Raw genomic sequence first — 491,602 nt, 5'->3', positions numbered from 1 at the left:
AAGCCAAAAAACAGTTCCCTTAATCTTCCTCCAGATGGCGACAGCACTTAATGCTGGATGCAATCCTCCTCCAGTTGACAAAACAAAACACTATGATCACTACAGTGAAACCATACAATGTTCAGGCTGAGTGAATTTTCATACCCCAGATGCCATGCTTTCAAAGTGGTGGTCAAATTATTCTAAATGGCTTTATTGATACGTATTCTCCCCACTGAGCAGAGCAGAACAGATCAGAACAGCGCAGAGCAGAAAATTGTCTGTCATTGCTATTCCTGATCAGGTTTTAAGAACTGCAACTATCTTCCACTGATTATTCCGCTTTATCCAGCAAGTGTCATGTCAAATTAAAGGCAAGCAGAGTTCAATCACACAGAAAACTATTACCTATTACCTACTATTAATAAAAACTATAACTATCAATCTAAGATTGATTTTCTTGCAGGATATGTCCATGTTCTCTACTTGCTAATGGCTTCATGGACAGACGCTCTTTTCCACGGATAATACGCTTCAAACACTAATGAATCACAGTTGCTCTCTGCTAAGGCAATAAACTCTGTCTCTCCGTCACTCTGCACTTCACGGCAGTTTGTACGCTGCGATAAACATGGGAAATAATTCCATTTGAAAGTGGCCTGGTGGATAAATGAGCAAAAAGTTACGCAGAGAACACTGGTCGAACGGCCTGCAGACAATAACGTTTGCATGCATGTTTTTGCGCAATTACGGAACAAGGAGTAGAGCTTCTTTCATAATACTTTTCATTGCACCATACTTTTCAACAAGTATCATACTTCTAATTTCCCTTCAGGCAGAACTTAAACAAGCCAGCGCATGTGTTTATGCACTTGGCCGCAAAGCCCTCATCTGTCAGGGGAGCTTGGCTTGTGCTTTGAGCCATAGCAATTTAGTTTATTTTCTTATTCATCAGCGTACAGCCGTGGTCCAACGTCCGCTGCAGATAAGCCAGTCAACATTTTCATTGGTTGTAGGCCAGAGGGCTCATTTCAAACTGAACTCCGAATATACTCAAAAAGGTTTGTGGTACCTGAGCGAATTGTCCGCGCTCCCATCCAGTGAAGCCCATCTCCAAACAGACCGTGTAACATTGTAAATAGTAGGCGTCAGATCCTGGAGAAGCTGATATGAAGTCCTTCTGGTGAGTGTAGTGGGTCCATAAAGAGATCTGCTGCTTTGAAGTCCGGGGAGACAACCTCAGACACACTGTTACGTTACAGTGTGTCTGAGGAGTTTTAGGTGGAATTTCACTATAAAAAAGCAACAAGCAGGGAAATTAGGATTAGTCCAAACCATCTCAATTGTTGAGTCAAAATGTAAAATGTAGTTCTTATCTGAAGAGCATAGATTCTGGTTGGATCCAAATACAGGAAGGCGGACCTTGGAATAAAATAAGAAGCTGGAGCAGAAAACTGCACTCACAATAGCGCAGGGGAGCAGCTCGTGGTTAATGTTTAGAAAAAGTTTAATCACAGGTGAAAGAGACCATAGGTCATAACTCCTCCTCATCTATACCTGACCAGTTGTGGGAAAAGTAAACTTTTAAGATGCCAACCTTGCTATTCCATAAAATGAATGATGAAATGGGGGCAGGGAAGACACCATATTTGTGTTGGTGACTTTTTACTGCAAAGTGGGCGTCATCAGAAATGTCCAAAAGTGTCATAATATGATATGCATGCGATTACAGATGCAATTACAATGTCTCGAGGCACCCTAAAGATTGCAGTGAAAATACTTCCTACCTCTCTGGGATTGAAGGTTGTTTTTTTTGGTTGGTGTCTGAAAAGTGATGAGTGGGTTGTGGTAAGTTGGCAGTCTACAGTTCCCTCAAGAGGGTGAACCATTTTGATGCTGGCACTTATCCTCTCACCTATTCAGGCAAGTCTCCTGAGCCTTTTGACATCAACACAGATGTCTTTATTTTCATGTTCGTGCTAGCAGCAGCAGCAGAAAAAAAGGCTGATCTTGCAATAACTTTCCCTTTCTTTTTCTCATCATCACGCCCCAAAAATGTGCTTTTTGATCCGTTTCCTTTTTGTTCCTTTTCATTTTTTTTTCATTTTTCTTGCACATTCAGTTTAGAAATGGACGGTTGCAGAAGAAGAAAAAGATGTTAAATCTGTATCGCTATTCAGTCTTATTCATGTGAGACTCTCAGGTCTCAGTATTCAGTTTTAATCTAGTTTTTTTGTACTGGGTGCCAAAGTAAAGTTTCTCCCACAATGATGAATGGCTTCTTGGAGCTGATTTCTTTCATGTGCATGCAGAATGATATTAACGGCGAAGGAATAAAACAACATCTCAATTCGTCTGGAAGGAATGCTGAAGACAACACTGTGTTCCATGACAGTCCGACGGCCCCTGGCAGTGGACCATCATCTGAAGAATACACAATGCCATTAATCCATCACGGTGTTTTTTAAATACGCAATCGCAACCATGAATAGAGACGACCTCTGCCAACTGTTCAGTATTTTTTTCTCTTCTCCTTTCAGTTGCAGATTGGTTTGCCAACAAACCTTCAGGGCGCTCTCTTTTTGTCCGGTGATCGATCTCACGTGCAGAGCGGGGTGGGGGGGGGTTCTGGGGGGGGGGGGACCAGAACTATAAATTCTCCAAAAGTCTCCTGTGTGATACAGCGCACAATGTAGTGTGTTCTGCATTGGACGCGTACTGATTGTGCGCCGGCATCCTGCAAAAAGTTCATCGGATGCCTCGCTGGGCTTCATCAGTGTGTTTGGATGTGTGTGAGCACACTCAGGGAGCTATCCAATGTCCTCTCAGGCACTCAAGGCTCATTAATATCTGTCACAGAGCGTTCAACAACACTCTCGGTTTTCGGGGGGGGGGTTAACAGGAAAGGCTTTGGGTTGACACGCGATACGGCGATGCTGAAAAGGTGTTTTCAATGCAAAGCTTTTTACCTGTCAGATCGCAACACGATGAAAGAAAGTTACTTCATATTTGATTCTGGACATCTGATGTTTCAAACATGAGCTTCATGCTTTTCTGAGAACACTGGCAAGAATGACCGAGAGACTCAACAGGTCTTTACACTGTGTATTTCCACACATTTGTGGGTTAAGTACGGACGGCAACCTAGATTTATAACAGTTGGACTGTTTGCACTTCATTTAATTGTGTATGTTTTTTTAAATAATCAGGGAAAAGTGATATCATGTAACAACTTTAAGGTGCAAAGATGTAGTTCACATGCATCGGTGATTTATGAATGAGGTGACTGATGACTTGTTACTTTTCCTTTCAAGTCAGCTCCAAGGGTCAACATTGGATTCCTATCATCTGTTAATGTGAACTCTATTCACTCTCAGACTTTATGGTTTGATAAGACATATTAGTACGTTCCATCTGTTGGGGACTTCCACTCTCAACCAAAGGTAAATGAACAACAGCAACACACCTTAACACAGCACATCATAATATGTTCCGCAAATAATACGCAGTGTGTATTTTTTCAAAAGCTAACCAGACACGGTGACCATAGTGAAAAGTTGAAAAGCATGAAAATTGTTCATCCACTCTTATCTTTCATACAGTGGATAAGTAATATAGAATAATAACCTTTAAATATCAGCCATCATCTCTATCATGTAACAATGTGTTGCATGGGTTAGTGGTTTGTGAGGAATATGCATATTTATATTCATGGTCACACATGCAGTGCGTATGTTGTATTGAGGAAGGCTGACAAGGAGCTGGTGTCGACGGGGAGTTAAACCTTCAAGAGTTTAGCGGTCCGGACTCAAATGACAACAATTGCAGGCGACTAAGGAGCTGAGTACATGGCAAGATTAGTTTACTCTTTCCACATTTCAATGTATGACTTGAAAAATCAATCTTCCACACCCAAATACAGGCATGCTGAGAATATCCAACTTTGTCGAGTTGCGAAAGCTCCACTTTTCAGTTGTAAATGATATTGTCCGACTCAAGTATCACAAGCTCTCCCCTTTGAGAGAAATCCTACATTAAGTGGGACCCACATATTTGGATTGAGCAACACACCGTGAAATTTTTTTGGAGAAAAGCGTCAAGGATAAAATTGCATATCGATATAGCTTCGGAAAAAAAAGAAAAAGAAAAAGAAACCTGAGACGAAGTGCAAAGGTGATTGCGTTTCATGGAAATATGATACCTGGTAGTCCTTTATAAAAGGGCCTCGCCTTGCCTGCACAGTCACAAGACGACAGGCAGCAAGCACATCGAGAGCATTAAGGTGAGTAGCTGGCAACCTTTCTGTAGAAGGAGACACTGCATGGTTCTCATTTGGAACTCCCTTAATACTATTTGTTATGGTCATTAATGTAAGATTATATGTATATTATATTCTTTTTCTTTCTAATTTGAGGTAAGGGCACAGATTCAGTGAAGAGATGTGGATCCTTTTTTTTTATCAGCATCAAGTTCTTTACATGCACATCAATAAAAAGAGAGCTGATATGAAATATTAAGTTCAAAGTTTCAGGGTTGAATAGGAAAGGCATGGGAGGAGCTCGGGTGCTTTAATCGCTGAATGATAAGGCCAATTGCAGGTGAGCGTTAAATCCTGGCCTCCCTTTGGCTTCTTTCAGTGCTGCAACTACAGACCACACCATGAGGTCCAACACCATTATTGTCCTGCTGGGCCTGTCTTGCGTCTGTCTCTCCCTGGCACAAAGTAAGACCCTGTAAAAAGCCCGTTTGTCACACTGTGGCCTCATCGTGTCGTATTCCTCTGGTCACGACCTCCAGTATTGTATAACCTGAAAATTGATTGTTTGACTATGTGGTGCAAATACTGTTACACTGTGGTGGCACTGGACTGCGCCGGACCTCTGATGGTAACTGTACGGGATTTCTTCTCATTCAGCGACCTTTGAGGACTGCTGTTATAGGTATGTGACGAAAACCCAGCGCATTCAGAGACAAGCAGTAAATTACAGACAGCAGGTGGTCGATGGAGGCTGCAACATTCCTGCTACGATGTAAGTACACGTGCACAGATAATGACGGATTGGGTTGATCATTTATTTTTATTTACATTTATTTAAATTTAAATTATTTATCATTTGACTTTTGACTTTTTGTGTACAAAACTGCCCCGTCTTATTAGTTTGACCGTTACCTCTCTGTAGCGAGATATGCGGGAGACACAAGGGCCAGTAAAGCTGATTCTGGTTCTTAATCGTCCTCCAGCCTCATCCTGAGAACCCCGAGAACCGTAAAAACACAGCGTGTGGTGTGCGTGGACCCACACGCCCCGTGGGTGGTTCATCTGATAAAGAAGATCGACAAAAAGAAAGGCAAACACGATCGCTACCAACCCAAGACGGTGGGGGATTTCTGAAGTGGTTGCATTGTAAAATTGTCCATCTATTTAAACCATGACCGTACAAATTTAATCTCTAACACAATGTCCTGAAAATCTCAGTTGCAGTTTCCTTCGTATGTCATGGTTTTTTTTTTCATTTGTTGAAGAAATATTCCAATGGATGTTTTTGCTCTTCGCCCACAGCTGCACAGAAGCTAATGGAGATCGAGCCGCTGCAGCGGCCCCAGGCCATCTTTCATCTGCCAAATCGTATCATTGAGCAACGCACGCTTCTACAGAGGTTTCCTGGTGTCCTCCCAGAAGGCAGTCGAGGTGGTTGGTGATGGAAATCTTGTAGCATTACTTTTGCTTTCACTCTGCACTAAGATAAAGGTCAAAGCTTGGGTACAACAAACTTCTGATGCCGACTGGCCACCACATGAATTCATAACTTCCTTCGGTATCATGGCTGCTTCATGACAAATGTTTATTTTTCTTGACTTTTAAGAGGGAGAGTTTTCAATAAGCTTTAAATAATGTGATTGTGAGTTTAAATGGTCATTTCAGGCATATGTAACATAATGTGCAAGATGTGTCCAAATGTTCATTAAGTTCTTGTTAATTTGCAGACACAAATTATTGAACATGAATATCTTCCAAAATTTGTGTCATACAAATATATAACTCATCTTCAATTGTTCTAAATATTTTAAATGTCTGTCTTTTCGTACATTGTTTTGTATCGATTTTAATAACACATTCTAACAATAAAATTGCTTATTAATTTCCTCTCTTTTGCATTTTTACGTTATATTTACTTAAAACTGGGAACAATATGTATAAAATACTTTTGAAAATGGAACCTACAGTTGAAACAATCTAAATGTTTACCTTAATGAACAAGCTCCTTAAAATGAAACACACATATATTTCTGTTTGGTTTATTGGTGGGGTTCCTCTAAAGAATACTCATCACCTGATGTAGTCATCATTCAATTATGCTGACAGTATCTTAACAAAGTTTAAACACAGCTTAGTAACATGTAAAACATTTATATATGCAAGTGATCTTCACTGCAGCGTCTACTATTCAACGTAATAAAGACAAGACCAACAGAATTCTGGACTCATTCTTGATAGCAGGGTGTTAAACGGACTTATTCGGCATTTCACACACTGTAATGTTTGACAGCTGTATATAAATGGTTTTATAAACAGATCACCTTTATGTAAGGTGCTTTTAAAATGTTGTTCAGTGGCTACGATAACCTTTAAAATTCATACATCTTATTTTGTTTTATGCTCCCCATTTTTGTGTTTTCTCCATCCTCTGTTGTCTTGAAACATAGCTTTTCACAGCAATTAGGGCTCTGCACAGGATGCCCAGGCACTTCAAACAAACACTTAACAGATCCCCAGATGTAACTGTTCCGACTGAAACTGCAATGCCAAAGCTTCTGCAAAAATAAATCACACTTGAAGCTGTGTGAACGTTACGCTGATTTACAACCTACAGTATCTGATCTGACACGGCGCTGGATTTCGATGATTTTATCGCGCTTATTCTCTCATCTCCGTGGGGCCTCCAAACAAACTGCCGGGACACGCAGCTGATCTGTTGAGTAACCCCAGTGTGTTTAACTGCAGCCGTTGGAGATTTATGACTTCCACTCAGTTTGTCTCGCCGAGGATTCATCCTGGAAACTGCCTGCGGCTCGATGGCGACATTATCAGACGGCACAGGCCTTTCCACTGTAATTCTATTAGTCATCTGATGCTTATTGATTCAAAGGAAGGTATTAAGACATCCTCTCCACTAACGTGCAAATGATTGAGAGTTGGGAAAAAGTTTGAAGTTGTGCAATCAACACCTAGAGTCCTTCACACATGCTGGGGAGATAATCGCTTCAACAGGTTGCCAACATTGCCTAAAGGTAACTGATAGATAACCTGGCACATATATAATAATTAATAAGACATTAATAGCATGTACAATATTGATGGGCGTTCATAATTATAAAGGGTGTGACTGACAGGTGCAACACTTCAAGAGGTAAAAAGGATTTGGTTTCAGAATGAAAAGGATTTGGCTTTCTTTTCTTCTTCTTCACATCAAAACAAAAGTGACAGTTGTGCCGCACTTTTGGCTTTCGCATGTCGAGGCAGAAGGAATCGCAGGGTCGGCATTGCCGTCATCAAGTCTAAGCCTTCCTTCGTCAAACCGAAAAGACTCTGAACATGAAACTTAAGTCAGAGAAACAATATGTGCTTAGGAGAGGTTTGGACCCAGACTTGTTGATTCCAGATGTTGGTCTCCCTGCCATCTTCTTAACTTTGAACGCGACAAAACCAGCAAGATTTTGAAAAGATCCAAAGATGAAAGCGCTCGTAAAGAATCGCACATAAAGTCAGTTTATTTTATAGCCATACTTTGTACTGATTAACCCTACCCCCAAAAATGAATGGAAACTACTTTTTAATTTTGTTTTTGTTTTTAGGATCATAGCTTTTATTACACCATGCTAAGAAAATGCTTTTAATTGCTTTCAAATATTAACTCCACATCCTCTTTTGTGCCCAAAGGAAAATCCATGTGAAGGACTGCATTTTTCTGTCGACAGTAATGTGTGGCTATTTTATTTATTAGGCAGGAAAGAAGAATGAAACTCTCTCTCGCCCTCTCGTCTCTTCAATATGTTTATAGAAAAGGAAATAATACTCAAACAGTAAGTCAATTTCTGTCATGTTCAGGCTCAGGCAATATTTCCTGCTCAGAATTTATGGAAATATATTACTATGTGTTCTAAAAGATACAAATATGGAACAAGAAAATAACCCCAAAAAACTAATGCTTAATTATTAAAAATAATTATGATATTTGTGTGTATACATGCAACTAAATATTGCTTATTTTGAATAAATAACATATTGTATGTGTGTATATATATATATATATTTCATTAACTACTTAGCCTTAGTGGGATTATTTGTCAACAATAAACAGCCAGACAATATCAGATTCTGCACGTATAGCTTTGCCTAAGCAAGATATACACTTTTAAAGAGTAAATAATTATTTTTTTAAAACCCTCATTTAGAGCAAAACCTCTGTCATGAAGATCAAGTACGCATTCTAGGCCAAAGGCCCGTGAGGCAAAGGGCACATTTCCCAAAATGCCAAACTACTGAGACACTTAACTACATGACGACGCAGACCACAGAGTGGTGTTTGTTTAAGCGGCCGTCTGAGCCCGTCCTCCACGTGGGTCCGTTCTGGGACTCTTTGGCGCACATCGGGCTGTAGCCCACGGCCTCCACGGTCCTTCTCTTTTGCATACGGTGCAGCAGAATCCGATAAGTGCCGTTGATGGGGCTCTTCAGGTCCAGGCGGCTGCTGAGGACTTGCACCCCGGTGATGCCGAGGTCCTCCAGCGCCGCCTTCACTTTCAGTTCATCCGCGCTGAGGACGCCGTGGGCGGGCTCGACCAGGTGGGAGGGCAAGGGGCTACAGGACAGGTATGCCCCGGGGCCGTCGATGCCTCTCATCCAGTCGCTGTCCGCGATCTGGCTCGCGGTGAGGCGATCGACGGGAACCGGCCTCAAGAGGCCGGCGATGATCTCCCTGCACGGCCTAGGTACGTAGGGCGGAATGGCGTAGGAGCCCTGCAGGATGCAACACCTCAGCCGCCCTGTGTTTGTCGCTTTGAATGGCAGCGTGGCGGTCGCCATGAAGTAGAGCAAGATCCCCAGCGCCCACATGTCGGCGTATCTGCCGACGTAGCCCTTCTCCCTGAACAGCTCGGGGGCCGTGTAAGGCGGGGAGCCGCAGAACGTGTGAAGGACGTCGTCGGGGCGGCAGATCGAGCTGAAACCAAAGTCGCCCACTTTAATGCAGTAGGTGTTGGTGTAGAAGACGTTCTCTGCCTTCAGGTCCCTGTGGATGATATTATTATCATGCTGGGGGGGAGAAAAGAGAGAAATGTTTGAGGCCTTTTCATTCAACTCTACTGCACAGTTGGTTGAATCCAGGGTCAAAAGAAAAGCTGTATTCTCCATTGCATCAGGAAATTCATTATTCTACAGATCTATGACAAGTTCTAGTAATGTATCCTATTAAAGTCCTATCAATCATCCGCTGCTGTGGGAATCGCTTTTTTTTCTTCTCAACGTTCTCCCAGGGACTCGTTGGTGACTCACCATGTGTTTGACTGCAGACGTGACCTGAGAAAACACCAGCTTGCTCTCCAGGTCCGACAGACGCCCCCTGGTGCTGATGCGGGAGAACAGTTCTCCTCCGCTGGCGTACTCCATCACCAGGTAGAGCCTCTTGAACGTCTCCACCACCTCATACAGGCGGACGATATTTGGGTGATTCAGCTTCTCCATGCAAGAAATTTCCGAGGCGAAAGGCGCTTTCGATTTCTTGCCCAGACGCACTTTGTCCAGGATTTTTACTGCCACTTTCTCTATCAGATGGGATACAAATACGGGCAATGAGGCCACGAGCAACACAAGGACCTTTCAATGCTTTGGTCAGGAAGTGGTACATTTCTTCTTTGTGGATTCCTACAGAGTCTGTCTTGTCGCGAGGGATGTGAGGTCTTTTCAGACCAAATTATCATTACCGATTCAGGATAATAACTAACGGACACATGCACTTTATTGGCAGCCGAAAGCTCTCAGCATCTCACCTTTGGTCAGGTCATGAATCCCCAATCTAACCCGGGAGAAGTTTCCCGATCCGATCTCTCCTCTCAGCTCGTAAAGTCCCACCCGCCGACCAAACGTCAGGTCGTCAATCACCCTCTCTGAATGGGTCAAGTCATGAAAGGCCTTCCCAAACGCAGTGAGCTGCTTGGACTCCTCGTCCACCCCCATGTTCTCCTTGGTCTCCAACTTTCCCCCCTCCTTTGGGGACGTCAAGGAGATCTCCCCCTGACACGCAGTTGTCTTTAACTGAGCTCCTGAGAGGGAAAAAATTGTTACGGAATGAAGCAAAAACATTTTTAAATTGTATTTCCTGCATCGTATGGCCTTGAATATACATCGGTGTGCGTTTTACACTCACGTGTTTTCCCTTTTACGTTCCTCTTACTTCTTTCTGTGTTGACGGCAACATTTCTGCCGTTCCAATACATGATGTTTTCCTCAGATGGCACCGATTTCTTTGGTAAAACAAATTTTATAAAGGAAAAAAAGGTGGTAAATTATAGAGGGAAGTAAGAATCCCTGAAACACAAACTGGAGGAAAAAAGGGAAAACGTATTGGGCAGCATGACGTGAATAGAAATCAGGAAAATCTCCTGCAGGTGTTTCTCGGATCTGCTGTCGGTGCCGCTGCTCTTTTTTCGCCTGCTGCTGTAATGTCTCCTGCTGTATAATCCAGGACTACTGCAGGACGCCTCTATAATCCCAGTGTTGGACTCCTCCCTGATGAATTTGCTTGATCAGGACCCTGATGGGATTATTTCTACATTACATATGACCATCATTACTGATCCGGGTCAAGCGACTGTGGAAAGGTTATGAAGTGCAGTTAAGTTTCATGCGGTCAGGACATTTAATTACTTGTCCCCTTATGAATAAATGTTTACGTTAAGTTTCTTGCTTTGTCCAATGTGCTGTGCAACACTTTTCCATTAAGTTATGTAGACTAAAACCGCAAGTCTCAGGACAAAGTGTCTAAAGTGTCTTAATCGCCCCCCCCCCCCCCCCCCCCCCCCCGCTGTCATCCTCTGCCACGCAGACGGGACAGCGGGGCTCATCGGACGGTCGTCTTGGATAAGCTGCACGCCGATGTGTCACGTGCAGCTCGGTGTAATCCCATCAGGCCCTTCAGTGATCCTCTCTGCACCGGGAATGCCGGAGGGTTGTTGGGAAGTGCATTGAGGAAGTAGATGTGTGCAAAGGCTGCATTCAAAGAGGTATGAAAGTAATCTCCCGATTAGAAACGCAAAGATGAGGCCACTAAATACCAGAATGACGACCGAAGGGGAGTAAAAGAAGTGTTTTATTTAACAGTCTAAATAAATCTTGACATCTGAAATTGGCAACAACCACAAACAATTGTCCATTAGTAACTGTTCCAGAGAATTTAATTATCACACAGTCTTCCTCATCAAAGGAATTTTGTTTACCATTTTGTGGTAAAATCATCATCTTTTTTTTTTTAAGGGATTCAATTTGTCAGAAAAATGCCAATTCTGTGTCAAATAGGAAAACTTTGCTGGGAAGACACAACACAGCATTTAATTTGACTTACATCTGACCCCTGACATCACAGAATTATAAATGATTTAACAAATATTACAGCATTGTTTACTGCCCTCCCCTCAATAAGTGGCCCTTACATTTAAAAAAAACAACATTGTGCTCATCTTTTTGTGACTACATGTCACCATCTCCATGATTAAATCAAGTAATTACTACGACTAAATCGGTGTTTCACCAGCGTTATGATTCATTTCAATAGGATTGGTTTTAATTTAATGAAATGAGTCAACAATGGAAAGTGCCGTAGGGCGTTGCCTCAATCAAGGTGTCTGAGTGCTGACGGCTAAGTGAACGATGATCCCGGTGAAAATGAGGGGATCATATCAACACTTCAAGGAAGGACTAACACCTTCAACTTCAACACACGAATGGAGAATCAGTACAATGCCAACGTTACGTCATGGCTAAATCGCTTCCTGTGATTAAAACAAGACTTTTTTTAAACATGACATGAATGTTTAGGTTTTTGGAGAAGAAGTATATGGTGGTTCCTGATCTTGGCCCTTTCCTTTGCGGAGGTAAAAAAAAAAAGGAGCTTTTTTAAGCTCAGCTCTGAAAGGTCTGGCCATTTGGCGTCTTGTTGAATAAACACAAAGGTGCTGGAGATTTCAGGAGGGGGGGGGGGGCCACGCTGATCCTGTTTATGTGTTTGGGCCGGGTTTTGTTTTAAGTCGGAGGTGCTAAACACCTTCCCCCTGAGATAAAAGATGATTAATGCCTTTGAATGAGTGGCTCAAGGCTACTTAAGCCCTTCATTAGGGCGAGCTCGGGCCGGCCGACACACTCGAGCCACCGTGTCCCTCGAGGCACAAACAGAGAAACTGTGGAGACTTCCTTTGAAGTGGGCCCTGCTTGTAAGAACGCCACCCCACAAAGCATTCAGCATGGAAATTGGATTAGCGCGCCCTCTTTTCTGACCCCACACCACATTGAGAGCTGGGTTTCAGGCATTTTTTGGGGCTGAAACATCATCCCACATAAATATCAGAGGCATCGGTGAGCAGAGGGACACTCGGTATTTGGCAGCTGAGGAGCAGATCGGGACTCAAGCCATGGATGTATCCGGGCCATTTCTTCTCCTCCTGTGCGCCCTCCACCTGACCTGTAAGTACTGTTTGCACTCTTCTCTACTGCTGGTGTGACATGTGTAAGTATAACCTTTCACTAAATGGACTGATACGGATTTGAGCAAATGTACTTACTCCTTATGATAGGACTGTAAACATGTGTGTACACAGGGAGTGCGGTTGAACACATGCACTTCCATTTATGAAAACCCAAATAAGAAATGTCCAGGTTTTTCTAGGTCTATAATTGTCATGTCATGTTTTTTTTTTAATTTATATAACTCAATAATGTTTTTATTTAAAACTCAAATGTATATGCCTATGGCTAATTAACCGCTAATTAACCCATTTCATTAACAAATAAGCTTTAGGAACATGGACAATGCCCTATTGAGTCCCAAGTTTAACCTTTGTGCAGCCCGCTAAATATGCTAATTTTTTTGAATATATAATGTTTCAAATCATGAAAAAAGAAAAGTTATCTTCACCATACAACTACTACAGTGTTAACGCCCTGATGTTTGTGTTCTCTTTTCTAGCGACTGGAGTGTTGAGCAAACACGTAGATCACAGAAACCTGTTCACACAAAGACTGTGCTGCAAAAGACAAAGCCACTTTGTCTACCTCGGACAAGGTAAAGCACCACCACAGTCATCTTATATAAATATCATCTTATATAGGGATTTTTTTCCAAAGAATGCGAAATTTGGAAGAAAACCAAGACAATAACTTTAAATAAATAATAATCTATGATATAATAAAAAGTGTTATGTGTGTCCCTCATTCTCCGCAGACATCTCTGGGAGTCCTGTCAGTGTTGACGTGGGAATGTGCAGGTCACATTGTGGGGGAGTATCTAGGCCCTCACACGAAGCAGGACAACAAGAATACTCAAAACACTCCTCAATGCTGGAATTTCTCAGGAGCAAGAAAGTAAGTGAAGTTCCCCTCGTGGCCACAAGAGCACGCTGTTGCTTTGTGATCGTCACCTGGGGGTCGTCCTGGTCAATTACTAATAGAAAACACACGTGATAATGTAAATACAGTTATTAACTGAAGCACCTCGAGTCATTTGCTTAAATAAGACGCAAAAAATATATATTCTAAGATAAACACGGGGCGGGGGGCAACTCAACATTAATCGGAGAACAGAAGCATTAACTACACGTGTAGCGACACTGAAACGGAGTACCACTAAGTTGATGTCCATAGCAATATGCCGAGACATGTCTGACCAAAACCAACAACTACTTTCTTCTCTCTCTCTCTCTCTCTCTCTCTCTCTCTCTCCTTCACCAAAGATGAGGACGCGCGGAGCTGCCTCCGCAGACAGCCCGGAGCCGCCGAGCCAGCTGCCCTCGTGCGGGCTGAACCAGGTGTGCGAGCCGACCGGCATGCGCGTGGACACGGTGCTTCTGTTCGAGGGGCCCCGGGAGGTGGAGGTCATCCAGGAGTGCCAATGCGACGTCAGGCTGACTCAGTGCATCCGGGTCCCCGCGGTGAGGACTTACCACTCCGAGACGCCGTATGAGACGGTCATCGACGTGGGAGGATGCTCCCGGTCCAAGGGCTCACCAGGTGTGTGTGTGTGTGTGTGTGTGTGTGTGTGTGCGTGCGTGTGTGTGTGTGTGTATGCGTGCATGTGCCTGTCAATCAAAACAGGAACGAGGGGCTCATCTTAACAGTGAGCAGATAATCAAAAGAAAAATGACTGAAAACGAAGGAAAAGCTGTCAATTTTTAAAAAGTCAAAGGAGAAATTAAAAAACTCCCCTTTCCTTTGGGTCAGTTTTTTTAATACCGACACTCTATTTAGATTGACCAGATCAGACTAACCATCATATTTTAACAGTGTCACTGCGTTTGTGTATTTGTATGTTTATGGGATAACTGGCCCAGTTATAATGATACTGACTGCAGGACCAGTCAAAGCCTCACTTCACTGGTATTGGACTCAACGCTTCTCATTATGCTGAGCAAAATAAACCTTACATTACCTTTTGGCCATTTGTCCAGATTGTAGCTAAATGTAATGCATGAGTTTGATTCAGTGATAACATATACATACTGTATTCTTATAGGTCTCTTTTCTGAAATACACTATCCTGTAACCGCACCAGAACAAGACACCATTCATGAAGTGGGTGTCTAGTGTATTCAGATTCAGATCTGGTCCGTCTGAGAGTGATCCCAAAGCTAAACCTGTGTTATAAATGTTGCTCGTCTGGTTATGTTCCTTTGCATCGCCGGTTATAACTCGTTAACGCCTCTCACATGTGCTCTTTTCTATCCTCCATAGAGGGATTATCCTGCGTCCCCACTACGTTTGACTCGGTCTTGGTGGAAACCCCCAACAAAGGGCACCTCGTCCGGACGGTGGCGGCCTGCGAGCTGAAGGAAAGCTGCTACCGGGTCGCATACGTGGAGTATTACTATGAAACGGTCCACCATGCGGATGGAGTAAAAGAGGAGAGGCTCAAAGTAGGTGTTAACGCTGAAGTTCCATCACCAGATCTTATTAATCAGCAGTCTTGTTTATTAACCACAACAAAAACGTGCGTTGATCCACCCTTATGTTTGTATCCAGCCTCTGAAAATAACCTTCACTTCTTCTTTGGCCAGCAGGACATACTTAACACCACAAGAGGGTTGCATTTGAGATGCAGTTTCACACTTTGACTTTTCCAGTAAAGTTGAGAGGAAACGGGGGTCTCGCGAGGTGCCAGACAGTTAGAAGTAGCTTCATTCATGAGACAAGTGTGGAAGACAGCACTTAATTAAGATAATCCTTTGGCCGGTGGCTGCACTGCAGGATGGGTTGCATGCCCATTCATAAGCCAATACACATGACGGACTGGCAGATTTGAGTTCTAGTTCGATCGTATTTAGGAAAATGAAATCAAAACCTGATTCAAACAGCTCTGTTGCCATGTTGAGTTTGCAATTCACAAATGCCCGACTTTGCACTTATTACAAGTTCATTCCCAATCTTCACAAATTTCTAAATAATTCCATAAGACATCAGACTTCACGGGATGAATGATATGATTTAAGATTTAACTTGACAACCTGGAACACAGTTTGTACATTGGGTCCCTCAGCTCTGAAGGTGCGAGCGCAGTGCAAACACAAATGGCTCCTGCAGGTGTCGAAGAAGAGCTGTTAAGATGCTAAAAAAAAAAATTAAAAAAAAAAAAGCAGCCGGGCTCCAACTCAACTGAGTCAATATTTGTGGCCAGCTGTGAGCTGATTGCCCTCTCTCTGTGTTGCTAATCTTCCACAGGAAATAGATGTGGGCAGATGTTTGGGAGGCTGCACCACAGGAAACCGGTGCCTTCTCAGGTAAGCACGAACAGCTGCTACGCACACCCAGCCACACACCTCCTCCGCCTCGCTCGGAAAACAATTGCCTGTGAATTCTGACACTTTCTGCACTCAGCATGTTGTCCTCCATCAATCCCCTCACCAAATGTCCCCCTGTCAGAAATACCAGACCTGTAACGGTGCAAGAAACGCATTGGTTCGTAGCGGTTCTCCTCCTTTTTTATCCTAAAATGAAGTAAAATGTGCTACTTTAGGAATGTGAATCTTTTATAAGTTAAACTAATATTTAACAGTTTGAACAATCCTATACTTGTGTGGTGTTTACACCAAGAAAAAGCAAGATCCGAGATGGTTTATGGCTGCAGCAATACATATTAAGAATATTGGTGTGTAGAGCGCCTTGTTTTCAACGCTTCTTTAAACGCTTTTCTCTAAATTCCCCCCTGACAAGTTCCTTATCTTTGAAAACGTTGGTCTTGCAACTCTAAGTTAAAATCAAGCGTATTTCTGGGATGCAAAGTGTCATTTTGGGATGAGTTTGGTTTAATAACAGCAACATGTATGGGATTCATTTTGTGTATTGTGCACAGTTGTAAACTCACTATAACAGAAGTTTCTTGGTCGGACTCGTAATAACGCCCTCAAAAGCAATTTACTGTAGTGTAATTGGACAATAAAAGGTTCAAAAAGATCCCTGGTCAAACATCATGACATGAAATAACCTCACCCACTAAAGTGAACGGTTACAGTGTGAATACACATGTCAACAGGAGTCCATGTGTAGAAGTTACAATGTACCGATGATTGATTTTCTCTTGCAGGAGTCAATCACATCCTGAAATGTGCCACTTATGGGCTGACAGACAGCCCGGCTCGTGCGCTCCTCAGGGCTACGAGAGCCACAACTTCCTCAACCAGCACGGTCAGATCCGCGCCGTCCTCTCCATCACTTCCTGTCTGTGCCAAACCTGAACACTGCGCCTCCTACTGGACAACAGCCACATCAGCCACTGGCGACTCCACCGCCAACATTTGTTTTCCCTAAAGTATTATTGTATTATATGTAATATATGTAAAGAGGAAAAGTTTGTAAATAAATTTAATACAACAATGTGTGAGGACTTGCAATGGGAACAATGCACAAAACAAAGTTTTACCAAACTGCTAATAGAACTTAAATATTGTAAAAAGGTACAATACAAAGCAAAGGAAACACAGTCCTTTCAGACTTTAGCCCTATTTTGAATGTTTATACAAATGTATGTCGTATCTAAAACGTTTCCAAAGAAATTATATTATCCAAAGAATGAATCCTGGAAAGGAGCTCATTGAAAGCAAACCAATGTCGCAAATGTCCCTTCGAAGAAAACACGTGCAAGCAGTAAACGTATTTGATATGAACGTGTGAAACAACTCATGTGTTTTACTGTCAAACTATAAAAGGTTTTATGACTTGCAACTTTCAAGGTGTGATGTAGAGAATACCTTTGATCTCTGAAATATTTGTTACTGTGGGGTCATTGACTTTCTTCAGTCTGAACCTCGTGCGTAATTTTGCGTAAAGATCAAAGTAACCAAAAGGCACAGAGAGAGTTTCTTTGGAAGGGACACTCTGATTCAAAAATCATGAAGCACTTCACATTATTTGTTTTTTTGTCCGGGATAATACTATTTAGATAATACATAGAAACAATATATACATTATGAGTGCAATATCCCTTTCAATTATGTATTTATTACAGAAAACGCTGGAGGCAAGAACCATCTTTTCAACCACATCAACTTAACGAGACATCACGAGGTCAACCGGAATGTTTCTAAAACCACAAAACTGTAAATTCAGTGATGATCCGACAGTTTATGTAAATCATCGCGACGTGTAGCCAGCGACACCGGTCTTTTTTATCCGAGTAATTGGTTTCCACCTAAGACACTGGGACCATTATTCTAAATGAATGGATTCATTTAGGAGCAGTTAACCTCCCGCGGAGAGTACACTTCCTCAACAGATTAGCCCCAACTTTAAACCGGCGTATTCCTCCTCTATGCATGATACGTCAGGGAGGAAATATATCCCACAAGAACAACATCCCTGCTCAATAAGCATCCCGGTTTCTCACAGGCTGGAATGAGTTTATTTGTGCCTTTATTGCCAGACGTGGGGACAATGGGCTTGAACGAAATCTACAATCGGGTTCACACCTTGTTAACGCCGCCATTAGTCTCCCTTTACATTCGCTGATTGGCGATTTACATTTGCGACTAAACAGCATGTTTACTGCCTGTTTGCCGAGGCTTCGGGGGCACTCCGGAGCGAATGGGGAGCATTTGATATAAAAAGTCGCGCTCCCAGCAGCCTGCAGTCACTCGTACTCCAAGTTGCCGTCCGGTTGTGTGGTCCGAGGACACCGAGGGATCGCGACGGATCCACCACCTCCACACACCCCCCTCACGGGTTTTGCATTTTTTTTTTTTTAGACATGACGCTTTTGGCCTTCGCCCTCGCCGCCGTGGCGTGCGTCGCCGCGGCGCGGCCTCCGCTCGGCCTCCTGGAGAACCATTTCACCGCCGAGACGGAGTCCGAGGAAGTGCGCTCGGCCGCCATCAAGAGACTTTTGGAGGTTTTTGGGATGGAGGACCCCCCCGCTGTCCATGGACACAAACAGGCCCCTCAGTACATGCTCGATTTGTACAACACGGTCGCGGACGTCGACGGTGTCACCAAAGACCCGTATCTGCTGGAGGGGAATACTGTGCGCAGTTTCTTTGACAAACGTAAGATATTGATTTGCGTCTGGTGCTGCCGCTGGATACTGCACCCAATGAAGGTGTTATCGTGGTCTCTAATGATATCCATTTGAATTGCAGTGCACAGTGAACAGGTGGAGTTCAGGTTCAACTTGTCCTCGGTCGCTAGATCTGAGAAGGTTCTCACTGCAGAGCTCCATCTCTTCAAGCTGCGACCTCAGTCAACGCTGACCTTCAACAGACACCATTTCTGCCAGGTACGTGCCATTTTCATGAGGACGTGGGTGCAATTTATCCACTGTGAAAATATCTCTCTCTTAAACCTCACTGTAATCTCCTGTGTCTCACTCAGGTCAGTATTTATCAACTGCTGGACACCAGCAGGAACAACAAAACTCAGGGCAGGAAGCTGCTGTCTTCTCGACTCATCCCGGTCCACTCCACTGGTTGGGAAGTCTTCACCATCACACAAGCAGTGAGTAAGCACTACCTTATGTATGTGCAATCGGAACTCGACTTTTGGGAATCGCGTGTTGCCTTGAGTTGACCACAACGACGTGAACTTCTTCTTGAAGGTGCGATCTTGGATGGTGGATGAAGACAGCAACCTGGGGCTCCACGTGGTGGTCCGGACCCTGGGAGGCAGCGCGATGGACATGAAAATGATCCGCTTCGCCTCGGGACGCACCCACCACCAGAGCAAACAGCCCATGTTGGTCCTCTTCACTGACGATGGCCGCCGCGCCACCACTCTGGAGAGCTTAGGTGAGATTTAACATGATACATATATTATTGGACCGAACTGGTCATGGCCACCGTGAGGTGATGTCAAAATGCAGTGTTTTCTAACAAAATCCTCTTCTTTTGCTCTACAGACCCAAATGACACCGCAGCCACAGACACTTCCAGCCTGCCCCAAACCCCAATGTCAGGTCCGTCCTCCCGCACGGCCCGCTCCCTGGACTACGCCGAGGAGGAAACGGCGTCTCTGCCCTGTCAGCGCCAGCCCCTCTACGTGGACTTCGAGGAGATCGGCTGGTCGGGGTGGATCGTGTCTCCGCGGGGCTACAATGCGTACCACTGCAAGGGCTCCTGCCCCTTTCCCCTGGGTCAGAACATGAGGCCGACCAACCACGCCACCGTCCAGTCCATCATCAACGCTCTGAAGCTGATCAAGGGCATCGAGACGCCGTGCTGCGTGCCCGACAAGCTCTTCTCCATCAACCTGCTGTACTTCGACGACGACGAGAACGTGGTGCTGAAGCAGTACAACGACATGGTGGCTGGAAGCTGCGGCTGCCACTGACATCGACTCCTCACTGCTGTCGGGGCGGCACCGATATTTATGAAAAAATACAATGTAAATATGGCTCTCGTGCACGAACAGCCAAACGCGCTTTCAATGAGTAATGAGCAAAGTCCCATACGTGGCGTTGTAATATATGTACATATCTATAAATTATAATATATGCCAGTGATGGAAGGGATATCCTGTAAAAGTTGTGAATGTGTATATCTTATTTTTTTTTGTTGTGAATTGTTACAGTCACAATAAATTATGTTTAAAAAAAAGGATTCATTTATTTGCAAAGAAAATGCTCTTTCAAAATCATGACATTATTTCAGGTGTAATTGATTATTTCAGGTGATGCAGTATTTGCACAAAAAATGGTCCGTTGGAGGAATGCTTGAGTACAGGCAGTGAAGCAGTAGATTGACTGATCCACAGTCTGCACAGCTCCCACTTCACCAGCAGAGGAGGCTGAGGCACAAACAGGAGATCTCCCTGGCCTGATGAGAATGAAGAATAGTGTCAGTGCTGTGCATAAAAAGGACTTCAAGAAACCTTCTATGATGCTGAATTGGGGTGTACCTTCACAATCGCTTCATTTCCTCTGGCAGGCCAGACTAAATGGCCTGGAATGTACTGTAGCTTGTAGAAATCGCCATCTTCCCTCACCGGCTTATGTCAGCCATAGAGGCGCCGGTGTTATATTGATTCTTTCACAAACAGATAACGGTTCCTACGGTTTGGCCAATCTTACTTTTCCTATTGGAATTGAACTACGAAATTATACTGCAGAGTGCACCGTGTTAAAGAAATGTGAGCGTTTTTTTACATGAAACCTTTCTTTGTGTAACTGAAATTACTTGGAAGATCTCTCTTTCTACTCAGCTCTCATGCAACAATTCTATAGTGCCAAAAGGTTTAAAGCTAAATTATTCTTATTATACCCGTTGTATCATTTTTACTATCTGGAATCATAGGATTTTTATCAATACTATTTTAGTTCTCTTATGGTTCTAATTTCAAAGTATACCTTGAATCTACCTCTGGGTATGACACATAATAAATGTAACATATATAAGTGTGGGGCAATGGGAAAATACATGTAATTGTCATGTAGTATATGTTGTGCTTTTTGTAATGATAAATACAGAAAGAAAATGTAATAGTTCCCCAAGTCATACTCATTGAAATTTTTCATTTTGAAAGTTTTAGGTCAGATATGTAATAACTGAAAGTAATAATGCACCGCTATTGGATGAATCTCTAATAATGGAGTTCTCAGCGGAAACAAAACTCATCACCCATCTAAAGGTCTTTTGGCCCACTCCAAAGGCCTGTCTCTAAAGACCGTAACCCGAGCTGTTGCCGAGGCGTTGGCCATAGAGTGGCACTAAAGGGGGGTTGATACCACTTGGCATGATGCTGGACGACAGCCCATATTCATTGTCAAAGGGTCTGCTATTCACAAAGGAGAAAACGATGAAATGCTCCCATTATAATGGGGACCAAAGGGCCCACGTGGCTGTCCGTCACCTGATCTCCTCTTTGGCTCTGGCTTCCTTTTGTTCCAGTATTTCATATCTGAAATATACACACACCCTAAAAGAAAAAGCCCTGGATGCAGCAGCAGCAGCAGCAGCAGCGATGGACCTGAGGCTCAGCGTTTGCGTGCTCAGACATGGGGAATAAACAGACCATCTTTACCGCTGAGCAGCTAGACGCCTATCAGGTTGGTGTTAATCCTCCTCCTTTCTGAATGAGACGATTAGCCTCAATCACTTTAAAAAAAAGGTGCTTCTCTTATCAATACGGGCCTACCGGCATCTGCAAAGTAGCTTGTCTTCATTTTCCTGTCAGTGATATGCAGACGGGGAATAGCATATTTAAAATGTTATTTGTTTAACAGATATATCTCAATGTAAAACCAGTGCTGGAATTTAACTGCAGACCTTTACTGCATATGAGCCTTATTGTGAGGCCATTAGTATTGTAAATGTTTTTCATTTGACGCTACTTTATACCTCTAGATTTTATAGGGAAATTTACATTCTCACATTTACTACAAGAGGACCCTTTGTTTTTTGCAATAACTTGACTTTTCTGCCATAATCTGATTTTATTTGCAGGACTGTACATATTTCACCAGAAAAGAAATCCTCAGGTGAGCCAATCATTTCACAAATATCACAAGGGTGCCTCGTCTTATAATAGCCACAGGCTAAAATTTGGTTAGTTCTGCGTAATACTATTCTGTAGTAACTCTAAACTCCAGGAAGCCTGTCCCTCTGTGGGACCATTGAGATCAGAACTTTCAGAACGTCACACCACTGAAACCTTTTTTTTCCAGTGTTGACCGCGACGTGGAGGAATAGAGACAGCATGAGATTTTTTTTTTTTTTAAATCTAAACTTCTCTTAGAAACCATTTCACCCTGTAAAATACACAACTATATAATCTAGAAGACATTTTGGAGTTTAATACTGAAAGTAAAAGTTTTTCAAACCTTCCCTAGACTGTTCGACCGGTATCGGGATTTGGCACCGCAGCTTGTTCCCCTTGACTACACCAGCCAGCCAGATGTGAAGTTACCATATGAGCTGATTGGCAGCATGCCAGAGCTGAAGGTAGACCCCGCTGGTCCACGCACCAACCTGCAGAACCCCGCTCTCTCTCCCTGTGTTCCCAATCCATAATTAATGGCCAGCTAATCGACAGAATTCTTTGAAACATTATATGTTACCCGACCCCTTTAAACTTGAAGGACGCCGGTGAGTCCCTCAGGGCACACTTGTTGGAAAACGGGTAAATTATATGCCTCTTTGCACAAGGACAGCAAGGTAAACAAGCAAGGTGTGTTAACAAGCTGATCTCTGACAGAAACTTTCCCCTTGCGTTTGTTCCTTGCTCCAAATTTTTAGAGCTTAATGCAAACCAAAAAGATATGAGAATTCAAAAAAAAAAAAAAAAAAAATGAACATGAGACGTGAATTGAACAAAAACACACGGAGCAAAAGGAGAGCCATCGAATGGAAGAAGTAACAGTTGATAGTTGTGTATGGATCCATCAACCCCGTTGGAAGGACTTGTGTCCCCCTCTGTGCAGGACAACCCGTTTCGCCAGAGGATCGCTGAGGTTTTCTCTGAGGACGGAGAAGGAAACATGACGCTGGACGACTTCTTGGACATGTTTTCAGTTCTCAGTGAGATGGCGCCGCGCGACCTCAAGGCTTACTACGCTTTCAAAATTTATGGTAAATGTGAAAATCATTAAAAAAAAAACATTTTTTCCCCCCACTGCACTTTTTCATCTAAAATCCTTATGTAGAAAATAGTTGTAGTGGTAACTCCTCATTTCCTTCTTTCTGCCTATAAGCAGGTAACAAATAAAAAAGCTTAGAGCAAACAATTCATCTGATCCCTTATATACATTTGAACCATGAAGCCGGTTGAATAACAGTTGATGTTTTTATGTCATATATTCTAGTAGGGTACAAGCATGTGAAAAGGGATCCCAGTGAAGGGTTTTGGAGCTGTAAGCATGATGGACGGTGCATGGAATGTCATGAAAGATTAAGCAGCCCGTCACAGAGGCAGAGAGCTTGTCAAAGGACAGTTTGTCCCCGGCACTAGTGTCCCCACCCTCTAATTAACAAACGCTGACGGATGATGAAGTTACGTTCACATCGTCGTCAGCCAAGGAAATTAAGAGCATGGTTTTATACGCCTAAAATTCCCCAGAAAGGACTGACTGAACACGTTTATGTTCAGTCAGTGCCTTGACTTCAAATCAAGATATTTATTTAACATGATAAAATTCCAGTTTCTACCTTAACCATAAAACTACGGGAAAGACAAAGAGTCTATGCAAAACATTAGCTGCATGTCTATGTGATTGTATCGATTCTTCTGATTATTACATTGTTTGCTTTAGTGTCAGAAATGACTGGCAAAGCCCAATTAGCACAAAACCCCAAAGATACTCAGTAAAATATAACTGAATACAAAGAAAGTCATCAGGCATTTCACACCTTTTTCGTCTTCTGTTAGATTTCAACAACGACGACTTCATCTGCCAGTCGGACCTGGTGAAGACACTGAACAAACTGACCCGCAACGAGCTGACGGAGGACGAGGTGCGGATGGTGTGCGAGAAGGTCATCGACGAGGCCGACCTGGACAACGACGGACGTCTGTCCCTGGAGGACTTCCAGCACATGATTGTCCGCGCTCCAGACTTCCTCAGGTGGGCCAACGATAAACTAATGTTCTCATTTAATGGGCATTGACCCACTTTGCCAAAACGCACATCTGCTTTCAACACTAATAAGGACATCAATCTATTGTTATTTCTGTTCACAGCACCTTCCACATAAGGATATAAAGAAATGAAGCGACCATGTGCATTTCTTTATCTCAATGTCACATCACCCGGTAAACAACCAGCTCATCTCGGCAATAACTACATTTCTTTTCTTCAAATTGGAAAAATGTTCTGATCTTCATCGGAGGATCTGACATTGACGTTTAGCATGCAGAGTAAATACTTTGAGAACCGTCTTGTCTTTAACGGGGGCATCGCTGTAAAAACACATTGGATATACATGATCGCAGCTACAGAAAAATAAGACCGGTCATGGTGGGACTGCAGCAGGTTGGTATCCTCACAAGGAGGTAGAAGCCAACTAATCAAGACGTGGCTCATTGGTTATGACCATCAACAGTCGATTTGTGTTTTGTATGGAAAGGGGTTCAGTTACGCCGGACTAGAAAAGACACATGCCAGAATATTCCAGTGGCTCATAGAGGGCCAATAAAAGGAGCCATTGTGGTCAACTGACAGTGTCCTCTGACAGCCAGCCAATAAAGACAGTGAGGAGAGGTAAAGCAACTTTTATAATTTTATTAAATCAAAAGTACACATATCTACAAATTGTAGATACATTTTCATATGGGTTTAGAAAGTACAGTACAATTTAAGTAGATCTCTTTTTCTCAATGTGATATTTACAATGTCTTTTTCACTTCTTTTTTTTTTCCAAAATGTATTTTATTATTCTCCCTGTGTACTTCACAATCGATGGAATGAAAATATGGCTGTAAAAAGGGATATACAGTAAAATATTAAAGGATATGATTTTAAAAAAAGAAAAGAAAATCTGAGTATCATTTCAGCTGAACTTTATGCCATTTGAGTTCCACAAAAGGTCTTCTCTCTATGTTGTCTACGACTTTAAGCTACAGTATCACTCAAACGAGACAAAAGCATTAATTACCACATTTAAACGTCCACTCTTCCTACTTAATCTTCGGCCATGCCTAATTCCGCCGGCATTGTTGTAGCAATGCCATTTCTACAAAATCCTGCGTTTGACTCAGTGAGTGACCCAAAGAGAACAAAAAGCCCACACAGTCAACTGTACGGGTCTACAAGTACATCTGAAAATGACATCACACAAAGATGCACAGGTCCAAGATTCACAATGCATAGCTCACCTATGACAGTACTGAGTACTAGCGGTTAAGACAAATGGCCATGGTAGTCATGAGGTCCCCAAATCATTAGAACAAAAAAGTGCAGGCAAGCAAAAAGCAAAACTTCCCTCAATAATGTGCTAATGAGGAGCAGTGGAAACAGATGATACTCAACATCAATGTTAAATACAGGGTACATGTTCACTAATACAGACCTGGAGGCGATCATTGAACTGTTGCAGGTCAATGATGCAAAAGTCATTCTGGTAACCCATAGATGTGCATATAGGAGATTGGTTTTCACACTTGTTACAAATGAAGGAAGGGTTAATGAGGGGCAGTGGAAACAGATGAGACTCAACATCAATGTTAAATACAGGGTACATGTTCACTAATTCAGACGTGGAGGCGATCATTGAACTGTTGCAGGTCAAAGATGCAAAAGTCATTCTGGTAACCCATAGTGCACACTGTGCCTCTGGTGCCACCTAGCTGTTAAAACAGGAAGGCCACAACCAAACAACACGGGCACAAGAGGAAGTGTACAATAATACTAAAGCGCCATCGTTCACATAAGTCAAGAAACCATCACTTTAAACTATAATGTTGGATTAAACATCGGATTTGTTTGTTTTTTATAAATATATATTGGTACACTAGGGTAATGTTGTTCAGTGAACTAATACCAGGACAGTGGGTCACTAGTAGTGAAATAGGGTGAGAGATCAATTTATAAGTAAATGTAATTTTAAAAAAAGAATAGTCCCATTATACATGACGTTTTTTAACTAAATAATTGTATTGTATTGCAAATCTATCACTTGGCACAGACTACATACAAAACACGGGTTATTGTTAAAGTGCAAGGAGAGCTGCATGAATAGCAGAAGGGTTTTTCAGTAGGGCAACTTCAAAAGGGTTTTAATTGTTGATGAAAAAACCAGAGACATCATTTAGCTCAACTAAGAATGAGAGCTGCAACAAAACCGTCAAGTCAAAGGCAAAACTAACATTTGCTAGCTCCAGCTACTTAAAATTTAAAAATATATATATAATAACAGGTAGGAATAAAGAATTCAGCCCAATTAAATTACAAATTTGGGGACAATTGTTTATATTGTACTGTGTGCATACCCTATTATTTTAGAAATTGTGAACTTGCATATGGGCCACAATGCAGTGTCAGTATATATTGTACAATGTACAATACTTTTCAGCAGCCAACTACACCAGAGAAAACAGAAGCAAGACTACGTCACATCAATGTTCTTTGAGAGAACTCTGAATTGTATTTTTAGGTTTTGTGTTGCTCAATTTCCTTCCAGCACCTGAAAGCTATGGCAGGAATGATAAAATTAATTGAAGATGTTTTTAGTCACATCTCATGATTGTCAAGGACTACTTGAAATCTCATACGCAGGACTCCAATGGAAAACCTTTGAATCCAATTCCCTGTCTGCCCAATAAGTCATATGATTCACAGCCTCGAAAGTGAAAGCATGTGGAGCGGATTCATTAGGAAGCCTATCAGTCTCTGGTTTTACCACTTAGAAATCGAGCAGGCTCTAGTAAAAATAGTTCTTAATATCATATATGTATTTTCAAGCCCAAAACAATGAGATTAATCTTCTTGGATAGCCGGGTTGTGCTTCCGGGTGCGTGAAATATGAGTGCGTAAATTTAAAAAAAATAAAAAATAGAGACTAACATCATAAGTAAGCGCCCGTCTTTTGTGTGAAACATCTGTGAAGAACATCTGGATAATGCTCCTAGTGGAGTCCTCTACCAATAAATCACCCTGACATATGAAGACAACAGACCTCCTTAAAAGAGATGCACCACTGGAAGCTTTCAGAAGAGGAAGCGGGGAGGGGAAATCCTTTGCTTATTTGGAATAGAACGGCTTGTGTGGACGGGAAGAAAGAAGTAAGGGGAAGGAAGTGCTATGAGGAAGCACAGTCCATTTATGTCCAGCCAGCTAGCAGCCAGTATCGGTACCTTGGTACCTTGGTCCTCAGAGAAGGCTACAGCGGAAGAAGCTGGTCTTTTTCTGAGGCTCTGAGATCTTGACTCCGTGACTGCTCCCCTGCGGCATGTTGCCCTCCTGCGAAATTACAAATAAAACCTGTCAATAAGGTCATGTAGAACTACTGGATCAGTAGCTGCGCTCAAATGGTTCAGCAACGTCGTCATTAATCCTAAAAGTACTTTTCAACAACCAGAGGCCTGCTGCAATTGATGGTTAAAGCTTTGTTTTAAACAATATAATATTGTATTATTACGTTGTGGCAAACCAGGGGGAGGAACAAAGCACTTGGGGCGGAGCCCCAAGCTCCGGTTGGGGGAGGTGATAAGGGGGATTTATTATCCTGTGCAGGTGCTCCAGCCACTGGGAACGTGGCACTGGTCACACCTGCGGCCTATCTGGTAATCAGAGCAGACCCTAGATAAGGAGAGGAGAAGAGACCGGACGGGAGCAGACGTCGGAGAGGAGGTAACCCTCAGGACTCACCGCTCTACTCTACTCTGCTCCTAACGGGACACGGAAGCGGGCGCCACGTAGGAGGAGACGCCACATATTTCAGTTTGGAAGCCGGTTGGAAGAGCCGTAGTTTTTGACCTTTGTTATTAAAAGGACCCTTTTTGTTTGCATTTGCTGTCTGAGTTTCTTATTTTACGCCCGAATCTGGCCTCACTCCCCCTGGGTTACCACAACGTGTATACTGTTTTCCAATTGCAAAGGAGTAAGTTGTATAGTCAAACTGTGCTTACCAATTTTGTGTCCATTTTTGATTTGATGTCTCTGGCAAGTGTTAAAAATGCCTGTAAACCCCAAAAAATACACATGTTGACACATTGACATAGGATCTCGTAAGCATAGTACAACTCAAAAAAGAATAGCTACTTACATTTTCCACATTGATGTTGGCCTTTGCACTGGTCTCCATGAACTTTATTCCATACTCCAACGCGAGCTGAAAAAAAATGTGACATTTGACCAAGTCTGTTGACATGTCTTAATATCTAATGCTAATCTAATAACGCAATGTTATGATTGATTATCCAATATAACCCCTTGGAAATGTATTATATTAACTTAAAACAGGCTTCTCACATTCTCGCCCCTGTCTTTGGACACCTGTCGCTTGTCGTTGATGTCGCACTTGTTACCAAGGACCATCTTCTCAACATCTGATGATGCATGCTGGATCAAGAGAATAAACATTCATAAAAACAAAATTCTACATGGAGCCATTTGAATATTTGAAAAAGTAGTGAGCAAAAGAAATAGGAATACATTTGAGCCATTAAATACCTCTTCAATGTTCCTAATCCAGTTCTTGATATTCTCAAAAGACTTCTCGTTGGTGATGTCGTAGACAAGCATTATGCCCTGTAAAAAAAAAAAAAGGAGACAATAATGGAGGTCAAGATCTGTTCATGTTAGGGTGGATTGCATGTGTATATATTATGTATAAAAATAACACATAGACGCTCACCATTGCTCCTCTGTAATAGGCTGTTGTGATTGTTCGGAAGCGCTCCTGACCCGCCGTATCCCTAAAAATCACCAGAATTAACACGTTTCACTTAGACATCAACAAGGGTATCATTTATCAGAAAGAACAGGGAACATTTTGAAACATCGCACATTGGTAGAATATTGGCTAACGTAAAAGATTGGGATCAGATTGACATTTAAAGGAAAGAAAGTCTGTAATAGATTCTGCTAAAATATCCATAAAGAACATGCACATTCAATTCTATAAAAATTAAAACAGACTTCATGGCCAATAACTATGATAATTTTGATTGTGATTTGATTGATAATGAGCTGTATGCACTATACTTTTCTGTAAGGATACTTAACGTAGCTTTAGGTAAGCTAACGTTAGGTGTTTGTCATCCATTCTTCATTAGCCAAATATTGGCCACACACTGCTAGCATGTCAAACGTTCTGAGTTAACTTACAAGAATTAACGTTATATTTATTATCAACTTACCATATCTGTAACTTTATCTTCTTGCCGTCAAGCTCTATCGTCCTAATCTTGAAATCAATGCCTGAAGGGGATAGAAAAGGATCGGGCATAACGTTAACTTGCTAGCTTAGTTAAGCTAAAGCTACCTGTCAAACGTTAACGTAACGTTAGTCGACGCAACTGGGACAAAAAATGACACTTTTGGACAAAGAAAAACGGCAGCTCGGCTTCTTCGTTTCATACGGCAGTGTTATGTGCATTTATCAACAGTAGAGCTGGTATAATGTTTATATTAACCAGCTATGGCGTGTTAAACATACGGTTTCCGGTGTCTCACCAGAATGTAGACGGCACCAAATGGCTAACGCTAGGACTAACGTTAACTGTTAAAACTTGGCTAACCGTTAGCTTGCTGGAAGGGGAGCCACCCGGCATCAATTTGAAAATAAGGCACACACGTTGGTCCATATACAATAGACTTCTTCAAAACACACGAGTAACAGGGTTTCCTTTTTACTTCGTTTATCTCGTATTAATGGAGTTAATGATATGTATGACATAACAGGTTAGTGATAGTGAGAAACTAATGTTACTTCAAACCTAAACGTAGCATAACCAGCAGTCCAGTAAGTAGACCGAGCCATTGACACAGATCTTTGGCGTATCGCAAACATACAGATATTACAGTTCAACGTCACGTCACCAAAGCCGTACCTATAGTTGAGATAAACGTCGAGTTGAAGGCGTCTTCCGAAAACCTGAAGAGTACACATGTTTTCCCGACACCAGAGTCGCCGATTAACAGTAATTTAAACAAATAGTCGTATGTCTTCGCCATACTTGATATTATTGCGGAAATCCCGCCCGGCGGAACAGCGACCTGGAGGTGGGGATATTACGCCCCCTGATGGCTCGGAATTCACCAGCTGTTTATACTGAACTGGGACCAGTAGGCGTTCACTCAGGTTTTCTAACTCTAGTTTCCATTACCCAAGTGTCTGCTAAATTATACGTTCGAGGCCCTTGTTCACACTGCACATCAGTGACCTAAATGCTATTATTTTTACTGCGCTACTTTAGTAATCTACAATTACATATTGTGAAATGGGCCGCTTTAGACACGTAGGGTCTATTCTTCATGTCTTGTGTTCCATTCATAATAGTCCTTTATGTGCACTTAATTTAGAGTGCACCACCACATTATATTGTGGAATTGTATTAAGAAGATGAGTTCAGTTTTATTCATTAATAACTTTGAGCTTGTGTAAAAAAAAAAAAAAAATCATGTGTTGAAGCTTGCGTGAAAAATGTTGAAATCAGTGACGGTTATGGGGCCAAAGGGCCTGCAGCTCTTCTACATCTCCAGTTTTCCGTTTGTAGAATCCGGTTTTAAACAGCACGAAGTAAACACTGCATGTAAGCACACGTAAACTGAAGCGTTGAAATTAGCTGAAGGACTCACAAACACACAAGCGGAACTTGTACAAAGTCAGAATAACACAAAACTCGCTTAATCAGTTTAATTTGTGCTCAGTTCATTCTACAACACAATTTCCAGCACCAACACTAATTAGCAAATGGACCCAAAACCGTTTTTAAAAATAGGAAAACAAAAAAGAACCATAAATATATAAAAGGGGTACGTTTGTTTTAATATCAAAGATTACGAGAGGAATTTACTGAGAATGGATGGCATGTAGAAAACAGTTTGCAAAACAAATGTTTGCTTTTTTTATTTGCTTGATGTTCTTCTTTTACAAGCTATTCAGCTCCTGCAGTGTTTGGTCCAGGACTTGATGCATTCCAACGTTTTGCTCTTTTTCTTTCGATAGGTTCTCTGCAACAAAAAGCACATTATAAAGTACAACGCTTCATCAGTGAACATATTAACTGATCCTATAAGAACAATGAGTGATCTATTAATATATGGTTACAGCAGAAATACTACATTGTACAATACTATTGTATTTTGGCAGAACTCAAATGACAAGACAGAATAAAGGAGATAAATATCTTTATTGAGCTTAAGAGTAATGCAAAAGGAGCCAGGGGCAGTGTGACAGCAAAGGGAGAAGAAGGAAAAAAAAAGACAAAGTGCTTCCAAGCGGCTGAGGGGAGAGAAAGGGAAAGTGGAAATATCCCAAACTACTCGCAAGGTTTACAAGGTGTTCATATCATTGAGGGACTGATCCAGCTCCTCACTGATCGCCTTGTATTTGAGCTTCTGAGTGTACAGTTCGTCTGCAGGTAGGAAGGGCAGAGAGAGAGAGAGAGCGCAGGTGGAGGAGAATCCGAAGAGAAGGCAGAAATGTGCAGACCATGATAGAAAAACGGGAAGAAAGAAATCAAAGATTAAGGATAAGAAACATGAGAATGTTAAAGCTTGGAACAAAAGGTTGAGTGAGGAAACAGTGGATCACTGAAGGATGAAAAAGAAAAAAGCAATCAAATGAAGTGTACCTTCCAGGTCATCTATGGTCTTTTCCAGCTTAGCCACAGACCTCTCCGCAAATTCTGCACGGGTTTCCGCCTTTTAAAAGATAACACGCGTGTTAACCATTGCGACACCGCATAAACCAGAGAATATAGTCCAGTAAGCATGAAGTTACCTCCTTGAGTCTGTCATTCAGGACTTTAATCTCCTCCTCATATTTGTCTTCTTTCGAAGAGTACTATCGAGACAGAGATTTAATAGATGACAAAAAGGATCTTATGGCCAAAACAATAAATATTGAAATGTTACTACATGGGACTACATACTACTGTGCGCAATATCCTTATTGTTAATATCATATAGTTATGGTTAAAACGCACTTATTGTAAGTTGCTTTGATTAAAGAGTCAGATAAAGGACATGTAGTATACACGTGGGATGACATTTGCCTCATTTCAGATCAAGTCAGATTAGCCTTTTACAGTTTTGAAGTTCATTCAGCGAGGATATGCATATGTTCATGTCAGCTGCGGATAACACTTAATCAGCCTTATAAAATGTGATACTACAGCTGACTGGTCGTCCTTGGCCCCGCGGTTGTGAAGTTGTTTTAATAAAAAGAACTAAAATGCACTCTCACCTTATCGGACTGCGCCTCTAGCGACTTGAGGTTGTTGGTGACGTTCTTCAGCTCTTCTTCCAGGTCAGCACACTTGCTGCATGAATAGTAGAAATGATGTGTTTTTTTTTGTAGATATGTGCAACCATGACTTATACCGGCTGAATGACATCAGTGAACATTTGCGCAACTTCTTCAATCTGTGCTTACAGTTCTGAAATTTCGGCCCTCTCTTCTGCCCTCTCCAGCTCACCCTCGAGGATCACCAGTTTACGGGCAACCTGGTATCGGAAAAGATGTCAAACCACAGTTAAGCAAAGCCATAACTCGGCTGAAACTGGGATCTTCCGGGTCGTACCTCCTCGTATTTGCGGTCCGCCTCCTCTGCAATGTGTTTCGCTTCTTTCAGCTGCATCTCCTGGATCTCCATCTTCTCCTCATCTTTCATTGCTCTGTTCTCAATCACCTTCATGCCCCTGAAGATCAGAAACAGAAAATCTTCAGTTAAAAACACATAAACCCCACAGATTGACTTGCATTAATCCTCCCAAACGTATGAAAACACAGGCAGGCGTCATGAGGTGATCATTTTCCAATATCTCACTCGATGGCATGTCTCAAATGAGTGGGACCAATACATCATGGATGACTCACCTTTCACTCTCATCTGCAGCCTTCTCAGCCTCCTCCAGTTTCTGCAGGGCTGTGGCCAGTCGCTCCTGAGCGCGGTCCAACTCCTCCTCCACCAGCTGGATCCTGCGGTTCAAAGATGCCACATCGCCCTCTGCCTATAGCAACACACACACACACATGAAGAATGAGGGTCAGAGGTCAGCAAGGAAACAAGCTGCTCCCACAAGAGGAAGGATACTGTTGAGGACGGCCAGCCCTATGGGTCCCATTGTCTCAGGACTATTTCAGTCAAACGACCTGAATATCAGAAACGGTATGTGATAGTTGTTCAATCGTGCACAAGTCTTCTTTGGAACCGATTGAAACACTTTGTGGGTTTGCTTTTCACACGTTCCGACCGATTTCTTCCATGAAAATCAAATTTAATTTGCAACAACCCCTGTGAGTGGACTTTGCAGCTTGACCAGGCCCTTTGAAAACTGCTGAAGCAGGAAGTCACTAGAGAGGCAGTTGTTTTTAACCCCGTCCTATCTGGAGCGGCACAGCTGGTCGGACTGTCACTGCAATGTTAACTCATTCATGTTCAGGGGGACAGATCGCTTCTTCAGGGTCTGTTTCCGGTAAGAATAATACTACAGATACCACCACCACCACCACCCCCCCCCCAGGCTCCCTCTTCCTGTTCATAAGGCTGCAGACGGATAATAGTCCGCTCTTCAAACGTAATGTCAAATGCTACTGAGAGCAAAACATACCACACGGCCAGCAGAGCAAAGAATTTACTGGAAAAACCAACCACAATGAGCGTTTTTGACCTCCATTTAAACCAGCTTTTTTAGAACGGTCCAAGAATGCCACACCTTAACAATCAAAGCAGCAGGACTGAGCCGGAGCTGGAGGTGTCTCACGGGATCTGGGGCGGGTTTCAACTTAGATAACGCGGCCGAACTAAACTACGGCCTCCCTGGAGGAACGTCGCTCGCCGCGAAGTTCCACAAAACCCAGCAACACGACCACGTCGGCACGCTCGCGAGGTTACATCAGACGAGTCGCAGGGCAAAGCCGGGCCATCCCCACGGGAGCGTCGGCATCGCCGCCCTTGCGGTCCGAGCCCGACGGTCTGCGGTGGAACTTCTCCACCATCCGCCGCGGGCCCGCCAGAAGCCGATGGCGGAGCAGGAGACGCGCTACAATGTGGCTGAAAGGAAAAGCGCCGCTCAAGTTAAAAAGGGGGGAATTGTCTCACTTTGTCGCGCAGTTCCCGTTCGGTGTCCAGGTCCCTTTGTACCGCCTGTTCCCGGTCCTCCGCCTCATCAACTTGTAGCTGGAGGCTTTGGATTTTCTTCCTGACCACCTCCATGACCTCGGTTACTTGAGTTTTCTCAACGAAGGAAAGGTGTTGAAAAAGAAACGAGCCTTTGGTGATGTTGGTCGAGATCGACTGGCTGGGACCCTAAAAGTTATTGATATGCGGCTGCGGGGAAAAAAGTTTTTTTTTTTTAATCTCGGGCAGGAAGTCAGGGACGTGCAGGGCTGGGATGAGGGGAGAGAGAGAGAGAGAGAGAAAAAAAAGGGGCTGGGAGTTTTCAGGAAATTTATGGCGAGTTCCTCCAATCCAGTGCAGAAGCCCGTCTAAGATGACGTCACGGGATATGGGAGGGGAAGGCGTGCGTGAAGTTAGTGCGCGTGTTTGTCTATCGTGGACTTATATGGCAAATGTAAGGTGTAAACGGTCCTATCAGAGGGAGGAGCGAAAAGAGACGAAGAAAGGAAGGTGCAGATGAATCATATCCAGTGGGAATCATGACGCACTGGTACGATTGTTGCTGTGCGCGTGCGTGTGTGCGCGTGAGTGTGTGTGTGTGTGAGAAAGAGACATATCCAAAGATTAACTTTAAAAGGGGGGGGATGAACCTCCCTCTATGCGGGTTGTTGACCTGCAGCAGTTTCGGAATGTACTTTGATGTGTTTGCAGGCGCGACATGAAGCCATCAGGTGGCGACACATTGCTCCTCTTCTTCCTCACTGTTCAGCGCACGACCCGGATTTTTTTTGAATTTTCAATAGAGGCTCGTTGTGTGGGTGTCTGGTGGGTCAGCTGAGACGAACATAAATAGCATTCTTTGCTGTCTGACCTTTGACCTCGGGGGTCCCTGGCTTCATTATTTTAAATCCACGGTGGGGCCTAATTCTATTTCACGCCGTGTATTCAAATCCATTTTGGAGTAAATGTTTCATTAAAATTGTACATGTTTAATTGTTTATGAATTGTATTCCCTTTTAGATAAAATAGCTTTTAAAATGTCTTTTAAAAGTGGACAAAATATCTACAAAAGACCTCAAGTAGGGCTTCAATAAAAAGTGGTTAAAAAGTGTGAGAATGTTTTTTCATTCATTTCTGCCGTTCTATGGATCTTCCCTAAAAATGTGAAAAACGAGATGATACAAGAAGGTAATCAATATGCATTACTTTTAAAACCACATTGGAAAAGTATTTCGGGTGTAATATCAATAATATTGAAAACCATTGCGTAAAGCAAACAAGTCTGTTCATCACCATATTGTTGTTTGTTGTAAATCTCTTCTTCAGACACTTCTAGAAAAAGAGACAAATCATGCAAAATAGATGATCTTTGAAGGCAAATGACTACTCCCCGTTGTTGCAGATAAGGTATGTGCTGCCAAGGCAAGACAAAGGAGAGTGTAATAACTCCGCCCCAAGAAAGGCCCGAGCATTGATTTCCTAAGACGCTGCCGTATGGAGTTCTGTTTGCTTAGGCGGCATTCCTGGGATTCCTGGTCGGCTACAGGCTGTACAAGTTATGTCTGTGCTTGCGAAAAGTCTCTCACAGACCTCACAAGGACACCAACAACTCTGTTAAAACCACAGAGGCCAAGGGAGCCGAGGACTTGGTTACAACCAGACAACTTTTAAAGCAGCTTTTGATTATTGCACAACCCGAGCGTCACTCCGCTGCTCGTTTTGTCAGCAATCAAACTATTAGGGCGAGTCCAGGCACGGCCTCTTTTGGGAGCGTAAGCAGTGGAGTCACTCAGACGGAGAGTGTAATTCATTCAATGACTTTGAATACATTTTAATGGAATAGAACATCGGTCTGTAAATTCAGAACGTGCCTCTTTTAGTGGTCTTTTATTCTCAAGGAGTGGTAATCGATATTTTTCAAAAGTGAAACTCAGTGGATTGTGGTGTCCCACTGCAATGTGGATAATGTGTTTGAGATGCCGCCGTTGCGGATAACTTACATCTGCGGCCTTCTTCTCCGACAGCTCCAGTTTCTCCTGAGCGTCCCTCAGGGCCTCCGAGTACTTGTCGAGCTCATCCTCGGTTCCCTTCAGCTTCTTCTGCAGAGCGAGCAGCTCATCCTCCAGCTGAAGGAAGGCAAAGGTGGCAGCGAGTCAGAAAGGATTCAGCAAAACCAAACCAAACGACTCTGAATAAAACACTGATTTGTCAAATCCAATTTGCTTTGATTACAGGGAGGGAATGTTAATTTGTGGTATTTTCAGAGTAAAACCACTTAAATAACCTGTTTAACCCCCAGAACATACCCTCCAACATACCCCCAAGCAGGTGTAATGTTTTCAAAATTAACCATATTAGTTTAATATATAGCATGCTAACTAATGAATTAGTAAACAACAAGTGCAGTTTAGGCTGAAGTTGTATTTGATCATAAACTAAAGGACTGGTCAAATTAGCATTTTGGCCTGAAGCCCTGGATTAAAAGTCAGAGAACTACCAATATCACCAGTGTTCATTCTTTGAGGAGCATGAACATCTGAACATGGTTTAATCCATCCTGTTGGATGTTTAAATATTTTGTGCCGGACCAAAGTCCTTTAATTACTGCTGGAGAGTGTGATGTGCGTTGGGATTGTGTATTGCTTTTAGGCCGTCCGTCAGCGTCACTGCCCTCTAATGTTTCTGCCTTCGACCAAGAATAGCAAAGAAAGCATCTCTTGCACTTCTTGAATCAGTGCCATCCACACAAAGCTGAAGAACTGGGCATAGACTAGGAATGCTTGCTGGGGGTCCATGTGTGCAGTGGCGTTGACAACTGTCAGTCCGCAAGTGGGATTAGGGCATTAGAGACTAGAGAGAGGAACCATTTTTTTTCTCCAACTCCCTAGTCTCCAGCATTCCTCTAGGACAGCCACTAAGATAACACAACATCTCCCTGGGCAATATTCTGGTAGCGATGCCCCTGACTCACTGTGGATACTCGCCTGCCCACCAAGAGACGAGACTCAGGGGCTCAGTGTCAGCTGATCTCTGTAATTCAGCATTTGGTGCCTTGGGAAATACTTGACATTTTAAATGGAGTCTGCCTAAGAGGTTTGGCATTTATTTATACCTTTGTTTAAGACCAGACCTTAAAAAAAGACAATGTCTTAATATTGTGTTTTCATAATAATCTAAAATACAGTTGGTTTATCAAAGATTTAAAGGGACTGAAAATACGAGAAATCATTTCAATACACATTAACCTGTTTTTAACTCGGTGATAATAAGGTTTATAGATTCTTACCTTTTTAAAAGGCGCTGTAAAGTTGGCAATGTAGTTCAAATCCATACCAAAACATTACCTTTTTTTTATCTTGATATTTCATGACATTGGAAATGTACACAAAATGTTCCAGTCAATATTACACTATTATGGAGTACATCACAAAAAAATCTTCATTAACTAATTCAACAAAGTTTCATCACAGTTTGCTTGGATTAAACAATCATTAGAAGTTTACCCATATTGTTGCAGTAGCTCAATTAAGCAATCTTAGGAATATGAAAGTCAATATATCGTGAAATCTCATTGTTCTCCATCTAACTATAATAGTGCTCTGTCAGACCGTCCCCTCCATCAGCCTCGTCTCACCAGCTTGCATTTATCCTCCGCCGCCTTCTTGTCGGACTCGCTCTGTTCTGCCCTGTCGATGGCGTTCTCCTTGTCCAACTTCAGCATCTGCATCTTCTTCTTGATGGCCTCCATGGTGACAGTTGAGTCTCGGGGTCTCGCAGGTTTCGGAGGAAATACTTTATTTTATTGCTCCAGGCGATGGGTGTTGCAGATGTTACAGAGAGGAAGCCGCCTCACACGAGCCCGCACGAGGTTGACGGGAAACGGCAGATGCAGAGAGGAGGAGAGAGACGGAGGGAGCTCAGAGCGAGAGGGGCAGAGAGGAGGATGCAAACTGAGAGTTGACTGGAGGTTCGGAGACTGCCCCAGTCTCCAGTGACAGCCCTTTCCCCACTGTTTACCCCTTCCGCCACTCCCCGCGTTGGCTGCTCTAGAACCGTGCCCCCTCCGCCCCCCCTCCCCCTCACATTAACATCACTTCTTGGAGGCTCTTTGGAGGTCCAACATGGTGCACATCTCCTTATTTGGACCACGGCCCTTATGTGTTGAACAGGACCGGAGAGAAACAGCAGATCAGAAGAAGGAGAATGATCCAGAACTCAGGCATCCAGTGGACATTGTTCACATTAGTAACTGGAGTTGCCCGCCCCCCCCCACACACGCACACACTTTGGACTGCATATCTATATTCCTGGGCTTTTACTTAGGAATGTTCAAATTGATTTTAATAGCAGAGTTGGTTAGGAAGGACGTTCATTCTTTCAGGACTTCCATTCTACCGCAGCATGAACAAAAGAGCTTTTGGAAAATGATCTCGCCGAAGAGAAAGCTGTCTGCACGTGATCTACAGCAGGCAGCTGGAGCGTTCCAGTCGAGCTACAAGTCGACTGCAATTAAGAACCTCTCAATTATGATATGTCCGAAGGACCTGTATTTAGAGCCGTCTTCTGTTGTTTGTGAGGCACACAACATGACTTCTTGACTGGAGGATAACTTGTGTTACTGAGATCTGGTCATTTCATTTACTGCACTTAAGCTAAATAGTGTAAGTGCAGTAAATTGATTTATTTTTAGATTCAAATAATAGAAAACAGAATTAAGAAAAAATAATTTGAAGTAGATATTGATTATTATTATTATTTTTGATTCATCTTGGTGCATACAGTGTTCATTTTGAGATGGCTGTAGTGAGTGGGAGCTGAATAGTTCTGTGTGTGTGTGTGTGTGTGTGTGCGCTGATGACATCAGCCCTAATGGACCTGTCCGCTTGCTTTCAACTCTTCTGTGCCAGTTGCCCAGGCTAAAAATAACAATTACAAGGAAACTCAAAGAACAGCGAGGCTTTAAGGGACATCCGAAGATGAACTTGGACACATGCATCTCATGATGTACAATGTATATCACCTTATTGGATCTCATTCCGTATACAGAAGAGCTTTTCGGATGTTTTGAGAAGCATATTGCTGCCGTCTATGTGAGAAAAGCTTTCTTCTGTTTAAGTTACATTGATCCTAGAAACGCCGTAAATTATATAAGAAATGCTTTGTTGCAAAGCTGTGTTTTATTAAAAGTTGTCATTTTGGAGATTTGTGATGGCTTCCACAGGGTAGTCATAACATATCAGATGGGATCATTTGTTGTGAGGTCAAAACCAGCTGTACGACAGATAGCGCATCCAAAGAAATGTCAATGATTGTGTGTTATATAGTGTTTAAGTGAAATCTGCCAAATTGACATCCAAGCTTTTGATCCAAAAATATGTGATCCGTGGTATAGACAGAGACTGCTGTAATTCTTTACCTTTTTGGTATTGAACCCTACGGAACGGTGAAAGTTGAATAACTCTACAATCGTGGGTTTAACACAAGTGTGTCTTACTTGGTGTGTTAGAAAGTTGTCTGCACACAATGTAATAATAACAGAATGCTCAGATACAGCCCTGAGATTCCTTTGTAACAGGTATTTATTTTGGAGGTGTTTCGGTAATGTTTTCTTTTAATAGAATTCTTTTTGGGTTATATAGTGAGCAGCAGGTTTGGAGTCAAACCAGGGGAGGAGAACACAGAGAGAAATAGAGACGCAGTGCATTCAGATGCAGAGTGAGAGAAATCAGAACCCTCCCACAGGAAACCAAGCTGAACTCCTCTTCTCCTTGTATGGTAAAATCTCCCCCAAAAGCCACAGGATTGCCTTGGGAGCAGAGTCAAAGTCCTGCTAAGTATAAATCCCAAAGCCATGGGAACGATGGAACAGATTACAGTGTATATGAACGCTACCATGACGAATTTAAACCGGTACAGTTTTAGGAGCCATGAGTGCGTGATGTCATGCAAACGATACGTGGACACTGACACAACAATTCTGGGTTTAATCGTTGCCACTGATCAATTTAACGTACCGAAAACACATTTATTTCAGTGATCAGTCCGTTGGCGACGAGGATCAACCACCAACACTCAGAAACTTTGCTGTGGCAACACCTGCAAATGTGACTTCATCAAGTATGTCACACCTGAGTGATGCACTGACTCATTGTGTACCGAGGCAGGCCCATTCTGCAACAATAGTAAAACACGTCCGCTCTGCGGCTTCTGTACAAACACGTCTTTATACGCAGCTTACATCGAGTGATCCCTCCTACCTACAACCCCAAACACAACCACCGTGTGTAGTGCATGCAAGTAGCTGAGGGAAGTGGCAATCTGTTATATTTGGCTCGGTAACTCAGTCCATTTGTATCTGTGACTTCTGACAATGTCTAGACTGCATCTCACAGCCAAGGGACCAGAGATCTGTCACATTAATGAGGCGCAGTTGTCTCGCATAAGCCCAGCGCTGAAAGGTTTTGCACCAAGAGAGTAGGAAATAAAAAAAAAAACAGAAGGAAGCCATTACTACTGACGTTTTTTCAGTTGCTTCTGTTTCATAAAATGTCATAGTTTCACTTCTAGAACTACCAAGCTGTAGTTACACGTCATCTCTTCACTATCTGTTCACATCTCGGTCTCTATTGGAAACAGAGGTGAAAACTACTGGCTTTGGGAGCAGGCTTTTAAAAACGGTATCATTTTAATATTAAATGTAAAAGACTGCCTGTCTGTGAAATGATCAAGTTTATTAACTTCCAGTATGAACTTAATATACCGGAATCCTTTCAGCACTTATGACAGTAAAGACTCGCACAAGCTCAGAGAAGTTGAACAAAAAGTTCAATTGAAATGAAAAATACATAACGAGTGGCTCGTTATGCAAGATGGCCACAAGTAGGTGAACATGCTCTTCAATGTACTTTTGTGTTGTTGTTGAATACATTAAATTGGTTTTCATATTATTTCACAATAAATAAGGATACAAAAAGCAGAAAAAAACTGATATACAGATAAACACAGAGAAAGAAACATGATGATCATGATGACCCTGTAATGATAGTTACATTTCTTCATCGACAATTACGTGCTGAGACACTCTCAATGGGGTGCATTAAGTTTTTTTTCCCCAAAATGTCTGTTTCTAGCACTTGGTCGCAAACGTCAGAATTTCCATAGGCAGGCAGCCATTGATTATTAGATGATACTGACTTTTCAATTGAAAAGCTCTAAGAGCTGATTTTAGTAGTTTCATTTCATCAGAAAAGAGACCAAAAGTTGTGTAGTGCAGATCAACTGTTCATCCAGTAGAGGGAACTAGGTCTTTAAAAAAAAAGAGAGAAGCAGTTCTGTGTAACATAACTCACAAACATGCAAACTTCAAAGATTAAAGAGTATGCTTACGTGGAGGAGATGCCAACTCTACAACTCTGTATTTACAGTGGTCTTTGTCAAATGTAATTTTATTATTATTTTTTTAAATATTTTTGGTGCATTATGCTCAAATAGATAAATATACCATTTCACCATTTAAAGCCTCCACATAATATCTGAAAGTGTTTTATTACACATTTTAAAACAAAAGGCAATGTATGGACATTCCATATTGTTCTATATACCAATCCATTCCATATCAATATAAATGGCACAAGACAGCTGTGCTGTTGATATTCACCTCGTTGCATGGGTGTATACGCAGAAAAACACTTTTATTTAACAGGAAACCTCTATATGCATTTGTGCGATTATATGCAGTTTTTAGCAAATTATTAGCAAATAACCCCATCCATTCAAACGGGAACAATCTTTCTAACCTCTGAGGCGCACTGACGTCACGCCCTCCGGTACCACGCGGGGGCGCTCGCTAGCTAACGGTGTCTTTTCCTCCCTTCAGTATTATGAATGAAAGTCTGTTCTTTAATTTCAGCACTGAAGTAGTTATCAAACGTTATCAATAAGGTGCTGAGCTAAGAGCGGAACTAAGCTCGCGTAAATTAGTTCAAGATGTCTGCGAGTGCGGTGTATGTCTTGGACTTAAAAGGAAAGGTAAGAGCCCGACGTTGCTAGCCTGCGTTAGCTTAGCTAGCCGCAATGCTATCGCATTCTTCGATGACAGATCATGATGTGGCCTAATCCGCAGCAGAGTAGCTAACGCATCGGCACGGATCGATATGCTGCGTTAAGGGGTTTCCCTTTCTAATCAACGCCGGTAAAGTGCACAAGAACATTCATACACATGTGATGGTTTAACCGGGAGCATGTTAGGCCACGTAGCGACACGAAAACACACCGGTTTCCAGCTGTTAGCTGCAGGGAAATGTTAACGGTTACCAAATAAAGTCTCTTTCTCTGCGTAGCTTTACACAGCGTTACATTTAGTGATGATCCTTCAACACGTGTGCATCTTCTGGAAGACCCGGCCGTAAAAAAGCCACTGATCGAGATGCATTTGCATCCAGTAAAAACGGTTTTAACAGCTGTTCGTTCCTGCCACGCGCAGCTGTGTTTCAGGGGTGTAGAGAACAGGTAAAAGCTGCAGGTGCATCACAGACAGGGCAGCTCACTGTGTGTCACATTGTTCCACCTAGTTTTTGTCCTAGCACAAAACCCATAGCATCTCACGATGAACAGGTAAAGATGAATACAAATAAATGAACCCATGTGACAATATGTTTAATTGACTCCATTATACATTGTTACACTTTTATATCTTCGATAGACCAACAGTAATCCTATCTGTACCTTCCAGGTCCTTGTGTGCCGAAATTACCGAGGAGATGTGGACATGTCTGAGATTGAGCACTTCATGACCCTCCTGATGGACAAGGAGGAGGAGGGGACCCTCTCCCCGATCCTGGCCCACGGGGGGGTTCGTTTCATGTGGATCAAACACAATAACCTCTACTGTATCCTTCACTGTGTGCCGGGGCACCTGACCAGCTGGTCCACCTTCTGTATTACGTCTCTAGTGCTGGTATTTTCAACTTTCGTAGCTACAATTCTCAACACCCGTCACGTCAGTGGTCGCAACGTCCAAGAAAAATGCTAGCGTCTCGCTGGTCTTCTCCTTCCTGTACAAAATTGTCCAGGTAGGGCGGGACTTACTTTCGCTAACAAAACCATATACTTGATGTTTTTGTAAATGGACAAATAAACAGTTGTTTTGTTTTTTTCCCAGGTTTTTTCAGAGTATTTCAAAGAACTGGAGGAAGAGAGCATTAGAGATAACTTTGTCATCATATACGAGCTGATGGATGAGCTGATGGATTTTGGCTATCCTCAGACTACCGATAGCAAAATTCTGCAGGAGTGAGTATCTTCTTTGCCATAGTTTGACTGCAGTTAACTTTACCCTCATTCCTTATAGGCGCAACTAATGAATTCTGCCATTATTGATCCATAAAAAAAGAGTCTGGCAGTGAAAAAAAGCTGTTGAGAAGATTTGATGTTTTGTATCGCTACTTGATTATCAACTAAAATTACCATTGTTGATTTTTCTTTAGGTGCTAATATTCATAGTGACATTTCCTCTTGTTTTTACCGACCAGTTTATCACACAGAACAACATCAGCTATTTGATGTAATGTTTTTTTTATGCATTGGTTGTTGTGTTAATGAGGTTTCAGATTGTTCTCTATATCTGCAAGTCAAAGTGAGCTTTGTGTCCTCAACATAAAGAACTGCAAATGAGCATTTAAACTCCCATGACCTGTCTGGGTTGCCTGCAGACATGTAGTGAGCTAACTCTGGAATGAGGACGGTCAGAAGTCCCTCCCTAAGTTAAGAGTCTGCGCTTGTCATTGATGCTTTCGGGAACTCTCCTCCGCAGACCGTTGATTTCCCCTTCCCTTTTGCCTCAAAGTTTACATTTTTTCGTCTCTCAGATATATAACCCAGGAAGGGCACAAGCTAGACACCGGCGCCCCGCGTCCCCCCGCCACAGTCACCAATGCCGTCTCCTGGAGATCAGAGGGCATCAAGTACAGGAAGAACGAGGTCTTCCTGGACGTCATTGAGTCGGTCAACCTCCTGGTAAGAACTCCTTGTTTAAGGGTGTTTGGCCCGTCACAGTGCTGGTAAACTTCCTCTCTGTGTGCGTCACAGCGGCCATATGTACTTGCTATATTGTCCGTAGGTTTGCTGTGAGAGCTCTCTTGAAACGGCGTTAAAGGTGGTTTTTGTTGCTCTTTTTCTCAGGTCAGTGCCAACGGCAACGTTCTGCGAAGTGAGATCGTTGGCTCCATCAAGATGCGCGTCTTCCTCTCTGGGATGCCTGAGTTGCGGCTCGGCCTTAACGACAAGGTTTTGTTTGAAAACACTGGAAGTGAGTGCTGTCTTATAACAGACTCTTGTCTATTTTTGTGTTTAAAGCAGGATTTGAGCTGTGGGAGGAGCTGGACGATGTGTTCATAATAAGTGTCACTTTCAAGCTATACAGATGTGAAAATGAGACAATAGTTCACGGGCACTCAGCGTCGTACATCTCACTTGTAATTCCTCAGAAAACCCCTGAAAGTCGTACACAAAGGCAATTTTACCCAATTTATACCCGTTCATGCAGTGCTGGTGCACTGTTGCCTCTCCTTGTCTTTTTTTCTTATTTTATCTCTTGCTTTTTCATGGAGGAGGAAAGAGTAAATCTGTAGAGTTGGAAGATGTGAAGTTCCACCAGTGCGTCCGTCTGTCTCGCTTTGAGAACGACCGCACCATCTCCTTCATTCCTCCCGATGGAGAGTTTGAGCTCATGTCCTACCGCCTCAACACCCACGTGAGTACCCTGGTGGTCCAGTAGACCTACCACTGACAAATGAATGCCTGCCAAGCACCAAATCCCGCCACACTGTATTTATTTAATTTAATATATTTCCTGAGAGTATTATCAGTTTTTAGTGTTCTTTTTTCGCCCTGCACGTTGCTTGCTTTTTCGGGAAGCGCAGTCAGTAAGCTAATATTCTACGCAACAGGATCTTGGCCAATGCAAACCACGCTTTGCTCAAATCTAGCTAAATTGCTCCATTGTCAAGCAGGCCAGGAGCTTTTCAAGCACCCAAAACCTAATCGGTGGAGAATCGAACGGAAGGAGGACGGGGGGGGGGGGGGGGGGGGGATTTAAAGGAAAGCACCTGCGGTTAAGATAATGCAAAGTGACCTCAAATTCTCCATACGTGTTTCACAATAACAGTGCCAGTCAGCTTGTCAGAGGGGAAGTAGCACAGTGGAGCAGAGGTCTCTCCAGCTGCAGCTACTAGGGGTCAAATTTGGGACTTCTTGAGTTGCATATTGCTAAATCATACCTGTCATGCCCCTCCCCCATTTTAATGCATGACTGCAAGTTAAAAGTGACATATTCCTTCATTAAAAGTATTGCCTATTGTGTGTTCCTATATATGAAAAAGACACACAGTGTTAGAGATTTTTTTCACGTTAAAACAATTTGTTCCTGATAAATATTTTATTTAAAATGATTCAGTTTCAACATCATCCTCTAAAATCCAGTGTCAGCCGGGCTTTGTGCTATATCACAGAAACACGTGAGCCAGCTTTTGCGCAATCTGTGTCTTTCCCTTGATTTCCTCCGAGACACTCAGCGCGCACACCACCGATTTCACACGACGCAAACCTTGAGCCTGATGTTTTTCTGTTCTTTGTTTGTATTAAATGTATTTATGCCTAAATGTCTTCTGGTGAAAGGTTTAGTGTTTGTTCTTGCTGCAGTAATATCTGCTATCCACCAGGCGGTGACTCCGTCATACGTTTTCAATGGACGCTGAGCGTAATAGACCCTGTTTAAAATGATTTTAATGGTGGGTAATTATGTGTGTGTGTGTGTGTGTGTGTTCTTTTTTATTTTGTCAGGTGAAGCCCTTGATCTGGATTGAATCTGTCATCGAGAAGCACTCCCACAGTCGCATCGAGTACATGATCAAGGCAGGTCCCTTTAGCACTCGTGTCGTTCCTAGAAACGCTCTTTTTGCTGTCTAATCTGGGTCCCATAGGTTTGATCGTGGTGAAATGAGAAGTAAGTAAGGAAGGAGACCTCTGCTTTGACGGCAGGGCCGTGGACTCCCCCTCGCGGTGCGTGTCGCCCCCCCCCCCGGTGGCTGTTTAAAACTCGACCTGCTTGTTTTTCCCGTCCCAGGCGAAGAGTCAGTTCAAACGGCGCTCCACGGCCAACAACGTGGAGATCCACATTCCCGTGCCAACGGACGCCGACTCTCCCAAATTCAAGACTACCGTGGGCAGCGTGAAGTGGGTGCCCGAGAACAGCGAGATCGTCTGGTCAATCAAGTCCTTCCCTGTGAGCATAAGTTGTGACTCACGAGGAGCGTGCGAATGTGGAAAAAAAAAGAGGGATTGTTTGATCTTGATTGATGTTTGCGTGACTTCACTAGACTCTTGTTAGGGTGGGTCGGGTCGTGTGTGCTGTAGATACTGTGGATAATGACTCGGGCACCAGAATATCAAGTTTCCGTTTTGTAAGGGAGACTCTGTGTTTTGACTCGTCACAGGGTGGAAAGGAGTATTTGATGCGCGCCCACTTCGGTCTGCCGAGTGTCGAGGCTGAAGACAAGGAAGGGAAGCCCCCAATTAGTGTCAAGTTTGAGATACCGTACTTCACTACCTCAGGCATCCAGGTACACACACACACACACACACGCATGTGTCTAACATTATTCAAGTAATTCAGAGGGAAAACGCATTAAATCGGGTTAAGGTTCAAGCACGTGCTCATCATTCCTACTTAGTAAACGGTCTGAGAGCACGTTCAAGGAATCGCTGCAGCTCGTCTGCACCTGCAGCCGGATTACACGCATGCATAGTCCACGTATCATGCGTTGCTCGTTTGTTTTCCTGTCGTCCTGCATTTAGAGTTTTAAGGTGCGGAGTATTTGTGCTCTTTCACTCTCTCACTCCCCCGGAGCAGGAATTTCAACAATTCTTATTTTGTCCTGTTGTTGGCCAGAGGGGGCAGTATGATAGCACCGTCAAACGGGGAGAAAGCGTTTGTGGTTGAGAACATTTTTACAGTTGGAACAAGCCAGAAGGCAACTGCTCATCAGTTTGGAGCCCTCTGCATTCAGGGCAATTACAGTGATAGAAAATGTCATTCTTAGTTACAGGTAAGTAGATTCATTGGGATTTGATGGTGATTCCCATGAAAATGAGAGAGGAAGTAATGTTTGAATGACCACAGTTTGAGATGCTGTATAATCCGAGTTGTCCTGTGATCATATGTGTAGCATCAAGGTAGCGCACAGATGTGAGGAAACATTCTAAAACTCCATTCCTCCACAAGGATTTACATGAGCTAAAGATCGATAATCTCATCTTTTCAACCCGAAGTTGTAATATACTTGTGCATTTATTTAAATATATGGGACAATATGAATACTTCTGCCGTTAAAAGCTCTAATGGGATGCTGGAGAATAACTTTGTTATTGAGCGCATTCATTCATTACTAAAACAGTATTTCCATCAGACTGTATATCAACACCCAATATAAACTACTTTTATAGCAACTTACAGCCATCTTATGACAAATGTTAAGCTCCTTGATCAACTTTATTATTCTCAACTGATTTTTTTCTACTTTTTACAGTTTTATTTACTTTTGAAAAATGCGTTCTGTTTGATTGAGTTAAAATATGTAAGAGGTCATATTTTCCTGCTTCTCCACATTTCCTATGAGTCAATAAGACCTTATTAAGTTGTGTGGACATTACGCAGCCCACACGGAAACAGGAAGCTCAAACCCACAATAATTCAAATATGTGATATTTTTAATTGGGGTGTTTTTGGCAGTAAAAGAATGCCTGCCATTTTCCTAGATAATTTGACAGCTGAAAGAAGTAATCTTCTGTTCCTTCCTTCCTTTTCACATCTTTACTAATCCATAAATGAACAGATGCTTGAATAAAAGGCAAGCGCAGCATGTGCAGCTTTTCATGTCCATGAAATGTAAAAAGTGATAGAAATCCTTTTGTCCTCATGGCTTCAATATTGGAAATAAGATTATTTTTTTATTTTTATTTTTTTCATTTTAAGTACGAGAGTCCTGGTAGCACTGTTGAATCTTTGGATTGGTGGATGATTCAGAGCCTTCAACCAGTTCCCAAATCGTATAATCAAAAGCTTAAAAACTCCTCGCTCAGCGTTTGCAGTCACCATCGCAAAGGCAACCTTTTTCAGGCCGCTAACCTTCCCCTTACTGCAGGGCGACAGCAGACTGCGCCTCAGGCTCCCGATTGCAGTCGAGATCACCGCTCTACGTGTGAGACGAGCCCGTGGGGCTTAATTAGACACATGTCAATTTTCAAAGCATGAGAAAGTTCCTCCTAACTTCACCACTAAGTGTAGGGGCCCGCACATGGGAAGTGTGTACGATGCACGTTAAACGCACCGTATAAGTTTAAAGAGAATTGGAGCACGCCGGCACTGGCGGCGTCGGCGGCGGCAGAAGCGGCGTCTTTAAGGTGATGCAGAGGGAACGCCGGCAGATGCCCAAAAGCCCCGATGGATCCAGACCACACATGCAGTCTGTACTTACCAAACGAGATACAGCAAACATCCTCCGGTGCTCTTCTCATCTTACAAGCCATAATGATATTTTGCGGGGGGACGTCTTTTGATGGCGTTTTGCTGACTGCGTACCCACGGTCAGACCGACTGCATGTTTGGCTGCCGGGGGGGGGGGGGGGGGGGGTCAGGGAAGAAGTGCTGTGCCGGCAGACTCGCTGATCCCGCGTCTGCGTTTTTATTCGTCGTCATGCGTCTTGTCTGTCGCTCCCCCCCCCCCCCCCCCCCGTCCATCTGACCTCACGGTGGAGTGGAAGGTAATGACAAGGCGGTCCACTACCGAGGCCTCACCGCCGCTCGACCCACACATTCCTGCCCCGTCTGTCCGGCTTTCGGCTGGGAACCGGCGTGATGAAGAAAGGGGTCGTGTCAGCCTTTAAGCGCTCGCTCTCGTTGCAATTGTTTATGTGTATATCTTTTCTTTTTTTTGCTTCGGAAGTATGGGTAATAGCAGTGGCGGTTAATTTTTTATACACCACAATAATATTTCATCATTTATAAAGAAATACAATGTGCAATCATGTTCTCCGATGGCTTGGTATTTTTAGTGTGTTTTTCGAAAATCAACCCTGTTGTAACACTGCTCTGGTGAAATATCAGTTAATGGCTTGTGAAAGTTGTATCTCGATAGTGCTGATGTGCATTTTTTTTTCTCTCACAAGCCTGAAAAATACAGTTATGTAAATGAACTTAGAGTCCCTTGAAAGCTGTATGTGCTTCCTTTCTCACACTGTGACTCATACTACTGCTTCCTCATCGTCAACGCTGCTTTTACTCCAACTTGCAGTTAAAATGTGTCTTTGAGTGTCAAATATTTGCTGTAGGTTTAAAAGGAGGTCCAAATAGTATACTGTTCATAGAAACCTTTCAGACCATAATGCACTGCACCGCTCTCTCTGTGTGACAAACCGTTCCAGTGCATGCTGGGATGAACTCCAGCCTTCCCTGTATCACTGCACAGGAGGAAAAAATCAGTAGTTGCGTTACACCAGCCACTTACAACATTTTCTGCAATAATGTGCAAACCCTAAAACGTTTTATATCAACGAATCGAGTGCAGGAAGCATCCTTTCTCTCTCGTGTGTTCACACCAGTCATTGAGCTTTTGGTTTTCCCGCGACAGGTGCGATACTTGAAGATCATCGAGAAGAGTGGCTACCAGGCTCTGCCGTGGGTGCGCTACATCACCCAGAATGGAGGTAGGTCATGATTTCACTAATACCGCTGCAGAGGGCCCCGCATGTGCGGCTCTTAGGCAACAGTTGGGCAATGCGGTGCAACGCGGTGGGAACCAGCCTCGAACTGATGCCGCTTTGTGAAAAAAGGGGATCCGCGCTAGAACATGAGGCAATGTGGCAACGTCCTGCGAAATGTGAGAAAGTGAACTTTCACTGTCGACCTTCCCCGATCTTCATACCGAAAATTTCAAACGTTGCACATGTCGGCCTTTTCGCTAATGTTGCCACTAATTGCCAAACATCCTTATCTCATTTCCTTTGTATTCCATTCATTCTGGGTGGAAAGCATCAGCTGCCGCCACTTTATTTCTCTCCCGATTCTCTGATTTATTTTGTCCACTTGATTAAGTTGTGTCCCATTTCCTCCTCAGATTACCAGCTCCGGACCCAGTAGGCAGCGCCTCGGTCCTCCGTGGGCAGGTGGAAATCAGAGGGAGGGGGGGGGGCGGCGCTAATGCGCTATTAATGGCAGGTGTCAGTCACGAGACGAGAGGACTCTTCTTTTCCTTTTTTTTTAGTTTTTGTATCTGTTGATGTTCTACTGATTTCTGATCAATGCAAATAATAGTTGGAGCCTGCGGTTAGGTAAGGTTGTCAAATCAAAAGTAATTTTGTTTTACTACTATGTGGCTCTTAATGTGAACGAGGCCAAGGGTAGCAGAAGTCATGTTTACATCCAGCACGCACCGATGTACTCAAAGTTATTACAGAAGGAGTCAAAACGGTTTAAAAGAGTTATGTTACAATTGTCATTTAGTTAATGTAATCGCATCCACGCAGGTTAATAAAATATGTCTGAGTAGGATATCTTTTTATACGAAGCTGCTTTGTTCTGCCACAATTCCAATTTGTTGATTATGTGTATATATTTGTTACATGTTGATGAACGTCAGTGTTATTTGTTTGCAAATTATAAATGGTAAAGCAAAGTTATATCTCTTTTTTTTTTTTTTTTCTTTGTGTAGTATTATCACCTGTGAGGCCAGAGCATTGCCCTGTCGTGCTTTTCTTCAAATTGACTCCTCTGACATTTCGGCTTTGTAGGAAACATGAACTTTGAGTCGTACGGTAGAAATGCCAGTTGAAAAAGAAAATCCCTCTTTTCCAACCTGACGGTCGTTGTCTTTTCCCTGTCTGTAACCACACACCTTTTAAATCATTAAATGTCTATTTAGAGAAAACGTTTTCAACGTGTCACCGGGTCATTTTGTTTGTGACGTTGTCTCTGTGAGCCGGGATTGTGTCCCCTGCAGGCACCTGTCCAACGCGGAGTGGGGGGGTAAACTGCACAGGGGGAGGTTTCCTGTATCGGGGGGGGGGGGGGGGGGGTGGTGTGGCGGTAGTTGGTTCTTTCCATCCCGTCCTGGAGGTCTGAGGGTGGGACTCTCAGTCCTGTGATATCACGGGCAATTGAGCGCCAGCACTCCGTAAACAGGCAGCGGAGCCGGGGAGGATGTGACTCCAGCTGTGGTCAGCGCTCGCAGACACACACACACACACAAACGTAGGATGGACCCGCACAGGCCGGCCGTTGTTCGTGCCAAGCCAGACTGCCGTGGTCCCGCGTGAGGTCATTCCTTAAGTTTGGCTTGTAAGGGGTGGGGGGGGGGGGGGGGGGGGACTGTCATACTTTTAAGTCATGTGATTAAAAGCAGGTGGCCATGGCCTCATCATATTCAGCTGGGCACAGGGTTGCCATTCTATCACTTTTGTTCTTCTTAAAAGCACCTGTTGTGAAACACACACACACACACACAAAGCAGGTGTGCCATGTCTGAGAGCAGGGTATGACTCACTTTTTAAAATAGCGCTATCTTATACGCTTGTCAATGTTCTTGATGGTCATCCAGCGTGAAGCTGCCTGCAACCGAAACATGAAAGCTGCTTAAGTTATGTTCTTATCTTCAGCCACGGTATTTGGCTTGTCTTTCTTTTCCACCAGCACATGAACCCTTTTCTGGGACAGCGTATCAAATATTACAATAATATAAGAAGATTTCAAGCGGCATTTTCCAGCCGTACTTAAGGGTGTGAAAATAACAAGTCGGTAAATCTGCTGAATTTGGAGAAAAGCAAAGTGAGCTCATTGAGCTTTTTCCAGCCTCGCAGACCTGATCTCTCCAGCGAGCGCCCTCATTAGAGTGCAGTTTGGCGTGTGCATACTTGTCCTATCCAGCCGTGATCTGGATGACAGGTATGAGGCCGGTAATAACAACTCGGGCCAGATTAAATGTTATCTTGTCTGCATCCACGCTTCCTTGCCGGGGGGACACTGTGGGATACTTGGTAGCGCGTGTGAATATAGTGTTTGGCGCATGAAGAGAACGCTGCATTCATTTCGGGCTGTGGGGAGTCAGAGGGCAGACCCACACCTCACGTTGCACGATCGCTTACTTCAAGTTTCCTTCTTATGTTCACAAATATTTAACATAAACATGTACCCTCTTATCTAGCAGTAACCGCAGGGTTATGATCAAATGTTTTTTGGAGGCAAAGCTAATCATCATTATAAGCAGAAGAATTTAGATTGTTGACTCAAGTAGTAGCAATGCGGCTATATAAATATAGTTTTACAAGGTAAAGTCCTGCTAGCAGAATATTAATAATTAATAAGTTAAAGTAATATCAATAAACAAAATGTAATTAGTATCAAAAGTAAAATAACTCATTAACCAGCTTCTGTATAGCTTCTGTTGAGCCCTAAACTGAGCTTTTACTTTGAAGTATGGTGTTTGAAAAGTGTTGAAAAAAAACTGATAAAATAAATGTGGAAATATTGGATATTGACAATAAAATACTAACTTGCAAATTCTAACTCACACATACCTTTTAAAATATAGTCACACACTTCTGTCAATGCAGTTATTGTCATTTGATGGTATTTCGAAATGAAAGCATTGACGGTAATTTCATTTCATAGTTTGGAAAATGGAATAATAGGCTGCTTGTAAAGAAAAAAAACTTTTTTTGCCTCAACTTTAGGGTTATAAAGTCGTTGAATGTAGCTTTAACTTTCATTTTACTACACAAAATAATGCGTGACTATGCCAACAGGTGAACCAAACAAAAGCTTCACCTTTCCCCTCATGGAGTTGCCGTGACAACACCCCATTGTTACTGATTTAACGGCGGATGCTTCACTGTAGTTATTGTCTATGGAAAATAACCACGGTTACTCAACAGCGTGATGAAGCAACAGATTCTGATTTCTCACAGCGTGGCAGTGTCGCCCTCATGCCCAGGTGTGCCACGAGGAACCCCGTGTTTACCCGCACACACGGAACCCCGCCGCCTAGCAACCGAGGGAAACCCTCGCCCTCTCGTGTCGCGCAAGGACTCTGATCCCCGGCGTGACGTCAAGACACGTCGTTCCCCTCACAGGCACGCAGATCAGGCCCCCCCCCCCCCCCCCCCCCCCCCCCCCCCCTGTGATCACCGGCGTGGAGCCTCCTACCCTCAGTTGTGAAACACAAATAGCTGAGTCACTGCGGGATAGTAACTGGAGGAGAAGGTATTTCTGAGGGACTTCCTCCCGCAGAAACCTGAAATAGTTTTTACACTGGTTAATACAACACCGGGAGCTCAGTGTGTGTGGTCCGCGCTGGCTTTACAGTAGGCTATTCCTTGAGTGTGGGGGAAATTTCCATCGTCCTGTGTAGACTTTAGAACAATATTGGTTTAAAGAGCATATAGCGTACTGTATATAGCCCAGTGTTCAACATAGCTGGCCTTGAAACACCGTTGTTAACCCTCGGGGGGGGCCTCCAGCCCACACATCGCTGACAGATACAGGCCTTCATTTTGGGTCAGTCGCAAGGTCGAAGTGCACATCCGGTCAAACATATGGCACAATTGTTATATTTACCTACCATTAAGAGGTCTCATATAACAAGTGTTTTGTTATGTCTTTGCCTTGGAAACTGACTCATCAGCGGTGGGGTCCAAAGTCTGAAAGATCAGCATGTACAGTCAGGCACGTACAACCTTATTATCAACCTCATTTCATAACACACACACACACACACACACACACACACACGCAACATATTATTATGGAGCAACAGAGCAAGGCTTCCCAAACTGGGCGCCGGACCCCCCAAGTGTTTCCGAGATTAATCACAGAGGTCAGCAGATGATTAAAAAAAAAAGATAGACATTTTGGGAAATAGGCTTTTTTTTGTTGCTTTTTTACAGATTAAGATTGCAAGATCAAGATCACCCTCATGTCTTGCAGTTGTAAAACCCACTAGCGTAGCTAGAAATTTAGGGGAAACGGTCCACTAAATAGAAGTTCCGGAGTTGGATCCTCTCTAAAAGCCTCTCGCACAAACTGTCCATAAACTGTGATGAGAGATCACAGGTAGACACTTGAAAGTTGCAACTAATGGTTCTTTTCTTGATAAAGTCTTTGGACAATGTGTGAAATGTGTTAAAATTGTTTTTTTTTTCAAATTCTTTTAAAATATCCCAATGAGCCCAAAGTGAGGGTCTTCAAAAGGCTTTCTGTGTCAGACTAACCATCAAGAACCCAGAAATATTATACGGATTTACAACCACATTAAAAAGAGAAATGCAGAAACAGCTTACAATTGAGACATGAAACTAACACATGTGTGGTGTTTATGACTAAATCCAACTTCCTTTTTATTCTGACAAACTTTCAGAGTTATGTTTTTTTAAAATATTTTCCCTGGAAAACTACCCGGGATACAATAATGGCATCCAATACATGAAATGGAACTGCTTTGCTCTCTGTCAGCCGTTTGTTTTGTCAGTTAGTATCTTCTCTTAAACTTATTCAAACTGAAATGTCAATACAAGAGGCCCGGCTTTCTAAATATACCCCCGTTGGTTCTTTCTCTCTATATTTACATGCTTGTCTTTCCTCAGCGTTGTGGAGTCACAGTGCCACGACATGCCCCAACGCTGCTGGAGGATTATGTGAAAACTACACAGCTATAATGGCGATTCTATGCAACCTGAGGCAAAATCTACATGTCCCTCCCGCCGTCCCCCCCGTCCCCACTAAACAAACATAGATGTGTCCGGTCTGTGTGAGAAGGAAGTTGTCTTGCAGGGGGGGAAAAAAAGTCTTCCTTTATCAAATACATGAAAAGAGAAAGAGCACTTAGTGAGTTCACACGTCACTGGGGATCATTTATATTTTATGACAGAGGAGGAAGTCTTTCACTTTTCTCTGTCGCCGGACAAAGGCATCAAAAATTAATATCGCTTGGGGCCGAATGCTGATGGAGAAATCCTTTCTTGTTAGCACAATAGATCGTGAAATCCTCGTCCTCTTTGAGAAAGCACGGGACACCTGGCTGTTAGATGTAAGTTCAAAGGCCCGTAGGAGCTTTCAGTAACCTTCTGTTCTTCTGTTATATTTGGACAGAGAAAGACAAGTGCACAGTGGGCACAAAGACACCTTGCAATCTGGATAATGACCATCGCAGACCTCCAGCAGCAGCACGGCAGAGGACAAACCGCTGCTCCCTATTCTTCAAATTGCTCTTTTAATCAGCTACATCTGGATATTATCTGGACGGTAACAGCCGTAATAAACATTGACAAACTTAATCAGAAACTCCCCAGTTAAACCGTGATAGTCCACAAGAGCGCCTTTTGGTTACTGAAAATATTCGTGTTGTCCCCGTCTCTCGCTCGTCTGGACATGTGATAGGCCTTGGACGGCGTGTGACATACTTTCGGCTGTCTTAATGCCGGCCCGCTGCACCAAATCATATTTTAGCACAAGTGCATGGCAACAGCAAAACAAAAAGGCCCAGGATGAATTCTTAGGCCGACCACTTTCTGAATTACTGATCATGTAAAAACCCGCTGTGGCTCCCAGATTGCAAACATCAGTCCTTGGAGCCTGCATGCAAACCAGCCCTCGAAATAGGCTTGTCTATTTCTGTTGGGCTGCGGGGGGAAACATGTGTTTGACATCAGTGTCACTCACTATGGAAGTTTCACAGTGGGGCTTCATTGTCCCCTCAGAGGAACTCCACTTGAACAAACGGGTGACAATAGATCTGAACGAGTAATTACAGTCCAATCAATGTTTGAGTACGGCTCTGCTTACATTTAATGGTTCCTGGATCCAATATTGTGTCTCAATTTGAACCCGTCCGGGCTGCTGTTTGTTCTACCTCTGTGCAAAGGGGCTCTGGAGAGACGACGCACGCACAAAGCCCAGCGTGTCCGGCCCCACGAGGAGGCCTTCCGGCGCTATCAAGCCGCGCGCGCGACATGCTCAACATCAAAGAGGAAAGTCGCGAGCAGCTTCAAATCACCGAATTAGTCAGAAACCCGATGCACAAGGACTACTCAGGCAGGTGAAAGTGAACGACAGCTTCCGTTCTGCAACAAACAGCTACTGTCGAGGAGCTCATTATCGAAACAACACACAGTTAAATCGCTCCAACCGTATGTTGTCATTTAAACTTTCATAACTAGTTACTAATCAATCTTTTCACATTTGTGCTGCCTATCACATGATTGTTTCGTCGTACGCCCATGGCACTAAGGCTGATTTTTTGGAAGTTCCTACTATTTTCTAAATCTGAAAGAGAGCAGCAGAACAACTCTCTGAATGAACCTTTAAAAAAAAAAAGCTCTCCCGTTGAAAAAAGGCAGGTGATGCTTTTGACCAGCATCCTCATGAACCCAACCAGTAATTGTTTCCCAGTCGCAGAGTGTATTTACCCAATCAGCTCGTGGAGAAGAGGAGGAATGAGAGGCCTGTGTGACACCAGCTCTCTCCCTCTATAATTTCCCTCCCCATTTTCCACTAAGACCACTCAATCTTACAGCCATATGGCGGTTTGCTGCCATAACCATTCAAAGCGGAGTAAAAATAACCCTTTCTGGGACGCATCCTGGGACGGGGGGTTTGAATGTGCCCTCGGTACGACTCGTGCTTGACTTTGAGCTGGTTACGATAACCTACTGTGATTCATCCTATCTGCAGATGATTCCCCTCATATAATTTGCGACGGGAGTACGGTCAGGGTATACAATATCAATCAGTGAGAAATTCAAGGGTGAGGCAAAAATAGACATTCAACCACATGAAGGAGTGGAGATCCGAAATAGCTTGTTTGAAGGGTATACATTTCAGTGGTGCAACGACGGGGTCTCTCCAAAGAGCTTAAAAAGCTCCCCCTCATTTATGATGATGGGGGGGGGGGGGAGGGTGGTTGCGCACATGGTTAGCTCGCTGTGTGCTCCTGCATAAGACACAGACGGGGTTAAAGAACTTAAACATCCCGAAGCCTCCGCGGCCCCAAAATAAACTCTCGTGTCGAGGATGGCACTTATTGTTAATCCTTGAACAAATGAATAAGGTCAGCCGATGTTCTTTCCTCATTTTTTCAGCAGACACTGCATGTCTTCATACCGCAGTCTGATGTAGTAAGTGCTGCGTATGAGGAGGTGCGGCTCCCTCCCTCCCACGTTGATTAACCTGTAGATGTGGTGCGAGGTATGCAGACATGGAGGCACGATCTTTGCCCACTTCTGAGCAATTATAGAGATTACTCTGTAATTATTGGGACCGATTTATGACACAGTACCGTAACGGTTAGTGTTTCACAACGGAGAATTACTATTGAAACATATGTTAATTAACAGCTCAAATGCTTATGTGGAGACAACCTGAGATTTAAAGGCAGATGGTATATTCCGTTATTCGGTTCTTTAAACTCTCACATGAATACATCTTATTTTTTAACTAACAAAAATCTCTTTTTGAATTGGCACACCAGCTTTTTAGGGACATTTGTGGTGCCCAGGGGAGGAATTCTACCTTTCTTCCTCCAGGAACATCATAGTATTCACATTTATGAGTTCTGACGCATGAAATTTAGCCTGCATGGCGCTAAGTACCTGTAATCTGTAGTATCTGTAATCCTTAAAGGCAATAAAGAACAAGCAGCACTTAATTGACAAAAGGAGATTCTTAAAAGTTGGTCAAATGAAACCAGTAACTGTTCATTAAATGTATCTTTTTATTGTATGTGTCTGACACGACTATTCGACAGTGAAAAGATCCTTTTAAAATCGACCTCTTCAACCACCGGTTAATTGACTTCTCGACTCAGAGCTCCACAAGTGACTGAGAAAGCTCCAGCTGCCGTCTGTCAGCACACCGAAGAGGAGGTTGTAGTGCCGTGATCACTATCTCACCATCTACACGGCAGGGCAATTTACTTGCATGCCCACAGGAGATCGTAAGACACTCAAGCGATAAATTACAAGATCGAATCAAAGTGCGGTTACATGTGTGTAAACTTGAAATATTTCAAAACAGTGTGTCCTGGACAGTATTTCAGCAGCGTGGACATTTTTCACAGCTATTCCTGTTTTATGTGTCTCTTTCACAATAGGGTGTACTTTCTTGCAAGAATACAGCTATCCTTCAAGCCTAACAGCGCCGACATCGGTGTTGTTGTCTTAAATAAATAGACGGGAGATAATTGTTAAAAAATGCTGCAAATCCCCCGGCTGCCGTGCCCAACAGTACACGTTGTTGAGTCACAGCTTGGGTCAACATGCCGGTGTCTTCAGTCAACTTCACAGGAAATCCTACTTCGGTGTCATAAGTCTACACGGGTTCTGACTTTAAACCTGTGAGCAGCAGCAGTTAGAAGTCAATGAGAGACGCGGAATTATGGGTGGAGAGAAAGGATTGGCTGCCTTAAATATTGCAGCATCCATTAAAAACCCATTTAGTCGTTAAGGCCACTTCATTCCTTACACACTGTAAAGATTAATGGGAATGCCTCACCTGCTTCCTTGTTCCCTTCTCTTGTCATCGGCCACTTGTAAACCCCCCCCCCCCCCTCTCTGTCTCTTTCTTTTCCTCCCCTGTCCTCTACATACACACCTAACAGGACAGGTAAAGCAACACGAGGGGGGCAACAAGCGGCTTCAGCATCCCTCAGGGCTCAGACTCCTCTCCTTTGATCCTCCACAGCAGATATGATCCCCCCAAAAAAGACCCTCAAAGTCACCTCTCTGAATGCAAAATGCACTAATCGCAGTGATCTTTATCTTCACACTTCAAAAAGGACCAAAGAACCAAAAGGTTTGTTCAACAGAATCTCTTGACCTGAATCCTAATGAGGAGTTTTACTACCAGTTCAGCGTTGCCACCTGTTTGTGTGTTATTCGGGTGAGCCAGATTTCTGTCATTTATGTGAAGCTCATATAGCTTTTAAACAGATGCCGGAGCCACTGTAGCCAAACCAGCCTCCTTTTTAGTGTTGACCCATGTGGTTATTCTATTTAGCTTCTTACAGACCCCATTAAATTCACCCAAATGACTCGAGCCAAATGCAATTTCAGTTTATATGGAGTTGACTTCAGTGGGTTACTTTTAGTTTTACCAGCATGCACAGGTTGGTTTGAAGGAATCCTCCAAGATATATATTTTGAGTACGATTAAGGAGTTTAACTTGCTCTGCTCCCACAGGAGATGTTAAAGTGTTTGAGTTATATTGTTAGAAGCTTGTGTGGGAAAGTCCTCAAACACACGTTCCCTCAGAAAGAAAAACTCAAACTATTATACAATGTGCAGCATGCACTCCCTCTGCATCGGGCTGAAATTGAGTGACAGATGCATTTAAGCCACACTAGAGAATTAGTGGAGTAGTAGGCGGGTTACAGAGGAAGAAATTAGTCAAATGTGTTAATTGTCCTTTTCTAATTTAGCAGAACATCCCGATAAACTCATCTGCACTCCCTCTTAATGATCTATTACCCTCCTACATGGACAACAACGACAGGAAAGTCAATTTCCCTCTGCGGATGGTTAGCTGCAATGGTTTTATAATGGCTTTGACGTTGAGATGTACTCTTCCATAAAGAAGGAAAAATAATAACAGCAACATTCCTGAGGGGCTGTAATTTTCTTCCGGCTGGTAAAAGTTGTCCATTATGGTCAGGGTCAAGGAACAAACGCAACCCCGTCATCAGGACCGCGTGGTCGGCCACATCAGAACCGCCCGTCACGACCAGTGGAAAGGCCCCGTCTGTTAGAACAACACGGGGCCAATCACCAGTTTGCCCCCTCACCACGCCGCGCTCTAATTTAAGCACACGTATCCCATTGAAATTACAGTACGCATACCGACCCTTCCCTGCAATTAACATGATTTGCACGTGAGCTTAGACAATGATGATGCAGCGCATACTGAGGAAGTTTCTTTTCCTTTGTTTTGTTCAGGTCAGCGAAGTAAAACAGAAACATAAGGGACCTGCTGCTGGTTGAGAAGGAAAAGATGAACCGTTTGATCGGTGCAGAGATAAAATAGCATCGCTGTCACAAAGGAATGGCTGGCAAAAACAGTGAGTGTCACCTGCTGAATTAATTAGTGCGTATGAATGAGCAACTATTTTGTGAATGAGCAAAAACAAGTGACACAAACAAAGACTTACTCCTAGAAACAAACACAAAGCCAAAGAAAATAAGAATTTATCACTTCAGTCATTTACAGTTTGACTTTTTAAACTGACAATGACAATGTCTGTGAAGATTCATCTTTCCATGTGCTGGAGGAACAAGCTGTCAATATCAGGGCTCAAATACTGAGCGTTTTAGAGACACAAGAATACACTGCTCTTATCTTAAGTATGAGCAGTGTTTGCTTAGACACGCTGTCACTTGGCTGCATCAATGATAATATTACCGAGTGGAATTTCACAGGTGTTGTTTGAATGTGAGACTCCTTTCCCCGACAAAAGATCATAATCAAGATCATACACACGCAGCCTCTGTTGATGTTGGACGTGAAGTTATTTTTGCATTTGTGTTTTCATTTGACGCGTTGACAGAGCGCCGCAGCAGGAACTCACAAGAGCCGTCTTTGTTTAATCGGTGCATTGAAAGACACGACAAACAATTAGACACCCACACCTCACCTGGGAATGCCTCAAACCACCGCACTGCGCGGCCCGGTGTGGGGCATCTCGGGACGGCCGTGAGAATTAACGAGTCTGTGCACAATTCTGGGAACCTGAAGGAAGAGTGTTGTTTTGTTTTGATGTGTTCCCTGAAGCGCTTTAGCTTACTTGACAGAACGCAATGTTGTTGGACCCCGAGCAGGTGTCACGTGGGTGTCCAAGGCAGGTGCGTATTTACCTTCTGGTCAAAATATAGTATAAAATAGTTGAAACAATTAGCTGACAGTGACAGCAGGTAGTTTGCATAAAGCCTTGAATTAAACTTCCTTAATCCACAGTGAAACCATCAGCGAACCACCACCAGTGAAATCATTATTTTGACCTCACGTCAATGTGTCAAACAGGTTTTTTGAGGAATAAAAAAGCCATTTGTCCTACAGCGTCATAAATGTTTGTCACGCTTACAGTCGAAAAACTACACGCATGCCTTGTCTCGCGTATAGATGTGGTTCATTCATTTACTCAGGTGTGTTGCAGACACCACAATGCTACGCCATTGCACAGTAAGTGCTTTTGAATAGGAATTTGTTCATTGTCACATATGATGGAGAGCCGAGGGGGGCCCTTGGCATTTTGAAAAGGCCGTATTTGAGGGCCTCTTCCGCGAGTGTTTACCTTCAGGGACAAATGAAGCCATTGAGTCCCCCCGTGAGCTGTGAATGAGCTCCTTCTGCACACACAGGCTTTTTGAATTCACATCAAAACAACCTCAGCAAACCCGGGGACGAATTCCTCAGGCGTTTAATGTGAGGGCAAATAGGCAACCACTTCAATAAAATACCTCTAGGATTGAATTGCATAAGCCAGAAAAGCAAGCGCTGGCTCGGAGGGGGGGGTGAAGCTCGGGGAACACCAACCGCAACTGGTGTGCGCAGGTACAAAAACCTGATTGAGGGAACACTGAGACTGTCATTTAGATATCTGGATGTTGCTCAGAGTCACCGCCTCAAAGCAGAGCTCCTTCGCCGCATCTCTGGAAAACCGACAGAGGACAAAGTAGAAGAAAAAAAAATCCTTCGGCCCGCTCGTCTATTTTTTGCGCGGCGTCTTTGTGAGGTTGAAAAGACAATAACAAGTTGGGCCCTGCGAAGGCCATCCTATTATAATTATATTGTACCAAAGCTCCCCCGCCCCATCTCCTTCCCCTCTTTGCCGCAACCCCTTCCCTTCACAAACACACACAACCCGGCATCACGTTACACACTAACATCGCTGCGCCACCAAATTATACAATCGGCAGAAAACATTTATTTTTAGGGTCAGTAAATGTTTGACTCCAGCTTGTATGTATACGAGGTTGGGGGGGGAAAGAGGCCGGGGGATTTTACTATAAAATATTTTACAAGTCAAGCTTCATGTCCAGTTTGGGTATTTTATGATCTTGTGGGCGTTTACTTGAGTTTCAGCATCAAAGACTGGAAGGACATATTGTTCACTGTGTAACAGGTGTAACTAGTCAAAGCTTTATGAGGATCGTCAAAGTGCACGGTACATCACGATACCTTCATTAGGGATTTAATGCGCATAATTAGTCTAACTAGAGCAATTTAAAAAACTGGATTGTTATGACATCTACGAGTTCAGTTACATGAACACGAAAGCCAAATGTTCTCAAAAGTGACAGCAAGAGAAGCATAATCATCTCTTCGGTTGCCAGGTCATGTTCCTTTAACTCCTTTAACTTATGATCATTTGCATTAATCTATGCTATTTATTGCGGTTACGACCTCTTGGCATTCTGATTTGCTGCAGAGGATTCCTCCTTCTGAGGGCGATGTTCGAAAAGGCTGGAAAAGTAATCACTAATTGGGATTGGTTGAAAAACTTCATCCAAACCTTACAACGGTTTTGGCATTTTTGTGCAGCAGGAAAAAAAAAGATCCCTATAATTGTGCCTCTATATATTTGGTTTTTGTCATTCCCTTTGAGTCATTTGGACTTTTAGAGAGTAAACTCTTAAGAGTTACCTTACAAAGGCGCTGAGCATTTAGCAGAAGGGTTCGAGAGCACTGACCCCTGTATTTGCCACTGGATTAGAACTTCATTGTGGAAAGAGAGAGAGTCGTTAAGCTCATCAGTATTCAGTATCGCTGGTAGCTGAAAGAACAAGACCGCACATGGTTTCTGCTGCTGCTTGTTACTCATCAGAAGTTCAACACTGAAGACAATTGCTGCCGCCGCTGCGCCGGGTCTCGCTGTCCATCACGTCTTCTGAGGGGGGGGTTGACGTGCAGGACGACTCACGGCTCACGCGGTGCCCGGCGTGCTGGTCGTTTGCTGCCGGCTTCGTGCGTGAGCTGCGAGCTGCGAGGCTACACCTGGCTTTTGTTTTCCAATCCGATCACCCTAAGCAAACTGTTTGCAAAAGTCAAGGCCTTATCTAGAATACATAAAACATTTGTTACAGAAGTTATTGAACCTGGTGATGTGCCAGTTTTTTTTTTTTTTTTTTTAAATCTAATCTTCAGCAGGAAGAGATTGAATCCGTGCCAAGGAGGTTTTTCTAAGGCTGTGGAGGAACAATCTGCAGTTCTCCTCGCGTGGTTTATCTTATCTAACGGTTAATTCACGTATCCCATTGTCAGATAAATTTGCTGGAGCTGATATGTTTTCAAAAGCTTTACACCACCAAATTGTATGAATACAATTGATGATATTCATTTTTGATAAAGGAAAAATTGAAGGTGCAGTATCTTAATGTTTGACAATGAGAAGTACAGTCATAGTTACAGTATGGTGTCAGCCATCGACATGAAGGGACATTTAAAAAAAAGACAAAATGGAAAGGACAAATATCTCTTTTGTTTTAGCCAGATTCTTTTTATCCAACGGCACACCCATGGTTGCAGTTGTTGTGACTCAGAGATGAAAGCTGCCGGTACGACGGCGCGGCATTTTCACAGTGACATCTTCTCACACAATTAATTATGCACATAATTGGTGAATTCCTCAATGATTTATTACCTAAAGATTCCAGTGCACTGTTAAAAAAAAAGAACATCCAATGCATTTCCAGCCTTTAACAAATGCTGCATCTACTTCAAAGACTCAAAGACGAAAGGGGTATCTTACCGAAAGGAGTATCTCGGCATATATCTTAAAAAAAAAAAAAAAAACTTAACATCCCTCACTGTTATGTCTTTGCTGCTTCATTTGACACCTGTTTTATTGCTATGGACTGTTTTTTGCCTCGTTCGACGGAGACCTTCAGGCAGAAGTGTCCTGACATTCAAGGTCAAAGAGCAAAGGTGACCTGCCTTGTGGAAGACCTGCCTGAGGAGCAACAGCTGGAGAAAACGAATCACTTACTTTAACGGCGTATCATAATGCTTTTATTTTTTTTGATCAACATGAGCTCAGAAATTTGTCCGTATGACTTTCTTTGCAGCATTTGGAGCATCAAAGGTGAAAGTGAACCATCCGGAATGTTGGGTTTAATCACTGCTCATCAGAGGTGAGTTCTTCCTCATTTTATGTCAGACCAGAAATAGCTGCCATGTGCAAAGAAGTCACAGGATTTAACCGAGTAAAAACCCTACTCGAGAAACACCTCTGTTTCGTATTTTTCAAACAATAGAAATTAGATTCACTTCTATTGTCATTCTGGATTAGTTTGGAGACAGAGGGACCTCGGGGCTGCAGCTTCGTTGGCTGGATTTAGTGTTTGGTGTTGAAGAGAGAAGGGAGGAGCTTTGCCCCGAGATGCTATCAGGTGGCCCGAGTAGTTTTCTGGAATTAAAGAGTTTGGTCTTCACTAAACGCTGTGACCACTAATCACTTGGAGGACCGTTGTCCCCGCAGCGGCCTTTTCATGGACCCTCCTCTCCAGCATCTCCACCTAAGCATTCGAACACACACGTCTTGTCGCTTGAATTGTGACATCCGAATTTCATCATAAATTCTCTGTCGCTAATTACAAAATAAATTACTCGTCTGAGCGCCTTTTGAATAATGACACCTTTTGAAATTTGACACCGCCGCACCACCACCTCCGCAAACTGCGGGAACGCCATGCCTGAAGGAAAGCACTGAGAAGCCTCGGCTGCGTTAAGCTGGACAGCTTATCTACAACACATCTCCGGGGCTGCTTAAAAAAAAAGTCTGCAATTATAGGTTGTCACCAAGAAAGAGATGAGTTAAGCTGGGCCCGGGCTTCTTTGAAAGGTTAAAATTGACATCAAACAATGTTCTTGAGCTTCATCCGTTTCAATTCAGAACTTTGGAATTGTGTTTTTTTTCCTCGACATTTTTTGATAATGTCGTAAACAGAGAACAAAGATCGTAACTGCAAATAAAAAAAAAAGGGTCCATGTCCCCTTCGGCTCACAGTAATCACAGAGTCTAACATAAACACACGCTTGCCTTTGCAGTTCGGTGGTACTTTGCTCTGAATTATCAACTGCATGCTAGATGTCTTTATCGGTGAAAACCCAATGTTTACAGGCGTAAACACCACCAACAGATGCACAAAGGTCAAGGGCGAGCAACCGACATGTTGCCCAGAATGAAGTGGAAACATCATTTGATCCCTTTAGTGCACTACTTTCCTTCTACTGTCAGCTTGGGTTAGCCATGTTATCATGTGAAGTTGCTTGTTGAGAAGCTCCCCAGGACGCAGGAGACATGACCCGGGACAATAACATCTGGGACAGCGATGGCTTTTGCATTTTGCAGTGAGACGTCGCCGCAGCGACATCACGTGATGTCCGTTCCTCCGGGTGTTCAATTTGGCAGAGTTTTGGGAGATTAAAGGTTCTTCCGATGTGCTTCCTCTCCCTCTGAAGCAGCACCCGTTGCTCCCCTTCTAATTTACTTCCTCCTGCCACTTGCTTTGTGCGCAGATTGAAGCCTTTGAAGTGGGGAAGCTCTCTTGCATACAACATAGATGTCGGTCTGTGGGTGTGCGTGTGTCGGCATGCGATAGCACCAGCACTTGGTTGTGGTAACACAAAATGCAAGAGTTCAACAAAAGCCAGTTCACCAGCCGTCCTCATTCCCATGTAACACAATGCAGGCGGACAATGGGAGCGGGCTCAGTCCCCTTCATTATCCCCGGAGATTCCCTGTGAGCTTCAGTTACATGACCCCCGCACGCAAAATATGTTTACGCGTACATTTGAAAACAAGAAATAACAGCCGATTGGAAAAAGGATTTTGCGAGGAGTTGATTACGCGTTTGCTAAAATGGCATTTCAATTCGGTGTCAAGGCTCTTTTCAGCATTTGTTATTTTTCGACGCAGCTTTCATCCCAGTCTGTCCCTTGAGAGAGTGGACCATTTGGCACGAAAGTGAACTGGACACTGAGTAGCTCCCATATCTTTGAACTTTAGATCATGTCATGCAAACTGCATATATCCTCCTCAGACCTTTACATGAAACTAAACCAAATCCCAAATTCTACTTCACAGCTTTCTCCTCTCTTCTGGCGGTGTGCAGGGAGTCGCTGTTAGGGAGAGCTCGCTGATTCCGTCTGCTGACAGACGTTAAAATCTCTCCTGATCTGGTAGCAGCAGAGTCTGCTAAGCAAAACAATGTGCAAGAGACAAATCATAACATGGACATAGAGAGAGAGAGAGAGAGAGAGAGAGAGAGAGAGAGAGCAGATATAGATTTGAAGGGTTTAATTACGGCATCCTGCAGGAACATTGTGGAGTCCAAACATAAATACAGAACATTCCTTTCTCCTGACTGTGCAGTTGAGGGCATTTGATTGTGGAATTACTATTTCAGTATAGTGCTTTATCGCACGTTTCCATGAGTGCAAATGTGTGTTTATTTAAATATTAACACTTCACACTAGGTATTATTTACCATATTTAGTACATACGTATAATGATTTACATGCTAAATAGGGGTATCTATTGTCAATAGAGATTTGTGCACCAGATTTTGAGACATTAAAAACCTACTTAAAGGGTTTAGGATTATAAACCAAAAAAAAACCAAATCTGAAATGTATTTTATAATCCAGACTGCAGCTGCTTGCTCACATTCTCCGGTGCTTTTGGGCCGTTTTGGTGCCCTGGCCGACTCTCAGGTGGCTCCGTTCATCGGGGCCCAACAAGACCCCACAGGAGTCCCCCCCGGCCTGCCCAGTGCCCACACAGCCTACTCCAGCACTCTGGAGGACAACACTACCAGAGGCCCCTCACAATACAAGTGGCCCCTCACAATGCAGGGTCCCCCCCCCTTAACAATGAGGGGAGACAAAAGACTCGAGCAACAATCAATGCAGGACTCCCGATGAGGCAGACTAGAGCTAAGCAGACGTCTGGTCTGCAGACTTAGCCGCAGGCCTTGGGCCATCCTACCTGACTCCAGGCAACCTGAGACACAGCTGAAGAGGGGGAGGGAATGGGGGGGGGGGGGGCGGGGGGGGGATGAATGAATTGAAAAGAATATCTACCTGAAAACGGTTTAAAGCATTTGTGATTTACCGGAGCATCTGGTGGCCCAGTTGTTGCTGGTCAAACACACACATTATCTCCTCTCATTCAGATGTGAATAGCACCTATGATGGGTTGTAGTCACCTTTATTGTTAACTCTTGCAGGGACATAGTTGTTATCTGTTTTTTCCCACTTTGAGACGACTCGGTGACACACGCATTCTTTCTGGGAGCCTGTAACACAACGGAGTGCATGGATGGATTCCTGGGCTCAGACCAAAGACCCCAAGGAGTCAGCTTTAGAGCATATACTTGAAATGATTGTTAACATTTCTCCTGGAGAGCCTATAGACTCTAATTTAAAGGAGAGGTTGAATCCCTTGATATTGATTATACAGCAAGAAATCTTTTAGATGCGGTACACGTTTAATACAGTTGCAAATCATATTGTAAAAAGATTTCATCTAGTGAACGCTACACACTCAAACACAACTACCACCATAATCACACTATATGGAGTACAAAGAACACGCAGCAGACCACAATAACATGAATATGAATTTGGATGATCACAACCATCATAATTAAAAGCATGATGTATGCATACCCAAATACCTTTGGAACCGCTTTGCATGAGTAAACAAAGATTTAAGTAATACAAAGAAACACTCAAAAAACAAAGCTTTTCCAGCTCAAATTGAAAATCTGAACAAACAGGGTGTTAAAAGTTTGCTTGGACGTGTGTATCTGTATCTGGGACATGTTTACCATCTCAAACCAAATGAGTGTGCTGATGTGGATTTAAAAGCTAACTTCACAGAGGATGAAATAATGGGCTCGCGGTTCCAGGGAGCTGGAGGGAAACCCGCTTGGACAAATGTGGACGTTGAGTAAATGGGGCCTTTGTAGCGCCGTGTGATACTCTGCACAAACAGAACGGAGGTGTTGGAGGTGATTTAGAAAACAAACGTCAAGTTCTTTCACTCTGCTATCAGCTCTTTTCAGTGCAACGCTGCACAGGCGCACGGCGTGTGTGTGTATTTGTGTGTGTGCGTGTATGTATTCAAGTGAGTGTGTTTGCGTGTGTGAAGCACACCCAACTTACGCCGCTGATAGTCCGGGTTTGACTTGATGTAACTTTCATCCATCAAATACAGCACTCCCCTTGCAGCTAAAAACAAAGTCTGACAGAAAGAGCTGCCGCTGCTGCATGAGAAGCCGTCTCACTGAAGTAATTCATTAGAAGAAAAGGAGGAGATAAAGGCAGTGAAGAAGCTAACAAACACCTGAAGAATCCTACGCAGTTTCCTCCACAAAGAACCAGCAGTCAGGAGTTAAACTGAACATAAAAATCACATCCACTCTGAAGTGTAAGTGGACTAAAGGGGTTTTATGTTGTTGCCCGTGAGAAAAATCAAACCCTTAACTGTCCTTTCCTGTAGATATTCCTTATAAAAGGTGAATAATTACAAAGTAATCAATAGATACAGCACAGAAAAGTCGGTGCTCTTTTATTCTCCTCTTTTCCTGTCACTAGAAGTGCACAGTTATTTTATGATGTGCTCATTAAAATAGCTTCAGCTAACATTTTACGGGCCGGTGGCGTTAAAGGAGCTCCTCTTTAGATCGGTTAATTATTAGGGCCGTAAGATGTAAACAAAGCAGGTTTTTTTTTAATATGTGTCCATTTTTTTTTGTATTATGTCGTATGGCTCTCAGTTTGATCGTGTGAAAAACAAGCAACATTTTTGTAAAAATATGAAGGTGTTCAAAAGTCTTAATGCGGCAAAAAGGAATACATGGATATGTGGCTGTTTCTACAGAACATTGAGGGTGTGTTGAAGGATGAGAGCGGAGCAGACAGGTAAACACACACATGGAATGTTGTAATGGTTTTATAAGCCTGTTCAACACAAAACACACCTACACGGTTACAATGCTACAAAAACATGTCCAGGGTTGACTAATTGGTATCACCAAGAAAACAGTTCCCCGAAAGAAAACTCACTATTGTACAAAAGATATTGTTTAGACATTTATCACTTTGAGAAATCACAAGTGGACAGTGATGAATCAGCTCCACCTTATCAACAGCAATAAAGATAAGTCCAAAATGAAGAAAAAAAAAAGAATAACGCTGAAAAGCTAATGTTAACGCCCAAGGCTTTGCAAACGGGTTTGACATCCATTGAACTTTGAATTTACCTTGAACGATAGCAAGAGTTTAATCAGTTGCAAGAGAAGTACCAAGAAAAGGGGGAGAACAAAACTCCGGGTTGATGAATAGAAGGTGGAATTTCAACTCTGATTCTCTCTCCACCTCTTCTTTCTCCAATCATTGCTGCTTCTCCATTCAGTTTGGCCATTTTATTTATGTTTTACCTGATATTTATTAATCAGGTAGGTAAAAACTGAAGATCACTTGTGTCCGAAATTGAAATAAAAGTCATTGATGTCTCTTTCATACTGGCTGACATACAGCGTATTAAAATTGTATTTCATCTTTTTGGTCTTTTAAAAACAGACATGCTTCCCTTGAGGAACTTATAAAGTCGAACAAACTCAACCTTTTGATTTACCCGCTGAAAAACGTAGTAACGTCGTAACGTCCATAACATTTTGATACGACTCGGGGGTGAATGTAGGCGACCACAGTCTACACCTTTTGTGTAGACTGGATGTAAACCAACCACAAGGCAGAAGAAAAAAGCTTTAACTTCTTGTTGATAAGCAACAGTTGCGGAAAAAAAGAGAGTTTTTAAAGCTCAAAAATTAGTATGAGGTTGAAAAACTACATAAAAAGATCAACACCTGCTTTATTTTCATGATATGTAATTTCCTGCATGTCCTTAAAGCCTGTAGTTAACATGACAGATAAACAAACCCAGCAATTTCAGGCATTCGATGTCTGAAAGGATCTTGTCTTCACAGTATTTTCTGACTTCATTTCACCCTGCCTATCATCTCTTCAAATCTCTCTCTCTCTCTCTCTCTCTCTCTCTCTCTCTTTCTCTCTCTCTCTCTCTCTCTCTCTCTCTCTCTCTCTCTCTCTCTCTCTTTCCAACAATGTTGTCATGTCAAGTCTTTCGTCACCTGCGGGGGTTCAGGCCCGGGGCACTGCGTCTTTTTCCAGGTGAGAGGAGAATCCTCCTCACGCTCGTGTTTACCACTCCAGTGCTGAGGAGCTGCTGAGTGAGGCCAGGATTAACCCTTCCCACTCTCGGGGTGACCAGAGGGTAAAAGGGGAACTCGCCTGCCTCGCACTCGCCTCCCTTGTTTTTACTTCTTTTGTCTGCGGGAGTATCTGAAATATTTCAATCATTTAAAGAGCTTTTCTGTTGTCGTGGACGAGGGCTCAGGAGTTCCCTGGTGCATCGGCAGGTGAAACAGAAGACGATCGGGGGTCGGGGGTGTCGATGCTGGAGAAATTCTTTAGGGATGCATTACCAAATCACCAAAATATAAGCAAAACAGTATCTCTAATCATTTCATCAGTGAAGACTTCAGGTCACAAATATATATGTCAGTGAGACTTAGCTAAAGGGAACATCTAAATATCAATTACTAATATGGGTTTAACATGAATCAAACATTTGATAACATTAAAAAAGCCATATTGTTGACAGGCTACATGAATATTGCATCAATAAACAACAAATATATTATACGCTTTTCTGCATCAGGAACCACAACCTTCGTTTCTGAATAACTTGCATTATTTCTAATGGCCAAGAGGGGGCAGGTTCTCTGGCTGCAAGGCAATGTGCAATTGTCTATCAGAAATGTATTCACATAGTGTGATGTGTAAATTATATTCTTATATTAAAGCAAGGTAAACCTTAAGGCGGGGCCCACCTGGGATTCAGGATTCAGGATTGATTGTCTTGGAGTGTTTTTGTCTACAAGTGTAAATGTAATTCTATTCTTTGGCTGGGTGATGAATGTTTTGTTAAGCGTCCGTTTGCACGCTGCACCCTCTCGTTTCACTTTTGGTAACAAAAAGCCAAAGTAAGAAGGGAAAGAAGAAATGTCACAGATTAAAAACTGGAGTCCTTAAGCTAATGGTTGATGCCAAGGTGTCCACATCTCATACACAGTGCATGGTTAGCGTGCTTGCCTCCTGTTTTTGTGGGTTGTCCCACCTTCTTGTTTAATTCTCATTGGGATTTGTGTATGAAACGTTATCCAAATATCGATCTTTTTATTCTTCCAAGAAAAAGAAACGTATCAGGTCAAACAGTTGAATTAATTTGTAATTAACCATGCAATTAGAAAGTACGATGTGTTCCCCGATGGTTCTCCATGGGACTTCCCAAGTGCCCTGAACTTGGTCCGAGGACACTCCGGAGCTTCCTGCGGGTAACATGACCTCCCAAGCGGTGTTTGCTCTCTGGCGCAGCACGAACATGTTTTCCCTGTGAATCCTGGGCTCATAAAACACGCTAATTAGAGGGCATCCTTCAGCAAAGTGCAGCTATCAGTCAGTCATTTTATGTTTATGGCCATTTTTCTGTTGCTATAAAGTCCCGTTGCTGAAGTGGTATATAGCTGACTTAAGGAGCCAGGGGAGGAGATAAGACATCTATAATGTCTGTCAGGCTGTAACCCTTGACCAGGCGCTGGCACGTGACTCTAACAGTCGCCCACGCATGTTTCTAAGGTCTAGAAATGTGTCTTGTTGTGTTAAGTGTGTTATGTTGAAGAAAAAAAACCTCACACTGGCATTCCTTACAGCTAAAACCAAATGAGCAGCATTCGTTGCAGAAGAGCGCATGGTAAAGAAAAAAAAAAAACACAGACGTGGAGGATACACAGAAGAGGGAGGTGACCTGTTGTCGTAGCAGGAGGAAAAAAAAACAATAACCTGTCAGACGCTCAATTCAAAGAGACACCTAACTTAAGGCATGAGAAAAGATTCTCAGACTGGATCCCATCGGAGCCAGCGTGCAGTGAGTCATGGCAGCTTTGGCAAACAATGTTGTCTGGGGTGACTCATGACTCCGGGTATCCACAACACGTGGATGGGCAAATAATGTTCAAGTCCGGGCAAAGGGCCGCATCCAGCCTGACAGCCAGGTACAACTGGATAAACCCTTCGACCCATGTCACACTGGACCAACCTCTCCGCCCCAACGGCTGTGAACGTCTTCACGCACGTGTTTGCGTGCGTTTTGCATTTCCTCGCACGTTTTTCTTTGTTTTTTGTTTTTTTGCTCCGCTGTGTCCGATTGGTCCATTGAGCCTGCAGCAGGATCCTGCTCCTTCACCAGTTCACATGGCAATGTACTGGTGTGATTAACAGCCTACGCTGTGAGTCATTGAGTCAACGTGCAGGTTGTCTTCTTGTCTCTTGTCTCTTAACACTTCCCATCACACACTGTCCAATGCTGCCTTGCACCAGCCGAGAATTAACCGTGGTTATTTATTTTTTGATGGTTGGTTACAGAGTTCAAACAAACGCTTCCACAAACACACCTGTCACCCTGGCAGTTGCGGATGCAGTCTTTGCATATCCTGTCTTACTTTTTTTTTAAACGGGATCTAAAGATTATTATCTCTAAAGAGTTGTATGTCACATGTCACACGTGACTCCGACCATTTGAGCCACTGCCAAGGGAAGTGTTGGGCGGGGCTGGTTGGTTTGGTTGAGGGTGCTCCGGCACAGTGAAACAGGGACACATGGTGATTTGTTCGATGGAATGTGACCGTTCCTGCTGATGCATTTGCAGAAATGAAAAGAAATTCATCTTTTGTCCTTTAAGGCTTTAAGGCTTCTGAGTTTTAGTGGCGTGACAGGATTTAAATCGTATTCAGTGTAAATTCTCCTCCTGCTTCTAGAATGTTCCTCAATTAAATGACTCAAAACAAGAAGAGTAATGGGTTGCAGTCAATGGTACCGTGTACCCCAGCTGCATCTTAAGATTAAGAGAAATATTCATTCTCTGCAGACTTGGAGCAACAACAAAAAAAGTTCAACTGAAGGTTTAAATGTATTTGATATTCTGATGTTTTTATACTTATATTAACCCTTCATTTTGCAACATTTGGGTGTAGGCATATCAAAAATGAAAGCAGCAGATGAAGAGGGGTTTGAGAGAGAATGGAATTGAGGTCAATGAGGCTTGCTCAGAATTACATTCATTCCATATTCCACAAAGTCTTTGTAAGGGTTTTATGTATTTATTGTCTCACCTGCTTGTCCCGGATTAGAAAAAACACGTAGAGTAAACAGTACTTGAGTCTTAATGCACTCAGCACAGCTGCTCCATGTCGAAGCCATGTTGGAAAAAAAGAAGTTGTTGTAGTTAAGTTGATAGGGAAATCCCAACCAAAAACACATGAATGAACCTAAAAAACAACCCAACTGCTGCAATGTGAACTTCTCAGCCAAAGGAAGGTTGACTCGCAACGGTCAACAATCATTTTCATTGTTTCTTGTGTAGATGTGTCATCTGCTACCGTATTTACACAGAAAATTCTCCCCACCGTGACTTGAAAGTCCTGTGGTCACGAGTCATGGCCTCCTCCTGCGGTCACTCGGGGGTCTGAGGACGAAGACGTGGTCCCCGGGGTCCTGGTTCGGCCGCTCGCTACACTGGACACCACAGCTCAGAGGTCTCTCGCAGAGAATAGGACACGTTCTTTTTCTCCAGGGTCGCGTAAACACCAGCTCCAGACCCGAGTGGGATCAAAGTGCTCATTAAAGAAGCCCACAACCCTGAGAAATGGCAGACAAATAGCAGCCCATGGTGGCGGGCAAAACACTAAATTTAGAACAAGGGTATGTATTCATTTCCCAGCAATGGGGTGTCTTAGGCAATTGCCATTGAGCAACGACAGTAATGTTTTTTAAAGCTACAGTAACGAATGGCGGAGTTTGGATGCAGATGAAAAAAGGAATAGTTCAGTTCAACCATGATAAGAACTTTATTCATCCCAAAATAAATGATTGTGCCAGATTCTTATTAAAGATTATTACAAAATGACAGCTGAAAACAATTGGATGGAAAACATGAAAAAGCCATTTCATTGCAAAATAAAATACAAAAGTAGTCAGAGTGAAAGAAAACATTCAGCTCAAATGGAGAGAATAAAACAGAAGAAAGAAAACAACGAGCAGAATCTGCTTCCGGTCTGTGGAGAGTATTTCCTCCACAGGACCTGGAGGACGATTACGTCGAGCAGCACATCTTTGACCTGTTCACAGTCTACTGAACTCTAAATGGACGGAAACACTCATCTGTGATGCAGAATGATGCTTCAACAGATGGCGGAACTTTCTGAACGCTATGACAGGACACTATTGAGATATTTATTTCAAATGTCCCTGAACTAGCCGTACTAAAAAAAAAAAAGGAAATGAAAAGTTGTGTTCAAGAATGAGTCATTGAAAAGGGTAAAAAAAAAAAAAAAAAAAACCTGCCAGCTATTCATTGCACAGTTGAGCTCACGCATGATCAACAAGTCTATAAACAGGTGACCATACCTCCAGTTAAAACAACACACACTTGTAATGAAAGAAAATGCGCATTACATCCAATTTTCATTCCGCGGAGGTGTCATAGTTTCTGCTCATTTAACGGGTTTCCGCCAGCTGGGTTGAAATGGTGGAAACGCAGCGCTCTGCGTGTGCAGAAACAGGAACACTGAGGCATCTGTTACAAGCGGGCGAACACAGGAGCGCGATTCACCGATTCAAATTGATGTTTTTTTTCTTTCAGAGGTTCAAACGGGGTCCTTTTCTGTGGACTGGGAAGATAGAGAAAACACATCTTTCATGTGGCTTTCTGAGTGAAAGCAAAAAACACCAAAAGCAAAAAAAGGACATTTCACCGCGCACGGGTTTCTCATGGGCTCAATTAGGGAATTGTTAACATTGGTCCGAGGACAATAGGTTTTCCCGGGGCCTGAACACAAATCCAAGCGGCCTTGTGTAAACAGAGGGAACAAAACAATTTGGCATCATCTGTTGATTTAGATTTCTATTTGAGTCGTTGTGATTATGGCTTTCCCACCATTGCTCTGTAATTATATCAGGCCAGCTCTCCTCAGCGGTACGGTTCACATTACGAGCGCGGTTCATCGGCGTGTGTGCCAGAGCAAGTGAGAACGTGTGACGGTGAGTGCACGTGACGGGCAGCAGATGACTTGCAGCGCGGTGCCTGTGGTTGACCTGTTTACCATTAACGTCCACGGCGGAGGCTCAATTATCAGAAAGAAATCTCTCTCTGGGTTAGAAAATGTGCAACACGATCGCATTGATGACAGGCATTTGAAAATAACGAAATACATTTGCTGTATTTTAAAAGTCTGGCCGAGGGGAGGTTTAAAGTTCTTGTTGTTTACATGAATCCTGTTTGATGATGGAGTTGCTGGTCACTTTGTGAGTTTGTGGAGAGTGCAGTATATCAATATTTTTTTTACCCCGAACAAAATTTCATAAATATCATCACTCTGTGTTATTCCGTGCCAGTATGAAACACGGCAATCTATTTTTTAACTACATCATCTATTTACTTCTAGTCAGTAGCAGGAGTTGACGCTGCTTTATTAAGTCCAAAATCACACCACACATTACGCCCGTGTAATTTTGATTAAGTGTGAGGAATTGTATTTTGAGATTTGAAAGTAGAACACAACAAACATCTTCTTTGTGATGGTGTTGTGAATGTTAGGATCTTCAATCGGGTATTTGCATATTTCTTCCACCGCTAATGTTTGCTTTTGTGAGTCGGTGCCGCCTAAAAAATAGGATTAGGCAAAATCCTGTTTCCTGTGTCAGACGGGAGGACATTTGAGGAGAAACACAGGCGTTTAGCCTCTAGGTAAAAACCACATTTCAACCGTGGAATTTTGGATTCTCCAGAGAAGTCATCAGTCAAACAGAGGACAGGACTGAGTTGTAGTTTCCTTAAGCTCAAGAGACAGCGCCAACAGTCCCACTTTTTAAGTGTAGATAGAGATATTCCCCGATGAAGCTTAGACAGGCCTAACACCCGAATGATGAATTAGGCCATTCACCTCTCCCAAATCCACACAGACCCCTGTGTGTTTTGTCACATTGAAAACACAAGGTTGCCTCTTGTACACCAGGCTCAAGTATGTAAAAACAGAGGAAATGGCTGAAAGAAAAGGTGTCATTTTTCCAAATTTCTGTGTGTGTGTGTGTGTGTTGTGCGCAACTCAGTGAGGGTGAGGGAGAAAAAGTGAGAGCGGGCCGCATGCGTGAGAAGCACATGAAGGGAAAGTGAGAGCGCGGAGGGAGAAAGAGAAACCTGCCTCTAATTCGCTGATCTCAGCTGATTACATTTTCCCGTCCAGACGGTAGACATTCCTCCGACCTGCGGCCGCAACCGTCGGGCCCCTCGTTTTTTTTTGTTTTTTTTTTAACCCTGCAGTCCCATTAGATTTAAACAAGCGTGAGTCTATGCATGCCGCAGAAACAGGTGGGCGTGAGGAAGGAGGGGGGGGGGGGAGGGGGGACTGGTCGCCAAAAAACCCGGTCGGGGGGGGGGGGTCAACGGACAGGAAGTCTCTCGAGGGACACCACGAGGCGTCACGCATCAAAGGTTGTTAACCTTTTGTACATCTGACATCAGAAGGGAGGGAGAAAAAAAAAAAAGCCTTTTGCGGTTTCTGTTTATTTAGATGTCTGAGGAAAGACAACATCTTTGCTCACCTAAACACAGCCTTTGAATGTGATCTCAGAGAGAAGCTGCCTTTCCCCACTGGGAGGACATTACTTCACGTTTAGGACACAGGACCCGTGACATGGCACAAACGCGTCCAATGTTGTCTGCGTTCGTGCCAACATGATCGGGTTTTTTCTTATTCTTGACAAAACTCTTTTTACTTCCTTTCACTTTTCACAACTACGTTAAGAAGACAAACTGATATCTTCCAGCAGAAATTTTCTGAAAAAGTGTGTGTCTTCCCTTTATTTGGACAGCTTTTCACCGTGTCTTTAAGTCTTTTTTTGTTGACATTTGATATTTGAGTGAAGGCCGTACAACACCCCAAAGGGACTAGTTCACCTACATTAAGGACCCATCTGAAAAGGGTCAAGGGGAAGGTTGCATTAAAGGAACAAGGACCACAAAGAGAGGACTTTTTCTTGACTTTTTATCACATTGTGTCATTGCAATGTTCTGTGCTTTGAAACAAAGGCGGGCTAGAAACTTTTCAATGTCCATATAACATGTTTGAGAAACATGATGGATTTCGGACATTTTTTTTACGAAAGAAAGTAAATTTATCCATCAAATAAATGTCAAAACAGCCTAATTTCCCAGGTAAGTTGCATACTGTGGAAATACTCAAAGCACAAGAGGTTCGAGATTGTTTTGGAGTAAATGTACTAACAGCTTTCCACCACTGCTGTGCACCCGCAAACACATAAACACACCTCAGCTCAGCAACACCATCAGTTTTTCCGCCATGGAGGCCACAAAGGTCAGGGAAACACTGACAGCATTTCAACAAGCTCCCCCCTCCCCTCCCCTTTTCCCTGCTCCTCAGCAGGCCGCACGTTTACTATCGACAGGAAACATCTTTCACCGTAAAGGAAGTGTTACTCTCTAATTGGCCTGATGTGATTCAATGACCAGTCTGCTCTCAGCCAATGGGAGGAGGCTTATTTTAAGAGGAGGTATAAAATGGAACAGAGGGCCTTCCAGAAAGCTTAGACGGCACAAAGTTCTCACGCACGGAGTACGCGGTGTGCGCTCGCCTCAACTTCTGCAAAGTTGTTAAGACTGTACATAGACGCATTACTAAGCACATCTGGTTTTATTGTTGTTTCATGGATCCTATAACACATCATGAAATAACAGACTAAGCAAAAGAAGACGGGGGAAACCCACAGTGCAAAAAAACACTGATCCCGTTCCTGCTCGCTCACTCATGTGTACACGTATTTATGTGTATGACTATGTGTACATGTATTCATGTGTATGACTATGTGTACATGTATTTATGTGTATGACTATGTGTACATGTATTCATGTGTATGACTATGTGTACACGTATTTATGTGTATGACTATGTGTACATGTATTTATGTGTATGACTATGTGTACACGTATTTATGTGTATGACTATGTGTACATGTATTTATGTGTATGACTATGTGTACATGTATTCATGTGTATGACTATGTGTGCACGTATTCATGTGTATGACTATGTGTACATGTATTCATGTGTATGACTATGTGTACATGTATTTATGTGTATGACTATGTGTACATGTATTTATGTGTATGACTATGTGTACATGTATTTATGTGTATGACTATGTGTACATGTATTTATGTGTATGACTATGTGTACATGTATTCATGTGTATGACTATGTGTGCACGTATTCATGTGTATGACTATGTGTACATGTATTCATGTGTATGACTATGTGTACATGTATTTATGTGTATGACTATGTGTACTTGCTTCTCCAGATCAACGTTGTCGGAGCACGGTGCAGTTACTCTGGTCTCCAAGATCTGTTTTTTGTGGTCCAGTTATTTGAAGGTTCTTATCTCCAGGTCTTCGTATTTCTCTTCCTCGCTGATGAGCTGTTGTTGAGTATCTCTCAGCTTCTGTGAGATGCTTTCCTTCTCTGATGTTGAAATAATATTTTCCTAATATTTCCAAAAATCTTGAATTAAATATAACACAATACTTTTCTGCAATGGTAAGAATCATCACGTTGAGGTCAACTAATATTAACAGCAGCTTTGTTTCCATTTGAGCTCCTGTGTGACACATGAACACGAGTCACAGCCGCAGCTCAACGCGGCTCACTCACCGGCCACATGGGACCCGACCACAGTCTCATTCACCTTTGACCTCTAAAGTCTCACCAATTTCTCTCAACTTTATGGTTGCCGGGTGACATCAGCTCTAGTGCTCTTGAATGCAACGGTAATCTGTAATGAGCACATATAATAGTATAGGGGTTTGCTAACATCAGAGTAATCAAAATTAGTCAAATAAGATGATTGAACTGCTTTCCAACGGATTTGGAAAAGGAAAACTCATTAGGGCTGACATACCGTCACTTACATACCAACTCTTCGTGATTGAATGCCGCTCGGAGACGAAAGCTACTCTGACATCATTTTGAAAAAGTCGTGCCCTTCTTTTGATGGAGGAAAGAGCCTCTGAATCTAAGCTGGAGAGGTTTAGTTCTAAAAGAAGCTTGTTAATTGATCGTGACTTTTATTTTCATATAAGTAGTGAGTACACTCAAATACTGTACTTAGTTGAGGACCCCTGTCCTGTGTCAATTCAAGTTTAATTTCAACCAGAAAAAAAGAATCCTTTTCAGTTGCTTTCCCATTAACACGGAACATAATGTGTAACTGTATTGTAGTACTGAAACTAGATTAACAGTTTAATGCATCACGATAGTAATGATTATAAAGTCACATATATTTCAGTCATAGGGGCCTTTTCTTTCTGCGTGATATTGTAAGTACTTTCAATATAAATACAAAAATTCGGCTTTTGAACAATGGTGAATGAACCAGAGAGTGATGTGGATTTATTTTTTTTCCATCGTGAAGACGGATCTTCAGCCAAGAATGATGATCGTCTAGCCGCTAAATGTCTCCGATTTCTAGCAGATTGTTCAGCAGCAGGTAACAACAGGGTTGGGAGGAAAACCCTCAATGTGGCCGCACAAATTCTAGGTCAAGTGGAGATGAAGGGGATCTATTTTGAGCTAAATGCGCTGTTTATCTCTGAGTGTAAAACCAGTGGGGAACCTCTTACCCCACAAGTCAGGCCCACTTCTCTAATTTGTGGCGCATGCGGCTACCTATGTGATGCGGTTGCCAGATTATATGTTTTCTCTTTCTCTTTTGTTAGTTTTTGAGTGTGTTTGTGCATGTGTGTGTGTGTGTATGATATAAAACCACTACCGAATTTATGAGTAATAAGTGGTTGAAAATGAGTATGAACTTGATACAATGCAAATCCTTCATCAGAGCATCAAATGCTGAGAACCGAAGGAGAAAACGTTCTTCCAGGCTAATATTGTTTCAGTCAGGCTTGTGCAATGCATATAAATCTTAGCATGAGTATAAATCTTAGCATGAGTATAAATCTTAGCATGATTGATATCAGAGCCAGGAAGAACAAATGATAGCCATGCACTCTCTCTGGCTCACTCAGAGACACGCGTTATGAACACAACTGGTGTGCATGTGTTCCTGTGAATCCCTGATTTTAAAAGACAACTTTCGGTATGGGCGGATTTTAAGACAAAGGACAAAAGGAGAGAAGCTGAGATCAGGAGACAATGTGAGCGTATGTGTTATGATTGTAGGAAAAGGAATTGGCTTCGGTTTCCATATAAAGTTTAAGACCATCAGTCCAACAAATATCAACCAGACAAAAAGGGAGGCACATTTTGTTCCATTACACCATCCCCCATAGAGACAACCACTCACACGTGAAACTACACGCTGCATTTACACACAGAAAAAAGCACACGGAAATAAACGTTATTGGTGTGTTCTTTTAATGAAACTTGCAGCTCAAAGGTGATTCACAGAAAGTAGAGACCAACTGTGATTTTTGCAGACGTGCAGGCCACCTCAACAGTCAAACGCTTGTGCTTACACATGAAACACACACTTCAGGAAATTATGGCCAAACTGTGAGAAGATTCACTATTCAAAAAACAGGAAGCGGTTACCAGCTGCTTTAAACCAGAATATACCTCTGTAATAATACCACTCAAAATACACTGACAACCTTCCATATCTGACTCTGAAGCAGAACTGAGAATACTGTTCCACCGCATGCCCCAATTGAATTTGGATTTGCATGAGAGATATATTTTATAACGGGCACATTATAAAAGTTGTAATGTATGCTGGAATGCTGTTCCTCAAAGTAGCAGCTCGAAAGTTGTACTAACTCACGTTCACTTTTGTCAATGGACATCTGTGTCCCTTTGACAAAAGAATGTCTGAAGTGCGTAACAGTGCCGAGCAGGTAGATTAGCGAAGGCTTATTCTCCTGCACCTTGTGTGTGCCTCAGGTTAAAATCGAGCAGCTGCATTGGAGAATGTCACCCGGAGCTGCGGGGCTCCCCTTCCAAATGAGCACACATGCATTCATGGATCAAGTGTGTTTATCCCCTCGGCCTGTAGCAGGGTGAAGTACGGGGCCTGTCCCGCTGCACAGGAGTGCCCGGGCACGCTGATTACAGCGAGGGCTTTGAAGGGAACACGCACGCACACACACACACACACACACACACACACACACACACACACACACACACAAAAAGGGGAACTAACAGGGAGCCGAGAGTCATTATCTGAGCGTTTAGCGTCAACGGCTCAACGCGCAGGCAGCGGGTCTGGTGAGGAGACGCGGCGAGTAAAGCTTCTGACAGTTGAGCACAGCTTTGAACAAGACGGGCCTAACAAGTGCTTAAGACAGAGCTCAGGGGGGAGTTTTAAGTGGTCAGTCAAGGTCGAGAGGTTAGGCACCCTCGAGCTCTCCAGAGGTCGTGGACTCAAGAGAAGCGGCCCCTTTGACCTTCGACCTATCGAGACGTCGGTCACAGGTTGGGCTTTTGAGGAGTGAGAGTTGCTCTCCGCGTCGGCTTACCTCACTTTGTCAGAGCACAAGCCGTTGCTAAGCACAGGGTGTGTGTTTGTGTGTGTGCGTGTGTGTGTGTGTGTGTGCCTGCTTACTCATTATCCACTGCGACAGCACAAGATCATCCCATATTTCGGGAACGGTCGCTCAATGAATAAAAGAATCATGAAACAATGCGGCGCTGTTACGTCAACAGTCCGTCCTTGCAGTAATAAATTCCATAACGTCCATTCTCAAAAAAAACCTGACCCTGCTTTGACGTATTAAAAAAAAAACGGCGTTCAGATGTCTGATGCCGTCATCTTCTGAGATATTTCAACTAGACTATTCATTTAGTTTTTTTACTCCACAGCTTCTCAGCTATGATAAAAACCAGCAGCCATCTCTTTCCACACCACACACCGCCCATAAATTACAGCCTGATCAATGGAGGGGCCCTTTCAGGAAGTGAGGGAAGGGGAATAGATGACACCAGAGATACCGTTTATTAAAGAGCAGCAGGGCGAAGGAGGGGGGGGTTGAAGTTATCCAGTTGGGGGAGGCCCCCTGAGCCATTACAGTAGGTTAATTATACCCCAGTTGAAGTGTTAAATAGACCAGTAACCTGCTCTTTGGGGCCCTTTTATTGAAGCCAGGTGTAGTAAATAAATCAATTAGGTATGCAGCAACAACTAGTAATGAGTCACTTTGCTTCTTGGGAGAGTTTTCTCAGCTGCCTTTGACTTTATGTCGGGGACAGGGTGGGCATTTTTACTTGTGGTATAATAGTAAAATAATACCGTATTCAAAGTGAAAATCCTCCAACTGTTAACGACTATGTAAAGATTTAAAACCAAGTTTCATCAGAAGCCACAAAAGAAACTGCTGAAAGTTGGAGAGGAAACCGACATGCGGCCAACCACGCTCTCTGTTGAGGTAGCACACTTCGCTAAAGATGAACTGAATATTTTTGCATTGGTTTGGATTCGCTCTGTGCATCGTGGACCCACCTGGGAGGCTGACAAAACCGCACTACAAACACTGATTCCTGTCAGCGTGCTCAGAATGAAAGAGGGACACCTCAAAATACGAATGCTACGCGTGCCAAGTGTTCGGTGCGCACCGGATCTCGTTTGTTCAGCCAACCACAGGCTGATATCTGCTCTGCCGTTTCGCAGCCAAACCCCAAAATCTAAATTACTCAGTTGTACGCGCACCCTCGGCACTTGAATCCTCCCTTTAACTGTTCTAACTGTCCACTGCAGAAAAGACACTGATTTAGCAGTTGTCCCACCCAGAAATTCGTTCTTCAGCTGTACTTCTGTCATTACGAAACTCACATCGTCACATTATTCAATGAGAATCTTCATCACACTGTGTGCCCATGTACGCCTCACTCCATTTCATCCCTTAGTCGTTCTCCCCCTCTAGAAAATTGGGTGTTTTATGGCCGAGACCTGAGGTTAATGATGTTGTCCTCCTTTGAGATAGCATCTGTAATGTGTGCAGAGGAATCTGCCCCCCCGACACACACACACACACACACACACACACACAACCACTTACACAGCGGGGTGAGATTTTGACTGAGTAAGTGCAGGATGTTCTTGCAAACCTGTGAGGCCTTTGGTCTTGAGACAAGAGGGAGGACAGACTTCATCTGCGCGGGTCTGAGTTTCTTAAGTGATTCCTACTGAGACAGATATTTGGGAAAGGCTTTTGACTCTAAGAATTATACTTATATAGACTGGATTTGATGAAATTTGGGTTCCAGTGTTCCAAAATTCAGCTTCTCTGTGTTGTTTGAGCAGTGTGGAGAAGGCCCTCCCTGTGGAGATAGCTTCTGAATCATCTCCTACTGTTGAAGCTGTAGCCGTGCTGTGAAAAACGTCACGTGTAAAATGGTGAAAGAGCAACACGTGACTTTTATATCTTACGAGCCATGTGAGAAGGACATAGCTCCCGCATACACATGTAGTCATATAGTACAACAGATGAATGAGATTGACCCTTTTATTTCAGCTTTTGACCCGTCACTGCCTCCCCCTTGATTTCACACTACGATTGACATGTACCCATGTCACCATCGCATTACGAGTCACACTCACTCATTTCCCCTAAAAAAACGTAGCAATAACAATGACAGTTTAGGTCGAAAATTGCATCAAGCTTGTTTTCAACGTCATTCTTTAAAAAAAAAAAAAAACACAACTCACAATTCAGGAGTCCGGGATCAATATCCTCTCTCTGAAAGAGCGGCGGTTCTGTGAAAACAGACGAGTGCACTCAAGGAATCGTAACCAGGTGTAGGAGGAAATACCTGGAGCATTCCTTGCTCCTGGAATGTTTTTATTAGCCTTTTTACAAATGTCGCCATTTCGAGGTGTGTACACTATAAAGTGCACTGCAGGCCGGATCACTCCATCAAGCGGAGCGGGGCTTCAATGGGGAACCTGTGTTGAAGCTGGGGTGATGCTATTTGAACAGCTGGCACAGTTTAGCTCGGCATGTTCAAATGTGCACAGGTCCAAGGCTGTCGTACCACACTGAGGGAAAAAAACACAGGCCTCGCCGAGCTTTCATCAGGATAGCCCACTTTATACAGTGCCTTTAGGCTGAAAGTGTCGATCGGACCGCTGAGTTGACCCTCTGACATCGATGTGTCAGAAATCACTGCAAACAAACATTCAAAATGTTTTTAATGGTTCGGCGTTTTTGGAAAGTACGCTACTTTTCTTTCTTTGCCGGGAATTAGATGAGAAGATAGCGCACCCCTCAATGTAATCACGATCCACAGCGGAGTAGCGAGTTCCTGGAAAACAAGGGGAGCAAGAAATGGAAAACACTTTTGTGAAAACAGACTCACATTTGCACAGGTGTGCTAGCTCTTTGTGGCAAGTCTTAGATAGAACATTTATATTTATAAAATTGCATGTGCTTGGCAAAGTAGTGAGAATGTGGCTCAATAAATGAGACTGTGATTGTACGACACGGGTTGATTGAGAGTTAATTTCACTTTGCTGCTGTCTGCCTATTTTTATTTAGTCTTCAAGGGAGCATGACAAAGATGTGTAATAACTTTTTTTTTTTATTTCCTTTACATGCACTGAGTCTGGTCAGCACTTTGAATTGTCATGTGTCCAAAGGCCTCTCTGAAATTTTCCAGTCTTTTCAGAGTGGCCCACTACAAACCCCTCAGAGCCTGCCCGTTCTCATTTATCAAATAAAAAGCACCTTTCTTAGCACTTTAGAGGGGAAAAAACAACATTTCCACAGCCAGTGAAGCCGCGCGTGTGTGTGTGGTATGACGAGTGAGACCGGTGTGATTCCTGGTGTTAACAGCTAATAAATTGGGGCCCATCCCCCCCCCGGTGCTCTACTGGCTCAATTATATCCACATGTAGCCATTATTCCTGCCATGTTAGCCCGAGTGAGCTGCATATTTTTAAAAGGTAGGTTTCCATAACACTTGCTGAGAGCTGCGTTGGTTGTCGAGACACATGCACGATTCTATGGAGGCCAGACACCGGCTGTTTTAATGCAAAGGTGTTGTGGCACGCAGCGGGTATGTATGCTTTGATTTCAAAAGTTCTCGCCTCAGTTATGTGTGAAGAGACAATGAACAGGTTCAAGCTGCTCTGACCAGCGCACACAACTTGTATTATTTGTTCAAACTTTTCTCTGTAGTGTTTTTATCAGGTATTTTACTGTTTTTGTCTGTAAATGTTCTACAGAATACCCGACATGCACTTAGATGCTAGTTTATTTGTACACCTAAGTTAAGAGAAATGCAGTTAAATGCACCATCCATCCTTTGTGGTGGTTACCTACAACATTTTAACATTCAACTCTTTAAGTGAGGTTCATGGTAAAGTTGTAGTTTGAGATGCTGTTGAAATGTATTGTGTTTAATGAGAAGTGTTTCTTGTCAATAATTATTGATATAAATTTGATGCAAAATTAAAGATATTATTTTTCATAGAAAAGGTTTCCTCAAACTCATTTACACAATGTTCGAATGGCAAAAAAAACAACGAGGGCGTCCAATCACTCTCGCTGCATTCTCAAGTATCAACTGGTCTGCTTCCATTCAGCCACAATACCCAGAAAAAGGCGGTGTGATACGACACATTATTCATTCTTGTGTTATTTTACAGTAATCCTCAACTGTCCTTTAGTCATGCTAAAGAAAGCTTGTAGAACCCTTCCCCAGCACACACAAATATGTGTTCAGGACGGCCTGCCCTGTGCTGTTTTTTTAACAAATGTTTGAGGGTTTCTGAAATTGGAGCAGGACCAGAGCCCGCTCTTTGAATGTCGTGCCGTTGGCGCGTGCCAACCTTTTCTGCTGAACATTTCTCTCCCCCCTTCGCCCCCCCCCCCCCCCCCCCGTTCTCTTTTTTTCCAACAGGGGGGGTGGAGAGCCTCAATGCTATCATTCTTTGATTCTGTTTGAATCTGGCCGTGTGTGAGCAGGAAAAGGATCCAAACGTGCTTCCTGAGAGGTCCTGGTGTGGGGGTGTGGGGTAGGGGGGGGGCTTCATAATAAGCAAGGGGTGGGCAGTTAAAAATAACTGGACTATATAAGCCCGGAGCAGGATCCCGCTCACTCTTAAACTCTCACCGACTCTCTCTCGGGCAGGACGTCCCGTGCTGGTACGCCACTGACTCTCACACTTACACACTGTTTTTCCATGGAAGTTAACGGAGCCACATGAGGTAGCGCTGATGTGTCCGAACACTCAACGCGGGAACACTTTACGGGCCTGAAATAGACGCAATGAATGCCAGCATTCATGTCACCGTTTCAACAACCCAATAGCAACTCGTACGTGACAACATGGGGCTTTTTAACGTGGAGAATGTGAGGCATACGTCTACATGACGAGCTGTGCCCCCCTCCCCCCACCCCCCCCCCCCCCCCTTTGTAAGCAAATATATGTTACAGTTGGTTTTCTCTCCATGACTTCATGATTTAGGAGACTGTGAGGTCTCTTTAAGGATTGGCCTCAAGTGGGGCATGTATATATTCATCAACTGTTTAAGTGAGAATAAATTTAATTTAACGTGCGCTCATTTGTACTTTTTCTTTGTATTGCTTTTCTAAGTAAGTAACTTTTTTTCTATGGGTCAGGGTTGATTTCTCTTTGTAAATCTGTCTGTGTCTTTATCCAAAGTTACAGAACTGATGCTGATGCGTCTTTGTGAGGTGGACCACAGTACCAACTTGGTCAATTTAAAAGAAGTCAAAAACGCCATCAAGCTTTGCAAATTGTGAAATGACAATGTGGCTTTACCCAATGATAAAGCTGTTGTGTAAATGTCAACTCGGGGAATGAAAAATGAGCCTTCTGAGGAAACGCTGTTCATCTACGTTCTACGCATTTCAATAGTTCCTCTTTTGAGGGGAAAGTCAGACGTGCAGCTCACACACGGGGCTGCAGGTTGCGAGACCGTGTTTTCACTTGAGGACACAAGGTCAAGAATCTGAACACGTCCCTGAAACCCTACAGGCGCCGAGGTGTTTATCCTATGTTTGACCTCTGACCTCTCCGTGAAGAGGGGAAGCAAAAGGAGAATTGAGCCCAAACTTCGTTATCAACTTCTTACAAATCTCTGTCAATGTGAAAACAGGACACGTTTTCACATCGATCAAGGCCATTGATCGAGTTAAATAGAAGGAGGCAGAGTACGGTTGTTCTTTACAAATCTCCTATTAATCAGGTTTGACATCGAACCGGGTGTTTTGAAAATAACAAAGAAACCAGCTCGACTGACCGCGTGAAAAGGCCTCCATTGTGCTGGGAGTTTTGGTCAGAAATGTTTGGTCACCAGTATTAAAGTGAAGGTTGTTGAATGCAAGTGATAACAGTGAAACAGCGTGGGCTTGGGTGGGTAACCTCCTCGTCCTTCTGGACACGGTAAAAGGGAGAGAAGCTTTGGCCGTGGCCCATCGGGTGGAAAAGGTCCACATGCCTGAGTGTACTTGAAGAGCGGTTGGATGTTTTGGCGAAGGCACTTGTTTGCTTTCGTTGGAGCTGCAGTTTTTGTTGTTACTGCGCCCGTCCCCCTCCCATGACACCACAAAATTGTCATCGTTACACGTTTTGTTTGTTGGCTGATTTATGCAGATCAAACAAACAAAATGCAACATGCTCATCAGTGAGCTTTTAGGCGGATTGTTTTTTGTTTGCCTCTGGCTGGCTGCCTTTTATGCTAAACTAGATGGTACCGGGTCGTAGATTTATTTCAACACAAATCCGAGCAGGAGAGCCATCGTGTGTAAACATGTCCAACTATTCCTTTGAGCAAGGCACTGAAATGGCTCAGAAAAAGGTAAGTTGCTTTTGATAAATAATTCAAACCAGTGGTTTAAACAGTGGTTATGAGAAGTTCATTAGCAACTAGAATGGACACATGAGATATTCTGTTAGAAATGGTTTTATGGAAGCTCAATCAGCAGCTGACTTTCACCAGGCGACCACCTCCAACATAAGAGGCTTTTGATGTCGGTAAATTACGATGCAATATGAGTAGAACTACCAGGAGGTAGTTAGTGGATGACTTATAATTGAACTTTTGGAGCTTTACAAAGCGGTATTGGTAGCTGGGGAAGTGAGAGTCGGAGCACTCTCACTGGTAGCAGAGCGGAGGACTGCTGCACACAGGCCCAGGTCAGCTTCACACATCAGGCCGGTCGCTTCCTCTGCGGCCTTTGCTGGACGCCGGCCGTGTGACGCACTTTCCACTGAACACACAGGATCAGGAAGTGGAAACCTCACAGCTGCAGTGACAGATTTCACTGGTGATGGATGTGACGGCTTGTTGAAAGGTGATGCACTTGGTCTGTCTGTTTCTGCTCAGATCGTCATCACACTGAGCACTTTCATGTCTCTTCATTTTTGTTACTGCACTTGTTACGGAAAGAGGGTGTTTCTCTCTCTGGGGGTTTTGCATTAAATGATGTGTAATGTAGAGTTAGATCCAGCAAATATTTGGTGAAAGTTACACTAAGTAGAATTCTCCGGTGCTTACACATTACTTGGGAACTTCATCTTCTTACCCTTTCATACAGTGACTACATCCTTTTACACTACAGGGTGACTGAGGTTAAGTGCAGAGCCGCCCTTCAGTTCGAGCCCCACCTCCTAGTCCAAGTTGATGTGTACTTGAGCTCCGAATTCAATGGCTCTGAATGTTTAGCTATAGTCCTGACGGGTAAGGAGCATTAAATGTACCTTTAAACGTCCTTGAGACTTACCTTAAGTGACCTCGGTGAACTAGAAAAGCACTATACAGGTACAAACTATTTACACAAGAGGTCATTATTGTACATTTTAGACGTCTTATTCAGGAGGTTGAAATAATGAATGTACTTGATTAACCAATCAAGTGATCCACTTATGAAAAAGTATGGTGCTTTACATTGCTGACCATTCTTGCAGCAATATTACCTATTTTACAGGTTTTACTGGAATATATTTACACTTCTATTGAAGTGAATAAGCTGAACTTATTCCACCACTGCTGATGATTGTGAGATTCAATACAGCAGAAATGAATGCTTCACCCTCACATCATATAAAATATGTCATTTTTATTTGAGATGTTATCCTTATTAGTTAGGTGGTATCAAAGGGATTTTACTTTAAGAAATACATCATTTTCACATTCAGCCCAAATCAGCAATCATGCAAATGATACATACATAAATATAGATTGCGAGCTGGCCTAATGACCTCTGGGGCCAGAGGAATCCTGCTGAGAAAACAACCCCACTGTCTCCGCGTCAGAAACCAGATCTCTCAGCAGAAACGGCGACAAGCGCACCGGGGGGGTTGTGATGTAAATGTGACCCCAATCGACACCGCAGCCCCCCACCCCCCACCTTCGTCCCCCATTTACACCTGAATGCATGAAACAACAGGACGTCACCCTTTAAATCATGTTTACATCAAGAGTAGTTAATGCCTTTCAGACGACCCTGGCGCCTGTTTGGACAAGCCTGCTGCGAGGGAACAAAACGCCTTCCCTTAATGATAATGAGCCGGGAGCGAGACCCGCCGAACAGGTGGAGGCAGAATAGCTTGATCTTTTTTTTTTATTAAGGATTTTTAGAAAATACCACACGAAGGCAGTGTACCTACAATGCATCAGAAGGGTTTTTTTTTCTTTTCTTTTTTTCGGATGCAACAAGCCGCGTTCATTTCAATGTCGCCCGTGCGTGCGGATTATTTGAGCGTTATTCGTCACGTGTTATTTAACACGTGTGTTGCCTGGACTGTATTTTTTATATATTTGTTCTGCGTTTGTCCCTAACCCACTTACGTGGGACTAATTATATCTGTGCCAATCTTTCTTAGAAAAGTCCACACGCTATTTGTCTTTGAGACAATTAACCAACGACACTGTGCTATTAAGTTGTTGGTGCGGCTTGGCCTCGGGCAACTTCATTAGCCGTGTTCTTTTCGGCGTATTACGTAAGTATCTTTGGTTGCTATATCGCTGTTTGTATTTTGCCTGCTCCTCCAGCTCAAGGAGGGAGGGAAGGGGGGGGGGGGGAGGGGGGGGGAGGAGGAGCGGTCTGTGGAGTGCATGCGTCAGTGTTTTGGGGGAGGTCCTGCGCTTTATAGGCTCCTCTGCACCGCGTCCACTGTCATAAGGAGCACTGAGCCCCGCTGCCTGCAGGGAACGCTTTATAAAGAGCTAAATTTACCCAACTTTACGTTGTTTCCTGAGCTCTCACAATTGGACGGGCGCACTCGGGTGAGAGACTTATAAAGTTCGGAGGACCTCCTTCCACTTTTACACTCGTTCATGTCTCCGGAGCGCGGCTGCGGAGAGCGACAGTGAAATAAGGCGCACGGAATCTGAAAACGACTTTGACCTGAGAGATTTAGTTATTATTTCAACAAAACGATGGCCTTATCCGGGGTGATGCTGCCGTCATTTTCGACATTCTCGAACCAGAGAGAGAAAACGTGGGAAAACGTAAGTTAAACATGATATTGTAATATGTTTCACAAATCTGTGGATGCGTTTTTTTTACGTCACCTTGTTTCACTGATTTAATTGGTAAACCACTAACTTTAAAGATCAGTGTCGGGCTGAATGATGTGTCACTGCAACGGTGTTTTATTTCACAGAAAAATCATATCTAATAACACATATTTATTCTTACAGAGATGGAAAGGAGACACGGACAAGCTAGTCTCCGCCAGCTGCTCCATGCTTGAAATGGTACAAAACTTGGACACTCACAGCAAAAGAGACGACGAGGATCTGAGCAATTACTTGGATCTGGATTTTATTCTCGCCAACACGACCGGCTCAGACAGCCCGGGGGAGTTTGCGGGCACAGCCGACTTCAGCATGTACACCGCGGGGACCTCGGCTCCATCCTACGCGGCGGAGGACCACCGCTCCCCGCCGCCGCCGTACGGCGCCAGCCTCATGACGGAGCTGCTGCGCTCCGAAGGAAACAACAGCTATGGCATTACGCGCAACCCCTGCGTCCAGGGGAGGTTTTACGTCAACGCGGCGCATTTTCCCCGCCAGGACATCAAAGTGGAGCCCCCCATGGACGGCTACGGCCCCGTTTTGGGCATGGTGCCACAGAGCTGCAGCAAAATCAAGCAAGAAGGCAACGTTTCGTGCATGATGTCCTTCGAGCAGCCGCGAGTGGCCATCTCTCCGCGGGCGGTCAGCAACATGACCCCTCCCCTCAGCCCCGAGGACCAGGGCGTTTCGGACTGCCAGGCACAGCTGTGCCAGCCCATGAACTACTCACAGAAGTATCACACTCCGGCTGCATTCCCTCACCACCCTCAGGTTCCCCACATGCAAATGCCCTACCACGCTCCGCACACCGCCTTCGGCATGTACGACGAAGGGCTCAACCTGCAGCCGGGCGCGCAGAGGGTGATGCTCACACCGCCCTCCTCTCCCCTCGAGCTGCTGGACACCAAACCCAAGAGAGGACGACGGACGTGGCCGCGCAAGCGCACGGCGTCGCACACCTGCAGCTACGCGGGCTGCGGGAAAACCTACACCAAGAGCTCGCACCTGAAGGCGCATCTCCGAACTCACACCGGTAAGTCGGAGCCCATATCCATCGTGGAAGAAAAAAAAAATGTGCGCGATTACGCACAGGCCGGCACAGCTCAAAACCGCGTCTCCCCGTTGACTAACAGTGTCCCATTTGTGTCCTCTCCTCAGGTGAGAAGCCGTACCACTGCAGCTGGGAAGGCTGTGGGTGGAAATTCGCCCGCTCCGATGAGCTGACCCGTCATTTCCGCAAACACACCGGTCACAGGCCCTTCCAGTGTCACCTGTGCGAACGCGCCTTCTCCAGGTCTGACCACCTGGCCCTTCACATGAAGAGACACATGTGAAGGTGCTCACATCAGGACTTGGTGGAGGGGGAGGAGGGGTTGTGTTATTTTCGTATCTATTGTGATTTTTTTTTCTTAATTTAAATTGCTGTCCAAATGACCAAAGCCTTTTTTTTATATGTAATATTGAATGGAAAAGTTTTGGTGCTTTTATATTCTAATAATGTAGCTGGTACTACTTTGGTTCAATACAAGCTTTAGAAAAGCTTTGTTTGCTTTAGAACAAGGAGACCAAGAAGGGGCTGGCCCTGTATATATATATATACAACTCTTCTTTGACAGATCGGGAACGCTGTGTTTGACACAAAAGTGCCTTTCTACGACTGCGCTACTGTAAAACTTGTAGTGATAGAACGACATGGCCAACAAAACAGTACATGTTCTTAAGGACAGGGGTGAAATGCACATGGTTGATTAACATGTGCAGGGACAATGTTTTATTTAAACTGCCTCAATGTCTGAATGGCCTGAACTGCTTTATTTTATTGATCATTCCTATTTGGAGTTGCTTTTGTCTTCTCTCGTGTGAAACTCCTGGATCCAGTCCCTCTGTTCGCTATCAGGGCTTGATGCCCTGTGCATTATTTTTCACTTAAATTTATATAAATATGTACATGGTTTTTATACTGTAAAATGTATATTTATTGTAAATATTAAAAAAAACAATGAAATTGAACCTTTGACTCCGGAGCGCTTTACTATTCATGCAGTCATTTTAATCACATATTGTTCACACATTCCGCTCAGTGAACCACATCCAACAGTCGACAGGTTTCGTATGCGTATCAAACAGGTCATGGTAAGTAGGTTGAAGCAGGCTGCAATCCATCAGTTCACTTACACTAAACGGGTTATACACGTGGCCATCGTACCCCCACTTTAATTTTCGAAATGACACTTGATTTCCACTGTGATGTTTTGCAGCTGCAAGACACAGAAGGACAGCCACTTGTGGGCTTAGCCTATAAATACAAACACTCCATTTCCATAATTACAGAGTGAGCCGAGAGCAGTCTGGACAGAGGGGCACAGCGAACCCTCATCAGGGAGCCCTTAGACTCCCTTTCTGATGGGTAGAAATTATAGAAGGACATCAAAGGGCCTTAATACTACAATTACACACAGTCACTGTGCACAGTTTCAAAGTATCCGAGTGCGTGCATGTCATGACTGCATGGTGTCAGTGAGCATCAAAGGCTGCATTGAGTAGATGCATAATGGCCAGACGGCCTTTTGAAAAGTCAGATCAATATTTGACGTTAGTCTTCAAATATATGCTATGTAATGGACGCAATACTCTGCATGACATTTGAAAAAACTAAAAAAAGTGATAATACCACACCCTTCCTCGCACCCTCAAAGGCGGTGCCACACAGCTGTCTTATCTTTCTGACTTGAATGTATTGATGGACACTTGAATTTAGCAGATATATTAAAAGAGGAAGTACACATTCTAAAAATATTAGCAGTGGGCGATGCAAATGTATCCCTCATTTCACCCCCACCTCCCCCACAATACCAATGCAGAATATGAACAACATATGAACAACATCTTTTATTGGAGTCAGTAGAACTGCATCCTGCATTTTATAAAAGCATACATGTTTCAAAAGGGTGATACTTACCTTGTTCCAGAAATGTCAAAAATCATTTTTATTAAATTAAAAGCTTCTTTTTAATAACGACATACATACAGTTAAACATTACAATGTCGATATCACACCATCCCTGTACATGTCCTGTAAGGTGTGGGACATACAGTACATACATTATCTGCCAAAATAACCCTGATTAATGTAATATAATTACAAGGATACAATATTTTAAGTCATTTAAACCGTTCAAATGGAGTATTAAGAGTAGTAAGACATTAATAACACGAGGGAAAGAAAATCCACAATAAAAAAAGATCCAATGGTTGATTTGAGTGTTGAGAGAAAAAGCACACAATTGAAGGCAGATGTCCTTGTGCATTAGTGGTAGTGTGAAGCAGTACAGAATAGAAGTAAACGTAACAGCACCAGTATAAACAATGTCGATTTACACCACTCCCACTTTATAGAGGCTCTTAGTTGTATTGGAGAGCAAGTTGTTTTGGGCGTAACAAGGCGACCAATCACAAACGTTTCTGACAAGCACGCGCTGTATGACTTAAGAAAGGAAGACCTCGATGATTATCGCAAGCATCTTAAATGTAGATGGAAGAAGCAACCAATGATTGGTGCCTAAACTAAGGGGGGGGAAAAAAATCCAAAATTAAGACATACCAAGCGTAGCGCACTTGGGAATTAACGCATCAGGTCTGACTTTAAATGAAGAAATGTCTTCTTATATTTTACAGGATATATTAAAAAAAAAAAAAAAATCATATAATGCACTTTACAAAAACTTCATACACCACAGAGTCATTGCTTTTGAACATAAATAAAACCGTAAAATATTCTATAAAAATGTTTTTTAGGCTTTTGGATAAGGCAGGGTTATGAGCCGTAACGCGACATAACGCCAAACGTAGGTTGTAGCCGAGTAGCCTGCTGGCTTTGGCTGGCGTTAAAGTTCAAATCAAGTCCCTCCGCATTTTGTCCTCGACTACTGTCGCCATGTAGTTTGGGTCACCGTGAGCCGTAACTAGTGTCTAAATGTGGAGTCGTTTTGACTCAAGCCATGGCTGGAGAAACACTGGTCTCTTTACACAAATTGGTAACAGGGGCCGCTAGTCCCGACGGGCCAGTGTTGGTGCCGTCGTCATGACCCTGCGGACGGAGGACTGTGAGGCAGAAGGAGGAGGAGGAGGAGGAGGTCCAAAAACGATGTGGTTGGGAGTAGCCGGTCAGGCTCTGGGCACGTCGGCCCTGCTGAGAGCGATCGCCAGCTCCAGGTCCTGCTGCTCCTGCAGCCGCAGCCTCCGTAGCCTCTCCTGCTCCTCACGCTCGCTCTCCCGTTTGACCCACTCCAGCTGCTGGTTTTCACTTCCAAACTAGAGTTAAGAAGCAAAAATATGTGAAGATATAAAAAGATGTGGACACAAAAAAAAAAAACAACAGAACAAAGCAAAAGGGCAGGCTGAAATGTCAACATAAAGAGATGGCACTATGCAAGAAGCAAAAACATGGGTGCAAATTTGAAATCCTATGCTTCTCATCAGGCAGGACTTTAAGAACGCAACTCAAAAGGATTTCATATGTAGCAGCGAGAAGAAGAAAACTGCTAAACTACACACGTTCAGATTGCGCTCGGACGGCCTTGAAAGCGACACGAAAAGCATCTTAAAACAACGCAGTGACACACTGGTGACGTCAATTACTCGGCACATGCCGCACACATTCAGTGCTTGCGCCGGGGATGCAGAGGAGATTCATTGAAAATTGACATGCTCATGAACTGCGGACAGATTTTTCACATGCAAGCGGCCGACCACCACACCCTTGTACTGCACAATCTTACCTTGATACATTCGGATCCTGCAAGAATTACAACGCAGAGCTCGATTAAAAAAAAAGAAAAAAAAGAAAGCGAAACACAAATCTCTTTCACAACCGTCATGAGGGATAAGATTACTTTTTGTCAAGTCAAACGATACAAACCAGTCTGAAAAACCCCTACGGTGCATCTCCACTGCACTTGAGAGCGTGCACAGCCGCTGGGCTGTACGCGATGGCAAAGCAGCGGAAGGAGGAGGACAAAAGAGGCAGTTTTCCCCTCGGTCGGGCTGTCCTTTGGGGCACATCACGCTTTGACAGCAATAAAGCCTTCAACTTCTACATCAAGAAAAAAAAAAAAAAAAAAAAAGAGAAGAAGAGAAGCTCCTCAAAGTGCTACCTGAGCGGGCAAGTTCACCGCTCGACTGAAACGGTGTAAATCTTGACTTTCCGCCAAAGTTTGAAGCAAGCATCGACTGCACTGACGCCGTGACGCAGACACATTTAAGGGCGTGGGGGGTAACGGGGATGAGGGCCGAGATCAGCAGGTCATGCAGACCCATCTGAAAACGTGAGAGGAGACTCCGACAAAAATAAATAAAAAAATAACGCCAAAGCTTTTGATGCTGTGCTTTAAGTGTCTCGTAACAAGAAGTGTGACTGGAGGAGGGCGGAATTCAAATCAAACACACAGACACACCAAACGCGGGCCTTCACTTCAGAAGCTACGAACAGGTAGCCGCCTTGGGAAAATGAGCTCACACCTTGGTGAGTAATGTGCATTATTATGCTGCGACGTTTCTCTTCACAGAGAGCTGACAGCGTTGACTTCATGGCATGCAGAGTTGACACACTTTTTTTTTTTTTTTTTTTTAAAGGTGTTAACCGCATTTTTGAGTAAGGCTCACTGATGCACTGAAGCTTTGTAAATAACTGACACACCCATGTCAGCCCTGAACGCGTTATTTTGAATGTCGCCCTTTTTGAATGTCGCCTGTTTACTCATCTCTCAAACCTTCTGAACCAATGACTAAAAAAAAAAAAAAGGGTTGCATTTAACAAATGAAGGAGATGCAAGTGACACTATTGCAACAATAGATAAACAGTTGCAATTCCAGTTACACTGTGGACTTTTCACTTCTCCATCCCTGAAGGGGCACATGGCCGGGGGCAGCTTTGCTGGCTAACTGTGGTTACTCGCCTCTACCCTTCGATGTGCGGTAAAGCAAAGAGGAACACAGAGTTTCTCACGCTGCGGCTTCTGCTAAAGAAATAAGTGCAAGGTCACAGCAGGAGGGCACGGCTTGTGGATAGCGTGTGACTTAAAACACACTAAATGCGCTAAATTCATCCAAATGTAGTTAAGACAACAAAGGGGAAATGCCAACGAAGGTTCCTCACTCTGTAAAAACCCTCGTACCGTACCTCTACCCACAGTTCTTCAAAAAGAAACCGCTTTCTCTGCACCTCTTTTTTTTTGTTGAGGAAAACGGTTGATCACAATGAGCATCGCTAAAAACGTTACTGCCACCATTTCTGTGACAATTTGCAACCATCGAAAGTGGGGAAAAGCCTTATTAATCATTATTGTGACGGTACAGACCCAAATTTGACATCTGTATTTAAACCATGCGGTGCACTTCCAATCCAGCACTCGATATGAACACCTTAAAATGAGCTGCATGCGCACACACAGACACACACACACACACACAAAGGCTTACCATAGGGAGGTGCAGGTCGGGTAGGCACATTTTTCTTTGACGGTGGGACAGGGTTGTCCATCTTCTGTTCACACACAAGGAAATAGACAAAAAAAAAAAAGAAAGAAAAAAAAAACAGAAATGTTAGCCCAACGCCTTTGACCCGATACTAGAGGGACTTGTGAGACAAATGTGATACATTAGTAGAATAAAATTTAAATGAATTTGATAAGAGTCAAATTAAAGACACAGCTTTTTGCAGCTAAATGGAAAATGAGAGTTTTATGGTGCGACTGTTTCATAACACCAAGAGTCTCCAGAGCTTACCTTTGACATCTGTCTAAAGTCAGCAAATCCCCCTCCCTTGTTAGCGAAAGAGTCGCTCCCAAAGGGGTCCACGGTCCCAAACCCATCTGTGACAAAAAGTACATTAAAACATTTCAGTACATTTACTGCAAAGGGCCAGGGAAATTAAGTTCAGACTCAAAACCTGAATCCTGAAATGTATCCTGACATGGCCCGCATGTTATTTTCAGCAGGGGGGGGGGGGGGGGGGACTGTGGCATGACCCTTTTCATTTTCCATGTCATTTCGCAAAAACAAACCTGGGAAGCAGAGCCTTCTTTGTTTAAGCTGACGTTCGCATACGATCAGATAATTAAAGGGGTCAGTCGGCGCACTGTTAAAACAAAACTGTGCCCGGGTTGTTTTGAAGCTCGGTGGTATGCCGCTTAATGATAAAAAATAAAAAAAAAGCAAACTGCACATGGTTACAGTGAAAAAACAAAATATTGTAATAGAATCTGTTTGTTGTGAGTGTGCAACCACAGGAGACCCCATTCATGTGAAGTACGCTTTACGCACAGTAACTGGGCTCAGGTCTACAGTTGCCCCTGTGTTCTCGTGAAGGTGTGTAGCGCGGCGGAGCATCGACCGGCGTTAGCCACTAACTTAAAACAACTTCCGCAGCGAGTGGGGGCCAAGCCACTCAATAGCAGCAGATATAAAGACGGGACAGAGGCAGCAGAGAACGGGTCAGAGGAGTGGCAGTGTGTTTCTGGTACAGAAGGACCAGCAGTCACAGAGTTTCTGTTATGCTTGGCTGCTGCAAGCCTCCTGTTTTTCCAGGGTTAGTGGGGAGGGGGGTGGAGGGAGGGGGGGGGGGGGGGTATTTTTAGTTGGCCAGCAGTTAAATGCGTAGGTACTTGTCTAAAAATAGCCCCCAACTGCAGGAAAAATTGAAGCCGCAAAAGAGTAAAAATTGTTTGCCCCCGATTCGCACCAAAAATAAAAATCTAATTCCCACACGTCATCCAGGAAGGCAAAGAATGGGTCTTTGAGACCCGTTTCACAACCGAAAGGTTCCAGCGTGTTTGGAGCGCCGCTAATAAGAGTTCAGTGTCGCATTCTGGGAATGAGACGACGACGACGTGTTTTTCCTTTTAGTTGACTAAATGATGTCAAGTGACAGTACAGTTGTGTGCAGAGCCATCACCTTCTTCGCCGCAAGAAGATGATTGACAAGAACAAACGCAATCCTTATCAACCTTAATTTGGTGAGTTAAGTATTTAGGAAATTAGCACCTCATTTCAATCTTTGCATTTACAGCTGAGAAGGGAGAATAAAAGGCTCTGATCCATGTCTGCGAACCAGAAACGTACCTGGTTTTGGGCTGTGGGATTTGAAAGAATCCCCACTGCTGAAGCTTCCCGGCTGAGGAAAACAAATGAAACAGAGCACAAGTAATGTAAGTAAGGCGGTCAGATCGCCATTAAACTACTTACACAAAGAAGACGTCAGCACATCAACTACAGATGTGTCTTTGTGGCACCGATTTGCGTTTCAAGTACATCCAGTGAAGATGTCGTCACATTTTCATCAGCAGTAAGTATTATTAAACATGTTATTATTAACATTATTAATGTTTTACTTTTTCACAAAAGAACAAACGAGAGAAGCAGGATCAAGGACCACCATTTGAGCGGTAAAAAGAAGGCGGGGTGCGATACCTTGGCCGGTGGGGTGGGTCTTCTCATGAAGGGCTCCGAGGATCCGAACACGCTCGACTGGTCAGTTCTCTTAAAAAAATCTTCAGATGAGGTTCCTTTGAAGGGGTCGCTTTCTTTGAAGGGATCCGCTCCAAATGGATCTGGACAAAGGAAAAGCCATTGAGAGCTCAACTGCCGATGGACTTTAATCAACTCACTAAAAAAGACATTTTTCCACAGTGTATAAAAATAAATAAATAAATGAAACAGGCTTGAACATACATTTCCATTTCAAGGAAACTCCACAACTTGACATCTAGAACGCAAGTACATTTCAGGTATTTAGTAGAAATGCCTAATCACAGGAACACATTAATGCAGATGAAAGCTGGTAGAGTAGGGAATGGCCGTGACCCTTTTCAGAAATACAGGAGAAAATAATAAAGAGATAAAAGAGGTATTCAGACCTTGGAAAAGGTCGGACTTGAAGGGGTCCTCTGTCTGAAAGGGGTCTGCTGGAGGCTCCTTAGCGCGGCTGCTGCTGCTGCTGCTGCTGCTGCTGCTGCTGCTGTTGAACATGGCAATCCTTGACTTGAAAGAGTCGTCCTGATGAATGAATGAATGAATTCAGAAAGAAATGACTAAAACCAACACAGGGATTACACATGAATTCAACACAAGTCAGCAAAACATTGGTCATTTTTCAGTCATGAAAAAAAACCATCTTTGGCAAAGATCAAGGAAAAAAAGGTTCCATGTATATTTGCATTCTTCTGACGTCTGAGTAGCCATCAAACACATTACCAATCAATGACCAGGCAAAATGATCCCAATGCGGAAGAAAAGCCAAAATGAAGTAAGAGTAAAAGGTCTAGGATCATTTCTTGAAGTGAGAAGGAGGATGTATTCCTGATCTCCTCACCGTAGTCCTGAACCCTCCGTTCTCCTTCTCGGCAAAGCCTTCACTCAAGTCCGGCAGGTTGGCGGTTTGTCCTCGGTTGATGTCGCTCAAAGCGCTGTTGTACTGCTCAATGGTCTTGGTCACCTCCTTTTGGCTGTCCTGGATCAGCGACAGCTTACTGCGCGCCTAAAACATCAAAGTTGCATTCATGTTGGGACTCCATAAAAACATGATTGGATTTAGCGTCTAATTGAAGAACACCTGCGAGGTCCCACCCAGTAGTAATGGGTAAGCTACTGCGACAGCAAGAAGCAAAAAATGGTTTTCAAAAGGAAACAATCACTAATTACTTGAATGCAATAAGGTCTTCGGCAAATTGAGGAATGCACCTGATTTAGCTGGTAAGTTGATAAAGACCAAAACACAAAAAAGGAGTAAACGTAATGTTTCCTGAGCACATACAAACCTCTCTGCCTCTCTGAGTTTTATGGTCGAAACGCCTAGTCACTTCGCCCGCACTGACCTGGTGGATCTCTTCCTGAGTGGTTTTGAGAGACTTTGTGATGCTGTCCAGCTGGACCCGACCAGAGAGCAGACTCTGCTCCAGAAGGGCCTCCTCATCCTGCAGCCTGCTCAGGTCCGACTTGGTGCGGCTCATTTCGTCCTCCTGGCTCTGCAGGTCGTTCTCCTGAGAGCGAATCTGGCTCTGCAGGGATGAAATCTGGAAGAAAAAAAAAAAAGGTTAGCCGTTAACAGTAAGACGGTGGACCCAAATAAACGTGCTTACTCCAAATTGGTCTCAAAAGATCCAGGCATACAGTGCCTCCTAATGTCGCTCACCATGTGCGACTCTTCCTGGCACTTCTGCTTGACGTCGTTGATCATTCCCTCCAGCTTGGAGCGCTGCTGGTCCATCTCCCCCAGGCGCTCCTGGGCCTCCTGCCTCTGCGACTCCAAGTCCTGCAGGCTGCTGCTCTCCCTGTCCAGTCCGTTCTGCATGTCCTGCGGGTCCATCACGCACATTCATACGTTTGCCTTGTTGACAGATGTGTCAGTCAGTCAGAATCTGTCTCAGCTCAGCCTTACCTGAACCTCACTATTTTGTTGTCTGATGGTTTCCTCCTTTTCTCTGATTTCTTGCTCCAGAATGAATTTCTCTCTGTAGGTGGAGAACATGGGAGAGGAAGACAGTAAGTTTTAAAAAGAGTTATTACTTCCTCAAAAAAGCCCAAAGCTCTAACCAAACATGGAGCTTGACGAGACAAAACTCTGTCAATTTGGAATAGTGATATTTTAATATAATGTTGTTCTTTTTTTTTTTTTTAATCTAGACTGATGGTTTTTCTCACTTTGAAAGATGAGTGGCAAAATCACTGAAAAAAGAAATTGCAACAACAAGGGTCGGGTTATTGGTTGCAACAATTTAATCAGCTTTCTGACTCCACTTGATGCCGAAGGCTCTGGATTTCTCTGAAAGGCCACAAGCAGGGCTCAATGGGGACACAGCTTCTGCCTTGGAGTAATAACATCTAACAAGAGCACCGGTTAATGCTCTGGCATTGGTGACAGAGAAGTCAACATTTTCTCATACAAAATATCTTGAGGTTTCATTTCACCTCAAGCCACTCGCCCTTTTCCTCGGGAGGAAGAGAAACAAAGCTATCCCCCTGCTACGGAGGGGCTCACCTCTGCAGCTGAGCTATTTCCTGGCTGATGTCATCCAGCTCTTTGATGCCCGTCAGCTCGACAGATCCCACAGAGCTGCTGCCGTCCTGAGGCGAGACACAGCGACGGACAAGAGAGAGAGAGAGTCGGGTGAGAAAGTGCGAAAGATGGTAGTGAGGGTGGAGAGACAAATACGGGAGATTTGAGGAAGGGAAATGGGACTAGAAAGGAGGGAAAGAGCGTGCAGGGGACAATAATGGTATGGGGGAGTGCGGGGGGGGGGGGGGGGGTTCTCCCTGTCGATATGTTAACAAAACAAAAGAAACAGGAAGGAAATACGAGGGGGGGGGGGTAGTAGTCACAGACAATACATGAATGAGGAGAAATGCACACAGTCTGAAGAGAGTACAAAGCATGCACATGTCAACACTTAGTCGACAAAGCGGTGCCCCAGAATCCTCTCAATTAAGGATATCCCCAACATATATGTTACGTTTTTTTTTATTTATAGTTTCCTAATCAACCTCAAAAAAGAGGTATTTGTAACACAAGAATGGGAGAATGACTAAAATGATGATTCGTTCCCCTTGAAGAACTGGTCCCGTCTGCACCTTTGTGCTTCGGAGAGTATGACGGAACAACAGCGCCACACAGTGAAACAAAGCTCCGCTACTCACTCTGCGCATGTGAGCTAGTGCAGCGACCTCCGGCCTCACGGCTGCCAAAAGCCCTGAATAACTCTGTCAGACAGGATAGAAGCGAGAAAAGAAGAAAAGAAGCAAAAAGCATTTTTTTTAAAAAACTGTTTCGCAAGGCAGAAAGGCCAGAAAGCAGAGCCCAGCCTTTAAAGTGAATATAGCAGCGCGCTAACGGAAGCAACAAAGAAGTTGCTTTGGAAGGAAGAAAGAATCCCATAAATGGAGCAGTTGAAAGATGGAGCCGTGGCTGAAGTCGCGACTCACGGGGCCCGTTGCTGAAGCTGCGGTCCTATCTGATGGGGGAATCATGTCCTGGGTGAGGGTGGAGGGAGGGTCTACGCCTTTAGTGACCTTCTGCTGGATCAGGTACATGGCCAGAGAGAACTGCTCACGGGTCAGCTTGCCCGTCTGTTTGGTGTCAGCGAGCCCCCTGCACGGAGGAGAGACTTCAGATAATGTGTTCTTCCTGAGAAATGATGCCAGGCGTCTTATGAAAACAACGTGAGCTCACCTACTTTCAAAAAAGGCCCGTTTTCCAACGCCCTGGTATTGCACTTTAATATTGGTTTTTTTTCCCCCCCTCTTACAGTTGTATTGATTCAAACGGTCCACAAGGTGGAGTTACGCCCAGTGAGACTAGTGTTACATTAGCGTGTGCAAGAAGGAAAAACCTGTGCAAATGAAGGCGGTCTAATCGGAGCCGTGGTCTCACCATATCTGCGCCAGCATCGTCTGGGAGAGACTGGACTGCATGAAAATCTCTATGACCTCGGTTCCGTTAACGAGGCCATCATTGTCGCTGTCGGTTATCTTGAAGATGTCATCATATCGCTCCCTGTCGGCCAGCGGTACCACCCAGTTCACCACGGGCTGGAATGAACAAAACACCACATTTATGGGATTTTAGATAAGGGAGACCACACTTCTGGAGAAATTGCTTGCTTTTGTTGAATAACGGGTGGCATTTGCGCATCATACTGGATCAAATTAAATATGCTGTACACTAATTAAATGTAATGGATGAAGAACAAATGTATTCTAAGAAATCTGACAGGCCACTGATTCTTTGCCTTGGGCGAGTCAAACCCAAGTAGAAATCTGAAGAAAAGGTCACTGAACTAACAAGGACAAAAGAACACACACGAGAAGTGGCACAACAGGAACAGGATCGGAACACGTGTCATGACTGTCAGGTGATCCTGGTTTTCAGGGGAACCTGTAAATCCAAACCAATCACTGCAGCCATTATGTGCTAGTGAGGAACACACCGCCCTTTACACAATGTTCCAAAACATGTGGGAAAACCAGTCCACTCATTAGCAACAGAAAAGAAACAAGACTGGAAAAGCTGGTTCTAAGGCTGTGTCCTTGTGATACTTAGAAAATACATGTAAGGATTTCTTCAAAAAGGGATTGAATGCATCGTTCATCTTGTACTTCTTAAAAATAACTAGCCACATTTAGAAGGTCGCCATCCTACTGCATCGCAGGAATACCTTGGACCAGTTGATGCTGAGACAATAGAGCAATAGATGAATCAATGAAACAAATTTGGGGAGGAAGCGGTGTGAAACTACCAAAGAAAGCACCCAGAGAGTCCCGTTTCCCTCCTGAGGGAGGAAAAGAGATCAAGTGACACACACTTTCTTCTACAGGGAATATATTTCTAAATGATGAAAGTAGGGTGGGCGCTTATGCAATATTAACATCCACCAACTCTTGGCACGTTTAAGTATATCAAAATATCGTATGTTATAATTTCACAAAATGCTAAAAAGTATATTGTTGATAAGAGCTTTTTTTTTATATATAGAATTGTTCATGGAAAAAGGAAAAGTAGGTTGACGTTATGTAGCGTCATCTTTGAATGTTTTATATAGTTTCAATTTTAAGATGTATATGTGTTCCTAATAAAGTTGTAATATTCCTTTCAATCATTTGCAAAGCTTACAGAGAGAGGACTCCATCATCTACAGGTGAATCGATGCGAACGGTGAGCTCGCCACACCTCAGGTGCAATGTAGGCGAGGCGACGTACCGGTGAGCTGGACTTAAAGGAGTGTTTTGGGGAGAGGTTGACAGTGCTGGTGCTGAAGGGAGTCGCGTGCACCAGAGGAGGAGTGCTTCGCAGGGGCTCCTTGAGAGGAGCCAGGCCGGCAGTAAGCCCGGGGAGAGAGGGCAGCACAGCCACAGCGCCTGGCAGCGCACCGGCAGACTTCTTCTTCCTTTTGGAAGGGGGGATGAGGGAGGTGGGTAAGGTAGTTGGGACAGGCTCCTTTTCCATGGCACGATACACAAGATGCATCGCCTGAAACATGGGAAATCAGATCATTTATTTTAAAAAAAGAAAAAAGAAAAAGAAACATTTACTGAATTATTCTGGAGCAACAGTGAAGCTTTAAGCAAACACACAAAAGTGCACCAGCTCACCACTGTGAATTCTTCTCTGTCCAACTGTCCATCGTTGTCCACATCACTCAGGTCCCAAATCTACAGACAAATTATGTCAACGCCAAATCGACTGAGCTGCAGTGTCTTTAAAATGGTTAACTTTTAAATGCCTGAAAAGACTGCAATAAGGTTGTGAGTTACATAAATCTAACTAAAAATGTAAAATCACCTTTCCTAAGGCGTCAAGAGGTAGCTTGGAGTTAATTAAAACTGGCTTGACTTTATCACCCGAGAGGAGACCATTTACAGGGCCCAGAGTCTCAAAAATGGCCTCAAATTTCCCCTTTTCATCAGGCTGGGAAAGAGAAGAAACAAGTTTAGGCGACATGTTAATACTCTCAAGAACATTCTTGATAAATTAATCAACTCACCCTAATGGACCATTCCGAATCGGGTGCCGTCGTTGACACAGTTATTGAAGGGCTGTTGGTATCTTTCTATAAGAAAGGGAAGTGATAATGAGATACAAAACAAGAAGACAAGGCAAACCGGAACACAAATAGAGAGTAAATAGAGTTAGGGGTGCCATGTACCCATATAATATAACTTTCTGAGACATTCAATGCCAAGTCATTCCTCACATGAGCAATAAAAAGCTTCTCCCAGCTCAGTGTGCTCCCCACCAGATCATTGGATAGTGTTATAAACAGTAGAGTCAATTCATCACTTACAAATTTAGGTGCAGCCAAGTGTTGGTTGAGATTATTAAGGCTGATGTCATTTCCACTCTGCGCTGAGGCCACAAGTCTCAAGGCAACGAAGAGACCCTACAAAGAGGAGGAAGAAAGCAAGTCAAATCTAGTGGTTTTCCCCCCCCCCCACACATCGGCATCACCAATCACAGCAAAATCCCAGAGAAATCCCGGTTTACCCGTTTGTCCAAATAGCCCTTTCTTTCGGAATCTGCCAAATCCCAAATCTAAAAGAAAATGACACACAAAATGAGTTGAAATAGTATTGTTGCAATTCGGAGTGTGTTGTATGTGCTCATGCAGGGGATTGCGTGGCCCACCTTGCCCAGCGTGCTGTCGGACAGGCCGGACTTCTTCAGGAACTGAGCCGCATCTCCAGCCGATATCTTGCCCGTGTTCGCCGAATCCAGCTGCAAAATGAATGGAAATAAACCACATACTAAGTGGACAAGGCAGACGGACCTGTGTTCATCAAACGATTGCACGTGCCGGGTCGTGAGCAGCCGAATGAGGAGGAAACCCCGACCGTACCTGCCGGTAGTAGTTCTCGTAGGCTGGGTTTCCACTTGATAACTGGAGGAGCAGAAAGGGAGAGACATATAGCAGCAGTTGAGAGGATCGGCTAGCACAGACATCGGATTGAGTTGTTAAACATTTAATAAACGTCGGCGGGCTGTAGCTTCATCATTCAGTAGGTAAACACACCGCGGACGGCTAACGTTAGCTGACCAACTATCGTCTTCCGATTTAGCTGTTAATTAGTCACTTTTTTGTTATTTTTATCTGCCAAATCCGCCACGGAAACGTTAGCACTTTCCCTTCAATAGTTACGTGAACTTTAGCTTTCCTTTCGGATTAATACGCGCATGATATTCGCTATCCACACTGGACCTGCCGTTAGCTAACCATGTTAACTTAGTGGACACCGATCAGTCGCTACCAACGGTTCCGCTGGACAATATACTCCACGGATCACAGCGACGTCACGTGATCAGGCCAAACCAACACCGCCACTGCCACTTGAACATGGTCGATAACTCAATTTCACACTTTTCTCAAGCTTCTCGAGAGCTGTTACCTGACTGAGAGTCATGAGCGCCGCCATATTTCCGGTGTCTCGGGAGCGCGCATCCGCCCCTTGACCGGGCCGTGGCGAGCGGCGTCAGGTGGGAGGAGCCCCGGTTCCGGTGGCGGAACCGTCTCGTTCACTACACCTATATGGTCCCCCTAATAAACTCCCAGGTTTTATGACCAGAGTTGATGATTTAAAGGTAGTACACTTCAACAAAAACAACCTGTGTTGGGATACCTCGTATCCCTGTGCTGGGATAGGAGATATCCTAACACAGGTTGTTTTTGTTGTTTTTTAATTGAAGACACAATGAAAACAACGTTGTGTAATAAGCACCCTCGTATCATTGTATAAACAGCATTCACCCAAACGTGAGGCCCTGCATGTCCATATGTCAAGATCAAATTGTGAATTTCTAATGCATGATTTATTTGATATTTTTGATGATATGGTCCATGTCTGTATGGATGCTACAGACATGGACCATATGCTTTCCCACAGAAACAGCACTTTTAGCACAGGTTTCTGTATTTTGTCCGCAAGTATAATAATACCATGTTACCAGCCTCTACTATTTCAGATTGGTTGCAAATTAACATTGTTTAGATCAACAGCTGACAACAAAAAGCATTTTTTAAATTAGTTTAGCATTGAGAGCTTTTCACTTTAGTGAGAATGCAATTAACTTTAAAGTTAGAAATGGATCTTCTAACTTGTTTATTGTTAAGAGAATGTAGATCAAGTCACAAAATGTGTGTCATACAAAAAGAGGCCAGGCCATATGGTTATAATCTTTTAATAAAAACTTTGGTATCAATAACATTCTGTCCAATGAAAATAAGCGTGTGACCCATAGCAATGTCATGGGGTCACACCAGGGGCTCACCATCTGTTTATCCAGACTTTCAGGAAATAACACAGAATCCATCACACCCAGCCATTTGCATGTAGGAAAAAACAATTTCATTTCTGCACTTACATGAAGACTAATTTATATTAAACATTGTGTGGAATGAAAACAAGTGTGGAAAAGAAAAGAAAAAGTCAGTGCTACAGACAACCAAAATAAGTTGCACTACAATCTTGATGTCTGTTTGTATTTGGTGATATTCTGCTCAAGTCTTACAACATTGGATTGTATTTGTTCAGTTATGTGTATTTATTTTTTTACCCGAATTGCACAACACCTTTACATAGGATTAATCAAGGTAGTCATAATGGCTAATTCATAATCTCTGAAAATGTGTCAACATACAAATTTGATGTGTAGATCAAGAAAATCAAGAAAACAGTGGATGTCTTATTATCCGTATTCTTTGTCACCACAGAATGGGGATGGGGGATTAGAACAAATCTAGGAGTTTGGGGCAATTATTTTTGGTCACAAAGTATGTCGATTAAAATCCCCTTGTCCCCACCCACAAATTGGTTTGTGTCCAAAATCTTAAATCTCTCAGGGAAAGGATGCACAGCAGCCACAATACCCCTGGGAAATACAGGACAGTTTCTAGAGGAGGGACACACACACAATCTCTGGCCAAACCTCCTCAAAGCTCATCTTTATTAAGCTTTGCTTCCTCTTCATCCATTTCTGAAAGGGCCTCCTCCATGTCATCCTTTGTGTCTTCCTCATCCATGTCTTCATCATCCTCGTCGTCGTCATCATCATCCTCCTCCTCAACAACTTCGCTGTCTTGTTCTTTGTTCTTCTCCTCCTCTTCCTTCCGTTTCAAGTCATCCTGCTCCTGTTTCATCTTTCTCTCAGGTTCCTGTTGGAAAAGGTTTGATAATCAAAGCATGCCACCTGATCTATTTAGGATTTCACTGACAATTGCGCGTATTAATGACGAGATATGGCTTAAAAAGAATACAAGCCCACCTTTGTCACACCCCATGTCTCCATTGTAATGTCTTCTGCTTCCTTCACATCATCCGTGATAAGAAAGTTGTCAAAGATGGTACCAGATTTCACCTGACAATCAGACATTAGATGTTAGACTGTAGTTCAGGCATTACTTAGTATGGCAACAACATTACTATTAACGCAGATTTATCGCTCTCACCTGCCAAAGATCAAGACCTATTACAGCGATCTTGTCAAACTTGTAGATGTTTGAATCAGGACTGTATTCAGGATTGTCAATCTCAGGATGCACCCAGGTTCCCTTAAAGTTGGGGTTATCAATCTGTTTGGGTTTCCATTCTCCCTGCAATACAAAAAATGTATGTATCATCAGGGAGCAGAAGCTGTATAAATATGAACCATTTCTCAGGCAGAGTTGATCATACAAAGCATAAGCCATGACCATCTCACATTAGCTTACCTTGTACTCTGGGTTGGGGATCATTGGTGGCTCCCACTCCCCATCCATATCCTCATCCCAGTCACTTGGCTTTTTAGCATCAGGGTCTGGAAAGTTCTCAGGTTTGTCCCAGTTCTAAAGAGAAACAAAAAAATCCCTCTATTAGACTCACAAAATAAGACTGCTGTGAAAATCTTAGAACTAAAAGGGAAAACCCTCCTCACGTTGAAATTTCCTATGGACAAACCGTAACCTCCATACCAGCAACCACTTCCATTGCAAAGGAGAACAATACTTATCTTGATAAAGTTATTATATTAGTATGCTAATTCACCTCTGGCTTAGTGTCATCAGCGTCGTCAATCTTGGCACGATCGTCCCAGTCCTCTGGCTTACTGGCCTTGGGGTCTTTAATGGTCTTGGGGGGAAGGAAATCCCAGTCATCCTCCAGACTGCCAGATTCAACCTTCTCGTTATCAATCTTCACCTCATAGGTCTGATCTGGATTCAGGATGAGCGTGTACATGTGGGTCAGCTCATCATCCTAGAAGAAAGAAAAACAGAATGGTTTGAATCAAGCCACAGTGCATTTTTTTTTATATATTAGAAGTAAAACACATTTTATAATTAGAACTCACACACACACTATATATGAGTTCTAATTATAAAATGCCGGAATTACCTTGCACTTGATCTCTTTCTTGATGAGGTGATTCTTGCCCTTGTAATTGAAGATGACGTGGACTTTTTTTGTACTGTAGCCACAGATATCAGGGCCTGGGTGAAAAAAATCACAATAGTAATTAAATACATGCTCAAAATCCTTGTAACCATATCTTTTTTATAATTGTTTATTCCCACAAACAGTATTGCTTACCAAACATGATGTAGTATGAAGATTCTCCATTCAAGTCAGTCTGATCCAAGTCAGCAGGGAAGACCTTGACATAGCCGCCACCACAGTCAATCTTTTGCTCATGCTTTACTGTAAACTGAATGACCAAAGGCTTGCCCTCGTTGCTAAATGGCTCAAAACGGGCAGACGTAGCATAAAAACGAGCATCCTGGCTTGTTTGCAGACCTGAAGAGAAGTGCAAAAGTGCATATTAGCAAACAAGACAAATAGGGTTTGGCTAATAGTGCGAAATATGTTGTCAAGGAAATGAATTAGACTCTAGTCAGGTGTTGAGGACAATACCAGGTAGAGCGATACGGTGGCAGTGTTTGACAATGGGTTATTTACCTCTGAAAATATGCAAGCTGTGGAACAAGTTTTACTAACCTATTTTGACCATCAAAATGAAACTGTTTTAACATCACAAACGCCTTGATATAACTTCAGAATTAACAGAGCATGATCAATGCTGCTCAATAGTGTAACGTTAGGTCAATCAGAAAGGCCACTGTTCATTTTAAGGATTATGTGGGTTAGAACACACAACGTTTACCTTTGTCTTTCTCAGCATCTCCATAGAAGTGGCCCGCCGTCAGTTTCCACTCTCCATAGTCAGATTTGTGTTTGGAATTCAACCAACGACTTCTCCACTCATCTGCACAGGAGACCAGCAGAGTTCGCAGAAGTTTAAACATTTGGGGCCATTTTTTTTGCAAACATCAAGGTACATTCCTAAGATCATGTTACCCAACTGGGGTCAGCCAAATGCTGGTTGGAATTGTTAAACCGGCTAAATTGTTTTGAATAGCTACCGTACTTCATTTTTACGGCGACTAAACGTTAGGCCAAGCTTAGCATTGAGATGCCAGTAGCATGGGAATGGGGCTGGCTTCAGGGCCGTGGTAGTTAATGTTAACGCTATCGACCAGCTGCCAACCCATTACAAGTTAGGAGACTGAAATGTGACAACTTAACAAGAACATATTGAAAAATTATTTCCTTCAACGGAAAGTCTAAATGATCCGTGTGACAAAATGACGGCTAACAGTCAAGCTAGCATGCAATGAATCGACGTTGACCTCATGCTAGTGTTATAACGTGACATTAATATTCTAAACTTACCGCCGTCTTGAAACTCCTCCCGAAAGTAAATGTTTGCATGGACGCAGTACACTGCTAACAATAGAGCAACTACACCCAACACTTGCATTTTCCCCATCTCGGCTCAACTTTCCACTGCTGACAACGTCCTTGCTAAATACTGAATTCCTCGCGAAGAAGGAAGAGGAGAGGATATTTCGCTCCAGCGAACAGATGTATGCTTGCCATTGGACGACAGAGTGGTGTGTCTGGACCAATAGGAATAGACCACGAAACTTCTGGCCTCACGGAAACCCGATCCAGGATCAGTGATTATTTCAACCGTTGCTCGACTGTGTCATCATAAAAACCTTCCTGGCATAGACTGAGGGCAATGACGGGAAGTAAATAAAACCATAGAAATAACCTATCTTTACTCCGGTCAGATCTACTTCTATATCTTCTATTGAAGCATCAGTATTCAACTGACTGGCCCACTTTAGATCAAAGTGGACAATATGCTCTCCCCTATCACTCCTGTGTAGACTGCGGTCAACTCAGCACACATTTGAATTTTAGTGCACCTATGCGCTTTTGGTCCTAATTGTTTTGGAGAAATCACATTACAAAAACTTACATATAGTACATACATAAAATTTAATTTTATGTATCATAGTAGCCAGAGAGGTCTTTACCTTGTTAGTCATTGTTTGTAAAAAAAAATGTTTTTATTGCAGCTCAAATATTGAAATATTATCTTTTTGAACCTGCAATGACATACACAGGAAACCGATTTTCTGTAAGAGTAGTTAGATGTCCTGAACACACACATATTTCAGTCATTGTCTGGAATTATTGATTCAATAGATGTTATCACGGTGTTACACCGAAATCTGTGACCCATCAGAAACTGTGACCGCAGAGGGCGCTGTTTCACATCGTCTGCTCGTGCGTGCTAGACAATGGAGGGCGAAGAAGAGCGCCTACGCAAACGTAAACGTTAATACATTACGTCCACGGATGAAAACATCATATGGACCAGCACATTGGCTAAGTTGTCAGAATGTGTGACCCCACTGTAACTACTTAATAAAGGAGTTAAACTTCAAAATATTGTTTGGGGTTGTTATTTCATCTCGTCACATTACTCTGGACACATACTCTTCACAGAGCCAGTACCTCAGAGGTTACCATATCTGACAAGTAGCAGCCGTCAGAATGTGTGACCACGAGGCTAATTGCGAGCAAGGTTACCTCCCCTAAATATGTAGTTTTTTCTTTTACGCCGTTTGCTTAGGCGCTCTTCTTCGCCCTCCATTGTCTAGCACGCACGAGCAGACGATGTGAAACAGCGCCCTCTGCGGTCACAGTTCCTGATGGGTCACAGCTTTCGGTGTAACACCTGTTTAACGTTTAATTCCGTAACTGTTAGCACATAGGTGCACTAACATCACTATGACCGCGTCGTCTCTGGCGCTAACGGCTGGAGCGCGCGGCGCCTCAACGGTAAACGATAACGGTTATGACTCAACCGTTAACGTAAGTGAAGTTCACCTGATACGGGCTGAATAAGAATCTCATTTGTCAGCGGTCAACCAACAAACACAAAACAGCGAGCCTTTGGGGGAAAAGGAACAGCACTTCGAGAGCATGTGGTCTACTGAGTTAGGTAAGCAGAATATGAGTTGAAATAATTTTAGACAAGTTATACAAAAGGTAAAATTAACCGTAACTTAAAAGTTGAATTAACGTTAACGTTACTCTCACCCCGCATTTGTTACACTGACGCCCTTTTCGGTACGGTTAAGTTATTAAGTTATTTCTGTAACGTTGAATTAACATTACCTCTAGCCTTAATGAAATTAGTAATATTATTAACGTTAGTTGAATTGCATTAAGGCTAGTTGATGCTAGTGTTTACATATGTCAACGTCAACACTAAAATCAACTGAATCGTCGCTCGTCTAACGTAAAGGTTAACGGTTAACATTAAACGTTAAAAGTTAACGTACAAACCACAAAAACCAAAGTAACTAACGAAATCTTAGTTTCGATGTTATTTAACATAGACCAGGCAATGTTTTCATGAGTTAACCCACTGCTAACCTAACTTTTTATTTAACCGCCACGACTTTGGCGCTAACGGCTAGCACCTTGGCTAACGGTAACGTTAACGGTTTCTAAGAAACGTTAACAGTAACTGACAGTTAACGTTTCTTAGAAACCGTTAACGTTACCGTTGTATAACGTTGTATACATTTGTATTATTCTCACACACCGCGCACGTCCGTGACGTCATCAACTCGCGACGGCCAATCCAAGATACTACATCCCCCTTCTTTTGAAACAAAACGTGGCTATAGTTGCCAAACGGGATAATAAACATTGTCCATTTAAACATTTCTGAAGAAATACATATAGGCTTCTACACATGCCAAATCCACATGAACATTGCATGACTGAAGGAAATATAAGGACAATTACCAGTTAACATGTATTAACAGTTTGATGCTAAACAGCATTTCAAGTATATCAAACGTAAACATTTTTATTCCTCATAATCATATCCTTCAGTTCTTTTCTGCTGGGTATTACAAGTTCAATATGTCTCTAGGCTTCACTACAAGGCCTGATCTGGTGGTAGTGCAGTCACTGTCAACATGAAGGGCCTCGAGAACCAACTACTTGGACGCGTCATCCTCAGAGAGAAATATGTCAGTATCCATGTTGTACTTCATTTAGCGGTTAATAATATATATAATAATATAACAGCAAATGGTGAAAACAGTTGTAAGATATTGATACAAATATGATTACACATTTTGACAGGAACTGGAGGCAGAAAGATTAAAACTAATTGAGGATGTAACTGCCAATAAGATAAAAATGAAGGAGTTGGAAGACAACTTGCTGTACAAACTCAGCAGCACAAAAGGTACAGTGACACAACAGTAACTGGTTGATGGTCAGAGCTAGTTGATGGTAATGTATTTATGTATTTCTACAAATAAAATGATTTTTGTATGTGTGAATAAAGGTTCCTTGGTCGATGATGACTCAATGATCGGCATCCTGAGTACAACTAAGCACACTGCAGTAGAAGTTGGTGTTAAGCTCAGTGTGGCAGCAAAAGCAGAGGTCGAGATCAACATAGCTCAAGAAGAATATCGTCCTGTTGCCTCCCGAGGCAGCATCCTTTACTTCCTCATCACAGAGATGAGCATGGTCAATGTCATGTACCAAACGTCCCTCGGTCAGTTCCTCAAAATCTTTGACCTGTCACTGGCAAGGTATGGTTTCACCAAAACAGTTTTTTAAAGAAATATGTCTAAACCATCTCGGAGTTAATGGATCTTTTATTTCACTATGTGGCAAATTAACTCCGCGCTAAACCCCACTATGTCTCAGTTGGTAAAAAGGGTAGAAAGCGACCAGGCTATAGGTGCTGTAATGCACACTCAAGGGTGCTGCTGTAGTAAATAACTGCCCCTTGCACCGTTGTCACCGTGTCTTCGAGAGACAGCTTGTGTCACACTCCTATTTGCCATTGTTACTCTCACAATAATTATTTTGCAGGTCGGAGAAGTCGTCAAAAACCCAAAAGCGGATTTCAAACATTATTGAATGTCTGACCTATGAGGTGTTCAGATACACAGTGAGAGGTCTATATGAAAACCACAAGTTCATCTTCACACTCTTGCTGGCTCTCAAGATTGACTTGCAAAATAAAAAAATAGAGCATGAGCATTTTCAAATACTAATTAAAGGTGAGACGATTATCACTGCTGGGAAAAATGAATGCATCTTTCTTTTTGTTATGGCATCTTATAATATGATGACTCCTTTGAACATTCAAATAGGTGGCGCTGCTCTTGACCTCAAGACCTGCCCCACTAAACCATTCAGTTGGATCCTTGATATGGTATGGCTAAATTTAGTGGAACTCAGCAAATTGCCACAGTTCACTAATATCACAGCCCAGGTGAGTTTGAGGTCCCTACAATCTGAATTGCCATTTGAAAAGTGTCATTACAAGCTACCAATGACTGAATTAATTATTTGTAGGTATCGCAAAAGGGCTCAATCTTGATGCCCCAGAGGACGGTGTGATCCCAGATGGATACAACTCCCTCGATGTCTTCCTTAAACTTTTGTTGATAAGGTTGGATCCTGCTGCTAATTATGTTGCTTATGGACAAATAGACAATATGATGTTTAACACAATAATATTTCCCAGGTCTTGGTGTCCTGACCGTACCTTGTCTCAGGCCAAAAAGTATGTAGGAGAATCCCTGGGCGAGAAGTTTGCCGAGCCGGTCATCTTGAGCCTTCACGGCACATGGGAGGAGAGTGATCCTTGCACGCCTTTAATTTGCTTCCTTTCTATGGGTTCAGATCCCACAGACCAAATTGAAGCACTGGCTAAGAAACTGAACCTTGGTGAGCTTTACTGCCCTATAAAGCGTAGAACTTTTACAAGCTTCTCATCTTGCCTCTTCACAATTGTGCTGCATGTGATGAATTGTGCTGTCATCTCACTACATTGGCTTGTCTTATAGAATGCAGAGCTGTCTCCATGGGCCAAGGGCAGGAGGTGCATGCAAGGAAGCTTCTTAAGACATCAATGATGCAGGTATGTATATATGTATACGTGAATGAACCATTACACTGTATGAATGAATACTTGTGTAGAATACAAGTGATGACTGTTTCACCTGATCTGATCTGCATATGTAAAGGGCGGCTGGGTCCTTCTGCAAAATTGCCACCTGGGCCTGGAATTTATGAATGAGTTGCTGGAAACTATCTCAACAGCAGAGACCATGCATGATACCGTCAGGGTTTGGATCACCACAGAACCACACGATCATTTCTCCATCACACTCCTACAGGTGACACTTTACAAAGCTATGTATTTTGAATGAAGACATTCTTACCTCATGTATTACTTGACTAGTTCCCTGAGATAACCTTTTGAAATAGAGTGTGCACAATACATTACATGTACATTCTCAGCACGTTCTTCTTACCTCTTTACCTCTAGTCCTCCATAAAGTTTACCAACGATCCACCCCAAGGAGTGCGTGCTGGCTTGAAACGAACATTTGCCGGAATTTCCCAGAACCAGTTGGAAGTCAGTAACCTGCGGTGTGGGAGCCTATCGTATACAGTGTGGCCTCCTTCTCCACACCGCTGTACAGGTATGAAGTCACGTGTACCTATTGAGACAGTTAAGACTCAGAGTGAAGTCAAATCTAAAGGGAATCCTGACATAGTTTTACATCATATGATCATTTTTATTTTCATAGAGGTTAATTCAATTACATTGTAACTCATGGTTTTATATTGTATGTAATGTATATTGTGATTGAAGATAATCTATACTGAATGAATTGAATGGGCAACAAGTTGCCGTACCTTTTCATTAAATATTTTTTACTTATGTTTTTTGTTTTTGAAGTATTGAAGTAAAATGAATGCAAGAATCCTTTAAACATGACTATAAAATGCTACAAGCAGACTGCAACACATGTTTATAATGCATGAAACAACATAGAAGTGTTAGCTGTTTAAGTGTTATGCTTAAACATGTGTTTTATTACTTTTTTGAAGAACGACGTAAATTTGGACCATTGGGTTGGAACATACCATATGAATTTAACTCCGCTGATTTCACTGCAAGTGTCGAATTTGTTGAGAGACACTTGGATGATTGCGGACCCAGGAAGGTGAGAATGAGGTGACGGCAGTCTGACTCTAAAGATGTCTTTATCATCTTCCTTCACTTGTCATTTTGTGCTTTCCCACAGGATGTCTCTTGGGTCACTGTGCGATACATGCTAGCCGAAGTGCAATATGGAGGAAGGGTGACCGATGACTATGACAAACGCCTACTCAAATGTTTTGCCCGTGTAATAATCACCATTTTTTTGTTCATTCTCCTTGATCAACCCGTTTATTTATTATTGATTTATTAGAATACATGACAATGGGTGTTTTTCATTGCAGGAGCTATGAACCCAATGAACATCTTCCCACGTCAGGAGGTCGATCGAATGCAAAGAATCATCAATGTGGTTCGCATTAGTCTGACTGAGCTGAAACTAGCCATTGATGGCACTATCATAATGAGCGAGGTCAGGTCAATCATTTGGTCGCACCAGAAAATATTTTCTGAACATGTTAATTTGAAGTAAAGTGCAAAAGTCATTTTTATTCCTAATTCTAAAATTATTATTAATTGTGCTGTGAATCTGCTGATGTTTGGCTCTTAGAACCTCCGTGATGCCCTGGACAATATTTTTGATGCCCGTGTGCCAAACCTGTGGAGGAAAATCTCCTGGGAGTCGTCCACACTGGGCTTTTGGTTCACAGAGCTTCAGGAGAGAAACAAACAGTTCAATAGCTGGGTGTTTATTGGCAGACCTAAAACATTTTGGATGACAGGCTTCTTCAACCCGCAAGGTGAGAAACTGGGTTTTTAACAGAAAGACATTATTATGTTTGTGTCACACCAGTAAATTATATTAACACTCAAATTCAAAGAATCAACATTAGTTGTATCAATACAGTTACAGTGTTATCCAATGAAGACCTCCAGCCGTCAGGTAGAATTTTGTGCTAATGTCTTCAATGGGGATGTTTTTAGGGTTCTTGACGGCTATGAGGCAAGAAGTAACAAGGGCTAACAAAGGATGGGCTCTGGACAGAGTCACGCTGACCAACAAAGTGCTAAAGCATTCACAGGAAGAGATCACAGCATCACCGCAATAATTCTAGCAGATATAAAGTATGACTTGCATCTACATCTATAATGTACTTAGAGGGATATTGCAATAAGTGTGGTCATTTTTATATTATTTTGTTATATGGTAAAAATTGTATCTGCTCTTTTTGATTTTGAAAAGAGTGAACAACTGATATTCATGCTTCAAGGAAATGTGCATTATTCAACAGGAGGGAGTTTATGTTCATGGTCTGTACCTGGAGGGCGCTGGCTGGGACAAGAAGAACACCCATCTCATTGAGTCCTCAGCCAAAGTGCTATTCACAGCCTTGCCTGTCATCCACATGTTTGCCATCAACTCCACTGCCCCCGTGGATCCGAAGCTGTATGTCTGCCCCGTCTACAAGAAACCGAGGCGAACAGACCTGAATTACATCACAGCAGTGGCGTTGCCGACCATGAAGTCCCAGACCCCAGATCATTGAATCATGCGTGGGGTTGCCCTGCTCTGTGACATCAAATAAAATACAGCTGCCCGTCTTTATTAATCTGAAATGTTGCTTAAATGAAAAATAAAAATATTTTTAATCTGAAATGCCTGTGCATAACTGTATATAAATATGAGTATTTTTACACAAGCTAAAGAATTTATGTTCTGGTATATGACAAATCATCCCGGGGTATAAGGTTATGAGGTTCTCTTTGTTAATGCATTTAATTCCACGTACCAGCAGTGAATTGACCGGATAGGATGAGTGATCCCTCAAATTACGTTATCAATAACTTATGTTTATTGTATTGTTGATGCACAATCACTCTGCCAAAACGATCACATTAATACATTCTCTTCCCAGTTCTTTTTAGTCTGCAGGAAGGAGGTGGAAGAAAAATGGTCACAAAAAGCACATTTAAGAAGAAAAAAAATTGATTGTAAAATTCTTTACCAGTCTCAAACAAAAACTCAAAAGACCCAAGTGTTGGCAGGTATACTGACACACTACAAGTTAAGATACTAGTAACCAGGAAAATGATCTTTGCATACATGATCAAATAGCACTGATTGATGTCCATCCCTGTTCTGTGTGCACAGGACCGGATGCATCCGAGTGGCTCCAAACTAAACTAAACCATTGTGTTTCCCTCAGGCACATTTTTCTCTCACTAATGTGGTTTTTAAATGTAAAAGTTAGTTTAAAAATTCACCCATTATTTGCTTACGGTTTTATTGAGTAACGGAATAAATGACAGTCAATGCAATGAACACAGAGCGCAACCATTAACATGTTTCCTGGTGAATGCTATGCACATGTGTAAGATGCGTGAGGTGGAGGGAGTTTTTGATGAGGGACATCATTTTGAGTGACACTTTTGGGGAAAAGTGAACACTGGGGCAAGACGAGCAACTGGCGCCAGCCAGCAAAATCACCTCCACCCTTTCAGTGATCTACAATCATGTCAACGGATGAAGGGGTGTCTTTTTGAAAAGTGTTCTTAATCAAACCCAATTAATTCCGCTCCTTTCCCTCATTATTTCCACCGTAGACCACGTCCCGCTACTCAGCCTGTTAACTAGAGCCCGGGCCCCAGCGAAGGTCACGCATGGCAGAGCAAAATAACATGACAATGTGTGCAATGAATCACTAGTTCTGAAGGCCTCTCAAGCAAATTTTGGGTGTTTTTACACTAAGTCTTTTTGACAAAGGTGTGGTGAGAAAGGCTTATCTCTAAATATAGCCTATTCCGAAACTTTTAATCAACATCCTTTTTTATGTTAATATTACGCAATGCTCTAGCCGCAAAAATAAAGAGTAGCAAAGCTGGTCATGGCGAGAAATACCTTAAAAGTGCAAATAAAATCCTATCCTGAGCAATTATTTTTGTTTTGCAGAGGCCATAAATATTAATTTGGTAAACTGAGCGGCGAAAGTTCATCGCACACAGAGACTTTCAGCTCTTGCCCCATAAAGAATATTTGCACACACTTTTTCTTTTGTAATATACTGAACTTAAACACCTCCTATGAAGCCACCTATTTCAGTATCTAACAATTTCCGTGATGTAGACGCTCTTGAGTTTTGGTCGTCTGCCCACTAATCCATTGTTGAAAAAGTACTCAAATGCCAAACAGACCTCTATACAAACCTGCATCCAGAAATAAACTGGAGCCTTTAAACCGTGCAAGCTACTGGAGGGCAATTAGAAGTCGAGCCCTTGTGGCTCTACAGCCCAACAGGCGGGCCTCCTGACACCCCTGGATGGGCCTGATGGAGTGGAGCTTCATCTGCCTAACGGCTTGGCAAAGCTCCACAGGCCTGGACGGACACAACAGGCCTCCATCAGGCCAGCGCTCTCTGTCACAGCTTACGTGGCCCATTGTACATAAGCGCTCATTAAGGACACAAAGTCATGTCGGTGGATCGCAAATGCATGTTTTAAAAATGAAAGAAAACAAGATCCACAATCAAGGTGCTTCTACAGTGGTGCTGCTGTAACTTTATTCTGTTTTGCAATTGGACAAAAGAAATCTCATGCGAAAAACTTTAAAAAACAAAAAAACAAATGTTAAAATAATAAACATGCCCACATATTTGTACATTTTCTAGTTCTGTTAGATGTCTTTGGCTTTTTAGTCCACTGTTGTTTACAGGGATTATAGCAGTATAAACAAAAGAAACTATCAAAGTGACAGTGTGGATGCTGTCATTTCTAAAGGCCATGATATACAGATAATCTTCTGATGTATATATTCCTTACACTTTATTATGCCACAGGGGACACATTCCCCTCAAGGCATTGCCACAGCACTAAGTATAATTTTTATCTAAAGAATGATAACACAATTCAAGATACTCGTCCCTCGATTCCATTAAATGATGTTTGTCTTTCAGGAGCCAGAGAGAAAATGTTAATAGGAAAACTTTCCCGGGCAAGGACCCTTCTGTATCATTTGAATCCACACATACACACACACACACACACACACACACACATAAACACATACAGCATAAACACACAAGCAATATCTTTGAAAAATGTCAAACTGTGCTACTTCCCAGGGTTAGAGAGGCTGCCAGCACCCATTAACTTCCTTACTCCTAATCCACCTGGCTTTAATCAATATTTAGTCAACAGCGCAATGAGGAGCATCTCGTACCAAGATTAAGACAGCACTTCATAAAATACAACATTGATATGCGCCCCGTGTATGTAAATCAGAAATAATATAAATGTTCAAGCTTGAGGGGAGGGGCAAAGTTAAGCAGGTCTTGAAAAGGATTTTTGAGGGGCATCTGAGGCCATTCTGGCCGAGAATCCAGGGTTAATCGCTTTAAAAGCAGTAATTAGGTGTTAAGAGGTATGCTTGTCTGTTTAAATTAGCCTCCGAGCAAGATTACGCTCTGTGACTTCCGATAACCTCCATCATCAGGGCTCAATGCTCCCCAAAAGGCCAGTTTATGATTTAAATAAGACACATATCACTTTTGAACCAAATTAAACTCATTTAGTCCGGAGAAGTGTTTTTTTTTTTTAAATAAACATTTGTGCTATTTTACAAAGAACCTAAACTTATACACTAGAAAACTCTGGGCAATAATTACACTGTCCAGGAAAAAAATAATACATTGCAATTACAAAAACAAAATCAACAACAAAACAGACAAAGGTATGAAACAAACTTATACTAGTATTGTCTAGTTCTGACAATATGTACAACAGTATATTAAACCCCAGAAAGATATCGTCACCTCAGGGGAGTTCTGCACTGTAGACTGTGTTACACTTTTCAATTAAAATGATTTAAGACTGAAAAACGTTGCAACGTCTGACCACATGGCTCTTCGTAGCCTTTTATATTTCTGTTTGCCAGAATCTCAAATGTATCCAAAATGTACTAAATGAATGTAGAGACAAGCGTGTTAAAAAAAAAAGGATTTCTTCATTTTTCATCGGGGGTTAAAATAATTAAAGTAATTCTTTTCAGAAACACAAGGAGTTTATTTTCAAGCGCAAAAACACGGACTTCTTTTGTGTCACGTGCCATGGGTTCACAAAAAAAACAAACAGTGGAAAAAACATTTTGTAAACATTCAGCGGCTCAACGATCCCTCCACGCATCAGGTCACATGTGCTGCCAGGTTTTATCCATCGACTGAATGTGCTCTTTGGCCTTCATCCTGAGGGCCGCGATGCTCGAGCTCCTCTCGTCCTCCATCGGGTATTTATCGCTGAAGCCCGGTGGGCACTGGTATGGAGGGGGGCCCATCGACTGCATGCCCTGCACCATGCCGGGTGGGGTGTTGAGATAGCCGTGGCTCGGATAGCCGGGCTGCATGCCCTGCGGTGAGCCCATGAACCCTGGGATGGAGTGCATGGGTGTTGCACCAGAGATGGGCGAGGTCATCCAGGGGTCCAGGGGCATAGTGGTGGCGACCGGCCCCATGTTGGGAGGCATCGGAGGACGATTGAAGGACAGCATGGGGGAGTCGTGGAGCTTCATGGTGCTGGTGTCCATCTTCTCCTGACGTCTCCACTTGGCTCTCCGGTTCTGGAACCACACCTGGAGAAATTCAGCAGCTAATTAAGGATTGGTGCAGTGAGAGATGGGAACACAAAAGCAATAATCATTCATCTTAAAAAAATATATACGTATATATATATATACGTTGATTTCCGGGTGAAACTTGATAAACAAATCAAGGAAGTATTTAAATCTATACAATATAAAACATTTGAAATAAATCTCCATACACATCGGTGTACATCCTGCAGTTCTTACCTGGACACGAACCTCTGGCAGGTTAACTTTCATTGCCAGCTCCTCGCGGCTGTAGACGTCCGGGTAGTGGGACTTCTCGAATGCTCGCTCCAGCTCGTGGAGTTGATAGGTGGTGAAGGTGGTACGGTTTCGCCTGTGTTTTTTTTTGGTGTGCTCTTCCTCTGTGACGGCCTCTGGAGACTCCTCGGCAGCGTCCACTTCCTTCTGCAGGTCACTCATTCCTTCATCACACTTGTCTCCGGAGAATAGGTCAGATTCTAAAGTAAACGTGGAAGGATTTAGTAAGGTGTATGAGATAAAGGAACAAATCATAAAACAAATACATTTAGAAACTGTGTGTTGGATAAGTTCCATGTTACCCACTTTTCTTCATCTGTGCTTTTCCAATCTCAAACAAAGTCTCAGTTTTTTCTATTCTTTCTCTTCTGTCTCTAACCATTGTTTCCGCAGAGGGGGGTTCGCTCCATCCGATCTCTTTGTTTTCTAGCAATCACCATTATTTGATAATGCCTTGTAAGGTTTGTACATCGTATGTTTTGTATTAATTCTTTGTTTTTATTTTGTGTGTTTTTTCTTTTACTGTTTATTTTACCTTCTGTACAGCACTTTGGTTCCACTTGTGGTTTTGAAAGTGCTTTATAAATAAAGTTGAGTTGAGTTGAGTTGAGTATTTTAGTTGGATACCTAAAATCTGTGACACCTCAAATCCTCAACTTGTGTCAGCCATGATTTATTTACCAGCATTAGAAATGTCTGATGACCTTGGATCACATTCCACAGCTTTTCCGAAAGATTTGTGTATTATTTCATTTATCAGTGAATGCATTATACTTGATCTACCTCAGGTTCTCTTTTGTCTAGATTTAGGTAGTAGATACTTCACCAGGAGGAAACACCTTTACATATGTGTGATGATCATTTCCAAATGGATGTAACGTTTTACTCTGCAGCCTGATCAAAAAGGGAAATCTTAAGGTTTCTCCTCATGACAAAACAGCTTAATGACGATGCCCTTTTCATACGGTTGAGGACTTGCAAACACCAGGGGTTTACCGAGTCCATTTGACATCCCGTCTTTCACTGGATTCTTCCCTCCCCTACTAACAGATGCTACCACTTAAACCTATGATTCCCTTCCTCCTCTAATCTAACAAGGGACTTAAGTTAGCCTCCACACAACTTAAGTAAACTGTCTTAGTCCAGATTGTGTCATCCAAAACATGAATGTAGAGCAAGCCAGCCAATAGTAAGATGCACTAAAGGCTAATTAACCATACTAAAAAGTTTAAGGCAATATGTTACTACTGAAATAATAATGGCAGGCAGATAAATCTTTACTTTCCAGCTTGTTTGTGAAATATTTAGAGCATGGTTGTTTTAAAGGGTACACCATGAATAGAGACAGAGCAGTAAGATGCCTATCAATACCAATTAATACTTAATGCTCCCCATAATCTATATATATAATGAATTCTGGATTAAGTATCTTAAGGCAAAGGAGTTGCTCTTTGGCTTTATCGTTTGGTATATTATGCCATTATTTCTGTAATGAAGTTACATGTATAAAGGAACCTAATAAATGTGTGTAGTTTATGACACCAGTCAAAAAATACGCTTAATATCTGAATTGACCAAAATCAAACTCTTACAGATTGATGGAGTCTAAAAAATATATATTAATATATCATTTTGACCAGTTTAAACGTCTTGCAAAGCCTTTATTCAGTGTATGAAGCACTTTTAGAAGGGTTTCTGTATATTGTTGTGTATTCTGTTCATATACCATGAACCAGGCCATTTTAATTCAGCCATTCTTTTTCACTACCTACATGTACAGAAAAATCCCAACTTGTTCCTAATAATTTACCTAAGATCAAGCGTCATGTAGATTAAAAGGTTGTTCTTACTGAAAAAGCAACATACGGGTACAGCAAAAATGAGGTTTGCAGCATAGTGGCTGCAACACTCTGGGACTCTGGGAGACATTCTTAGGGCAATAGGAGAAGTTTTATTATTATTTTGTCTTTCTTTGGCTGCTTCTGTTGTTGTTGTCGTACTGCTAAGTAGTCTGATTTGATTAAAACTACATTCCTGAAAAAGGATGTGTTCACAGAAGTGTTGTACAATTCTTCCTGGTTTCCGCTCATCAAACCTTTGTTTAGTTATATTAAGATACGTTGCATTGTCATTTCAGACAATCAATAAAGTTGTTAAAATATTCCGCTATGACAAACTCAGAGCTCTACTTGCAGAAGTTCCTAAAAATCTCAGTTATCTCTGTATTAGAGCGTTTTGGTGCCTAATAGTTTTCTTTTCTGAAAAGACTCACCATGGTAGGAAGAATGTTGGGAGCTCTCAGCCAATTCTGAAAGGTGCCCGTAAGCAGCAGACGGGACCTGCTTCTCAGGGTGCTGTGCGTTCTCTCCGTTGGCTTTTAGGCTGTCATCCTCCCCTTCAGAATGGAGTAAAGGGTCCTGGTCTTTAGTGAATCCCAGTATAACATCGATGCTGTGGACCCGGCCTCCAATGCTTGACCCAGCACCTTTTGCAATGTCATAATTGTCCAGGCAGCTATCGTCCACTATTCCCAGGGTGTCCATTGATAAATGCATTCGAGCCTTTTGAGACACCTTTTTTTCCCTTCTAAACGCTACCAATTGTGTCAAAGCAGGGCGGTTGCTGTACAAGGCTATTGTTCGGCTTTACGTGAAATGGAGCAGATCGCGTTAGGGCCGTATCCTTCAAGGAGATGGAATATATTGTTTACACAAAAGACCTACCAATTCACATCTATGTCTGCCAGAGAATGAGAGAAAACCAAACAAGGCAAAGTGTTAGACATCAGACAGCATGTGATATCTGCAATAGTGAGCAGGTTCCCTGGTTTCGATTATCAAGCTTGATCACTTTATGCATTAAGCGTGACTCTTGCTTTTCCCTCCAGAATAAACATCTCATCGCTGTATGTTAATAGTAATGACTCATTTATGATGAATAATTACATGTGGTTTTCACTACACACATACAAAAACTAAGATGTAGAAAGAATTCAAAAGTGAGAAAATTAACAATACGTCAAGCTTATAATGTCTAGAATAGGAAAAGTGTCACTATAAATATCTAAAAAGTTTTTTCATCATCATGCAGCTATTTTGGTCTGGAATCCACCAAGCTACATTCGGGAACATCTTGAGAGGCACCAAATAAAGGCTGTATTTGAACAATATTGCATCAGGAAATGTTTTACAGGATGTACAGTGCATAAGTCCATAAAGTAATCTCACCTTCTTTCAGATTTCTGCCACGGGCTACGCTACTTTACATGGTGTCTCTGTAGTCCATATGTTGAGCAATGACACACTATCTGCAGGAGGCACTTGTTACCCCGAAGTTTAATCCTTGAAATCCCCTGCACACAAGTGAGCAAAGCACCTACCTTTGGATTCCTGTGCAACAAGCACATGTAGCGTCTTTCTCTCCTGACAAAACTCTCCTTAACCACACAGGACACTAAAGCCTGCGGGGGAATGGTAGTAAAACCAAAGGTTTTAAGAGGTTTATTAATTGGAATCCTGCCCCTTTAAGAATGACTGACAGTTGTTTTCTGGTCAAGTAATTGCTCCAAATGTGTCCTGCATTCAGACCACAGAGGGAGGCCATTGCTAATGAAGCCTCAACAAGACTTTCTTTCAAAAAATCTATTGTCTGAAAGATAATGGCTCGTACTCAGAGTTTTCGCTAATCCCTTCATTATAGACAATATAAGGGAGAAAAGACACAGAGATGGACTTTTAACTTGAATGGGTACACACTGTAAAGACTTGTATTCAAAAAAAGGTTTTCTTCAAGTAGGCACTTAACTCTTTATAAGCAGTATTGCTTTTGAATTAGCTCAATTTATTGTGTGAATGCAATAACTAATAAACTATACAAATTCTCTATTGATTGCATGTTTCATTGCATTACATTATTTGTGGGAGACAATTAAAAACATTGTTGGAATAGTCTAAGATAAAATAATTACTGACAATAGTAAATTCAAAATAACTATCTGACTTCTGATGCTTTATTTACTACTAAAAGCAAAAAACAGTTTATGAAATAAAAAAGAAGGGATACTCAATTTGACCTAATTTACTAAAACACAAGCAGAAATAGCAGACAAGACTTTGTGAATGCAAGCATGCAAGTTTCTCCTCCGCCAGCTGGCCCAACCAAAGCTGGGCAGCTACAGTAGGTGTTGCAGAGATCAACCCCATCCTTAATCGGTCTAAAGACTTCTCTAGAGATTTTCTCTGACCTCACTCTTCCTATCTGATGATATATTTAGGAGTTCTTCGCACGCCAGACGAAAGAAATCCAACATGGAAAACTTCTGCCGAAGGTATTTTCAAGCATTAAGCAAGCCACAAGTAAAGCATAGTGGTTTACTTTATTATTTATTATCTTCCGTTAACACCCAGTCTTTTGGTGTGGGTTTGTCTGTAGTCAGAATACTTGTATTTCTACATCTACCCTGAATTAAGGCTATTCTTTATAATAGTTTCAAGAAGAGTCAAGGATGTATTATATACATATGCAGATGTACATACATCACATGACAGGCACTTACAGTTATTTCATAAAGACATACATAAAACACATTTTGTACTTGGATTTTATTAACAGGGCTGCATTGCCAATGCTTTCTATGAGCAATATTTCCACTTTATAAGTATAATACATACAATATAATAACACATCTAAAGATGTTGTCATATGATGACTAAAGACAGCCCAGTGTATGTTTGTAATGTTTTGGGGATCCACTGTTCTCTAACTTTAAGTGCATGTGTGAAAACAAAGGTTATTATTCAAAAATTGTGTCCGTTGATTTTTAAGACATTGACATTTTATGCAGTTAATGGGAGTTGTTATTGTGTCCCTCCATTATAAATATCATATAACAGCATTTTCAAACATTCAATGAAGGCAAGACTTTGAAAGCAGCATTAATTGCCTTAGTAAGCTGATTCCATAAGACAGTCTATTGACTTAAAGGATGAAAATTACTCCCATTAATTAGTGGTGCCACTGAGAAGATTCATTGCTAGTAAATCCTATCCATAGAATAGTATAATAATATTACTGGCACTGACTGTTTGAGGAATTACATGTATTATCTCCACCAAAAAATTAAATAAGTTACATATAGGCACTCCAAAGATAAGATGCGATAAACAATGGGAGTAATATTAAAATAACCATTTTTAACACAAATCCTGCATTTAAAGCTAGAGCAGAAGCATGAAACATGTGGAGAGTTAAGCAGTGGGCAGGTGGAGCCTGATAGAAAGAGGCTTTCCAGTTGCATTGTGGGAGATGTAGTACCCAAGGCTTGATGATGAACCCATACCGGGGTCAAAAAGGCCTCTGCTGCTTCTGTTTGAGCATTCTTTTTTACAAGTACTTTTTTTACAAGTACTAAATACTAGTACTAAAAATGGTGTAGCTCTTTAAATTGCGGGGAATAAACATGTTGACCTGTCATACCACAAAAAAAACAGTTGAGAATTAATAATATGATTTTGAGTTTTAGAGGCCAATGCATGCAAGGCCCATGCATCTAGACACCTTTATGCAAATACAGTGCTTCTACATTTATATCGGGATATTTGTACACACTATTTATGCCACTGCGCACGGATAATATCTTCCAAAATTCTTACATTACCAATTATAATATTTGGGATATTCTTTACTTTCTGACCCACCCCGTTAATGGCTTATATATATATGACACTATTCCTAATACCAAGTCGCTGGTGAGGGAAATTGATAATCATTTTATCACATTAATATATTAAAGCTGTCCTTCTTTGCTTGTTTCTCCATTATCCTAATTGAGTACAAATTGGTTAAGAGGGCGCTGCATAGCTATCAAGCTCCTTAGTTTTATCAGATGACAATTTAAGCCCACAAGATCCTATTAGGAAAAAAGCTGCTAATGTTTCAAGGCGCTGTGTCAGCTTACAGGGGAAAGGGGGATGGTGAGCAGCAGGGGACGACAGGACGATGACGGAAAGGGAGGGTAAAACGCGGAGAGACTGATCATATGATCAGCCCCAGCTGAAATGTGAAGGAAGAGCTGACAATGACACTCGTTGTGCAGTCGTGGAGATGCTGGTTAATGATCTGTGTTACACGGTTAGCAAAAAGGAGGTTTGTTTTATTTACTTTAAAAAGGACTAAAAATCTTCAAACTTTCAAAAAGGCGAAGGACTATGTTGAACTAAAAATCTGTAAAATTGAAATCTCTTACTGTGTTACAGTATATGCCAAAGGATGTGACTAGCAGAAGGACCATGTATTAAAAGGTTAAAGGTTAGAAAAAGAAACAGGTGGCTTTAAGTAAGCTAAGTCAAGTTAACCTTCGTCATTAACAAGAGGGAATAATAATAATTTTAGTAATAACTCCCATCGGAATGCCTGATCAGAGTCCGTCAGATGGTTCTATGAGGCATCATCTTCTTCAAACAACCAACCAGTCACATTGCACTGTTTCGGTTTGATTTGAAGGAAACTGAACACTGTAACTGACCTCATGGACAGTAACACAAACTCGTATTGATCAGGGAGAATTGAGTCGCTTTTCTTTTCTGATCCTACTTCATCCTCACAGAGTTAAGAAGGATTGAACAATTTGTCCTTGTGTTTTGATTGGAAAATGACGTGTTCTACTCATGTCAACAGTACATGTTGTAAAATATTACCAAATGTCTGTTTGTGTGGAAAAGAAAAACAGACAAATCACAAAAGAAACCTCAACTGGTTTCAATTGTTTTTGTAGAAAACAAAGTCCATAGCGGGGGTATTCAGCCCCTCTGTCCAGATTTAAACGCCTGGCCTGGAAAAGCTGAACTAACGTCATTTGTCTCTAAGCACACGTCTGTAAGTATTCCTGCAGTAATGTCATCAGTTCTACAAGCCGGTGTTACATTGATAGGTCTGAACTGTGTCTATTTAAGGGTGGTCTCTTCAGGCCCTGACTCTATTTTAATAAGATTACCTCCACAACAAGAGCTGCAGCTTGGCACAAACCCACGTCCTCTTGACGCACTGCCATGTTCTGCAACATTGACTACGCCACACACCTAGATACTGACCTGTACGTGGACAAAACACAATTAGGATTTGTAGCTTATCCTAAATAACAGGATCAAGTAATCTGTTGTTTTAACAGATAGCCACTATTTCTATTCAATTTAAATTCCGTGAATCTTGTGAAATATTAAATATGCAGACTACTATATATATTACTTTATACTCTGACAGATGTACAACATAGCTAGTATACTCCAACTAAAGATCGGAAATGACTTCTCAGACGCCTTATGCCACTTGGATTTAAAGAAATGGCTGACATGTCACAAAGAAACCACACTTTCAATTGGACATTGAGGACCGTAATTGCTTTACGGTTTGCCTTTTGACTTAATTAAAGATAACTAACACATCAGTATTACTTAAGAATGTAAGGTGATTAAATAATTATTGTTTGATTGCACACTGGCTAAGAGACGTGTTTAACGGTGGCTTTTTGAAATCGAGCCCTGACGAGTTATTACACACAGAGCCTAATCTCCTTCTCTGGCTAATTTGAGCATCAATGAAATAAACCCCTACCTAAAGCTACCTTGTAAGCCTACTCTCATCCGTTGATGTCACACATGCATCACACATGTCCACACAAGCAAGCAAGTTCAAATTGCCTAAATCACACCCACACACACACACAGACACACACACACACACGCACACGTTAGATTAAACAGAAATAAACTTTGATCTTTAGACCCTTTTCACAGCAGCCTTTTTCACATGTCAACAGTTGTGCTATCCACGTATGTAATTGATCAAACGAATTACGGTTATTTGGCGTCTCGCGGCTTTATCAATTCCTTGGCCCACTTAAATAGAAGAGAGACATTGTTAATGGTATTAATTGCACCCGTGTTTAACCTCTGAGGAAATTTCAACACAGCTGAACAGAGATTATTGTGTTTGCAACAAGCTGTCCTGGGATCTGATTAACTTTTATGTCAAAATATTGTAATATAAAACTCAAAAGGATGCATGTATAAAGACATTCATGTGTTATTATATAAATCAAATAAATCAATCAAGAGTTGTGCTAACCACTGAATTGACTACTAGACCCCAAATCACACACAAATCAGCAACTGATCAAACCAAATCTTTTTCCATGAATAGTTTTAAGACCCCATAAGACTGTAAAATCATCATCATTGGCCGGTGTCGTTACTTATAAACAGATATGGCAGCTTCTGTTCTGTTTCCAATAACCATGACCAATAAAAAGCAGTATAAATGTGGACCTGGTTGCCCTTCAAATTCAGGCTTTGGCCGTTATGTGAAGATTTATTGTTTTGTACGTGTGTTAATATCTGTGCCTCTTAGACCGACAAAATGGGAGCCTACTTTAAAGACGTGCTAATCACGCCTGCTAATCCCTGATTAATGGCTATGTAGGTCATAATTTCTCTTCACGCTTTCCCCTCTCTTCATCAATTCAGCATCAAACACTGTACATTAATGAAGCTTGCTTTTGTCTGTAGAATGATAAAGCTCCGTCTTAGGTATTGTAAAAAGTGCCTCCAGACACACACTAAATCATGTGGGCAATCTGACCCGTCATTTAGCATCATTGTTGTGATGTGTGCGTACTCCACAGAAGGCACAATGACCATTCTAAGCAGTGCTACGCTACTCATTCATTGTTTGATATGAGGGATGAAAATCAAATATTTGCACTCTTTTTTTAGACCTAGAACAATAATCGTTGATCAACTTCATGTTCACCAGTTAGTTTCTAACTTCATGTGTCAACGGGAAAATTGTAGTAACAAAAGAAATGGCGGAAATTGAATTAAATGTCAGCCAATGTGGTATAACAATAGCTGCTAACAGACAAATGAAATCTCATTATCAAAGAAAACATGAAAAGCACCCCAGACTAGACCTTTTTTCTCCTCCTAAAAATCTATATTTTAAAGAAGCTTTCATCTTAACTCCTCGGTGACCTAAAACCTCTCTACCTAACACAGAACTTAGCAGGCTCCGGACATTGGGGCAATAGGTCATAAGATAACCTAATTACTAATAATCTCCCTGTTATATGGACATTACGACTTTCACAGGATATTTTTTAAATGGACATACACCCGTATATCTGGTTGTCTGAGTGATACATGCACATAATTTATCTTTCTGCAAAAGATGATTTTATCAAAACAAGCTGTATGCAGCTGAATATGAATATGTTTGCTTTATATTAGCTGATACCGTAACATGTGTTCATTGGATTCTGCAAGTCCATATGGGATCAATATCAGTTTCAGATTATGGGCTTCATGGTGTGGATGTGTGAGTCTACTCAGTGACTGATGGAGGTGGTCAATGTGTTTCTTTTTTTTTAAATATGATTTTTTTTTTTTACCTAGATAAGCTCCCACCTGTCAACTCTATCTCAACATGGTACAACATGCAAGTGGCTCATTTGAAAAAGATAGCATGTTGAGCCATTTTCAACTCATGATTTTTTTAATACATTTTGGTTAATGCCCTGACGTTGATGGAATACAGGTTACGAAGGTGGCAGTTCCCCTTTTCCACCCCTACTCCGCTTAAAGTTACAACATTATTCAAAGATGTTTGTTGTTTTCACGCCAATGATACTGACATTTTTTGATAAACCTTTTGGCTGCCATTAGTCCGAGCAGACCAAATTCCTTTAAAATATTACCATCCATTCTTTATGGATATATCGGAATTGTCTAATTTTTCATGGTAAATCTGTTTTTTGTTGTTCTTTTTTAGGTCTAGAGCAAAATGCTATAATCCTATATGTGGTATGTTGGATCGAACACTCGGTGCTCGATTGTGTTTGACTGTCACTACGAGTTCGGTGATCGTTGGTTTGGGTCTGACGGTTGTGTTGGAATTTACCGCCAGTAAAAGTACGTTGACCATGCCCCATCCTCGTCTCCGTGAGTTTGTATCTAACAGTGATTTAGATAACCTACACGAGAACCAGACAACTATAACAGTATATATATATATATATAGAGCATAAAGCCACAACATGGTGTCAGAAGTCGGAGTCACGGAATAATTCGAGGACGTTTTTTTTTTACGGTTAGCTAAAAGAGAGAAGTGCTAGCACGAGCGAACATGGAGCAGTTCAGGCCACCACCACCACAATTGATATGCCAACCCCAGAAGACAAACAAAGTCTCCAACGGCTGCTGGGAATGACAAAATTCCTGGCACAGTATATCCCGAATGAAGCCTCACTCACAGCACCCCTCAGACAGCTGCTTAAGAAGGATGTAGTTTGGCAGTGGTGCCCACACCACAGCTCAGCGCTGCAGACACTGAAGTCCATCCTCACACAAGCCCCAGTGCTGAGGTACTACGACCACAAGCAGCCGCTGACTCTACAAGCTGATTCCTCAAAAGACGGACTGGGAGCTTGTCTGCTGCAGGATGGCCACCCAGTGTGCTATGCCTCACGAGCGCTCACCGACACAGAAAAGAGGTACGCGCAGATAGAGAAAGAGTTGCTGGCCATAGTGTTTGCCGCTAAGAGATTCCACCAGTATGTCTACGGAAGGCCAGGAAATGTGCAGTCGGATCACAAGCCCCTGGAGGTTATTGTGCGCAAGCCACTGAGCAAAGCACCTGCGCGGCTGCAAGGAATGCTTCTACAACTGCAGAGGTATGATCTGCACGTAACATACACACCAGGAAAGCACATGCACATTGCCGACACACTCTCACGTGCAACTGCATGCAGCGAAGGTGAAAACCTTAACGAGAACCCCTGTGATGAGAGAGTTGTGTATGCCTTGGAAGCCACTGATTCCTTGAGCGAGGAAACACTCAACCGACTGAAAAAGGCAACGGCAGCAGATAGCGTGTTACAAGCGGTGTGTGAGAAACACAGGAAAGGCTGGCCCACGAAAAAGAAAAGTGTGGACAGGAAACTACACGGCTACTGGTCTGTCAAGGACGATATAAGCATTGAGAATGACATTGTCATGGTCAGAGACAAAATCATCATACCCCAGAGCTTCAGGAGTATAATTCTGGAGAAGCTGCATCTTGCTCACCAAGGAGTGCAGCGCACAAAAGCCAAAGCAAGAAAATCCCTCTACTGGCCTGGCATGGCACGAGACATCGAGGCAATGGTGGAGAAGTGCATGCAGTGCCAGCAGCTACAGCCCAAACATCAGGCTGAGCCGCTCATACCACATCAGATTCCAGAGCTGCCTTGGATGAAAGTCGGAGCCGACATCTTTGAGCTACATGGTCAGTCATATCTGTTGTTGGTTGATTACCTGACCAAATATCCTGAAGTGCTTAACCTGCCTGATAAGACAGCTTACACAGTGATCCAGAAGATGAAGTCTGTTTTTGCCAGGCACGGGATTCCTAGGGAGATAGTGAGTGATCATGTCCCATTTGCGAGTTATGAGATGAAGTCATTTGCAGCTTCATGGGAATTTAAACTCACACACTCCAGCCCAGGTTTTCCCTCTTCAAATGGAATGGCTGAGAGAGCCATAAAGACTGTAAAACATGCGCTGAAGAAGGCAAGGCAGACCGGCACCGACCCACATCTAGTGTTGCTGTCACTGAGAAACACACCGGTGACAGGACTGAAAGAGTCACCTGCACAGATGTTGATGGGAAGAGTTCTACGGAGCACACTTCCATGTTCCAGTGCTGTGCTGACACAGTCAGTCCCAATGCATCTTCACAGCAAAATACAGAACCTACAGTTCCGCCAAAAGGAACACTACGATCAGCGTGCAAAGCCCCTGCCAGTGTTGACCTCAGGAGACACCGTACACATGCACACACGGCGTGGCTGGGAGCCTGCTGTTGTCGTCCGACAACGAGATGAACCACGCTCCTACACTGTGCTGACGCCGGCAGGTAGAACGCAAAGGAGAAACCGGCGACATCTGAGGAAGATACACCCGAGTCTGTTCATAGACACTGATCGCGATGAACAGCTGGACTCAGAGGTGCAACCCTCTCAAGCGCCTGCGTCAGTGGACTCACCACCACATGACCTGCCACCACACAACCCTCCTCCTGTGACTACGAGTAGTCCACCCACATGCTACACAAGGAGTGGCAGAGCGGTCAGACGCCCTGCCAGATTCAATGACTGATTTCTCATTCTAATGTGTTAAAAAAAAAAAAAAAAAAAAAAGAAGAGAATGAGGAACGTTCAGGCTGAAATGTTTCAGTAGTGTTTAATGTTCTAAATGTTTGAATGTTTCTCCAGAATCCTCAGCAGGAAAGTGGTTTGTAATGTTTAACGAATTGGAAATATGTTATTAACCTTTTGAAGTATGCAAGTAGAAAAGACTTGTTTAATGTCCATGCCATAGCGTTAATGACGAGCAGAGAGTTAACTGTTCAGGTAACTGATACGTATACCACCTCTCAGTCGGAAAAGAGGGATGTGGTATGTTGGATCGAACACTCGGTGCTCGATTGTGTTTGACTGTCACTACGAGTTCGGTGATCGTTGGTTTGGGTCTGACGGTTGTGTTGGAATTTACCGCCAGTAAAAGTACGTTGACCATGCCCCATCCTCGTCTCCGTGAGTTTGTATCTAACAGTGATTTAGATAACCTACACGAGAACCAGACAACTATAACAGTATATATATATATATAGAGCATAAAGCCACAACACTATACTCGTTTTTCTTGAACTCCATATTATTGGTGCTATTGTGGAGGTCAGTCCATGTACCCATAGATGTGATGAGTAGACCTCTCCTAGCAGCATAGCGCGTGTCTTTCATAAGGAACACTCTACCACCATCTGGTGGCAGGACAGCAGTATGAAGAGGAGGAATTATCTTAGTGACCTAGTTGCACACGATGCATAAAGATCCGTAGAACTGTTAAATACTTCATGGAAGAGGTGGGAACAAGTCACTGTTATGCAAGTCACAAGCAAGTCTCAAGTCATTGCCCTCGAGTCCCGAGTCAAGTCAAAGACGAAGCAAGTCCCAAGTCGAGTCACAAGTCAAAGCCAACAAGTCTCAAGTCGAGTCACAAGTCGTACCATTTTATTTTCGAGTCATTTCGAGTCATTTTATTATAGTGGGGACGGGGAACCCTGGGTGATGGTGCGCTGCCTCACAGACCTAGACTACGAAGGGAAGGGTAATGGTGGATCGACTGTGACTGTGTTATAGTACTGTAACGCTCACCCCAATGCTGCAGCGTAAATAAGGAGGCGATGACTGGCTTGCAACTCCGCTGCATTTATTTAAATAAAACAACCCAACTTCGGTCACTGTTGGCCGTCACCACGCCGAAAGAACACTTCCGCATACACGGCCCCCCAAAACTCGGGTTGTCTCGCGTAACTACAGCTGGTAACACAGCATAACGTGAACACATGCAACATCTGCATAACTGATTAACTAATAACTTTAACTCAGCTCATTACACTACTTTAAAACGGACGTTGACATAATGTTGGCGAGGATTTCCATCGGAGTCTGAATCCGGGTTCAAAAATCCCGATTTTTGTAACCATGAACGAGCTGTCTCGTTGATACGGTCAAATGGACTGCAGTGATTGGATGTCGTGCAGGCAGCGCTCTCTGCATACAGGTGGCGCATATCTTTTTGACAGATGCAGATAAACAGAGTGGCGCGGTGGTGTGAAAATGTTTTCCCCCTGTTTTCATGGGAAGTAGCAAATCTTCTCGAGTCAAAAGGCTCGAGTCCAAGTCAAGTCACGAGTCATCGGTGTTCAAGTCCAAGTCGAGTTGCAAGTCTTTGTACGTTTTGTCGAGTCGAGTCTCAAGTCATCAAATTCATGACTCAAATTCGAGTCCAAGTCACATGACTCGAGTCCACACCTCTGCTTCATGGTACTGGATGGGATTTTGTTTTGATCAGCAAAAAGATGCATTCAGTTCAGAAAAATGAAACATTTTAATATCTTACCAAGGCACGCCTTTAATGCAAATAACTACAACAACCGACAACTTACTACTTATTTACGTATATAGCCAAATGAGTCACTCAAACAATTCTGTGTTGTTATTAAATGCCTAAAGTTAAGATATTTCAGTGTTGTGCAAAGTAGCTTTATTAATAAAAGAAAATTCTACACACATCCAAAATGCATTTTGAAGAATAGGAAACTGTTGCTTCCCCCACTGGGCGATGAGTGCAATACCAAAGCGAAGCCACTGTGCGTCGTGACATCACCCAGAGCTCAGTGCAGCAGTGAGGAGAGCAGGAGATAACAGGGAGGGAGGGAGGGAGGGAGGTCATCACAGAGAAAAGGAGGGGAACTCACATGGAGGCGGGGTTTCGGCAAGAGCCAGACTGCTCGATAGAGATAGTGAGAAAAAGCGAGAGAGAGTGAGTGTGTGTGTGTGTGTGTGTGTCTGTGTGTGTGTGTGTGTGTGCGCGTGTGTTTGTGGAAGGAAAATGCTGTTGCCAGGTAACAGCGTTGAACTAGAAACGTCCAATTTTTCCAGCTTGCGGGGGGATTGAAACATGTTACATCATGGAATCAAAATTTTCTGAAGGGGGGGGGGGGCAAAAGAAAACAGCTGATCCTGACTCCCAGCAGCCAAAGAGAGTCACAGAGAAGAGAAGGTACGCAGGTGTGATTACATAACCATCAAAACACATACGGGTGACATCATCACATCAGGATTAGAGCCTTGGGGGCATTAGTGCTTCGTAGAGGGAGGAGGAAGGTAGTGTGCGGGATTCAGCAGAGATGAGCAGAAGTAGAAGGCAGGGAACAGTGAGCATCATCAACACCAGCTGAAGGCGCAGTGCGAGGCTTATCCCCATTCCAGAGCGCAGCGTCGGGATCTGGCTCGCAGACGGGACTGAAACCATGAGAGCTGGATGGCGTCGGACGTGTGACGGCCCTGACTTTCCCCACCGTTCTCTCCGCAGGAGGATTCGATTTCTCTCTCAGCCTCCAGTGGAGGCATAAGGGAGCAGCAAGAAGCATCCAGCAGCACTCACAGCGGCGCACCTGCAGATGTGGAGAAGGATCAGCCTCACTCTGCTCAGGCAGACCTACGCAGCAGGAAGACAATAAGGAGGGACGTCTGAACGCCAAACAGGGTGAAGCCTTCAAACCGGCGAGGAGGGAGTCTTCCTGATTACAGTAAGTGTGTTTAGGCGAGCTGGGATTTCTCTGGTTTGGGCTGAACTGAGTGCTTTTCAGGGAGCAGATGCTCAACCAGTGATCTTTCCCGTGCTTTGTTTCATTTGGCTACGTGTCATGATTCAAAGTGATGACACGCTTCCATTCGTGCAATAGGAGGATAGCAGACGTGAAAGAAAAGCTTTTCTACTCCCACACACATGTTGAAACCCCAAAAATGGCCACTTGCAACCGTATTTTTAACACCACCGACACACTTTCCCATTGATATGTATGCTTCTTTCTCTGTGCTCTGCTCACTGGGCTCATTTGGAACAAGGGGGTCACTTACGTTGGTGAACCAGTCAGGATTTGATCAAACCGCAGCGATCCCATCCTGTCGAAGAGCATTAGCCTATTATATTACACCTTCATTTGTTATTACCTATGATTGCTCTCTTCTGTGTCCTACAATGTCATTGTCACTGTCATCAAATATTAAAGATGTGAAGCCAAATATTCAGGGCTGTTCTTTTCTGTAAATCTGCAATCAATCAAGTTGAGGAAGGCTGCACTTGATCATGATGTATTGCCTCGCCTTTTAGCATTGGTGGCTCTATCAATGTTTAAGCCATGTAAACAATTTCATAATGAAGAATAGGAACAAATACTGAGGGGATATATTGAAGTGGACACTCTGCTGCTCTGTTTACATATTGCTCACTATATGTCAATGAAAGAGACATGTTAAGACCAATATTTATTGAACAAAATGCACAAGCATAGAATTTTCTGACTATGCTGATACAGAGTTTGCTTTAATAGGCACAACCCAGTGAATAGATCACAAGATAGTGTTTGGGAAATGAAGGCTGCTCTGCCATCTGGACTCAAATCCCCACCCAACGTGTGCTGCTGCAACATTAGTTATTGTCCATCATTCTGCAGATCACTGTATGAGCAGCTTGGCAATAGACATCTGCACAAACAACTAACAAACCACTTTATTCTCAGCTTGTCGCGCCCCTCTTTCATTCTTGATTTAGCAGGGAAAATGATAAATCTTTTTTTCAAAGCCTTTTTTCAAAAGATAAGAGGAAGGCGAAGCAAAGTGCACCCAGAGGATCTTTAAAGGCGTGTTTAGGATTTCCCCATCAAGCTCGTATCAAACACTGAAACCTCCTCACGGGATAGCACAGTGGAAACACTTAACATCATTTGGATCCAATCAGAACACAGCAGCTCCAGCAGCATGTAGCCTTAGGGACTTGTGCCGTTTTAGGCCGTGTTTTCTGTCGTTTTTTTTTCTTCAGGCTCTGATGTGTGTCACTGTAGCACATCAGTGCCGTCCCAGTGGACAAATGGACTGTGGTTAAGTCTGCTGCAGCATTAACTCAGGCTGGGATAGTGACGTAGGATGGACGCTTCTTCCCCTTATGCTCACTTCTGATACGGGACTCATACAGGGCGACTGATCCTTGTACAAAAGCCTGCAGCAACCGACACATGAAAATGTCACGCAGCCTTGGATGGAAACTGTGTTTCATTTCTAATTTGGTTACGTAAAATATGGAAGTTCAGATGTCTATCTGCTTTGTGGCGGCATGTGTGATTTTCTTGTCTCCCCCTGAGGGGCTGTATGAGCAATGGTGGGTTTATTTTTGTCTCCCTCTCCCCTAGGAATGTAGAGACCTAGTTTGTCCAATATACTGTTTTTAGAATAACAGTAATATTATTAACCATGACAATCTAGCACTAGTGTTTCAACACACAGATTATTTGTCTCACATGTTACGTTAGGTACGTATCATGTCTGTTAGAAAAAGATCAATTTGATTCCTCAGTCTTTTTTCTTGCTGCCTTGCAGAGCACTCAATTACAACTCTTTAAAGCTGTATTTGGTGGATAAGCGTTTTAAGGATAACGTTAGTGTACCCCACCCAGACGATAGTGTTACTTAAACAATGGTCTAAATTTAAGCCAAAGGAAAAACCTATTTTTTCATTCCTAGTGTGGTTCAAACCCCCAAAACAGTGAATCTTACATTTCCCATAATACAACGGGACAATATCTTGTCTATGAAATCGTCTCTTCCTGATGAACACACATATCTTTAAATCTGTTTGTTTCTTGTCTGTCGCAATTATGAGTCTCGGGCCAAAATTCCGAACTGGGTGGAGTGCCTCTTTAACGATTATTTTAACTCTTTGTGTCTTACTTAATTTCATTGTTTGCTTTGTTTGTCAACCACAGCAAGGTGAAGCCTGTCCTCCCTGGCAGAGGATGGGTACCACAGAGGCCACTTTACGCATGGACAGCATGGAGGTTAAAGATGAGTGGCAGGACGAAGACTTCCCCAGGTAGTCTGTGTGTGTGTGTGTGTGTGTGTGTGTGTGTGTGTGTGTGTGTGTATAGCAGCAAGGTCCGAGATAAAAAGGACGGCATGTCAAACACGTCCCAGCGTCCAGCCACTCGTTTACTGGCAAGACTTATTTCTAGAACAGAGAAAATGTGTTTGAGTAAATTGGGAAGATGGAAGATTTCAGTGCATTTGCCAGATTTGATCTAAAATGTATAATAATATCACAATGGTAATTTGGTAGCTCTGTTGGTTAGCACTTATTGAAGAAAAAAAATGTAAATAGACAAAGGAGGAATAATGGGGACATGTACAGTTTAATGAATATACTGGCAGGTTGTTTTAATGTGAGATAGAGGAGCAGCATTTAAGAGTTCAAATTAAGACATCAAATTGTTTTTCTCCGCCCCGCCGTTTAATCCTCTCTTGAAAATCCGAGGCTGTCTTTTACTTACATCTACAAAGCTACTGACAACATAATAACAGCAATAACAGCAAAACTGCAAACAGCTCCATCAGCTCGCCCGTGCTTGTGGTGTTTTAGGGCGTGTTTGTCTACGCAGGCATGTCTGTGTTAATGTGTCTGCGTGTGTTTGTGTGAGTTTGTCCTCTTGAGCCCTGAGCAGCCAGGGCTCGGCTCTCTTATTATGTCAGAGGGGAGGTGGTAATTACTGGTGTTGCTATCTCTAACAACACGTGTTCTATCCGACGTCACACTGTCGTTAAAAAAAAACAAAATACTACAAACGACATACGCTCATACTTTATAAACTTTATAAAAATTCATTGATCCTGGCAATTTAATACTTAAAGCTATGGTGGATTCACGTCAAGGTGGAAGCTCAGGTAAACAGTGTCAGCTCTGTCACCGCTTTCATAGTTTGCACTGTTAGCACAGCTAGCCATGTTAGCTGAGCTAACGGTGTTAGCACAGCTAGCCATGTTAGCTGAGGTAACGGTGTTAGCACAGCTAGCCATGTTAGCTGAGCTAACGGTGTTAGCACAGCTAGCCATGTTAGCTGCGAGCCACCAGCTCAGATGTTGCCATGTTGAGAGATGTCAACCCAAAATTAACACCATTAACTATCATTTCTATCCAGTTGTATTGTACATTATTGTTGTATTAATACTAAATGTTATATTATATGAATGATGCATTAATCTTTCTCTTCAGGCCGCTACCAGAGGATGGAGTTGATTCTTCATGTGGCCTCACTGACCACAGAACCAGTAGGTCCAATACACCGCATTAAGTATATACTTTCTAAAAATGTCCTGTATCTAAACGTTCCTGCCGTGCCGTGTCCAGATCCTCCCACCACTCTGAACGTCGGCGAGTCCCTGGCCCACCGTAAGCGTCGCACTCTGGTCGCGCCCGACATGAACCTCTCCCTGGATCAGAGCGAGGGGTCGGTGCTCTCTGATGAGTTTCTGGAAACGCCCGACGACCTGGACATCAATGTCGACGACATGGAGACTCCTGATGAAACCGACTCTCTGGAGTTCATCAACAATGGCAACGACCTGGAGTGGGAAGGTCAGAGAAAGGTCAAAGGATATTGGCACACATTTTTTTGAAGGAGCCAGTCACACTTCTTGCTGCGTTCCACCTTAGCGGTGATGCGTTATTGCAATCGATCTGTTTGGTCAAACATGTTACCAGCTGTCAAGTACAGCAAAGCATCAGAATTTTTTTCATTGTTTAATTAGTTTGATCGAGCTTGGCTTAGACTGTAACTATTGTTATATTAGGAATCATGTGAAAGTTTTTTTTTATAGAAAACAGTTATAACGTTTTCTCATTATTTGCCCCTTTCTGTGATTTAAAAAATATTCTGGAAGGGAAGAACACGACCGACATCTATTTTCCTCTCACCTTGTGTCTAGATGACACTCCCGTAGCCACGGCTAAGCGTCTTCCAGGTGAAAGTGGAGAGGAAAGAGACTCATCTGGTCGTCTGTGGCGAACAGTGATCATCGGCGACCAGGAGCAGAGGATCGACATGCTGGTCATCAGACCGTACCTGAGGGTCGTCACACACGGAGGTTAGCAAACGTGTGTGTGTGTGTGTGCGTGTGTGTGTGTGTGCGCGTGTGTGTGTGTATGTGTGTGAGCTTTTATTCAGGGAGTATCTGTTCATCTGGGCCCGGGTGCATGTTTTGATTAATCAATATGGATTTTGGAAGACGTTTTTTCAATGCAAATATTAGTTAGAGAGATGACCATCCAAATGTACCTGGCATGTTGCTATAGTGAAATCAATGAAAAGTCTTGGCTGTTTATTTTGTAGTTTTACGGTTAAACTTCCGTAATTATTACCCTTTTGTTATAGTTTAATTCTATGTGACTATTTTTAGGATAGGGTTCAGGAACCATAACCAATGGCACACTAGCAAAAAGTGTGCAGGACAGTTTTTTGGATATGTTAAAATGCCATCTCATCCACATGCCAAATGACCCCTTACAAACCCATGAGCAGAGGTGTGACCTGTAGGATTATTCTCTTCTGCCGTGATTGTGTTGTACTCGTTGTTTTCTTCTGCGATTCTTCTATGACTTCCACTCAGATGTGGACGTTTTCATGAGGAGGGAACAGCCTTCTTTTATTGTGCTCACTTTCAGAATGCCCTGATTGTGTGAGAAGAATGTGTTTTCTGTTGCTCTGCACGTTGCCTGTCTGAATGGAAGAACATTTGCGATGTTTGTAGTTTGTTATGCTGTTGGACTGCAATAGTAAAGCCATCGTACTGAATGTGTGTCTCCCTCCTCCAGGTTATTATGGTGAGGGTCTGAATGCCATCATCGTGTTTTCCGCGTGCTACCTTCCTGACAGTGGCTGCGAGGACTACACGTACATCATGGAGAATCTCTTCCTGTAAGATCCATTCTGTTCCCCTAAGGCAGTTTTTTGCTGTCGCATCAAATTTGCACTGTTTACTGGACCAAAGGACATTACTGGAGAAATAAACACGCGCCTCAAATCATGTTTGAAAACATAATGGTACATGTTCATTTTCACTTTCACTTTAAAAATTTGACTTTGTCAAGTCCAAATCTGGATCAGTTCTATTGATATTATTTCCATCCTATATGTTACCAGACAACACATGTCAGATCCGAGCTTGTTTGCTCTGTCCTCAGGTACGTTGTGAGCAGCCTGGAGCTGCTGGTGGCAGAAGATTACATGATTGTTTACCTGAACGGAGCAACGCCTCGCAGGAAGATGCCTGGCATCGGCTGGCTGAAGAGATGCTACCAGATGATCGACAGGAAGTAGGTTTGGGCAACTGTGATGGAAATACAAATGAAGTCAATAAAGTGAAACTGAGGTTGTCAATGCTAAAGATACTCACACAATATCTACTGATTATGATTCCAATGTACAATTCCAATCCATCTGAAACACTTGAAATTACTCCTGCAGACTGAGGAAGAATCTTAAGTGTCTCATCATTGCTCACCCAACGTGGTTCATCCGGACCGTCCTGGCCATCTCAAGACCTTTCATCAGGTGAGAATTCATTGAGTGTGGCCTGTAGTCCGTCAGTCTATCCGTCGAGTTACACAGCGGCTCTCTACAGACAGGGGACATAACAATGTGAACCATCTAACAACATATAAAAGCTGTTGACACATGTTCGGAATGGATCATTCGTAACTGCATGTTGTGGATGCTTCCCTGCAGCGTGAAGTTCATGGATAAGATCCGTTACGTTCACACCCTGGACGAGCTCAGCCAGATCATCCCGATGGAGCATGTGCAGATCCCCGAGTGTGTGCTGCAGTAAGTACTCTGAGCCACCAGGGGTCACTGCTGAGACGCTTATCAGGTCTTGTGTGTGTTGCAGGCTTAAAGTAACAAGACCTCTAAGATAATGCTCACCGTGCAGCGATCAAACTAAACCTAATCCAAGCTGTTGGTGTTTCATTTGTTGATATTTAGCAAGTGTAACTCTCAGCATTATTGATGATTAAACGTAGTAAACATGTGATTTGCATTAATCACACGCAGTTAGAGTTTTTGCTACTTTGTACCACTGATGAGAAGCATGTTGATGTAATCCATACATCAGTGAGATCAGAAATCTATATTCTTATTTTGAAGGTACGATGATGAGAAGATACAAGTACAAAGAGAAAGGTGAGCAGTAGATCTCCATCCAATTTCATTTTGTTGTAATACTAATTTTGTTTCCCGTATCTTGTAGAATTATTATTGATTCCATGTCTTACTTGCAGACTTCAGCAAGAGAAGCAGCAGAACAACTCTACGCAGGCTAAAGAAAGGTGATCTCGTTTTACAGTACATACAGTCCACTGCCATTTTTTACACTATTTTTTGTTAGTTATTTTATGTGAAACTGGTAACTGCTGGAAGTTGGAAACCATTTCACTCTTAATAAAGTTTGAGCAACTCCAAGCATATGGATACATTTTGGCAACAGAAAGCAACATCAGCTTGATGCTTAATAGAAATGCTAAATATAAACATTTAATTATGTCTTAATTTGAATCTGTCATTTGCAGGCCAAAGTCAATGATAGCAGAGCTTAGTCATGACATCTGTTCATAAGGTAAGAGTTTCCTTTACAACCAACTTCACCAGGCTGGTTTGTAATGTCCTCTGACATACACGCTTATGTGTGCAGAAGAGACATGATACCGTGAATCAACTAAATGCTGGAAGTTGACCAGTCTGCAGCATTGCAGTCCAGCATTGGGTCCAGGAGCAAAGGACCAGAAGGTCACGTCTCCAGTCAGCGAGGACCAAGTTCAGATTTACAGCATCGCACCCGGTCAGAGGAGACCACGAGGATGATGTTACTCAGACCCGAGACTTAAATCCAAAACAGCCCATAATTAGATTGAGTATATTATCAACAGCACAGAAACATTTTACCTTCTCAAAAGTGGGGAATACCTGCTGCTCTTTGTTTTTTATTAAAGTGAACTAAATATTTTGTCTCTTTGGACATTTCGTTGTTTTTGGTCGTTGAAAATCTCTCACAATTTTTTAAGCTTTTATTTCCCTGACAATTATTCCAATAATAATAAAAAATAATCATAATCGGAAATCAATTAAATGTATTGTTTCAGGATTCAAATGAAATTTAAAGTAGAAGAAGTCAAGAATCAAACCTGCATAGAGCAACCGACCAAAGGCTCAACCACCTCATTTAATGATTTGTGATTTCTATTGAAATCTTTTTTCCAAGTCATGTTTCCGGTCTTCAAATTAGGAGTATGTTTGCGTCCAAGAAAGGTTTGCTGATCTCAAACATTCCCTTAGTGCTCATGTTACATAACGCACAGCTGCTAATCTCTTTAAGCCTGCTTGCACACAACTAATCAATTCTATCTTTAATCGGCTGCAATGTGTCAAGTTGGATTTAGTTTAGAGTTGAAAGGATTATTTAAGAAAGGTAATATTTGTGGAGGTGCACGAATGTTGATTGATATCATTCGGACTGTCAGTTAAAGGAGACGTAAAAAGACGTGTCTGTGTTTGCATTACAGAGCTTTAAAATGAAGAGCCAATGGGGGACATTGCCTCATTGAAATGGACACCAGCCTACACAACATCACACGCGTGTTGCACTGGATTTAATCTCCTGACTGGATCCATTAGCTGCAAGACAATCCCTTCTGAAATAATATATTTTTGTTGATGAGCTTGCTTCAAAAAAGTATTTGCATGTCAAGTTGAGTTTCATTTACAGCATGACTTTAGCTCAATTAATAAAAAATGACTTTGATGAACACTCCATCTTATTCAGACAAGGCTGAGAATATCATCCGTTCCAAAGTGTACATACTTGTATAGATATTTTCAAGAAAGGTGTTTGCACAAATATTTCTTTTTTGATAGGAGTGGCATGGTTATTGTTTGATTTTATGGGAGTTTACCGAAAACTAATGTGCAATGATATTGTCTTCTTACTCCTACAGTAGATGTTACCGATGCAAACGTGTGTTACAGTCTTCAACTTTTCCAGAGTTTGATATGCAGGTGGCATGCTTGTTTATACCAAATTGATTTTGTTCTTTCTCATGTTTCAAAATGTACTTTTACAAGATGGAAATTATAAAATGTTTATAAAATATATAAAATTGTTGCATTGTTGCAAATATATTTAAAGAGAGAGTAAAATTAATCGTTAAAAGTGTTAAATATAAAAATGTGCCATTTAATGTTTGGAAAGAAATAAACGAATGAGTGAACTAAGTCTAAGTTCTTTTCATAAGTCCCGCCCTTTTGTCCAACATAGACTTCTGACACAGAACAGACATTACAGCTCATATTTTCATATTTTTTAAAGTTTATCTTCATCTTTATGTATTTTAGTTTGGTCCTGATGACTTATAAAGGGGAATAATGCGTGTCTTCTGACTGTCCTTAGTCGTTTTTCATGAGGATCACATAATTCTTCCGAAGTGACCGTTCTCTATTTTTACATGTTGGACACACGTAAACACTGTGATCACCAGGCATTCACACATAATAAAATGGACTTTCCAATGCATGTCTGTAGACATTTCTACCATTGTGACGTATGGTCTATTAATCAAATTCACTACTAACCCATGGCATATATTTCACTCTATTTTATTATATTTTTATTTTTATCTTATAGCACTACGTTGTCTGTTGTCATTGTCTTACTGTCCGCCATCAAGCACCAACAGCCAAGTCAAATTCCATGTATGTCTGACATTATGGCAATAAACGTTTCCTGATTCTTGATTCACGTATGTTCAACACGTGCATCCTGCTTTAGTGCTCTACAGAACGTCGGATCCTAGATGGGACGCTTTTTTTAAAATTCCAAATTCTTCCCCACAATGCAACGTGTTCTTTTAGTTAACACTACAGCGCTGTGATAAACCTGACAATTAAAGAGGTAAAAGGGTCAAACAGGCATCTCTTTCACATTGAGACCATGTAAAGCACTCAGAGTTTACAGTAAAGAATAGATTTTTTTTTTGTTGCGACATTTGTTGTGATTTGTTTACTTCCACGTCAGACCCACAAGAAAGACTGAATTCAACGTTAAGACTTACTGGCCACTTTTTGTGTGGGTTAAATCGTCCTGCTGAGGAAGTCTTGTGCCAAACCAGTGGGGAGGATCTGTGGCTCTTATAAATCTTATAAAGACTGCAGCGGAGGGCGGGGCTGCACTTTGGAGCAGGGGAAGGATCTTTGACCAGGAATACAAAAGAATGCAGGCCCTATTTGGCCCGAGGAATAAGGGTGGAATAAGTGCAGCACACTTTCATTACGTGCATTGTCACATCCATTCTGAACTCACTTCATATTGGTGCTGCTGAGCTCATTTCAATGTGAATTTACTGCTTGAAAGGATTTTTAGTGAATGCAATCAGCTGGTTTTACATCATCAGTAACCAGCGGTTGAATGTAATTGAGAACTTTTACTCATGATCTAGATAACATTTTGTAGTTACTTGTACAACATTGTGCATCGTAGATATTAACTTGACAGCGTCAGTAAGTAACCTTACATACTCACAATGTCAATGTAAAACATCAAAGCCGTTCTGCATAATGGCTTCTTCTACTTTTGTCACATTAAGTGTTTTTGTCATTTGCATGTTTGTTTTTTGTAACACAGTACACACTTTGAAATTCTGTAAATTCAGGGATCACATGATGATTAAAAAGCGTTTTGTTTAATTGACTTAGACTCTCAGGATGATGCTGCATAATAAAATAAAACCTACGAGAGCATCAGTGGCTGCAGGGTGGAGGCACAGAGGCATCCTGCCGCCTAGTGGTGGAGGTCGAGTCCTACACGGGGGCCATGAAGCCACGTCCTTATGGCTTAATATTAGTATAGTGGATTTGAGATGTGTTTATTCATATTGGTAAACTGACCATGTGAGGTACGTCAATGAAAACATTACGATGAACTATATTGATAAGTATGACCATTTAATGTTTTAATAACATTTACATGCAACAGTGTTTCAGTGAAAGAACTGACGCGTAATGAAAGTCAGATGATCTTTTGTTTTTTCTTCCACCGTGCGCACTGCTTCTTAATTAACGATATCCAGATTGAAGGGTAACATTGAGATGACTTCACACCAGTGCGTAGTTTGCCAAGCAAACGTCCTTGTTGTGTAAATCTAGTGTAACAAAGCCACGGCGAGGCGCGGGTTAAATCTTCTTGGTCGGAAGTTTGACTTTGCGTAATCGAATTGAATTCGATAAACAAAAAGTCCCCCTTCTTCCCCTCCCCTCCTCTCCACTTGTCAGTCCTCCTGAGAACTGATATGCCGTGCAGGAGAGCGCACTCCTTTCCCTTTCCTTCCCCTCAATTTCCATGCAATCTAATGTATCTTTGATTTACTGACAGAATTATTATTATTACTGTTTTCTGTTTCGTTGCCATGGCAAAATTGTCACTTTTATTTGTATTCTTTTTCAATGGACACCTTCCCCTCATCTTTGGGCAGCAGCAGCAGCAGCAGCAGCGCGCAGCTGGCCCCTGGCGGCACCGCATCCAGTGGGAGAACAACGGGCAGGTTTATAGTTTAGTGAGCACCGGCTCCGAGTACATCGCGCCGGCTCAGTCCCGGGGCCAGTCCAGGCTCTATGTCGCCGGCAGGAGGGAAATCACCCGGAGCCAAATGCCGGAAGCGCACAGGAGAGCGACGATTGACCGACCGGCGTCGACTGAGTCCAGACAGATGCGGACTGATCACAGCGCCGGGACCAGATCTGCGTCTTCGGTGCGCGGTGCCAGACAGCATGACGATTCCAACGGCAATGGAGAGGACATGGTTAACGACGACCCCAGAAACCCGTTTAAAAACCACGTGAATTCGGTTTTCTACAACTCCTACCCCGCCAGAGGGAGGTCGGTGGCCCGCACGCGTCGTCCCTCCGGCGCAGGATATGGAACAAGATATTTCCAAAATGGTAAGTTGGAAATGGTTTAACCTTCTTAGATGGCGCACGGTCTCACTTACTGACAGGAAGGAAAAATGGCAAGAACGGAAAAAAAATCGTATTTGTTATTTAAATCTTTGACAGAATTTAATCAGGAACGTAAAACACTTTCTATTCATACCAGCAATCACTCATTTTTCAGGCCGGGCATGATCTGCTGTGAGTAAATTGTTCTCAGTACTAATGAACACTAGCCTCTCAAAATCACCAAACAACTCGGATTATTCTTTTAATCTTCTCCACCAGGACTTCCAGACCTCATCCCGGACCCATATGCCATCCAGGCCGGTGCTTACATCCAGCGCATGCAGATGTTTGCGCTCCGCTGTGCCGCTGAGGAGAACTGTCTCGCCAGGTTAATCTGTGCAGCCCAAACTGATTCATTTCCTCAGTACATGGACACTCAAGCAGAGACACACACACACATACGCACACTCAACACACATTTCCTTGGTTTGTGATGCTCATGGAATGTTGATTCGACAGGTTTTGGCACAATCTTTGGTTGTTTGATTGAATTACATCTGTATAACTTTTCTACATGGTGGCGTAACCGTTCTCTAACAAATAGCCTGATGCTGTTATGGAGCAGGGAGCAGTGATTCTCCAGCATAATGTCCTGCCAAGATGTAAATGTTCTGGGTGGATTTTTCCAAAACGCATTAAGAATAATGGAACAAACCCTTTGCTTTCAACAAAGCAACTAGCCCCCGGGAGCTCAGCCAGTAGCTCTTTCCAACGCAGCTTATGCCCATTTCCCCTTCCTGATCCGTCCCAGGTCGGCTTACGGACCTGCCGTGAGAGACATCGACTTCAGAGTCCTGCTGCGGTTCCCACAGAAAGTAAAGAACCAAGGCACCGCTGACTTCCTTCCTGTCAAGCCGAGGTATCAGTGGGATTGGCACAGCTGTCACCAGTGAGTCCACTCAGGATGAAAGTGAAAACGCTTCATGATTTAAACATGACGACTGAGACATTACGCTCCACAGCCTCAAATTGCACATGAATATAACAATTGTGGGGTTTAAAACCTGTTCGTCCCCCTCAGACACTTCCACAGCATGGAGGCCTTCAGTAACTACGACCTGCTGGACATCGTCACTGGAAGTAAGGTGGCAGAGGGACACAAGGCCAGTTTTTGCCTGGAGGACACTGGCTGTGACCCCGGATTCAGGCGGCGCTACGCCTGCACGTCTCACACACAGGTGAACATGGAGCCGTACAGGAAGTCAATGTCGTTTAATGTTGATCAGGTGATCACGTTGGGATCGAGTTGTCGTTTGCAAGGGAGACATCAGGGCTCGATCCAAAGCATCACTAAATATGAACCAGGTTAAAAGACACGTTATACTCCATTATGTGCCAAATAATAACTTAAAAAACAACAACATCTTGCTTGTTGTCTCTGGAGTGTTGGATTCTGGCTTTGCACCGCTGGTTTCCTCCAACAGCTGCACTTCCGCAAAACTCTTTGTATAACTAAGAAGCAGTCAAAGTGGAGGCTTTAAACCACACTGAGGGTCGTTTGGCTGGTGTTTGCAGGGACTGAGTCCGGGCTGCCATGACACCTACGCTGCAAACATCGACTGTCAGTGGATCGACATTACTGACGTACCGCCAGGAAACTACATCTTGAAGGTAACGTCAAGTCGGCTTTATATCCACCGTTCTGTCCCTCAACACGGAGATCTGATTTATTTTTTCCTAATCTGCCTGCAGAGCTTCTCAAACGATTTTTAAACATATTTCAGGTTACTGTCAATCCCAATTTCTACGTGCTGGAGTCAGACTTCACCAACAACATAGTGAGATGTGACATCATATACACAGGAACTTATGTGCAGACGCGCAACTGTCGGGTATCAAGGTACCGTACGGCCGATTCTGTTAAATCAAAATTTAAAAAAACATTTGGATCATCACGAATACAATGTGTATCCGTGTGTTTTCTCAATTTGGATGTGTGTGTGTTTTAATATCTCTTTTTTTGTCCCTTTTTCAGAAGTTGAAATCTTCCATTTGAACAAACATCTCTACCGCAGCATCGACTCTATGACTAACAAAACGTGGGTAAAGTGTTTAATCCAAACTGCGTGCTGCATCACACTTGTGCCATAGTCTAATATTTCATGTACTGGTAATAAATTCAAACGTTCACACATATTTTGTACATCAAACCTGTGAGATCATGACATTTGCTTGTTTATGTATTTCTACCAAAGTTCCTTAAGTCTTGACCCTAAAGACCCCTGTTTTTATTCTTAAATACAAGTACTGTATTCAGATAGATTTTTCTTGAATGCTGGTCATTGCTTAAAATGTGTTGTTGCCTCACGTTGTCTTTGTCTTGTTTGTCTCCTTTGTGGTATGTTTTTTTTGTTATTATGTGTTCTGTGTTCTTTTGTTATTGTCAATAAATATCATGAACACATCATGCAGGGGCTCTGCTAGCTGATGGTCAGAGGAATGAGGTAGTCCGGGTCAAGTAAATGACATGTAATGCAATGCAATGTAAAGTAAGTAGAGACAGAAAGGGGGTAGGAAGTGGATGATTCCTTAGTGTTTCTCTGTGTGCGGCTCGATAGGACACAACAACGATCAGACCCCATCGATCAAAAGCTAAGGATCATCTGTCTCTCAGTACTTTGCGACTACTACAGTCAGTGTTATCAAGTCCATCGATTCACGAGAGAAATCCACGTAAAAGAGGTGAAATACATTTTAATTTCAATCAAATTTCACAAATGGGAGCAATGGCGCATTCATAAGGGGGTATTTCCAGCAGCAGATTTGGAGTGAAAGTGCGTGCCTTTGTAGACAATACGAAAAATGCACAATATCACTCACCCTTGAATCACTCTGTGGTCACATCAACAAATTGCAAATATCTCCTATTATGTTAAATATTATGGATGGTTTGTTGGGGAATATATCCTTTTTGTAAAAATGTTAATGTTGCTTGAGAGGCGCAGTATCTTGTGTTGGCATGTTGGATAAATTGCAATAAAGATGACGAGGAGAGGAGTTTGTTAACATAACAATTCTTCCCTTTTCCTTGCCACAGGCATCCGTTTAAGACGTCACAACATCAAAGTTGTTCATCTATTGAGCTCTGAAGATTTCATTTTCTGGATTTAGGACGTGTCCTTGTTTTCTCATAAAACGTCCAGATCCAGTACGAAAGAGTCTTGAATCGTGGACAGAAAGCATCTTGTTCACAGAGAGAGTATCGTGGCGCTGTGTTCGGCCCTCGTCTTGTTGAACGGCGGCCTTTACTTTGACGGATGCGTGCAGATCGCGACCTCCGAGACAAACAGGCCCGCGGGGCAGAAGCCGCCGGCATGTTTGCTGACAGGCCTTTGTGAAGACACACGCCGCAGGATCTTATACAGCCGTGCCAGTCACTACGAACCAGCCACAGCACCATGAATGGAGGCCTTTTCCCCCCCCCCCTCGTGTCTCCCCCTTCCTCGCCCTACATCCATCACATCGCTCGCACCATTAGGGATTGTCTAAGGCGACAGCACCGGGATATTTGAGGATTAAAACAGGCCGTCAGAGAATATCACGAGTAGTTCTTTCAAAGGTGTTTTTACTGAGGACAATTGTGTTCAAGCAGGAATAATCAGACTGCAGGAAAAGAATGACGGGAGGAGCAGTAAAGCCTTTTAGACGTAAAGATGTATCTCAAATCTCTCTTTTTTTACATCGTGGAGCAGTTTTGAGTGGAAACATGGAGGCGATTCAGACAATGTGTGCCTTGTTCAATGCACAGGTGCTGGGTATTTACAAGGAAACTAAGTGTAAGTTTAAAAAAAGCAGTGTACAGGGAAGATTACGGGCAAGAGAATTAGTTTATGTTGGACGTCACCAAGGGCTTCTCAGCCAGAATGTGGAAAATCCACTGATTCCTACGGAGTCAACTTCCTTCATGCCTGTCTGAATCTCCAGGACCAAATGCCCAGACAGTGACTAAAGGAATGCTGATTTGCAAAGTCTAATCCCAACAGAGGGTCCTCCATCTCTGTGAGATGATCAGCACCTAAGCATCTAAGTTTCACCATTTATTAGTTCCCCCGATTTTCTGCTTACTTTTCACTCTGTTGACTTTGCTTTTTTTCACTCACATACAAGCTATGCAAGAATTTCCGTCCCCAGAGCCAACACAAGTTGAAGGGAATTGCGTTCCTCAAAACTCAGCTGGTCGCCTCCTTTTTTTTTGGACCAGCGTGTCACTTTAAACATGTCATGCCGTAGAGAAGACAGAAACTGTTTGCTCAGCTGTGGGGCCTCACGCCGAACATCTGGACGCAGCCTCTCGTCAGCCCTCACACAAGCACAGGGCAGCCTTGGCAGAAACAGCAAAGGCCGGCGAGGAAAAAGAAGGCCGGCTGGCAGGTAGGTAAGGTGAGGGGGGGACGGGGGGACGGGTTTCGCCATCTGCCTGCAGCCTTCACTGAACACACCGTGGCAGGGAGAGACATTTTCCGGATGCATCTGCACGTAGGTGGGCACTGTTTGGAGGGGTTAGTAAGGCCAAGGGTCTGGTATTTCCAGGCCGGTGCCACGTGAGAGAGCCGGGGGGTCGGTAAGGTCGGGGAGGGGGGGGGGCAGAAGAGGAACTCGCTGGGCCTAAAAATGAGCGTCTTGACGGCTCGGTTTTGGCACGGAGCAGCGAAATTCCTCCGCAGTTCTGTCATCCCGTTGAGATTAAGAACAGTGCTGAGGTCAGCCGGAGACCAGCAGACGTACTGGGCTACTTCGTCACCGGAGAGAGGGGGGGCAGATACAGTATCAAGAGAGAAAACCCAAATTGCGTGCTGGAACAGAACACACAGGAGTCATCGTCAAGTGGGAGCGATGACGAATTGTGTTTTTCTTTCAAGCTGGGTGGTATTTGTGACTTGGGTGGCATTTTCTTTTCTTTCAGTGTTGATACACTCGACGCTCTGCAAACACTCCCATTAATCTGTTTTGTTCCCCTTTTAATCGCCAAAAGGAAGATTTTCATCAAGATGAATCTCTTGTTTGATTTTCTTTTTTAAATCGTTCATCGAGAAAAATGAAAAACCCACACTGTTCATTGATCAGAAGAAGAGAAGCTAATCTCTCGTATTTCAGGATTGGCTTCACAAAATCTAAAATCTTTCATTTTTGGTTCTGCCTGGGAGTAAATATATATATATATATATATATATATATATATATATATATACACACTGTATATATGACATTCATTGATATAAGCTTATAACACAAACACATGTCTCTTAACCTCCTAATATTCACCCTGCTCACTGGCCCCTTTCCCACCTTTCCCACCCCCTGACCTTCCCTGCTCCACATTCCCATAGTCATAGTCTTGCCGTATCAACTACCTCTCCATTTCCTGCAGGATCGTCGGTGTTGCATTTGCTTTCTAGCGATCTCCACCTTTAACATGAACCTGATCCTGTTCATTGTTACCTTCTACCGCTTGCTAGATTCCTACCTGCTGGCTGCTGTTGGCCTGCTCACTCGTTCCCCCTCGGGTTTGTTTGACTGTTTCGACTGACTTCCTCGTGCCAAACTGGCATAATGGAACATTTAAAATATTTCGCCGATCTAAGAAAAGAACCGTGCCATCGCTGCTTGTTTTCATTTCCTGCGCAACAGATCGTATATCTGACCATTCAAATTATTTTAAAAAGGGGGGCCTTGCTTTATGGTGGAAAATGTTATTTTAGACCTTGTGTAGCATTTCTGTGCTGCCAGATCAACATTTTTACATACATAACAACGTATTCCAGCTTCACTAAATAAATGGTTTGATCCATTAGCACCGGGCTGTTAGTCAGGATCGGGCTTCTCGGACTGACGTTGTTTGTTTGGCCTTCTGTGGTTTTCCATCCAGAATCTAAAACAGACCCAGGATGCAACACTCCTCTGGACAAGAATCGGAACATACTCGCGTGTTATTTTTGGGTGGATGAGTCCAACGGGAGATGGCTGTACTAAAAGTCGGTGTTGTTCTTGGTCTGAATCTCCGTCTGAAATTCCTCAGTCACTCCAGTGTTTACAAAGGAGGCGCGGCTGGAGGCTCAGCCAGTGGGCCTTCTGTCTGACGAGATTCATAGGGCCGGCGTGCAGAGCCGTGAGGACATGGCCTCTCTCAAAGTTCACTTGGCTGTAGGTGCAGCGGACGTCTGAGGTTCAGCCCGGCAGCCCTTAAAGTGATCGCTTTGAGGGTTGGAAGTTGTTTTGAGACTCCCACTCCGTATTCACACCTGTTTTTTTTCAAAACCAACCTCTCGAAAAGCAGGACGCTTTGTCTGGAATATGAAAATATTTTACACAATTGGTCACAAACGCATCACCACAGATTCTATGCAACACAATAATGATGAACTCATTGTGAATGTCCAACATTCCGGGAAGTAAGGTGACAACGTTCCTTTTACAATCTGTTGTCATGCCGACGCAGCTCTGGTAGGCACCCGGGAGGTGTGTCAATATATTGATTTATCTCCACACGTTGCAGAAGTGTGTTTTTTTATGTAGAGACTTTTTTAAAAGCCTTTCGAGAACCAAGAACACAAGCTAAACTGAGCCACAGGATATGTAGTAAACTGCATTTATCAACGGATTTCTGGATTTGCTCAAATTAGCACCAGTTAAGGGTGCCGAGAAACAACAACATATATTTTGCATGAAGCTCTGAACAAGTACTAAAGGCCTCTGACACTTGACCTCAGCCTTCTATTGAACCTTCAGGGATTTATTCACTCTCACTCTCCATCATAGCACAATAACTGTAACTGCTATAGTGCTGCAGACACAGGTGGTGAGTGACGAAGTGGTCGGGACAGCAAACCGTTTGCCCGTGTCATCCTCCCTCTGTCGCCACAGCTCCGCCGTGTACCAGTCGTCAGAGGGGAAGCGGTGTCCTCCGATAGCGGCCGGAGCTCGTGTGAGCAGAGACGAGATCCAAACCAACCGAGAGACGAGGACGCCTGGCTGGGCCCGGACTCCCTGACGGGACGGGAGGCCATCGGAGATCACACACTGCCATCTCCAGATCAGCCAGGGAAGTGTTTTCACAATGCGCACAACCATTCTTCTGTCAGACTCAGTGAACGCATAAATCATTTCCAAGTGAGACTCAATGAAATGCTGGCGTCAATTCTTTTTTTATTTCATCTTGAAATATTCATTCAGCAGTCGATGCGCATCTCTTAGAGTTGGCTAAGTGAATCGTCAGATTGTGGGGGGGTGAATCTATTGTTTTGCAATTTTTAGCTCTTTGCTTTTCCAGTCTCCTTGCTGACTATTCATCGTACATACTTTGAAAAACCATGTAGCAATGAGAAAACCTGTCCAAACGTTTTATTTGTAAAATATCTGTACAATAGTTTGAATGCTATAAAGGTTAGGTAGTATCCAGACTGGTGTAAGCTGCCTGAAAATATATCTATTTGGAAAAAATAGCCTGGTATGAAATAAATTAACACTGTCATACAAATATACCTTTAATCTCTCGACTGAGATTAGTTAAATAGTAGTTCCTTTTATCCTCATCATCATTTTACGCCACCTCACATGAAGAAGAAAATGCATAGATTCTCAGAACAGGTTTGTGTGCTCCTGTGCTGACGTACAGACGCAGGTCCATTCTTGGAGGTGGGGGGGGGGGGGGGTTTCCCTTTGGAAATATCCCCCTCTTCAGGCCGTGCTCTGTTTCCACCGGCTGACAGCTTGTCTCAGTGGCATCAGCTCCTGCTGGAAACACCGTGACAAAAAAAAGAGGCAAAACACAAGTTAGATTCACACGTCAGACTGAAATATGTTCAAAGCGGTGCTTCTCCTCAAGGCTTTTCTTCATTCGTTGCTGGAGATTAACAGAGCTTGTGTGCCTCCATCATACTGAAAGTGAAGGTCTTGTGAGTCACGGCGCTTCGCTTGTGGAGGAGCACTGTGGACCAGACTCCATCAAGTTTCGGCTTTGACAGTAGCTGTTTGCGTGTGTGTCTTTGCGAAGACCAATGCGGTTTTAGACCTTAAAGGTGAAGGCTTTGTGGGACGTGGCGGCAATTATGCCAGCACATGTCTTTGCAAGTGACTCCCGGGCCTACTTCTATTCATGGATTAACCCACCACACTGAGCCCTGCGGCACAACGTTCACCCCTCCATTTGGCAATCAAATGGCAAACCATTGTGGAGCAACAAAAACACGCAGCATATTCCCACAGCATGTGTAAAAAAAAAGTACAAAACAGGAAAAATGTCATAACTTGTTGGCTCTGCGTTTACAGACCTGAAGGCAGTCATCGCGTGCCGGTGAGATTAAGCCCAGAGCTACAGAAACATCAGGACTAATACCTGGCCTCAAGACTGCTTTGTACCAATTAGTCTGTGGTAATTTGATTTAACAAGTTTATTTTTGTGTGTGTGGGCCGTTAAAAGACTATAACAACTGAAATTATAGTCTAATTATAATTTAAATCTCGACACAGGACCTGTGATCTATTCAGTGCCCCGGGTCATTGTTTTGTTATTCAGCCTCGTTTTGAACAAAAATATCCAAATTGTGAATCATCTTATAAATCCTGTCTTTTCCATTGTCTTCTGGGTTAAACAGGTAATCATCCCGGCCTTGTGTTATTCCCTTTGGGCGTATGCATGCCCACCCCATTAGCTAATGGCAGCTCAATAGAAACAAAAAAAACAGCTGTATGGGTGTTAAGACTAAGGTCAGGGAATGTATTAGTGTGTGTTTGTGTTTGTGGGTGTGTGATTGTCTCAGTTACGTACTAAAAAAATCTGCCGTGCTATCCTTTCGACACTGAACGCGCTCTGGGTGATTCATTCAGACGACTCAGGCCTCCGAAACGGCAAATGCGTCGACGCTTTGAACAGCGTTGAGCAGAAAAGCTACATCACACTAAAGCTAATGAAACTCTCGTCTCATTTCATTCATTTCATGTGTTGGTCATGGCTCTTCTGACACCTCGGAGCGCGTCTCTCCCCCCCCCGCAGCACAACACGAGGAGCTGCTTTATAACACTCGCAGCCGGTTGCTCATGTTTACGCGGACGTCACAAATACACCAAAGTTTGCCTCACTCCGTTCTGGCGCGTGGCCAGGGAGTTTTATGATTAAAACCAGATTGTGCTTGCCCAACTCCGGGGGAAGCCAGAAAAACAGATTGCAGTTACGCATACTGTGCACAAGAGGGAAGTACAGAAACGTCTGCAGCATCTGTGAAGGTGGACTCCTCCAAAAAGGGACTATTTTTTTGCCTCCACTCTGCTGGAGAAGAATTTTTTTCTTTTTTTTCAACAGATGTCACGTTGTTAATAAGTCCTTTACGAGTTCACAATCATTAATAAAACATCTGACTGTGACAGGGAGAGAGGAAAATTTTTGAGTCAGAGCCATGATGGTCCTGTAAATATAGTGACGATGTCATTGTGGGAGTCTGTGGGGTCTTCCCGTTGCCCAAAAAAAACGACTGAACTCCTGCCAACTGTCCTTCCTAGAAGTGATGACTAAATTCCACTGTAAAAAAAAGTTTGTTTCAGGATTTAGTTTTTGCTGATTCAAGAGATTGAAGCGAGAAAAGCTGCTTCGACAAATCTCACGTCGGTTTTGAGTTATATTTTATCGACCAACTTCTAATCTTGTTTTGGAAGACATTCCTCAAATCTCCCCAGAAAAATTTAGTTTCACTTCGGCACGCGACCTTTTCTCAACCTGCCGGCTGATTTGGACCCCGCGTGTCACCGGGTCTGAGGCTCAGACGCATCACGCTTCCTCCACCGCCGCCGCCGCCCACACACCGGCCCCTCACACACTGCAGTTCATTTACCGACTCTGAGAACCACGCTGCCAGTAAACACGGCCCGACGTCATCAGCTGAGAGCCACCGCGGAAACGTCAACAGCGCTGTTCAGCACACAGAGAGGGACGTGAAAACTTACCGTGAGTCGTTCCCCCTGCCTGGTCCCACTCTGACCTCCACTCGCTGCAGCGGGGGTCTCACGTTTCAGGCCCCCCCCCCACCGCAACCCCCACGCCCTCCCCACCCCCCAGCCAACCCCGGCCTTGTCTCCCCCTCCCGCCCCCCCACATCCCTGCCTCACACATTGCTGGCGTTGTGGCAGCCCCTCGCGGGGCAGGCAGGGGTCCTCGCGGGCCTGGGGGGCAGATGCGGGCCTTTCCCACAGCGCCCGTTTTGGGGGTACAGAGGAGGCTTCTGAGTCCTTGAGCTGGAGGTGCTGTTAACAACGGTGACCTTGGGGTCCAGGCTCTGTGGGCGGGGCTCAGGGTGGGCTTGGCCCACGTGGTTGGAGCCTCTGAGGGGGTGGGGGGGAGCCGCGTGGCCGTTGACCCCTGTCCTTTCGCGGTCGGCGTCCTTGGCGATGCCGGGTGGCGTGAAGCGGCTCGTCTTGACGACCGACGCCACGTGAACAGGCGACGGAGAGTTAGTTCTTAGTATGACGCGGTCTTCGTCGACGTGCTGCCTCGCCGGAACAGGAGCGGACTTGAGATCGGGCCGCCGGGCCGCCGTGAGGTCGTCTGGAGGAGCTGAGCCGTGAAAGTTAACGGAGGCCCCGGCGTGAGTGATGCAGGACGTCTCCTCGCTGAGGTCGATTCTGGCTGTGAGGCGATCAATCTGCTGGACCACCTGAATGACAACGAAGAGACTCGGTACATGTCCGGACGGCAGTGGAAACTTTATCTTATGATGTATTAAATGTCAGTAATTGGACACAGCTTTCTTCTGCAGTTTTTTACTTTTAGTACATTTTGCTGATAAAACTGTCCCCTACTTTTTAACAAGTAGCATTTCTTCACAATCGCAGGTAAAAGCGGTATTTTATTTGTAATGTTGATTCAGTACAATGTCAGGATTTGCACAGATTCAATCAGCTGTGAATCAGAGCTATTTTACAGCTGCATGCAAAAGGTATGTAGTGTAAGAGCGAGGCTGCATTTAGTAACAGTCTCAAGCCAGGCTTTTTAATGTGCTCGCCGGTCCCCTGCCAATTTCTGCAGCGTTGTGCAAAAGGTCAGTGCAAATTGTTCTCAATCACAGCTTCGGTAATAGTTGATAGGTGAGTCACAAACATGCCGTCAGCATGCACAGACACACACGCACACACACACACACACACGCACACACACACACACACACACACAGACACAGCGACATGTTCTCAGGAACACACTGATACACAATGTTTGTCTCATTAAATGTCACGATAACCGGGGGGGGGCGTGGATAAAAGGCTGACGCTGCACCTACTGAGTGTAGGTGCACCTGAAGAAAAGAATAAACATCAGTAATAACGGACCCTCGTACCTCTTTCATCTCCACGTGAACTTGCTTCAAACCCCCCAACACATCCTCCAGATCTGTCACCACCTGTCTGATTTTATCCCTCACCAAGTCTTGCCTCCTCTTCTGCTTCGCCACATCCCCGCAAACTCGGCTCCGATGGTCCCCGTTGGTCGCCGGACTGGATATGCCAGGATGTACGACGCGGGGGCCATTCTGTCTCTGCTTCAAGTGTGTTTGTGGGACTTCCGTGGGGAAGAAACCTTTGTGAGGGCCGCCGTGTCCATTGCAGCCCCCCCCTGGTCCTCCCTTTAGTCTGCCCCGGTCCTGATGGCTATCCGTTTCCTCCCCTCCCTCAAAGAACCCGGCCCTCGGACCGCAGTGGCCATTCGCCGCGCGTATCTGACCAAGACGGGGATCGTGTGGCTCCGAATGATGGCCCCCGGAGTTGCATCCGCAGTCCTCCTCTTCCACTGTGACGTAGCTGACGGTCCTCCGGCGCCTGTACCCCTGACCTCTGACCTGCAGATGGGGGAGAGGGTGCGGTATCCCGGCGTGGAAGGGGTGCGCCCTGGTGTCGCCGCGCGCCACACAGCCACATTGTTCTCTGACAGGCGGGCAGTGTCTCACCCCGGGCTCCGGCGGGCAGCTCCACTGGGCAGGGTCCAAATCCCAGGGGCCCGCCTGCCTCACGCCGTCCGCCCGGCTGCGAGGGTCCGGCCCTGCGAACACAGGCCTCCTCTGTGGGCTGCGACGACCGCTTCCCCCACCTCTGGCCGCCACCGAAGCTGCGTCTTTGACCCCGGGGGCCCGGGTGTCTCTCCCGCGGTCCGTCCGTCCGGCTGGTGCCGGCTGGTATCCCGTCTCGCCGCGATGGCCGTGCGCCGGCTGCTCGTGGCGGACGCAGTGCCGGCAGGAGCAGGGGGCCGCGGTGTTGATGTGCTGAATGAATCGGTGGTGTCCCGTGGTCTGGGAGCCTTCTGTGTACATGTCCAAAGACGTCCAGAGGTTTGTGTGGAAAAAACAGCCTCAGAAAACAATTGGTTTCCTCCCCTCTCTGCTCTCTTTAGCCCGGTCATTCACTCGCTCTGTTTTCCTCATCTGAGACCTTCCCACAAGACAAAACTTTTCTTCAGCTCTTTTTTTTTTTTTTTTTCCTTCCTCTCTACCCAAGACTTCTCCCTCCCTTTCCTTCCTGTCTGTTGTTTCCCTTCTTCTCCTCTCCTGTAGTAGTTAAACCCTGCCACCGCTCTTTTTCCTCCCTAAAACCCCCTTCTCCTTCCTCTAACTTTTTCTCCACTTCTTCCTCAGCCTGTAGCCCTCTCTCCTAGACGGGGCCCCTCTCCACCTCCCTTTCGCTCTGTTTCTACCTCTCCCGCCTCGTTGTTCTGGCTCATTTGCTGCTGCAGGCTTCCTCTCTCTCTCTCTCTCTCTCTCTCTCTCTCTCTCTCTCTCTCTCTCACTGTGTGACTGTGTATTTCCCGTTTCCTCCCCTCCCCTCTCCCTCTCTCCTGTGTTTCTCCACCTCTCACTCCGTCTCCTGGCTCTGGTATATTCTCTCACACAGTCGGCTGTACCTGAAATCATGAATTCCTGCTCCTCCCCTCCACCTAAGATCCAGCCGCGCTGCGAGCTTCCTCAGGAGAAAAGGATTCCTGTCTCTCGGAGAGTGCGCGGAAGAGTCCCAGCTCCGGTCCTGAGCTCATTAGACCAACTAAAGCCTTTGCACTCTGCAATTAAACGCTGCCTGGGATTCCTCAGCCGGAGACTGGAGGAGGAGGTGAGGGGAGGGGAGGAGAGAAGCACTGGGGGGAGGTGGGGTTTCAAACACACACACACAAAGACGACGGAGTAGATAGCAGACTGAGTCAAACAGAAAGAGCCAATGCCCCCCTTTTTCACAATTTTTCTGCATCTGCTTCTTCTTTCAACCCCTCACCCCACCAACGCCTTGCCATCTTCGGCGCTCTCTCACTCTACAGTTGTCACGTTGAGCAAAACTTAACTCTGTGCTTAAAACCATGCACGCTTCAGTCTGTACGATGGGGTTTAAACACCACTTAAACTTAAACTCACTGTCTGAACAATCAGACCATTGGTTCAAGCCTCTTTGTCCTTTTCATCATAAATCAATCTATGATCACTTTAAATAAGTCATGATGTCAGGATGAACACAAAAAAATGCCGGATGAGAAATCAAGATCTGTCTCATGAATAGCATCAGGGTTGTGTTGTGGCGGTAAATCCACAGCGACTGACGACAGCTAGGCATTTATTTTCAAAGACGAGAACTGTAGCCTTTTTTTTTTTTTAAACAATGGGTTATAAAAAGAAAAAATAAACTACTGAGAATAACATCAGACGAAGGATGAAGGGGAGTCATCCCTCTCAGCAAGAGGATATGCAGTCGGGTCCCAGCTGCTTGGAAAGATTGTTCGTTGTAGATGAAACAAAGCTGTAGTGACTTTACATGTGTGTGTGTGTGTATACATATAGTATAAAGATCAGATTCTAATGGTCAAAGGTCAAGGTCAATTAATGTCTGTCCCATTTTTGTGAGGGCAAAAGCTCAGGAACCCTTTTGGAAAAAATCGTCAAAATTTGTCAGGGATGAATTCAGAAATTGATGGTCAAGGTTCACTGTCACCTCACAAAACTAGTTTTTGAGCCAGACTCAAGAATTCTCATGGTAATCATGACAAGTTCGCACAATGTCTAATGGGATCAAATGATAGGACATGACATTTTTGACATACATAACTGGTTGGCCAAGGCATATGACTGTGAGGTGGTAATTCCAGTTTGAATAAACGTATGTTAAGTCACTCACTATCACAAAAGGAGCTAACACAATGGTGATTAAGTGAATGGCCCAATGAAGTATTGTATTCTTGTATATTAGCAGTATTACAAACAACAAAAACGTGGTATTACCGTTTCCTTCTCCATTGTATCCACACAAACAATATCATTTAGCAGACAGTTCTGAAAACATTAATTGCCATTGTTTTCATTCAAAAGTTAATTCTACATCAGCCAGGACTGATCAGTCGTGCTTGATGTTGAATTTCTATTTCGGGAAAAGCAAAAGAATAAAATTGAGTGTTTTGCCGTCTGGAGTCTCGGATGCACCTGAAATTTGAAATTTTTTTATTTTTCTGAACTGATTGCATTTTATTATTTGTTCATAAGCAATTGTAAAACAAAACTTAATTTATGGGACAGACACCCAGATTGCAATTTGAACTATATAAATATTGCGATACTTTCATCAGGAGACTGAATCATCATCAACATCAAGTTGTGGTGTTTCCCTCTGAGAAGGCAATTGGACTATATTTTACACCGCTGAATACGAGCACTTCTCTCCAACCCCGTCTACCTCATACATGTACACGCAATCCAGCGAGAAAGACAAAAAGACACTAAAGTCGATAAGGGGAGACAGCAAAACCTCAACCTGTCATCTCAATCTCAGTATTTCACAGTCGGGGTTCCTCGGGCAGATCCTTGCTCCAGAGCCACAAAAGAAATATCAAAAGCTGTGGCTGTCATACTGCCAGCACCATCGCCTGGGCGTAGGGTGGAGCACGTGTGCGTGGGGCGGGGGGGGGGGGGGGGTAAGCCTGAGAAAGTTCCCAACTACGGCAGCTCTTACGTCTTTTGTGTGTCGTCCGGCACACCTCCCGCTCGGCTGCACGGCCAGAGGCCGGGACGTGGGGAGTGGGAGCCACACTCTGCCGCTCTGCGCTCCGCTGTCCTCGCCAGGGTCAAGACGACCCAATTAGCACATGTGGATACCTCCAAACCGGCCGGTGTAACCAGAGCTCAATATGGTGTCGGTCAGATGGCGTGTGGTCTATTTACCCTCCTGCAGATGCGAGGGCCGATGCAGACTTTGAGTGTCCCACATTGCACACTATGCAAAGTGTGAGTGATGAATGCGTTGGCTGATCACCTTACTGTGTGGGCTGGTTCAAGCCTCATTAAACTCACTCCCAGTGTGTACTATTGATTTGAAGTTTTTACTGCTTAAAGAGCATAAGGCGTTTAATGGCATATTGTCGCTCTGTTGCTGGAACTAAACCTAAGTTCATATTTGAATAGCTAAGATGTTCAAATCTAATTGAATGTCACAATCTATAGTTATTGCTACTCACATCACATCACAGTTTTTTTGTGTTAGACTATAAAAGTTTTTTTTATTTTGTATGAATTGTCTATAGCCTATATCTATCCCTTTCAGATGGCAACACTTTTTAAATAGTAACATAACAAAAACTATTGATATTTTGCAAAATGTAGTACAGTTCTTCAAAACACTATTTTAAAAACTATGCTTTTCATTTCCCCCTTTGCAAGTTTTTTTTTTTTGGTGGCCACACAATCTCTTTTGGAATTTTCCCCTGAACGTATCAAATGTGAGGGTCATCGTCCTGCATCTGTGATATTTTGAACATTCAGTGCAAACTTGGTGCTGTAAAGAGAGGTGCATCTGCAGAGGTCAATCTAATTTCACCACTAAAATCTCTTCTATTGTGGGGAAATAGTTGCATCACCCGAAGAACCCCCATCTCCATAAAAATGTGAGTTAAATTTCCATCTAGCTTTTAAAGGGTTTCTATGCAAAAAAAAATGGTATATTTCAAGTATCAAAGACTTGCCAAAAATCATATAAATTAAGCCAATTTGCCCCACAGAAGCATTATAAAAATGTCCAAAAACCATTGAGGCAAGAATGGATTCCCTGAGACAAGAGGAAACAGCCTGAAAGACTGCAGTCAGAAGTGATTTCTCCATCACGGCGTAGTGACTAGTGACAGCGGACCACATTAGATCCAACACCCGGCGAGGTCATATCTCATATCAGCACTCGGTGTGTCGATGAATGTTCTGTTTTCAGGGAACACAATGGTTACATTGTTCCAAAGAGCAGTATCAAACAATTCCCGTTTCCGAGTCAGGAAACCTAATTGCATCATGGTGCCAGAAAATCGCTCCGTTACGCAATTTATAAGTTATTCTGATACGTTTTTATTTTGTGGGAAAACAAAATGGTCGGGGCGATGGTGGCGCATGGAGCAGTGCGGTGCGCTGGGAGCAGCAAGGTCGGCCCGGTTCAAATCCCGGCCGCGCTGTGTGCCATGTCGCAGTGTCCTCGAGCAAGACACCTAACCCCTAATTGCTCCCCAGGCAAGATGTGACGCATGGGTTATGATGCAATGTAAGTCGCTCTGGATAAAAGCGTCAGCTAAATGACATGACATGTAATGTTTGAGTGTGGCGTTGCAAGCCGAGAGACACGGGGTGTTCTTGTTCCAAAGGACACTAAAACAGAGCAGATCACTGCTTGTATTTCCTCCTTCTATGTGCGAGGGTTGGAAGATCACCTTCTTAAGATAAAACACTCACATTCTCCGTCCCGAAATCTGTTTCTTTTAGACTTTTGGGACTATTCAAAGCTGTCAGTCACAATGTGCACACGCATTTTAAAGACCTCCGGGCGGTGGAGCTAATTTGTCTCTATGGAGAGAATCAAGGGCACCATCCCGGTCTACTGTTTAAAAAACGCCTGAAACCCAAATGACAATGGCTAAAAAGCACTAATGGACAGGATAATAACGAGGAGAGGGAGTGGGGAGAAGCACAGCTCCCGAGATGTCGTGCACAGCGCTGTTGCCAAGGCCGACAAAAAAGTAAATGGGAAGGAAATTATTTATTTTCCCCTGTTGGCTTAAGATTGGACTTGCCTCTGGGACTAAAGAAAAAGTGCGTATGTACACTTTGGTTTGACTCTTGAATAGTGACAGCAGGGAGGCAGAGGTAGACGGGGAGCGTGGTTCCACCAGCTCTGGACTGACAGCACAGAAGGAGCCGCTACAGCGAAAGCAAGGTCATGTTTGTCGTTAACACCGCCTCAGATCAATATGCGGCAAATCTAGGACCAGATCCGTGTGAGCCGAACGGTAAATGCGCTGGAAATCTTATCACCCACAACATCGAGGTGAAACGTCATGGTTTCTTTCCAGACAAAAGACGGAAAAATCTAAGAATTTCTTGAGATTGAGGAGGGATAGAGAGTTTTGCTCTAAATAAATCAATGGGTTTAGGTTCACAAAAGCGTAAAAAACTAACGTGTTTATGGCTGAGGATGACGTTTATCCACATTAAGGTTCCTGTAAAGCTTTAGACAGTTGTGCTTTTAACTAGATGCTTTCATCGGCATGCAAGTACAGTGTCTACCGTGTTCACCAGCTTACTTTATTGTAGCAGCACGCTAGCGTTAGCATATTAGCACTGAACCTCGTACAGTTGTGGCTGTCATCAGTTTTGTCAGATACTTGGATAAGAAAATAAATGAAGGGATCACTAAAGTTATTAAAATTCATCGTTATGGGGAACATATGCTGCATATCTGAGCCAAATGTCCTAGCAATCTTTTAAATAGTTGAACACCAATAAATCTGTTGAGCCACGTCGCTCGCGAGTCAAGATGCTGTTTGACAGCTACAAATCCAAACTAAAGTGTTAACAAGTCCAGACTTAACACTATAACCCTGCCAGTGGCTGCCAAATTTAAAAAAAAAAAAACAACACAAACACATTGATTTTTAACACGTCCGGCTCTCTCCTTTTGTTTTACGTAGGAGCTAAACGTCGAGGTCCCCACGTACACGTCGGTCTGTGAGAAGAAAGCCCGGCCTGCAATCGTTTGACAGTTCAGGACACTAATTCTACAACAGGATCGGACCATCCGATTCCTTCTCACTCTGACCCAACCAGAAGCAGTGACATGCAGTGACCCACATAAACCCACATTGTTCATTAACCTGCAATGCTTAAGCATTTGGTCCTCAGTCCAGGACAGAACATTTGAAAAGACCACTGCCAAAGTCTATTAAATGTATGACATGCAGGAAGTGTGCACATCCCATGAATGTGAAACCACTAATCCCATTACATATTTTTAAATTATGAATACCTTTGCATTAATATTTAGGTAAGGTATTGTGCTTTGATTGCCAGATAATTTGAAATGTATTTTCCTATGCTTTGACAAATATGTTGTAGACTGTAAACAAAGATGCGCAGAGGTCTTCGGTTTGAATGACGTAGTCAAATTTTGGTAATAATTCTACTCGACCTGTCTTTACACTGGTTTGTCTGGCGAGAAATGTGCTTTCCTACACTAGGAAAATAGTCAGTGAATGAAAAAAGTTGTTTAATTTGACTTATTTAGCGGCTGGCTAGTTAGCTTGCTAGCTTGCTAATTCCACTTTCATGGTACACTGGTTACAGTAATTGAGCTAACATGGGAGTAGTTTGCCTCTGCCGCTTGTCTCCTTTGGTTAAGGCAACAAAACGACTTGTTTAGGTGAAGGAAAAGCAGAAAAGACAAACTTATCCTGTGTGCTAATCAGAGCGCATGAAGGATATTTTTTTATTTTAAAGATTCAGATATTTAAAACAGATCACATACAATTTTGTGAATTAGAGGTTGTATTCTTAGCCGTTTTGCCATTTTAACATTTGGTTTAATTGGGCAAGCATTTGGTCCACATCATCAATTGTTTGCCATTCCTGTGACCTTCAAATTCATTCAGCAGTCCATTTGTTCAGACAAATCTCCAACAAATAAAAACTAAATCATTCATTCTCAGACCCGGCCATGCAACACAAACAGCCTTCACGTGTTCCCATTTCAGATGAATAGCGGCGCACTTCAATCGGTGCACAGAGGGAGGAGGGAGGTACTCAATCTGACAGACACTCATTATCTACAGAACTCTTTTTAATTTCACATCTGTCACGATTACGTGTAAAATTCACCGAGGTAACCCATTAATGTCAAAATCTTCATCGGCGTCCCACTGCTTCACATTTGCTTCAAACTGACTGTAAACCAACCTCAAACGAAACCTTGCTCGTCTGATCCTGTGTGGAAGGTTCAAGTAGCTCTCTGTGTCTTTTTATTTTGTAGATATAGAATACTACAGCAGAGAAAAACGGCAATCCAGGCCGAGGTTGAACCCCGTTCCAGAAGCAGGAGCGTCTGAGGCTGTGGTTTAACCCACTCTGCTGATGTTCAAATTCGGCCCAAGCTTTGCAACCTCTCTTATTCCCCTAAGTGGCCGCATCTTATTTAGTGCTGCAGCTCTCTCATAGCATTGTATGTGGGAGATGAGTCTGTTGTCTGTTGTATGTCTATTTTTCAAACTTGACTTGACTATTTCGAGTATTTTTTGTCACTGAAACAACCGAACAGATCTCATCCGTGTCAACTGAATTAGCTCTCTGAAATTCCTGTTCCATAGCACTTGTACCGCAGAGGATCACAATCAGAGGTTCAGCTGACCTGACAGCTTGGTATGCACCAGTGTCACTGACTCCCACTAACCACTGTGAGGGTCAGAGGTCGCCCGCAGCCATTTTCACATATGCTGTTTTCCTTTTATCTACTGACTCCACTGAGAGTCAAGGATGTCGGGCTGAATGTGTTACACATTGCGCAGCTGCTAACAAGCTAAATCATTTTATAGAACATTGTTCAACGTTCCTTTTTAACTTTTTAACCAGCAGGCATGAAATCGATCCTGAACATCACTATCTCAAAATATGCATTATGATCAATAGGTGGCACTCCCAATCCTTGACTTATCATTCAATTATTGCTGCAACGGGTAAATCTTTTCCTTCTCTCTTTTTCATTTGCAAGTTTCAGGGGAAATAATGTGTTTATAAATGTTGCAATCTGGTGTGTGCTAAATACCCGACTTTGATCAAAGAGAGAGCCGCTGAGCTTTTTTATGGATGTTCAGGCGGATTTTGGCTGAGTGAAAGGACGCTTTACTGCAACAAGATCTCTGCCCGTCTCTGTCCCTCATTCTCATTCTTGGCTGCTAAAAACTCTTCTTAGTCAGGAATTTATTACCCCCAGATTTGATTAATGCAACAGCACCCTCTGCAGCACTCTCTCTCTCTCTCTCTCTCTCTCTCTCTCTCTCTCTCTCTCTCTCTCTCTCTCTCTCTCATAAGTGCCTGTTGGCTTTGCATGCAGGAGGAGATGCAGATCAATCCACTCCCTCACCATAAAGAGCTGTTCATCATGCGGCTCCTTGCCAAACTCTGTGGCCTTCTTAGCTATCTCACACTCTCTGGTGCCAAATGATCTGACGAGAAAACAGTGCCTTGTTATCCACTTCCATTTTAACTGTAAGCGCTCACCTTTACGGGGAAGCAAGGACCAATTTTGCTTTCACTGGGCCAATGTGAAAGGTCTGAAAGACTTTCTGTGAAATGTCAAATTAAGTAGAAACGACCACAAAAAAATTTATTTAAAAAAAAAGATTCTGTAACTTTTAAATATAACTGCTATCAATAATTACATACTATAGGCCGATTTGGTTAAACTATGATATCAGATAAATAGAAAAAGAAAAGAGCAATGTTTTACAGAACAGTTGTGGATGATGGTTGAATGTCATCTTCATGGCAATCCATTCAGTAATTGAGACTTTTCCCCTAAAACGTGACCCTCATGATGAATACCAGAGGATAACCAAGAGTTTGAATGATTTTGGGAACTCGACAACAGACAGACGATAATCAAAACTTTATGTCCAGCCGAATGTTTTTTTCTAGATTCAAGCCTCATACATCAGCATAATAATAGACTTAATGGACATCAGAGCGATCAGGAGCAGTTTGCCTTCAAACCCGTCCAGCCGTGCAGCAGCACATATTGGAGCCAGCTAGCCCATTAGCCTCGGCTAATGCGCCCCGGACTCCCAGACACGCACGGCCCATCACTCCGGACCGGGTCCGGTTTCTCTCTTTGTGCTCGAGGAAACTCTCGCTCCAAAAGAATAACCCGTTTTACAAACTGTTGCTGAGAAAAGATTTCCACTCTCTGGAAAGTTTGTGTATTTAGGAGCTGAGGTTTTAAGGTCAAATGTAGGCGAGGAGAGAAAAGGGTATTAAACCTATGAGGTTCCAGAGATACGTGTAGGTGTTCCTCTGAACCTTTTACAAAATGCTGAACTTGTAGCACACACACATATACGATTACTGTTTCTCCTTAAAAAGGCAAAGTGGATATTGGCTCAATCAGAGGGTGAAATTGTTTTGGACCGTGGCTGTGATCTTGAGTTTCACAGCTTTGCCTGGCCAAATGGACCGGGCGCATTAAGGGCCGGAGCAACACGCTGCAGAGTGCTCTTAAAAAGGCCGGGAGAGAAAAACAACTCAAACAGCCTCCCTGTGTTTTTCCAGCCCGGCTGCCCCCGCTGTGGAGGGGACGGCGACACGAAGCGACCACGCATGGGAGCTCCCGCTATCCGGTTGCAGCCATCAAACAGCCATCCGGATGGAGAGAGAAGGCAGAAAGCACGTGGAGGGTATGGTGAGTGACACGAGGGCCCTCGTGGGACGGAGAGGGAAAGTTTTACATTTTATTTTCTGGTTCGTGGTACGAGAACAATAAACAACGTTGAACTTAGATGGCATTACACTGAGTGTGGGGAATTGGTTGCTTCTTGTTGACTCTTTAATTTTTCCAGATTCCTTCCAGCTCGAATAAACTGAGAGAAAACATTGAAATGACCTGAAATGACCTTTTGTATTTAATTTTCTCTTCCCTCCACCACTAGACGGGTGACTCATCACGCTGGAGCAAACATCTCAGTATTGAGCGCTACCAGCAGGGTGTGTAAATTCCATACCTGTCCCTTCATCGCTCGCTCAATCCCTCCCTCCGTCTCTCCTCCCCCTTTCGTGCCTCCTCTCTTTTCACATATGCTCTCCCCCCTCGCTCACCCAACACCTCGTAGCGGACAGCTCGAAAGGGGAAGAAAGCAGCGCTCTCTTGCATTAGGACGTGCGACAGAAACCAGCAGAAAGTGGTGAGCCTCTCTCTCCTCTTTACAAGCAGGTGAGTTTAGATTCACTCTTTATTACAGGCCCTTTTATGACCAGATGCACCGCTTGGGCTTAACTTATTCTGTCATTGCATTTTTTTGCTGAAATTCTTTCCTTCTGGTCGCCCAATTTCTCTTTGTCTCTCTCCATCCTCCCATTACTCCTCACAACTCCTGGAAGAGGCCGTTAACCTGAGCAGTGGAGCTTTGAGAAGTTGAGGCGCTGGTGGAGGCTCGTTATCCCGCTTTATCTAACACTAAAAACCCGGATCTGCTCCACAGGAAAGAATGAGGCGACGTATTGACAAAAGCCGCAGCTGCCCTTTCTTCTCCTGAAGCAGCAGTGAAAAAAGACATAATGGCATTCTAGCTCAGGTAACTTCACTTTGACACCGATACCCTTGAAACAAATCCAACTCTCGGGGTTGTGTTTACGAGAAGTGTGTAATCCAAGTAATTTTGTGGACACAGTCAATGATGGTGATTTATTTGGGCAGCGAGGATGAAGGAAGTGATGTTGAAATGAAATGGTGATATAATTAACACTGTGAATAAGTATCATTATCTTCACATTCTTGCTGTATGACATCTCGGTCCTTTTGGAGGCGACAAGAGTCCACACACAGGATCGTGTGACACTTGTTGTTTTCCACCGAGCGGTGATGTCATGGCGCCGCTGTTTTTTCACGGAACCCAAACGGTTTATTCTGAAAACCGAGCCTGCGTCCTGAGGCTCGGACAAACTATCCGAGTACAGACGACGGAGGAAGACTCTTCAGGGGAGGAATGTACTCACCGTGTGAAAAGAGCAAGCCGATAGAGTCAGTAAGGAAAGTAGCTAACTTTACAGTATTCTACTGGACTATTTATTTTATTTTAATGACATGATACCTATAGTTACTGATTGATGCAGAAGCTTGGATTTTGGAGACATTTCAACATTTGCAACATTAAAAATGCAGCTTGCATGTCTCACTGGTTACAATAATTGAATGATATTTTTTATAGTGATATAAAAAGATCTGGTGCCAATATGCTATATTAGTGGAAATTACTTAAATAATTCCTCAGCATCTGGAATTTAAAAGTGAAGCAATTAACTTTTTACAAAGCATATTAGCATGCAGGTTACTGTAGGAAAATTGCAATTCATATTGCAATTGGAATCAATAAAAATGTTTTATCTTATGTCTCCACACATTTTACTTTCATATTAGTGGCCTGTAATAAATTAGATTTTATTAGCCAATTAACTCAGTTTTTTTTCTATATTTAATGACGTCTTTGCCTGCAGTGGACCTGGATTCCTCATTTGGATAAATTACATTGTGAAAGCCGGTAGATTTACGCAACAGGGGGCTGGGCATGATTGCAACATAAATCTAATCCATTGTCTCCAATAAAATCTGTAGTTGTTTTAAGATTGTTTTGTTTCTTGCAGAACGAGACACAGGAAGCTCAGATTTCCTGCAGCGGGAATTTTCAGCAGCAGAAGATCTTCCTGCAACATTAACACGGGATGACTTTTCTGAAGATGCAGAATTTAGTTCATTAGTGAGCATTGAACTAAACAGGAATTGTTCACAGTGGCTAAGTTCAGTGTCTGACATGAAAAAATGAGCGCTCACATTTAGTCCCCAGACGGAGAGGTGAGAGAAGAAGGATTCTCTCGATGTAAAAGCTGGGCCACCTGTATAATAAAAGAGGAATGCTTTAAAAGTCTTGCATGTCCAGGCACATGGTGAGACCATTCACGAGGGGAAGAGGGGAAAGAAAAAGTTTATCTTCAGAACTTAATTTCAGGTAAATATTATTTTGTAATGCTGCAGCTTTTTTCTAAGCGACGACAATTTCAGCCAATAAAAATATGATCAATTTGTCTCACAGAGTTTCAAATAGAACCCCTGCTGTACTTCAAATCATTTTGGCATTGAGCTTTTCTGAGTTGTGCACTCCTGTGCCTACTGAACTGGATTCAGTGTGTCTTTGCAATAACTGGCTCAGTTCAGCAGGAACAAGAGTGACATCTAATCCGACCCAGGGAGAGCAGACGGGGCTCTCGTGATCATCATCATCGTCCCCATTAGATGAATCAGAAGGAGCACTCTGCAGATGACCACCAACATATTAAGCAAAGCACTTAACTTCAGGAGTGATGAATTTGCGTTTCTGACACATCAGAAATGATGTTGTGTGTGTATGTATATGTGTGTGTGTCCTAATTTGCCTTCCTGTGAGTGTGTATGTGTGTGTAATTTGTCTTCCTGTGTGGGTGGATCTGGCTGCCTCTGCAGGTAGTCGTTCAACATTGCATCTGATTTGTGCTGAGCAGCACGTTCCCTCGCCCTCTAACGAGGGGTCAGCCAGCCGCTTCACGGAATTGGGAGACACCGGCTCCACACCTCTGCAGTGTGAATGGACCGGTGCCGCATTGGCATGAGCAAAACTGTTGCTTCTGATTTGGCATATCTTCCATTGGTAAACAATTGTTTTTATTGCCCGTCTTAATGTGGACTTTTATTTCATTTATTCACTTGTTTATTTTTTATACTTTTATATAAGTATTTGTATCCCTTTCATTTGCATTAAAATATTGCTTTCTGCATTTTTCTTCAACGATTGCGTAATGCTCTTTAAATTGTAAAATTGTGGCATAGAAAAGCCTTGTTTCTCTATTTGTGTGGGTGCTTTACAATGACAGTTTATAGGGAGATTGTGGTCACCGGGATGAAGAGGAGAACAAATCTGTCCACTTGTATTGATTTTCATTTTTTATGCAGGTTTTTATTGAATCGTGCATACTCTACATAGAATAGGATCTAAATTAAGGGTCATATTATAGTCAAAGAACATAACCGAGTCAGGTAATATGCTCACCACTCAGTCAAGTCTGAGTCCTTGTGCAGATTTATAATGCACCTCCCACTCCCCTAACAAATAAATACATTTATGTTTTTCAAGTCCAAACACCCAATTCATTTTCAGCTGCTTCGTTCTCAAGATGGTTGGAGGCCAGAATGTTAATTAAAATTTTCAAAAGGATTTGGAGCCTCTGGACCAGCTTGAAGAGTGCAGACAAAATGTTTAATCACCAAACCAAGCACGTTGTCTGAGGTTAATAATGCTCAACATCTCCTCCTCTCTGAAAATACCTTCTGGAGTCAGGACAACAAGACAAAAACCCTCAGAAAAATAAGGGGATCTTTACAAACAGCACTAAAATATTACAAAGTTATGACATTTAAATGATTTTCTTTAGCTTTTGCACTAACAAAGCTGATGATTTGGTTCTGACTGCAATTTTATTGCATGATGATGATTGTTTTAACTTTATCAATTCATTTTTTTGCAAGCAATACAAGTTTCTTCACATGGCAGAATACAGCTGTATTTTTTTTCTATTCAGCTCATACATACATATTCTAACCTCTTAAAATAGTGTTTCTTTATTGACAGTTAATACCGATCCTTCAATTTGTTTGTATATTAAATCCTAATCTAAAAAGTAAATACTTACATAGCCGTTAATTTAACATAAAATGATATTGTGAAATGATGTGCCTAGCTCCAGAAAGAAACATACTATAAAATGAAAAGATAATAAGTAAAATAGTATGTGTCAAGGTCTAGCATAGTAATAAATATAGTGTAATAAAAGTAGAGTGAGGAAGGTACAAGTGGCCAAAAGTAAGTACTGCTTCCAGGTATAAAGCAGGTGTGCCAATGTGGTGTGCCGTGAGCTGGCTGTGATGCCTCCACCCGCCCAGCAGGGGGCGCTAAACACCCGCAGCTCACCCGTCACAACAGACGAGCAACAGAGGAGCAACAGAGGAGCTCCGTCCGCGTCGCTCTCATTAAACAACTTCTTCCCCCGAATGACTCCCCTTCTCCCGCTCTGACACACGGCCGCGCGGTGGTGGGGTTTTTTTCTTTCTTTCTCTTCCTCTTTTCTCAGCGGGTTTCTCTCTCTCTCTCCTGTTGGCTAAAGTGTGACATCACTCAGGTGAGTGAAGGGAAATACACTTATTCCCACCTGGTTGACGGGTGTGTTCGTCCGCGCGCAGAAACCTAGGAAGTGATTCGGCGCCCGACTCTTCGACCGGGGACGACGCGGACACGTTAGATCTCGATGTCTTAAAGACGTTGAAGGTCGTTATTGTGTAACTAAATCTGCTTTGTAATCATTTAAAACGCGTCGCAGGTAGCTTCTGGACTCACCTTTTTTTTTTTGAGAAGCAGGTGAACAAAGTTTTTTTTCCCTCCTTAAGTTGCGTAGGCAGGAGTTCCTTAACGCCAGATATCTTCTGCTTCTCGTTGCTTTCCGGAGTATTTCTGTTATAAAGATTCAATTGTTGTCTTTTTCTCAAAAGGTGAGACATCTTTTCAAATATTTGGTCTGGTTTTTCACTTATTTTGAGGGGTGGGCAAGTGGAGATCTTGGTGTGAATACAGTGGGGGGGTGGGGCGGGGGCGCGTCATAGACATGCGTTTTGATGTGCCTGTTCCAGAGGTTTTTTGTTTGTTTTTTTCAACCTTAATCGACTCCTGCATCACGTGATGCGTGTCCCTTCCTGCAGTGGATGCCGGTCAGATTCCGCCAGCAGCGAGTTATGCTGAAGCCCTTCGGCACCTCAGGATGAGCTCTACAGATGGAGAGGCCCGCGTGGTGCAGATCTACCCCAGGCTTTCCCAGGACACGGTCACCTACTGTCCACTGCAGGTCGGCGCCGGGGACACGGCGAGGGATGTCATCGACAACGCCGTGGTCACCCTGGGCCTCGATGCCGGCAAGACGTACAGCCTGCTGGAGGTCAGGAGACCCGGGAGGGAGGAGAGGTTGCTGGAGGCCGGGGAACGACCTCTGGAGAGAGTCCTGCTGTGGCCGCCACTGGCACACAAGTGGCACCTTCAGACCAACGGGTACTACTTCATCCTGCAGGACCAGCAAGCCAACAATGGAGGCCACCAGGTCGAAAACAGCCTGTGCTATGATGACCTATGCAACCTCCAGACTGTGACTGAGGAGAACATTCTGGAGGCTTTACGCCAGCGCTTCAACAGGCTCAAAATCTACACCTACGCCAGCAACATCCTCCTCGCCATCAATCCCAATAAGTTCCTTCCTCTCTATTACAATCCCAATTACGTCAAGATGTACGAGAACCAGCCAATGGGCAAACTGAGCCCCCACATCTTCGCCGTGGCGGACAGGGCCTTCCGGGCCATGCTGGGCCGGCAGGTCAACCAGTGCATCGTGTTGTCCGGGGAGAGCGGCTCGGGGAAGACGGAGAGCTGCAGTTATCTCGTCCACTGCCTGACGGCCCTCAGCCAGAAGACGTACTCGGGCGGGCTGGAGCGCACCGTCCTCGGGGCCGGCCCGGTGCTAGAGGTAGGTCACTGGGGAGGGAAAGAAGAAACTTTAGCACCTACTCTGACGCAACAGTCTGTTGACGTTGTGTAGGTATTAGTGAAAGGGAGCTAGACACTTTGGTCTGTATCAGAGAGCAAGTGTCTGTGTGTTAAAGGTCTCAAGGCCAGAGGATAAACAGTCAGCGGAAAATGTATGTATGGATAAGAGGACACACCAAGCACAGAGAGGCCAGTGTGCAATTTAGAGCTACAATAAGGACTATTATTGGCCTTTTTCCCGTGTTATAACATGAATTCAAAAAGATGTACTATTAAAAACGAGTCTGATCGTATTCAGTTAAACTGCGCCCCCCCCCTTAATCTTTTACCAAACCAGTCACTGACTTGCATGCACAAGCAGCTTATTGAACCTCAAATGTTGCTGCAGTTATTGTCATCGAGTCCTACGGACGCGGCTTTGCTTATCACCAAAATAACATGGACGTTTTTTGTTTTTTTCTTCCTTTTTTTTTTTCTACAGTTTCACTATCAATGAGTTCGGTCAAAAGGAGTCTTTGTTGGGGGCCTCGTGAGCGTAGTGCTGCAGTAACTATCTGTCAATCAGTAAGAGGAAGACCCGGTTCCCACATTTCCCTGTGCTTTCAGTCATTTACTGAATTACACAATAGTTTTATTTTTAGGGAAGTGCTCGCCTGCTCGGCACTAACTTTTTGAGAACTGAGGGCAGATCTTCAAGTGGGAGTCCATGCATTAGTATATAAAAAAAATATTTTTAAAAATATTTTCTTTTTAATCGTTTTTACACACTAGTTAAATGTGCTCCAGCTTCTAATGAGGGTGAATGTGCACACACCTCTTTCACCGAGGATCGTGGCCCGCTGTGTTATAAAAAAAAACGCCTACACACAACGCACACTGTTCCGTGGGGTCGGCCTCTGACTACACATGGTTTATCTTTCCTTCCGAGCGAGTCCAACGAGTTCCTTATTGTTTTTCCTACGTAACTGATCTTTGCGACGGTGTGTTCTTCTCCTGAAAGGCCTCCAACAGGCACAGATACGCCAGAGGAGAAGGAGGATTGTGAAAACCCCCCTCTCAGAGTAGCCAGCAGGTGATTGCACTTGTTGCATGAAGTATGAGTAGGAGGATGAGGACGAGGAAGAGGAGAAGGAGAGGGGGGGTTTGGGGGGTGTTGGTTGTCTCTGGTGGTTTGTGCTCCTTGCTGGTGCTCAGTAAGTTGAGCTCCGCGGGGGGAATTTGCAGGGCGTTGTCTTCGAGCTTTGGGTCACCGAAGAGAGAGAGGAGCCAGGCGGTAACGTGTCAGAACAGGCTCAGCAAGCCCACGACACAAAGAGTAAATCTCTCTACTACTCCCTCTTTCTCTCTCACTCTCTCTCTCTCTCTTTGCTTTAATCAAAGTATGTGTGATGTCACATAGTCATAAAGTGTTCATTGGTCAGTGTTGAAATTAATTATATGGACTCAACCACTGGTTCCCAACGTGGGGACTGTGACCCGTTCAAGGCAAAGACGACTGTTTTACCTTCCTCTAAACGTTTGCATTTTCTAAATAGTTTTACAGGTTTCCTTCATTCCTTGAACTGATCAGGTATTTTCCCACTAGTGTTTTCAAGGCCAAATTTTTTTTTTTTTTACTTGGCTTGTCTTCACAATAGTTACCCTCAAACTAGGACCTCCTCCACATACCATTCTCGCCACGTGTTGTTTCCAACGTTCTTCTAACGTTTGTTTAGATACGATGGATTGATCTGGTTGAAATGAAACCATGCACTGTAGTTACGGAGGTGAACGGGTGATTCAAAGGTTTCCCTGATAGCGTGATATCGGTACAGTCTGCAGGTGTAGCCGAAGCATTGCTCCGCCTGTTGAGACACGACCTTCTCTCAATCTGGAATGGGGGAGGACAGCACTTCTGACATGGATTCTGTTTGGATTTACATTTTTCCTCATGGAAGGGGTAAAACTTGAGAAGTAGAAACTGATCCAGAGTCAGCAGTATGGATCAGTCAGAGGAGGCGGAGTCTGAAATACCATAGAGTGATGCCACTCTTAACGTTTCCTCATGGGCTGCTGCTAGTTATTATCTTCATGATCAATTTTCCTGGGAGTTTGTAAGTCTTTGTTTTAGTCTAAAAGTTAAAGTGCTGAAACCCCACCAAAAAGTGTAAAACTACAAATGTTAGCATTTTTTACACAAAGCTCTAATTGATAAATTCATAGGGTCGCTATCAATTTTGTGGTAGTTGACGAATCAACAAACGACCACTGCCCTTCTCATCAGCTGATTGATTTAATGTTTTCATAACAAAGAAAAAGAAATTCACTGAACTGTTATGAACCACAGGGAATTAGCAGAACAGAACCCCCCCCCAACCCCCTGAAGGGAAGCGGTGCAGATGTCAAAGTGAGAGATAAACTCCACACTGTTGATGAAGCCTTATGGGAGCTTTCAATTGTTGTGGCCACTTAATCAAGTGAATAAATGATCACTGGCCAGAATACCGTTCAGAATGTATCTCATCAGCGGGGGACAGAAATATTACGCAGAGATGCCAGTGAATTAGCGATGATGATGATAATGATGATGATGATCATGTGGTAATGGAAACCTCTCTGCATGAGAAGTCAAATAGTTTCATAATGCGAATACCTCCACATCAGTTGTATTTTTAGTAAACGTGTAATTGTATATGTGTATGTAATAGGATAAGCAGTAGGATATACCATTGATCTAATATGTTGAAAAAAATCATATTTGCAGTACATTGTTCAGTTTGCATAACCTGCTTTTCTGGCTTTTATTATGATTTAGTTGGGCAAAACAAGAAATTTAAAGAGTTCTGAGAAGTTTTTGATACTTTAAAGAAAAATACGAGAAAAGATTAAAGCAATTCATCGAAACAATACAGTTTGGACTGACTTGATCTTCAATGTCTAACAAACAAATCCTAAACATTTGCATTTGTGTTAATTAATCAATGGGAAACATGCCCACACGTTGGTCTGTTTATTTCAGTGAATTGTGTCTTTGCTTTGTTTTAAACAGGCCTTTGGCAACGCTAAGACAGCAGAGAATAACAACTCCAGTCGCTTCGGGAAGTTCATCCAGCTCAACTATCTGGAGAGCGGCGTGATCAGAGGGTAAGGCTTCACGCAGAGTGAATATTTTTTATCTTTATTTGACTTTGACTTGAAGTTTGTTTTCCTTCCTGTGTCATAACTGCACGATGTTGGCGGCTGCGCCACCGCCTCGTACGTTGTGTTGACGTTCTCTTCTGGTGTGTCTCTTGCAGGGCAGTTATTGAGAAGTACCTACTGGAAAAATTCCGCCTGGTGTCCAGGAATCTAGGGGAGAGGTACGTTGAAGACGCTCTCACACACACACACACACACACACACACTCATCATTCACATGTGTTGTTTTATTCATAAAAATCATGTTGATGTTGTTTGGTATCAGCACTGCTCACACTGTCGTCAAATGTGGCCCTAACTTTGACCTCTGTGCAGTGGCATGTTGAGTAAATAAGAGAGTTGAAATGAAAACTGATTTATTGAGTGTGACCTTTGACCCGCAGGAACTACCACGTTTTTTACTATCTGCTGGTGGGTGCGTCCGAGGAAGAGCAGCAGGAGTTTCACCTGTTAAAGCCGCAGGATTATCGTTACCTGCAGCAGGTACCGTTGATCCAAACCCCCCTTCACAGCACCAGAGACCACTGACCTCCTAATTTATGTTATTTTCATTCATTTTTTGCTTTTGTATAAAATAAATACCTAAAAAGTTTTTTTTAAAACACAAGAAGAAAAGAAACAATTCCTCCATCTTGTTTCGCCATGTGTGGACATTTATCTGTTTCCCTCCATGCAACTCTGTTCATAAGCAAATGTTTCTCTCCGAGTCCTGCAGGAAGACCTCCGCTTAGATGATGTGGAGAAACTTGGGCATGAGTACAAGAGGCTCCATCAAGCTATGGAGATGGTTGGTTTCCTCGCCTCCACCAAGAATCAGTATGTATGATTTTAATAATAAGCAAGTGAAAGTCTTTACTGGCCTTTAAGTCATGAAGAGAGTTGATTAACCACAAAACGCTTTATTTGTAAATAATAATGATGTTCTCTTACTGTGGGACGTGTGAGATTTGTCATCGACAAAGGCAAAGTTGGTTTTGATTTTTAACAGAACGCTGTCGGAAAAAGTTCCTCCTCTTCTACACTGGTGTCTGTGACAAGTCCCAGCTTGTCGAGTAAAGCACTAGTAAAATTCAGGAAGCCTCAGACGCATAGTTTGTAACCCGTTCAGCTCGGTCCTCCAGCCTTCATCATTTTGTAATAGCAGGCTTCATTCATTAGAAGCAGCACCTCCCATAGACATCCAGGGAAGGTATTAAACAAAAAGGCATATCCTTCAATTATATATATTTGTAATTAACTCTGTTAAGGTTGTTTATTGGTTTGTTTGCCTCATCTGGCTGACGAGAACAAATACAACAAGCCTAGGTGGTATTAAAGTATTCATCAAACTGTGTCAGCGCCCTAAATATTGGATCAAAAGGCACATTTCAAAAGTCTAAAGGTATACCAAAAAAAACCCTGTGTGTGTGTCTTTTACATTGCAGCATATTTTCCATCCTCTCTGCCATCCTGCTCCTGGGCAATGTGATGTACACACAGCCTGAGGACGCTGACGTCCTGGATGTGGGACCTGCTGAAGTGTTGTCCACGCTGTCTACCCTGCTCAAAGTATGCTCCTCAAGGGAAACGCTCGAGTGCTGTCCCTGCTGGAGTTGATAACCACAGTCTCCATCTCTTGGTGTAACGGTTTTTCTAGGTGAAAAAGGAGGTACTGGTCAAGACTTTGACCAAGAGGAGAGTAGTGAGGGCCGGCGCCGCCGTACTCTCTCATTACTCACTACAAGAGGTATGAAAGCTAATGTAGTGCACAGCTGGCCCTTTAGGTTTAATTATGAAAACCCTCGAATAACAGTTTTCAACAGAGAGTCGTGATTTGCTTTGTTTGATGTTTCTGCGCGTTTAGGCCACCGCGGTGCGGGACTCCATGGCCAAGTCTTTATACAGCGCTCTGTTCGACTGGATCATCCTTCACATCAACCACGCAATGTTCAACCGGCGGGACATGGAGGAGTCGGTCCCCGTAAGTCTCGCAAAGTGCAACGTCCACCGCAGCTGACGTCTGTAGTCAAATATTTTCAATGCTTCCCCTCAAAGAAAACCATCAGCGGTTTTGACTTTTAAGGTTTATTTGCCTCAAAATGTATGTACAAACATATTCAAATATAAGAAAGTATGCAAATTCTGAAAGGGGAATTTATCCAAAAATACCAATGAAAAGAAATGACCTAACCATGTTTGAAGTGTGCCGCTGTTTTAGATGGTGTTCATGAATAGTGTGGTTTTCCCCTTGTGTTTTTAGTGTTTGTCCATCGGCGTCCTGGACATGTTTGGATTCGAGAACCTCCGGACGAACAGCTTTGAGCAGCTGTGCATCAACTTCTCTGTTGAGAAAGTTCAGTGTTACATCAACCGGCAGGTCTTCAAGCGTGAGCAAGTCAGTGTTTGCTTCATTTGAATCTTGCTTTGAATTCGGTGGCGGTTAGTGTTCATTCGGTTTCTAAACGTTTCTAAAGTCTCTTCATCGGTGCCAGAGAGAAGCGCTCACTTACATTTGCCCCCCCAGAGAAACCAATTCATTAGTTCCTTGATATTGAAATATTTTACAGGAGGATTATGTCTCCGAGGGCATCGCCTGGCGAACCATCAACTACACGGACAACAGCTGCTGCATCCGGCTGATCAGCGAGGAGTCAAAGGGGCTCTTTGCCCTGCTGGATGAGGAGAGCAAGTAGGTGAACATGTAACGTTTTCCTGCCTTTTGGTAGGTCTTAAGTGATGATTCAGAGGGATTACTCTCTTTTTTTACACGTCTATACGTGTTTTTTAGGAAAACTAATATTGATTCTCTGTCCTTCTTATCTCTGTGTCTTCAGCCTCCCTCGGGCCACGGATGAAACCCTGTTGGACAAGTTGAAGCATCAACATGGGGACAACCCATTAGTTGTTCCTTCCCCACTCCGAGAGCCCACTTTCATCATTCGACACTTTGCCGGAAGGGTTAAATATCACATCAAGGTAGGGTATATTTCCCTCAAAGCCAGCATTTTTTGTTCCACAAAGTATATGACACTGATATTCAGTAGAAGTACACTGCGACACGGCGGTGGGCCTGCAGTAGCCTTGTTAGATAAGCCACCGTGAGAAAAACCCGGATAACCTTTTGAAATTAGTCGATGATTAATGCTGCTCCCTCGCCCCAAGAAGGCTGTTGTTGCACAGTGAGGTTTGAGGTAGTGCATGTAGGGCTCCCATGTGCCGCTGCAAAGAGGAGAAAGAAACCAAGCATGTTTGTCGTGATTCTTCTCGCTCTTCAGGATTTTCGTCAGAAGAACACGGAGCACATTCGCCCTGAAGTCATTTCACTTCTCCGGAGCAGTGGGCGGGCGTTTGTTCATCACTTGGTCGCATCCAGTCCGGAAGCTCTGTTCAGATGGGGAGTCCTCCGAGCCACCATCCGCATCCTCTCAGTATTCAAGAAACTGGGACGCCAGCGGGCAGAATCGAGTAAGCGGCTCTAAGTAGCTTATCGAGCCACTTTTTCAGCAGCTACAATTAAAAAAACAACATGGGTCTTTGCATGAATGACATGTTTGTTATTGGCTGACTTTTTCCTCATTCAGCTTCCATTTGATTATTATATTGAGCTGGTTTTGTGTTTTTGTCACCACAGTATCTGGTAGACGAAGCTCCCACAAAACCTTCATGGAGAAACGTGGCACCACTGCTGTGGAGAGACTTTCCGGGTAAATTTACTGCATTAATGCGTTTTATAGTGGACTCACTGCCACTCGCATGTCTCTGTTCCAGCTCAATTTCCCTTATGAAATAAACAAATGGATTCAAAACGACAACCTGATGTTGCCTTTTCTGTTTGAGATTTAACAATTAACAGCTGGAGCCATCGAGCATCCAGAGTTCATCTCAAACACAGGCCCAGATACTACATTTAATTATTTTTCATTCATTCATTTCCCCATTCATTTATCCTTAAATAACTAGTGCACAAGACAACATGGTGACCCACAGGGAGTAATGCGTTTGCCTTAAAAACGGCTGTTAACGTATGCGTATGTCAAAGGAAAACTCAAGTTAAAGTTCTTCTGACATTCCCAGCAACAGCCTGACTCTGGATTTCTCCTTCGATCGCTCCGATGAACATCCACTCGATGTGTTTGAAGACATCTTTGTCAATTACGAAAAGAGAAAGTAAGTGAGGCCTTTCATACACCCTGATTTTGCTGCGTTACGCTTTCTTCTTTTTCCAGCGCTACAGGTGGAATGAAGCTTCACTTTGTCTGTGGGTTTTTTTCCCGCAGGAAAAATCGAGGCAGTCGACGAAAGCAGCTCATTCCAAAGGTGATTTTTTACTGATGATCTGTTTGTGTATTGAGTAGAAAAGATGTTAAAATGGGTTTTTTTCTACCCGTGTGCTGAGCTGAGTACGCTATAAACCAGCACAACACACACATCCTTTCCTCCATGGGTTCGTCCAAAGTCTTTTTGTTGTCAAAAAGCTCACAGACTTGATTTATGTCTTATCAAACAGAACCTCATGGATTTGCAGTCCCTCAGACACATCGTGGGCCTCACGGCACACGACCGAACCAGCAAGTTCATCTTCCACCCTCATCGGAGGGCAAAGCCCCCGACAGTGAGCACTCAGTTCCAGGTGAGGTCACTCTGCCCCTCTGCTGATCATTATGGCTCCGCTTACTGAAGGGCGACTTCAATCATGACTTCATGTCACGTTCAATATACAATATAATATATATATATATATATATATATATATATATATATATATACTAATGTATTAGTTTCACCTTTTAAGTTGAATTACTGAAAGTAATGAGCTTTTGCACGATATTCAAATTTTTCGAGTTTCACCTGTATGTTAGAGGGAGAAATTTGATTAATGTCTCAAAAAGAGAATTTTTTTTGAAGGTGATTGTTAACTCATTAAGAGCATCAGTTACTGAGCGTTACTTTACTGTACTACAGTAGAGAAAATGAAAAAGGTCTAAATAAAGTCCAAACCGTTTATTAGAAAAAATAAATATTCTATTGTAATAACAAAACAATCAAACATCACTTACTCCACGTCTGTGTCTCACAGACTTCACTTGGGAAACTGATGGAGACGATGGGAAAAGCCGAGCCATTCTTTATTTTCTGCCTTCGTTCCAACAATGTAAAGGTAAAGTCACGTGTGATTCCGTTGCACATCGTCATCACTGTAAATGCAAACTACCTACCTGTTGGGGCGTAAAACGCGGTTCATCACTTGGGGAAATGTTTTATTTCTGCAGAAGGATCTACACTTTGATGCCGACGTTGTGCTACAGCAAATTAAGTACCAAGGCCTACTGCAGATGGTTCACATCAAGAAGTCGGGCTTTAGTGCCAAATACACATTCAAGGTGGGCGATTATTATACATTAATTATTGGATGGAAATTATTATTATTGTATGCTTCGCCATCTTCTGCAATGGATTAAAATAGTTTTCTGTAGAATTGCTGCCACCTGCTACTAATCCGATTGGGCCGACTAATAATTGCATTATAGTAGAGGATGAAAATAAGCACTAATTGCATGTTCTTTTGCAGTTTTTCTTTCAAATTCAATTAATGTTTGCAATGCATTTAGAAGGAATCCTGGCTATTGTGAATGAAATGAATTTCCACTTCTGATACAGTTTTCTTTTGATGACAGGAATTTGTTGAGCAGTTCAGAATTTTGCTTCCAATAGTAACTACTATGAAGCCAGAGCACATAACTGAACTGTTTGAGAAGATGAAGCTGGATAGGACCACCTATCAAATAGGAAAAACCAAGGTATATATTCTTTATCATAGCAGTAATTTATTCTGAAGTTAACGGACCATGATGGTTTTTATCACAATGGCCAGAGAATTGAAAGTAACGTTGCTATTCCTCGGAAATTACTTCATCCTGGGTACTGTTTCACACACAGCATGTTTCCAGGGTTAGCATTAACTGTGTCTTTTTTTAATCTACTCAGGTGTTCCTCAAGGAAAAGGCTCGGCAGCTCCTCCAAGACACACACAAGCAAGAAGTGATGCATCGCATCATCGTCCTGCAGCGCTGGTTCCGTGCTTGTCTGTTAAGGATCCACTTCCTGCAAAAGCGAGATGCCACAATGATTATTCAGGTACCATTTATGGTAGAAAATATTGTTTACAAAAGGACATGTAAATATACTAAGACTATTGGACAATTAAAGTTTCCTAGGATGTTGTAGATAAGCTTTATTAACCTGAAGGAGATTTTTGTGCCAGAGTTATATCAAATGTTATATCAAAAGACAAAAAACAGATAATTAACAGAGTATTACGTAATGAGTTTTAAAGAACGTATACGCAGTGCATAGAAAATAGAATAACGCTATCAATAAGTTAAAAATAAATTACCTAAAATGGAAAAAGTTAAGTACAAGCAAAATTAATAATATAAATTACATAAGAATGAATTATCTGCCTTGTTGCTGGGTGTCTTATCAAGAAAAAAATTAATCTTAAAGTTACACGTATACATGTACGTTTTTTAATTATTTTTTTTAGAGAAACTGGAAGGAGTTTTACGAGAACCAAAACCGAGCTGCTACGGTGATCCAGACGGCTTGGAAAAGTTCGCTGAAGAAATACAAGGACCAACGGGAGAAGGAAAGCAACGGGTCCAAGAACCGGCTTGGGCGGGTCAGGTATTAAACCCACACGTCTGCATGTGTTTAGAACTCACGTCAACGCACGTATTTTAGCAGGTTCCTCAAGACACGGGGAAATAAAGGGTGTAAATGTTGTGTATATTTTGTTGACATAGCATAGCGTAAATATTTATTTAAGAGCATATCAAATTGTGTATTTGTCTTTGAAAAAACTATTTTCTTTTAAAGCCGTGGAAGTAATCTTAAAATAATTATGAAGCATAAACGACGATCCGTTTGTATTGACCAAGATTTTATCCACAGGTCATTCTGCTTCAACTTATTGTCAAATATCTGCATTTTAGGTTGAAGGACAAGCATCTGTATTACGAATGTTTTTGTGATGCCAGTCTGATTTAGAGGATCTTGCATTGCAGTTTGACAAAAAAGGAGTTAACAAGGCAGCAGAAAGTGGAGCTCAGCCCCAACCGGACCGAGCAGAAGTCCAGGAGCCGAGAGAAGCGGGAGGGCAGAGGATCTCCTCCCCCTCTCGCCAGGCCCCTCTCCCTTCCGCTCGACCCTAAAGCCAAAGAGGAGCCCTGCCCGGGCCCGTCTAAAGCCAGCTCGCTGCAGCGCTACACGGATGTTGAGGCCTTCAAGGAGAAGGCTGAGAAATGGAGGGAAAGGCTGAGCGAGGGCGAACGGACGGATGAATCGAGTCCAGAAACACAGCGGCGACAAGGCGTTTGGAAAAATGAGTTTCAGTAAGAGTCTTTGAGTCATCAACACGCTGTTTTAATAACCTCATAACATTCTCTTTGTATCACAAGATGCTTACATGGCAATCCTTTTTCTTAACGTATATCTCGATGCTGTTACCAATCATTTCAAAATCCCACAACAGTCCACAGCTCTGCTCCTTTTTCCTTCTGCAACGCAGGCACAAAGGGAAGTCCATGTCTGTTGATGAGCTATCAAAGGTCAACTCGTCAGGCTCTGACAGCTCGCCATCCACAAACGAGGTAATCTTTGTCAACATTATATGATTCAAAACACTGGAACTTTCGATCCATTTTAACTTTATCTCCTCGTAGAGTATCCTGGGCAACAATAATTGTTGGCGTTAGCTTTTCAAAGTACTATAGTTACGTGCGGTGTAAGCTCACAACCGCACCAACTGAGGCATTAATCAAAGAAGGGTTCCACGTTTCCCGGCTCAATCAGGTCAGGGTGCGTGTCCGCAAGCAGCCCAAACGCAAGCGGCACTTAGCCCACGCCCGCAGCGGCCTGATGTCGAACTTTGGGGGCTCCAATGAGAGCGAATGCTGGAGCTTTCCGCTGCCTCCCATCAGCCCCCATGTAGCCGGCATGAAGAGCTCTGCCAGTAGCTCGGATGTCCGGGCCCTCGAATCCCAGGTCAAGGTACTGGCCCGAGAGGACGTTGTGCCTGAGCATGACTCTGGTCTGCATGCAGGTCCCGCATCAAAGGTTGCATTGCTCTGGGACTTCTCGTTTCTGCTTTGCAGCCAAGCACGGCGATAAAAAAAAAAAAGACCTTGCATCTGAAACACAAAAAAGGAACACAAGAAATCCTAAAAAGCCCATTTCCAAAGCTCATTCCTGATCTTATTTGTCTCCTTGTTCAAATGTTGGTTCACCTTTACAGTACAAAAAAGCTCATATTATACAGCAGCTTCATTATGAATCTTATTAAGGCAACTATATGTGCGAAAGTTGGAATTGTATCATTGTTTGATAGTATTTATTCGCAAACACACTAATCTACTGTATATCATTATAACCTATATAAACAAATAATTTAATCAACCCATAGGTCATGGCAAAAAACGTTCACTGGAATATGGTAACTCACAAAAAACTCTTAACAATTAACATTAACATTTAAAAAGCTGTTGATTTTGTAAATATCTAATATTAATTTAACACACTGACCCAATATTCTATGTACCAATTTATGTACTAACATGGCTCATACTGATTAAATCAAAAAAGGTCATCGGTCAGCTGGTGGCAGGAGACGATGCAGCTTTGCATGAGTTAAAAATGGTGGAAGATTGTGGTGCTGATATCTGATCGGGTTTATGGGGACCGGTTTGGTGATGGTGGTGGAGCTGTGGTTCAGCCTCCGCAGGGCGACATGGTGGTTTTTTCTTCTCAGTATTCTCAGTACACGTTTTTTTTTTTATTTTTACTGCAGATACCGACAGATACTGATGGGTCGTGCTTCAGTTTTCAGGCCAGGAGCCGCAATGAGAACTCGGGACCACACGGATCCAACGAATCACAACTCACAACGCCTGAGAAGTAAAACGCTCTCATTGAGTTCAGAGGAAACTGTTCAAGTTCTATTTTTTTATAACCATACATACTGTAAATTACACGCTGCATGGAGTTGATGAAGACTGTCTTTCAGGCTTTGGTTCCTCAGTAAATTCCTGAGAAAGCGGGCACCTAAATATCCGCCGCTCAACAACTCTACAGCAAGTAAAGCAGGTGACTAAACCTAAAACTTACCGTTATGCCTCATTCTCCTACTGCTATCTGGGGGTTATTTGCTGCCATTAATGCCACATCTCCCTCATCTGACAGCACTCACCTTGCCGAACTACACGCCACAAACCTACCACAGGCCGGACCAGAACACCGAGAGGGTCGGCAAGGACCCGACCATTCGAATCAGCCGGGCCACACGGGCGCCGCAGTGCAACACGTCTCTGGAGCGTGAGATCACAGACCCCAACGAGCTGCGGAAACTGGACGAATTCCTCGGCAACCAGGTGAGATCCCCCCCCCCCCCCCCACGGAAGAATGGAGTCTGAAGATCAAGCTGAGAGAGGCTGAGCATTGCTTAGTGCGTAACCAGCGACAACAACAACAACAACGTTGTAAAAAAGGGGGGGTTGCTAAAGAAATAACTCCACTGTGAAATAAAAATAATATAATAATATTATTATTGTCCGATCTCCAAAGAATTTTACCCCGGTAGCCGAAAGGTTAACGCACATGCCACCTCAGTGTCCAAACCCCTCTCACCTGTTCCTACTTTACTCCTCTTTGTCCTCAGGTGAATGAGCTGCAAAGTAGAATAAAACATCTGTCGCAAACAGAGAGCATCTTCCTCACAGCCACCATGCAGTTCAGAGAAACCATCAAGGGCATGTACTCTCTCCAGGTCGGTACGGATTCTTTCTCTGTACGATATGAACTCTGATCCAGCAGAAGGAAAGAAGAGAAAAAGATTTCAACACACTTCTTCACTTACCTTTTGTTCTTATTTCGCAATGTATCGGATGTTATGTAGATTGATTTGTTCGTTTTTACCATCAAGTCACTTAAAGTTGTTCTGCCACTGAATGTCTCACAAACAACCAAATTAAGAAAATGGAAAGTGGTCACTGATACTCCGTGAACACTCTGCGACCAACAGAAGCCCCAAATTGGCTACAAAGATCTGATGAAGGGCTACGAAAACCAAGTGAACACGCTAGCGGGGTCCAAGGACAACAAGACGGAGGTCTCGTTGGTGGTCAACTTGTTTCAGTCCATGCTGGACGCCTTCATAAGGGGCGAGCTGAAGCGAGTGGAGTCTGAACCAGCCAAGGTAATGTTCGTCTCTAAACTACCTATAAACCGCCATAAACCATTCTCTTCTTACATAAATTTTCTCCTTTGGCTTCTCTCAGGCCAACAAGGGGATGAAGAAGAGGAGAAAAAAGGACACATGTGTACGTTGAATATCATCATCTGCATTGCAAAGTTTTTATATCACATGTTGATTGTATATCATCCCAGTGCACTCTGTCTCTCTGCAGGTCAATAGTCCTCTGGATCACCTATTCAGCACCTACCAGGTGAACATCATGCAGTCGTGTGACTTGTGTGGCTCTTACATCTGGGGAATGGAGAAAGCCTACATGTGCAGTGGTGAGTTCAAAGAGCCGCGTGAATACACAATATTTTTTGAATGTTCAAAAGAGCAAAACCATTACATTAAACTCAAAAATGTACCCTTTTTTTTAAGCTTGCAAGTTAATATGTCACAAAAACTGCCTGAACAAAATCATCACAGATTGCTCAACGCGATGTGACAGAAAGGTAAATGGCCATTTGTAATACTCTATAAACCATTATGAGATTTACATTTTTTTTGTCTTTTTTAAATCATTTTTTTACCTCCTCTTGTCTTTGCTTGTGTCAGGATGACCGTGTACCGGGCTCCCTTCACTTTGGGGTGCAGGTGTGTGTCCTCACCAGTAAAGCCGACCCTGTGCCCAAAGTGGTGGAGTTGTTGCTGATGCACGTGGAGCTAAACGGCCTCTACACGGAGGGCATTTACCGCAAGTCGGGCTCAACATGCCGAGCGAGGGAACTACACCAGATTCTGGAGACTGGTAAGGAATTCTCTGAATAAACTTGTAATGCACAAAACGTTGGTTGAAGAACCTAATAAATCCATTCAGATTAGTCATTTCACATTAGAGTTCAACGTAACATGAGGTCAATTTAACTTTCGCTATTAATTTGCACGGTTGGTGTGCAGCGAGACCAGCCACACGATTTCCCGCGTTCTTCGCATCCATCTTTTGTCTTTCTTAGTCTGAACTCCTCTGTTGTTATGACTTATTTGTTGTTGAAATTAAGGAACATTGTTTGGGACTCTTAAATAACTTGTATTCTCTGCTTTTATTTGTTATTTAATGAAGTTGAAAAGTATACTTTTATCATATTGATAACAATGTACCCTTATCAAACCCGTATGTCTTGGATTATGGTGTGTCTAATCCGTGTGTTCTGTTTTGGGGTATTAGATCCTGAAGGTCCGAGTTTAGACAATTACTCCATCCACACCGTCACGGGTCTGGTTAAACGTTGGCTCAGAGAGCTGCCGGACCCCCTCATGACTTTTTCCCTCTACAGCGACTTCCTGCATGCCGTGGGTGAGGAAATATTCATAGTTTGTAAGACCTGAATTAAATAGGCAATCCCTACAAGGTAGAAGCTGCAAGTACTTATTTATTTGCTAGAACATTACTTGATGATAAATCAATTATCAATATGATTGACCATTGACTACTGTTGAAGTTGATTCACCTTCTTAGGGCTGCTCCCGATTAGTGGATTAGTAATTTTGGTCTTTGGTCCCCTCCCCCCCCAGAGCTGCCAGAGCCAGCTGAGAGGATAAGGGCTATATACCAAAAGGTTGATGAACTTCCACCTGCCAATTACAACACGTTAGAGCGACTCATCTTTCACCTGGTCAGGTAGGACAATCTCTTCTTCCCTTTCTTCTGCTTCTACTCATGAACTGTGACGCTTTGGTCATGTGTGTTGTCGAAACAAAAATATATATTTTCACTATATTCTAAAATGTGCGACGCATAGAATCCTCCACTCGTCAGTGATTATTTGGTTGTGTTATTGACATGCAAGGATTTTTTTTTCTTTTTTTTTAGGGTTGCAAAGGAGGAAGAGCACAATAAGATGTCCCCGAGCTCTCTTGCCATCGTGTTTGCCCCCTGCGTCCTGCGTTCACCTGATGTGAACGACCCCTTCCTGGGAATGAAGGATGTGTCCAAGACTACAATGTGAGTGATAATGCACACTCCATTAACTCTTCAGGAAGTTTTGTTTTATTTATTTACGTATCATTTTCTCTTGAATTAGTCAAATGTTGGACACAGGGTATGCCGTTCCAGAGGGGGACATTGTTTTGACGGGTGTGTGCTCTTCTTTTACCATGATGTCGGCAGGTGTGTTGAGATCCTGATCACTGAGCAGTTCAGACGCTACAATGAGAAGATGCAGAATATCCAGCAGCTGGAATACGCAGAGGCCCTGGCTGTCAGTCAGCTCAAACTGAGGAGACAAAACACGGTGAGAGAACTTCAAGACCTGTGTTTCCCATCAGGTTACACCTTAATACCATTTTTTTTTGTTCAGTCTTTAATCTTTAATACTTTTTCTGTGTAAATTTAATATGAAAGTCGGAACACACATTGCACATGCTTTTTTATGTCTCCCTGCTTTCACTGGGGGAGATAGCCAGTTTAAGCTAGAATTAGCCACCACTACCCAATATTTAATACATATAATGTTTAACCAAAATATCCACCCTTTTTCCTCTCAATGATGCTGTGCAGCTTATTGAAAAGAAGCTGGATGTTCCATACCAGTCTGATGAACTGGAGAGGACCCTCATGAATAGGATCAGATCCATCAAGCAAGAAAAGTGAGCTGTGTTTCAACGTGCAGGGGGGTAATGCTTATAAATGACTTGAGTTTAAATAACAACATTTTGTCTGGTAATTCTCAGGGTGGACTTGGCCTGCGGGTTACCCGACCTGGAGCAAGAGCAATCGGACAATGACAACCTGGACTCCTTGTCGACAATGAGCTCGGACAGTCTGGGCAGCCTGGACTCGGAAGGTCAGTAGGGAGGTACGTTATTTTCTCCTTCCTCTGGCTCTAAAGAGATGACTTGCTAGAAGTGTTATCCCCGCCCCGTGATGCTACGTGGTATTTTTGATAATATCCTCTGGATGGTTGATGATACATTTAATTGGACCATGTTATCATGGCAGCCACTGCGCGCGCGCACAGAGTATAAATATTGCATTACAAAGTGATCCACCTGGAATGTGTGCTTACACATATTTGATATTCCATTGCGGAATCCTTGCAGATGAAGTTGCGCTGTGGTCCAATTAAAATTGAGCTATAGTTTAGCTTTTCCGGAGGATCATCCTGCAATGTTGATAATAGCAATGTCTGGACTGGCCTTGTACAAATACACGAGAGGGCTGTCTTCTCTTTACAAAGGGATAAAGTTTGGAAGTAGTCAAAGGTGGGAAAAAATCCAAACCCAATCCAACCTGCTTTTAAAAACTTCTGCGCCCTTCATATACTCGTTAATCGTAGACTGGTTTCCTTCAGCAGAATGACTAATTCTATTTATATCAAAGGTATTTTATACATTGACCTCAATATCCAACCAACAGAGAAATGTGTGTGTGTGTGTGTGTGTATACTACAAGCTCATAACAGAAACATTTGCTACTCTGATTATTCTAGTACCACAAAAGGTGACCATGCGATTGAAAACCCAGAAACCCGCCTGCCCACCTAAGCCCGCTGACCTGGCGCAGAGAGTCAGGAGTCTCATGGCTCAGAAAGATGACGCGGAGAGAGAGTTTGCACCGCGCCGAAAGACGGATGTTACTCAATCCATGTACGTCCTGCCAAGCCGAGACGACCCTTCCCCCGACGCCGTCGAGTCCCAGATCACAAACAAAGCTTCCAGTCGGCACTTTGATGACCTGGACATTCCCTTCATCGATGACGATGAAGATTGAACCTGCACATAACACCAGGATTTGTAAAGATTGAACGATTCTCAAGCATGTGTTAAAAAAAAACATGTGTGAATGTCAAAAAAATAGCTGTGCACTTTGTTTTATAGACTTTTTCCAGTTTTCAATGCTGCTATGGAAACCAAATGCTTTGTGACGGTAGATCGTACGGACTGTCCCTTAAGGTTTTTTGTTGTTGTTTTTTTTAACTAATCTGGAGAAGTGCCAATAGAAGTGCCTAAACCTCTTAATATTCTATTTAAATTCTGAGTTGTACAGCTCACATTTTATAAAAGGTTGACCCTTATGTGAAGCTGTGTGACCAGCTGTGTTTCATCTAAGGAGAAAAACATGGTGAGCTATTAAGGATACAAGTCCTTCCTTTACAAATGAACAGAGTATTTCTGCCGCTGTAGTCATGAGAATTTATGGTGTTTGTGGGGTAAAATGTTTTGTAAGTGTTCTATAAAGGAGAACCAGAGTGCTTTTACAGACGACGTTGCGTTCTGGGGCTCTCGTTGAGTGCATTGTTGTTCACCTGGAACTTTTTTCAAGTCCCAGAGATATTGCTGTGACTGATCACTGATTCAATACGCCGGAAAGGGCAGGGGGCATATTGTTGCCTTCGAACTGAAGGCTGAAAATACTTCCCCGTGGAACTTCTGTTGGTTTTGCAAGGCTGTTTCACAAAATAAATGTTGATACATATATATTTTTATATATGCATGCTTGCACGTTATATATGGAATAATGGATATTGGGGTGAACATCCTCAGGGTTGGACTTTTGTATAATAAACTCGCCATTTTCACATGTCTCATGATGTAATATAGATGTCTTTAACTAGTACTACTGCTTTGATGGTGACACGTATTATAAAATAAATACTTTATGTGACAAACTAAACATGAAAAAAAAAAATAGTGTCTGAACCAACGCTTATCAATTAGAGAATCAAACAAATGATTGGTTTCATAATTTTTTACTATTTTTGTACTTTACCAAACTAATACAAGATATTTTACTAGAAATATAATATAAAAACAAACTGAATATAATTTGTTTGTAGTTGAAATGTCACATGTTGAACCAACATATTCAGTGTAATATGTATTGAAACTGAGATTGTATTTCAGGTGGAGGTTTGAGAACCACCCTTGTATGTTAATGAGATCACAAATGCCTAATACCTACTGTATAAAACATTAATGATCTCTTCAATGTTATTGCCATGTTAATCCAAACTAGATCACCCCCTCCCCCACACACTCTTCTGTTGTTGACGGAAATTACTATTTTCCAGATTTCTCGTATATCTTTAGTTTTATCTTCACCAAGTGTAGTTTTCAAATGTTCAAATTGACTGTTTTTTGTCTGACTCCCTATAAAATTCTCAAGCACAAGTGTGGATTTGATACATTTTTCACCACTTTTCATTTTCCAAAAAACACTTTTTCAATTTAATCTGATTAAACCCAAATGTGAATGGAGAGATAGACTTCGTATTTTTACCATTATAACAGTCACAATGTTAATATACAGCCAAGACAATTATATTTTCCCCATCTTTACTTATTTTCAAATGGATTATGTCAAAAAAATATAAAGCTTACACACATTCACCCACTTGGGTCTTTCCACTTTCGTTAACAAAAAAACAAATTTACTTTAAAACAAATCAGAGAATTACTGTAAGACCAGAGAGATCGAAGGTTTCGCAACCCTCCATGTATTATTAATTTGCATTTTTGTCGTTTTATGTATTACGTTTGTCGAAGAAGCAGAACGTCGTGTACACAAAATTCATTCAATTTCCAAATATGGGATCTCCTCTTGTACAACGAACCCGCTGTGTGATGTCCACAAATCGCCATTTGACGTTCAGCAGCGCCAATGTTTTTTCTAGCCAATCAGAACCACTGCATGGATTTACTCTTTCACCAGGCAGCCAGTCGTTGAGCGCTGTTGCTCTGGGTGGGCGGGTCTACAGTCAGTCCAGGAAGACGGGTTGAAGTGAGGTGGAGAATTCATCATTTAGGTAGCTCGCTGCTAGCTGCCTACAGCCGACTTCCGAAGTGTTAGGACCGTTGAAGCGGAAATCACCAGATTGTTTTAGTTCCTATAGGTGCGACGATGACCATCTAACCCCAAGAATGGACATAAGTTAACAATGACGGGGGAGAAAAAGAAGAAAAAGCGGCTGAACCGCAGCATTCTTCTTGCAAAGAAAATTATAATAAAAGATGGAGGAAGTGTGAGTTAAATATTTATTTTTTCCTCGTTAAGTAGGCTTTCCACTATGCTAAACTGTGTATCTGCTGCCGTAGTTAGTTTGTGGCCTTGTTTATTTCATGAACCACGTAGTAGTAGTGGCGCCATTTGTTTATATCGGTCTGTCAGTAGTAGTTTGTCCCACCGGATAATGTTGACCGTTAGCTGAATCGGTCCGGCTAACCCTGCTAGCTATTAACTAGAATCGGCTAACGTTAGCGGCCTAACGTTACGTCCGCTAGCGGAGTCGTTTACACGTCAGCCCTGGCAATGCTAACTGGATAATGTCACCGTCCGGTGTGCATTTATGTATCTTGTCACAGTATTTCCTATAATACGCATGTACATCTAACTTTCAAACCACCACATTTAACGACGTCTTGCGTTCGTTCAAATCTTCGAAAATTACGCATGACGGTGCTAAGACAGAAACTAGGCTAGGTTAACACCAACATTAGCATCACTAGCATATGTTTCTACTGTTCATTTTTTTAAAACAAACTGATAATCAACATATTATCTAGCCAACTATTTCCCAGACAAAATAGTGTAACTCGCTTGTCACCATAAGATGTTTGTTCGACATTGAGGTTTGTAAGTAGGCGCAGTTAACACTGTAAAACGCACGGGTTGTTAACATTGGTTGAAAACAAACAAGCGAGCGGCGAACGGTTGGCGTTAAGTAAACATTTCAGATATGCAAAACATTTTGACTGCCACTTTTTAACCCCCGCGACGCAACGAGGCGTATTACTATGTGGTGTCTGTTCAGAATGCGCTGCTAATGATTGGTTAGACGACAGCGTGTTGTTTGCAGGTACACTTCGATGGGGGCAGGTGCGATTGAACCATAATGCGTATCAGGATACGATCAACATACATGGAAGCGTCAACTTTCTTCGTCACACAGTTCAAATGGACAACAAAATACATCGGATATTGTAGTTCTTTGCATGATTTTTTAGATGGTCGAGGAAGAGATCGTCCCAAATTAGGCCTGAAAAGTGTGAGCAGTGTGGCAGGGTTGTTTATAAATATGGCGAGGCATCAGAGATGGTTATGTAATGTACGTATGAAGACACAGATTTGTAATCTTAATGAAGAGAAGCAGAACACTGTTTTCCCAAGAACTGATCACATTTTTCTGTTGATGGCTGTGATCCTGACGTATTGGGGCAATAGTCCAATGAGGTCCTTAGTTAAGGTCATTGTTATTGTCTCTGTTAGTGCAGCTTTCTCTGACTACTCGGTCGTTAAGTGTGTGTGTATATATATATATATATGGCTTCAATACTCGTCAATATAAAAATGTGAACTCTGATGATGTAGCATACGCTGATTGCGAGGAAATTGCAACATCTCTATAATGAAACCGTTGGAGAATGTTCCTCTTTTTTTCAGCCAAGCAGATGGTGTGATCATAGTCACCATAGAACAAAACAGATGAGTTTCCTCTGATTTGCCTGTGATGACAAACTTCCAGGAGATTTATACCGTCCTTTCCAGTCAATTTACAATTACCGCTTGTGGCCGGCTCAGTCAGATCTGTAGACTCTCAATGCGTTACCAACCACATGAACTAAAGTAAACTAGCAGCTAATGTCTATGTTGAGGTGGCCCTGGCCTACTTTAAGTCACCACAATCATCACCCCTCACTGTGATCGTGCTCAGCATCCACTCTCACTCGATCATACTTTCTCTTCACTTTACAGCCATGCATATATTTTACTATGCTTCACTAAAGGGATGAAACCACAATGATGCTTTTCAATTAGTTTATGCATATATGCGGCATATTTGCTTCATGGTCTTTGATCTTCTATGATGGTAGATTTGTGGAGCACTAAGTCACTTGTAGATGGAGAAAACAATTTATTAGTAATAGTTTTTGGCAATGAGAAAATGAAACCGCTTAATTTTGGCGTATACAAATACACAGTTTCTCTGAAAGTTATCGGTTAAAAGGCAATACCATTTTCATTTTATATGAATATCCAGCAACTTAAGTCAACATGGTAACCTTATGGTTTGTGTGAATGTAATGTAAAGTTCATCAATAATGAATTTTAAATTCAATGGAAAATTGAAAAAGTACACAAGTCACAACAATCCAGATTCTGTTGGTGGTTTAGTGCAACATTCAGCCCTGTAGTTGCTGAGGCCAAACTTTTTCCAAAAGTCTGGATGGAAAGAATGTCTTTTTATTTTTATTAGCTTACTCACTCCATCTCCACTGTGGGCGATCCTGCAGGATCACGTGATGCTAAATGTCTGTACCATTAGACGAAAGCTTCTTTGAATTAGATTCCAGTTGGAGGTTCGATCTGTTAATGTGTGTACTGTTTACAGCCCCTGCGATGCAGTAAAGAACGATTATTGCTTCTTAACTAATTACCTTTGTATGTGTCTCTTTGTCTCCATCCAGCCTCAGGGAATCGGTGAGCCCAGTGTTTACCATGCTGTGGTGGTCATCTTCCTGGAGTTTTTTGCATGGGGTCTTCTCACCACCCCAATGCTCACGGTAAGACCAGACACGCTCGCATTTGGACACACTGTTATGTAAACTAACATCACCGATGGTAATGTAACGCAGGTTGCCGATCTTTTCAAGGTAAATCACCCCTACCAAGTATCCACCTTGCACCAGGCATCTCATCTCTTCGCAGAACTGCTGTCACTTCTGTCTCATAACACAACACAAACATATATTTTGCATTTTACAGATGACATGCACATATAAAAATAAGAAAAACAAAACACCTGCACATTTGTTGGTGTGTCAACAAGGATGACTTTATACCTCTTCTAGTACCTAGATTAAGATAAACTAGGTAAAACTACAGAGTCTTTTATTTGTACTCCATTATATGGCTAATTACATTATATCAAATCAAAGTTTTTGGTCTTACTTATAAGGCACTTGGGATTTATGTGTCCCTTCTTTCTTATTCTAAACCTTAATGGTTCCTCGTCCTTAAAAGGTCATATAACAACATTCATAATTTTGCTAAGCGCTCAACAGCCTACACCTCTCTTCTATTGTAACCCAGCCAAAGAGTTGCATTTCCCATTGACTGGATTCATACGAGGCCCATCGGCGTCTACAAATGATTGAATTACCTAATCAGATGAGTGAGGCGCTGTCTGACGCAGTTTAATTTTGTGTGGGTGTGTTAAAAGATGTTTTGCGATGGTGAAATATGAAAAGGCCATCAAACTGTTGCATTGTCTGAGTCCCAGCTCTTTGTTGAAAAGGCTTATCAGAAGGTCACTGGTCTGTGTTGAGAGGCCGCAGCGCAAGTGCCGGGCAGGCAAACCACGCCACTCATTCGCCTCAGCACTGCAGAGTGTTTGCTACGTGCAGCTCCGGCAGCGTCCATTAGAGAATTGTCGTCGCAAAAATATACCCCGAGTTTTTCAACAGTGGTAGTATGAACTGGTAACTCAGACAAAAGGCAACCATCTGTGGGCCACATGATGTGAACCAGACGAGCTCATGCAATGCAAGCTTTCTAGCAGCCTCTTGTTTGAAGAGGTGGTTGTATGTGTAACTGTTGAGCATTCATTACTGGGGCTTTGTTGCCCTTAAGATCCCTGGGCGGAGGTAGGATTTGCATTTCGGACTAATCAGAGGGCGCCTGAAGATGAGAGGGACTGCTTCGCTGCTCCCAATGAGCATACTGCTTCATTAGTATCCAGCAGCAACAGTCGTTGCTAAGCATGCACAGTCTGTTTGTGCTGGGTAAGTGACTCCCAGAAGAAGAGAGGAGACTCCGAGCCACGCCATGAGCTTTTTCTTCAGTACCCCTAAACATGACCTAGATTTGGTTATTTAGTCTTATTGCAGCTCAGGTCCTAATGTTCATACTGTACGCAGTGCTCTTACACCACAGTCATTGACACTGACTGAATGGACTTTGAACCTGACTGTCCCTTCCCCTCTGCAGACTCAGACATGTACGTTGCTGTTGGAAAATGTCTGAGCACATGTACTTTAACCTAGTTGGTAAATGCACTTGAAATGTGTGTGGCGTAATAGTTCTGCATATCATGTGTATAAGAAAAACTTTTCTGTAAGGCTACATAGATTTATTTTTTCACCAATGCTGCTATATACGAGATGGGTAGCATTTCCATTGCCTCTCATCAGCTGTCAATATGGAGACGGCCGAACTTGGTGCTAATAGTGTAAACAACGGCAGACGTTCTGAAGGAACAGAAGGGTGGTCGCTGCACTTCGGTGCTGGCGGTTACAGCTTGGACCAACAAATGTTACACAAAGACACTTTTGATAGAATTGAGATACTACCTGATTTCATACAGCTAGTTTGTGGCCTCTTCCTAATATTAAGATTGAATTTGCTCTGATATTTCCATCTACACTTGAACTGTTGTAATCTGTCTGACTCATATTTCAGAATATAATATGTGCCAGCAGAGGGAAACAAACAAACACCGTTTCTAATGGGTAAAAGTGTTTTATTTGTGAGTTTTGCTCAGCTGGACATTGCCTGTAACCATGGCGATGCATAGTCCTGACCAAAGCCCCAAACTATTCTGGACAACAACGTAGAGGGAGAGTTTACAGTCTCTCCCTTCCTGAAGAATTTCCATCTTTTGGCTTTGTGAGGTCTATTTGGATTCTCTCGGAAAACAAAGCGTGTGCCGTACAACTCCTGTGGGAGCACTGCTGACAATTTATTTCAAATGTACACTCTCGTTTTCTATGTTGATTTTAGGACCAAAACTAACAGGATTCAGTGCTCGCATGAGGAATGACAGCAATGTTTATCTGCACTGGTTTCGGCAATCCTTTGGTGCACTAAGAATTCAAATCTACCGCTGAAATACAACATAATGAAGACCCTTTTGATGCTGTCCCTTTTCCAATCTCATTCTCCGTGTTTTTATGTTTAGTTTTTCTATTTTCTGAAATGCAAAATATTAGTGTATGATGCCCATTGTAGTGAAAAAAACATTTAAACCATGTCTTATTTCCTGTATTCCAACCCTCCATCATTTGCTAGAGTTTTGTCGGAGTGGCGTCATTGTTTTGCTCCCTTGTTGGGGTTTATCTCTGAAGTAACCCTGTAGGTAATTGTCAGGAATGTGACGCAAACTGATGTCATGTGGTGTTCTCTGTGTTTGTTCATTAGGTGTTACACCAGACATTCCCCCAACACACATTCCTGATGAATGGACTCATCCACGGTGTCAAGGTAAGTGATCAGGACCCACAAACACAATATTCTCTCTCCTATGACCGCAATATAGCGGTGACAAGATGCTAGCAGGTTGTGTTCTGATGTGTTGTTGACAGTATCTAATTATCAAGCAACATCTTTGGTATTTTAAATGTACTGACAGTAAACAAATGGAAACTTGGGGTTTGCTCTAGAAATGATGCATAGTGGTTGTTCACTAAAAATAAATAAGCTAAAAATACATGTGTTTTGCCAACTCAAATACTTTTCAATTATTTATTTTTCATGACAACTCCAAGCCTTACAGTAAGTCAGGCCTGCAGCCAAACGTTTGTTCCATAGCGTCTGTAAATGTTCTTCTTCAGCGAGTTTAATGTGCTTTTATTCGCCCCTTTGACATTTGCTGACTCTGCACTCTCTTGTTCAGTGACGCCCTGCTTAACCCCAATATAGTCACATTTAAACACCTGCAAGCTGTCGGGTTACCGTGGCAGGTTCCCCCCTGCTGGCTGCAGAATATTTCATAGAAGCACCTCGAGAGCCTCAAGTGGGCCTTGAGGTTATCTAGCCACTGATAGGGACTCTTATAAGTACACGCAACCCTTCTGCACAGAACGCTGCAGGTTTGGTTATGGGGGGGGGGGGGGGGGATGTGTACAAAACATCACTGTAATCCATGTATGATACTGGCCTTAAGGCTCACTTAGGCCATGACTCCAGCATGACTTAAATGAGCCTTACTGTGGCGGGTCGTAAGATTGAAAGATCAGATGATCCTCTTCCTTCTCCAGTTTCCTTTTTTTGGATTTAGGGGCCATGTTTCGCTCGTGTGCAATAACATCTCAGCGCCCTCTAGGATACAACTCTAGGCTCATTCATAGCAGGCCTGCACTTGTCAATTTAGGATGTCTCTGATATTGCATGTGAGCACAAAGTAAGAACATCCGTATTACTGAATGAGGCCTCACAACAAGAAGATATGACAATTACAGGCACGTACTCTCCAACTATCTTTAGACGCTTCCTTCCCCTGGTAATTTCACACACACAATCAATGTTTAGCATTTTTCTGATCCGTCAACCTCCCTTTCTCTGCCATGTGTCCTCTGCAGGGCATTTTATCATTTCTCAGTGCTCCGCTGATTGGCGCGTTGTCAGACGTTTGGGGCCGCAAATCCTTCTTGCTGCTAACGGTCTTCTTCACATGTGCACCCATTCCACTGATGAAGATCAGCCCATGGTGAGTGCAAAACACCTACAGCTCCATCCAAACATTCTGTCTTTGTTTTTATGGAACTTGATACAACAACAGAATAAACTACAACACTAATCTATAACATTATACACTTGTGTGTGAAATGTCACTGTTAAAAGCCTAAACGCTTTTGTTCTTTCAGGTGGTACTTTGCCGTCATCTCCATGTCCGGCGTCTTCGCCGTCACCTTTTCTGTAATCTTTGCCTACGTGGCGGATATCACGCAGGAGCATGAGAGGATCACCGCATACGGTTTGGTAAGGTCTTTTCTTTTTTTTAAATGCCATGAGAACAGGTTTCTCAAACCCAAGAGTCCTTACAATTACCGCCGTGCTCCCTCCAGGTTTCCGCTACCTTCGCAGCCAGCCTGGTCACCAGCCCGGCCATCGGAGCCTACTTGTCTGTGACCTACGGCGACACCTTGGTGGTGATCCTGGCCACGGCCATCGCGCTGCTGGACATCTGCTTCATCCTGGTGGCCGTACCGGAGTCGCTGCCAGAGAAGATGAGGCCAGCGTCGTGGGGAGCCCCCATCTCCTGGGAACAGGCGGACCCCTTCGCCGTAAGTAACAACCTGACCCTTTCTGTTCCTCACTTCCAGTTCATCGTGGCCCCGTATTACTATATTCAGGTTTAGAAAAGCTAAAAGTTAGACATGTTATGTTTCTTCTTTCACCGTTTATCTCTTCACCGATGTAGATGGCCGTTTAAATATCCATGGTGATGTTTGGGCAGCTTGATTAGGAAACCATGGTTGATGGGCCACATTAGCATTCCTCGTGTTTATATAGCTATGAATCGAAAGTAAAATCTGTTCTTTGTCTTTGTAGTCCCTGCGTAAGGTGGGCCAGGACTCCACGGTTCTCCTCATCTGCATCACAGTGTTTCTCTCCTACCTCCCTGAAGCTGGCCAGTACTCCAGCTTCTTCCTCTATCTCAGACAGGTAACGCTCTGCTCTTTTACACTTCCTTAAGGAATGCACACACGACTATTATCCCAATAAACATTGTTTACACACATCATGTACACCTGTCGACCAAATGGAATAGCAGCTACTTGTCCATTGTGGCATGGAATCTTTGAAAAATAAAGTTCTTAAGGCGAACATTACTCTTCCACTTTCCTGTTGCCTTTATGCCACTGATTATCAGACAGTGATTTTGTTGTAAATTAAAACCACTTTATACTGCCATCCTCCTGAGATAAAGCGCAGCATATTTGACCTAAATAAAAAAGCGGAGCACCCTCTGTTGTTTCTCAAACGCATTTGTGCACAGCTCCTGTTTACAAAAAAAACACCCTTTCTTCAGTTTTGTGATTAGTGTAAATTTAGGGGGGGGGGGGGTTGCTTTGTGTGTGTGTGTGTGTGAGAGCCACTTTCCTACCCTGTCTGACTAACCTGTGCTGTTGGAATGCTATCTCCCCCTCAGGTCATTAGCTTCTCATCAGAGACAGTGGCTGCCTTTATCGCTGTCGTGGGGATCCTCTCAATACTCGCCCAGGTACTGAAAAAATCTTGTAATAATGATCTTTTTATTGTTTTTGAACATGGCAGAATTTAGTGAAATATTTTCCTCACAGTGGTTCACAATCTGTTCATTATACCACACCCTCAATCCTTGGAACCAACATTTGGAAAAAGGAAAGACCACACACACACACTACACTAACTTGGACTGTAGATGAATCAAGTGTTGGTTTCATCTCTATGTAAAGCGGTCTGAAGTATGCTTCCTGAGAGGTGTGACCTGTGTACTGTGTGACCCGTGTTTCTGCAGACGGTGGTGTTGGGGATGCTGATGCGGTCTATAGGCAATAAGAACACAATCCTGCTCGGCCTCGGCTTCCAGATCCTCCAGCTGGCGTGGTACGGCTTCGGCTCTCAGCCCTGGTCAGTAACGTTTCCACCGCATTCGGTCAGAGGGACGCACATCCCACAGACTTGGATCTTGGTTTTTGATTCCTCTTTATGGTTCCCGAAAGCAAAGTTTGGGTTTCCGTGTCTGTATGTCCAAGCCACAAGTAATGTGGTAAAAAGTACTTGTATGACATGTTTGTGGAGGTCAAAATTTTGTTCACAAAATCATATTCAGACCAGTCAACATTAAAAATAAAAATGACGCCCGATCCTCGAGGTAACTTTAACACATGTACAAGCATGAGAATATCTTATTGTTCACTTTTGTTATGTCCCGATAAACCACCGGAGGGCAGCAAAGCCCATTTAGCAGGTGGAACTGTAATCTGATACGGAGCATCAAATGTAAACGATTGGTCAAACGATTTAGTTTGACCAATTTAAAATGACTTCCTTTTTCCACAGGCATGTTAGTTAGAGATTCCCTGCCAATCAACACATTTTTTTTCCAAAGCAAAAAGCCTTAGTTTAAATATATTTATTATAATAGTATTATTAAACAACCAATGGCCTGACACACACAGGTCATAAATCAAAGCAACTGCATCAGATTCTTTTGTTTTCTGGCCTGAAGCTGAGGTCGCAGTGACCCACAATATGCATTGATTGTTAATGAAAGCGCGCACAACATGTCATCTCTGCTCTCTGCTTCGGTCAATACACAGGAAATTAAGTTAAATAAAGGTCAGGATGTTCCATGTTCCCAGTGTCAACATTGAGACTCTAAAGCCATCACTTGATGATTGAAAACAAGAACATATAAATCATTTTCACGGTTTTAGTTTTCCATACAATAAACAGGAAGTAAAACTATCTCAAATTCCTTTTTGGAATTTTGAGCCATTGATTTCTTTATTATTTTACCCATATTTTTTTTAACCATTGCAGGCGTGACAACCTAACCCATTCAAGGTAAAAAAAAAAAACGTGTTAACGAATGTTTGTTTGTAGGATGATGTGGGCCGCTGGGGCTGTTGCAGCCATGTCCAGCATCACTTTCCCCGCTATCAGCGCTATCGTGTCCCGTAATGCTGAACCCGACCAACAAGGTAAGCGATGTAATCCTTGACATCTCATATCTTTCTGTCTGATAAGATATGCACGCATTAGCGTTGGATTTTGTCTCAACACCGACTGTTACATATTAACTTCATGCCCAACTAGCAGTCTTAAATAAGAGTTTGAGCCTGCGTTCAATGCTACATTATTTACTTTTGCATGTTTCCGTTCCAGGTGCAAGTCTCACATTTCCGTTGGTACAGCAAAAAGTATTTTAGGTTCAGAGCACACAGAATTTGTTGACTTATTTGCGCACTTATCTACTAGAAAGAGGAGGGATAAACACAAGGACGCATACTTGTATGTTATCTAGTCATAGCGGGTGGTCCACACTTCATCTGAGTGGTTTTCCAGTTGACCCTGAAAGAGGCCTCCATTGATTCAATGTCTCTGTGTGAATGTTACTCGCTGCTGTATACCGGTGTCCAAAACACAACGCAGCTCTTTGATCCTAAACACACAATTTATATTGGCTCAACAAATGACTTAATCTCATTCGGCTCGGCTGCTTTTTCTCAAAGATGTTCCTGATGGTGTTGTGTTTATATCTGTCTGCCTGCAGGTGTTGTCCAGGGGATGATTACTGGAATTCGGGGCCTCTGTAACGGTTTGGGCCCCGCCCTCTACGGTTTTGTCTTCTACTTGTTCCACGTGGAGCTGACCGACACGGACGGCTCCGAGAAAGGTGGCAAACCCAACATGGCCAACCCCACCGACGAGGTACGCGCTCACACGGACAAATGGCGAGAGGCAGGTATGGAAGCCGTGCTTTAACCCGATGTGCCACTCTGTTTCAGAGCTCCATCATCCCAGGCCCTCCCTTCCTGTTCGGTGCGTGCTCGGTGCTGCTGTCCCTGCTGGTGGCCCTGTTCATCCCGGAGCACACGGGGCCCGGCATGAGGCCCGGCGCCTATAAGAAGCACAGCAACGGGGCGCAGAGTCACTCCCACAGCCCCCAGGGCAGCGGGGCAGAGGGCAAGGAGCCGCTGTTGGAGGACAGCAGTGTATAACCACAGCGGAGGGGGACGGAGGGGAGCAGACGGCGCTCTAACCTCAACACCCCCCCCCCCCCCCCCCCCCCCCCCCTGCGCGCGCGCACACACACACACACACACATTTTTCCATGCGGACACACTCTCGCCTCAGGCACGCATCAGACTCGAGTGCTGCAAAGAGGTGTTTGTGTCCACGGCACAAAAGTGGGCCCTCCTTCCTCAGCAGCCCCTCCTTTTTTTCTTTTTATTTCTTTTTAAAAGCAGGGTCTTGTGAGGACTTTCTAAAGACCCTGTATGAAGAGAGTGTGTGAGTATTCTTTTGGGCTGCAGTGATAGGTGTCTGTGCTCGTGTACGTGTCTTGCTGAGCCGGACTCTGATCCTTGGGTTCTTTAAAGCGGTGACCGAGTGGAGCAAACAACAGCTCGTCCTCTGCTGCTGCAAAGCGGAACCGGAGTGTTTGGGTTTAGAGTGCGAGTGGGGTGGATATCAAAAAGTTAGTAGATACCTGTGTGATTCTTCATATTCTCCTGTAGCCAGTGACGTGGCCACTTTAGTCCAACGGGAGTGTGACAAACAGCCAGTTGAGCACCTGTCTGCTGGTCTTTCACACGACTTTCGACGCGTCCGAGAAGGGAACGCGCTTCTTCCTCCGGATGCGTGCCCGCCTGTGAGGGGGGGGGGGGGGGGGGGGGGGGGGGGGGGGCTCTGCGAAGCGCCTGGGTGAATCAACCAGTTTGGATATGAAAAGCGTCGTAAGACCACACTTTTGTTTAAGTTCTGACAGAGAAGGACGCGACGGAGACCACTTTATTAGCTGAAGCTCTTTTTCAGTGTTTACTTGCCATTCTCTAGATCAGTAGTACAGTTCGGGGTGTGTAATTTCCTCTTCTCAAACTGAAGGTTGTGCTTCAAGTTTTTAGTCGAGAAACAAATGTTGCCTCAAAGTGACTTAATATATATATATAGATATATATATTAATTACGTAACCTGTATGAAGACCACGGTCTGAAAAGGCTCTGTAATCGTGCGCTATCGCTCCCATCGGAGCTGTTACGAACTTTTTATTCCATTTTTGTTTTCATGCCCTTTCTGTTTCTTTCCTGACATTTATCACCATCAGGGTAAAGGTCTTACAGATCCATAGTTTTATTTGACGAGCCTTCGGACCATTTGGAGCTAGTCACTATCAGCTTGTCAGCGATGGCACTGACTGTTTATACAGAATCTTTCAATTTATATCATTAGGTTAAACAGTATATCACTCGTGCTGCTGTGGTAGATAATTAAACGGTTGGGTTTGATGTCGTGTGGCAGATACAGATTTCTACAGTGGCAACGTGAGCAGCGAAACGGTCTCATTTAAGCTTCCGCTCATTGACAGGCACCCCATACTTTTCAAACCACAAAAGGAAAACATGTTTTTGGGTGTAAATCGGTATCTGACTCACAAACTGCCATTTAACAGGCATCGGATTGGTCATCGGTGGACAGGCTGTGACCTCACTAACCTGCGCCGCCTGGAGGAAACGCAGCTTGCTGCTTCCAGATGAAAAGACGTTTATTGCCCACAGTTGTTCCGATTTAGGCAGACGTTGCAGGTGCACATATTTCTTTCAAAGACCATGTGTGATGAGTGTTTTTGAAGCATTTACCTTATTTACACAAACGGCTGTTCACTGCGATAGAGAGATGCAGGGTTCAAGATTCAATTCATTCTTCGAAACGGATCAATGCATGCATGCTAATCGAGCAATGCTGACACCAATAAATACTTGAGGGAAAAACTAGAGACAATTTTTCTTAGAATAACTTTCCTTCAACGTGCATGAAAAACCAACTAGAAGGTAACCACGAAGACGGAGGTTACAATTGAATTCATGTCCCAGAAGTAATTAGAATCGGTCCACATATTAAATATAATCTAAATGAAATGTAAGACCTCATCACGCAGAGTGTATGAGAGCATGTGCAATGTGTGTTTGCTGTGGATGGGTCTTCATATCCGTGGTGTGTTTCTTGTTGAGCACGGACTGCGCCTGGTTCATCAGTGACGCCGTGTTCCCTTTCGTTCAGCAAGTGGTCAAATCCCAATTCTCAAAAGCTGATTCAAGAAAAGCCTTAAGTGCATTTCAATGGCCAAAACCAAACTGATATGCAGAAGTAGCTCACAATGTGTTTCATGCTGTTTGATCTCTATCTGAAGAAAAATATACATATGTTTTTGTGCCAATTTTTTTTCATTTTTTTTTTTCATACTGTGTAAGTGTGCTTGTTTATTTGAGTGATTTTGCATATTTTTTTTTGTTTTTGTTTTCTCTTGTCTTAATTTTTTGGCTGAATTATGTATAGATATATATTAATATATCACTTTTTAAAACTTCATCCAGTAATTTTTTTTTTTTCCCAACATCGAAAGACCCAATGATGAGAGTTCAACAATTTACCATTCACCATCTTTATTTAATAACAAGCACTTCACTGTGGTTAGTTATATTTTTCCCAGATTTATCACGAAATAATAACAAAAGTCCCTGTATGTTCGAAGCCGAGCTTTCGCAATGCTCTCAACAATTTGACTCAACCGGACTTATTTTTCTATTATTTCTGAAGGGGTGTTACTAGACAGAAGGCCATTCGTGTTGATTTCATCTTTGAATATCCAGTTTTTTTTAATTTTTGTTTTTTTATTTAACATTTATTGGACCAACGCATCGGTGAACTCATGTATTCAGAACCCCAAATTGGTCAGATCCTGCACCAACCTCACGTGCACTTGTACAGCTGTCGAGCAGATGACTGTAAATGTACTAAAATGACTCGTACGTACATCAAGTGTATATATTTATTGCTGAAGGAGACGGGCCCCCCCCCCCCCTCTTGATATATTTGGTTGTACGGTGCAATTATTATATAAGACTTACCTGCTGGCCACTCCTGTTTTTAGTACGGTGTGGTTTGTGGCCTGAACCCCCTCTCTGTGTGCCTAAATTAGCCAGGAAATGAGTATGGCAAGATAAGTAAATGGTGGTTGTTATGTAAATATGGGAAACTAATGACAAACTATTTATTAAAGGTTTATTGTACAATGAAATGTCTGAGGTTTCATCTGTGGGTTTTGTGGTGTTTATCGTGCACTTTGTCATCAGTGATCAGTTTCTAAATCCTTTTAAAATCTTATTCGATGCGATGCAGTTACAAACAGTTATGTTCTTTTCAACTTTCAGAAATACCAGACTCTTTATTTAATGCTCTAACATGCTGGTGTGTTTGCTCAGTAATCCTCCCCTACAGGGATGTACTGAGCGAGTAATGCTCCACTCCACGCACAGACCCGGGCGTATTTACTTTCTGTGGTCTGAGGCTTTTCTTTGTCCAAGCGACATGGATGAGTTCCCTGCGCCGTGCTCGGATGGGACGGCGTGCCGGCGGAGTGTCCTGCTGAAGCAGCGGGTGCTGCGGGGAGAGAAGAGATAACGGTAAGACTCTTGGCTGTAACCCACGCCCATTGTGTCGTGAAAAGCTTTCTAGTGTGACGGAGCCCTCGTCGCAGCAGCGGTTCTTGTTGTGTAAATAAACTTGTGGCAGGCAGACGTGTGCACGGGGGTGGGGGTGGGGGGGGAAGGTGATCACGCTTCCACTGAATTGGACCACACTTTGAAATAGCTCCACCCTGAAAAGTGCAGGTGGGGTTTTCCTCCCACCCAAAGTACTCATGACACCCAAAGGAATTCCTTTGCTGCACAACTCGGCGGTGCTCGGGGCTGACCTCCTAGTTGGGATAAACCGCTCTCCGGCGGGGGGGGGGGGGGTGGGGAGGGATCGGGGGCATGTTTTAACAGGAAAAGCACTGCAGAGTGCTTGAGAAAATCTACCTGATCTCCTCCAAGGCACAAGTGTGTGTGAGAGTGCGAGTGGAAGGGCCCCTCTGCAGTCCCCTCCCCTCCCCCCCCCCCCCCCCCACCCCCCCCTTCCATCGTTTAGTTGTGCTCGCGTTGGGGGGGGTGAAAAGGGACCACGTGACTGTTTGGAATGTATTGTGATGCAGAGTCGCTGTCATAGCACATTTATGTTCCAGGCTTCAATTGGGCGCACGAGAGTGGAAGAGTGCTTACATGTTTGAAAACCTCTGGCCTCCTGGGCCATACCCCCCCCCCCCCCCCCCCCCTCCCCCCACAACCCCCGACGCCATGTCGGTACAAATGTGACCCTCAGAGAGGACGAGCATCCATCTAGCTCTCGCCCCTCAAAAGTATTGTCACCGCAAAACGGCTTTTCAGATGTCCGCAGGAAGACTTCTTCCTTTTTTGGACGCTGTGACGCAGTGGGAAGGGGAAGCGGGCCCCCCCCCGGTGGTGGACGTCCCACCCGGCCCTTGACACTCGGCGGGCGTCTTTTTTCCTGCGGAGCGTGCTGGCGTCCAGGAAGAGCCCCGGGATGAATCATGTGTGAACCTCATTGTTCTCCCAGACAAACAGGCCTGTGTGAACCTGCGTTTGTCACTAACCTCTGCCACAGTCCCCTGGTTCCCAGGTTCTATATGCAGACCGCCAACGCTCCATCACACGACTTCCCAGAACGCGTAGTCGGCGATTAATCCGAGGGGATCAGGTGCGGCGGCGCCGGCGCCCCCCTCCCCCCCCCCGCCCCCGGGCACTGGATGTTTCTCACACAAGGCCACGCTTTGGGGGAAGAATAAAAAAGAAATGTTATCCATTTTAAACTCCTTGTATTTACCTCTCGGATATCTCCTCCAGTTCTTAAAAGATACTGTGGACTGAAATAACACTGGTATGTCACAGTGTGTTCGCAATAACAGAGCGGCAGCGAACCATGACCCCGACGTCTTCGGGCGTCATTTTCAACCCGGGTGCTACCTGCATCCGAGTCGGGGACGCCGTGGCGGTCCCTCGTTTGCGGATTGCCGTTCCTGATAAAAGACGCAACATGAACTGATCCACCTGTTGATGTGAGTTAATTAATAATGAATCGTCTGGTAAAGGTGGAGCTGATTTGTAATTAGTTTCAACACTCAAAGGTGGATTAACCTATGGTGATACATCATAATTTATCAGTTGACTTATATTATGCAACCTGAGCTTTGAAGTGAATGGAATTGTGGAAATGGTGAAAATTATTTGCAATATTTGGAGTTGAAGTACGTAAGTAAAATGAGTAAAATACTCAAGTAACCTTAACTATAGTTAATTACTTTAATTAATGTATTTAGTTACTTCCCGCCATCGTTACCATATTGGTTGCTAATAATACTAAATAAAATGACTTGTGATGTCAAAGGGGGACCAGAAAAGAGACTTGAGTTTTTTTGGGCTGTACAGCTGACATGTTCATATCTAATAAATAATGTTATGTGCATATCAGCTGTTTGAGACTTGTTCTGCTCATCGGTGGCCATCGGGTCATTTAATCAGCTTAAATTTAACCTAATGTTTTTATTTTCAACTCTTATTTACCATTTAACACATGAACTCATTGTCATCGTGGCGTCTTCTCGTTATATATCGTGTCCGATCGCATTGTTTTCCCTCTGAGACCACTAAAAGCAGCTTTTTTGATGTTGGTGCCAAATTTTGAGTGATTTGTGGAAGGCCAAGTTTGCTTGATGTTTCTCTTCCGAGTTACATTTCCCGACACTGCAGCTTGTGAAATCAATGCCTTTCGACGGCTCACATGTAAATATCGGATGTTAAAGCTTCCTTGAAGGCCCTGCAAAGGAAGAGTTCTTTTCCCCCGAGCAACATCAGCAGGTAACTTGACTCCACGTCACTTTCGACAGGAAACTAAATGGCGGGGGAACTGCTACACGCGATGCTAACCAATGACGTTAAGTTTTAAGAACAAACCGCTGTTGCTGCTTTGTAGATGTTCTGACCCTTTTTTGTAATGTGTGTATTCAGGTTTTATCGGTATAAATAAAGCAGTGTCATCTGCAAAGTGGCTTAGCTGTAGTTTAAAGTGAATCAATGTTCTTTGCAGCATCAAAAAACGTTGCGCGTTTCCAAAGTATGAACGAGAACCCCAATGTTTGATCTAAATAAATAAACGCTTCATATGAGTCGAGGCAGTGGATTTTGTACCCAGCAACAGGCAGCAGGCTAGTCACAGCCTTCACATCATGCATTTATGAGTCACTTGTTTTTTGTTCATCTCAGCCTCAACAACACATCAATAGCTCTGAGACATAATGACCCCCGATCTGATCAAAACAGCAAAGAAGGGCACGCACTGTATGCTTCAGCAACAATCAGTTTAATGAAGACATATTATTCTAATATCCAAGTTTCCGCTTGCATTTGGGGTTTTTACTTTACCATATTTACTGGTTTCTGAATAAACCTGTATTTACTCTTTGCCTGAAAGGATCCTTTTAAACCAGATTTAATGGAATTGCGTTGCCAGGCAAAGCTCGGGTCCTTGTTTGCTTCTCAGCTGATGTCATTCACATACAGTGCAAGTGGAAATTGCCTGGGACACACTGTGAATGCCACATTTAAACGTTGAGATGGTCCATTTTCATTGTATAATGGTATGGAAATCCTGACAGCTTGTTTGACCAAACAGTATTTGAATAGTTCTCCAATTACAGAGCGTTTTGATAGTTAAACAGGATTCATATAAAAAATTTGAATGATATTCATAATGTACAGAAAATCAATAGATTAGTAACCAGGTTCCTTCAATTTTATGTTTTAGTGCTTCACAATGAACAAGATGTCAGACAATGTAAAATGAACAGATGAACACCTAAAGCTGTAAAAGTGAGTTACAAAGAAGGTATGCCGCTGTTATGACAACAAATACAAACTTTTTTTCAAAGCAGCCGAAAAACGCCAACTTCATCCTAAAGATGTATTTGTTGTGAGAATAAACCATGGACCTCATGAGTGGGAAGTGGGACATGGCTTCATAGGGTCACTCACCCGCGCTAATCTCATTAGAGCACCTTCGCTCCCACAGGCCGCACACTTTACATGGGATTATGTTTCAGATATCGAATTCACAGCCATAAAGCATTAGTTCAGCGAAGCAGGACGCTCCCGCATTGCGTGATGGTCCAATCGGCTCAGTAACTGATCACTTTTGGGAAACTTTTCTCTCTCTCTCTCTCGTTGCTAAAAGTCGTTGGACGTGGTCGGCGAGCGTCACCGACTTAACCCCCCCCGTTTACCTCAGCTGTGTCTCTGTGCCATCTTTGACGTGACACGTGAGAGCCTCCGAGCTTCCCTCACTCGGGTAAATAACTCTGATTTTACTAATGAGCTTCGGTCCCGTTTTACTTGGGCACCAAGCGGACGCCGAGGCCCGGCAGCAGAAAGTGGCCCGTTGTTTCTTCACATCACCTGCACGGCTTCGTACAGAGCTTTAGGCCACGGCATATTTCCCGGGAAAATGTGCAGCTTTCTTTTTTTTCTGTTGTGTTCCAGTGAAATCTATTTCAGTACAATAAACAATAGGACACGGTTATCTTGCTTGGATGGAGGATATAAACAGGTAGCGAATCAGCAGTGGTGATAGAGACGCTCACTGCTGCTCACACAAACATTTCAGAGGGAACAATTTCAGATATTTTTAGCATCCGAGAGCTCATGTTCAAAATAGATAATCTCAGTGTTTTTCCATTAGTCCATCGGAGTTTTGTGAACATCACAGGATCAGAAGGAGACTTGAGTTCTGTTTTTAAACGGGGTCGCAAGGATTCCTGTCCTCGTGGTTCCTGTTGCTTCCTAAAATAACAGAGGATCTTCTTCTTCATTTCGGGACACGTAGAGTTCCGTCACTCCTAGTTTTTTACAAAGATGAATTAAGGATGGATTTTTTTTTGTGCTCAAAAAAACTTTTCTTAAAAGCATGTGATCTTGAATTGAGTGAAAAGGAATTTAACAGTTACATTATTTTGACCAGCGGTCCCCCACCAAACTTAAATTTATCTTTGAATTGTTTGTGCAGAATACATTAATCATGTAGATTTGTAATCATCACTTTGCTTTTGTCTGTTATTCTAATAATCAATGATCTATTATGTTCTCTATTGACTTACTAAACGTACTCTGCGGGGGGGGGTCACTGTTATTGCTAAGTATGAAGTTGCTGTTACTGGTAACTACTATAATACTTGTACCTAAAAACCCTGCTTATTGTTTGGTAATTTACTGTAAAAAAATATTTTCTGCTGTACACGTTATCAAAGCACTCTGACATTTCACAATTGTTTTGCAATAAAATAACTGAATAAGCCCCTTAGATCTGCTCCTCTGTGTGATGTCGCAACATGAAAACATCTATCTGGAGATCAACAACGACGGAGCTATCTCCGTGACAACCGAGCAAACCACATCCACTGAGAAAGACAGGGGGATGTGGTTGAAAGGTCTGTAGAAAGTTAGCAAAGTCCAGAGTGGACTTATTGGATCAAGTTCTGACTGGTTTTTGTCTCTGTTACTAATGATAACGTCTCTTGTCCAGCTTGTGCTCATTTTCCGGGGAAGTGGGCAAGGCCAGTCCTGCCGGAAGGTAATCCCTGTTTTCGGAAAGTTCATTTTCAATATCGATTAGTCTGTTCATAATTTGTTTAATAAAACAATGAATAACTTGATTGCTTGAATGTATAAAATGTCACAAAGTATCACTGTTAAAGTGATGTCGAGTCAAACACGCCACATTCAACGTACTTTGATGTATAACTAAAAAGAATCTGAAAATCCTACATTTATAATGATGACGAACTTGATTTTTTATCAAAATCGCTCAACGGAACAATAAACAAATAGTGTGAGTTTGGACAGATTAGTATTTATAGGGTCCAATGTGTTCCTTTTATTTCAAATAAAATAAGTCTCCAGCTGCCATTTGTTATTCATTTTTAATTATTTTGCACAACAAGGTTTCCGAAGCAAGTAAATGAATGTCTTTCCTAACACGTTGCCGCCTGACAGTAGGATCGGTGTGTTGTGTAATCCAATAAGCTCCAGTCCGCATTTCCCCTGAAGCCCATCTGGCTCACTGGCAAAGGTCTGTTTACAGGCGCAGAGGCTGAGAAGAAGAAGAGGGACCCCCCCCCTCCTCCTCCTCCTCCTCCTCCCCACAGGACCCGGGACAACCTACCTCTGTCTGCGGGGGGAAGGAAAAAAAAAAGACCCAACTCCAAAACTTTAGGCACGGATAGGCACTAACCGTTTTGGCAGGAGCCTCAACACACATTTATTATTTTATGTTCTGTTCCCAAAGCAAGAAGAAGAAGAAGAAGAAAAAGGAAAGAAAGCGAAGTCTTGTGTGTGTGTGCGCGCGCGCGTGTCAAACCTTTCAGAGTGGAAATCTGTGCACCCACTGAAGAAGAGTTGTCTCTTTGGAGCGAACGAGCTGCTGCGAGGGGGAAAAAAACAACAACAACAAAAAACCTCCGCTTATTTCACAAGCGAAATAAATCGAACAGGATGTTTTGTGCCATCTGGAGGACTTGAGTATTGTGGGCTTTTTATTTTTGTCTCCCCCTCACGAAAGACACGCTAACGTGACGCCACGCATGCCACAACCATCGAGTCAGCAGCAAACGGCTCTAAAGATTCCACGAAATCTAAGTCAATGGTGGCTTATTTTACGGCGGTTTTCCTGCGTGCGACGTGCGTCTCGTCGTCGGTAATGTGCGCCGCGGCTGAGTGCTGCGCGTGAGGCTTCTTTTTAAGTTGTACATTAATTGAACCCGTTGCTGTTAAAAGCAGCTCAAACTTCACTTGTGGCCTGGACAGGAGTGTCGGAGCGAGGCTACGAAAGCTAGCTAGCTAGCTAGCTAGTTAGCTTAGCTGTATGCTAGTTAGCTTCTTCTCGGAACAACAAGTCTGGTTTTGCTCCCCCCCTCCTCCCTCCCCTTTGGACTCAGACAAACTAAACCGGACCAGTTTAACCATTAACGACACAAAAGGGGGAACTCGCGTCCCGTGTCGCGGTGTGCGTTTGTCCCTTTTCCCCCCCCATGAGGTCTTTACTTTAGCAGCAGCGTTAGCTTGTGTTTGACTTAACACGTTGGACCTCTTCCTCCGCCCATCTTCCGGGATGTCTTTTATTTATTTGTGTTTACCTGTTCTCCCACGTCGTGGAACAAAACCAACTTCCTGAGGGGTATTTCTCCTCCAGTCTGTCGTCCTCGCCCGAGGATTATTCTGCGTTTGACTCTGGCTTGTGGCGGACGGTGTTTTGTTGCGACTCAGCTATGTGGCTCCGGACTTTGTGTTTTGTTGTGACCGCTGTCTGCTTCGTGGTGAGCTGTCATCGAGCGAGCGGAGAGGGTAAGAAACACCGATCACCGCATACTCATTCTTATTATTAAACGTTTTATTTTATTTTTAAAAACATTGTTTGAGTGGGCTGCTGATTGATTTGTACAGATGTTTGCCTGTGTACTTAAATATGAGATATTCTATGTGCAAATAATACTAGAGTAATGAAGTGCAGACACAGACTCTCATTTAGAAATACTTTTAATGCAATCGGTTGAATAACAAAACATTATTTTACTGTTCCGATATTCAGTTGAATTATTTATTTCTATTTTGCGATAGAAATTCGACAGGTATGTGCACAAGTAGAAGACACATTGTTGCGACATCGATTACCAGTACACTACATACATGTGTAAACTGTATACAGTAGCATTTTACAGTTGATAGAAACACTCTAAACAAACTCGTGGTAAGTGCAGACACGCAGGTACTCCCCCCGCCCCCCCTCTCTGCAATATTGGCATCCAGATGTTTTTGTTTTTTTAGCGATGGCGAGTTGATAAAGACGGTGGTGCTGCAGACAGCCGACAAAGGGACAAAGGTTAACACTTATCGGCTACTTGCAGGAACTGTAAACAAAATGTTTGGTTCCAAAAGAGTAAGCAGTCTGAGAATTCATTGGAATTAATTGGCTCTGTGAAAGGGAGAGCATTGGTTTGTTGCCGTGGTTGGCGCAGGAATGTAACAATAAGCCCTCTTTACAGCTCCTGACAATCCCTTTTTTATATTCACCAGCCAACAAGCACTGGGTGATGAGAATGAATGAACAACATTTAGGATCACCCACAGACATTTTCACATTTTGTCAAACCCACAGATGTATTACACACACACACACACACACACACGCTCAGAGTTTCACGCTGTTGGAATCCGTTACTTTGAATCAATTGTTGGTTAAATGTTTGAAGAATTGTACAGCAGGCTGTAGGAGCACTAGCTGGGCACAAAGTGTGCATTTCGAATGGCCCAACGGCAGACCCCCGTCTGGTAAACGCCACCTGTTGAAATAGCAAAATAAACCTGTTCCTCTGGCTTTAATTGGTTTGAAGAAACAATGTTTTTTGTGTCGTCAAAGTAACCCTCGAACGTTTGCTAAAATAGTTGGCAGTCATGTAAATACAAAGCAAATGTGTTAAAAGCTCCAGCATAGGGAATTTATTAATATTTACATGCTATGCTCATGTTTTTTTGAAGAGCACATTAAATAAAATGTGTTTTTATTATAATGAGTTTGTCCACTGTATGTAAACCCGTGTAGCTTTACTATTGGCTGTAGCTGGATTAAAGAGGCGCGCTGAAGGAACAGAAGAAGCACATGCTCTCTCACCTTTCATCAGATTTCATCCAAGGGCAAATGGAGCAATGTCATCAAACCAGTTTGAGCAAGAATTATAAGGCATAAATCAAAAGCAAATTGTGTAATTGCACTTTGTTTCAGCCACCCACCCCCCCTCTCAGACTTGAGAGTGAGGCACAGAAGGGAAGGGAAGCGTGCAACGTGGGCCTCAGGCTGATTTCATCAGCTGGACTGACCAGTGTCAGAGTCAGGAAACCATCTGAGCTACTAGTTGGTAACGCTCCAGCTTGGTGGAAAAAGTCACTCAATGACGAAAGCTCATATTTCTTCAGTGGCAACGTCAATTTAATTCATTTATTTACCATCGGCTGGCGTATACTTAATGTCGGTGTTTTCAAGTGGTGGCACTGTTTTATTATGAAGATGCTATCTGGACTATGCTGCTATTGCCATCAGGCCATTTGACCTTCGGATGGTGCATGTATTTGGTTTATGGTTATCCTGTTTGTTGTATTTTGTTTATTTGAATGTTTAGGGTTATTTGATTCTGAATTACAAACCTGTCACTCTCTAAAGTATTTCGTTTTTAGCTTATCTTTTTTATTATTGTGCATTGAGTAGTTTAGTATGTTCTCGGGAGAATTATCATTGTGTTTTGAATGTCTTTCATGTTTTGTCTGTCATGTTGATGTATGAGCTTGCATAGGTATGTTTCTAAAGTCAGGAACATTCTTAAAGTTTTAATAAGTGTAATTTTGTATTTTCATTCTAGATTGTATTTTCAGACAAGATGACGTGTACGAAACAAGAAAGGGGGAAGTCATTTCTAACTCTGGATAAGAAACGGCTGCATCTTGTGAAACATTATACAAAAAACATTTGAAAAAAAGATCAAGACTGTTGTGGGTCTTTGGGGATTTTTGGAGGTTCTTTTCTGGAACTCTCAATCTTTGAAACCATTCAACTTTTATTCTTCCAAAAAACCAATGCTTTCCCCTCTATTCTCCATGGCTCCACTACTAGAGGCTCACCTCAGCTCGTGGGGGGGTCTCAGGTGGTCGCGCTGTCAGACGGCAGCGCATCGATGATCCGTCACAACCCGTCGATTTAATCGGGAGTGTCGAACAGACGGAGCTCACGGTGGAGCCAGCGGCAGCCTGACGCTCTGCTCGGATTAAGTCCCGAAGCCGTGCAGCAATACAGCAAGCGGGTCGTCTCGATTTAAGCCCCCCCCCCCCGGCGAGGAAGAGCAATTTTAGGTTAATGAAACTGTTGCCCCTCCCACCACCTCTCCAAAAACCTTCGCAAAAACTGGCCCTGTTCTGAGGAGCTTTAGTCAGTGTATGTTTCACATGTGTGCAAAAAGAGGATCTTCACTCGTGTCTCCCTCTACAATGTCGGTCCCGGGTTGAAAAATTCACGAATTTTATACGCCACTTGAAGATAAATTAAGTGGCACAACGGCACCGTTTCACCTCCACCACACGGGCGCCTGACGAGGAAGCCTTGTTGTGTCACATGTTTACCCTTGACACCGTTAAGAGGAAATGCACTTGTTATTGTCCTCTCACACTTAGGAGGTAATAATTACCTCGCTGCCAACATTGGCAAAGAGAATAATATGTTTACGAGTGCAGCTTTTGGCAAAAGGAATCGCCAAGTGATCTTTGGTCCCGAGCCAATCCGAGCAGGATCCACCTCAAACCACCCCGAGAGGGAACTTTGTGGTTTTATAGTGTTTCTCCACTACTTGGTTTAAAGGGCAGTGTCTCAATTACTTTGAATTTGAATCGTAATCCCTGGACTGTTGTGTGTTCGGTGTGCAGCGCTGGTCATGTGACCCTTACCTAACAGCTGGCACTTTTGATAACCCCCCCCCCCCCCTCAGTCATCGGCCCCGCTCACAGCGCCGCACTCTAGAAAGAAAGAATGGAGGTTTTATCTTTTTAGAGTTGTTGTATTGCCACAGTCTTGACTGCTGTACTATTTAATCCCGTTGAACAAATGACCAACTTAACCTGAATGAACTTCAACTTCAGCTGTCACCATTGAACTTGCTTGTTCCTTTTTTTAAAATCTATGCCTTCATGGTAGTTTTGTGCTCTATATAATTATGGCTGCCCGTTCTTATTCTGTCACATTCAAGTATTGAAACATTTGTGTGATTCTTTGTGGGGGAAACTTAAGATTTGGATTGAATCCACTCATCAAAGTAGTAGTGCAAGTTGTGAGTGAGTAAGAATATCATTTTTTTTTTTTCTATTCGCAGAACAGAATAATTTATGTCTTTACAGTGTTCTATTAACACTTGACGGGTGACGCTTCTTAAAGTGGATTACATCACATGTGGGTTTAGAAACAGTGAGCGTGTATCCGGGGGACCTTTTGCATTTCGTTTCTTTGTGGTTCGTCTTGAGCTCGGGCTGGAGAAGAAACAGGAAAGCAAAAGCCTTTTTTAAAAAGGGAAGTGTGGCAATCGACGAGTGCTTGTGTTCATGCACGCTCATCGCGGTACGCCACCGGTCGAACTCGCTGTTGGTCATCGCCGCCTTCCCAACATCACAGGCCTGTTGATGCCTGCAGCTGCGGGGGAAAGGATCGTAGGGTTTGCACAGGGTGCCACGGACGGCACATGACGGGCTCCCTGTCACCAAAGCAATGAGCGGTGTTTGTTCAGTTATAGTTGAGATGAATCGTCTTGTGACCGAGACGCTATTTACATCAGGCACTCGCCATGGTATATCTATCTATGGGAGGATGACGTGTCGATCGTTACCATGGTTTTCGTGCTTGGTTTAAATATTCACCTGCAACACTGCATGTACTTACCATTTGCAATATTGTGTTGGACTGTAACACAATCTGATTTTTTTTTACAATAAATATAGTCTAGAAAATACAGAGCCTAATTTGTCCTCTTAAAATGTCAAGTTTTGTACGACCGAAAGTCATAAACCTAAATATATTCAGTTCATAGTGAATTAACAGAATGACAATAATATTGTTTTAAGAAGCTTTTACTTTAAAAAAACAACAAAACTAACAGTTATTTTAAATAGAATATTTCTTTCCGTCCAGCATTTGTCTGGTTGACAAAGAGTATCAGCTCTAATGAGACCGCCAGCATTTACATAGAATGCACAGTCTTTGTAAGAGTTAAAGACGAGTTGGGCAGACTGTCAGACCCTCGGACAGTAAAGAGAGGTGTTTTCTAAAGGGAGGCTGCCAAGCTGCAGATCCTAACGACCCAAAACCAGGGAGCTCAAGGCTTTTTGTCCACGGGAGTCTGCAGAAAATCAACAATAGGCTTCTGTTTGGTAAAGACCACAATAATTGTCTTAACATGCAATGACATGGAAGTAATGAAATTTTCCTCGCCTCTAAAATCGCAATTTGATGCTTTATCCTTAATTCCTATCCGTCAGGTAAGGCACTTTGATTATCTCTGTGCTCTTAAAGTGCCGTAGCTTTGCCTTTTGAGTAGGAGGATTTGGTTTATTAAACTATCTTTATTAAACGGCTCCTTTTTTAATAAACCTTTAGATGTTGATCGGTTTTTAGAGGCGCATACCGTGAAAGGCTTGGATCAATAAAGATCTGTCGCTCTAATGACTCTAAATTGTTGACTCGGAGCACCATCGCTGTGTTTTCTGTCTCGTCTGGCTCAGATTAGGCGGTGTGGGGAGCAGGCCTTGTCACCATGGTAACCTTTGTGATGTCTCCTAGTTTTGTCTTTTCTCTGCACCTGGTGAGTTTCTGCTCAAGTTGGGTAACGTTATCACAAAGAAGAACACAAATATAAAGTGTTGTTCACGAGGAGGGATTTGTTCCTGCTCCTGGCAAAAGTTTTGCGTCTTATCTTGAGTTTTCACACGGGGGGAGAAGCCAACCCGTCCCACTTCTCTCATGTTCGTCACCACGGCGGCCATCTTCCCGGTTCCCCATGTGAGCCGCTATCGGTGCGGCCGCAGTGTATTAGATTCTCTAATGGGAATGTGGGGCTAAAAATACCGTCCCGGCTGAAAGTGAACACTGATATGAGCCCAGACTCGCCGGCCCACGGGGGTCAACTCAGCTGGTTGACTTCGCCGCGGCCACAGAACCACTGTCCGCTCAGACTGGACACCGCTAAACTGTTGTGTTTGAGTGTGTGCGGACTCCTTTTTATGCAAGATGGAGGCGCTTTGTGGTTGTGAATGTGTTGATTTAATGTGCAGTAGGCAGCATTTGCTGCAGTCCCTGGCAGTCACGTTTGTCAGTTTGCCCCAGGAATGTTTCATTTGGAGGTCGATGTGTTGAAATGACGGGTTTGCAGCACGCCGTTCATGCTTATAATTGGGCTGTACTCCCAGGACCACAAAGACTGCTGCAGATATAAATGCACTTTTTAGCAAGCCGCAGTGCTTTTAATAGCTTTCAGTTTAGGACTTTTTGTGTATTTTGAACAAGCTTCAACGCTGTAAGCTGAACTTTAGTTAACTTCTGGTTAAGGTCACGAGGCAAAAGCTTGTTGTTCGGACACTCGCTGTGTGTGTGTGTGTGTGTGTGTGTGTGGTGTGTGTGTGTGTGTGTGTGTGTGTGTGCGCGTGTGTGCGCGTTCCTTCTTTCGTTCTTGCACTATTATGCAACAGAAGGTGTAAAGCGAGCTGCTGCCATAAAGATGTGTACGCCTCGCTGTTCTACCTCCCCCCCCCCCCCCATGGCGGACCGGTTGACTGATGCGCCGGTGGTGGTGGGCTCGTGTTGGAAAACAAACACAGTCCACTCCCCAGGCAGCACATGTCCAGCTGCAGACTTTGTGTAAAATTATTATTTTTTTTTTTAAATGGGCCTGGAATGTAACACATTGCACCGGCAAAGGAAAACCTCTTTATGGCCGTGATTACTTGTGTCACATGTTAGAGTGGCTGCTGATTATCGAACGCAGAGGACCTCCCCTTTGCTGTCAGCGCTTCACATACAGAACCCCTTGACTACAGTAGTGGGTCACATGCTTTTCTACGACTTAAAAACTAATTATTTGATTGCAAGAAAACTATTTTGATTATTGTAGTTCTTTATGCAAAAAGGGCTCATGTGCTGCATTTGGCTTCCTTAGATGTGGGAATTTGCTGTTCTTAATTTTATTTCGTTAAGTGAAATGTTGAGTTTTTAGATGTTAATTAGAAGAAAAACTGCGCTATGATTAGTTCACTATAGTTGAATATGCTAAAGACTACATTATTCATTGAAAAAAACATATTGATGGATCAATAAAAGTAAATTTGCAACCCCACTTTAAATCTCTTATGTCATTGTGATACACTATAAATGACACTGAAAATGTAACTCATCTGTGCCTAAGTGAAATAAAGGAGTTTCTCATCAAAGAGGATCATGTGTCTGGGGGAGGACTGACAAAGCCACAAATTTACTACTGGTGCAATATGTGACCATTACTGCCCCGGTCCCTCTCCCAGACAAACATTTTAATGCATGTTTTTTATGGTCTCGAGTTACAAAAGCAACTCCACAAATCAACTCTGCGTAGCACAGCCTCACTCTGGTGACAGCACTCCATATTTGACAGTGGCTCACAGCCAGTTATGTGGTTAGACAAAAAGTCAGTGAAGATAGTCTGGTCTTTATCACAGAATGAGACATAATCACATATTTTGCAGTAAAACTTTAATTATCAAGAGAACAATTTTTCTTTTGGGATCTTTGAGACCCTGTCTGACTTCTTTAACCTTGTTTTTCCAGTTTACAGAACCGACGTGTTGACTAATAACTAATAACATTCAGCAGTCTGAATCTGCCAACAGCACAAGATAAAACTGTCTGTGTCTGGGAATTCTAAGCTTTCATATTCAGATTGCAATACTTTTAAGTTCTCATTTTTTCATTTTATTGTTCAGCCTTGTTTTGACATTTTTGTTGTGAGTCATACTTGTAGGGGTTGAGTTTTTAAAGAACTTTTTCCTTTTTATTTCTTTTCAGTGTGTCCAAGCAAGGACATCCGCAACAATGTGACCAACCTACGCACGCTAGAGAACTGCTCGGTGATCGAAGGCCACCTGAAGATCTTACTCATGTTCAGGACCAAGCCCGAGGATTTCCGGGGCCTCAGTTTCCCTAAACTCACAGTGGTCACCGACTACCTGTTGCTCTTCAGAGTTTACGGCATGGAGACCCTCAGCGATCTCTTCCCCAACCTCACCGTCATCAGGGGCAACAACCTGTTCTTCAACTACGCCCTGGTGATGTTCGAGATGCTCCAGCTGCGAGAGATCGGCCTCCATAGCTTGATGAACATCACCCGAGGGGCCGTGCGGATCGAGAAGAACCCGGATCTCTGCTATCTCTCCACTCTGGACTGGTCCAAGATCCTCGACACAGTGGAGGACAACTACATCATGGCTAACAAGAACGACCGCGAGTGCGGAGACGTGTGCCCCGGGGTGGCCATCGGAAAGACCACCTGCCAGACCACCACCATCAACGGACACTTCAGCGAGCGCTGCTGGACCCAGAACCACTGCCAGAGAAGTAAGCTGTCTTCTGTTACAGAACTTTCTATATATAAATATATGAAAGGAATGGTGAAAATAATTACTCGTGGGATGGAGGACATTCTTTTTAGCAATTTATAATGTAATCAAATCAGTCAAATCCAAGTGACAGCATCTTTTTATACATTTTGTTTTTAGTTACTCGCATACTCCTTCTTGCTAGAGATTTCAGGTAATGCCTATTAATCAAGAGATGGGGGCTTGTCAGTTTGCTCTTTACGATGTGTAGTTGTAATGCAAAAAAAATTGATGCATCTAAAGCAATTGGACAAGACAATTGTTTTTTGCTTTTGCCACTCGTCTAACCTTTCTAACATTTACAGAATTCAACGCTCCGTTTGGACCAAATGAAATCTCATGAGGGTCAATGTTTGAAAGAAAACTAGTGCAGAAGCAACAGTGAAAGTGTTCACACCAAATGTGTTAGCCGTACCCCTCTTTTTTTAGTGTTGAAATGTCAGAGCCGTGTCACGCCGTGTAAATTCAGCTTGAACTGTACTCTAATGTGAGGCAACGCCTCACCAGTTAGCCTTTGACTGTTTACTCTCAACGGACTGTGGTGTTGTCACTGCTCGTGCGATGTGGAGCAGGTAAAAGAGAAGATTTCTCGATTTCTCTGCACTTTCCTCATCGTCCTCCCCGTCGAGCAGAGCGATTCGCTGTAAAAAAAAGGACAAGCCCGCTCATTTCACACTGCCAAAGAGTTCAAGTTTGAGCGCTGCGAAGAATTTTGCGCATGGGTGCTGTCTGAACACCTTGGCTCGGACCGCTGTGCAACACGGCGTGCAATAGTTTTAACGGCGCTTCTGAAGGAGTCTCCCCCCCCGTACATGTCTGATCTCCAGTCACGGGTCTTTGTTCTGCACGGGCACCGCCTGCGGTCTTGTGGTCTCTCACTAAAGCATGAAAAGATCTGTTAAACCCGAGCGGGAACCACAGGACAGAGTGCGAGGGATCCGGTGTCCCATTCAGATGTAGTCTGTTACTGCGTTTTATAGACTCGCGCTAGTTCTAAAGGTTGCATTTCGTTATACTTGTCGTCTTCTAGTGTCACGTCTGCTGTTGTTGTGACTGATTTAAGCAAAACGTACTGGATCTTATTGCATGGGGGAGCGGTTTAGAGATAAAATGATCCCGCTCAAATAGAGAATTGTGTCTGTCGTGTTGTTCTTTTACTTAAAGGTGTCTGTCAGCTCTCTTAAAGTAGAAAAACAACTGTTTTGTGATGCAGTTGGGAAGTCATGTAAGTGCCAGAGGTGACTGGCGGTCACACACCTTCGGCAGTCAGAACATCAACAGGAAACAAAGCTGCAGAACCACGAGGCTTGGCTTAAATCCAAGGTTTGGTCTCGCAACCCATTTTATTTCCCTGCTTCTCTTCCCCTTGTGTAGTTGTGAAACCCCTAAATCTAGTTCAGTCTATTTCATATATATGTATATATATAAATATATATTAAAGTCTCTGTCTATCTGCTCCAACTGAATACAGCACGCGGCAGTTTTGTGTAGGGTCAACGCACGCAAGTAAACAAAGTTGTGTCAACCGCGCTGTAATATTTTACTGCATTAATCTCGGCCACAATAATCTCATTGATTGAGCCCTAATATATATCTATTTGTGCTTATATATTTCCTTTTTTTTTCAAATTCACCTTCAAATTGCCAGTACAGTTCACTCTGTTTACCTGTTGTGAAGTTCCGTTTGTTGCCAATACTCATTTGAAGAGGATTGGGTATTGATTGTGTTTTGGTGGCACGGCTTTGTTTGGCTTGAAAGGGGCTGACAGCTGGAAATATTGTCTGTGATTCAATGAGATATCACGGGCTTCCCGTTAAGATGTTATCTTTTCCACTGCTGAGCTGCGCTCACAGAATTTCCATCCGTCCATCAAAGTTTTTTTTCTTCTTTTTTTCTTTCCAAATTTTTGGGGCATTTAATGTCTTCCTAACAGTCTCCAGCAGAGATGTGCCAGGAAATAAGGGGAGAAAACGAAATGGGGATTGAATAGAAAATACCGTGCTTCATGGTCGGCACCATAAAACCCCTCAGCCTCCCGGGGTTCCCCTAATCTTGCAGATCTAACAAGTGTCTTCTTCTTCAAATTATTGAATATTATTATTTTTGGATAATTTGGATTACTGTGGGAAATAAATCCAACTGCGTTTTCTTTTTTCATAATTTCTAAGAAACAAGAAATTGTTGAGTACACCACCTTTCTGCTTCGTGGTAACGGTGTCCCCCTCCTTAAAATGGACCTTTCTGTATTTTATTCGATTGCCATCTGGCACGGCTTGTGTTTGTGGCAGCCGCAGTGCTCCGCACTCGGTCTAGAGAGCCATAGATGAGCCGGCGTATCCCAGGCGGCCTGTATTTTACACCCTAGGATTACAATTGATCTTAATGATCTACCCGTGCCCAGAGATGAGACACCCCTGGGAGGGGAAGAAGGTGTCCTCCACCGTAGTGTTTGCAGGAGGAGAAGCCTCGGCCTGTGATTTGGTCCGGCACTGTACACGCATGCAGCCTGTGTGTCCCTGCAGCCAGCTGGCAGACGGAGAGCGCTGTTTCACGCAGGCTGTCCCAAATGGAGCGCTCCTATCAATCACATTTCAGCTGGGTCATGTGAGGACTCTCCGTCGGGCCGTTCTCGATATGGACGTTCCACATTTACTCTTGGCTCTGTTCACCAATCACAAGATAGACTTGATGTTTTGTCAGGGTCAGAAAGTGTGTGTGTGTGTGTGTGTGTGTGTGGCGGCAACAGAGACGTGGCTTGCAAATCACACGGGAATAATCCTGCGAGCGTGTGCGCGGACGGAGTTGGACGCCTATTGTTTTAGTCTCGTTGCCAGGAAACGGCGTAACACTCGGGTGTAATCGTGCATAAGAACACATCACTCATTCACCAGGGCTGTATCGCAAGGGAAAGCGAGGTCACTGGTCTCCGCGCAGGGTGAGGAAGGTGAGGGAGGGAGGGAGGTGGGTTGGTGTGGCCTCACCGTCGACCTTCGACTCTCCTCTCCTCCGACCTGGTCGCGGCTCTGGCGCCACGATCCTTTTCAACCCCCCCCACCCCCCGAACAATGGCGGTGGAGGTTCATGGAGAGTTCTTCCCAATTGTTTCCTGTCTTTGTTGGTCCGCTTCCTCTCCGGGGGGGTTATGAATGGACACGGGGGGCCAAGGGTGTCACCTCGGTAGCGGCAGACACCTTTTATGAGACCAAAATACTGATGGGTGACCCGTGTGGGTCAGCAAGACAGGAAAGAGGACGCATTTAGCTGCTAGTAAAACTATCTGTGGGGAATTAGGAGGATATTGTTACTAAGAGTTTATTATTTTGAGGCGGAAGTGACACAACATGAAGAAATGTTCTTATTGAAGGCCGATGTTTATGTTGCTTCTGGTTCTAATTTTTGCCTCTTATCCTCTTATATACAATATTCTACCGTAAAGCTTAAATATGCAGAGTTCTGCACGTTGCAGCGGAAAGTTAATTTAATTCAGATTTTTCAATGTAAATAGGGATGATAGAAAATCTAGACTTTGCTCCTTGCCTAAACCATACCCCCCGAGAGACAAACTTCACCTTTTCCTTTCCACAAAATCTGCAAACTATATTGTGTCTCCTCAGTAGAGATCTCACACACCGTTAGAATAAAATCATCCAAATATAATCGATACTGTATGTGCACAATCTGGATAATCTTACTGGCTGCTGGATTTTCTGGCAAACAGACGCTTTGCAGCCAAAGCATCATGTGTGAGTTCCTTTCCTTTTTTGATTTTCTTTCCTGTGTGTGGGGGCCTTCTAATGAAACACGCTGTTTGTGTTTTCCTACCTCGCGTCAGATAAATGCTACTTCATCTTTCACCTTTTGTCAGGACAGTTTCAAGCACTGGAAATGGCTCCCTTTTTGGAGCGCTCTTATTGTTTGTCTCTCAGAAGTGGTGCTTGCAGCGTTTTTAAACACCATCCGTGTTTTATTACTTCCCTTAGATTACTGTGAAAACTGTGATGTCTAATAATACAAAATGAAATCTGACAGATGCGTCCAAATCCAGCCGTGACTGTCCCACTCTTTTAATGGTTCAGTATGCAGGGTGCTATTCTACCAGCCTAAATCCAGAATGCTCTCGGACCCCTACACACACACACACGCACACGCGCACCATGAAGCCTTTCCATTGAGCTGACTTAACTGCTCTGGCACTTAGTCTTGTGGAGCTGCACCCTGCGAACCCTCTCCGTTCGGCTCCTGGAGCCGTTCCCGTGGAATCTCAGACATTTCAGGCATTCGGTAAAGCTGAGCCGACAAGCGTCTCTACATCGCTGTACGTGCTCGTTTCAGACATCAAGAAAAGGGTTCCTTTTTTTAAATAAAATTTGCTTTCACACGGTAGCCCAATCTAGTCTATTTTTTTTTTCTTCTTCTAAATTATTTCTTTTGAATAGTCATTTTGTGCTGCTAGGAAAAATCTGGTATCTTTACAGAATGTTTTTGATTTTTTGTGCTGTTCAGCAAAATATCACCAATATCAATATTGCTCGACATCATAATATCTTGCTCCTTAAAAGGGCATATTGAGTTTTATATATATATATATATATTATATACACACATCTGCACTGATTTACTTTATTTTATATCCTTTTTTTATTTGAAACTTTCCGATAATGTTATAAATCGGTGGTGGACTATTTGTTCTCTAAGAAGACTTTTCTCAGTCCTTCTGACTGGTCATGTTGACTTGATTGAATAAAAACACCCAATTAAACAGGACTCAAGCGCCCTAGGAAACAAACACCCCTAGTCGCTTGGATTATTCCAATTTGTACGTTGATTTAAGCAAAGAGCTTTTACCGACCTTCTGGTTTGACTCGGTTATTGTGATTATTTGTCCACAGAATGTTTCCTATTCCTTTATATTACTTAGCCTCCTTTAGTAAAGGAATCGATTATTGAAATTTTGATTTGGACGGAGAACCAGCGCCTGGCGGAGGAGGAGGAGGAAGGGGGGGGGTTTATCCATGACGCGGATGCCACATAAACGGCTTCGATGTGATGACGAGTGGTCAAAGTCAACCGCGGAGCCGGTGATTATTTCAGCCCGACACTGAGCCCTGGAAGGGAAATGAAGATTCAAGGCCGTGGAGTGCGTCATTTGCCTGTTAAGCGGACCATCAGTGAGGGCTCAGTCTTTATCATTTCAATTCCAGTCACGGGCAGACTGCATATCCTGCCTTCGGATGACAGGCAGGCACACATTAAAAACTAAAAGTGTTTTTCCATGTTGTTTGTGTGCTTTTGTTTTATTAACGGAGGCCGGGCGCCCCCGTTAATGAAATTGTTTACGTTTCCTGTCTCCGAAGCGGCTGCTGAGTCAGACCCGCTGCCCGATGGTTAGTTGCTTTGATTTGAATGAGATCGAACGGTTTGTCCGTGTCAGACAAGAGACTAAATCAATGAAAGTGTTTTTAAAAGGATCCTCTGTGATTTACCAAATCTTATTTTTGGAGATCAAAGAAGGAGCCGCTCGGTCTAGTTAAATCTAATCGAAGTTAAACATTTTGATTTGAATGAATGCTCTTTTTGCGGATAAATATTTGATTGTAAGTAACGAATCTCCGTGTAAATTCTGAACTCCAACATGTGGGACGTTAATCTGGATTGTACTCTGTCAGCAAAGCCTGGAATTGTTTGAGTCATTAGTAAATAAAGTATTCATGTGTCATGCACTGGCATTAATAGAGAACTTAATACTCTGGCCCCTTGTCCCGTAAAAATACCTGTGCCTCACTGGTAGAAAACAGTGATCACACTAAAGTCAGTCAAGCTGAAAATGACGTCAACGCGTCTCGGGGTGCGCTCAGGTTTCACGAGTTGTCCTGGGCCTTTTTTAGTGCACCACTCAAATGTTGGTACTTCTGAGCGTTCCGAAAAAGGATTTCACTGCTAAAAGGACTATGAACACGCCTGAGGTTTTCACAATGCTGAATAATGCATGTTAGACTTGACAAGAAACGCTGAGGACGTAGACTGACATTCAAATCATTTCAAATGAATGCCGTTGATAGATCATCATGGTTTACGCATTCATTTAGTGAAAAATAGGTAATAAAATTGGTCTGCTTTCAAAATCATCTGCCAAAAAACGGAATGTTGGCAGATAGCTGATTTAATGTATGACTTCTTCATCACTAAACATTAGCAGTGAGTGCTGAGCAACTTTGTAAAACATGAGACAACCAACAGTTGATGAAGTTGCTTCACTCATTCTGTCCATTTTGGTTAAAGTTGTGGACCTTGTGGAAACTTCAAAAGCTCGCTCCCTCCTTTGGATTCTTCTCTTTCGGGCTTTTAAAAACCTCCTCTCATAAGAAACTGAACACTTAACGTCATCATAGTTGTGGAATTTTAATTACCAACCAGCGCACCACCGCATTCCCATTTGGCGTTTTCTGGGGTCTAATGTGATCTCAATGCAAAATGCCTGATTAAGCTGCGGGCTCTTCACTACCAAAAAAGGAATTTGGAAAAACTCGACAAAAAAAAAGATTTTAGGGAGGATAGTGGTTAAAGATGAATGCAGCGGCTCTTGGTTTTAGACCGAAATCCTCATGTTTAGCTCTGGGGGGGGGTGTGAGGGTTTGATCCCCTGGCCCGTTTTAAATACACTTACCATTCACACTACATACAAATCCCAACGGTTCATTGGTGTGGATTGCGGGCGTTTGTGGCATTAAAGCAACATTAAACTCCGCAGAAGCAGAAAACTTCAAGTTCATACAGCGCGGTCGCTGACAAGCAGCCGTGTTGCGTATTGTGAGTCACTCCTTGCAAGCCATGTGGATTCTTTCTGCCTTTTCCCCCCACGCCCCCACGTAGTTGAAGGTCGCCGCCGGCTGACAGCCCGCGAAAAAAAAATCCCGTCGCTTCGCCTCCCAGTTCCAAGTTGGCATCATCGCCCCTGACATGGGGGCATTATTCTCTGTCGCACGTTGGGCCTGGAGTTGTGGTGGCCCGTTCTGGGCGATCGGAGGATTGAGCTTGATGGATCGTCAGGGATCGTCAGGTGATTTCGCGCTGTCCCAAATGGAAGATGAGTAGCTGACGAGTTGCTGACGTCGGCAAGCTGATGCCGAGCAAAACCAAGTGGCACGAAACTGCGCCCTTATTTAGATATTTGCATTCTTTTAGCAAAAGAACGTCAACCCTCCACCCAAGCAAGCAGTCACCCCACCCTCTCCCCGCTCCGGGGAGATCAAAGGTGGCTTTTTGGGGGGGGGGGGGAGGAGGAGAGTTTTCTCATGCTCTCGCCCTTGAAAACATTTTTGACGAGCACACGGGAAACAAGTCTTAACTGCTTTCGCCTGCCGTTGGTGGCAAATCAAAGTGTCTGCCATACAAACATTTCATTGTTATTCATTTGAGTTCGTAGAAGCAAATCTTCAGTTGTTACCGGTCCGTTGAGGTCTGTGAAATCTGCAGAGGAGTTATGGACATGACGAGAGAGGGAGGGAGGGAGGGGGGGGGAGCACAAAGGGTTAAACCATGCGGGCTGTCTTTCTTGGAGATGTGAGGGGCCGTTTGAATGGCTAGCTCCTGAAGCGAGCCAACACATTGGCTCAGGCTGAGGGTGGATCTGATGCTGGGCCTGTGCTCCGGCATGGAGCCCCGCTGCAGGATCGGGAGTCGGTGCGAGCAGACAGAAGCGCTTTTGTTTGTGTCGGAGTGCGTGTGCGCGGATGCATGCATGTGAAACGAAGAATCAAAGGGGGAAGCTTCTGGAGTTTGAAGGAAAAGCAAACATTTTTGTTTCCGAGCTTTGGAAATCACCTTCAGCAGACAGATTATTTCAGAAGAGCAGCCTGACGTAGATAACGGGTTGTTATATAATCTGTTTTGTGGGTTTTTTCGCCCCCCTCCCCCCCCCCCCCCCCCCCCCTCTCAAACTGCTTTTCTCATGTCGCCGCTGTCCGCCCTGGGAGCTTAGCTCTGGGAGTGTAGGAGGACGTGTTGTTTTGTTTCGGTATACCGGCTGACCTCATGGCACCAATGAAAGCGGTTATGGGCAATTGCTCAACAACAGAACGCCAGCAAAGACGGACAGATTACTTTTAGTAATTGTCTCCTGTAAAAACAACCCGGGCCACCCAATCCCCGCATGTTGTTTGTTAGCTGGCTGCATATTAGCTCCGGCCCTTAAAGGACACGCGCACTGACAACTTTACGGGCTGACCTGTGACCTCAACCCAGATTATCTCCCCCCCCCCCCCCCCCCCCCCCCCCCGCTGTCAAACAGTCTTAAGGACGACGAGCTTATCTAAGCGGGTAGGTCAGTCAACTGTATTTACCTCCCCGAGTAGCCTCGACCCGCCCTCGTCACACCCACACTGAGACCACATCGCTCACACACACGGGCACACACTCGCCATCAATCCGGAGGGTCTATGTTATGCAACGGGCTGATTTTAACGGCGAACACACGTGCAGACGTATGCGCACACCCCCAACCTACAGACTTTAAACGATTGTCTTGACCCCTGAACTTGAGTGTGAATGTCAGCACGCACGCACCTTCCGTCCAAGGGTTGTATCGGCGTGCCCTCAAACAGCGGGTGTCGGTCATGAGGCCAGAAAGGGTCCTTTACTTGTTTTTTTTGGGGGGTTTGTTTTTTTCGCCACGTGAGATGAGTTGGGCCTACCAATGCATGGACATCATTTTGTGCAATACCTGCCGGGCCTGAATTAAGGATAATTCATCGGTTGATCTCCTAGCTCTTTTCGGGGCGAAGCCTTTTCGGTAAATAATTAAACCATCCAACCATTTGTTGCGTGATGAGTGATAAATAAATGTCACACTTCACAATTCTTTATTCCATTAATCAAATCAGCCTGATCGTCGCTCGTGAAATGTGCTTGTAAACAATTTAAAGAGCCCCCCCCCCCCCCCCTCCCGAATGTCGCTTGGCCATCGGACCATATGAGATTTCGTTGTTAAGCCACATCATCGCCGGAGATCAAAATCCAATGTCACTTTGAGAACCGAAATGGCGTGGAGGCGTCTGGATGCTCCACAGGCCTCAGTTTCCATTTTTCTCTCGCCGTGCGGCCTGCTTTTATTCCCTTCCCACTTGTACTGTTTTTTTGTTAACTGAATAACCTTTAACCACAACCCCTTAACCCTTCAATACCTCTTTGTTCCCTCTTTCTCTCCCGCACGCAGTGTGCCCCGTTCAATGTAAACACCGAGCCTGCACCAAGGACGACCAGTGCTGCCACGACCAGTGCCTGGGCGGCTGCCTGAAGCCCCACTCGGCCGCCCACTGCGTGGCCTGCCGCGGCCTCCAGCACGGGGCCGGCTGCGTGGAGCGCTGCCCCGCCGACCACTTCACCTTCAGGGGCTGGCGCTGCGTCCCCTTCGCCTTCTGCCAGGACCTCCACGACAAGTGCAAGCGGGAGAAGGTGCACAGCAAGAGCCCCGACTGCCACGAGTACGTCATCCACAACGGCGCCTGCGTCCCCGAGTGTCCCTCCGGCTACACCACCGTCAACTCCTCCGCGTAAGTTGTGAGCGCTCTGCAGCGAGAGTAAACGGGAGCGCGTTCACGTCAGAGTTATGTTTTCTCTGACGCGTTTCTTTAATTCTCATCATTTACAACCCCGTTGTCTGTGAGTCTCTAGATCTCCTAATATTCGGCTGCACATTCCCCCGAGTTGCAGACTGTACGTTCAAATGCTGAGAGGCTTTCTAGAGGCTCCACTGGTGCAGATGAGAGTGTGAATGCCTTGCTCAAGGGCAACCCGAGCCATAGCCGTTGATTTTCATTCACTTCCAGAGGGGCTGTTTATGTTAATAAATGATGACTGAGAATTTCTTTTCACCGTTGAAGCTATTCATGAAACAACTTAATTAGCTTTTGATGTTTTTAATAAAGTTAAGAAACCGTCTTTATATTTACAAACCGTGTGAGGTTTTAACAGGTGTGGTATTTTATTCTGGGATCAGTTGGTTGGCAGAACATCAAGTTCATAAAAAGGCTGAATCTTTAGTACTACACACACGGATAACAATTTAGCAGCACAATGGCATTTAATTATACTTAAATAAATATAAATTTGCTGTTTTTAGGAGGAATAAAGTTTGAATATTGGAAATGAAAATAAACTAATTAGCATGAAGCGTGACCAAGCAAAGTAATCACATCACAATAGTGTATTTGAAAGTTAATTACTCTCAAGTACTGAAGAATATATGAGTAACAGTAATATATTTATACCTTTATTTATATATTTTTAGCTTGTGTTGAAGCCGCTCACATCTTTGGAGTAGTGCTTGACCACGTTTCACTCTCCATGTGCAGATTTCACTTGAACTTCTCGCCAAGTGATCAACAATCTCCTCTCGGGCGTCTGGTGTTGACCTTTGGTGAACCCCGCTGCTCTCCCACCTCAGTCGCTCTGCTCTCTGCCTCCCTTTCTGCGCCTCTCATGACGCATCTGTTCTCTCTGGCATTCCTGCTCCCTTTTCGCTGGCTTTAAACTAAGCTGTGGAAATGAAAGTGCTCTGCGGAGAAGCTCGTACTCAAAGGCGCTACGAGTGTCTCGGGTGAAAGTGCAGATGTGGCACTATAGTGAGAAAAAGGGTCTTATAAGCCAGATGCAGAAACAATGCAAATAGTCTACTTTTACTTGCAAGACAAGCCATCATATCTCTTGACTTAGGCTTTTCCTCATTTTGTTCGCTTTGTCATTGAAAGTTGTCTTTAATCGCATAAGTAGCTCTTGTGTGTTTATGCGTTGTAGTTTAGATGACCTTTTCCATTCATGCATTAGTCGCCTACAGCTTCCGTTTAATTTTTTTTCATTCTCAAAAGAAATGCCACATTCTTCTATGATCGTCACTAAACAGACGTGCTCACTTCACGAACCAGACGGCGGCAGAAAATACTTCAACACAAATCGAGCAACGGTCACAGAGGGAACAGCCCTCGTCGTCTGCCTTTACCCTTGAATTTCAGACCTTTTAAAAAAAAAAAAAAAAAAAAGAAAGTAAGGACATGTTGGCTAACGGTTTGCAGCCACCAGACAAGTGGTATTTATGTCGTTTCTGATTTAGTTTTCAGTTTGTTTCACTCCACCAAAGTTATCCCTCGAATATATAATGACGACGTGCTCCTGTCCTCAGCTACAAGACAGAGCGACACGGAGGGAAATAAATCTTTCGACTCTTTAATTTACTTACCGATCAGCTGTTTCCTCTTTTTCAAATTGCACCCTTAAACATTTTTTTCACCCACAGAGTAGGTGGTTATTAAAACAAATCCAACCATTTAACCCATCAAATCCCATTTGAGGATTATTCATTTCTGTATGAATGAACGGTCATATTAATTGTTTGCATTGGAAACCGACCGAAGTAAAACACGACGTGTCGTTTGTCTCTTTTGAAAAAGGTTCTCTCCTATTCTACGGTTTGTTTGACATTCAGATTTATGTGGGTATTTATTTAGGTAGGCCTATCCATTGCTTTGAGTTTAATGTTCAGTGATCCATATTGATTTATTTAGGTTTTATGACATTGACTTAAGTGTTGAGTTTACACACTGTAATAGAGTCACAGATTGTTCATGCAGATTGTTCCCTTTTTTCCGCTCGGGGGGGGGGGGGGGGCAGGGCCATACTCCAAACTATCTACTTGGCTCGCAAACTACTTTGCATTAAACAAAAAAAAAGAAGCTGTCTACCTCCACTGCAGAGGTTGCTGTTTACTTTGAGTTTTTACTTGCAGCAGTGTGAGAGTGGGGACGGGGGCAGACGGCTTTTCAGGAAATGGGTTGTTGCGGGTGACCGGCAGCCATGACCATATACACTCACCGGCCACTTTATTAGGTACACCTGTCCAACTGCTCGTTAACACTTAATTTCTAAGCAGCCAATCAGATGGCGGCAACTCAGTGCATTTAGGCATGTAGACATTGTCAAGACAATCTCCTGCAGTTCAAACCGAGCATCAGTATGGGGAAGAAAGGTGATTTGAGTGACTTTGAACGTGGCATGATTGTTGGTGCCAGAAGGGCTGGTCTGAGTATTTCAGAAACTGCTAATCTACTGGGATTTTCACGCACAACCATCTCTAGGGTTTACAGAGAATGGTCCGAAAAAGAAAAAACATCCAGTGAGCGGCAGTTCTGTGGGCGGAAATGCCTTGTTGATGCCAGAGGTCAGAGGAGAATGGCCAGACTGGTTCGAGCTGATAGAAGGGCAACAGTGACTCAAATAACCACCCGTTACAACCAAGGTGGGCATAAGAGCATCTCTGAACGCACAGCACGTCGAACTTTGAGGCAGATGGGCTACAGCAGCAGAAGACCACACCGGGTGCCACTCCTTTCAGCTAAGAACAGGAAACTGAGGCTACAATTTGCACAAGCTCATCAAAATTGGACAATAGAAGATTGGAAAAACGTTGCCTGGTCTGATGAGTCTCGATATCTGCTGCGACATTCGGATGGTAGGGTCAGAATTTGGCGTCTACAACATGAAAGCATGGATCCATCCTGCCTTGTATCAACGGTTCAGGCTGGTGGTGGTGGTGGTGTCATGGTGTGGGGAATATTTTCTTGGCACTCTTTGGGCCCCTTGGTACCAATTGAGCATCGTTGCAACGCCACAGCCTACCTGAGTATTGTTGCTGACCATGTCCATCCCTTTATGACCACAATGTACCCAACTTCTGATGGCTACTTTCAGCAGGATAATGCGCCATGTCATAAAGCTGGAATCATCTCAGACTGGTTTCTTGAACATGACAATGAGTTCGCTGTACTCAAATGGCCTCCACAATCACCAGATCTCAATCCAATAGAGCATCTTTGGGATGTGGTGGAACGGGAGATTCGCATCATGGATGTGCAGCCGACAAATCTGCGGCAACTGTGTGATGCGATCATGTCAATATGGACCAAATTCCCTGAGGAATGCTTCCAGCACCTTGTTGAATCTATGCCGCGAAGAATTGAGGCAGTTCTGAAGGCAAAAGGGGGTCCAACCCGTTACTAGCATGGGGTACCTAATAAAGTGGCCGGTGAGTGTACATCTGCTATTAAAAGCATTACGCAAGACAGGTTGTTGAGCGCCGTTGTTAACGTGAAGGTTGAGCTCATATTTCAGTTGAAACTTCATTTTCAGCTTTTTTGTGACATGTGCAGGAAATCTAAGGCTGACATTAACATTAAGGATGGAAATCACATTGTTGCTGGTTTGCTATAACAATGTTTCACCCGACACAACAGTGCTCCTCAGCTCTTTCGGTGGGGAATTTTCTTTCTTTTTTTTTTTTGCCTGTCTGGCCCAAAACGACTCTTCTGGTTTTGATATCACCTCTTACATCGACAGCAACAGGCAGCCAAACAAAACTCTAAACTTCAACTGTACGCTATCTTGCCAGCATTAAATACCAAGAGGAGAAAGTTTGCAGCTAGTGGCTGAACATAAGGGAGCAATTGTGTCTCCGGAAAAGGAACTTTTCTTTTCATTTTCTTAAAAATACTTTCTTTTTGTTTTTGTTTTACAGGCTAAACTGCACTCCCTGTGCAGGGCTTTGTCCCAAAGTATGTATGGGTCTGAAAGTAGTGGACTCTGTCACGGCTGCCCAGGCTTTGAGAGGCTGCACCGTGCTCAATGGGAGCCTGGTCATCAACCTGCGTGGGGGAAGTGAGTAGCTGTGGTTTGTTTGATGTAATTAAAGTTTTTAGCTTATTTCCTAACATACACGGCTAGAATAGGAAAATGTGTAAAAGATCAAACCCAAATTGTAAAATGGCAGAAAAGACCAGCTGCCTGGCAGCTTGTGTGTTTTGCAGCGTTCTGGAGTCACTTCATGGCTTTTGTTTCTCTGTTTTCTGTAGACAACATAGCAGCTGAACTGGAGGCCAGCCTGGGCCAGCTGGAGGAGATCACTGGCTACCTGTCAGTGCGACGTTCCTACGCCCTTGTATCCCTCTCTTTTTTCCGCAAACTCCGTGTTATTCGTGGAGAGGAACAGGAAATCGGGTGAGACTCTTGTCTTTTGAGCCTCATCTCAAATTTGCCGTGTCAGAGCCGCCTCCTGTAATTATGAGTTAAAAGCGGAAGAACTGACCATTTCAAAATGTCTTTCTGTGGCAAATGTTTTTGGTTAGATAAATCCCATGTGAGGCTTCGTTCGGATGAGGTGGAAGACGCTTGTAGCACAATGGTCTACACTTACAGTAGAAATGGCACAGGACAGGCATATGATGCTAATTGCAGGTCCAGAGCTAAATGTCATATCTATAAGGAGAAATATGTTTCATGCAATCTTGGGTTCCCTTTTCCAGGAATTACTCATTCTATGCCCTGGACAACCAGAACCTGCGGCAGCTCTGGGATTGGTCCAAACACAAGCTGACCATCCTGCAGGGACGCATGTTTTTCCACTACAACTCCAAACTCTGCATGGCTGAGATCAAAAAGATGGAGAAGGTGACGGGGACCAAGGATCGGCATGTGAAGAACGACATCGCCTCCAAGACCAACGGAGACCAGGCCTCATGTAAGAACGAACCTCTGCTCTGACGGTGCCTGCAGGAGTTACTATGGCAACAGAAAACACAAGAGTCTGCCTTGGTACAGACGCAAACAGAGTAATAGTTATGATGGTCATTTCCTGTCCGTTTTTATGTTTGCGAGTGCCTTCTTTCCAACCTTTTACTGACGCAGATTAACTAGGAACAGAGCAACAGAGCACAGCACCGATACATATCTACATGGTAACACAGTGTTGTAGGCGGTGTTCTATTTTTGTCCTCTTCCACCTTAAACTGATTCAGGTTACGAGACATGTAGCGGACGCTATTACAAGACAGGATGTGCCGGGGATAGCCGATTAGCATGCCATGCTTGTTTCAGTACAGATACGTCTTTGACATGACGTCAACACTGTAAAATTAGTTCAGTGTTTGAATGGTTCAAACAACCATCCAAATCTTACCAATTGAACATTTTATAACCGATTACTGTATTTTCTCAGGTGAAAACCATGTGTTGAAGTTTACCCTGATACGAACCTCGAGCGACAAAATAATGGTGAGGTGGCAACCCTTCTGGCCCCCAGACTTCAGAGATCTGCTGGGCTTCATGGTGCTCTACAAAGAAGCGTAAGTAAATCTCTGCCAGAAAAAAATTGTTTTCAGAACTTAACCCTAGACACATCAGTTAGATTTAGTGCATGGTTGCAATGGAATTTTCTGCATCACTGACTTGAGATGACTGAGAAGTAATATGAGGAATCATTTTTGGATTCAACCTCATGCATGGAAAGTCAGGCTGTTGCTGTGTTGGATGGATCTGCCTCCAGTAACATTGCAACAGATATGATGTCACCTTTTCAACTAACCTGTTGAATTAGAGATTGTTTTCAGCCCGGTTAATTACTGAAATTAGGAATATATCCTCCCTTTTGATAAAATGTAAGCCTCAGTATAACCGTGTGTGTGTGTGTGTGTGTGTGTATATATATATATATATATACATAAAACCTTCTTCTTCACACTGTTATTGTTCTTTCGCACAAAAGACCTTTTCAGAACGTAACCGAGTTTGACGGGCAGGACGCCTGCGGCTCCAACAGCTGGGTGATTGCTGACGTGGACCCTCCGCAACGAGCCACAGAGGGGGACAAAGAGCAGTTTGAGCCGGGTCATCTCATCATGCCACTGAAGCCGTGGACGCAGTACGCCATAATGGTGAAAACCCAGCTGTCGGCCTCTGACGAGCACCAGGTCAACGGAGCCAAGAGCGAGATCATCTATGTTCGCACCAACTCCACCAGTAAGACTGATTTAAGAGTGGTCGTGTATACTGGTTACTTTGATCCCCTTGATAGAGGTCAAATATTTGCACATTGGTCTATTTTAAATTTGGAATCGCTTTGTGCATTTGGCGAGCCCATAATCCATTCGCACGCATTTCTGTGATAGTTTTGACTAAATTAACTTTTTTAAATAAGACGGCCTCGGTTTTTATAATAATCACCATGTGTTTATGATTTCATTGTTTACAAGAACACAAAGTTCTTTTTCTGGCGACAACAATAAAGACATAAACCACTTTCATTGACTTTTCGTGGACAGCTCAATGTAGAAGTGTGAAGAAACCACGATCCATCTCCAGCAGTCCTTCCATTAAGTGATCGCTCAAGGCATTTAAAGGGCATTAAATGTAAGCACAAAAGAAAGCTAAACGGCAGTAATCTACCGAATGACGATTCGTTCAGAGGCATTGCCTCCTCACGGCGTGCATCACGAGCCAATACGTCTGGATCTTAAAACACAGTGGAACGACAAAGTAGCTCCAGGTTACGTTGCTATGGAAGTAAATCTTTGTCATCGGGTGTTGAAATAAAAAGGTGATTGAATTTCTAGCACTGAATATTTATGCATTGAAATTAAGTATGTAAATGTTTTTCAACATTAAACTGTTAAAATATTCAGCCCAAAAAATTCACCCGCAAAAACACCAACATCCGGGACACTAAGGTAGAGCAATCTATTCTAGATTCAAGATCAGGAGCGTGCGTCAAGCTAAAGGAGCGAGCACCCAAAACACCTTCGGCTTCGGATTGCAGCCGTGTCCAATAATAACGGGGATTTTTTTTGCGGCTGAATATTTTAAGTGATTTTTTTTTTAGGTTGAATTTTTTGCAGTATTTTAATGTTGAAAAACATTTAGATACTTAATTTCAATGCATAAATATTCAGTGCTAGAAATTCAATCACCTTTTTATTTCAACACCCGATGACAAAGATTTACTTCCATACGTTGCACTTTTGAGAGAAAAGGGGCTAGAACTATTTTTAGGGTCATCCTCAGATCTTGTAGTGTTACTATCATTGAGCAGTGAAATCTGTGTGTGTCAGTCTGGCAGCTACCAAAATGACTTCTGGCACAAGAGCAGGGAAGAAGGCAGACAGATGGCGGGGTCCGTCTGGGGCGCCATCGACCAACAGGGTGCGGCCTCGTGCAAGGTGTCTGCATCAGGCGTTTTATAGATCTTTTCCCCCCCAGTAGGTCGCGGTCATCGCGGCCCGTCTAACCGGCTTCCTTTTACACAACGTGCTCTTCCTCCCCGCGTTAAGGAAGGGTTGTTTTCCATCCGTCTGCCGACGTCTCCAGGTTCCGGGGTGGGGGGTGTGTGTGTGTGGGGGGGGGGGTGTTGTGTCATGTCTAACCAGCATACCTCGTCAGAAGGGCAAAGCTGTCATTACGAATGAGCTGTTAACTGGTGATCACTGGTCTGACAATGCAGTCAGACCAGTGTGCCGCGGCGTCTTTTATACCCACGCGATACCTGCGTCTCCTCCAGGGTTCTGTCCGACATGCCGACGCCCCTCCACCTTCCTCTCAGTTCATAGTCTAATGGCAGCTTCGTCTTCAAAGTGTCAAGGTGGATTTGTACATCCAACCAAAATACACCTCAACTGACAATCGCATGAACGCTGTTGTCAGTCACTGTTCTTGCTACATAGAATAACGTCACATTGCAGTTTGTTTTGCAATTTGAAAATACATGCTATGCCATCTTGTGTCTTATGTGTTGTGTCTTCAACAGGATAACCAGGGTAATAACAGTAAACAAGATCGCATACAAAATAAAAACACAAATAAAAGTTAGTTACACAAAACAAGTCGACAAGTTATACTTGTTTATTCATTATTCATCTGTCTGATGATTACCAACGCAGCTTTACTATTTATCTTCACACGTTTTCAATGCAAAATAATGAAACCTTTTTGGAAATGGGAACAGAGATACAAAATATGTGTATTTTAAATACCACACCTGTCAAAATACTGAAAACTAGAACTGAAACTGAACATGCAAACCTCAGCCAAACACACGAAGAGCGGCTTGTGAAAAAGTAATTACCTAAAGCATACGGCAATGAAGAGGCAAAAACTTTACTAGATCTTTAAAATGTAAAAATAACAAGCAAAACCTGGTTCTCACCAGAGTGCCAAAATTACTGCAAAAACATGTTTTTGGGTTTTGGGTTTCAATAGTGACATGACCAATTCTATATTTGATGTATCCCAATGATTCATTTGACGAAACTAACTGACAAAAATGTAGCGTGACTTCTCAAGGTCTCGTTCTTATTGAGAAACAATAATCATAAATCCTTTCAGGGACGAGAGAACAGAGCGTCACTGAAGAGCAGTTTCATCATTTGAAAAAGAAACATCTGCTTGTAAACATTTTGAGGCTGTCATTTGAACCCATTAGAGTTTGATCTTATTTTCGATCATTTAATTTGACACCAGCGTGGCTTTTATGTGACATAAGCAGAATGTAATTCTTTATTCATAATGAAAACCACTTCATGGTTTTGCTTTTCTTAAGCCAAGCTTGCTCAATGATTGTAAACTCACCAAACCTCCCGTATCTCCACTGTGTCTCCGCAGAACCGTCCGTCCCGCTGGACCCCATTTCCTCGTCCAACTCGTCCTCCCAGATCATCCTCAAGTGGAAACCTCCCAATGATCCCAACGGCAACATCACTCACTACCTGGTCTTCTGCCAGCGGCAGCCAGAAGCCAGCGAGCTCTACAAGTTTGACTACTGTCAGAAGGGTGAGCTTTGTCGTCTGCGGTTGTCCTGTTGTTGTGTCTGCTCTTGTGTGTGCTTTGTGAGTCCGACTGTCTGAGAGCGAGCTGGGGATCATAAAGCTGTCTTTATTTTAGGAGAAGAGCTCCTCGCTTGTCAGGCAGAGTTCTTTTACCTCGTGTGAGTCGCCTTCATGGGTAATTCACGTCAAGATTACTGATTTTCCAAAAATGGAAACATCGTCCCGCATTATTTAGAAAAGCACACAATCTTAACAATGACCACACTTTAACAATCCAACAAAAATACTAATATAAGAACAATAAGCAAACACCAGTTTGACGTCATTATTATGATTTGTATCTTACTTCATGTACATGTTTATTATACGGTCTGCCTCTTTTAGCACATTCTACCTTTAGAGTTACACATATTTCTGGTGATTTTTATTAAATACAAAAATCACCAGAACTGGATTTTAAAAATGTTGAAATCGATCTACGGTGCATATGCATGCCTCTGTAGATCAAGGCGCATCTTAATCATAGTGCCCCACAAGGTATCAATTGTACCAGAACTCCACTCCCTGAGCAAGAACAGCAAGTGTGGTTCAAACTACTGCTTGTTCGGGTGGTATTATGTACCTTAAACTACTTGAAACCTGGAACAATCAGCCCTTCCATGTAATCGCACAACGCGGCACAAACTTTCCTCTTTTTGAACTCTTATAACTCTCGCACATCCAAAAATATTTGGAGTTGTGTCACTGGTAATCCATCTCCACTAGTGAGGAGGTGACGGTGACAGACATGCCCTGCAGGCTGCTATGTATGTGGGCGGAGTGTGTGTACATATTTGTGCATAAGACTTGTACTAATTTTCCCCAATCCGTCTGACTGGATATCCTTATTCCTCCTCTTGACCTTCACCAGGGATGAAGTTGCCGTCGCGGGTCCCCACTCAGGTCGACAGTCACGAGGAGCAGAAGTGGAACCAGACGGAGGAGCAGGGCCAGGGGACACGGTGCTGCGGCTGCCCCAAAACCGAGAAGGAGCTCAAGAAGGAGAAAGAGGACTCGGACTACCGCAAAACCTTCGAGGACTACCTCCACAACGAAGTCTTTGAGATCAAGTAAGACTACGGTTTGAGAGTGCAGTGTAGTTGTAAAACGGAGACAACGTGACAGCATCTCCTGGAAGACGCTTGTAGTGTTGGATCATTGCATCGCCTGCTTTTGTAGCTCCTGCATCTGCCTCCTGATAGATTACGTGATCTTCACTTCCTGTGGCATTTTCTCTATTCATGCACCTTCCTTCACTTAAAACTTGCCTCGCCTTTGTTTAGACGCACGAGGCAGCGGCGTTCGGCGGTGGGCGTGGCCAACTGGACACTCCCCTTCCTCACCACCGCCCCCAGCCCGCCGCACGGCACGGGCACGCCGGAGGACGAGGAGGCCTTTGAAATCACCAAGACCACGGTCGACGTCAAAGCCCACGCCAAGGAGTCCACCGTCATCTCCAACCTGCGCCACTTCACCAGCTACCAGATTGAGGTGCACGCCTGCAACGACAGGGAGAACCCGCTCAGCTGCAGCATGGCGGCGTACGTCAGCGCCCGCACAATGCCCGAGGGTAAGGAGGCACCGCTCTCTGTGGTCTCGTTTGCCAAGGAAGCGGAACATGCAGCTCGGTGTAATAAAATCCCACCTCCCCTCAAGAGCTGCATCAGCGTGGAGGAGTTGAAACTACTGAATCCTTTTTGTTTTTAAAACCCCGGTGATATTGGGAACCAGGGCATTTCCAAAAAGTAATCAAAACATTTCAAACAATCCTTGAGTTGAGTGGTGGGCTTCGGAGTTCCGGTCTTTTCTTTTTACTTTTGCCCCCTGGGTGCAGTCTGTATCAGCCTTCCCACAGCTCCCTCTGGAGACACAAAAGACTTCACACAACTTACAAATGCAGTTCCTGTTCCTGTTGAGACCTCGTCTAAAAATTCATCCATTAATTTCTTCTTAACTACATGTTTGTGTTCCACCCAAATAAACAGTTTAGACAAGAATAGTGTCAAATTATGCAAGTAAGGAAACATTACTTATTGTACGTTGACTTTTGTTAATTACGGCCTGCTGCTTTTCTCTATTTTTAACCTTTTCTCTATTTTTAACCTGAGTTTTTAAGAATGAAGAATTTGAATAGAAATACAATTTGTGAAACCATTTGTTCTCCACAGACAAAGCTGATGACATCATCAGTCCCATTAAGTACGAGGTGACAGAACATGTAGTGCACATAACGTGGCAAGAACCGGTGTCCCCAAATGGTATGATCATCCTGTACGAGGTCAACTACAAGAGACTAGGAGACACTGAGGTAAGGAAACAAACACCCACACACACCTATCATGCCTTTTATTTATTTATTATTTGTAGTGGTTTGAGTTTACCACAACATAAACACATTTTATTTAGAAACGTACTCTTGTGGTTTCACTAATGTCATATGGTGGATAAACTCAATGGTGAAGTTGTTTTAGCAACGCAATACGCTTTAGTTGTTAGAGAGACAAGTCCACAGAACCGATGCGGCAGCCTGTTATTTACTATGGAAACACTATAAGATCAGTGTAAACATTCAATAAAACCACATAGTAGGCAATAAAACAACTCATCAAACGGGATGATTCTGAATATTCTCTCTATCTCGTTTACTGTTCTCCGCCGCCTGAACCTCAGCATTGTTCCTTTGCAGGAGCTCCACTACTGCGTGTCAAGGAACATGTACAAAGTGGCCCGTGGCTGCAAGCTGAAAGTGATGCACCCTGGGAACTACACGGTGAGGATCCGGGCCACCTCGCTGGCCGGGAACGGATCCTGGACCGAGCCCACTTACTTCTTTGTCCAGGACGCAAGTAAGTCTCCATCTGCCATGAAGGCAAACTAAGCCTAATCAGACTACTGCTCCTTGTTGCTTTTTACTTCTAAGATTGAGGATGGAATGAATCTATTTTTGTTCCACTTAGGCCTTTAAGCTAAACTGCAAGTGTTAGTAGTATGTTATGATTTTGATCTATTATCTGTATGTTATCTCTAATTTATAGACAGTCTTTCATTATTATTATGATATTTAATTTAATTTTAATTTCCTGGTTTTATTCATTTAAATTATTCTATTATTTTGTTTTTTAAATCAAAAGTCTCACACTGCTTTGAATGTGCAAAGTGTCTGTACGTAGGATCCAAGTTCCAATGGCAATATTTGAGTACTTCATGACCTCAGACGTAATGTAGATGTGTTCTTATTTAAATAGAGATTAGCTCCATTCAAATCTTTTAAAATAACATCATTTAAAGATCAAACGATTGCACCAACTGTGTTTGAAGCAGATGATATTCACGCAGCCGTACGTCAGTCCTGGCTACAGTTGAACGTGTGAAACGTGACTCATTGTTTGGCCCGATGTGTTAAACAGGCGATTCTCTCTACGTCTTGAAGATCGTCATCGGACCCGTCATCTGCTTTGTCTTGCTGCTGTTTGTGGCTGTGGCAGGATTCGTCATGTTCAAGAAGAAGTACGCAGTTATCACATCTTTTTCAACACAGGAACTCGTGCTATAATGTAATATTTGGTCCGTGTTTCAACAAAATCCATCTCTCCTTTTCCATCTAGTCAAACTCAAGGGCCTAGTGGTCCAATCTACGCCTCTTCAAACCCGGAGTATCTCAGTGCTAACGATGGTAAGGAAACTGATTTATGACATTTATTCAGTAATAATGATCCGTGTGGCTAGCTAGTATTTTTTGTGAGCGCCCCTGAGCGCAGGATGAGTCATGAGACGTTCGAAAGAAGACCTGGCTTCATTTTACTTTTATTTTTTTGATTTGAGGAGGAACTACAGGGGGATACCAAGAACTTAAATTGGTCAGCTGACGTTAGCTTCTGAGGGTAAAAACTGCTGATGAGTGAAAAACGGCATTGACCAACTTTATATTAACATGCACCTGTAGTCGCCACGATCAATTAAAGATCACAAACAAAGATCTTTTCACAGCAGTCGTCTCGAAGAAAGAAACCCTGTTCAGTCACCTGTTTTCGTGATATTCGGAACATGATTTTCTGCAGATGCACATTTCAATTGGATTCCTCCAAAATAAATATTTGCAATTTGCAGTAAAGAGAAAAAATGTATACAAATATCTTCAAGCTGCATCCAAACTAACCTGCTTTTTCATGTGCTGCTCCACTCGGGCCTTCCGTTGAAGCCGTATGTGTAATATTCCTGTAAAATGTGCCTGCAGTGTACGAGGCGGACGAGTGGGAGGTTCCCAGAGACAAGATCAACATTTTGAGGGAACTGGGTCAGGGCTCTTTCGGCATGGTCTACGAGGGCATTGGCAAGGACATCATCAAGGGCGAGGGGGATACCCACGTGGCGGTGAAGACGGTGAACGAGTCGGCCAGCCTGAGAGAGAGAATTGAGTTCCTGAACGAGGCCTCGGTCATGAAAGCCTTCACCTGCCACCATGTGGTAAAAAAATAGACCTCTTCTGAAACACTTTGTCCACGTCACATTGTGACGTAGTGTCGGGTGGGGATGTTTTAACTGAATTGATCCAACCACAGCGTATTGAAATTAAAAACCTTGCCTCCCCAGGTGCGTCTGCTGGGTGTCGTGTCTAAAGGCCAGCCCACCCTGGTCGTGATGGAGCTGATGACCAACGGAGACCTGAAGAGCTTCCTGCGTTCTCTGCGGCCGGACGCCGAGGTGAACAAGATTACAACTCTCCCTCCCCGAGTCACCATCACAACCCGAGGAGTTAAAACGACGCTTGTAGCGTTTTTTTTTTAGGTTTTGTCGGTTTAATGATTTATTTTTTTGTCACTGGTCTTGTTTTCACTTCTTCTTTTTATGTAGATAAAAAGAGCAGTAGTTATCTTTTTTTCTTAACAGTATGCAAAGGTCTTTTATCTATTTTCATTATAAATAGAATTGAAAAAAAGGTTGATGTTCCATCCAAGTATCGCCTCCCGTAGTGTGTAAGTGTACAGATGGCATGTGGATTGGAAGAGGAGGGGGAAAAGCTCTGAGCTCTGAGCTCTTGGGTATTGACTGAGGAGCTTTTGCAGTCAGCACTTCAGTCGGCTGAAAACCTCAAACGGGCTCGCGTGCGGCTCAACAGCCGGATCCGGCCAAACCATGTCTTGTTGACATTGAAAGGAAGCTAAACGTTAAGGAGATGACAAATTTGAGAATCCGCCTCGTGTCCCCCTAGAACAACCCCGGGCGCCCGCCGCCCTCCCTGAAGGAGATGATCCAAATGGCTGCGGAGATCGCAGACGGCATGGCTTACCTCAACGCCAAGAAGTTTGTCCACAGAGACCTGGCCGCCAGAAACTGCATGGTAGCCCACGATCTCACCGTGAAGATCGGAGGTACGTTTCTGCACGACGGGGCACTCTTTGACAACAATGCATGCTGCCGCTGCTGGCGTCACCATGACAACAGATTTGAATTATTAAATAAGTATTTATCCACACATGGCACAACTTTTAAGACTATGATTTATTGTTGATGCTCTTTAAAAAACTCTTTAAGGAGAAATAATGAATTCCTGCTCCAATAATGATATCTTCTCCTCCCAGACTTCGGTATGACCAGGGACATTTACGAGACCGACTACTACAGGAAGGGAGGCAAGGGCCTGCTGCCCGTCAGGTGGATGGCCCCCGAGTCCCTGAAGGACGGCGTCTTCACCGCAAATTCAGACTGCTGGTCAGTGACACATTTTTGATATATTTTTTGCACAGACCAGATATACAAACGGTAAACACATTACTAAATAAGCAATATAACATCCGAATGTGAGTCTGTGGTTTAGCTGTGCTCTCAGTCTACCTGCTCGCTGCGTCACGTGTCCACACCCCACATTTATTACGGTGTCAGTTTGGCGAGTCCTCACTCCCCCCCCCACCCCCCCGTCTCTGTCGTCCTCTCTTGCCAATTGTTTACCAGGTCATTTGGGGTTGTGCTGTGGGAAATCAGCACCCTGGCCGAGCAGCCGTACCAGGGCCTGTCCAATGAGCAGGTCCTCAAGTTTGTCATGGACGGGGGCTACCTGGACCGGCCGGACAACTGTGCCGACAGAATGTAAGTACAGGAGTGTGTCTGGGGAGAGGGGAGAAAAATATAGTATAATTTTATTATTTCAGGCTACTTGATGGAAGTGGGTTTGTTGATACTGCTCAGAATGATGGAGGCATTATCTTTAATAGATGTATTTCTGTAAACGTAACGTATTTAACAGTTATATAGTTATAGTAAGCAAAAATCCCCCAAAATGTTGTGGTTCTTTAAAAGGGAGGATGTCTGGAAATATACATGGGACACTTTGCACAGAGTCCTGGAACAGATGTGTTTAGTTTTGACAGTGTTGTTTGTAGAGAGTGTAACTTAAATAGTGTGCAAGGATGTTTTTTTTCTCATTTGTATTCAATACGGAATCCTTAACCACAGCAGAAAGAAGAATATATATGTTGTGAAATAATCCAATATCTACGGTGACAAACCTAAAATTCCAACTTCAGCATCATCCTAACTGTGAACCTGCTCTCCCCGTATCCTCACCCAGACACAACCTGATGCAGATGTGTTGGCAGTACAACCCCAAGATGCGTCCTGCATTCCAGGAGATCATCGAAATGCTCCGCGAGGACCTGCATCCTTGCTTCCGGGAAGTCTCCTTCTTCTACAGCGAGGAGAACAAGCCGCCGGAGACCGAGGACTTTGACCTGGACATGGAAAACATGGAGAGCATCCCGCTGGACCCTTCGTCCTACTCCCAGAGGGAGCAGTGTTCGGACAGGGACGAGGGCCTGTCCATGGGCCTGCGGGGCAGCTACGAGGAGCACCACATCCCGTTCACACACATGAACGGGGGAAAGACCAACGGACGAATACTGGCCCTGCCGCGGTCCAGCCCGTCATAACACACTGCACACATCCCGTGCAAACGTGTCATTGCTATATAGAGTTGAATATATTTTTGTTTTTTTGCCGTCATTATATATATAGATCACACTTTCAGCACTCTCTCTCTCTCTACAGGAGCCGCTCGGTGCATATCTCAGGACTTATTTTTTTCCTCAAAGCCACAAACACACACACACACACACACACACTACAGAAAGTCCATGCACGGATATCAGAAGACACTTTTTGTATTTAAGGACAAAACCTCCCGCGTCTCTTCATGATTGTAGTTTATATATTATATACTGTATATATATATATATATATATATACATATATATATATTGCCAAGTTTGTGCTAGACTGGGTGGATAAATGGATACAACTGTGAAACAAACTCTTGACAAACAAGAAGGCTGCTAAACCCACTTCCCTCCCTGTGTCCAGACCCCTCTCTTTCTCCCTTAATTCAATATTTGGGCTTTATACCCAAGTTTTTTTGGGGGGGGAAAGTGCCCTGCAATTATATCTGTTTCCTACTTTAACTCTCATGGAACTCTTTCCCGAATCTTTGTACTCAAGCAAATGGAGAACCGTAAACGATAGACTTTGGGCTGACAAAGGCGGCCCGTCCTCAGACTAGCTCTTATCCACTGGAGAAGCTGGTTGAAGTGGCTTAACTCCTCACACTCTGCAGTATTCCAAAATGGCACACAGGATAAACACAACTTTTACTGCTTATATTTTTTTAATTTATTTACGTGTCTTTCTTTTCTTCTCTTCTCCCATTTCTTGGGAGGGGCAAGTTTTCACATTTTCAGCTGAAGGATATTTAAACTTTTCAGAAACATGTTGGTGAACGAGTTCCTCAGATTGACCAATAGCTGCTTCTTTGGTATATTTTAGTGGGTATAGAAGATTAAAAATTATATATGTGTATATATACATATATATATATATATATATAAATAAATTGTTGATGTTTTTGTACATAGCTGATATGTTGTCATTTTGAGGTATTTACGTTGATAGAAAATGTTTTTACATGTTAGCCTCTTTGTGTTTTTTTTCTAATCCAGAAAATCATACTAATTAGCTTCTTTTTTTTTTTTCTTCGGACTCACAATCAACCAACAGCACTTGGTCCTTTTTGCTACTCGACGTCCGGGAGAAGGAGTGTTTGGCGTCTCCAGCTTAAGATGTCCCCCCCTTCATATCGAGATCAAATAAAATAGTGCTGTAAATAATGCAGCAATGTTCATTCATGAATAGCTTCCTGCATGGCTTCTGTTATTTTCCACTGTCTCAATAGTTTTCTTCTACAGTTTATTTGCGATTGTGTGTATATGCAAGCAAGATGTGCTTTTATCTCAGTGAGTATGAGGAGGTAACATCTTGTTTCCACCTGAGCCCGAAAATATGATTACCGCAAACTAAAAATTCAATTTACACCCAAACTACATCTTTGGTGATTTGTTATTTTTGAGGCCAATACCTATACGGATATTTGTGGATAAAAGAGAAATCCTTTCAGCATTTATACTTTTTGAAACAACCACTCAAATACACAAATAAATACTTTGCAATGATGCCTCATATTTGCTTTATAAAGAAGAAAGGAAATAGACCTATAGTAAGTATTAGTAGTATAGATAGTATTATAATTGTAAATGGCTGTGCCACAACTTTGGTGTATTATGTTTGGTGTGAAGATTACAATGACCCTCTATTAGATGACTATATGATATAAGGCTGGGCGTTTCACTTTCAAAAATGTTATTTCTATATTGGGTATTTAAAAGTTTTCAAACAAAAGCGCTTGGTTTTATTAAAAAAGCTAAATTGTGTCAACAGGGTAAAGGAAAGTTGTAGTTATACAACAAAGTATAATCATTTTAGTATTTAATAAAATGTGGTGCTTGTCTATATGGTACACAATGTTTTATACAATACTCTAAAGGCCAAATCTCTATTGACAGTTGTTTAATGGCCACTGTAATTAATCCTACACTGAAAATCCACATATACAAAAAAAACATGGAGATTCTGGTGTCCTGAGAGGCTTGTGTTTCTAAAGATGCACCTGCAGCCCCTCGATGACCTAAATCAAAGTGTCTACCCGATATGAAACGGAATGACCAAACTTCTGCATGGTAACAAAGTGGTGCAAAGTTTGGGGACTTTGTCAGCACATGGTCCACCCAGTAGCGGCTCACGGGCCTTCGACTGCAGCACAGAATGACCCCCAGCAGGTGGAGCCACCCAGTTGTTATGGAACCGTAGACGTGCACTTAGCTAGACTTGCAAAAAATGTAGATTGAGAGTTCCACATTGTCGCTGGAAGTAGTTGACAGAACATTAACATCACAATATCCACCACATCAACGTGAGTTTCTCTTCCGCCTCCGCTGTCAGGATAACATAAGATAAGATAACTCTCTCCCAGCGCCTGTTGCACTCATGGACTAATGGAAGAAGGGCTGCATTCCGACGCTCCCTCTCCATACGCCTGGATCACCTCATGCACGCTGCGTCAAAGGGAGTGAGGACAACGCAGGTTTAAGCAACACCCTAAGAAAAGCTTTTTTTTTATTTTTGCATAAATAAAAAGCTTAACGCAAGCTGGTTTCCACACAGCTGGAGGTGACGTCGCAGTTTCTTAAAGAGAAAACTAATTCATACATTTGGCGGCCTGTCAGTCTGGATGAGCTCGCGTCGCACTGAACTGAACCATTTCCCACAATGCTTAGGGAGGGAAGGAGGGTTCCTGCCGAGGAGGCCAGGATTACTTTGTTTTTAACTCCCTCCCCCGGCACCTCTCCATTATTACGACTGAGTGCGCTTGTTCCTCCCGATGCTTCCTCGCCGCCTCTCCCTTTGAGCGGAACTTGTTGAAAAATATCCAACTAACGTATTCCCTCCGTTCCCATCTCGCCTTTCGCCCTGGAAATAAACACGAGAGCTGCCCGCTGCTGCTTAATTTCACCACCGGGTAAGAGGAAAGTTGTTGGGTTGTTTAACGCACCTTGTTGGTAGTTTAATCAGCGTCACGCGCAAGGTGATGATTGTGGGGCTTAAGGATAGTAACGTTACATTTGACGTTAGCTAACGTCCTGGATGTTAACGTTAGCTAACGGTTGCTGGTAAAAACGAGTTCTTCGACTTAACTTAAAATGGAGAAAAAAAAATCAATTTGATCTGAATTTTTTTACACTAATTTCTTCTTTTACGTGAAGACAGTTGAGGCAAAACATGACATAGATGTCACGTAATTTGTCGTTGTCAGTTTTGTATGTATTGTCCAAAGTAGCGCGAGTGTTTGCCCCCCAGTAACAGCCGTTGGGACGTCACTGGTCACCTGCTGTTTATTTTCCCTTCAATTCCAAAGCACCTGTCTTGGTTGGTCTCATTCTACACTTTAACGATATAATTCCAGGTCAGTGACTCTCACCTGACGTTAGCACCTTGTCATTCCCCACATTCCACAAAACCTTTAATGTTATTGACGTCAAACTACTTAACCTAAACAAATTATTAACAGCTTAGCGAATTCACCCGAAGGAGAAATATGTGCTTTTCGTGACATGTTGGTTAAACGCGGAGAAATAGAGCGACGAAAAAAAATAACCTACGCGGAGTGATATACCTGTTAAAACTGCAGTTATTATGATACCGCAGGATTGCCCATTAAGACCTATTCGAATTCATTGAAAATTTACTTTTTAACTTAAAATTAAAGTCGCTGTCAAAGTGCAATGACTAAAAATGTTAACTAAAATAGTAATGTTGAAATAAGCACTGCTGATTGGAAGTCCTCGAGCTTCAGTTGAAGAGGAACTCGAGAGATATGAAATCCAGTCGAAATGTATAAATTGCGAGAGTTGTAAGGGTTCGAGGCGTCAGTTGAAGTTTGAGCATTTAAAGGATGGCAAGTGGGACTGAGATCACAAAGAATAGTATTAACTTATGAATACGAAAGGATAGCTGTGATATTGTCTTATGCATTTGCTTGTAGAGGTATTATTAATTAAACTATACAAAACAATCTGCATGCACAGCGCCTGTACAGAACCGATATGGCCGTTGTGATTTGAGAGAGGCAAATTGACTTAACCAATGGTTCCTTGAAACAATAAAAAATATCTAACAAAAGTCACACAGCGTACATTTTAAAATGCTCATAAAAAATGCACCACAAACATGAATCCATGTCAAAGAGCTCCAATTTGATTTGGACAACAGTGTAACTTTTGGCCCTGATGCAGACCGATCAATAAAGACACTGCATTTTCTTGTCGGACTGGTGTGTTTACAGTAAAGAAGTGCTGTTTAACGCTGATGCACAAGTACTTCACTCCTTAGCAAGCATTCACCTATTCATACAAACACTTAACACATTGGCACCCATTTTACAGCTCCAGCACAGTAAAGTTAAAAACAAAGACAGTATCCACAAGGTAATAATTAAGCTGCATATCAAGGCTGCTGGACGCGAAGGCAACATTGAGTACTTGAGGGAGGTTTTCACTGGATCTCGGTTTTTGGAAAATATCACTTGTGTGATAACGTGAAACAAATTCAGCATGCAGGGTTCATGAGGAACAAGAAGGTCACGGATCACCGGCCCCTGCGTATCAGTCAGCTTTGTTTGCCATGTTTTTATTTTTTAACTGGTAGAGTTTCTCGACCGTTAATTGTCGGTATAGCCTGCTTGCACTTTACTTGTCAGCCACTCTCTCTTCATTGTCCTGCTGTCGTGGCCCCGGAAGGGATCTGGGCGCTCGTCCGTCTAAGTGAAACTTAACCACAAAAGGCAGCATTAGGGAGAACTTTTGCTCCTGTCACTTTGTCCTCTGCAGGATACTCGGCGGACTTGCTGGTCCTGTTTTGTCTCTTGCAGGGAATGACCTGTATTTCATGCTGCTCTGTTCCCTTACCGTCTCGTGTGGGTGAATCACTTTAGGTGTGGTTTTTCCTCACAACAAGGGACTGGGGCATTGCGATTCTCTTCCATGACCTTTTTCTTTTGTTTTCAAGAAACAGCACAAAATGGTTGATCAGCAGGTAGAGTTTTAAGATCCATGGCTAGACTGGCAAACAACAATTATTTTGAGACTAACCAAATATTATATTACAGTAACTCACAGTAACTCTAGCAGTAAATTTCTGGAATATGGTCAAATTAATGGCATGTCTAATCTTAGTACTGCCGGACCTAAACTGCTACCGTGGCCGGAACCCCTTGACTCACCCGTTGCTTGAGAAATGACAAAAAACTAAACTAAAAACTTTTTTTTTAAATAAAAATGTGCTATGCGCCTCTGGGAGGTGTGCTTCAAACACTGACATTGTGGTTTGTGTGTGTGCATGTGTGTATTAAACAGGAGAGACCGAAGGAGAGCTCCTGTTTAGTTTGTGTCACAACTCGTTTAGTCAAACAGTGTTGTGTATGTTTTAGGTGTGTCTGAATATAGACAACTGCTGCTCTGATACAATTAGAATGCGGTTTTTATTGTGGCCAGAAAAAAAGGGAAATCATTTAGCAGCCAGCTGCATTACCACCGCCATTGAATATTCCTCTTCCTTGTGCGGTTTGCCACAAGCTTCTGCTGCCCTTTTAATAAGTTGAAGGCATTTTGCAGAAAGCACTGTATCAGTCTCATTGACTCTCAAGGGCCCATTAACGTGTGCAAACACACTCTACATATGGACGTAGCCAGCAAGGTCACTGAGGGCCACCGCACCAAAGCCAGGACCCACACTGCTTTCTTGAGATTTCTTCTGATATTGAACCAAATTCAATCCAATTTTTCTATCCGATCGATTCCTGCATTTTCCCCTCTCATTTTTTCTGCAAGATTTTCTCCCTTTTTTGTGTTTTTCCAGTGTCGCAAGTAAACTGCGAAACACTTAAACTGAAGTGTTTGTGACCAAAGTGAGTTGTTCACAGTCACAGACATAAAAACGATTTGCATTTAAAGGCCTTCAAGATACATGAGAAACACTTTCCTTCCAAAGCGGGATTGGAAACAAGTCTGTATTATTAGGGCCATCAATGTGTATTGCATGGGAAACGAGCTCATTGGCATGTTTGTCTGTTAAGGTGCAACAGGAAGTTTTAATCCATGACAGGAGCTGTACCTGTGTCTTTGTTGCTGTAGCACAACGCCGTGTTCTCCTGTTGCACAGCTTTCTGTTGTTGTTTCTTGGCCTGAAAGCTGGTCTGATCTTTGCTGTGATGTTTCACTTTGACAAACCAGTTCCCTCTTCACGGTGGTGGATAAGTTATCGTTTAGATCCCCGCTCTACTTGCAGTGATTTTCTTTTTTTTATGTAACCTGACCTTGTGAGGGCTTATGTGTCAATTACGTGCTTTTAGTAACAAATAATAAAGGTAAGTTAATTTGCTTTTGTTGTTCGGTAATAAACTCTTAGTCCTTGAAAAAGACTAATTGCTGGTATGTGGCTTTTGAAAATGCTCAATGCATTAACTTTAATTGTTATTGTATTGTGGGGATTTTTTTTTTTTAATGGAAAAAGTTGTTTTTCATCCTGTTGTACTCCCAATGTACTTTTCTCTCTTTCTAATACTCTATTTGTTGCTCTCTCTCAGCTCTGGGGAGAGGATTTCTCCCCCAGCATCCCATGGCGTCCCTGCCTGCATCCTCAGTCCAGGCATGACCGTCACTGCCAGAAAACACAGTGATCAGCCTGGTTCCTCCTCTTTCAACAACACCGTCCGCAAGTTTGTGAACTTTAATTTGAAGAACTCCCCTCCCTTGTGTACCATTTTGTATCTTTCCCCACATTCACAATACAACAAATGGGGTCCTAATTTTGTTCTAACTTGATACAGATTTTATTTAAGCTCCCAGCTATTGATTTCAAAACAGTCGCACGGTTGTTGTTTTTCCAGGTTGCTTATTCACTTGATAGAAATAAGTCTTACAAAACCAGATTCAGAGCCGTCTGATGGCCAACATTCCAAGTCTGATGGAAGCTACAACGCTGTATTGAATGCCAACAAGATGTGGGTTTTTTTTTTGTGCGTGTGCATTTTTGTGCGCCGACATCATTTTTGACCTGTGGCACGTTATCTCGTCACTTACTAACTAGCTCCAGCCCCATGCAGATGGATGAGGCCGAAAGCCTGCGGTTGAGGAACGTCCCTGAGGACTCTGTGTCGCAGGCTTTCTCTTTGAATGAGCCCATCGACCTAGAAGGTCAGTGTGTGTCTGTCAGCAGGGTGAGAAACGACCTTTTTGGCACGACAAAACACAGGCTTGGACATTGTCCAGAACACACATTCTTTCCGTCTCCCAAAACGAAACCAACGGCTATTTCTTATGAGGGGTACTTTCTGTTAACATTTTTGCCCTGGGATTTAACAAGTAGCATTGTGAAAGGGATCCTTTTCAAAATAAGAACAACAACGTTTTCATGAACTGAAAATGGTAAACGTTGGACAGAAATGACAAGGGCTCATTATGTCATCCAGATTCTCATTATGCGGGGCTGAGAGCGCAGCTGGAGGCCGACCAACAGAACCTGGAGGCGCAGTCGTGGGGCGTGTCTGTGGACCAGAGCTACCTGAAGGCCCTGACCAAAGAGGCTGTTAAGAGACAGGAAGTCATCTATGGTGAGCTCAACCAACCTATCTGTAAATAAATAATCCAAAAAATATGAGCATAAATCAGATATAAGTGTTTGTATATTCAGACAGAACTTCTCATGTAAATCTCCAGTTTGTAGTTACACTTTTTAATCTGAGATGACGGTTCCTGCATTCCTCAGTGCAAGGCGCATTCGATTATTTTACTGTACGTTTCAGGCACTCAACAAAGACGTATTAATCAAGAGATCCTTATCTTTATCAATATCATCCTAGAGTTGATCCAGACGGAGATGCACCATGTGCGCACCTTAAAAATCCTCTTCTATGTCTACATCCATGAGTTGAAGCAGTCTTCGCTGATAGAGGAGGGCAGGCTCGAGAGGCTCTTCCTTGTGGTGGAACACCTGCTCGCCCTCCATCAGCACTTCCTCAACTGCCTCAAAGTGCTCAAACACCAAAGTCACGAGGAAGGAAGCCCGCACAACTACCAGATCACGCAGCTGGGAAATGTACTCATCTCTCAGGTAAGACCGGTCTGTTGTGTCAGTCTATCTAGAAATTTGATCTCCTTAAATCAGAGGTTCTGAATCTCTTTGGGGCCTGGAACCCTTCACAGGGCAGACCGTTTGCAAAGACAAGTAGCAGTCAGTCCGCTGATGCTCTCTGTCCGCTGGTGAGTGCACACGCAGACTTATTTATGTGTGAAACCAATAACATCTTTTTGTATTATTCCTGACGTTTTCAGGGGGGGAAGGGGAGATAATTTCAGGGATATACTGAATATCCTTATTTTATCCATATATAGGTTATACATAATGACATTTGTTGTATTTCAAATTTTACGGACCCCTTGCCCGAGAGTCATGTATAGTAAAGAACGAGTGTCATTAAAAAGTGTTAGCTGGCTTTGGAGAAAATGACTGATTTGCAAAGATGTCATTATTTACTGACATTCAGGTTAAATTGCCTTTTTAAGTTTGTATCTCAACATAAGCTGGCAAGTTAGCTACTTAGAAGCTATGAACTAGCTTCCTGCAAGCTGTGTGGTGGTCTAAGTGTGTGTTACATTTTTGTGTTCCCTATACAGCAAAGAACCTACGTCTTTGTGCTCAGCTTCTGAAACCTTGTGGTAATATTGTTTTTCCTTTCTGCATTAGTTTTCAGGTGAGCTGGGAGAAAGAATGATGAGTCTTTACAGTGTATTTTGCAGTAATCACACTGGAGCCGTCAGCCTCTACAAAGATCAGCTGCAGAATAATAAGAAAATGCAGATTCTCATTAGGGTGAGCGCTCTCCACTCATTGCTCAATGTATGCATATGAATGTGGTTTGCCTTGTATTGTGACTGCATGAATGCACTGGATTTGGCAAAAACAAGTAAGGCAAACACTTCACTATCTACCAGACAGAACATTTCACAAGCAACAGTGACGGCAACTAACTGAAATGTTTAACCGCAAACATTTTTTGGTTGAGAGGTGGAAGGCAGGAATAATGTGAATCTTTAAAAAAAAAATGTTTATTTTACAGAAAATAGGTCAGCTTCCCCTTGTGCGACGGTTGGGAGTCCCTGAGTGTTTCCTTTTGGTGACTCAACGCATCACAAAGTACCCCATCCTGGTGGAGCGAATCATACAGAACACCGAAGGTATCATCACATCATGTACCTAGATCCCAAAAGGTTGTTATCGTTTGTATAATGAATGTTCAGCCACAAATGACTGAGACCTAATTTGCTTTCTTTTTCGCCAACGCCAGTGCCCGTGTGTATAATTTAACTACGTATATAAAGATTCTGATACGTTTCGCGCTCCTCTCAGCCGACACAGACGAGTACGAGTCTCTGGTCCAGGGCCTCGCGCTGATCAAAGACACCATCTCGCAGGTGAACGCTCAGGTCAGTGAGTACGAGAAAGCCACTCGCCTGCGAGAGATCGCTCTTCGCCTGGAGCCGAAATCTCAGGGACGGATGAAGGACGGCGTGCTGCTCCGCCGGGAGGACCTGGTCCAGGGAAACAGGACGCTGATGCACGAAGGCCCCGTCACCTGGAAGTCCTCTGGGAGGCAGAAAGGTTTGGGACACTTCTTTTGTTTGTGTGCTCTGTCAACTGCTGCTCACAGCTGCGCATGTGATAGCAGCCGACGTTACAAACCACACAGATGATCACTGCCGTTTTCCGGCAAGGAAAGGGATCGGAAATGGAAATATTTTTCGGTGGTTAATATAGCAGAAGAAATGTTAATTACTCTATATGTTTCCCAAGGGTTTTTGGGGGGAGTTTTTCCTGTGCCAATGTGAGGATTTTGGATGTGTACAAGCTGTTTGTACACAACTAATTTTTTAATTTGGTGCTATATAAAATTAATTTGAACAGAACACTAGTGCAATATGCAAAGCACCCGTGTGGAAACATCCAGTCTTTATGGTTCTCTACTTACTCAAGTTCTTCCTTAAACGAGGCACCCTTTGTGTAAACAAAACATCTACGCACAATAGAAACATCTACGCTAACGTCTACATTTGCATACGTCGGTCACAAAAGGGTGTGTGTGTGTGTGTGTGTGTGTGTGTGTGTGTGTGTGTGTGTGTGTGTGTGTGTGTGTGTGTGTGTGTGTGTGTGTGTGTGTGTGTGTGTGTGTGTGTGTGTGTGTGTGTGTGTGTGTGTGTGTGTGTGTGTGTGTGTGTGTGTGTGTGTGTGTGTGTGTGTGTGTGTGTGTGTTTTAATGAGCGGTATAACTTTGAGGCAAATTGCCTTTGGCATAGCTGAAAGATTACAGAACCGGTAGAGCTGCACATCTTTGTCACGCGGCGCTTCTTGAAGCAAATCCTCAGGCCCATCTGTTTTGATGCTGAGTAACATTTATGTCTCTGCAGAAATCCATGCTGTGCTGCTGTCAGACATGCTCCTCCTCTTACAAGAGAAGGATCAGAAGCTGGTGTTTGCTGCTGTGGTGAGTTCAGGCTAGACATTAACACATCTTTCATAATCACGTATAGTAAAGTGTGATGTATACATTTACATTGTAGACTGTTTTCTTCATCCATATAAAAGTCTAAGCCTTTATCTAGATCGATGATATGATGTCATAATCCTGGGCCGATATGTGATGACTATTTCAACACTAATAATATCTCCTGCTGTATTATGGTGCCTAATACAGGAGACCAAACCACCAGTGATCTCCCTTCAGAGGCTGATCGTTAGGGAGGTGGCTCACAAGGACAATGCCATGTACCTTATTTCTGAATGCAACACTAGCATGCCGGAGATGTACGAGATCCACACGCGCTCCAGCGAGGAATGCATCACATGGATGGCGCTGATACGACAAGCTGTGAACTGGTAAGATGATGACTTCTAGGAAAAGTAAATCTCAATCCTATTGTTTTCATTTCAACAATATAAATGTTTCATAGAACAGTTGCATCTCCCGATGATGGTAGCGTTGATATCTGATGAACGCTAAAAGAATGACATTTTTATTTTCATGCAGTCATTGATATAGATTAAAATTACTTATATGGAAACATTGACAATGTCTTTGTTATTCAGCTATTCAGAAGAGGAGGTGTACCTTAAACTGACTACTACACTGCAACAATTTGAAGGTACTCTTTCTCTCCCAATCATTTTAAATGTCATTATGGGAAGCCTTTCCTCGGCTTTGACATGCAAAGCTTCCATGCACACATGCTTGTGCCAAACTGAAAGGTATTAAGGGATCTTTAGAAATCCATTGATAATGTATGGTATATAAATAAATACTACTGTTATACAATATGTTCATATATTTTCCATGTTTGTGTACCATATATAAAGGAGGAATTGCTGAAAAGGGATGCACGTGTTACTTATTTTATGCTGTCACTTTTTTAGCCAGTCTGAGGATGAGGGATCAGCTGATAATGCAGAGTCTGACAGAGAAGCAGCAGCTCTTTGCTGCTCTCTATGAGACAATCACGGAGCAGGAAACCCCCCACAAAGGACTGCTGCTGCGAGGAGACACCTCTGACCTGCACAAGGGGACAACACTGCTCCGAGGAGCCATCGATGAGGGTAAGTGCTCAACTTATACTCTGTTTAAAAAGTTTTGTTTGTGATGCGTTCTTCATCCTAATTGTCATAATGAGGCAGTACATTTAGTACTTATTTTGCATCGGCTAGCTGAGAAAACATTGTTGTGCCGCCACTGAGTTTTTGAATTCTGAAGACATACCGTTTAGGCAAAATATAATCACTTATGTTTTCCAATGCAGGCAAGTTGTGACTCCGCGCGGATGTCTCTAGAGGAGGAGATCTTTAAGGGGTTGTTTTTGTTTCCAGTTGAAAACCTGCAGAGCCTGCTCTTCGCAAGGATTAAAGACCCAAACCTTCTTATGGATGAGAGTAAGACGCAGGAGGAACTGCTCTGCAAGGCCGAGACCATCGGAGTGGCTGATGGTAACGCTGCTGGCACAAACGCACAAAACAAAACGCACACAACCAGCACGATGGTGACATTACATCTCTGAATGTGTTAACGTTAGTATGTACAAAAACCCTTTATTGCATTGGTTTTACTCAGAAGGAGTCTAATCCCACAGCCCAAATTGTGTAACTCTGCTCATATTGAATATGTGAATGTTATTGACTATGGATTTGTTTTTCTTGTCAGATGAAGATGCATCTAGCAGCAAGGACGGTCCCATCACCAGTGACCCTCAGCTCCAGGAGAGTCCCGGCTCTGACAGCCAGGAACAGTCTGTGAGTAAGACGGATGTAAAGGATCCAAAACGTACTTCCGTTCGCTGATAAAACATCAGGTATTTCAATTGCTTGTGCTATTTTGCTTCAAGGCCGACTACGAAGTACAGATGTCAAACTGCGAGTTCACCTCCAGTCATTTTTCTGAGGCAGAGGTAACCGTTACTTATTTTATAAATTGTTTCTTGGTTTATTTTGTTACCTCTTTTCATTATTACAGAAATCAGTCACCCAGTGCAATTCTTCTGGTGTGCATCGTTGTTTCTCTGTAGGTGTGGGACAAGGTGATACTGCTCGCACAGAGGCTGTACAGCTTAGAAGTAAGACTAAAATATATTGTATTCAGCAGGCTCCAAGTTTGTTTTTGTAAAATTAATTACTTTTATGAAAAGAATGCTATAACATTTCAGTTAGATTTACTTTGTTTTGCATTGTTTTTTTTGTTTTGTTTTTTATTATTAATTTTTTCACCGTGCAGGCAGTCATCGCCCAGCAGGACAGCCAGATTGAGCTGCTGCACACGTTTCAGACCAAGAGCAAGCAGCCCGCTCGCCATAACAGCAGCATGCTGCTGGAGCAGGAGAAGCAGCGCAACTCGGAGAAGGAGAAGGAGCAGCTCGCCAACCTGCACAAGCTGCAGGCCCAGCATCGAGAGGAGCAGCAGCGCTGGGAGAAGGAGAAGGAGCAGCACAGGACGCAGATCGAGACTCTCGAGACTCTGCTGCAACAGAGGGAGGAGGACTGCCGACAGTGGGAGGGGAAGCTCGCCGTAGAGAGGGAAGAGTTGGAGGCGCTGAAGAAAGGCTATCAGGAGGACCTAGAGAGGCTGAGGGAGTCCACAAAATCAGTGGACCGGGACAAGGAGCGTCTAAATCAGGAGAGGGAGCGTCTTGAGCAGCTGCAGGAGAAAATAAAGAAGATCTACCCGGGAAACTATGATGATCCTGCACAAGTGAGGAAGAGTAGTAGTTCTAGTATCCTTACTATAGGAAATAGTATCCTCAACACTTCAAAACAATTATTCTCCTCTTTCCCCCCAGTTCAGGATTCTCTCCAGCCACCAGACCTTTAGGGGAAGCACCGTGAACGGAGGTGGGACCTTAACTCCGAAACGCCACTTGTTGCCCACAAAAGAAATCCCTCCAAAGGTTCCACCACGCAGGCAGAGCATGCTGGCCAAGGGCGAGCTGCCGATCCACCTGATCAGCACCACCAGCAAGGGGCAGAAACTCACGTCTGTGCAGCAGCAGATCCCCACCAAGCTGGCTGTGCTGTCCAAGGAGAAGGGCCATAAGAAGAAGTCCCACCATAGAACGCAGAGTGCAGGTCAGGACAGGACGCCGGCCTGCTAACTGTGTCTGCTTGGGTTTCAGCACAAGGGTTCATTTGACTTTGGGTGATGGCCTTTTTTTAAAAACTGGTGTTATAGACAAATGCATACCAATTAAATTCTTTTATGGTCTACAGAAATGTTTGAAGACTGACAACTGTTTAGTTTAGGTATTTGTTAGTGCGACATTTTTACTTGCAGCGTAACGTTTGCGACACATTGCTCATGGAAATTGGGCCGGTTGTTTGCAAAGGAGAAGCTCAATCGGCCTTCAGAATGAAATGCCCTATAGGTTTAGTTGGTGTGTTGACCTGCACGTGGTATCAACACTGACCTCAGCTCTGTCTGTATCCAGCCTCTATAGACGTAAGCCAGGTGCTGCCCATCCGAGTGACGGGGAAAGAAGGAGGAAGTCTGAGAACCCAAAGCAGCAGCAGCAGCAGCCGTCTCAGAATCACCCAACCAGGTACGGACAGCCATGAGGAAATCAACCCTACTTGCAATTTATTTGAATACTGGGTGTAGTTTTAAATGGAATAATTAACTCTGTGGAGGCACAACTTGATGGTCAAGTGTAAATAATAAAAGGAACCTTGGGAAACTGGTGTAAACGCGTTTTTTTTTTTATTACCTTTTGCTGTGATTCTACCAGCAACTATTGTAACCCAACTGCATTTCTTCTCTCTTCAGGTGCCTTCACCCCACCAGTATCTGCCCACAGTGTGAAAACATCTCAGTCCTTCAGCACAAACGGGAGGGACGAGGATCCGCCACCACCGCCGCCTCCTTTTCCTCCAGATATCCTCACTCCGGTCAAAGAGAAGGTAACGTTCCTTTAACCACAGACTTCAGCCTGGAGTTCCGATGAGGCCTTCACAAAGACTTTTACACTTGGACGGACGGACGGACATGGGACGTGACCTCATGACACGCATCGTGAAGAGGACCGTTCGTATTTTGAGATTTTATCACCAGCTCTTTGTGTTCAGATTATAAATTGGGAAATACTGATGGACATGATTTATAGATGTACATTTGTCTAAGAGATTAAAAAAAAATGTTAAAAGCTGGAACGAAATGGACATTGGGGAAGATGATATTTTAAATGGAGATGTTAGAAGACCTTCATTTGCCAAAGTTATTTTTCTATAATTTTATTTTAAATGAAAGTATATTGTAAGCATTAGCACTTGTGTCTTACTCTGTTGCATTCTTTTAAATGTAATGAGTGATGAATACAGAATGCTTAAACAGGGAGAGACAAACGTTTTATTTCAGAATCGATCAGATGATTTTATTCTGCTGTGTCTTTTAATCAAATAATCAATTGATGGAGTTTCACTTTGGATATAAGCTAAAGTTATAAATCCTGTCGCCTCTTTTGTTGTCTTGTTGACAGACGACAGTGACAGAAGGTGCTTTCAGTTCAGATAACAGCTGGAAGAGTTGGAGAATAGAAGAGATTTCAGAGTGAAATGACCTGTGCCAAGGTTTAACATTCTGTTTAATGCCCGCTGTCTCTTTTTGGTTCTATTCAAAGTTTCATCCAAGTCCCAACCAATGGGTCTGGGAATAAAAGCTGGTTGACTTGAGCTTTTTGTGAATTTACTCCATGCTGCAAAAAAACCTGAAATATTTGTTTAAAGATACTGATGGAATCCGGAATGTTTAAAAGATCACTTAGTTTCTGTTGTTGAACGGCGTTCTGCGCCGAGGCAACAAGGAGCCTCTTTGTCAGACTGCTGTTCATTTCTGACTTGACAGCTGGATGGTCGCGATGAAGAGACGCTTTTAGACTCAGAAACCACTGCGGGGGGGTAAGTGGTCGCAATCAAGACTTCCGAAAGCTAACCTGCTCAGCATCCCACCTGAAGGCTTTCAAACTGACCCGAGACCTGCAAACTACAGTCTTAATCCCACGGAATATTGTGCAAGAAAAACGAACACTCCAAAGATTAAATACAATGTTCCTTTTTATTATATTTATTCCACAACAGTGGCGTGAAAACCGCTTTGTGGACAAATGATACTGGTGAACGGATAATCTCATGTCCTGGAAAACATCCAGACAACTCGGCTGCTCTCGCGTCACCTCAGAACAAGTTTCTTTTTCTTTACATTTGACCTCAACCTCTACACAGGAATGTTGAACTCGGTTAATAGGCATCGTATACGAGTGTGAAATCAGAAATACGTCTGGCTCACAGAGAAAAGTGCTTGCTGACCTCTGGTGACTTAAGATGAAACCCTGAGGTCAGAAGTGGACTTTCATAGCAAAAACATGGTGAATATATGATCCATTGATACCTTGGTTTCCTTTTCTTTAAAGTTGAACCCGTTGCGTACACGTAAACATCTGCAGACGTGAATTAAAGGATGCAAATGTTTCGTATAAACTAATCAAGGAGCGCAACTCGTCCCTCGCTCAACTCGTACATTAAACTACAACACCGCTTCCTTTTTAGAGTTTGGTCCTCTTTTAAAGCCACTTTTTACACTTCACATAATTCTACGTGAACACAGTAAGGCTGAAACCAACTTGAAGACATGAAAAAAACAACTACTGGGGAGAACCAACATTTTAACTGTCGCACCAGATTATACAACAGATTCAATTCAAATTATAGCATGCAAAAGAAAATATAACACAAGGTATAAAAAAAACACAGTCCTTCTGTTTAAAAGTAAAATGGAAAGAAACTCCTGCCACCCCCCCCCCTGTACTTTATACTGTGACACTAGTTTAGTGTCATGGGAGGGAGGAACATGAGTGTGTGTGCGCATGGTAAAAAAAAATGCAGAGGCCTTTCCTCAGAACAAAATATCTGACACAAATGATCTCCGTGCTTCCGCTGGACATTTTCTCAGTACCTCATTTCATCGGATGCATTTATTAAACAGTGAAAGAAGCTTTTGTTTGTATTGTTGACTCGTGTAAATCAGCCTCTTGGGACTACAGATGAAAAATAGCCTTTGGGCTAACTAGCACATTTACAGCAATTTTTTGTTAATGTGCACCGTCCCTTATTAAATGAAGCAATTCATATTCTCATTCAATTCTGTTAATCTTCTCCTTTAGTGAAGCGTTTGATCTCTCAAGTTAAGTAAGGTTATCATTGGTGCTGTTAAAAAAGAAAAGTGAATTTACTTTGCCTCCGAAGAAATCAACTTACTGCACCGACAAATTGGTTTTGCTGATATAAATGCAGCTTTATTTAAACGCTGGTGTGACCGGGCCTTTAAAGCTGCTCAGAGTATTTCGTTTAAAAAAAAGCTTGTGTAGCTTCCATATTTGGCTTTTCATTCCCTTAAAAGGTGGAACAGACCCGGTAACAGTCAGGGCCACAAGTATTTGGACGGTCACACCGTGTTCCAGAGCGTCACTTCTACTTAGGCCCCTGGAATTGGGGATAGTTTTTGTTACATCCATTGAATTAAAGCTGATTAAAGCCTACACTTCGACCCGATATTTACGGCTTCAGTTCAAATCATTTGAAGTTGGGCCAATTTTTTTTTTTTTTTAAACCTGTCGTCACCGGCCAAATCCTTCTGGCCCTGACTGTTTGTGTCGGGGCTGAGGTCCAGGTTGTGTTCTTGATGTGTTGTCAGTTTCACTGCCTCGACCTCGAGGGTGAAGTCCTGGCGCCCTGCTGGCCCAGCCACTCAGAGCACAGATCTCCTCTATTCCCTTCACACCAAGTGCACATAGACATCTGTACCTCAAAAATGCCCGTTGAATGAGACGCAACAGGGGGGGGGGGGGGAAACAAAAAAACAAACAAACACACAACAAAATACAATGAATGAAATGTAATATGCTGTACTAAACGTGCTCTCAGTTAGATTTGTTCTCCGCTTCCGCTTTCCTTTCCGGGGGTGTCCGGGTGTCGTCTTCTGTGTCTTCTTTCTCCGATCTTGTCAAGTGATCCTCTGTCTGCGGCGTTGCAGTTTGTGTACAGTTGATCGGTGTGAGCACTATGGGAGGCTGCAGGGGACAAAAACAGGGTCTATATAAGATGAGGCTGAATGGTGTGGATCAGAACAGTAAATGTCACGATAACAGGACAGAATAGCTTTAGATGAGACAAAAAAACAAACACTGAGTGTACAGTTATTCCTCTGTGTGCAGGGTAAAGGGACTGCTGTTTAACATCACTCATTGCCATTAAATGTTGTCAGAGGTATTACTGTATACGCAGAGATAAAAGGTCCCAGATAGAGAGAAAGAAAGGGGAAGCATATTCAAGAAAATCCCACTAAACTTAACTAATGCAGGCTAACGTAAACATTAGCTCCGGTAGTGGTCCTTAACAGATGTGTGAATGCAAAGAAAAAAAACACAAAAAGGGACCTGAAGTTACACCAAGATGTTTTAATGGAAGAGTGTGAAGGAGCAAGCCCAGATGGAGTACCTGCAGTGCCACTCAGCAGCAGACTAGAGCACACCCACAGTAAAATAAAGGGTGAGGAGCAGCGATGGGGGGGGAGGGGGGGGGAGAGTGGACAGTAAACACAAAGAGGCAGTTGGAACGGATGGAATTATTCAAAAGGGGTTACTCAACTCAAGATTCTACTTCACTCTGCATGTTATTTAACACTAGATTTAGGTGTTTTATTTGAGAGTTTCCTTTTGTTGATTTTTCTTTTTTTTTTTGGTTTTGTTTTTCGTCCTTCAGCCGTAGGTGGTCATATCAAACTGGTATTCACCACAAATCCACTTCCAGTCCAGAACTGGGGCAACTCCCTGCGCCACAGCGCCACAGCGAGGCTGGTGAGCAGGGTGCAGGGCACCAGGTAGAGCAAGGCCGGCTGCCCCATCTGCATCACGGCCAGCGCCACGAAGGTGATCAGGAGGCCGATGCCATAAGCTGAATGGAGACGGGAAGGAGGAGGACGACATGGTTGGTTAACACCGCCCGTCCTGCTCAGTGACTTTAATACAGTGCGGATACGCTCACGAGACCCCGACCGTGTACGTACCGATGGTACAGGCCACAAAGTAGATCCTGGAGGACTGTGTCAAAATGTCGAACCTGTGACAGTACACCACCAGCAGACCTGAGAAACACGAGGCATTCGGATAAATCCACGAGAGAAAAACCCTGGATACGCATCATTATTAATGTGCGGCAATAAAAGGGTTGTGTCGAGTGGCTTTCTGCTCCGAGGACAGTCAACAGAATGACGTCGCTGTTGTGGAAGGACTTGGCGGTTAATCACCTGGTACCAAGACATCGCCAAAGCCCAGGAGGGAGAAGGGCCGGTCGCAGAGGGACAGTGGGGAGAAGTTTAACCTCGGCACTTTGAGCACCATGGGGAGCTGGAGGAAACAAATGTCAGTGTTACTCCCTCCGAGCTAAGAATAGCCAACCCCCACCTCCCTCTAAGGGAGTCCTTTTAAAAAAAAAAAAAAAAAACTCACCTTTTCATGCGCGTAGGAGTCCGAGGGACCAGCCGCTACCTCCACCATTATACTTTCACCACTCTGGGAGAGGAGAGGAGGGGGGGGGGGGGGAGCCGTGAAGTAACTTAAGCATGACACACGGACAGAGACAGAGGATACCTGACTGGCCTGAAGCAGCAGTGTCGACGTACCTTTGTCAAGAACGGTGTAATGAACACGAAGAAAACGTCGTAGACAAACAGCACCGACAGTAACAGGGTGCAGGCCTGCGGACACGGAAGGACTCATCATTCATCAAAACATAAAACGTCTCCCACAAAGATGCAGTTGGCACTCGGTGGTACTCGAGTGCGGACTCACCTTAAATGTGGGGAGCCTGACCGTTTTGAGCATGTAGAGACAGAAGGCGATCCCCAGGGTGTCCTGCAACACCCACGCCCACCTGGAGGACACACAGGACGGGGAGTGGGCCACGTCGTTACCACCATCATCATCATCATCATATGATGCAACGCCAACAAGTTATCTCACACATGCACAGACAAATGCTGCCGTTATGTCACCTAACGCAACACAGTACACAGACAGTAGCCCTGGAGATTTGAGGTCGGGCCGCGGTTGCAACGAGCAGCTGTTCCCCTCTGCGCGCGTGACTGCCCGCCCTCTTCTTTTCTGTTGCACTTACTGGTCTTCATTGCGAAACACCATCCAGGTGCCGCTGACGGCGACGCAGAGGGCCGACAGCAGCAGCATGCGGACCTGTGGCCGCGTGTGGAAGTACGGCAAGTTGTTCTCTGGGACCCTGTGGGCACGAGAGGGATCGCACAGATCAACAAAGGCAGACAGACCCGGCGGAGCGAGCGGCGTGACCGGGGCCCTTCGGCGCCCGCGCTGTGGAACCCGTGTTTGGCGTGAGCCGTCCCACCTGCACTTGCAGAAAGGGAGTCTCCTGACGAAGGGCCACAGGCAGCTGTGGAGGCCGACGGAGGAGGCCAGACAGAAGATGGCTATGACCCAGATGGCTAGAAGGTGAGGAAACGATCATTACTATCAGGACATCCACTGGGGAAATACTTCCTGTGCGGCTTGTGTGGGGCCTGTGTGTGCAGGTCGCTACTGCGATGGTGTGTGTGCGAGACGGCGTCGTACCCAGGTGGTCGTAGAAGAAGTAGAGCAGCACCAGCATGCTGCAGCACATGACCACGAACACACAGATCATGATGGGCGTGACGTCCACCGTCTCCTCGTCCTGCTTCTCCGCGCCGTCGTCCCGCTTGTGCTTCATGTAGCGTCTGCAAGGGGGGGAGCAACCGGAAATCAGAGACGCCCGCTGACCAGAGGCCGCTGGTTTGGGGCGTGCATATGAGGGAGGGAGAGAGAGAGAGAGAGAGACACTAACGATCGGCCTATGGGCGAGCTCCCCGACCGCGCCAGCTCGGCCCAGAGCCGTTAACCAGCCTCTTCACGCGTTTTATCCAAAAGTCTTATTCACTGGGGTTCGGTGACTTGCCAAACAAAGCGGGCCGGCGTGGTCATCCTCCCAGCCGTGTCAGCATTTACCATCGCTTGGGCCGCCTGGCCGGGACTCCCCTCGGAACGCTGGTTCCTAGACGGGGTCTTCGCCCGTGGTCCCCGTGCGCCAGAAAGGCCGTTTGTCTGTGCCCTCGGTCGCCTTGGCAACCCTTTCGGGAAGGAACGACTCGGATCGGCGCAAACCGTCACTCCGACAATCAACAACGCCGCCCTTCACACAACACGCCGCTCTCAGGGAGAAGACAGACCTGCGCCGCGCTTTTAGTTTCTATAGATGAACATGCATCATCCAATACGTCTCTGCCTGTTATGACCTGCACATCGACATGCGTCGATGACCTACAGAAGCTCCCGTCCACCTACTTCTTGCTGTCTCGGCTGCCGGCCCAGTAGCCTCCGACGGCCACTGTCCCCACTGCCATCAAAAAGATGATCACCATGTTGTAGTCCAACACCGGCTCGTTGGGCGCGTACATGGCGACGAGTCTTCCTTTGCCGAAGGTCTGCGGGAGTTGGAAACGGCATTAAGCGAAAGCTCGCCATTTTGTGGAATCTGCATTCGGCGCACTGCTCCCGAGCAAACAAAGCGGTATTTAACTTTATCTGCTTTTGCTGAAGGTACAAAAGTGTCTAGTGTGGGTCGACTTTTGAGCGGGAGAGAAAAGCGGTCTCCAGTAGAACCCTAGAGGCCGAATCAGCCGTTTCAATGGGCAGCGGAGGCCCTCTCACCTTGCCTATGTCCAGCATATCAGAGTAGCTGAGCAGTGCTACTGGAATATCAATCTCCTCATACTGGGTCTTGTTTCCCGCTGGTGGTGTCTGAAAATTAAAAGAAAATAAAAACAAATTATGTTTACCAAAAAGAATTTAATAGTCACAGATGGCCTTGAGGCAGTTACGGGGGGGGGGGGGGGGGTTACCAGTCTGTCCTTGCTGACGATGAGCAGGGCCTTTGCGCCGTTAATCTGGGCCAGTCTGACCTTTTCATAAAAGGTGCAGTTGCCCCTCATCACCATGGGGATGAGATTAGGGAAGCCTCCCTCCGGGACGTCAGAGGGCGAGCACAGCACCGACGTGGTGAGGTCATAGATCTGAAGACGCGACTTGGGAGACAAAGAGGTTCTCGAGGTTAACCGGAGACGGCGAGCACGGAGCACAGATGTCACGGTTCAAGGCTTCATATTCATTTAAAGGGACACAGCGTGTATTTATGTTAATTTATTAATAGGCTTGATGTGACCGTCCTAAGAAAGAGAAATGAGCTGGAACCTAACCAAGACACTGCAGTCAGTAGAATTCAATTCTGATCTCTGCATTTATATATATATATAATATCTATTTCTTTTTGTATGAAATCCTTGATGCATGCGTCTACCCCAGAGTGCATTACATTAAATGACCACGTTTCGATATCATTCATACAGAATAATGTTTGCAGTCGGCTCATAAAGCAGCTGCACAGAGATCAGATGTCAGGCTATTGATCACCTTCGGAACGGCACATACTGCGAGCTATCCGACGTGATTCTGCGTGAGGCTCTTGGTCAGTGTGTTCTTTTAGAATCAGTGACATCACTGCTGGCATGCGGCGGCTGCTGCTGCTGCTCGGTCGGGACTCACTGCCTTGTTGAGGTCCTGCGGTAGACGTGCCCACTGCGAGTTGAAGAATATGCAGTAATCCTTCCCTCTGCTCTTGCCCTCGTCACTGAAGTGGGCCATGCCGTACTCTGCCACCACCTGTCAGCGTCACAACAGTCCCCGTGTCACTTCACACGTCCCAAGAGAAGGTTGATTGATGATTTTCCATCATTGGTCTGAAGTAAGCCGATGTGGAGGTCTAAGTCATAAGTATTTCCGCCGTTAACAACAAACACAAACACGCTGTTTCTTGCTTCTCCGCGAACACTTGTGCTCGAGAGGAACCTTTTGAAAACAAAAGTGCTGGCAGAAGCTTATGGTCCAACACCTTTACAGTCCATAACACGGGGCTCATTTAACGCCACCTGCTAGCAGCAGAAGAATGTGAGGTGTTAGTCCAACTGAAAAAGTTGTGTGTGTATATATATATATATGTGTATATATATATTAAACAGCATGGATTTTTTTTCCATCTGTCTTCCCTTCGGAGTGCATTTTGAGATTAAACCCTCTGGTGCCCACGAGCCACAGAAAAGGCCTATTTTACAAAAATAAAATGTAGGCCACCAGTAATAAATGACAACTGTTATTCGCTTGCTTTTCAGATGAATCGCCTTTTTATTTGCTTCCTATTCGTGTGTCGAGGACGTGCAGATCTGTTTGAGAAGGTGGGACAAACAAAGTGAAACAGACACAAGGAGGAGAACCGGGATGAGCATCAAACGGTGCGGGGAAAGGAAATGGAACCTTAATTCGAACCACGCTGCCAATTGTACACATTGGTAAAATACACACAAAATTAGAATGAGGCAATTGTTGCTGTGTTTTAACTTTCTACCAAAAGAGAAACGGAAAAATAAAAAAACTTAAGTATTTGTAATAACAAAGAATCGAATGCGTTTGAGTGATAGGCCAGAGAAGAGTTGCTCATTAATGTTACTCAGGGATCAGACGTTTTTAATTATTTTTTTAAGAGGAAGTGACATTGCAATTACACCCAGAAACGTTGTACCCTCAAATCTTAACACTTAAGGACCACCGATTTATCACTAGCGTGACGTGTCGCATTTGTCCATCATTCAAATCGCTTTCCGTCCGTCAACGAGTTCGCCACAATCCCGCTTGCACAATTGTCACATCAAAATGCGAGTGAGTTTTTTTTTCCAGGGCCCGCGGTGATCTCTGGAAGCTAACGGTCATAGCATCCAAGCCAATCACCGCGACAAAAGAAATAGTGCTATCGTCCGCCACGCGGTGCGAGGTCAACGCGCGGATAAACCGTTTATGAAGGAATTACAGTCGGTCTCTCACCTTCTGGATGAGAAAAGCGGTCCAAAACAGTGTTTCGGGGACCCTCATGGTGCTTAGCGTGTTGTTGTTTTCCCCATTGAGCAACCGATCGCTGGGATACGCTCACACCAGCGCTCACCAGCTGTTCTAACGAGACACGCCCACGTGACTACACGGAGGTTTTGATTGGCTGTTACCCTGGAGAGTCACTGGCGCACGTCGCTCATTGGTTAAAGTCAAAGTCAGTTAAAAAGAAAGAAGTAACCTGATATTAATTTCAAACCCCCACGGCTTGATGGTTTTAATTCGAGGTATCAGACGTGTTTAGCTTTTAAAGATGGAGGCTGTCATAGAACAAAAAATGATGTTCAGACCTGATATTTTTGTTTAGGTTATTAGAAGATTTACTTGTTGAATAATGTGTTAAACAGGCCAACATACTCTATCATATTTTATTGTCAGTTTATCAAGTTGGGCACATGTTTTATTGCAGCTCTAGAATTATGTCGCACATTACAGAAGTCCTAATTATTCTTCAAATCTGTAGTGACCATAACCTGACTCTTGATGTCAGACTTGAGCCTACCATGACTGCAGCAGCATCCTACCCCCAATCCTGTACTTTTACTGTAATAGTATTTCCTTGGTTATTCTATCAGTGCCTGTCGCTGTACCAACACAAGTACCAGGTGAAGGAGCGCGTCAATGCGAGGAAGTGCTTATTAGGCTTTTTTGGCTCCGGAAACAGCAGACGGCTACTGAATGTCCATCGGTACTAGTTTGATCCAGCTTTTGTGTTATCACACTATCTAGCTTCAGCGGTTCACTCTGACTTACCATTGAATCAGATCCCAGAAGGATCAACGTGGAGTCCGTCCCGGCTGTGGAACAGTGGACCAGCTCCTTACCCTCGCAGGTCTGTTGGAGGGGCAATGGGACTTCTGTCTACAAGTGCTTTGTGGACTTGAAGGACTCTTACAGCTGTTCACCCTGTGGAGTCTTGTGGGAAGTACGTTGTATCGGGCCCCTTCATTCGGCCCTTTAATAACCAAAGTGAGAGCTTTGTGTGTGTGTACTGTCCCTTGTCACTAATGGTGTTTGTGAATTTTCACAGAGGGCCAAGGGCCAACTGGTCAGAGGCCAGAGGTGAATATCTGAATACTTCCACTGCTGATTATTATTGTATAGTAAAACATTTTGTTTGGTTTTCTCTTGGAGTTACCCAGTTATTTATTTAGGTTTAGGTCATTTGTCATACTACGTCATACTAACTGTAAACTGTGGTTACCAGTGTTATTCGCTTTCTTGTGGCTTCAAAAGCTCCCTCGTTAATCTTTGCTGTTGCGTGCTCAATCTTGTTACTCATCGACGTCGTGCAGCAGCTTGATTCACTCGGTATGACGTCATTCCTCATGTCCTTCCGTCTGCCTTGTATTTACCTGCTTCAAGTCAAGCATCGACACCGGAAACGAGGAATTTCTGCCTTCAAAATAAAATACTTTTTTTCACGACGTTGCCGCTTTGACGCTTTTCTTGGTCATTGCTACGTTATTTACCAAAAGACAACGGTACTTTTTCGATTGCATAATAAGAGAATTCACTGCCCTTTAGTGGTCAGAATGATGAGCTCACTGCTATACGTAATGACAGGGACCCGGGTTCATGTCATTCATATCATATCATGTGGCAAATGTGTCAAATGGCAAACAAAGAACTTGATAAAACACAAATGACCAGAGCCGTGTAGCTAACACAACCAAACTAGCAATTGCATTGTGCCTTTCATTTAAAGCCAAGTTACCGGAAGTTCTTGATTTCACTACAGCTTGCTTGACACTCCTCAATCTGGGAATATACACTCACCTACTTTTGAAGAGGAATGCAGCAATCGTAGCGACTCGAAGACAAACCAGACTGTACGTATACTTTATAGTAATACTTTCGCATTGTGTTTTGTGACGTTAGTACTTTTAATCTAATATAAAAGTGTTGTTTGTATGTTCTTCCTGACCCAGGCCGGTGTTTGTACTGTAATTTAACGTCACGTTAACGTTAGCTAGCTTAGTTAACGAGCAGCTAAGCTAGCTGTCTTCCTTCGCTGGGATTCTCTTAAATTGTTTGTCTTCCTTTTGAATTTGTTATTAACACGAGTTTCCTTTGTACATTTGGCTTTAAACGTTACTCTGCTTCCAACTGCAGCTCTTAAAAAAGGCATATTTGAATCATCGAAAGCTACGATCAGAAACTATTATTTACACCCGGTAGTTTTTTTTGTAGACCAGCCCACATTAAACAGGATCTAAAATCAGGGTGTAAAAGTTTTTAAAAACTCTGTAGTGTTTTTGTTTCCCAGTCCCTTTAATTAAGTCAGAGATGGCTGGTCCAGGGCAGGAGGTGACGTCAGTAGGACTGGTATGCAGAGGGCTGACATCAGCCAGAAAGTCTCTGAAAACTAAATCTGAGCGGACTGGGGCCAAATAAGGAGTAAAGAAGCCCAGATAATTCGTCATGTTGGTTTTAATAGTAATTCTCTCCTGTAACTGAACTCTAAACATGCCATTGTTTGGGTCGATGTGCTGTGACTTTGGTGTGGACCTCCTAGCCCATTGACCAAAATGCTCCCCCCCCCCCCATTATTCAGTGTGTTTATATGTTTTATTTCTGTTATCCACTGCAGTGAATCCCAGAGCATCATCATCCCAGTCAGCCCACCATGGATGGCTTCAGACAGGAGGATGTTGAGTTGTTTTATGAAATGGAAGAGGAGTTGGGCAGGTATGTTCTGCACATGTGTTGTCTTCCTTTCTCTGGTAAAACCTGAAAACATCCATCTGCTACCACTGCTACTACTGTAGTCAGTGTTACACAAGACCCTGTTCACACATGTCTTCTTTGTTGTCCCTGGAGGTTAGTTCCAAATACAAGTGTGAGGGTACAGAAACACTGTTTTGAGTCTTTAGAATATACTCCCAATTGATTCAGTAAGCACAGCTTAATGTATTTCAAGGTAATATAATATATATGATGTGACGAACCAAGCATATAACTGCTCCTGCATTTTGGTGAACTGACACTAGAGGGCCTCTTTAGAACAGTCACTAACAACCAAATATTTATACATTTCCTTACTGCTGTAAAAAAAAAGCTACAAAGAGAGCAAATCAACGCGACAGTCTGCTAGAGACCTCGCGGCACACCAAAGACATTCATGTGGTCTTTCCTACAGCTAACCAACCACGTCATTTGGTCCCTTTTTAAGACAAATACAAAAAGCATCTAATATTACTGCATTAAAGGTAAAACCAAACCACGCTATGAATAAAACTACAGCTTTTCAAATGTAATTTAAAAGTACTACTGAAGAGATTTGACGTTAAGTAGGGTTGTGTGAATAAAAAATAACTACCTAGTGAAGGTTAAAAGAAAAGGTTTAGATTGTAGTAAGTGCCTAACGTGATTGCTAGTTTTTAATGCATAAACGGTCTAGAAACAGCAGTTTCTTTTCAATCTGTACTGCTTAAAAAGTGAGTGTTGTTTTTTTTGTTTACCAGTTTGTCTCAAATAAAAGAAAATGGGAGTGTGAAATGTAATGAAATTACACAACTGAGATGCATTATTATGCATGATATGATTTGGAAAATATATCTAATAATGTAAACCTATTTAAGTACGTGTCAGCAACATGTTGAATACTCTATTGTATAATTTCGATGCTTTATAGTTGAGTTCAATAGTTTGAACTCAACTTTCTGCCTCAGCTCCTTTTTTCTGCAGTGATGCAGCAAAACTATGACGTCGCTGGCTCTCAATGTGCCTTTCCACCTCCACTGTGTTTCTGCGGGAAGAGAGAGTGTGTGTGTGTGTGTGTTTAGATGTATGCCAACATTCAATTCTGCACTGTCATGATTTATGAAGTGCTTTTGCGTCACCGTTTTGATATATATTCTCTGCCAAAACCTTTTATATAACAACATAAAGCTGGTGCCGACTAAAATACCTCATTTTCGGTTTTGTTTTTTACCGTCACCGTCCGCTCTCCTTTCTGCAGTGGACAATTTGCCATCGTTCGCAAGTGTAAAGAGAAGAGCACAAGTATCGAGTACGCAGCGAAGTTCATCAAAAAGCGCCGACTGTCGTCCAGCCGGCGGGGGGTGAGCCGCGAGGAGATCGAGCGCGAAGTCAACATCCTGCGGGAGATCCAGCACAGCAACATCATCACCCTGCACGACATCTTTGAAAACAAGGCTGACGTGATCCTGATCCTGGAGCTGGTGTCCGGAGGAGAGCTGTTTGACTTCCTGGCTGAGAAGGAATCCCTGACGGAGGAGGAGGCCACCCAGTTTCTCAAGCAGATCCTGGATGGCGTTCAGTACCTGCACTCCAAACGCATCGCTCACTTTGACCTCAAGGTCAGTGGTTTGTGTGCCGAGGACGCTCCGTGAGGCTGTCGGTCGCCAGTTGTAGTTGGCGCCTTAGTGAGGATTTCTCTTCAGACGTAAGAAGAAGTGTTTGTAACTGTAAACATGTGGCACTTGAGGGATTTATTTTTGTCCCAACGTGGAAGCGGGGACATGACGGCAGACACACCAAGTCGTCAGTCTCCATGAGGCTGGATTGCTGTGTGGTGATAATGAGAAATTGTCTTTGCATCATATTTGAATATTGTTTTTGGCTTCAAGCAACGCAGAATGTTTAATGGTGTGAAATAGTGAAAGTTTTTAAACCAAGAAAAAAGACATTTAGATTAAGAAATCCCAAGCCTAAGACAGTTTGCACTACGTATGAAAACTACAGATAATTTTAATAATTCTATTGCCTAACTGTCTTGTATAAAAATGTGCATCTCTTTCAGCCTGAGAATATCATGCTGCTGGACAAGAACGTCCCAAACCCCAGGATCAAGCTGATCGATTTTGGAATCGCGCATCAGATAAAAGCGGGAAACGAGTTCAAGAACATTTTCGGAACGCCAGAGTTTGTCGGTGAGATCAAGGTTTTCCCTTCCTGAATCTCCTTTTCACCAATAAAGTCCCCCCCCCCCCCCCGGCGAGCGAGTTAAACGCTGTAGGTGTGTTTCAAATCTCCACATCTGCTTTGGATTCAAATGTTCATTCCTCTGCACTCAACAGCCCCAGAAATAGTCAACTACGAGCCGCTCGGACTGGAGGCGGACATGTGGTAAGATGTCAACATCTTTCCCCCCTCCTGCAGCCGCACGCTGACCCCCCCCCCACAGCTCTCATTCATGTTTTGTTCTTCTCTCCTCCGCAGGAGCATCGGCGTCATCACGTACATCCTGTGAGTAGTGCGGCCATTTGTGGAAACACGGGTCACTTTGCTCCTCAGCCGCGTTGTTCCCCTAAAGCAAAAATCCCCCTCGTCCTCGTCCCTGCAGACTGAGCGGCGCGTCGCCGTTCCTGGGCGAGACGAAGCAGGAGACGCTGACCAACATCTCGGGCGTCAACTACGACTTCGATGAAGAGTACTTTAGTAACACCAGTGAGCTGGCAAAGGACTTCATACGGCGTCTGCTGGTCAAGGACCCTAAGTAGGAACTTTTGGGGATATTTTAAGTACAGAGCAAAAAAAAGATAAATCTCGGTTTGGTAGATGTACGGGATTTTATGCGGTTTTCTCATTTGTGGATTATTTTTATTTTGCAGGAAGAGAATGACAATTGATGACAGTCTTGAGCACCCTTGGATCAAGGTGGGTTTTTTATATGATTGAGTTGAAAATGCAATATATGTTATTAGAGCATTAAGTTTAAGCAAAATGCAGTTTATGCGGCACCACATTAGATCTTTGAGGTGGATGCATATATTTGAAAGTCGGGTTTTTTTCAAATCACCACCCTTGTTTCAGACCTTAACCTCTTCCCCTCCGCAGGTCATTAAGAGGCGAAATGTCCGCCAGGAGGAGAGAGACCACAAGACAGAGCGCCGGCGCCTGAAAACCACTCGTCTGAAGGAGTACACCATCAAGTCCCACTCCAGCATGCCCCCTAACAACACCTACGTCAACTTTGAGCGCTTCTCCCAGGTCCTGGAGGAGATCGCCGCGGCCGAGGAGGGCCTGAGGGACCTGGAGCGCAACCAGCGCTCGTGCCGGGAGGACGTGGCGGCGCTGCTGTCCATATACGAGGAGAAGGAGGGTTGGTACAAGGAGGAGAACCAGAGCATCTCCAGCGACCTGAGCCACATCCGCCAGGAGCTGCAGCGCACTCAAGCCCAGCGCAAGAAGAGCCAGGAGGAGGCCCGGCTCACCATGCAGGCCGCCAACATCCTCAAGCGCAAGTACGGCCGCCTGGAGAACCGCTACGAGGTCCTGGCCGAGCAGGTGGCCTCCGAAGTCCGCTGGGTGGAGGAGCTGGTCAAGTCCATGTCGGCGGAGAGGAGCGGCCTCGGCAGCATGGCCTGAGCGGGGCCGCGGCCCAACAGTGACACTGTGGTTCTGAAGGCTCCTCCCGCCGCCCCGTGCAGTTTCAGTGGGTCGTCATCGTAAGCCATGCTGCCCATCAGGGGCAAATGTCCCGCCCCTTTTATGTCGCTTTTCAGAGAACCAGCAAGAGGCAGAGAGGCCATATGTTGAAGCCATTCTGCATTTCCTCCTTTTTTTAGAAGTTAATTTATCCTTTTTTTTATTTTTACGTATACCGTTATGGGACAAACGTTTTAAAATTTGCAACTATATGAACTTTTTGGTTTTGTATTTTTGTTTAGCCTGGTTATTATTATTTTTTTAATTGAAATGCATCTGAATGTCCTTGTGCTGTTAAAGCCAGAGAGAACAGAGATGTCAGCCTATTTGTAAACCAATATTCAATATTCAGCTTATAGTTTCAATAATTTCAGGTTATTTGTTAGTTTAAATTTCTGATTCGATTGCAGCTTAAATGAATTACGTGAAAGGATGCAAAGCAAAAGGTTGGTTCATTTGTTGTTTTACAGATGTCATGATTTCTTTAATTCTTCTTTGAGAAAGTTTCTTGGAAAGAAGTCATGTTTTCTTATTTTAGATTATTATTCTCTTCCAGAAGAATTTCCAGGATCCATTTATATCCCAGTAAATATTTATTCACCATAGTTATTATTGGGAACTTTGTTTATGTACCTTTTTAATTCTATGTTTATTTCTAGACACATTTAACACCTTGCCTGTCCAACTCCTCTCTCTCTCTCTATAAACGGCACAGAATCACACAATTATTAATTAATTAATTAAATTCGGACCTTTGTAAATAAATCGCTACCAGAATTCCAATGTATCAACTAACTATCGCAGTGCCTGTTAAGTGATCGCTCTGCTAGGTCTCATCCATCGTGGACATTTCTATCACATTGATATTGCTCTATGTCTTAAACGCAGCAACCTTTGCACAGCAGCCTTATCCGAACCAAATAGCGTGCATGGAGCCGTTCTCTGTAAACCCCCGCTGCTGTTTGTGTTCCCGTTTTCCCTCCGACCATCTCTGTGAACTCCACGCATTCCACTGGCGAGTCCCACATTCCCCACGTGTACAGGAGAACGCGCACGATGCCGTCACGGGTGTGCTTCAGTCTCTTTTAATCGGTCTTTTTAAAGTGTAAGCTGAAATGCCTTGGCTTGTTTTAAATAAACAAAAGTTATCGCTGTAACCTGAGTCGCATTTGTGCGTCGTCCTGTGAGTGGACAGTTTATCCTTCATAAATAGGCTTTTAGTACTTTTAAATTACATTTGAAAAGCTGTAGTTTTATTCATAGCGTGGTTTGGTTTTACCTTTACTGCAGTAATATTAGGTGCTTTTTGTATTTGTCTTAAAAAGGGAGCAAATGACGTGGTTGGTTAGCTGTAGGAAAGACCACATGAATGTCTTTGGTGTGCGGCGAGGTCTCTAGCAGACTGTCGCGTTGATTTGCTCTCTTTGTACCTTTTTTTTACAGCAGTAGGGAAATGTATAAATATTTGGTTGTTAGTGACTGTTCTAAAGAGGCCCTCTAGTGTCAGTTCACCAAAATGCAGGAGCAGTTATATGCTTGGTTCGTCACATCATATATATTATATTACCTTGAAATACATTAAGCTGTGCTTACTGAATCAGTTACAAGTCCAAAGCAATAGGAAACTCAACTATTTATAGTGTTTTCAAACTCCATGTTGTAAACATTTATGACAAAGTCACATTTATTCTTTTACATGGAGCTTTGGTGCCTTTTCTAAAGCATGTTACAAAACCAAAAAGCAGTGCACGATACTTTAACAGGTTTATTTGTACTTTGATTATGACAATAATAAATAAATAATAAATAACCTTTTCATCAGTTTAGTTTGCTGATGACAAGTGAAATCAGCGGTTGGATAGTAAATCTGTTTAGTAAACTTCGAGTTTCCTTCGAGTTGCCTTCTGTGTAATAATGTATAATTGTTTTCTTTGTTTTACAAATAATACAAAGAACCTTCGACTTACCATTTTGTAACAAATGGATAACCGGAGCCAAACTGCTACAATCACTGGAATTGAAAGTCAAGAGGAGACCAAAAAAGGAAATGCTCATGTTGTTCATTTAGATCAGCTGTTGCGGTCTGTGGACTTGAGACGTGTGTTTTCTGGAATCGCTCTCAACGCGACGCACAATCCCAACAAATGAGGCGACTACGCATCTTTCAGAGAGTTAATGTGGGCACACAGTTTGAGTGCAGGTCCCAGCCGGAGGTTCATGGTGCTGACCAGGTGGTCTTCGGTCAGAAGCAGCAGAGCCTGTCCGTCTATCTCCTGGGAGCGAAACGCCTCGGCTACGTCCTGACCACCTGGAGAGAAGGGACAGGGCAGAAGGACTGAGTGAACCGGATGGCGTCTATATATATATATATATAAAGCGTGCGACTCATCAAAGACAGAAAATGGAGCAGATTTCTGTTCAAACACAAACTTGGAGTATGTTGAGTTGTCATTCTTTTGGATGTAAGAATTTAAATCTACCGTCTACCCGACTGAAAGAAAACGGCTTGAGTGAGTACCTCAAAGTTTTCCTTAAGTTCAGTATTTGAGTTCATGCACTCGGTGTGCGGCTGTGTTAGCCGTTTCCGTGCTGTACCTGGCAGAGAGTCGATAAAAGAAAACACTTGTTCCACGTCCCACTGGGACGGACGGCCGGCGTCCTCGTCGTCCTCTCCGTCCTCGTTGTCCTCTCCGTCGGAGACGCTGATCGTCTCGTACATCCTCTGCTCCTGCTCCCTCTCCTGCTCCCTCTCCCTCTCGCGCACCCTCTCCACGTGTTTCCGCAGCCTGGTTGTCATGGGAACGGGAGGCTCGTCTTCCTCGTCCTCGCCCTGGTCCTCCTCCCCCCTCGGGGAGCTTTGACGGGTCTCCTCCTCCGAGGCAAACGCCCCGCGGGCCTAAAGGGGCGCGAAGACGAGTGAGACAAACGTCCTGTGGTCGGCTTCATTTAAAGGGCGACGCGGTTGTACGAAAGGTCATCGACCCTTCAGGAGCTTCTAAAGATAAAATAGCATCAAATTATGGTTTACTGCTGCAGAGGCTTTTCTACATTAGAAAATAAAACCATTTCCTTTCTACTTTTTAGTCTTTGTCTTATGCTGTGTTCTATTTTCCTTTCAGATGTCTTCTTTTGCTCATTCATTATCTTAATACATTCTGTTTTATTCTGTTGTTTTATTGTACCATTTAATCCTGGGAAACGATTAGGTTTTGATTGGTTTAGACTGTGCGCCACACACGCAGCAACAACAAAGATGTTAAAATCTGATGGTCACCAGGATACAGAGAGCAGTTATAAAGCATTTCTCCCACGCAGTTTGGTTTGTTCCTGCGCGCATTTGTTTTAATCTCTTCGGGGCCACTTAAAATCCCCACTATTTGCAAAAATTGTGTTCAGAGACACAGGAAGCTCTTTAGCAGCTTTGGCTGCAGTCATCTGCCCGACCCCCCCCCCCCCCCCCCCCCCCCGCAGCACTCTGCCGCATGCGTCAGGTCAGTCGACTGCACTGACCTGTCGCAGAAAGCGTTCTCTGGAGGCCGCGTTGACTCTGCTGCCGCTGCCGGGGGGCCGTCCCCTCCGGCCCGTCGGCCTGTGGCCGCAGCGGGCCGCCCTCGGCACGGTGATGCGCTTGCTGCAGCTCACGCTGAACCTGAACCCAAATATCACTTTAGATTATGAAACAGTTCGCCAGTGATCGCGGCGGTGGCGGCGGTGGCGGCGGCGGCGGCTCTCGGGGCAGTCCTTTGAGAACGCCATGGCGCACCCGAGCGGATCCTGCATCTGGACTCTTTGGCGTCTGAGCGACGACTCAAAAGGAAACATGGGATTAATTATACACTCGAGAGAGAGAGAGAGACGTTTTCTTTTGAGCCCAAATGTAACTCAATGGGTTCCAGATGTCAGGGGACGTGCTTCACCACATCTGTGTGTGTGTGTAAGGGAGGCTGCTTCTTTCAAAATTCATATTTGCACAACAATGGATGCTAATTTAATTACAGGTTTCCAATTCATGTTTTCGTTGACGTCTGAGAAGATTTTCTGCAGTGAAGTTTAATTTAGTGAGTTTCAGCCATTATTTTAACACGAGGTGTGTGATAAACTTCAAAGCTTAAAACAACGCTGGAATAGCCACTGCACCATCAGAGTCCCTCTTTAATGTAACATTATCAATGAATTAAATAAATGTAAGGCTCTTCTGTTCCGGCTTCCTTACCTACGTTACATTACAAAACATAAAATGTCATTTAACTGACTTTCAAGTGCCATAAGGATACAGAGATGTGATCATATGTCTGAACGTTTTTTTTTTTTTATGTGTGCAACTCATTTTTCACTGTTTCAGCAAACTCCAACAGGAGGAAGTCGAGCCAGGGACTATTTTTATGCTCATTGGTCATCGTCGGCGCATCGGGAGCGACGAGTGATTCGTTTACCTTCGGACGCACGTCATGGAGCAGAAGCGCTTGGAGCGCAGGAAGGTGTGAGCGTAGCCTCGACTCCCGCAGAACTCACACTTCAGCACACCTGCCACCCTCTCCCCCAGCTCTGCATCTGCACAGGGTCCAGCTGTCAGTCACACGTGTACACACACACACACACACGCACACACACACAAATCACCCCACCATCTGCTGCAGGGCCATCGTCTTCCATCTCCGAGTCGGTAGAGTCCGACTGGTCGGCGTCCGGCGGACTGTCCTCTGCTGCCGCGTCCCCGTTGGTTTGAGTGTCCTGGGATTCAGGAAGTGAAGCCTGCTGGTCTGCTAGCAGCGAGGGGGACACCATCTGCGGGAGGAGGTGCGTTTAGGAAAAAGGTAAATCTCTCTCACTTACATGGGAAGATACAAAATGGAGTGTATTTTTACTTTACTATATTTGACTAAAAGAATGACACCGTAGTCCTCTCTTCTCTGTTGTTTTTTGCCTTTTAAATTTGAGTCTTTAAATCATTTGTTTATGATTGTATTTTTTCTATTTCAGACCTATGATTGCGCTGTTTTTAGTTTTAACGTCACACCTGAACAGTTTCTTCAGGCACCTCAGGATTTTGTTTGTGAAGTGAACTATGGCAGCAGAATTGGTACAATACCTCAGCCCCCATCTGTAAAGGATTTCCACTTAATTTAAGTATACTAACAAGCCCTTACTCTTTATTCTGACGCCAAAATCTGAAATGTTGGTTTTTCATTAGCTGGTCATCTTGTATTCTACATTCTCCACTAAACCGTAAATATTGAAAGTGAATACCCGAGGGATAATAAGGGGATCTGTGGTGTCTATTTCAAAGGGGATCAGCACTACATTTCCCACTGGCTGTAACATCAAACTCCGACTGACGTGGGTTGATGGTTGACGTTGCAGCTCCAGTGTTCATACCGGGAAGGGCTCCAGGCCCTCTCGGATGACGAAGCCCTCGATGAGGTGTGTGAGGACGTGGGTCGTCAGGACCCTGTCCGGGCTGCCTGGGGCGCTGGCCGGGGAGGAGGGGGGGGGGCTGGGGCCTCTTACCGCCGCCGGCAGGACGGGCGGAGGAAGGGGAGGAGATGGAGGAGGGGGCTTGCAGCTGGTGGTGGTGGTGGTGGTGGTGGTGAGCAGGGAGGGTTGCTCCACCTCTGGTGACCTGCTCACGGAGCGACTGGAGATGATGAAGGATGAACCCGTGACTGCTTAAAGGCCAAAGAGAGACGAGAACTGAGGTTTGCTTTCTAAAAGAAGCTTATTCCAGTCATTCAGGTTTATATTCAAGGAGGTTTAAATAAGTCTGACATCAGTTACTATGGAGACCCAGCTGACAGGTTAGTTTACAGTGGCAGACGTCTCTTGCACAAAACAATTGTCTAAATCTACAGCCTGAAGCCGTGAAACAGATCAGAGTTCAGATTGTTAAATTCATTCAAGACCTCCACTATACGTAAGCTCTGCTTCTCTAAGCCCACACTCCTCTGGCTAGGGAGGATAGATAGTAGGGTTGGACATGGTTTTATTCTGTTATTTTCCGTATGTTATTTCATACGTTACCTGAACCATTCTCCTTAGGGGGTCCAGTGAGAGGTGTCAGCTTCCTGTCTGGCTGTGGACCGGGTGAAGATGGGACTTTGCTCTCCTCTGAGCTCAATCCGTTCACTTTACACGTGGCCCCCGACTGAGACTCAAACCACAACAATCCTATCATTAAAACAACAGACACGGCGTTCAGACACGGTTTACAAAACGTGACCCCGGGCTCACCGATGGAGTTTCACCCTGTCGGACTCGATGCACTTTCAGGTCGACAGCGACCGTCTGCGGGGGCGGGAGGTTCTGGTAGGGCATCTGGACCAGAGCCTCCGCGACGGGCAGCTCCCGCCCCGTGAGCAGCGTCCGCCCCGACTGCGCGGCCAAAGCCTGGACCGAGTGCAGAGACAGCCTCTGCAGGGAGGCCGGGGGGTTCCGTGGCAGCCTGGGGAGAACCAGGGGCGGGGGCGCGGGCCGGGGATGGCTCTGAACCTGTGGGAACGCCGCACGCCGCTGCGGCGCGGCCACCAGGGGAGGAGGCTGGGGCTGGACGGTGGCCGCTGGGATTGAGGTCTGAGCCAAGGGTGCAGACACGCTGGTGACCAAAGAAGAAGAAGAAGAAGAAGAAGTAGGGGCCCGGGGGTCGCTGTGGGTTTTTGATTGGGGCCCGGCGGCGGTCAGTCTTTTGACCGACAGAGCGAGAGGTTGGGAGTTGGTTTCTTGAGGAGCCACTCTGAGAGCGATGGGCTGGAGCTGCCTGTGGTTGGGGTGGTGCGGCGCCCGCTGGTCCGGTGGACAGGACACCTGCTGCTGCTGCTGCTGCTGCTTGACCGGGGCGCCGGTCTGCACCGGACAGTAGGCTGCAAGGAGAGCGAGGCCGTGGACAGACGTGAATGACGCAACTTCAACACAGTTAATCCTTCCTTCTCGAGCGGAATATTTGAACCCGGCATCTCACCCGCCGTCGTAATGTGGGCTCCTGAGGCCAGCCGGGTGACATCAGCCGCTCCGGTTTCCGTGGAGGTGTCAGTCAGCTGCGCCGTTTTCAGCCCGCAGGTGGACGCCTTGGACAGAGAGGTGGTCGGAGTCAGGGTTTGCGACTGGGCGGGCGGCTTCAGGATCACGCCGTGGGCCGTGGCCAGAGCTCCGGGCAAGTGGGCCCGCAGAGCGAGGTTCTGCACCTGAATGTGCACAGACGGTCATTTTACACTTGCAATGCTCAAGAGGTGTAACGACCTATAAGTGTGTGTGCGTGGCAAAGTTTTACCTGAGAGGGGTTGGGTAAAGAGGAGCAGGAGGTGATGGCAGGGAGGTCCGATTGAACTGTAGCCACCGTGGCTGCAGGGGTTAGAATGAGCTAACAGAAGAGAAGCAGGTAAGTAGCTGCAATTAACAACCTCTGTGTTGTGGTAAAATAAGAAAACACACTTTTCAGTAATTAAAGTGGGCTCAACATAACTGTAAACTTTTGTACCATCTGAGTGCGAAGGTACATCTGAGCTTGGTTACAGTTGGCCGGTCTGTTTCCCAGAAGCATGGCCTGCTGGGATATGGTAGCCGTGGCACCGGTGGACGTCTGGGTTCGGCCAATCAGCTGTGCCGTCACCGGGGATGCTGGTAAAGTAATCTAGATAAAAGAAAGATGCTGAGGTCAATACTCAGGGCATGCTCGGGGCAGTTTGGATCGACGAGAGTCGTAACACAGGTCCTAACCGAGTTTTGGGGACCACCAGCAGACTGATGAACCAAACCGCCACCGGATGAACAAGGCGACTGCCGCTGACACACCGAAGCCTGCAAGACATTTGAGAGGTGTCACGAACCCCGCAGCTCCGGTTTAAAACGCCACACTAACCCATAGCGGACATCATGTGACCTGCTGTATGGTGGCCAGACTCTGCAGATGCGGGCTGTGCTGGTGCTGCTGCAGGGCGGCTGTCTGCAGCATGAGGTGCTGCTGCTGGGCGGCGTACATCTGGTGCAGGTACTGCGCCGCCATGCTCTGAGGTCTGTGGATAGCGTGTCGGATCACCTGTTGGAACGCGTGACGGACACATCAGGCCAAAATCAAATTAGTTTCAGGTAGTTCGTGGAGTCACCGGGCGCTGTCTACTACCTGGACTGCGTGCCTGTCGGGTGAGATGATGCTCAGGGAAGTGGAGGGCGTCTGGGTGCAGGTGCCGCTGACGGAGCTGACAGTTGCCATGGTGATGGCAGCTGATGCGACGGGGGTGGTCGCGGCTACGGTCCGATTAGCCTCGGCCTGCTTCTCTCCTGGGCCCTGCCTCTCCATCTCCCAGGTCGCACGCAGACTCAGCAAAGGGAAAACTGTGGCGGTTAAATAGACATTAATACACATAAAGTGAAAGAAAAACGTTAGTCAAATCAGAGATGGACACGAAACTCATTTGTTGTTTTGCTCCATTTGGAAATGTCACTGCAGTAAAAGTTTATATAAAGCTGATGATAGGGTTGTTTGTCTGATAAAAAAAGAAAAAACAACCGATGCAACATAAAGTTTATTTTAGTTTACTTCATCATTGTGTTCATTTTTCAGATTATTGAGAAAGTATTCCTATTTTATAATATACGAAAAAAATATATACTATATAAATATATATATATATATATAATATATACTTTTCAGAAGTGCATGTTATTTAAGAAAAATAAAAAGATTTTAAAAACTAAGATTTGTATTTTTCAAAGCATCTTAAATATTTGCTTTAGTTTTGGTCCTTTTGGTACAACTACTCAATAAACTGAAGCTCTACACGTTCATTAGAAACAAATGACAATGTCATAACACAAGGAAAAACAAAGGTGCATTCATTGGACGTAATCTGGGAAAATATTGTTCTCATCTCCTGAATAATTGTGTCATTGTGAAAATATTGTTCTGATGAATATATTAAACAGGTAAATCATTCAGATTATCGATTTGCTTTTTCAAAATGCGTGTTATGGTTATTTTGTGCAATCACCACGTCCTGTAATGAGATAAACATTAGGCAAAGGTGCTATAATGCTGGAGGGTGTTAAAAGCACAATCTGAATCTTAAAATTACGCAAAAAAATTATAGAATATGATAATAATTATATTATACAACCGCAAAGACCCCCTTAAAATAATAACATTGTCTACCACTTACACAAAGACAAACACAGATGCTCTGTATGCCAGCTTGCATATTGATTGCTTTTTGCTGCAGAGACGGTTTTGTTCAATTAAACGCCCGGGATAATATTCATCACTGCACGACCACATGATCTTAAATGCACATTGAACATAATTCAGGAGCTTAAGCATGATAAATCTTCATAAATCAGGATGTCCCTCGGTGTCTGTCAGTCAGTCTGTATGTCTGCCGCTCACCGCTCAGACGGCGGAGCTTTACGCATGCACAATCATTCACCCCTTCATTCATTCTACCTGCCTGCTATTCATAGACCATCAGGCCATCAGCAACTGACCAGACCCCGGCACATTGTCCCAGTCATGAAGCCCATTGATGCACCAGCACCGTCTAAAATGGAGATAAAAAAAAAGAAAAATTCTGACGGTACACGGCGGGCAATATAGAAAAGCGTGGTACAGCACCGCTCGCAGTGCGGGAGGACCTTCCACAGCCAAGTAAAAAAATGGTTTACAATTTTTTTTGTCAAGTTAACGGATGATTTAAAAGCTTAAAATATTACCTCAGAGAAAAACGATAAGAAGGTCGAGGTGATGGATTGCTCCTCGAGCCTGTTGTTTGCCTGATATCACTGACATAAAGTAGCCTTATTCCATTTCTCAAAAAACATAAACAATATACATAAATGAATTTATATTTGTAAGTTAGCTCCATCATGAAAGACAAATGTGAAGTAAGGCTTAGTCGGGATACAACACACGAAGGGGAAGTTGGAATATCTTTATGTAGCCAGACATGTGCAGAATAAAGATGCTTTCGGAATCACGGGAATACATAATTGCGAGAATATGGTAATCCCTTTATAAATGTTATGTTGAAATACATCAGAAATGTCAGACCGTGTATCAAATGATCAACATTGAGGCTGCACATGGGAAATAAAAGTATCAAATTAATTAGTCCGTGTGGATTTTTCGGAATATTTTCTCACAAACGGATGCAGGATTAATGTTGCTAATTATGCATATACGCTGAATGAAATTGGCTAAATGGGTGGAGAAAGGAAAACGGTTGCTAATATTTTACATTCCATTCTGTCTTGTTCTGTCGCAGTCAGTCGGAGAGAGAGAGAGAGAGGGGGGGGGGGGCTAGTCATCACGATCTCTGAGGAGTTTCAACTTATTTTAATTGGCAAAGGATGCTGTTTTTATAAAACAATTCACGTTATTTTCGTAAATATTTAAGATGAGACTTGCCCGAAGATTTTTGAACCAACGACTCATTTCTAAAAAATAAACACACATCTACAACATCCTTTCCCTCTTGTTCCTGACCAATGTTGTTATTGTCAAACCAAAGCACTTGAATACGCGACATGTCTTTATGGATTCTACGATGTCCGAGCACAGATGTTTGAACCTGAAAGCAGCACTCACCCATATCAACTTCTTCAGTTGGTACAGTCGGAATGTATGCAAAGGATGTATATACCTTTTATGTAGATAATGCAATACATGATACGGATAAATTGTAGTTTTTACAAATAAAAAATATATATAGACTAGTGGATTTAAATGTAAAATCTTTGTTTAACGGCATTACACATGTCTTTGTGTATGTATGCGCTAACCCAAGCATTCCGATAATGGACTCGTCCGTCGTTAGGCCTTTGCAGTGGGGAGTTGTTTGGCGGATCCCGCAAGTTTTTCTTTACTTTACGTGTTATTGTTGTTTCTCCGAGGAAGGCCAAACTCTTAATTTTCATCCACACTTGCCTCGTTGTACGTTGGGTCTATCGACGAAGTTTAAATAAAAAGTGTTTTGGGGCGTGGTACTCAACTAGAGAGCCGAAGAAGGAAGGAAGGCATCGGTGACTCGGACTGACCACGGCTGAGCTTATGATGCCGACGTTGCGGGACAGCACCATGTCCCACCCCGGCGAGAATTCTCACCAAGTCCGGGTGAAAGCGTATTATAAAGGGTAAGAAATCCCCGTTCCTCCCCGTATGTCCTCGTTATTTTTATTAAAACGCTTAAAAGCAGTTTAGGACTTGTGAAGGTTGCTAACCAGTTAGCTAACATTAGCTAAAGCAGCTAACGGCTTGCTAATGTTGGGTACCAGTTTTAGGTAAACTTGACCAGGCAGGTGAAACTGTCTAGACGCGTTGTCAGTGTGGAGCCAGCCTCTCTGTTATTCAACAAACGTGTCAACTAGGCTGTGGAGTTGCTAAGTAGCTTAAATCCAGTCAAATTGTATTCTTGATCGATTAGTATACTGTCTTAGATCCGCCGCAGTTTGTAAGCTTTGGAGCAAGTCTGCCAGCTAGTTAGCTAACAGTCGTTAGCATTTACCTATTAGTTACCCATTAGTTTTATCAGTCACTGGTAAACTGTCCGGATTTCTTTTAATATATATTTAATACGGTTCATACGGTAGCCTGCGTTGTTGTTAAACACGGCCTAAAAGTGTTCTCATATGTACTGTTTTGACAAATTAACGAGATTAACGTTATATCATATAAGGACCTGTCAACAGGAAATTATGATAGTATTAATTTATCGATACCTTCATGGTAGCTGCTGAGTGGAATTGGGTTTTGTTGTTGATGTTCATAATGTTGGATTGGGATTGGCTGACAATGTGAGGTCAAGCTGATAATATCAAGTATTTCAGAAATACTAATATTCCATTAATAAGAAAAAGCAACTTTTACAATAATCTCTTTATAAATGTAGGACTTTATTTTGAAACTCCGTTTTGAGCACTTGGATGTGTTGATGGACAATCATGCTTCTCAGAGTTCTTTAAAAGACACTCCCATCTTCTGTGTCCTTGTTTGATGGAGCCAGTGATTGGAACATAGCCGAGACTTGAAAAACATGAAGTGCAAGTCACCTCAGCCATACCTGTTTCTATTTCACACCTGCCCTGTGCCACGCCTCAGGGACACTGCAATATGTCCTTATCATTACGCGTCATTTGACAGAACAAAGTAATTCATAAGATGGCTGCTGAGGAATCTCAGCAATGCTGCTGAAGAGGGAATGCAGAAAGATGGTCTCGTCGCTTTGCCATTGGGACAAATTAGGCCGTGAAGCTCATCAGTGGTTTTTTTGTTTCCTTGGAGAGGTTTGGAGTGGGAGAAAAGAGTTGTGAGGACGGATCAGGTCACAGCCAAACTGTTTCCTTACTGTTTTTTAAGTTTGTGACGGCAAAACTTATATAGAACTTCTAAATACAATATACATGATATAATGTAAATGTGCACTATCCTGATTCAGCATCGACACATGAATAAGTGATGTTAACATTACGGCTAAAAAGATGGTTGATTATTGGGAAATAACCGTCAACTATTACTTGGATACTACTTTATATTACTTGATTAATTGTTCCAAATATTTAAACTAAACATTCCTGTGTCCCAGCTTCTGAAATGTCAGGATCTGTTGTTTCTTTTCATTCATTTGGGTTTTGAGATTTCAGTTCAGACAAAACCAGGCTTATGAAGATATCGCCTCAGGTGTTACTGGTACTTTCTCCCAATGTTTTTGCATGATCACTATTTCATGATCAATAATTGAAATACTTGTGTAGAAGCTCACTTCACTTATTTGTTCTGTTTGTGCTTCAAAGTAATCAATGACATCAGCTGGTTCCTACTTTGACCCTGGAAAAGCTCCCTCAACAACCGTACTCTGTTTTATCTCCGCTCCTCTATTTTCTATATTGTCATTTTGAGTCCATTTAAGCCTATTTGCTTGTCTGTTGTCTGTCAGCACCAGCAGACTGGTGTCAGCCTGTAGCAGTCTCAGCCCGTCACGGGCCCCTCTTTATTTGGTTCTCTAATACCGTCAATGGAGAAGTTTTCAAATGCATTGACCACATGACAAAGGAAAGGAACTCACCGTGATGTAGCCACTGTAAAGTCAAACAGTCATAATAGTCCATCCTTTCCCAGAAACCCAGAGTGATGTCATGCAGCGCTGAAATCGGCTTGTTACCGCAGCACGTGTCCTGTAACTCCCTCTTAGGCTTCCCCCACAGGTCTCCTCTCCTCATCAGGCAGACGTTGCTCAAAATCACCTCTTGTGGGTCCTCTCCCCCTGTAAAAGGCGGAGTTTTGAGGGTGCATCCTCAGCGCACTCTTCTGCAGTGCAGGTGCGAAGCTGTGCGTAACGCCGCTTGCGTATAGTTTCCCCCCCGGCCCCCTTCGGGTCAATGGGGGGGGGGGGACACAAGCGATGGCAACGGCCTCTTGCTTGGCTCGTCTCTGTGACAGTACTTTGGAAGGATTCGGCAAGATACTTCACCCTTCCCCGGCTGAGATTGGACAATATGTGATTACCACTCACAGTGGCTAACATATAGTTACCACCAGATCAGATTTTTTACTTTGCCCCGATTTGATGATTTTGAGTATCTATCAAGTCCGGTCATCTGTTTTGTTTGTATTTCTCTGATTGAGTTGTGCTGAGCCCAAGTCTCCCAAAGTGGAGACTACATGCGACCTGCCTTCGTTCTTAAACAAGCGTGTGTTCAGAGAGGGAGGGAGAGACTGTCAAAAGCCTTTGTGTGATCATCTCTCGGCCCTTTTGTAGCTTCCGATTGAATTTGTGGTTTGACGTTTCTAACCTTCCCCCCCCCCGTCTGTGCTCTCAGATATCTGCTTTGTTTAGTTGTTTTGCTCGTGAGGTTTTTGTTGTTGATGAAAATCCATGTCCCGGTTTGCCCTTAATTAACTAAAATAACAGGGGACGTCAGGACTATGAAGTAAACGCTTTGCAGGAGTAGTGGAGCTTTATTAGCGGCTATTCTTCAATGAAACAAATTTACTCACAGGGAGGAAGCTTTCCGACTGCGAGAAATACAGGAGACTCTGATTACGAAGGTTAGAGAAGGTAAATTGTGTTTGTCCATCTGTTTAGAGCCTTGTAGTCACTGCCATGGTTTTACACACACACTTTCAAGCAGGTTGCTGTGCTGTAATAGAGATGCAATCTCTGTCGTACTGGGCGGACACGCAATGCACAACATAAGTGCAATGGACACATTCAGCATACGTGCATTGGAAAGATGTTTACAAAAAAATGTTCCTATATGCCCCTGCCTGTGTGTAACTACGTCAGTCCAGAAGAATTATTTGACAGAGTTGGCAGCACAGAGTAACACAAGGCTTCTTAAGTGCCGGATCAACCTCAGGATTCCTGTGTCAGGCATGTTGTTTGGCCGGATCACAACGGTTCAAATAGTTTTCTCCTTAGAAAGGAGCTGCTGTTCTTTTTTTCTTTTCAAAGAGGCTGCCATCTGCAACCGGTGCCAGAGTCTGGGCTTTGTTTTAAAATGCGGGAAGCTCTCCCTGTCTCGCCGTCGACTTCTGCATTGAAAGTTGGATAACCCCTGCCGCCCCCCCTCCCCCCACACACCGATCAACCGACGCACGCGTTCAATAACGAGTATCAGAGTTTCGCCGACTGCATCCGTGCAAGCTTTTGTCTGCTGCACATTGTGTGTAGCACAGCGGAGGTGTTTGCGCGCGCACACACACACACACTATAGTCTGTCGGTGACCTTGTCTCTGGCTCAGCAGGTAGCAGTAGCATGCGATCTAGGACTTTGGCGTGCATGCCTGTGGGTTGTGAGAAGGCGCTGCAGGAGGGAGGGTGGGCGAGAGACGGATGGTCCGGCGCACACAAGTGACAAATGGCTTCACGCTGGGCAGATGCCTGCAGAGTCCTACTCATGGCAGTGCAGACGCTGGGGGCACAAGCCAGCACACCCCCCCTCCCCCTCCCTCTCCCTCGCCCTCCCTCTCTTTTTAATTTAGCTGTACTGTAGGAAGTCACACAGAAGAGGAATGCCAAATCTGTGGAATGCTGCTTACTCCCAGTTGCTCACCAGTGATGAGCGCCCAATCTCTCTCGACAAACTCCCTTCTGCCTTAGTCACTGGCGGTGTCCTTCGTGAAATAAAGAGTCCTCTCTTTTTTGAATATCATATTGAGTGTTCCTTTTGAGATGGGTCTATTGAAAAGTGTTTCCATTATTCGTGATTAAAAAATGCAGTGTTTGTTTTCCAGATCCTCATTTACCAGCAGATTTATTTCATGATTAATAACAATAATTAGGGAAAGAGACCCATTGCAGTCTATCACTAAGTCCAAGATGACATTTTCTGATTGTTGGTTTTATCCAAGAAACAAACTAAAACCTGGAGATATTCACATTGATATCATAGAAGTCCAAGAATGATGACAAATTAATAAAATTAATATAATGATGAAAAATGGCATGTCCTTAATTCTCTATTAATCAACAAATTGTTTGGCTGTTCATTACAGCTCTAGTCATCGTTTACTTTTGCGAAAACTAGTTCGCTCTGAATAAATACTGAAATTGTGGCCTTTCAGCTCGACTTTACAGCAATCAAAAACCGCTCTACAACTGCGTCTTTTTGTTGCCTGATACATTTGTATCACCTTTCGGTCTCTGCCACCTTCCGGTAGCTGCTTGACCCGTTAGCCGGGCTCGTCTCCGTGTCACAGACGATGATACCCACAACGTTTAATGAACAGCCACAGCTCGGGTCCAGTCTCGCGTGACGCAGTGAAAGTCTCCTCCCGGTGTGCGTGTGTGATTCCATACTGGTCCTAGAGCAGTGTAGCCGGGCCGCCCCCTCCAACTGGAGCCGTTTAACACCAGCAGGATAGAAGACGAGGGTGAGAAAACGGAGGGAAAAGGAGAGGTGGCCCCAGTCTGGGCCTCGCGTCAGTTTATTCCTGCTCGACAAGCTCTATTCATCCTTGACGTGTGATCTCCAGTCGGATCGTATGTGCTGCGCGGAAGCCTGCTTTCTTTAAAATTGACTCTATCGGGGGACTGAAATGTCGGAGGATAAATCACAGTCTGGTGTGTTTGCTCCTTGCAGGGAGCCGACCCCCCAGTGACCCGACACCCTCTCTGGGCCGTCCTTGGACTTGTTCAGTGGATGTCCTTGACAGTGTGCGTTGTTGTCGCGCTCCTCACTGTGCCATTTTATCATCCAGCTGTTAAGCTCTCAGGCTGATGAAAAACCGGGTCCCTCTTTTAGACTGGGGCAGTAAAGAGATCCTCAATCCCGGGGCGGGCGTTTACTACCACCTCTTTGCTATTTCACTTCTTCGCCATGCTCAACCCTTCCTTCCAGACCCCACGTCGCCAGCAAGCCTGCCAACGCGTGTGCAATTTTAAATCTGCTCGAATTTGAATTAATTCAAAAACATTGCAAAGGCGGGCCAGAAGGCACAGACCAGGTGATGCAACGGCGTCATGAAATGAGGGCCGACAGATGATAAGCCCTCGCCGTGTCAACGTAGCGTTTTTGTCCACGTGTGAACTGAGGGAGACGAGAGCGATGAACTTGATGATTACGCCGAGTGATTTGACTGCTCTCCAGGAAGGGATGAAGCCTGAAACCGGAGCCCTCACAACACAACCACAGTCACCGTGGACCGTGATTCATTCCGCTCCTGTCTCTCTCTCTCTCTCCTTTTGTCAGTCCCTCTCGCCCTTGAGTTTGCTCTCTTTTCGCACACCCACAGTCATGCTGTACAGATGAAGGCACACATGAATGTGACAGACTGCAAGGCTGTGACTCACTCACAGCAGCGTTTGGAGGGGTGATGGGGGTGTGAGGGTGGGTGGGTGGGTGGGGTGGAGTTCTCTGTCCATCGAGAGTGATGTTCTCCAGTGAGTCTTTCTCTGAGTGCTACACAGGATGTCACGATATGAGCAACAATAATCGATTACCTAGCAACAAAAAACACCTTTGACTATTGTGTTGTTTGTTGAGTCTGTTTTTTGTATTGATGGCCTGTCAGTGGCTACTTCACGTAATAAAATTAATAGTATTCTGTAGCTTGACTACACATATCAATTATGAAATGTTCTTTTATTTTCTGGATTTTTGTCGGTTTTTAATGCTTTTAATTTGTTGCCTTAACATCAATTCAGAGGTCGTGTAGCATCCTAGCAGATCGAATGTTTTCACAATTGGTGTCAGTAGTGACCTGACTGTCTTCTCTCTCCTTGCCGACTACAGTTTACTCTTTTAATTCGGGATTCGTAACGGTGAAAACCAAATGACATCCTTGGCTCATCTGTCTTCTCCGTAGGGACATCATGATCACTCATTTTGAGCCATCCATCTCGTACGAGGGTCTGTACGGGGAGGTGAAGGACATGTGCTCCATGGACAATGACCAACTCTTCACCATGAAGTGGATCGACGAGGAAGGTATAACCCCCCCCCCACACACACACCCACACTTTATTGCTTTAACAGGAGGCGTAAGAGACCAAATTCTCTGAACGGGAGACTGTCATATGTTACAAAAGAACACATTCAGAGGGCACCGGCTACATGTGTTACCAACATGTGGTCACGTGACCGTCCACCCTTCTTGCCCGTCAGTAAAGCGCTCAGCCCTACAATGCCTGATTCCCGGCTGTCAGTTAGTCAGGCGGCAGTAAGAGTGTCACAGGAAAGATGGAGCCGTCAGACTGCTCCGCTCGGGATAAGGTCACCCCGCCCAAAGTCGTTAGACTCGGATCAGCTCCCACCAGTCGACACCCGGATACAATCGCCGGAGTCATTTAGCCGTCTGAGAAAGAAAAGCTGCTTGGTGGTTGGGGAAATGAAGGACTCGAGCTGTCTCTCCTGCCCCAACCATGGGAGCCGCGTGTCCCCGTCCCCACATCCCCGTTACAATAAGTACAGAAAGCACCCGTCATTCATTAACACTCATGTAACTCATGTAACGCAGTTTTTGAGGTTCCCAAAGTCTTGTGATCTGCTATAAAACATCCGTGCTGTGTTTCCATGGGTTGTAAAATATTTATCTAAATGTAAACTAAAAACACCTGGTGAACTCTTAAACTGAAAGTGCCTCAGGGAGACTGGTAGTGACATTGGTCCATGCTTTTTTGTTCTTGTGAAAATACTAAAGGGAACCAAACACGGAGCCAGAACAGAACCAAATAGATTTGCTGCTTTTCTTTGTCAACTCTTTGGGCGTTGGATCGTTAATCCCATAAAACAGGCAGTTTGCTGATATTTTATAAACCAAAGCAAATATTATAGACCAATGAAGATGACTGTTGTTTTTAACCATTATATAAATAAAAAAAATATTTTTCAAGAAATTACAGGAGAGAACATTGATTTATATTTTCTTCTAGTTTTTATTTGTAACGTTTGTTCAGTCAGTTATCCATTTCCTTATCACAACAAGTGCCTCCAGCTAAGTGCTGTGGAAATAGTTTACTGAGCCTCCTGACGTAGGGACATTAAGGTGGGGCCATGATTCGTCCACATCTGGACATTTAAAGTACAGTAAATAATTTGTCCCTCTTCCTGTGTTCTCTAACATGCACAGACTCATCCACTCACAATCTTAATGACTCTTCCGGAAACCAGAACTTTTTGAGTCGAGATAAGGCACGGAGGTTGTCTCAGTCCACCCACGAGTTCTGGTTCTTTGTATGTTTTTAGATTTACACAGCGTGTCATAGTTTCGGTTGTCGAGCTATTTTTTTCAAAGTCAGTGCTTTGTGTCACGTGATTAGTTGGGTAGAGCGCTCAGAATGAAACCAATGGGCTCACACAGCCTCTACGTGTATGTGTGTGTGATAAGGAGATAATTACACCTGCCTCTGAGCGGTATTTTAATTATTTACTTGGATTGATCTCAGGGCAAATAGTCCTGTACCATTAGAAAGATCCTTTTTCAAATGGCAACATCGACTGTTGCAGTTTGTCGCTTTACTCAATGTTATGTCATTCAAATCACTCCCTAGGCGGTAGAACAGGTATTTTATATTTATATCTTTATAAACGGCATGCTGCCTTACTGCATAATCCTTTACACACACGCAGCCTTTTGCTCTGATTTACCTCACTTATTTTCTGCAACCACCAAATCTAAATATTGGATATTGGATTTCTAACATGTTAGCAGAGGATAAAAACATGATTGCACAAAGCAACACGAGATGGGCCCTGTCAGTAGGTAATTAAACAGAGCTGATGTGCTAAAAGCAGAGATACCATCACCTACCAAGTAGCAACCTGCCGTCCTCTCACTACAGCTCCCGTCCTCTCTCCCTACAGCTCCCGTCCTCTCACTACAGCTCCCGTCCTCTCACTACAGCTCCCGTCCTCTCACTACAGCTCCCGTCCTCTCACTACAGCTCCCGTCCTCTCTCACTACAGCTCCCGTCCTCTCACTACAGCTCCCGTCCTCTCTCCCTACAGCTCCCGTCCTCTCACTACAGCTCCCGTCCTCTCACTACAGCTCCCGTCCTCTCACTACAGCTCCCGTCCTCTCTCACTACAGCTCCCGTCCTCTCACTTCAGCTCCCGTCCTCTCTCCCTACAGCTCCCGTCCTCTCACTACAGCTCCCGTCCTCTCTCACTACAGCTCCCGTCCTCTCACTACAGCTCCCGTCCTCTCACTACAGCTCCCGTCCTCTCTCACTACAGCTCCCGTCCTCTCTCACTACAGCTTCCGTCCTCTCTCACTACAGCTCCCGTCCTCTCTCCCTACAGCTCCCGTCCTCTCCCTACAGCTCCCGTCCTCTCACTACAGCTCCCGTCCTCTCTCACTACAGCTCCCGTCCTCTCACTACAGCTCCCGTCCTCTCACTACAGCTCCCGTCCTCTCTCACTACAGCTCCCGTCCTCTCTCACTACAGCTTCCGTCCTCTCCCTACAGCTCCCGTCCTCTCCCTACAGCTCCCGTCCTCTCACTACAGCTCCCGTCCTCTCACTACAGCTCCCGTCCTCTCTCACTACAGCTCCCGTCCTCTCTCCCTACAGCTCCCGTCCTCTCCCTACAGCTCCCGTCCTCTCCCTACAGCTCCCGTCCTCTCACTACAGCTCCCGTCCTCTCTCACTACAGCTCCCGTCCTCTCACTACAGCTCCCGTCCTCTCACTACAGCTCCCGTCCTCTCTCACTACAGCTCCCGTCCTCTCTCACTACAGCTTCCGTCCTCTCTCACTACAGCTCCCGTCCTCTCTCCCTACAGCTCCCGTCCTCTCCCTACAGCTCCCGTCCTCTCCCTACAGCTCCCGTCCTCTCTCCCTACAGCTCCCGTCCTCTCTCACTACAGCTCCCGTCCTCTCTCCCTACAGCTCCCGTCCTCTCCCTACAGCTCCCGTCCTCTCTCCCTACAGCTCCCGTCCTCTCTCACTACAGCTCCCGTCCTCTCTCACTACAGCTCCCGTCCTCTCTCACTACAGCTCCCGTCCTCTCTCACTACAGCTCCCGTCCTCTCTCACTACAGCTCCCGTCCTCTCACTACAGCTCCCGTCCTCTCTCCCTACAGCTCCCGTCCTCTCACTACAGCTCCCGTCCTCTCACTACAGCTCCCGTCCTCTCTCCCTACAGCTCCCGTCCTCTCACTACAGCTCCCGTCCTCTCACTACAGCTCCCGTCCTCTCCCTACAGCTCCCGTCCTCTCTCCCTACAGCTCCCGTCCTCTCTCACTACAGCTCCCGTCCTCTCTCCCTACAGCTCCCGTCCTCTCCCTACAGCTCCCGTCCTCTCCCTACAGCTCCCGTCCTCTCTCCCTACAGCTCCCGTCCTCTCTCACTACAGCTCCCGTCCTCTCTCACTACAGCTCCCGTCCTCTCTCACTACAGCTCCCGTCCTCTCTCACTACAGCTCCCGTCCTCTCACTACAGCTCCCGTCCTCTCTCACTACAGCTCCCGTCCTCTCACTACAGCTCCCGTCCTCTCTCCCTACAGCTCCCGTCCTCTCCCTACAGCTCCCGTCCTCTCACTACAGCTCCCGTCCTCTCCCTACAGCTCCCGTCCTCTCCCTACAGCTCCCGTCCTCTCACTTCAGCTCCCGTCCTCTCTCCCTACAGCTCCCGTCCCGTCCTCTCTCACTACTACACGGGAAAACATTTGCTGCCGGTCGTGTGCACCGGATTTCTGCCTGTAATCTCTTTTTTTTGTTATTAACCTCGTCCGATGTGGTGAATGACATCTCGTCTGTCCTCTGGTGTGTCAGGTGACCCGTGCACCGTGTCGTCTCAGCTGGAGTTCGAAGAAGCCCTGCGTCTCTACGAACTCAACAAGGACTCGGAGCTCATCATCCACGGTGAGCCTCGGCGCTTTTCACCCAGCTAACTGTGTCAGGCTTTACCTCACAGGATGTTTAGTACACAGCATGACGTTGATTGACACCATTGGCTGGTCAGTGAGCGGCCCGTACAAGAAGCTGCATATCTTTTCTGCTTCAAATTAGTTCTCTTGCCTCCAGAGGTAACTTTCTATGACCAGTAAAGTTTGGCAGCATTACTCTTTTCATTTCTACTCTATTCCGTGGGCATTATCAAACCTACTGCATTTTTTCTTTATTACACAGCAGTAATAATAGTATTTTTGTATTTCATTCTATATTTATAAAATACTGTGTTGGCACGTGATATTGCAATCTTGGAAAAAGCTACGCTAATTTAACATAGAAGTATTTAAAGTATAAAGTAAATTTAAATACAGACACACGAGCATACGAACATGTGTATATCATGGTGTACCACAAAATAGGTTATTTTAGTTTGCCGGGTTTTAATGAGCATGAACATTACAACTGCTTTCAAGACGCGTGTCATCACCTGGCAGTCGCTGATCCATTTTCCTATTCCCCAACGCTATGAGGTGGATTTGCTAATTACAACCAGTATCATGAAAATAATGAGTAAAGTCCTTTCTGCTGAAACTGAGATAGCTGCAGGAAGAAGTGGCTTCGACCGGGTGAAGTGCATACACTATAATCACACCTCTCGAATTAGTGTCAGAAGGCAAAAGAGAAGAAAAGAAGTAAATGCCAGATGTCTGTCTGACTGACCTTTTCTAATCAGCAGCTAATTGGGAGCTACATATGGCTAATTAAAAAAAGTTTTACACAAAGTAACCTCATGTCATTCTTAGTGTAAAAATAGCGACAGTGTCTGGATGTGGCAGGGCGCGTTTTGTTCTTGGCAGGAATAAAACTGTAATTATTGTCATTAATAATTAATGTTTATTACTGTGAGGCCGAGCACTGACTATAAAAATGTGTGCGTGCTATCACACACAAATCAACAAAATAACACAAATATCCTCGTGACTGCCCTTTATTGCTTTATCAGTTTCTTTCTCTTTAACTAAAGAGAAATACATTTAAATGAATAATATAAATCAGCCAATACCTATTATACAATTACAAGCGTACTACTTAAAAGCAACAAGCAAAGCAATCTATCCGTCTCACAAAAATATACGTTTCTATCTTGCTGTTAAGTTATTCTCCTTTTATTTTGACACGGCCTGCATGCATTTGCATGGCCGACAAGGCTGGGGACACAGACCACTCCGTCCTGCCCACAACAAATGAGCATCAAAGCGTCTGGTCAATGCCGCACTGTCCTGTGAGACTTACTTCTGCTCGTGGCGTCCTCGTCTCAGCTTAGCCTTCCTGACAACTTCACGAGTCTAGGTTTCTAGGGGTGCAGGGGGGGGATCGGGTGAGGGGGGGTTGCAGTGCTTGATTAACAAGATCTGTGTGTGGAAGCACGTAACCCGGAGTGAAAGGGAACGGGGCCCGTGTGGTTAATGTAAAGCTTTAATCAAACCGGAGGTGAGGAGTCGAGAGTGCGATGGATGCCAGCGAGATGGGGGCGGGGGGGGGGAGGAGCGGAGGACGGAGGGTAGGATGGAGGCGCAGGAGAAGACTGGGGACAGAAGAGAGGATGTGACGGTTCCGCGGGGGGTCGTCAGGTCTGCTCGTTAACAAGCTTGTCGTCTGTAGCCCACGCATCGCCTGTGACTCACACTGCCCCCGGTCTAGTGTCTCTCTCTCTCTCTCTCTCTGTCGCACATGTAATCTTTAACGTCTTCTTTTAAGACTGTGTCTCACACACACAGACGCGCGCCTGCACCATCGGAAGAACAACATGATGGAATTTCAGTGTGAATTGCTGCAGGTAGTTTAAACTGCTTTCATGACGAGAGGAAGTGAAATGTACCCGGCAGCCATTCAAAGGCCCCTTTCAGGAATGCTGTCAGACTCGCCTTGTTTAGATGAAATAAACTTTGCAAATGTAACCTTGTTTTTTTTTTTTTTCAGTGTTCCCATGTATACCAGAGAAACCTGGCATGCCGTGTCCTGGAGAGGACAGTGAGTTGAACCTTTCATATTTTTTTATTTTAATTTTTTTACAAACTAAGCAGCAGGGGTCGAAACACGTTTTTATTTAATTTATATTTTAAATTTGAAGCACTTCCCTCACCGATGAGATTTTTAAAAGGGGCTATGGCTCCGACTTAAGGACTCAATAAGGATTAAGGGCTTGAGTTTGTGAAATAATAAGGATTTTAAAGCCTGTGGCTATGTTTTTATTGTACTGAAGAATTCTTTCAATTATTTTAAAAGTCTATTAAATGTTTACAGAAATTGTATCAGAGGGGTCAAATATTACTGCCGCCATTTCACCCAAGAGGCATATGCAGTTTACACCTGCTTTTAGAATTTTCACCCCAAAACAGAGGCGCGCTTTCATGCATGACATACATAATTAGGCTCAATTTACACGTCCCCTACCATCTATTTATGGGAAACTCCCACTTTCACCATGACCCTCCCGTGAATGAATATGCATGACATGGAAAGCGCAATTTGTAGCCACGCTTAGTTTGGCCAGAAATCCAAATTTGCACCAAGTTGAGCCCTGCACTTCATGTTTCTACCATTCCAATTTATAGCCTTTTACAAGTTGATTGATAGATGGCGATGATTGCTTTGCTTCCTCATAGAGATCAAGCTGGTTGTGGCTCAGGAGAGAGAGCGTGTCCTCCTTTTAACACAAGTTTAAACCCAAGCTCCACATGTCAAAAAGCCCGTGTTGCTCTGGACTGACCGGCCAGCGTCTTGCATGGATCTGATTTCTGCCACCTTAGGTGTATGAACTGATTAAGGGGGAAATTGCAGGCAATTTGTAAAGAGCTTTGGTAGGAATCCATAACAGAAGTCCATTTACCATCTATCTCGCTCCCTTCGCAGAGTCTATATATCGGCGTGGAGCGAGGCGCTGGAGGAAGCTCTACTATGCCTGTGGGCACGCCTTTCAGGCCAAGCGCTTCAACAGGGTGAGATTTTAGAATTGAGTTTACCATTATCTCACACTCATGTAATATTGCCTACTTCACGTGTTTAACATTGTCATTGTCGCATAATTCTAAATGGGTTAATATCTACTGTGTAACTTGTGCAACCTGACACAATGTACTTTTGAAAGCGTAGCTATTGTGTATTTAAAGAGAGCGATGCATTCATTGCTCTGTATTAATATCACCGTGTATTGATTAATGGAGTAAGAAGGAGGGTTTGTAAGCGCGGAACGATTTAATTGAAGGCCATCAGGGCCTTTGTGGTTCATCTCCTGGAATATAATGCGCGCTTGTGATGATGATGATGATGATTGTTCTTTGTCTGCCCTGCGGAGCAGCGAGCCCACTGCGCCATCTGCACAGACCGTATCTGGGGTCTGGGAAGACAAGGCTACAAATGCATCAACTGCAAACTGCTGGTGCACAAGAAGTGTCATAAACTGGTCACAGTGGAGTGTGGCAGGCAGATGATCCAGGTGAGGAGCGTCCCTCTCATTAGCCTGATGGCGTAAAGTGGATCGTTACCATCAACGACTCACACTTAAGATTGTATTCCTTTGGGTGGGGGGTGCTTCCCAATGGTGGTTGTACTTAATGAACAACATTGTTGTACAGGAACCAATCATGCCCGGCGGGTCATCGAGTCAATTAGACCAAGGCGAACAGCCAGGTAACGAGCACACACACACACACACACACACACACACACACACCAAATAGCCTGGAGAGCCCATTGTGTGTTTTTCTTAATAAATGTCACTTTTTTACAACTCGTGTGTTTTAATACAGGAGAGCTGTATAGCATTACATGTCATTTAGCTGACGCTTTTATCCAAAGCGAATTACAATAAGTGCATTTCACCATAAGGATACAAACCCAGAATAACAAGAAACAAAGTGCATATAAATGTAAGACATAACAGGCCTTCTGTGCACAGTAAATCCGTTAATACAATCAATTCACTATTATTGTATCACAAGACTTATCCATAAAGAAAACATAAAGGTACCTCATGAGATGGTTTACATTAGCTTAGCAGTGACCACCCAGACTACAAGTTGGGTCAGCTGCATTTGGGGTTTACCTACAGCACCAGATTTAAGTCTGGTCAGGTGGTGGAGAGGCTGACTGGAATGAAAGGGTTTAAGGTCGCTGTTGCAAGCGAGGCGGTCAAAACGACCTTCACCACAAATACCCAGACGCCACCTGGGAAGCTCTGGGACGCAATCTTAGGAACATTTGGTTGCAGATATCTTTGTAAAAATCTGCTTTAAAAGGCATCTAATATAGATAATTATGAATTAAATGATCAAGTGCAACATAAAGTTACATTTGTCTTATACTCTCGCAATGGCGGATAAATTAATAGTTTTCTTTGCTGATCCTAGCAAAGAGAGAAGCGACTTCAGTGCTGTGAACAAAGCGTGTCTCTCACCTACTTTCTCATCCTATATTTTTTTTCTCACTTGCCTCCCCGTCTCCTTCTGTCTGTCTGTCACTTTCTCCTCTCTCAGGGCCTCAGAATAAAGACTCCAGAGAAAGCTTGACTTACGACGGTGAAGAGAAAGAGGTGAGAGAATCCATTCAACCACTCTGGATGTGCGATTCATCGTCTGTCATCTGTTGCGGTGTCTAGATTTGTATATGTGTATATTTAGAGTGTGAGATCATAGCCTTGTGTGTGATAGCATGGAGGGAAAGAATAAAATCCCCAATAATTGGACGCTGGTATTTTTCTGCTTATTTTGGCATTGTGTGAATTTGGGTTATCCTTCTTTCACCTGCTCTATGTGTGTGTTTGTGTGTGTGTGATACAGAGTGCATGCAGACGTAGGAACCCTCACAGTATTGATTTCCTTTGGTGGAGCTAATAAAGTAACCTTTTATCACAGCTCCTAACCCCCCAAGGCTGATTAATGGCCAGGTATGTAGTTTTGGGGCGGGGGGGGGGGGGGTTGTTGGACAGAGGAGGATTGATTAAAAAATGGGCCGAGTTGGACACAGATAGACAAAGATAAGAGGGCGAGCCGAGTGATCTTATCTACGGTTTCATGGCGACTCTGGGGAATCGGGGGTTATCCTGTGGATGGAGGTCAGATGGATATGTAGTGGAAATGGTTCACCACGGAACAGATTAGGGGAGAGAAGAGGGGAAGACCGGTGAGGAAATGGTGAGGATTGTAATCAACAGAAGTAGTACGAGCGCTCAATCTGACGGAGGCCGCGTGATGGAATTTAATAAAGACGAGAGAGTCATTGCTGGGATTCATTCTGCAAAAGTGCCAAAACTTCATTTACAAACCACCCAAAGGAAATCACCCTGATGTGCAAACCCAAGCACCAGCTCTAGGCAGATTCTGAAATGTTGCGTGATAGATTGACGCGGAGTCGACATCACAATATGTTGTTTACCTTTTCTACTCCACCAGGCACGGAGCAGTAGAGACACGGGGAAATCGCCCTCCAGCCTGGGCCTGGCAGACTTCGATCTGCTCAGGGTGATCGGCCGAGGCAGCTACGCCAAGGTGCTGTTGGTGCAGCTGAAGAAGACCGAGCGCATCTACGCCATGAAGGTCGTGAAGAAGGAGCTGGTCAACGACGACGAGGTAAACGACGCCAGGCGGCTCCAAATGGTTGACAGTGGTTGATGCGGCCTTCTCTGGACTGGAGAGTTGGTGGCTTTTGATTAAACTGAGATAGTTCTTATTTGGTTTTGATTAGGTGTCGGTTTGGTAGCCGGTCATTTTGGATTCAATTCCCTGCCCGAACGAATCCTCATAACTCAATTTCTCGTTCACAATGTCTCTCGGATATTCTCTTTTGCCTCTTTCTCACATGACCGACGTCTGCAAAGAGAAAAAAGCTGGTGATGTATACAAACACGTGCTAACTCAGTGACGCGGTTGTTAACCAGACTGACTAACTGAACACGGCGTAAAGCCTCAAACCATAACTTATACCATGGATATTTTATGACCTAACCGCTCCAAGGAGTCTGTTTGCTTTCCACTGTTCCACTTTAAAATGCAATGTTTGCAGAAGTGGACTCACAATATCAAGCTTTATCTTTTCCTAAAAAAATATATATATATTACAGCAGTGTAATATGTGGCAAACGAGTAAACCAAAAACATCTTCATACATCGTCAAAATGATGTCTTCATTCCCCAAACAAATGACCTAATGAGATTCAATAAAGGAATCAAAGGGACTCTTGTTGAAAGTAAATGCTATCAAACTAACTCAACCCTCCGAATGGATTGTTACACACAACCTTTTCGAGAAACTTTAGTAAAAGACGGGCACTTTTAAAAGCTTAAAAAAAAGAGAGAAATACTGGCAGGTGATTGGATTAGCCATCTGTCAATCAAAGTCTTGCCTTTGGTGTCGTTTTTTGCTCTTCTATTTAAGAAACAATCTCAGGTTCTGTAATAACTGATCCTGTCTGAGCATCTGCGCTTGCTCTGATTGGTTAGTGCTCTGTCCTGTGATTTCGTGACATCACAAGAACCCGTCGGAATTGATTGACAGAGAATCCTCATTGGAAGGGATGTATTAAGATAATCATTTGTATTTTTTCTCAAAAGAAAAATGTATATATTACAAACATATTTGAAATCCTTTAATTTCTCAATTAATCAACTAATTGCTTCAGCCAAGGATATTTTTATTATCTCTATTTTTTAATAAAGTGACTTTAACAACTTGTAATCCAGATGCACCAGCCGTCTTCTTTAGAGATTTAAAAATGTGTCCGTTGTTACCGTAACACAGCAACTCAATCTACTGAGATGTGAGAATACTTGGCGGTAAAGTCATAATTTCTGCTTTTGCCCTGTATAATTAATACAATTAGCACAATAGCAGCAGTGGGGGGGGGGGGGGGGAAGAGAGAGAATCAGTCACATGTGTCATCGAACACCTGCCTTCTGTGTCTTGTCTGAACCACTTGTGTAGTCTAGTTGACGGACCTCTCCCGAGCCGTCAGTCCGTCTAAGAAGATGTTGATGAACCATCGTGTCATCAGAAATTGATCTTGCGCGTTGCAGCGCGGCCGGCGGCGCTGGGAGTAGTTAGCCTTGATTAGACACACTTGGCGTGATTGACAAACCGACAAGTGCCCTTCGATCAATGTTGAAGTGTTCTGTTTTTCCCCCTGCCCTGTCAGCGCGAGACGCATCCGTGTGCAGACATATTATCACCCGGCCGTCGATAGGGACCCGCTTCCCCCCCCGGCTCAGCCCTTTCAGACTCATCGCCGCCCACCGCGGCCTCTACCTTTTTTACGGGATGGTTGATTTAAGCACCGTGCTTATTCAGCTTTTATAAGTTCAAGGGTTCTTTGTCAGAGCGTTCACTGATTTACGCCTGTGTCTTTTTGTGCGTTTCTCCTGCAGGACATCGACTGGGTCCAAACAGAAAAGCACGTTTTCGAGCAGGCCTCCAATCACCCCTTCCTGGTCGGCCTCCATTCCTGTTTCCAGACCGAAAGCCGGTGAGTGCGTCTTTTGATATGAAACATTTTTTTTCAAGCGAGGGGCCGCTAACAGGAGCAGCGTGGTCATACAGAGTCAAACCAAAATGTCATCATTTAACATCCTTTGACAGTGTGTCACAAAACGATACATACGAGTGTTTCAATTTGACTCATGAGAGCATTTCCTCACCTGCTGCCGCTGTGGTTCGGGGTGTTTACCATAACCACAGGGCCTCATTACGGTCAGGAGGAGCGTGGTCACGGGAAGATCCCCATTATGGGGAAAGAGACGGAAAATTCACCTTTAAATAATTAGTATTTCTTTGTGACATTAAGATTGTTCAAGTAAATTATTATTTGTTAAGAGATCAACACTAAAAAATAATTTATCCGGATTGTTCTGGTGTAGTTTGCATCTGATTATTAGACCAGTCCTGGAAGTTACAGATTATACTTTTACACTTTCACAACTCAAAAAAATCTCATCCAGCTGCAGAAGAAAGATGCTCTTTTTAAAACTTTTAAAATAATAAAAAATAACATTTGCTTCTTTTTACAGACTGTTCTTTGTTATTGAATATGTGAACGGTGGAGATCTAATGTTCCACATGCAGAGACAAAGGAAACTCCCAGAAGAACACGCAAGGTAGACCCACATTCTGTATCGCGTCTAATTAAAAGGAGTAATATTCATGTCACATTGTGTCCTTTTGAAACCATAAGTGACGTCTAACACACTTTCATTCCCTTTTCAGATTCTACTCCGCGGAGATCAGTCTGGCGCTCAACTACCTCCACGAGCGGGGAATCATCTACAGAGATCTGAAGCTGGACAACGTGCTGCTGGACTCTGAAGGACACATCAAACTGACGGACTATGGCATGTGCAAGGTGTGCTTTGCGGCTTACTATATATGAGAACACCGAGGCTCTGATGATGCCACAGTGCACTTCAAAGCACCTGCAAAGCCGCGCACGTGGAAGAGCACAGCCCTCTGAGAGGATCTCGCTGCTGCTGATGATGATGATGATGATGATGATGATCTGCTTGTTTTTGCAGGAGGGCTTGAGACCTGGCGATACAACGAGCACGTTCTGTGGTACACCTAATTACATCGCGCCCGAAATACTTAGAGGAGAGGATTATGGTGAGCGCTGCAACACACAGTCACTTCATCAAATGCGTGTTCGTTATTAGAACGTGAGGAATGAGTAAACCAGCAGAAAGAGAAAATCAGCCAAGATACAAAACAATCTATAAATACAATTCATTGGCAATAAAAAAAAGAAATGTCCCTGGCAACTAGAAGAGGTATCATAGCAATAGGATCCACTCTTGAAGTGTTCCATTTTTCTTCTTAAAAAGGGAAAGATAGTTTGCTTTTTCATGATGAGAAACTGTTTAGGTGATCTGACAAATAAGATGTTTAACCTTTTATTTATACGTGCGCTACAGCAGAAATGTATAATTACTTTGAGCCCTGACGTGACGACTAATATCTAGTCAGGTCTTATTTTCAGGTTCTCGTTGACAGGTTATGCACATTAATTAGGCTGCCACTGAATATTATAATTATACCTTTTCTTTCTCAATAATACAATATTAAGTCCGTAGACGTCTCTGAGTGGTAGTTTAAAAAAAAGTATTTTTTTTGCTTCTGCCCGCTTCTCCAATCTGGGGGCATGCAAGCGGCCATCTTCCACACACACACACACACACACACACGCACACTGTAGATAAATACTTTACAAGTATCTGAACTACTCCTGGTTATTGAGTTAACCTAATAAGATTTGACCCTAAGGGAATGGAAATAATAGCAATACAGTATGACATTTGTTGTCAAGGGGAGAAAGGATGCAAAAAAAGCTTTTATGGTGGGAGTGGTTGCTATAGTAACTGGTGGAATTTGAGCAAATCATTGTTGTTATTGTTATCAAGTGTTATTTAAACTGCTTTAAAAGGTACACTCTTTGCTAATTTTGACCATGTTTTTGTTGCTCTATTATGAGAGACTGTTTAAAATATGCTTGTTCTACGTCCACCTCTGCGCATAAATAGGATTGTAACATTGCGTGTGTTTGTCTCTTCAGGGTTCAGCGTGGACTGGTGGGCTCTGGGTGTGCTGATGTTTGAGATGATGGCGGGCCGGTCGCCCTTCGACATTGTCGGGAGCTCTGACAACCCGGACCAGAACACAGAAGACTACCTCTTCCAAGGTAACACACACACATGCACACAAGACCCATAACCAGAGGAAAAAAACAACTCAGTGGAAATATATAACACCTTTTATATTTGACACCTTTCCAATGGCCACTTCTCCCAGTACCAGGCACATGCCATCTGTTACTGGGAAACGTGTGAACGCATGGCGTTATTTCTTTTGTAAACAGTTTCTAAAGGTGTCGGTGTTTTCTTATAACAGCCAGTAGAGTGTTGGATTGATGGGGCTGAAAATGTTACCAAAGTCATATTTCGTATTGTCAAAAGCGGTTGACACTTTTATGTATACATGTTCAACATGAGTATAAACAACAGGATTAAACTCAACTTCAGCAGTGTCAGTGCCATCTTCTGTCATTTTAGAATCAAGAGACCATTAGTCATAACCCCCCCCCCCCCCTCCCGTCTCTCACCTCTCGCAGTGATATTGGAAAAACAGATCAGAATCCCCCGCTCGTTGTCAGTCAAAGCCGCCAGCGTCCTCAAGGGCTTCCTCAACAAGGTAAGAAGGGGTCAGACGGGCCTGTATCAATCTCAAAGCGGTGTTCACTCCCGCTGGCCCTCAACGTGACGTTATTAGGCCTTAGTGGGAGTCAACGGCCATCTCTCACTGTCGCACATTCTTCTTTTTTCCTTGAATCTTTCCTCCTATCCATAATATCCACATCCATTGACCACATCTACAACTCTTTCTTACTATTATTCCAACCCCCCCCCCCCTCCCCCCTCGTGCTCCCCAGGATCCCAAGGAGCGTCTAGGCTGCCACCCTCAGACGGGCTTTGCCGACATCATGGGCCATCCATTCTTCCGAAACGTCGATTGGGACCTCGTGAGTCAGAGAGACTAATCTAATCTGTTTATTTGTTCATATTCTATTTTCAATTACACAATTGAAAAATCAAAGGTTTGAGAGCTGAAATCAACATTTTTTTTAATTTTAGTTTTTTTTACAGATGTACTATTATGAGGCATATTACTTTGATAGGCTAGAAACCTAGTTGTATACTAGTATGTATACACAAGTAAAAAAGACAAACTACAATTTATCTTTAGAATTTAGAATAACGTGCTTTTATTTACGCACAAAGACTCTTTCAGGCACATTTTCTTCTCTTGTTGGGCCGACAGGAATTACCTTTTAGAAAGGAACAGGCAGGCAGACAGGTTAGCACACTAGGGATCACCATGACCTTTTTATCCCTGTTTGGTCTGGAGCAGCGACCCAGCAGTCGGTCAGAGTGTCTGGAGGGCTCCGCTTACACTCCTCCCTCCTATGTCGCGCACACACACACCGACTCGCACAGCCTAAAAGTTATCCCTGCAGTGCACCTATTGGCCTGCAGTCGGAGCGTCCTTACAGACGCATGGGGCGCTGCGAGTTACATCTTAACTGAGACGGATGTAATCTGAGGCGCTGAGGTGCCGAGTGCAAGTGCGTCATCGGGGATTTAGTCACTGTTTTAAATGACTCGACGGGGAGAAGTATTTGTTTGTGGAAACAGGAGAGAAATTTACTGTGGGGTGATGACCAAAGAAAGATTTTACATAAATGAATTAATATTCTCAACTATTTTGTTATTTAATCCTTAAAGAGTCAAAGAAAAGGTGAGTGTTAGCATCGAGGTTCCCTAAAGCCTTGAGTGATACAAATAGCTTGTTCTGCACAACAATTGACAATTTATTGACTAATAAATGACACGGAATGTGTGCCAATGAACTGCCTTTCGATCTTCAGTGCTCAATATTACTCAGTTTAAATATTGACTGTCTGATACGGTTGTGAGGTTCTCACCTGTTTCCTGTGTTGTTATTTCAGCTGGAGCAGAAACAAGTGGTTCCTCCTTTTAAGCCCAATATCTCTGGAGAATTCGGATTGGACAACTTTGACGCCCAGTTCACCAACGAGCCCATCCAGCTCACGCCTGATGATGAGTGAGTCGCCCTTTTTTGTTTTGTGTCTCTCTCACATTTGGCTGTAGCAAATATCACTTTCACTGAAACATTTTTTTTTTCTTTTATCGCAGCGATGTGGTCAAGAAGATTGACCAGTCTGAGTTTGAAGGATTCGAGTACATCAACCCGCTTCTGATGTCGGCGGAGGAGTGTGTGTGACGGGACCCGACATCTGCTCGCGCACACAAAAACACACACACACACACACACACACGTGGCGTCCCAGTGTCTTCAAGCTGTATGGAAAAGAGACAACCCGGGGACATCAGCCTTCTGATCGAGGGCCACACATGCACAGTAGAACGCTTATTTGCCAAAACCAGTCTCACACTCTGCCATTTATAACCACTTGCCCTTAAGCCCACCCACTTTTTTCATTATTTTTATATCATGTAAATCTGCACTGATATTGATTTTGTCGTCGGGGCTTCTTTATCTGTAGGCTACAAAGTTCTTCCGAGGTTGCTGTATGTCGGGGGATGAGGGCCTCGGCCGCTGGCAGATGAACTGAACATCCTTTCCTTTCAGCTGGTGGGGTGTTTTCACTGCATATTTTATTTGTACATATATGAATCTTCTATAAATATTAGATAAGGTATTTCCAGCTTCCATTTCCACAACTTAATCACCGTAAGGACATCTTGGATTCAGCTTTGTCACAACGCCCCAACTGTAGACAGAAGAAGAATCATGACACTAGCCTTAGATAAAAATCTATATATTTTTCTCATGTTTTATTTAACATCCTTATATATGTTGTTCTAATGTGTTGCATGTCCAGCCAGAGTAAAAACCAAAAGGTTCAGGCTTTGTTGTTCAGATGAAAAACACAACAACATCTGTAAACCGGAAGGTGTCTGCGTCAAGTCCCTTCTCCCCAGAATGAAGGAACGTGTACAGCAGCGTCCGACCAACACTAATAATGAGTCGATACTCTCAAACTGTGAATGAAAGAGTCCGCTGTGCAGGGAAACGGGCCGAGAGAGGAGCACATCATACCTGTACGCTGGAGCACAGGTTTCATTTTACTGTCCAGACCATCAACGAAACACATTCACACAGGACCAAAAGAACATTTTGCTGGTACGAATAAGAAGGTACAGTAAACATGAGATGTGCTGTCCCAGGTCACAGAATTTATATATTCAAATTTTGTTTTTGCTCATTTTTAATACTATGCCTTTCTGAAACAAATGGTCATGTTTTTTTTTGTACTTTTCTCCATTCCATGCTTGTCTTGTTGAAACAAGAGCTTGGTCAGAAGCAACGACACAGTACCTACTGAAAACTGTGTCTGCTGCGCTTCTTTTTTAACGTGTACTGAATTAGATATATTGTTAAACTGATTTAAAGCCTATAAAAAGCAATGTAGAGCTGTTCTCTACCCCCTGACTGTAACGACACTAAGTGATGGGGAGGGAACCGCCACACACTGAAGCTTCCCACTACTTGGAAAATGTTTTTAGCCTCACGTGGTGACCAGAGAACTCCTCCATCTGTTACACACATGTTACTTTAGCTTTTTTTGTCACTTTTTTTGTGAATCAGATTTAATTTTGAATACTTTTCTTTTTTTTTTAATCACTAAATTGATTCCAAAATGTTGTTGGGTGAATCCAGTCGAGACACTATTTGTTGTATTTGTTGTGTTTCGGGGACGTTTACCACCCAGAGGACTCTGCTGACATTATTATTGGTGTGCAAAGAAAAAAAAAACGGTAAAATAAACATTTTATTTCTGTTCTCGTGGTAATATGTGCTTGTGTCAGTGTGGGTCTGTCAATCATTCAAAGGGGCCCCTTTACTGATTTAACACATCAGGCAGGTCTGGCTGTTGTATTGCATTGTGGGAAATGTAGGATCCAGTATTTTATTGGAAATTGATCCATACTAGTTGACAGTCAGGATAGCTGCGCTTCTGCTGCAAATCTTTCTGCATTATTTTAATGAAATAGTGAATCACTAAAGTGCATGTTTGACATTAAATTAAACAACATTTTTCTAAAAATACCCCAAACATCAACCTCATCATGGCGCTTATGTAAAGGTTTGAAGATCACCGACATGTGGGTTTCAACATCAAGGCACTGAAATATTTCACTCTGCACCAAAGAACCACAGTGCCGAAAAGCTTTTAGCCTTAACAGTTTGAACCAGTGTCCTCTTAAAAATAAAAAATACACTTAAAAAAAAAAAACTTTTAGCACTCAGCGGTCGCTGTGTTGGAATTATGCAAATAAATGTCTTGTCTGAACGAACTCGCCCCATCAGGCTGATTCTGACGGTTTTACTGCTGAGACCAAACCTGAGCTCTCGGACCCACACGGGCGTCTGGAGGGAAGGGAATTAGGCTTGAGTCGTTAAGCTTGAGCTTTTTCCACTCCAGTAGCTTGTGTCTGCTCCGGCCACGTGACTCCCGCCTGGCTTTTAGAAGGCCCATTGGCGTACCCAAGAGGTTCAAAGGTCATTGACATTGTTACCCTCCCCTCTGCCCCTCACACAGTGCGAGAGGAGAGGGAAAAAAACAGGGTTGTGGAAAGAAATAATGAAACGGATTGATTTGTGCTCTGCAATAAGTCGCACAATGGTGGTTAGAAACGGATTGTTTGAGGCTTATTTCATATCCTGTTCCACTACACCATTGTATGTTGTCTCAATTAAACCAGATTAAGTGGAAAATGACTCATCTTGTAGAACTAGAGATGGAGCATTGCTGCACGCAGGACGGGGATAGATGTCTGCATAATTTTCTATTCCCACAATGGCGTGTTTGACATTGTTCATGTGCCCTCTCCGGCTCAGAACGGGTTACGCCCCCCCCCCCCCCCCCCCCCCCCCGTCCTCCAGGCACTGTAGCTCCACATCACCCTGTGGACGACACAAGGATGGCTAACCTTGTATAATTAATGATGTAAAACAGGGAAGGATCTTGAAAAAAAAACATCCTGTTTTAATTGCTCTTTTCTTGTTTGGTGTACTATTTTGTCCCTAGGGGGGGATTTAATTAAGCAGCAGAAGAATCATACTTGGTGCTAAATGCGATCCCTTAGTAAAACACACACACACTGCCATGTAAGGGGGCTGGTGTTCCATTTGGCCACGGCGTCCATGCCGCGGCACTTAATGTACCGGTGCCCTTGACTGCAGCATCGAGGTAATGGGTCGTTCCTCAGCATCTATCGTTAAATGTACTCCTACCCCCCCACCCCCTCTTTCCTGTCATTTAGCTTTAAATAGGTGCTTTTCACACTGAAGTGATTGTATACCTCAACATGTCTCCACTATATCATTACAAACACTTGTTTCATTAGGGGACACTTGAGACCTACATGTATGCGAATGAATGGGATGCACAAGTGGGAACGCTGCTGCGCTAACGTGTCGTGATTAGAACACAAGATACAATGAATACATGCAAGAAACAAAGCAGCATTCATTGGAGAGCGGTCGCATTTCAGAATAAAATAACCCACATGTACCCTTAATTTAAAAGAAAAACTATACATATCGATGTATATACATTAGTCACTTTTAGTTTTTCTCTGGTTTCAACTGCCAATGGCCTTGTTTTTGTCCCTTCGGCGTATGTGGTCTTGCAGATCACTAGTAACGATGTTGATCTGCATTGACTTTTAATATTTTAATCCCTTTCGTCTGTTGCAGGAAAAATATTTAAGTATATTTTCAACTGTAACAATTTTCAAGGCAGATGTTTTATCTGGTTTAATTTAATACTTCCTCCACCAATAGTAATCTCCCTTACTGTGCATACCGGTTACTAAGCGATTCAATTACTACTCCGAATTAGGCCAATACATTACCTGAAAAAAGCATTAAAAGGTTAAGCTGAAGCAAAAGATTAATAAAGATACGAGCACACTACTATCACCTCCCCTGTACTTTATTTTCTATCCTACACAAATGATCTTCCTCGGGGGAAGCCTGCACGACGGTACATAAACTCAATTGCCGTTTTATCAGATCAGAGACGCACACATGTGCACAGCCGGCAGAACACTAGCCGACCGGGAGGTACCTCAGACTTTGTGGTGAAGGTGTGTGACCTCAGACCAGCACTTCAGCTTCAGTCATTACCCCGAAATTACAGCGGCATCCCCCCGAACAACTCCGGACATATTTCAATATCCCACATTGATTCCAGACAGGATGCATTAAAAACGACTGCGAGGTGTCCGCCCCGAGGGTCCACTTAGTACTAATAACAGTAACAGATAGATTCCCGGCTAATGGAGAGGCTTATCACTGTGCTTTTCTTGTTACACTCTGTCTGTGGATCTCGGGCTCCTTCACATCGTCTCTCCGCGCCGCCTCATTCTTCAGCTTTTTGGCTCTGCCCCTAATGAACTATCAGCGACGGTCACAATAAGGCAGATATGAGATTCATTTACTCTCCGCAGTGCACAGAGTGATGTTATTACAGGAAAATCAATGTCCCTCTTGTTGTTCTCTGGGGCTGGACAGGGTGTACGCACATCTGCTCTCATAATACAAATGCTGACCTTGCTGTCAAAGAGGGAGCCAGAGAGAGAGGCTGCGGCGAAACAGCCGACGGTGTTGTTTATCAAAGCTTTATCAAGCCTCCCTGCCCTCACAGACGTGTGACATCATGCTGTGGGTCAGTCAGCCAGCCTGCTGAAAGGATCTCGGTTTACGTTGACAGAGTATGATGACCTTTAGAGATTAAGATTCTAGGCAAGACCAGGAGTAATCTATGAAAAATGGAATTCAATCACCTAAAAAAGAAAATGTTGCTATAATTTAAAAAAATCTAATTCCTGACCTCCTCCACACAGATTTCATTAACTCCCATCAGCACTAGAGGCACAATGGACTGGCCAAATGACCTCATGACCTTTTGCAGTGGATAGGTTCATAAAAAGAGTGTGGGGGAGGTGTGGGGGAAGAAGCAGCCCTTTTGCCCAGTGAGTTTGTCCTCTCGCTCTCATTTTCACAAACTTGATGGAAAGCCAACAAGAGAGATCAAGCTTTCTGTCTTGTCAGTACATGCCAGCAGAGGCCATGTCAATAAAATTGACCTACAACATAATTTAAACTAAAGCAGCTTGAAGATGAATCTCTAAAAGAATGGATTTTTCGGGAGATATACTCAAAATGAAATGTATATTATGGGGGAAATCCTACAGAAAGTAAATTAATCTACCAATTTTAACATCTAATTGGAATAATCAAAAAATTGACAAACTGAAAAAAGGGAAAAACGTACACCAAAGAATTACTATGTTGCGGACCCAATTCTGGACTGCTTCTAAATGGGCCCCGCACCGCAGCTTTGGCATCGACTCCCGCTGTTGACGTCTCCTCTCTCCGCTCGCAGCTTTAATTCCTGCCGGGAGGAAACAGAACTCCCAGGCGGCGCGACGCAGACCGACAGACAGACACACAGACAGACAGACAGACAGGCATGCAGGCAGACGAGAGACACCCCCGCATAGTTTCCGTCAGCCGGGTGACGTCTCCGCCTCTCAGCCCGTGTGCAGCGTGACGTCACGGGGCTGTAGTGGAGCCTCGCGCTGCGTCTTGTTGACGGTCCGCCAGGCTTTTCCAGTACGGAGAGGACCCCGCATCGGAGAGAACCACCGACGCGGACACGCTCGCAGCTGGGTTTTTTTTTTTAAATTCAGGCAAGTGTTATTAATTATTAAGGATATTAATAATTATGGACGTTTTTTTTAAAGCGTGTATTTGTTCTTACCGGATTGTCGTGTGTGACGACTAACTTAACGGTTAAGTTTAGATTCCAGTTGAACCGAGGGGGGGGCTAACGCTAACCTGGGTTAACGTCAGTTACGTTAGTTTACTGTGTCGCTCTTAGCCCCCTTTGGTGTGTTCGCACTCTCGGTTGGACAGTTTATATCGCTTAAACAGCCCTGCCACAATATTACCGCGAGCTATCCCTCTCCGTGAGGACGGACACGGTTATTTTTTTTTAAATCTTTGCTCCTCGCCGTCGGGGTGACCCGGGCGAAGTTAGCCTCTGTCTGTCCTCTTGAGAGCCGCGTTAGCACGCCTCACGGTCCTGCGGGCTGGTTCAGCGTTTTGACCGCTCCACAGTCGAGGTACCCGGGGGAGGGTGGGGGGTAAGCTGGGGCGCCCAAGCTAGCTAGCGCAGTTAATATCGAACGTTGAAAGACTGCATTTCTTCATTGAATTCCAGACGAATGCTAGCCAATTTCTTTCTTTTTTTTAAAAACACTTTCCCCTTTCGTACGTGTGTGTGTTTTGTTATGACGTTTTTAAATGACCGTTTGAAATAAATGACACGCAAATGTGTAACGCTTAACGTGCGGTTTAAAGCGATTTTGGCCGTCTGCTACCTGTGTGGGAGAAGCTGCGGTTGTAAACCCCGCCGTGCCCTCATCGAGCGATCTGTGTGTGTGTGTGTGTGTGTGTCTGCGCGTAACGGCGGACAGCGGTGCCTTCCCAGGCCAGACTGTGGTGTAGACAGTGAATGTCATTATCAGCGCTGTCTGCATACCAGGGCCATCGTGGCGAGCCAGCGGAGGAGGCGATGTACGGTGTGCAGGGAGGAGGAGGAGGAGGAGGAGGAGGATGATGATGATGTTGAAGAGGAGGAGGAGGAGGAGGAGGAGGGGACAGCCGGGGATGGAGCGGAGCAGGAGCGCTATTATACGCGGTGTCCTTGCAGCAGCAGAGAGGACACAAGTAGTGGACGTGACATAGATTAATATAGTAGTTTTTTTCTTCATTTCTGTGAGGTTGTGTTTCTCAGAAAAGCCAACGCGTAGTTAATTTTCGTGGCAATGCGGGTGCTTGTCCCAGAAATAAAATAAACCAAACCAGGTTGGAGGTTTTCTCTCAGGCAGAGATAGAAGCTGCTGCGCCCCCCCCCCCCCCCCAGCCCCTATTCACTCCCTGCGTACACCCTAAATGATCCAATCTGATTTTGCAGCGTTTTTTTTCCACGCTCAATTGGCCCACGGTTATATTTGCCATTATAAACGCCCACGAACATCCACCCGTTTCGGAATCGAGCTTGAGGTTTGCACCGCTGCAGCATTAAAGTCAGTGGAAAAAAAAACGACGGGATGCTGACATTTGCAGAAGCATGCAAATTCTTCCGCCGTAGTCATTTGCCCTTACGATAAGCCGAAATATCCATTCAGTGTAGATCTATAAATTAAATGCGTTTCCCGACACACGGGCGCACGTGATGCGCTAAATGGTGCATTTTAAAGCCGAAGTGCGTTCAATCTGCCGCCTCTTGGTGTCATATTGCAGCAGTGTCTATTATCATCTAGAAGGCGTTTTAAATCGGGGATACCAACAGAAGTGTTGTTACCCTATTTCAGAATAACCGCAGTGAAGCCCGGGAGTTAAAAGGGGGGAAACAACGCTTTCCATACTGCTGTATGTCATGCTGTGAACCGCCTGAGAAACGGGGACGACTGCTGTTACCGCTTTTATCAATTGTTTTTCAAAGAGTTGATGGGGTCAGCGTGGGGTAAGCAGACCTAAGGGAAGGCACAATATGTTTGGGAAGGGCACTTTCATTTGCTAAGTGAAATGTTTTTGCCCATTGTACCAGTCTTTCATTAACAATGTAGTGTGACAGGGGCAGGGTGGTGGTGGGCGATTTTCACTCCTCTTGTCATGTCTGGTCAAATGCTTTTGCTTGTTAAAATTCTCACTTTGGTGAAACCCGAGATCAAAATTTCCCCTGGGGTTCAATTACAAGGGGGGGAAAAAGTCTTGTGTTTGTGTGAAGTATGGTAATGGCCATTTGGTTTAGTGGGCGGCCATTGACCCCGTCAGCCCCCCGCCGGGATGGCGGCCATAAAACATTTAAACTCTATATTGCTATATCTTGCTGTTAGTCACAGTTATTACATTTTTTTCGGTTTATTTATTCATCTCTACAAAATTATTTAAAGTAGTTGTAGTTCAGAAACGTTGCCCAATAATTACTTTCTCCACTATTTCCTAAATCCCTGTTTTGTTTTTTGTTTGTTTTTTACCCAGGAAGTGGATCGTAACATAGATAACTTCAGTCATCATCATGCACGTGTCTAACTACCACAAGATTTGTGTGATTTGAAAAGACAAATAAAGACAGAGGAATACAAGAACTCAGTCAGCAGACCGAAACGACAGTAGCACAGTGTTGAGACATGGCCAGCACCCAGACCAGTTTGAAAACGCCTTTCAAAGACGTGACCTCATTCAAGGGCAACATGAAGCGGCTGTACAGAGAGCGGCTGGAAGTCGCGCCGATCAAGAAGCGTGTGATGGCAGAGATCAACCTGAAGAGGCGCAGCTTGGACCCCCTCCCGAAAACCCCGAAGGTGAAGAGGGAGCAGGTCGAGGAGGTGTGCCACGACTCTGACATGGATGCGGAGGCCCGGGCGGATCTGCACATGGCGGGTTCTGCTAAAGCCCTGGACTTGAGTCCCGGGCTCAAACACACACTGGCCCAGTTCACCCTGAGCAGCCAGAGCTCACTCGGGGGGCCGGCGGCCTTCTCAGCTCGAACTGGTCACGAGCATTCCCCGGGCGGCATGCCCCCCCTGCCCTCTCCTCCTGTTCTGGGAGGTGGCCCTCTGCTGGTTCCCTGCGACAGCTCCACTGAACTCACTCACTCGCTGCTGGAAGGAGAGTCCATCTCCTGCTTTGTTGTCGGCGGGGAGAAGCGCCTGTGCCTGCCCCAGGTGCTCAACTCAGTGCTCCGCGACTTCTCGCTGCAGCAGATCAACACCGTGTGTGACGAGCTCTACGTCTACTGCTCGCGCTGCGACGCCGAGCAGCTGCACATCCTCAAGGTGCTGGGCATCCTGCCGTTCAACGCACCTTCCTGTGGCCTCATTACGCTGACGGATGCACAGCGGTTGTGCAACGCTCTGCTGCGTCCAGGGGCGGCCTTGCCCGGGGACCCCAGCGGTAAGCTGCTGACCCAGGGCCTGCTGAAGGAGAGCGAAGCCAGTTTCCAGGTGGAGCACCAGTGTTTGGGGAAGTGCCAGGGTCTCTTCGTGCCCCAGTTCTACACCCAGCCCGAGGCTCCCTGCATCCAGTGCGTCGAGTGCCAGTTGCTCTTTTCACCGCAGAAGTTTGTCATGCATTCGCACAAGTCACCCGATAAGAGGACCTGCCACTGGGGCTTTGACTCAGCCAAGTGGCCCTGCTACCTGCAGCTGGCCAGGAAGTACCAAGGCCTGCCCGAGGAGCCAAAGCTCAAGCAGCTCCTGGACGAGGTCAAAGAGAAGTTCCACTACCAGCTCAGAAGGTTGCTAGACAAAGTAAGTGCACTTCTGAATGATGCCTGCGTCTTTGTTTGTTTTTTGCATGCACCACAGTGTCATTCATTGTCATTCTCGCAAGGAAGCCAATTAATAAAGGTGTCCAACGTGGTGATGTGTATTCTGACGATTTGACTGGAATACCTTACAGCTGCTGTTTTCTTAAACCTGCGTTGATCTAGTATGAGAGGCCGGGGACAGTAGGTGACATCTGCTCGGCCAGGTCTGATCAGACAATGTTGGGCCAGCTGGCCACAACTGAAGGGGAAGTGCATTGTTTGTCCCCTCGGGTCACCTGGAGGTCACTGAGATTCGCACAGAACAAATGGCCAATATAAGAGAATAGAAAGGAGCCTCTTCAATCCCCAAACTGTATTTCCATAGCTAATTGTTTGAGCTTTTTATTTTTGAAATCTTGTATTAATCTTTTTTTTTTTTTTTTTGCCAAGTTAACTGAAATTGGTCTTTTTGCTCGTAAAATATTATATCAAAATTCAGGTTCTTGCCGGGACTCCAGGGCTAGAACTATTAGATACCCTTTTACCTTTTGGTCATACCTGAAAGTGAACAGTCAGCATTCAGTGGAGGGGAAAAGCTCTTTATTGTTTCCTCACCATTGACTAGTTTATGTCTCATGACCTCTCTTTGACCTCAGTGGACGGCCCTTTTTCTATTGTTTGGTGGGTTACGGTGAGGTTTTGTTTTAGTCTGTTTGGCACAGTTTTGTTTACATCCAAATCCACCATCCAGGATTGATTTGACTTGAAATAGACTGGCTTAAATGAGCAAAAAGGTCTTTGACAGTAGTCAAGCGGGTTAAGCGAGTGTGGAGTAGAGCTATTGCAGTGCATGTGAGGGTTTACATATGCACATTTTTGCAACACGGTTACCTTCTCGGTCTGGTTAACACAGTGTCTGAATGTGCCGGAAATACCGTCTGTGGTCTCGTCTCGCGTCCCAACTGCATTCCTGCCTCGCCTCTTTCCAATTCTCTCGTCTTCCTCCACCTCTATTTGATGCCTGCACCATGGAACACTTGGACATTCTTTCTCAAAGGCACGGGTGTTTTTTACAATGCAGAATCACATATGCACAAACAACAATGTACAGTATCCAGCGGCACAACGAGCATGCTCAAGTTGGATGAGGAGTTCTACAATCCATGGTGTGTGTTTAGTTCGTGTGAGACATTGCCAACCTGTGTAATGAGCTGTGAACTACCGGAGGCCAGTATGACCCATTTGTGTCTCTCGCTGTCTCACACTTTGCTCGTCTCTCTGGAATCTCACCACAGTTTCAGGTGTTGTCTTCTCTCTCGGTTGATTTCTCAATATTCTTTTCCCTTTTTAGTGTCTTTCTTCCTCTTTCGGCTATTGCCGGATGGTTGTGACTAAACCTCGTTTTTATCTTGTTCTTGTTTTTGTGAGGGTTTGCCTCAGTCCGAGTGTTCCGCTACATGTGCAGCAAAACACAAAGTCACAAATTGACAAATTCCTGAAAAGACAGTTCCCTGTAAGTTTACAGGAAGCACGTAGTTTTTGCGCTTGGAGAGGATGCGCCTCCACCTCCTCGCCTAAGCGGACATACGGGTGTGCGGGAAGGTCATTGGCCAGAGAACAAGGCGATCTGGCACTGGCCTGCCTCGCTCAGTCGAGACAAGTCCATCCACTCTCTTTTATGTGTGTGTGTGTAATGAAAGTGTGTGTTTGACTGAACAGGAAGTGCGGCGGACGGACATGTCTCTCACTCAGAACATCCTCCAGACTTTCTGTTTCCAGCCGCCGGCGCTGCTGTGGCTGTGTGACTCATGCTTTCCACATCCCAGTGGATGTTAGTGGAAGTCCAACCAGGCAGCTTATACGTGCCTTTTTTTTTTTTTGAAGAGAAAGGCATGTATGCATGTCTCGCCTCAAATTCAGATCCTTTAACCAATGGTCCATATTTACACACAGTGTCTATGTTCATATTTACAAGAGGTTCATAGTTTTACCGGAGCGCTTTGGGACCTCTAAAAGAGGAGAGACACAAACAAGGGGGCCGTCCGGAAGTTTTCTTTCGCCCGACCTTCTCCCATGGCCACTGGTCCCATATCCTGTTCGGAGTGTTTGGTTTGAGAAGGTGCAGTTAAAAACTCCAGGACTTGCCCTCTATAAACGCCGCTTTGTGCCTTGAGGCACTGCACCATGTCTACTGATCCCTACTGTGTAAATAGAGTTTGCTAGACAGACGCCACCGGCAGAAAGCAACAAGGCGAGCCTTAGCTCCACAGTTGCGTTACTATCTGACAGACAATAAGTTCATTTAGCCTTTAGGGGATGCGACAGACCCGTGTATATGGCACTGGGACAAGATCAGTGTCATCATTTTTTTTTTTTGGCGTGATTCAATTTTTTTTACTTTGAAAGAAAGAAAGTGAACATTTTGTTTGTTTTTGCTGCTCGCTACCACATGGTAGGTCATCAGGCAGGAAGAGTATGACAAAACATCTAAATGGAAATAGTCACTTATGGCTTTTTTTTTTGTTGGTGTCATTGGTTTGATATAGAAGACTTATCCACTTTTTATCAAACATTGCCTCCACCTTCTCTGTGGCGTTGCGCTGCCCCAGAGTCGAGTCAGAAGTGTCAGACAGGGAGAACAGACTTCCTCTGTCTGTCTCACTGGCTGCGACACAGACGGCAGACAGCTGCATCTCTCTGGCTTCCTCTGTTTGCTGAAAAACCAGTGACTTCATTACCGCGGACCAGTGCAGCTGCGCTGTGTGGCTGTCTCCGGGGCTGTCCGCTCAGTCTGTCCGTCTGCTTGTCACTCATCCTCTTGGGCTGTGTCTAATTGGATTTTGGCCGGCGTGCCAAGTCGCGGCCTGTGCACCCTTTGCTATCTCTTTCTCCTTCTTCTGTCTTTCTTCCTATTGTGATGTCATTCTCCCATCTGCCTTCTTCTGTCCTCACCCATCTCGATTTATGGGCTTCACTCTGCCATTGGTCGATCGCCATCCTCCCTTTTCTTCTGAAAAAGGGCAGTTCGGCTGTTGCCCACATGTTACTGTCAACAGTCAATACCCCCTGGGCCCCAATCAGCAAACAGTAACAATCTAAGCAACTAAATGACCCGATAAGTCAATCGTTACATAAGCAATAAGACCACTTGTGTGCCTCTGCCAGGCGGATGAGAGAAAAGCCAGGGGCTATTGATCAGGTCGCTGACTTTGATGGATGTGGTGAGTTGTCTGGTGATTCGGACGGTGAATAGAAGAGGCGATGGACCAAGAGGAAATGAAAGAAGAGTGAAGTGAGAGGACTCTGTTACTAGGGCCACAGCTGGTGTTGCCTAAGTTCCTATCCGTGTTCAGACACGTGCATCATCTTACAGAGTTAACCTCACTTTTGCTTCCTCTGCCGCCTGCCTCTATTTTTTGCAAATCAGACGTGCTGCCAGGCCGTAGTGGTGTAGCGTAGACACATAAAGGGTGTCTGTTGTCAGAAAACACACCATCCCCATGGGTACTTGAGGCACCTGAGGTTAGGGGTGGAAAAGAGAAGTTAGGAGTGTGAACAAAGTGAGCGTAAAGCCAAGAGGGGTGGGTCTGGGTCTGGCTGTTGTCTCGGTCAAAAACTGCTCAACGCTTAGGTCGTTTTCCATGAAACAGGCTGTGTCCACAGGCATTGGGTTAGGTGGGTCTTTTCCCAATTTGAAAACTAAACTCTCCAAGACCTGACCTGAACCACAAATCTCGCCTGAAACAGCCCTCCGGTTGGCCAATGAGCTTGCTTGCATTTCCCTGAGCCAACACTCTCTCCTTGCCCCCACCACCACGAGACCCCCATGCACATATTGCCATGTCTGTTTGTGCATTTCCCAAAGAACAACTATCCACTTATACTGAATACACAGCAGCTTCTTTGAAAGCCGGCCCAGAGTAACATACAGTCTATCATGCCCGTATGCAGCTCGGTGTGGGAGGCGCTCCTTGTTCCCTGTGCACAACAGGCCGTGCCTTGGACAGTGTTTGCTGCTTGTTGTAAATGGCTAGATGGGGCCCCCGCAAGGTAGGAGGGGCTGAGCCGAGGGGCCTCTGGTATGTCATCATCAGGTCAGTGCCAGTATCACAGCTCCATAACAGCATTGTAGCTCACAGGAGGAACACCAGAATCATTTACTTTTCTGAAATAGATTAAAATCGAATCTAGTTTGGAAATAATTGTTCACCACCTGGATTCATTTTGAACCGGTTCACAGCTTATCCTCTGCATCCCCACATTTATACAACAGGTCACTTGGTGGTAGTCTCCCACCCTGGCAGCTGCTTTTTAGGTGCCACTGTTTCTTCGGCTTGGAGTCATAGTCACCACCTCACCGGCAGAAAACAGAATTATTCAATGCCCTGCTCTATGACGGATGTGAACTAGGCAGTGGTAGGACTGTTCAGATACAGTGGAGCTCCTGCCACAACAGACTCGTAGACAAGCTTGCTTAGACCGTCTTTCCCAAAGGTCCTGATGTTTGAAAGAGTCCCTGACTGACAGCCTGTGTGCACGTTCACTGTGCTCTGGCTCTCGCCCCTCAGGGCGTCGAACCAGATCGTTGCCTCCAAGGAAATCCAGAGTGAGAAGATGTGAAAGCGAAGGGGCTATAATGGGCTACGGGTTCAAACAAGATTTTAGGATGAAAAAAGGGGCTCCGATCACAACGTGTCTGACTAGCTTTCCTGGGTTGATTTGCATGAGACCAGAATAATGAAGAGTCTTGGCATTAATTAATCAATGTGTTGATGAGAAGATTACCAATCCACTGTCTGGTTTCCCTGGGAGACAGTCAAACTTGCTGTGTGTGTGTTTGTTTGTTTGTACGTGCGTGCGTGCATGTGTGTGTGTGTGTGTTGGGGGCAGGGAGTCAGAGGAGAGGGAATTATACTGTAAAAGGGTTTTGAGAGACTGCCAGCCGGTGCGTGATGTGTGTAAGCAGAGAGATTGTGTTTGCATTTGAAAGGCTTTTCTGTGCTGCCTTCCCAGTGGGAACGGTGATTAATGAAGATGTAAATGGAGAGACCCAGAGGCGGAGCCTACCTTAGGAGCAGCATATACGCATTACACACGCTCACACACACCGTGTAGGCTCTTTGAGTGACTCTCTTGTATTTTCTCCCACAGCCGCAAGTCTTGCATACTTGGGAGATAAGCACGGGATATCAAAGGCGTGTCACGAGTCCACAACCCATTGAGCCCAACCACTACACTGATCAATAATGCATAACATAACATGACAACATAACGCAGAGAAATCAGGGGAGACTAGTCAGTCCGCACGATTAAAGTAATCCCCATCGCTCCACGTTTCCAGTAATTGATTTGCATGTTTTTTAATCGCTCGTCATTTCCATATGGAACGGATTCTGCTTGTGGCGCTTGAATAGGTGTCCATGTTTCATTTTAACCCCACGGCCCTGCCGTGACGAAAATGGCAGCCGAGTTCAGAGCTGCCGTGGCCCATGCTAGTTTAGACCTTCACCCCACGCTCCAGAGGAAAGCAGATAGCACAGCAAACCACTGAGAGAAGTGAACTGGCCCAGTTTGGAAAGATGATTACTTGCCCTGTGAGTCCTTTTATTTTGCAGCCTCCGCTTTGCTCCAGGAACATCAAACGCTCTCCAACTGTTTCATTTCCTTCTACTGCTTGCGGCCTCTGTACCCTGTAAATCCTTATCTCACCAGGAGCCTGACTGATGTTGCTCAGGGCAAGACTCTAAAGTCAACACCTGGGAAACTGGCTGCATTAGTCGAGGTGAAACAAGTGATGTTCTGTGGTTGGCCCGGCCATTTTAGGCCTCGACCTTGACAAATCCTGATGTGTTTATCTCGCCACTATTCCCAACAGTGATGCCGCTCATGGGATTCGTCTGTCTCCCTGATATTTCTTACCACTCTGCCTTCTTTGCCTCATAGCCCTCGGGGGGTCTCTGCCAGCTCCTCTAGATCCAGTAAATAAATCCTCAACAGCCACATTGCGCCTCTCTGCAACTTAAACTAAGCAGCGTGCGATGCTCGAGGTCGTCGTCCGCCAAACGCAATTAATTGCCAAACTGCTGTATATTGTGTCTTTTTTTGTAGTATACTTCACCAATGGAACCCTAATTAATGATTGGGTGTGTTACGACTGCAGAGTGCTCTTGCATGCAAGCTAACTACTAGTGCTTCTTAATTGTTCCCATGCGTCGGTGGTGTGCGTGTGCGTGCGTGCGTGCGCGTGTGTGTGCGCCAGCTCTCTTTTTGGTCTCCGCCATTGCTCGCATTAAAACGGCCTTGCTGCAGGGGCGACTGGGTCAGCGTGGAGCTGTGTTGCCCTCGACTTAATCCTCTGAGAAGTGAGGCATCGCTTTGTGGTTTACAGTCTTGCTACATTTTTAACTAGTTTTAATGACTAGTGCCCTATGTTATGCCAGACATTTTATTTGTCATCACAAACTAAATGTACTGGCTGGGACACATCCTGATCCCTGATGAGGCCATATGTTCAGTTGTTCTTCAAAAGACTGACTCATGCTGATGCAAAATAAATCTAACCCTTTTTGTCTTTTTTTGTCGTCTGATTGCGCAGACATGGAGGCAGCCTTATATTTGATTCAGAAGAACATAAGGGGAAAAGTTGCATGTAAAAAATCTTTTGTCATTGAGCGAGTGACTCCAAGATATTAATGACAGCTACTTATAGAGCGTGTGCGCACACACGCACTTGCGCACTCGTGCGTGCAGTAGCATGGGGGGGGCTGTGCAGATAAAACAGTCCACCATTAGGAAAATCAAAGGGTCAAACAGCTAGAAACACAGCCAGACGCACACACGCACATGCACACGCAACCACCGTCGGCAACTTCCTCCCGTCATTACGCCAACCCTATCCTGGAGGGTGAGTCACAAAGCTCCATCGGTGCTGCGGTCTGTTCTCCGCTCGTCAGCGTCACTATGGAGCCAGGACAAAGATTTATGCCGTCCTGGTCTGTTTGATCGACGCCCAGGTGTGTTCACTTACAGCGCTGACTCAAGCATAATGACATTTACCAAACCCAACTGTGCCTTTTCTTGGGTTGTGCTACATTCTGCCTCAGACAATGACGGTCTGAAGTCTCCTCATCCAGTCTTGTGTGTGGACTCTAGGTTCACCTGTCATATGTCTTGGTGCATTAATATCAGTACAGGCAGAATGGAAATGCATAATTTCCGCTAGCCAAATGCCGGTGGATTTCTGGTTTTACGTTTTAAAGTTATTCTGTCAATAATTAAGATTTTGTCAGATTAAAAGTGAATGTGGTGCATTTTGTAGCCCACAAGCCACCCTGAGAGAAGGGCCTTCGGATTTGACAACCTGAGCTTGTGACCCAGAGAGAGTGACATGTGGCTGATGTATCTGCAGTTGTGTGTGTGTGTGTGTGTGTGTGTGTGTGTGTGTGTGTGTGTGTGAGGCAGGCGAGCCCAAGGGGCCTAGACAGCAAAGCCAAGCTTACCAATGCGGGGACCGGCACCAGAGGCTTCGGACTGGAGCTCCCTGCAGAACTGTCAGAGGACCCAGGGCCTGTTTGGATTTGGCCTCCCCATCAATACATGCCAAGTCCAGCTCTAGCATTTAAATGTTTAAACACTTATTTTCTACCTCTCACCTAGGGACAGCAGCTCTTTAGAATATCTTACACTTAAAATGTCAATCAGGCCACATTAGGAGAAGTTTATTGTTGGCATGGTGATGTACAGTTGGTTAGTAAATGAATGCAAGAAGCATGTGTCTGGATGTATTTTGGGTCATTTAGTCAATATTGTGTAATTCATTGCAAAGAGAGGGTGGACAGTGTCTCCATTTTGTGTTTTTCCTGTAGTCATAGCAGTGCATTGCTGGCTTGCTGACAATCTCTCTCGGCTTTCAGTCTGCTTAGCAACGCTCGTCCTCGCTGCAGCTCTCTCACTCCCCACTGTCTCCAAGCACTCTGAGTTGTTTCATCCATCCGAATAGTAATCTGAGTTCCCTCTTTGTATAGAAGACCAGGCAGCAGATTTCTGTTTGTGTGTGTCGGGGGGGGGGATGTTTCGCGTCTTTCTCCCCCTAATTGACGATTTAAACCAGTAACCTACCTCCAAAAAGCATCCGACTGAGTCTCTAGAGACTTTCTCTTTCTTTTTTAGAAATGGTGAAGCATGTACACCCCCCCCCCCTTCACTGGCCCAGATCAAGCTCAAATGATAAGTACAGACATCTACAGACAAGACAAGAGCCCACTGGCCTCATTCTCTGTCATCGTGTCCCCCTGGGAGAATGAGAGGGTCTTTCTTTTGCGACTGCGCACGCATTTCTGCATGACCGTCATCCTGATGGAGCAGTTGTCCATGGGTCTGTTTACTTGTATGTGCATCTGCCCGGTTGACTCACATAGGTGAGACCCGACAGCTCCGGTAGTAAAACGCTGTGCGCCGGGGGGGTTGGAGCAACTACTGGAGACGGTGTGCTGCGAGTTGCATATGCCGCCAGTAGCATATGCCGCTAGTATGCTCTCTTGGGCGCGGAGGATTTTTGAATGTATGTTGAACATATATTTAGCTTAATGTCAAAACTGACATAAAGGGAGGGAGTACATATGTAGAGTCAGAGTCAGAACCACAGTGCCTTAGTGCTGCTTTGAATGTAATGTTATCTGGAAGAAAAATAATACCCTTTTTTTTCCTCCACTGTCGCTGAAAGCGTAAACAGGATGTTGAGATGACAATCTCAACCTTCATGCGGCGTGTCTTTGACGGGCCTGAATCATATTTGATATCTCATAAAGTAGCAGGATGGCTGAAATGATTTGATGCCTTGTCTGTTCGTGACAATTAATCACAGAACTTGAGGTGGAGGATTTTGGGAGTCATTTCTTTGGATTTCTTTCTCTGATGCAATGTCTAGACTAGAATGTTGCATCATTTTTACGGGCTACAATGACTTTGTCATTATTGATCATTTAATGTTCATACTATATCACACATTTTCTTTAATACACAACACAATAAATTAGCTTATCTAATAAAATAAATGAATTTGAATTAAGCCAACGTTTCCTTCACTATATAAATAGATAGCGGGTCATACATACTGTGGGTGTTAGACGTGGGGGTTACCTCTGCGTGCCTAGTGTATTCCTGTCAGACAACTTCATTCATGAGGTAACGTTATTACAACCCTCCACATGTATCGCTGTGAATGTAGACCAAGGGCCGCCGCCTGGGACTAGATTGTGAAACATAAGAAACGGAGGAGGGAGACAGTGAGGGGGAGGGGGAGGGAGATGAATAGAAAAAATGATGGAGAGAGCCTGACAAGACTACCTTTTTTTAAATGGAAGACCACAGAAAAACACTGTTGCTCTTTTCCAAATGTGACTCCTGCGTGTTAACGCTGTAGGTGGACAGCAGATTCCGCATTTATTAGGGGGAGTCAGAGGCAGTCGCTTTATCCTAACTTTATTTTGCCCGCAGACTTCCATTAACTGTTTATTGGCTGCCATTGGCTCGTGTGCGTTAGGCCGTGTAGTGTGGAGTGTAAAATGGCTGACTGTAGCTGTGGGGGAAGGAGCTCAACTTGTTGCCGGGGAGGGGAAGGGCTCTGTTTGACGTGTATGTGATGACTGTCTAGACGGAGTGACCATGTGGTGCAAAAATGTACCCGAAGCAAGTCCAGAACAAACCTGTCCTTATCTCTGTGTGTGTGTGTGTGTGTGTGTGTGTGTGTGTGTGTGTGACTGAGACTGGTATTACTAGTCTGGCTGATACTTATCAGCGTGCTTGTCTGGCTCAGTTCTTTGTGTTTGTAAAGAGGGAGGAATAGGTGTGTGTGTGTGTGTGACAGTCACATGGTGTCTGTTTGTGTCTTGGCTGTCTGCCTGTCCTTTTTTTTTTCTTTCCTGTTTTCCTTAGCCACCTGTTTGTCTCACCGTCAGCCTTTCAGACCTGTTCTCATCTGGTTTTAAAATACCACTTTGTCTAAAATTAATGTGAAATAAAAATAATGTTACCTACTCAGCACATATAGAATATTTTTCTTCCTGTGAGCACTAGATTGGGGGGGGGGCAAACACCCAGAAGGCATGACAATAATATAATTCATTATAACTGAGGCCTTCATTGACAATAACTTGTTATGCAGACTTAAAAAAACAAAGTGTATTCTTTTAAATGCCCCACTTGGCTGCCTGGTTCCCTTGTGGGCTTTCAGTCCGTGGCTAAATGGCTTATTGGATTAAGACTTCCGTGAAAGGTGGAGGGGGGGGGAGCTCCAAGCCCCGGTCCCCAGTAAACCACAACGAAATAATAAGACTCCAAGAACAGATGCGTCCTTTTTTATACTTGAGAGCCCTTCTTCAAGCAGAACTGCTCCGTGTAGATCAATGTTTGGGGAAACTTTAAGGAAAGTGGGCAGTTATTCAGGCGGGCAAGATGCTGCAATGTGTTTTTGTTGCGTGACTTTGACCAGGAAGTACATGTATCTTCATATCTGCAGCGTGATCTTTGACACAGTTGACGAATGCAGCAGAACAGGATGTGGTCCAGAAACAGACAGGGCGTTACTGACTGACTGACTGACTGACTGACTGTGTGTGTGTGTGTGTGTGTGTGTGTGTGTGTGTGTGTGTGTGTGTGTGTGTGTGTGTGTGTGTGTGTGTGTGTGTGTGTGTGTGTGTGTGTGTGTGTGTGTGTGTGTGTGTGTGTGTGTGTGTGTGTGTGTGTGTGTGTGTGTGTGTGTGTGTGTGTGTGTGCGCGCGCTTCCTTGTGCGAGCGTCTGTGTGTGTTCCTCCTTTTCTCGCTCACTGTCTGAGGGCGAATGAAAAGGCTCCCAAATAAAGGCAGTTTACTTCCTCATGAGAGAGGAAAAAAAAGAATAAGCTGCCTTACTCTCTGTCCTCCTCTATCGCCTACCACTCCCCCTCCGCCCCCCCAACCCTCTTCTTCTGAATGCCAGGCGCATGAATGGCTCGGAGCGAGGAGGATGGGTGGCACAGTTTTTTCTTTTTCTTTTTTTGTGAACCCCCCCCCCTCTGTTTCTGTCCCGTGAGCAGGATCGCGGCGCTCGCCTGGGGTTTGTTTCAGTCTTTATACACGATAATGCCGGCGTTTCAACAGATGTGCAGGCGGTTGGGCCGAGCAGTGTTTGTGTTTTAAGGCACCAAAAGGGATTGAAAGACCGGCCTGCCACTGTGAGATGAAAGGTCGGACCGTGGCGTGCACACTTTTTTATGCTGCCCCAGATAAGATTCGCCATTAGGCTTGTTGAGAGTGGTTGTATGCGTGTCATATCCTGTGATTTCTTTTCTTTTACTATGTTACCACAAGTCACACCCTGATCATGGAGATTGTATAATTGGTTAATCTCCAGATTGTATATATGTATAGCATATAATAATAATCCATTTTTTCATAGCCTGAGATAACTTAATTAAATATTTGGTTTGTCCAAAGCTCAAAATATTCAGTCTACAAGGATCCAGTTGAAAACTGGAATGTAAGAAGCAAGTATTCAGCATTTGTGCCTGAAAAGTGACACAATTATAACATCATTGAACTGAACTGAACACAATTTTTTTAAGTGTTACCTAGGGAGGAAGGAGAGGTAGCACACTGAATCCTGGTGTTCCTTTTCCCAATGTCCTGTGTGGAAATATGCAGACGGCCACATAAAGTCCCACTCAAAGTCCAAGAGGTTTTTTATCAGCGGGGCCACATGGGGATTGATGGTTGCTGCCTTCTTCTGGACCAACTTCTCTGTCCTTGTAGACACCACCCCCTGGTTATACTTTGTCCTTCTTCTTGGTTCAGATTCGGTTCAAATAAAATAAAATTGTGTGTCAATGACAATGAAATAACTCGCTGGTAACGCGATTCAACAGAATGATTATGTTACATGTATTAAAGTTGTCACTCCAGAGATTAATTTAAGCTTAAATTGGCTAATCAGAATCCGAAGCCATTTATTGCATCACAGAGGAATTTGACTTGGTGAATTGGTGCAATTCTAAGAAAAATTGAATATGCTAAATATGTGATTATATGAGTCAACCGAAAAAGGAATAAATACAGTAGTATACCGCAACTTACACGGTAGCGTGCTGTAAAAAAATATTTTCTTCCAAGACGTCAACCGTTGCGATATTTTACAGTATTCAACTGTATTGACAAATAGCAGTATATTACTGTTGAGAATTCCTCTGAATTTTACAGTAATTTGTTACAGTGTATGGTGGTGCTTTCACCAGCACAGCCAATGATAAAATCTAACGCTCTGAACAAATTACACTGAACTTCTATTTCAAATGCTTCATTTAAAGCTTTTTTTAAAAAGCACGTTGAAAAGGGAAGCGGTTTACAGGTCCTCCTGATTCAAATGAAGGAGTCTGTGCCAGAAACACTGAAGTGCATTTACTCTACGCCGGCGTACCGCAGACTGCGTATGGTAATGTACCGTCATGGCTGTCTGTGGAGTAGAGTGGTGCTTGTTATTGTTGGATTTAACGGCACTCAGGCTGCACACAAAAAAGACATTCTCCGCTCCATTAATGCGTCCACAGCAGAGACGTCACATGTGTTAATGGTTCGGGTCTAAAACTGGGGCTCAGGAAATGGGTCACGGTAAAAGTTCACATGGCCGTGTGTCGAGAGCAGTATGCTTCATCTTTTCATTCTTTTTGTACAGTGGCGGAATGTGTGTGTGTGTGTGTGTGTGTGGCGACAGTCAGACTGCTGGTCATTAGGAACGACGGGGCAGAGTTCAGCTGAGCGAGTGTGTGGAATGCTAATCCACATTGTCATAAGGCGAGCTTTCATTATTCCAAATTGGGGAGTAGTTGTTTTTGTGTGTGTGTGTTAACAAAACTGGGCTAGTGGGTGGGAAAGTGGAAGAGCGACGGGGAACAGGGGTTCGGGGCGAAGGGGCAGAAAACCATCTGTGTTGAATTGTGCAGAATTTTGACCCGCACACATAATCATTTATAAGAGTGGCCTAAAACCATTTCAATTAGGAAGGCGTTTTATACTTTGTGTTAAATCACTGTCACATTGTATCTTTTAACTATGTTTTTTTTATCTTTGTGTACTGGCTCTGTGGCACTGTGTGAGATTCTTTTGAATGAAAAGCGCATTACAATTACAATGCATTATCATTATTATTACTAAGGAATGGAGCAGTAGGGATAATGAGTGTGTTTGTGTGGAGGCGTAAAGCTGTCTACTGTCAGGTGAGCAGAAAATACAGGGAGAGATGGGCAACCATTAGCAGAACACACAAGCTCATACATGTATGTATGTTCCTTATGTGGAGACACATGCACTTCAATCTTTTGTTGTTAGTTGCACACACACACACTCATTAACTGAGGTCTACCTTTTAATGAGCTGTCAGTCAGTCGGGGTCGAGGGGATGAAAGATCCCTGGATGACCTGGTGTTAATGGCAGTTTGGCCACACGCTTACTCCTCTCCTCTACACGTACGCAAGGACGCGGGGAGGGGGGAGGCGGGTGGGGGTTCAGATTAGAGGAATGTACCAGTGAGTGCCATTAACACAGACATTCAGACCTTGCTTTTGGAAGGGAATCAAGCCTGCAATGACCCAGCTCTCCTCCTGCTTTCCCCTTCTTCCTCTATATCTGCCCTGTGCCCCCATCTCATCCCACTCTCCCTTTGCCTCCCCTTTATGTCCCATCATCTCTCTGCCTCACATTTACACTCTCCCTCCTCTTCGGTGCTGCCTTCTGTAGAAAAAAAAAAGAAAAAACACCAACCATAAGCGGATGAGCCCCCCCTCTAGATTTATGTATAAACACACAGGCACACCTGGCTATACATATGCACCAGTCTATTAAACTGAAAATGGGACTATCCCTTGCATACATTATAAACAAATTCACACACAAATAAGGCATATTTGTATTTGTTGGTTTCTTTAACAGAAAGGCTTACTTATTGAGATGTAGAGGCAGATAGCACAATTATTATGACACATACAAATAATTCAATAGTTATTTTTTCTTCTAACGTTTGTAACATAGCGCTTAACCTGCTGCCAGAGCGCTAGCTGCTCTGAACGGCAGGTGGCTAGTTCTTGTCCCTCACTGCGATTCAGACGTTTTGATCTGTGTAATGTTAAAGGCACTGCCGAAAGTTGTGTTTTTGGGGTGAGTGTATAGGTATTCTGTGGTTAAACATTCAGAGAGGCCTCTAAGAGGTTAGTTAGTCAATTATTGATGCTTTCGAAAACCTATACCACCCTTCTTCACTTTGCTTTTTCCCCCCTCCCTGTTGAAGTCTCTCTGTCCAGTTTCTGCACCTCGCTTTCTGTTGCCGTGGGATATCGGTTTAGCGCATATCCCACGATTTCGATGAAAGTGCGGTTCGTCTTGCGCGGGTGCTCCCAGTTTGGTAGAAAGTGTGTGACCATCAGGCCGCTTCTGTGTTTAGTGTCCGGCCCGTCTGCCCCTGATAAGCATCGACTCCATCAGCATGCGGCCTCTCACTGAGCGCGTCCTGGATTTGCTCAACGCACACACATAAATATAACTGGGGGGACTGCCAGCAGTATTTAGTAAACCCACATGGCTCAGGGCGCACAATGAATCATACACATTGAACGCACAAATATGTCTTCACATTGAGGGAGAGAGGGAGAGAGAGAGGCTGACTCCTGCCGCGTTGCGTGTATACTGATGAATCACACACGCAGAGGCACAGAAGGACAGGCCATGTTGTAGCCATGTTGACTATCAACTTGTTTTATTCATAGGCCTTCCTCGGGGGGCTCATTTGGCCTTTACTCTTCCTGCTGCTTTTGTTTTCACCGACCATCTCGGGCTGTAGATCACAGGAGCTGTTCCCTTTTCAATGTCTTTTGTATCCATTTTTTATGTTTTGGATGTTGCTTGTCCACCCTTCCCCTTTTTTACCGGGGTTGTATTTCATATTACCTCCCTTAAAGTTTCTGTGCATGATTTTAGTTTCTCATCATCTATAAGATAACTAATGTTGTACTCTCTGTATTGTGTTTAATCTTGGTGTGGCTGTTTGTTTTAACCGTTGTCTCTTTCTCCCTGTGTTACAGAAGGCAGTGGAGGAGGAGGAAGAGGAGGAAGAGGGCCAGGTGAGGAAACCCTCGGCTGATCTCTGCTCCCCCAGCAGCAAGTTGACTGATGCCGACCCCGCAAGAAAGGTCAGTCGTCTACTCCCTTCCTTTCCAACACTCCCTCCATCCCCTCCTACCGCTGCAACGTCCCCTCCCCTCTCCGCCCACCTCCTCCTCTACACACAGGTCGGCTGTCAGGGTCACCATCCCCCACCCTGACTGCCAGACACACCCCCTGCTCACCCATTCATAGCTGCACGCTTCTCCTCTCTGACCTGTCAGGAAATACACTCATACAGCAGCTGAAAGGCTCTCGCCCCCCTCCCCCCCCCCCCCCCCTCCACTCCCCTCCCCTCCCTACCCCCTTCCCTTCCCCTGCTATCAGAGCAACACCAACTTTACAGGCACACACAAGAAGCCGTTCATCATGATTATCTCTTTGCTCCAACATCCGCTCTCACACATTTCTCCCAGCTGATGGATGATCCCTCTTCCCCACATATGCATGCATATATTAGCTTTATTAGGATTTAGCTCCAATAGCACAGTTATGCACGATGCCTTCACCTCCTGCCGCTTCTCTCCATGTATTCCCGTGTAGGCATGAGTGTGTACGCATGTGTGTGCGTTTGGGCATTCAAGCTGCTCAGCTGAACGTTGCGCAATGATCAATGAATGTTGACGGAAGATGCCTTTTTATTGCCATGAGACAATGGGCTAAAATAGTGTGCGCTGTGTTTTGTGATATTCATCTGGTGTTTTTTTATTTTTTATTCTCAGGATAAAACATCGCCACCAACTCTGGTGTTCAATCGCCTTTTCTCAGACGTCAAAGAGGAGCCAGGACACCCCACCCTGGTCCATCCCAGGTACTACACCTTCTTGACTTTGAGTTTATAAAGATATAAAATAAGAACTTTAAAGCGTTATTTTAGTGCGTACTTAAGTTGTTAGTCTGCTACCTTTTTTGCTCATTTTTTGTGAAATAATTAGCAAGTAACGTTTTGGTTCAACTTCAGTTTCATTCCCAGTAAATTAAATACTCCCATCCCTAATTTTACTAATTGGCGCCGCACTCCCTCTTCTGCTCTGGCCCCTCTTCGTCCTCTCTCCTCATTACATGTGCTACTCCTCTCCCTCCCTTTCCAGAGCCCTTGTTTCCTCTCCTCTTGTTCTGTTTCTCCCTCCATTCCTCCACCGATCACACCAGCTGGATACGGCTCTGAAGCCTCACGCAGTAATCTGACCCAGATTTTTTTTTAAATGAATTAGATGGCGCACGGCGCCGTCACTGCATGTGACCGCCTCGACTTTGTGGAGGCTCACACGCCAGACGAATTGGCAGGATTAGAGTTCTAGTCACATGACCACTACACTCTCAAACCAGCCGGGAGTTGCGCTGAACAGTTTGCACGCCTCAGCCGAGCGTCGTGCTCGACATCCCCAGAACCTAATGTCGCATTTGGGTTCGACTCGCATCCATTAGTGGTGCGCTTGTGAAACACAAGACCCGGCGTACATTATTCAATTGAATCTTTCATGTGAAGGCGTTACAGATTCGTGTTGAGGCAAGCGGTCTCCATCCAGTGGAAGGGAGGCGAGGCCTGGTTGGTAGTGCTGTAGTTTTCATCCAGGCAGAGCCCCACTGAGCTGTCATGCTTAACCCAGTTCACAGCTTCAGCTCTGTCTGGAGGGGACTGGTGGTGGGGGAGGGTTTTTTTAGAGCTTCTCTTCTCTCCTCCATCTGCTTCTCTGTCACTCTGTCTCTTTCTCTTCTTCTCTCTGCTCCCTCCCTCCCTTCCCACCATGCAGCCAGGAATAGACAGATAGTGTTGGCTCAGTGGCTTCAGTGCTTCTCCAGGCACTATCTCTCTCTCAGTTGTACCCACTACCTGGACATCTGTGATAAGCCCAAAGGTCTGTTTAGGCGGAGATCCTGTTAACACACGATAAGAAGTATTCATATTCCACACTGTGTTTTAAGCTTTTTTGGTGGTGCAGTTACTGGAGGCTGAACCGCTTCTGAATAAGTTTGGTTCTGCTAGTCTAATTCCACAGTTTTATTGCTGGACAGCTGAAAGGGCCACATGAGTTATTGCAGGCGTGTGTAGCTTTATGTGTATGAGCAATGCAAAGTCCACAACTCGTAACATGTTAAGATGTTCACTGCAAAGACGGAAGTATGTGAAAGGTAACGCCGCTACTATCAAAAACAGAATAATAAAGGCCAAATATAAAACAGATGCTTGAGTCAATATGTATATATTCGGAAGCACTCGCACCTTTATGTCATTAAAAAACAGTTAGAAGGAAATTTTCATTGACATTTCAATCCTGTTGTATGTTCACCTTTTTTATCAGTATATTTAAAAATGTTTATGTAAACGTGGGATCAGTTCAGTTGTTGAAATGTCTTTTTTGTCTTTTTTTGTGTCTATCTCTACCAGTTACTACCTGTACACATACGATAAGATGGTGGCTCCCAACGTGTCTCTGCAAAGGGAGGCGGAGATGAGCCCCGAGATGTTCGGCGCGCTGCTCAAACACCACTACAGCCGCAGAGCGCTGGGCCACGACGAGCCACCCATGGGTCAGTAATGAGGCACACATGAAGGCACACAGTGTCGACTCGCATCGGCAGACATGCTGTAGTGATACCGAATTCTGATTCTCCATTACACAATGTTTTCTGCCGGCGTTTGACCAGTTTCAATGTTCAATGCAATTTGGCCTCAAGTACACCCAGAACTACGACCATGAAAACTCAAAGCTGCCTCACTAACTTTATATTTAACCTTTGAACAACCACAAGGACTGAGGTGGATAACCTAAGAGGTCAAGTATTTGATAAGCAGTACAGAGAGAATGAGCCTTATTGGCCATCTATGTTTACGCATAAACATACCCATGTGTACACTGTATGTACACTAGACACATAAACGCGACAGACACATGCAGACTATAAATACATGGTACACATCCACGTGATTTAAACGCATAAGCATATGAGACATGCAGAGCTGACACATGCTCTTACTGTAAACATACACCCATGACAGTGCAGTGCAGTCAACTACCATCCCACACACACACACACTGCAGCGATTGACATAATCACGCGTTGACCTTGGTATTGATGAAAAGGAGTGGTGGCAATGACCTCTTCCCTACCCTGCGTCTGTTTTTAATTGCATGTCAAAGTGTCTTTATTGCTGCTGCATTGTGTGTATATTTATGGAGAGAGAGAGAGCGAGAGAGAGAGGGTGAATCATGAGAATGACTTCCGTCTACCATCACTGCCACGTCTGACGGCCAGGCTGTGTCTCTCATATCTCTCGGGCGTTTCTGCCTCCATCTTCCCTCCATCCTCTGATCCTCTCTTTTTCTTGGCTTCCTGTTCCACATCCTCTCTGAGTCTGTGTTCCGTCTGCTCCTGCGCTCTGTCTCCCATCCATCCATCCGTGTCTTGTTTTTTCTCTCTCCTACTTCATCTCCCCCTTCACCACACATCCTCATTTCAATTCATCCTCATCTTTATCTTATGAATGGTTTTCTCCCTCAGTTTGTCTCCCTCCCCTCCTCCCATGCCATTTCCTTTTGATTCACGTCCAAATGACCCACTCCTGTTATGTGTGTGTTTCGACTGCCGTGTGTTGTGCAGAGTGTGTATGTGGAAGTCTGCGGTAATACAAGTGTGCTCTCCAGTGCCGGACGTGCTGTGTTCAGAGCATATTTCCCGGTCACGTGCATATTCTATGAATAGATTATTCTGTCAAACAACCAACCTGGGTTTCTGTTTCTCATGCCCTCTTTCACTATTTCTTATTCTGTTTGAGCAGTTACATTCTCTCACACAGTCATTAGTAGCCCACACATGCCCCACAGCAGCCTCTGCACACATCTGTCTTGGTGTGTGAGAGTGTGACACCGCCTGTTTGATCTTTTTCCCGTGATGCACACCTTTCTTTAAAGGCCTCAGTGAGCGAACGAGCCAGAGGAGCCCACGCAGAGTGGCGTAGCTCCCACACAAGGCCCTTTGAGTTCTCTCCTCCTTCTCTGAGAATACACACACACAGACACACACACACAGAATGTATGGGTGACGGTTGACTGCTGCTGCTGTGCTTTCACTCACGCTGAGAAAGTGGTTTGAGCTTTTATGAGTTTGTGCAAGGGTGTTACCTTAGTGTGGGCAGGAGAGTGCACGAGTCCGGCTTGCACTTCCCGACTGCGTGCTTTTTTTGTTAACTCCTTTCCATACATCCTCCCTTCACAGATCTACATGCGTCGCCTCACGTTGATGCTGGCGCCGAGGAGGCCAAATCCCAACGTGCCGCTGCTGCCTCGGCCAGTGAGCGGGAATGCCAAACCCAGGCAGTTTCCATGGAGACAAGCAGCCAGAGCTGCAAGAAAGCCACCCACACCCCCGCTCACACCCCTCCTCCGCCTCATGTTCCTATGTCGTCGGTAGCGGAAGTAGCGGCTAAGGAGAAGGGGTCTGCCCTGAGCATCGCTGCTGTCGGGGGGCTGGAGGACGACAAGGACAAAATAGTTGTGGAGATCATGCAGATGTACAGCAGGCAGCAGGAGAAGCTCAACTCCACCCTGCACAAGCAGCTGCAGCTGGAAATGGTGAGTTGGCAGTTGGAAAAAGAACAAAAGCCAAGATAAATGAGCCCCGGACCAAGACCACAACTGTCCTGGCCTATTAAAAGGGTCCTCGACATGTGATGCTCACATCTAAACGTCTACAGCCGTCTCATGTCTATGCATTTAATCACACCAATGGCATTTGTATTGTTAAATTCATCAAGAAAATATTGTTTACACAATAAAGATGTTGCATATTTTTCTAAAAAACTATTTAGTTATATTTAGTTATATTTTATGTACATATAACTTCACTATATCTGTCCTCTTCCTCCACTCAACACAAGTCATCCCACTGAATTAATTTAAGTCTGTTTTTTAATATTTTATCAGCATCTCTATTTAAGCAGAAGCCTGCCCTTTACTGGCATTGTGGTATTAAGCATTTGACCTCTGCGTGGGAAGGAACAGAGAGAGAACCCTCTACCGGGGTCACGCAATATCACATTATCATTGTTATTTCCGCTGTGTCTTCAGGAGATGGAGGCGGTGCGCGGCGGCGAGGTGGCGAGGCTACGGGAGCTGAGCGCCGAGCAGCGGGAGCTGCGCAGCGAGCTGGAGGCTGTGCACAGCGAACAGGCGCGGCAGCTCAGCCAGGCCCGCCTGGAACAACTGGAGCTGGAGACCCGTCTGGAGCAGCTCCGACAGCAGGCATGCGCCTGCGAGCCGGGGACACAACGGCAGCAAGAGGCCCACTACGCCGCACAGGTATGGACTTAGCGGGGGGGGGGGGGCGCACAGGTGCACATGCATGCTCGCCACCAATTCTGGCATTAGAAACACTGAGTGAATCACATAGACGCGTCGGGCTGGAGGCCAGTACTTTTCTCAGATAAGTAAACAGTGCGTTTCAACATTTATTAATTCACATCATTTAAAAAATTCCCCTTCTTGAGGCTGTGGAATGAACTTGCATGCACGTTCACAAACGTCCTTCTAAAATGACATCATTTTAGAAGGACGTTTATCCTCAGTTCCTTATCAGCACTCGTAAAGATGAGCAGTATATGTCTATTAAATGTAAACCTGTATTGAGATCTCCCTCAAAACTGACCGTCAGATAAGAATATGAGAATTTTGAGATTATAAAAAAATCATTTTTCCTTTTTCAACTATACCTTCCCTGTACTATGTCACTATGCTTTTGAAGAGTGGGGAGAAAATGCACACATACACACAGCGAGAGCCTTTGTTTGGGATTCCACAAGACTAATCTTGAGATTCTGTTATGTTGGCCTGAGCTCTGGTCTGCAGCATCCCCCACTTGTCTATCCTTGAAGTTGCCCGGCCTCCCTTTGCATTAAAAACAGGATGTCTGCCAGTTAGGAAAGTGTGTGTGTTAGTGTGGTTATGAGATTAATATTGGCCTGAAACTAAACCCCATTTATCTTGAAAAGTCAGAATCCAACATGTTTTCTAAATCTTTTCTTGTTACTACGGCAACACGGTGGTCGTGACAGTAGGCTGTAGTAAACAAGGTGAAGAACCTGATGGCTGGATGAGTAACAAAGAGGGATAGAGTCTCTCCTGTGGGAATGTGTCTGTCACAAGATAACCAGTGATACTTTGTTATGACAGCCCACTAGCTAACAGTTCAGCTGCTATCTAAACGTTGTGTCTGTTTTGTGTCCTACTGTATTTCTCTCTTTCTGATAGGAGGAGATTAACTAAAATCCCTCACTCTTAATCTCCATGATTCCTGCTAAACCTCGTCATTCAATAACACGTCTGGCATGACTTAATGACAGATTACCGTTGAACGTGCGCGAGAGACTAAATGTGCTTCAGGCGTTGGTTGACCTCGTGTCTGCCTCTCTCCTCCCAGTTGTCGGAGCTGCGTCAGAGGCTGGAGCGGGCGGAGACGGACCGGCGGGAGCTGCAGGAGGAGCTGCGACGGGAGCGTGAGGCGCGGGAAAAGCTGGAGCACACAATCACTCAGCTCAAGCAGCAGATGGTCCATTCTGCCATAGCGGGAGGCAGCCCCTCTCCTCCTCTCACCCCTTCAACCGGACCCCCTAACGCCCACTGCCAGCCCTCCTCCTTCTCGGAGGCCCCAGCGGCTGGCCAAAAGTAACTGCCAGGCCCCCCCCCCACACACTCAGGCCCCTGCCTCATTCCTCTCCCGCTCACCCGCCAACTCTACAGACACAAACAAATCTGCCTAAAGCAGAAAGGAGCTTTGCATCTCCTCAGGCTGCTTTTTAAGGTCGTGCATTTCACTCTTGTATTTCAGCGTAGGACTGACTTTTGATTTTGTAATTTAACATCAGTTAAACAAAAGTTTTATGTTGGGTTGGGTTTATTATCCTTTTATTTTTCTTGCTTCTCTTTGAACCGTATTTTGAGTTTTCTGTTTTTGTTTTTGGGCACGTACGTTTGATATAATTTATAGTTTTTACCAAACAAACCGCTGCTTTAGTCCAGAAGAGACTAACTCAACCCATCTCTGTTTGCCTTTCCGACCCCCACCTCCCACGATAGTCGCCCGCCTCTCCCATCCCTTCGTGCTCAATCTCTATTCTGGAGCTTAAGACTTTTAAGATTTCGGAGCCTGGAGTGTGGACACAGACTCGTCTCGGACCTCCCTTCGTGCCGCCGGTGTACTTGCTGTCACTGTACTTGCAGCCCGGACACCCGAGTACCAGCGACTGCAGGAAACCGCACGGGCATTTCACCACAGCTTTTCCTTCTAAAACACAGAGAGAAAGGCGCAAAGAAACACGTCAAAGGACATCAACTCCGGAGAAAGACCTTAACTGTACAAAAAAAACATGTTTGCGAATGTCGTATAACCTGAAAATATGCCAATAGTGACGCTGGAATCAGTGTTTCAGTGTGACCCCCCCCTCCCCCCAAAGACACACACACACACACACACACACCAGGTAGCTAAGTAGTGACTCGTCTGGCCTAAACCCCAGCTGCTCCTCACACAGTCTAGTTTCCCTCTGGACTCTCCTGTCGTAGACCAAACAGTCTAAGACCCCCTCCCCCCCCCCTCCCTCCTCCCCCAAACTCCATAACACTTGAGGCTAGATAAGAAAACACTGTGCTCCTTTCAGGCCTGGCATGAAGAAGCTCACAAGCAGTGTTATGCACTTAATCTGCTCTCCTCCACCCCACACTCCCCTGGGGAAGGAATACGCGTAGACCCGGGAGCTGTTGGAACCGGTTCATCTTTTCTAGGAAAGGCAGAGTCTCGCATGTGTGGTGGCTGGACTGTGTCACCATAATACATGTGACACCCTCACGTGCCCGCACACACCGAGTGTGTCAGTGCGGTGCAGCCAGGCCGAACGATGGCCCCCGCGCTCCCAGCACACGATCAAAGCGCCAGGCGCTCCCTCTTTTGCTTTCTGGGCTTCTCATTGTTTTGTTTCATTTGACTTCACTGCCAGCGGACGGTTTTTCAGAGCGGCGTCTGAGAATGTGGGCGGCAGGTGAAGGGCGGTTCAGGTCCGGCCCCTGCTTCACGTTATTCCGCCTGGCTGAACAAACGGCATTGGGCTGGAAGAGCTGGGAGGTGAGGCGCCCCCTCTGCCCCCCTCACCCTGCGGCAGGCTGGGTGGCCCCGACGCCACGAGTACAGGGGGAACCTTTTTTTGTTTTTTGTTTGGTGCCGTCAGAATGAGGGCAGCTGTTGTAGTCGGTGGGCCCCCGCCCGCCGTCGGGTGAGACTGTACAGCACCCCCTCCACCCAAAATCTCTCAATACCCTCCCTCGGCCCCTCCCATAAAACAACCGTCACACACATACCCGGCCATCCATCCCCAGATCATCTGGGGGCGGGTGGTGTTTTGTAGATGCCCAGGAGAGCGAGCAGACGTCCAGTCAGAGGAAGAGAAGACTTCTATTGTCAGTTGCCAGGCAAAAGTACTTTGCATTGCCACTAAGGAGATCCCTGTGTGTGTGTGTGTGTGTGTGTGTGTGTGTGTGTGTGTGTGTGTGTGTGTGTGTGTGTGTGTGTGTGTGTGTGTGTGTGTGTGTGTGTGTGTGTGTGTGTGTGTGTGTGTGTGTGTGTGTGTGTGTGTGAATAATTGTTTAAAAAGAGAACGGGATCGGCCTCAGACAGACTCTGAGCTTTCTTTTTTTTTATGCATCTGCTATGAATGCAAATCAATAGACATTCCACTGTGCTCCATCCTGTTCAATGCAGATTTTCTTACACAGCTTCCCTCAACAATAACAGACCGGGCAGAGTACAGTTTTGGTTTGTTGATTGTCATAAAAGCAGGTGCAAGCCTGCAAAATCAAACCCACGCTGCAAATGTACACTCTACTGTTCCATTTAAACCTTTAATGAAATTATGAAAGAAAATATTTAACGTATTAACTAAAGATTTATATTCACTTTGTAAATACATTAGTCATTAATATATTAACTGTTCTTCTATGAAAAATCTTTAAAAGGTTATAGAAATTGGACCTGAACTAAGGCTCCAGATGTTTTTGCTTTCTTTTTTTAAAAAGTTATCAGAACTCGACTTGACTTGTCGAGTAGGTGTGAAGGGAGTGAAATGCATGGTTTACTGAGACATGATACAAGACAAAGGCAAGATAGGAATATAATACTTTGTTACACACTTTGCGCCCTTTTTTGAAATTATACTTTTGTGGATTTCATCTTGACAGACTGTTGAACGTGTAATGTAATGAGCTTTTCTTCTTTATTAAACCCCTTCACCCTCTGAGATAAATTGAAAATGAAACATTTGTTTAAGAAAATGCATTTTTGGAAGAAAAAAAACTAAACAAAGATGTTTTTTTATGCATGTTTTGCTGCCCCTTAGGTTTTGTGTCAACGGGCTAATTTATCAATTTTTTTTATTGTAAAAAAAGATGATGTTTCCCCTCACGTAACACACAGATAAGACTGCTCTTATGCATGAACATCGAACATGTCATCATTGGTTTACAGGTTGACAAGATATTAATTTAGATGATAATAAACGTAAAATGTAGCCTAATTTGATTTGAAAATGAGGTGTGCGTATGAGAGCGAGAGACGGTGTGTGTGTGTGTGTGTGTGTTGGCCTCCCACTGACACACAGCAGCTTTGTAAAGGGAAAGAAAATAATTTGCTCATGTAGCTTTGGACTAAAAGTGTTTTCTGAATCTGATCATTTATTCCTGTCCTGCTGTGTGAACATCACTTAACAGATCATCAGTATTAGATTTACGGACTTCAGAGGCATCTAAAAATTCTTTAAATCCATCAGATGAGCTGACGACTAATGTTTGCTCCGAATTGACTTTGTAATTTGCATTTTATACACAAGGGGGCGATGTTCAGCCTCTTTAATGACAGTCCATTTAATAGAAGGGCTAAATGAAAGTGGAGAAGGATCCCATTGATCACTGTCTGCTGGGCCTTTTTTTGCATTTTGCAGTGTTATGAGAACTTGGGTATGCTTTGTACAGAAGTTTTACAGGTTTGACGTTTGCCCAACAGACCAGAAAAACAAGGTGAACCACCACCACATGGACACATTTGAATACAGGATTTACGTACTATTTGCCTATTGGCTACGTGGAGCAAACTAGTGAACAAATCCACGGAAACCTTTGACCTGTCGCAAGAGCTTTTTCTAGTTTGCGTAGTCATTTTGGCCAATGATTATTCTATGGGAGAAACCCGGTGTGACTGCATTGGTGATTGAGCACACAGATAACTGGTTACTAAGAATGGGTGCGCCATGTTTTAATTTATAGACTTCCTTCTATAGAAAATAAAATAAATCTATCATGGCTTTGCTAAAAATATCCTATTTTCCCCTTGATGCTGTTCAGAAACATGAAACACAGTGTCTGTGTTTGACCATTGCATACTATGTTGCCAATACTACAGTGTGATGAGACTTTTGTTCTTGCATGAATCGAGACACTGTTCTCCTACCTCATGTTGTGATATAAAAATGTTTTTTAAGCAGAAGAAGCTGCATCTCTAAATGTTTATCATCATGGATATTTACTAGTAAATGACATACCTGTAAATGCTTTTAGCCAATACCTCAGTTGTATCTAGTGTTTTTCTTTTCTTCTGTTTTTGCCCTTCCCCTGATTTCAGATCTTGTAAATATACACTGTATAGATAATGAACTTGGATCAAATTCAAGTAAAGTTCTGTAGTGTCAAACCTGCGATGTCTTTTGCCTTTTTATCACTTCCTCGTTAGCTTGAGGTCAGACTGGACCACAATGAACAAACAAGCCATTGCTGCACTAGCAACAAAAAAAGGCGTCGTCTCCAGAGACTTTTCAAACACTACTGCGTGTAAAGAACCAGCCAGTTAATCACTCGGGACGGTCAACGCGTGACCTATGACTCGTTTTAGTGTGAACATGTAGAGAAGACATTTTCATTCAACCCACCATTTATTGTCAAGCCTGTAAATGTTTTTTAGATTTTCAAATCAAGTGTATCTTGATGGCAAGGCTGCAAAGTCAACACGTAGAAAGTGTGATTCGATTAATCCGTTCAAATATAAACACATTCATGGTATGAACTATTATATATTAATCACGGCGATCCATCCAGTAGTGGGCCAAAGAGAAGCAGTAACAGACGGACACACACACACACACACACACCTCTTAGCAACTGCCCAACTATTCTTCAGAAATGCTCTGGTTAATTTAAATCTCCATGAGGTCCAGGCAGCCGCTCACGTCTGGTCCTCGCCAGTCGAGACCAATTGAAATGTCCACTCTGAGAAGCTGTCCGGAGGAACCGCCGCCGGCCCCTGCGTTGTCCACGAGGCCGGACGCACCGCGCACAAAATGGCCGCTATCAGAAGGCTGTTGAGGAAGCAGAGCCAGCCGGCGTTCAGAGCCAGGTGCGCGGGCAGCCCCACGGGGAGCAGCGCCAGCACGGCCAGCAGCAGCAGGAACGGGGCCCACGTGCTCAGAAATATACGCGCGGCTTGGCGCGCGACGTCCCTCCCGGAGTGAGCTCTGCTCTCCTCTGCGATCGGGCCCTTCGAAGAAAGCTCGGTTGACAATGGCTCGCCGCGCCCCGCGTGCAGCGCTCCGCAGCACAGCGCCAGGAGAAGCGCCGCGGTCACCTGCAGCACGGGGCTGCTGTGGGAAACCCAGCACTGGTTTATCTGGTTGTGAGGCACATCCTCCATGACCGGAATGAAGTCAGACAGCAGGAAGACGTGGGCGGCTGCGAGGTACCACAGCAGGCCGGTCACCAGCACGCGGGCGGCCGGTCTGGCCCCGCCGGCGAGCGGCGGCGGCGACCGAGTGACCGCGAGGAGGTGGTCCAGGGCGGCCGCGAGGGCAACGGGCCACTGCAGAGCGCTGCAGAGCTGCCCGAAGATTTGGACCAGCAGGCACTCGTGGTACCTGGTCAGAGTCAGGCCCGGGAGGGAGATGTATCCGCCGGCCTGCGCGTGCACGGCGGCGACGGAGAGGGCCAGGACGGTGTCCGCGGCGGCGAGGGAAACGGCGAAAACTCCCAGGAAGCCGCGGCAGATGTGGCTCCTCTGGAGGAACACCAGAGCCCAGTCGAGCAGGCATTTTCCTCCCAGGCCGAGCAGGATGCCGGTGATGGAGATGTTCATGGCGCCGCGGTTTTTCAACCAGAGTTTCAGGGACCGTGGGACTGAAACTGCTGCAGGGGGAGGGGGGGGGGGGGGGGGTTGAGGGAGAAGCATTTGAACAGCATTTTATCATCACAAAACTGGATGTGGTCTTTTGTTTGGTGCGTCGATTCCTGCTCTCGCTTCCCCACAGACGCATCATTTTTTACCGCTTTCACCGAAGCTTTTTCCGGTGCATTGAGACAGAAACCCAGGCTGCTCTTCAACGTTTATGGGAACCTTTTTACCACTTGCAGCAGAAACCTGAGGCGCCTCATCAGTGTTTGAGATAAAGACAGCTGAAATAACAGAAAGAGGAACCTTACGGGTCCGAGTCTCCACACACACACACACACATTTTCACAACAATTTTTCACTGCGGCTTTGTCTAACAATCAGTACGCAACCATTTTGTCTACACAACCAGAGCTCAGACCCATTTAGAGATCTAGCTGCAGTGACAACATACCCAGACAGGAAAAATACCATTGTGAAAGCAGAAAGATCATATCGTAAGTCGGTGAGAATATTGCTGTTATTTGTTGCATTTTGAAATAAAAAAACACTGGATTAGGTTTTTATGAGTATTTTTGACTATTGTCTTGCCAACAGATACTAAGAAATAAAATGTTTTGTCCTTTTCTGTTTTCACCGTCTACTTAACAGCTGCTCTGGAGCTTTTCATTGTCATACATTTTCCTCTTGTTACGCATTTTGCATTTTCAGTATCAGGTAGAACTGCAGCGCCTGGTTTAACAGGGAATTGGAGTCAACAAAGTATTGGCACCAACATTGTCAGAGAGTGAATTAAGCAAAAGATACCCGCATGTCAAATATCTACTTTGCGCTATTTGCACTTAAAGATCATTCTCATTAATATTAACAAATTATAATTGATCAAATCCAGATTTTTCTTCTTCTCATTTTGACAGTAGACTTTTGTAACACTCAAACACGTGTGAAGACACAGTTACCTTTAGATGTTATTACCTGTGTGACCGAGGTCCTCTGATGTTAGACGCGGCCCTGTTTGTCCATCTCCGTTTCCTTCAGCACGGTGTCAAATGTCCAGCCTGGCGGCAGCTGAACTATTAAAAAGGTTGAAGGTGTGGTTGAAAGAAAGGGAAGCCAGATGGGTCGTACCAATAAGCGCTTACGAGGAAGCCAAAATCTTTCCCAATCTCATCTTGACAACATTGTTTTATAACGAAAGAGAACACGCAAATCAATGCAGAAAATGCAGTTTTTTGTGAGAAAAAAAAAACAATACTAAAATGTATACTAAAGAGATTTCACAACACAAAGGAACCATACAGCTCCAAAAGCTTTGAGACGTACACTGTAACATGGTCCAAAGTTCACACTAGGTGTGGTAGGAGGAGTTTTTTGTAAACGTGTTCTTTCCTGTCAAGAATGCAGTCCTGACGTCAAATCTTTTTGAAAAGCCTAATCCTTCTCTTTCAACAATTGTCATGACTAAATGTTTATCGACGTCATAGTCTATTATCGCACTAAAAAAAGTACAACGATTATATTTTACTGTGATATATATATATATATATATATATATATATATATAAAAAATAAAATGCATATTCGGTTTCATATTTTTCAAGAATATTTTGTATAAACTTTTCAGCTACCAGTAGCAAAACTTTTAGCATTAAAAAAAAATTGCTAAACAAAACAAAATATGTAAATGCTCAAGTAAAGTACACGTTTCTCAAAAATATTCTTTGGTAGGGGGCTTGGGTGAAGGTACTTTTCCCTACTGATTAAATGTGTTTTTTTTTTTTATCACACACACACATACCCACCAAAGCGCCCAAATAAGCCCCAGTGCTGCGGCCATATAGTGCGCACTAGTTTATTGTGTGAGGGTACACATACGCGTCAGGTTGAGCGCTGCCCAAAACCAAAGTCTTACTTACCGAACCCACCTAACCCAACAAAAGGAAAGTACAAGAATCAGAAGCTACCTCCCTAACCGTAAAACGGGAGAAAAGTAGGTGAACAAAAAGCGCTTCTCACCCGGACCGTCATGGCACAGAAGTAGAGACAAAGCGCAGCTTGGACCCGCTCGTCGCGGCTCAGTCGGGACGAGAAGGGGGCGCCAAGTCGATCCAGGTGCACGTACCTGGGATCAGTGCGCGTCCACGGCTTCCTTAAGTAGACCACGGTATCGATCACACGTTCACTGTTGCACGAATGGAGAAGACGCCGCGCGCAGCATGCGTCTCACCCGCCAAGCAGCAACTGATCGTGGAAATAAATGAGGAGGTGAAGCGTATAATATTCAATATGCAAAAAAAAGGAAATACTGCAGCCTTAATTAAACGGAGTGAAAAAGCCTGGCTACTTACTAGGAAAGTTGTATACTCTGCTTTAATTGTTTGTGTTGGTTTTATTGATGTATCTGTGTTTATGTGCTACTGGTTTTACTGTAAAGTGTCTTTGAGTAGCCTAACATGTAAAGCGCTATATGAATAAAATGTATTATTATTAAGCCTATACTTTGCCTTAAAAGTGAACAGAGGGAATTAATGTTCCTCTGGAAATTTCCCCAAGGCCTCATTTCAAACTCTTATTCACAATGCAAGAATATGTTTACAATACGCACAAATATATATATATATATATATATATAAGCTGTGTCTAATTCTAAATATGTTTAAAAATCTACAAATAATGTGCACAGAACAAACAAGACTGGACAAAAAAGATCCCGGCGACAGGTCAAGATAAAATATAAAACCATTTTGCAGGCTGCAAGTCTCTTAACAAATGGTGTAGAAATGACTTCCGATGCCTGCTCGCATATTTTATCTAAACGGATTTTGGCAGTTAAAAAGGGCTCATTTGTCTGGCACTGCACCATGCAATGTTTTATATTTGACCGTTGCATTTTATTTTTCCTGGAAAGTGTACAGCTGTCCTGGAAGGTGTACAGCTGTCCTGGAAGGTGTACAGCTTTCCTGGAAGGTAAATATTTTTTTTTAATCACTTCCGCATTCAGTCAGTCCGCGATTGTCTGCCAGGTTTTTTTCAGTTTAATTACAGCTGCTGTATTCCTTTTTGCACGTTGCAAATGCTTCCTCCTCACATATTTCCGTGATCAGTTGCTGATATGCTGCGCACTGCCTTTTCACTTATCCCGAACTTCTATATTCTACTTTTGTGCAATACCCTCCCCCCCCCCACCCCCACCCCCACCCGGGACTGTTTACAGTGTAAACATGGTGTGCACAACACAAACACATTTACGACACAAACGAAACCAAGAGAGTGACCCCTGCCGGCCGTCGCACCAACACCGTCATCTCTGCGTGCCGACAGCGTCACCTCTGTCCACCAATGGAAAGCCTTTGAGCACACACACACACACACACACACACACACACACACACACACACACGAGGAAAGAACAACGAAGGGGCGTCCTGCTCGTGTTTGTGTCACACCGACTTCACATGAATGAAGGCCACGGAGAACGCGTCTCTCTTCACTCTAAATCACGGACTGCCAGAGTCTCTAGTGTCACCCGGCACTTCCTCGTGGTGTGACTAAAGCTGTACACAGTTCAGTGTTTGACCAATCAGGCTCTGAACTCAAGGCCTGTAGCTTTCTGCCCCCCCCCTCTCCCTGGAGACGCAGATCAACTCATTTTAGTGCCTTAAGTCCTCTGCTTGAATCGTTGGGTCCTGCAGTGAAAAGGAGGCGGCCATTTGAACCTTCACACTGCTTTTGTGCGCTTCTTACATGAGGAAGAACCTGTTGGAGCTCATTGACACCAAAACATACATCAACACAACATGTGTTAATCTAGATCCTCGCTGTGTGATCGGTTAAAAGTTAAAAAATACCCTTTTCAGTTTGCTGTTTCGCCAAACATTACGCTCCTCCTTTAAATGACCCCGGTCCCGCGCAGAGGTCCGCGCGCTGCGACCCCGCCCCCCCCCCCCCTTCCGTCACTTCCGGTCCGTTTTTACGCACCTGTCTCCTCGGCTGTGACGCCGCTGTCTGTCCTTTAATGAAAAATGTCTCCGGTGGAGTCAAAACACGCTCGTTCCTTCGTTATGCGGTAGCAACGTGAGCGCGTTCGCTTCGCTCTGACACAGTAAGGCTTCGTTTCCCGGTTGACGTCAGCTAGCTCGTGAAGCCACATGCTAGCTCGCGAAGCTGTTTGCTTGAGAAGCTAACGTTTCCAGACATTCTCCTAGAGCCGTTAGATAAATACACCTCTCAGAGCGCGAGACGGCGGGTCTGCATATTATATTATATATAAACCAATTCAATGCATTGAAACGAGGTGGTCACCTGGAAGGGTTTTCAATTAACCTGCGTGTCTTGTCAAGAGTTAATTTGTGAAATGTCGCGCCTCTTTAATGTGTTTAAGACCATCGGTTGTGTTGTGTAGCGTTGGTGCCCAGTTCTATGCAGCGAATAGGCCTTTACGACTGCAGTTCTGATTCATATTATGGCAAGAACCACTCAGCTAAGCAAAGAGAAACGACAATTCATCATTACTTTGAGGCAGCAAGGTCAGTCTATCCGGAAGATTTCCAGAACTTTGAACGTATCCTCAAGTGCAGTTGCGAAAACCATCAAACGGTACCTTGAAACGGGCTCCCACGAGGACCGCCCCAGGACAGGCAAACCAAGGGTTACCTCTGCGGCCGAGGATAACTTCATTAGAGTCGCAGCCCTCGGAAACCGCAAATTAAAAGCCCCTCAGATCAGAGCCCACATAAATGCATCGCAGAGTTCAAGTAGCAGACACATCTCAACATCCACGGTTCAGAGGAGAATGCGAGAATCAGACCTCCAGGAGGGTGTGAATCGCTGCAAAGAAGCCACTGCTGAGGAGGAGGAGGAGGAGGAAGAAGAAGAGAAACAACAACAAGAGACTTTCTTGGGCAAACAAACCCAAGGAATTGACATTAAACCAGTGGAAATCTCTACTTTAGTCTGAGTCCAAATTTTCTAAGTTTTGGCCGCACCCGGCTGTAAGAAGCAGAAAAGGTGAGCGAGTGATCTTCAAGTGTGAAGCATGGAGGAGGTGTGATGGTCGTGGGGGTGCTTTTCTGCTGACACTGTTAGGGATTTATTCAGAATTCAAGGCCTACCAGCATGACTACCACAGCATGGCGCTTGGTGGCACCAGTGTTTGTATTTCAACAGGACAATGACCCCCAAACACACCTCCAGGCTGTGTACCACGAACCATTCACAACAATCATAACAAACACATGCTGGTTTAACATTAGTTATTTGTCATTTGTCAATTGTTTTTATTCTAATGAAATATAAGCAGTTCTTATAAATTGATTGTGAATGTGGGCGAAAGCTAAATGCATTGGAAGTATTTCATTGTGTCCCAAATTTTACAGTTTCTGTTTTTGCCCCCCCCCCCTCCCAGAATGGAGAGCTCTGTGACGGATCCATCGGCGCTGCCAGACCGAGTCGTGGGCCAACAACCCGCGGCGACCTCCGGTCAAGTCCCGGCCAGGTCCCCCAAGCGCCGGGGCCACCTGGCCGGGTCTCCAAGGAGACGGCGGAAGGCGACGGGGCCGCCGCGACGGGGGAGCGGTCACGGGCAGCCGCTCTGGGAGATTGAGCGGCGCAGGTTGCCCGGCCAACGCGAGCACTCGGAGCCCTGTGGCTCGGCGAGCGACGCAGCGGAAAGCTCCCCTAAGAGGTTTGCGCTGCGGGTCGACAGCTGGTCCTCCGTGCCACTCCCGCGGCTCTGTTGCCCCGGACTGGATGCTCCAATGTCTTGACCTGCCCTCCTCATTCTGTCTCCTCACAGGAGAGCCCACTTTCTACATGGACCGTATCCAGCCACTCACTTCGGACCCAAAGCCTGTATTCTTCCCAACCCGACGTCAGTCATGTAAGCGTCGGGGTCGATTTCTCTGTGTACGAACCGGCAGCGCATGCTGTTTGCATACACAGAAAAGCTTGTGTAACTGAGATAAGATAACATGAGAACGCTGTGATTGGATGGTGCATGAGATGGGATGGCTAACGGAACGGACCATGGATGCTTGTCGTCGCCTGGTATAAAGAGTGTTTCCTGGGACTTGATCTTAAAAACTCGGACAGAATTGTCTCCACAATGCCCGTGATCCGCCACGCAGGGGAGGAGAGAGACCGGTAAACACAAGGGTGGGAGAAAAAAAAGTATAACATTCTTAAAGTTCTAATGTTTGGAGTTTGGACCTCACTCCTTCAGGTGTCAGTTAATGAATTACTGCAGCGGCAGTATCTCTTAAGACCCGGTGTCTTGGTGGCATTTGACTATGCAGAGTTAAAAAATTGCAAGACACTATGATTACGTAACACTCAACTCTATTATGTTTCTGTATGTCCATCTTCAGTATTTCCAGGCCCTGGTGGCGTGTGCAAAATGTTTGTTTAATTACTTATGAGTGTGTTTTTGTTTCCCAGGCACATCCAGGACCCGGCCAGCCAGCGGCTCACCTGGAACAAACCGCCCGTCAATGTGCTCGTCATCCGAAAAATCCGGGACGAGAGCCTCGTCGAGCCTTTCAAAGAGCTCTGCCGGTTTCTAGTGGAGGTAGAGGACTTCAATTACATAATACGTCTGTCTATATATGTTTTACGAGGTTAATGTTTTACGAGTTTCTCTGCTTGAGGGGCAGGTTGCGCGTGCATTTATAGTGCACGTTAGTGCACGTGAGCAGGCTCCCCTGGTTAGCTGACAGCTGTTGTCGTGGACGTGTATCTAATGCAGTGAGCACCCTTAGCAGTGAGCCCCTTACTCAGCGATTGCCATGTTGAGAGCCGTATGGAGACAATAGATGTGCTCTGAATTTTGATTTACCTTTTCATGACGCAACATTTGACTAAATCTATATTCCTTGACCATATTAAACTCTTAATTTGAGAGTAAAACTGTATTGTCGTGTATGTCAGTTTAATTGAGTTACTGTTTTGACCTTTTGACACTGAAAAACGGCGTGTTTGGCAATAAAAATCCGTAAATGAAGCAGACTTGTTTACAGAGTCTGGTCTCACGAAGCTAAAACACCTCCTGGCCGTACCTTTCCAAATCAGACTGTTTTATCTAAGGCGTCTCTAAAAGACGTCCAGTGTGCATTTACTTTCCTTCCGGACGGCATCATGGCGACCCACGCTCACACGCCCGCCGCACGCTGAATTTCCTTTCAGAAAAAGCGCTCGTCTCTAGATGTCCGTGTGTTTTGGCTGTTGCAGCTAAAGCGAGTCTTTGTGTATCAGGAGAAGCAGATGATGGTGTACGTGGAGCGCAGGGTCGCAGACGATGCTACGCTGTCAAAGGACGAGGCCTTTGGCTCCATCCGCAACCAGCTGTGCACCTTCAGGGAAGGTGAGAGTCCGCCAACATGAACATGGACGTTGTTTTAGTAATAAGTACGAAGTGGTTTGGAAAATGTGAACATCAGAAGTACTCATTCTTCATGACTTCATGTTGGCTGCGTTTGAATGTTTTAGGGTGTTTTCATGATGGTTCTTCTGTTGCGATACACAATACTTTATGAGCTTCAAGTTTTACCTGCAGGATATTTTCTAAATAACCAAAAACAAACGCTTTCCAAATTAATCTCGTTTTGTCAAAAGTTGTGTATCTCTAGAAAGGATGGAGTGGAATACACATCAAATACATTCTGAATAAAAGTACCACTGTGTCCTTTCTTACCCTTGAGTACATTAATTAACCTAAAAAGCTCCACTTCTGCACAAAATGAAATATAGATCCCATTATACCTGTTGACCTTTTGTTTTGCTTTGGTCATTTCAGACACAGTCTCGCCTTCTGAAATGAAAACATTTCTCATTTTTTTTATGGTATAAAGCCGTGAAAATGAAAAGAAGGTAATGCATCAGTGTTTTTGTCTGCTTGCAGGTTTTGATGATATCTCTGACTGCATAGACCTGATCATCTGTCTGGGTGGAGATGGGACTCTACTCTACGCCTCCTCTCTCTTCCAGGTAATCACACTGTTATTCGTTGACCATTTTGCATTAAAGAAAAGAAACAATGAATAGGAAACCCACGTTTTGGGTTCGTCTTAATTCAAATGAACGAATTCTTCTCTCTACCCTTTGGGGGTAACAGTTTTAAAATGTGGTTTTAATGTATTTGACTTAATAAAGGTTTCTCTATTGCTCTTCTCGTATTTCAAAATGACATCCGTGTCTCTGTTTTTGAAAATCTCTGGAATAAACATATATATATATACATATTAGGGCCGGGACTTTAGCGCGTTAATTACGATTAATTAATTACAATGTGAATTAAGATTAATTACACAAAAAATAACACATTAAACATTTTTTACGCATTTTTACACTTATTTTTTGCACCGCGGAACGTTTCTCACTGGACGAGTTTCGGAGGACCGATTATACTGGAGCACCAACTAGCGTTCATGACTTCAGACAACAACAAACCACAGTGAACATGAACGAAGAAGCTGACGAGACCGTGTCGGTTGGCCCCGTGAATGGGATATTTTATTATAATAAACACACGGATGGAAGCGTCGATAAGAGCGTGGTTGTGTGCAAGCTGTGCAACAAGGAATTCACATCGAGCCTCAAGTATCACCTCAACGCTAAACAATTAGCAGCTAGCGTGGACGTTAGCCCGACACTGAGTACAAGGACCCACACCCAACCCACACTGCACCAGATGACTGGTTTAAGGACCAGGGTAACTAAGACCACGTCTGAAAAAATAACCAATGTTCTGAATGTACTTGAAAGTATTGGTCTACTTAAAAAAACCTAGTTTACAGAAGGTCTACTTACCTATAGGCTACCTGAATTTCTGAAAGTACTATATTTCTAAATATGCTATTGCTACACTTGTCTGCTGGAATTGGTTGAACAAAAATAAAAATCCATGTGAAAAAAATATCTCTCACTGTTCTCAGGTCAACTATTTATGCAATTAAAATGCGATTAATTACGATTAATTAATTAGATTAATATTTTTAATCGAGTCCCGGCCCTAATATAAATATAAACAATAATGGATTCAAAACAAATAGTAGTATGAATGTTTTCATCTCCGTAGGGCAGCGTCCCCCCGGTCATGGCGTTTCACCTCGGATCGCTGGGTTTCTTGACGCCCTTCAAATTTGAGTCTTACAAAACCGAAGTGGCGAAAGTGTTTGAAGGTAGAGGAACTTTAAACCCGATATTGGTCCAATATCTGGTGAATGTAAACATTCATTTTCTCCTGAAAGGTCAAACAGAAATAAATAATGTTGCCGTACCTATTTGTCTGCATATGTGTTGCCAGGCAACGCAGCCATCACTCTGCGCAGTCGTCTCAAAGTGAAGGTGGTGAAGGACATGCTTCAGAGGACAGGCCAGCAGCAGCATGAACACAATGGACTGCTTCCTCATGGACACGCCAACAACGAGGCGGGAAAGGTCACCCTGCAGCTACAGGTGAGGTCAATGAGCTCCAACAGGTTCTTCCTCATGTAAGAAACACACAAAAAGTGTGAAGATTCAAATGGCCGCCTCCTTTTCACTGCAGGACCCAACGATTCAAGCAGAGAAGGGACTAAGGCACTAAAATGAGTTGATCTGCGTCTCCGGGGGGGGGGGGGGGGGGGGCAGAAAGCTACAGGCCTTGAGTTCAGGGCCTGATTGGTCAAACACTGAACTGTGACCAGCTTTAGTCACACCACGAGGAAGTGCCGGGTGACACTAGAGACTCTGGAAGTCCGTGATTTAGAGTGAAGAGAGACGCGTTCTCCGTGGCCTTCATTCATGTGAAGTCGGTGTGACACAAACACGAGCAGGACGCCCCTTTGTTGTTTTTTCCTTGTGTGTGTGTTCAAAGGCTTTCCATTGGTGGACAGATGTGACCTTCGTTTAGTTGCTTTGGTTCCATAGTTCCTGGTTGAAGGGGGTTTGTCTGACTGTTTTTGTCCTTTTCATGAATTCCCAATCAAGCCCTTCAAGTAACTCTGTCGGCACGCAGAGATGATGGAGGCCTCCTTTGGCACACGTTAACAAGCTCGGCGAGCAGGCCGGGTTTCCATGGGAACAGTCATAATAAAGCTGCTGGGAGCAGATATGAGAGAGAAAAAGTAGGATGTTTGTGAAGTTCTGCTTAGCCAGTTTCCATGGAGACGCTGGCGTCAAATCGACGCCGAATCGATATTTCTGTAACTTAACAAGATACACGACTGCTGCAGACACACACACACTGCCGCAGTTTTTCACTTTGCGTTTGGGTTGTTTCCGCCTCGTCGATAGATAAAAGGCACTGACGGATGGTTCTGGTCTCCGAGTCTGACCTCGCATTACATCACATCTGCGTTCGCGCCTCGTTCAGCTCACCTCAGTGAATCAGGAGCCCCGCTCAGTTCGGAGTACGACTCGATTTGTACGACGTTTCCTCTTCTAATGCGTTGTTGGTTTATGTTTTTGGTGGAGAGATTACGCTTTGTTTCATTTTCCCTGTCTGTAAAAAAGAAGTTGCACATTATACTGAATGCAGCCGTGCAGTCATTTTACTCAGAATCTTCAAACACCTTCAACTAAGTCCCATCGCATTCCAAATGAACAGATTATGAATAATCATGAACTCCTATCACTTTTTAATCAATTTGGCTTCGACAATATTTGTCCCTGGAAGAATTATTATTATGATTTAATGTGTGTGTGTGTGTTTGTCCAGGTGTTGAATGAGGTGGTGGTGGATCGAGGCCCGTCCTCCTACCTGTCCAATGTGGACTTGTACCTCGACGGGCGGCTCATCACCTCTGTGCAGGGAGACGGTGAGAGCCGCCCCACGCTCCCTCCGGTCACGTCATGGCTCGTGTGCCGACGGCGAATAAATGTAGTGAATCTGCCCCTCCCAGGTGTGATTGTGTCCACGCCTACCGGCAGCACGGCCTATGCAGCCGCAGCGGGAGCCTCCATGATCCACCCCAATGTCCCCGCCATCATGGTCACCCCCATCTGCCCACACTCGCTCTCCTTCAGGCCCATCGTGGTGCCGGCTGGGGTGGAGCTCATGGTAACAATTTCTCATTGTCTTATTTAGCCGTGACACTTTTTATCCACGTCAGTCTCTTCAGGCGCTTTAATCCTTGTAATAGCTCGTGACTGCAGCGCTCTCTGCTTCTGCTCCGAATCAGATCACCTTGTCCCCTGATGCCAGGAACACCGCCTGGGTGTCGTTTGACGGCAGGAAGAGACAGGAGATCCAGCACGGAGACTGGTACACCGCTTTCACCGTCATTTCATCATGGCAGACTTATTTTCCCTCCAATTAGGATTCATTTGCTCTCAATTTTCTCTCAAAAACAGCATCAAAATCACGACGTCCTGTTACCCGGTGCCCTCCATCTGCTGCCACGACCTAGTGTACGACTGGTTCGAAAGCCTGGCTCAGTGTTTGCACTGGAACGTACGCAAGAGGCAGGAGCGACTGACCGACGTCTCCGACTCCTCAGACACCGAAAACTGACCCAGCGGGTGCTTTTTCTGCAGCTTTGACACAAACCCTGGACTGAACGTGTCTGCAGCCAAATGAGTATTTAGCCGATGAGTTCTCATAGAAAGGGTGTCATGACATTGCACCTTCAGTATTTTACTGGGGGGAAAAGCATGATGCCCCAAAATAGAAGGAAAATAAATTGCATGAATGTGTGTGTAACATAAGGGTGTTAAACTTAATCATATACTCTATGGGGGAAAAAAACTTAATGTATATTTGTACATACAACCGTCAAGGATAAAAAATATTTAATGTCCTATTTAGACAAATGCAAACTGAATCGAGTCAGCCAGAAGATACTTTAGATTATTCTGTAAAAAGATCCAGCACAGTGTCTCCTGTGTGTACGTCCCAAGAGAAGAGAAAATATTTATTCAATTTCTTTAATTCCAAAAGTCAGTTTGCATGATGTAGAACAAACCAAAACAGAACAAGTTGGAGAAACTTCCAGCAGCCTTGTTGTTAAACTGTCAATGTGATTGGAAGTAAAATAACGTTTGAATACTCGCTGTTTTTGTTGAGTCAGATCTTTGTGGCAAGTCCGCAATAAAAAGAAAAATCTTATTTGGTAACATAAATATAGAATAAAATAGTAATCTGTATTATAGTATGCAAAAAGGCATGTCAAAATAGTGTCAATAAAAATCACATACTTATTCTATGTTAAGTCAGAGTATACATCAAAAGTAGTCGTATAATATGTTTAATGAACTTTATAGGTCAAAGCATGTTATGCATCAATACTGTAATTGCAACCTTTTAATTAAACGACATACCTTGAATAATTTGTTTGCAGCAGTTTTGCCTTAACAAGTATCGGAACAAACGTCCAAAATAACGACAGTACTCGTGTGCTTTCTATATTTTTATTGCAATGATAAGATACAGATATATATCTGGACATCCAGTTCTATTAAATAACTCTCCAATATTGCATGAGACAGTATTTCAGAAGGAAATGGATCCAAATGTGGACGAGTTATTGACCGGAGTTTAAACATTGATGTTTTACAATTTCACTTTGTATTTGCCCCAGAAGTGTGACAAGCAGCAGCGTACAGAGTAATAATACAATATACAGAAGACCGATACTGTGCAACGGCCTAAAACATTTGGGGAAAAAACTTCCTCTTTTGCCAATATTGAGAGCACAGCGACCGGCAACTCGGGACACAGAGAAGCACTTTGCCCGTTTGTGAAAGATGTTAAAAAATAAAAAATGGAAGAAAGTGAAAGAGCTACAAACCTCGTGGGATTACAGGAGACTAGAAACAGGCAAGTGAGTCCATTCCCATGGAAAACAATCGACTACAGAAAGCTGAGAGGAATACATTATGAAGATGTAACTTTTGCCGTTTGTTAGTGAGAGAAATACAGACGTGGCCACGAACCAACCAGGTCACACATTCAATGCTACAAAAAACCCCAGGAAAAACACAAATGTGTTTGTCTAATAAATTCCCACTGCTTTCTAATCCCAGATGTTAAATTGAAATGAGTTTGCTCTTTATGATCAAATAAAACCAAAATGCATTTAACAACTCTGCGTAATAAGGAAACCTAATACAAAAAAAAAGCATTTCTTAGATTGTAATAATTCTATGTATGTATATATACACACACACATCATTATTACAGTATACATATGGTATATATGTATAATTTAGCAATAGAATCCATATATAATCCAATAGCAATAGAATCCACATATAAAGATTTCTATACATAAATATAATCATTGCAAGGACCGATAAAAGGGCATTGGAGACATTTCTTGCCAGAAGATAACGTGAAGGAGCAGTTTGCACCACGAGGCAGTCTGACCCCACACAGCTGGTTTGGTTGGGAGTCAAGTGCGAACACCTTTAAACGGTTTCATTGAGACCAAAATATTCATTTAGCTACACACTAACAACCTTGTGCTGTGCTTTTCTTTTTAATATTTTTTTTTTTCAAGGATGCGAAAGGTTTGAGGATTTTGACACTGCGTTTACAATATGAACGAATTAACAAAAGCTTCCCCTCCCTTTCGCACCGAGCCCGCCGCGTGTCATCAGCATGCATCACAGCACCTTCAGGCGGGTTTGGCACTAGATTTGACTTCAGATCTGGTTCCGTTTTGCAAATAGACAAGTCAGTGAACTCAATATCTTCTACCTTTTAGTTGTACAACAAATGCTGCAACCTTTTTTTAAAAAAGAAAATGAAGTATACCAGCTGTGTCCCCGTTTACTCTTCTAGACGAGCCCCGCGTCATGAACATCTACTACTTCAGACTAAGATCATGAGCCATTTAAAAAGGAGAAAAATCATTTCCTACTGAAAACGGCGAGTACCTGGAGGAGCCGTACTGCTCTGCTTCCATCAGGCCTGGTTGAGCTGCTCAGGGCCTTCGACAGGTCGCCACGTTGTCTCACCAAAACACCAATAAAAAGGTTTCTGGTCCACCTGATTGTACCAACAACATGGAGCTCTAAGATGGCAACGGGAGAAGAATATGGACGGGGGTCCGGTGGGGGGGGGGGGGGGAATATCGCTTTTCTCCTCCATCCGTGGTTAAGATCTGGCTTTGACATCGCATCCAAATGCAATATGGGAACAGAGAGGGAACATAAATAAGAGATGTTGACATGAGAAAAAGAGGAAAAGGGATAAAGACGCGTTTCTGTTGACAACTTCCTCGGGCGAACATTTCGGTTGCAGTTTTTATTTGAACATGAATAACATTTGAGTGGGAGGAGTCAGAGCCAGTCTATCGGTACTTTCTAACGGAAGATCTCAAAAAGAGGAGCGGAGGATCGGACCAAGAAGGTCCTGGAATCACAGGAAGGACGAAAGGAGAGAACTAGAGAGAGAGAGAGAGAGAGAGAGAGAGAGAGGGGATTGTAGAAGAAGTTTATGTTTCAGCAGTTTGGGGTTTAGTCTCACTCTCCCCCCCTTCTTTCCTCTTTTGCGACTCCTCCTCCTCCTCCGCCTCCTCCTCCTCCTCCTCTTCCTCTGTGTGCTGCTCCAGCTCCTCCCTGGTGATCATCTCAAAGTCGTTTCCGTTGCTGTGCTGCGAGCCTTCGTCCTCCCGGCGGTCGCTGTCTGTGTCCGAGTGGCGGTCCCGGCACGTCGCCTCCCCCGCGGCTTCATTAGTCTTCTCGGCCTCTTTTCGCTCCTCCTCCTCCTCTTCCTCCTCCTCCTCATCTTCGCCGTCCTTCTTCTCGCTGTCGGACTTTTCCTCGCTGTCGGACTTCTGAGCCTTGGTGCCGTCGTTGTCCTTCTCGTCCGTCTTGTCGGAGCCCTTCTTGTTGCCGCCTCGCGGCCCCTTGTAGTCGTGCGTGTAGAGCGGCCGGAACGAGTCGATGAAACCGACGTCCGCCGTCAGGTTGGGGAGGAACCAGAAGTGGTGCCGCCCGCCGGTCACGACCCAGATGATCAGGAAGAGGATGCAACGGGCTGAGGACAGATGGCACAACATGTGTGGTCAAAAGGAATCCTCAGCAAGTTAAATGCATGTTTAAAAAAACATACATTACTTCTGAACTTTATTGGCGTTCATATCTGATTGATCCTCTGCTGCCAAATAAATGAAGTAACTACAGCGGTTCTGCCTGTATCTTTAGTCTGTTAGCATTTAGTTTAGATCGATTTGACTTATTTACTAATCCATTTGTTTGCCTTATGAATACTGTTTTTTGCTATTTATTTTTCAAGAAGCTGTGTTGTCTAAAGATTCAGAAACACAATTTATTCAAAGTCTACAGGTACGAAAAACCTCATTCTTGTTGAAAGCAGGTTCTATTAGTTTTACAATAATCGGTTTTCATACGGAAGAAAAATTGGTCATAGCACCAAAGCTTTGTAGCCATGAGAGATGACAAAGGTCAGTAGTTTCCAATGCAAATAAATGTATAGAATAAAAAGTCTTAGAGAAGGAACGTAGTAAAGGTGGTGTTTTTATAAAGTACTTGTACTTACCGACTGCAAGAAGCAATATACTGGCCACAAAGCAGCCCGCCGCAACACTCAGGTAGTAAACTCCTACACGCATCTCTGCTGGCCACAGCGGGAACAGCGTGGCTGCTATCACTGCAATGACTGACAGACGGAAAACACACACATCAAAAGTCAACCTGGATTCTTAACAGGAACACTCCAGGCAGGCCATGATTCTTTGACCTCTGACTCACCGAGTATCAGTCCCATGGCGAACGTCTTGAAGTGAACGGGATCGTAAATCCACACAAACACCTGGAGAAAAGAGGCACATCTGGGCTTTTGATGTTTTTCAGGATCAAACATTGGTCTCACACACATGGAAGCCCACTCACCTCGTTTCCGTCTAGAAACAGCTGCTCATGCTCCTCATGAAGCTCCAGTTTAAACTTCTTCTTCACCTCCTTCTTCTTCTTCTTGGGGGTTCCAGGGCTGTCATCCTGTGAGGGTTTGTTATAACAGAATACTAACATCATCCATGAAATCTCTATTTGACGTATTCAGGTGTTCTGAGATCTCATAGCGCAACATTGCTAACCACATTATTATTATTATTGTTATGGTTACTCACACAGACTAGTCATTATAGGTACACTAAGCTTCTTCTCTCTTTAACGTTATGTAAACAGCAAAGTCATTATTCAACCATTTTCCTGTCAGGCAAGGAAAGTCTGACGGGCCATTAAACAAACACAGGGTCATAGAACTGTACAAATATAGGGATGATCAATGAATGTAAAGAATTCAAACATAAAAGCCCCCAAAAGGGACATTATCTTAACAGGTAGTAGCAGTAATAATTAATAGCAATAATCTTTTTAACATGAAGGGTCACGTACACTTTTATCTTTCTTGGTTTCAACAGCCTCCAGCTCCTTCTTCTTTTCTTTGTCCTTCTTCCCTTTTTTCTCCTCCTCTTTGCCACTGTCGCCCTTGGTCTTCTCCTTCTCCTTCTTGATGTCTTTCTCGTTTTTTTTCTTCATCACCTTGAGAGCCCGGTGGAAGAACTGCTTCTTTAGGAGTCTACAAAGGACGGAGGAGAACGAATCTTCACTGCTGAAATGTAAAGTCATGCTGGGGAAATGTCGCCAACTTCATTTGCAACTCTCATCAGTTGGTTGCTCTGCAAGACTTTAGTTCAAAGGTCAGTTTAATGCCTACTGCGCTCAGCATCTTTTTTTAATAATGGAGGAATTGGAGACGTCTTTTTTTAATGTTTTGCCCAAATTCCATTGGTTCAGGGATATAAAAAAGGGAATACGTGTTGGTAATATCATTGTATTAGTAGTTGTTCTGCTTCTTCTAAGATAAAAATTGTTAGTTGCAGCTGTATATAACAGAGACCATAACATGATTACATACCTTGTTTTAAGAATAGAATCCAACACAAGAAAAATGGTTAAATATTTACATCAGAATAACATCAGAAGAGCAGCAGAGTGTGTTGGGCAGCTAACCTGTTACAATAATCCACAACAGACTCCCTGGTGGTGAACACCGCCTCCTCTCCCTTCTTAGCCTTGGCCCACTTTGAGTCCAGCAGACAGTCCACCGCCTTGGAGGCTAAATGTAGGGATACAAAGATGGACGTTTTAAACACCGAGCAGTAAGGGGCCAGAAGGAAATGATTGCTGTGCTCTCTTTATCTGTGCTCAGTGTGTGGATGGAGGAATAATGACATGTAGTGTAAAAGCTCCTTGCGTGGTTGGAAGACTAGAAAAGCGCTGAGCTAGTTCATTCAACAATATCAAATCTGGTGAGTGAGCGTTTATGACTTATTTGGCAATAGCAAAGTTGTTGCATTCACTAAGGAGCCGGCTAGTTAGCACATAGTTTGCCTCAAAAATGTGAATGTAAAAACCCCCCCCCCAATGCATCGGAATCTCCGTTCGGACTTATTATGAAAGCATCGGCTTCCTGCCTGATGCCAGCAAAGCCTCTGGGGCCGAGGGGGAATATCTCTAAGGTTACTGCGCCGCCAGCGGATAGACAGGCCGAGACAACCTTCTCTGTGCTCTGCTCATTGTTCATCATCCAATTAGTAACTTGAGATGCAAGACTGGGGTACAGGGACAACATGGTCCAACAGAGTCCATTTGAATGCAGGTTCTGTTAAAAGATATTACTTCTCAGTAATCACAACTGTCAAAAGTCAGGGGAGGGTTTAACCTCCTAATTATTCCCCCCAAACAGATGTGTGGGAGTTGTGCGCTTTGCCTCTCGTCCCACGACAGAGCACTAACCAATGAAGTAGTCGACTCGGTGGCCCACCATGTTGGTGGACTTGGTCGGGCAGTTGAATCGGAGGTACTTGGCCACCGCCTTCTCCTCCTTGGTGGGTTCGCTCACCTCCTGCAGGACCGGACAAACAAACGGATGAACATATGTCCCAGTTTCAAATGCTATCCAGTTTCTAAATATTGTAGATGTTCATTTATCCGCAACAGAAGCAAGGAAATGGGAGCATCATCCCGGTTCAGTCCAGCTGGCTGGTGTCGACAACATGAGGAAGACGAGGCAGTGAAACAAGCTTTTGTATTAAAAAGGAGCAGGAACATCAGTCGCACAGCTTGGTTACATGAGACCCCGTACAAAAAGGCCCTGGTCACTGTGTATATGATCTACCTAGCCTGACCACATGAGTATTAGCTGTTCTGGTCGAACAGCCGTTATATATAAAAGGCAGGTGTCTTGTGATCCTCACTACACCAGTACTGGTCCATTTCTAAAAACAGTTTTGGCTTAGTATGAAATCCATTTCATCAAATTATACAACTTAAAAACCAAGAGGAACCACATCAAAAAAGCAGAGAACTGTGATGCAATGCAGCGTGGTGACTTTTAAAAGCCAAAGGAGATAACCGTGTACGTTGTTATGCAACTGAACTCAAACACACAGAACACCCACCACATAATAATGCAACAACTGGGTTTCAAATCCCACCTGTATGAAGTTGAAACTGTTTCAGAGAGATGTTGCTGATTCATTCACATATGATCCTTATGTAAGCGGAGTCTTAGCCACTGTTGAACTGCATTAACACACTGCGCTTACACAGGAGTGTTTCTTATATGTAGGTGCAATAATGCAGAGCATATGATAGGAATAGTTGTCCGGTTGAAAAAAGGATTATATAAAAAAAATCGTTAAAAACCAAATAAAATAGTATATGAAAAAAAGGAGGTATTGATTATATGACCTGTAACTGAAAGCCTCTTTTGGCTTCAGGTGTATCTATCAATGAGATAACAGCATGTTTTTGTTGTGCAGCTGAAGTCAAACAGAAAACTACACTAATACTGGCACACTAAGATGCTGTTGAATTGTATCGTATAAACTAAAAAGTGTAGTAGTTACAGGTAAGTTTACCGAACAAAATCAAAATTTTCATTGATCTTCAAATGACCGCCCATTGTGTGAAAGTAACTCATTTCAAATCACTTTAATCAGACTGTTTTGTGGGACGCTAGTGCAGCGTCTCAAATCCATATATACTACCTGTGTACAGTGTGTACTATAATAATCAATTTGGTACGTTATAACTAGCATTTAATTGTAGAATAGTTGCACCACTGCACATCAATCCAACAGCAATTTAGCAAGTACCAATTACATATAAAAAGTGCAACATGTTATCCAAGGATTTGAAAGATAGAGAGATCTATTGTAAAATCATGATGTAAAAAAGAGATAAACAACAAAATGCGGTGGCCAATTTGCAACACGGGAAAAACACAAGATGTTGCATCATACTGTAGGACTGTTGAATATTTTTGACCAACCAGTAGGTGTAAATATCTTCAGCTATGTTTAATACCTTGAGAAGCAAACATCGAATATACCAAAAAATATATTTCTTTATATTAGTTTATACTGAATCCAATTGATTTTATTCCCACTCCAGGTTCATCACACAACAAACCCCAATCAAACCCTGACCACATGTATGGTATAAAACACACAAACAGCTCATGTCTCACGCAATATGGTAGGACGGACGAACACATCAGAAATGTGTAAAGGAAAGGCCCAAAATCCCCAAACACTACGACTATTAGAGCATGCCCTGTGCACCTGTAGCCCTTCAGTAAACTGTCGTTTATCCTGAAATTGACGCAACGCTCTTCCAAACGCAGCTGAATCCACACGGCCAGCAGCACAGCTGTTACGCCGCCTTACGAGCTGGTTAACTGGTGAATTAAAATCCCCGCAGATTGTCTCACTTTAGGACCGAACACGTCTTGTCCACGTTAGAGCTGACGCAGCTTATCTTGAAAAACGTTTAACGGTGCAGCCAGTTCAAAAGAAGAGAAGGGTGGCGGACCGCAGAGACAGCTCGTCCGGAGCCGTCACGACAGCACCCTCGTGTGAATGTTAGCGTGCGAGTTCGAACTTATACGCAATTACATATCTCAAGAAGCCACGTCTGATCAAATATACTGCCACTAATATTTGTTGTCGCTAGCCAGCTAATGCTAGCTAGGGCTAGCCCTCGTCTTCCTTCATTTGCCGCCCGGTGAAGGCCTTTAACGGACGTAAAACCGGCTCGTGATCCCGCACCCGGCTTTCATTTGTTCTCTTTCAACCTGAACACTTGGTAATCTTTCATAACTCCAGTGATGTATACCTGGGTCCGCTTCTTGTGCCTCCTGCGCTCCGCCATGATCCTCCGAGTACTCCGACGTCCGCGGGGCTGCGCACGCGCACGACGCGTAGTATCGCGAGACTTATCGATTAACGGTGGAGAAACGGTACTTCCGTTCACGTGGTTAACGGTCAACCTCTCTTGTCTCTTCTGACCTAATATTTTTCTTGCATTTTTTTTGCATGATTCACATGCGTATGTTCGTATGTCTTACTTTTTTGTATTTATTGTAATTGTAATTATAATATACTGGAACTGGATGAATATTCCTTTAGTTATTTTGCATGTCAAAATCAATAATACAAAAAAACGACGTATGATGTATGATACAATAAAACAATTCTCCATTCTTTTATCTTATTTACAATTAATTAATTAAATTAATTACTATTTACTTAAACCCTTTTTTCTTTCGGCCTTCATATGTTTTACCTCTGTCTTCCCTTAGTCTCCACTTAATATTTAATATTAATAATATAATATGCTTAATATTCTGTAACAAATGTCAATCCTTAATCTTGAATTCTTGAAGTTTTTTTCTTATTTTAAATTAAATTAAATTCTATTGTGTGTTATTTTGCTTCGTGCACAGCGTTGAAAAATTCTCTTTCATAAAGGTTTAAAAGCAAAAAAAAGAAACTCTTAATATTGATTGTTGATATTTAATTATTCGTTACAATATTTACTAGGTAGAAAAAAAGCTTTATTTACAATCCAACAAATGCGAAAGCATATCAAACATACAAATGTATCTCACTTAAATATTAGTTTAATCATTCCCATATTATTTTTGTGGTTCTTATGATACTCTACTGGAGAAATGGAGCTTAGCAGCTTGAAAAATAAGAAAGTTTAAAACTAGTACCGTAAAAAAGGAAAAGCAAAATATAATTGGACCATCTTCTTATCTCACAATTCTCACATCAATTTCACTCCACTGTGGTTGTTAAAAATATAAGAACATTTATATATAAAATAAACATATTTAGCATATACCTGGCACAAGTGGGAACCCCTGCATTGAAAAGAAGTATCTTTAATGCAGTTAATCAAAATGTAAACAGATCCAGGACTGTGGCAGTCAGATAGGGCTCGGTGAGGTCCACAAGATCAGTTCTGATCAGGCCGTCTCACTGCTGGCTGATGGAGGGGAATTGTTTTCTGTGTCGTGTAGGTGCTCAGTTGACTTGAGGATGTCAGGGTCCCTTGGGCTCGCCATCATCTCCTCACTGTTGCAGTTCACAGGTGAGCCAATCTCCGATGAGCGGTCTGCGGGCTTCTCAGCAGTGGCCTGCAGTGTGGAGGTGGAGAGTGGAAGGTTCATCATGTACACCATGTTTCCCAGACGCCTGGACACCTGTGGAGAAATGAAGAGAGTCGACATTTTAGTCTTTGCAAAAGCGTCGGATACCAAGGCAACGGTGAGTGACAAGTATGTGAGGGAGATGCAGTGGGATGTTCCTCCATAGGTAGATTTCACATTTTAAAATGTCACAGTAATAAAAGCAATGGAGTTCTAAACTAAATGACCGGTAGTTTAGTTCCCTTTAGTGGCTGCATATTGCTCTTTCATAATAGCTACTTATGTCTTATCTACGCTTTTGCAATCTATTGCATGTGCAGTTTTATTCTTACCCAAATCAAATGATGATGAAAGATGTATTTCAAAGTGACACACATCCCATCGTTGAGCTCAGTCAGAATTTGTGTTTCTTACCTGTGAGCGGATCTTAAGAGCTGGTCCCAGTTTGAGTCCCAGCGTGTCCAGCAGGTGCTCCTCTGACAGGAGGGGCAGAGTCTCCCCATCAATCATGTGGTCTTTGAACATCTGCAGAGTGAAGTTGACAAAACATGAGCGCAACAAAGACGCAACAAAAAGAGTAAAGACAAACAAAAGGCCGCAAAAACCCACCTGGGCATATTCTGAACAAGTGGGTACGCTGTTGATAAAGTTGTACACATCATTCACTGTCCACTTCCTTATGTCTTCGGACGCCTCGTCATTGTTGAGAAAGAGACTGGGTGGACCTGATGAAAAACAACGGCGTACATCTTTGTTGGTACGCTGTAACACTTCATTTGATGTGGTAAAATGACGCGTTGTGACCCGTCTCCTGCAAACCTACCAGGGGGAAGGAAACCGTTTCCTGGGACTGGGAACATGTAAGGCATCCCCGTCAGCGCTCCGCCCGTCGAGGGATACATGAATTTCTCCTGGAAAGCCGAGCATTGGTTGGACAGGTCTTTATCATTGGCACCGCTGCTGGCCACCTCCGACCCATCCTGACTGTTCACGCAGGCTTTGCGTAGACCCGCCTCCCCCTCTTTGTAGTTCTTCCTGCTTCCGGCGGGGAGTTCAGAGTCCACCTTGGCTTGGTGGTGCGGCTTGCTGGCGGGACACTCCTCTCCCATGTCCCCCTTTGCCTCGGCCTCTTTCTCCTCCCCCGACGCGGCTCCCGGGCTCTGCTCCACCCCCTTGTCTTCCGTTTGGCCCTTCAGGTGGGACACGTGGCTCTCCGCGCCCTTGCTGACGTTGGGCCTCCTGCCGGCCCTGCGCCCCCGCTCTCTGTGCAGCGTGCTGATTGGCGGGTAAGGGCTGGCCGACATCAGGATGCTGTTGGAGTGCAGGTCGTCCATGGTGGGACGGTGGACGAAGACGTCGTGGCCATCCGGCATGCGCTGGCGGCCTCTGAACGCCATCGGGTTGGAGGAGTACGCCATGGGATTGTCCATTCCCATGAGCCCCTTTTGGTGGGCGTTCTCCAGCTCCTTCTGGTGCAGGATGGCATTCATCTCCATTCTGACCAGGAGAACACAATAATGTTTGACATGTTTATGCAACAATAGCGATGCAGCCACATTTTCACACTGTCTGTGTGTGTCTCATCTTGCGTGCTGGTGGAATGTGTCTGTGAGATGCTGATGACTCTCTGCATGCGCTACCTGGCTATGTTTTGCTTGTGAATGAACTCCTGTCGCCGGGCAACTGTTTCCATGGGCTCCGAGGGCAAGAAGCCGTAGCCGGCTGGGAGAAACAAAAAGGCAGACCAGCTGTTACTCTTGTTCTTAAGACATACGGAGATACTGGAAATTCTCTCAGGCAAGACAACTGAATTGAGCCATGCTCACCTGCTCCAGGGAATGGTCTCCCAGGAAGCATGTTGGCATGGGGGGGCAGAGGCGGCCCAAGGTGAGGGCTCATGTGCATTTGTCTGCCGTCGGACGCTACCATCTCGGAGGGGGGAACCATCTCTCTGATGAGGGAAAAGGATTAAAATAAACTGTCAAGACATTATATAAAGAGCTGTTTTTTTGCATCAGATATTTCTTTTTAAGTATTTATGCCCTTCCCCAGAGAGCTATATACGCTTTCGAGTAGTGAGTGTTTATTCAGGTACAGACCTCTCCATGAAGCGAGGCTCGAACTGTGCCGGGACCCCTTGTAACCTCTGCTGCCCCTGGGAGAGGATCTGCGGCGCCATGGCCATCTGGTTCCTCATTATCATCTCTTGCCTCTGCCTCAGCTCTGCAAGAAAAGAAAAAAAAAAAGGTCAGTGCAGGTCAGGTAGAGCTGAACACCGTGCACCGACTGTGAAATCTGGAGACTGCAGTAACAGTCCACGGAAATCAATACCTGGCAGTCAAAAAATGTTCTGCACCTATTCCTAACCGTGATGATTTGGCAAAAAACTTCTATTCATATTTTATTTGACGACATGGCGTCTCTTCCTTGTTATTTTTCTATTTCTTACCTCCAGCTGACATCCCGTTGACCAGACGGTACCAATGCTTCTCATCCAAAGCCCCTTGCTCTCCCAGCGCCGTCATCTTCCTCAGCTGCTCTCGTGGGGTCATGACACACGGCCTTTGACCTCCACCTGAATGCTGTTGAAAAGAAGATGCAACATGTGAGTATTACTCTGACTAACAACATATTGCATTATGTATAGCAACGTATAGCTTTAAACTATACCATCATAGAAAATTAAATAGGGATAATGTAGACATTTTGTATTATTTCACTACTGCCACAAGGAGGCAGCAAATATCTGTTTTTAAAGAGTTATGGTAAGTGTGCGATCATGTCATTTTCCTCAGGAATCAAAATCTCTATATATATAAATTAAAAAACAGACTCTACCAATCCAACGTATTTTTGGCAAAATGAGGACTGTGTTGGCTTTGACGTCTGTAGCTACAGCAGACTGACATAATATATACTAGTCATTTTATGTAGACTATATAATTAAACGGATTAATAGAGGAGTTTAATAAACTACTAATATGGGATCTAACCACATACACAAATTCATTCCCTAACCTTCGATCCTTCCTCTCACCTTTCCTTACCTCCAGCCTTGCATTAAGCATTAATCTTTAACCAACTTTAACCCTTACGCTCACCGTGAAGTAATCCTAAACTTAAGTTTAACACCTAATTCCAAATCCCAACCTCAAGGCTACCCGCCAAAATGGTGGAGAAAAGTAGATTTTGTCATTATTTGGAAGATTTTCTTTTCATCCCTCCCAGAACATCCATTCCGAGTAAGTGTAGTAATAGAAGAACACTGGCAGAAGCACATAAGCGCTCCAAATGGCCATACTGTTTCTGCCTGAGCCGGCGGCTTGTGTAAACAAGCACAATCGACTTAGACACCTCCAATTAGCCTTTTACACTGCAGAAATCCCATTACAAAATATGATACTGTAAACCTCAGCGCAATAATCCAGCTCTGCTAATCCAGGACCAGGGTGTGCAATATGCTGATTGCTAGTTAAATCTGAGTCTGCACAGAAGGTCACTCCACCCCAACCCCCCCCCTGCCTCTTCATATTATATTAGTTTATAGTGATCTCTCTGCTCTGCCGCCCCCCTCCCCCAAGAGAAATGCCATCATAAGACTTGCCCCGAGGCCTTCAGCTTTACCCACAGTCCCTCAAGTTCCCTCTGAAGCCCATTTAATCTGAGGGCTGTAATCCGCCTCTTAGACCTGCAACAGTCTGCCAGCTACATCTGCTGACCTGCCCCGGGCCCGCCCCGCCCAACCCCCATACCTACCCTCCCGAGGCCCCTGCCACCCCCCCCCCCAGGATCCTATTAGCTAAGTCCTGGCTATACAGCACTTTAAAGGGATGTGTTGGAGGTAATCCGCACGTTTAGAGTTTTACCCTCTGCAAACCTTGCCTGTAAGCATCCCTGACAATACACCCTAAGTGCTAAGCCTATTAGCCCCCATTAGCTCCCAGGATGTCCTAAAAACACCTTGGGGATAAATATGGGGATGCAATCGGTTTATGTGAAGTTATGTGTCGCGTAAACACACCCTGCCTTCACCTACTTCTCCGTCGTTACATCAGCAAATGAGAAGAAATGTATTTCAACATTTACGCCTCGGTAATTCCCAAGTGGGCACTAAGCTCCGAGGCTCAGGACATTGTGTAATGCATTATCGCCTCCCCATTCTTAATGATTTACCCTTTTTATATCTGAAATTGTAAAACATTTTACATTTTTTTCCAGCTTTTTTTTACACACTAACCAACTCAATATTGATAGAAAAATGGAAACCAAGAAACATACGTTTGATGCCTGAGTTTCTGCAGAAGTCAGAAACTAGTATTTCCATCTGTTAATGGCTGTTGCTTCATTGAGGGGAACATGGCACCAGATTCCGTCTCCTTATGTATTTGCATTAAATGTTAATGTCTGCTAGTTTCCCCAACGAGTCAATACATGCAGTGATATTGGAAAAACTTTTTCTGAATGTTTCCAAAATCCAAAACAAATCTTCTGACCCGGATGAAACAAAACCTTCAGTTTGCCGGAAATGATTTGTGTGTTTTTTGTTTAGTTTTTAAACCAAGGAAAACTATTGACCTGCGGCTTTGCTCTGTGACTCGAATCCTTTGTTTGGTCACCGCAAACACACTGATTAAGTTTTGTCTCACATCTTTTAATCAAAGTTGTCAACATCACAAAATAACGGAGTAACACGTCTTCAAACCGTGCTCAATTTTTCTCGATGGGTTTCAAGCAGCGTTTTGTGAGAGAAAGTGTCATTACAGGTGAGCTCTAAGAACTCGTGGCCCTCATTTCCTCAACAAACGCAGGCAACACCCCAGCTGCCAAATCCGGGGATTGGACTCCTTGGATTTTCTGTTGCCCGCTTAATCTCATTACAAGAATGAATTAAAGGGAAAAATTGCTGACAACGTATAGATGGAGGCCCCCGAGGAGGTCATATCAGACAGAATAATTGTCTGGTCCTTCTTAATCCCCCTTTTACACAACATGCTGAAGCGATCGCGTGTCCCGTCGGTTACAATAAGCAGTTTGGATTTAGAGAGGAGCGGCGAGCTGAATGTTGTATTGATTTGAGAATTAGTCGTGGTGTGAAGATCTCGCGTGGAAAAGTATTGCAACGGCTGATCGAAAGTACCATATTAAAATAATATCAATAATAACATGGAATTTATTGTGGACCCAAAACCATCACCGTATAAGAAGAATAATAATAAGAAGCAAAAGCTAATTCCATTAGCTCCATTTTCTTTTCAATAAGCTCTATTTACATAATGTGGACTAATGATTAGGTTAATAATACAGATTTCGGAGCCGTTCTCTAATCACTGGCCTTTATATTAATCACCTACTGACGGATCAGTGGGCTTTTATTCAGTTTAGTGCTCACATATTTGCTATTGAAGTTTTGCTGTTTTTTACTACATTAAAATATTCAATACTGTTCATGTTTCAAAGTTATTATGGTTATATTTAATATATACATACATTTACATGAGGCATCAGATTTATATTGCTTACTCTGGAATAAAAAAAGTTTTGATGCTTTTACAAGAACAACTGTAAATGTGAAATACAACAGCAAAAATACAACCTAAAAAAAATCAACCCTCAAAAACAGAAAAATAAAATAAAATAGAAGCAAATATTCAACGGCCGTTTTAATGGACTTTGACTTACCTTCAACTTCACACCAACGAGCAGAGCGTGGAACCGGTTTTCTGTCCGAAACCCAAATGGAAAAGGAGAAGCACAAAGAGAGACGTGTTTGCTGAGCTCGTCTCTCACGTCTCTGACTGTAAACGGCCTCCCACTAACCAGCCTACTGCTGCCGGCTAACTGCCTTAACTAAAAAAGACCTTTTAAATACCGATTCATTTCATCTCCATTAGATGGCCTTATCTCCTTCGGTAAGCCCCCACTCCACCCCCCCCCTGTCCTGACATCACTATGATCTCCCCGTCCAACTGCTTGCAGCCCTTTGCCGCTGATGTGTAATTACTGAAGCAGCGCTGGTCGTAAGCGCGCGTGTTAAACCTCTTTCGACGTTTACCTCACTAATCCCTTGTTAGCACTTTAGAGCACGGTTAAGACACCTAAATGCTCGGCTTCCTTTTCCAGTGGTAAAATGTTCAACCCCTTCTTAGCTGCTCTGCTGGCCCCATGCAGAGAAGGCGCATGATGCCGGGTGCAGACGTTTAACACACGCCGACTGATCAGTCTTGTTTTTGTTTTGTTTTTTCATCACATGTCTAGCCTGGGTGTCAGAAGCACTGCGCGCCCCCCCGGGGGTGGGGGGGGGGGGTGCCAAGGGGGTAGACCCAAACCTTGCTTGGTGGTAATTTGCTAGAAATCCGACTGAATGATGGCCGGATGATCCTCTCAGACCCCTTAATCTGACAGTTTGTGCTCACCAAGCGCTTACAGCAGGGCCCCCGATGTCTTTTTTTCTTTAATGCCGGGCTGGGCAGAAAGGTGTGCACAGTTGGTGGGCTGAGAGGTCATTTTGCTTAACAGCAGACATGATCTAAAGGAGGGGGCAGTGTCGTGTTTAGGCCTCCCGGGGAGATGAGTCATACTGGGAGCTCCGGGATCGCCTGTGTTGTTAATCACACACACGCGTTTAGGTTAATCGAGCTGTGTGGTCACTGAAGAAGACGGACTGAAATGCAGGTGTTTGTATTATTTTCCACATGAAGGTTGAAGACATGTTGCAAGACTCGGTGACAGTCAGAATGGACACATGACAAAAAAGAGCACAGAATGTAAACCCCCCACCATTTCTATGAAATAAAGTGGATGGTTTGAGCTCAGAGTCCTAAATATTGCACGCACATATATTTATCCATCTATTAATAGATAGATAAAAATATAGTGTATATGCATATATACAGTATATCTACATATATATATAATATTTGATTGTAATTACTTATCTTTGGTAGAGCACTATTCAATATCTGCTCTTTTAATAGCTCGTCCATCAGCAAATATACTGAAAGAACTACGGTTTGTGACCAAAATCCTGATAAACATTCCCAGTAGCCTCAGTGGTACTTTGAGTTTATTGCTAATCAGATTACAGATTACTGATTACTAATGCAGTTTTGTGTGCTAATATGTGTTCTACTAGCAGCTTAGTGACATTTTAATAATCTGATAACGTAATGCATTCTCTACATGTCATGAAAACAGTGCGATGACTCTTTGAAACGCTGCCGATAAGTGGTTCGGGGGGGCGTTAACGGACGGTCCCAAAAGCTTCGAACATCTGCTCCTTTATGCATGCGTCCTGTTCCTCTGACAGTCTTCCTCATCCTCGTCCTTGTTCTTCTTCCTTTCCGTCACCTTGAACCAAATTGTGGCGCGTCGGGGCCGAGATCTGCACTCGTCGCGTTCCCTCGCATTGTCTCCCGATGACGAGTAAAGTGCAGCTCATTATTCTGCAGCTCCGCGTCTGACAGACCGTGGAGAGGTGCCCTGGTGTTAAAGAGGTCCAAGGCGAGCCAGGAGATTGCTCATGACAACACAACAGTACATTACCGGACGCCACATTCAGGCCTCTGCTGCAGCAACGCCACACGGACACGTGAGGTGACCTTTCCGGGTCTCTTCGGTCACCCCGATCAGGTGCCTCCTCCTCTTTGTTCTCTGCAGACGGGACCTGGTGATATTAGTGGAGGGATGTCTTTGCGTTGCACAGAACTGGTAACGGCGACCCTGCCATGAGCTTTATTGAGCAGCGTCAGTCGCCTGTGACATTTCACTGAGATCCGCTGCTTCTTCATGTGTGTGTTTCATATTTTGTCACGGAGGAAAACGATAAACAATAATAAAAATGTGCATATTTTTAATCGGTCTAATTGTTACAGCACGTCCTAAAACTTTCTAAACATCTTATAAAAACGTCAACACAACAACAAGTTCACAATGCGTAAACACATAGTGAAAAAAACGTGCGTTTGTGGAGTAAACTCAAGTGGGTTGATCATTTTTTACTGAAAAGAGACTAATAAAGGACTTAGGAATTAAGAGAGCAGCGCATTAGGACATCTAAACCGCTAATTAAAGAACCTGCTCGTTGTAAGCTTTTTATGAGGGATTTCTGTCCGTCTTGTTTGCACCCAGCATTAAAGAGTCACTGTGAGGGGAAGGGATCACAGCGGGTTTAACATCCACAAACAGGCCTGGATATAAATTGAGCGCAGACAACTGTTTTCTTGTTACAGTAACAATCTTCTGTCCGGATGGTCTCCAGTGTTCCTCCACCATAGAATGACCACTGTACCAAAGCTGTAACCCCAGAAGCATTACGTCTTTTACACTCTGTGGAAATCTTGTTTAGGACTTGATTACCGTGGGATCCCCGGCTAGGATTCTTTAGGATAAAGCATCCCTGAAATAACTGACAAAGCCTTGGGATCCTGGTTGTATTGCACTCAGGAAATGATCACAGTAAGCAGCAGTGGAAGAAGGGCTCACATCTTTTACCTAAGTAATAACGCCAAAATCTAAAAATGTCCCATCATATCATGAAAAAACAAAATATTCGTATTATTTAAAACAAAGGTGTGGAGACTATAAATTCTTTGTATATTCCTGTGTAGTTTAAGCAACATCTCCTTTAACAATCCACGTATTCTTATATACAGCAGCGCTGCAGTTATCGAACCCAAGCTTGTCTAAACACAAAAAGGGAACAGGTGCAGTTTCTCGCACCACTTTCTCAAAATAACCTGTTTAAAAGTTAACATGGAGGAGGAGCTGGAAAGAGATCTATAAAAAAGGACCAAAAAACTCGAAACTTCACTACATCGCTGGTAAAACAAGTAAGCAAGTCTGCCCTTTTTGCTTCTCCGGTTACTCCGTTTATCTCAAATCCTTCAATCTGAATGACCAAACAGTATTTTCTGGTTCTCGACAGGTTGTGGAGAAAAGATGGAGGCCATCCAGGTGATTTCCCTCGCTCTGCTGTCCGTTCTGGCGGCCAACGCTCAGGTCGTCCGACCAGGAAAATGCCCCCAGCCTGCTGTCCAGGAGAACTTCGACACTGCCAGGGTAAACTAAACTAACTTCTGGATATGCTCTTTGGAGACAAGGCATCATTTCTATTTCATTTTGATTTATTTTGAATTCCAAAAAGAGAATTTAAAACAAAGAAAAACATATATCGCTTAAATTTTCAAGAACCTGGAGCTCTTCATCAACCACAGCTCACTGTCGTGCTCTTGCTCCTGCAGTATCTGGGTAAGTGGTATGAAATCCAGCGGCTGCCACATGCCTTCCAGTACGGCGAGTGCTCCACTGCCACCTACAGCCTGCAGAGCCCCGGAGTCGTTGGTGTCTTCAACCGCGAGCTGCTGTGAGAACTCTGCTGCATCTAAACGGGCCTCCGATGAACTCCCCTCTTTAAGAACACAAAATGAATAAGTAGTCGAATTCTGTTGGTAAACCGATTAGCACAAGCTATGCCTTCCAGGATATGATTTTTGATTTTCTCAATATCTGCGATGGAATACAATGTTTGACTTCAATTGAGTATTGCACTTTGTACTCTACTCTATATTGTTCACTCCGATACATTGATACATTGACTTCACTGCTTATTCAGACAAAAAACCAATTATTTAATCAACACGGTGATACTGCTCTGTAGAGTGAGCCTCACAAAAGTATATAAAGTACTTAATTAAAATGACCTAAATTTTAATATAGCCATTATGCAGCATAGGTGCTTCTTTCAGCTTATTTGTGCTGCTGACCCCTTTAATTCTTTTGTTTTTTTTAGTGCTAATGGGACCATAAACTCCATCAGCGGCTCTGCCACAGCAAAGGATGCCTCTGAGCCTGCAAAGCTGCTGGTCTCCTTCTTTGAGAGTAAGAACCTTGGATTCATTGCAAACCTGCAGATATTGCCATTACGCTGCAGCTTTATACCACGAAATGTGTCCAACTTGACTCTCCTGTCCCTCCAGACGCTCCCCCCGCTCCTTACTGGGTGCTGTCCACCGACTACGACAACTACACTCTGGTCTACAGCTGCACCGACCTCGAGCTGGTGCACGTGGACTTTGCCTGGATCATGAGCAGGAAGCCCACCCTGCCCGAGGAGACCCTGAAGGAGCTGCAGAACGAGCTGGCCTCCATTAAAGTCACAGTGGACAAGCTGCTCACCACCAACCAGGACGCAGCGTACTGCAGCGCCGTGAGCCGGTGAACCGACTGAGACGCACCCGTTGATGCCTGAAGGCCTCGACTCATGTGTGTGGGGGAGTTGAGGGTTGTGCTTCTGCAATAAACGTATTTACACAGCAATAAAAGCTTTTGGTCTCGTCTCTTTCCTGTGAGCCTCCTACAATGTCTTTTGGGTTGTTCTCTAATAGATTGATGGTCCAGTAATCTGCACCGAGTGATACTATTTTTTTTTGTAAGTACAAGTTTAACTCATTTAAGTAGCTAATTCAGCTAATTTGATGAGCTTTGAAATGTACAGCAACAATGTTTACTATCTACTGTATCTTTTACCGCATATATTTGCCTTGTAAACAAATTTCAGGAGAATTGTTTTAAAGAGGCAGTTTATTCTTTTGGCTGTTGAGTAAAGAGAAGACCCTCAGAGTTTTCCATTTCATATGTATAAGCCCTGTATATAGAGATGAATGGCTTTTTTGTAAGAAAATTGTGCTCCTTCTACGATCTTCACCCTAAATGAAACAAAACAGGCTCCATGTCTTCACTGCCAACTCTCGTTAATGCTAATTTTCACCTTTGACTTGTGTGTGTTTCTGCCTCCCGAGGATTCAAATTACTTCTATTTTATATTTTTTATTATATTTTTCCCTTCATAGTTCACATTAAGCTCTCTGTGCGTCTGAGGAAGAAAAACACTGCAAACATGCATTTCATTTGACATGTTTATCGTAGTGCGTTTGCACCAGGTACCTCGGTCCGTTCACTCGTGCATGACGCTGCAGTAAGTCGCATTCTGGTTGGTGGGGAGCATCTTGTTCACGTCGATTCCGATCGAGGACAAGACGCCTTCCAGCTCCCGTGAGGTCTCCTCGGCCAGAGTGGGCTCTCTGCTCAAGGATCCACGCCAGCTCCCTGCGGACAAGTCCAGTGTCCTTGCAGCTGTAGACCAGGGAGTGACCCTCGTAGTCTGTGGACAGCACCCAGTAGGGACCAGGAGGAGACTCTGGAGGAAAAGACGAGTATGAGAATCGAAGCCGCTGTAGTATGACACAAGGAACTACTGAGATGGACTGAAGTGTTTACTTTGGGAGAAGGAGACCTCCAGCTTGGCAGGCTCAGAGGTGTTCTTGACCGTGGCAGTGCCAGCAACAGAAGTGATGTTTCCATCGTCACTAAAACAAACAGAAATCACTGTTGTCACTTTTATGTCAAGTTCTAATTAGACTAAAATCTCTTAATGCATGAATTTAAAACGAAGGTCAGTTTGTTATCCTGTAGGTTCTTGGTGAAGGGGTTTTGACCGATGATTTAATACACCTGATTTAAAAATAAAAGTGCAATGTAGCTAAATAAATATGGTATCCAAATGTGTGTATACTACACAGGGATGTTTATTTATTTTGATATTCCACTCATCTGGAGGATGAAAAACTCGATTTGCTGTGAAAACGGAGTAATTGTAGTTCCAAAAGCGATGTGGCATCATGTACTCACAGCAGCCCACTGTTGAGGACCCCGATGACTCCAGGACTCTTCAGGCTGTAGAGGGCAGTGCTGCACTTGCTTTTCTGGAAGGAGTTTTGCAGCCTCTTGATCCCGTACCACTTACCCAGGTACTGCAGAGGAAAGACGGGATTTCACACAAAGGAAACATTGAATTAATGCAGAAAGTTGTCATTTACCTAATGGCTAGTAGCAAAGGAAGTTGGTAACATCCTTGGAAACATCAAAGTTGGCCTGAACATCTGGTGTGGGACATTCCTCGGACATCTGAGCGCTGGTTACCAGGACAACCAGAAGAGTCAAGAAAATCACCTGCATGGCCTTCATCTTGCTAATACGACCTGCAGACAACAAAAAACAGCAAGATTATTGAGAATCCGCAGGTTACTACAGAGAGATCCTCTTTGAGGAGGAAGAGTTGTGGCTGTGGTCTGTTCACCTGCATGTAGTCACAGTCAATACCGGTGTGCAGCTCATTCTGTGGTGAGGAGCTTACAGTATATAGATCGAATGAACCTATGCATTCTTCAGCCCCCCCTCTACTGTTATGTGTAAAAGTGTTGAGGGGGGGAAGTGAATGAGTGAGAGAGCGGTCACCTGTTCAAACAAAACTCCTGATCGCTGTAGAAATGCATCTGTATCTCATTCATTTCAATAAAACCAACTCCATTCTATAAAATCACTTTTTCTCATGAGGAACCTTTAACAAAAAATGAAAAGATAAATGTGAAAATGATTGACTAGATGAATTATTATTCATTCTAGTCAATCATCTCCCCCAAAAAGTCCAAAACATCTAAATATGTCGGTGCTCCGTTACACAGGAACCAGTTTCAAAAGCAGCCTGTCCGATATTCCGTGAACTGAAGAAATGCATTTTTCATGTTGTGGACTTAAGAGACCACTTTGATCCTTATTAGATTTGTTGGAGTTTAACATTTGCCTTTGTGTATTTGCACCGCTTAAATATTTTACATTTTTCAAGCCATGATCCCAGGGATAACTTGCATTCAAGCAAGTGTTGGAAAAGTGGTCTCATGAATCACCAGAAACTTAAAGTCCATTTAATTATTAATAGTTCTGTCAGTGCAGACATTTTGGAAAATGTGTGTATTCACTTAACTACATCTTTGCAGAAAATTGGTTTGATTTCGAAGATTCATACTTTTTTTCTTACATTTGTGTCTGGTAAATATTATGGCACAGCTGGCAGTTGTTAGCTTAGCATTAGCTCAGCTATCCTGGATGAATAGAGAAACTCTATTCTCTAAAACAACATGCTTTCTATTACCACTATTTTTGTTACCTTCAGACACAGCCATAATCACAGCTTCCTCTTCTTTCGAAGTCTTCATAATGAGTTAAATTCACCACTAGCCTTGTGTTTACTGGATAAACATGGAGGTCCCATTGATTTTCCAGGCTTCAGCAAGAAAATCAATGAAAGTATTTCCCACCGGCTTTCAGCTGTTAAGATTTATATGACAAAGGATAACGTAACATTTATTTATAGTCGTTCTGCTTGCAAGGACATCGGAGATAGAGCCGTTCTGATTTTTATCACCAACAACAGAGAATTTAGCAGTAATTTATCAGTCTCCCAATCTCCAGATATTGGTTGCTGTACCTGTCTACTTTTCAACTGACCAAGTCATGGTCCAGTCGACTACAGCTAATCAATAATAACTGCTTGCTTGTAATCACCTAAAAATATTTTTAAAAAGCTTTTTCTTTTTTACTCTTTTTCTCGCATTCCTCCGATACTAAACAAAATACAAGTGCTCCAGGTGCATTGATCGTGGTTGAAACCTAATCTGCATTTGAACTGTTTTGTTTGGGATTAATGTAAAAGTCAAGAAAGGTAAGAAAAGAAAGGTAATTCAGCAGCTTTATCGCCTGACAACGTTTTTTTTTTTACACTCGCCTTGTCAAAACAGAGGGGATTTTCATCTCAAAGTTACCTTTGACCCTTCAGTGTGACACATTCTCAGGCATGTTTGACCAGAACCACGAAAATACAGGCGGTGGGATTCTTATCTTTGTTCAAGGTCAGCTCATCCAAACAGTCCCCTCCGTCACTGTTATAACACCAACCAGTCAATGAACAATGAAAAACATGTCCTTCCTTTCATGGTGCAAATGCTTCATAGATTAATGAATAAATGTAATGTACATATGTAAATATCAATCTGAATGTTTAATCACGTATAATGATCAAATATATGTGCCCTTTAACTTCCTTGAAATATGTGTTCAATTGAGCATGACATGCTTAAATTGATGAAAAGGAACAAGCTTGTTCATTACAGTGACAGCGGTGTGAGTCACAGTCGTTGTGCTTGTGTTCAGTATTTAAATGTTACCAGTTGGTGTGTAAGTTTTTCTCCAGACACGATGATTGAAAGCTGCTGCATAGAGAGATAAATTATTTACAAAATAATTGTACTCTATCTTCACCCTAAACAAATGCAAACAGGCTCCAAGTCCTGGCTGCCTACACAGTTATTAATTCTAATTTCCATTGTTTGTGTTGTGTACGTGATTCAAGTTTTTAGATGTGTTTTGTTGACACAAAAGGAGAATTTATGTTGCTTGGTGAGAGACTATATACTTTGTTATCTTATTGTCACCATGTAGTCGTGTGCAGTCCAATACCTGCTGTTTAACACTATTTTGTGGATGAGAAACGGTCCATAATAAGAACTTCAAATTACACAGTAATCTCTGCAGCTATTTATCATTTGGGATTTCAGTTTCAATGGGTTCTGACACCCAAGGATCCACATTAGTAGTAATGACTTTAATTTACATTAGAAAAACTAAGGCAGAAATCCCAGACAAAAGAAAATGTGCCTGTTTCACACTGATAATTAAATTTCTTGACACTTGAGTTGATATTTATTTCCCTTTGTAGTATATAATAAGTCCTGTGAATCTAAAGAAGAAATAACACCACAGCATGCATTTTCTTTTACATGTTTATTGCAATAACTTTGCATGACGTATCTACAGTGTGAAGCAGCTCACACTGCAAACAGCAGTGTGTCGTCACATCATGGATCCGCGTCGCCTCGTCTCAGTCCTGCAGAGGCTGAAGCGGGAGGATCTCTGTTTACTGGTGCATGATGCTGCAGTAAGCCTCGTCCTGTTTGGTGGGGAGCATCTTGTTCACGTCGACTCCGATGGAGGACAAGATGCCTTCCAGCTTCTCTACGGTCTCCTGGGGCAGAGTGGGCTCTCTGCTGAGGATCCAAGCGTACTCTCTGCCGGACTTGATGTCGGAGCAGCTGTAGACCAGGGAGTAGCCCTCGTAGTCCGTGGACAGCACCCAGTAGGGAGCAGAAGAAGATGCTGGAAGAGGGATGACTAGGAGTGAAACCCGCTGTAATATAACACATGGGACTACTCAGATTCTCTGAAATATTTACCTTGAGAGAAGGTGACCTCCAGCTTGGCAGGCTCAGAGGAGTTTGTGACCTGCGCAGTGGCAACAGCGGATCTAATGGTTCCATCTTCACTAAAAAAGGAGGAAGTGAAACGAACAAACCGTTGTCATATTTATTTCACTTAGAATTCTGTTCATGCATGAATTTGAAACAGGGTCAAAGATCAGTTTCAGATCTAATAATCAAATTCGAGCAGAAACAATCCCCTCACCTGGATGTTTATTTTGAAATTACACTCATATGGAGGATTAAAAACTTGATTTGCTCTGATATTTATTGTTTCAAGGAGAGATGAAATGAGTACATTTACAATGACTGCTTACAACCCAGAGGGTAAATACCCAGAACTAGAATCAAGAAAGTACAATTGCTTCAAGAAAGTCAAAACTAATTGTAGTTTCAAATGTGGTATTAAGTTGAAGCAGTAAAAAAAAAACCTGTATTCACACCCTGAAATGTTAAATGTGGGCATCATGTACTCACAGCAGTCCACTGTTGAGGACCCCGATGACTCCAGGACTCTTCAGGCTGTAGAGGGCAGTGCTGCACTCTCCTTTCTGGAAGGAGTTTTGCACCTTCTTGATTCCGTACCACTTACCGAGGTACTGCAGAGGAAACACAGGATTTTACGCAAAGGAAACATTGAATTAATGCAGAAAGTTGTCACTCACATAATGGCTAGTTGGTAACAACCTTGGAAACATCAAAGTTGGCCTGAACATCTGGTGTGGGACATTCCTCGGACACCTGAGCGCTGGTTACCAGGACAACCAGAAGAGTCAAGAAAATCACCTGCATGGCCTTCATCTTGTTAATACGACCTGCAGACAACAAAAAACAGCAAGATTATTGAGAATCCGGAGGTTACTACAGAGAGATCCTCTTTGAGGAGGAAGAGTTGTGGCTGCGGTCTGTTCACCTGCATGTAGTCACAGTCAATACAGGTGTGCAGCTCATTCTGTGGTGAGGAGCTTATATAGATCGAATGAACCTATGCATTCTTCAGCCCCTCCTCTTCTGTTATGTGTAAAAGTGTTGAGGGGGGGAAGTGAGTGAGAGAGTTGTCACCTGTTCAAACAAAACTCCCCTCCTGATCACTGTAGAATTACTGTATCTCATTCATTCCTCTCAGTACAATAATTTCAATAAAACTCCAACTCCATTTTCTATATCACTTGTTCTCAAAAGGAACCTTTCCTAAAAAACTGACAAGATAAATGTGAAAATGATTCAATAGACCAATATAAATCTCAAACAAGATCCATAACATCTAAATGTGTCAATGCTCCTTTACACAGGAACCAGTTTCAAAAGCAGCCTGTCGGATATTCTGTGTACAGATGAAATGCATTTTTTATTTTGTGGACTTAAGAGACCACTTTGATCCTTATTCAATTTGTTGGAGTTTAACATTTGCATTTGTGTATTGGCATAGCTTAAATATTTGACTTTTTCCCCAAAGTCACGATCCCAGGGATAATTTGCATGGAATTGAAATAAGTGTTGGAAAGAAGGTCTCATGAATCACCCGAAACTATGAGTGTCCATTTAATTATTAATAGTTCTATAGACAGTGCAGACATTTTGGAAAATGTGTGTATTCACATACATTTTTGGAGAAAACTAGTTTGATTGGAAGATTGATACTCATGCGTTTCTGGTCTAACATTAAGCTACAGGTAACTTTTTTAGCATTAGCTCAGCTATCCTGGATTATAATAAAGCGCATCTAAAGCGCACTAAACATGCTTTCTGCATTGCGTCATCAAACACTGTCAGCTTAACCACACAGTCCCCTCAGTCACTGTTATAACCAGTTAATAACCAATGAAAAACATCATTTCATGAAGCCAATGTTTTTAGAAATGAAGTGTAGGCTAGTGATGTAATAATTATAATAAGTAGCTTGTTTATCGTGGGCACAACAAGGTGAGTGTCTTCCAAGGTTTTGAATACGCGGAAAAACATTCCCAAGGAGACGGGATTGTGACAGTGAGTCACGCTTGTTGTTCTTGTGTTCAGTATTTAAATATGTACTCAACTACTGGTGTGTAGGTTCTAATTATTTTGTGCAGTTTCTTCAGTCTTTCAGACTCAAGTCACAAACTCGCCGCTGAGGGTTTTCAATCTGATCAGCACACGGCATCCTCTTTTCATGGATGTCAATGAATCAAAGCTGCTGCATATAGAGGTACATTATTTACAAAAATAATAATTGTACTCTATCTTCACCCTAAACAAATGTAAACAGGCTCCATGTCCTGACTGCCAACACGCTTCTAATCAATACTAATTTCCATTGTTTACGTGTGTTTACGTCTTCCAAGGTGTTAGATGTGTTTTGTTTGACGTTGATTCAAAAGAAGAATTTCTGTTGCTTGGTGACAAATTGTCTTATTGTCACCATGTAGTCGTGTGCAGTCCAATACCTGCTGTTTAACACTATTTTGTGGATGAGAAACGGTCCCTAATAAGAACTTCAAATTACACAGTAATCTCTGCAGCTATTTATCATTTGGGATTTCAGTTTCAATGAGATCCGACACCCAAGGATCCACATTAGTAGTAATGACTTTAATTTATTAGAAAAACTAAGGCAGAAAAAAGGAAATGTACCTGTTTCACACTGATAATTTAAATTTCTTGACACGTGAGTTGATATTTATTTCCCTTTGTAGTATATAATAAGGCCCGTGAATCTAAAGAAGAAATAACACCGCAGCATGCATTTCCTTTTACATGTTTATTGCAATAACTTTGCATGACGTATCTACAGTGTGAAGCAGCTCACACTGCAAACAGCAGTGTGTCATCACATCATGGATCCACGTCGCCTCGTCTCAGTCCTGCAGAGGCTGAAGCGGGAGGATCTCCGTTTACTGGTGCATGACGCTGCAGTAAACCTCGTCCTGTTTGGTGGGGAGCATCTTGTTCACGTCGACTCCGATGGAGGACAAGATGCCTTCCAGCTTCTCTACGGTCTCCTGGGGCAGAGTGGGCTCTCTGCTGAGGATCCACGAGTACTCGAGGTGGAACAGGACGTAGTCAGTGCAGCCGTAGACCAGGGAGTGACCCTCGTAGTCTGTGGACAGCACCCAGTAGGGACCGGGAGGGGTTCCTGGAGGAGAGAGACGAGTACAACGAGTTAAACCTGCTGGAATATTACATATACTGAACCAACTACCGATATTTACCTTGAAAGAAGGTGACCTCCAGCTTGGCAGGATCAGAGGAGTTCTTGACCGTGGCAGTGCCAACAACTGAATTAATGGTTCCATCGTCACTAAAATGGAAATCAAGCTGTCACCTCACCTAGATGTCCTGATCTAATTTCACCCGATTATTTGTTTTCATGAACTTCAAACAAAATCCTGTAGGTTCATGGAAAATAAAATAATTTCATTGTTTCAAGAATAACAATTAAGTCATTGTTGTTCCAAAGGTATTGAAACTAAGTACACACAAGAGTTGTTAAATGTTAAATGTGGGCATCATGTACTCACAGCAGCTCACTGTTGAGGACCTCGATGACTCCAGGACTCTTCAGGCTGTAGAGGGCAGTGCTGCACTCGCCTACTTGGAAGGGGTTTGGCAGCTTCTTGATCTCGTACCATTTCTCAAGGTACTGCAGAGGAAACACACAATTTCACGCAAAAATAAATCCATTGAATTAATGCAGAACAGGGAAAGTTGTCATTTACATAATGGCAAAGGAAGTTGGTAACAACCTTGGAAGCATCAAAGTTGGCCTGAACATCTGGTGTGGGACACTTGCCGGACTTCAACACCTGAGCGCTGGTTACCGAGACAACCAGAAGAGTCAAGAAAATCACCTGCATGGTTTTCATCTCGTTAATACGACCTGCAGACAACAAAGATTATTGAGGATCGTGAGGTTACTACAGAGAGGTCCTCTTTGAGGAGGAAGAGTTGTGGCTGCGGTCTGTTCACCTGCATGTAGTCACAGTCAATACAGGTGTGCAGCTCATTCTGTGGTGAGGAGCTTTTATAGATCGAATGAACTTATTGACCACATTTCTTTAGCTCCTCCCCTTGTTTATGTATAAGAGTGTTGAGGAGGGAGAGGGTGTGAGAGTTGTCACCTGCTCAAACAAAACTCCACTCTTTATCTCCGTAAAATTACATTTGTTTCTCATTCATTCCTCTCAGTGCATTAATTTCGCTAAAACCAACTCCATCTTTCATATCACTTTCTCAAGAGCAACTATTGTAAAAATGATTCACAAGATGAATAAAAATCACAAACGTGATCCAAAATATCTGAATATGTCGGTGCTCCGTTACACAGGAACCAGTTTCAAAAGCAGCGCGTCTGATATTCTGTGAAGTGAAGAAATGCATTTTTCATGTTGTGGACTTAAGAGACCACTTTGATCCTTATTAGATTTGTTTGAGTTTAACATTTGCCTTTGCTTATTTGCACAGCTTAAATATTTTACATTTTCTCCCCAAAGTCATGATCCCAGGGATGAATATTTCCATGGTGTTCAAGTGTTGGAAAGATGGTCTCATGAATCACCCGAAACTCTGAATTATTAATAGTTCTGTAGACATTTTGGCAAATGTGTGTATTCACTTACATCTTTGCAAAAAATTGTTTTTTTTTATAAAAGATTTATACTTTTCCTACATTTGTATCTGGTAAATATTATGCCACAGCTAGCGGTTGTTAGCATAGCATTAGCTCGGCTATCCTGGATCTGAATAGAGCAACTCTAAAGCTCAAAATGTTGTTACCTATTTAGTCAAACTTACCCACTAGCAAAATCTATGACGGTATTTTCCAGCAGCTTTCAGCTGTTAGATTGATTTAACAAAGGTTAATGTACATTTATTTATTGTCCTTCTACATTAGAGATAGGCCTTCTGATTCTCCAAACATTGGTGCTGTCTCAGGTGACCGCTTTTATTGACCATCTCAGTGTCAACTGAGGCCCAAACCTGTAAAGGAAAGACTCCCTGGGCACAGGTGCACCAGGTGTCCTCGATGCTCCCACAGCTGCTCTCTCTGCCTCTGCGTTCGCCGTTCATCGCTGGCCCTGCGTTGGCAAGGTGCAGGAAAGGCCTTTTGAAACCACTTTGCACGGGTGATGTGTTCATTCACCGCTTAGCTGTCATCCCAGGCGTCAATCAAGGTATTAGGAAGATGGTGAAATGTGACCCATTCCCAGGCATGTTGGTCCAAAACCATGAAAATACAGGCAGTGGGATTCTTATCTTTGTTCAAGGTCAGCTTATCCAAACAGTCCCCTCAGTCACTGTTATAACACCAACCAGTCAATGAACAATGAAAAACATGTTGTTACTCGTCCCCTGGAGCAAATGTTTATTAAATGAACGAATAAATGTAATGTAATAAATATCTACCTAGAAATTGAGTCAACTGTAATGATACTTCATTAAAAATGTATGTCCTACCGAGCATGACAAGCTTAAATTAGCGGGTCGACGGGCCTGGTCCAGGATCTTTACTCACAGGATGGTCATCCATCCCGAATTGACATATTTTGCTAAAAAGTACCCTTGAAGAAACGTAACTGTTGTTAAGCTACATACTTAACTGAAAAGCCTCCCAAAACGTCGGCCGTCGTCTCAATGTAGGTGAAAGGTCACAGATGGCGTTGTCCCCTCAGCAGCAGAAGGAAACATTCCCAGGCTTCATGTGTGTGTTTGTGTGTTACGGCAAATATGACTTTGTGTTTACTTCCCCATGCTTAACTTTCAATTAGTGTGTGCATGTGTGTGTGTGTGTGTGTGTGTGTGTGTGTGTGTGTGTGTGTGTGTATACAGGTGGCAGGAGCCCAAACATCACACGTGTCGTGTCCATTCAAACCCTTGTTTCAAAGCAGGAAAAACGCAGTTTAAAAAAAAGTTACATATTTTAGTCTTATAACTTCAGTTCAGTCTTTTCATATTAAAGCAATTTATCATCCGTCCTCATGACTCAGAAGGAAATATTGCACTTTTTACTCAGCGTAAAGTGACTTTACGAATGATCATTCTTGACACAAAACACATGAAGAGTTTATCAAATACAGCATTGTGTTATAAGTTACACAAGCCAAAAACGAGGTCAATGTACTAATGAAGTTGATTAACAGAATTGCAAATGTTTTGATGATTCAACTGTCCATGGTTTCAGCTTCTTGAGTGCAATGATTTTACAGGGGACATTTCAACATTACAATATACTGTACTGTAGACTTTCACTTTAAGCATTTTCACACTGTGGTACTTCCTCCACCACTTTGCATGTCTATAAAAATTTACTCAAAGCACAGCAGAGTCTAAAAACATAGCTAATCTACAACAGATTTCCAAATCAGTTAATTTCATATTATTTTATGTTTTGTGTGTCTTTTACTGCATTTGGACGATAAGCGCTACCAAATTCTCAGATGATGGATGCTCCCCGACTTTTTGAATCACTTAATTAATTTGGAACACGTTGAGCGTTAAGTGATCGGGTTCCAGCTTACTTACTTTGACTGCATTAGCACGTGATTAATCATTTTAAGAAGGTCTGAAAAAGAATTAGGCCAATCCCACCAGCAATGCTAGTCCTGCAGCCTCTTGTGTGTTAAAATATGTGCAGTACGGTCCACACCAAAGAAAAATAAACTCACTAATTCACCAATCTAGTTGAATTTGTTCATATTGTCGCAATGAAACACTTGTGCTTAATGTGTTACTTTGATAAAGACTGATATTTATATATCTCATTGTATGATCACAGTCCATTCCTCTGCAAACACAAGCCACCACCAATTAAACACATGCTTGTGTAGAGTGATGCACTCGGATTGTTTCTTCTTGCACGTGCAGCAGAATTTGCAAAAAAGGTCAGACAAAGAGGTGGAATGGCATGGAAACAAGGTACCAGCCGAATAGCTGAGGACACACGTCATACTGAGCTACAGATGGCAACCAGCTGGTGGCACCAGATAGAAGAGTAAGAAGATCAACACAGCTTTAACAATTCACCCGATGGGAAACTTTTCGTGGGAATCTATCATAGCTTTTGAAACATTTCACTTTAAATTCAAATGAGTATTTTGGTGTAAATCATGGTAGAAATCAAAGTAACAAGTCAGTCGTAAAAATGTATTGAAATTTTTTTTAATCTAATTCATCAGTTTGTTAGATGTTTCATTTTTTGGGGTTGAAAATACATTCAATCAGACGTTTTAGTCCCTTAAAGAAATCAAATATTCTCTTTAAAAAAAAAAGAGTCCACATTCCAGGCCACCTAAACCAGAAACACATCCCAAATGCCTAATGAATGTCTACCGGTGTGTCTCCCATGACTCCACTTTGCTAATAGTTCACTTCATGTCTGAAATAAAGCTGGCCCTACACAATGACACCCATTGACGCGACAGCGGTGCAGCGCTGCAAAACCTCCCCGAGAGCCACGTCTCTAATTCAAATAACAGAATCTGTTGGAGGGAGAGAACATAAGCCCGATCCAAACGGGACACGCAGGTAACAACCCATGTTTGGTGATGGAAGAAGTTAATAGAATGGAAGGTTATTTATTAATGTTTTTATGGATTTCTTTTCACATAAATGTATCTAATTATTTATGTTGTTCAATTCTTGTCCCCTTGCAGATAACGAAGGCCCGTGTCGACATGAAGGTGGTTTTCGCCGCGGTGTTTGCGTTCGTCCTCCCGCTGATCGGGGCTCAGGTGCCTCATTGGGGTCCGTGTCCGGAGCCGGAGGTCCAACCGGCCTTCAACCTGAAACAGGTAGACGCCACGTCAAAGAGAAGATGGTGAATAAATGGTCGACTGACGTCTCAGGGACGTGGATGATTTATTTACTTTTTCTCCTTGGTAAACCATATGGGAATGTTATATTTGTTTTTTTATATGGGATAAATAAATCTATATATCCCACCTCTGACATATTATAATGTGTTTCACTGTACTAGCAGTACTTTAAAATGTTTTGAAATGACAAGCATTGTCATTGTACAACAGCACAAAGTGGAAAGTTAAAGTCAAGATTGTAAAAAAAGTGGAGTAATTGAGAAAATGTAAATCACTGGTAGTCCACCAGTGGTAAAACCTTTGTTCTACTGAATCCACTCACGCATGTAGATTTATTCATCGTGTCAGCTGACAGCGCTCTGAAGTGTCTTTGCACCCACAGTTCATGGGGAGATGGTTTGAAATCGCCAAGCTGCCGGCCCAGTTTGAGAAGGGTCGGTGCATTGAGACCAATTTCACTTTGAAGACGGACAAATTGATTCGAGTGGTCAGCTCTGAAATACTGTGAGTCCTTTATTGCACTTTTCTTTGTTCACGTATGGATTCTGGAGGTGACACTAAATGTTTGTGGAACAAAAAACAGAAAAGCACAGCTGAGGAAAATCGAAGGGGCCGGCGTCATCGAGGACATGAAGAATCCGGCTAAACTGGGGATAAGTTATTCCTACGGTGAGAGAGACCTCTTATAATAAGCTGATGATGTCAGTGAAGGCCTTTACATGAACAGACATTGTGCTTTTTGTTGGTTATCTCCTTTTAATCCCCGTTTCGTACCCTCCCAGTCCTGCCCTACTCCCCTTACTGGATCCTGTCCACTGACTATGTGAACTCGGCCCTGGTGTATTCCTGCACCGACATCCTCAGGCTTTTCCACGTCGACTTCGCCTGGATCCTGGGCCGAACGCGAACCTTGCCGGAAGCCACCGTGGAGAAAGCCATGGAGATCTTTGCGAAGAACGACATCGACGTGAGCAGGATGGTTCCCAGCAGGCAGAAGGACTGTGACAACACTCTCTGAGCAGTGATGGAAACGCAGCAGAAGATGGTGCTGTTGTTGACAGGAGAGAGAATTATATATTATCTCTTCCATAAAAATGTTCATCAACATATGAATATATATATATATATATATAAATCTCATCTATACCTGAAACTCATCTAATTAAAGTAAATAAAACAGTGAAACTTACTTATCTTTGATTCTGCGCAGCATGTTTTAAACAAAACATTTCTTATGAACAGTGTGCATGTTTTTTTTTTACTCCTTAATGCACACACGCATACACATCAATACTGTATATATCGATCAGAAACAAAAACTGATTTAAGAATGTATTATTTTTAAAGGTTTTATACACCTTTAGAACATTTAGATTTAAAGGTTGCCAGTGATGTTCATGTTATGCATAAAACAAATGGTGGGACATGGTAATAAACTGCAAGCTTTATTGCAGTATTATAATGTATTATTGAACCATATGTAAACATATATAAATTGATATATATATATATATATATATATATATATATTTGCCACAGGGGGCTTTACAAGTTCTAAACGTTCTAAACCCTCTTAGACAATGACACCTCAAACAAAGAACCTTTTCTAAAAACAAAAAATGATACATAAAACATGAAGATGCTGCACATGAAAAAGATGAATCCAGGAGAATATTTTTGAATAAAAATATAGTTACCTGAAGATGCCAAGTTTATAAATTGTTAACCTCACAACATCTTTATTATTTTTTATTTTAGGCAGAATTTTTTCAACAACTCAAATACACAATAGAAAAGCAAAAATATATTTTAAAGGAATTACCAAACTGGTTTGTTTATTGCCTTCTGGGCGACATGCATGTTAAAAAGTCTGTGTATAAACTACATTACGGCCCAGTTTGACCCTTTAGAGCTCACCTGAGCACTTTGAGTAGAACATTTTTGTCTTCTAGTGAGCTCTGTGTCAGATTTATTTTTAAAGGACACCGCGTTAGCTTGTTAGCTTAGGTGACGTTAGCTGAGGCTACGAACATGGTTTCAAGCAAGAATGACTTCAACCAAGACGACAGGAAACTTTCCACCCAAAAATGAAGACGGGAATGCCCAAATCAGAATTTAGAGATCATAAAAGAAGCCATTAATAGTAAGGCTTTTATTGTCAAGCGCAGCCGGTTGCTAGGCAACGGGAGAGGTGGAGGTAAAGCCGATGAGGCAGGAAGTCCCCCTGTAGGACAGACCGTCCCATTTCAGAGGCCGCTCGGTTCCGCCCATGGTTGAAGGAGCAGCCCGGGTAGACCAGAAGGCTGCTGGAGGCTGGAGGCTGCGAGGATGCAGCCTAGAGACCTTGAGACACAGCTTGTCAGCCCGGATGCTGCTCAGCTGCGCTCATGAACTACCGAACTACCGTTCCCTGAACCTCTGCAGCTGAGCTAACCACACCACAAGGCGATATAACGTGTTTAATCACCATTATAAACACAGACCAACAGATCCTGGTACAAAGGTTCATAACATATCTAACACAGGGATATTCTTCAGGGTCATGTATAATAAACAGCTGAATCAGTCTATAACACATACATATCTGTTTACCTGCAAATTATTAATATTATCATTATTATTATCATTATCATTATAAGTGCAGCCTATACATAAGTGGAATATAGAAAGAGGCATAACATAGCCACATTACCAGCCACTGTAGATAAAGTAATCTATTACTTTCCCATATGCATTTACTTACAATGTACTTCTTAGTGAACAAATCTCCACTGCTCCTCAATTGTAAAATTATTGTAATGTAATTGTAATTGTAAAGCCATGTTGTACTTGTTGAAGTAGTTAATCACATTTTTATAGAAGTTGTTGTATTCAATATTCATGCTTCTGGATTTTTGCAGTACTTTGTGTTCATTACTATTTCCTAGAGGCCTCTTTGACATTTGGTTGATTAATTAGTCGCTTTGTTTCAAGTCGATAAGAATTTTTAGTTGATTAAACTTTTTTCCTGCAAAACGTAAGAAAATTTAACAGTACTTTTTTGTGAAAATGCATTGAGAAAAAGGGTAAATTCAGTTTTACAAACTTGTTAATTGACTGTATATATACATACAGCGAGCCATTGCTTACCATTTCCTCAGATCAAAACCGTCAATCCACTCGAGCCCTTCATAAAATGTTGAGTAAATGTTGAGTAAATACAGATTTTTTGCCATTAAGGCATTGGCCTTACAACCAGACCACCTCTCCTAAAACCAGAGCTGTGTAGACACTATATTCTTTTCAACAATGCAATACACACATGGACTACGATTTGATGAAAAAACGACAAATGTGTAAATATTTGATAAACTGTGATTCAAAGGTAAATTGAGTCAGTTGAGCTATGACTATGTTACAATTCATCATCATAATAATATTGGGGGACTCCCCAAAGATACATTATTTGCTGAAATGCTGCAGACCGGGTGCGTGTCCAGCATTTCAACAATGCTTCTTGTGCCTGGAGACGACAAAGTTTATTACTCTGGTTATTGCCTTCATCTGGGAGGACTTTGGGGACAAGTAGTGCAGTTGGTGGTGCCACTGGTAATATTATAGCGCCATTGGATGTTCTATATACTAGAAAATCTCTGTTCCCTGCAACATTACTACCTCAAAACGCTGGAATTCACCGGGCTCGGCAGGGTTGTAATCAATGGAGTCTGACATTGTTTATTGGGTGGAGTTTTTCTCGGGATATAAAGTAGAGGTTTGATTGCAAGGACTGATGTGTCACAAACAAATACACAAACACCTCGAGTAGAAACAAAAAAGTTATCTCCATTAACAGATGAAGCCCTACCACAGCGTTTGGTTGCACTGATCCTCTCACGGGATTTTACACGTAGATCTTGTTTCCATGCACATTAATTCGGCTCCTCAGATAATCTGAAGCGAACTGGGGGAGGAGTCAGTCATCTTCCAATAGGAATTAGTCAGTCAGGGCAGATTGAATCTATTAGAACATGATGCTGTTTTACTCCTGGGCGTCAGAGCGCTGCGGGTTTCACAGCAGGAAATCCCTTTTACAGGCCCCAAAACATTCCTTTCACCCCCCCGTGCCCCTTTTTACCGACTGTGTTTTATAATGCAGTGCGATCTCTTGTCCCGAGGCGCGGGCTACATCAAACGTCCGCAACGTCTTGCCATGTGCGACACAGATTCCACGCAGACTCGTCGGCAGGAGCTCTCTGTGCACGTGCTTTGTATGAGGCTAATTTAGGGTGGCAGGCTTTTATTCCCCTCTGATGAAGCTGTGGACCACTTAGCTGTCCCCGCGCATGTTGAAAGCAGCTCCCTAAGTCCCTTGTTTCACATTTACAAAGGGATCTTAAATGTTGAACAATCATGGACGCACAAGCTCAGTTCTTTCACGCTCACAAAAGTGACAATCTGTGCCCGTTAGTGTACTTCCCTCTGAAACATTCGGGCTGCAGCGGTTTGGTTGGAGGAATAGTTTAGGTCTCGGTCTGTGAAGAAACGTATTGTGTCTCAGCAATAAAAACACAACGGAAGGAATTTTTCACCTGAGCGTACCTGTCCTACATTGTAAATCATGTTTTTTTTATTTTTTATGAGGGCTTTAATTATAGCCAGAATCTTGTTTTTCTGTCATGTGCGGTGTGATTTCTATGTTCTGAGTGTTTGATGACACCTTTTGAAACAGCAGTCTGTGTACAAGGAGGACAAAATGTACCTTATGTAGACTGACTTCAGACCGTACTTATGCAGCACAGTTGAACTTAAAGAAAAGTAAACGGGGGGGTATCACTCAGATTTGTTATTTTTTTTACTGAAAGCTGAAACTGAGTTATATATACACAAGAGCCCATTCTCCTTTTCTACCATTTGTTTTCCCACTGTGAAAATGTCTAGATATCAAAGACTAGATATCACCTTCGCCTTAAGATTTTTTTCAGTATTTTCTGACATTTTACTGATCAAACCGTCAATGAAGATGAATAAAAACATTAAAAGAACCTTTGCTCTTCATTAACAATCTAATCTGCTGATTAGGTTGATTCAAATGATTGAAATGGTGCAAAATACCTCGGCCCATGTTTCTGAGTTTCACGAACGTGTCAGATAACCAGCGTGGCCTTCATGTGGTGCAGATATGTCTGGTTCGTCCGCTCTGGTGTGGCGAGGAAACGGGGCGGAGCAGCGCGACGTGGACGAGGACCCCGGCTACCAACGCTCTGTTCCATTTCTGTCAATCGATCCCAGAAACCTCACACACTGGCCCTTTAAATGTAGGGTACCTGCATGAACAGAGGATGTGGCACATATTCCCCTTGCAGGTTCATACACTTCCGCTGCCGACCTCTGACCTCACAAACCGTCAGACCCACAGAAAGGCCCATCCTTTTACTTTTATCACCCTGCAGCCCTGTAAGCCTCGCAGCCTAAAACGCTTTATGAGAAAACGTCGGGCTTGCCGACGCATTTGAAATACAGCCAGTGTTTTATTGTTTTTTTGGCACTGTAGTTTAGTCGTGTTTTTCGTTTCCACAGATTTTGAGGATCTGTTTGACGATGATGACATACAGTGACAGGGGCTTCAAAGTTGATGGATGATATTCTCACCACTCCACATCTTTTTTATTTTTTTGGGGTTGGAAAGCAAACCGACCATTTGCTGTGTAATAACATACAATTTCATGTCATAGTTGTCCGAGTTTTGGGCTTTTTTCAAACATCCTTACAAAGTCGTCACCAGCTCCAGATGTTGTGAAATTCTCAGCATCCCGAGGATTCTTCATATATGGAATGTTAAAATTATGAGCTTGTATCGTGCTCATGTCTTCGACGGCTTCTAAACTGGATTGCAGGTTTCAGTGCGCTGGAGAACACCTGTTAAGAGTGTAATTATACATGTGATGGGCAGAGGCTCCATGTTCTGTCGCACCTAAACATGCTGCAGATGGCATATGATGAATTATAGCCTGTTAAAATAGCTTTAATTATTTGAATGACTATGTCTGATAGCCACATATGGTCTTTTTTTATTGATCGACGTTTTGGCAGTCCAAAAAGAAAAATGTGTACTGAATATATATAGCACGGTAGATGAAATCCAGCGTTCTGATTGGTCGAGAGCGAGTCACGGGGGGTTTATATTGAGCGATAATGTACAGTGGCTGTTCACACTGACCCGAGTGATCCATATCACTGCGCACTCAAAGTAACACGTTAGAAATGGGGCAGTACCATTGCCCCATTTTGCTAAATTTAAAAGCTTTACCAAGTTGATAACTGACACGTTCATCCTCATTGAATTTTCGCATTATCTTAAATCTTAAAACTTTTGATAATTACAGTTTTTTCAGGAATAGGTAGTGCAGAATGTAAACTGCAGCTGCAGCTTTTGGCCAATACCAAAGAAACAATGTGGAGAAAATGCACAATCACAACCTGTGACGAGGACAAGAGGCAAACTGCAGGTTTTTAGCAGCTCAGCTGTGCAGAATCAGTGAAACATTGAACTCTGTCCCAACAGTCACTGACGAGACAATGGTAAAAACTCTACGTGCATTCACTAGCATTAAACACAAAGTGCTGTGTGATGGAGTTTTGTAGTATAAACCAATCAAGGATGGGAGACAATTGACAAAACTGTCCTTAATAGCAGTTAATAATCAATTTATTTCGAATTGCTTTAAGAACATTTAACTTTCAACCTGTAAAAGGAACATAATACTTCAATGCTGATTGTAGAACTCTTTTAATAAAGAACCCCACATGGTGGTTGTCGGGGACAACGTTAAGATGAGACTGGATGAGGTTATCAATCAACACAACGGTTTCCACGCAGCTCTGTGGAGCCTCTCTGGATCAACGTACAGCGGCGTGCCGAGCTAAATGCTAACACTGGGGGCCAAACAGCCTCACAGCGGCCAACAGGGTACGACGTCTGCCGTGTTCACCATCTGAGGAACACGCGTGTGCACTCGCTAATGGGCAGAGGAGTCTGACACGAACAACACGGCGACAAAAAAACAACCGCGACCACGAAGGAGCACGATCTGCTCTTCTGTCAAGTCAATGTTGGTGAACGTTCACAGTTTAAAGCTTTGGTTTTAGTTTGTTGTTATTCTTCTAACTTTGCAACAGAACCTTTGAATTGCCAGTCATGTAACAATCACAGCGTGAGGCCTTCATGGTTCACTTACTTATATGTAACTTGAACCACCATTTAAGTGCTAGCATAAAAGCATCTGACAGGGATCAACATTTTAACAAGGGTCTGTGTTTTTAATGACGTTTTCTTTTGCAAGTAGCATGAAACCCTTAATGGGCTCTCAGTCCACATTTTTGAAAAGACAAACCGACAAACTGATGGCTGTTCTGCTTTAAGCCGAAAAAACACGACGATTTGTCTCGCAGCGCGACAACCGCAATTATTTCAAGAACTGGACAAACTGTGAAGTCAGAAAACCAGGATTCAGGGAACAAAGTGGAAGATGATGCTTAAGGTGGAATGATTTGATTTATTTTTTTCAATTTAACAGTGACAGTAGGAATTACTGACAGTGGAATCTTGGAAAGATATTTTAATAATATCCACTTTCAATGGTTTTTTTCTGCACACGTGGCACAATCCGAGCAGGAGGAGCCTCCGCCGGTCTAGCAGTGGTGTGGGCCTTCTGGTCCTAATGGTTCTGCACATCCACAGCGGCTTCATTAGTGGGCCACCTCTCCCAAGGAACCCAGCTTCCCCTGTGAGGTTAGATAGAAAACATGTGTGTGCAAGAAATAATAAGAAAGCCTCTCAGACCAGCCTGACGCATATGAAAAGGGAAACAATCTTTTTTTTAAATGAATGTCTATGGTTTGCCCAATAAAAATGTAAAATGATGACTGTACACTTTTTTTTCTTCTCCATTTAACAGCAGCTTTATAAAACATCTGAGTATTCAAAGAGGGAGAAAATGGCCGTAGACGCATGCTCCTTCTGCTTGGATAAAGGATGTGATCCTGGCCAAGGACGTACCCGTGGTTTAGACATTAGGGGGGGGTCCAAATGAATACCCTTCCCCATCATTTTTTTGTTAAGTGTATTGCCTACAATTCTACACTCACCGGCCACTTTATTAGGTACACCTGTCCAACTGCTCGTTAACACTTAATTTCTAAGCAGCCAATCACATGGCGGCAACTCAGTGCATTTAGGCATGTAGACATTGTCAAGACAATCTCCTGCAGTTCAAACCGAGCATCAGTATGGGGAAGAAAGGTGATTTGAGTGACTTTGAACGTGGCATGATTGTTGGTGCCAGAAGGGCTGGTCTGAGTATTTCAGAAACTGCTAATCTACTGGGATTTTCACGCACAACCATCTCTAGGGTTTACAGAGAATGGTCCGAAAAAGAAAAAACATCCAATGAGCGGCAGTTCTGTGGGCGGAAATGCCTTGTTGATGCCAGAGGTCAGAGGAGAATGGCCAGACTGGTTCGAGCTGATAGGGCAACAGTGACTCAAATAACCACCCGTTACAACCAAGGTGGGCATAAGAGCATCTCTGAACGCACAGTACGTCCAACTTTGAGGCAGATGGGCTACAGCAGCAGAAGACCACACCGGGTGCCACTCCTTTCAGCTAAGAACAGGAAACTGAGGCTACAATTTGCACAAGCTCATCGAAATTGGACAATAGAAGATTGGAAAAACGTTGCCTGGTCTGATGAGTCTCGATTTCTGCTGCGAAATTCGGATGGTAGGGTCAGAATTTGGCGTCTACAACATGAAAGCATGGATCCATCCTGCCTTGTATCAACGGTTCAGGCTGGTGGTGGTGGTGTCATGGTGTGGGGAATATTTTCTTGGCACTCTTTGGGCCCCTTGGTACCAATTGAGCATCGTTGCAACGCCACAGCCTACCTGAGTATTGTTGCTGACCATGTCCATCCCTTTATGACCACAATGTACCCAACTTCTGATGGCTACTTTCAGCAGGATAAAGCGCCATGTCATAAAGCTGGAATCATCTCAGACTGGTTTCTTGAACATGACAATGAGTTCGCTGTACTCAAATGGCCTCCACAATCACCAGATCTCAATCCAATAGAGCATCTTTGGGATGTGGTGGAACGGGAGATTCGCATCATGGATGTGCAGCCGACAAATCTGCGGCAACTGTGTGATGCCATCATGTCAATATGGACCAAACTCCCTGAGGAATGCTTCCAGCACCTTGTTGAATCTATGCCACGAAGAATTGAGGCAGTTCTGAAGGCAAAAGGGGGTCCAACCCGTTACTAGCATGGGGTACCTAATAAAGTGGCCGGTGAGTGTATATTTATATATGAACATTTGCACATTTAGAACATAGTTTCAAGGACTACGTTGGCCATTTGAATTCACGTCAAAAGGAATAAAAGGAGAATGTATATTTTACATATTTTCTGCTGCATATTGGGGGGGACAGATTGGTATTTTCTCAATATTGGGGGGGACACAAAGAATGCGTGGTTACGCCCTTGATCCTGGCAACACTTTTGTTAATCCTGATGCAACAAAATGCATATTTCAGAAATACTCTTTTTTTATTCTTTGCAGTCAATTTCCCAGGTAATGTATCTTACATCAGGACTACCTTCTTGCACTACGGTTTTCCTCTAAACGTTACATCAGCGCCACCCCAATGCTTCTTTATGAATCTGATCTCCTGTGACAAAGAACCACGCCGTGGATTTCCCAGGTTCCGGGTTTTATTTATTCTTTTTTATTTCAGATTCTAAATCTCAAAAACCCACCAGTGGTTTGGATGTGACGTCGCGCCGCGGCGTCGACCCCAAATTCCAAACCCCTGCGAGGACAGAAACGCGGCACTAAATGGCACCTTGTTAATCTTTCTCCACTGAAAGCGCTCGTGCTGCTCGACCCTCCTAATTACAGGAGCCCCATTGGTCGGACGGATGGCAGCGCGGGAGCCAATCCCGGAGCGCCCACCAGCATGCCGGAGACGGATGACATGCCTTTTTTTTGTTTTTAATGATCGAGGGGGCTCCTTTAAAATGTTTCGCTGCCTGTGGGTCCCGCAGGTAAAAGGGTTTTTTTTTGACAGTTCAGTCAACCACATTGCGGCAAGCATCTCCCCCCCCCCCCCTCCGCCCTCTCCGGCCCCCACCTCAAGAAGCTCGATCCGGAGACAGCCACAGGTGATCGGAGGAGGAGGCCAGAACGTCAGCACCTTTGCAGGTAAGTAACGATGTGAATGCTGCATGAAATGTGGGAACGTCTTCTGATCTATGAGTGTGAAACTGTGTCACTCAGAGGAAGTTTCTTTTATGCTGTCATGAAAAAAAAATTCTGTGCCATTGTCTTTCTTTTCTGTATCACACAACAAATGACAAACAAGTCTTGTCATTTGGGTTGATTTGTTTTACTGTGCAAGAGACGTTCATTTTTTATCAGTTCTGTTCTAACATTGTCTGTCACTATTGTTAATGTCTTTTTGCCTCAGAATCACATGAAACAGAAGATGGCTCGTGTTGGACGACCTTCGCTTTTCTTGAGCCACACAGGATTCCTGTTAGCCATGGTTTTGCTACCAGGTGAGACTTGAGCTGTGCATTTCATTCACAATGAACCTATGTCTTCGTCTGGCCTTTGTCACACACAATTTGGTTTTTATTGCCGATGTAGTCACTTCACCGACAAAAGGTATTAGGTATTTGGGTGAATTAAAATGACATGATATATGAATACATAATAATAAATGATATGTGTGGCATTGATACTTTGGAGCACCATTTAGACGAGTGGTCTCAGGGTCCATCTGCAACACACTTTCCGCAGGTTGCGCAAAACGTGTTGTTACCTTCTCAGATTGTTTCATTTGAGGGATATTATGAGGCCTGAAGAGGCAAAAAAACTCAGAATTTATTAATAAATTGAATTTGTGTAAAAAAAGAAGAAGATATATTTGGTTTTCTATAGCTTTTTGGGACTTTTATTTGGGCAGTGGTTGAATACGACGCGTACGTAGAACATAATGTATTCATAATGTACTTTACCATTAATATATTATTAGTACTAAAACAACATGCCGTGCTGGTTGGCAAGGCAGACCTGTAAACATTTCTTGAGTCATAAAAAGAAACTACGGCAACTATGGCAAATTTTCCACATTAATAACTTAAAAATAAAGTTGCCACCTTAATCACCTGACTTGGCTCATTTTCTCATACTGAACAGAGATGTACACACACACACACATGCCCACTCCCTCCCACTTTCCACCTCTACATTGTGCTGGTAATAGTTTTTTTTTGGGGGGGGGGGGGGGCGAGAGGAGGGGGGGGGGGCACTCTTTGTAGTTTTACAGGGTAACTTTAAGGAGGCCCCCAGTAGTCTCACGAGCTCCACGGGTGCGGCTCAAAGCCTGACGGGTGGATGCAGGTGGGGGGTCTGCGGGAGGAGGGGGGGGGGGGGGTGTTCAATCCGCAGGACGCCGCCCGGGCGCCAGAGCCCCGGCACCTGCCGCGTTTCACCCCGGGGGCCTTATTTTTTCCCCCCATGTGGAGGGAAAGCTCGACATCTGGTGCCAGTTGGCTCACGTTCCTGCTGCTGCTGATGTGGCTGCTGCTCGTGTTTTACAGAGCTTCTGGGGGCCGTTCCAGTGGAGCAGCGCGGGGAGGAGAAAGGTAAGGACCTTTGTGATGTGGCATCTGGGACACGTTTAAAGGGGCCTTTAAAACTTAAATCAGTTTTCCAGCGGGCAGTTATGAAGGCCCCTTCGACTGATATTCTTTCCTTTTATTCGGCCGGAAAGCACAACTTACGTTTCATGTTCAGTGGTCACAATGACTGGAGAAATCTAACTAACCTCTTAAATCTCTTTAACTAGATGAACGATCTAACTCTTGCAAAGAACGCAAATATGAATATGTTTCATGTGTGTGTATTCATAACACACATATGTTCTGTACTGCACAAATAAAAAAACACATCTACTGAATCTTCACACGGCGTTTGTGCATTCAGGCTCCTGCACACTTTATTTGCTTCCCTCTCTTCCCTCTCTTCCGTCCCCTCTCAGCGCTCGCGGCGTCTGGCGGTGATGTGGAGACGCCTGTGGTTCGCAACAGAAGGAACGCCCCCGTCTTCGCCTTGCCTCAGTACCAGCGCCTGCCGGACTTCTGGGGATGGTACAAGTACTTCATGCAGAGCCACAACCAGGAGGGAGTGAGTGGAGTTTCTCTCAGATGAATTATTCAGCTTCACCCACTGAGGCTCGGGATAAAAATCCTTGTTTTTCCTCACAACCAGTTGGAATATTATAGAGAGTTCTTCACTTATTTTTTTCAGGCCCTTTAAAAGATTTTTCCCAGTGACAATATGAAAGTACTACTATGCTATGTCCATCTTAAAATACCAAATTACTCTGCAATGCAAGTTGTTCCGGCGTCTCTCCTTGGTCTCAGAGAGCTCTTTCATGTATGGTCGAGCAACAACTATGTGTGCTGAAAAAGAAAATTCCTCCTCAAAGAATATGTGTGCAGGTCGTTCGATCTCGAGCTTCACATGCAATCTTATAGTTTAATTTTTAGTCCTCGGCGGGTTGTGAATCACATGGAATCAAAACCAATTCATTTTGCCCCCCTTTTTAACTGGTATTTCAGATCGAGGATCTGGATCGTCTGTACGTGGCCTACCTGCAGAACAAGCACAGGTCAGAGGAGGGCCCGACTTTCAACCACTACCTCAAGCACCTGAGCGAGATCTACAAGTCGTGCGCCGATTCCGACGACCCGGAGTGCATCTCCGAGTCCACCAGCAAGCCCAAGGCCGCGTTGGTGATGCCCGCCTCCATCAAGTCTGCTCCTGTCAGGATGTGCAACCCTTACCTGGACCCCTACTGCCTCTACCCCCTCGTCCCCCATGCTGGCGCCCCGGAGCCCGAGCCGGCTCCGGCAAAGGTACCGGCCCCCGTCCTCACTCCCATGCTGCCCGTGCCCATGAAGAGCCCCACGGGCTTCTACTACTACGCCCCCGTCCTGGAGCCCTTCCTGAGCGCGGAGCAGCGGTCCGAGCTGCTGAGGATCTGCGGGCCTGAAGACGTGGAGTGTCTGCAGTACCACCTGAGGGCCGCGTACGGCTACCGCCCGGCCGCCGGCCCGTCCCCGTCCTACGCCGCGCTCCAGTGTGACCCCCGGGATCCCTACTGCATGCCCACCCTGGTCCACAAAGCCCCCACTGGCCTCTACCACCTGCTCTACCCGAGCTGCGACCCGGCAGTGGACCCGCTGTGCGTGAGCCACGCCGCTGCTCCCGCCCCCCCGCGCGCTGCGGGCGGGGCCCCGAAAGAGCAGCGGTGCAACCCGCTCTTTGACGGCGGCTGCAACCCTCTGACCGCCACCAAGCTGTCCGGTCTCACCAAGCCCGTGCTGGAGTACATGCCCCAGGACGAGGCCGCGCGTCCCGCCGCTCCCCTGGTCTGCGATCCTCGCCAGAACCCGATGTGCTTACTGACAGCCGCCGCCGCCCTGCGCAGGCCCGCTGAGGACCAGGTCTGAGTTTGAAGTCCTGCTACTAGGAATCAATAGTTAAATGTTTTGACCGACCTAGCGTTGGCCTAATCTTGCTTTTTGTTCTTCTATGTCTATTCCTTTTCCTTGGGTTTATTAAATGATGTAGTGAAATTAAAAAGGTGTTGCATAATGCTTTCACTTGTTATCCACGTTTTAAACCAACATAAAAACAAAACAATCAATCAATCAATTAATTAACCAGGTCCGCTACAAGCTGGGCATCCGCGGCAAGACCAAGGAAGGCCACGACTGCTACGTGCACTACGACAGGGGCTGCACGCCGCTGGAGCCCGGCGCCGAGGCCGAGGCGGACGCCAGGCCCTTCTGCCATCCGTTCGACCCCACCTGCGCCAAGTTTTCCGCGCCCCCCTCCGGCGCCGAGGCCCCGAAGCCGGCCAAGGGCGGCATCATCCTGCCCGACCCCGACTGCGACCCCGAGCTCGACTACAACTGCCGGTTGCGCCGCGCCTCCCGGGCGGCGGAGGGCGATGGCAAAGCTGCCGGGGAAGCTGCCGGGGAAGCTGCCGGGGAAGCTGCCACTCCGCGCTTCGAGGAGTTCCTCAGGGGCGTCATGAGCCAGCACAAGTAGATTTTTTTTAAAATTAGAAATAACAACAGCATTCAGCATCTGGAGGTGGCGCGCACTCCGTAGTCCCTCACCCTTCACCATCAGTCACCGATGTGAGCGATTAATCAGCTACTTTTACTTAACTATTGTATCAATCAGCTTCTAGATAGTGAATCAGATCTTCCCAGAATATTGTGTTCTCATAAAAGTGGAACAATTCAAGGGGCCGATGAACATAGAACACGTGGAGCTTGTGTATTAAATGCCTACTGTGTGTGTGTTTGTAGAAAAGAGTTGTGTGTATAGATGCCATAGATTAGGCGTAGTTTGAATCGGTGCCGGTGGTAAAGAATTACTCTCTGTTGTACATTCTCTATTTTCATTTGACTTGACCTATTTAATGTTTTTCACATTTTTCTGTAACTCCAAACCTCGCAATGCTTCGTCTGTTTCATTTTTCATGAAGTTCTAAGTAAAAGAAAAGATCTGAAAACCTTGTATTTTTCTACTGGTTGAAGGAGATAAAAGTAAACACACAACGTTAGAGGGAGTCTACTCCGCACACAGCATTTGATCACATCGCTATCCAGATGTTTCAATTAACATGCAGAAACACAGTTGAGACAGCTGGCTCCTTTTTATGTCCCAACAATATTAAAAACAGCTCTTTGTTGCTGCATCTGCACATATATGTTCACACAATCTCCAAAATGTCACAACTCAGGCTGTTTATTAAATTAAATAGTGTGACGTCTGCAGACATGCTATAGCTGCTTTGTGAAACTGGCTAATGACTAAAGCATAATAGCATGCTCATAATGACATGCTACAAAGCTGATGTTCAGTGCAGCTAGGTCTTGAGGAGATGCATGCATCATGCAAAATGCATTACCAAATTTCCCAGCTGATAATGATAATGCAACCACAAACTCACTCTTTCATTGGTAAATAACCATATTTCTTAAATGTGAAGAAGCAATATTTAATGACAAACTGTTCCCTCCTGTAGCTGAAACATCGTATTTCAGGAATGAACTGCATGCCGGGGGCTAAAAAGACCTTCAGCTCTTCAGCATCTCCCCACGGAGACCAGCTGCTGTTGTTTCTGACAGGTTTAAAGGCAGATAACACACAGCCAGGCCCAGTAATGACTACCTGAACACAACATGCCCTCAAGAAAACATCACCAAGGTATGTTCATAATTGCAGGTGCTGTCTTGTACAGTTTGGACATGTGCTGAGTGCTCCTATCGTACTGGAATCAAATCTGATGCAAGATGGACTTTCAGTTTTATTCAATTCAATTTTTGTTATCAGCTGCATTCTGCTCCGTGGGAGGCCTTTGCTGTATAGTGTCACGGTTTGGTTCTGCTATGTCTTATTTTGTAGTTTTCATGTCTCTTGTGTTCCTGGGTAACTTCACTTCCTGCCTTGTCCCGTGATTGCCTGAGTGTTTCCACCTGTGTCCAATCACCTGCACCTCCCTTGTGTATTTAAGCCCTGTGTGCCAGTTGTCCTTGGTCGTGTCATTGTCTATATGTCCCTCGCTGTTGGAGCACGTTATTGGGTTTGTTTTGGAATAAAGAGCACATTGATTGAGAAGTCCGCGCCTGAGTCCTGCTTCCGCCTGCTCCTCCACGTGATCCTGACATATAGAATGTCAATGCCTTTAATACATAGTATTTGAATTTGCTTTAGTGATGGGAAGTAAAAAGGTACATCTGCTAAAGCACTGTACTTAAAGGGAGGGCCCGCCCGAAATAAAAATGACATATTTACATAAACTGATACTCAAAAAGCATCATTGAAAATGGTTGTATGTGCTCATAAATGGAATAAGCTCAGTGACAAAAAAGCAACCCAGGAAGACTCACAGAGAACCCTATATAATGGATATATATATATATATAATGGAGCAAAGAAAATGTTTTTTTAGAATTCACTGTATAATTTTTCAATACAGTTTTCATTTTGTTAAAGATCCAAAGTGTTCCTCTATAACTGTAAGGCAGAAATATTGCATTTTTCAAGAACATTTTAGAATCAAGTCTCGTATTGTGAGGATGCATCCCTCTGCCACAATCCAACGCATGTATTACTTTTACCAAAGTAAAAATCCTTTTGGAAATAGGATGTAATACACCCATACGTCCCCTAACTTAACTTTGGTATCTCCTCACAGCCTCCAGCAGGTGGCGCTGATCTGCTGACGCCACAGAAATTGAGTCTGTCTGCCGACCTGCTGTCACAACTGTCTCAGTAAATAAATACACGATTGGAACGGTGGTTCATATCTAATAAACTGTAGATCACACAGAAAAGGTTATGCCTATTTGTGTGTAAACAATTTTACCACCCGTACTTTAACTTGTGCATTATGTGTGCTATAAAAAGGAAATTCCCCTTTGATCTATCACGTAAAGTCACATTTATCTGACAGTTAATTGAATAGATGTAGAGGAAGAGGAAGAGGACGACAATTTCATCACTTTTGATCTACATATTATGATCAAATGGTTATTGTGCAACTTGTTTAGTTGCCAAAACACACATTTCTGCTCAAAAAAATCATTTTCATTCAAGATTTGAGCCAAAGAAAAAACCTCTAAAAAAAATTGATAGATGAAACATTTAACATGTAAAACCCACAGAACCTTATTAATTCCAATTAAGTACACTCCGATACCTTAACAACATCAGTTCGATGGATACAGACATTTAAAAAAGAAAATCCCAATGGTACTGAACAATTCATTAAAGATGAAAGTGTGTTATCTTTGGGTGAGATATAGAAGGTGCATGAAGTGTTGTTGCTCAAAATTAAATTTCATCAAAGGTCGTCCCAGCGGAGCAGAGATCAGACAGTGTGAAGAGGAGAAAGAAACATGTTTGGAATCAATTTCACGCCTCCCTGAAGAATAATTGCTGTGGATTTTAAACATGATGATATTAAGTTAAGCGCCTTTCAGGTAGTCTCAGTGGAACATTTAGCATTTAGTCTTCTAGGTTTTATCACGGCTGTGTTAATTAAGAAAAAACAGATGAATTCCTACGCACATGTAAACATTATGAAGAGTCAATGACCAGCTTCTGCTGCTGTGAGTTGAACAATCATTTATACCCTGAATCCACCTTTCATTTAGAGGGCTGACTGACAAAACTATTTGATTTAATAACTCCAACACCAAAGTTTATTGAGGTTTGACGTGTTTGAGGTGCCACAGCGGCGGAAAAAAACCCCCCTTCCACTAGTGACGGAGTCTTGACAGAGTCTCGAGCAGCAACATGAAGCTCTGGATTCCATCTTCTTTACCTGGTCCCCCATGCGGCTGGAAATGAGTGAAGCGTTACATCGAAATCCCCAAAATCTGTATCTACCAACATGTAGCACATGTGCTCTGGTGCCACACGTGAATGTCTGATGGACCGATCTTCGTTCTGCATCAGGTGAGTGTGACGGGCAGGGAGAGAGAGAGAGAGAGAGAGAGAGAGAGTAAGAGAGAGAGAGAGTCAGGAGTCACGAAAAGGTAGACGTCGGGTGAGCTCTCACTGTCATATCATCATCGTATCTTCTTTAAATTGGATAAGTCTGCTTTATTTATTTATAGCCCCATATCTTTGGGGTCAAATTAAGCTACTTGTGTTTTGGTGGATCATTTCATTTGGCATTAATAATGGTGGTGTTGTGCCTCGGTGCTTTTTAAATGCGAACCAACAAATAACACAATCAAACCTCTGATATCACGTCGTCCATTTCAACATTTCACTGTATTTCCAACATGGAGAGAAACTCTGCAGGGATTGAACAAGGAACATCTAATAAATCTGCAGCTTCGTAGGAGAGTAATTGCACCAAGACATTTTAAGAGCTTCTGCCAAGAGGCTGCAGCCAGTGAGACTGTTATTTTTTTCTTTTAGATGTAAGCAACTGTTTTGTTTGATCAGATTAAGCCCGCTTGCTGCTTTGGTTTATAACGTTGGAGGGATCAGAAGTCCCAACGGGGCAGACAAAGGCTTTGAGAGATTTCTTTGTTTGCTGCATTAGCCTTAGGCCTCTTAAACTTAACTTCCTAGTTGGGTGAAAGGTCCACTTCAATGGCCCTGAAGTAACATTTCAAAATGCAGAATGGTGCCGTGCTAAATTTGTTAGCATCCTTCTTTTCCTCGTCAGTGCACATTTGAAATGTTTGAATCCCGATGGAGTCAAATGTCTGTCATTTTGTAGCCAAAGTTTTCTTCATTAAAGTGAGTTGTGATGAACGAATGAAAAATCAACGTTTTCTTATCACGATCAGGAAGGAAACTTTAAGCTCGGGGTGGGTAAATATTCTCCCTTTAATTATTTTCTCAGCTCTGGATGTAATCGACATTAAATAAACGAACAGCGAGCCTGACCCCAACTGGCATTGGTTACATCTCAACAATCCCCCTTTCCACCATTTAAAAAGGAAGATATTGACGGTTGTCAGCTGATGTGATCAATGTTAGCCGGCGTGTACTTCAATTAATTAAGCATGTGGTCTTTCCGATGCGTTTTAGCTTTGATTAACAGTCGGCTGCCCCCCCCCCCCCCGACGGCATCTGTCATCGACCTGTCGCAGCCCCCGGCGGCTCTGCCAGCGAGGGATCGGACCCGCGGCGTCAACCCCCGGGAACGATGGCGGGGGGGGGGGAAGAGGAGGTGGGCCACGCTAGCGAGGGCAGCGCCATGGTGCGTGTTGGACCTTTTGGAGCGAGGTCTGTGCTGGTCGGCGAGGCCTCACCGCCGCCACGTGCCTCCGGAATATCGTTACCTTCCAAATGAACCTGCAGTCTATGAAATGCAAGGAGGAGAAGGAAAGAAGGAGGGAGAGGAGGGAGGAGGGAGGGGGGGGGGGTGCAGCTAACTGAAATGTCTGTTTTTTTTTCATTAAACCAAGTTGCATTTTGGATGGTACAGGGCCGTCTAATGTCGCTTCGCCAGAAGTCGAAAGTGAAGATGGCAAACACTCTCACTCTCTCTCTCTCTCTGGCTTACAGAATTGGCTACGTTTTTTACACTGTTTAAACAAAGAGTCCCAAGAGATCAAATGTGCCGATCTCAGAAGTCCTTCTTCACAGGCAGCAAACACAGACTGCGCCGTATTAAAGTTGCATTTGATGTGCTGCTTGTTCAGTGAGCTTCAGTCCACAACAGAGAAGAGTCAACATTGGAGAAGTAGGTGTGTTGCAGCGTGTAAAAGTTGCTTCTCTGCACGTGCAACTGGGATCACATCATTTTTAAGCAAAAGCAAAAAGCCAAACGAGTCATGGATGTTTTAAAGTCTCATGAGGGCTGCTGTCAAGAATAATGCTTTTTTATTTTTTTGCAAGAAAGGGTTCCTGCAGGAAATAATCCCTCGGCAGCACAAATACATCACATTAGTTCTGTTTAAAACTTTGAGCTAAGTAAAGAGAAATATCAGATGGCATATTGAAAACATTTCATGGAAATACAACACACACTAAGTCAAGTCTTGAGTTTATCAACCTTCAGATACAAATGTGTTCAGACTCATTCATGCTGTCAAAATGCTTTGCTGCCTCAGGGTTTATATATAATTTAAGATTTTCCTACTTTAATACAAATGAGCTCACCACAAACATTTAAATTTGACTGTTTTAAAAAAAACGTACTGCTTTAAAAAAAAAAACTCACACCAGTTACTGGCTTTAAATAAGACATTAAGTTGCTCCCGGAAATAATCTATTTTCACCTCAAATTTTACGGTGTGTTTTGGGCTTTCAAGCTTTTCCCATTTTCATGCCACATTTTAAAAGCATGTGAAGAACTTTGTGTTAAATGGTTTTGGGCAAAGTATGGATGAAAAAGTACTGACACATATGCACACACACACACACACACACACACACACACACACACACACACACACACACACACACACACACACACACAGGCTTCTGAGCACTTGCTTTGAAGAATCTGCTGCCCACAATATTCCTGTCAGTATGAATTTCTTATGTTGCTGCATCTTTTACTCGTGCTGCACTGGATGTTTGACGGAAGTCGACTACGCAGGTCGGACTGTTTACATCTATTTGACCCAAAATGCTGTCAGATTGCTGTCAAACACGCCGCACATTTCGGCTGAACGTTCGGGTTCTTTCAACCGGGGGGAAAAAAACAAAACATAATTGCAATCTAAAGTGTGGCTGATTCTACTCTCTGTGAAGATAGCAGGATTTCTCACTGGGTTTGGTCTTTTTTTATGAGAAAATTATAAAATAAAAAGTCTTAGAGTCAAGAGGGAATTGCCTTTCCACTGCTGGAATAAAGCTAGAACAAGTGGAAAGTAGACACAATACTGTTGTCCAACGGGCCCTGAAGATCCCATTTATTTACTGTCCCCAGTTTGCTGCAGTTGAGTGGAAGAGGGAGCAGAAGGAGCAGAAGGAGCAGAAGGAAGCAGAGGGAGCAGAGGGAGCAGAGGGAGCAGAGGGAGCAGAGGGAGCAGGGCCTGCACTCTTGTCTGGCAGCAGGACGTCTCCTTTGTGAGACAGCGATGAGTTCATCATTTCTTTTCCTCGGCGTCCTTGGAGCCGAAGCCACTCGGGGGGGGGGGGGGGGGGGGGGGGGGGGTGCTTGTTTGTTTTCTTCTGTTCACTCAGATCAGTTCAGTTCTTGCATTGAGGAACCACATTATGTGCTGACCTGAAGGTCAAAGTAGCAAAACGATGGTGTGATCGTGCAAGCGGGAGGAAAGTTGCAAACCTGAGTCGCCTGGCAACATCTCGCCCTTCCCCCGATGGACAAATGGAGAGAGATCTTTGCAGTTGAGCATGTTAAAATGTGTTTTTGTGTAATATTAAACAGTATTCCTTCAAAAGTGAGTGCTACAAGGAGGAAGTATTTTTGTGATTGTGATGTTTTTATCGGCCCGGTCTGAAGCCTCTTTCCTCGACAAAAAGACAATGAGATGTTTGCATTGGAGTTTGGATTATTGCAGAAAATGAGCTGCGCAATTGACAGAAGCTGATGAGAATTGCACGTTCTCTGCAGCAAGATAATCTCGACAAATAGATACTAATTATTTTTCTTATTAAATGAAGTGGTTTAATCTAGAAATGTACCCTTTTTATGACTTGTAAAAGCATGGAAATTCACGGGAGGGGTATTTACAGATTTATTTCACAAACCGTTAAAATATCTTAAGCCCGTGTAAACCGCAGACCTTTTTTTTTTTTTACAGGCATCCAACCAAAAACCCAACCTCGTTCCTGCGGCACTCTATAATCCCCGGAGAGCTGCAGCAGCGCAGAAGATGACATGAAAACGTACTCCTCGCCGCTCTGCTATGGAACAATACTCCTGATGGCCTTTGTGCTGCCAGTCGTTCACGATTCTTTCTCTCACATGCTCATTTCTTTTTTTTTAATCTCTTTGTCACTAGCTTATTATCTACTTTTCTAAAAAAAAATCAATGCACTGATGCGTCTTGGGGTAGGCAGTGATGTAGGAACCTTGTGAGATTGCAGAACCGAGCATTATCACGGTAGCAGGGTCTCGGTGTTTATGTGCTTTTCAGTTTTCTCTGAAGCAGACTCGGAGGCAGACGTCGGGAAACAGATGCTTGGCAGATGTTCGACGTTGAAACCCGCTTGGAAGGAATTCCCTTTCTGTTTTAACAGCATGTTGAGAACGTGCCTTTCAGCGGTATTCTATGTAAGTGGAAAATTGGTGTGGCAGGGTAGCAGTGTAGATTTGTTTTTTTTGTAAATGTATGGTTTGCGATCACAGTTCTCCAGCACAGAGTCGTGAATGTAGATGGCACTCGCTGCTGTCAGCCGAGAAGATGATCATTTTTCTAATATTCAGCTCAAGATGGAGCCCCGCTGCCTTGGGGAAACTCACAGTGCAGATATATGCCCCCCTTTGTGGAAGAAAAGGGTACAATGAAAGGGAGCACGCTTTATGGTGCAACCGTATGGAAACCGCTTCACCTGTCTGGTGTAAACTCTCTGGGAGGAGACGTTGTGGGATTTGTGGGACCGTAGAGACTTCGGAGGGGAGGCTTTGGCTCCTTTTTCATCTTTGACAGTAACAACCTCAGCAGAACAGCCCCCCCCCCCCCCCCCCATTAGCTCTAAAACTCCTATTACCTTCAGAGCTCATTTAGAGAAGAGTGAGTAGTGTAGCTTTGTATTTGTTTTTATATTCTCAATCAATGAATTGTTGTATTATTTACGCTCCATCATCATCCTCAGCCAACCCTGCCCCGCTGCTGGTTGTAACTGATCATTTTTTAATGCGTCCTCGCTGATACCCTCCAAATGGAGCCATGTGAGGCCTGCAGGTGGGAGATTCGTTCCCACTCACCTCTCACACTGTGCCACTGCTCCGGGTCAACGTCGGGCCGATCCAACAGGACCCGTTCAATAATTCAAGCGCTCCGACCGGAGGGCCGGGACCCACATGTCACACACAGCGAGGAGGCAAACGACACTTAATTCCAGCCAGGAACTCACAGCTCATCGCGGGCCGCAGACGGGTTGTGAACCCAAACGACCCGACATGAGCAGAGAGAGATAAATTAAGGGCTGTGGAACGGGAGAGAATGAACAACGGATATCTAGGATTAAGATATGGCACCATTGTGCTTTTTTAATGTTTATTTAATGCGCCATTATTAAAAGGGAAAAGCAAAACATTTGGGAAAGGCATCCACTGTTTTGTCTTTCTTACCAACTGTTAGCTTAGCTTAGCTTAGCTTAGCCTGAAGCTGGAAACAGGAAAGCAGCTAACTAACACGGGCTGGTCTCATAAAGGATTCTCAGCAACGTCTAAAACAATACCCCGTAATCTATAGATATCCCCGGAAATATTGATGTCATCAAAGGATCGAGTATTTCAGTAATGGAACTTCTGAACCTCTCCAAGCAGACTAGCACATCTAAAGCTCACTTAGACAGGACAGCCAGGTACAACGGGTTCGTTTGTTTCATTTTGTGAGCCATGCACAAAGCGAGTTGGTCCCCTCGTGGCTTTGGTGTGTTTCAATTTGCCCCTTTTGCTCACGGTGTGCCCGCGTCACTGCAGGCAGTAAACTGCTGCAGATATTCACTCCGAGCACACAGAGTCAGAACTTTTAACGATTTATCGCTCGCTAAAGGTTTTGACAAGTTTCGAAATCCCCACAGGAAGCTCAGTAATCTGCCTGAGCTTAAACTGAGAGCGCGGAGGGGAAAACGAGCGAGAACATCAGACTTCTCCATCGGGAGTCGGAGAGTCTCCTCCACGCGGCAGGCTCGCGGCCTCCGTTCCGACGACTCGCATTTGGAGCCCAGCGTATCCCCCCCGATTGAACCTTGAACACCAGACAAAGACGAGTTGAAAGGCGACAAAAATAACGCAGAGTTTCTATTGGCCATCAACACAGGAGGCTGAATTCCTGTTGTAACATAAATGGAGCCTTTGGGGCTAAAGCTGCGATTTCTGTTTTTCGGAGCCGGTTCTTCAGTCTGTTTTGTGTCTGTTTGGTGAGTGCGCTATGATACATCACGGCCTTTGCATAGCAGGCGAGTAAGTAGTTTTACATTTGCAATTCATAGAAGCCCCCCCCCCCATGCGCCTGCTCACCCTGTGGAGTAATAGACTTGTGTCATTGATGAGTCCTCGGGGGGGGGGGGGGGGGGGGACACACAGAGCGAATCCTCTCTCATCGATCGACCCCCGAGAGTCCCACCTGATTTACATTGACAGGAGTATCGGGGTTCGAATGAAAGTAAGCAGGTTTTCCAAATTGGAAGCTCAGGGGACACGTTGCTCTGCGAGCAGACAGCTGGGAAGGTAGACGCTGACATTGGGATTGAACGCTGTGAAGAATGCCGACTCGGCTACTTTTAGTGGTCACTTTGTTTACCTTTGGAAGTCACATTTGCCTAATTGCACCGTAATGTTAGGTCTATTCCTGGCCTCCACCAACGCCCGAGCAGCTCTTAAGGGGCCAAACGCTCACTTTCGTTCACCAGCTGATTGGTGACCGGGCCGCTCCGCCGTTGGACGCAGAGCTAAAGCCCGTCAACAGAAGTATCCACTGTTGGTCTTTTAGGTTTGTGGTAACATCATGAGGCAAATCCCTGCGTTTCTCAGGTTTATTCACAGCGCGCTACTGGGACCGACGACATGTGGACGGCCATATTGGGAAGCCAAGTGACCAGATGGACTCAAATGATCGTGAAAGTGTCACGGCTCATTTAAGAATACAATATTTAAGAGTTTAAGACAATAATAAGCTTCATGTTTTATTTTAAAAGGTCAGTGCTGGTTTCTAATTTCAGTGACAGGTTATTTTTACCAGGTGATTTTGAAATGACACAATTTGTTAATGCAAAAACATTAGTTTGTATTTGACAGGGGGGGCAGATGAGCTTTTTAAATCTGATGTCATTATGGTTTTGATGCCGGCTCTGCATGTCATGAGAGCTGACATCACAAGCACAAGAGGGAACGGGAGCTTCCAGAACGTCAAGGCTTTTAGTTTCACAGAGGAGCCCAGCAGATCTCATGAAATGCCAATATGCAACCCATTAAAAGGTTATACATGCGAGTAGAAGCACAAACACACCTTCTCACTGTCAGACCTGCAAGCAAAAACACACACACACACACACACACATCGATCGTATCTGTTAACAACCTTCATGGCTAATAATTTTTTTGGGGATGGGGGGGATAGCAATGGCATTTTCATGAACCTTCACACTCAAATAACTTTTCTTCAAGTCAGGACTTCTGTGAGAAATGGTATTGATTGTATATAAATGCTTAAAAAACGGGGGACAAGTTGTTTTATTTCCTCAGGAGAACCTTGAATAATTCTGACAGCATCGGTTTACATTCACACACCACTCAGCCCAACGCATTCCCTTCCCTTTCCACATGTCCTAAATTGAATTTAATAGCTCCAATCAGCGTGAGGACAGCAAATCTCTGCTGCTAATGCACTACTCTGGTTTGAAAAGGGGACGTTTAAGGCCAACCATCAGTCCCTTTGCCATTAACGTTCCATTACGTGTCCTGCTCCACACTGTAATTACAGCTGAGTGCAGACACGCGGTTCGACCCGAGACACGGAATAAATCAGGTGTTACAATAAAGGACTCGGGAGCCGGGTGGGTACTCGCCGCGTGCCACGTTCTGTCGGACTAGTGTCGGACCGGGAGCCTGGGATCTTAAAGCGTGCTTTTTATTTGTCTGGCTCTCATCGGGTTGTTTTGTATTCCGCCAGGCAGCTTCTTTTTTTTCACCAAACAATCCCTATACCTGCTTCTTGACAGGCACCGAGGTTTGAACTTTAACCGGAGATTCAAGCGTCAACTCAGTTGCCTTCAACAACATCCTTTTAACACATTGGGTGGTCCAACCAGGTGCCTCTTTGTGCTAAAAATCCACCCAAGAGTCAAGGTAGTAATGGTGCCCCTGGGAAGCTGTCCGTCTCTATCAGCCCCTCGAGAAGCCGTTGATCCATTCAGACCCTGTTCTTGACGGCAGGAGCTCTCCTGCTTCCTCGGGGAAGGAAACCCTGGATCTGTCGACAGGGAGCGACGAAATCAAACACGATGACAAGCCAGGTTTGAGTCTTGTGCGTTTTTTTGAGATACGAATACACTGCAGGGCGTTGATACCCCAAAGATCCATTGTGTGAGAAGCTTAAAACACTTAAATATACAATAAAATATAATAAACTAATCTTATAAGTGAGTCAGTGTGAAGAGGTGACAGTGCTGACGGCCTTCTTTGTAATGCCACTGGTTTATCGAGAGGCACTGCAGCGTCCACCCTGCCCTCATGCTGTAACTCATTACCCATCAACATTAACAGCGATTAGCATTAACTGAGCTTTAAACTACGTTAACAACTTCCCCGAGCATTGACATCCTAATTGACGATCGATATTCTTATGCGGCTCAAAAATAAACGGATTAATCCAGTTAGTGTTTAATAAGCGAGCGCTGAGAGGTTGGAGCCCTGGTGATATACATAGAACCTTTTGTTTTTTTCCACAGTAAAACAGCCTTCGGGGGAACGATCTCGGCCCCCTAAATCATCACCAATCACCCGCCAGATGTTCTTGCTGCCTCTGGGCACCGAGTGTGTAGCGCCCATGCAAGCGCAAGCATGTATCAGAGATGGAGGAACTCAAATGTAGCAGGAGGAGCGTGCTCCCTGCAGACAGAGTGAGTCCGGGGTTCAACTCACACGCAGGTGGTCACGGGCTGTTTACTTGTTGTTTACCTGTTGTTGTCGTTGTTGTTGAGACCAGAGGAAGAGGGGCAAACTTTGAAGGTTGTGTTGACTACAATAAGAAAGAATTCTTACGCACGTAAACTAATGTCACCTCAGAAAAGGTTTTTTTTCACAGAAATGTTTTTTTTCTAGAGGGCACAAATGACTACAGGCAATTTTGTCGTCTTATTTAGATTTTCATGATCTGATCAGTTGAAGGAAAAAGTGGTTAAAGCGTACAGTGTTTGCAATTTCATTCATTTATGAAACAGATATAAAGAAAGTCAGATCAATTGAACAGCATTTGGTGATAAAGATATTTTTTTCTAAAATAACCTGTAGTTTCTTATCTCACTGTCTTTTACATTCATGACTCGTTTGCTTAACATTAATCCCCCCCCAAATTAAGGTTGATCATTTCCCTGAGAAAACAAAAGAGGCACAAGATAATAATCATTTTAATATTAAGGATCCTCAGATAAAATGATTTTGATCTTTTTTTAATAAGAATGTACAACGAGGAAGGCGAGGTCGGCGGTCACATAACCCATTTAAACAAAAGGTTTATCACTAATTTGCTAGTAAAAATAAGACTGCATTCATCCAACCCAGTTAATAAATGAAATAAAGCCATAGAAACCTTCCTGGGAATCCGTTAGTGACCCCTTGGCCGCACCCCGGACCTTATGTTGAGAAACTCAAACAGCGCCGCGCTTAAAACTCAATGACATTACAAGAGGTGATTTCTATCCATTCAGAGTTACATTACAGACACAAGAGAAGAGAGGGAGTGTGGGGTGGGGAGGGTGGAGGGGGGGGGGGGGGGCTTCGATGATTCAAAAACTCTGGCCAATCCCGAGTCACGTGACTCCGCCACCGGCATCGATAGGGAGCGCAATAGGGACGCAGAGCCTCGTTGCACACAAGCCTGCACACCAGCAGTCCGACATCGCTATACGCCCAATTTGTTTTTAGTTGAACCCTTTTTACTCCCGCTCGGTGAGTACATTTTCCACTGACATTTTCTTAAGCGTATTTTTTTTATTTTTTTTATTTTTATCCCTCTCTTTCTTGCTTTCTTGACTTGGTGTTTCCGACACGGGGGACTGGGGGGGGGGGGGGGATGTTTTGTGCATGCACTGGTTTAAATCTCGGATGCTGAGTGTCGCTATTGAGAAATAGCTCTACGTGCTTTGCGCCCCCCCCCCCCACCCCCACCTCCTTCCACCTGCTCTCTCTCTCTCTTCCTCTTTCCGAAGCAGCTTCTGCACGAGCTCTCTGGTGTAATCCCCACCTTTTGCATATTTTCCCGCTTTTTCTTCTCCATCACGGCTTGTTTTGGTGTGATTTTGCTCTTGGTGCTCTCCTGTGATCTTGCAGTGTTTCTCGGGTGTCGGAGAGGCTGCACGTCTCCGTTTTGATTTTCACCTGTGAGGATTTTGCTTTTCTGATCGGTGAGACATGTCACACTGCTGGAGTTTGTTTTGGTGTTTTCTTCGTACTTCTTTGTGCAGCCTTGACGAGCAAAAGGAAACTTTTTGTCTTGCAAAACGGATTTCTTGGACTGAGTCGGATTTTAATTGAGCTGTCAAATAGTTTTAGATTTTTAAAACACTATCCGAGTTTCCAAATCACATCAGATGCACAAATCTAACAGCATGCCACAATTAAAGTCATTTTTCACCCTAAACAAAAGTTCCTGTTTCTTTTGAGGACCAATAAAATGTGATTTCTTTTAATGAACATCACAGAAGTGCAGGGTGTTGCCTTTCAATTTGTAAAAATGTAAACTAAGTGTCTGCATGCAAATGACAGCTGTGCAACACACAGGAGAAGCAGCAACAGCAGCTTGAACCATAACACAGCTGCTTCTCTCGCTTCACACACACACACCTCACAGCGTAATAACCGGCAACCACTCACCCCACAACAGAGAAGCTTGGAAACTTTGACCGGCCGAAGGAGTCGGACGGAGAGGGTTGGACTGGGTCTTTGAGGACAATGCTAAACGTTTGCAGCAGTTTATTATGCAAATCGGGTTGATCAGGACTTTGACCTTGACACGCTGCCAGAAATCCACCGCAGGTCCTGCAGGCGGAAAAAAAGAAGAAAAAAAAAAAAAAAAAAAAACAGAGCAAAAGAAAAGTGGCATCACCCTTTGATGTCTCTATAAAAGCTAATATAAAAGTTGTGGTTTTGCTAAAAAAAAACCCACATATTTTCAAAACACCCTTAAGACAAAACCCCTTCTTCTCAATCACCCTGGAAAGATACAGGTGAAAGAATTCGACAAGCGTCTCCAGCCATCCGACTCCGCAGGTCAGGGAACAGGTGGGGGAAGCTGAGCATGAAATGTGCTGCTGCGCAAACAATACTTATCTCTCACTGGGGATGAGGTGGGAGGCTGACTCTGGAATAGCCAGCCCGTATTGCACTGAATCACCCAGAGCTCTTCTTTTTTGAGGGTAGGAAGGAGGGAGTCAAGTTTTTTGCACGTCATTCCTGCTCCTCGAGGTAATCTGTCTCGGGGGGGGGGGCACTCGAGGCCCGTCTCCGTGCATCCCGCGTAGGCTGGGATGACCGCTGACCCCCCCCCCCCCCCCCCCCCCCTCGGCAGGTGTTAGCACGTGGGCAGCTTCGAAGCCACGCGCCGCGGAGTCCCATCTCCCCGGAGACGCGCGGATGGATGAAAGACGCGTTTTGAGAGAGGCTCCAGCTTGAAGCCCAAAGAGAGGGGGGGTGCTTCTCGCATTGCGAAAGATAACCAAAGAGAGAGACAGATGGGGGAGTCAGATGCAAACAACGAAAGACGGCTAGACTGCTCATTTGTACGTGTGTGAGTGTGCTTCCAAATCCACGCGCACACACACATATACGATACCGTTTTAACAAAGAACAGTTATGTGTGTCATTATGCACGTGTTGATGCCCGCTGCTGCCTGTTGGATTTCCTGTTCTCGCGTCCGTACGCCATGTTCCAATTTCCTGCGTTAGGCGTTTTTCCAACAAAGGTTTTCAATGCAGAGTCTGCCTTTTTTCAGCCACTGGAAGAAAACAGCAGTTTCGGGAAGAACGGTGGGGTGTGCGTGCACCTGGTGCTCAGTTCTGTTGTGCGACTTTGTGTCATTTAGCCCGAGCAGCACCAGCATTTAGCGCCGCGCCTCGTTTTTCATTATCCATTCACGGAGATGGTGGTTGGTTTCAGCACCACGGACAGCTGCCAACACTTTATTACCCGAGCAGCTGGAGCGAGCTGATTCTCGCCTGGAAGTAAAGTGTCTCCATTCGGTGACCTTTGCCCTCTGCATTGCACGTCTTATTCTCAGCTATTTCAGGCTCTCGCCTCCCCATTCAGATGGCGGTTTCACCCCAGATAGCATAATAGTCTCTCCGAACACGTTCCTGTATATTTAACACTTGGAAAACACATGTTGTAAGGATGAATGTGTACAACTTGTATTTGTATTGTCGCTAAGCAAAATAACAGAAACACTTACACAAAGACATATTTAGCATGGGCTTGAACCCCCAAAAAATAGAAAACACGAGTTCTATTATAATTCCACATGTATTGTGTTGCGTAATATGGTCAGGGTTAACCAATTTTAAATTCCCCCATGCAGTCCCAAACCATTGGTTTCATCTTGGACAAACCAAACAAAATACAGTGTCTGACCCGGGGGGGGCATGAACATATTGACTCAGCTAATTCAAAATAATAGAACTCATGATTTGAGAAGTTGAGTCCACTCGTATTAGGATTACCAATTGGTGTGTGGGTGATATTTAGGGTGGACTTTGGACTCTTGATCAGGCCCAGACAACCCGAGGACACAGTTTCCCACTAAGGGTCGGTGCCGGGGGGGGGGGGCTGAGGGATCGCCGCGTCCCAGCGGGAGAGGGTTATAAAGCTGAGGTTGCGTAGGCGCTGCCGCTATTGAAAGTTAGATGGTATAAAACAGCGAGGATAAACAGGATAAAAATGCGATTGGGAATACGAGATAAGACTTTTTTCGTTTATTTCCTGTCCGTGAAGATTTTGTGGGAGCCATCTGCTTCAGACAGGCGGGAGGGAGTTGGAAAGTATCGAGAGATACTGTTGGTTTAGTTACAAAAAGTGAATAAAATTAAACACTGGGAGCTCGACAAATGCATATTTCATGACGTGAACATACCGGTTATGAAATACCTGAAATATAGAAACTAGGGAGCCAGTGGATCGTTCCTGTCACACTAGATGTTACATTTCACCCGTTTGGAAGTGCCGTGTATTCACTATAATGTGCCTGTTACTCTATACTTAAAACCGAAAACATTGCCAACTTGTCATGTTCAACAGCAAACCGGAGCAATTTCCCGCATTTAAATTGCAAATTATTCCTGGAATGAAATTATAATCAGTTCAGAGTTTACAGCATTCAGGGAAGAAGCTCCATTTCATACATAACTCACTCAGCCGAATGCATGGATTTGATTCATTTGATGAGGCCTGAAGATTGTTTCAATGATCCTCCGCACGTGTGGCAGCCTCTTCCCCCTCTTTTGGCTTTGACCTCTCACCCCGCATTACCCCGATGTGACTTCACAAGCCTCACTCCACAGCCTCCACACAGCTAATTACTCACAGCTCTAGTAACCCAGTTACTTGAGCTCAGTGGAGCGAAAGCTATATTTGGTAGTCGCGCAAGAGAAGAATTAAGGAAGTGGAGGAATGCATCCGTGCCAAGAGATGAGGGAAAGCATGGCATGTGTTCACATCCCCTCGAGTGTGGCCGTGGACCCCTTCAACCACTGCAAGAGGAGTCTTTTCCTCACACTTTTCCTTCAAATACACATATTGATGTGGGAGTAATCCTCTGAGTTTTTTTTTATTTTTCTTTCTCCACAGTGTGATAAAAGAAGTAAAAAGGAAACTGTTGAACCCACTCAGAAGGCAGAGGCCTGCAGTGATTCAGTGGAGAATTTCTGGATTAAAATAGTCGGTAAAGGCTGATGAGAGCAATAAAAACAGGGTTAAAATGTTCCCCCACCGAAAGCCGGCCGCTAACCTTCTCTGCGGATCTCGCTCTCTTAACTGCTCCCACAAGCTGACGGTGCAAACGGTTAGAAGTTGCACATATTACTCACACTGACCTCAAAGATCAAGTTGCGTGCTCTGTAATAAAAGGACGCACAAATGCCCCCGATTGCAGAGACATTCAGCGTTTCTATTATTGAAAGATGAGAGATAAAATGTCTCTTCCGGAGAGATGCGGCTTCATCCCATCGCAGCGCGCGGGTCACATGGTGCTTTTATCTCCCTGCTGTCATGGTCGTGGTCGAGGCTTCACGTTGCTCCGATCAGATTATGGTGCAACTCATTTTCAGTAGGTGATCATCTACCTTCAGTCCCTCTGCTCCTGTGAGCCTCCATAAATTCACCAGAGGGGGGTGGGGGGGGGGGGGGGGGGATTGGACGAATATATGGGTTTTATTTTCTTCCCAGGAGCTCTGCATGAGTGTGTACCTGTGGCGTCTCACAGCCTAGCCTTCCACTTCATTAAAGGTATGAAAATATATAAATAAAAGACAAAAAGACACATTCAAAGTAATTATTTATAAGCTACCCGCCGCCTGCATTTTTATCTTTAAAATGCTGGTCCATGTTCTGAGCTCCCTGAAGATGATCGGCATTGCAAATGTCTTTTTCTTACTTATTTCTGAAGTTCCTTTCTATCTCAACCCCTTTCATTTCCCCCTGCTTCTGTCTCTCTCTCCTTTTGTTGGCATTTTCCTCTGCTTCAAATTCAACTGGAGACTGGTGTAATGCAGAAGGTAATGGGGTGAAAGAGCCCGAGAGGGAAAAATATGAGGACAGCCAGTCATCCGTCCTTGTTAAAGATTCCAGGTATATGCAGTAAACAGGGCTCAAAGCTGGCTCATTAAATGTAGGCAATAGCCAGTTATTCTCTATCTGCTCTGCAGAGCTGGCTAGTATTTACTGTACAAGTCCTAAAGGAGAGATTAGATTCCACTGGGATCGTGTGCGCTGGGAGCAGAATGGCCCAGAAAGGACCTCTATTCATTTGGTCCTTAATTGCTAATTGAGGCCTTGAATGATTCAGCAATAGCTGCTTCTGTTGGCGCATCGGTTGAGTCATTTATGGCAGGAGGGGAGCAGGGATGAAATGAACGAGGGCGAGAAAGTGTTATTAAAATGGACATCGGTTTGCACACAGCGTTGTTATTGCACACACTCACACACACACACACACACACACACACACACACACCTCATGTTAACTCTCCAAAACGTGTGCAAAGCTGCTCTTTTTTATTGTGACTAAATTAAACTTGTTATGTTCCGCGATTAGATTTCATTCAGTCATAATGCAATTTGACTCTCTAAACTCTCTAAATATTCACCCCTCATTTTGATTTAATATTGTGTGATTAAACATGTTGTGCATTTGTGCGTCTGGCATTGAGTTGTTTTAGAACTCATTACAGCTTTTCTATTATTCAAGGGAGCAGGTTCTGTTCGGTAGCAGTACAGGTTTTGGACATTTAGACTGTATCTAAAAGTCAGGGGACACTTTTTACTCAAAAGAACAGAAGGAAAAACAACCCACATCGTCATGTTCATTTTATCATTTTATTTTTTTATTAGACAAAAAACAGACAAGCACACATTTGGCATACAAGGAGAACGAAAGTGGCGATGGCCAAAGAGAACTATTTCTATAGTTCTTCGAATTTCACAAATGTTTGTATTGTGTTTGGTTGTGACTAAAGAAAAAGGCTCATTTTTTAAATAATGACTAAACATGAAGCCAGAGGACGGTGAGTTTAGTTTAGCTTAGAGTGCCCGAAGATGACACTTTGAAGAGTCTTCCCTCCTTTCTGCAGGATAGTAAATCATTATACAGGCAATGCAGATCAATACAGTGCTGTTTTTATGGCCTATTTTCACCAGTGTGACAAATGTTCAATTAAACACTACTTAGTCATGGTGCGGTTTGACCCTCCAGTCCTCGTGCAATAGTTAACTGACGTTTTGTGATTACCGTGAGCATATTATTTGGTCTTTCTACATTTGTTCTAATGAAGGTTCTGAAACTGAGTATCTAGCAGGTCAGCTACAATCATTATTCTGGCTGTTAAACCCCCCCGAGGCTCTTTCAATGATAGATTCTAGCCCTTTTGTCGGCTCCCACAAGCATTTTCATAAATCTTCACATTTTATGCTGTATTTGTTCTTGCATAACAGCAGAAAGAAAGAAAGAAAATAACCCACACTTAAACTGCACTGTAGTTTGTCAATTTAGATTGTATAAAAATCTAATTGGATTTCCGTCCACACGTATCCTCCTGCAATGTGTTTGGCTGTCATTCCAAATAATGGCGCAAAAAGAAAGAAATGACACATGCTTCATTCTGGTCATGGCAAGAACCTCAAAGCCGAGACTTTCGAGAGACCTCTCTGTCCTTTGGCTGATAGCTAACACATCCAAACACAACCCATTCTCCCCCCCCCCCCGTTGGGCCTCAGGTGACTTGCGTACTTAAGATAAAATACTGCAATGCAACATCGGAGCAGCGCGCAGTGAGTGTGGCCTGAATGCATCCCTCACACACACGCGTCACATAGAATGAGAAGAGAGGAACCTTCACCTGATCCTCGCTCCTTTATCTCCGGAGAACTCAGTCTGAGAAGCATCTGACAGTTGGTGTGAAGGGAGCCGAAGAGGGTCCATGAAACGCTTGAGCTCGGGACCCTCGCGTCACGGTGGGAAGCCCTGGAGATTAGAAAAAACAACAACAACAACAACAACAAAAAACATCACTTTCATGCACCTGCTTTACGGTTATAAGACACTTTACAGACACAACAAAACCGCTGCCGCGTGCAAAAGCGTGTAAGCGCTGAGTCAGGGTGCGTTCACAGCTTCGCTGACGCATGGAGGTGTTATTCGGGGGTTCTATCTGGAGCGCTACGCGCGCCGGTACCGGTCCAAACCACTCTCTTTGTTCCTGCCTTGCAGGAGTGTGTTTTCTGGCTTGGGACATTTCCAGGTTCATTAACATTTTAAAAGATTTTTTTTTTCTTCCCATTTGGAGTAATCCAGGTATATTCTCAAAACGTTTTATTGTCACCATTTAAACCAAATTAAAACATAGGCCACTAATGCCAGGCGATGCGCATGAGGGAAAGAGACACGCAGATGTCCTGCAGTTTTTAGGAGAAAACTCTTAAAACGTTTTGTCCAGAAGGAGGTTTGATCACGATTGGAAACACTTGACTCCAAAAACCCACAAACTGACAAAATATTCAAGCTTTCCACCTGTTTCCCCAATTTATTGTCTTGAAGTTACAGGAGCTCAATAAGGGAAAAGGAAAAGTCACATTTGTTTTATGGGACAAAGTTCCATGGACCGATCAGAGTTTAGCAACAGTTGGTGAGTCGCTGCCAAAAAATAACGCCTTTATGAGTGATAACATCCCGTAGATGTACACAATGTGGTTTTCCTTTTACTCGAGGCGGTTAGTTCAGGTTAAATCCAATGGTAAAATATGTAAGAGTAATATAAGCATAAATAAAAATTAAATAGTCTTTCTAACCAAACACAGTTCGTTCAACATTTTAACTTGTGTTTAACAAGCAGAAATCCAATGCTTTCATTTGGCAATATTACCAAGCTCAATGGGATCAATTTAGGAAAATCCCAATTTTGGATATTAATCCTGTTTAGAATTGTGCTCTTTCTTGATTAATCAACCGCCTAACGGCTGCACCTCTGTGCATTTTCCATTTTCCATCCAGCGCACTTCTCATCAGTCACTCAGCTGGTTGAGTCGGGCTCCGGAGCTGTGAGGTTTATCCAAAGGCAGAGAAGCACTGAATAGCATTTGATTGGATTGACACTTTTTATAGACCCCCGTTCTGTTGATATTATGAGGTGATTAACTTCAGATGACATCGCTACATAATGCGACTACCCGTGTTCAATTATCCTCCATCCTGCGATGAGCAATAGGGAAATTTAGGGAGTTATGCTTGTTTTAGGAATGGAAGTGAACGGGTACGATGGGGAAGACTGTGATGGGAAGAGTTCCTGACTGCCTGAAGCATTAATGGTTGTGTGTGTTTGTGTATTTGTGTGTGTCAGGATGTGTGAGATACATTTTTGGAGAAATGTACACATCATTACATCTCTCCATCCTTCCTCGTGCTGATTTGGATTCACACCCCATGCACAAATTGAAAAGCATTCATGAATGGAGTCTACTTTTTAGCCGCTGCATGAAAAAGACACATTATTTTATTTGTCATTTATAACCACTGGTCAATAAAAAGAAAATGACCTGGAAACTATTTTTATCATCAGAAAGGTGTTTGTTTTTGTTTTCTGACACAAACAAACTTTAAACAAAACCATTGTGATGACTTCCTTAATCTAACTAAAGGGTGAATTTTGGGATTGTTGCTCAAGCCTCTGAGCAGCACAAGTAAAACAAAATGAGACATATTTGACATGATGGAATATTTAACCAGCATTTTATGACAAAACCTTAACAACCTCAAATACAGCTAATTTGCAATCAGAGAAAATTGCTTAAAAAACATTATTATTTCCTAATCATCATAATAGAACAAGGTTGGTAGGATATTGATTTCAATGTGATCAATTAATTGCTGCAATTCAAAGACACGGCCTTACGTGGTCTGAGGTGACTGGCTCTGTGTGTACGGCCCGATCTGGTGCTGAAAGCCTCATTAAGGAAAGATGCACGCTCGTAAATTACCACCAACAGGGATCTCTAAGAAGCAACAACCTGAGAGGTACTTGCGTCTTCTCTGAGTGGATGTGCTAAATGTATCACCATGGCAACACTTCCTGATCCCCAACCCCCCCCCCCCTCCACCGGAGGTCCGTCGCATTGTGGGATCAAACCGTGCAGACTGCAGGGAGGTTGTAATAATTTGTGTTTTTTTCTTCTCGGTTTGGGAGTAAATAAGCTTGAAATGTGTTTTTAATCAAATCATTAATTAGTATTCAGAAACCAACAGTATTCCCTTTACTTAAGTAAAAGAACTAGTACAATACTACTGTAGGTCATTTAAGATTCTTCTTTAGATACAGTTAAATATTTGATAGTTTAGCAAACTGCTTCTGAACATAAGGCTCAGGCCAAGTTAAATCTGACGGAATTGTGAAATTAACTTTTATTTCTTAACTTTTATTCTTATCTTTTATATTGGATAATTTTACATCTTTGGCCATTAAAAAAAGTTATTGAAATGAAACCATGTGAGAAGTTTAGAGGACGGAGACAACAGACATGACAGGGTCCAACCAGGAATCCTCATGCAGCGATTCCTATGATACCTTATGAAAGTACTTATCCTTTATTTTCCTCTCTATTACATGAGTTTATTAGCTGGAGAGAACGAAGGCCGTAGTTTGTTCTCCTGAAGGGCGCATTGTGATGCCTTCAGGGCATTACACTGAGTTCAGTGGACAGAACAAGGTCAGGTTGGTGTATACTTCCTTCTGCTTTTTGGGCCGCCTTATTTCTCCTACAAAAAAAACTCTTTCCTGGACTCCAATCACACTGGAGCAGATTTTCACAATATCATTTAGGGTATTCTTGTCCTTCTCGAATATGGATGGCGAGTGAAGAATCTTGTTTGTGGCTTCTAGCTTTTGTCAAACAGGGGAACACAGAGTCCTCGTATGCAGTGAGAATTGTTGCATTCACATGTTTAATGACGTTACTCTTTTCTTTCTGCAGAAAGATTTCAGACCTTTGGATGTAGAGAGCAGGTGGAGACATTTGGATTACCATCAATCGAATGATAGATTAACTAAGAAAAATAATGGACTTTTTAAAAAATTGAGTAACCATTGAAGTCTTGTTTTCTTTTTCTTTTTATTGGTCATTCCTTAAGAATTGTGAACCATTGCTGGCTTTCTTTATTCAAAGTGAGATTTCTTTGGATTTTAAATTGTTGGTTAGAAGAAGCATTCAACGTAGAGCCTCATCAACATGTCGCATGGAGTGGCGTGATGCGCTGGGATCCATGTGCCATGTCAAAGTGTCTCTGAGCACGACACCCAACCCCTAATTACTCCCCAGGCTGATTGTAAGTCATGGGTTAAAATGTAATGTAAGTCACTTTGGATAAAAGCGTCTGTTAAATGACATGTAATGTAATCATATGACTGAAAAATCCCATTATCTGCTTTTCCTCAGATTTCTAATACAATTAACTGAACATCTTTGTGTTTTGAATGATTGGTCAAAAACCCCCGAAAAAAACGAGTCAAAGAATGTATCATTAAATTAAATGATCGGTGGTTGCAGCTCTTATTATGGACCGAAGGATTACCTAAAACAATAGAAAAAGTAAGCGTGCCTTACTGCACCGGTATCGAAGCACTCTTGATTTCAACTTAGAAATGAATAAGAAAAAATGAACCCATGATCAAGCGTTTGTTGTGGTCATTGAAGCTGTTTGGGGTGAAATCCTGTAGCAAATTCCTTTTAGAGCCTTTTTTCAAGTCATTTCATGGGATTCAAATGGCCTCATGAAAAAAAAAAACACGTCGTTTTCTCAGCCCCTCGGGACCCTTTCCAACGTTCCCGGCTCCCTGAGCACTGTGCCACTGTGTCTCCCAGCAGGCCGCGCTGCAGGACTAGGATGACTGGGAAGACCCAGACCAGCAACGTGACCAACAAGAATGACCCGCGCTCCCTCAACTCCCGCGTCTTCATCGGAAACCTGAACACGGCCGTGGTGACCAAGGGCGACATCGAGGCCATCTTCGCCAAATACGGCAAAATCGTGGGCTGCTCGGCGCACAAGGGCTACGCCTTCGTCCAGTACGCCAGCGAGAGGAACGCCAGGGCGGCCGTGGCCGGGGAGAACACCAGGGTCGTCGCGGGACAGTCCCTAGGTAACGCTGTCCCAAATGTCCATCCGTCAGGTCCGATTGAAGGAATGCGTGTTTGTGTCACACTGCGTGACGTGGTGCATGTAGCACTGGCCCCTTTTCAGATTATAACATCTATTATTATGGGATTTCATAGCTGTATTTTCTAAATGATCCTAACAGATATCCTCTGTAATTTCAGGCTATTCTTTTCAATAATTAAGACCTGAAGTTGCCATCTAAATTGTATTTACGGTCAAAAGTTCTGTGATTTCAATGTGATCCGTAAAACCTTAAAAAGAATTCTAAAGGTACAGCTAGTGTGAAGAGAATATTTGGGTTGAGCTTAAAAATACCGGTCGGACGGTCAGTCCGGCCCGACAACAACAAGGGGGAAACATTCAGGTCCTCGTCCCTGTAAATCTTCCTTACATTGCTTATGGATTGGGTCAAGTCCTCTGAACCCTGCTCTTTCATTAAAAACGAATGACTGGGTCACGTCTGTAATTCCACCTCCAGACAGTTTCATGCATTTCTGGGCTGTGAAATGACACATGACCCGTGGTAAAATACCAGGATAGAGCTGGGTTTACTGCAATTTGCTGTAAAATGATTTGTGTTAAGAACTATTTCATTCCCTGAGACTTAATTAACTAAACTTAATTCAGTTGTTGTCTGGGTTGTTTTAAAAATGATTATTGGTAATTACAATAACAGACGGGTTATGAACAAAATGAGGAGAAAAACCAGCTAGATGTGTCTCTAAAATAAACCGCAGGTAAAACTAGAAGGGGAGAAAAATAGCTTCTTGGTTGACATCAATCCTTTGAATGAGGGATGTAGGCTTTTTGGCTTTCTTGGTAAGATTTAGAGGAGAAAGCAATAATACTCATAAGTCTGTTTGGAGCCAGAGTGAGGAGTCAATTAGCTCAGCTTAGCATAAAGAAATGAAGGAGGGGGGAAACGAGTTAGCGAGTCAACACATACATTTGGGCTACGACAGGACCACTGATAACAAAAATGTTTTGAGACATTTCTAAAAACCTCAGTGCTTTTTGTCACCAAACCAGTTTCCCCCCTGCTGTCAAAACAAATGTGTGTAGCGTCTGCCTCGTCCGGTCTGCATCGACGCATCCGCTTAAAGGAGCTCCTCTCTTTGTTATGCACAGTGACAAACCACTGCAGGGTTATACCACATTTTATGAAAAAACAAACAAACACGGTTTCCTGAGAGAGAGAGAGGAAAGAGCGTTACGCTGCGAAGATCTCAGGTGAACATGTGTCCCGTCAATAAAGGCTTCAGACGGCAATAAAAGTGAAGCATTCCTTTGCATAGGTGGACATAGCTGCGCCCCGGGACACATAGAATTCAGTATATTAGCAGAGTGTGAGAGGTACACCAAAGGTGCCCCCCAGTAACCTCACGCTCTGCTTTGGAAGCCATCTCATTTGCCTTTATCGCCTCACCCCGTGAAACTTAACTCTTCCCTCCTCATCATCTTTTAAACATGAACTTTAGATTTAATATATTGCCAGGTGGGAGGGCGCAGCCACGCACAATAGATCAATTCTTTATATTTCCTTCTCTTTTATTAAATCCCACACAGGGAGGAGACAGATGTGTGAGGGTTTGGCTAATGGCAGAGAAGGGGGGGGGGGGGGTATAGGGTCGTTTTTAAACCTGTAATGTCCGGAGCACCCTTTATGCAGCTTGAGTTACCAGAAAGTCCTCCCTCCTCCCCTCGGGGACATTTAACAGCTGCGAGATGCAGAAGCTCCTCCTGCCTCACTGTGTGAGAGCTTTCATGTGTGGCTGCTGGTCTTCGGGCGCCTCCGTGTGGTGGAAAAGCGACAGAACACCGTAGCACATCTGTAGCTGCAACTGTAGGCGGCATCAACTTGATAAGCTCTGCCATGAAATCCTCACGAAGCTTGAAATGCAGAAAGATGGCGTCGCCACGCGCTGAACCCCGGCGAAGACGACCGACTCCACGTGTAGACGTGAAGCAAAACAACAACACGTTCATGTTAACTTGATTATTAAATATTAAACAATTAATGGTTATCTCACAGTCACCATGTTTATATGAATATGAATTTGTAATGCTGTTTACCATGCAGCTCTCTCAGGCTCCATGAATCATGCCTCCATGACTTCCCCATCTGCATGAACACTAGATGGTGCTGAAAGAATATCATTGAGGACGACGCCACCAAAACGAGGACATGAGGACATCTTGTACAATTCAACTCAGAATAGAATATCCAACCGCAGTTTTTCATTCATGAGTCATTTCATCCTGTGAAAAGCTGCATTTTTTCCATTCAAATATAAAGTATTTCTTGAAAACTGTTACACAAGGACTGTTTTGCATTAAGATATCATAAAGATAATGTTGATGCTTCCACGATTGGTGATTAAATATCTCCTGGAATAAATCCCAAATTCCCAAGTGCCCAGAGCTTGTTTTAGTCCCCACTTCATAAAAACGTAGATGCATTTTTAATATTTGTGAGGCCGGTCCTTGAAGGCGTGACTCCGTACACACACATCGGCCTCCATCTTTCATCCGCTTTCAGTTTCTGGTCATTTCTCAGCGAGAACAAAAAAGCTGGTGGAACCATTAATACGTCAGGCGAGACAGCTGCACACCCCTTGTCAGTGTAATTAGATATTACAATTACATCTAGAGCAGAACGGGGGAATCAGTGGGCGGACCCCCAGGTGCTCATTCAGCGCGTCTCTCAAGTCCATCCATTTGAAATTACATTTAGGAAAGAGAGGGATGGAGGACAGCTGATTTATCATTCCGACTGAAAGAAGCGGTTTGAACAGCGGCGTCTTGTTTACGTTGGAGAATCAGAATCAGGTTCTATTTAATGGGATGAACCTCAAACATCAAACGGGATTCATCCCTTGATACGGTTTTAGTTTTACACATTGCCAAGATCTTCTGGTGTTTTACATTTTTTAAATTGGGCCTTGTTGGCATGGGGACTATGGGCTTAAATCCTGGCTGATGTACCACACCAAAATAAACAAAGTGTTGTAGAGTGGAGTTCTTCATATATTTCTTTCTCCACTCAAAATTGCTTTTTTTCTGGTCACATTCATTCTGCATTTAAGGGGGGAGAAGGACTTTTGGGGAATCCAATCGTCTGAAATATCATATCAAAAGTGTTTCCTTTTTACCTCACTGTACTATCTGTTATCGGCAGAGACAAAAAGAAGTCAATTAAATTATTTCCACTCGTATCTTTTGAGGGGGGGGAGGAATAATTTGATGCGAGAGCTCCCCCTGGAATAGTTCGACAAATGGTTTGTTCCGGAGCGGCTCCGCTGCGAGTCTCGAGAGCGAAGGGGCGCGCGCAGTCTGGCTTCTCTCTTCTTCTTCTTTTTTAGCAAAGAGAAGTAAAAGTCCGCTCGTCCACAGCAGCGACATCAGCAGCGTGTCCTCGTTCTGACGTGAACATGTACAAAGGCAGGCGTCGCAACCTGAGACGTGAGTATGAGGCCGCGCACTCCCGTCGAAAGACACCTAAATGTCGTTGGAGTTGATGGTAATAGTTTTGGACAGAGCATTGGAGAAATATTGAACACATTTGAAATAATTATTTAATTTGAGTGTCTGACCGGGGTAATTATTTTGTACTTTTTATATACACTGTATGTATCTGATAAAACGTTATTAGAACAATAGTTAATACATTGCATATTTTTTTTAATACCATTGTGATTTGTGGTGATGGAGACGTTGTGCCTTATTGTTGCCAGCTTCTAAGCTTTTAAACATTCCAAGTATTGTTCTTCTAAGCTTTATTCCGCTCTTTAATATTGAGTGAGTCCACACCTGTCTCAAGCTCCATAGGCTCCAATCTCAAATCTGACATATTTCTCAAAGAAACCAAAAGGTAACCTTTTGAAACCTTGCTATAGAGCCGTATTTATGACACGCAGAGACATGTAAATAACCTGGACGCGTTTGTCAGAGTCTTGAGTCACGTCAAATCTCATAATCTTTTGGATTTGAGTTAATTTCCTGGCTAACTTGTTTGAGGTGTGGATTCTGTGTAAATCGCTGTCCCTCTCTGCCCTTTGAGCAGCTTGTTAATGATCGCAGGTGCTCCGTTACCAAGGTTACTCAAACACGCGCTGCAGTCGCTCTCTGTCCTCGCCTCACAGCTGATGCGTATTACCTGATTACTGCAGTCTGACACGACCCGAAGGTATTCAGGTCTTACAGAGGACATTTCGAAACCTCCTTTTGCATCCCCTGCCTTTATAACACTGCCTTTTTCCCCCACTCACAGATGTCCTCCCCTCCCTCGAATCCCCCCCGCCACCCCATTTCTAACCATGCTTCTGCCCCCACAATTTCCTGCTCCCCGCCCCCAAAATGCCATCCACCACTTCAACTGTCTTATCTAAACCACCGCCCTCAAATAAGTCTTCCCCACCCCTGCCCCCATTAATACTAAAATGACTCATAACCACTAACTAATACTAAATTAATTTAGTAATAATATTAGTAGTGACACTGCAACTGATATTCCTACTCTTACTACTATAAAAAGTATTGTTAGTATTTATACTTCAACTACTACTACAAAGGATACTACTATACTACTAGTACTTCTACTACTATTAAAATGACTCTTAGTGGTACTATTTTTAGTACTACTACTAGGAGTGACTTTGCAACTGATATTACTACTCTTACATCAAAAAGTACTACTCATACTGATATTAATACTACTAATGTTACTACAAATACTACTATGACTAATGGTATTAGTACTTCAGCTGAATACTAGTACTACTGGTAACACTACTACTTTTCAACTGCTATTGAAACTAAAACTACTATTACTACTTCTTCCACTACTAGTACTACCAGAACCACAATTACAACCAATACTACACTAATATTACTACCAAAATTTAATCTCAGCTTTGGTCATTTTTTTATTTTCATAAAATGAAAGTAATTTCATTATTTTGTATCTATATTTTTATTAATTTACTTCAGTTTCTGCAAGTTCTCTATTTTTAGCAATTTCCTGACATTTATTTCAGCATTTTTCATTTCTACATTCAGCATTATTTTTTTTTATTTCAGCTTTTCTTATTTCTGTATTTTTAGAAATTTGAGAAAAATAATTTCGGATTTTTTCATTCCCGCATTTCCGGCAATTTTCTGAAAATCATTTCAGCTTTTAGCATTCCAACATTTTTCAGCAGGAAATGCATTTTCTAGTTTGTACGAACTAACCTTTAATAATTTAGGCACAATTTTGCTGCTTATTGTCTTATGTATTGATGTAACTTCAATGTGCCTTTGCTGCTTACTTCAAGGGATCAAGGAGTAAATCATGATTGAAATCTGCTCCTCCTCATGTGTCAGCATTTTAATGTAAATTTAAAGATTCTCAGGAAGTAATCTATATATTTGATGTAAAAATGCACTGTATAAGCATTTCTCTATAATCTCCTCTTGTGTATTATTGGATATTTCTGCAGGAATCGTGTGAAATGCGAATCGTTTGGTCACAAGCAACGTAAGTTGCTGCATAAGGCCTGCAATACATTGAATTTCTTTGGTGACAGCAGACTTAATAGAGTGGTGTCGTTCTGTTCAGAGCGTGTTTACAGTTCAGAAGTGCCTTTGAGCAATGTGCAGGGGCTGCAGTGGTTGGTGGCGCATGGGGGCTCCAGGTGAGCGCTTGTGTACATAAGAAGTTGATGGAAATATTCCTGCATTGTTGAATGAATAATTTATACCTCATATATTAAGATCTAGATTTACTGATTCATGATCAGAATACACTATTCATACCAGTGTCTTTTAAAATATATTTCGTTACATGTATAAGGTCAACAATTTTTTTTATTATTAAAAGGCTTTATTCAATGCTGACATTTTGACAGAAACTAATAAGCTAAAAACGTGACAGTGATACTGCAGGGATGACTTATTTTTCAACCCTGGATGTTTGATCACCCTTGGGATTAGAAATAAACCATGTGGCTATAAATAATGAATTAGACTTCATCATGAATTAACACCACATTTATGACACTTGAACAGTAAACGCAATCCGCAGAGGAAAAAGCTTGAGATTAAGCACAGTCGACATAATGGTTCAGGAGTGTAATTTAGTCACCTGTCAACAACTGCCTTCTTTAAGACGGAAAAGCTTAAGAGAGACGAGAAGGCTGACTCATTGCAGGTCGTAGCGCTCGTTCCTCCATCAGGACCTTCAAACTAAAGAAATCATTATTTGCACGTGTGCTTTTTACTACTGTTGCATGACAAAATGGCTCCTGGGAACAAAGGCTAATTAGTGTGATGATTATTTCCCCAATTAATAAATCAATCATGTGATGAATTAAATGGGAGAAAACAGGGAAAGTATTAATGGCCTTGATTTCTACTGAACTGCTGAATTCATCTTAACTATGGAGACACTGCAATCTGAGAATATTTGACATAGTTTCATTAAATAATTGCTTAATTATTTATTGCGTGATTTGCAACCTTTTTAACGGCTCGTGTTCCCTGTGAAGCAACGTGTTGTTGTGACCCGCTCAACCAGTGATCCATTTTTATTGGTGCTTGTTTCTTTTGAATAATCTGTAAAAAAAAAAACTAAAATCCAAGATTGGACAAGCCTTTGCTAAACAGCATTTCGAGAAGCAGTACCTTGTTTTGGCAAACTGTTAAAAAAAACCTTTTGTCCTTCCTCTCATGTTTGCATCGTTTTTCAGTCGCTCAACTAAGCGACTGATTGCCTCATCATCGCTCTCCTCCGATGTCTCGACGCGAAGCCTTCTCTTCAGGTCAACCCCTGAATCGGAGCAGAGCCACGAGTGGCTTCGAGCAGGTGGCAGCTGCCGCCCGGCTTCCAGCTGCTCGCACTGATTCGGCGCCGCGTGTCGAGGGCGGAAGCGCTGCACCTGCTGGCCTCCGAATGTTTCAAAGGGTTGCATTAGAGAGCCATGTAGTTGCATCATAAAACAACAAAAAGTATTGACAGCCCGGGGGAGAGATGAAAGACCAAATTATCTTGTAGCCCAAGAGGCTCCATCGCCGTGCTGGTTATGACGTAAACGACGTCAACAGGGGACAGGGCTGAGATGTACCTTTTGTACCGCCGCTCTGGACAACGTTCACCCCCAAAAGTCAATTTTTCACTCCAAGAAAGTGGCATTTTGTAGTAATACAGTTGAGGTCTGAATTTAAAATAACAAAACAATTGTGTCATGCATCAAATAGTCTTTCATCCTCAACCACTTCACACACTTCTCTCTGAAACGAGGCCCGATGGGAGACCCCCGGAAGGGATGCGGACTTTGCCTTCTCTCCTCGGCCCTGTTAAGCGGCCCCGTGCCCTTGAGTCGACATCGGAGATATGTTCAAGTCCTCCTCGTCAGATTTACGGGGCGCTGGAGAGCGGAGGCGGCGGCGTGGATAGAATCTGCGGCCGCTGTGACGCCGGAGCGTCTCCCGCTGGCTCATTTGTATTCACACAGGTGCCCGGTTGTTCTCTCAGTCAAACACCGCTCACCTGCTCTCGGTTGTTCACAGCGAGGAGTCGCGTTGTTCCCGTGCCAGGAGCGCTGCCTCGCCTGCCAAAGGCTGTGTTTTGCTGGAAGGAAATGAATTCGCTCGTTGCTTCTCTCTTTACGCCGTACTACCACACGGCTCACCTCTCCCGCCTTAATTAGACGGGGAATAGGCGGTTGTTTGATATGGACCGCCGCCGCCCTCCAGCTATGTAAGATAGGAATTTGTTGTTAGCCTTGTTGATGATCCCAGTTCAGAGGAGAATTGCTCGTACGCGACAGGTCAGCTTGTCTCGGCTAAACAGAAGCACCTTTAAAGGGTTAAATAGTTATTTAGCTGAGTTTTTCCTTCCTTTTAATCAAAGCTCTTCCCAGTGGAGTAACTTCAAGTCGGTGTTTGTGCCAGAAAAGATTGTAATGACTCGTCCACGTCTCCAGAGACCCAGGAGCTCAAGGGCGAGCTGAGCTCGAGGGCTCTATTTATAACAGGGAAAAACACTCAAAGGTAATAGCGCACGGCTTCGTTAATATGAATGAACCCAAACAGAGTCAGGGGGGCCCCGAGCTGATTATGATTGTATTCTTAAAGGATCCGGCGTGGACGGACAAAACTGTGACTAAACTCGGCCACATCCTGCCCAAAGAAAACACTCCATTAAACGATTCAAAGCGCTCACCTTCTCTTCAGATGAGGGGCGGCGGCGTGAAAAACGCCTCTTTGGCTTCTCTGACTTTTTTGAGTGTGAGCCTCATATGAAAATACGGCTTGTATACTATTTCTTTAGATATTTCAACGATGCTGTATAAACTGTATATCTCATCACCGCAACCCCTAAATATTTCTGTCCTGGTCCATCTTAGGTTTATGAGTTCACCATTAAAGTCCCACAAGTCTACAGATTGGCCGCTGTCATTTTGTTGTGTCTTTTAAATTTCTCCGTGTGCAGCGTCCAACTCGGTCATGACGGCTTCAGCAGAAAGACACTTTTACGCCCCCCCCCCCCCGCCCCTAATGTGATGCTGCATGCAGTTTGCAGTATCAATCAACTCCTAACTGGCTATTGCTTAGCAACACAGCCTCTATCTCTCTATCTCCACGCTCAAGTTTTTAATGGATACAAATACAATTAAATCTGTCAGTCACACACGGCCTCACACACATTTGTTTTATTTTTGTGTATGATTAATATAATGAGCGGAATCAATCAGCGGCTCAGTGTGTCTCTGTCGGGTGGGTGTTTGGCGTTGTTCGTTTTAGAGCGTGCTTTTCAGAGCCTCGCCGTCTCTTTAACGACCTCAGCAGGGGACCAGAGACGAGAGAGCACACTTAACGATGTGCAGCATTCCTCACGTCTTCCCGGAGCCTAATGATAATGGTGCAAGCGTCCCCGTGCACCGCCGGGCGGCTGCTACATCCCCGGGTTCATTAGTCCATTAGGGCGGGCGAGCAGGGAAAGGAGGGAATAAAGCGAAGGGGAGAGGGAGGCCAAGTCTGGGCTCCAAACAGCACAGTGGTTAATCTGCACACAATGTGTTGTGGGATCCATTTAACAACGCAGCGGGAGAATACATATGATCTCCACCAGTGCCGGGGGGGGGGACTGACTAAGACTGCAACACTTTCTGTGAAACGACTTGACTGGAGCTGCTGTCATGAAAACTCGCTGCTGCGTGATCCCCGAAGCTGATGTTTTATTGCGCAACTTTTTTGAAGCTGTCAAGGGAAGCTCTTCCGGATCAGACAAGGATGTGTGTGTGTGTGTGTGTGTGTGTGCCTCTGTTTGTGCACACGGGAAGTGGGTTTCTGTGTACAACCATGAGTGGCACTCAGGGCGGACTGAGCGGCGTTTGAGCCGACGCCGACAGACTAAAGGCGGTTTGAGCGCAGTGGGGGCTCCTGGCAGATAGACGGGGGGGGCCGTCAATCACGTCGAGCCGCGTGTGAAGAGTTACAGAAGTCCGCTGAGGCATTTCAGGGCACTTTGAAAACATACATTTTTAACTTAACTGTCTCCCTGTTGTCTCAAGGGCCCAAACGTGCTTGAAAACATTTTGCAACCTTCTCGTTTTTTCCTCTTTGCGGGCTTCGGTGGACTGAAGTTATACCTCTTAGTAAATCAAAGCTTTCTACCTTTATTCTACTGCTTAGTCTCCGCCATCATGAGATTTACATGTCATTTAGCTGACACCTTTGTCCAAAGGGACTTACATTTTGCCCAAGGAGCAATTAGGTGTCACTTCCAACGTGCCAACATGGCACATGGAGTAACCGGGATTCAAACCACCAACCTCACGGCTCCCAGCACACCATACTCCATGCGCCACCATCACAGCTGCATAAGTTGCTGTGTCACTATATGTCACTATATGCCATCCTTGTCTTGTTTGCAGATATCAACATGGCAGGTGAGCCAAAGCCATACAGGCCTAAGATGGCCTCCAAGAGGCCTCTGTCGTCCCTCTACAGGTCCGTGTGAAACGCATGCCTCTAATATAGAAGAATACGTTTAAGTGGAAACTTACTCTGTTGTATCTTCACAGTGGCTACGAGTTTGACTATGACTACTACAGAGATGATTTCTACAGCAGGTATGTAAAAAGGTTCTATCTATATCTCTGGTGTATTGAAGTGGTTACTTTGCTCCACACTTTGTTTGTCAGAAGCCGCTACTTGTATTAAGATGGGTTTTTAACAGAATAGCCCCAATGTAAAGCAAAGCAACCACATTATCATACGCATAATGTCATATTGGGGAGGTTTATATTAATTTCCCTTGGAATTACTAACAATGCTTTTAGCCTCATTAGTATGTACTGACTGTCTGATAGTCCCCAAAGGCTGGTCATTTGTGCTCACAAGGCAGAGAATGTATTGGCATGTTTACTTCCTCTACTTTGCAGTGCCCCTGATGAGTGTTTCATTATTGCTACTTTGGCAATTTAACGCGCTGTCGGCAAGTGAGAGCAAGGTTTGATCGAATGGCCGTGGCGTTCAATATGCACCTCTATCATTCAGACGTCTCTCGCAGCCTTCCTGTCAGGCCGCTTTGTAAATGTCTCTTGTTGCTGGAGCAACAAGAATCCAGATAACTCGACGAAAAGATACAACAACTGCACTTTGCTGTTCAATAGTTTAGAAATCCAGAACCACTCGTAAGAAGAAGAGTTTCCTGCTCTGAGCTGTGTTTGAGTATCGGCTGTATTTCTCATGTGCCTTCAGACTCTTTGAGTACCACGGTCGCGTGGCGCCCCCGACCCGTGCCGTGATCCCCATCAAGCGTTCGCGGATCGTCGTCCCGTCAACACGCAGAGCCAAGTCCTCCGTTCCAGTCAGGGCCTGTTCCTCCTCCTCCTCCTCCTCTTCCTCGTCCCGAGGGCTCAATGTTGGCTCTTCCACCGCACACCCCAAACGTACGTTCTCTTTGTCTCTTTGTTCTGCTCTGTTTAAAGGGAAATTCAGGTTTGTTACAATTTTGGTCATTACTATTTATAAAAATGTCCTCACCAAAGTGATTCCACTGAACTCCGCCAGGGCAATCAGACAGGATTAGGTTTTATTTATCAATTTGTTTTTGATTTCTTGATGAATCATTCGGTCAGTAAAACAACACAAAATAGGGGTAATGTAGCTGTCGTCCTTTTCTCTGAGTCTCAAAATTCAAACATACCAAGCTTGAAATCTTTAAATGGTACAAATTTCCAAGTGTTGATGCTGATCAAATCGGACTCCAAACAGTTGCTTATTTACACACCAAACTGTTGCAGAGTAATTTGTTAGATGAACTGTAATGGTAGTGACTTTCTCTTCTGCTAACAGCGAGCGCCCCTCCCTTAGATGAGGAGCAGGCAGGAGATCACTGTACGAGTGGGAGTTCAGTTGAAACGAGCAATGGTGGAGTAGTGTGGTTCGCTGGGAGCCGCAAGGTTGGCGGTTCGAATCCTGGCTGCTCCATGTGCCATGTCGAAAGTGTCCCTGAGCAAGACACCCAAACCCTAATGGCTCCCCAGGCTAAGATGAAATGCATGGGTTATGATGCAATGTACAGGTGAAACTCGAAAAATTTGAAAATCGTGCAAAAGCTCATTACTTTCAGTAATTCAACTTAAAAGGTGAAACTAATATATCAATGTGTGAATATAGCCATAATCATCAAAATCAAAATTATATAAAATCAAGTCTTGAACAATCTCACTTTGCATGTAATGAGTCTGTATAATATATTAGTTTCATCTTTTAAGTTGAATTACTGAAAGTAATGAGCTTTTGCACGATATTCAAATTTTTCGAGTTTCACCTGTATGTCGCTTTGGATAAAAGCCTCCGCTAAATGACATGTAATGTAATGAGTTTCTATGGTAACATCTTGCAAATCCTCTACTTTTTACTGAGTCATAAATGATGATGATGAAAATCATTTGTTGGATTTACTCCCTCTCTTTGTAGGTATTATTTTATTTAGTCGTAGTTATTATATATTACTTTATTTACTTTGGCTTCAAATATACAATGTCTCTGTAGTGAGTTTGTGGATATCTGGCAAGAAATTCTCAATAAACCCCTGTGCAATGCTATCTCTGGCTCACTAACACCGACACAACCACAAAACTTATTATTGGACTTACAAAGTGAATGAACACATTTAAAAATGTCAATATTCGTTATTATTAGTTATTGCAATGACGGCTAGATAGTATAAAACCTTAATTTTTTGTTTCTGTTTGACAGTAACCTTTGCACTGCTTGTAATAAAACCCTTCAGCATCCCTAATAAAAATTCTCCCCACGATGCCACGCAAGAAAATCTATCGTTAACTTTGGCTTCCATTTGATCTGCCCTTTTTCCAATTTGTGCCTCGGCTTCATTTCTGTCAGCAATCTTGGCGGCTGAAACTAGTTTGAGCAGTGCAGAAGCTGCTGTGGCCGCCTCCTCGTCAAACGTCACGTTACGTTATGCTTTTTAAAAATTGACTAACGAAATGCTCCCAGTGAAAACGGACCAGCTTCTAACGATCAAGAAGGAGCTGTCGCAGATCAAGACCAAGATCGACTCGCTGCTTGGAAGGCTGGAGAGGATTGAGAGGCAACATCGCCCCGACGGCGGTAAGATTCCACAGTGAACATGTGGAAATGAAAGAAACATTTTTTTAATAAAGCCTTTGCGGAGTGGGTTGTCTGAAAAAAAAGAAAAAAAAAAGAAATCCGTACATCAAGTAAGATCGAAACATTGATTTCGCTGTGATGTTAACTGCCAGTCTCTCACCTCACAGACATGCAGAGGAAACAAGGGGAGATGTGTGAGCGTCTCCATGGTGACGCAGCACACCATTCTGGTGGACAGGAGGTGGGGGGGGAAGACGAGGTTGAGGCGGGGGAGATGACTGACGGCGCCGACGATGACTATGAGGACGAAGGCACCAGTGAGATGGTGAGCTGGTCGAGTAGACATTGGCAGTCTCCATGGCAGTGACAGGAAGTATATCTATTTATTTTTAAAGAATCAGACGCCAAAGCTGCTCATCAATGTCTGAATATCTTCTCAAGCATGAATATCTTATGGTCACGGAAGGTCTGACGTATGGCAATTAAAAGCATTCTTACAAATATGTCATAAAATATTGGACACCACCAAGTGTAGCTTAAAGTCAGTTATTAAAATGAAGGTTTATCTCACTGATGTTGTTGTTTTTCTTTCTAACCGCAGATAGAGAACCACATATCGGACATTGACAACTGAGTAAGGTCTGTGTGTAATCTCTTCTTAAAATGTATCAATTCTTTATTTACCTAGCTTTTGTGAAAAGACTTACAACAGTGTTTGGACCACAGAACCCGCCCTTTTTCCCATGTCCAGCCGCAGTCATTACACGTAGGCTTATTCTCCTTTTTAAGCCGAAGAGAGAAACGCTGGCCCGTCGTTCTCTCCGTCGGGTCGCGTGAGGTAAAGAAGCTTCTCTGCAGTTACGTGGTGCAGAGCCGCCTCGACCGCACTTTGCATCTGAGGACATTCGGATCTGCTGGTTTTCTTTGTGGGAACAAATAGCTTTTTGATTTAATTTGCCTCTTGGCTGACATTTCCTCCCTGCTGTCCTCAAGTGCCCGATAATGGAAATATTTTTTCAGGCCCGCTGGAAACATGATGGGTCATTAAGATGATAGCACAATGAACTGCTTGTCCTAAGGTGGATACCTCAGTGGCTGCGGGTAATATCAAAAGCGGGAGTTTACTTTAATGGTGATCGCAGTCCATACCCCTCCTCTGTTTTTCATCTTGCAGATAAAGCTATAGAGGTTTACTGTAAATGTAAATAATGTGAGTTATCACTGCTGTCTGTCTTGTTTTCTTTTTTTTTAGGTTGGGGAAAAGGGGAGCCCAGAGTACAAGAAGAGGGAAGGACAGATGCCAGCAAAGCCTTCTTGACGAAGAAGGTGTATTCATTGTTTAGGGGAAGCGACGACAGAAGTGACTGAGAGCAGAGCAAAGAGTTTTGCAAACTTGTTTTTTTGCTTGTTGGCCTCATTAGAACATTCCTGATGTAAAATGTAGGCTAGGAACATTGTCCAGAAGACTGCCAGATCGCCTGGAAAGAGAAATCTATAATTCCCCTTCTAGCTGATTTCCTCTCTGGAAAGTAAGGATACTGTATTCTTAATCAAATGTATTGTACATAAAAATACAGTTGTGTTATCAATCAGATGACTCACAAAACGCTCTCTTTTGTTGGAATGTTTGTTTTATTTACGTGCATCGTGCAAATGGGAAGAGCCACGGCAGAGGGAGAAAAGACTTGTTTAAGTGACTTTGCTTTGTTTGTACATTTAACTGAAATGTAATTTATTCAGAATGTCTCCAGTGTTGTATGCATATGTTTGTCATCTGTTGTACATGATACGATGCGTTTCGAATTCCGTTTGTATTCTGTTCATGGTGAACCAAAAATGACAATTTTTTTACTATCAGCACGGTAAAAAGTGTGGCTATTATTATAAATCATTTGTAATCATTACATCTGGTGCACAGCTATGGATGACAGCAGTTTTTGAAAATAAATCTGTTCCTCCTAAAAACATTTAAATAAACAGTTTGCCGTGCAGTTGTGTTTTTTTGGGGGGGGGGGGGGGGGGGGTTTAAACCATTGAGTAAGCAAAAATGTTTCTGCTTAGTAAAAATAATAACTTTTTACATACTGGTTGAAAGAAACCATCCTGGAATTGTTATCACACTCTTACATGAGGCCAACCAAAGCAACGTCGCTGTGGGGATTCTCTGCAGCCATTCATAGTCCCCTGAAGATTAACTGCAATTTGTATTCTTTTCATGTCATTCCTGTGTAACTCCTCTCATCCTTCAAATAGTTATTTTTAAACAAATGGCAGTAGCAAGGTGAAAATAAAGTTGATGTTAAATGTACCCTCCACTCAAGTTTAATTAAAACATTGCTCTACGTAAGTCCAGTCTATAATTAGCTTTGAGAATATTCATCTATTTTTTGATGGCGGTGGAGGGGCAGCAGCAGATGGCCTTTCCAAATCACTCACTTGATTAGGACCAGACCTTCATTTTCACAGGTTAAGGAGGGCCATTGGCTCGTTTTCAGGTGTAATTGGCTCTGTTATTGCTGGGTAGCAGCCAGGCAAAGTTCTCCATCATCAGCTAAAGTCTTTTGAAATCTTTGTTCTTCACTTCCTTTCTCCCTTCGCACTATTTAGTGGATAACATTTCTCACACATTTGATTGTCTGCTTGACCCTTTTAAATATTAAACATTATTTGTCTTGCATGAAAAACATCAAACCCATCTTCTGCATTTTCTTTTACCAACTTTTGCAGAGGCCAGATGCCAACATTGATTTTTATTGGTATTCCTTTGTCCTGAAACAAGTCATATACATTCTGGTTATAAGATGCTTTATTAAATATGCTGTGCACTTAACGATTCTACTGTGTGTGAGTTATCATAGAAAGATACACATAAATTAACTATGAGTCAATATAATATATTATTATTATATTATATTCAGTTGTTTACACAAATGGCAAGAGAAAAAGAAAAGCGGTTATTTCATTTGAAGAGTAGAATTGTATGGTTGCTTTCAGACAAAAGCACCATTCACACCAGCATATTTGTCTTGGCAGGCATGAACAAATGTGTTTTGGTTGGTCTTTTTTTCTTTTTTCCACATTGTTTACTGTGTGATTGGTGCCAGGAATGGAGTACAAATTCTGAGGAAAGCAGAAAATGGAAGCAAACACATGAATTTTCACAGCTTCAAGATGAGTAAACACCAAGTCAGTTTAACAGACGGGAGCAGACATTAAAGGACAAGTGCAGAACAGAAGGTTACTATGTAACTTAAAATCAGAATGAAATAAAACATGTTCTCAAGAAAAGTTTACGCTACTGTTAGTACGATAATATCAAAATTAATTTGCTAATGATATGTAGCATCTTTGACTGAATGAACGCGCCTGGGTGGAAACCAAGGGAACACAGTTCCCCGGATGTTGACGGTGGCTACGTCATTAAACCGGAAGTACGAAGCTAAAAGCGGCTATTTCAATTACTCGACAGAAAAGAGGCTCAAAACAATAACAACACACGTTTTAACGAACTCACGTGTACTGCTTTGGCGTGTAGAAATTACAACGCAGCACTTGTTGGCTGTTAAAGCTATTTTAGCACTGCTCTGCAAATGTCAACACCCTGAGCTCGATCCCTAGTAAACTTTTGCTAACATGCTAAGTTAACCTAACGTTAGCTGATGTTGACTAACGTTAAAGCTTTCGGGACGTGTTTGCAAGTTTCATTATTCTACTTAACGGTTAAGTTTCAAACGCGTTATTAACGGTAAAATAACGCAGGCTGCATGTTGTCGTTATGGAAAACAAGGAGCTGAGTCTTATTGACCAGAATATAACAAGGTAATGGGTTATTGTTTTAGTTGTACTTTGCATTGTTTACTGATTTGATTTACCTGATTTGTGCTAAACGTTGATCTCACAAACATTAACTTAAGTGCAGAAGTATTATTTGTATCATTAGCCTATACATGTGTGTGGTATACACACATCTATTTCTGCAAATCCAATAACGTTAGGTCTGTTTTTAGCATTTTCTTAGTGAATCTGTCAATCAACCTTGTGTCTTTCTATCTAGTTTGCTAGATGTCCCCCTGAGTCCCACTGTAACATCCCTCAATCTACACTGCAATCACATCTCGGGGATCCAGGGCCTGACCTCGGCGGGGAACCTACGGCACTTGGACCTTTCCTCCAATTGCATTTCTAAAATTGAGGGTCTTAGTTCCCTCACTTCTTTGAGGACGTTGAATTTATCCTGTAACCTAATCACAAAGGTTGAAGGTGGGTCTATAGCTTTTTGGGTGTTCTCAAAGTATTTATTCTTCATTACTGACTCTTTTGAACTGTGAAACCACTAGGTCGTTAATGTCCCCTCCCTTTACTTCAGGACTAAATGGCCTTGTGAACCTAACCAGATTAAATTTGTCCTACAATCGGATAAACAACGTCACTGGTGAGTTGAACACAGACGTCATTATTTGTGTAAAACATAAATAAGTGATTGACACGTCAATACTGTTGATTCCTGATGATTTCTTTTTTAGGCTTGTTGTATCTTCATGGCACGGAATACAAGCTGAAGCACCTCAGTCTCCATGGCAACCATCTGGACAACATCGACCACCTCCTGCAGTGCCTGCTTGGATTGCAAAGTTTAAGAGAGGTCACTTTGAGCCAGAATGGCAGCGACAACGCTGTATGTCGGTCACCGGGTAAGATATAGAAAGCTTATTTATTTTGAGTGGTTGTTGTTCAGTTAGAAGAGGCTGAACTGCAAAGACAGTCAAGAATGTCAGGTTCACCTAACCTGTTTCAGAGGATTCTTCATGAAATTGAAAAATACAGTACTTCTGTATATATACACTTCAGTTTATTGGACACATCTTAGTGTGAAATGAATCCGGTTTTATTTTTTGTAGCCTGAAACTCCTCCTTTTTGAGACTGCAGTGCAACACGTCACGCTAGCATCCATTTCTGTGTCTTCTAACTATAATGCAAGGAATCTCTGACTGAGGGCTTCTCCTTTGCAAATCTCGAGAACCATCTGCTTGATTGACCATCCTTGTCAGACACCCCGTTTCTAGGTCCCCCCCCGTTTCATTTTTTTCTTTCATTTTTGCTCCGAGGGGTTAAATATTTTTTGGGGAATCCTCAATGGAAAATAAAACAGATTGTGATTTTATGTCTGATGTCTCTTGGGTATTTTGTTCACAAAAAAGTATTCAACAAGCTTGTAGTTTTTTTAAGAGGGATGGTTTTTCCATTTTCTAAGACATCTAGCTTTGAATACGCTCATTGTAATGTAATATATTGGTGTTAGATTGACAGCTCTGCATATAAGCTTACCAAATGATGCTCGGTTCTTTTTAACACGCGCTTATTCAAATCCATGCCTCTTTTGGAGGCTTCATATTTCCCTCTTCTGTCCACCACAATTCTATCAATGAGGGAAGACAAAAGGTCAGAACACCTCTCATATCTCAGATAATTGTTAGATTTTGTGGAAGAACGGACTCTCCCTTTTTATTCTCAACAATGAAATAAAAATGAAAATCCGTGATGGTTGGTATATATTTATCTCTTTATACATCTCATGAGTACTTTTTCACAATTGCATTGCCTGAATTCATATTAATATAAAATACATGCAGTTACGCTGTGCACTCATCATCCATATGTTCCCGTTCTTCATTAATTACCGGCAGTAGCTGTGTTTATGGACGTTCCTGTGGCGCTTGCCTCGTCTGCTTTTTCTAAAGTGTGTGTCTCTCTTCCTGCTGCAGGTTACAGAGAGATTATTTTTCAGTCGTTGCCTCAGACCTCTGCTCTAGATGGTTTCGACAGGCTGGGAAATCCATCACATCCAGGTTTAGGGAGTCCCTGTGATGTCCCCGGTCTGGAGGATTATGTGGACCTCCTGCTGTCAACGGATACGAGTCACAACGAAGCGGTCAGTTTGGATACCATAACACCATTAGTAGCCTTATAGTTATACCATTATATTTCATTGTAATCACCATATTCACGTTAAATTGTGTATTTCATTCAATTTAACCAGTAATAATTTTGAAACAAACGCCTGGTCAACATGGCAGCATCGAAACACTCAGAGAACACACACCAATTTATTCGAACCACAATAAAAACACAAGAGGATTAAGAGAGGAAAGCTTAATTTTGAAAAAGAAAATAGACGTCAGGGATCCTGATGTCTCATCAATACTTTGCTTATTTAAAGCTGAAATATTAAATAATTTTAACATTTTTCTGAATGAAAAAATTAAAATGAATAGCACATTTTAATTTGAAGTTTCATTGCAGGTTAGAGAAGATGCTGCTCTCACCACACCCCGCATCGATGAGGTTCTGACCCACTTTCGTCAGCGGATTGCCTCCGAAGTGATCACAGATCCAGGTGTACAGGTCCGCTCCACTGTCACCGATCCAGCAGACCCAGCGAATGAACAACGCATAAGGAAACTGGAGCACCAGGTGTCCCGGCTCATCCAGAAGGTGCTTCTTTAACAATGCAGCAAGTCAGGTTGAGAGGTATTTGTGTGAAGAATACAGCAAGTGTTATATTTGGATAACAAACAGCATGAGTTAGGAAATCACATATTATATTAGAAACTAGAACATTTTATTATTATTTTTTTCAATTTAAGAGAAGTCTTTCAAATAAAAGCCTGTGGGGGTCTGCTGGATTTGTTGGTTCTATTAATGGTTTCCAGGTAACAGCCCAGCTTTGATATCAATTATAATTTCTTTACCATTACTGGGAAGTTTTTATTTTTGAATTTGATTCATATTCACAATTCATCTCCATCAAACATATATTTTTTCATATTCATTTGTCATATTCTTCATATATAACAGGTTATTGTCACATTTTTTGAGTAGTTCTGCCATTTTTGAACCAGGCCCCTGACAGTGACAAATCCACACGCCCTGCTCATCCGGTGATACGGAAAGCCAAGAGGGACACTGACCGCACGTCAGAGAGTGAGTGTGACAGCGGGAAGGAGAACAGGAGGCGCACCAGGATCCCCAAACATCGTAACAGCACAACATCAAAGACGACCCCCAAGAAGATAAAGGGCCGGAGGTCTGACAGGTATTTTGCGCATATATATATAAAAATAAAAATATGCTTCCGTTGTGAGGTTCATGACATTGTAGTGATTTGTTTTGCCGTCATATTATGCTGTGTTTTCCCTCATTTTGTTATAGTAGTTAAATGCTTTTAATCATACAAACAAGTATTCATGATAATGTAATTGACCGTGCCTGCATTGATAATCAAACACAATATGCAGTAATGAGAATTCCCATTTGATTTGGACATGTTATCATCGCGTGTACTGATGATGAAGGAAACGCTTTCTACGTCTCAGCTGGAAGGCTTGATGCATTTTCTTTTCTGAGGCTTGTGGAAGAAAATGTTTTCCGCACCGTCAGATATTACAACTGCCATCTGCGTCCCGTGATTAACGACCGTGAACAGGGTTTTAGGATTTAACTTAAGTAAGTTTCCAACTGCCCTCCTCAGAGGCAGGAGGGTTCTTAAACATTAGCTCCAAATTCAATTCAAACTTTTCTTGCCAATAATCGTGAGCGTGTGTTCTGCTTTGACCTTTTATTGAATGAGATTCAAGCTCTTGGGATGTTGTATATCAATTTTACAGCCTGGTCAATACTACTGATTTGTTTTTTTTTGTGTAGCGAGAGTTCAAAGTGTGCGGAGGCACACAGGAGGCAGGCGGGGGGCGCAGTGGGTACGTCCTCAGCTGGGACGGCGAGGAGAGCACCTGCGAGAGCTGCCGAGGCCTCGGTCAGCATGAAAACCACGTCCAGAGAGGAGGAGGAGACGTACAGGGTACGACATGGAAAGGTCACCGGGGGTCTTAACAACAGCTTGAACGTGATATGATGGGGAAAAAGGTTTATGTCTTTGTACGAGACGAGCGTAGACATCCCTACGGGGCTTTTACTAGAATGTCTTTTACAAAAAAAGCACACACAAAAGTAATATGAAATGACATGCCCATAAAACGAAGATAACAACAAACACTGACGTTATTCCATTAGACGTTTGGCTCATTCTGAGAAACTACTCAATATAAACTGAAACGTAAAAAGCATTGGAAAAGTGCTTTTCATAAAATGTTAGCTCACTGTGCTACACAAACAATAAATATGAACAAAATAGGATGTGAATGCATATTCAGTTCGACGGAGAGTCTTCAGCCCATGCTTAAAAAAGTGCTGTTCTGGTTACCCAACGACACTGAAGTTCTTTGACATGATTCTGACTTGTATTTATAAATGAAGGCTCCGGTTTTCTTTGAACTGAATGTTTTCCCCACGCATTCTTTTTACTCATTAGTCACGATGCAACTCGTCCAGTTGCTAGCCTCCTGCAGAGAACAAGAGTGGTCTGCAGAGGTCTGATAAACTCTCCTCTCTGTAACTCCAGATTCTTATTTCTTATTAACTTGTAGTTGTAGACACAACTATCACAGAATCAAGTGAGACGACCCTGCGGTGCCACAGTAGGGCTAATGCAATGTTCTAAACATGTGTAGTGGTACTCCCTAAGACCCATAAACACACATTAATGTGTTAAATCAGTGCAAGCTTTTCAATGTGTTCTACAGGGATTTACTGATAATTGAACCCTTTGAAACAGTCAATGTTATTTTATTCTCACCTTACCCTGTGTGTTTGTGCTAGACTATTGTGGAAGAGCGTGACCAGGAGAGGGAGAGGCGTTGGAAGGCTGAGCAGGCTGTTAGGAAACTAACGGAGGATCTCAAGTGCCTGCAGACAAAGGTCAGCGAGGAAAAAGACCTGCAGAGCATGGCCCTGCACACCACCGACAGGTAGGAGGAAAACCGGCTGCAGCACACAGACGCTTGTACGCAAACCTCCACGTGAATAAATCGGCTCTAAAGCAGATGAGCATCATGAGCAAAATGGATAATTGGACTTGTCTCTGTGGATTTCATTTGTCAACCGCATAATGGCTTCTCATCCATTCAAGCGCTCTCCATCTTTTGTACCGGCTCTCCTGAGACCGGGGGTGCACTGCCTGTCTCGTTCTTGAACAATGATTATCCATCCCACCGTTAAGAATCCTCTCAGGCTGAGCTGAATCGGCATTACGGCGGTAATTAGATACTTAATGACAGGCATATGTGGTCTGCAGTGCATGAATCGATCTCCGCTGTCACTGTGTAACAACACTGATCACTAATGTTGACTCCCTCGTTCATCAGGTGACAGCCCACATCGAAAGGACTGTCCACGGTTAATTAACAAGGGGGCGACTGTAGATGTAGATTCCTTAGGTTGCACTGGGTTCCCTGAATTCACCATGTGTGTCATTTATTTTCTTTTTACCAGAGAGCCTTTTCCATTATATTTGCATTTTCACTTCCTTACGCAATGGTTGTTACTGACAAGCAGACGCTAAAACCCTAGGGCACCAAAACATGCATAGTGTTTGCCGATGCAGGAAAAAACATCCAGGGTATTCCTCCTGCTGCTCTTATCGTGTGTTCCGCTCTCACACAGACTGAAAGATTTGCTGCTGAAGGAGCGATCGGGTCGCTCTGAATGGCAGACTCGCGTTGAGGAGCTGGAGGGGAGGTGTCGAGCCCTGACCCAGCAGCTGCAACAGGCCCGCAGCAGCGAAGAGCAACACAGGACTGCAGTGCGTGGGCTGGAGGAGAGCATCTCCCACGGAGAGGCACTCAGGGCTCGCCAGCAGACTGAGGAGGTACGGCGAGAAGCTGATACCCGTAGAGTTCATTCAGTGGGGAGATCCGAGCATACACATCACGCTGTTTCTGTTAACAGAGCGGGCAAACTGCAGATGCCACTATTGTTTTTAATTAAACCAGCTGAGCAGGTTAGTTATCCCTCCTGCAGAGGGAATGCAGGCGGCTGAAAGAAAGCGCTGATCAGAGAGAACACGTGAAGCGTGAAAACGACTGTAAAAAAAACATGTGGCGACCTTCCTCAGATGAAGCGGCACCAGGAGCTGGAGAACAAGGCAACAGCTCTGAAGAGAGAGTCGGACATACAGAGAGCCTCAGTGCGTCAGTACAAAGACAAAATTCAGCAGTTGCATGAACTGCTCGCCTCCAGAGAGCAGGAGCACAGGTACACCTGCAGGATTTTATTCTGAATCACCGGTAGCAATGTTAAACTCTATTAAAATTTTAAAATATAAAATATGTTCTGCCAGATGTAGAATAGATTTTTTTGTTTTTACATTAAGGGTTTTCACGTGGAAGCTCTTAAGTAACATTTACCATTTATAATCTTTATTTCATACGTTCAAATTTCTTTGTCTTTTATTCTCTCTTTAAAATGTATTTTATGCCCCCCTAATTGTGTTGGAACAGCCCAATGTACCCTGAGTGTTTGTATATTCTCACAGGAAACAGCTAGATTTGCGGTTGCAGCCTGGTGGGCCTGATTTCAGAGAGGCGATGGCGAAGGAGGTGGCCTCCGTGGAGCGGAGGCACGGCCACAAGGAGGTGGAGCTGCAGGAGAAACTGGCAGAGGGCCGGAAACAGTACGCCGCCCTGGAGGACGAGTTCCGCATGGCGCTCACCATCGAGGCTGCCCGCTTCTCCGAGGTCTGGTTAAAGACGGAGTCGTGCCACACGGCCTGTAATCACCGAAGTGCTGTTTTTAAGTTCAACTCTACACTCTCTGCACAGATAACATTCTTTAAATAACACAAAAGGCGATTTATACAAAAGGATTGGATTTGAATCAAGCTTGTCATTATGGTTAGAGATGCCATTCATTTCATTCTTCACAATATCTCATTTATTCTAGATCGCGGCAGCTCTCACAATTTCCCACTTGAACCTCTGACCTTTTTGGAAAAGCTGGAGTTGAAAGCAGATTTTGTGTCAAACACTTGCTAATGGAAACCGTTATAAGATTTTATTTAGATACATAACTCTGAAACCCTTTCTGTCAAATGTGACATTGATTGATTGCGTTGTCAGGTCAGGCAGTGCTCCAACCAAAGTGCCTCACTCTGTCCAACCCTCACTCCCCTCTGATTCCACGTCCTCGCCCTGCTGCCGTAGGTAAAGGAGGCTTGTGAGCAGATGACTGCAGAGTTGTTGGGTCTCAAGGCAAATCTCGCTCAGACCCAGCAGAGGGAGAAGAAATCAGGGTCCCTGGTGCAGGAGCTCACGGTCATGGTCAAAGAACAGAAAAGCCGCATCACTGATCTCATCAAAGCCAAGAGAGAGGCCGTCGCCGATCTGAAGGTATAGCGATAAAAAGGTTACGGTCTGACTGAATTATTTAGAGGAAATTCTGTGTGCAGGAGTCAGAAATCCCATGATATAACAACAGCATTGGGAAAGCTGCTTGTGAAGTAAAGTGAGCTCTGCATTAAAGGAAGCTTCACCACACTGAACTGTACTTCTTAGAGAAATGTAACAAGCTAAGGTGACATGGCAAAAGTAGTTTAACATGAAAGAGGGTTTTTTTTTTCTTTAATTGAACGTACAATCCTTCAATCTTAATGCAATAGATTAGAAACCTGCCTTGGACTAATGTACAAGAGCTACTGTCTCTTTAGCACAATAATATAAATACAGTGACGGTGGCTGTCCTCACCCTGTGACACCCGATTTATTAAAGACAAGCTTGCTTGTGTGTATTTTCTGTGTTAAAGACGTCATCGGCATCAGTCAGTTCAGTACGAGATATCATCGTCAACGCTTTAGTTTGTGTCATCCCAGTCCCCCTGCTGCCGACTAGACACACACACACACACACACACACACACACACACATACTGATCCCTGCCGGCTTAATTCAGACCACAGGAGAAAACTCTGCTAGTTTTGAGCTTCTGAAGAGCTCTGTATCTGCGTCAGATGCAGATAGAGATTAGCAGTTCTGAGCATCAGTCTTATTGTCCAGTCTGAGCCTTCAGGAGAATCCTGAATGCCTTTCATTCTGCCAGCCGATCATTGATACTCTGTCTGTGTCTGTCTGTCTCTTTCTGTCCGTCTGTTGCTGTCCTCCCGCCCAGAACCGTCTGCGTTCCTTGGAAACAGAGGTGGCGCAGGACCAGCGTCTCGCTCTGCAGCTGGAGCTGCTGAAGAAGGACAAGGGTCGACTGTTGTCTCAGCTGACGGCTCAGGAGTCGGTGATCGATGGCCTTAGAGCAGAGAGGAGGATCTGGGGACAGGAGCTCGCTCAACAAGGTGGGAAGCGTCAAAGAGAGAATGAGCCTTCTAGTCTGGGAACACTTTAAAAAATAGTTTTAGTTGCTGATCAGGTGCAAGTACAGGTTTTTATATTGGCCGTTCTGAGCAGTAAAGTAAAGCCTGTCATCTAGTGGTTATTTGTGAGAAATACACTCATTAGATGTTAGACCTTTCAAACAAAAACAGCTCGGTATGAGGTATTAACCTGCACCAAAAACAAGGAAAATAAAGTAGTTAAAAAAATAAACAAAAGACTAATGGACTTGGAGGTAAAGTTTAAGTGCTCTAATCCTGTGAATTTTAGCTGCGGGACTATTAAACGATTATTTTATCTTATCTTATATCTCATGGACACAAGATCCAATTTACAACTTTTACTTCTCTTTCAAGGAGCATCTTTGTCTCAGGATCGTGGCCGCCTGGAGGCAAAGATCGAGGTGCTGGCCGCTGAGCTGGAGTCTCAAAAGAAACGGAACGAGAGGGACAACGATGCCCTCAAAATCAAAACCAAAATCATCGATGACCAGACGGAGACCATCCGCAGACTCAAAGAGGTAGCGGGAAACAACATTTCTTCATTTGCTGTGTGACTGTTTTATGGGTGTTTCTCTGTGTCTTCAGCTATATTATCTCGGGACACACTGAAGCCTTTTCTCTTCCCGCTGTCCAGTCCCTGCAGGAGCGCGACAATCAGATCCGTAGGCTGAGCGAGGAGGCGGTCGGGGCCCAGAAGAGGTTCCAGCAGCAGCTGGAGGAGGAAACGGCTCAGCGGTCTGAGCTGAGGGAGCGGCTGGAGCATCTGAGCCAGCGCAAGGAGGAGCTGAAACAACAGCTGGAGGACAAGGAGGCGGAGCTGGAGGAGATCAGAAGAGTTTACAGGCGAGCTTTCCATCACACATATTCTACATATACAGTAGATACAAACATGGATATACCAGTTGAAATGTAATTTGGAACTGTTCAATAGGGATAGACGATGTTAGAGTAAAGACCACTACAACTTATGACCTCAACCAGCTCGCACTGACCTACGTATCTCTTCTACCAGTGATTCCAGTAAGCAGTGGCAGGCAAAGGCAGACCTGCTGACTCGGCTGGAGAACCAGGTGAAGCGCATGAAGGAAAACTTTGATTCCAAGGAACGTCTCCTGCTGGAGGAAAGAGATAAAGCAACAGAAGCGCACAAGTAGGATACAGCACATCCAATCTGCTGTTCGGTTTCATTTCTTTAGACTATTATTAAGTATCGCTCCCCCATCTCTAACCCAAGCCGCAGCGCTGGAAAACTCTGAGTTCTATAATTGTAATAACATTGTAGTTATGATTAGGATGTATTAGATCGCCTGAGACGGAAGCAGAAGATAACCACGATGTAAATGTGTTCCTATGTCGGTGATTCCCTTTCTGGGCCCGTCCACCATAAAAAAAGTGTTGACACCCAAGTGTCTTACGTAACATAATGCTGTATTTGTCTTGCAGAGCCTCAGTGGAGAAGTTGCGCTGTGTGGATGATGCATTTCGTCGACAGCTTGAGTCTGGCCAGGCCGCCCACCAAGCTGAGCTGCTTCGACTGGCGAATGAGAAGCAGAAACAGATTGAAAAAGCCAATCAGAAGGTGAAATATAAAAGTTAGAAGACAATAACAGGGTTTTTGTGTCCAGTGTCTTCACACGTGGAATATATAAAAAATGTCCACATCCAGCCCTCATAAAATCTCATATTTAACTTTTCATTAAAAGGGTTGTGTATATATGCGTGTGTGTTCTTTAGGTGTTTGAAGTGGAAGAGGAGATGCGTCACTTATTGGAGGAGACGGAAACCACCAAGAGAATCATGGAAGAGAAAATGAGACGTCTCACAAGTGTACTAAAAGACTTTTAACAAATTAAATTGACTTTTTCAAACATGTTTTATGTTAAGTTATTCTTGTATTTTAGTGCATCACAAGTTATCTAATAAATGTCCTCTTGAGCGTATCTTTTGTTGTTTCTTTAACTTTATGTAAACTTGTGTTAACACAACTGTAAGATAAAACACAGGGTTTGATGGGAAATAAATCATATTTATAAAACTTTATCCATTTAAAGTTAGCATATTTAATCCAAAAATATGCAGTACAATGTCCGTCACCCTTTCATGATGATTTCCAAAAAGAATAAAAACTGGATTTAAATGAGAGTGAATCAAGTAAGAGTCATGCTGAAGGGGGAGGCCCAGATTCCGGTTGAGGAGGGGCATCACTGGCTGGGGGGAGGGGGGGGGGGCAGTAGAGAAATCAACGGTTGCCATGGCAACCCTAATGTAACGTCCTTCGATTTAAAAACCCTACAGCTCCTACCGCCGGCCCGTCGAGATAACACACGTTATGTTGGGAGCGTCCCCTTAGTGTTTTTTTTTGTCTACGTTTAAACGGTTGAACGTGCGTTGTTAAGAAAGAAGAAGAAGAAGAAGAAAAAGTAAGATGGAGGTCGAGGCGACGGAGACCGTCCGCGCGACACCGAGTCGCCACAAGAAAAGTTTGGGTCTCCTCACGATGAAGTTCGTCAGCCTGCTCCAAGAAACGAAGGACGGCGCTCTTGATTTGAAAGTGGTCAGTGAAAAGGGCGACGGCCGGCGGCTTCGTGTCGTATTGCGGGGAATGAATCGGTGTCCCTCGGCGGGCCCCTCGGCAACAAAGGGCCGTCAGTCACAAGCGCCGGTCAGGTGCATTGATTTGTTTAACAGGTGGCCCGGCCGGCGGCCATTACCGCCTCGGTTCAATAACAACAACCCCCGAGCCGTTAAAAAAAAACCTGTTTAGCTTCTAGCTTTCTGTCAGATGGTTAAGGAAAGTTAACTGGTTTATAACTTTTTTTTTAAATATATAGTTAAATGAATCAAAATCACATTACAACGATTTATTAGAAAAAAAACTTTTGTAACTTTTTATAAAATAGAAGACATCTCTCCTTCAGTGGAGAGTAGACTAACACAATAACCCAAAGTCACGAGGCAGAGCATTTGAATACCATGTTGATGAAATCAGGACTAACTACGTATTTGGATCCTCTGTTCACCAAAGCCAAGCACAGTTCAGCCAAATCCGCTCAAACCCAGAACTCACTCACTTTGCCCAAGAGTCGCCAACAGCACATCTACGGGTTACTCCCCAGCTTTTAGGGCCCTTTTAGGGTTAAAACTATGAAATAATTCACATGTGTTTTTGCTTTGCTTTGCTTTCTTATTATGACAATAAGAAAGCAAAGCATAGTCCCAGTTTCTCCAGGTTTGCTGCTTCCCTGCTTGTGTTTTGGATTGTTGTTCAGACAAAGAAGCACATTTGAAGTTTTGTGATGTTTTCTAGACTAAAATAACCAAGATGATCCACAAATTAACCGAAAGTTAAAAACAGTTGGCGGTCCATGTTTATTTGAAACTTTCCTTCCCACCATGTTTCTTTTCCAATGTATATGTGCTAGAAATACAGTAAATGGACATATTGGACCCTCACTTCTCAAACATCGAGGTACACTTTGTTGTAGCTATGTACTCGCCTCCCTGAAGGGTAAACACGATTCTACCTTTTTGTCATCACACTAGAAGAAGTTTCCCCCAAGCGCCAAAACTTGTTAATGTTTACACAGCGGGCTTCTTAGACCCGCTCCCTCCTTCTCCTCCTCCTTCCTCCTTCGCGCCGAAGGGTTTCACTTTCAGTTTGTGCAGCTTCATTTGCCAAATCCTTGATGTGATGTGCTTTGTTTATCCTGCAGAATTTCAGAGTTTCCTGTCACAGCCCGTTCAAAGTGTCTGTGCGGTTTCTGTCAGCTTTGTTCATATGGAGCATCCACTCAGTGACATGAAACTGTCTGTCTAAATAAACAGGCTGCTGACAGCTTGGCGGTGAAGCAGAAGAGACGGATATATGACATCACCAACGTACTGGAAGGAGTGGGATTGATCGAGAAGAAAAACAAGAACATCATCCAGTGGAGGTTTGGAAAAAAAAAAGATATTTGCTTTCTTACCGAAAAGTCAATGCCTTCTATACCTTTTGAACTCTTACAGCCAATGTGAATTATTTGAAAGAATCTCTCATCCTACCCTTTTAGGCATTGAATTTTGAAATAAAACATTTTGACGCATTAAGAGACCGATGAAATTCTTAGCTGCCTGTGGCCCTGCCAACGTGGAGTAACACCCAACTTGTCATCGCTCTACATGCTTTCTGCTCTGTGATCTTCCCTGTGTCCAGAGGAGAGAACTCAGGCAGCCAAACCAAGGAGGTGCTAGAGCAGGTCAACCTTTTGAAGGCCCAAATCTCTGACCTGGAGGCTCAAGAAAAAGAGCTGGACAGCCAGAAGTCGTGGCTGGAGGAGAACATCATCCACTTTAACCAGGATCCCATCACCAGCACATATCCTTTCATGCCAACTGCCAATAAGTGGAGCCTTGTAGCTATTTTAATGTTATTTAGTTTTGGTTTAGTCCATCTCAGCCAGTGGATGTGTGTATTTCTTTACTTCCCATGTACGAATGATTAAACGCATTAGAATTTTGCAATAACATTGAACGCCTTCGGTGTGGAAAGCATTTACTACCGAGGCTTTACGTTTGTCTCTTTCTACAGTTGGTAGAACTGCAGAGGATTTATTATTCATTTGAGAGGAAAACCAACATACTTATCCTTTTGTTTGCTCCTCAGAAAACGCTTGAAAGCGAGGATTATATTATAATTGGAATTGTCAGTCTCTTGTGAAATCACAGTCGGGCTAATCCTGATTTGCCAAGTGCTCGCAGTCTTGTTTTTCCAGTTTACTGTCTCTCTTTTCCTCCCCAAAGTAATCCAGCTCCCGTTTAACGCTTAACGCCTCTCCACTTATAAATTTGTCACACATGAAGACATCTGCAGTGCTTTCAGCGGAGAGACTCTTCTTGCTGTAGTGGCTCCTGCTGGGACCCAGCTGGAGGTACCGCTACCTGAAACGGTCGGTCTCGTCGCACATGCTTTTTTTTCCATTGATCGATCGGTCGTTTAGTTCTGCACCATGTCGACATTAAAGAGGGACAGGATTCCCCATATGTATTCCCCGTCGTGTAGTGTGTTGTGAAAGCTGGCTAATGTGACATGTTGTTAGTGTCAGTGAATTCTCGTCATGTGAATCAAACCAGCTAACAAGCGATGGGGTTCTGTACACGTTGGCATGTATTTTCTGTAATATTTATCAAAATTAGAAGACCGTTTTCAAACTTGATTAGTGAAGCACATGCTGAGCTGAACATAAAAACTCCACTAAGACACTGGAGGAGCTTACATTCGTAAACATCCTGCTCTAAATCTCAACTCTTGTTCACTGTGACAACGTAACACCAACATATTGTTCATTTAAATCTGCAGCATCCTCCGAGCATCATTATAATCCTTTTGCACTGCGCCACTATGTTCACAAGCTAGTTGCAAAATAAGTCCGGCTGTTGTTTTCTGGTGCTGATCACACAATGAATGTTGTCATTGGAAGCCGCTGCCTGCTGCGACTGGCTGTTATGCAGTGCGAGTGAATCAAAACTTTAGAGTCGTGGCCAACAAAAGATGAAATGTAATATATACAAATATCTGTAGCCACTGTAATGACAAACTCATTTCCACTGCTGGTCCTCAGGGCCGGGGTGGTCAGAACCGGTACCAGGTCAACCTGCGCAGCACCTCGGCCCCCATCCAGGTCATGCTGATCAACCGGGACTCCGACTCCGCGATACCCGTGGTGTTCTCCGTGCCGCCCACTGACGACATGGGTCCAATGCCGACTCCGCCGAGCACCCCCGCCAGCCTGCAGCGGTTCCCTTTCTCCTCGTCGGTGTACTCGGCCTCCAGCACCAGCACCAGCACCTCCTCCTTCTGCAGTCAGGACTCGCTCTGCTCAGACCACCAGGTGGTGCTGCCAGGATACAGTGAAGCGCTGACTCCGTCGTCCAGCCCTCCTGATGTGCAGATGGGTAAGTACAGTAATGCTCATTAAGTCATTCTAGACAACCACTAAATGCAATTATTGCAGATTTAACAATTCAATAAACAAAAGCCTAACTTTACACTTATTTGATCTTACTTTGACATTCAAAATGATACTTGGAGCAGAAGATTTTGCCCTAACCCTATGATTGACTAATTATTAACTGAGATTCTTTTCAAATCTCCATGTTGCATTCAAATTGTTGCGGTTAGTTAGTCACGAAACAAAAGTCTTTCATTGAAAATGAATTTGGTTCATTGTTCCTCTTTAACAGTGTACTTTCTATCAGCTGACTCAGACATATCCGCGGATATATTGTCCTGACATGCAAGAACAGGGGAAGTCATTGCTTGCGTAAAATACAACGTGATCACAATGTAAGAGGGTCAAAGGTTGCCTCTGTCAGCCTTTGGAATGACAATCCTCGGTTGAGGTTGTTATGCAGCATGTCGTAGCCTTCACAAAAATACTTTGATTTGCAAGGTCCGAAATGTTAATGCATCTCCATGGAAACACTTGAGCTCTCGACTGTATAGCTAAGGCTTGTTGTTGCTCCTCCGACGCTCCCTGCAGAGTGTCACAGTCAGGCAGCAGCCGTGTTGGTGCAGCAGCAGATGGACCTGACGGGCCCAGAGTTCCAGTCCGTGCTGGACATGAGCAGCCTGTTGAAGCTCAGTGCCGCCGGAGACCACGTGAAGGACAACAGAGAGGGTAAGAGCTCGGCGATACAGCTCCACGCTTCGTGATGGCGTGCGAGGTGTGACGCTCCGGGGCAGTTTGATGTTTTCCTCACACTCGGTTCAGGTTCCGTGAAGGCTTTGAGATCCAGGTTTGCTTTTATTTTGAGTGTTTATCCCTGGTTTTGGGACTAGGACTGGTGGGCAAAAATTGGTTTTCATAATATGCAACGTTTATCCAGCTTTGATGGTTATGAATTCATGACACATAGGTTGCAGTAAATGTTGCATATACTGAGAAAGAGAACCATGTTTTAATTCTCTTGTAGAAGCTGTGGACCTGATTGACGAGCTAATGTCCACCGATGGTAAGAACCGGGCCAAAGCTGTATATACAAATATATATGTATGTATATATATATATCTCTTTGTCGTCTTTCCATCGGTGTTCGTTGTAATCGTGTTGTGTTGCCGATGCTCCTCTCTCCTGAAGCAGAAATAGACTACAGCTTCAAACTGGACGACAACGAGGGAGTGTGCGACCTGTTCGACGTGCAGATCCTGAATTACTGACGGCTCACGGCGCCTCCTCTGCGGCGTGCTTTTACAACCTCGGGAGCCACCTTCTCCTCCCCATAAGACAATTCAAAGATGACTTCCCCCATTTTTGTTCTGATGTTGCTACGCACACTGCTGATGATCAAACATTCCATTGGCGGGGTTTTACCGGGTAAAATATCAATCACTGAAATGAGTAAAACGGGACAAATCCTTCAGCCTCCTACTGCACTTTTACATGTTAGTATTTTTCCACATCCAGTGGGAATTCTGAGACTATTCAACAGCGCTACTTTCTGTTCATGAACAGCGGGGTTGTGAAGCTGTTTTCATCTTGGTTGAAATTCACAGGGTTCACAACTCTGCGTTTACTGCTTTCTAACATTTGATACAGGGTCGATAGTACAGTTCTGTCTGTAAATAACTTGAGGTTCTTTAAAATATAATTTTGTGTAAAAGTCTTATCCAATTCAATGGTTATATTTGAGGAAAAGTCATCTAGTATTTAATGAGTGAATGTTTTGGTTACATTTTGTGACCTTGTTCTCAATGTGAAAATGGCAGAGAGATTTATTTTCTAAATTATTGTTACACTGCCATTTTGGGCCTCTTTTTTTATACATCCTTATATAATTAGTTATATATTTGAATAAGTAAAGTCTTTAATTTAAGAACATTTAACAATGTTGTCCCTATTGCTGGTTGACTGCCTTAATTGTAATAAAAGTGAATCGGACATATTTATGATGTTACAAGCCTAAAGTGGCATTTTTGTATTGTTTTATTACAAGTCATGTTATTTGTGACACGTTGGTCTTTATTTGCACAGTTTTGAATGTTTTTTTTTCTTCAATAAACGATTTGGAACCAACTCGCAAACTATCTGAATAATTATTTGAGTTTAGTTTGAACATTAAAATTGTGGGAAGAAAAACAATCAACCAAAGTTTACTGTGCTTTTGTCAGGTGAAGATTTGTTTGTTTGGGAGTTGTCGCGGTTGTATTAAGACACACAGGCCTTGTTAATCACTCACAAACTGTTTGAGCCCCGAGTTGAAGTGTTTTTCTCTGTTAACACATTGCAAACATCAGTGAAATTGTTTCCACACAAGAGCACTCGCGTGATGGCGAGCGACCAGCAGCTCACTTCATTTGCACCATGTTCATAATCACATCCACCAAAAGCCTTAAATTAAGTAAAAACTCATTGTGTTTACTTTTCTATGAGAGATTAATGACACAACCGACCGCATTATTCATCAGTCCAACGAGAAAAAAAACAGAGATCCAAAGTATATACGGCTGTGTTTATGTCTAATTTAGAAATCCAGACCGTTTGTATTTTCTGACACAATCTCCAACAAGTCTGCATGGAATGTATTTGCCTCTTTATTTACTAAATCCTACCAGTACCACCTTTTGAAAACATTCTTCGACATCTGAAATCCTCATCCTGTTGATAACCGCAGGCTTTTTTTTAACTGCATGTCATTAAATCCCCTTCCAATGGTGAACCACATTCCTTACACTACTTTAAAAGGTTCTAAGAAACAATTCCAGGTGGTCATCAAACCTCCCTTTTGAGGGATAACATGGAAAATGCTGGATTTTGAATCTCTTGTTGTGCAGTCAGGAAGCGCAGCAAAGGGAAGGCTGTTACTGATGACAGGGCTGAATTCCACGTGGTCAACGTGGTCAAGCACCACATATTACTCCAGAGACTGCGATGCAAATTGCATTCACAGGGTCTGCATTCCGAGGTTCCCAAAGGAGCGCAGGCCACAGACACACATACACAAGCCCCGTAACGGGGGTCGCAGTCAGGACGGTGACTTCAAAAGCCAGCGTGCCGTGCTCTCTTCTTCACCAGAGTGTAATCAAAGGTTGGATGTTTACAATCCTCCCTCTCCACCCACGCCCGAGTCCTCCCGAGGGGTTCAATCGGTCTTAATGGAAAACATCTGTACAAAATAAGATGTACAGCGATGAAGAAAATCACAACCACCTCGTAAAAAATAGTTGCTACAAGCTTCTTTTTTTTTTCTCCAGTGTGTTCGGCAGATGTGGCTGCAGGGATGAAATGTGCCTCGGATGTTCTGAGGAATTTTGGGGAATGAACACGTTGCTGTCCCACATGAAAGGAAAGAAGGCCACAAGCTCATATGCAATATCTTTTAATTTTCAGGAATTTCTGAAAGGAATACATTGTGAGAAAGTAGATAGTTCAAGAATTAAAAAAAAAAAATCCCTTAGTATTTATGCAGCCGTGTTTTCATACAACATCTGGTTTGTAAACTGTCCAGATGTGTAACTTTAAGGAAATCAGGATTTATTTTCCTAACAGGAAATATCTTAATATTACAAAGCATTACAAAGAATAAAGTTCCAGCGTATTCATTCGTTTATAGACATGTCTCTTTTTCTTAGAGTTATTTTGTACCTGTGTGTTGTAAAAAGAGGAGGTTCATGAGGTCCCAATGTGTGTCATGTGTATCACTCCAAACAGAAACACAACTGTATTTCGCATTCATCAATAGAAACAAACGTACATGTCTTTGGTCCTTGAAAGTAAACACGGGTTCAACCACCAACCTCCTGATATGGGGGGCATTAAAGTTTTAACAGAAGGGTGCAATTTCAGCGATTTCCTCAACTGCTGCTCAAACTGAAACTGCCCAAACAATTCCCTTTTACTGGGACCTTTCACTACTTCTCATATGGAGAATGTGTTTGTCTCTTGGGATCCGCCGTGGGAGTTAAATGACATCTCCATCTCCCCGTCCTGCGCGGGATCCTCCTCCTCCTCCCTCCTCCTCCTCCTCTGCTTTCGTCTCCTCTGGCTGACCTTTTTGGCCACTTTGATCAAGTGCCGCCTGAAGGACGAGCCCACGAAGGCGTAGAGGACGGGGTTGAGGCAGCAGTGGGTCAGGGCCAAGCTCTCCGTCACCTGGGCCGCCTTGTCCAGCACTTTGCTCGTCACACAGTGGGTCACCAGCACGTAGACGGAGTCCATCGCCCGGTAGAGCTTCACTGCGTTGTACGGCAGCTGAGTGACCACGAACACCCCCACGACGGTCAGCAGGACGCGCACCGCTCTGCGCTTCTTGCCGCCGACGTCGGCGGGGAGGCCCCGCAGGGCCCGGCCCACGCTCCAGTAACAGACCGCCATGACCAGGAGCGGGAGCAGGAAGCCCAGCAGCACCTCCGCCACCTCCAGGGCGGCCTTCCCCCACCGGCCCATCGACGGCGGGTAGACGGCCAGGCAGACGCTGCGGTCGGACAGCCACCTGACCTCCGAGAGGATCAAATCGCGGAGGCCCAGGACCAGCGCCGTGGCCCACACCGCCGAGCACAGCTTCCAGCAGTGGCGCCGGGCGATGGCCCGCCGCAGCCACCGGCCCCGCCCGGCGCCGCGGCCCCCGGCCAGCGCCACGTGGCGGTCCAGGCTGATGCAGGCCAGCAGCAGCATGCAGCAGGTGAAGTTGACCGAGTAGCAGGCCGACACGACCTTGCAGGCGACCCCGCCCAGCTGCCAGCCCCGCGCCGCGTCGGCCGCCCTGAAGGGCAGCGTGCAGAGCAGCAGCAGGTCGGCCACGGCCAGGTGGGTCAGGAAGGCGTCCGTCACGGTGCGCAGGCGTTTGTGGCAGGCGTAGACCGCCACGACCAAGCCGTTTCCCGCCAGGCCCACCGCCAGGCAGGCGGCGTACACGGCGGGGAGGAAGGCGGCGGCGAAGGAGCGGACGTCGCCCTTCTCGCAGAGGGCCGGGTAGTCATCGTAGCTGAGGTTGAGGCTGATGTTTTCGTGGTAGAAGAAGTAGTCGTCCTCCTCTGGGGCGTCCATGCTGGGCACACGGAGCGGCGAGGGGGGACATTCGGAAATGTTAGACACTGTTGAGCCGCTCTTCTACCTCCGTCCGATTGGCTTTTACTCAACTCAAAGATAAATAACACACACATGGAGTTTAAGGAGTAAAGAGGTAGATGTTAATATCAATAATATTAGCCGCATGAACAGTGGCAAAGGAAAGACTCCCCGAGTACGGGTGCATCATCTCACCTAATGTGCCCTCAAAGCTTTCGTTGGACTTCAGATTTGAATGAGAACGCTTTCTCTGTTGGATTTCAAACCCAAACAAAAAGTCCAGCACACCGGGTCCGTGCTCGACCTGAATAACAAAAAAAAACGACATTCAAAAGAAGGGAGAACCCAACAGAGATAACTGTACCCGGGGGATCCTTGAGAAGAAGTGTTCCTGCGCGTGACTACTCCCCTCTGAGCACGGCGTGCAAAGTCCAAATGTGGAATGCGCAACGCGTCACAGACGAGATGAAAACAGACTTATGTAACGTGAGACTCACACACAGACGCTGTGGCACAGCTTCAGGAACCGGCCACTTTAGTCGAGAATCTTGTTTTCACAATTAAGCCAGCAGTGCGTGAAGTAGTTCGATTCAGACCATGAAGTGATTCCATTTAATCGATAACTGAGTCGCTACTTTCGTTTTCGTTGATGGCTTTGAGCTGCTTCTTCATCGCTGAAGGGAATAGACCAAATATTAAAGGAAGGATGAACGGCTGCAGGCTTCTCAGATGCGTAGAGTCATCTACTCTGACCTCATCTGAACTAACTTTATGAGTAATCTGCTCACGCCCTAAGGCCTACTGAATCCTCGAGAGATACCGAAATATTCAAATAGTTCCCCCCCCAACAAATATATCAAGTTGTACTTCATACCACCGCTACTCCAAACCGCAGTTTAACATTATACTGATGTTTTTAAGTATTTTTCAAGTGTTGTCCTCAGATTATCTAATAAAGGATCAACTAGGAAAACCACCAATGGGGAGTTTAGCACAAACAAAAATGACCACAATCAGAAGTGAAGGGACATTGTAGCGCAGCAGATTTGACTCATAAACCCAATAATCAGTTGAGAAAGCAGTCTTACCGGCCAGTGGTTTTATTCCTCCAGCGAGAGAGACGGGATTCGGTCGAGCTGTGAGTGCAGCCCGGTCTTTTATCGCTCTAAACGCACACTTCTGGGAAAAGATGACTCGGAGAGAGAGAGAGAGAGAGAGAGAGAGAGAGAGAGAAAGAGAAAGAGAGAGAGAGAGAAAGGGGTCAAGTGACGGTGGACTGAAACCAAATGAGTTGTGTTTTAAACTGGAATGAACGTGTTTACACAAGGAGGGAAGCAGGCACGTAGAGGGCATCTCAACACCAGAGGAACCGTGGGAACAACGGCTTAATGTGCAAAAAAGACACCAGAAAGAAAATGCAGGTTTAACTTAAGCTTTAACGACTTAGAAAGTTTAGTTCGGCAATGGAAAGACAACACAGATGTTCAGACTTATGCAAAATATAACATGTAAAATCATTGTTAATGTATTTCTGGTTGGTAACAGCGATAAACAATGGTGTATTTACTGTATTTCCTTTTACACTCACATTCTGAATGAGAAAATAAACTTGCCACAGCTAAAACCACGAGAAATGTGGATGACTACATTAAGGTTTTAATCCATCAAGATCTGCAAGTAAGAGGCTCGTTTCCCTTTCTTTTTTTTTTAGGATAACTACTTCCTTCTCTAGTTTAGTGCAGCCTCAGATGCCGAGTTTCACCACGATGTGGATGCTGGGTATCAATGGATCTGTGAAGTGAACAGGATGCAAACACAAGATATAAAATAACCAATTCATTTGAGGATGTCACAATTCACAACGTTCACTTCCCTTGTTACTTTGTGACCCCAGTTGTCATCAACAGATTGCATGAATTAGTACCTTTGTGTGCACCTTGTTGTTACTACTTGTGTTGGTTTCCATCATATCCAGGGTGTTCTGTGCAACATTCGTCCACCAAGGATCAATACAAACCTGGTTCTGATAGAAAGGTGCACGGTTTAATGACTGAAACGGGCCGACACGTCAGCAAAGAGGTCACGACAGGAAAGGAAAACGAGAACTTCAGGGTGTCTCTGACATGATGAAACTGGACTTGTGAAATAATTTAAAATTGTCTATTGTTTGATCAAACACCAGCGAGTCTATAAAGACCTGTGTGTATCCAACTCTCCACTTCACTCACCATGAAGAAGAGCGTGCTGCTGGTCCTGTTGTCTCTGCAGGTCTTCCTGCTCATCACAGCCTTCCCGTCTGCTGATGGAGCCTCCAGAAGGAAGGGTCCTCGTCGTGCTAAGGTGAGAACATCGACTCTGATGAGCTTCTCGTATTGAGATCATCGGTTAATTTTTAAGAAAACACACTCTCAGTGTCGTTTATTAACAACTCAGCCTCTAACTCCTCTTCCCTTTAGGCTCACTTAGCTTTCTTTACATATTTCCCCTTAGGTACTCAGTAAGTAGACCTGTTATATTAACTACTAACTATGCATGATGTGATCTAAATGACTGCATTACTCAAAGATTTTGTTCAGATTTGGAGATGACAATTGTACATTGTTATACATGTGGTGAACGAGAAGGAGGGCAACGTGAAGAAATCTGGAAAAAAAGAAAAGGAACCTTCCATCGAATCGAAACCAGGATTTAATAGCCATCTTGCAGGCTTGGTAAGACCAACTTTATTAAGAATATGAATCGTTACATCGGTTTAACGGTTTTCTCTTCATTAAATATTTTTCTGAGCCCATGTGAGGATACTGGGATGGAGTTTATATTTTAAAACTTTAATTACCGATGTTCTTTGAGCTAAAAGGTGAGTCTTAAATGTTCCTAATGTCTTTATTACAGCGTGGTCCAGATTATCATCGTCATCATCACCCTCGTCCTCCCCCAAAGTAAGTAGAAGCACAGCCCCCCCCCCCTCTGTAATGTGTCATTGAGGCTCCTCCCAGGACCCCGATGGGCTCGTCCTCTGCTCTTCTGGACACTAACGCGTCACTAGAAGCCGACAAGATGCCATTTCAAGTCACGTTTAGTCCCACAATTCTCTCAGTTAGTCGGTTGAAGCCATTTGGTGACACGTCTCCTTCTTCTCTGTGTTTCTTTCTGTCTGCAGATCATAACGGTTTTGTGGAAATCCCTCATCGAGAGAGATGGACAGAGATCTCCGTTCTGTGATTTGATTGATTATGATTCTCCTCATCAGCTACTTCCAGGGATATGAGTCCTGGTGATGTCACTGCTCCGTCACATGTGCACTGCTTTCATTTGATCATCTGTAATAAAATGGCACTGCTATTGAAATGCTTGTAAAGTTCATTTGTGTTTATGGTCAAAAGCCGTTGTTGCTCACAGCTGCAGAGAGGAAACAGTGATGGACAGATGATCCTTCACCTTCTCACACATTTTGTTCCACTACAAGTTTTCCCAGCTGCTCCCTGAGTGATGACAATGATCAAAACGTTGCTCCCTGTGAAGCGTCTTTGTTTCAAATGAACAGCTTGGTCCCTCCGTCTCTGCAGGGAAGCAAAGGCCGACTAGAACGTTATAGAACTACAAATAAAAGATAAGAATGACTTCAGGAGCGACAATGAACTAAAAGCCTCCTTCATGAAAGCCCTGGCCAATAAATTACATTTTTCTTGATGGTATTTTGTTATCACAGTTTTCTGCTCCGAAGTGTGTTAAAACACTGCGAAGGTGAACGGGTGCATCATCTCAAAGCTTTCGTTAGTATTCAGATTTGAATGTGAACGTTTTGTTTGTTTGATTTCAAACCCAAACAGAAAAAAAAGTCCAGCACACCAGATCTGTGCTCGACCTGAATAACAAAAACGACATTCAAAAGAAGGAAGAACCAAACAGAGATACTGTACCCGGGGGAACCTTGAGAAGAAGTGTTCCTGGGTGTGACTACTCCCCTCTGAGCACGGCTTGTTTCCCTTTCTGTTTTTTTTTAGGATAACTACTTCCTTCTCCAGTTTTGTGCAGCATCAAATGTCGAGTTTCACCACCGAGCCACAGAAAACATAAACAGTGATTGTTCTTTAGAGAAGAGAAGTCATAAGCCACGTTACTTACAAGTAGTTTCTATTATTCTACATGTCTAGAAAATAAAGTCACTGGTTCACATGTTGAAGCTGTTTTATTTTGTCACGGTTTGGGTTTTCTTCCTGTTTTATTTTGTAGTTTCATGTCTCGTGTTGGTGGGGTGGCTTCACTTCCTGCCTTGTCCTGTCTTCCCTGGTGATCGTCTGCGTGTCCATGATTGTTTCCACCCGTGTCCAATCCCCTGCACCTCCCTTGTGTATTTGAGCCCTGTGTGTCTTGTGTCCCATGTAGCGTCATTGTTAAGTGTCGCCTGTGTGTATGTTGCGCGTCGCCATTTGGTCCCCGGTTCTTGGAATTATTAAAGAACACTTTTGCCTGAAAGTCTGAGTCCTGCCTCCACCTGCACCAGCCCGCCTGTGACGGGTTTTAAATCTTCTAAAATGTTCGGCGATGTGGATGCTGGGTATCAATGGATCTGTGAAGCCAACAGGATGCAAACGCAAGATATAAAATAACCAATTCATTTGAGGATGTCAAAATTCACAACGTTCACTTCCCTTGTTACGACACTTTGTGACCCCAGTTGTCATCAACAGATCGCATGAATTAGTACCTTTGTGTGCACCTTGTTGTTACTACTTGTGTTGGTTTCCATCATATCCAGGGTGTTCTGTGCAACATTCGTCCACCAAGGATCAATACAAACCTGGTTCTGATAGAAAGGCGCACGGTTTAATGACTGAAACGGGCCGACACGTCAGCAAAGAGGTCACGACAGGAAAGGAAAAACAAGAACATCAGGGTGCCTCTGACATGATGAAACTGCACTTGTGAAATCATTTAAAATTGTCTATTGTTTGATCAAACACCAGCGAGTCTATAAAGACCTGCGTGTATCCAACTCTCCACTTCACTCACCATGAAGAAGAGCGTGCTGCTGGTCCTGTTGTCTCTGCAGGTCTTCCTGCTCATCACAGCCTTCCCGTCTGCTGATGGAGCCTCCAGATGGATCGGTCCTCGTCGTGCTAAGGTGAGAACATCGACTCTGATGAGCTTCTCGTATTGAGATCATCGGTTAATTTTTAAGAAAACATACTCTCAGTGTAGTTTATTAACAACTCAGCCTCTAACTTCTCTTCCCTTTAGGCTCACTTAGCTTTCTTTACATATTTCCCCTTAGGTACTCAGTAAGTAGACCTGTTATATTAACTACTAACTATGCATGATGTGATCTAAATGACTGCATTATTCAAAGGTTTAGTTCAGTTTGGAGATGACAATTACACATTGTTATACATGTGGTGAACGTTAAGGTGGGCAACATGAAACAATCTGGAAACAAACAGAAGAAACCTTCCAACAACGGATGGGGACCAGGATTCACTAGTGTGCTTGGAGACTATGTAAGACCACATTTATTGAGAATTCAAACTTATTCATCTGTTTTTTATCATTTCCATCTGTTTCTTCATAGTTTTATAAAGAAACGGTTTCATTTAATGGTTTTTGAGGTTAGGGGAACTTTGATTTCTTTGAGTAAATAGGTGAGTCTGAAATGTTTCAAATGTCTTAATTACTGGCCCGTCCTCTTCGTCGTCGTCCTCCTCCTCCTCCTCCTCCTCCCCCAGAGTAAGTAGAAGCCCCCCCCCCTCTGTAATGTGTCATTGAGGCTCCTCCCAGGACCCCGATGGGCTCGTCCTCTGCTCTTCTGGAAACTAACGCGTCACTAGAAGCCGACAAGATGCCATTTCAAGTCACGTTTAGTCCCACAATTCTCTCAGTTAGTCGGTTGAAGCCATTTGGTGACACGTCTCCTTCTTCTCTGTGTTTCTTTCTGTCTGTAGATCATTCTGGTTTTGTGGAAATCCCTCATCGAGAGAGATGGACTGAGATCTCCGTTCTGTGATTTGCTTCATTATGATTCTCCTCATCAGCTACTTCCAGGGATATGAGTCCTGGTGATGTCACTGCTCCGTCACATGTGCACTGCTTTCATTTGATCATCTGTAATAAAATGGCACTGCTATTGAAACGCTTGTAAAGTTGATTTGTGTTTATGGTCAAAAGCCGTTGTTGCTCACAGCTTCAGAGAGGAAACAGTGATGGACAGATGATCCTTCACCTTCTCACACATTTTGTTCCACTACAAGTTTTCCCAGCTGCTCCCTGAGTGACGACAATGATCAAAACGTTGCTCCCTGTAAAGCGTCTTTGTTTCAAATGAACAGATTGGTCCCTCCGTCTCTGCAGGGAAGCAAAGGCCGACTAGAACGTTATAGAACTACTAATAAAAGATAAGAATGACTTCAGGAGAGACTATAAACCAAAAGGAGCACAATTGAACGTGACATCAGATGAACGTTTTATAGAAGCTTGAGTGGTCATGAGAAGGACTCAGTGTGGGTCTCCCTTAGGAGTTAATGACAGTAAAGCTGTCAGGAAGGAAAATATATGAGTGGGATACAAAGACGATTGGTGTTGAAGATCAGACGTGTTTCAGCCTCCTTCATGAAACACATTTCTCTTGATTGTATTTTTTTGTCATCACAGTTTTCTGCTCCCAAGTGGGTTGAAATCTGTTTAATTCACTATAAATGAGACCTTTGGTGGCAGTAAGCTCAACATTTAACAACAGTATCCTGTGAACTTTCAGCTTTATGCTGCTACACTCATTGAAATGTACCGTAATAACTTTACATTTTGGGAATATTCTATTTACTAGTTGACAGTTAGATAAGAAGTCTGTTTGTTGCACATTAAGTCACAAACAGGACAGGTTTAGCTTAGCATACAAAATGTAGTTGTTCAATCAATCAACAAAGCTGAAATGCCTTTAGTTGTATTCAGTATCGGCATAAAGTGATGGCAAAGGTTCCTCTTCAGCCCCACAGACACAAAAGAGGTTCAAATGTTTACCCCGTTTTACGAGAAGTAATAAACATAAGAATCAAACTGTTATTTATTAAGGATACAACCTCTGGGTTTCTAATTTTGAACAACAAAGGTGAGAGACACTCTGTGTATTTTTATTTAAAGAACTTTATTTTGTTTGCAAATTTTTTTTATACTTAAGCACATTCAGAGTAAACGATTACGTTGTTGTCCATCCTGATAACAGAAGACATTTGTAAGCATTTTCTAGAATTATAACATTTACTGAGCAGATTTTTAACGATAGGAAAACTACTAGTTTGAAATCATATGAGTTTAATTTCCTTCCCTAATAATTCTTGCCTGCTCCGTATAAACTCAATTGATTGATTGAGGGTGGACATGGCATTTTATTTTGAAAACCAAACACTAGCTTTTTTTAACAGAAATGAAGATTTTATGTTGAAAAAATATCTAACTGCCAAAATAGTATTTTAGATTAGAAACAATTGAACCGCTGTCATTTCTTTCTGCATAGAAGAATGGGGGAGTATTGATCACGTAATGATTATTGTCACCAAATAGGTAAAAGGCAAAGCAAAAGAGAACAGCTTTATTGAAGAGAAGATTCATGCTCTTCACGTGCTGCTTCAGTTCCGGTTTGAGTTTATTCTCTCTGAGAAATAAAAACAAGAAAAGTCAGTTAGAAGTGACTCAGGAAAAAAGATCAACTTGTGTTTAAATTAGGGCTGGGACTTTAGCGCGTTAATTAAGATTAAGTAATTACAATGTGAATCAAGATTAATTAATTACACAAAAAATAACACATTAAACATTTTTTACGCATTTTTACACACACATTTTTTGCACCGCGGAACGTTTCTCACTGGATGAGTTTCGGAGGACCGATTATACTGGAGCACCAAGTAGCGTTCATGACTTCAGACAACAACAAACCACAGTGAACATGAACGAAGAAGCTGATGAGACCGTGTCGGGTGGCCCGTGAATGGGAAATCTTGTTATAATAAACACACGGATGGAAGCGTCGATAAGAGCGTGGTTGTGTGCAAGCTGTGCAACAAGGAATTCACATCGAGCCTCAAGTATCACCTCAACGCAAAACAATTAGCAGCTAGCGTGGACGTTAGCCCGACACCGAGTACAAGGACCCACACCCAACCCACACTGCACCAGATGACTGGTTTAAGGACCAGGGTAACTAAGTCCACGTCTGAAAAATAACCAATGTTCTTAATTTACTTGAAAGTATTGGTCTACTTAAAAAAACCTAGTTTACAGAAGGTCTACTTACCTATAGGCTACCTGAATTCCTGAAAGTACTATATTTCTAAATATGCTATTGCTACACTGGAATTGGTTGAATAAAAATCCATGTGAAAAAAATGACTTCTCACTGTTCTCAGGTCAAATATTTGTATGTATAATATATGCGATTAATTTTGATTAATTAATTACAAAGCCTCTAATTAATTAGATTCATATTTTTAATCGAGTCCCGGCCCTAGTTTAAATCAATCTATTCATGAATCTATCTATTTGTTGAATAGAAACATGTTCTATTTGCATTTGGTTTATTTAGACATTGTCTTTCTCCTTATCTCACAATATTGCAAGATATTAACATCGATCTCATTCAATGATAATAAATATTTTTAAATGACACACTTACATTAGTTGGTAAAGGAATCAACAGTTCACCCTGTGAACATAAAAAAAGTCACTCAAACGGTTCTGTTCAATTCAAGAATGAAATTGTAAACTGAATGAAAAATCTGTTTTACGCTTTCAAGGCCTGAGCATCCACCGGTCCTCCTCCAGCAGCCGGATCGCCTGGGAGTCCCTTTTTGTCCGACCTTTCCTCCGTTGGGCAGCAACACCTCCTTCACGAACAACAAAAGCAGGAAACATCTCTCATGCTGCTCAGAGTCACTGATATTAATCTGTGCCGTGACGCAAAACCACCAAAACAAACTGAACTCTTTCACAACATGTTTGGCATTTAGACCAAAACCAACCGAATCAAAGGTGTGACAGCTGCTGCATAGTTCTTCTCACCTGATCAGAAAGCAGCTGTTCCTGATCGTCTCTCCTCAGAACGGCTGCATCAGCAGAAGAGAAGGCTGAGATGAGCAGGAAGACCTGCAGACACAACAGGACCAGCAGCACGCCTTTGTCCATGGTGGATGAGATGAAGAGCTCTGAGGACGACGACCTTTAAATACTCACTTCCACGTGAAAAAAGGACCATTTCACATGATTTCACAAGTCCAGTTTCATCACGTCAGAGACATCCTGAGGTCCTTGCTTCCTTCTGTCGTAATCTCTCTGCTCACGTGTCTTCCCGTTTCAGTCATAAAACAGTGTGCCAATTCATCAGAATCAGGTGTGTATTGATCCCCTGTGGTTGCATAGAACAGGTATGCTGTCGGCAGCAGCTGTGGTCGCTCCCACGTTGTCCATCCAGTGCTTATTCAAGCGCTCTTTGTGTCCTAGAAGCTCACTGTGGTATGGCTGCATGCTGCTCTCTGCTCTCTGCACTCCGTGTCCACCGCTGGTAACTTTCGTGGTGGCGTCGATCCCTCCGACCCCCGCAGATTGTCTGAAACGGCGTGACCGGTATGTGGCACGGTGGCTTCAGCCCCTTCCTCCAGCTATGGTAAAGGTTTCATGTCTGTTTGTATTGCAGGGCAAAGGATCCTTGAGCAGCAGCAGCACTACACCAGCTAACCTGCCAAAGACCTGCTGCTTTGCCTTGAGCTTGAGTCACCTTGTCTGGGTCTGCTCTGCTTTTGGCCTCCACATCGCTGTGGGCCCCTTAACTGGGTCAAGACCTATTTTAACTGTGTACGAGAGACGGGCCGTGGGGATTATTTGTTTTGTCTGTTTGTGAAATTTTTATTTTCCTTATTTTATGATTTCGTTAAGCCATTTGTTATAGTTTTTGTTTAAGTGTTTCTTTTCTTTCTGTATTAGTCTGGGCTTGGTTTCTTTTATTTTTACCCTGTTGCTCTCATCTCCCCTCATTCAGGTGCTGAGTATGCGGTGGTGGATTGGCGTCTCAGGTGGTGGTGTCCCTCTTTTTTTGTTTTTGCACGTTGTTTGAGTTTACCCCTTTTTCTTTGGACACTCCATCATCGTAAGCCTCAGCCCTGATTGGCTTCCCCCGTTGCTCGTCCCAGAGTGAGGTTTTTTACGGTTGTTTTTAAACTGTGAATGGAATTTAATTAGGGCCGTGACTTTAGCGCGTTAATTAAGATTAATTAATTACAATGTGAATCAAGATTAATTAATTACACAAAAAATAACACATTAAACATTTTTTACGCATTTTTACACACACATTTCTGGCACCGCGGAACGTTTCTCACTGGATGAGTTTCGGAGGACCGATTATACTGGAGCACCAAGTAGCGTTCATGACTTCAGACAACAACAAACCACAGTGAACATGAACGAAGAAGCTGACGAGTGTCGGGTGGCCCCGTGAATGGGAAATCTTGTTATAATAAACACACGGATGGAAGCGTCGATAAGAGCGTGGTTGTGTGCAAGCTGTGCAACAAGGAATTCACATCGAGCCTCAAGTATCACCTCAACGCTAAACAATTAGCAGCTAGCGTGGACGTTAGCCCGACACTGAGTACAAGGACCCACACCCAACCCACACTGCACCAGATGACTGGTTTAAGGACCAGGGTAACTAAGTCCACGTCTGAAAAATAACCAATGTTCTGAATGTACTTGAAAGTATTGGTCTACTTAAAAAAAACATAGTTTACAGAAGTTCTACTTACCTATAGGCTACCTGAATTTTTGAAAGTACTATTTTTCTAAATATGCTATTGCTACACTGGAATTGGTTGAATAAAAATCCATGTGAAAAAAATGACTTCTCACTGTTCTCAGGTCAAATATTTGTATGTATAATATATGCAATTAATTTCGATTAATTAATTACAAAGCCTCTAATTAATTAGATTAATATTTTTAATCGAGTCCCGGCCCTAAATTTAATAATTACATTTTGTATTCTACATTGCGTCTCTGCCTCCCCCCATTTTCCTATTTGGGTTGAAGATTAATAACAATTCCCTGAGTTGTTTGGCAACATTAGATTATTTAAACTGCCCTCACACATACATCACGCCTCATGTCTCTACAATAACATAACTGGAACAACCATGTGTACATTAAGGTACTAATTCATGTGATCTGTTGATGACAACTGGGGTTACAAAGTGTTGCAACGAGGGAAGTGAAAGTTGAATTTTGAAATCCTCTCTAAAGAACGGTAGCTTTCCTTCAGGATGTCACCATTAAAATGTCCCTACATGCAGAATGCTATTATGAAACTAGTAAAAATGCACAGCTTGTGTTTTTCAGCTTGAAACACTTTGTATTTCTGCAGACAGTGAACACTGACTCAGTAGTGTGGACTCATTATGCTGCACTACTTAAAACTACAGCTGATAACATTTAAAACAAGTTTGCAGGAAATTATTCAATCTCCAATTCATCTGTCTGGTTATTTTTCTTTACTGATAACATTTTAGAAGAAATGAAACCAACCAGCCCAATTGTTATACACCTAAAAGAGTATTTCACTAGAGCGCATGAGTCAGCATGAACTGGCTTATAAACAAAATAAGTTTTAACACGTCAACCTCTTTACGTTAAAAAAACACAATCTGATGCAATGTGTCAGTGAACCAGTGAAGGGAAAAAACGTTCTAGGATAAACTTAACCTAATTGTCACAAACCAACGGGCACATGAATGTGTGCATTTATCTCATTCTAAGCATTCAGAGCAGCTTGATGTTCAGCGTTTTACCCAAAATACACTTTTTCTGCACTTAGATTGTCTCTTCTGCTTGAGAAGGATCCTAACTGACAGAAAAGACCCAAATGTATGAATTCTGTAGATATTAAAAGAGCAACATGCTTCCTTAATGAGTTAATGCAATCCCACATCTCCTCACAGCAGCAACATTTAAGCAACACAGTGTTGAGCCATCAGTGACATCCACAGTTACCTTCCTGGGAAGGACTCCAAGGGAAGAAAGCAGATAAATCCGCTAAACTTCCCAGAAGTTGATGTCAAGGTTCCAAAGAATTTCACATTGTTTATGTTGGTGTGGATGTGTTCTTGTATCCACACCCTCTTTATGACGTTCCCTTTCTCTGGTGGGCAGAGAGTCTATAAAGACCTGTGTGGATCCAACTCTCCACTTCACTCACCATGAAGAAGAGCGTGCTGCTGGTCCTGTTGTCTCTGCAGGTCTTCCTGCTCATCACAGCCTTCTCGTCTGCTGATGGAGCCTCCACAGGGATCGGTCCTCAGCAGCCTGCTGCTCAGGTGAGAACATCGACTCTGATGAGCTTCTCATATTTAGATAATCAGTTAATTAAAGAAAAACACACTCTCAGTGTAGTTTATTAACAACTCAGCCTCTAACTCCTCTTCCCTTTAGGCTCACTTAGCTTTCTCTTCACATATTTCCCCTTAGGTACTCAGTAAGTAGACCTGTTATATTAACTACTAACTATGCATGATGTGATCTAAATGACTGCATTACTCAAAGATTTTGTTCAGTTTGGAGATGACAATTGCACATTGTTATACATGTGGTGAACGAGAAGGAGGACAACGTGGGAATATCTAGAAAAAAAAAGAAGAAACCTTCCAACATCAAACAGACACCAGGATTTAATGGCGGGATTTCAGGCATTGTAAGACCATCTTTATTAAGAATATGAACCGTTCCATCTGTTTAACTGTTTTCTCCTCATTAAATGTTTTTTTCTGAGCCCATGTGAGGATACCGGGATGGACTTTATATTTTAAACTTTGAGACTTTAAGCGTCTTTGAGACTATTATAAAGCGCTATATAAATCCAATTTTTTATTATTATCATTATTATTATTACTTTATCTGGCCAATTGCTGATGTTCTTTGAGCTAAAAGGTGAGTCTTAAATGTTCCTAATGTCTTTATTACAGCTTCGTTCAGATTATCATCCTCCTCCTCAAGAGTAAGTAGAAGCCCCCCCCCCCTCTATGTTGTGTCTTCGAGGCTCCTCCCAGGACCCCGATGGGCTCGTCCTCTGCTCTTCTGGACACTAACGCGTCACTAGAAGCCGACAAGATGCCATTTCAAGTCACGTTTAGTCCCACAATTCTCTCAGTTAGTCGGTTGAAGCCATTTGGTGACACGTCTCCTTCTCTGTGTTTCTTTCTGTCTGCAGATCATAACGGTTTTGTGGAAATCCCTCATCGAGAGAGATGGACAGAGATCTCTGTTCTGTGATTTCGTTCCTTATGATTCTCCTCATCAGCTACTTCCAGGGATATAAGTCCTGGTGATGTCACTGCTCCGCCACATGTGCACTGCTTTCATTTGATCATCTGCAATAAAATGGCACTGCTATTGAAACGCTTGTAAAGTTGATTTGTGTTTATGGTCAAAAGCTGTTGTTGCTCACAGCTGCAGAGAGGAAACAGTGATGGACAGATGATCCTTCACCTTCTCACACATTTTGTTCCACTACAAGTTTTCCCAGCTGGTCCCTGAGTGACGACAATGATCAAAACGTTGCTCCCTGTAAAGCGTCTTTGTTTCAAATGAACAGCTTGGTCCCTCCGTCTCTGCAGGGAAGCAAAGGCCGACTAGAACGTTATAGAACTACTAATAAAAGATAAGAATGACTTCAGGAGAGACTATAAACCAAAAGGAGCACAATTTGAGCGTGACATCTGATGAACCTTTTATAGGAGCTTGAGTGGTCATGAGAAGGACTCAGTGTGAGTCTCTCAGGAGTTAATCAGGAATCAGGAATCAGGAATCGTTTATTGCCATAGTATGTTGTACATACATGGAAATTGTCTTGGCGGAAGGTGCATGAAGACAGTACAATAAAGACAACATAGTGCAAATGAGATAAAAATAGAATAAAATAAAAGTATAATAAAATATAAGCTATGGGTTAGTATGCTAAAAACTAAAGCTATGGGTTAGTAAGTTAGAGGAACCAAAACGCCGAGGCGGCCATCTGCGGCGCCATCTTGGATGTATATGTGTATGTATAATGACAGTAAAGCTGTCAGGAAGGAAAATATATGAGTGGGATACAAAGACTTTTGGTGTTGAAGATCAGACGTGTTTCAGCCTCCTTCATGAAAGCCCTGGTCAATAAATTACATTTCTCTTGATTTTTTTTGTCATCAGTTTTCTGCTCCCAAGTGGGTTGAAATCTGTTTAATTCACTATAAATGAGACCTTTGGTGGCAGTAAGCTCAACATTTAACAACAGTATCTTGTGAACTTTCAGCTTTATGCTGCTACACTCATTGAAATGTACCGTAATAACTTTACATTTTGGGAATATTCTATTTACTAGTTGACAGTTAGATAAGAAGTCTGTTTGTTGCACATTAAGTCACAAACAGGACAGGTTTAGCTTAGCATACAAAATGTAGTTGTTCAATCAATCAACAAAGCTGAAATGCCTTTAGTTGTATTCAGTATCGGCATAAAGTGATGGCAAAGGTTCCTCTTCAGCCCCACAGACACAAAAGAGGTTAAAATGTTTACCCCGTTTTACGAGAAGTAATAAACATAAGAATCAAACTGTTATTTATTAAGGATACAACCTCTGGGTTTCTAATTTTGAACATTAAAGGTGAGAGACACTCTGTGTATTTTTATTTAAAGAACTTTATTTTGTTTGCAACAATTTTTTATACTTAAGCACATTCAGAGTAAACGATTACGTTGTTGTCCATCCTGATAACAGAAGACATTTGTAAGCATTTTCTAGAATTATAACATTTACTGAGCAGATTTTTAACAATAATAAAACTACTAGTTTGAAATCATATGAGTTTAATTTCCTTCCCTAATAATTCTTGCCTGCTCCGTATAAACTCAATTGATTGATTGAGGGTGGACATGGCATTTTATTTTGAAAACCGAACACTAGCTTTATTCAACAGAAATGAAGATTTTATGTTGAAAAAATATCTAACTGCCAAAAAAGTATTTTAGATGAGAAACAATTGAATCGCTGTCATTTCTTTCTGCATGGAAGTATGGGGGAGTATTGATCACGTAATGATTATTGTCACCAAATAGGTAAAAGGCAAAGCAAAAGAGAACAGATTTATTGAAGAGAAGATTCATGCTCTTCACGTGCTGCTTCAGTTCTGGTTTGAGTTTATTCTCTCTGAGAAATAAAAACAAAGAAAAGTCAGTGAGAAGTGACTCAGGAAAAAAGATCAACTTGTGTTCTATTTGCATTTGGTTCAATTAGACATTGTCTTTCTCCTTTGACAATATTGCAAGATAATAACATCGATCTCATTCAATGATAATAAATATTTTTAAATGACACACTTACATTAGTTGGTCAAGGAATCGACAGTTTACCCTGTGAACATAAAAAAAAGTCACTTTAACAGTTCTGTTCAATTCAAGAATTAAATTGTAAATTGAATGAAAAAATAAATCTGTTTTACGATTTCAATCACTGAGCATCCACTGGGCCTCCCCCAGCAGCCGGATCGCCTGGGAGTCCCTTTTTGTCCGACCTTTCCTCCGTTGGGCAGCGACACCTCCTTCACGAACAACAAAAGCAGGAAACATCTCTCATGCTGCTCAGAGTCACTGATATTAATCTGTGCCGTGAAGCAAAACCACCAAAACAAACTGAACTCTTTCACAACATGTTTGGCATTTAGACCAAAACCAACCGAATCAAAGGTGTGACAGCTGCTGCATAGTTCTTCTCACCTGATCAGAAAGCAGCTGTTCCTGATCGTCTCTCCTCAGAACGGCTGCATCAGCAGAAGAGAAGGCTGAGATGAGCAGGAAGACCTGCAGACACAACAGGACCAGCAGCACGCCTTTGTCCATGGTGGATGAGATGAAGAGCTCTGAGGACGACGACCTTTAAATACTCACTTCCACGTGAACAAAGGACCATTTCACATGATTTCACAAGTCCAGTTTCATCACGTCAGAGACATCCTGAGGTCCTTGCTTCCTTCTGTCGTAATCTCTCTGCTCACGTGTCTTCCCGTTTCAGTCATAAAACAGTGTGCCAATTCATCAGAATCAGGTGTGTATTGATCCCCTGTGGTTGCATAGAACAGGTATGCTGTCGGCAGCAGCTGTGGTCGCTCCCACGTTGTCCATCCAGTGCTTATTCAAGCGCTCTTTGTGTCCTAGAAGCTCACTGTGGTATGGCTGCATGCTGCTCTCTGCTTCCTGCACTCCGTGTCCACCGCTGGTAACTTTCGCGGTGGCGTCGATCCCTCCGACCCCCACAGATTGTCTGAAACGGCGTGACCGGTATGTGGCACGGTGGCTTCAGCCCCTTCCTCCAGCTATGGTAAAGGTTTCATGTCTGTTTGTATTGCAGGGCAAAGGATCCTTGAGCAGCAGCAGCACTACACCAGCTAACCTGCCAAAGACCTGCTGCTTTGCCTTGAGCTTGAGTCACCTTGTCTGGGTCTGCTCTGCTTTTGGCCTCCACATCGCTGTGGGCCTCTTAACTGGGTCAAGACCTATTTTAACTGTGTACGAGAGACGGGCTGTGGGGATTATTTGTTTTGTCTGTTTGTGAAATTTTTACTTTCCTTATTTTATGATTTCGTTAAGCAATTTGTTATAATTTTTGTTTAAGTGTTTCTTTTCTTTCTGTATTAGTCTGGGCTTGGTTTCTTTTATTTTTACCCTGTTGCTCTCATCTCCCCTCATTCAGGTGCTGAGTATGCGGTGGTGGATTGGCGTCTCAGGTGGTGGTGTCCCTCTTTTTTTGTTTTTGCACGTTGTTTGAGTTTACCCCTTTTTCTTTGGACACTCCATCATCGTAAGCCTCAGCCCTGATTGGTTTCCCCCGTTGCTCGTCCCAGAGTGAGGGAATTGGTTGAATAAAAATCCATGTGAAAAAAATGACTTCTCACTGTTCTCAGGTCAAATATTTGTATGTATAATATATGCGATTAATTTCGATTAATTAATTTCAAAGCCACTAATTAATTAGATTAATATTTTTAATCGAGTCCCGGCCCTAAATTTAATAATTACATTTTGTATTCTACATTGCGTCTCTGCCTCCCCCCATTTTCCTATTTGGGTTGAAGATTTAAAACAATTCCCTGAGTTGTTTGGCAACATTAAATTATTTAAACTGCCCTCACACATACATCACGCCTCATGTCTCTACAATAACATAACTGGAACAACCATGTGTACATTAAGGTACTAATTCATGTGATCTGTTGATGACAACTGGGGTTACGAAATGTGTTGCAACGAGGGAAGTGAAACTTGAATTTTGAAATCCTCTCTAAAGAACGGTAGCTTTCCTTCAGGATGTCACCATTAAAATGTCCCTACATGCAGAATGCTATTATGAAACTAGTAAAAATGCACAGCTTGTGTTTTTCAGCCCTGAAACACTTTGTATTTCTGCAGACAGTGAACACTGACTCAGTAGTGTGGACTTATTATGCTGCACTACTTAAAACTACAGTTAATAACATTTAAAACAAGTTTGCAGGAAATGATTCAATCTCCAATTCATCTGCCTGGTTATTTTTCTTTACTGATAACATTTTAGAAGAAATGAAACCATCCAGCCCAATTGTTATACACCTAAAAAAGAGAGAGTATTTCATTAGAGCGTCTGAGTACTAAATGCGTTGTTTATTCCGCATGAAGTGGCTTAAAAACAAAACGTAAGCTTTGCCACGTCAACCTCTTTACGTTAAAAAACCACAATGTGATGCAATGTGTCAGTGAAACAGTCAGTGATGATGTAAAATTAGGTGGATCACCGTCAAGTGAAAGGAGGGACATTAGGGATATAAGTATAATACAGAAAGAACAATTTAATGAGGATAAACTTAACTTAATACTCTCAATTAAACATGTGGATGAATTTGGTCCTGTGCATTTATCGCATTCTAAGGATTCAAAGCAGCTTGATGTTCAGCGTTTTACCCAAAATACACTTTTTCTGCACTTAGATTGTCTCCTCTGCTTGAGAAGGTTCCTAACTGACAGAAAAGACCCAAATGTATAAAGTAGTAGCCTTTAGGAGACCTGGTTGAATTCTGTAGATATTAAAAGAGCAATATGCTTCCTTAAAGAGTTAATGCAATCCCACATCTCCTCACAGCAGCAACATTTAAGCAACACAGTGTTGAGCCATCAGTGACATCCACAGTTAAGTTCCTGGGGGGGACTTCGAGGGAAGGAAGCAGATATCAGCTAAACTTCCCAGAAGCCGATGTCAAGGTTGCAAATCATTTCAAATGATGGTGTGGATGTGTTCTTGTATCCACACCCTCTTTATGACGTTCCCTTTCTCTGGTGGGCAGAGAGTCTATAAAGACCTGTGTGGATCCAACTCTCCACTTCACTCACCATGAAGAAGAGCGTGCTGCTGGTCCTGTTGTCTCTGCAGGTCTTCCTGCTCATCACAGCCTTCTCGTCTGCTGATGGAGACTCCAGAGAGATTGGTCCTCAGCCGCCTGCTGCTCAGGTGAGAACATCGAATCTGATGAGCTTCTCATATTTAGATAATCAGTTAGAAAAACACATTTTCAGTGTAGTTTATTAACAACTCAGCCTCTAACCTCCTCTTCCCTTTAGGCTCACTTAGCTTTCTTTACATATTTCCCCTTAGGTACTCAGTAAGTAGACCTGTTATATTAACTACTAACTATGCATGATGTGATCTAAATGACTGCATTACTCAAAGATTTTGTTCAGTTTGGAAATGACAATTGTACTTTGTTATACATGTGGTGAACGAGAAGGAGGGCAACATGAAACAATCTGGAAAGAAAGGGATTCAACGTTCCAACTGCAGACTGAGACCAGGAGCCTGTAGCGCGATTGCAGGGAGGGTAAGAGAATTTAAACTTTTCCTGTTTCCTAATTTCTTCAGCTAAGTGAATCTGAAATGTTTAAAATGTCTTTATTACAGCCCGCTCCTCCTCCTCCTCCTCCTTCTCCGTCAGAGTAAGTAGAAGCCCCCCCCCCCCCCCCCCCCTCTGTGTTGTGTCCCAGGACCCCGATGGGCTCGTCCTCTGCTCTTCTGGACACTAACGCATCACTAGAAGCCGACAAGATGCCATTTCAAGTCACGTTTAGTCCCACAATTCTCTCAGTTAGTCGGTTGAAGCCATTTGGTGACAAGTCTCCTTCTTCTCTGTGTTTCTTTCTTTCTGCAGATCATAACGGTTTTGTGGAAATCCCTCACCGAGAGAGATGGACTGAGACCTCCGTTCTGTGATTTGGTTCCTTATGATTCTCCTTATCAGTTACTTCCAGGGATATGAGTCCTGGTGATGTCACATGTGCACTGCTTTCATTTGATCATCTGTAATAAAATGGCACTGCTATTGAAACGCTTGTAAAGTTGATTTGTGTTTATGGTCAAAAGCTGTTGTTGCTCACAGCTGCAGAGAGGAAACAGTGATGGACAGATGATCCTTCACCTTCTCACACATTTTGTTCCACTACAAGTTTTCCCAGCTGGTCCCTGAGTGACGACAATGATCAAAACGTTGCTCCCTGTAAAGCGTCTTTGTTTCAAATGAACAGATTGGTCCCTCCGTCTCTGCAAGGAAGCAAAGGCCGACTAGAACGTTATAGAACTACAAATAAAAGATAGGAATGACTTCAGGAGAGACTATAAACCAAAAGCAGCACAATTTGAACGTGACATCAGATGAACCTTTTATAGAAGCTTGAGTGGTCATGAGAAGGACTCAGTGTGATTCTGTCGGGTTAATGACAGTAAAGCTGTCAGGAAGGAAAATATATGAGTGGGATACAAAGACTATTGGTGTTGAAGATGAGACGTGTTTCAGCCTCCTTCATGAAAGCCCTGGTGTGTTGATCCTGTGCTGTATTACAGTTTTTCTCTATTGTTTACACACATTTTCTTAAAGCATGCCTCATACTCTCAGAACTCTACACACATATCAAAAAACACACCCCCTTCTCACAAAGAATAAAGGTTAGAGACACTTAATTTTTATTTAAAGAACTTTTTTTAGTTTGCAATCATTTGTTGGACTCAACATTTAGAGTAAAATCACGTTGTCCATCCTGATAACAGAAGACATTTGTAAGCATTTTCTAGAATTATAACATTTACTGAGCAGATTTTCAATAATAAGAAAACTAGTCTTGATTCTTTCCTACTCTGTTTAAATATAATTGATTGAGGGTAAACATGGAATTTTACTTTTAAAGGAAGACACTTGCTTTTTAAAAAAAACTAAAGTACAAAATAACTAATGGAACTCACTGTAATTTAAAAAAAATGGCCCAAAAAGAATTTTATAAGAATGTTTACATGAAAACAATTAACATCTGTAAAAATTCAGGGATCGCTGCCAATCCTTTTTGCATGGAAGTATGGGGGAGTATTGATCAGGTAATGATTTTTGTCACCAAATATGTAAATGGAAAAAAGCAAAAGAAAACAGCTTTATTGAAGAGAAGATTCATGCTCTTCATGTCTTGATTTAGTTCTGATGGAAGACTGGTTGGAGTTTATTCCCTCTGAGAAATAAAAACAAAGAGAAGTCAGTGAGAAGTGACACAGGTTTAATCTTCTTTCTGAGAAATAAAAAAGAAAAGTTTGTGAAATGTAAAGCGAAAAAAAACATCTCAACTTTTGTATTTTGTTTAATATATTTGTTGAATAAAACAAACAGTGGATATTGTGGAGGAACCTGTGAACGAAGTAAAAAAGTCTTCTAAACGGTTCTGTCTGGTTCAAGAATTATATTCATTACAAATAAAATGATAAAAACATCTGTTTTACCTTTCCAATGACTGAGCCGCAACCGCTCCTGTAGATTTTTTGTTTGGGTTTCCCTTTTTGTCCGACCTTTCCTCCCTTTGGCAACAACACCTTCTTCACCTACAACAAAAGCAGGAAACATCTCTCATGCTGCTCAGAGTCACTGATATTAATCTGTGCCGTGACGCAAAACCACCAAAACAAACTGAACTCTCTCACAACATGTTTGGCATTTAGACCAAAACCAACCGAATCAAAGGTGTGACAGCTGCTGCATAGTTCTTCTCACCTGAGCAGAAAGCAGCTGTTCCTGATCGTCTCTCCTCAGAACGGCTGCATCAGCAGAAGAGAAGGCTGAGATGAGCAGGAAGACCTGCAGACACAACAGGACCAGCAGCACGCCTTTGTCCATGGTGGATGAGATGAAGAGCTCTGAGGACGACGACCTTTAAATACTCACTTCCACGTGAACAAAGGACCATTTCACATGATTTCACAATTCACGTTTTATCATGTCAGAGACATGTCGTAATATCTCTGCTGACGTGTCGGACCATTTCAGTCATTCAGTCAGTGTGTGATAGGATGAAACCATCTCAAAAAGTCAACACTTTAACGGCACGTAGATTGTCTCCTCTTCTTGGGAAGGTTCCTAACTGACAGAAAAGACCCAAAAGTATAAAGTAGCAGCCTTTAAGCGACCTGGTTGAATTCTGTAGATAAAAAAGTGCCACAATGCTTCCTTACTAATCTCGTTAAGCAAAGGACCCACTGGACCATCCTTCACTAAAGGGAGGGAGTTATCTCCCATCTCCTCACAGCAGCAACATTTAAAGCAACACAGTGTTGAGCCCTCAGTGACATCCACAGATGCTGTTAAAATGTAAGAATATGGATAAACTCAGGACATACTTCTTACAGTTTTTTTTATTGTTTACACACATTTTCTTAAAGCATGCCTCATACTCTCAGAACACAAATCAAAAAACACACACACAATGGGAAAAACCATTTACACACTGAATACATACTGAATACATCGGCTTTGTTGATTGACTGAACGACTACATATTGTATACTAAGCTAAACCTGGCCTGTTTGTGACTCAATGTGCAACAAAGAGACTTCTCATCTAACTGTCAACTAGTAAATTTAAAATATAAATGGTAAAATATGTTATATCAGAGTCTTGTACTAAAACAGTGATTAGTGTCTGTATTGAAGTAATGGGAGACGAAAAGGGACATTCAAAAGTTGTCTTGCAGTTGTGTAAAGGAGGACGCTTCCTCACAAATACTCGAACCAAGGAACTCTGGTACTCCCATCTTCACCTTGGTTCTCATATCAACTTGGAGTGTGATATTTCATACCTGCCATTGGGGAAAGTTCTTCACGTGTGTGTGTGTGTGTATAAGAACTCACCATTTTCACTCCTCGAAGACGCCATCTCCACAAAGCAGCGTAATACGTGCTCGTGTATTTGACCCCCTGCTGGCAAGCAATAAATGGACTTCTTGCCACTTTCATTGATCATTCATCAATACTCTGTTTATTAGATGAACCTAGAACCAAATCATCTTCTCCCGAACTAGTTTTATTTAAATATTCCACAACAAGATTCCACAACAATA

General features: G+C 43.7%; 38 protein-coding genes and 1 pseudogene across 63 annotated transcripts; 23 read left to right on the top strand and 16 right to left on the bottom strand.

Moving 5' to 3' along the window:
• The first annotated feature begins 3,398 nt into the window (after positions 1-3,398).
• LOC119202434 (C-C motif chemokine 20-like) lies at positions 3,399-6,124 on the top strand. Of its 2 annotated transcripts, none has more exons than XM_037457085.2 (5): positions 3,399-3,422; positions 4,617-4,702; positions 4,895-5,009; positions 5,221-5,356; positions 5,540-6,124. In XM_037457085.2, exons 2-5 carry the CDS (start codon positions 4,639-4,641, stop codon positions 5,552-5,554), a joined length of 330 nt encoding a protein of 109 aa, XP_037312982.2. In that variant the 5' UTR covers positions 3,399-3,422; positions 4,617-4,638; the 3' UTR covers positions 5,555-6,124. The 2 variants fall into 2 exon arrangements, with proteins under 2 accessions (XP_037312982.2, XP_037312980.2); XM_037457083.2 differs by lacking the exon at positions 3,399-3,422 and adding an exon at positions 4,240-4,261.
• Positions 6,125-8,533: 2,409 nt separating this feature from the next.
• On the bottom strand, positions 8,534-10,293 carry LOC119209547 (serine/threonine-protein kinase NIM1). Its single transcript, XM_037458959.2, has 3 exons — positions 10,027-10,293; positions 9,533-9,801; positions 8,534-9,292 (listed from the first exon to the last, which is right to left on the bottom strand). The coding sequence occupies exons 1-3, from the start codon at positions 10,211-10,213 to the stop codon at positions 8,534-8,536; spliced, it is 1,215 nt and encodes a 404-aa protein (XP_037314856.2). The 5' UTR covers positions 10,214-10,293.
• Positions 10,294-12,640: 2,347 nt separating this feature from the next.
• On the top strand, positions 12,641-17,019 carry pnhd (pinhead). The gene is made up of 7 exons (XM_037459190.2): positions 12,641-12,712; positions 13,215-13,310; positions 13,470-13,609; positions 13,978-14,254; positions 14,975-15,156; positions 15,959-16,017; positions 16,821-17,019. Exons 1-7 carry the CDS (start codon positions 12,661-12,663, stop codon positions 16,969-16,971), a joined length of 957 nt encoding a protein of 318 aa, XP_037315087.2. The 5' UTR covers positions 12,641-12,660; the 3' UTR covers positions 16,972-17,019.
• A 1,460-nt stretch (positions 17,020-18,479) lies between these two features.
• admp (anti-dorsalizing morphogenic protein) lies at positions 18,480-20,053 on the top strand. Its single transcript, XM_037459205.2, has 5 exons — positions 18,480-18,774; positions 18,868-19,004; positions 19,100-19,222; positions 19,323-19,512; positions 19,623-20,053. Exons 1-5 carry the CDS (start codon positions 18,480-18,482, stop codon positions 20,051-20,053), a joined length of 1,176 nt encoding a protein of 391 aa, XP_037315102.2.
• Positions 20,054-21,716: 1,663 nt separating this feature from the next.
• On the top strand, positions 21,717-24,419 carry cib3 (calcium and integrin binding family member 3). 2 transcript variants are annotated; one of them, XM_037458762.2, is made up of 6 exons: positions 21,717-21,767; positions 22,165-22,199; positions 22,551-22,662; positions 23,142-23,289; positions 24,086-24,281; positions 24,398-24,419. In XM_037458762.2, exons 1-6 carry the CDS (start codon positions 21,717-21,719, stop codon positions 24,417-24,419), a joined length of 564 nt encoding a protein of 187 aa, XP_037314659.2. The 2 variants fall into 2 exon arrangements, with proteins under 2 accessions (XP_037314659.2, XP_037314661.1); XM_037458764.2 differs by lacking the exons at positions 22,165-22,199; positions 22,551-22,662.
• Positions 24,420-24,923: 504 nt separating this feature from the next.
• LOC119209418 (ras-related protein Rab-8A) lies at positions 24,924-30,379 on the bottom strand. Its single transcript, XM_037458761.2, has 8 exons — positions 30,209-30,379; positions 29,516-29,576; positions 29,011-29,071; positions 28,827-28,904; positions 28,626-28,715; positions 28,420-28,485; positions 28,283-28,333; positions 24,924-27,614 (listed from the first exon to the last, which is right to left on the bottom strand). The coding sequence occupies exons 1-8, from the start codon at positions 30,330-30,332 to the stop codon at positions 27,525-27,527; spliced, it is 621 nt and encodes a 206-aa protein (XP_037314658.2). The 5' UTR covers positions 30,333-30,379; the 3' UTR covers positions 24,924-27,524.
• Positions 30,380-30,999: 620 nt separating this feature from the next.
• Positions 31,000-38,437, bottom strand: LOC119209675 (tropomyosin alpha-1 chain-like). 4 transcript variants are annotated; one of them, XM_037459145.2, is made up of 9 exons: positions 38,079-38,429; positions 36,445-36,570; positions 33,202-33,335; positions 32,906-33,023; positions 32,758-32,828; positions 32,569-32,644; positions 32,104-32,166; positions 31,955-32,024; positions 31,000-31,331 (listed from the first exon to the last, which is right to left on the bottom strand). In XM_037459145.2, the coding sequence occupies exons 1-9, from the start codon at positions 38,190-38,192 to the stop codon at positions 31,249-31,251; spliced, it is 855 nt and encodes a 284-aa protein (XP_037315042.1). In that variant the 5' UTR covers positions 38,193-38,429; the 3' UTR covers positions 31,000-31,248. The 4 variants fall into 4 exon arrangements, with proteins under 4 accessions (XP_037315042.1, XP_037315043.2, XP_037315044.1 ...); XM_037459147.2 differs by lacking the exon at positions 31,000-31,331 and adding an exon at positions 31,531-31,735 and having other exon boundaries at positions 38,079-38,437; XM_037459146.2 differs by lacking the exons at positions 36,445-36,570; positions 38,079-38,429 and adding an exon at positions 34,427-34,734.
• Positions 38,438-42,261: 3,824 nt separating this feature from the next.
• On the top strand, positions 42,262-51,427 carry ap1m1 (adaptor related protein complex 1 subunit mu 1). 2 transcript variants are annotated; one of them, XM_037459068.2, is made up of 12 exons: positions 42,262-42,472; positions 43,176-43,332; positions 43,448-43,515; positions 43,605-43,735; positions 44,311-44,458; positions 44,624-44,750; positions 45,055-45,194; positions 46,283-46,354; positions 46,566-46,724; positions 46,936-47,061; positions 50,128-50,203; positions 50,614-51,427. In XM_037459068.2, the coding sequence occupies exons 1-12, from the start codon at positions 42,431-42,433 to the stop codon at positions 50,634-50,636; spliced, it is 1,269 nt and encodes a 422-aa protein (XP_037314965.1). In that variant the 5' UTR covers positions 42,262-42,430; the 3' UTR covers positions 50,637-51,427. The 2 variants fall into 2 exon arrangements, with proteins under 2 accessions (XP_037314965.1, XP_037314963.1); XM_037459066.2 differs by having other exon boundaries at positions 45,052-45,194.
• A 39,436-nt stretch (positions 51,428-90,863) lies between these two features.
• Positions 90,864-93,267, top strand: LOC119209859 (Krueppel-like factor 2). Its single transcript, XM_037459472.2, has 3 exons — positions 90,864-91,188; positions 91,381-92,290; positions 92,416-93,267. The coding sequence occupies exons 1-3, from the start codon at positions 91,117-91,119 to the stop codon at positions 92,589-92,591; spliced, it is 1,158 nt and encodes a 385-aa protein (XP_037315369.1). The 5' UTR covers positions 90,864-91,116; the 3' UTR covers positions 92,592-93,267.
• Positions 93,268-94,131: 864 nt separating this feature from the next.
• On the bottom strand, positions 94,132-107,318 carry LOC119209514 (epidermal growth factor receptor substrate 15-like 1). Of its 4 annotated transcripts, XM_037458923.2 has the most exons (24): positions 107,188-107,318; positions 106,641-106,682; positions 106,430-106,519; positions 106,289-106,336; positions 106,089-106,184; positions 105,789-105,854; positions 105,587-105,712; positions 105,397-105,456; positions 105,005-105,274; positions 103,679-103,836; positions 103,231-103,396; positions 102,946-103,008; positions 102,290-102,375; positions 101,690-101,762; positions 101,444-101,605; positions 101,127-101,324; positions 100,625-100,789; positions 100,170-100,308; positions 99,724-99,863; positions 99,376-99,427; positions 98,041-98,126; positions 97,735-97,798; positions 96,036-96,052; positions 94,132-95,568 (listed from the first exon to the last, which is right to left on the bottom strand). In XM_037458923.2, the coding sequence occupies exons 1-24, from the start codon at positions 107,212-107,214 to the stop codon at positions 95,422-95,424; spliced, it is 2,541 nt and encodes an 846-aa protein (XP_037314820.2). In that variant the 5' UTR covers positions 107,215-107,318; the 3' UTR covers positions 94,132-95,421. The 4 variants fall into 4 exon arrangements, with proteins under 4 accessions (XP_037314820.2, XP_037314822.2, XP_037314825.2 ...); XM_037458925.2 differs by lacking the exon at positions 102,946-103,008; XM_037458928.2 differs by lacking the exon at positions 96,036-96,052 and having other exon boundaries at positions 95,427-95,568.
• Positions 107,319-107,961: 643 nt separating this feature from the next.
• LOC119209572 (calreticulin-like) lies at positions 107,962-111,668 on the bottom strand. Its single transcript, XM_037458983.2, has 9 exons — positions 111,502-111,668; positions 110,933-111,034; positions 110,362-110,565; positions 110,167-110,261; positions 109,819-110,028; positions 109,506-109,619; positions 109,245-109,388; positions 109,061-109,153; positions 107,962-108,950 (listed from the first exon to the last, which is right to left on the bottom strand). The coding sequence occupies exons 1-9, from the start codon at positions 111,596-111,598 to the stop codon at positions 108,729-108,731; spliced, it is 1,281 nt and encodes a 426-aa protein (XP_037314880.1). The 5' UTR covers positions 111,599-111,668; the 3' UTR covers positions 107,962-108,728.
• A 2,424-nt stretch (positions 111,669-114,092) lies between these two features.
• Positions 114,093-118,742, top strand: LOC119209546 (dynein axonemal heavy chain 8-like; the record flags this gene model as incomplete). The annotated part of the gene is given in 16 exon segments (XM_062557850.1): positions 114,093-114,173; positions 114,289-114,394; positions 114,497-114,749; positions 115,036-115,226; positions 115,320-115,484; positions 115,537-115,621; positions 115,697-115,899; positions 116,019-116,092; positions 116,199-116,351; positions 116,504-116,600; positions 116,603-116,667; positions 117,185-117,188; positions 117,469-117,596; positions 117,735-117,924; positions 118,109-118,249; positions 118,417-118,742. Coding segments are annotated over 15 exon segments (1,920 nt in total), but the record flags the coding sequence as incomplete, so codon positions are not given.
• Positions 118,743-121,823: 3,081 nt separating this feature from the next.
• LOC119209539 (retinal homeobox protein Rx2-like) lies at positions 121,824-126,318 on the bottom strand. The gene is made up of 4 exons (XM_037458949.2): positions 126,248-126,318; positions 125,293-125,759; positions 122,964-123,220; positions 121,824-122,744 (listed from the first exon to the last, which is right to left on the bottom strand). The coding sequence occupies exons 2-4, from the start codon at positions 125,573-125,575 to the stop codon at positions 122,307-122,309; spliced, it is 978 nt and encodes a 325-aa protein (XP_037314846.1). The 5' UTR covers positions 125,576-125,759; positions 126,248-126,318; the 3' UTR covers positions 121,824-122,306.
• Positions 126,319-137,492: 11,174 nt separating this feature from the next.
• On the top strand, positions 137,493-146,772 carry atcayb (ATCAY kinesin light chain interacting caytaxin b). Of its 3 annotated transcripts, none has more exons than XM_037459169.2 (13): positions 137,493-138,206; positions 140,439-140,545; positions 141,719-141,774; positions 141,854-142,081; positions 142,432-142,590; positions 143,318-143,420; positions 143,687-143,818; positions 143,970-144,056; positions 144,231-144,329; positions 144,651-144,686; positions 144,785-144,832; positions 145,073-145,119; positions 145,195-146,772. In XM_037459169.2, the coding sequence occupies exons 2-12, from the start codon at positions 140,469-140,471 to the stop codon at positions 145,116-145,118; spliced, it is 1,071 nt and encodes a 356-aa protein (XP_037315066.2). In that variant the 5' UTR covers positions 137,493-138,206; positions 140,439-140,468; the 3' UTR covers position 145,119; positions 145,195-146,772. The 3 variants fall into 3 exon arrangements, with proteins under 3 accessions (XP_037315066.2, XP_037315064.2, XP_037315067.2); XM_037459167.2 differs by having other exon boundaries at positions 137,494-138,206; positions 146,063-146,772; XM_037459170.2 differs by lacking the exons at positions 137,493-138,206; positions 140,439-140,545 and adding an exon at positions 141,267-141,390 and having other exon boundaries at positions 146,063-146,772.
• A 2,063-nt stretch (positions 146,773-148,835) lies between these two features.
• Positions 148,836-152,538, top strand: LOC119202456 (protein-lysine 6-oxidase-like). Its single transcript, XM_037457086.2, has 7 exons — positions 148,836-149,489; positions 149,766-149,874; positions 150,298-150,435; positions 150,568-150,724; positions 151,062-151,157; positions 151,271-151,386; positions 151,522-152,538. Exons 1-7 carry the CDS (start codon positions 148,958-148,960, stop codon positions 151,526-151,528), a joined length of 1,155 nt encoding a protein of 384 aa, XP_037312983.2. The 5' UTR covers positions 148,836-148,957; the 3' UTR covers positions 151,529-152,538.
• A 7,099-nt stretch (positions 152,539-159,637) lies between these two features.
• On the bottom strand, positions 159,638-163,003 carry LOC119209543 (uncharacterized). The gene is made up of 3 exons (XM_037458954.2): positions 162,418-163,003; positions 160,865-161,820; positions 159,638-160,186 (listed from the first exon to the last, which is right to left on the bottom strand). Exons 1-3 carry the CDS (start codon positions 162,425-162,427, stop codon positions 159,638-159,640), a joined length of 1,515 nt encoding a protein of 504 aa, XP_037314851.2. The 5' UTR covers positions 162,428-163,003.
• A 12,387-nt stretch (positions 163,004-175,390) lies between these two features.
• On the top strand, positions 175,391-195,721 carry myo9b (myosin IXb). Of its 2 annotated transcripts, none has more exons than XM_037459234.2 (41): positions 175,391-176,126; positions 176,334-177,145; positions 180,194-180,288; positions 180,441-180,503; positions 180,726-180,825; positions 181,058-181,158; positions 181,767-181,890; positions 181,979-182,068; positions 182,186-182,302; positions 182,582-182,716; positions 182,889-183,010; positions 183,156-183,297; positions 183,597-183,786; positions 183,953-184,025; positions 184,396-184,488; positions 184,599-184,638; positions 184,829-184,951; positions 185,399-185,479; positions 185,592-185,702; positions 185,997-186,119; positions 186,307-186,456; positions 186,866-187,005; positions 187,386-187,712; positions 187,889-187,970; positions 188,173-188,370; positions 189,167-189,273; positions 189,383-189,462; positions 189,559-189,746; positions 190,034-190,141; positions 190,397-190,570; positions 190,653-190,694; positions 190,782-190,893; positions 190,991-191,064; positions 191,168-191,360; positions 191,778-191,906; positions 192,125-192,230; positions 192,423-192,554; positions 192,720-192,843; positions 193,110-193,198; positions 193,283-193,407; positions 194,041-194,175. In XM_037459234.2, exons 2-40 carry the CDS (start codon positions 176,393-176,395, stop codon positions 193,401-193,403), a joined length of 5,352 nt encoding a protein of 1,783 aa, XP_037315131.2. In that variant the 5' UTR covers positions 175,391-176,126; positions 176,334-176,392; the 3' UTR covers positions 193,404-193,407; positions 194,041-194,175. The 2 variants fall into 2 exon arrangements, with proteins under 2 accessions (XP_037315131.2, XP_037315130.2); XM_037459233.2 differs by having other exon boundaries at positions 175,392-176,126; positions 193,283-193,395; positions 194,041-195,721.
• Positions 195,722-196,300: 579 nt separating this feature from the next.
• Positions 196,301-210,115, top strand: mfsd14a2 (major facilitator superfamily domain containing 14A2). Its single transcript, XM_037458895.2, has 12 exons — positions 196,301-196,572; positions 199,016-199,111; positions 201,747-201,809; positions 202,907-203,034; positions 203,192-203,306; positions 203,393-203,611; positions 203,880-203,993; positions 204,481-204,552; positions 204,829-204,941; positions 205,920-206,017; positions 206,590-206,747; positions 206,825-210,115. The coding sequence occupies exons 1-12, from the start codon at positions 196,489-196,491 to the stop codon at positions 207,035-207,037; spliced, it is 1,473 nt and encodes a 490-aa protein (XP_037314792.1). The 5' UTR covers positions 196,301-196,488; the 3' UTR covers positions 207,038-210,115.
• Positions 210,116-216,145: 6,030 nt separating this feature from the next.
• Positions 216,146-251,729, top strand: insra (insulin receptor a). Its single transcript, XM_037458891.2, has 21 exons — positions 216,146-217,322; positions 224,596-225,144; positions 234,398-234,734; positions 238,748-238,887; positions 239,082-239,226; positions 239,532-239,746; positions 240,224-240,350; positions 240,770-241,023; positions 243,658-243,825; positions 244,732-244,930; positions 245,144-245,430; positions 246,029-246,168; positions 246,547-246,706; positions 247,268-247,367; positions 247,466-247,533; positions 248,095-248,324; positions 248,451-248,561; positions 249,070-249,229; positions 249,440-249,569; positions 249,810-249,944; positions 250,426-251,729. Exons 1-21 carry the CDS (start codon positions 217,247-217,249, stop codon positions 250,781-250,783), a joined length of 4,089 nt encoding a protein of 1,362 aa, XP_037314788.1. The 5' UTR covers positions 216,146-217,246; the 3' UTR covers positions 250,784-251,729.
• Positions 251,730-253,131: 1,402 nt separating this feature from the next.
• arhgef18a (rho/rac guanine nucleotide exchange factor (GEF) 18a) lies at positions 253,132-266,048 on the top strand. Of its 3 annotated transcripts, XM_037458892.2 has the most exons (21): positions 253,132-253,758; positions 257,380-257,511; positions 257,683-257,796; positions 257,883-257,989; positions 258,265-258,405; positions 258,655-258,905; positions 259,539-259,664; positions 259,912-260,029; positions 260,202-260,453; positions 261,257-261,333; positions 261,544-261,725; positions 261,936-261,991; positions 262,260-262,439; positions 262,707-262,823; positions 263,038-263,126; positions 263,219-263,281; positions 263,399-263,446; positions 263,605-264,078; positions 264,167-264,452; positions 264,812-264,922; positions 265,147-266,048. In XM_037458892.2, exons 2-21 carry the CDS (start codon positions 257,444-257,446, stop codon positions 265,293-265,295), a joined length of 3,009 nt encoding a protein of 1,002 aa, XP_037314789.2. In that variant the 5' UTR covers positions 253,132-253,758; positions 257,380-257,443; the 3' UTR covers positions 265,296-266,048. The 3 variants fall into 3 exon arrangements, with proteins under 3 accessions (XP_037314789.2, XP_037314790.2, XP_037314791.2); XM_037458893.2 differs by lacking the exon at positions 257,683-257,796 and having other exon boundaries at positions 253,135-253,758; XM_037458894.2 differs by lacking the exons at positions 253,132-253,758; positions 257,380-257,511 and having other exon boundaries at positions 257,697-257,796; positions 257,899-257,989.
• Positions 266,049-266,411: 363 nt separating this feature from the next.
• Positions 266,412-274,481, bottom strand: sppl2 (signal peptide peptidase-like 2). Its single transcript, XM_037457735.2, has 15 exons — positions 274,343-274,481; positions 273,014-273,130; positions 272,314-272,496; positions 272,123-272,212; positions 271,757-271,896; positions 271,010-271,152; positions 270,786-270,882; positions 270,546-270,662; positions 270,221-270,302; positions 270,052-270,126; positions 269,879-269,941; positions 269,677-269,776; positions 269,437-269,514; positions 269,164-269,324; positions 266,412-268,441 (listed from the first exon to the last, which is right to left on the bottom strand). Exons 1-15 carry the CDS (start codon positions 274,388-274,390, stop codon positions 268,292-268,294), a joined length of 1,644 nt encoding a protein of 547 aa, XP_037313632.2. The 5' UTR covers positions 274,391-274,481; the 3' UTR covers positions 266,412-268,291.
• Positions 274,482-276,125: 1,644 nt separating this feature from the next.
• Positions 276,126-281,958, top strand: dapk3 (death-associated protein kinase 3). The gene is made up of 9 exons (XM_037457736.2): positions 276,126-276,237; positions 276,999-277,096; positions 278,370-278,730; positions 279,174-279,303; positions 279,451-279,499; positions 279,593-279,619; positions 279,717-279,869; positions 279,985-280,030; positions 280,211-281,958. The coding sequence occupies exons 2-9, from the start codon at positions 277,035-277,037 to the stop codon at positions 280,739-280,741; spliced, it is 1,359 nt and encodes a 452-aa protein (XP_037313633.1). The 5' UTR covers positions 276,126-276,237; positions 276,999-277,034; the 3' UTR covers positions 280,742-281,958.
• A 594-nt stretch (positions 281,959-282,552) lies between these two features.
• On the bottom strand, positions 282,553-290,547 carry phc3 (polyhomeotic homolog 3 (Drosophila)). The gene is made up of 16 exons (XM_037457734.2): positions 290,495-290,547; positions 290,233-290,322; positions 288,912-289,123; positions 288,672-288,827; positions 288,509-288,589; positions 288,270-288,422; positions 288,063-288,152; positions 287,754-287,976; positions 287,030-287,655; positions 286,820-286,943; positions 286,178-286,464; positions 285,427-285,586; positions 285,235-285,352; positions 284,312-284,450; positions 283,397-283,697; positions 282,553-283,109 (listed from the first exon to the last, which is right to left on the bottom strand). The coding sequence occupies exons 3-16, from the start codon at positions 289,086-289,088 to the stop codon at positions 282,955-282,957; spliced, it is 2,790 nt and encodes a 929-aa protein (XP_037313631.2). The 5' UTR covers positions 289,089-289,123; positions 290,233-290,322; positions 290,495-290,547; the 3' UTR covers positions 282,553-282,954.
• Positions 290,548-291,576: 1,029 nt separating this feature from the next.
• Positions 291,577-315,544, top strand: prkci (protein kinase C, iota). The gene is made up of 18 exons (XM_037458858.2): positions 291,577-291,913; positions 298,086-298,207; positions 301,991-302,080; positions 304,091-304,141; positions 305,024-305,109; positions 305,469-305,606; positions 305,746-305,800; positions 306,646-306,701; positions 307,561-307,737; positions 309,529-309,626; positions 310,168-310,254; positions 310,364-310,499; positions 310,669-310,756; positions 311,703-311,828; positions 312,258-312,337; positions 312,576-312,665; positions 313,653-313,768; positions 313,861-315,544. Exons 1-18 carry the CDS (start codon positions 291,831-291,833, stop codon positions 313,946-313,948), a joined length of 1,767 nt encoding a protein of 588 aa, XP_037314755.1. The 5' UTR covers positions 291,577-291,830; the 3' UTR covers positions 313,949-315,544.
• Positions 315,545-319,805: 4,261 nt separating this feature from the next.
• skila (SKI-like proto-oncogene a) lies at positions 319,806-348,994 on the top strand. Its single transcript, XM_037458599.2, has 8 exons — positions 319,806-319,887; positions 321,812-323,082; positions 338,184-338,291; positions 338,985-339,073; positions 340,652-340,794; positions 342,481-342,836; positions 343,332-343,562; positions 344,680-348,994. Exons 2-8 carry the CDS (start codon positions 321,961-321,963, stop codon positions 344,926-344,928), a joined length of 2,298 nt encoding a protein of 765 aa, XP_037314496.2. The 5' UTR covers positions 319,806-319,887; positions 321,812-321,960; the 3' UTR covers positions 344,929-348,994.
• On the bottom strand, positions 347,464-352,865 carry gpr160 (G protein-coupled receptor 160). Of its 5 annotated transcripts, XM_037457297.2 has the most exons (4): positions 352,471-352,865; positions 351,430-351,527; positions 350,610-350,738; positions 347,464-350,471 (listed from the first exon to the last, which is right to left on the bottom strand). In XM_037457297.2, the coding sequence occupies exon 4, from the start codon at positions 350,419-350,421 to the stop codon at positions 349,519-349,521; it is 903 nt and encodes a 300-aa protein (XP_037313194.2). In that variant the 5' UTR covers positions 350,422-350,471; positions 350,610-350,738; positions 351,430-351,527; positions 352,471-352,865; the 3' UTR covers positions 347,464-349,518. The 5 variants fall into 5 exon arrangements, with proteins under 5 accessions (XP_037313194.2, XP_037313173.2, XP_037313195.2 ...); XM_037457276.2 differs by lacking the exon at positions 350,610-350,738; XM_037457298.2 differs by lacking the exon at positions 350,610-350,738 and having other exon boundaries at positions 347,464-350,468.
• Positions 352,866-354,404: 1,539 nt separating this feature from the next.
• Positions 354,405-362,481, top strand: nadkb (NAD kinase b). 3 transcript variants are annotated; one of them, XM_037457264.2, is made up of 12 exons: positions 354,405-355,461; positions 355,859-356,137; positions 356,249-356,332; positions 356,890-357,019; positions 357,703-357,811; positions 358,349-358,434; positions 359,525-359,627; positions 359,753-359,904; positions 361,148-361,247; positions 361,332-361,489; positions 361,611-361,693; positions 361,783-362,481. In XM_037457264.2, exons 2-12 carry the CDS (start codon positions 355,860-355,862, stop codon positions 361,940-361,942), a joined length of 1,443 nt encoding a protein of 480 aa, XP_037313161.2. In that variant the 5' UTR covers positions 354,405-355,461; position 355,859; the 3' UTR covers positions 361,943-362,481. The 3 variants fall into 3 exon arrangements, with proteins under 3 accessions (XP_037313161.2, XP_037313163.2, XP_037313164.1); XM_037457266.2 differs by having other exon boundaries at positions 354,406-354,556; XM_037457267.2 differs by lacking the exons at positions 354,405-355,461; positions 355,859-356,137; positions 356,249-356,332 and adding an exon at positions 356,418-356,595.
• A 343-nt stretch (positions 362,482-362,824) lies between these two features.
• sec62 (SEC62 homolog, preprotein translocation factor) lies at positions 362,825-370,674 on the bottom strand. Its single transcript, XM_037457268.2, has 8 exons — positions 370,582-370,674; positions 368,197-368,305; positions 367,411-367,516; positions 366,793-366,976; positions 366,289-366,393; positions 366,148-366,208; positions 365,936-366,055; positions 362,825-365,413 (listed from the first exon to the last, which is right to left on the bottom strand). The coding sequence occupies exons 1-8, from the start codon at positions 370,615-370,617 to the stop codon at positions 364,869-364,871; spliced, it is 1,266 nt and encodes a 421-aa protein (XP_037313165.2). The 5' UTR covers positions 370,618-370,674; the 3' UTR covers positions 362,825-364,868.
• A 719-nt stretch (positions 370,675-371,393) lies between these two features.
• Positions 371,394-377,726, bottom strand: samd7 (sterile alpha motif domain containing 7). Its single transcript, XM_037458897.2, has 9 exons — positions 377,582-377,726; positions 374,352-374,484; positions 374,002-374,125; positions 373,729-373,853; positions 373,543-373,624; positions 372,726-373,399; positions 372,512-372,627; positions 372,317-372,427; positions 371,394-371,956 (listed from the first exon to the last, which is right to left on the bottom strand). The coding sequence occupies exons 2-9, from the start codon at positions 374,452-374,454 to the stop codon at positions 371,720-371,722; spliced, it is 1,572 nt and encodes a 523-aa protein (XP_037314794.2). The 5' UTR covers positions 374,455-374,484; positions 377,582-377,726; the 3' UTR covers positions 371,394-371,719.
• A 2,938-nt stretch (positions 377,727-380,664) lies between these two features.
• On the top strand, positions 380,665-382,587 carry LOC119209717 (apolipoprotein D-like). The gene is made up of 5 exons (XM_037459229.2): positions 380,665-380,738; positions 380,826-380,959; positions 381,142-381,263; positions 381,690-381,778; positions 381,877-382,587. The coding sequence occupies exons 2-5, from the start codon at positions 380,840-380,842 to the stop codon at positions 382,116-382,118; spliced, it is 573 nt and encodes a 190-aa protein (XP_037315126.1). The 5' UTR covers positions 380,665-380,738; positions 380,826-380,839; the 3' UTR covers positions 382,119-382,587.
• Positions 382,588-382,720: 133 nt separating this feature from the next.
• On the bottom strand, positions 382,721-385,014 carry LOC119209716 (apolipoprotein D-like; annotated as a pseudogene).
• A 1,548-nt stretch (positions 385,015-386,562) lies between these two features.
• Positions 386,563-387,922, bottom strand: LOC134102860 (apolipoprotein D-like). Its single transcript, XM_062557895.1, has 4 exons — positions 387,736-387,922; positions 387,526-387,647; positions 387,025-387,113; positions 386,563-386,947 (listed from the first exon to the last, which is right to left on the bottom strand). The coding sequence occupies exons 1-4, from the start codon at positions 387,847-387,849 to the stop codon at positions 386,709-386,711; spliced, it is 564 nt and encodes a 187-aa protein (XP_062413879.1). The 5' UTR covers positions 387,850-387,922; the 3' UTR covers positions 386,563-386,708.
• A 1,805-nt stretch (positions 387,923-389,727) lies between these two features.
• LOC119209718 (apolipoprotein D-like) lies at positions 389,728-392,712 on the bottom strand. Of its 2 annotated transcripts, none has more exons than XM_062557729.1 (5): positions 392,620-392,712; positions 390,771-390,904; positions 390,546-390,667; positions 390,237-390,325; positions 389,728-390,160 (listed from the first exon to the last, which is right to left on the bottom strand). In XM_062557729.1, exons 2-5 carry the CDS (start codon positions 390,888-390,890, stop codon positions 389,919-389,921), a joined length of 573 nt encoding a protein of 190 aa, XP_062413713.1. In that variant the 5' UTR covers positions 390,891-390,904; positions 392,620-392,712; the 3' UTR covers positions 389,728-389,918. The 2 variants fall into 2 exon arrangements, with proteins under 2 accessions (XP_062413713.1, XP_037315127.2); XM_037459230.2 differs by lacking the exon at positions 392,620-392,712 and adding an exon at positions 390,994-391,048.
• A 1,727-nt stretch (positions 392,713-394,439) lies between these two features.
• On the top strand, positions 394,440-396,041 carry apoda.1 (apolipoprotein Da, duplicate 1). Its single transcript, XM_037458818.2, has 5 exons — positions 394,440-394,548; positions 394,677-394,814; positions 395,221-395,342; positions 395,422-395,507; positions 395,621-396,041. The coding sequence occupies exons 2-5, from the start codon at positions 394,698-394,700 to the stop codon at positions 395,854-395,856; spliced, it is 561 nt and encodes a 186-aa protein (XP_037314715.1). The 5' UTR covers positions 394,440-394,548; positions 394,677-394,697; the 3' UTR covers positions 395,857-396,041.
• Positions 396,042-405,420: 9,379 nt separating this feature from the next.
• Positions 405,421-409,004, top strand: and2 (actinodin2). The gene is made up of 5 exons (XM_062557849.1): positions 405,421-405,436; positions 406,484-406,528; positions 406,924-407,069; positions 407,507-408,394; positions 408,618-409,004. Exons 1-5 carry the CDS (start codon positions 405,421-405,423, stop codon positions 409,002-409,004), a joined length of 1,482 nt encoding a protein of 493 aa, XP_062413833.1.
• A 13,099-nt stretch (positions 409,005-422,103) lies between these two features.
• Positions 422,104-447,826, top strand: LOC119209218 (RNA-binding Raly-like protein). 2 transcript variants are annotated; one of them, XM_037458362.2, is made up of 9 exons: positions 422,104-422,247; positions 432,917-433,191; positions 443,126-443,201; positions 443,276-443,323; positions 443,955-444,145; positions 445,722-445,835; positions 446,003-446,160; positions 446,437-446,474; positions 447,088-447,826. In XM_037458362.2, exons 2-8 carry the CDS (start codon positions 432,936-432,938, stop codon positions 446,467-446,469), a joined length of 876 nt encoding a protein of 291 aa, XP_037314259.2. In that variant the 5' UTR covers positions 422,104-422,247; positions 432,917-432,935; the 3' UTR covers positions 446,470-446,474; positions 447,088-447,826. The 2 variants fall into 2 exon arrangements, with proteins under 2 accessions (XP_037314259.2, XP_037314260.2); XM_037458363.2 differs by having other exon boundaries at positions 432,914-433,191.
• Positions 447,827-449,272: 1,446 nt separating this feature from the next.
• On the top strand, positions 449,273-460,086 carry lrrcc1 (leucine rich repeat and coiled-coil centrosomal protein 1). Its single transcript, XM_037458353.2, has 19 exons — positions 449,273-449,654; positions 449,890-450,095; positions 450,202-450,267; positions 450,359-450,526; positions 451,599-451,765; positions 452,137-452,328; positions 452,736-452,929; positions 453,538-453,691; positions 454,549-454,697; positions 455,392-455,596; positions 455,843-455,982; positions 456,263-456,464; positions 456,930-457,115; positions 457,892-458,066; positions 458,460-458,623; positions 458,740-458,948; positions 459,118-459,255; positions 459,549-459,684; positions 459,840-460,086. The coding sequence occupies exons 1-19, from the start codon at positions 449,611-449,613 to the stop codon at positions 459,948-459,950; spliced, it is 3,006 nt and encodes a 1,001-aa protein (XP_037314250.2). The 5' UTR covers positions 449,273-449,610; the 3' UTR covers positions 459,951-460,086.
• A 300-nt stretch (positions 460,087-460,386) lies between these two features.
• e2f5 (E2F transcription factor 5) lies at positions 460,387-466,154 on the top strand. 3 transcript variants are annotated; one of them, XM_037458361.2, is made up of 8 exons: positions 460,387-460,659; positions 461,931-462,040; positions 462,301-462,462; positions 462,925-463,015; positions 463,706-464,039; positions 464,627-464,764; positions 465,060-465,098; positions 465,224-466,154. In XM_037458361.2, the coding sequence occupies exons 1-8, from the start codon at positions 460,531-460,533 to the stop codon at positions 465,301-465,303; spliced, it is 1,083 nt and encodes a 360-aa protein (XP_037314258.2). In that variant the 5' UTR covers positions 460,387-460,530; the 3' UTR covers positions 465,304-466,154. The 3 variants fall into 3 exon arrangements, with proteins under 3 accessions (XP_037314258.2, XP_037314257.2, XP_037314256.2); XM_037458360.2 differs by having other exon boundaries at positions 462,925-463,033; positions 465,227-466,154; XM_037458359.2 differs by having other exon boundaries at positions 462,925-463,033.
• Positions 466,155-467,471: 1,317 nt separating this feature from the next.
• On the bottom strand, positions 467,472-470,970 carry ackr4a (atypical chemokine receptor 4a). Of its 2 annotated transcripts, XM_037458354.2 has the most exons (3): positions 470,239-470,970; positions 469,346-469,454; positions 467,472-469,130 (listed from the first exon to the last, which is right to left on the bottom strand). In XM_037458354.2, exon 3 carries the CDS (start codon positions 469,127-469,129, stop codon positions 468,002-468,004), a length of 1,128 nt encoding a protein of 375 aa, XP_037314251.2. In that variant the 5' UTR covers position 469,130; positions 469,346-469,454; positions 470,239-470,970; the 3' UTR covers positions 467,472-468,001. The 2 variants fall into 2 exon arrangements, with proteins under 2 accessions (XP_037314251.2, XP_037314255.2); XM_037458358.2 differs by lacking the exon at positions 469,346-469,454.
• Between the last annotated feature and the right edge of the window lie 20,632 nt (positions 470,971-491,602).

This window comes from Pungitius pungitius, chromosome 15 (genome assembly GCF_949316345.1).
Source record: "Pungitius pungitius chromosome 15, fPunPun2.1, whole genome shotgun sequence".
In the NCBI taxonomy this organism is placed as follows: Eukaryota; Metazoa; Chordata; class Actinopteri; order Perciformes; family Gasterosteidae; genus Pungitius; species Pungitius pungitius.
This window is presented reverse-complemented; position numbering and strand designations above follow the sequence as displayed.

What these genes read in the sequence shown, in the direction of transcription:
- LOC119202434 (XM_037457085.2), top strand. Translation starts at nt 4,639, where the DNA reads ATGAGGTCCAACACCATTATTGTCCTGCTGGGCCTGTCTTGCGTCTGT. An exon ending in CTGTCTCTCCCTGGCACAAA is followed by an intron (nt 4,703 to 4,894) that starts GTAAGACCCTGT and finishes CTTCTCATTCAG; the next exon opens with CGACCTTTGAGGACTGCTGT. An exon ending in TGCAACATTCCTGCTACGAT is followed by an intron (nt 5,010 to 5,220) that starts GTAAGTACACGT and finishes ATCGTCCTCCAG; the next exon opens with CCTCATCCTGAGAACCCCGA.
- LOC119209547 (XM_037458959.2), bottom strand. Translation starts at nt 10,213, where the DNA reads ATGGGGGTGGACGAGGAGTCCAAGCAGCTCACTGCGTTTGGGAAGGCC. An exon ending in GATTCATGACCTGACCAAAG is followed by an intron (nt 9,802 to 10,026) that starts GTGAGATGCTGA and finishes CCCATCTGATAG; the next exon opens with AGAAAGTGGCAGTAAAAATC. An exon ending in CGTCTGCAGTCAAACACATG is followed by an intron (nt 9,293 to 9,532) that starts GTGAGTCACCAA and finishes TCTCCCCCCCAG; the next exon opens with CATGATAATAATATCATCCA.
- pnhd (XM_037459190.2), top strand. Translation starts at nt 12,661, where the DNA reads ATGGATGTATCCGGGCCATTTCTTCTCCTCCTGTGCGCCCTCCACCTG. An exon ending in AATTTCTCAGGAGCAAGAAA is followed by an intron (nt 13,610 to 13,977) that starts GTAAGTGAAGTT and finishes CCTTCACCAAAG; the next exon opens with ATGAGGACGCGCGGAGCTGC. An exon ending in GGAAACCGGTGCCTTCTCAG is followed by an intron (nt 16,018 to 16,820) that starts GTAAGCACGAAC and finishes TTTCTCTTGCAG; the next exon opens with GAGTCAATCACATCCTGAAA.
- admp (XM_037459205.2), top strand. Translation starts at nt 18,480, where the DNA reads ATGACGCTTTTGGCCTTCGCCCTCGCCGCCGTGGCGTGCGTCGCCGCG. An exon ending in ACAGACACCATTTCTGCCAG is followed by an intron (nt 19,005 to 19,099) that starts GTACGTGCCATT and finishes TGTCTCACTCAG; the next exon opens with GTCAGTATTTATCAACTGCT. An exon ending in TCTTCACCATCACACAAGCA is followed by an intron (nt 19,223 to 19,322) that starts GTGAGTAAGCAC and finishes TTCTTCTTGAAG; the next exon opens with GTGCGATCTTGGATGGTGGA.
- cib3 (XM_037458762.2), top strand. Translation starts at nt 21,717, where the DNA reads ATGGGGAATAAACAGACCATCTTTACCGCTGAGCAGCTAGACGCCTAT. An exon ending in GCAGCATGCCAGAGCTGAAG is followed by an intron (nt 22,663 to 23,141) that starts GTAGACCCCGCT and finishes CCCTCTGTGCAG; the next exon opens with GACAACCCGTTTCGCCAGAG. An exon ending in CTACGCTTTCAAAATTTATG is followed by an intron (nt 23,290 to 24,085) that starts GTAAATGTGAAA and finishes GTCTTCTGTTAG; the next exon opens with ATTTCAACAACGACGACTTC.
- LOC119209418 (XM_037458761.2), bottom strand. Translation starts at nt 30,332, where the DNA reads ATGGCGAAGACATACGACTATTTGTTTAAATTACTGTTAATCGGCGAC. An exon ending in GACGTTTATCTCAACTATAG is followed by an intron (nt 29,577 to 30,208) that starts GTACGGCTTTGG and finishes TATCCCCTTCAG; the next exon opens with GCATTGATTTCAAGATTAGG. An exon ending in AAGATAAAGTTACAGATATG is followed by an intron (nt 29,072 to 29,515) that starts GTAAGTTGATAA and finishes GGTGATTTTTAG; the next exon opens with GGATACGGCGGGTCAGGAGC.
- LOC119209675 (XM_037459147.2), bottom strand. Translation starts at nt 38,192, where the DNA reads ATGGAGGCCATCAAGAAGAAGATGCAGATGCTGAAGTTGGACAAGGAG. An exon ending in CGGACCGCAAATACGAGGAG is followed by an intron (nt 32,829 to 32,905) that starts GTACGACCCGGA and finishes TTCCGATACCAG; the next exon opens with GTTGCCCGTAAACTGGTGAT. An exon ending in TAGAGGCGCAGTCCGATAAG is followed by an intron (nt 32,167 to 32,568) that starts GTGAGAGTGCAT and finishes CTGTCTCGATAG; the next exon opens with TACTCTTCGAAAGAAGACAA.
- ap1m1 (XM_037459066.2), top strand. Translation starts at nt 42,431, where the DNA reads ATGTCTGCGAGTGCGGTGTATGTCTTGGACTTAAAAGGAAAG. An exon ending in CAAACACAATAACCTCTACT is followed by an intron (nt 43,333 to 43,447) that starts GTATCCTTCACT and finishes CCGTCACGTCAG; the next exon opens with TGGTCGCAACGTCCAAGAAA. An exon ending in GATAGCAAAATTCTGCAGGA is followed by an intron (nt 43,736 to 44,310) that starts GTGAGTATCTTC and finishes TTCGTCTCTCAG; the next exon opens with ATATATAACCCAGGAAGGGC.
- LOC119209859 (XM_037459472.2), top strand. Translation starts at nt 91,117, where the DNA reads ATGGCCTTATCCGGGGTGATGCTGCCGTCATTTTCGACATTCTCGAAC. An exon ending in GAGAGAAAACGTGGGAAAAC is followed by an intron (nt 91,189 to 91,380) that starts GTAAGTTAAACA and finishes TTATTCTTACAG; the next exon opens with AGATGGAAAGGAGACACGGA. An exon ending in GCATCTCCGAACTCACACCG is followed by an intron (nt 92,291 to 92,415) that starts GTAAGTCGGAGC and finishes TCCTCTCCTCAG; the next exon opens with GTGAGAAGCCGTACCACTGC.
- LOC119209514 (XM_037458923.2), bottom strand. Translation starts at nt 107,214, where the DNA reads ATGGCGGCGCTCATGACTCTCAGTCAG. An exon ending in AGGGCTATTTGGACAAACGG is followed by an intron (nt 106,185 to 106,288) that starts GTAAACCGGGAT and finishes TCCTCTTTGTAG; the next exon opens with GGTCTCTTCGTTGCCTTGAG. An exon ending in CCTTTAAGTCCAGCTCACCG is followed by an intron (nt 103,837 to 105,004) that starts GTACGTCGCCTC and finishes TGTTCATTCCAG; the next exon opens with CCCGTGGTGAACTGGGTGGT.
- LOC119209572 (XM_037458983.2), bottom strand. Translation starts at nt 111,598, where the DNA reads ATGGGGAAAATGCAAGTGTTGGGTGTAGTTGCTCTATTGTTAGCAGTG. An exon ending in AGAAAGAGATCAAGTGCAAG is followed by an intron (nt 110,029 to 110,166) that starts GTAATTCCGGCA and finishes TCTTTCTTCTAG; the next exon opens with GATGATGAGCTGACCCACAT. An exon ending in TAGGTCTTGATCTTTGGCAG is followed by an intron (nt 109,154 to 109,244) that starts GTGAGAGCGATA and finishes TCTGATTGTCAG; the next exon opens with GTGAAATCTGGTACCATCTT.
- LOC119209539 (XM_037458949.2), bottom strand. Translation starts at nt 125,575, where the DNA reads ATGCATTTATCAATGGACACCCTGGGAATAGTGGACGATAGCTGCCTG. An exon ending in CCAACATTCTTCCTACCATG is followed by an intron (nt 123,221 to 125,292) that starts GTGAGTCTTTTC and finishes CGTTTACTTTAG; the next exon opens with AATCTGACCTATTCTCCGGA. An exon ending in TGCCAGAGGTTCGTGTCCAG is followed by an intron (nt 122,745 to 122,963) that starts GTAAGAACTGCA and finishes GAATTTCTCCAG; the next exon opens with GTGTGGTTCCAGAACCGGAG.
- atcayb (XM_037459169.2), top strand. Translation starts at nt 140,469, where the DNA reads ATGGGTACCACAGAGGCCACTTTACGCATGGACAGCATGGAGGTTAAA. An exon ending in TACCAGATGATCGACAGGAA is followed by an intron (nt 143,819 to 143,969) that starts GTAGGTTTGGGC and finishes TTACTCCTGCAG; the next exon opens with ACTGAGGAAGAATCTTAAGT. An exon ending in ATCTCAAGACCTTTCATCAG is followed by an intron (nt 144,057 to 144,230) that starts GTGAGAATTCAT and finishes GCTTCCCTGCAG; the next exon opens with CGTGAAGTTCATGGATAAGA.
- LOC119202456 (XM_037457086.2), top strand. Translation starts at nt 148,958, where the DNA reads ATGGCAAAATTGTCACTTTTATTTGTATTCTTTTTCAATGGACACCTT. An exon ending in AACAAGATATTTCCAAAATG is followed by an intron (nt 149,490 to 149,765) that starts GTAAGTTGGAAA and finishes CTTCTCCACCAG; the next exon opens with GACTTCCAGACCTCATCCCG. An exon ending in GAGGAGAACTGTCTCGCCAG is followed by an intron (nt 149,875 to 150,297) that starts GTTAATCTGTGC and finishes GATCCGTCCCAG; the next exon opens with GTCGGCTTACGGACCTGCCG.
- LOC119209543 (XM_037458954.2), bottom strand. An exon ending in TTCACGTGGAGATGAAAGAG is followed by an intron (nt 160,187 to 160,864) that starts GTACGAGGGTCC and finishes GTTGTCATTCAG; the next exon opens with GTGGTCCAGCAGATTGATCG.
- myo9b (XM_037459233.2), top strand. Translation starts at nt 176,393, where the DNA reads ATGAGCTCTACAGATGGAGAGGCCCGCGTGGTGCAGATCTACCCCAGG. An exon ending in GAGAGCGGCGTGATCAGAGG is followed by an intron (nt 180,289 to 180,440) that starts GTAAGGCTTCAC and finishes TGTCTCTTGCAG; the next exon opens with GGCAGTTATTGAGAAGTACC. An exon ending in AGGTCTTCAAGCGTGAGCAA is followed by an intron (nt 182,717 to 182,888) that starts GTCAGTGTTTGC and finishes AATATTTTACAG; the next exon opens with GAGGATTATGTCTCCGAGGG.
- mfsd14a2 (XM_037458895.2), top strand. Translation starts at nt 196,489, where the DNA reads ATGACGGGGGAGAAAAAGAAGAAAAAGCGGCTGAACCGCAGCATTCTT. An exon ending in GGATCACCGCATACGGTTTG is followed by an intron (nt 203,307 to 203,392) that starts GTAAGGTCTTTT and finishes TGCTCCCTCCAG; the next exon opens with GTTTCCGCTACCTTCGCAGC. An exon ending in AACAGGCGGACCCCTTCGCC is followed by an intron (nt 203,612 to 203,879) that starts GTAAGTAACAAC and finishes TTGTCTTTGTAG; the next exon opens with TCCCTGCGTAAGGTGGGCCA.
- insra (XM_037458891.2), top strand. Translation starts at nt 217,247, where the DNA reads ATGTGGCTCCGGACTTTGTGTTTTGTTGTGACCGCTGTCTGCTTCGTG. An exon ending in CAACGGAGACCAGGCCTCAT is followed by an intron (nt 239,747 to 240,223) that starts GTAAGAACGAAC and finishes GTATTTTCTCAG; the next exon opens with GTGAAAACCATGTGTTGAAG. An exon ending in TGTTCGCACCAACTCCACCA is followed by an intron (nt 241,024 to 243,657) that starts GTAAGACTGATT and finishes GTGTCTCCGCAG; the next exon opens with AACCGTCCGTCCCGCTGGAC.
- arhgef18a (XM_037458892.2), top strand. Translation starts at nt 257,444, where the DNA reads ATGACCGTCACTGCCAGAAAACACAGTGATCAGCCTGGTTCCTCCTCT. An exon ending in TGAGCCCATCGACCTAGAAG is followed by an intron (nt 257,990 to 258,264) that starts GTCAGTGTGTGT and finishes TATGTCATCCAG; the next exon opens with ATTCTCATTATGCGGGGCTG. An exon ending in CCATAGAACGCAGAGTGCAG is followed by an intron (nt 264,453 to 264,811) that starts GTCAGGACAGGA and finishes GTCTGTATCCAG; the next exon opens with CCTCTATAGACGTAAGCCAG.
- sppl2 (XM_037457735.2), bottom strand. Translation starts at nt 274,390, where the DNA reads ATGAGGGTCCCCGAAACACTGTTTTGGACCGCTTTTCTCATCCAGAAG. An exon ending in CTTCTTCTACGACCACCTGG is followed by an intron (nt 270,883 to 271,009) that starts GTACGACGCCGT and finishes CTCACCTTCTAG; the next exon opens with CCATCTGGGTCATAGCCATC. An exon ending in TTACACCGTTCTTGACAAAG is followed by an intron (nt 269,942 to 270,051) that starts GTACGTCGACAC and finishes CTCCTCTCCCAG; the next exon opens with AGTGGTGAAAGTATAATGGT.
- dapk3 (XM_037457736.2), top strand. Translation starts at nt 277,035, where the DNA reads ATGGATGGCTTCAGACAGGAGGATGTTGAGTTGTTTTATGAAATGGAA. An exon ending in ATGGAAGAGGAGTTGGGCAG is followed by an intron (nt 277,097 to 278,369) that starts GTATGTTCTGCA and finishes TCCTTTCTGCAG; the next exon opens with TGGACAATTTGCCATCGTTC. An exon ending in CGGAACGCCAGAGTTTGTCG is followed by an intron (nt 279,304 to 279,450) that starts GTGAGATCAAGG and finishes TGCACTCAACAG; the next exon opens with CCCCAGAAATAGTCAACTAC.
- phc3 (XM_037457734.2), bottom strand. Translation starts at nt 289,088, where the DNA reads ATGGAGAGGCAGGGCCCAGGAGAGAAGCAGGCCGAGGCTAATCGGACC. An exon ending in AGGGCCTGGAGCCCTTCCCG is followed by an intron (nt 285,587 to 286,177) that starts GTATGAACACTG and finishes CTCCTCCCGCAG; the next exon opens with ATGGTGTCCCCCTCGCTGCT. An exon ending in TCCATGACGTGCGTCCGAAG is followed by an intron (nt 284,451 to 285,234) that starts GTAAACGAATCA and finishes ATTTGGGTTCAG; the next exon opens with GTTCAGCGTGAGCTGCAGCA.
- prkci (XM_037458858.2), top strand. Translation starts at nt 291,831, where the DNA reads ATGATGCCGACGTTGCGGGACAGCACCATGTCCCACCCCGGCGAGAAT. An exon ending in AGACCAAGGCGAACAGCCAG is followed by an intron (nt 305,801 to 306,645) that starts GTAACGAGCACA and finishes CTCCTCTCTCAG; the next exon opens with GGCCTCAGAATAAAGACTCC. An exon ending in TCAAGGGCTTCCTCAACAAG is followed by an intron (nt 312,338 to 312,575) that starts GTAAGAAGGGGT and finishes CGTGCTCCCCAG; the next exon opens with GATCCCAAGGAGCGTCTAGG.
- skila (XM_037458599.2), top strand. Translation starts at nt 321,961, where the DNA reads ATGGCCAGCACCCAGACCAGTTTGAAAACGCCTTTCAAAGACGTGACC. An exon ending in ATGCCGACCCCGCAAGAAAG is followed by an intron (nt 338,292 to 338,984) that starts GTCAGTCGTCTA and finishes TTTTATTCTCAG; the next exon opens with GATAAAACATCGCCACCAAC. An exon ending in CCACGACGAGCCACCCATGG is followed by an intron (nt 340,795 to 342,480) that starts GTCAGTAATGAG and finishes CTCCCTTCACAG; the next exon opens with ATCTACATGCGTCGCCTCAC.
- gpr160 (XM_037457297.2), bottom strand. Translation starts at nt 350,421, where the DNA reads ATGAACATCTCCATCACCGGCATCCTGCTCGGCCTGGGAGGAAAATGC.
- nadkb (XM_037457264.2), top strand. Translation starts at nt 355,860, where the DNA reads ATGGAGAGCTCTGTGACGGATCCATCGGCGCTGCCAGACCGAGTCGTG. An exon ending in AGTGGCGAAAGTGTTTGAAG is followed by an intron (nt 359,628 to 359,752) that starts GTAGAGGAACTT and finishes ATGTGTTGCCAG; the next exon opens with GCAACGCAGCCATCACTCTG. An exon ending in GAGATCCAGCACGGAGACTG is followed by an intron (nt 361,694 to 361,782) that starts GTACACCGCTTT and finishes TCTCAAAAACAG; the next exon opens with CATCAAAATCACGACGTCCT.
- sec62 (XM_037457268.2), bottom strand. Translation starts at nt 370,617, where the DNA reads ATGGCGGAGCGCAGGAGGCACAAGAAGCGGACCCAG. An exon ending in CCGAGTCGACTACTTCATTG is followed by an intron (nt 367,517 to 368,196) that starts GTTAGTGCTCTG and finishes CCCTACATTTAG; the next exon opens with CCTCCAAGGCGGTGGACTGT. An exon ending in GTTGTGGATTATTGTAACAG is followed by an intron (nt 366,977 to 367,410) that starts GTTAGCTGCCCA and finishes CGTCCTTTGTAG; the next exon opens with ACTCCTAAAGAAGCAGTTCT.
- samd7 (XM_037458897.2), bottom strand. Translation starts at nt 374,454, where the DNA reads ATGACCCCACGAGAGCAGCTGAGGAAGATGACGGCGCTGGGAGAGCAA. An exon ending in AAACGGTTTCCTTCCCCCTG is followed by an intron (nt 372,628 to 372,725) that starts GTAGGTTTGCAG and finishes GTTTTTCATCAG; the next exon opens with GTCCACCCAGTCTCTTTCTC. An exon ending in CTCTTAAGATCCGCTCACAG is followed by an intron (nt 371,957 to 372,316) that starts GTAAGAAACACA and finishes ATTTCTCCACAG; the next exon opens with GTGTCCAGGCGTCTGGGAAA.
- LOC119209717 (XM_037459229.2), top strand. Translation starts at nt 380,840, where the DNA reads ATGGAGGCCATCCAGGTGATTTCCCTCGCTCTGCTGTCCGTTCTGGCG. An exon ending in GTCTTCAACCGCGAGCTGCT is followed by an intron (nt 381,264 to 381,689) that starts GTGAGAACTCTG and finishes TGTTTTTTTTAG; the next exon opens with TGCTAATGGGACCATAAACT. An exon ending in GCTGGTCTCCTTCTTTGAGA is followed by an intron (nt 381,779 to 381,876) that starts GTAAGAACCTTG and finishes CTGTCCCTCCAG; the next exon opens with ACGCTCCCCCCGCTCCTTAC.
- LOC134102860 (XM_062557895.1), bottom strand. Translation starts at nt 387,849, where the DNA reads ATGAAGGCCATGCAGGTGATTTTCTTGACTCTTCTGGTTGTCCTGGTA. An exon ending in CCAACTTTGATGTTTCCAAG is followed by an intron (nt 387,648 to 387,735) that starts GTTGTTACCAAC and finishes TTTCCTCTGCAG; the next exon opens with TACCTCGGTAAGTGGTACGG. An exon ending in GGAGGTCACCTTCTCTCAAG is followed by an intron (nt 386,948 to 387,024) that starts GTAAATATTTCA and finishes TCCCTCTTCCAG; the next exon opens with CATCTTCTTCTGCTCCCTAC.
- LOC119209718 (XM_062557729.1), bottom strand. Translation starts at nt 390,890, where the DNA reads ATGAAAACCATGCAGGTGATTTTCTTGACTCTTCTGGTTGTCTCGGTA. An exon ending in CCAACTTTGATGCTTCCAAG is followed by an intron (nt 390,668 to 390,770) that starts GTTGTTACCAAC and finishes TTTCCTCTGCAG; the next exon opens with TACCTTGAGAAATGGTACGA. An exon ending in GGAGGTCACCTTCTTTCAAG is followed by an intron (nt 390,161 to 390,236) that starts GTAAATATCGGT and finishes TCTCTCCTCCAG; the next exon opens with GAACCCCTCCCGGTCCCTAC.
- apoda.1 (XM_037458818.2), top strand. Translation starts at nt 394,698, where the DNA reads ATGAAGGTGGTTTTCGCCGCGGTGTTTGCGTTCGTCCTCCCGCTGATC. An exon ending in CGGCCTTCAACCTGAAACAG is followed by an intron (nt 394,815 to 395,220) that starts GTAGACGCCACG and finishes TTGCACCCACAG; the next exon opens with TTCATGGGGAGATGGTTTGA. An exon ending in GTGGTCAGCTCTGAAATACT is followed by an intron (nt 395,343 to 395,421) that starts GTGAGTCCTTTA and finishes AACAAAAAACAG; the next exon opens with AAAAGCACAGCTGAGGAAAA.
- and2 (XM_062557849.1), top strand. An exon ending in GCAGCGCGGGGAGGAGAAAG is followed by an intron (nt 406,529 to 406,923) that starts GTAAGGACCTTT and finishes GTCCCCTCTCAG; the next exon opens with CGCTCGCGGCGTCTGGCGGT. An exon ending in AGAGCCACAACCAGGAGGGA is followed by an intron (nt 407,070 to 407,506) that starts GTGAGTGGAGTT and finishes CTGGTATTTCAG; the next exon opens with ATCGAGGATCTGGATCGTCT.
- LOC119209218 (XM_037458362.2), top strand. Translation starts at nt 432,936, where the DNA reads ATGACTGGGAAGACCCAGACCAGCAACGTGACCAACAAGAATGACCCG. An exon ending in CGTCGCGGGACAGTCCCTAG is followed by an intron (nt 433,192 to 443,125) that starts GTAACGCTGTCC and finishes TCTTGTTTGCAG; the next exon opens with ATATCAACATGGCAGGTGAG. An exon ending in CCTCTGTCGTCCCTCTACAG is followed by an intron (nt 443,202 to 443,275) that starts GTCCGTGTGAAA and finishes GTATCTTCACAG; the next exon opens with TGGCTACGAGTTTGACTATG.
- lrrcc1 (XM_037458353.2), top strand. Translation starts at nt 449,611, where the DNA reads ATGGAAAACAAGGAGCTGAGTCTTATTGACCAGAATATAACAAG. An exon ending in ATTGACCAGAATATAACAAG is followed by an intron (nt 449,655 to 449,889) that starts GTAATGGGTTAT and finishes CTTTCTATCTAG; the next exon opens with TTTGCTAGATGTCCCCCTGA. An exon ending in GAGATCAGAAGAGTTTACAG is followed by an intron (nt 458,949 to 459,117) that starts GCGAGCTTTCCA and finishes CTCTTCTACCAG; the next exon opens with TGATTCCAGTAAGCAGTGGC.
- e2f5 (XM_037458359.2), top strand. Translation starts at nt 460,531, where the DNA reads ATGGAGGTCGAGGCGACGGAGACCGTCCGCGCGACACCGAGTCGCCAC. An exon ending in AAGAACATCATCCAGTGGAG is followed by an intron (nt 462,041 to 462,300) that starts GTTTGGAAAAAA and finishes CCCTGTGTCCAG; the next exon opens with AGGAGAGAACTCAGGCAGCC. An exon ending in CGAGCTAATGTCCACCGATG is followed by an intron (nt 465,099 to 465,223) that starts GTAAGAACCGGG and finishes TCTCTCCTGAAG; the next exon opens with CAGAAATAGACTACAGCTTC.
- ackr4a (XM_037458354.2), bottom strand. Translation starts at nt 469,129, where the DNA reads ATGGACGCCCCAGAGGAGGACGACTACTTCTTCTACCACGAAAACATC.